Here is a 576,716-nt window from a genome sequence, read left to right as displayed (position 1 = left end):
TAAGTAACAGCATTATTATGCACAATGGCTGATTTAAGAAAAAAGAAAATATTTATGAATCACATATTAATTCCAATAAAAATTAAGTCAGCTCTATTGATCCTATAAGATTAAAAGAACATATTATACACTCATGTGTATGCATATATAGTAATGTATACCTCTTACCTTTCAGCTACTTATATTAGTGAGTAGAATATGTAAGTAAAAAAGTTGCCAATGCTTTTTAGCTGTTCAGATGCTAATATCTGAAGACATCCAGTTCAATTCGCAAAACAGAGGCATTTATAATTCCTCTTTTTCAAGGACTCATTAAAATAAAGGCGAAAGTAAAAATCCTATAGTTATCAAAGGAAATGAGTCAGGGGTGGGTGATTTTTTTATTATTTATTTATTTTTATTAAAGTATAGTGGATATACAATGTCATGCCAATTTCTGCTGTACAGTAAAGTGACCCAAATATGTACATTCCTTTTCTTATATTATCTTCCATCATGGTCTATCCCAAGAGATTAGATAGAGTTCCTTGTGCTGAAGGATATCATTGCTTATCCATTCTAAATGTAATACTTTGTGTCTACTACCCTCAAACTCCCAGTCTATCCCATTCCCTCCCCTCTCCACCTTGGCAACCACAAGTCTGTTCTATATGTCTGTGAGTCTGTTTCTGTTTTGTAGATAGGTTCATTTGTGCTATATTTTAGATTGACATTTAAGTGATATCATATCGTATTTGTCTTTCTCTTTCTAACTTACTTCTCTTAATATAAGAATTCTAGTTGTATCCATGTTGCTACAAATGGCATTATTTCATTCTTTTTTATGGCTAAGTAGTATTCCATCAATAGATGAATGGATTAAGAAGATGTGGTACATATATACAATGGGATGCTACTTGCCCATGAAAAGGATGATCTTAACAAGAGATTTCTACCTATTGCTGGAAGGTGCATAGCACCTGGTAGAGTCATAACTGAAGAGACCCAGCACAGGATGCCTCTTCCTAGACCCACTGCATACTCAAGGCCCTGCTGGAATGGGGCAGCAGATCTACAGAGCTACCTGGCAGTGATCCAGATAGACTTAATGCTCCCCTCAGCTTGACTAAATTTTATAGGATTTTCTTCTTAACTATAGAAGATCTGACCTCAAATTTATTTTAGAACTTTCAATTGCAATTTTTTTCTTTCTCCTTGAGATGTAAATCTTCCCCCTAGCCTCTTACCAGTCTCACCAGCCAGGAATGTCTTTCTCAAGACCTGAAAGCCATCCTTCTGAAATGTAATTATCAAGGAAGATAGGGCCCCCACTTCCCAGTCTCCATAGGAGGGTAGGAGCCTAGCTTGATAAGGATAAGTACCTATTAGCAAACAGTGATGGCTTAATCACAGTGACCAACTACCTCCTTAATATCCTTCAATAACAGCCCACTAGATCTCCCAGTACTTAAACCTCTCCTGCCTTCATCTCAGTGGAGTTGGGTTCAATCTTTCACCCCTGTTGCAATAGTCCTGATCCCTATTATGAAAGATTTTGTTGCTTGTTATCACCATCTATTTTAATTTTGGGGGGTGCCAGGGTTGCAGCAGATGCTTCCATTCTAGATCTCCCCCTTCTGTAGTGGTCAAGTGAGTGCTGGATCAGAGGAAAATGAGACATTTACACCTGAATATCATTTCAGCCTACAATTTCCCAGAAAGGTGTTCTTCCTGAGCCACATGCTGCTACCAGGTCTGATATGGTCCCCACAGGTCCTCCTTTTTGTCCCTGCATCTGTTTTTCCTATCCCACTGTGGGATCCAGCCCTGGCCTTGGCACCTATGGGCCCCAGTCCTTCCTGCTCTGAAAAATCTACCTGCCTTGGAATTAGGAATTCTAGAAAAGTCTCTCCCTACATCTAAGTGCGTTTGCACCAGAGGCACTTTCGTATTTATTTGTGCCCTTGCATGTACTGAAAGACTTTGGTTTAAATCAGGTTTAGCAATATAATAACATTAGCAGACCTCTCTCCCTTAAAGTAAAAGGGAGACCTCTCTCCCTTTCACTAAGCAAGAGGCTGTCCTTTCATAACCTTCACATCATCCTCTATCATAGATTAGCATGGTGCCTAGTACCTAAGAATGTACTATTTGGTAGAAATGAAAATGTATTATAGAGATTATGGATTTGAGATTGCTAGCTATACACAAAATCTATTTTTATTTCTTCCACTGGGACCAAGCACATTGCCGCTCAGCATGTTGATATTTCTTACCCTCCCATGAGGCTGGATATCAACTCTAACTAAATTTCACTAAAGGATCATGAGTAAAGGGATGGAAGACCTTGGTGTGCCTCTTCCACATGTTTTCACCTGTCCCCTGGCTCCACCAGTCAACCAGGCTTAGGGGTTGGAAGAGCAATATAAAAATGCTCTAGGGATTGGCTTGACAGTCTGTTAAAGGGACCTGAGACCCAAGATGACCACAAAGAAGAAAGCCTTTCTGTTAACCTGGACTGCTTGTTTCAAAACTAGCACAGAATAAAGAAATGCATTTTTATAGGCTTGAAGGCACTGTATTTTGGAGTCTCTCTGAAATAGTAGACCAGCTTTCAACCAAATAATTACAGAAATATTGGTGGATTTTCTGAGAATGGTTCTATAGCAGTGACAGGTGGTATAGATCAGCTATTTGTCCTTCCCATAGTGAACCTGCACTTTAAAAGAATGATGAAAACACTAATCGAGGACCTACTATGTGCCAACCACTCTGTAGCATGCAGTCACTGAATCCATTTGGAAAGACAGAAGCATGGTTGATACTCTTTTGTCCAGGGTTCCTAATTCTTTGGGAATGCTGTGCTATTTGTTTTTGAGGTGAATTAGGCAGTGTTTTCTAAAGGGGGATGGATCATTTTAAAGAGGATGAAGTGAGGCAATTGAAAGCTAATTGCTGCCTGAAGGCAAATCAATAGAGCTGTGAAAAATTAGGGATTTTTCAGCCCAACTCTCCTCTGTCACAATTCCACATGCACCACAAACCAAGAACTCCAACTGAATGAAAATTGACTTGGTTCATGTTCACTTCGAGTGTTTTCAAGAACTTTTTTCATAAATTCAATAACTTACAAAGTTTTTTTTGTTTTTTTTTGTTTTTTAAGGGAGAAAACACAGATCTAGCCTCTCATATTTCCTTGCTGGATTCATAATTTAAATGTCAAGATAATTTTAAGATCTCTTAAGGGAAAAAATTAATCAGAAAGTGGAACCATAACATTTTACTCAGCTATAGCTACAACAAATATTAAAAATACACTTCAGTTTAATATCAAAGCTAATTAAGTATAGATATTTACAAAAATTGAGAATGAGAAATTTTTCTTTTTTACTCATATAATTATATTTTGGGGGGGTTTTCATTATATTATATTGGAGTATATTTGATTTATAATATTGTGTTATCTTCAGGTGTGCTACAAAGAGAATCATACATATCCATTCTTTTCCAGCATAGATTTTTACAGAATATTAAGCAGAGCTCTCCAGGCTTCTCTGCAAAATGTCTGTTGAGGCTCCTTTTGGTGATGGCTCTCACCCTATGATTTCCTCTAAGTTGTTTAGTGCTTTTTGAAAAACTACATGTGGTCTCATCAGGAGCAAGAGGAGGAAAAGAGCTCTTCCTAAGGCACTGACACCTCTGAAATGGAGTGGGTCTGGCAATCCTAGATGTCCATCGCCCACTAACACCATTTGCTCACCACAGGGTCTTACGCAAGTCACTTGACCCTTGTTCAGATGGCAAATAGCCTCACTTATAAAAATGGCAATTATTTCGCACTAAGGTTGACAAGGCTGAGAGGTTTGTGAAACCAAAATGCAGAGTGCTTGACAGAGAGTAGGTGCTCAATAAATGCTTGCTGTCTTTCCCTTCTTCCTCCTCCCTTCTTTCTTTGTCCCCTCCCCCTTGGCAACATCTTTTAAAATATCAATATTGTCTTGATAGCTTTATACAAAAAGCTCATTCACACCTAATGTTATTTGCCCCTGACCAGAGAGAAGTGGGGCTGCATTAGGGTTGAGAAAGAGGTAGAGAAGAGAGAGAACTGAATTGAAAAGGCAGTCCCAAAGGCTCAGAATATAACTTACTGAATCATAATGTCAATATTGTGCTGGGAAAAAACTAAAAGCCCATGGTCTCTGCCATCCTCCCAATGCCTATAAAAGTGGGTCACTATCAGGAGCACGGGTGTGACAAGTTGAAGGACAATGACTAGGTGGCAGTGTTAGGAATGGCATCTGCCTCTCTGAGGGATTCGCTCTTGCTTGGATCAAACAAGGTATGAAGATATTTCTTTCAGATAAGGTAAAGTAGCCAGGGATACCAGAAATAACTTTGTCACCTTTCCATTTCATTCTTCATTGTATTTGCATAATTCTCCCCTGCTAGGACTATTCTCATAAGCAAGTAATGTCCTGGGAAAAGTTCTCTCTCAAGGTTTACCTGTATTGGTTCTTTCCTGCTTCTTTGGGTATGTGTTCTGGATTTGCTTTCTTTCTGTCAGTAAATGATGAAATCTCAGAAAGAATGTGATCTTAGAATTAACAGGGATGGAGACATGGGCTGCTTTAGTTCTAACTTATTTAGCCTCGTTAATAAGGAAGATTGAGTTTTTGTAATATTCTAGCCTCTCTTACTGAAGTTCTAATGAAAGATCTGGGAGCAAATCCTCAAATAATAATAAAATATTACTTTCTCTTTCCTTCTCCTTTGTGCATGTATCTTCTTCATGAATATCTTGAGAGGGAGGCACAGTTTAACCAAGAAGAGATTTGGGTAGTCTTGAGTCTTCTTTCCAACTGTCACGATTAAGACCACTGCAAAATACCATCCTTTAATATCGCTTCTATGATTTTACCTAAGATTTTATGCTTCTCAATAAATTCAAACTAAGAAATATTTTAAGTAGACATGACATTTGCCAAATTACACTTGAATTATTTATTCATGAATTTTATCACCAAGGGAATAAAACTATATAAAATAGAAGGGAGGTTGCATACAGCATCTACTTTCCCATCTTAAACCTCACTAAAATGACTATAAATGGAAAAGTTCTCTCAGTAGAGGATAAACCATAAAATAAATTTACTTTATATGAAATAAAAAATTAAAGGGGAAATTTCCACCAACTAAAGGATAAGAGCTCCCAGATTGAAGTAAACCATTTTTTGCTCTCCTCAATATATGAACATAACCTATGCTGAGTCACTTCACCATGAAATTCCCAAACATCATGAAAAAGAAGAAAATTCTCAAGCTACCAATGAGCAAAAGGTAGATTGCCTACAAAAGACCAGAAATCAGAATGACATCAGACAACTCAACAGCAATATCGGGTACTGGACGGCCACTATAAAAATGCCTTCAAAATTCTGAAGGAAAATAACTTCTATCCTAAAATTCTATATTTAGCCAATTTTCAATCAAGTTGGAGGATAGAATACAGACATTAAGGAAGTCAAAGTCTCAAAAAAAGTTTGCCTTCCTGCATCCTTTCTTAAAAAGTTAATGTGGAATGTGCTCCATTCCCCCAAATAAAAAAGAATGACAATAAAGAGGGAGAATTAAACTATAGGAAATGGCATATAGGCAAAATTTAAAATATGGCTCAGATGAACCTATCTGCAAAACAGAAACGAACTCATAGACAGAGAACAGACTTGTGGTTGCTAAGGGGGAGAGGGGAAGAAGTGAAATGGGAAGTTTGGGGTTGGTAGATGCAAACTATTACACTTAGACTGGATAAGCGATGAGATCCTACTGTATAGCACAGGGAACCATATCCAGTCTCTTGGGATAGAACATTATGGAAGATAGTATGAGAAAAAGAACATATATACATATTTATATGACCGGGTCACTATACTGCACAGCAGAAATTGACACAACACAGTATATCAACTATACTCTAATAAAAATAAAATAAAAATCTTAAAAAATGAAAAGTATAGGAAAAGTATAGTTATTTTACTATAAAGTATAGGAAATGCAACATAGAGGAGAAGGTGGAGAATCTTCTGGATTATTATAAAGCGAAACCCCAGAATGACAGCTGAATCCCAAGCCCAGAGAGAAACCAGGCTAGATTGGAGCAAATCAAAAGAGATTCTTGGAAAGGTGAATTCATTTGAAAACCTGGTATTTCTGGCAACTTGAGAGGAGAGATAGATAGACATTTAGCAAAGAGTTCACTTTTGGATGAATAACTAGTGTATAGGAAAATTAATCATTATTATTATTATTATTATTATTATTATTATTATTATTATTATTTTTTGCCTTTTAGGGCCACATATGCAGCATATGGCTAGGGGTATAATCAGAGCTGCAGCAGTCAGCCTATGCCACAGCCACAGCAATGCCAGATCCGAGCCGTATCTGTGACCTACACTGGAGCTCAGGGCAACACTGGATCCCTGACCCAGTGAAGTGAGGCCAGGGATCTAACCCACATCCTCATGAATACTAGTCGGATTTGTTTCCGCTATACCACGGTGAGAACTCTGAAAATAAATTTAAAAAAATAATTCAAGGGAAAATAAAAGGTGTTAGGGGAAATAAAGTAGTAATACAAACATGTTTTAGAGAGATATAACCAGTGAAAAAGGAAGAAGGTGGTTGTCCCCAGGAGGAAATAAATAGGGCAGGGAGGATTGCATTGTTGTCTTCTTTTAAAAAGCTTTGTAGAGCTAGTTGAGGCTTTATGTGCATATATAATAAATAAAAATAAAAACAATCGCTTAAAATTTAAAATAAAACAGGCTGCCTATGCATCAGTAAGAAGCATGTTGCCAGAGAGGTCAAGGAAAGCTGCAGTGTAGCTCTAGTGTGACACTCAGTGCGTCTCCTATGGAATTGTCCTCTCTGGGAACCCAAGTTTCTGCCAGCTCAAGGAGAACTTGTTATGGGGTTTCACAGGGACTTCCAATGGCACCTTGTAAAATACATCAAGCATACCAGGAATTTTTAAAATGTGACCCTATTTGTATGACAAACGCCTTAAAAAGGAAAAACAATTAAGAAGTTCCCATTGTGACTCAGAAGGTTAAGAACCAGACATAGTGTCCATAAGGATGAAGGTTTAATCCCTGGCCTCACTTAGTGGGTTAAGGGTTGCTATAAACCAAGGTGTAGGCTGCATTTGCCACTCAGATCCAGCATTGCATAGGCCTGCAGCTGCAGCTGCAATTCCACCCCTAGCCTGGGAACTTCATATGCTTCAGGTGTGGCTGTAAAAAGAAAGAAGAAATAAAAATTTTCGTATATTTATAAATATATAAAATATTTTCAGAAAATACACAAAAACTAGTAACAAGGTAGTCTCTCCCAGGGAAAGGAACTGGGTGTGTTGGGCACAAGTAAGGAGGGGACCTTTTCCTGTATTTTGTTTGTAACCAGATTTTCTTTAACCAAGTTCATGAATTGTTTTTCAAAAAATAAATTAAAAATGTCAATGTGGGGAAGTTTTTAAGTGTTAAAGAAAAATGATTTATAGATACATATATCAGTCTTCATCTATTTGGTAGGTACATTGACAGCTGTGGTTCAGAAGAAACAGCACTGGGCTTGGAGTCAGGAAACCTGATCTTGATCCTGACTTACTAGCTATGGCACACTGGAGGAGAAAATTTAATGGCTCTGATGCTCAGTGGTTCACATGTAAAATAAAAAATAATAATTATAATGTCAAATTCTCATGAAAAATGTAATTAATATTACTCAAAAAACAGTTGGTAAACTTTATAGCATTTAGAGACATAACTGCAGATTGAAGTTTCGATGTACAATGAAAGTAATAACAAACTTTTAAACATTCACCTGGCCAAGCTCCTGTTTTATATAATAGCAGGAAAATGTGGGAAAATACAGCCAAATGTTCATAATCTTAAAGTTGCTATAAACTAATACCCCATAAATAATAGCCCAGTGGGTTTTTCATACCAAGAGTGCCTAATGTAACCAGGACTGCCTATGAAAAATTCATAAAGCTGAGAGTTTCTCCTTTCCTTCTTTCCTAATAACTTCAGCATCTCTAAATAACAAATCTCTGTTAGGTAAACATTTACAGTATTTTGTATGAGAACTGTTTGCCATTTGCCATTTGGCTGCCTCCAGATGATTTATTTGCTCATAGATCACTCTGGAAGAGAATTTAATTTTGTCACAACAATCAAACACTTTTATTATGGCTCATCCTCAGGGTAGGTGAATAGATTTGTCATAGAATCATGGACTTTTAAATGAGATGATGGGAAAGTTCAACAGCATGTTTGGTGAACAGCAAGCATCCCTCCGATAATATCCGTTTAAAGACGGAAGTATATTGGAAAAGCCATTTTAAGGCTTCCAGATTACAGTCCATGTCTGAAATACATAAATATACATGGAGAGAGAGGGAGGGTGGGAAGAAGGAAGAGGAAGAAGGAAAGTAGGAGGGAGGGTGAGAGGGAGGGTGGGGGAGGGGAGAGAATGGGAGAGAAGGAGAGAAGGAAAGAAAAGGGAGGAAGAGGAGAGGAAGCAAAGGTGTAAGAGAGAGAGCATGGAGGAGGGGGAAATAGGGAGTTTAATGTGCATTATATATTTACTTGGGACTCTTAATTTTTGTTCAGAGAATCCCAAGGAATGCCAAGGGTAATTCTGTCTACCCGTGACTTCTGTTTTGTGAGCTGACTTTTCATCCAAAACATTACTATGATTCCAAAGTAGTTACGTGGTAGCTGTGAGCATAACACTATATAAGCAATTTTTTGGGAAAAAGTCTTTGGATTTCTTTAACAAGTTTGTTAAAAGCATACCATGATTTCCCACCCTTTGCAGCTCAAGTCAAAGCATTTCTGCATCCCTGGATGAGCTGGGAAGGCAACTGAAGTAAATTAGAAGTGGTACAGAAATCCTCAGGGTACGCGTGACAGTGGAAAACAGTTCGGCACTTAATTAAAAGTCAACTACGAGTTCTTAGAGTATCCAAATCCAACTACTACTACTAATAATTGCAATCGGAAGAGAATGAGAAAGGCAGGATAAACATTTCTGCAAATGAATCATTTAGTTGAGATGCAATTTTTAAGACAGGACTCTAAAATCATTTTTAAAAATTTACCCAAAAGTATGAGGTCAGCCCTCATTTCCCTCTCACTGTCTTGGAAAATAAAGACATCAACACAATTTTATAATTGATGAGATAAACATATCCTGACCTTGGACAAGGGTGGAGTCAATTCCTAGGATGAGGTCTCTGGGGCTTGGCTCAAGTGGGTGTAACTATGTGTTCATGAAACCAAAGCCATGGCTCTGGATCGTATGCAGGTCTCCCCAATAAGCACTGCTGTTTGGTAAAGTTGAGCATCAGTGACTCATTGCCACCTTTCCTCCCTGAGTGCTCATATGGTCTTGTCACCAATATGTACCTTTTTAAGGTGACTTTTCAGAAAGGGCACACCTACCTCTTTGTCTAGGTCAAAACCCAGATCTTTATCGCAATCTGGTTAATCAGTTTCACGATTGCCTGCAACCAAACTAAATTGCTCAGCCTATCCTGCAAGGCTGTCCACGTTCTGCCTCTGAACTTCCTGGTCAGCTTAGACTATCCCTTTAATACACTCAGAGGTCATAGACAAGTTGACCCCAGCCTAGACATGTCTGGTTATCACAGTATTATAGGGCTGTTGCCTCTAACTGAATTTTAAACCCTCTACATGGGGTACATACCCCTCTTTTCAATATGGCACTACCACTTTCTGTTTTCACACTGTCCTGCTTTCTTTTACCCTTGTAAACTGCATCGGAGGCAAATGAAAGGACCTCTTGTTCCCTGACATGTTTTTGTTGTTGCGGTTGTTTTCGTCACATATCTCTGCAGGCTCTATCTTTGCACATTCTTTAAGGCCCAACTCCTTTTTGCCACCATCTCTCTTAAGCCTTTTTAGACACTCCCAGAAGAACGAAGTTGTCCCTTCTCTACTGCTTGTAGAAACTTCTGTGTCTATCTGAGCAGAACCTTCTGTGTCGTCCCTTCTGTGTTAGCTCCCTGTGGCTGCTGCAAGAAATTGCCACAAACTGGGTGACTTAAAACAACTTTTAAGAGATAAATGTTTTCTCTTTCAGGGAATTCATTGTGGTTTGGTGGGTTAAGAACCTGACCCATATCCATGAGGATGCAGGTTTGATCCCTGGCCCTGGTCAGTGGGTTAAGGATCTGGAATTACTGTGAGCTATGGTGTAGGTCACAGATGTGGGCAGGGGGTTAAGGATCTGGCATTGCTGTGTCTGTGGCTGTGGCCAGCAGCTATAGGTCCAATTCGACCTTTAGCCTGGGAATTTCCATATGTCTAGGGTACTGACATAAAAAGACAAAAAAGGAGTTCCCGTGGTGGCTCAGTGGTTAACGAATCCGACTAGGAACCATGAGGTTGTGGGTTCGATTCCTGCCCTTGCTCAGTGGGTTAAGGATCCAGCGTTGCCGTGAGCTGTGGTGTAGGTTGCAGACGCAGCTCGGATCCTGTGTTGCCATGGCTCTGGCGTGAGCCAGCGGCTATAGCTGCAATTCGACCCCTAGCCTGGGAACCTCCATATGCCGCGGGAACGGCCCAAGAAATGGCAAAAAAAGACCAAAAAAAAAAAAGACACACAAAAAAAGTTTTTGTCCTCTGGTCTTCTTTTAAATTTAATTGTATTGAAGTATAGTTGATTTACAATGTTGTGTTAAATTTTGCTGCATGGCAAAGTGACTGACCACACATATACACATGTCCATTCCTATACAGATTATCACAAAACACTGAGTAGAATTTTCTGGGCTATATAGCAGGTTCCGGTCCATATTGGTCCCCAACAGGCTGACCATCCATTCCACATGCATTTGCCAATCCCAAGCCCCAGTCCATCCCACCTGCCCTCCCTTCTGGTAACCATAAGCTTCTTTTCTTTTCTCTTTCTCCTTCCTTTCCCTCTTCTCTTTCTCCCTTTCTTGTTGAATGGATGAATAGATCAATGAATAAATAAATGAATAGTGAAGTTGTTACAGGTTTTGAGAGAGACAGTTTGGAATGTAACAACCTATGATTGCCCTTCAGATAGCACCAAGAGGGGGCTGCCTACTTCACCCACAAATCCTGTGGTGGTCCCCCTGGAGGCATTTTCATCTCTGCGGATTTATGGTACCACCTGGTCCTTCCTACCTCGCCAGGCCTAACATGCACACTTGTGACCATAGGAAGGGGTGGTACAAAAAGGAGCAGAGGAACCAACACAACTTCATCCAACTTCTACTGGAAAACAACTTGACAGGCATTATCCTGATGTAGGATCCTGGAGAAGAGCATGAAAACAAGTGATTGTTCTCACATACATCTTTGAGGGAAAGGGAGCCAAGAGTCAGTGAGGGACGGTCTCATGCAATGAGGCTGCACATCCATGGACAGACAAAGTAATGGCAAATGTTTAAGAAATAGAGTGAAACAAAAAACAAAACAAAAGAAAAAACCCAAAAACCTTCGAGAAAGCTTTGGCAAAATTCAAGCAGTGAACAAGTCTAAGAAATTTAACAATTTTTTTCAAGATTTTTTTTTTTTTCCCTTTTTAGGGCCACCCCTGTGGCATATGGAGGTTCCCAGGCTAGGGATTGAATCAGAGCTGTAGCTGGTGGCCTAAACCACAGCCACAACGATGTCAGAACCAAGCCGTGTCTGTGACCTACACCACAGTTCACGGCAATGCTGGATCCTTAACCCAGTGATCAAGGCTAAGGGATTGAACCTGCATCCTCATGGATGCTAGTTAGATTCATTTCCACTGAGCCATGATGGGAAGTGCTCAAATGTTTTTGATATCAGACCTTTTTTTTTTTTTTTTTTGGTCTTTTTGCCATTTCTTGGGCCACTCCCTTGGCATATGGAGGTTCCCAGGTTAAGGGTCTAATCAGAGCTGTAGCCACCGGCCTACACCAGAGCCACAGCAACTCAGGATCTGACCCGCGTCTGCAACCTATACCACAGCTCATGGCAACGCCGGATGGTTAACCCACTGAGCAAGGGCAGGGACCGAACCCGCAACCTCATGGTTCCTAGTCGGATTCATTAACCACTGAGCCACGATAGGAATTCCAATATCAGAACTTTTTTAAAAAAATGCCCAAAGTCAGAGTGCAAATTTAACCATGATTGACAGCTTCATTTGGATGAAGGAAGGACTCTCTTGAGATGCACATATCATTCAAGGTGGGAAAAGCAAGCCTTTGGCTGTTGCCAGAAAACCCTGTTGCATTTCAGTCTTTGAGTCTCCCCTACTCCCACCCCACTTTGAAAATGCTAATTCCATAAGCATAACTTGAGTACTGTCTCTAGTTAGTGGTTCCATTGCCACCACCTCATTACTTCTCTCCTGCACTTTCAGAGTCATCTATTCACTGTTCCCAGATTCATCTGGTTCCAGCCCATCCCACCTAACACTGAAAACTGCTCCTCTTTACGAGCAGTTTCAAGCGACCGTCATCAGCCAGCTCAGAGTCTTCCAGAGACTTCATTCTGTGAAGCAATGAAGTAGGAATCTCTCAATTGGGCACTTAAAGCCATCTTTACTAAACAGACTGTATGCTTCCTCTATGTCACATTTTATTCCTAGGTCTGGAAGTGGTCTTGTCAGCTGGAAGAAATTCCGACCAACTTTGAACCCACAGATGAATTATCCTCTCCTTCAAGGAGGCTTCACTGGCACTTCCGTCTTTATTCCCAGCCCCTGAATGGACACTGTTCTTCTTCTGAATATCTATAACATCTTGTTTTAATTTTAATTGCTGAACTTAACCTTGCTCTTTTTCCCATTAAACCAGTGGGTTTTTTTTGTTTTTGTTTTTGTTTTTTACAACACTTTTCTTCTATCCTAGGCTGTGAGCTTCTTGAGAAAGAGACTTGTTTTGTTCCTGCACATACACCTTCACCCACTCACATTCCACCTCCACAGAGCTACTGCTCTGATCAGATCATGTGTTCACAGGAGGCAAACTGAACTACTGAGTGCTGGTTGAAAACAGGCTCTAGGATGATGGGGCACCCCAGAGCTTCTCAGTTTTATATCTCAAACCCCTGAGGACAGGAGCTTTATCTAGTTTATCCATTCTTTTATGCGATCATTTATCTTGGTGCCTGGCCAGCAGTGGGCATCCCATCAAAGTGAGCTGAGTAAAGGAATGAATGAACAAGTAAAGGAATGAATGTATTAATATAATCCAATGGGTAAACACAGAAAAATAGAGGTAGAGAGGTACCAGAGGAGAGCCCCAGGAGAGAAAAGGAGAATGGGGGTACAAAGGAAAGGGGAAGTCCTCCAAAAGTTCATGTCCTCTGCCTCCCAGGTTGTCTTATGTTCCTTCCCCTGCTTGCCCTGATGGGAAAATATCCAATATTCCATCTAAGAAAGTGAGCCTGCTGGTTGGAGTTTATAAAAATACATGGATGGAATTATTTCAATGCAGTCAGCCTGCTGTGTCTGCAGAAAGCCATGGCCTAGAGGGTTCAGGATCCCACAGATGCTGCAAATGGTGCACTGGCTCACGCTGCAGTCCATGCTCCATGTCACACCATTCTCGCCTCACTTGAGGTTCAGTGCTGGGGAGCCATAAGGATGTACAGCAGGGACAGAGGGACAGGGAAATCAAAGCATGTGGCCCCAGTTACATTGGGGGCACCCCATGCTGTCCGGGCTCTCCGTTTTTTAAATGATTGGGTAAAAAAATTTACAGCAGGAAGGAATAGGATCACTGAGGTATGATAATAAGAAAGGTTAATTTGTTCTGTCTGTTACAGGGGATAATTAAACAGGCACATTTCACACTGTTACATTTGAATGAAGTAGTTTCTGATTATACACTTTTTTTAAAATCCTAATAACCGAAGGACAATTTACAAACTGAAACTGTGACTGCACTCTGGGAACACTTGAACTATTAATCAGTGAATGTGGTCATCTTTACGACATCCCCGCAAGATATGAAAGAAGAGGCCGGCTGTCCATTTGGCCACAGAAAAGCTGAGGAATGAGTAACATGCGTGTTTATCTACTGGCAACTCCTTGGTACCAGTGCCAAGACCATGAACAGGCTGAGAAGTCCTGGTCACCATGCAGTTATTCATTCAACAAAGATTGATTATTTATGGTGTCAGGCACTTTGGTTGGTGCTGATGATATACCAGTGAATGAAATAGACAAAATTTCTGCCTTTAAGCTACATATATACCATTGCACTAAATATATAAAATCCAAATAAGCAACTAAATATACAATAAATGTTAAGTAATTACAAACCCAATAGACAAAACTAAAGCATGAAAAATAAAGAGTGATGGAGGTGGTTTTTAGGTATAAGGCATTAATAGACAAATGTCAATAAATGTGAGAAATCAAGGTATAACATAAGGCACCGTGCAGTTGTCAGGGAGGTGAAGAGAAAAACAATTTTCTGAGGGAAAGAGGGATAGCAGATGACCGCAGGTGGCAATATTCAAGGAGAGACTCCATTACAGAAGTGGGCCTTGAACTCATCTTTGAATTAAAACGTGCATAATGACTTAGAGGCTGGAGAGCAGAAAATATTATGTAAACAGTAGGGAGTAAAACTCACACAGTACAAACTTCAGGAGGTTAAAAGAAATGAATCATTCCAACAAACTGATACTCTTTCTGGAAACTATTCTTGAGAGATACACTTTCACATAACACACATGTGCATGTGTGCACAAACACACACAACAGAGGCTAATGCGATATGATGCTAAACCAATGGTTAAGAATTGATCTGAATCAAAGAAGAAAAGAGTACATTAGACCTAGTACGTGCATCACAGCTCTGGCTGGAAACGGTGTTTCAGCCACCCCATTATTTGGGATCTCAGCATCAAGAATCCTGTGGTGCAGCACTGTTCCATTTCTCATTCAAGCATTCACTCATTCATTCATTCAGCACATACTTATGGATTACTTACTGTATGCCAAGCTCTCTGAGAGGTTTTCAGAAGCTGTGGGCCCAGAGGTCTGTATAATAGTCTCACTCACTCCACCTTGCAATGTTGTACGCACCCCTTCGTGCTCTCTCTGTAGTGTCTCCAACTAGCACAGACCTTTCTTTCAGTCTATACAAAGTCCAAAAATATATTCAGTTGCATTTTTTTTTTTGCTTCTTACAACAAACCCTTGAGGAAATAGTCACTGTTGATTTCCCTTTACAAAAGAGAGAGAGTTCAAGTGTTCCTTTTTTAGTCAAAGTTCTCCATCAAAGTATCTTTTAGAATCCTCACCCTCTTCCCTGCAGGGAAACAACCAACACAAGGAGGGGGCTTAGCCATGGGGTTACGGTACACTGGTTTGTGGCCATCAACCTTGGGAGTGTCATAAGTGATTTAATATTAAAAAAGTACCAAAGTTTGCAAGTAATTTACTTTTAAAAAATAAATGTGCTTGGCTTCAAGGTTATCTCTATGAGAAATCAGCTCATCCTTGCCTCTCTCTGTCTCCTTCAGTAAGTGTAAGGACCATTGTTGCAGCTCTGAGCATTGCTTCAACCTGAACTCACTTTGTGCTGAAGCCCAGAGGAAGCTGCCATCAGGAATGACGATTTGTTCAAGGCCACACAGTGTTTTAACGTTATAATCAGGACTAGAACCAGGTCCTAATTCCCTAGTCTAAAGTTAATTTTTTTAGGTCCATGACAATCCATTCATTATCCCTTCCCCCCTCAGCTATGCTTTCTAGCGTCATAGTCAGAAACCCAGTTTTAGTAGGGTGGGACCAGGGCCGAACCAGGCCACGATAAGTCCACCTATAATTTGCGGGCCACACTTTCAGAACTCCTCTGAGCCCCAGGTTACTGCCAGGACCTTCTTTCAGTAGCTCCCAAGCTCTAGAATGCCAACCCTCACCTGAGAGGCACATTCCTGTCTAATTATCTTTCACCATTTCAAAGCAGACATCCCTGTGAAAAGATTGGCCTATAACTTGTCAGAATGTCTGTGAGCCTTTCTAGGCATTCTGATTTTTTAAAAAGGCGCTGCTGTCATTTTCATGCAAATATGCATAAGTTGAAAGTGTTGAATATCTGAGCCTGAAGGGTTTGAGGCCAAACCAGGAGAAGCAATCAAGGAGGAGATTTTTCATGGACCCCGGCTCATTTACATTCTTCTAATTTACTGAGACAAAGTAAAGCCTGGCAGCTAATGAGACGCTTCTTGATGCTGGAGTATTTTGTGTAAATGAAAACCCACCAGTCTGTTTTTTAAGGAAAATATGCTTCTAAAGACAGAATTATTTAATATTAGATGTTTAAATTCCTACATTGAAAAGTGTAAAAAAAAAAAAAAAAGAACATAAAACATCTTAATTAAATCCATCTCTCTGCAAAGGACTGATTAATGGCTTTCAGCCCCTGAAGGGCTGGTATTGAATTTAGTGCCTCTGGCAGAACTGAAGTCTCTATAACACCACACTGCGGTGGTGTCTGTGGGCTTGGTTGCAAATGTGAATTATTTGTGCAGGAGGCCTAGGGAATGCTGTTACAACTTAAATAGTTTTAGATCTACAAAGAGCAAACAACCAGAAGGAATAAGACTCCTTGTTGTCAGACACTGTGGCTTGGAAGTCACAGGGAGACAGTTGGCAGGGGAAAGAGGAGGCTTTCTTTATATCCTTTATCTTTCTGACCAAATGAAAGGTATAAACAGATGATTCTGAAATGATTGGCATGTTTATGCAAACACAGGAAGCCAGGGGACCAAATAAATAAAGAGATGTTACAGTTTTGGTTTTTTTCTCCCAAATAAATATAAAAGACAGAGGAATTTCTGATAAAACAGCTTTGATAGCTTGCCTCCAAATTTAAAGCAAGACACTTTGCCTGGAATAATACCATTTGGGTTTGGGAAGTACTTCTAGGGAAGTAATTGAATTGTTACTTAGACTAGGCTGAGACCATACATATTCTTTCCTCTGGCCAGTTACTCTACAAGCTGGTCCACAGCCACCCTGCCTAATGTCCATACTTGGCTCCCAGGATCTACTCCAGCAGCCTATTCTAAGGCAGATTGCCAAATATATAATCTAGAGTGTTCTAATCTCTAACTGTATGAAATCAAAGTGGGCAGGCAGAGGACTTGAGAACTGTATGTCTAATGTGTAACAGAATTATGCTTCTGCTGAGTAATTGGTATGGAAACAGTCAAGGGTTTAGCTGGGACTGTGGCGTTTCTGGCCTTGGCAGCAGCTCTGGCAATGCCTTCATAATGGCTTCATCTTCTACCCATGCACAGGGCACTGTACATAAGATAGCTATAAGTCAGTGTTGCCTGTGTTGGGGTCATGTCAAAATAGCATTTATTGAGTACTGCTGTGGGTGAGCACGGGGCTAAGAGCTTTGCATAGATAACCTTCCTCAATCCTCAATCCTTACTTCAGCCCTCTGTGATGTGTATTCTTAATATTCCCAAGACAAAACAAAGTTAGGTGGGTTAAGTAATTGGTCCAGTAGGACAGAGCTAATTAGTGCAGAGACAGGATCTGACCCCACACTGTCAGACCCCAGAACCTTCAAAGAGCAAGTGCACAGAATACCATTCCCAGGTAAACACATCCAGGTGAAAAGAAGAGATTTAATCTCTAGAGATCGGGATCACTCACCCTGGAGGTCACAAAGCAGGATGCATACAAGACTAGGATCGAGGGACACATCCCAAAAGCCAGTGTTCAAGAAATGTAATTTAAATTCTTGATGCAATTAACCCAAGGCACGATCATGTTGTTTTTCAGAACTGGCTATCTTTGGGTAGAAAATCCATGACCCACACAAAGAGGACATTTCACAGGCTTTTAGAGCAACTAGGGAAGTTGATCACTGCCCCTCTCATCCTCCGTTTCTCCAGAAGAAAAATGGCCAGCCCTCACAGGCAGAAAGACAAATGCCTGGATGTCAAGTGGGCAGTGCACACATCAGGTAGAATCAGGCCATGCTCTTGGCCCCTCAGGAAGCCTAGGGGAAAATACCTCTTTCTGCAGTGAGAGGGTTGATCTCCCACCACCCTTATACTGTATGGAGTCTCATACTGTCTCTTGGCTGCTCATGTGACATATTTGTGCCTACTGAATTGGTCTAATTTTTGTTTGTTAGTGTGTATGTTTTTTTATTTTTTGATACCTATTTAGAGACAATGTCACTGTGACAAAAATATTGTCCATATTAATGAGTTGAGATTCAATTTTCATGGCCTTTCTTTCCACCATACTCTCTGGTCTCCAAACTTAATTGCCCATCCTACTGTATGAATTATGAGGCTACTTGACAGGAACTTGATGTTCATTTCATCCTTTTTCTCCCTTTCTTACCTCTTTTATATCCAATTATACAGTACTTTGCATATTTGGCAGTTGCATTTGGCCATGAATTCCTCTGTTGGACCCAACCAGACCTTAGATTATTCATCTTTAATAAGGATCTAGCACCTAGCTCATACATACTGTGCTAGATACATAAATCCTCTCCCTCTCTCTCTTTCTTTCTCCCCAGTTTAATGAAATCTAAAAGCCTGCTTGCCATCTACCTAACTGCTCCGTAAATACCACAAGCCCCACAAAATCAAGAATTCCAAACTCAATTCTTGGAGCAGTACTGAGTATGGCACATGTATGTCCTATGCCTTTGCAGTCCTCTCTGCATTGTTGTTTGATGAGTTTATCTGCCTTTGTTCAAGTTCGCCCTGAGATAAGCACAATGGGTGTATATAATAAACTGAAAAGCAAATTATTAGATTTTAAAATATGCAAGATGATTTGCTTTTTTCCCTCATTAAATGAATATTTTAGTACAAAATATCTTTCATCAAACGACTTCATTTGGCTGCCCTGAAACTAAGGGTACTCATCTCTTTGATATTAAATATAGAAGAGACAGGGTTAGTCACTGAATGCCATTCTACTCACATATTTCTCTCTTTGAGGTACCCATAACTCCCTGTGAATATTTCTAATGTATATACATCTCGTTAGACAGTAAACACATCAAGGACAGGAATTTTTTATTCATTTTTAAATTTTTAGCCTCTATTACTGTAAATAAATAAATGTTAATTTGTTAAACAGACAAATGAAAAGCTTTTAAACCAACTTTAAAAATTAATTTTAAACTAATCTGTTATTTTCTGCCCCTTTGTTAAGTTTGCAATGTATATTCTAAGTCATTTTCATATTTCTGAGCACACAAAGCATGACAGCATTTCTTGTAAAGGAGCAAGCAGGAATGCAAGCCACCAATCTTGGACCCAGTCCCACCTAATTTGTAAAACTCTATGGTAACTGCAGCCCACACTGACCTTCTTTCCTGAAATTCTTATTGTACTTTTAGAGACAGTATCACCCAGTTTAGCACAGAATTCTTCCTTAGGTTTTTTTGTTTGTTTGTTTCTTTTGCAAGCGCTACTTTTGTCTTCTGAATAAGACTGTAAGCTCACAGCAAATACTCCAGAAATACCTGGTGAATAATGTGTAGGGTGATCAATTCTTCCTGGTTTTAGCATTGGAAGTCCTCTGTCCCAGGAAAGCCCTCAGTTTCACATAAACTAGTATAGTTGGTAGCCGTGAGAGCAGATGGATTATGTAATTGACTAAATGACTAATTTCACCAGTTCTATTTATCATTGACTACAAAATGTTTAGGCAATGTCAATAATTTCTTTAGTCTTTCTTTATTACCATACATGTGGGTGAGGGGAATATGGACACACATGCAGGCATCTATTATTACATTGATATTTGGTGGCCTTTTTTATTGAATTGAAATATACATTTTTTATTTTTAGCTATAATGACCTGAAGATTTGTATTAGTTTTAGTCAGAGTTGACCCTTTTTAAGGCATTCTTAGTTATATGAAACCAAGAAGTCATCTGAACAAACTTTGAGAGAAGCCTAGCAAGTTGGAGCAAATTGACCAAAGTCTCCACAAAACTGTAAGAAGGGTTTAAGTATATCCTTGGGCCTATGTCTCCCAGGGCTGTACTTCCTTGCCCTCCAATCCCTAGCATTGACTCCTACACATAGTGTGTGCTTGGAGCTAAATCCAAATCTCGTTCCATAATTTATATTTTATTGGACATATTTTGCCCATTTTGAGGAGACCGAGGTAAGCTGAATATCTCCCTTGAGATAAGGAAAAGCTAATCAGTAGTAGGTCAGTCTTTCTCCCAACACTGCTCACCCGTGGAAGCTATGTTTTCTGTTCTACAAGCAAAGAAGTAATTCCTGCCGGCTGCCATTCACCTTCAATAAGCAAGCATTTACCCTTTCAAGATTAGATCTTTCTCCCTAAGTATACTATTAGATAAACCCTGAATAATCCTCCTGCCATCGTGGTGTTCCTTATAAGTCAATGGAACTGACAAATGTGCTAGACTAGTATTCCTCATAGTGATAAACAGACCAGCTGCATCAGAATTACCAGGGGTGCTTATTAAAATGCCCACCTAGAGCTCTGGTTCCAAACTTCTAGGAGTAAACTCCAGAGAGCCACATTTTAAGGAGCCCCCCAGTGAGGCTTATGCATGGTAAAATCTGAAAATGATCATGCAAGAGTAAGCAGCAGCCCAGGGATGCTGAAGATGTGCCACCTCTCCCTTCTTGAGTATCAGCTCCATCAGTGTAAGAATTTGGCCTTGTTCACCATGGCAACTCCGGTGCCTAGAATAGGAGTGTAATAATATAATAACCCAATGAAAAACCTGCTGAATAAATGAATCCTATAGGCGTTCCCTGAAATATGTATTATTCCAAAGAATTTTGGGGAATGTCAATCTAACAAGTAGTATTATATTAAAATATGACAGCAATATTATAGAATTGAAATTAAAGTTTTATTTTCATGCTCTCCTAACCTCAGACAACCAGAAATTTAAATTTATGCTTAAATAATCATTAATTTCTTTACCCCAGGATTTGAGCAGACTTTACCTTGATAATTGCCAACACATTTTCACCTTTCGTGTCATAAGGTTAAACTGAAAAGAAGAAAATTTGCTGGGGGAAATTGTTTAGTTTCATTTAACTGTGCCTCCATCATTGCTTATACATGCTGATATGTCAGCAGGTCATTTTCCTGCAAAAGCAGCTTGAAGTGACAAACCATGATTGTGCAGAAGTTCTCAGCTTGTGCAGGAGAATCATTTACCCAAATGCTTGGGTCCCACCCCCAAAGATTCCGTTTTAATTGATATGGTGCAGCATGGGCATTAAGAATTTTTCCCTAGTTCCTGTTGTGGCGCAGCAGAAATGAATCCGAGTACTATCCATGAGCGTGCAGTTTCAATTCCTGGCCTTATTTAGTGGTTCTGGGATCCGGTGTTGCTGTGGCTATGGCATAGGTTGGCAGCTGCAGCTGCAGCTGCAATTTGACCACTAGCCTGGGAATGTACATATGCCAGAGTGAGGCCCTAAAAGGCAAAAAAAAAAAAAAAAAGAATTTTCACATATGACATTGATATGCAACCAAAGTAGAGAGGCTCTGATGCAGATTGAGTTTTCATGGCTAATAATTATATTGTTTACTAACTCTTGCCCTCTGTCATAATCTGTTTAGGTTGCTATAACTGAAATACCATAGACCTGTGTGGCTTATAAACTACAGAAACGTATTTCTCACTGTTCCATGGTCTGGGAAGTCCAAGATCAAGGTGCTGGCAGACTCGCTGTCTGGTGAGAGCTGCTTCCTGGTTCATAGATGGCTGTTTTGTCCCTATGTTCTCACAGCAGAAGGGAGGAGGGAGCTCTCTGGGGCCCCTTTTAGAAGAACACTAATCCCAATCATGAGGGCTCTACCCTCATAACCTAATTAACTCCCCAACCCCATTGCATTAGGGATTAGGTTTCAACGTAAGAATTTTGGGACGGGCACTTTTGGACTAGAGCCTTCTCTCATAAATTATATAGTTTGCTCTGCACCATTTTCCACTGATCTGGTTACCAACACTGCTGAGTGAATATTTTCTCCCTGTAAATTAACGTACTCTGTTACCAGTTACTGAGTAACATACTCTGTTTAACCAGTAAATTAACATACTCTTAATTTAAAATAAATTGTGACTTTAACTTGTAGTCACAGGCAGAGTATCTACTGAGGTGTGCTGGGGACATGAAGATTAACACTTGTTTTCCAACTTTTACTCCAATTAGTATTGAAAATTTGGGGAGAGCATTGCTTGAGTCCTCAGTTCTTTCAGAGAAAAATGGAGCAAGTCGGATTCATTTGCCAAGAGGCATAATATCCTTGAACTTACCCTGATCAAAGCATGAGTCATCTAACTAGAGATAATACTCCATGACTTTCTTCATAAATAAGATGTGCTAAAAAAATAGCTGGAATGTCATTTGCAAGTATAAATGTTATTGTTTGCTTCTCTCATGGAGGAGAATGTGCAAACTGTCTTAACTACATATAATTTTATTAAGTTGCTTTCCAAAGAAAAAAAAAGGATTAACATTTTTAAAAAGCTAAAACAGTAGACTTTATGGAGCTGTTCCAAATTCCTCTGATAGTAGGGCTACAATGAATACAAATAAATATCATTTATGATTTATTCAAGGATAAAGGATACCTAGGAATTAGTTCTGGGACTGACAACAGATCTTAATTTATTCTTGACAATTCACTTTGTGGTTGTCCTCCTTTTCCTTGCCTTCCTGCCCCTTTGTCAGGATCGAGGTACTGTCTTTTGACAAGCGCTAAAGGCCACAGGGCTCAGCTGGCTCCAGGAAGCAAATCTCTGAGCTGGAAAGCAGAGGTGCAGCAAGCATAACTCTTTCTTTGCAGAACAAGCACAATCTATTTGCCAGCAGGAAAGCAGGAGCAGGCGCTGCCCTCATCTCCATTCAAGTGGAAGAAACATTCTTCTTATTTCTTTTGCTATTTCCTAGGATTTACCAATTCTTGGAAATCTGGTTAGCTCTTGATAACGCATGCAAGTTGCTATGGATCGAATGTTTGTATCCCCACCCCCCAAAGTCTTATGTTGAAGCCTTAACCCCAAAGTCATATATTTAGAGGTGGGATTTTTTTTTGGAGGAGATTAGGGTTCAATTAAGTCATGAGAGTAGACTCCTTCTGGTGGAATTAACAGCCTTTTAAGAAGAGATTCCATCTCTCCCCCTCCCCCCGTATGCATGAGCTGATGAAGTGAGAAAGCAACCATCTGCAAGCCAGGAAATGGGCTCTCACCAGGATCCAAACCCTGCCAGAATCTTGATCTTGGACTTCCAGGTGAGCAGAACTCTGAGAAATAGTTTCCTACATTTAAACCACCCAGTCTATGGTATTTTGTTATGGTATCCTCTGCTGATTAAGATACAAGTCCTGTCTAAAATTCAGATTCTTTTGCCTGAAGGCCCATGTTATCAGGAACATCATGACTAGTTCATAGTTCACAAAAGTAACATGCTTTTCACAAAAGTAACATGGCTGACTACACTGATTCCTTGGGCAATGGCGCATTTCATTAGATAAATTTTGATCTCTGGAGGAAATTAGGGGGAAAACATTAAAGACACTGCATTGTATTTTCTTTCTACTTTAGTGTGGAGTTCAGTGCCAGAAGAATATAATTGCTTAATTAATCCTTCATTAGACAACCTTAGATATTATGCTATGGCAAGAAATCAAACTTTGACCAAGCACTGACATTAATCAGGTAGGTTAGCTTAATTTTCCATTTTGAGAAGATGTCTAAGACCTTGTTTCCTTATCTTCAGGTTGGAAAAAAAGAGTAAGCAAAAGTTCTAGCTATTACTGGCCTTCATGCATACCACTAATCACTTAGGTCCTTTGAAAAATTGAACAGTGACTAGATATCATTCAGTTACTTTATTGAAAGATATCTAGTGATATTAAACCTTGGCTTAGAGATCATATTAAGTGCTTCTTTTAAAATAGATTAGCTTTAGATTAATAAAATAATGGAATCATTAAAAAGAGAAAGCAACTCAAGCTGTCAATTAAGGGCTCTGGAGTTTTCAGATTAGAAAAAGTTGCAGTCTGTGCTTATGCACCTTCCATTCTGAAGATTCCACTTCAAAGTCTCAAAGACTTAACTCAGACTAACCAAGAGATAAGGACTTGGTTATCATGGCCAGAACAGTGCTGTTATTGTTTTCCAACTTGTAGGCCCATCTATGGACAAATAGTAAATGGGCTGAAAAATTGGGAAAAAAATAGTTCAATAGAGACAATAAATGGGTATATGTAGACATGGTGAGCCAGTTCTCATCATTCTTAGAACTTCTCTAGAAATCAAAATTGGGTGAGGTGGGCTGAGAGGAGGCTATATAGGAGAGATTATAGGAGACCCTGAATTAATCATCCAATCATTAACATACACTCTTATTTTTTGTTTTATTTTATTTTATTTTTGTCTTTTTGCCATTTCTTGAGCCTCTCCCATGGCATAAGGAGGTTCCCAGGCTAGGGGTCGAATCGGAGCCGTAGCCGCCAGCCTACACCACAGCCACAGCAATGAAGGATCCGAGCCTCATCTGCGACCTACACCACAGCTCACGGCAACGCCCAATCTTTAACCCACTGAGCAAGGCCAGGGATCGAACCTGCAACCTCATGGTTCCTAGTCAGATTGGCTAACCACTGCACCATGACGGGAACTCTGATAACATACACTCTTAAAAGAGAGAGGGCATGATGGTCCAGAAAGAACATGAAAGGAAAAACCACCTGAGTTCAAGTCCGAAATTTCACTCTGTGAACACAGACAAATTCTTTCTAATCTCTTTGTGCCTCAATTTCTTCATCTGCGAGGATGGATACCAATAACTCCCTATACTACTTTGTGATATTAAATATAATACATATGAAAATAATTTGAAAACACTACATGAAGAGGGCCTCAATTAATACAATCATTTAAAAAATATTTTTCACTATAAAATATAAATAATGCATGTTCAATATTGAAAAATTTGAAAATTACTGAAAAGGGAAAAGAAAGGAAAATTTGTATGCTTATTATCCAGAGATGAACTCTTATTCCCCTCTAGCATGGTTTCTGTGCATTTAAAAATGAGTGGAATAATTTTACAATTTTGTATTCTACTTTTGTTATTGAAATAACAAAATGTCACGAAATGTTTGCTTTTAATTTTTGTATAATGTCCCATCCTACAATTGCATTATAATTTATTTAATTGTATTTCTCTTGCTGATTTTCTTGATTATTTACTTTTTTTTTAGTATATATAAGAGACAAACATTCTTGAAATCTTTTGTGTGCATATCTGATTATCTTCTAGGAATACTTAGGGAAATGAAATGCTAAAAAGCCTAAGAACTTTATGGATCTTATTATATAAACCAATGATATTTTTTTAAAAAATGCAGAAGGTGCATCTCGATTCACATTTCAGATCTGGTCTTTATTGCATGTGTGATTTGAGGCAATTAATATCTGCTTTAAGCTGAGTATATGAGGCAATGTAGTAGAGACTCCAACAAATGTTGCCTTCCTTTTCTCTCTACACATATGTTACTCCAACTAGAGACCAACCTCAAAGCATTCTGATAGCCCCAAACACTACTTATTCCATTTTTTACTAATGTCTAGGAGGCTGTAATGCAGGTGAATACCTTATGCTGCATCTTGTTAGAATTTTGGGGGATTCAGAGCCCTTCCTCAGCAGGGCTCACCCAGTCCTGTGATTTTTCCATTTTACTCTGTGGCATTCGGATCCAGCAAAACAACTAGTCAAACTGCAAGAGACTTATTTAGAAACCAACATGTCAATTTATTCATTTATGTAAAAAAATATAATTAACAAGGAAACCGGAACATACTTATCAGCCAGTCATTACAGTTTCTTCCCACCAGAAATTCTATCTGAGAGATTAAATTTATTTCAGCAGTTCATTTTGTAGACAAGAGTAGATTCACCAGACTGGTTTATGGTTATGAGGTTTTTTTCCTTCCCTACAGGGCCTGTACATACTTTGAAAGCCAGAACATCTATTTTTATAACTGCAATGAGTAGCACAGTGCCTGGCATAGGGATATGTTATTTTGGGGGGAAAATGTGTTGCTAAAAGGTAGAAAAACAAGCAAGACAAAATGAAAAATCAAGTGGTAGAACAGTCTTCAACTACTCAAAGCAGAGTATAAAAATTAATTCAAATGACAGGCCATCTTGAATGCTCATTTTTCTATACCATCCACTCATTTTACCTTTTAATCCCACTTTGGGGAGATCAGTATTTGTGCCTAGGTTAAATGTGCACACATATTTGCGACCGGTTCTTTCAAGAAGTCAAAATGAAACAAACAACGAAAAACAGCACACACCCATCTTTATGAAAATTTGTCTGATTTGAAATTCCTTAGATGAGTACCAGGAAAATGAGATTTAAAAGGTATCTACCTCTTCTCTCCTAGGCAATTTTTTTGTGAACTTGTACAGTAGATGGAAATATTGATTTCTGGTTCATAAGCTTTGAAATGGGGAGAAGAATTATCAGGGCAGATTTAGAAGTCTGAGTTAAGTGAAATAAAACTCTGAGAACAGGATATTTGAAAAAATGAGACTTGCATTCTTTGAGGCTTTTTTCACATTACACTGATCTTTGTATGAGTACACCAGGAAAAGCAGTGTTTATTCTTAGATAATATAAGGCAGTTACATAGAATGCAGCTCCATGGAGTGTGGAAGACCAAACATGGGTTCTTTCTAGGTTATGACTGTGATCTCTGGGTTATTCAAAATCCATGTCTATCTATCCAACCAAGCATTTGCTGCAAATCATTTTGAAAATAAAGTGTCTCCCAAAGCATCAGAAATAAAAGCAAATAAACCAAAGGGACCTAATTAAAATGACCAGCTTTTGCACAGCAAAGGTAACCAAAAAGAAAATAAAAGGACAACTTACAGAATGGGAGAAAATAGTTTCCAATGATGCAACTGACAAGGTCTTAATCGCTAAAATATAGCAAATTTATACAACTCAACCGCAAAAAAAGCCAACAACCAATTGAAAAATGGGCAAAAGACCTGAACAGACATTTCTCCAAGGAAGATATACAGATGGCCAACAAACACATGAAACAATGCTCAACATCCTTGATTATTAGAGAAATGCAAATCAAAACTACCATGAGATACCACCTCACACCAGTCAGAATGGCCATCATTCATAACAAATGCTGGAGGGGTTATGGAGGAAAGGGAACCCTCCCCCCCCCGTTGGTGGTAATGTAAGCTGGTACAACCACTATGGAAAACAGTATGAAAACTATACATAGAATTACCATATGATCCAGTAATTCCACTGCAGGGCATATATCCAGACAAAACTTTCCTTGAAAAAGACACATGAACCCGCATGTTCATTGCAGCACTATTCACCATAGCCAAGATGTGGAAACAACCCAAATGTCCATCCACAGATGATTGGATTAGGAAGATGTGGTATATAAACACAATGGATTACTACTCAGCCATAAAAAAAGAATAAAATAATGCTATTTGCAGCAACATGGATGGAACTAGAAACTCTCATCCTGAGTGAAGTAAGTCAGAAAGAGAAAGACAAATACCATATGATATCACATATCTGGAATCTAATATACAGCACAAATGAACCTTTCCACAGAAAAGAAAATCATGGACTTGGAGAACAGACTTGTGGTTGCCAAGGGGGAGGGAGTGGGATGGATTGGGAGCTTGGAGTTAATAGATGCAGACTATTACCTTTGAAATGGATTAACAATGCTGTGTAGCACTGGTAACTATATCTAGTCATTTATGATGGAGCATGATAATGTGAGAAAAAAGATTATGTACTTGTATGTGTATCTAGGTCACCATGCTGTACAGTAGAAATTTGAGCAAACACTGTAAACCAGCTATAATGAAAAAATTTTAAAAATAAAAAAATGTAAAAAGAAAAAAAGAAAAGAAAGTGGACATAAATGTTCAATCAAATGAAATAACTTATCAGTAAATTTAGAGGAAAATGTGCATTGCATAGCTGAGGACAATTAAAGACAAGAGAAGAGGACTCTTTGCCGAACAGCCTCTATGTACCTGGTGTGGGGCTGCATTCCTGTCATAAATGAACTCACTTAACCTTCATGCTGCTCCATATAAAGTGGAGATTGTTATCTTCACTTTTCTGAGAAAACTGTAGCCAAGATCAGACAGCACATGACAGGTGGAGTTGGCATTCCATCCTAGGATTTGCCTGATTCCATAGGCAAGGCTGAGGAATAAAATGTCAGGACTTTCAGCAACGTCTACGCCTAATTGTGTGACACCAGAGTGAATTAATTCTCTATTTTGGGGGGGGGCCCAGTTCCTTCATGAGCAAAATGAGAGAAATGGGTTGGTTTCTAAGATGTCTTCCACCCCATGAGTGTATAATGAGCATGTGTGTGTGTGCGTCTATTTATTTGCAGTATATTTCTACACAAATGAAGAAACAGGTAAAAAAGAGAAAAATGTCTAATAAAAATAGATTTATTTAAAACAGCATGGAGTTCCCGTCGTGGCGCAGTGGTTAACGAATCCGACTAGGAACCATGAGGTTGCGGGTTCAGTCCCTGCCCTTGCTCAGTGGGTTAATGATCCGCGTTGCCGTGAGCTGTGGTGTAGGTTGCAGACGCGGCTCGGATCCCGCGTTGCTGTGGCCCTGGTGTAGGCCGGTGGCTACAGCTCCGATTCGACCCCTAGCCTGGGAATCTCCATATGCCGCGGGAGCGGCCCAAGAAATGGCAAAAAAGACAAAAATAAATAAATAAATAAATAAATAAACAAACAAAACAGCATGGATATATGCTATATGTATAATATAAATTATGTATATATAAAATTTATCACACACATATAAATACTTTAGGACTAGGAACTAAGGCCCCAATTCCAGAGCTGGTACCTAGACCAAAATGCCATTTCCCATGACTCTCCAGCCATATCTCTTCCTTCCCTTAAGTGACCACTGGGTGTCCAAACTGGATCTGGATCATCTATGGGAGTGGATTTAATTTTCTCTGTGTCTTTACAGCCATTGCAGTCTTAACAAAGCAAATGCAGTGAGAAGACTTAACCAGCTTCCTTAGTCCTCTTGCCAGGTCTCTCCTTGGAGGGTGTTTTTCTCCTAGTTTAATTTTTCCTTACATGCTTTTACTCACAGAACTATGGCCAGCTCCCTGCAGCAGCTTTGTCAGGGATTTGGAATTACTTGAGCTTGACCTTGTCACGATATTTATCCTGGAAGTCCAGTGATGTTTATTGTTCTGAGACTAGAACCACTCAATGCTACAAAGGCACATGTGTACAGAATTTTCGGGCATCCTAGTCTGTGGCTTATGAAAGGAAGCTTGGAAACATTCGCTTAGGTGTCTATAATCTGAACTAGCACTGACTTCCAGTTTCAGTTTATCGTTTAAAAACAGAGCGAAAAAGAGAAAGAAGTCCCAGGAAAGGAATTAGTAGACCCAAAGACCAGTTCTGGTTTTGGCTGGTGCAATGCAATCGTGAGCAAAGCAGCAGGATGGTGGTTATAAGGGAGGACTTAGGAGCCCAACGATCTGCGGCTCTTAATTCTGTTTCATCACTTACTTCAGAGCTTTAGCACCTTGGGTGAGTTACTCAATGTCTCTGAACCTACTTCAGAGAAAGGGAAATAATGCTTACCTCACGGGGGGTGCTGTGATAATAATAAGTGATAATATATCATGACCTTGTAATAATACATCATGACTATGTGGAGAACTCTCAGAAGAAGAGTACTGTTTCATAAAAATATTAAAACTAACCCTTGGAGTTCCTGTCATGGCTCAGTGGAAACAAATCTGACTAGTGGCCATGAGGACGCAAGTTCAATCCCTGGTCTTGCTCAGTGGGTTAAGGATCTATCATTGCCATGAGCTGTGGTGTAGGTCGCAGATGCGGCTCGGATCCCGAGTTGATGTGGCTGTGGTGTAGGCCGCAGATGCAGCTCGGATCCCGAGTTGCTGTGGCTGTGGTGTAGGCCGGCAGCTACAGCTCCAATTGGACCCCTAGCCTGGGAACCTCCATATGCTGCGGGTGCGGCCCTAACAGACAAACAAACAAACAAAAACCAACTAATTCTTGAACCATAAAGGATATTGGCACAATGGGATCAGCAGTGTTTCTGGAGCACTGGAATGCAGGTTCGAACCCTGGCCTGGCACAGTGGGTTAAAGGATCTGAAGTTGCCATATTTGCTGCATATGTTGCAACTGCAACTTGGATCTAATCCCTGGCCTGGGAATGCCATATGCCAAGGGGTGACCAAAAAAGAAAAAAATGCATTTAAAATCTATTTGTAGAATTGTTTCATCTTTACCATTGGATCACTTCTTATTGAATACTTTGTGTAAAAATTACATTGTAAAACTATATACTTTCATATAAGATTCCTTCCATGTGTATGTGTGCTTTATATTTTTTGAATGAATAGATAAATACAGCCTTGTACACAGTCATTTCTTTTGGTACAATCATCAAAAAGTAATATGTAGAAAAAAACATTTGTTTTGATTTTTAAAAAATATGAAGTTTAAGTCAAACCTCATAGTGTGCCTCATAATAACCCCTCCAGATATTACTTTTTTTCTTAGTAAACAGATTTTTTTTTTTTTTTTTTGGCCAGTCTACCATGGGCATGACAGTTTTCATTGTCATTAAAGGTATTTGGACATCACTCAGCAATTCTTCTTCAGAGAGCCCCGGAGGCTGCCGTGTTTCCTTAGTTGACAAATGCATGGTTTCTAATGAAAGGCAACTTTTGTTCTGACATCCTGACTAAGCAAAGTTTTTATTTATTTATTTTTATTACAATATAGTTTGGGAATAAAAAAATAGCTTTATATGCACTGCTGCTTCCAATTAGCAATTTACCTTATGCGGTTACCATATGTCAATCAGTAGAGAATGTCCTTGGTGCAGCCTCAAGGAGAAAGAGTACACAGTTAACAGTGGTAACATCTAATATGAAGATGTACAGTCTTCCTCCATAATCAGTGAAGAAATTCATGTGTTTATTTTTTAGTTCTTAGCAGATGAGATGACTGGACCATTATTTTTGATCTGAAGAAAATAAATCTTTTGAGTGCTCTGGTTCTATTGTTTTTGTCTCTCTAAATTTCATATGTTGAAATCTGGTTACCAAAGTGATGGTATTAGGAGAGGGGACTTTGGGGAGCCAGTTGTGAGGGCTATGCCCTCATCAATAGGATTAGTGCTATTTTACAAGAAACCTCAGAAAGATCCCTTCACCCCTTCTGCCATGTGGGGTTACAGCAAGAAGATGGTTGTCTATGAACCAGGAAATAGGTTCTTGCAGACATCAAATCTGCCTGCATCTTGATCTTAGAATTCCTAACCACAAGAACAGTGAAAATAAAGCTTGGTTGTTCATAAGCCACGTAGTTTATGGTATAATATTATAGCAGCTCAAATGCACAAACACACTGAGTTTGCATATATGAGTGGTTTATTAACAGGTTGAGGGCAGGAGCACAAAGTGGGAAAACAGCATGGAATTTAGAATCTAAAAACATAGGTTGGACCTGGGGAAAATCACTATACCTCAGCTACATTATCTGTGAAAGAGGAATAAAAAGAGCACTTCCCTCCCAAGGCTATTCTGAGAAATAAAAAAGATGAGTGATGAGAAGTCATCTTATGAACAGAAAAGCATCATAAATAAACATAAACCTGCTTAGGCTTTTAGGAGGCAAAGTGAAATATAAGGGTCTACACAAAAAGCAAAAGAAATAGTTAACCAATCATTAAGTCCTGAGGTTCTGGGTAGTTTTTTATTGTTGCCAAAAAATGGCTTCCAGTCATTGAAGAGATACAGACAGGTACCATGGCTATTTTAACTTCCTCTTCTTCCCGGCAGAACTGGGTGGAGCTTAGAACAATTCCTAACAAAGTGCAGAGCTTGGAAAGTTTTTATTAATATCAGGCAATTTTAAAGAAGAAAGGTAATACTGCAGAGTAAGAGTTTGTGTGTGCTCTGTGTTCATAAAGAATATTCTACAGTTGGAGTTCCTATCATGGCCCAGTGGAAATGAATCAAACTAGGAACCATGAATTTGCGGGGTTTGATCCCTGGCCTTGCTCAGTGGGTTAAGGATCTGGCATTGCCGTGAACTGTGGTGTAGGTCACAGACGCAGCTCAGATCTGGCGTTGCAGTGGCTGTGGCATAGGCTGGCAGCTGCAGCTCCAATTAGACCCCTAGCCTGGGAACCTCCATATGCCGCAGGGGTGGCCATAAAAAAAAAAAAAAATTCCACAGTTAATGAATATTAGCATTTCCCTTTTCACTCATGTTTTAAATCTTTGCTAATGTTTTGTGCCAGGTTTCTTCTCTTCCTTAATAAACTTTACTCATTATTTGGTTGATTTCTTACACTGCTGTAATTCCCATTTACAGCTACATAGAAATGCCTCCAAAAGTCTACATCCCTGACCTGACCTCCCCTCTCAGCCCAGGCTGCCTCTTTGTGCACCTCCACATGGGTATCACTTAGATGCCTCAAATCAAATATGTTCCAAAATGAATTGGTTATTTTCCTTCTAATGTGCTTCTTCTCTGCTGATGCAGTCTCGGCTGATCTCTTGGTCTTCCAGCCCATCATCTCAGCTATAAATGTAAGTCATCCTCAACTCAATTACTATGGCTTGCCTCCAAATATCCAAGATCTAAGTTCTCATTTTATATAGGATTTCCATTCTCTATAGCATAGTATTAAAAACATGTCATCCTTTTGTTACCAACCAAACATTTTAGCTTCACCTCTCACTACTTCATCCTGTATCCTCTATAATTCAGTTTGTGAAACTACTAATGATTTCTCTCTAAACATCATACATTTTAAGGGGAAAAAAATATTATGCCTTTGTTCTTATTGTGTCTTCATCCTACAATGCACCTTCTGTCTTTTTTTGAAATTTTTCATCCTTCATGACCCAGCAAAAATCAAACTCGTCAGCAAGAACTCCAATCCTTCCAGTCCTTTGCAACACATCAGACTCTTGTTCTCAAAATGCTATGTGCCTATCATTCTGTTCCGCAGTCTCTTGAGAACAGGCAGGTTCAATCTAGATTTGGGCAACCTAAAGAAGAGCCAAGGCACTGTGGGTAGGTCAGATATCCCCTTATTGGTTTCACAAGCTGTGAAGGTGGCATAGAAAGTCCCATCCACCTTTTACACCAGTACAGAACAAAGCCACCGATTTGCCAAAATGTTACTTAAGTGGTTGTTGTCATCCTATTCTACTGTGTGTGCACATGTGTAACTGTCATTATACAACAGCTGCCACATCATTCCTTACAGGAATTACACGGCAGCTAGGTGGGAAAAGCCTGAGTTACTCTATTCCCCACACTCCACCCCTCTTAGGGTTTTTTTTTTCTTTTTTGTCTTATAATCTACATGTTAATTCTTCCGAGAGATCGGGACAGGGTACGCCTGTATCATATCTATAACAGCTTTGGGAAACCTTTGTCTCATCCAACCAGACAACCCCCAAGAACTTGACCAACAATCCAGCTACATGAGCATAGCCTTTTCCATATCTGGAAGAGAATCACTGGTTAACAAAATGTCATCAATATAATGGTTCATATGGACTGCCATCGGTTTATCCCATTTGGCCAAGTCTGTGGGCACCAGGCCATCACATAGCATGGGACTGTGTAGATATTCCTGTGGTAACATGGTAAATGTCCATTGTCAGCCTTCCCAGGTGAATGCAAACTGATCTTGACTCTCAGGGGGGCTGTCAACTGATAAAAACAAATTGGCCAAATCTGCCACAAAATGATAGGTGCCCAGTTCATGACTCAAAAGATCCATCAATTCAGCTATTGAAGGCACAGCAGCATGCAAAGGAGGGACAACTTTATTTAGCTCCCAGTAATCCGCTGTCATTTTCCAGATGCCATCTGGTTACTATACCGGACACACAGGTGAGTTATACGGGCTATGAGCCGCCTGCGTAATACCCACTTTTTCTAATTCAGCCCCAGCTGCCATGTGGGTGCTATGCTTTTCCAAGGCCTCCCCTACCACATGCTGGGCTTTATCTGCAGAGCGGACCCATCCACCTCGGGCCATTCCTGGGGAGATGCCCAGGAAGAGAGGAGGCTGGCCACTGAGTACCACATGCTTATGGCTGGCCATCCCTCGACCCCTCCCAAAGGGGCTGAAGGCTCATACCCGGTTGCCAGCAGATCCTGCCAACTCACCAATGGTTCTGCAGTCTCTTGAGACAAGGCAGGTTCAATCTGGATTTGGGCAACCTAAAAAAGAGCCGAGGCACTGTGGGTAAGTCAGACATCCTTTCATTGGCTTCACAAGCTGCAGCGGTGGCACGGAAAGTCCCATCTGTCTTTTACACCAGTACAGAACAAAGACGGCAGTTTGCCAAAATGTTACATAGGAGATCGTCATCATCCTATTCTACTGTGCATGCACATGTGTGACTATAACAGTTGCTGCATCATTCCTGACCGGAGCAACATGGCAGCAAGGTGGTAAGAGCTTTCATGACTCCATTTACCCCACACACTCCAATGGGGAAATGGAGATTCTCATTCAGAAGGCTTGGAGCAGGACGTGACAGTCTTCGTGTTTCACAAACTTCCAGGTGATGCTGCTGCTGCTTGTCCACTGACCATACTTTAAGTAGCAAGGTTTACATTATTGAATTATATTCTGATTAGGAATACAGTTAAATACAGTGTGTTGGTCTTGCACACAAAATTTTGGTTTTTTTTTTTTTCAAGTCAGAAGCTACGTCATTTTCACTTCTCAAGCAATTTTTTCTGTGTTTTTAAAAAATGGATGCTGACTGGGACATTGAGGACCCCATTTTATCATTTATCTTTCTGATAAGAACTCTAATGCAATCATAATATGATATAAGCTTCATTTGTTATGTGCTCACTATAGGCTAGACCATGCACTCAGCACCATAATTATTATTATCTCATTCGTGGCTTTCAAGAACCCTGGGATACAGATAGTGTTACCTACCCTATTTAACATAGGTTGAAAAACTTCCCTAAGAGCCCAAGCCAGTAAATAGTGGAGCTAGATTTCAAATCCAGTTCTGTCTGACTTCAAGTCAGTGCTTTTTCTCATTATGTTATATAGTCTCCCTTGATTGCATGGAAAGCCTTTCGAAACTGAGGATGAAAAGATGGCTATTCCCCAAAGATATACCAGGTCAATAAGTGCATACAATTCTTGAAAGGAGGATGTACACAGTCTAGCAATTTCAAAGTATGTCATCTAAACCTTTCCTGGGGACCAGACCTTTCCTGGCTGAATGGTTTGGCTCTCATGACTATTAATCCAGGAACCCAGATAATCAATCACCCACAACATAGCTTTTTTGTATTGCCATCAAAGCGGCACTTCGGAGCACCTACTGCTATGTTTAATCACACTAACAGAGTGAGAGTGTTTCAACTAAATGAAAGCATATTTCTCTGCTCTATACCGCAATCAGGATCCTATTGCTGAAACTCAGAGTTTGGATATGGGCCTGGACAACTTAAAACTAATGGACTCAGTTGGATACAGACAATGTATAGAGACATTGAGTACTTTGGAAACAGAGAGAAAGATCTAAAAATGTTAGTCATAATAGTTTGTAGTAAATAGATCCTTTTAGAAGGCCATAAGGAAGATAAGAAAAAGAATATATATATATGTGACTGGGTTACTATGCTGTACAGCAGAAATTGACACACACTGTAAATCAACTATACTTTAATAACAAGGTTTTTTTTTAAAAAGAATGACTTTTTAAAAAAGAAGGCCCTGAAAAGATTCATTTGATGGTTAAGTTTTTCTGAGAGGTCTAGATTGTAAGTACACAAACTATATGGGCCTACTTTAAGTCTTCTCTAAAGAGCCAAACTTCTACCTCAAATCTAATCTAAATCAGAAATGTTTGGGTTCTTTTTCTTTTTTTCTCTTCCTGCTTCTTTTGGATGAAGCTGTTTTGTATGTATCACAATTATTTACTCCACAATAAAAGGAAATAATGCAAAATTAGAATACCTCCATATGGTTAAAGATCATACTTTTTCAAAGGTCAAATATCAATATAGCTAAAGCTATAGTCTGAGCTCAAACATTAACACATTTGGGGGAAACAATTGACTTTATCAGAGAAGTCTTAAATTCTGGTTAATTTTTTTAAATTTTTTTATTGAAATTTTATTTTAATTAGAGAAGTATATCCTTACCTCTATTGCCCTAGTGTAAAAATGAACCTAAATATTTTTTTTCTCCTTGAGGTCATTTTTTTGAGAATATTAATTAAATATAAGAAGTTAGATGGTTTCTTTTTCTCTCTCTCTCTTTTTTTTTTTTTTGGCTTTCTAGGGCCTCACCTGTGGCATACGGAGGTTCCCAGGCTAGGGGTTCAATGGGAGCTATAGCTGCCAGCCTACACCATGGCCACAGCAATATGAGATCCAAGCCATGTCTGTGACCTACACCACAGCTCATGGTAATGCATATCCTTAACCCACTGAGTGAGGCCAGGGATCAAACCCGCGTCCTCATGGATCCTAGTTGGGTTCGTTAACTGCTGAGCCACGAAGGGAACTCCCACACTAGTTTATTGATTTTGTTGATTCATTCAAGGCACTGATTGCCATGCACATCTGGTATCTTTGCTGAGAAACGGTGTAGGCTCTGACCCTCATGTAATTCAAACTTTTGTTCAAGTTCCGGCTTTTCCATATATTACTCTATGTAACCAGGATATCCTTCAATCTCTCAGAACCTCATCTTTCTGTTCTAAATAGCTCTAGAAATAGCACCTCTCTCCGTGAGAGAATTAAATAAGGAAATGTGGAGGAAGAGTAGGAGAGGGACATCAATGAAGCAAGGCGGGCCATATTTTGCTAATTGTTGAAACTGAGTGATGGATAGGGTTCATTGTAAGATTCTCTTTACTTTTGTCTAGAGACTAATGGAAAGTTAAGTCAAAAGACACCATATACATGATAATGTAAGTTAAGTTCTGATAAATAGAAGGCATTAGCAGAAGTTAAGAATTATTATTGACCTAAATGAATGAATGTTAAAAACAACTTCAGTTTTCCTCCTGAATATAAAGCCATGGATGCTGCTTTTGTATAAGTCATTGCTTTGCAGGAATTACAGATATTTTCACATATGATTTCTTCCAAGATAAATAAGGAAAGGGAATCCAGTGGATATTTGTTCTCACGATACGATTCTGATAAGTCTGTTACAATCATCATAGTGAGCTCAGGAAAAAGAGACCAGTTTTTCACACTATTCATGTCACCAAAGACAGACAGTCTGTCACAGTGCAACTGCCTCTCAGTTTCTATGTGTAAGAGAGAGACACAAGCTGGCTTCTGGTTTTTGTTTTTTGTATTTTTGTTTTCGAATGTCTTCAACTTTCCATCTGGGCTACATAAAAAAATGCCCAATTCCTTAACATAATGTTCCACAAATTCCCAGGTCCCAGATATCTGAACTCTGTTGACCCCGTTCATTTATTACCCCTTCATTAAGTTGAAAGGAAGAGATAGAATGCCTATATGAATTATGTTGTTTATTTCATTTCTTGCAATTACCTCAGAGGGAAGAAACTTGCCAATCACCATGGCCCTTGTGGGAGCTGGGGAAAGGGAAGAGCTGAAGGCTGAGTGGCTCCGGGAGGCATAGGAAGTGGAAATAGGACAGGGGTGCTGGACTGACCAGACAAAGCAGGGACAAGCAGAAGGTGAGGAAAGTCAATAGAACGGCTAGCTGACTGGATAGGTTAGAGAGTGAGAGGCATGCCTTACAGGGGAAGCCAGAAACCAGAATGGAGTCAGTAAAGCGGACAAGCAACATTGCCATAAACAACTGAAGGCAGGACCTGGCAATGAAGGTGAGAAAGGCCTGAATGACTAAATGAGGCAATACTGGTGTGAGGCCTTGGAGCCCCTTCTTCCAGCAAGCCTTTAATAAGCATGTACTCTGTGGCTGGCATTGTGACAGTGATATACTAGTTGAAAAGACAGAAATGGTTCCTGCCTGTTGGGAATTATCTTCTAGCGCTTAGTGCAGGCAGTTACACAGCGATGACAAAGTGAGACTACGAGAGCAGAAGTATGGGGCTCCAACCCCAGACTCAGGCAATCCCAAGAAAATAACATTTAAAGTCAACCCTGGTCTGGAAGGAGCAGGCAGAAGAAGCAAGGATGGAGATGTGTTAGTCAATATGCCTTCAGCCATGAGTGGAAAATCAAAACTGGCTTAAACAGCAATCACATTTGTTAGATGGCAAAGAGGCAGTCTGGAGGCAGAGAACACCTCAAAGTTGACTGAGCCACAGGTGAATTGATGTCATGGAGGACACAGGTTTCTGTCATCTCTGTTCCACGATCCACAGTATTGGCTTCACCCTGTCTCCGGCTCCCTTTATGGCTACAGGATGTTTTGGTCACAGCCTTTACTGCTATGTGTTTCTTTCCTCAAAATGAAGAGAGAGAAATAATAACTTCCCATCATTCGCTCTTAAGAGTGAGAAAGACCTTTCCCAGCAGCTTCCAGCAAACCTCTCCTATATCACGTTGCCTGGAACTGGCTCATATAAACCAACTACAGGCAGTACAGATTGGATTACCCTTAAGTCAACTCTCCCATCACATCACTGCTGCCCAATGAGGAACAAATAGAATCAATATTGGGGAACCAGCCACAAAGTTCACTACAAGGTGGGACATGGAGCAAAACATGCCAGGAAAAGGAAGCCATATCTTTGAACTCTTGGAGGCAAAGGAGAGCATGGGAAAGACAAACATAGACAAACGATGTGTAAAGAAGAGCAAATGAGTGTCTTTGTTATCATTCTAGACATAGGCAGAGCAAGAGCACAGTGTGCACAGTGGCTCATACAAAACGTTTACTCGGCTTTTATTTTCAATAGCTCCCCAGCCGATGCTTAAGGCTAATATCCCTGAGAACATGTTTGAGATGGCCCAGTTGGAAGTCTAAGGTCAGAAGCTGCTCTCATGGAACCTGGGGCATAAGAGCTGGTTCACAGAGCTGGAGAGGACAGTTTCCCACTTTTCTATGTAGCCAGCTCCAGCTTAGTGCTCTGAGGAGTAGAGGTTTGGTGGCCCTGGAGACCTAGCCCTTTGGCACACAGTGTCCTCAGGGTAGACACTAGCAGAGAAGCAGTGGTGAGGCTCCTTCAAATGGCTCTGAGGCAGTGGAGCTCAGCAAGTGGGAGGTGCAGGAGGAGATGAGATGTATACGATGGGTGCTGCTCCACAAGGGACTCATTCCTTTGTGGACCCAGACTAGAATAAGTTATAATACTCCCAGGGAAGCAGATTCTTGGACAGAGCCCTGAAGGTCATTGTAATTTTGTTATTAACATGAAGCTGGTGGACACTGTATTGGATTCATATAGAGGAAAGTTCACGGAACAGAAAAGCAGCAAACAGTCAGACTCCTGGAGCTATAATTAATTAATTATAGAAGGGTAACAATACAGAGGTACAAGGGTAGAGTGTATTGTTGTTCCTGATGATTCACTACCCCTTTTACTAACCATGCGGATTATCCACCCTGCTAGAGTGACCAGATTTAGCAAGTAAAAATGCAGGCGACCTGTATTTCAGATGGATAACAAATAATATTGTGAAAAAAATTAGGCTCCATGAAATATTTAGAATATACATATATTAAAACATTTGATTTTAGTGGAATTCAAATTTCACTGGATGTTCAGCCTTTCATCTGGCAATCCTAGCCCTGGCCCTGACCTTGGCGTTCCATGTGCCACAGGAGCAGGACATACAGCTGCCTCTATTGATTCTGGGTTTAGCCACATGACATTCTTTAACCAAATGAATGGGGGCGGATGTGACATACCCTGTTTTGGAGCAGAAGTTCTGAAAGGCCCAGGTGATCCCACCAGCTCTCTGGCTATTTCCCTCTGTCACAAAAAATAGCATATACCCTATAAAGGCTACCCCTTCAGCCTCCATTCAGGATGAGAAGACACGTTCTGTGCAGCCACCACAATGTAACTGAGTGAAAAGAATATTTAAGGTTGAAAGCTATTGAGGTTTTAAAGCATGAATCATCATAGCAAAATTTGCTATGCAAATTTAAATTTGCTATGCAAATTTAGTCACACCAAGAGTGACTTCGGAGGAAAAAAAATATGCTGTGAGTATATGAATATGAATATAAAAGTATGTTTTTCCTAACTCACAAGGACTGTGGGTTTTTCTACTTGTCATATTTCACTTATATGGCAATTGGTTTTTCTTCTTTAAAAGAAGGTAAAAATTTATTCAGTCGCTTTATTCTAAAGGCATTGATGGGAGTATAGTCCATTCAAAATTTGTACAGACAGTCTTCATAGAAAACCTTTATATGTTGTGCAATATACACACATAATAAAAATATTAATAAAAATATTAATTTCATAGATGCTTTCTGTGTGACAGGGCCTGAGTTAGACATGAATCATTAGCCTAAGTGACTGTTTATATTTGCCTTAACTCAGGCCACATGAAAATCTACATCTTTCCACTTTGAAAAGTTGTGTTTACCATGATAATCGACTAAAATAGAATTTTTAAAAATTGAATGCGAAAGGCGTTCCCACTGTGGCATGGCAGATTAAGGATCCAGATTCGTCTCTATGGCAGCATGGGTTCAATCCCCAGCCCAGCACAGTGGGTTAAGGATCCAGTGTTGCAGATCACAGCTTTGGGAATATCTATATGCCATGGGTGTGTCCAAAAAAGAAAAAAATAATGAATTGAATGTGAGATTACATTTAAACTGGTTTTTAAAAAATCCTTTTAAGTGTATATTCAACTTTAAATTTTTGCCCTTTTCTTATAGCAGCCACCTAGTTCTCTGAGCACACAGTTGATAAAATTTAGATGCAGCAAGGATTTCCCCTCGTGGCTCAGTGGTAATGAACCCGACTAGTATCCATGAGGACGAGGGTTCCATCCCTGGCCTTGTTCAGTGGGTTAAGGATCCGGTGTTGCCCTGAGCTGTGGTGTAGGTCACAGATGTGGCTTAGATCCAGCGTAGCTGTGACTGTGGTGTAAGTCAGCAGCTACAGCTCCAATTAGACCCCTACCCGGGGAACTTCCATATGCCATGGGTGCAGTCCTGAAAAATGAAAGAAAGAAAAAAACTTTTTAGGTGCAACACACACACACATGCACACATGAGAAGTGTCTGCTTCTGATCCTTTTTTCTCTACTCCTCTTATTCTACATTCTTCTTGGCTATGTCTATGGTGTTTTGTTTTTGACATGTGATTGTCATTGGCCCAGGTATGCACAGTAATATTAAATAAATATTTTGCTGATCCTTGTAGGCCTGATTTTTTATCATTGTTTACTGTAGTTCTGAAGGGGCTGTGCTAGACCTGTATAGTAAATGCACAATCTTAACTATTTACATTATCAGTAATAAAATTCTATCTTTTCACTTGAGAATCACTACCTTCTAATCTCATCTACACTTTAGCCCTTTGAATAACTGCAAAAACATTAAGAAAAAAAACATGAGACCATTTTTGTTCTTTCAATCAGTGCCATTTCTATAGCTCTTCTTGGAACATTCCTGAGGCTGAGCTTGCTGAATTTTGTCAACAAGGAAATGTCAGCCAGGGACTGGTATTTAACTCATTTGCACTGTGTGGTTTGCAGCTCACAAGGTGCCAATTAAAAAACAAGAGGGGAGGTGGAAGAGCCTGTCTGTCAGCTTGGTTGGAGTGAGATCTGATATTAATTATTAAAGGAACTCAACATTAACAACAGCTAAGCCCAAAGAAGCATACCTTTCAAATACCATGGGAGCTGAAATGTTGCACTGAGAATTGAATAAGATGAATAGTTTCTAGCTGCAACCAGAGGGAGTTAGCAAAGTTGTTGGGAAGTAGTCCCCAACAGGGGGTTAAATGCCTAAATAATTGCTAATAGAGATTGTAGAATCCGGTTTTCTGGAGATTAAGGAAACTAAAAGAACCAAATATTTTATGGGGTACCTACTGTGTATCAGTTCCTGCATTAAGCAGTGCGATTCAGCAATGAATTAGGTGGTGAAGTTATGGCCATTTAGGAGCTTACATTACAAAAGAACTGATTACAAGTCTTTGCTGGACCATGGAGAACTTTCTGTTCTCAGTCTACCCACTATGGCCCTATTTACTCCTCATCTCTGGATCTCCCAATTCAGTTAACCTCAACTGTGTATTCCCTCTATGCCAGGTACACAATATACATTTCACTGTCCCAACAACTTGATGTGGCAAGGATTATTATATACATTTTACAAATAAAGTCTGTGAGACTAAAAACAATATGCAGTTTAATTAATGTCACAAGTCATTTGAGGGTAAACGTGAGGTTAAGTTTTTATTTATTTATTTATTTATTTATTTATTTATTTATTTATTTATTTATCTATCTTTTGTCTTTTTAGGGCCACACCCGCAGCATATGGAGGTTCCCAAGCTAGGAGTCTAATCGGAGATGTAGCTGCTGGCTGGCCTGTGCCAGAGCCAGAGCAACGCCAGATCTAAGCCGCATCTGCGACCTACAACCTACACCACAGCTCATGGCAATGCCAGATCCTTAACCCACTGAGCAAGGCCAGGGATCGAATCCCACAACTTCAGGGTTCCTAGTTGGATTCGTTTCCACTGCACGACAACGGGAACTCCAAGTTTAGGTTTTTAAATTACGAAAACTCATCTATTATTTTTCCATCTCACTTTGCTACTCTATTTTATCTTCTCACCACTGGGGCTATTCAAGGCTTCAACAAGCTATGCATTAACTCTTCTTTATCTTGTCTTACAATCACAGGAACCAAAGCGCCCGTCAAATAGTTACTCTAACAGGGAATGGGTATTTTTAGGAATGCTTCATGATATTATGAATTTCGAACTTGAGTTTTCTAGACAGTAGTCAGATATTTGGGTTTGTATAGTATAGTGACTGATGTTGGGAGGCTCAGTGATGTCAGGCTGGTAAGAAGGAGGCTTGGAGGGGCAGGACCTGCTAATTCTCCTCAAATTACATAGCAAGGAGAGGCAATTCTGTGATTATGAATAGAAATGGGCAAGCTCTATATTATTGCAAGCAGTGAAAGAAGAACATTTTAGGCCCACCCTAATAAAGAAAATAAGCTACCTAAAAGTACATTTGTAAATGGTTGTTTAGAATTCAGAATGAATATTTTCAAAAAAGTTAAGGGAGAGTAACATCGGTAAAAATGCAGCGTAAAGACTTTCAGAATTCTCTTCTGTATAACAGCAGCGAGAAAACTTGCAAAAATTTTAAGAATCTACTTTTTTATAACACTGGAAATTAAGAAAAGGCTTTCATTCATCCAGGATGATTTTTTTTTAAGAAATAGGGCAAAATATTAGTAAGAACAGCAAAGTTAATGAAGTTTTAACTTACCATATTGCATCTTTCCCTCTCCATCTCTACGAGGGCCTTGAAAGCCACCAGCTCACAACCATGGTGAAAACTAGTAGCTTTGCAGTCACTGGAGGGGATAGAATGAAATTGGAGCCCTTTAAAATCTCATTCCCAAGAATATTATTATCTTAGAAATGTATTGTCTTCTTTTATCTTACAAGACCCTCCATGACAGACTGTTTTTATTTGAATTGACTTAGAGAACTCACCAAGTGCAAAAACATGTTCCCTTGGGGCATCTGTCAAAAACAAAACTTTGCAATGCCTTAAGAGATGGATAATGGTTGCAACAAACAATAGGATAAATAAATGGCTTCAAAAATCTCCATAAGGTTCCCCACAGTGGTTGCACCAGTTTATATTCCCACCAACAGTGTAGGCAGGTTCCCTTTCCTCCGTACCTTCTCTAGCATTTATTGCTTGTAGACTTTTTTTTTTAATGGCCACACCCATGGCATATAGAAGTTTCCAGTCCAGGGACTGAATCTAAGCCTCAGCTGCAACCTATACCCACTGTGCTTGACCAGGGATCAAACCCACATCTCAGCAGTGATCCAAGCCAATGTAGTCAGATTCTTCACGAGCAGTCCAAAGCACTATCCATTGCACCACAGAGACACTTACAGTCAGATTCTTAACCCACTGCACCACAGCAGGAAGTCCTGTTTGTAGACTTTTTGATGTTCTTAAAAAACTAAATATAGAACTACCATATGCCCCAGCAATCCCATGCCTGGTCATATATCCAGAGAAAATCATAATTTGAAAAGATGCAACCCAATGTTCATTGAAGAACTATTTACAGTAGCTGAGACTTGTAAGCAAAATAAATGTCCATTAAAGTGTTGAATAATGAAGATGTGGTACAAAGTATACAGTGGAATATTACTCAGCCATAAAAAATAATGAAATAATGCCATTTGCAGCAGTATGGATGGACCTAGAAATTATCATTCTAAGTGAAGTAAGTCAGAGAAAGACAAAAATTATATGAGATCTCCTTAAAAAAGGATACAAAAGAACTTACAATACAGAAACAGACTCAAAGATTTTGAAACCAAACTTACGGTTACCAAGGGGGAAACCTAGAGGTGGGGAATAAATTAAGAGGTTGAGATTAACATATGCACACTACTATATACAAAATGGATAGGTAATAAGAACCTACTATATAGCACAAGGAAATTAATAATATTTAATAACTATTTGGGAAAGGAAGCTGAAAAGAAATGGATGCATGTATATGTTAACAGATTGCTGTACACCTGAAACTAACACACCTTTGTAAGTCAAATATACTCCAATAATATTTAAAACAACAACAATAAAAACAAATGGACAAACAGAAAATAATATCCACAGGGGCTTTGAAAAAATCTGATACATGCCACACACCTGTGTGGAGTACACATATACTCAAGAAAGACTGGAAAAACCCCTATGTTTATAACTTGCGATGATGACACAAGCCCGGGTAAAGGCTAAGGTAGAATTGTTAAGGGCCTAGCTGAGTACTGAAGGAGTGCCCAACATGTATGTACACAGGGCTTCTCAGCAAAAACTGGAAAATTTACCAGCATCAGCCATTTAAGAGAATTTCTGTTCACTAAACTAACCAAGAACAGACTTCAATGGTCACACACAACACGTAATACAGACTTTAAAAATCAGTTCAGGTAGTTACTGCTATGGCTCAGTGGGTTATGAACCCAACTAGTATCCATGAGGATGTGGGTTCGATCCCTGGCCTTACTCAGTGGGCTAAGGATCCAGCATTTCAGTGAGCTGTGGTGTAGCTCACAGATGTGGCTCAGATCTCAGATGTGGCATTGCTGTGGTTGTGACATAGGCCAGCAGCTGCAGCTCTGATTCTACCCCTAGCCTAAGAACTTCCATGTGTTGCAGGTGTGGCTCTAGAAAGGAAAAAAAAAAGATATATGCACCCCTATGTTTGTTGCATCATTATTTACAATAGCCAAGACATGGAATCAATCTAAGTGGCCAACATGATACGAATATATAAAGAAGATGTGGAGTTCCCAATGAGGCACAGTGGGTTAATGATCTGGATTGTTTATGTGGAGGCACCAGTCTGATCTCCAGCTCAGTGCAGTGAGTTAAGAATCGGTGTTGCAGCAGCTTCAGTGTAGCTTGCAGCTCCAGCTCAGATTCAATCCCTGGCCCAGGAACTTCCATCTGCCACAGGTGCAGCAAAAAAAAGAGAAAGGTAGAAAAAGATGTAGTATGTACACACAATGGAATTTTACTTATCCATTAAAAAGAATAAAATATTGCCATTTGTGACATGAATGGACCTAAACGGTATTAGGCTAAGTAAATTAAGTCAGACATAGAAGGAAAAATATCATATGATCTCACTTATATGTTGATCTACAAAATCAAACAAAATGAACACACACTCATAGATATGGAGAACAAACTGAATGTTTCCAGAGAGAAAAAGAGGTGGGAAAAACAGGTGAAGGAGATTAGGTGATAAAATTTCTAGTTATAAAATAAATGTCTTGGAAATGTAATATACAGGAAAGGAATATGGTCAATAACACTGTAATAACTTTGTAAGGGGATAGAAGGTTACTAGTCTTTATTGTGGTGATCATTTAATAACGTATTTAACTGTTGAATCACTGTGTGTCTTGTATACTTGAAATTATATAATACTGTATGTCAATTACACTTTAATAAATTTTTTAAATAAAAATTTAATGATAAAAAGAGATGTAGTACATATACACACTGGAAAACTACTCAGCCATAAAAAATAAAAAATAATGTCATTTGCAGAAACATGGATGAAACTAGAGATTCTTATACTAAATGAAATAAGTCAGAAAAAGAAAGACAAATACTATATGATATTACTTATTTGTAGAATCTAAAATGTGGCACAAATGAACCTATCTAAAGAACAGAAACAGAATTGTAGACATGGAAAACAGACTTGTGGTTGCCAAAGAGGAAAGGGGAAGGAGTGGGATGATGTGAATTTGGGGTTAGTAGATGCAAACTATTGCATTTAGAATGAATAAGCAATGAGGTCCTGCTGTATAGCACAGGGAGCTATTTCTAATCTCCTGTGATAAAACATAGTGGAAGATAATATGAGAAAAAGAATAGGGTCACTTTGCTGTACAGAAGAAATTTATACAACATTGTAAATCAACTGAAACTTAATAAAAATTTTAAAAATTAAAAATATAAAAAGTTGGAATCATAAAAAAATTAAATTAAAATAAAAAGAAGTTAGACCTCAAATTCAATACCTTAATCTTTCACTTTAAGAAACTAGAAAAGAAGGATAAAGTAAGCTTAAAGAAAGCAGAGGAAGAAAATCTTAAAGATCAAAAAGGAAATAGATGAAACAGTGAACAGAAAAACAATAGAAAAAGAACCAGCCAAAAGGTGGTTCTTTGAAAACATCAATAAAATTGACAAAACTTTTGCTAGATTGACTGATCAAAAAAGAAAGAAAATACAAATTCTAAAACCAGGATGAAAGAGTGAATATCAGTTCTGACCATATGGAAATAAAAAGGAAAATAGGGAAATACTATGAACTATTTAATATCAACTTGTATGAAATTGACAAATTCCTAAAAGATTCAAACTACCAAAAGTGATTGAAGGAAGTACGAAAATTGAATAGCTCTATAGAAGCAAAAGATTGAATTCATAGTAATTAGTAGTAATAAAAACTACCCCCAAAGAAAACCCTAGGTTAAGGGTGCTTCACTGGTAAATTCTACCAGATATATAAAAATGACTTAGAATACTACTCAGCCATAAAAAAGAACAAAATAATGCCATTTGCAGCAACACGGATGGAACTAGAGACTCTCATACTAAGTGAAGGAAGTCAGAAAGAGAAAGGCAAATACCATATGATATCACTTATATCTGGAATCCAATATATGGCACAAATGAACCTTTCCTCAAAAAAGAAACTCATGGACTTGGACAACAGATTTGTGGTTGCCAAGGCGGAGGGGGAGGGATTGGGATGGACTGAAAGTCTGGGGTTAATAGATGCAAACGATTGCATTTGGAATGGATAAGCAATGAGATCCTGCTGTATAGCACAGGGAACTATATCTAGTCACTTATGATGGAACACGATGGAGGATAATGCGAGAAAAAGAATGTATATGTGTGTGTGATTGGGTCACTATGCTCTATAGTAGATATTGACAGGACACTGTAAATCAACTATAATGGAAAAAATAAAAATCATTTAAAAATTAAAAAAAAAGAACAGAAACAAGACAAGGATTTCCCCTTTGTTACTTCTTTCTTACATGGTCTGGAAGTTATGACTGGGAAAATAAAGTAAAGAAAAAGGAAAAAAGAAAATGAATAGAAATAAAAGACACGTAGATTGAAAATGATGACAGAAAGATGTGGAATAAAAAGCCTCAGGCCCACCTTCCTCCCTTGGAGATACCAACTTAGCAACAATAGATGGACCAATTCTCTTTATGATAAATCTAGGAAATGGTTAAGAGTTTCCTGTACCCCAGGCAAATGTGAAAACAGCCACATCAAAGCAGGTAGGAAAATTTGCGGCAACATTTTGCTATAGTCTCTCATTCTAGGACATACCATAAAATTGAGAAGAAACTTCCAGCTCTTGGGCTTTTCCCTGGAGAGGAAAAAAGAAAACTGAACCATATATTCAATGTTGACTTTTGGGGTCAGGCTGCTTGAGGAGCCAGCTTTTGTTTCACCTGTCCTGATAGGACCTGGCATAATCTAGGTACCTGGGTTCATCTGTAACACAAAGGAACAATGCAGGGTGCTACTGTTCCAGTGGCCAGTATACCTCGTGCCCTCTCCATCAGAGGGGAGAGGGAGTAGAGCACATTCCAATATTCCAGGCTTTTGGGGTTCTACTTGAGGGACTGGTTTCTCTCTTGCCTAAGAGTGTAGACAGTGTCCAGTATACTCCAAATGCTTAGGAGCCACTGAGAACAAAAAAAGAGCTGTGTTACGCGCTTCAGGGGATCCACTCTAGAGCAGAGAGACATCAGAGAGAACAAGAGATTGTGAGCTCCCCCTAATTAGGACTCCACGTACAAAAGTCCAGAGAAGTCACTCCCAGAGAAAACATTTGAGATTAAACAGTTAAACATAAGACCTTAAACTGTAAAACTCCTAGAAGAAAACCTAGGGGGAAACTTTTATGATAATGATGTTGGCAATGGTTTGTTGGCTATGACACTGAAAGCACAGACAACAAAAGTAAAGGTAAAGTGGACTGCATCAAACTAAAAATCTTATGCACAGCAAAGAAAATAATCAACAGAGTGAAAAGGGAACCTATGAAATGAGAGAAAATATTTGCAAAACATATATCTGATAAGGGGCCAATACGCAAAATAAAAAGGAAATTGTATAACATAATAGCAAATGGATAAATAACTTAATTGAAAATGGGCAAAAGACTTGAATAGACATTTCTCCAAAGATGATATACAAATGGCAATAGGCACATGAGAAGACACTCAACAGTATTAATCTTCAGGGAAATAAGATATCATTTCACACTTGTTAATATGACCATTACCGCTCCTTACCCACAAAAAAAAAAAAGAAAGAAAGAAAGAAAAAAAGAAAGAAAAGAAAAGAAAAGAAAATAACAAATGTTGGTGAGAGTGTGGATAAATTGGAAAACTTGTGCATTGTGGCAATGTAAAATGGTGTAGCTGCTGTAAAGAACAGTATGGAATTTCCTCAAAACACTAAAAACAGAGTTGCTGTATCTACAGATTTGAAGTAATACTTAGGAAAACCCCAATTTCTTTGCAAAAATTGACAAGCTGATCTTAAAATGCATATGCAAGGGATCCAAATAGCCAAAAGTATTGATAAAGAAGGGAAAAAAAATGGATAACTCACATTTCCCAATTTCAAAACCTACATCGAAGACTATAGTCAAAACTCTGTAGCATTGCTATAAGAGTAGACATATGTCTACACAGATCAATAGAACAGAATTGAGAGACCAGAAATAAATGGATAAATGTAGACAGTGGATTTTTAACAACAGTACCAAGGCACTTTAGTGGGTAAAGGATAGTCTTTCAACAAGTGGTCCTGGGATAGATAAATGCATATTCACATTAAAAAAAAGGAAGTTGGACCCTCACATACACTATATCAAAAAATTAATGCAAAATAAAAAAAATGATCTAAATATAAAAGCTAAAACTATAAAACTCAGAAGAGAGTTTGTGGTCTTGGACTAGGCTATGTTTTCTTAGGTATGATACATAAAGCACAAGTAATCAAAAGAAAAAAGATAAATTGAACTATATCAAAATTAAAAACTATTTTGCTACAAACACATGAAAAGATGCTCAATATCTTTATTTATTAGAGAAATCAAAACCACCTTGAGATATTTCACACCCACTAAGATGAGTATGATAAAAAAGATATGCAATAACGAGTGTTGGTAAGGATGTAAAGATATTGGAAATGTTTTACTTCACTAGTTGGGATGTCAAATGGTGCAGCCACTTTCAAAAACAGTTTGGCAGTTCCTCAGGTGTTTAACATAGATTTAACATGTAACACAGAAATTCTATTCCTGTGTATATGCCCAAAAGAATTGAAAATTCTAGGTCTACACAAAATGAGTACATGAACATACATAATAATCAGAAAGTAGAAACAACCCAAATGTCCATCAGCTGGTGAATGAAAGTATTACAGCATATCCATACAATGGAGTATTATTACCATTCAGCTATAAAAAGGAAATAGAGATTCATTCCACAATATGTAAGTGATTTTTGAACATTATTCTCCTTGAAAGAAGCCAGATGCAAAAGATCACATATTGTATGATTCTATTTATATGTAATGCCTAGAACAAGAAAATTCATAGAGATAGAAACTAGATTAGTTTTTCTCAAGGTCTGGGTGAAGGCAGGAGAGAATGGAGAGTGACTGCCAATGAGTATGTGATTTCTTTCTGGGATGACAAAATATTCTGGAATTAGATAGTGATGGTGGTTGCACAACATGACTGTACTAAAAGCTACTATATCGCATCTTTTAAAGGGATGAATTTTATGGTATGTGCATTATATCTCAATAAAAATGAGATTCTTTTTTTTCCTGTTAGAATAGGAAAAAAGTTTAATAATGTCCAGTATTCACAGGTTTATGGGAAAATAAGCACCCTCATGTACTTAGGTTTGCTCAACTCTTTTGAAGGGCAATTAGTCAATGTCTGTCAATGGTTCGAAAGCCTGTACTCTAACTCAGTAATACTGCTCCAAAAAAATGCTTATATGTATACTAGCATACTATTCCAAAAATCATTTGCAAGTTTCACTGCAACATTGTAATAACAAAAACCTAGAACCGGAGTTCCGATCATGGTGCAGGGGAAACGAATCCGACTAGGAACCATGAGGTTGCAGGTTCGATCCCTGGCCTTGTTCGGGGTTAAGGATCCATCGTTGCTGTGAGCTGTGGTGTAGGTGGCAGACACTCTGGCCAGCAGCTACAGCTCCCATTAGACCCCTAGCCTGGGAACCTCCATATGCCGCCGGTGCGGCCCTAAAAGGACAAAAGACAAAAGACAAGAAAAAAAAAAAAGAAAGAAAGCTAGAACCATCAACATGAAACTCATTAAATATAGCCATATAATGGAAAACTATAGCCAATAAAAACATAAGGTTGAACTGTGTATCCTGATGAAATCTTTAAGATAAGTTTAAAAAATGTGTGCACAGCCCTATGATCTCATTTGTGTTAGATAAAAGATAAATAGAAAAAAAATTAAAGCTATCATTTGTTTACCAGCTTAGTCTACACCCATTGAACTTACCCTTTATTAGAGGAGTACAACAGTGATACTGGAAACAGATGTGGGTTAGAATTTCCATTCTACAGCTTAGTAAGTGTGTGAATTTGGGCAAGTTGCCTAATACATCTGAGTATTCATTTCTTTATTCAAAAATGAAGCTAAGACTTTACCACAGAGTCATCATGGAAATTATACAAGCTATATACATGTAAAAGCTTTAGATGTCTTTAATAAATGGTCATACATAGTATTATTATTTCAATGTGAGTAAAGCTGTTCTCACTCTCAATCCAGAGACCAGTCTAAAATTTTTGATTTTTAAATAGATCAAAGATGTTTTTATGAGCATCTCTAAAGCTGGGAGCCACGCCATCATCTCCCCAGAATGCCTTACATTTCTGAATCCTTAGCTCCAGCACCCTAAAATTCTGGAGCCATCTGTGCACTGAGTTGTCCAAAAGTTGAGCCTCTCCAAGTCCTGGTAATTGAGGAGTTTGGAGAGGTAGCAGCAGCAGGGCAGTTCCCCCAGCACTGCAGGAGAGGGTTTCCCAGCCTCAGGAAGATGAAAACTGTGTGGTTGAGTCACATTGATTCCATTTTGTCAGCTTCATCATAGGCCCATTGTCCTACCCACTCCCCTTGCTGTGTGACTGAGCTTTAGCTTAGGTGACAAGGAGTGTGCCCAAGTCAGATGAGCTCCCCATCAATTTTACCCTTGCCTTCATCTGATGTGAAAGCCAAAAGAGTGCTTCTTGCTGAGGCAGATGGTTAATGGTCATGAGACCACTGGGGTCTCATGTAGTCAGATACTCTTTTCAGCTTTGGCCCCTCTGTACCCCTTTCGACAGTGAGGAGTGCAGCTGCAAATGACTCTGGATCTCTGTCCTCTTGATCCTTCCTGCCTGTATATAAGTTGCCCACAAGAAACTTCCTAATTTCACTTTATGGAGTTGTTTTCTTTGTTTTTTGGTCTCAAAGTTCCTTCTTTGAGGAAGGATGTTATTCAGAGGATGTTATTCAATATTTCTGCCTCCCAACAAGAATGCCAAGGAGCAATGGGAGCAGTGGAAGGCTCTGTGTGCAGAGGACATGCCCCAGCACTGTGGGTTGTGGAGACAGGAGAGGTGGATGGACATATCTGTCAATATATTTTGACCAAGTTTGGCAGGTGTCCATATGTCATACCCCATCCAGACAATGAGAGGGGTTAGAGTGAATAGGTATGGTATCTTCTTATACTGTGCTTTTTGTTTTGCATATTTTTTTTAATGTCTTATTTTTTTTTCTGTGAGATGGCAGAGTGATATGATGTAAAAGACAAAGAATCTGGAGCCCCAGGGAGATGCGTACTATTGCAGCTTCTCCACTTTCTAGCAAAGCAGATTCAGACACGTCTTTTTACCCATCTGAGTTTTACATCTTTATTTGCTGAAAAGCACATAAGCACGCTGGCAGCATACATCAGATATTTTAAAATTCTCAATAGTTACTATTCTTCCCCTTGCCCTCCCTTCCACTTAATTCCCCCCTTCCTTTCCTTATGATTTACAATTTTTGTCTTGGTTAATAATGTCCTTTCTTCTTTACACCCAAAACCTAATGGCATAGACTACATCCGTGGCTATACAGGATACTGGCTCAAAGTGGTTGTTGCCTATATCTAAACGTATGTTTTCAGGGTCATTAAGCAAAGAGCTTAAATAATGGGAAATCTGCAATGCACTACAAGGAATGCCAATTCTGTCTCAATTTTTATAGCATTACATCTTAGAAATGGGAGGGTACTGGGGAAATGTAATAACTCCCCTAGGCAGTCTCCACATGAGAGTGGAAACCACTGCTGGTAGACTGCCCCACTTTCACCCTTCACCAGCACTTTAGTTCATGCTGTGTTCTACAATATGGCTTATGACTGGGTCTCCCTGTGGTGAGAGCAAGCTGAGAGTAAATACAGGCATACCTCATTTTATTGTGCTTTGCAGATATTGCATTTTTTTTTTAACCCTGCATCAAGCAAGTCTGTCCTTGCCAATTTCCAACAGCATTTTCTCACTTAATATTTCTGTGTCACATTTCAGTAAGTCTCAAAATATTTCAAATGTTTTCATTATAATTATATTTTTTAGGTGATCTGTGATCAGTGATCCTTGATGTTATCACTGTAATTGTTTTGGAGTGTCACAAATAGTGCCCACATGAAACGGTGAACTTAAGTGACAAATGTGTGTGTTCCAGTGGCTCCACTGACCAGCTCTTCCCTCACGTCTCTCCCTCTCGTTGGGTCTCCTTATTTCCTAAGACACAAAAATATTGAAATTATGCCAATTAATAACCCTACAATGGCCTCTAAATGTTCATGTGAAAAGAAGCGTCATATGTCTCACTTTAAATCAAAAGCTAGAAATAATTAAGCTTAGCGAGGAAAGCATGTCAAAAGCCTAGATAGGCAGAAATCCAGGCCTCTTGCACAAAACAGGTATGCAGATTGTGAATACAAAGGAAAGGTCCTTGAAGGAAATTAAAAGTCCTACTCCAGTGAACACACAAATGACAAGAAAGCAAACAGACTTGTTGCTCATATGGAGAAAGTTTTAGTGATCTAGTTAGAAGATAAAACCTACCACAAGAGTCCCTTAAGCCAAAGCCTAATGTGGAGCAAGACCTTAACCACCTTCAATTCTATGAAGGCAGAGCGAAGTGAGGAAGCTTCAGAAGAAAAAATTGAAGTCAGCAGAGGTTGGTTCATGAAGATTAAGGAAAGAGGATTAAGGAAAAAGCTGTCCTCACAACATAGAAGTGCAAGGTAAAGCAGCAAATACTAATGTCAAAGCTGCAGCATGTTAACCAGGAGATCTAGCTAAGATAATTAGTGAAGGTGGTTTACACTAAACAACAGATTTTTAATATAGACAAAATAGTCTTCTATTGGAAGAAGTTACCATCTAAAAGTTTCATATCTAGAGAAAAGTCAATGCTTGCTTTCACAGCTTCAAGGACAGGCTGTCTTTCCTGTTAGGAGCTAATGCAAGCTGGTGACTTTCAGTTGAATGCAATGCCCACCATTGCAAAAATCCTAGACTCTTAAGAATAATGCTAAGTCTACTCTGCCTGTGCTCTATAGATGGAACAACAAGGCCTGTATGACATCCATATGCTTATAACATGGTTTGCTGGATATTTTAAGTCCACTGTTGAGAACTACTGCTCAGAAAAAAAAAATTCAAAATATTGCTATTCACTGACAATGAACTGATGACTCAAGAGCTCTGATGGAGAAATACAGTGATATTAATGTTGTTTTCATGCCTGCTAATACAACATCCATTTTGCAGCCCATGGAGCAAGGAGTCATTTTGACTTTCAAATTTTATTATTTCATAAGGCTATTTCCATCATAGATAGTAGTTCCTGTGATGGATTTGGGCAAGAACATTGAAAATCTTCTGGAAAGGATTCCCAACTCTAGAAATCATTAAGAAAATCTTTGATTCATGGGAAAAGATCACAATAACAACATGAAGAGGAGTGTGAAAGAAGTTTATTCCAACCCTCATGGATGATTCTAAGAGGTTCAAGACTTTAGTGGAAAAAGGAACTTCTGATGTAGTGGAAATAACAAAAAACTACAATTAAAAGTGGAGTTTGAAGATGTGAAATTTTTTTTTTTTTTTTTTAGTCTCATAATAAAACTTTAACAGATGAGGAGTTGCTTATTATGGAAGAGCAAAGAAAGTTGTTTCCTGAGATGGAGTCTAATCCTGGCCAAGATGCTGTGAAAATTGTTGAAATAAAAACAAGGATTTAGAAAACTGACTTCAATTTTAAAAGAAATTTTGCAAGTAAAATACTATCAAATGGCCTTGCATGACACAAAGAAACCTTCATGGAAGGAAGAGTCAATAATGGGGCCAACTTAATTGTTGACTTATCTTAGGAAATTGCCACAGCCACTCTAACTCAACAACCACCAGCAAAAAGATCATGACTTGATGAAGGCTCAGAGGATGATTAGCATTTCTTGGCAGTAAAGAATTTTTAAATTAAGTTACGTATTCCTTTTAGACATAATGTCATTGCACATTTAATAGACTCCAGTATAGTGTAAACATAACTTTTACATGCACTGGGAAACAAAAAGAAAATCATGTGACTCACTTTATTGCAATATTTGCTTTATTGTGGTGGCATGGAACCAAATCCATAATATCTTCACAGTGTGCCTATATTCACTGGCCAGTTGACTTCACAGGGTAGGAACAAAATTCCCTTCCCAGGATTCCATTCTTGACTTGTTCTCAATATGAAAAAAAAGACAAATACATCCTCACAAAGATTGTTTTGCAGGAATTAAATTCACTAAAAGCAAAATGTAAGAACCTTAAAAATGAAAATGTTCTCAAGTCTGTTTCCTTTGGAGACTCCATCTTTATTTTTATTCAGTCCATTCATTTGCTAGCTGACCTCATCATACCTTTATTGCACCAATTTTAAACTTTTTAAAAAAATACATTCATTACTAACATATATCTTGGCTGTTTCCATAATGTTTTGATGCTTCACTTGATTTTAAAATGTATTAATCCATTTGTTTCAGCTCAAATACACCCAATGAGTTCCCTGAAATGAAGTGGGGAAAAAGAAGCTTTACAATTCTGATCTTCAGAAGGAGCAACATTTTGATCTCTGTGAATCATAATCAGACAAAGAGAAGCTTTCTGTTAATGATGCTACAGAGAGCCTCTTAATTAATTCCCTTTGTTCTCTCCTAATAGAATAGAGGATAGACATAATGAGAGGAATGAAATATTCCCCATGGATTTTTTTCTAATCACTTAACTTTTCAAGGTAGGGAACAGGATGATTTTTGTTTTTCTCTTTCCTTTGACCTCTGGCATAATTCCCTCTGAAAAATATTCTCCTCAGGAGTCAAATTACAAAAGATTAAGTTGCCTGGTTCCAAACATAAGTGTTTTTTATTTATTTTATTAAAAAAAATTTTTTGTCTTTTTATGGCCGCACCCATGGCATATGGAATTTCCCAGGCTACAGGTCGAATTGGAGCTATAGTCACCTGTAGTTGCCAAAGTATGCCACCGCCACAGCTATTCGGGATCCAAGCTATGTCTGCCACCTACACCACAGCTCACCACAACACCAGATCCTTAACCCTTTAAGCAAGGCTAGAGATTGAATCCATGTCCTCATGGATACTAGTTGGGTTCATTACCACTGAGCTATCACGGGAACTGCTTTTTTTTTTTTTTTTTTAAATAAAGTCTGCTAACATTTTCACAGCCAAAAACAAAACGAAACAAAACAAGATGTTTCTGTTCAACATGACGGTAAAGCAAAGGGAATTATATTAATCCATCTATCTAGCTATTTCTACCATCCCTGGTTGTTCTATATGGTAGGGAAAAAAACCAATGATTTCAGTCAAATAAAAAAAAAATAGACTCTGTTTCAATGCCTTCTTCTCTTCCTTGCAATGGTTCCAACTTTGGCTACACATTGAAATTACCTGTGGAATCTTCAAACATATTAATTCTTCTGTTTTATTCCTAGATATTCTAATTTAAATGGTCTGGGGAGAAGCCTAGCAAGATTTTCAAAACTCCTGGTGATTCTAATGTACAACTAAGGTTGGAAATTACTAGTAGTCAAATTGTTGAATAAAGACTTAAGGGGAGGGCCATAGCTCCAGGACCCCCGCCCTCCCCTTCATTATGACTTCAAAATGAGTAGTTCTCATTGTCTATGCTTTATAGCTTGAGAGTTGGCTTATTGCTATTCTTTAAAGAAAAATTTTCCTTTTCAAAAGAAGAGTTTAGAGGAGTTCCTGCTATGGTGCTGCAGAAATGAATCCAACTCGTAGTCACTGGCCTTGCTCGGTGGTAGGGGATCCCACCTTGCTGTGAGCTGTGGTGTAGGTCAAAGAACCTATACAAATGGTCAATAAGCACAGGAAAAGTGCTCAGTATTATAGTCATTAAGGAAATGTAAATCAAAACCACAGTGATATACTGCTTCAAGTACATTAAGATGGCTATAATCAGAAAAAAAAAAAAACTGTTGGTAAGCGTGTGGAGGAATTGAAACCCTTGTACATTGCTAGTAAAGTAGTGCAGGCACTGTGGAAAACAGTTTGGCAGTTGCTAAAAAAAACTAAATACAGAATACCATATGACCCAGTAATTCTACCACTAGGTTTATATCCAAAAGAATTGAAAACAGGGACATCAGCTTATGCTTGTATCCCAATGTTCACTGCAGTATTGTTCACAGTATCCAAAAGATAGGATCAAGCCAAGTGTCAATCAACAGATGATCAGTTAAGCAAAATGTGGTATACACATGCTGTGGAATATTATTCAGCTGTTAAAATAATGTAGTTCTGGGAGTTCTCATTGTGGCTCAGCAGTAATGAACCCAACTAGTAACCATGAGGATGCTGGTTCGATCCCTGGCCTTGCTCAGTGGGTTAAATATCTGCTGTTGCTGTGAGCTGTGGTGTAGTTTGCAGATGAGGCTCTGGTCCCACATTTTTGTGGCTGTGGCATAGGCTGGTACCTGCAGCTCCAATTCAACTCCTATCCTGCGAACTTCCATATGCTGCCAGTGCAGCCCTAAAAAAGCAAAAAAGAAAAAAAAATAGTTCTGATACATGATACGACATGGATAAACCTTGAAAATATTAAGTAGGATAATCCAGATATAAAAGGGAGACATTGTATTTTTTACTTAGATTCAATATCTAGAATAGACAAATACATAGAATAAGAAAGTAGATTAGAAATTAGTAGGCATTGGAGTGAGAGGAAAACGTTGAGTTATTGCTTAATAGTTAACAGAGTTTCTGTTTGGGATGATGAAAGATTTGGAACTAGACACTGGTGATAGTTGCATAACTTTGTGAAAATAATCAAAGCTATTGGTTTGTACATTTAAAAATGGTTAAAATAAGGAGCCCCTGGTAGCTAGCAGTTAAGGATTCAGCGTTGTCACTGCTGTGGCTTGGGTTCGATCTCTAGCCTGGAAACTTCCACATGCCACTGGCACAGCCACAAAATTAGATAATTAATTAATTTTTAAAAATGGTTAAAATGGCAATATTATGTTACAAGATATTCCCAAAATTTAAGAAGGATGTTACCAATGAAATACAGAAGTTGATTCTCTTTTATAAATCTTAGTTTTTCTTTTTGTATGTGTGTATGTGTGTGTCTTTTCGTCTTTTGGGGGCTGCACCCATGGCATATGGAGGTTCCCAGACAAGGGGTTGAATTGGAGCTGTGGCCACCAGTCTACACCACAGCCACAGCAACACGGGATCTGAGCCACTTCTGCGACCTACACCGCAGCTCACGGCAACGCTGGATCCTTGACCCACTGAGCGAGGCCAGGGATCGAACCCACAACCTCATGGTTCCTAGTCAGATTCATTTCCACGGTGCCACGATGGGAATTCCCAAATCTTAGTTTTTCAATAACCACTCCCAAAAAGAGTATTAAAAAGCAACATACCAAAATAAGTGAAGTTTAGCATGTATGTCGCCTCCCAAGGGGAATATTTTGAAGGCTAATGCCCTTTTAGCTACCCTGGCCTTTTTGAAAAAATGATCACATCTCTCTGCTTTACCCCTGCTTATTCATGGGAATAAAATGTGTAATGCATGGCTGGAAGCTGGACACATCTGTCGCCTTCCTAGAATGACAAGTGTTATTTCTAGATAGGCTCTGCTGTGGAGCCCACTGCAGACACATTTTTCAGGTGAATGCTGCTCTTTGTGAAAGCACTCAGCTGGATTTTTAAGTAATAATATGAAAGCACACAAGAAATGTAAAATTCTTTAAAATGAACCAATGACTTATAGATGTATGTTCTTTTACCTTTTCTTCACTTCTAAACCTTGTGATGCTCCAGAACTCAGTCTCCAGTGATGTCACCTTTTCTGTCTACTCTCCCTACCTAGCTGACCTCATCCAGTCATATGATACAGCATAGAGAGTATCTACAGTCTGATGATTCCAGATTTACAGCCCAAACCTCTGTCCTGAACTCCAAACTCATATGGAGTATTTTACCTGACATATTATTACATATTTTTAAATTTTTATTACTTTATTGACATATTATTACATAGTATTTACTTTGTGCCAGGCACTATACCAAGCACTTTACAAGTAATTAACTCGTTCAATCCTCATAACAATTTATTATTATTCTCATTTCATAGATGAAGACACTGAGGACAGATAGATAAAGTAAATATCAAAAAGTCGCATAGCAAGTAAGTGTAAAAACTGGGATTCATACCAAGAAGTCAGGCTCTGGAATTCATGTGCATGACCAATATACTATGTTGTTCTCTTCTGGGTTGAATAAAACAAACATAACGTATGCAAAACTCCACACTTGCTCTATCCCAAAAAGCCAGTTCCTCCCCTAATCAGTAAATGACATACTCAGTCTTCTAGTTACTTAATCCAAACATATTGGATGATCCTTGAGTCTTTTCTTTCTTTAGCCTGCACACAATCCATGGGAAAATCCTTAAGTTTTATTATCCTTATTTTAAAAATGAGCAAATAGGAGTTTTCATCATGGCTCAGTGGTTAACGAATCCTACTAGGAACCATGAGGTTGTGGGTTTGATCCCTGGCCTCGCTCAGTGGGTTAAGGATCTGGTGTTGCCATGAGCTGTGGTGTAGGTCGCAGACGAGGCTCAGATCCGGCATTTGCTGTGGCTCTGGTGTAGGCCGTCGGCTACAGATCAGATTAGACACCTGGCCTGGACCTCCATATGCCGCAGGTGTGGTTCTAGAAAAGACAAAAAAAGTAAATAAATAAAAATAAAAAAGTAAAAATCAGCAAATAGACATTGTTACAAATGGAAATAAAATTACTCAAGGTCACAGAGAAAGAGGCAAATTTATGAATCTTACGGCCTTAATTTGGATTCCCTCACAAGCAGACCCAGAGTCAAAGATTTGGTTGCAAGAAATTTTTTAAGATGATCCCATGAAGCCCTGTGAGGGAGTGAGGAGAGGCTGAAAAACCAGGAAAGCCAAGGAAGGATACATTAATGAATGGGTCCCTGCTGTGGACAACTGGGGCTCAAGCCTGTTGGGTACCGAACACTGAGAAAATGTGTGGAACACAGCCCAGAACTTTCCAGTGATGGACCAGGAAGGTAGGAAATTTCTCCATCAACCATGCCCCTCACTGCTCAAGGAGTTTTACCTTCCCCCCACTTCCACCTGGTCCCATGTGGATGGAGATACTCTGCTGTACAGAAAATGCCTTGAAGCAGAGACACACGGGAGGAGTTCCAGCCTGAAAGGGTGGGCTGAGGGAGGACTGACAGGACAATAAGAGTGTCTGCCACAGGTATACAGGTGGATTAGAGAGCAGAGCCCAATGCTGCCCAGATGGTATTATACCACTAGCCTAGGGTGCTCCACTTTGGACCTCAAATTTATGCGGAATTCTTGGACCCACCTATGCCCCACATCCTACCACCAAGCTAGTCTTCTCCGCAGTCTCATTTTTATGTACCCAGCTTGGTTCACTCATTTCTTCAGCAAATATTTGTGAAGTCTCTTATTTGTGTCTGGTGGAGGGATAGGACCACAATGATGAATAGGGCACAGTTTTGTCATCAAGAATTCTGCTCATAGATTGGTAGGAGAGGCACAAGTAGACCAATAATGTTGATGCAGTTTGAGGAGACTGTGCACTGGAAACGGGTAGAAAGGGAAGCAGCTGTAAACATCAAAACCCACTGAATCATACATGAAAAACTGGTAAGTTTTTATAATTCAAAAAATGCATATATCCCTATGTTCACAGCAGCACTATTCACAATAGTCAAAACTTGGAAACAATTAAAATGTGCATCGACAGATGAATGAATTAAGAAGATGTGGTACACGCCTACCATGGAATACTCTTCAGCCGTAAAAAGAACAAAATAATGCCATTCACAGCAACATGGATGCAACTATAGATGTTCATACTAAGTGAAGTCAGAAAGAGAAAGACAAAAACCATGTGATAGCTCTTATCTGTGAAATCTAAAATATGGCACAAATGAAATCATCCATGAAACAAAAACAGACTCATAGACAAGGAGAAGAGACTTGTGGCTGCTAAGGGGGAGGAGCTTGGGGGAGATATGGAATGGGGGGGTTAGAAGACGTAAGCTGTTCTACACGGAGGGGATAAACAACAAGGTCCTACTTATGGCAGAGAGAACTATTTTCTTTTTTATTTTTTGTCTTTTTGCCTTTTCTAGGGCCACTCCCACAGCACATGGAGGTTCCCAGGCTAGGGATCTAATCAGAGCTGTAGCCGCCGGCCTACACCAGAGCCACAGCCACGCCATATCCAAGCTGCATCTGTGACCTACACCACAGCTCACGGCAACGCCAGATGCTTAACCCGCTGAGCAAGGCCAGGGATCGAACCTGCAACCTCATGGTTCCTAGTCAGATTCATTAACCACTGTGCCACGACGGGATCTCCTGGAGAACTATTTTCTATGTCCTTTGATAAACCATAATGAAAAAGAACATTTTTAAAAAGAGTGAATATATATATATATATATATATGTATATATATGTATAACTGAATCACTTTGCTGTACAACAGAAATTAACACAACATTATTCAATTAAAAATTTTTTTAAAAAACTGATGAGTGTCATTATATACAAATTACACCTCAACAAAGCTGACAATAAATAAATTTAAGTCACAAAAAGTTAGGGGGAAAAAAGAGATACGAAATTAGACCTTGTTACCACTTTTCTAATGTTACACTTGAAACCCCGGTATACATAGAACTCTCCTACACCACAATTTTGAGACTAAAAGATGGATGCTGTGCTAGAAAAAAATGTTTCTAAGGCGTTAGGATGCATCTGAATCACACACGAGACTTCTTAAAACAGAGATGGCCAAGCCCTGCCCCTAGAATTTCTGATTCAGTAGGTTAGGGAGAAGGCCTGAGAAATCACATTTCAGAGAGGTTCCTCAGTGATACCCCTGCCACTAGGCATGGTGTACACTTTTGGGTACCATTGCTCTAGAAAGAACATATTGCTAAGGAAATACACTCCAGTCACAGTATGAGACAGACTATAGAGCACAACACTTGCTCATAAATAATACGTGAATGCTTATTTTTATTTAGAAGGATGCCTTGCAGTGTAAAGAGGGCTGCTGAGATGCTGCTCTGTTTCTTAATATGGGTGATGATTATATGGGCATGTGCACTTGATGAAATTTATAATTCGTGTACATCTCTGTATGTCATAATTGAATAAAAATTTACCTTAAAAAATGAGAAAATAAGGAATGTCTGGCTCACTCAGCCCCTTGCTCAAGGGCTTCTGGACACATATGTGTGTATGCTTTATTTAGGAGCTCCTATAACCTGGTATAAGGAGAAATCGACTTTTACGAACTTTCATTAAAGCTGTTTAGCCATATGTCCTTGCCTCTAACAATGCTATGTCATCAAAGAAGATGCGATGGTCTCTGAGTTTTGCAAAGGATAAACAGAAAATTAACTAAACACATTTGTTTCAGAGTCTTAGAGTAGTAGGAGATTGGTGTTTGCTAATGGAAAAATACAGCCCCGAAGGAGCAGTCACTGGCATTTCGAACATTAAAAGGCAATCACAGTGTTTCGTGAAACCACTGAGCAATTTCTGGAAAATCACACTGAATTTCTCCTTTTCACATTCCTTTCAAAAAGTGCTTTGCCATGGGAGCATTTCCAAGAATGGGAGAGTCACAATAGTCACAAATAATGTTAGCCTGAAGAATGTCTGACCATTGAGTTGCTGTGGAAATGAGTACCCTGGAAAAACACAGAAGTCAGTGTGCAAGGCTGTGTGCTACCAGGAAAGGAACATTAGGTTCCAGTGGCACCTGTAGATTACCCAGTGCTGTGGGGGCATGAGGCAGGGCAATTCTTTGCCTTCTGGTTGCTGTGCAGTTGGTTACAGTTATGAGATGCCATTTTTTTCTCCCTTTTGGCATTAAGCAGTAGCGCCACTGAGGTTATCATACTTGAACTGAGCACGTGTGCAATGCCATGCACACTGTCAAAGCCTTTGATGCTGTGAGTTATACTGACCAGAAATCTGTGAGCCCAGCTCCTGTGCTTTCAATTCTCTGTGGACCGCAGGAGGTTAGAGCTCAGCTTCAGAGAAGTGGTCATTAATGTGATGTGCCTTGATCACCCCCTGGTGTTGGGTCTGTGGAATAGCAATAACATCTGACCTTTGTGTCGCTTCAAAGCAAACCAGAGAAAGCCAAAGGTGGATTCACCACTTCGGACTACCATGCCTAAGGGATCCGAAAGATGATATCATCAAGTAAACAGCTTGTGAGTGATGGCGCAGGGGAGAAGAAAAAGCTCGGATGTTAAGACAAGCCTTTTCTATAAGAATGCTCAAGTCATTTCCTGGGAACTAAAAGATGAGAGGGCTGGAGCAGAGGGTACTCAAGTGGCACAGAGCACTTTTGAGTTTATGGGAACCCCCAGGTGGCAGCAGTCAAAGGATTGTATCTGCTGCTGCAGGCCTCACACTACTTCCTGAAAGGATGGCTGAAAGGAGTGAATGCCATCTGAAAATAAAAAATAGGCCATTGACTGAAAGTTGCTGGGCCATCCTTCTATTTATATGTCAAACTACAGATTTAGGTGGATAATTACCACCAAAGTCTAGATCTGATTTTAGCTACTGATTTCCCCTCACTTGAGAACCGAAGGTAATGTTAGCCAGGAATGTCTCTGTAATGTCCTCAGCCTATTTTCCCAGAATGCCCTACTAGCTCTGTGGCTTAATTCTGGTTTGGTTTTTGTTTGTTTGTTTGTTTGTTTGTTTTTTCCTATTTCTTACATGAATATGCCTGCTTCCTGGCATTAACGCACAGATTGTAAAGAGTCTCCAGCTGCTTTCAGCCTTAACGAAACAGAACTAAAACGGTAAATTCCATCTTCCATTACTATTACCCAGTATTACTCTTTCTGTTCCTGATTGCCCAGAGACCCAGCAAACGAGGCACAAAATATGTCCTTACTGGGACTCCCAGACGCTGGCACCCACTGTGCAGCTCCAGCTTCATCTTACTCCTCTTCATCACGCCAGCCACGCTGGGCTCTTTCTGTTCCTTGACCTACCAGGCTGCCTCCTACCTGGCGGCTTTACACATTCCATTATTCTGCCTTTTTTAACCCTCGTAACTTCCATATAGTTCATTCTTAGTGGTTAAAATAATATATTCAAAATCAGGTTGTGTGTTTCAATCCTGGTCCCATTATGGGCCGTGCACTTTGGCCAATTTACTTCAATTTGTGGGGCCTTTCTCCTTAACCATACTTCTATTACCACTTCAAGGGTTTGTTGTGGGGATTATATGACAATACCTGTTAAGCACTTAGAATGATATCAGACACATAGTCAAGCTGAATATATGTCCACTCTTATTGTTACCCATTCTTCATATATCAGCTCACATGTCACTTCCCCATGAAAGCCTCCTCTGATCCCTGGTTGAGGTTAAATTCCTTTGATGTGCGCTCTCAGAAGACTTCTGTGTTGCCTTTGAAGCTGTGATCTAATCTGAAGCTTCCATTCCTAGTTCCCTAATGTCTTCTCAGTCTAGAATGTTAGTTCCAGGAGAGCCGAGGCCACATCTGTCTTTCCTTATCTTCAGGGTCAGCAAACCCTTGTGAGGTCTTACGGCTGAATGACTCTCTGAATCCCTCAGAAAGCCTCTGCTTAGCAGTGAACGAGGCACTGGAAGGGAAGGGAAGCCAACTCTCCAACTAGAGGCGAGAAGAGAACATAGTCTAGACGCACACGCTCTTCTTCTCTGCTGATTCCCAGTCTTCTAATCTGCAGTGACCAGGCTCACAAGCTGCCACCTTACTACTAAAAAGTGCCCTGTTCAGGGGCTCAGGGTGCATGAGTTACATGTGCCTTCCAGCAGCCAGATTTCTAGGCCCACCTGATCTCGGCGCTTTTGGATGAAGCTGAAACTGCCCAGTTTGTGCGGATTTTGCCCTTGGGATCCTTTGCTATAGTCGTATGCCTTTTAACCACAAGTGGTCGTTGTTCTCTCCCCCAGAGTTAAATCAAGTGTTCGCTTGTTTCTGCCGTTCCAAGTTCCCAGAACCATTTAGGAACAGCTGCTTGAAAAAGTCACAAAACTTAGACTAGTTCAACAGCTGTTAGGCGAGTTTCAGCTTTGGATTTTTAATCATGTGCATTCATTCATTCATTCATTCATTCATTCATAGAGACTGGCCAAGCTTAAGCATGAACATTGTATATAGAATATGGTTGGTAAATTTCCTGTTTCAAATAAATACTGTGTTGTCCTTAAAGGGAATGAGAGCCTGGAAGAATAAATTCAAGGTGAAACATGAATACTCCTAATTTGGGGCAGTGGGGGTGCGGTGCTCAGTCCACTGCCCTAAAGCTTCCCCACAGGGAAGTCCCTGTGGTCTTAAGGGGAACAAGAACAAAGGCTGAGGCCTTTGAGGCATCTGAGTATAACCCGGGAAAGTAAGCCTCTGAGTACTTATCTTCTAATCAGCCTATGACTGAGAAAGGACCTAAGACATTAGAAGCACCAATAAGTATTTGATGAATTTCCTTTTGACTGGTCTTACGTGTTCCTAAGTGAGATAATCATCTACATTGTTCAAATAAAGTGTATGGAAATGATGCTAAGTTTGCACAGGCATTATCCAATTTCATTTTCACCATTCTATAAAGTAGGTGCTATCAGTATCCACATCTTAAAGACAAGCAGACTGAGGCTTACAAGGTTACTCTAGTAAAATCCAGATCTCTGTGACTCTAAAGCCCCACGTTTCTAAATACTCTTATAAATAGCCTGGGCATTAGGGAAACTATCGTAAAAAGTTGGGATTAGTAACTTCATAAAAAACGATCTTCATGCTGAATTTTTCTCTGCTTTCATGAACAGTTAGGGAGTTCCCATAGTGGCTCAGTGGTAATGAATCCAACTAGTATCCATGAGGACATGGGTTCGATCCCTGGCCTCACTTGGTGTGTTAAGGATACAGAATTGCCGTGAGCTGTGGTGTAGGTCGCAGACTCAGCTCAGATCCTGCGTTGCTGTGGCTGTGGCTGTGGCTGGCAGCTGTAGCTCCAATTCAACCCCAGCCCGGGAACTTCTATATGCTGTGGGTGCGGCACTAAAAAGACAAAAACAGAAAAACAAAACAAAAAAACAGTTAAGTTGGCATTAAAAAAAGGTAAGGCTTTTCTTTATTTCTCATCCTCTGTTTTGTTAGGATAATGCCACTGAATGAATACCTTCCTGAATGCATCAAAAAAGTAACTATGACGTTATGACCAATCTACTTTTACATGATTATAATATAATTAATGTCAAGATAGAAAAAATAATAATAAAAATCAGCACTGTGATTTTAGGAACTATAGCCGGCCTAAAATTGTTTGCTTCTTAAATAAACCTTGGGGTTGTAACTAGAGAGTAAAACAGGTGAGATGATCCTCCGTTCTCTCTCAGCTACATCTTCACATTCGCAGCATCATCTCATTTTCTATTAAATGTCTTTTGAGAGAAGTCACCTGCATAATTACCATTAGGACCCCGGGTGACACTGAAAAGAGGGATAAAACTCATTGTCTGGAACTTTCGTAGCAGACAGAATGAATAATTATGATGTGAATAAAAGTATCATTATTTGATTCCTGGCAAATTAAATAAAAAACATGATAAAGTAACACACTTCAGAAAATCAAGACACGAGGACTAGCAAAGAATATACTCCTTCTTTTAAAGTTAAGAATGTGAAAGAAGGGTTACAAAGGGGTGTGGGGCAGTTTCTGGAGTAATACATATGTAGTGCTTGTTTAATGGATGGGCATGTGTCAAAATTAGAAAACCGTACACTTCAAATATGTATGTTTTACTGTGTGTCAATCATACCTCAATGAAATATATTTTATTTATTTTTAAAACTTTATTTAAGGATAGATGATTTACAATGTTGTGTCAGCTTCGGGGTGTACAGTAAAGTGAATCAGTACAGTATACATATAGCCATTCTTTTTCAGATTCTTTCCTTCTATGGGCTATCACAGAGGATCGGGTAGATGTCCCTGTGCTATACAGTAAATTCTTGTTACTTATCGGGTTTGTATATATATTGTAGTGTGTATATGCCAATCCCAACCTCCCAATTTATCCCTCAACCCAATGTTTCCCCTTTGATAACAATAAGTTTGGTTTTGAAATCTTTGAGCCTGTTTCCGTTTTGTGAATACGTTCTTTTGTATCATTTTATTAGATTCTGCATATTAGTGATCTCACATGATATTTGTCTTTCTCTGTCTGGTTTACTTCACTTAGTATGATAATCTCTAGATCATCCATATCGCTGCAAATGGCATTATTTCATTCTTTTTATGGCCGAGTGGTATTCCATCATATATGTTTATATACGTACCACATCTTCTTTATCCTCTGTTGATGGACATTTAGGTTGCTTCCATTTCTTGACTATTGTAAATAGCACTGCAATGTAACATCAAGGTTCATGTACCTTTTCCAGCTATGGTCTCTTTAGACATACCCAGGAGTGGGATTGTCTGGTCACATGGTATTTTTATGTTTTGTTTTTAAAGGAACCTCCATATGTTATCCAAAGTGATTGCATCAATTTACATTCCCACCAACAGTGTAGGAGGGTTCCTTTTTCTCCATACCCTCTCCAACATGTATCATTTGTAGACTTTTTGATGATAGCTATTCTGACTGGTATGAGGTGGTACCTCATAGTAGTTTGGATTTTCAATTCTCTAATAATTAGTGATGTTGAGCATCTTTTCATGTGCTTTTTTGGCCATCTGTCTGTCTTCTTTGGAGAACTGTCTATTTAGATCTTCTGACCATTTTTTATTGCCTTGTTTGCAAATGAAGCAACCAACAGGGGATTAATCTCTAAGATATACAAAAATCTCACACAGCTTTATTTCAAAATGTATATATTTCAAAATCACATAGAGTCAACACCACTTAGCTGAGATTTCTGAGGTCACAAGTTAAAGAGATATGTTAAATCAATTAAGATAGACTATTACGACTCTACTGGCACAGAATTTACCAGTCCACAGAAGATGTTCATGTACTTTTTGACTTTAATTTCATGCCAATCCTATACACCGAAAACTAAAACTCAAAAAGAACACGTTGCTCATTCAAGTTCCTGAACCAAGATTCTAGGTTCTCCAAGTAGTCCAATATTATCTTCATTATAAATATCCTTCTATGCTACCGCATCCATCTTTCAAATAATAATCATACTTTGAAACACATCATTTCTTGTCTATGTAAACCTGATCAAAGTCTTAACTATACTATATTTTCAGCATTGCTATTTCAAACTGAGTCATTTACCTTGAAGTAAACAATAAAATAAATCATTGAGGTTCATGTCTTTATATTTCCTTTTCATACAAAGGGCGCTATTGCTAATAAATGTCTGTAAAATAAATTGTGTCTATTTCAACTAATTTGGAGAGTTTGTCATTTTAGATGAGTCTAAAAGCAGGAGGCCAATATCAGGGAGCTGTTTGGTAGAGGCCACATTCTACAGCCACAATGCCCAGGACCTAATCTTTGTGTCTAAGTAAATACCAACATTCACTTTCTTTTGGGGGAAAATAAAAGTAAACAAAATTGTGCAGTGTGAGATTCTTTCTGTAGCTATTCAAAGTTAAAATGCTCTATTAAATAGATAGAGAGCTTAAACACAGGTCATCAGCAACAATTTTGGTTGAAATGTCTACGGTATGCCATAAGTTGTCCAGTAGAACATAAAGGGCTGAAGACAAATGCTCTGTCCTTGGCGTGTCTTAAATGGCACCAAAACTGCTGTGAAAAACCTAGGTTTGCACAGTGAGGAGCCACTGGTAAAACCAGACCCAGAAAGAGTGTTGTGAAAGTGGAGGATGCCGAATCCACTCCAGACTTGTGCCATCAGTTCTCAAATGCTCCCTCCTGAAGGTCAGTCCCAGACCTCCTCAAGGAACCTGCTCTCTGAGTCATTGAGGCCACTTTAAACTTATTGATGGCAGCAATTTTCTTATTCACTCCCTCCCCTGTACCAAAAGCTCACTTCCAAATGACTTCAATCCAATAGAGGTTCATTAAATTATTTTTAATTGAATTGCATCTGTCTTATTGAAAAAAATGCACAGCTCTTATTTCCTCATTAGGAATTTATTTAACATAAAGCAGATGGATAAGCCCGCCTGTGGTCATTTCATTTTGAGAGGTGGAAAAGCTTGGACTGTGGAAAGGAAGCACTCTGCTTTAAGCCATACAATCTACCCAGAACCACAAATTGCCCAGTTGAGCGACACATGTAAATTAGTATCTGGATGGCTAAAAGCATTAACAGAATCGCAAGTTTTAAAAATTAAATCCATTGCTGGAGTTCCCATTTGTGGCACAGTGGAAATGAATCTGACCAGTAACCATGAGGCTGTGGGCTTGATCCCTGGCCTCGCTCAGTTGGTTAAGTATCCAGCATTGCCATGAGCTATGGTGTTGATCATAGATGTGGTTTGATCCGGTGTTGCTATGGCTGTGGTGTAGGCTGGCAGCTACAGCTCTGATTCTGCCCCTAGCCCAGGTACCTCCATATGCTGCAAGTGTGGCCCTAAAAAAAAAAAAAAAAAATCTATTTTAAAAAATTAAAATCCATTGCTTTTTCTGCAAAACACTTCCAAATTAATAAGACCAGCTATGAACTAGCAGATAACAAGGTCTATACCACTGACATAAAAGGCTGTTAATTGCAAATTTAACACCCTGCCATTTTATAGTCCTTCTAACAAATATACAGTTATGACTTTCCTTCAGATGTTGTGTGCAGAGACCAATTCAGGGATTCAAGTCACTCATGCCACAAAACTGTTTTCTATTCATACTCGCTTAAAATTGCACAAGAGAATAATTGGTTTGTTTCTTTCCTCTTGTGGTTAAACATAACCCTGCTATAAGTTAATAAAAGTGCAGACACCTTATTCATATTCAGAAAGCCGGCTGCAGCAGAGAAGCTCCGGCTCTAGGACTGTAGGTCGTAATAAGTTAATCTAACATCAAATATGTATCACTAGGGTGGCTTAAAATGAGCATCTGGCCCAAAATTTTAAATTGTAATCCAATAGCACTCACTGAAAATGCAAAAGGGATTAAGATTGCCATCTCCAGACCAGTGAGTGAATGAACCAGGCAAAGTCAGAGCGGAAAAGATTCCAAGGGAATCTTGGTGAACACACTTCAGATCTTTTAAGAACAGAATAAAATTACTAAAGAGATTTACATATTTATTTACTCAACTATATTTCTTAAGTGTCTATAGTGTTGAGCGCAGCGCCAAAGACTAAGGTGCCGAAGGGAACAAATAACACAAAGTCTCTTTCTGCCTGGAAATTATATTTAATTTGGAGAAATGAACAAAGTACACAAGAAGGCTGGTTCTTTAAATTCTCTTTTTTAATTTTTCTAGACCCCTTGGAGACTTTATTGACCCAGTCATGCCCAGTGGACACCATGGGACAAGGCCGAGTGAGTCTGAATCCAGGAATAGTGGTTGGTGAAGTGGAAGCTGAACCAGAAGATTATCAGAACCTAGAACCTAAGCTATGAAAGCATTTCAGAAAGGAGCAACCAGCTGGGACAAATGCTGCCGAGAGATTAAAATATAATTCATCCTGGATTGACAATGCTGTGGTCATTCAGGGCAAAGTGAAGACAGTGAGTGAGGAGAAGATTTTTAAGAAATTTGGGAATAAAAAAATCAAACGGAGCAATAACCAAAGGAAAAAGTTAACAAAATAGATTCAAGAGAGGAGTTAGGGGTTTTTTGTGGGGAGGGCAGTGGGAACAGAGGGGAAAGAGGTTACTTTTAACATGAGAAATATTGTAGTATGTTTGTATGCTGATGGGAACAATCCAATAGAGAGGAAATTAATGCAAAAGACAATGGAAACATAAGAAGCATTTCTATAAGGTGAGCTCTCAGTCTCCATCGATGGCAAAGTTTGAATGATGTTCACAGTCCCCTATCAGCTGGTGAAAGGGCTGTCCATCACTCAGAGTCTTTGGTCAACTGAGTTGAATGCTCTGTTGCTATCCCACTCCCAGCAGGAACTAAGCAGTGAATGCTTGTATTTAGGGTGTTATCTCCACTCTGCGTACCTGTTGCAGTGTCAGCCCCCAAAACAAAGACTGATAGAGTGAAGGAGGGAGCCAGCAGAGTCTGTTAGAAACATTATGAACTGCTGTATCCAGGTAATTCATACTCTCCACATTAAAATGTGCTACATCCCTTTTGATGATGTCATATCTTGGCAAAGTTGGAGTTTTGGCAGTTATTGTCATAAAAAGAAATTTATTTTTTGAGAATAAATATGGGGCAGAAATCTGATTATGAGGTTTGAGAAATTGTGCCACGTTCCAACAAGCGCATTCATTCCATTAGTGTGTAATGAGAGTTATTTAAGAATGACATACAATTTTTTTTTCTTTCAAAAAGGGAGTTCCCATTGTGGCTCAGTGGGTTAAGAACCCAACATAGTGTCCATGAGGATGCAGGTTCAATTCCTGGCCTCGCTCAGAGGGTTAAGTATCCAGCATTGCCGCAAGCTGTGGTATATGTCGCAGATGCAGCTTGGATTCAGTGTTTCTATGGCTGTGGCATAGGCCAGCAGCTGAAGTTCTGATTGATGCCTAGCCCAGGAAATTCCATATGCTGCAGGTGCACTCTTAAAAAGAAAAATCAAATCGAAACAAAAAGAATGTGATCATCAAAAAGAAGGTTGATCTATCTGGGACATAAGAAAATAAAGATAAATGGGTCTGTTCCAGAATGAGACCAAGGACTATGCTCAATCTTTTTTTAAAAGAAAATTATTGAAGTATAGTTGATTTACAGTGCTGTGTTAATTTCAGCTACACAACAAAGTGACATATGCAGAACTGAAACAGACTCACAGACTTTGAAAAACTTAGGTTATCAAAGGGAATGGTGGGGGTGGGAGGGATGGACTGGGGTTTGAGATTGGCATATGCACACTGAGGTATATGGAATAATGTGCTACTGCAAAGCACAGAGAACTCTACCCAATATTCTGTGATAATCTATGTGGGAAAAGACTCTGAAAGGGAATAGATGTGTGTACATGTATAACTGGGTCACCTTACTGTACAGCAGAAATTATCACAATATTCTAAATCAACTACAATAAAATTAAAAAACAAAAAAGTGATTCAGTTGAACATATACACATATCCATTTTTTAAGATTCATTCCCATATAGGTTATCACAGAATACTGAGTAGAGTTCCTTGTGCTATACAGCTGGTCCCCACTGGCCATTCATTCCATATACTGTCCTAGACACTCAATAGTGATGGCTGGTATATCTCTGAGGTAGACCTAAGTATTTATCTATCTTAAGCTGACATAATTAAGCATTTGATACACATTCTGTACCCAATAAGTAACTTGCTTGTCGTAAGTCAATTTCTCATCCTAACTTATCTGGAGGAGACAATGCATTTGCCAGAGTAAGAATGGGATTTTCCACCGTTGGCATTTTGAATTAACTAATTGTAGTTCCTATTCATGTGCCCATTCCCCACGAGCTGGATAACAGTGAGCTTTACTCTGAAAGATGGACTTTCTTGAGCACAGGCATAATCCATTGACTGCCCCTTCACAGTTGAGGACCGACACTGGGTCTTGGTGAGGACACACATGCGTGCACATGCGTGCATGTATACACACACACATACACACAAATGAAATTGCCTAAGACCTCTGGGCAGTCAAAAAGCTGGATTTATCCCCAAGTGATCAGTCAGTCCATTTTTGACAATCTCTACCTCCCACAGTAGCCCACTTCATTCTCATGTAATTCTGTGAAGTTGGCATCATTTACAGATGTGAAAAAGAGGTTAAGCAATTTCAATAAGGAGTTCCCTTCGTGGCGCAGTAGTTAACGAATCTGACTAGGAACCATGAGGTTGCGGGTTCGGTCCCTGCCCTTGCTCAGTGGGTTAAAGGATCCGGCGTTGCCCTGAGCTGTGGTGTAGGCTGCAGACATGGCTCGGATCCTGTGTTGCTGTGGCTCTGGTGTAGGCCGGTGGCTACAGCTCCGATTCGACCTCTAGCCTGGGAACCTCCACATGCCGTGGGAGCGGCCCTAGATAAAGCAAAAACAAAACAAAACAAAAAAACAAATAAGCAATTTCAATAAAATCAGGCTGGTAAATGCTATACGGTAGATATCTCCTCAGTTTTTCTGACTACCATTTCCTTTATTTTGTTTGTAAACTAAATAAATCATTTAGCCCAAGGGTATCCAGTTTCAGAATTGTGTTACATTAAAACATACATCTTCACATGCAAATAAAAGTAATTAAATTTCATCCCAGTCTATTCACTTGAGGAGTATTAAAGGAAATCTAATTCATGTCCCATGGAGACACTACTAAAATTAAGAACTCTCTCCTCTTCTCAATTTTCTCACAGACCAGGGTGCTCCCTAACTCTCAATTTTCTAGATACTCTACCCTCACAAACATTGCTGCTCCACCCTCCAGGCCTATAGCTACCTCCTCCCACCCCACCCGCCACCCTCACTGGAACCGGCCCCTTGGAATCGTGCCCTCACCCAGCAACCTCATCGTCACATCACCTCGTGGGTGATTGTCTCTGGAAATTCCAGGCCCTGGAGGCATTTTCTCCTTGCACACAGAAGCCCTCAGAGCAGTCTAAATAGTCCTGAACAGTCTAGTTCTCTCAGTTGCACTGCTTTTCTGCTAGAAATCTTCACAGAGTATTTCTGACGAACAGAAATCTCTACCTTGTTACACATTCGATGATTCATGTACACTTTCATTCATTCCTGTGTTGTGCCCCTCCCAACCCCCATGCACACAAGCACACACATCCCTTCATGGCCCCAAACCTTCGGTGAATCTTCATATACACACAGTCTTGAGTTGGTGATACTAGGGAAAGGAGAGGGCTAGACAATGTGTGCAGTGGGACAAAGGTCAAACTCAGGGAGGTGTTCATCAGCCCTCCCAGAGGAAGTGTTTCGGTTGCTGGGTCTTCAAAGATAAAGAAGCACTTCAAAGAAAGAGAAATCCAATTGAAAGTCATGGGAACAAGAAGCAGCTACATAAGTTTGGGAACCAGGACTTGTGTTCATAGCAACATCAGGACACAGCTCAGCCTGATCATCCAAAGACCTGGGTTTGAACGCAGGCTATATCCGTGTTGCCAGCTGAGTAACCTTAGATAAGTTACCTAAACTCACACTGCTTTCGTATCCTCATCTGTAAAATGGGACAATAACAGAGCCTACCTTGGAGAGCTATTAAATAAGATAATACATGTCTAGAACATTAGCACAGTACCCAGTTTAGTAAGTGCTCACAAATGTCAGTTCTTGTTATTATTTGAAAGACATTCATGAGAAAGATATTCTTAAGGCCCTTTTGAGTCTTGCCTATTACCCCTCATAAGTCACTGCTACACTGGTTCTTACCTACACCAGTTTGCTGACAAGGATGGAAGGGCTTCCAGTCATTTCTCAGACTTATATACAGTTACTTAGTGCTTAAGACAATTAGAGGCTGAGGGTGAGACCCTGGGGAGGCTTGCACAACAGTGTATGCACATAGCTCTGGAAAGAAAGAAAATTCTCCCCCCAACCTTTGCAGAAAGAGCTGGGCCTGGCAGTTCTCAGGTGTGGTATGTGAGGTTGTTCAGGGACATGGCATGCTTTATATTCTCTGCACCTGGTGTGTATATTTCCTTTACAGGTTGCCTTTCCCTAATGTCACTATAGCCAGATTACACTGGGGGTAATTGAAATGAATGAATAGAAAAGTCAGCATGTCCACCTCTCCCCTGTAGAGCTCTCCACTGTAGGGCTCTAAAAAATGTCCTGGGACCTACCCATCACCATCCTTTTATGTGATCTAAGACCAAGAGTGTGTGAAGAAAATTAGAGTATGTTTAAAATGGCATAGAATACACAGGAGAAAACGTCAAGTTCCATTGTTACTTGGTAAAAGCTTGGCTACAAAATATTACTTAAAGTTTAGATCAGGTCCTCTAGAAGACAGAGCCTGAGAGGGGATTAAGGCATTAATGTTTTATTTGGAAGGTTCAAGCCCAGGGAAGTGGGGATGATGGAAAAACAAAAGTGAGGGAAGAAAAGGTACAAAGCAATACAACAGGATGCAGTATCACATTGGCTTCTGCTTTGCAGCAAGCTGCAGTGGCACAGCAGGCCACTTGGCAGGCCTGTTTTCCTGACATGCAGGATTCACAGGGAAGGAATACATGATGCATTAGCCCATGGAAGAGAGAAAGGAAGGAGGTTTATCTGCCCAGGCTTATCTCATCTCCTATTCATCAATTATCAAGACACTCTGCATGGAGAGCTAAGTCCTCTGAGCTTCTGAGTTGCATCATCTGGCCCCAGGAAACAAGAGCCAGTATGTGGTGTGTCTACTATGACATTTTGTTCAAGTCCGAAAGTTGTGTGGGATGGATGAGATGCTATCAAAAGTATGGAGGGCTCAAGGTCTATCAGTTACCACTTTAGTCTTTCTACTGGCTTGAAAACCAAGCAGAAGTATCTTTCCAAATTACTTTTAGGGGAATTCCCATCGTGGCACAGTGGTTAACGAATCCGACTGGTAACCATGAAGTTGTGGGTTCAATCCCTGGCCTTGCTTAGTGGGTTAAGGATCCAGTGTTGCTGTGAGCTGTGATGTAGATTGCAGACGCTGCTTGGATCCTGTGTTGCTGCGGCTCTAGTGTAGGCCGTCTGTAGCTCCAATTAGCCCTAGCCTGGGAACCTCCATATGCTGCAGGAAGCAGCCCTAGAAAAGGCAAAAAAACAAACAAAAAAAAATACAAATTACTTTTAGGGTTATCCCCATAATAAGAAATTATATAATCTAATGTGGATTAAATCTTTCTTAGTTATCGCAGCTTCCACATACCATGTTCAACACACACGCACACACACACACACACACACACATTCCTTTGAATAAAGGGCTACTGTACCTTAAATTCTAGGTGGGTGCCTATGAAGATCTGTTAGGCATTCTATGGGGACAGAATCGATCTTCCTCTTTTGGGAATCATTCTTTCCTTATAAGCTGTTTAGGCAGTCTCTGTGCACTGGCTCTGATATGAAGATACCATTGAAGCCAGAAGGTCCAGACACATCCACCTTACAAATGTCAGGAGAGCCAAGGAACAGTACCCCTGCAGTGGAAGCAAACGCCTTTGAGCTGTGTAAGGTCAGGACTCTCGTTCTCTGTAGGAGAAACTCTCCTTCTGGATCGATTTCCTTAGAGATATTTCTTGTTAGAATGTGTAATGAGCCCCCTCTAATATGCTCATCCTACATCTGATTCATGCACATGGTAGCTCTGCTAGTCCATCCATCCGGCTTCAGATTTCAGGACAAATTATACATCCCTAATATAATGGTGCTGATATGATGTGTTGGCTGTCTCTAGAACATAGACAGTGCACTGAGCATGGATAAGGGCTATGACTAGAATTGGGACTCGGAATTAGCATTTGTATACTTTCACTATGCATAGTCATTAAGAGACAAAAGGGAGGAAGGTCTAAGGACTCTGAGAAATTTCACATGTTTGTGTCCCAGCAACAGAGCTAAGCCTCTTACAGTGTGGTGTGCTTACCAAAATATCACCTTACTAAAGATATAGCACTGAACGTCAGGCATGTTTGCTTAAGGTCTGCTCATAAACATACACTATGGTGCCAATTGACGTGGTTATGATTTTTTTTCTCTCTTTTTTATTATTTCAGGGCTGCACCTGTGGCATATGGAGGTTCCTGGGCTAGGGGTGGAATCAGATCTGTAGCTGCCAGGCTACGCCACAGCCACAGCAGGATCCTAGTCATGTCTTCGACCTACACCACAGCTCAGGGCAATGCCAGATTCTTAACCCACTGAGAGAGGCCAGGGATTGAACTCAAGTCCTCATGGATGCTAGTCAGATTCATTTCTGCTGAGCCATGATGGGAACTCCTGGTTATGATTTTTTTTTAAAAGAAAAAATAATAATTCTGAAATAGCCCCTATCTGTTTTTATCTCTGCCTAATAGTCATCTTGATCGGACCTTCTTATGGGTGACTATCGACTATTTCTCTTTGGTATCAAAATGTAAGTCTTTTTCTCCTTTATATTGTTAAGATCAAATTGCAAATAAGTATTATAACCAAGACTTGAATCCAGTGAGCCTAGCAGTTAAAAGTGTAAGCTCTTATGTTAATGCTCTCTTGACATTAATGTCAACCCTATGTTACCATGATCCTGATAGTTATTAAATGTTTATAGAATAAAATCATATGATGACTTCTATTGTCTTATTTGACACAACATAGCACAGTGGTTCAATAACAATTCAAAAGCTTGTTGTTAACTATTTATTTATTCAATAAGAGCAAATGTTCCTGAGGAAGACAGCCTAGGTCTGGGCAGTCTAATATTGGATCACTGGCCAAATAGAGGTGTATTAATTATTTATTGACTATTAATGATTTATTAATTATTTATGTAAAATGAGGCTAGCAGGACTGAGGAACAGAATTTTTAAATTTTACCTAATTTTAATTAAATATAAATTTTAAAAGATACCCAATTATATACTCTAATTCAGGTATTAGAAACAATCAAGGACATTTGGAGCAATTTGGCTATGTGAACCTTCATTTTTAATTATGAATTTCACAAAATCTAATTACAGATCAAGTATTCCAAAGGAACTTTAATATCCAAATTGAGATGTCCTATTAGTATAAAATATATATCAGATTTCAAAGATAACACAAAAAAGAAATGTAAATTATTTTTATATTACCAACATGTTTAAATGGTAATATTTTCTATATGCTGAATTAAACTATAATTCATACTACCTATTTCATTTGTTTTTATTTAATACAGATACTTTAAAATTTAAAATAACATAAATGGCTCACACATTATATTTGTATTGGATAGTGCTGGCCTTAAATCTAATCCTGACTTTCCCACATGTAAGCTGTATGCCTTGGCAAGTTATTTTACCTTTTCTACTTCTATTTCCAGTTCTAGGAAATACAGTGTAACATCAGTCTGTACACAATAAGTTGCAAAGATTAAATGAATTAACACATAAATATTTAAAGTGTGTCTCACACACTTTCCATATGTAAAGTTTACATGGTAAACTATCAATAAAGTTTAGCTATCATTACTACTAATATTAATTTGATTCATTCCATATATACTCAATACTAACTTTATTATTTCAACAATACATATTTCCCTTGAGAACAGATCTACCAAGATTATGAACACACATATAAAAGATTGCCATATTTAGGGTTTCACTTGGATAGGAATTTTCAAAGGAGATTATGATTGTCATTTAGATTAATGGCCTGAGAAGCTTGGATTTTTTTTCCTTGCAGGGTCAGTGTTCCTCTGGCATTGTAGGGATTTCTGTGTTCCTGCTTGTTTGCAGTTTTTATTACATTTCAACGAAGAGCCAGCCTTAGTCTAAGCTATTGAAATTATAAAGCATTTTACATGATGGGATGGCTTATTTCATCCAATTCTCAATAAGCATTGCACATTTATTTGTCTCTCTTTATGAAACATGTTTATTCAATTATAGGGTATTATTCACATTAACATTACCAGAATACTTCCTTCAGGGGACAAAAAATTCTGCAGCATGAAAAAAACTAGCAAAGAATAGAGGATGGAAAGTAAGAGCTGTCTTTTTCTGGAGTCACTAACCTCAAAGTGTTATTACCATTCCCTTCCTAGACGACTCCAAGTAATTCTTCAAATTAAGACAGCATTATTTTAGACATTCTGGAGACTTCCTAAGTAACCACAAGATACCCTGTTTTTCCTATAGAAATATTAGATCCACATATTGTGGCAAATACAGATCTTCAGATGTGGTATCTTTCATCAAAGAGCTCATAGTTGGGTGGGTAACACAGGTACATGAATGTACAGTTAAACCCTATAGGGATGCAGCTGTACGTAAAAGGTGCTATGGAAGTACAGAGGAGAAAGACAAGAGACTAAAGGGAGCATAAAATCTCCCAGAGGAAGTGAGCTTTGGGCAACTTGCTTCACTGCTATCAGATTCAGATTCAACATCTGTACAAGAAAAGGTATAGACCAGAGGATCTCCAAGCTGTGATGCTTCAAGAATATTTCAAAGGGAGTCAGAGCTGCCGTAGTCCATGGCAACTAGTTTCCCTTTGGTCCTTCAATTCCTAATTGATTTTAAAAATATAGAGGAAGGTCAGCAAAGATGGCAACATAGGAGGTTTATAAACTCCACTTCTGCCATGGACATGATGAATTTATAGCTACAGAGAGAGCAATTACTTCTGAAAGAAATCTGGAAACTAGCTAGACAACTCCTACACATCAGGTAAGGGAGAAAAATCAAAATCTACTTCAAAACCTGTAGGAAATGCTGATTGCCATAAACTGCACCACAGTACCATATAATGAAGAGGAAACTCCCAACTTAGCTTCTCCTGAATAGTAAAAAAGTTTAGACCATATATTTAGCATCCTAGCTTTTAAGAATCCCACTCAGTCATCTCTCCCTATCCCTGGTGAGGATCAGAGCTAGTCTCTAGATATATGCAAATTAGACGCCGGACCCTCAAGCAGCTTTAAAAGTATATAAATGGACCTCTTTCATGGAAAGACTGGGAAGTGGACATTTTTGACTTCTCCATCTGTGCTTGGCCCTGGGGGGATAGCCACAGCAAGGGCAAGCACTCTGCACCTATTAACAACTGCCTCTTTATTTTCTATAGTCTTGTGGGTCTTGTGGATGTAAGCTTCGTTGACTTTCAGAGCAAAGTATATTGCTGATGGCTTCCTCTGCCGATCAGAAGCTAAAGTTTGATATAGTCCTACTTGTTTATTTTCAATTTGTTGAATGTGCTTGTTGGTGTCAGAACCATAAAAATCATTCCCAAGGTCAATGTCAAGAATACGATGTCCTATATTTTCTTCTAGGAGTTTTACAGTTTTAGGTCTAATATTTAAGGATTTAATCCTTTTCGAGTTGATTTCTGCGTATGGTGTAAAATAAGGATCCAGATTCATTCTCTTCTATGTGGTTATCCAGTTTTCCTAATGCTATTTATTGAAGACACTACCCTTTCATCATTGTATATTTTTTGTGCCTTTGTAATAAGTTAATTGACCATGTATGTATGAGTTTATTTCTGGGCTTTCTCTTCTGTTCCATTAATCTTTATGTCAATACTATACTGCTTTGACTACCATAGCTTTGTACTATATTTTGAAATCCAGAAATGAGATGCTAGTACATACTCCAATAATTTCATTCCTGGGTATATCTCTGAAGGCAATGAAACCATGATCTCAAGAGATATCTGTACTCTCATGTACATTGCAGCATTGTTCATAAAAGCCAAGGTATGAAATCAGCCTAAGTGTCTATCACTGATGGATGGTGGATGAATTACAGGAAAATGTGATATATATACATCTATGAATATATAGATATATGTATATATGAATACACACACAAGTGCACATACACACACATATATATATGAGGGTATACTATACAATCTTAAAAAAGAAGAAACATGGATGAATCCAGAGGGCATTATCCTATAATAAGCCAGGCAGAGAAAGACAAGTACTATATGGTATCAAAATATGTGGGATTTAAAAAAAAAGTTGAACTAGCAGAAGTAGCAGTTTCCAGAATCTGATGGATGGTGAAAATAGGGAGAGATTGGTGAAAGGATACAAACTTTCCGTTATAAGATGAATAAGTGTTGAGGAGTTAATGGATAGCATGGTGACTATAGTTGCTAACACTATTTTTATAACTGAAATTTGCTAAGACAGTAGAATTTAAATATTCTCACTAAAAAAAAAAAAGTAAATATGTGAGGTGATGGATGTGTTAATTAATTTGGTGAGAGGAATTACTTCACAACATATACATGTATAAAGTCATTGCATTTAAATATCTTATAATTTTGTCAATTATACTTTAGTAAATTATTAAAAATAACACCATGAGAAAGAAAAGTATGGCTGTATCTCTCATCTTGGGAATTCAGCCACTACTAGCCCCTTCCTCACTCTCTGCTCCCTTAAGTCTAGGAGATGTACTTTTAAAAGAGTGAATCAGGAGTTCCTGTCGTGGCGCAGTGGTTAACGAATCTGACTAGGAACCATGAGGTTTCGGGTTCGGTCCCTGCCCTTGCTCAGTGGGTTTAGGATCCGGCGTTGCCATGAGCTGTGGTGTAGGTTTCAGACGCAGCTTGGATCCTGCGTTGCTGTGGCTCTGGCGTAGGCTGGTAGCTACAGCTCTGATTAGACCCCTAGCCTGGGAAACTCCATAGGCCGCTGGAGCGGCCCAAGAAATGGCAAAAAGACAAAAAAAAAAAAAAAAGAGTGAATCATACACACGCACAGAATTTCACATTTTAATTTTAATTTTTGTGCTAAGGATCAGTGAAGACAAATTTTAGCAAAGATTGGTGTCCTATTCGTGTGATGCCTAAATTATGAGTAGGAAAATGGAAAAAAAATCAGTTCATTAGCAATATGACGCACCAATTGGCATTTCTGATTTCCTCATCTCCTCCTCAAAATTTATTTAAAATGGATTGTTGAACTGTAGCTACAATGAGATATGTCCATTAATAGAGTTAATAGTTGCCCACTTGATGCTATTTCTTACCCCAAACTCTCACACCCACCAACCTGCTCCATGTGAAAGGCATTCTACATTATTCTTTGAATTAAGTCAGATATTTTTTGAAAGAAAAGCACATGAAATCTTAGTGATGGTCATCACTGGTCTCATCAAATGGGATCGTTGATTGACTGAGCCATAAGGCAGGCCTACTCCAATGGGAGAGTAGTGAAGAGACTCTCAGAAGTAGACCACTTCCCACAGAGTACACCTGGATGGGGTACCTTATCGGTATGTAAATAGAATAAAAAGGTTTTATAAGGACCCTAGAAACTCACTCTCAAGATCAGGCTTGACATGAGAGGAAGACACCCTATGATGCACAAATTTTACCTCTCCATAATTTGAAGAAAGAATAAAGAATGGATTAGATAAACTGCTGAAAATGAATTCCTTGACTGTATTTTTATTTTCTGTACTACCATAATGCTTGTCCTATGGTAGATAAATATGAATAAGGGCTGAGTAATTATTGGTTAAAAAGCACAAACTTCTCTCTGGGCCAAAATTAAACATTTGTGGTTGGCATTCCTTCTGGAACTCCCAAAGCATATTTATGGGCACAATGGCAATGACTGCTGTTTCTAGTGGTGCTCTTGGGTTCTCCTAGAATTTCATACTTCGGAGAGAATTAAGAATGGTAATCAGGTTTTCAGAATTAAAAATCAAGACTTAGTGTTGAGGAGTTCCTGCTGTGGCAGCAGTGGGTTAAGAATCCGACTGTGGTGGCTTGGGTGGCTACAGAAGTATGGGTTCGATCCCCTCCTGGCACAGTGGGTTAAAGGGGTCCAGTGTTACCACAGCTGCGTTGTAGGTAGCTGTGGCTCAGATTCAATCCTGGGCCCAGGAACTTTTATATGCAGCCTTAAAACAAAAACAAAAACAAAACACGTAGTGTTGACTCACAGTTTAGAAACGGAGCTGAATTTTTATAAAAGAATATTAATATTTGTCATTTTAATATGCTGAAATAACAAGAGGAAGGCTAAAATGGCTCATAAACCTACCGTACACTCACTAAATAATCCCATCTCTGCATATGTTAAAATTTGTAGAATCAAGTTGAAAACAGTTGAATAGTACAAATGATTCAAATTTAAAAGCAAAAGCCTCTCTTCACATCACTGTTATCTGTACCATATAGAATCTCTTACAATTTTTAACACCATGAAATTGTTAAAATAGAGGCCACTCAGAAAAATCTATAAGTTATGATCAGTCAAGATTCCCAAACATTGCCATGTGAAGACATTATACAAGAGTAATTACAGAGCAGTCCTTGCCCCGAGATATTTGGTTTCCTGGAATTACATAGTCCTCATTCTAAAAATAAACTGAATGTTATAACACTTCTATAGGTTGAGTTGAGCTTTAACCCTATTATGACTCACTTTAAAAATCATGAAATCTCACCTGGTGGATCTTCAAACTGGTACCACCACTACACAATCTCCCTTCACCACACACACACGCGTGCGCGCGCACACACACACACACACACACACACCATGCACAGGCTCACACGCACGTGCACACCACCCATGAGGTTGGCCCAAGAGGAGGCTCTTCTCCCTCTTGCTTTTTATGCAATGACTTTGTGGCTGCAATTTTCTTTTTTTTTTTTTTTTATTTTCCCACTGTACAGCAAGGGGGTCAGGTTATCCTTACATGTATACATTACAATTACATTTTTCCTCCACCCTTTCTTCTGTTGCAACATGAGTATCTAGACAAAGTTCTCAATGCTATTCAGCAGGATCTCCTTGTAAATCTATTCTAAGTTGTGTCTGATAAGCCCAAGCTCCCCCGTCCCTCCCTCTCGCTCCCCCTCCCATCAGGCAGCCACAAGTCTCTTCTCCAAGTCCATGATTTTCTTTTCTGAGGAGATGTTCATTTGTGCTGGATATTTGATTCCAGTTATAAGTGATATCATATGGTATTTGTCTTTGTCTTTCTGGCTCATTTCACTCAGTATGAGAATCTCTAGCTCCATCCATGTTGCTGCAAATGGCATTATGTCATTCTTTCTTATGGCTGAGTAGTATTCCATTGTGTATATATACCACCTCTTCCAAATGCAATCATCTGTCGATGGACATTTGGGTTGTTTCCATATCCTGGCTATTGTGAATAGTGCTGCAATGAACATGTGGGTGCACGTGTCTCTTTTAAGTAGAGTTTTGTCCGGATAGATGCCCAAGAGTGGGATTGCGGGGTCATATGGAAGTTCTAGGTATAGATTTCTAAGGTATCTCCAAACTGTTCTCCATAGTGGTTATACCAGTTTACATTCCCACCAACAGTGCAGGAGGGTTCCCTTTTCTCCAGACCCCCTCCAGCACTTGTTATTTGTGGATTTATGAATGATGGCCATTCTGACTGGTGTGAGGTGATATCTCATGGTAGTTTTGATTTGCACTTCTCTTATAACCAGCGATGTTGAGCATTTTTTCATGTGTTTGTTGGCCATCTGTATATCTTCTTTGGAGAAATGTCTATTCAGGTCTTTTGCCCACTTTTCCATTGATTGATTGGCTTTTTTGCTTCTGGGTTGTATAAGTTGTTTATATATTCTAGAGATTAAGCCCTTGTCGGTTGCATCATTTGAAACTATTTTCTCCCATTCTGTAAGTTGTCTTTTTGTTTTCTTTTTGGTTTCCTTTGCTGTGCAAAAGCTTTTCAGTTTGATGAGGTCCCATGGGTTTATTTTTGCTCTAATTTCTATTGCTTTGGGAGACTGATATGGCTGCAATTTTCATCCTTCTAGTTTTAACAGGACATCCAGGATAAGGAAAGTAGTTCCTCTTGATCATATTCTATTGTATATTTAAGATATAGAAACATAAAATTTATTATAAATTTATCATGTGTAAAATTTTTATCATATATGCATATATGTGTATGTATACATATGTATACACATATACATAATATACATGGACATATATATATACACACACATATGTGTATCATCATATTATAGGTGAGACCCCCAAGACCCTGAAGGTTAACATAACTATCTCCTTATTATGATCATACAGCTGGTTACTGTCAAACCTGGTCTTGAACCTAGCCTTGATTGCCAATCCAGTGCTTTTTATTTTTTCAATCAGATCACATCAGAAAAAAGAAAAAAAAATCTGTTTTTTTTTTTTTCAATACAATATGTCCAGGCTTCCTAGAAACTGCATAGACCGGCAGCTATATTACTTTTCTAATAGCTAATGCAGTTTCTCACAAAAGCATATTCCTCTCTCTAAAAGTAAATTAAATGGCATAATCTTCCCATAAACTGGATTTAGTAACATATTCCCTATGATAAACAACATTCAAATCGGAATCACCTCCTCTGCAATGTGAAATTGAAGTTTACTTTTGATGATGATAGACTATAACTGTAGGGCCATTTAGTAAGCAAATAAACCACTCAGTTAGGAGGTAACATAATGCACAGCAATTTTTATAAATCTCTTTTCATCTTGCCTTTCCACTGGTTTGGAAGAACTAAAGAGGACATTGAAAATGCATTAGGTAAATGGTGATATTAACAATACCATTTAAATTGTTGCCATGATTTGTGAAAACACAAAGAATGAAAACATACCTTGGGACTCAAACAAAAGTTTAAGAAGGCAGTTTTTCAACAGGGATTTCTGGAACATAAAGAAACATCTGGAGGGTTAGTTGGAGGAGGGCAGAAATGAAGGGAGTTTTGACCCATTCAGAGAAGATCCTTTTATAATATCTGTCTGCAATTTGTGTTCGAATTCTGCAGTTATCATCTTGAAGAAAGGGTTCCAGGGCAGGCAGGCAGGCAGGGAGGAAAAAGGGAGGAATGAAAGAAGGAAGGAAAAAATTGAAAAGCCATATCTTTGATCATTTTAGGTAGAAAAGGTATTTGTCAAACCTCAGACCAGCTCCCATCTTTATTTCACTACAGTAACATAAAAATTTTTTAATTGATTGGGACAAACCCTACTTAATCTTAAACATATGACTAGTGACCATGATTAAAATAATGAGTTACTGATAAAGGTATAAGTAGACACTGATAAATGGAATAGAATATAAATCTATAAATCAAATCACATTAAAAGGATTTTCATGGTGTTGAGCAAATTGACTAAATCGTAGTGTCAGAGAGCATAGTTAGATCCTTATTAATTGTTGTATTTGTCAGAGTTTAAAAAAAACAGGGCTTATAGGAAATGCATATTTATAAATACAGACAAAGACATAGATATGTAAGAAAGAAAGAGTTAGAATGAGAGAGAGAGATTTATTATAAGCAATCAACTCACACAATTATGGGGTCTGGTATGTTCTAAGATCTGCAGTTGGCAAGCTGAAGAACCAGGAGAACAAATGATATAGTTCCAGTCCAAAGGCCAGCAACTCAAGATCCAGAAGAACTAATGTTTTAGTTGGAGTCCAAATGCAGGAAAAAAACTAATGTCCCAACTCAAAGCAGTCAAGCAGAAGGAATTTTGTTGGAAGGAGGGTCAGCCTGTTTTTCTATTCAGGGCTTGGATGGATTTTATGAAACATACTCACATTATGGAGAGCAATCTACTTTACTCAGTCTGTCAATTTCAATGTTAAACTCACCCAGAAAACACCCTCATAGAAATACCCAGAATAATGTTTGACCAAATATCTGGGCACCCCATGGGCTTGTCAAGTTGACACATAAAATTAACCATCACGATTGTTAAAATTAATTTCAGGTTTATTAAAGATTTAAAAGTAAGATACAGAGTTCCCATTGTGGTTCAGCAGAAAAGAACCCAACTAGTATCCATGAGAACACAGGTTCGATCCCTGGCCTTGCTCAGTGGGCTAAGGATCCAGCATTACCATGGGCTGTGGTGTAGGTCACAAGCATGGCTGGGATCCCGAGTTGTTGTGGCTGAGGTGTAGGCCAGCAGCTAAAGCTCTGATTCAACCCCTGACTGGGAACTTCCATATGCCTCACTTGTGGCCCTAAAAAACAAAAAACAAAACAAAAAAAGGAAAAACAGAAAAGGAAACACAAACAAATTAATACAGACAAGTACTGCTTTCTATCTTGCTATAGGAAAGGCCTTTTATATCTACAGATTAAAAACAAAATCCTGGAGTTCCCGTCGTGGCGCAGTGGTTAACGAATCCGACTAGGAACCATGAGGTTGCGGGTTCGGTCCCTGCCCTTGCTCAGTGGGTTAACGATCCGCCGTTGCCCTGAGCTGTGGTGTAGGTTGCAGACGCGGCTCGGATCCCGCGTTGCTGTGGCTCTGGCGTAGGCCGGTGGCTACAGCTCTGCTGTGGCTCTGGCGTAGGCCGGTGGCTACAGCTCTGATTAGACCCCTAGCCTGGGAACCTCCACATGCCGCGGAAGCGGCCCAGGGAAATAGCAAAAAGACAAAAAAAAAAAAATCCTGTAAAAAAAAAATCAGGAAATGTAGTTATAACTGATATTCAAATTTAGCAATAATTTTCACCATTTAATTTGCTTTATTGGTATTCAAACTTTTTAGAGATGAAGAATTCTGGAGAAGAAATGATTGAATTTGGTTTCTAGAAATTATTTTCTCAACTATTTTGTCAAGCATGAGCCAACAAATTTCAATGCCTTGTTCATGTGATTCTGAAAATATTAGACTGGGAAGGACAAACTTTTTGTTGGAAAAAAACTGAGAAGGAAGGGCGTAAAAGAATCATTCCTTAGTAAGGTAAATGATCAACTTCTTAGCTAAGTTTATGTGAACAAAAAACAATGCTGAATTTTCTAGACTCTGCTCAAACCTATGCTTATTTGTAATTTTTTTGAGGTTTCGTTTTTATTGCTCTCTGCAGCATATGATATAATTGTTTCCTATTCAGTGTATAAATATAAGGGCTTCCTAAAGTTTACAAAGCTTTTCTAGGAAGTTAATCTGTGAACAAAGCATTACTCACAATGCAAATTGAGCCTTATAGTTGTAGACAGGCTTAAAAACAAACTTCCTTTGCTTGCTCCTAATGCTGGAACATAATTTGTATGCTATCTTAAATGGGTTGGTCATTTTTTCAAGTGAATGACTGGGATTTGGGACTTGGTCCATAGAAATTTGTTATTATTGAGCATTTATATAGAGAGATATAATTTGCAATGTACTTTAGTGGTCATTTTAATAGCCTTATACGTTTAACTGCTATGAAGGTTTATAACAATGAAACAAATTTGAATGGCATTGCTCTCCATTTTATTCAATTAATTAATTAATTAATTAGTCTTTTTGTCTTTTTAGGGCCACACTCACGGTATATGGTGGTTCCCAGGCTAGGGTTCCAATGCCACAGCCACAGCAACACGGGATCCAAGCCATGTCAGCGACCTACACCACAGCTCACCACCACACAGGATCCTTAACCTACTGAGGAGGGCCAGGGATTGAACCTGTGTTCTCATGGATGCTCGTTGGGTTTGATAACTGCTGAGCCACAACGGGAACTCCCAGTGCTCTCCATTTTAGATTCTATTACTTCATGAAGAAAGAAAATAATTTATCTCTTCTTTCTTTGTTTTTATTTTCAGTCTTTGGGTATTTGATCACGTGTCATTATTGTACTTTAGACAGCTATGCAGAGTGTGGCATGAATCACATTGATGTGATATAAACTGCACATTAGCCTAGACCTATGCAGAGCTCTGCGCTCATAACTGACTATAGCAACCCTCTTCATAGAGAGTAAACCACAAAATGTGGTAGTTTTAATCCAAATCAGTGCTCCTTTGCAGAAGGGAGGGACTATTTGGTAGTGTGCTGTAGTCACCTCTACCTGGCCTGAAGGAGCTGAGCATGCACATTTCTTCCCAACTCCATGTTTCATAACAACTTACTGGTAGGTAGCATGTAATAGATTGTGGAAGAAATATTTACTCCATGGAAATCTGAAAATCAAGATTTTTAACTTTTTTCCCGCAGAAAACTGGTTGTTAAGCACTTACCAACACACCATTAGACTCTGCAGTGTAGGTCTGAATAGACTTTCTAGGTCATATTGGAAAATTTTAACTAAAAAATAGGTTCATACCCTTTTCCCAAAGGGTAGGATTTGCAAGATTCTCCTAGCTTCTTAGCAGACAGTTTGACTCACCGGAAGAAAGATGTAAAAGAGTCATGTACCTATCCTCAATTCAATCAAGGGAGAGAAGATAAGGAAAGACAAAACACCTGAAGAATTCAAAATCCTTTATAAAAAAAAAAATGACAGTCTCTGAAGGAAAGGAAACAAAAGGCATAGTCTTCTCAGTCTCTGGCACAGCTCTTAGCTCTTTTACTAAAAATATTTTATGAATTTCGTCAATAAAATTTCAGGTTTTTGACTTGCACTATAATAATCCACATTGACTCTACCTGTCCTTTATTCTCCAGTATCATGCTTCAATGCATTCCCCAATCTTTTAGGATCCCAGCTACCAAAGGTAGCATCATGAAAGCTGAAATCATTATGAACTAACTATAAGTAGAGCGCCTCAGAAATTATAAAATCTCAAAAATGGAACATTCATTATTATATACTAAAAATTAGCATTTATGATATTGTCTGTCATGTACTTTTAAATGTGTTAGCATAAATTACGTGGTATATATGGCCTGTGTGTTTAAATGAATTCTAATCCTCACCTAAGAATGATTAGTTAGCATCCAAAGTAAACTAATCAGAAGTCTACACTCGAGGCTTGGCTAGTTACCACTTGAAAAACCCAATCCACTTCCCAGAATAAGCTACGGCAAGAGCTTCCAGTATCATCTAATCAACACCAGAGTGACTATGTTAATTAACATAGAGGATATTAAGAGTAATTCTACACTGGAGAAGTGAGGATGGTTTAGAACATATGATTGGTTAGAGAAGTGATAAAAGATCATCCAGCTTTGTATTAAAAAAAATTAAAGATTACAATGAGCCCAGTAACCTAATTCTTTCCCATTAGTACCATAAATATAGAACCCAATGTAGCCTGTTGCCTAGCTCACTCAGTTAAAGACAGAGCTTTGTCTCGTAATACAAGACTGGCTAAAACTGCCTTGTATTCCATTCCAAAGGAAACCCATTTTTTTTCCATGAAAAAAAAAAGTCATGTACCATCCATGTACCTACATTTACCAGACTTCCTTATAATTAGGTGAAGTTGCACATCTTACTTTTGCCCAAAGTGGACAGAACCATTAAGTAGAAGAAGCCTTAGTCTTTGAATGACTGCATTGAGCAAATCTCCCACCGCTGATGACCCGCATTGATTGTGACCTGAATGAAATATAAACCATTATTATATTTAGCCACAGAAGCTTGGACATTAATTGCACTGCATCAATTATCTTACTTGGACTAATGCGGTCACTTAGCAACAACATTAAAAAATAAATTTTTGAAAAAAAAAAAAAAAGGAGTTCCCGTCGTGGCACAGTGGTTAACGAATCAGACTAGGAACCATGAAGTTGAGGGTTCGGTCCCTGCCCTTGCTCAGTGGGTTAACCATCCGGCGTTGCCGTGAGCTGTGGTGTAGGTTGCAAACGCGGCTCGGATCCCGCGTTGCTGTGGCTCTGGCGTAGGCCGGTGGCTACAGCTCCGATTCAACCCCTAGCCTGGGAACCTCCATATGCCGCGGGAGCAGCCCAAAGAAATAGCAAAAAGACTAATAAATAAATAAATAAATAAATAAATAAATTTATTTTGGGGCAAACTATCTAAAGCAAGTCATGTCTACAATAAGTATACAAATATTCTTCTACTATAAAGAGTGTCTAAACTCAATGCCTCAGGAAAGAAAGAGTATTTAATATTGAATGTGGCTAGATCAAATCTATAAAGCTTGATAATTCCTATCAAGTTGTCTGGATGGCTCTCCAGATAGAAAGACTAGGTATGGTAAGACAGTGTTGATGTCCTTCTATCCTAACTAAATCTTCCCTTTCCCCCTTTTAGAAAAATGCAATAGGAATTCAGCACAAATTTACAATAATGAGTAATATTCAAATGAAATCCAAAATAAGATGAAAATTAGCACCTGTTATTTTGAGTCAAAAATTATAGGTACTCTTTTTGGAATAGCACATCATAATTGCTTGCTGAATTATCACTTTCTCTGAAAGATTCTTAAAAATGTCATCAATAAAAATGATTCTTTTGATTCATTTTGCAAAAATACTGATATCATTAATGGAAAAGAAACTTTACAATGTTTCTGCTGTGTAAAATCTAATATGTAATAGCTTTTAAAAATAAGCCATAATGTTTAAGAGCATTTGAACCTCAAAGGTTTGCTCCTGTAAATCTCAAAGCACAAGGAAAACAAGAGCAATTCAGACATTTTGAACCATTACTTCCTGACACTTTCTAAATACATTATCTTATTTACATTTAATATATTCGTCTACGGTTCTTATAACTTTACTTCATCAAATTAAAAAAAATTACAATAGTTTTAGCTTTACAGAAAAGTTGCAAAATTAATACGAAGACTTCTATATAACCTTTGTCTGTTATCCCCTATTGGTATTTTCTTACACCACAGTGATCTGTTTCGACTTGTTGGTTACTGGAAACCAACACTGGTACCTTACTACACATTGAATTCAATAGTTTGTTCAGATTTCACTGGGTTTTTTTTTTCCTCATTATCTTTTTTTCTACTACATTACATTAGTCATTGTCTCGCTAGCATTTTCTGCACTATGACTGTCTCTCTGAATTTCCGTGTCATTGATGACCTAAAAAATTTGAGCTCTATTCAGAGGATTTTCAGAATGTCCTTCAATGTATTTTTCAGGTTCGTACTGGAGTTATGGGGTTTAAGGAGGAACACCATAGACACAAATTACCATCCTCACCATATCATGTCAAGGGGCTATGTCATCAACATGACTTGTCACTGATGATGTGAACCTCAATCACCTGGATGAGGTAGTATTTACCAAGTCAATCTACTGTAAAGTTACCCCATTCCCCAAGCCTTTCCACACTATACTTTTGGAACAAAGTTACTATGCAGCCCACATTCAACAAAACTGGAGTGGGGCATGAGGGAAGGTGAGAGAGTTATACTCTTGGAGTGGGGAGTACCTACATTAAGTTATCTGGAATCCTTTGTAAGGAAGAGTAAATTCTTCTCTTCCATTTACATGCTTATTCAATTATTTATATCCATATGGGTTCATGGGTATTTATTTTATGCCTTAAATTACAGTCCAATACACTTTATTTACTTTATTGCTAAAACTGTTTCCAGCTTTGGCCACTGGGAGTGTTCATTTTACTTTTGCAAATGTATATTTCTGGACATAAATACTCCCGAAGGCTGAAGAAGTTCCAACATTTCTTTTTTAGAAGTAACAAAAAATGAAACATTTCTATCTTATAGGAAATACAATTTTATAGCATCAGTGTGACCAATAAATAAATTGAGATTTTTTTAAAAATCTTTGCGTATCCATATTTAATAAGAAGGGACAATTAAATCTACGAATATTTTCTCTCTGATAATCATTCCATTTAGAAAAAAAAGTTATACTCAAAGTCCCCGACTTAAAAAACTAATCTCATTTTTAAAAAAACCACCATCACAGGAATATCCATAAGAATATTTTGGCAATTATCTGGGTACTGTGGTCTGACCAATTTGATACATGTGATTAACCATATCATATAGTGAGAGGAAGGATTTTTCATTAAACTTTTTCATTCCTAGGCCATGAATGAGGGACTATATTTTATCCTAATATTACTAGCTTCAGTGTCTAGCCTAGTGCCTTATGCCAGGAGAATACTCAATGAATATTTGTTAAACTAAATTACTAATGAATATCTGTTAAACTAAATAATTTCTGTTATTTTTGAGTGTCTCCTACTGGTGACATTTTATGTACTTTTTTTTCATTTCTCTCAAATACTGTGAAGAATTTATTTTATAAATCAGAAGCTCAAAGAAATTAGGTAAATTTCTTATGGTTTTATAGTTGGTAAACTATAAAAAATTCAAACTCAAGACTATATGTTTTCAAAGCACATTGTCTCAGAGTTCCCTAGTGGCTCAGTGGGTTAATGATCCAGCATTGTCACTGCTGTAGCTCTGGTTATTGCTGTGGCATGGGTTCAGTCCCTAGCCTGGGAACTTCTGTCTGCCTAAGATACTGCCAAAAACAAAACAAAACAAAAAAAATTGTCTTTCCTTTATACCAGGATAGCAAACATGTTATAATTCTTGTGCCTCTTCTAGTTAATTTTGTTGCAAACTGAGAGTTTCTTTGTGGGTTCAGAAAAGAAGGGAGCAAGGTAAGATGTGCACATTTGGTATCTTGGCTCCACATTATATTGGGCTACAAAAATTATATGCAAGATGGAATGAGCAATTTTACCCAAGGTCATTGTTCTATATGATAAGGAGAGGATTTGAAATTCATCAATTTTCAGCACTGAATGTAAAATTGCACTGTTTATTTCTTTCAGGATCTCATTAGCACTTCATGCAAGTAGTTTAGTTGCATGTGGGCAGACAAGATTGAGAAATATAACCTTGTCTGGCAAAAGACAAGGAAGGTAAAATAATAGTTTTTGTGTTCTTTCTTTAAAGTCATCACAATGTCTTTGCACTGTTCCTCTTTATACGCAGGGGCTTAACTCTAAAGCTCTTTGGACTGTATGCTTCAAGACCAACTTATAAAAAAGGTTATTTTGGTAGTTCAGCAGAAAAAATAATAGCTGTCCATGAGATCTAAGACATACCCACCTTATCTCAAATTCAATTCCATATAAGTTACCAGGATATCTCTTTCAAGTCCTATGAGATTTTTTTTTCCCCTCCCTTTGTTAGACTAAGAATTGCTATCTATTTCATCATGCATATCTTTTCCTAAGAGATGGATTATAAATGTGAAAGAAATACAGCAGTTTCTCAGGAGACAGAGGTTACCGGCAGCCACACTTTCACATCTTTTTCTTATACATTTCTATTCTGTGCTGTGAAAAAGTTTATAGTTTTCCCTTAAACAAAAGGTGGGGTTGACTTTAGATGTGTGTATGGCAGCATTGCATGTTTTTTCTGTCAGTAACAGTGTTGTTAAATGCAGAGAACTGGCACTGTTTCCCCAGGTATGTCTATTTACACAGGTCCCTGAATCAGCCACCTTCTCGGAGGACCAAGAGGTGGTAATTTATTCTGGAGCTTCATTCTGTGACTCCAGAACTATCCCATCTTCTGTGTACTCTTTTTTGTAAACATGTAAAAGGAATAGGGAACAATGTTTCAACTTTACTGGATTTATTAATAAAACCAAAATATGAATGAAAGTGGTGTCCTTCCTCACGCAGTTCATGTATTTCTGAGATGCTCTACACATACTGGTGATGGAGAAATTATAATCTAAGGTATTTGAAAGAAGAAGATTATGCAGAGCTCTTGTGAAATAACTGATAAGACCAGGTAGGTAGAGAGGAATGTGTGGAGTGCTCTGTTTGTTCTTTTCTTTTCTTTCTTTTTTTTTTTTTGGACTAATTCCTACTATCACAGAGGGGGAAATCTCTCCCTCTACTCCTCTGTGGCTGGAAAAATAATAAAGTCAGATTAATAGGAGGAAAAAAAATTTAATTCATGAGCATGGAGGTCTAAGAGAAACAAGACCTAAAAAGTGACCAAAGCAGGCAACTTCCATACTTTTTAGACCAAGGAAAAATAAATGTGTGAGGAATTGACAGAACAAAAGATATAAGTTTTTGGGCTTAGGATAGTAAATTAAAAATGTAATATGGTTTGTTTATTTGGGCTTCTCTGCCTGAATTCCCTATTTCTGGCAATAAGAGTATCCTTCTACCTCTCAGAAATTAATAATCTTACTAAGAGGGGATAACACTTTATAGTTAAAAAAATTAAACTAAAGCAATTTACATATTTTCCCACTTGAAAAATTTGTTTTGTAAAATAGCTATAGATAAGGTTACATTTATAGTACTCACTTGATAAAATTCATAGTTAAATGATTAGTTCAAGACTGCACAGCTGATTCTAGCTGTAGAGCTGAGCTTAGCATTTAAGACTCCCTTCTTCCAGATGTATGCTCTTTCAAATATATCTCAAAGCCACTCAAAACATATACAGCAGATTTTCTCACTTCCAAACAATTTTGGTACTTGTGTCATGCTAGATGAACCCAAGCACGTTTACTTGGTAACATTTCCTACACTGTAGTGAGCATGCAGAGGGAAACAGCAATCTAGATTAAGGAATGACTCCCTAGAAGACAAAACTTCTGAGCTGAGTCTTAAAGCTCAGGTAGAAGTTAGAGGAAGAAGTGGGAGAGGAGGAGGAGGAGAAAAAGGGCGTAGTCTAGACAGAGGAAGTGATGCATAAAAAAGGCATATGCATTTGAGAGATGGTTTATTTGGGGCCTAATAAGTCATAGACGGAGAGAAAATATACCAAATAGTGTTTCTTTTCATGACATCTGTCCATCCTCCGGGGCTTATGCTGTCCTCTATGTGAGATTTACAACACACACACACACACACACAAACCCAAGATAGTTGGAACATAAATGATTACGGTTAATTAAAGAAAAATCAATCATCTCAAATAAATGAATTCAGCACTTTTCTCTGTATCAGAGGATTCAAGCATCTGGTCTCAAAGAAATCATTCCTTAGATATGCACCTTAACTATCTAGAGCCAGTATCCCGTTTTTTTCCATCCTGTGTGCCCTCGGGGTACACTGTAGAAAGTATGGTGGGGAGATTGAATTGGCTGATGGCTTGCTTGTTTACTGATATGGCAGGTGACATTCTTTATCCACAGGGACATGAATAAGTGAATAAATAATTCTGACACAATTGGTCCTTTTTGGTTTTGATTGATATGATTCTGCTGAAAGTCTAATTATCTAAATCATTTCTTTTCCTGTTACAAAGGTATCTGCCTAAGGCTGCTCTTTCAACAGAATGATGTAGCAAGCATGATAATGTGATCAGCACAACCCCAAGAAAATTGGCTCCAATTAAACCAGCACAGCTGGGCAAAGGCCACTGGTTTCCCAAAGGCTTCACAGATTTGAGGTAAGAGGCCTTTCCTATTTTTGTACAGAAACAAGTCATAAATACTCCTCTGACAAGAGTACAATCATCTTAACTCTCTAGGTATTCTGTTACCAATCACCTCTCCTTCAATTCAAATGCTCTTTGTATGCTAATTTTAAATTTCTGTGATCTAGGCTGACAGTAAGCCCTCTAAACTACATAGGGAAAAGTCTGTAGTCTTTTAAATAGTTCACCTTGCAAGTGAGACCAACATGTTCTTGGAGAAATAAGCCAGAGTTCATTCTTCATATAGCCTATATACAGAAAAGAAGGAAATGTCAGGGTTTCTTCTGCCAGTGGGTTGGAAACAATTAAGATTGTGTGCATCTTTGTACATAAATATGACAATCTTCTTTGAAACAAGTGAACTCTAAATTTTGGGGTTTTTTTGTTTTGTTTTGTTTTGAGCATATTAAAAATCTCTCTTTGGGAATGCTGATTTCTACCCTCTTCCGCCACTTCAAATAAATTTAGAGTATACTTAGTTTCGTCCCAGAAATGAGAGGAAAAATGTAAGGGGATTCTGGAAGGGTGAAATGAATGCTGTCCCTCTTAACTTAGCCCAGAGCCCAGGGCTGCAATAGGGCTTCTCTAGAGGGCACTATTTCTAATGGGCTCTGCAGATAATGCCCCTTCAAGGTGTGCAATATAACTGCCCTGGCATGGCCTGTGTTAGATCAAATTGTGAAACATGAGTCTGACACAGGACCGTCTTCTAATTGTTTCCCTCTTTCACTCACTGATGACCTCTCTCACTCTCCACCCTTCCTCTCTTCTCAGCAAAGCGCTCTGTATGTCTCTGGCATTTGCACCCAGCACGAGTCTCCCTCTGGTTCCACTCCCTATGAGCTGTGTGACCTTGAGCAGGCACTTGACTTCAGGTTTCTGATGGCAAAATGAGGACAAGCATGGCATGTACCTCAATTTTGTTGTGAAGACTGGATGAGATGAGGCACATGAAGTGTCCAGTCCACTGCCTGGCCCTCCAAGAGCAAATGAATATTAGCCAGCTTACTGCTAATATCATGATCACAGCTGCTATCCAGGTGCCCAACCACCAAATACCCAAGGTATCAGGAAGTCTTGTCATCCTCTGCTGAAAATAAATGGAGATGTTCATTAGCTCAAAAGGGTCTAGTAGGTTATACAAACCCACACCTTCATTTTCAGATGAGTAAACAGGCACAGAGATGACAAGAAGTGCCGTAGACTGCATAGCTGGTTATAGAAGAACTGGAAACAAGAAACTAGGTCCTCTGTCTCCCAGTTTCGTACATTTTTCACTGCATCAAACATTTGATTAAGTTTCCGTGGGACCAGCAGCCTTCTTCAAGCCATTCAGTCTTCAATCGTGAACAATTTCAATCAGGCATGTGTATCTGGATGATTATAATCAGCTGCTAAGAAACAAAGTCCTGATTGATCAAGTCATTTTCATCCTCTTCTCCTGAACATAGGATTAATGAGACAAACATTTTCTGCTCATGAATTCACAGCAGTGAAAGGCAAAAAAGACCTTATTCCTAAGGAAGTACATTTGGTGCTGGTCAGCTTCCCTGAGTCCCTGATAGGCAGGGCTTACTCCAAGATTTGCCCCTAACTTCCCTGAAGCCAGGAAGAGGGAAACAAACTTCACAGCCTGGGATTTTCTCTTTCAGAGCAGTAGGGGTTTCTCTTTGCCTGGGTTAATCCCACTAGCCCTTGAGAGCTGGGTTTAAGTCCCATATCTTCAGAGAAGTCTTTTCCCCAAACTCTAGACTAACTAGGTTAGTCCCCTTCCCCACCTCTGATGTTCACAAAGCCTCCTAAATAAATAAGTAGTGTTAATCTAAACCATTGTTACTGGGAGATTTTTTGGTGAGGGCTCATATCACATCATATTTTCAGATTCTTTTCCCTTATATTTCACCAAAGAGTTAAAGTGATTCTCCAACCAGTAACTATGGGGGAAGGGAAGCCTAAATATTTTTATTCTATTATTCTTGGTCTAACCCCTTTAAATTGATATTAGCACACAATGATGATGATTCACCCTTTGTTTCTAACACAAATACTTCTAACTATAAATGTCTTTCCAAGCTCGGTATAATGTTCTATCCAGACATTTTTTCCAAGCTTTCAAGAAAAATTATGAAAATTGACTTCTGTACTAATCCATAAAGGAACACAATGAATTTCAAAGGATCAGTTCTGTTTTATTCATAATGCAATTCAATTAGAAATTATTAGCAGGTAACTAGAACACCTCACATATTTCAAAATTTCTAAAATAATCATATGTATTCTCCAATCACTGAGCACAGTACATTACACACAGAAGATCATTAGATTAAGGTTGGTATTGAATTGGTCAAATTTATATTTGTTTCAACTGTTGTCTCCTTGAACCATCAATTACTCAGAAGAATTAAAACTTCCCACTGTGATGATAGGTGTGTCATTTTCTCCTTATGGTTCTGTCAATTTTTGATTTATGTTTTGAGGCTATGTTATTACATACTTACAGTTTTTTTATATCCTTTATCAAACTTGACAACTGACTGTTTTGTCAGTAAGGAGTGACCATTTTATTTCTTTTTTTATTTACTTATTTATTTATTTATTTTTTATTTTTTTTGTCTTTTGTCTTTTTTGTTGTTGTTGTTGTTGTTGTTGTTGTTGCTATTTCTTGGGCCGCTCCCCGCGACATATGGAGGTTCCCAGGCTAGGGGTTGAATCGGAGCTGTAGCCACCGGCCTATGCCAGAGCCACAGCAACGCGGGATCTGAGCCGCGTCTGCAACCTACACCACAGCTCACGGCAACGCCGGATCGTTAACCCACTGAGCAAGGGCAGGGACCAAACCCTCAACCTCATGGTTCCTAGTCAGATTCGTTAACCACTGCGCCACGACGGGAACTCCCCATTTTATTTCTAATAATATTTTTTGCTTTAAAATATTTTTTGTCTGCTGTTATAATAATGACACCATGTTCAGTTTTGTCTCTTGTAAACAGAGACAGCTAGAATTCTTTTGTTATCCATGAGGACTATCTTTTACTATTTACATAAACTTTTTGAAATAATTTTAGATTTATAGAAAAGTTGCAAATATAGTAGGGTTCCTATACAATTGTCATCATCTATGACAATCAGAACTTAGGCTATGCCTGGAGATCACCTTTAAGAAGACAGAGGGATGGCTAATGCCGTGACAAGCAAGAGCCCCAAGCAAACTCAGGGTCTATCTTTTATTAGGATTGTGAACAAAGGATATATATGTAAAAGCGTGGGGGCAGAGACTATAGACAAAATTTACAAGGACCACACACACCTGGGGAATTATGATTAACAGTGTCTGTGCTAACAATTATCAGATCTTATCTCAGGAAGGCACACATTAACCTTTACAGCAGGCCTGTTTTTTCCCTTCACAGGGAACTATCTAAAGTTCTTTCCTAGTGTGACCTTCTTGGCATTCCAAGAGGAGATCGTGGTTTTCCATGACCTCTATATTCTATTCTCTTTCCTTACTCTAGCCACAAGCTTTCAAGCTTGAGGCTTATGGCCTTGTTTTCTTCCACCCACATACAATCTTTAGCCTATTCCCCTCATGTTAACATATTACATAACAATTGTACATTTGCAAAAATAGGAAATCAGTATTAATAGATTAGTAGTACCTAAACTTAAAGACTTTATTTGCATTTCACAGTTTTTCTACTAGTATCTTTTTTCTGTTTCAGAATGCCACTCTGCATTCAGTATTTTTGTCTTCTAATTAAAGAGTTTAATCCTTGTCATTTCTTCGTGATTTGTAGTAATCTTAAAATTATTTCTACCACTTTATGCTATAGGCCCTCTTTTGCTACTTCCTGTTCTTTTCTTAGATTTCTATTCTATTCGTTGAGTGATTTAGTTTTCATCCTTCCCTTCTGTACCCAACTATGTAATTTATAAAAGAAATTTTATATTCTCTTAGTGGGTTATCCCAGAAATTTTAATAGCTTATAATTAATAAAGTGTAAAGATAATCAATATTAACTCCACTCACCCCTTCCAAACTGTACATTAATATATCTATTAATTCTTATTATATCTTGTTTTAAGCCCTCAAGACACCATAATTGTTTTTATACAGTTTTTGTTTGGATATAACAACATATTAAACTTTTTCTTTACTTCGTCCCATCTTTCATAATGTTCTACATGGAAAATTATGTTTCGTAATGTTCTATGAAATGTCTTAAGGTTTTGCATTTGGAGTTTTTTCCTGATACTTGAAATAATGCCTTTGGTGGCAAAATGCCTCAGTTTTGTTTTTTAAAATGACTTTAGGAGTTCCCGTCGTGGCGCAGTGGTTAACGAATCTGACTAGGAACCATGAGGTTGCGGGTTCGGTCCCCGCCCTTGCTCAGTGGGTTAACCATCCGGCGTTGCCGTGAGCTGTGGTGTAGGTTGCAGACGCGGCTCGGATCCCGCATTGCTGTGGCCCTGGCGTAGGCCAGTGGCTACAGCTCCGATTCAACCCCTAGCCTGGGAACCTCCATATGCCGCGGGAGCGGCCCAAGAAATAGCAACAACAGCAACAACAAAAAAAAAAGACAAAAGACAAAAATAAAAAAAATAAAATGACTTCATTTTACATTTTTCCTAGAAATATGGGTTTTTTGGGTATAAAACTCTAGATTGGCCACATTTTTCTCAATTTTTTTAAAGACATTATTTCATTACCTTTTCATTTTCCTCACTTTTTTAGAGAAGTTTGCTATTAAATTGATTGTTCTTTTGTGGATATCCTACTTTTCTCTGTAACTGCACTTATGATCATCTCTTTTTCTTTGGTATTCCACAGTTCCACTACCAAATGGTTGAGGGGTATTTCTTTTCATTTAACCTGTTTGGAATATTTAGGCTTTCTTAATCTAATACACTGTCTTTATTTATTTATTTAGATTTTTAAAATCTTTGTAGTATTTAAAGTTATTTAAAATATTTCAAATTCTCTAATTTTGCTCTCACCCATTGAATTATTTTATTTTAGAATTCCAATTAGATATGTTAGAATTTCACATTCTATCTTCCACATTTCTCCTCTTTCACACTTTCCATTTAATGATTTGTGGTAATTTTTTTTCATATCTATTTTTCAGTTTATTAATTCTTATATCAATTTTATATCTTTTGATCTTTATTCCTTAAAATTTTAAATTTCAATTAGTTTTTTTACATCTAGAAGTCCTGTTTGATTTTTCTCAGGCATTATTGTCATATTTTATGGCCTCCTACTCCTAAAACTTTACTCATGTTAATCCTTCTGTTTTTTAGAACAAGTTAAACAAATGTTATATTCTCTCATTGGTAATTCCAATACCTGAAGTGTTTATAGATGTGATTCTACTGAGTGGTTTTGTGCGTTTGTTTGAGTCTGTTTTGCTATAAGCTAATATTCCTATTAGCTAAACCTCTCAAGACTTGGTTGAAGGTACATTCATTTATATGGTATTTGCTTCTGTCTCAACATGGAGCCACTAAATTAAACCTTGGATAGAAATTTTTTGAACTACCACAAGTAATGTGAATTTAAGCTATGAACTGGCCATGAGAAAATAGGCCCACTAAGAAATTTCAGGAGAGATTTTTTTTTCCCTCCATTCAAAACCAAGATGGTGACAGATAAGTTTCTTTGATATTCTCTTTTAGGAATAATTTATTTTCCTTACACTGTAGCTGTAGTCCTTTGGAGTCTCAAAAGTATTGCCAAGGGTTTGAGTGGTGTGGTGGACTTATTTTAGATTTATCATCTTGAGTGGGTTCTATATTTTTCTCCTTTCCCCCCATACCCTACACAACCACCAAAGCAAGAAGTCAAGGTTATCAGGTTTGGCATATATCACCAGGATGAAAGCTGACTTCAGTACTAGCCTACCTTTCTGGAGCTCGATGTTTACTTCATTGAAATTTAAATTCTCCTTATCCATCTTGCTGGGTCATTGATATAAGACTAAGTGTTTTATCCATCATTTTCACTTGTTTTCAGTGGATCTATTGTTTAGCCTGTCAGACTGTGATAGTCTAAAAACAGACATCAAGAAAACCTAAAAATTATGGGATCACTCAAGGGGTATTTTCCCAAGCTTTTCCACCTCCCAAAATCAGCACCTGAAAATTGACTTATAGTTCATGATAGAAATCTCAGGCAGTCAATAGATTTCCTCATGAATAATTATTAAGCTTCTAAATTTTCCTAGAAGCACTGAGGGAGAAATTGGTCCCATGCCTTTCCCCTAGCTTCTGATGACTCTCAGCAGTCCTTGGCATTCCTTGGTTTGTAGCTACTTCACCACAATCTCTGTCTCCATCTTTATATGACTTCTTCTTTCTGTCTTTGTCTCTGTGTACCTACTAGTTTTCTTGTAAAGACACCAGTCATTGGATTTAGGGCCCATCCAAATCCAGTATGACCTCATCTTGACTAAAGATATCTGCAAAGATGACTTCCAGATGAGGTCACATTCTGAGGTTCCAGATGGACATAAATTTTAGAGGAACTCTATACAACTCCCTTAAATCACCTTGAACATTCACCTAAAGATAAACCTCCGATGTATCTTGGGGAAACTAATTTATATTGTATCATATCAGAACACACTTAATGGCCTAACATCACTTCCCTTTGCCTTTTAGTGGCTCCTTGTCATCTTTTTAATTTAAGATGAATTCATTATGTATTTCTAAGATCTCCTTCAAGGGTTCCATAGATTAGAGTTTTTCACACCTTTCTTCCTACCATCTTAATTTAATTTTCTAGGCAAACTGAACTCCAAATTCTTAAAACAACCCAACAGAGCACAATAAGCCCTTGAAATTTGTATTGACATCTTCATGGTACTGCAAAGAAAGCTAGTCAATTTTTAAATTTTGCAAAAAAAAAAAAAAATACTTCATCTATAAAGGAAATTATGTGACCTGGCTCCAATCTAACTCTCTAGCCATATTTCTTGCTGAAATTACTTCTCACCCACTCTCTTGCCCTTACTTTTTTCTCTTTGCCAATATAGAATTGCTTGTGATTCTTCAAATGTAGAATACTACATCATACCACTGTGCCTTTGCACCACCCATTCTTTTTTCTGAGCATGCCTTGACACCTTCTATCCAACTTGTGATCTACTGCTCCTTCAAAAAACTGATCAATAATTTTCACCTTCATAAAAACTTCTTTAATCCACCTGCTCAGATCATTCTTTTGCTAATACCCTACCAAAGCGTACCAGTCACAGTACTGTAATATTACATAATCTCACTGCATTTAATGTATTAATTCAACTTAAATGTTTCTCTTTACCAGAATGTAAACTCTTTTGTATCCTCAGCCCAGCACAGAATCTGGCACATGGTAAGTACTAAGTAGTAGATAACGGATTCAGCAGGAATCCTATTGTCTACTTATGTGACAATTACAGTATAGAAGGAATAAAAAGATAAATAAGGTCTGATACTGACTTCCTGAGTATTTTTTTCTAACTCTATTTATGGATATCCACCCAGTGGAATGAAATTTCAAACTCCGGATTTGTCACTTACTTGCTCAAAACAACCCTGATTTTTGGAGATGTGATTTATCACACTGCTATCACTTTAAACTTGCAAGTAAAACCTTTTAAGCCATCATCCACAATTACTTCTAGACAAACAAATGCTCACTTTTCTCTGCCAAAGTCAGTTACTTTATTAGTACATTAACCTCTGGCTTCTTTGCAGCCAGACTCACACATTCATCTTGCATTTAGTACTCATCAGGTCAGTTGCTTCCTTTCCATTTGGATTTAATATTGGAAATCTCCTGAAATGACCACTCTTTTCCAGATTTAGGTATGTCATTCAAGTAGTTTAATGTAAAAATTCTTGTGTCATCTTAAGAAGCTCTAATTCTTGTCTTCTTGTTTCATAAGTGAAGAAAGAGCTTATTTGTCCTCCCTTACCATGCATTTTCATAAGCCTTATTAGACCATTCCTCCTGACCATATCTCTGTCCACACTTCTCAGACCAATGTTTCATTACATTTTGCAAGCAAATGCCAGTTGCTCAGGTAGATGAGAACCTCTGTCAAAAGAATCTCATGCTACTATTAATACATATCTTCACAAGGATCTGGTAGTGCAATTACTCCTCCATTCCAAAGGCTGGAGTGAATTTCCCTCTTAATAGAGAGCAATCTTAGGCCTTGCATTTCCATATGCTGTAATTTTAATTAAAATTTTTAGTGCATTATCTCCCTTCTAAATTAACTGCAAAAGAAAACTCTAGAATAGTTTGTTTTCTCTTTTAGGAGTTCTGAAATTGGTTATTTCCTGAAAAATACAGAGATAAATAGTAAATTCCCTGAAAAATTGAATGTATAAATCAGCACGTTACTCAACATAAAGGCAATTTGCCATTGTCCTCCTGAGAGAGTAATCCGTGAAATTTTGTGAACAATCTAGTTTGCTATTCTTAATTCAGTTCTACTATGTCATACATTGGTCTCTTGCAATATTTTAAATTATTTATTTATCAGTTTCTCTTTCCCCTAGATAAATTGAAGGAAACTTTAGTCAAATACAGTGCTTTATTTTTTCTAATCCAACTTTTCTACTTATTCAATTGAGTATAAGAGTATGACAATATATGTATGGTAGTAGTAGTTGAGTGTGTTTGTATGTGTGGTGGGGGAACATGGGGGAAGTTCTTTTACATGAAAGTTCTGAAATATTGATCTGGATCATTTTGCTATATGACTTTGGCATACTTAATTAACCTCTCTATTCCTCACTAAGTAAAGAAAATGATCTCTAAGTCCCTCCTTGTTCTAACACTCTAAAATATCCTTGATTAAGAAGCTAAATGAAACTTTGCCATTTGTAACAATGTAAATGGACCTAGAGAGTATTATGCTTAGTGAGATAAGTCAGACAAAGACAAATATTCTGTTATTACCTATACATGGAATATAAAAATAAGATAAACCAATGTACATAACAAAAAAGGAAACAGACACAGATAGAGAATAGGCTGGTAGTTACTACTACTATGAGAGGGAAAGTGTGAAGGGTGAGACAGTGGTATGGGATTAAGAGAAACAAACTACTATTTATAAAATAAATAAGCAACAAGACTATATTGTATAGCCCAGGAAAATATAGCCATTGTTTTGTAACAACTTCAAAGGGAATATAATCTATAAAGTATTGATTCAGGAGTTCCCATCATGGCACAGCAGAAATGAATCCCACTAGGAACCATGAGATTGCAGGTTTGATCCCTGGCCCTGCTCAGTGAGTTAAGGATCTGATGTTGCCATGAGCTGTGGTGTAGGTTGCAGACAGGGCTTGGATCTGGCATTGCTGTGGCTGTGGCATAGGCCGGCAGCTGAAGCTCCAATTATACCCCTAGCCTGGGGACCTCCATATGCCATGGGTGCAGCCCTGAAAAGACAAAAGACAAAAAAAAAATTATTTTTAAATATCGAGTCTACGTTGTACACTTGAAACTAATGTTTTAAATCAACTACGCTTCAATTAAAAAAAAAATTAAACAGGTTGAGACCTAAATTTTGACTTCTGTCCCCAAAGAGCTTTGATCCAAATTTTCCAGGCCAATTTCAGAAACATCTAGGAGAGCCTAGAAATGTCATCCCTCCCCAGAAGGATTTGCTATTCCATTCACACAGGCATTTTTAAATATTCATTTCATGTAGAAACTGGACACCTTGCTACCATCGTGCTTAGGCATCCTTGTGGTAAACCTCTTACCTTATTGAATCAAAATATCTGATTAAAGTCTGTCTGCTCCTTGAAAATGTAAGCTCTTTCAGGGCATATACTTTGTTTCTTCCATCCTTATATTCCCTGAGCCTCACATAGTGTTGATCACATAGTAGATGCTGAGTTACTATTTCCTAAACTTCTGTAAAGCCGAGGAGAGGAAAGTCATGGCCCTCAAACGTCACCTTGGGATTAATATGGACTTCCTGGAGAAGCAAAGTTAGAGGTCAACTTAAGCCTTGATATCTCTTGCCAGGCATGTAATTCCCAACATTAGAGCAGTGATGCTATAAACAAAATACTATATTTGTGAGAAGATCAAGATAAATCAGCATACTCGACACTTTCAGAGTTATTGCTATTTTTATACCTTTCTTCCAAATAGTATTCCAATTCTTAACAGAAATCTTCCTGACAAGTATATATTAGAGGCATGAAAACTTTCTAACAAATACGTATAGAGAGGAAGAAAATTATGTTTCAGAAAATAACTTATAAACTTTTTGAGTGAAGGTGTCTTATTTTGGATTCTCATAGAAGAAGACCTGGAAACAAAGATTTTTGCAAGCAAGTGGTTAATTTGAGAGGAGATTTCCTAAAACTCTGCCAGGGGAATGGGATCAGAAGAGGGGAAGAAACCAATCAACTATGCACTAACAACTGGAATTTAACACTACTGAGAATTGTAAGTGCTTGTGTAAAACACACACTGACAAGTCATCCAACCCAAGGGGTAAGGGGCCTAATGTGTCTCTACATGGACCACCAACAGTCAATGGCTGAGGAGGATCTGAGGGAATATTCTTGACAGGGTATGGGCACATGGGTGGAGTGGACTCTGATAACCAGAGCAAACCCCCAGAAAAAAAGGTGCAGTGGCTCGTTCTTGGTTTTCATGTTTGCATACACTGACATGGTGTTTACATGGGAAAAGAACCAGGATTTCAGGATCAGGGAGACAAGGATGTGGAATTGGAATGAAGAAACCATTGAAGCAGAAATGCTGTCATTTGAATCAGGAAATTAACATCCTTGGCAGCAAAGTGACATGGAATTTTATGAATAGGAATGTTTAATGTTTAATTTGTGTTTGCCTATGTTGCCTAGATGTGAACCTTTATTCTGCCACCAGCCCAATTCCAAATTTTCTGTATAGTATGTTTCACATAATCCCTTTGTGTGGGTGTTTTTTAAAAAAATAGAAATTGACAAAAGGCTTGACTTTTGTATTTTGCTCAATGTGATGCAGGACAAAGCCAAGACAAACAAAATATTGGGATGATATTTAAACTCTGAAGTTCATGGCCATAGGTGACCATGAGTTGTTTTGCTTAAGACCTTCTCATATTGTTTAAAGGCATCAGAGCAAATGCCTTTAGTAGAGTAATGATAGGGCAAGGACCTGCTTGGGTATGGAAAAGTGAGTCATTTCCTCTGTAGATTGAGACAATGTAGAACTCCTTGTATTGAATATTTTCAAATGGTGGTAGTTACGGTTTTAACTTATACTATTTTTAAATTCCTAGATTACAGACAGATCAGAGAAGATGCTTTATTCTGAAATGTTTCAAGACACACTAATGGAAAGCAGTGTATCCTCACAGAATTATTACTGTCATTAAACATTTGTCAAGAACATAGCTCAGGTCAAAACTTTGCTAGAGATTGCCAAACATGCATAACAGACATGGTGGCTCTTGGCCATCAAAACATTTCATTAAGGGGGACACTAGATCATAGAGTGAATTTAGATTCACATGTCCAAAGCAGTATGCAGTATGTGTCAAATAAAAAATGGGCCATAAGTTCCATAAGGTTTCATAGAACTGAGGGGGACTGGCCAGGGCTGATAAAGAAAGGAGGGGAGTTCCCATCCTGGCACAGTGGTTAATGAATCTGACTAGGAACCATAAGGTTGCAGGTTCAATCCCTGGCCTTGTTCAGTGGGTTAAGCATCTGGCGTTGCTGTGAGCTGTGGTGTAGGTCGCAGACGCGGCTCGGATCCCATGTTGCTGTGGCTGTGGCATAGACCGGTGGCTACAGCTCCGATTAGACCCCTAGCCTGGGAACCTCCACATGCCACAGGAAGCGGCCCTAGAAAAGGCAAAAAGACCAAAAAAAAAAAAAAAAAGACAGGAGGTACTTCCTGAATTTGGATGTTGGATGAGTACTTCAGAAAGGTGAAGGGTGAACACACAGGAAGAATAAACATAAAGGCGCATTAGCAGACTCATACCACAGACTTAGACTGAAGCCCACAGCTGTTCATTATGCGAAATAATCTTAATATTTGATATTGGGTTAAAGCACCAATAAAATCCTAGTTAGTAAATTTCTCTCAAGAATTGTTTTGTGGTGAAGTCAATTCATACATATCAGCCAACTAATATTTACACAGGTCTCTTAAGAGCTCTATGTGCCTGTAAGTTATACCTAGATCTGTTCTTTTTCCCCCTTTGAGTCATCGCTAATCATTATAACACCAACTATCATGGAGAAACAAGGAAGAGAGGGTAGGAAATTTGTCAGAGTTTGAAGGGGAGGAAAAATAACTTCCTCTCCACCCTTTAAAGTTCCTAGCTGAGATCTCTGTATTAAAGACAGATTAACAAGAAAAAAACAGAAGTTTGTTAACATGTATATCTCATCTATACATGGGAGACACCAGTGAAAAATGAGTAAGTCCTCAAGGGGACTTATAATTCAGGATTAAATGCCATTTTAACAGAGAAAAGGAAGAAGGGATGTAGTCTTCTTAGGGGAGAATAAATGATGTTTAGGAAAGATGAATGGGCCCTTAAAGAATAGATAGGAGGTGTAATAGTTTGTGATGAGATTTGTCTGGGTGTGGTCTAGTCTCCTCTCCGCTGACAGACAAGTCAATCTTCCCTGAGTGATGAAACTCAAGGAGAAAGTATCTATGACCACTGAGTTCCTTTTGGAGAATCTGTGTTGAGGCAGATAGAGGACTTCAGTATTAGGCATTTTTCATGCGCCTACAGCTCAAAAATTTAATGCTCTAAAGTGGCATATTTTGATGTAGTGTATTCTGCTACACTTTAAGATCAAGAACTCTGATTTTAGACACAGACAGACCTGGATTTGAATTCTAATTCTAATACTCACTAGCTACATGGCATGTCCCTGGGCAAGTTGCTTAAGAGTACCTAAGAGTCTCAGTCTCTAAGTCTGCAAAATAAGGGTGATAATAATGTTTATTTCATAGTAGTCCTGAGAGGATTCAATGTCTGAAATTGTGTAAAGTGCTTAACACAGTGTTTGGCACATATTTGTGCTCAGTAAGCAGCTGTAATATTTATTGTTGTTAGAACTTAAATGACTATACAACTTGGAGTGAAATATGAAAATTGTTGAGAAAAGAAAATATATGGTTAAGCAAAACATTATTCTTGATAGTCATTTTAGCTCTTGCTGTATTTAATTTCTCCTCTGTCTCATCATCAAGACTTTGGTGTGTTTAGAGAATCTGTCTAAAAAATCCCACCTATTCCCTTAATAAAATGTCAACCATAAGAAATATATAAGTTGTTGTGATCTGTGCACAGGTTGGTTGGAAAAAAAATTTCCAGACTCATAGTGGATGAAAAGAAAGATAAGTTTATTGAGATAAGAGATGTTGCTAGTGCAGTGAGATGACATGGCTGTGCCTCTTTGCGTAGCCCAGGGAGAGAAGAGGGGTCTTATGATACACCTGCTGACCTGCTGATTGGTCAGAAAACGAGGGGTCCTACAATACACTTTCTGGTATTGGGGGTGTTTAATCCCCATATATGGGTGGGATGAGGAGTTGGCAACATATGTTTCTTAGTAGGGGGTAGGAAGGAATAGGCTAGATTACTCGAGTGGGGGAGGGGGCATTACAATGAGACAGTTGAGAGGATAAGACTATGGTAATTTTTATCTTGGCCAGGGGCTTTTTGAGTTTTATCTCCTTGGAGAAACTTTGAAGTCCCACATAAGTTAAGTCACCATTTAAGATGTAAGAACAGCATCCTTAAGACTAAAAGAATTAGAATTCTCATGGCACCAACTTACATCTGTCACCCTGTAGCTTCTATCAACCATAGCTTACTTCTCCCTGCCTTGGTATTTTTAGTAGCATTTTATCACTGCACTTTTTTTTATGTACATGACTTTTAAATTTTTATGGGGTAAATGCAATCCAGGAGGTTTATTTTTTCTTGTAGACCTTACCTTCAATTTTATAAAAGAATATTAGAGCTAAAATGTACTCAGACATTGTAGAGACAGAAACCTTTCTCCTTCCCTTCTAGTTTCTCTGGTTGGTCTAATAATCCAAATGACATAAGACAGACAAGTAGAAGAAGAATAAATTTAATTATGTCTGTATGGGAACCCACAAAGACATGAAGACTCCCAGGCACTCAGGTAATTGAGGCTTATATGACATTCTGAGCTAAGGAGGAAGAAATAGGGGTCTAAGGCTCTGAAGGAGAGGAAGATAATTCATAGAAAGATAAGAAAAACAAATGTTTGGTAAACATATGTTTGCCATGCCATGCATACATTTCTGATATAGAAAGTTATCTCTGGTAATAGCTTTCTTCCTGGTACAGGTCTCCTATCCAAATACTTTTAGACAGTTAAGGGGAGAGGTAAAAACTTTTCCTGAGTCTGCTGAGGAAAAGCAGACTGCCTTCAACCCAAAACAATCCACATGTCCAAGTGCCATATTTGGGAGTGGCATAGTCTGCTCCTTCTCAGCCTCAGCTAGTCTAAAGCATTCCCCTGATGCAGGAAGAATTGAGGCTCACAGAAGTTAAGCCCAGTGTCACACAGATTTGCAAAACTGTTTGTTGGCTGAATGAATAAATGAATATTGCTAAAATTAAATTCCTACTAGCTGCCTTTGAAACCAATCTTCTTTCTACTACTTTAACGATAAATAAGTTAAATAATAAATAAAAAATTTTGCAGACAGTGTTTCTAGAGGGCATTTAGGCTTTGACATGTGAATATCTCTTTAATCATAGATGACAAATCAAGATGCATAGAAGGAAATTAAGCCTCATTTTTGCTTGGCTCTATTTAATTTTCTCTTCTGTCTCATTATCGAGGCTTTGGTAGGTTTAGAGAATCTATTAAAAAATCTCTTTGCTTTGACCTTGGATCTGTGGGAATACTCAGAAAGACATTGAATTTTGAAGTTTGCCCCTAGCTGCTTTATTCAAGAGTCTGAGTTAAATAAGTCATCGGTACTTAACACCAGGTTCTCAGGAATCTTTTAACATATTTGAGACCTTCTTTGAACTGTATTCCACGGGCTCATAAATGTATTTGAAGCTTCCCAGCTTTTATCTTAAAGCAGGAGTTAAAAAAATGGACAAACTTTCTCCTTGGGCTAGAGTGTTAGTTAATACATGATGGTGAAACTCATCTAGTCACTCTAGCCCATAACTTTTTTGCATGCTTCTTGCATCCTTTCCTATCCCATCATTAGCTTTGTGTCCTTCAGTATTGAGTAGAAGGCTTTTCCTGATTATGCAGTTCCAACACTCCCAAGACTTGATGGAATATGCGGAATTCTAAGGATGTTTCAATAGCACCCAAATACAGGAGAGGAAATGACCATTTTAATCAGCAATTGAAATTAGTTTCAGACACTGAGCATAAGTAAGAAAGAGATTTGCTGACAATTAAGCCTCCTGTGGATGTTCAGTAAAGGGCTCATTTATAGTTTCTACATTCTTTTATAATTCATGGTGCGAATTTATAGCTATTGTGTTCTGCCTGGGATCATGAAATTCCCTGCCTGAGTTTACAAGGAGGGTTGTTTACCATGGTGATGCCTGACTACATTTTATTGAATTAATAAAATGAACAAGTCTTCATGCCTTAAAAATTAATACTCAAACACTATGTATAATCCTACCAAAGGTCAAGATAAGGACAGATGATGTAATCCACTAAGCCTGTAGGCTTGGTCTTTATTCTGCATTGACCTTCATCTCTGCCACCATCCTAAACTTCTGACACGTGTTCCTAACTGCTTCCTGAGTTGCATGTCTCCCAACAAAGACCATATCCAATTATATTTATTAACATAGGCCCCTTCTCATCCCTGTCCCCTCCAGACTACAATAATGTATCTAACATCAAACTCACTCCTCAAAATCTGTTCATCTTCTCCATCCTGTATCTTTATGAATATACATAAACATCATCCATCCATAGTAGTCATGCTCCCTCTCTCCTCTCTTTCCTCATTCAATCTGCTATAACATTCTCTGAGGCATATCCTTTGACTATCTCTTGAGTCCATCTCTCCCATGGATCCCCATTGACTTGAACCTTCTTTATGGATGTACCAGCTTGCTCCTAAACTACTAATGTTTCATAATTCTCCTACCTTTTCCTATTCTTATCGGGAAGAATTGTTAATTTTTGGAGAGTTCCCTTTTTGCTAAACACTGGAAAAGTAATTTCATAGTTGAACCAATAAAATCTGGAAGAAAATGCCTTTCCTATAAGACCTTATATTCACCACCCTTACAGCTTAATAGGATCAAGAACTTGGAGTATTTACATTAACATTACTATATTAGAAAATCCTCACCCAGGAAGATAAAATTGCGAGTAGTATTATTTGCCTAAGAAACTTTTCTAAAATCTATTTGTTTGACTAACAAATTGCTCGACTAGCCCCCTGTCCAGATAATAGACTGCTAACCAGGATTCACAGCCCTTATGGTATAATAAAAATTATGTCTAATCCTTATTGGCAGTTTCTGGAAAAAAGTGCCTAAAAACCCTTGGAATTCCCTGAGTGATAGGAGTATCTTTTGCTCTTCATAATGAGTCCCTTTCAATCATACTACAGTTTATGCTAATGAAGTTGTGGGGTCCCCTAAATAGGTTCAGGATGGGGGCTGGCCACCAGGGGAATTAACCCCTTGATAAGAGGGTTGAAACTGTCAGCTCCTATCCCCAGGATTCTATGGAGCGTATAGGACCAGAAATTGAGTTCAGTCACATGGCCAAGGTTTTGTTCAGTCATACCTATGTCATAAAACTCCATATAAAAACTCAGGAACAATGATGTTAAGAGAAATTCCTGGTTGATGAACACACTGATGTGCTGGGAAGGTGGGGTGCCCAGAGAAGCATGGAAACTCTGTGTCCCTCCCCCAGACCTTGCTCTATGCATCACTTCATCTGGCTGTTTATTCATATCCTTTATAATCAACTAGTAATCTGGTAGTTGTAAATATAGTGCTTTTCTGCATTCTGTGAGTAATGCTGAAACTGACAGCACCAATGATCTGAACCTATCCAGAACCCAGATTGGGAGTTGAACCCACATGCTGGGACTCGAACCCAGTCTAAACCCAGATTGGGACTTAAACTCACAGTTTTAAATTAGAATCAGTCACCCTGTGTCTGGACTTACAGAGGTTCATGTTCTTCATGCCTCCACACAGAAGGAATTCAGCAAGAGACAAAGTGATAGGCAAAAAATAGATTTATTAAGATAGGACAATTTTGAGACATGCAAGCAGGCAGGCATGGAAACTCTCCCCCAGGATTCAGTGGGCTACAGGTTTATCATCCAGGGGAGTGGGGGTCAGAAATGACAAACTCTTTCTTTCTGGGAGTACTAGCTCCTCCTTTGTATCTGATAAGGTGTGTATTCAAATCAGCAGAAGGGCCGTCCTCAAACTCCTACCCTTCCTCTGAATCTGACTGCAGCCTTCATCCCTTCCCCCACCCAATGACCTGAGGCAATTCTTGTACCTTCACTAGTCAAGCAAGCCTGCCTTGCTCTGATGGCTTTGTTGAGCATTTTATTAACTTAGAGTGATCTCTAAAAGTCCCCTAGATTTCCCACTCTATCTATGATCCTTTAATGGGACTTCTACAACTACCTGTGCCTACTCCATCCCTGTCAATTCCGGTGCATTATCAAACCTGAAAGAGAGTTGGGGAAACTCCCAAACTTGTGGTCAGCCCAAAAGAAGTAGATTGGGGATACCTGAGACTTGCAGCAGGTGGGGGTGTTCTTGTGCCCTTAACCCATAGGGTCTGTGCTAACTCCAGGTAGTGTCAGAATTCAACTGAATTGAGGACACAGGGTTAGGTGTCACCGAATTGTTACTGGAATGAGCTCTCTTCTCAGGACAATTGATTGCTCAACTGTGAACTAGTCACTCAAACAACTGTTTGTTCATCTAGATGCACTTCAAAACACTCGCTTCCCTGTGTCCAAAAATCTAAAACTATATTTTGAACTTGATTCAACCTCAGGTCCTGGTATTGGAATACCAATTTAATGACCACCCCCTCTAAAACCTTATAAATATACTTTCTTGTCTTTCCCCTTCTAAGAAACTCAATCATTTATTCGAAGTGGTATATTTTTTCCTCTTGCAGTGGGTAAATCACTTGGCTCTGCTTAATCAATGGGTTATTTGGGTGATATTTTTAGGTTGTCAGCAGTCAACAAATCCCATGAAGTAGGGCATTATTACTGTCTTTATTTTAAAGATATAAAAACTGAGTCATGGATTTATTAGGAAACTTGGCCATAGGCACATACCCCTCACATAACCACTAAATGATGAAGCCCTGCTTCGAGCCCAGGTTGCTATGGCTCCAAATTCCAGTTTGTTAACCCTTAAACTTTACTTGCCACCCTTCTCAATGAACCCTTGGCTCTCTGCCATACATAATTATACTGTATGTTTTCTTATATAAAGACTTCCAACACTAAGAAAATCTTACTATTTGGGCATTAGAGAATTTGAAAAGAGCCTAGATGAGGGGTCAGCTCTCCATAAAGAGGGTGTAGAGAAGGATGACCTAGCTTTGGGAATAGGCCACCTCACAATAGTTCACATGACTTGCTGGCAACTCATTTTCAAAAGGTAGATGTCAGCAAAGATACATTTTTTATATTTTCCTAATTCTAACCCCCCCAAAAGGAAACATTTGGTGAAATAGAAGTGTCAGAGCTATTATTTTTCATTAGTTCCCAGGATTTTGTGTGCCCGGTTACCATGAACATCAATACAAGTTTTATCCTTGCCATTCCAGGTAATATAAGCTATCTCCCTAATGGCTTAAGCTAGTTCAAGTTGAATTTCTGTCACTCACAAACCAAAAGAGTCTTTAACTCATTCAGGAAATAACAGAAATCTTGAAAGCAATCGATGGCTGAAAAATTATCTTGTATTATTTTACAAAGATAAAAGGAAATTATTCATTATCATCTTATGGTTGAATTACCCAGTAGACGAAAATGACCTTCAAATTAACATGATCCAGAAGTGTTTAAAATTCAAAATAGTGAGGTGATAATGAGACAGCACTTAATTCCTTTATCTAAGGATAGGATTCCAGGTCCAGATGGAATACACATCAGGATCCTGAAAGAAATCGTAAACCTGTCCATTATTGCCATCCCCAGAAGCATAATTTGAGCAATCCTGGAGCAAAAAGAAGAACATGGGGCATAGCCTGACACACTTATACTTGGCTGTAGAAAAGGAGATTTGCAGACATTTTAGAAAAACAATTGGGTATGCTTCTATGATCAGAGACTCTAAAAGAGACTACATCTCAGGAGGGATTTGAAACTCTAAAATAGGTTGATTCTGCATCCATTTTCCAAAGTATCCCAGTGGAGAGAAAAGGAGTTTGATGTTAAATTAGAAAATGATGTCTACACACAGATCACCTTGTCCTTTTTGTTATGTATTTTAATTATTGATCTAGGTGAAATCATCAGAGACAACATATTAAGTTTATAGATGACATAGAGTTGACATCCGTCAGCCTCTGATAATACATAATTAGAATTCAAACTGACAATTAGTATTAGGAGCCTTAGTCAGTAAGATGACATTTAAAATCCATTGCCCACTGCCACTGTACTGTATTGTAACTGCATCATCCCTTGTTTTGATGACTGCAACCTCTAACTGTTACCAAACCAAACTTGGGTTTGCTCACCTGATGTGCAACAATGCCAATTTACTGACACCAGGTTATGGTGAAGGAAATTACAGTGCTTATTTGCAAGGCTTTAAGCAAGGAGAATGGGTAGCTAATACTAAAAAGACCTGAACTTCTCGATGGAGTTTGGACAAAGATTTTTTTTCAAAGCAACATTAAGGATGAAGTTGAAGAGCACTAGATCAGTTCTTAGACATCTTTCTAGTTGGTTATTGGTGAGGTAACAGGGTGAGATTTTGGGGTATCTTAATCATCAGTCTTCTGGCTCCAACCAGTCTGGCATCTAAGTGCTTATGGCCAGCAATTTCTATCCAACAGGGCCCTGGTTTCTGTAAAACAACTCAAGGACATGCATCAAATTATTATCTATCTCTCTTGAAGAAGAACTAGGGGTTCTATGACTCTGTTTTATGGCTGAAATGTTGAACCAGCTACTATTATTTTTCTTGCTTGAATGCTTTCCTTCACTTCTGAATTTTCTGCTTCTCTAATTATTAATTGATTGAGTCTGTTCTTTGAAACTTGAGGAAGGCGTAGGAGACTATCGCTTCTTCTACAAACAAGAAATGGGGAAACTTAGAGGGGTTTGTCCTGGGGAGGCATTGCAAGGCCATGCTCAGTGTTGTAATCTCTCTCCATACTTACCTATGGTCTATACATTTATACCTTACTCTTCTACAGATCTAGAAAGTTATTTACAATATACAAATCAAAATATGCTTCTTTCATGCTTTCAAAACTTCCACTGTGCCACCATTTCCTACAGGATAAAAACTGAATTTCATCTGTGTAAGGCAGTTTGTCTAATCTATCACTCCAGCATTGTCCCAAGTGACATCTTCCAAATGTCTCCTTCTGTGTATCCATCCAACCAGTCCCCTGGCATTCCTCAAATAGAGCCAGCACTTCTACCTCTGAAAGTTTTTGCACACATTCCTCCCGCAGCTCACGGTGTCTTTACACACCTTCTTCATCCTTCCAAATGGAACTGGATGCTTCCATCCAATGACATTCCCTTGCTCCTTCAGTCTATTGCTTGGCCATCCCTTCCACTCTATGTACATTTTTTAGTCCATATTTTAACTATTACACATGCTGTCTATTTTCCTCTCTGTGTCATGAGTTCTTCCAGCACAGAGATTAGATGAATTTTGCGTGACTCAAGAGTCTGACCGCTTGGATTTGATTTCTAACTCTTCCACTTCCTAACTGTTTGACTTCCGTCGAGTTACCTAATACTTCTTTGCCTCAATTTCATCATTTGTGAAATGGGAATAATAATAGTACCTAATCTACAAGATTATTGTATAGATTGAATGAGCCGATGTGTATCTAACTTTGTTGGCTGGCTGGCTGCCTTCAATTCTTTCTGTCTCATTCTCTGACCAAGAGCTTCTTTGAGTCTTTTTTTGTGTTTTGGTGGAATATGGGAAAGTATTAGTGACTAACAGCCCTTAAGGTACTAGCAAGAGAGCAGACTGGGTAGAAATTACACTCTAAAGCAGAAACTTAGAACAAAGAGTTTGATATGTAGCCTTGCCACGAATGAATATACGAAATTAATCAACCATCTAGTAAGTGCATGTATGGAGGAAAGAACCAGATGAAAAAGATCTGAATATGAAAAAGCCTGAAGATGTAAATGACTCCAGTTTCAGCACAAATAACAATACAATATGCAAGCATCATTTCAAAATTATAACCCTTGAAGTACAGTGTGGAGTCAGTTATTTTACTTTACAATAGAAATATAAGCTTATGTTTATTAAACACTTATTACACATAGCAACATTCCAAGGACTCTGTATTTATTATCTCATTAAATCTTCACAACAACTCTGTTACAGATGAAGAAATAGCATCAAGAGGTTAAATAAATTGTTAAAGGTCATACAACTGGTTAGAGGCAGAGCAGGGAGTTAAACCAAAGCAGACTAGGCTCTTAGCCACTAGTTGCAATTCAAATGCATGTGAATCATGTAAGAAATTTTAAGTGCTTCAGAAAATGCATGGCTATTAATGATTATGGGACAGCCCAAAAATATGAAGCCAAAAATTCTCAGGCTTTAACATTTAATGTGACCTCCAAAATGAAGCAATTTATCTCCAAAATTCTAAGGTCAAATCACTGGTATTATCAGTATCCAGGTATGCTTAGAATTTTCTAATGGTCATTGTGTGTAATAGAGGAGGAGGAAGGGGAGATGAAAGGGGGGAAATGAGGGGACTGAAGAGAAGGATTCATGGTCACAACATAATTCTGTTAAAGGCTGCTTCCTATCAGACACAATGATAAGCCTCAAGCAAAGTAGCAGCCATTAAAGCTAAAGTTATTTTATTTCACCAATTCACTTCAAACACTGATGGAGCATTTACTGAGTGAATTTGTGTTAAGGGCTGCTGATTCAGCAGTGGAGAGAAGCTCAGCCTCCAGAGGGGGAAAGGCATCCATAGACCACATGAGACTCTGGTGAGGGCTGTGATGGAGAAACAGGAAGGAGAAAGAGCATCTGAAAGGTCTTGGGCTCCTGCGAAGTCTTCCTGAAGGAGGTGATTTCTGAACCAAGGCTTTGAAAATGGGCAGATAGAGTGAAAAGAGATGGGCAGTGGAGAAGCTGGGTTGGGGTGAGGTGGTTCTTTCAGGGCAGAGAGAACAGTCTAAGCAAAATGTTCAGAAACTTGGGGTGAGCAAAGGCCCCCAAACTCTATGCTGCAGAGAGCTCGGCTGCTATCTTTGTTGTGCCACACGTTCAAGTGGATACTGACCTTGCCCTGTGTTCAAAATGTTTGCTAGTCCACAAAGAAGGGAATGAGCTCCATTTGGGGGATTTCATTCCCATTCAAACATGGGGAAAAGAAATCTATGGGTATTTTCTCTATTTTGTTGCCATCCTATCCACTCCTAACGAAGTCATCCTCCACTCTTTCATATAAACTTTAGCTAAACAGATTTAGAGAAGAAAATAAATTTCTGTATAAGGAATCTCTGAACTTCTTCTATTATATAAACCTTAAAAATCCTTGACATCTATTTTGTGCAACTGTAATATGTATTTTTGATCTGCTTCAACAACGCTGAGTGCCATTTGGCTCAGAGTCTGCAATGGCTTTATGTTTCTTTTCTGTGGGACTTGTGTCTGTGTCAGAAACTTCATTCCGGTACTATTTATCTAAGGATCTTTATGTACGTATATATTTTTAACATTAAAACTTATAATTCTCTTCATCTTGCTGTCTTTACATGTACATCTATTACTGTGGAATATACTGTTTGAGACTGAGATCCTTAAAGTTCTGCGGAGTCATTTGTTTTGAAGTTGGGCTCATCTAAAGTAACTTGAAATCTACCCATATCCAGTGAAATCTGTAGCAGAATTTTTAAATTACTAAATTGTGTTCTTTATGGGTATAGTAGGCATTTATTTATTGCCTTTCCCACATCCATTTGCTCACTCTCTTTCATGAGAGAATTCAGATATTCATTTGGTTATCTCTCAGGATACAATGTACCTGGTATATAGTTGACCCTTTATCCAGCTTTAGGAATGGCCTTGATTGTTGTAAACCAGTGAAGGTGATCCAATTCTCCTTGCTACCGGAAGCCAGTCTTAAATAAATCAATGCATGGCATCCCTCTGGATAAAATAATTGGTTCACAAATGAGCATATGACCCAGTTTATTACAACAAAACTTAAGGGAAATTTTCAGGGAGGGTATTAGAAATTTCCTTGTTCTCTTGAAAGAGCCAGTGGAGGAGACATTCTCTTTTCTTCTGGTTTATATGTGATATGAATGTGAATCCTGGAACTCTAGCAGCCATTTTGTCCTCATGAGGAGAGCTGACCTGATAATGATGTCAATATATTGAGGAGAACTGAGAGAATCATCACGGAGAAATAGAACTGGTATCAAACCATGCCTGATGCCTATATTAAACATGACTTTTCACTTTTACATATCTTTTTGTAAAATTTGTTAGTCTTTTTAAAAAAATCTTTTTTTAACTTGCAACCAAACAAAGGAACACTTTATTCATTCATAAGAAAAATATCTCAATTAATTATAGCCATTACAAAATGGCAGGTTTTGTTTAACAGAATGACAACACTGGTTATATGAGTTCATATGTGTTAATTATTTTATTGAATAGCAAAAACTTTTGGTGACTTAGACGATATTTTTATTTCTACTTTATAGCAAAAGAAATCGGAGTCATGATTATTGTAAACTATTAGCAATAGTAAAATTTAGGTTTCTAAATCATCCACGGTGAACTGGCCTTTTAGTATGAGAAATGTTAGAAAAACAGGTGTACGTGAAGTTGGAGTCTTTGGAAAATGAGCAAAGAACCTGGGAATCTGAGCTTCCTTTCCTTAATCTCTCTTACTTGAATATTTCCTGCAAGAAGTCATACTGCAATTCTTATCTTTGTCTGCATGTGTTTGATCTCACCCCATTACCTACCTCTACTTCCTTTAAGGCTTTTTCCTTTGCTTTTCATTTTCTGCAGTTTGAATATGATGTACTTAAAGCATGGATTTGTTTTTGTTCATTGTGTTGTTTATTTGCATGGGTATTTTTTTTGTTTTGTTTTGTTGTTTTGCATATGTATCCTGAGCTTCTTAGGTCCGTGTATGCTATTAATTTGGGAAAGTCCCTTGCCATTTCTACTTCAAGTATTTCTCCTCTCCTATTCTTTTTTTCTCCTTCTGGAATTAAAACGGTATGTATGGTCTATCTTCTGATATTGTTCCACAGTTCTTAGATGTTCTGTTCTGTTCTGTGCATCTGTCTCTCTGGACTGTGGCCTCCAAAGGCTTTATCATCCTTCCCTGGTGCTTTAACTCCCCACCCACAACTCTCTGCTCCCATCTGCAGAGCTCCCAAACTCTTTCCCTGAAGTCCCGCCTCTTTTGACTTTATCTCCACAACCCTCCTCAAATTCTTTCAGTGAAACACAGAAGCTGGAGTGAGCTGGAAATAGTGCCTCACTGATTAGGTAGGAAATGGAAGCATCCAACTTCACCTCCCTGCCCAGCTCCCTAGCCCATGAGCAAGCAGCTTACCATTTTACCCAACTACTTACCTGTTCTCCAGGTTGCTCAGATTTCCTGGCACTGTGGGCCAAGCTGAAAAACTATTTGGCAGAAGTGATACCAGAGTGAGAAGGACATTGATAGAGATTCTGGTTCAGGTGGTGCCCATCCCAAAGTTCTCCCTTGAGGAGATCCTGGTAGTAAGTGTTGGCGGTTTAGTAATTGTTGAGAAGTTCTCGGGGCAAGGCTGGGGAATATACTCTTTCCACAAAACTTTCATGAAATCTTCTACCTTTCCTGTGTCACCAGTGGGGAACCAGAAGAGAATTGGGTCCTATCAGTTGGACAGGTCCCTGAAGGAGTGTTACCTGATGCCTGAGTCTTTGTGTACACTATTCATCTAATGCTCATTTAAGGACTTGCTATGAAAGTGATGGATTTAGTTACTTATTTAACAGTTGTTCATACACTGACCTTGTCTATTTGAGCTATTTACTAGCTCTAATCACAAAAACTTAAAATGTAGGTTGCAGTATAGTTGAGCCTGAATGTGTCAATTGGGTAAAAATCCATAAACTATTTTTGTAGATGGTAAACATAAATCCTTACTATGTAAGTCTTGCATGGAGGGCATATGTTATATGGTGGATCAGAGCTGTGTGACCTCTAATAATTTAATTCCCCAAGTGGAATGTGTTTCTTGGGCAATCTTTTACAGTGCTCAAGGCCCTGCAGCGGCCACAGAGTAGCTGGAGTACAGTGTACTTGAAACAGTCCTTCTTTCGTGAAACTAAATACTGGTTGATAAGAAAGTGTGCTCTCAATGTCCACAATTTTTTGATGTCTGAAATTTCTCGTGCTTCTCTCTGCCTGGAGCTCCAGCATATGCCACAGACTCAGTCGTGATGGATGGTCACATATGTAACCACCAGGTCAGGACTCATAGGGGGGATCTGGGGCCCTTACCTCTTAGGAGTATATTTGGAGGGTGTGTGGAAGAATTCCACAGTAGACTGTGAGAAAGACAGAGAGAATGGCTTTCATTCACTATGTTCTAAAAAGCAAGCACAACTAATGGTAGTCATGGTTGAGGACAGAGGGAGAGTGAAATACTGAGAAGCTGCTCTACCCTTAGCTTCTCTGTGACCTATAGATAAGTCACAGACCTTCCATTCCTCCCTTTTTTCTCCACCCACTGCCTTCTTCAATCTAACAGGATGATGCCCTTCACTCTCACCGACTGCTTGCTGCTCTTTACTGCTTTGTCAATTATTGCTACCCTTGTGTGCAGTCCTCCAGTCAGCCCTCTTCCAACACGGTTTAATTTTTTTTTTTTTTTTTTTTTTTGCTTTGTAAGGCTGTGCTTGTGGCATATGGAAGTTCCCAGGCTAGGGGTCAAATCAGAGCTGTAGCTGCTGGCCTGCACCATAGCCACAGCAACGCAGGATCCAAGCCACATCTGTGACCTGTACCACAGCTCATGACAACACTGGATCCTTAACCCACTAAGCAAGGCCAGGTATTGAACCCACATCCTTATGGATACTAGCTGGATTTGTTTCTGCTGAGCCACAGCGGGAACTCGTAAATTCATGTTCAACTTTTTTTTTTTTTTTGGTCTTTTTGTCTTTTCAGGTCCCCACCCGAGGCATATGGAAGTTCCCAGGCTAGGGGTCTAATCACAGTTAAAGCTGCTGGCCTACGCCTGAGCCTCAGCAACACCAGATCCTAGCCACGCCTGTGACCACAGCTCAAGACAACACCAGATCCTTAACCCACTGAGCAAGGCCAGGGATCGAACCGGCAACTTCATGGTTCCTAGTCAGATTTGTTTCTGATCTGCCACAATGGGAACTCCTATTTGTGCTATACAGCATACTGACCCAGTCACACATATATACATTCTTTTTTTCATCTTCCATCATTTTGCAAATAAGATTTCACGAGACACTACATAATAGGCTTCAATAGAATCAAACAAATTGGGAGTTCCCTGGTAATGCAGAGGTTAGGGATCTGGCATTGTCACTGCTGTGGCTTTGGTCCCTGCTGTGGCACAAGAATTTCCTCGTGCCATGGGCATGGCAATACATACACACACACGCACATATATGTTACACTTACTATATATCAAATTAACAAATTACCTTTTGCACAATTTATAAGCTATTGTTTTACTTATGCATTTCTTTATTTCTCTCTCTCTCTCACTATACAAAGCCACATATTTATAACAAGCAGCTGTTGAATAATACATCTTCTCATGTAACAGCTCAGTAGAAATTTTTCCGATGCATGCCACATGGGTAATACTGAACTACACTGTTGAGCAGGAGTTCATTAAAAGCAACCTTTTAGAAGTAGTAGGAAAGGAAAATCATGTTTTATGAAATATACGTGTAGAGTTCTGGGCTCAAATTCTAGGAGGAAAAAATGGTTCTTAGGCTTGTAAGAAAATTTTCCAAGGATCTTTAACTCACTTTGACATTTATGACAGTCTCATGCCTAAGAAAAAACTGGTGTCTTATTCCAGTTCCAATAAAATGATTTCAGTATCTGAAACTAGAATGTGAGCTACAAAGGCATGCAGCCATATGCAAAGGAGCTGGTGCTTGCTGTTAGGCCTGCCAAGTTGTCCTCACCACAGCAGATTCAAAAAACAAGCTTCAAGGAGGAGGAAGCCTCCATTCCTGATGACTAGAGTCACTCAGCTCTGTGTGAGCAGTCATGAAGCTTGGAAGCCTGGTAAATGAGAGCCATGTGGTCTTGGTGTGCTAAGTCTCTGTGATTTTGTGCAATTCTACTTCTCTGTTGCTCTAATCCAGCCATAGATGTGACCTGTGGCCTCCAGGAAAAGACAGAGAGTCTGCTTTCTGAGCATTGGCCTTGAATGACTCACTTGTAACCTAAAAAAGAAAGGTGGGTTAGGAAAGGCAGATGGAATGAAAAGTAACAACACTTCTCAGAGTTCTTTTTTTATGCAGGTGTCTATTAGCATGCCAAACATCAGCGACACAGCTGTTTCTGTTGGCACTCCCTGTGGCTTAGAGTTAAGTGTTGATGAGGAATAGGATAGTACAGGAAAACGATTTTGTGCGTATGATCTCTTCAGCTTTTGAAAGGTGCTTATCCTCAGCCTATTGATGCAAAATGTCTCAAAATAACAAAACCAGCAGCAGAACAAGGAAGTCTGAATCCCTGAGGAAAAAGTGCTCAGGATGGCTAGGAGGTTGTATGGTACAGAGGGAAAAAGAACAGACTCTCCTTTTTTTTTTTTTTTTTAAATCTTAAATTCATTTCTTAACCATGAGACCTTGGGCAAGTCACTTAAACATCATGAACCTCAGTTTCCAATCTGTGAAATGGAAATTAGATTCCTTACCTTTCCAGGTTATTGTAACATTTGATAGGTAAGTGTGGCCCTCCTCTTGTACTAGTGTTCTTGGGTGGCTGTGGGGTGAGAATGCTGAACGCTAACCCCTTGGTGTAGATCCCCAGAACTTGCCCCTTTGGAGAAAGAATTTGGCAGAGAGACTGAGGGTGGTGAGGCAAATAAGTGTTTATTAAGAGAGAGGAGAGAGAAGATAGGTGTGGAGAAAGCACAGGCAGGCTCAGGGTGGGGTGGAGAGAGAGACAGAGACACAGAAAGAGCAAGACGGGAGGAGAGCAACATGTGCTTTGGAGGTCATTTAAATCAATTGTATGGGGCCAGTCCTTCCGGGCTTTCTGTGGCCAATCATCTTGCTTCATCTGGCTTTCAGTCCATGTTTGGCCTGATTCGGGGCTCTCCCCTGTGTGCGTGGGCATCGTTTAGCCAGGATGGGTACTAGTGCTAGGGCTTCTGGGAAGTCGACAGGATGTGTAATGGTCTGGTGCCCCTCCCTTCTCTGGCCCCTGAGGAACCTTTCTGCAAGTGTGTAGTGCCTGAGGTCTCTTTGAGCTCAAGAATGAGAAATATGTGGTCTCTATCTTTTATCCAAGTAGGATGCAGCTCCTCCTGGCTCCTGTCATAATCTTTATCTTGAAGTTATCTGCCCACAGGGAACAGATTATAGCTGCTCAGCCTGGGACTCACGTATCTCCTGCTTCACCAGTACAAAATCATCTGCAGTGTTTGTGGGAACAGAGGCAGCTGCTGATTGTTCTATCAAGTGCTTCCGTAGCAGAGCAAGTTAACTGTTTCCATAAGCCCTGATTATTGTCCTAATGAAAGTTTAACTCCTGCAAGATAAGTTACCTGAATAGATGTTTCACTTAAATGTGTCATGAATCCTGGGAAATCTTTGTAACTCACTCTCAGTACCCTTCATTGAACTGCATAACCCTCAGAGAAGATTCTAGGTGAACCCCCTGGAAGCCATCCTTCCCTGGGTCCTAGGTAGTCTAGAGGTACTTTGGAATGAGCCTTCCATTGGCTCCCAACCTTAGGAGTTCCCCAGCAGGAAATTCCAAACTGGCCCCATACACAGAGGGTAAGGAGAGAGAGAAGAAAGGGGCAGACCACTCCAGATTGACAGATGGCAGTTTTAATAAGCAAGGAAATTTATATGCAACTCTTGTGTTGGCAGATACAAAACAGGCGATCTCCTTACCAGCCACCGGAATCTTACAGAGTCCATACAGAAACCTTAACTGGGTGTAGTCACTGGTAAGGTCCAGATGGTCTCAACGTATTCTCTCAAGGCTGCATCCTTGAAAATGGCCCCAGCTGTGGGAACAACAGGCAGAACGTTCCAAGGACAAAGGAGGGATGAAAAGCCTCCAACGGCCCAGGTCCAGCTCACCAGTCAAGCAGCGGTCATGTCCTCTCCATGACCTCCTCCAACACTTTCCCATCCCATGTGGCCAAACTGGGATATTAGAAAAATAAGTGCATCATTGTATAGTTTTCTCTTTTAAATGTAATGTAACAATAGAGAAAGAAAATAAACTAAAAACTAAATAATTCCTACCTTTCCTTCTCACCTTTGGTCTAAATGTTTATATGCTCTTATTACTGAAATTCTAGAAATAATTAGACCCAGCTAGCATTGATCCCTAATGAATGATGCTCTTGACTACAGGTACAGCATAATAGAATTCTCTGCAGTGATGGACTGCTCTAATATCTGTGCTGTCCAGTGAGGTAGAGACTAGCCATGCATAACTGATGTCTACACTATTGGGCAGTATGGGTCTGGGCTATAGATTAGATTTGCCTTGAGGATTGAAAACCTAAAGGAAAGAAAGACTATTGACACCGGGGAAGAATCCATATATTGCTTCTACTTTTATCTATTAAATTGCTCGGAGCCCTCAAGGTTCTACAGCAAAGTATGGTTATTATTCAGTATAACTGCCACACTTCTAAGCAATAATATCCCAAACAGGATCATATCATTTTGCCATTTTGCAAGATTTGACATTAATATTTCAGAAGAAAACTTATTAGAATTGTTTCATTTTCACTTACATAAAATTACTTATACTTAAATCACTGGGTCCCAGGGACTGAATTGGAAAGATAGTTATACATTCTTTCCCTTCCTTCTTTCCCTGACACACCATAACTGTCATTGTTGTTTTCTAAACCATAACTTACTAACTCTCTTAATATTTTCTTAAGCTAACACACACACACACACACACACACACACACTCACACAGTACATACCAGGTCAGGCACTATTTTAGGACAAATGCCTTACCTACCCATCTCCACACTGTAAAGGTGAACATATAGGAATGCACCGAAATTTTTACTGGTATGTAACCTCAGGTATGCTGCACCTGAGGAAACTGGCTCTTATGGTGATATCATAAAATAATATTGAGTACCGGGGCATTAGACTGAGAATCTCATGTGGTGCAGTTGAAGCAAAGTACACCCCGACATGTCTAGAATATTAGAGATGTGCCATAGCATCCAGCTGGCATCAAGGAAAGATAGTGGGATATCTGAAGCATACAGGAAAATACAATGGAGCAGCTCAGGGCAGTAAGTATGTTTACTTAAACAGTTATGTGGTAACCAAGGGCCAATTAATTACTAGTAGGTTTACTTTAGATGCTTTTGTAAGAGACACTGTTATATGGTTGCAGAGTTGTGATTATTGATGCCCCTTGTGTTTTATTGGAGTACTTTAATATTTTGAGCTCTTGAGCATACCCACTAAAATCTAGCATTTAAAAATATGTGTAAGAAGATATAGATAGCAAACTAGCGGTAACTAGTAGGGAAAGAAAAGGGGGGACTAAGAGATACAAACTACTATGTATCAAATAAATGAGCAACAAGGATAAATTGTACAGAACAGGGAAATAGAGCCATTATTTTGTAATAACTGTACATGGAGTATAGCCTATAAAAATATTGAATCACTATGTTGTACGCCTGAAACTAATATAACATGGTAAATCATTTATACTTCAATTTTTTAAATGTATGTACAAAAAAAATGCAAATCATTACTCAGTAATGTCTGCATTCTCCCCCAAAGAGTCATTCTCTGTCATTCTCTGAGACAATCCCTTCTTTTCATCCTTCCTTCTAAAAAAAAAAAAAATCCATCCTCAACCACCCCAGCTCATTCCCAAAATTGTACCTCTCCTTTTTCCCCTCATAGCAAGTCAGCATCTGGACCAGTAACCAATTTTTCAGTCAATACTGAGTAAAGAGATATATGAGAGGCCCCCTTAGTAGGAAGAAACACAACTCCATTCCCAGTCTAACTCTTATCATGGTGTTGGCAAAAAAGAATGAGCAAATGGCTCTGGGAGTACAATTTCCCCTCCAAAAAATATATAGGCCAAGAAGCCACAAAGGAGAATATTATGAATATCTCTGCAGGTATTAAGACAACTGTGTGTATCATCTTGAAGCATGAGAGCAAGTAACAAAGCCTACAGGATAACCATACCCAGATAGATGCCTTCCAGTTTCCTGCTTCCCCACACAGGAGAGAAATCTGTCTTCACAGAACTACACAGAAGGAGTTCAAGGAGTTCAAGGAGTTCAGACATTGCATTCGGGGCTTTGAGGACAACAGAGCTGTACACACTCTGTTGGTTTCTCATTTGTAGTGGTTATTAAACTATGGCCTCTTATTCCTAACTTACTCTTGATTACTCTGGGTTTTTTTAAATTGAAGTATAGTTAATTTACATTATATTAGTTTCAGATGTATAGCATAGTAATTCAATATTTTTATAGATTATACTCCTTTTAAAGTTTTATAAAATATTGGCAATATTCCCTGTGCCATGCAATATAATCCTGTAGCTTATTTATTTATTTTATTCTATAAATATTTTTATTTTTATATAATAGTTGGCACTTCTTAATCCCCAATCCTATTTTGCCCTCCCCCCTTCCCTCTCCCAACTGATAATATCTAGTTTGTTCTACAAATCTGTCTACACATATTCCTTTCTTAAAATTTTTAGATTCCACATATAAGTGTTTAGAGTATTTGTTTTTCTCTGGCTTATTTTATTAAGCAATAATTCCCTCTAGGTGTCTCCTCTTTGTTGAGAATGGCAGAATTTCATTCCTTTTTATGGCTGAGTAATATTTGACTGTATGTCTATACAACATCTTCTTATGCATTCATCCATCAGTGGACACTTAAGTTCCTTCCATATTTTCTTATTGTAAATAATTTTGCTATGAACACTGGGATGCATGTATGTGGGGAAAAAATGTTCTAATTTAAATGTTCTAATTTCATTCTTTTGCAGTTGTCCAGTTTAAGTACTCCAGTTTTGATGCTGGAGCTGTTCAGAAAACCACATTTCTGCTTTGCCCGTTGATTTCCTGTTAGACTCTGCCTATACAGGGTGCTGGAGGGAGGTTGCAGTGCTACAGAAGGGAAGACCTGCTGCTTTCAGTTTGCCCCCTGTGGCCTATTTCTGTTAGCGTCACCTTAGGAATGCTCTCCAGTAGCTGCAGTTCCTAACAGCACCTAAATCAGTTTGGAGTTGAATTTGCAGCAACAGCTTCACCATGCCTCCCCTCTGCCTAGAGCTATGCCCTTTCCTTGGCTATCTGGAACTCAAGACCAAAGCGCTCTAAGTTTCTAAGGTTTAATAATTACACGCTCTGGAGTTCCCGTCGTGGCGCAGTGGTTAACGAATCTGACTAGGAACCATGAGGTTGCGGGTTCGGTCCCTGCCCTTGCTCAGTGGGTTAATGATCCGCGTTGCCGTGAGCTGTGGTGTAGGTTGCAGACGCGGTTCGGATCCCGCGTTGCTGTAGCTCTGGCATAGGCCGGTGGCTACAGCTCCGATTCAACCCCTAGCCTGGGAACCTCCATATGCCGCGGGGAGCGGCCCAAGAAATAGCAACAACAACAAAAAAAGACAAAATAATAATAATAATAATTACAAGCCCTTTGGTTCCTTCAGCCCTAGTTTTCTGACACCTGGCTTTTCTTTTTATTCCTTTCAGTTACCCATTGCCAACTTTACAGTAGTTGCCCATTCTCTCTGTTAAATTCTCTCTGTCCATATAACAGTGTGGTTTCTGCCTCCTGACTAACATACTTATGAAATGGTTATTACAACAAAAGAATAGAGATAGAAGATGTACCACAAGTTAATGCCCTACTTTTTGAAAGCTACAAACCTGGTGATTCTGCTAAACCACATGGTGGCTGTGAGTCGCCAGCAGCAGCTGTGCCTATAGAAATCCATGGTAAATTGCTATCAAGTCAGAAACTCTGGCGAAAGTGTCACAAGCCATACACTATTTGAATTGTCTGCTAAAGTGCCTGTCTTCTGGACTGACAGCTCTGTGAGGGTGGTGATAGGGTCTGTTCATTCATGGTTTTAATCCCCAGGTCTTGTGTGTTTTGGCTGAACCAATGAATGAATGAAAAATTACAGTGCAATTTTAGGTGACAGCAAATTTAACATGTCCAAGGATCTCTCTCTGCAGTGAAAGTGTGAAAATGAGGCTAAAGTGGAAAATAATCCCTTTAAAATATGTAAAGATGGGCCCTTCATTGTCCCTTTTTTGTCTCCAAAATTTCTGCTTGTCTGTTTCTAGGCATCTTCGTGTGTTCTTTCGGGCCTTGGTTCTGCAGCATTATTAATTACCTTTAAACATCATTCAACTGTAGCAGTCTTGGCAATCTTATTATCTCAGAGGGACAAGGAGCAAAGATTAGTTGTTTTATCATTTAAGTAATGAGAATTTTACACTTCTCTAAAGAGATTTATGAGAGTAATTAGTCTAAGTAGGAGTTTCCAGCATGAGTGTTATTAGGTGTAATAATTAACCCTAGTGGGGTGAGTTACTGACTAGCAACTTAGCAGTCACTGAGGATGGCATGAAATTTCAGTTTCAGGCATTTGTAAATACATGAATTTGCATTACTAATAATTGTTTAATGCAACTCAATTTAATTATAAAATTATCAATATAAAACAATTTTATTATTGTAATTAATTTTAATGTTCTAACTACAAAATGTCAGTCAAATTTAGAATGTATGTCATTTTGATTATAAACACCATGTAGGCTTAATTATGCTATCTTGATACACTATGAAGACTTGGAAGAGTTTTCTTAAATAAAATATACATCTTTCTACTATTTTGAAACACAACTAATATTTATCCTTTAATCATTTTACAATCATTAATTTATTTGTTAGCTAAAAAAATGCAAACACATCACTCCATGCTACTTCACATTTCATTAAATCAGATTCTATAATTGCAAAAATACGTTTTTCAGACATAATAATGTTAATACTTTAAAAGATATATTTAAGTAAATTAATCAAAATCTAGAATAGAACTAAACTTTAATTTTAGTTCTTTGGTTTAATTTAACAAAACCCTAAGCAACACCATAGAAATGACAGAACTTAGTCTGTAGGGGAAGAATCTAGTGAGCACCTGCTGAGTGTTAGGAATGGTGTCACCACTTTTAACCAATGTCCAAGTCATTTCCCTTAATCCTTCTTATTGTCGATTCCTCATTTAAGCCACAAAATACGGAAAATTATTGGAGTCCCTATTTTCTCCATCTTCCCCAAAGTGGTACATAATTAGTACTGTTGCAGATTGTATTTGCTGTATTTTCTAGGGATGGAAAATATATCCCATTCTACATTCTTACAATGTGACATTAGCATTCTTCTATTGAAAGATAGGATTTACATTCCCCTCTCTTGAATCTGAATGAGTCATGTCTACAGCAGAAGTGTTGCTATGCAACTACCAGGGCTAAGTCATAAAAATGTCCTTCAACCTTCTCCAGCTAACATCCTAGTCCTCATGGAAGGCTGCCCTTGGAATTCAATCACCTGGCTGTGAGAAAGCCAAGCAACGATGGAAAGATCGTTTATAGGTTTTCTGGCCACAATCCAAGCTGAGATCCCAAACAACAGCCAACACTGAGCACCAGAGATGTGAAGCCTTAAGAAGATCCAGTCTCCAAACTCTGAGCCACTTCAGCTGACCAGAGTGGAGTAGGCTGTTTTCACCCTGCACTGCTCCAGTGCAGATTTGTGAGTGAAATACATGTCCTTGTTTTAAGCCACTAAAGTTTTCAAGTGGTTTATTTTCTTTTAATTTTTTTTTTTTTTTTTGTCTTTTTTGCTATTTCTTGGGCCGCTGCAGCGGCATATGGAGGTTCCCAGTCTAGGGGTCGAATCAGAGCTGTAGCCGCCAGCCTACGCCAGAGCCACAGCAACGCGGGATCCGAGCTGAGTCTGCAACCTACACCACAGCTCATGGCAACACCGGATCCTTAACCCACTGAGCAAGGGCAGGGACTGAACCTGCAACCTCATGGTTCCTAGTTGGATTCGTTAACCACTGCGCCACGACGGGAACTCCTCAAGTGGTTTATTATGTAACAATGATAACCAGAACAAATACTATTCAAGGTGCATTGGAATACATACGATGGATATCTTAAGGCAGTAGAACTCATTTTTCAGTTAAAAATAGTTGAGTAGACCTTAGACGAATGATGATTCTGATTGAACACATTCTTTCCTTTTGCAATGGTCTTACCCTTTATATAGCTATTCATACAGCTATGAATATAAAAGGTGTAAACTAATACTGTGAGAGGGAAATACATTCAGAGATTGTTTTAAGTTAAGAAAAACTTTAGAAGAAATTGGATTTTTTTACGGCTTCTGGTATTTTGCCATCTTCTAAAGAAAAGATAGATTGGTAGGAGACATGCAAGCCATAGGGAATTTACCAAATAACCCTCAAGAGCTGGATGGCCCCTGATGGGGAAGAAATGTTCTCTGCTGCTACCTTGTGTGATTTTTTTCCCAACACTCCACCGTGAATTTCCGAAAAAAGAACCGCTTTCAAGTATTTCCCCTTATTTATTTTTCCTGTTCTCACAGCAGAAACAACTTTAACATGGAGATTTTTAATTTTTTCCCTCCATTTAATTTTTTTTAATCAGTGTCAATCTTGGGCAAAATTCTTCACTGATTTCCAATCCTCATTATCTACTTTAGTACATGCCATTCTCCTCCATACCATCTTCTGTATTTCAGCACATCTTCTGCATCCTTCAGTCATGCTGTTTCTCTGGACTGCACACCCATCCAAAGAGTTAACCTAGATCTGGCTTCCAGGTTCTATCATCAGTGCTATAGAATGTTCTCTGTGCAGTATCTAAAATGTTTTTGCTTTGTTGAGTTTAAGGGAGACTTAAGACCCTTAACAGACTCCTTTTTCCCTCACTAGGGGCTAGGACTACGAATTATGAAGTTGGCTAAAGATAGACGAGAAAAAGAAATCTATGTAAATGGTATCTTGCAACCACTTGACACACATCCTCCATTTCCCCTTCTGCTGCCAATCATAAACATTACTAACAAGTATATCATTTTCTGCTAAGCCCTGACCTCCCTTAAACATACTTCCTAAAACAGTACTCAGGAAACTGTGGGCAACTGCCTAGAAAGAGGAGAGAGGAAGAAGCCTATTTGTCAACTTAAATATGTAACAGCTAACAAGCCATCATGTATTAGTGTTTCTCTATCCAGAAGATTTTGATTTTGGAATAACACAGCCAACCCAATAAAAATAGCAAAATAGTTGATGTTTCTTTTTAATATCCTTATCTTGCCTTTTTATTTTATTTTACTTTATTTTATTATTTTTTTGCTTCCTACATGTGCAGAGTCCTACTTTGGCATCCATCAAGCCTAAGGTAAGTCCCACCAAAAAAATAGGGGAGAAAAAAAAGAGGGAAAAATTCAGCATTTAATCTCTATAGCTAAATTCAAATCCAATAAAATGACATTGTCTCTTGCAGGCTTTCAGAGTAACTTAATAAACTATGGTTAGTAATCCTCTCACAGTTTATTAAAACCTTAGGTGATAATAGGGAACTATGATAGTTAAGGAAATTTATTGGTCTGTAAGGGTAGAAATGCTCCCTGAACCCTGATTCTGACTGTTTCTGATTAAGGGTATCACTTAAACATGCCTGAAGAAAAAAATGTTAATACAGAGTATTTCTTCCTATCCATGATTTTAAATATTCTGTATAGCTTCACTTTTAATAAATTTTATTAAACAGAATATTCCCATAATGATTGCTGTCCAAAATGCAATTTATAATCCTTTTTAAGAGAGCTGCTTGTCCTTAGTGACCTTCAGTAGATTGATACATTTGCAATCCCTTTTAGTAGGCATGCGTAGTAGCTTTTAGTCTGGATATTTCACATCAGGTAGAATTGCCTACCGTTCCCCATCCCCAGTGTCTGATTAAAGCTACTCCATGGAGGAGATAGAGAATTCATAATGTGAGCAATATCATCAGGAGTTGGTCTGTCATCACCAAGAAACACTGGGCTCTGAATAATTTATCACTGCCAGACCCAGAAAATATTGAGTTAAGAGGGCCATTCTGAGAGTAAAATGACAAACTTTCGGTAAAAGGCCTCCTCCACAGACACCAGTTCCGTCAATTGTGAGGTAAGCAGTTTCATCTGCCCCATTAATTTGGGAACAAAAGGTAGATGGCATATCCTAAATGGAAATAGAACAAATTCAGCAGCTGCCTTTGTTTATAGGCTGTGTACACAGAGTCAGATGGAAAGATTTTTAAAAGAGCAGTAAATGGCGATTCACATGGATAATGAATTGGATTAATGTAGCAATTAAAGTTTATTAAAATGAAGTATTACCCTCAGACAGAACCTGACAATGATGTAAAAGCTAAGGATCTGCTTTTGAAAACTGAGGTTTAGCAAAGGAAATTTAAATTCCCAAGGGGTTATAAGGTCCATCGTGAATATGAATGGCCATGCTGAGACAAGACAGTTGGGCTTTAAGAGGTAAACTTAGATGAGTGAAGGATTTAGAGCAAGGATAATTAAATATCACTCATCTGGAATATAGGTTTCCCTTAGACAAAGGGTGCCAAGTTTTCTTAAAAAGAATCTCGGGTTGGAGGAGCTAATGCTCTGTTTTTACCATGAGAAAGGAACTGGTGAATTACAAATACTTCACCTGAAATGCAAAAAGCAAAGGAAAATGGGAGTGTAACAAGGAAGCTCATAATGTGTAAATTGCTTTACAAATGTAAAATAAAGTATTGAGAGGCAAAGGAAGGCTAACAGCAAAGTTAATAAACCCTATTCTTAGGGTGTAGCTGATATTATTCAACCCCATTATACAGATTATATGCAAAATGAAGTGGGATGTAGTCCCTGAATTTTTTCTATTGCTCATTGTCTCAAAATTTGAGGGTAGAGAAGAAGTTACTCCAGAGACGATGGCATATAGTTCTTTAAGTTATACTATTACAATTTGTCAAAATTTCATTACAGAATTTCCTTCTCTCTTGGGGGTTATTGTTATTCTATCTGGTGTATTACCAGTGGTACACAAACATGAAGCCGTTTTATTTTTCTCTAATGACTACCCCCACTAGTGCTGGGTTGAATTTTTCTTCACATAGTGGTAAATCTCCCAATAATCCAACTTCCAAGTTACTTTAGGTTCAATTTAAAATTCCACTGATTCAAACCTTCTGCCACATGTCTAGACACGTTGTTTAAGGTAGCTGACCCAGTAAAGGGGTGTGAGTCTGCTTTTTGATTCTTCCTTTCTGACCCTTACCTTGAAATGGAAGGATTTTGGTATACTCCAAAAACACCTCTTTCATCATCTTTTATTGAAAGTTCTCAACTCTATAACTTCTCATTAGTATCACCAGGGACCTTTGAAAAAATATCCATACCAGGGCTTCTTGATCTCATACACAATTTTAAAGGAGAGGGCAAAAGGGTATCTTTTCCCACTGCTCATATAGCACCAGGGTGACTACCTGTGGCATATGCAGATGAACCAGTGATGGGATACCACGCTCTGCTTTGAGAGGCATCCCAGTCTTTACAAGTGATTTAGTCAATGCCATCTTCAATTTGCTGAAGGTGGAATGGGGAGTTCATGCCATTCTCAAGATCTTTCCAATAGGCATTTATGGAGGTAAAAGGAAACTGGGAACACAGAACACAGAGGTGAGACGGTGGGAATACTTAGGTTGGCAACTCCAGGCTAGAACCCATCTCCAGACATAGCCTTGCTAAGAATCTGGCTGAAGGAGTTTGCATTTCCTTACAGTTTGCCCTAAGCAATTCCATTCTCTAATGTTGAATGAGAACATGGCCCCAGACAATATCCTCAAGCATAGTGACAGTAAATAATTTAGGCATGACACAAAAGTGGAAACAAAAATTGACTGTCTACTTAATTACGGAATACTTGGTACAGAAAGAAAGGGCATAGTTCCCTTCTCAGACGCACAGGTAGTGTAATGGGCATGTCCTTTGGGGAAATTTAATATGTGTGATTTATAAACCTTCACAAAGCCATTAATCAAGTATAATGTCACAGTGACAGATTCATTTGAATTTGTTTTAAGATAAAATAAAATTTCAATTAGTCAATTACGAGAAGTTTCATTTACACTGATAAGAAAATTTTACCTGTGCAACTTGGCACTGGATTCTAAAATGTGTCCCAATATACAGACCTGAGAAGAACTTCTAACCAACACATCCTCAGGGACATAGTAATGGTTTTAACTCAGGTCATCACCTAGAAGCCTTGATGATCCATGAGAAGTCAGAGATTTCATGGTGGGGATGGCATATTTATAAGCAATCAAAAATTTAAATTTAAAAAACAGGTATAAAAACAATAAGTAGGCTCCCACAAATTAGAAAAATTTTCTTTTTAAAAATTAGTGAGGGCACTTCTGCTTCTAGTAACAGCAGGCCATACTATTTAGACCAACTTTCCTGCAAAAACAACTAGAAAATATGGAGAAAATATTTTAAAATTTTTTATACATTGGGAATAACAAAGCAGACAAAAATGACAATGACAAATTAGGGAAAAGAAGGAAATGTGGAGAAGAGAACCCTGCAATGGAGACTGCTTTTCCCACAGGGGTGCCTATCAACTCTGGATGAAGTGGTTGAGAGGAAGAGAAACTATGTAATATCTGTGATGGGCAAACAAAACATGGGGAAAATTTAGAATCCAGATCCACCAGGCAGGAAGGACTCTGATGAACACCTCAGGCTTTAGGTTGGGACCTAGAAAGGCAGCACCTAGAAATAAGGGAAAAACCATATGTCTCTGTTGTAACTAAAACCTAGTTGGGACCATCTCAAATTCCTGAAAGTGTACTAAGGTGAGCAAGGCTCACATCTGCTCCTATCTACCTGCCAAAGCAAATGTAAATCCTATGTAAAGGAAATAATATTATCCAGAACCTCAAATTATTTCTACAAATTTTTATGCACAGTGAATGGTATTTTATCAAATCACACAGTTACAAGGTGGGCTCATACCCGAAGCCCACGCTCTGCTTAAACTACAAACAGCTTGTCTTTCCTTGAACCTCAGTTTTAGCTACTCTGAAAAACACTGTCTCTGAAGTGACCTTGTCGGGACCCTCACTGTGAATCTTGCACAGCCCATGGAGTTTATACTTCGAGCACATGTTTCCTGGACATACCCCCAGCCTTTGGTTGTGATCTGCCTAACCTCCTCCATGGGGTCTGGTAACAAATCAACCTTCACAAGCTTCATGTTCTTTATGTAGTTTTTGTTTGTTCATTTGTTTGTTTTCTGTGTTTTTATGGCTGCACCCATAGCATAAGGAGGTTGCCAGGCTAAGGGTCAAATCGGAGCTGTAGCCACTGGCCTATACCACAACCACGGCAATGGGGGATCCAAGCCACATCTGTGACCTACGCCACAGCTCACAGCAATGCCAGATCCTCAACTCACTGAGCAAGGCAAGGGAATGAACCCGCATCCTCATGGATACTAGTATTACTGGGTTCATTAACCACTGAGCCACGGTGGGAACTTTCTTCATACCTGTTTTGATCCTAGTAATAATTCCCTGGTAGAGTAACAATTCCAAACTGACGGCCCTGTTTTATGAATGAGGAGAACAGAGGAGGAGACAAGAGTCCAGAAAGATCAAACAACTTGTCCAGAGTAATGACCTGGGATTTTTGTGGATGAAATCAGTTATCCATCCTGCTTCATCAACACCTTCAAATGTATCCCCTCCACTTAGGGTCATACCTGAAATGGCAGTTGAAGCAGAAATAGGTCTATAGTGTCACAACATTGTAAATCAACTATAATTCAGTAAAACTCTAAAAAATGAAAAAAAATGAAAAGAAATTGGGTTTGTAGTTTCCAGTGTTAAGGGCCGGTAATTCTCAACTAGTTGGAGATTGACTATTGCAACAAGTTTGTAAGTACGGATTGAAATAAAATATCATATCAAGTACATTTTTGGAGAACTATAGTGAAAAAATTTTCAACTTCTAGTGAATTTATATTGATTTTCCTCATAAAAATATGCTTTGTGACTTCATAATCCAATTTTTAGGAATTGAATAATATGTTAGAATGTCACCCTTCCTTTCTATCTAGCTTTGGCCAACCCTTATGTCCATCTTTCACTGGCCCTTGATTGGACTTGCATCTCCAGCATGGAGACATGGAAATACCATGGAATAAATACATGGCATACCATCTTAGATGGAGACATACCCAATTCCCAAGAGCAGAAAGAATGGCAAAAATGATTATGTGGTTTAAATAAATATTGCAATGATAATGCCAACACAATCTATTCCCATGGCGAAAGTAATTAAGCCTCCCTGTTCAGACGTCTCTTGCTCTCCATCAATTACCAGATCAGCAAGAAATCACATATTCCAACTGAGCCACCTGGATTATTGTAGAAAGCATCTATGCTTGTTTAACTGCAATGCTGGGAAGGAGGCAGGGCCAAGAATGTTCCACTGAAGCAAAAACAAACTTGCTCCTGATTTTACTTAGCAGCCTAATTCTGATGCAGTGAAGCCTGAAATACGTGGCATTTTTGTTTTATTGAAAATTCGCAAGAGAAGCAGGTGGGGTGACAGGTGAAATAAGTGAAGGGGATTATGTGGCACAAACCTTCAGTTATATAATATATCTTGGGGGTGTAATATACCACATAAGGAATAGGATGATAATATTGTAATAAATTTGTATGGGGACAGATGGTAACTAGACTTATCATGGTGATCATAATATATGCAAATGCCAAACCATTATGAAACTATACCTGAAACTAACACCATATTGTACAGCAACTATATTTCAATTAAAACTTTTTACATTAAATTAAAATAAAATGCAGGAGCATTCTTCATCTCAGAGTGCTGGTATGCTATGCTAACAACAGCCTCCTCATCAGGGTAAAACTAGAATATTCTTTATCCATAAGGTAACAGTGAAGAGCAGTCAAAATTTACTGAATACATACTGCATGTACATTATCTCATGCCTCAAATCAGTCTTATCAAGTAGGTTCTTATTATTTCCAGTTTTTTTGTCTTTTTTTTTTTTTTTGGTCTTTTTTGCTATTTCTTGGGCCGCTCCCGCGGCATATGGAGTTTCCCAGGCTAGGGGTCTAATCGGAGCTGTAGCTGCCAGCCTAGGCCAGAGCCACAGCAACTCGGGACCCAAGCCGCGTCTGCAACCTACACCACAGCTCACGGCAACGCTGGATGGTTAACCCACTGAGCAAGGGCAGGGATCGAACCCGCAACCTCATGGTTCCTAGTCGCATTCGTTAACCACTGCGCCACGATGGGAACTCCTTATTATTTCCATTTTTATAGACCAAGAAACTGAGGCTTAAGAAAGTTAAGTAACTTGTTTAGAGTCTAGCTTCAAACTCAGGTGTTTACTGGATTCAAGAGTGCTACGATAATATGTCATACAGGTTCTCTGTGTAGTATTTAAGGAAGGCCTTATCTCTCACCTTAATTTAGGGCAGGAAACCCAGGGAATAGCTTAAACACCGGGAGTTGCTTATTTCCCTCCACAAGCTATCAGGGGCCAGAATAACCCGAGGGTATTCTGAGGCTCTGCAAGCTATCTGGGGCCCAAATTCCATCCATATTTCCGCTTCATTATCATGGGTCAGTAGAGTGAGTAGAGTTGCCACAGGATGCCATGGAGGACACTCTCAGCACAAACAGTATCTTCCAGATGCTGAAAGAGGTGGGAGAAGGTTTCGCCACATACTCTCATTTTTACAGGAAGGAAAATCCTTCCCAGTAGTCTCTCGGGAGTTTTCTTGCTATCAAATTGGCCAGGGTGTAGTCCCTGAAGACTGGAGAGAAGCTCCATGAAGCATCTGTATTCCTAACACCAGAAGAAAATGGAAGTCTTGGGAGTTCCTCTGTGGCTCAACAGGTGAAGGATCTGGCATTGTCACTGATGTGGCTGTGGAGCCGGTTTGATCCTTGGCATGGGAACTTCCACATGGCAGGCATGGTGGAAAGGAAAGGAAAGGAAGGAAGGAAGGAAGGAAGGAAAGAAAGAGGAAGGAAGAAAGGAAGGAAAAGAAAGGGAGAAAGAAAAGGAAGGAAAGAAGGAAAGAAGGAAGAAAGGGAGAAAGAAAATTAAAGTCTTTAATGAAGGTGGTTTGTAGTGTGAGGCAGACAGAGCTGTGGAATATTTGACAATAGTTCTAATACTTCTACTCCTTTGGCAACCCAATACCATATGTGCCATTATTTATGCTAAAGATAGCAGCTTTGCACTGAAACAACATTCATTCTTCTATTTTCTAAATGGAATAAACCTCAAGGTTCACCCACCCAATATCTGGCTCCAGTTCTTGGACATCTTGGACATTCTGGATGCAGTTTTCTTGATGGGATCCATATTTGTAATCCTATGGTTAAAAGACCAGTTATCTACCCATGACATGAAAATGTACAGTGGGAGAAACAGGAGAAGATAACTGCCCCAGCAATGTCCATGTGGACAGGGTGGAAGGAGAGACAAAGCAGAGAGGTGCCAACTCATTCCTCCTCAGCTGGACAAGAAAAATGTGAACTCTGCCCAAGCTGCCCAGTCAGCCCCCAGGATAGCCAGTCATCTTCTGGGAGGATGTCCTTGTCCATCATTCTCAGTAGACTGGCTTCTGCCCTCTGGATGAATAGCCCTTGTCCCTTATCCTCTGTAGGCCTGGCTCATGCTCCCTGACTACGCCAGAGGTGGGCGACATGAGACAGCTTTTCCCAAGTCTACACAGATTTTCCTCCGCTTCTTGTTGGCTCAGGTTTAGAGGCCTGCAATTTCCCTTTGGGGTTAATCATTTCTAGTTTGTTCTTGGCCTAAAGAATCAGGTTTTCTTTAGCAACACAGTAATGCGCAAACATGGCAGTCACTTCTAGTCATTTTCACGGGTTAGTAACCACAGGTAAAATTTTTTAATTTGACATGGTCCCTAATTCTGGAATTTTTGTTTCCCACCCACCGTCTGTCCTTCACCTTTGTACTCTGACCTTGTTCCTCTCCTTGAGTTTAATGGCCTTTACCCTAATATTTTTGAAAAGAACCATCTTTGTTGGAGAAGCTCCCACCTTTATTCAATCTTTTCAGACAGCCTTTCCTCTTTAACTTAGAAATAATTAATAATGGGTGGTATTTGCTAAAGGCCTAAGGCACCAAACTTATTAATTTTATCTTCTGATAAGTCTCCTGTTTCCCTGCTGCTTCATAAACTAGCTTTAGCTTGGGGGGCAGAAACCGACTTTTCCAACCCTGTGGGACTTCAAATTAAAAGACTCTCAGTCAACTCAGTTTTCACCCTATAGGCATAAAACGCCTCTTTTGGCAAAGCCTATTTTCTTTTTCTTTGTTCTCACAGGGGCTACTTTCAGAAAATTTGTCTCTTTCTTATAGAACTTTAGTGAAAGAGTCTGAAGACAGCCAAGAAATCCCCATGCACTGAATTTTCCCTTCTGTTTCCTCTAGATGAGATCGAAATGTAGTCTTCATCCCAAGAAAAAACTGGTGGTTGGACCAAGTACTTTGTGACTGTGTAACAAGCCTCCAGCCTCCAGACTAGAGTGTTAACAGCCACCACTGGTCCTCTGCTCTGTCTGCTTCATTCAGCAAGTCCTATATTTTAGGGTCTGCTCCTTATTGTATTCTGGAACAAAATGTATATTGTATATTTTCTCTAAGCTTTAAATGGCAGGGTAGCTAATAAAAAGTAGTTTAAATTATATAAAGCCTATTATCTCAACAAATCCAGAGGCATGCTATTTCAAAGGTCATTTTAATCACTAGTAATGTTAACAAGAACCTATATTTCATCCATCCTTTTTTCCCATCATTCTCAACTACTCTGCTTATGCTTGAATATGGCTTTAGGAGCTCCAAGGATTTTTCTCCCCACACAGCTCCATCCACCAGCAAAGAAATTAAAAAAAAAAAAAAAAAGCATTGGAGAATTTCTCTCTTCAATCAAACTGAAATTCTTTCCCAAAAGTTTCACCATTTCGTCATATTGACCAGAGTGACATCTCATGTCTCTGTCTATCTTGTGAATGGAATTATAGTTACCAGTTGGGTCTAATCAATATTCATCTCCTTGAACTCAGGAAGGGCCCATAATACTGAGGAGTCTTTATTTAAAATGCAAGAAGCACAGTTGTGGGATAGGTAACCACATTTTTGAATACCCTAAGCTTTTATTTTAGAACAATGTTCCTCAAAGTATAATCCAGAGATCTAGAGTTCTGATTAATAGAAACATATGCCTGGTCCCCACTCAGATTTAAATTAGCAGATTCTCCAGGGTCAGGTCTGGAAACTTACATTTTAACAAGCTCATAGGTGATTCTTTCACACATTGAAATTCATGCTCTTATGTCATCTCTACAGAACACTGTACTTGGTAGATGCTTAATGGAGTTTAATTACTGTCATATTAAAGAACAGATGAACTTTTTTTTCTTTTGTTTTTGTTTTTGTTTTTGTTTATTTCCCGTAGGATTAAACACTTTTCCCATACACCATGGGAACTCAATAAATGCCATGTTAAAGGGTTGTGTTATTCTCTCTTCTACTAATTTTATTCCCTGAAAATCACTAAGAGGAAATGCTGTTAAAGACAAGGAAATAAAAACCCAGAAGGTAATCTAGAAATGAGAAATCAGTTTCTTGCCTTATTTTTATAAGGAAACCATTTTCTCTGGGCTCCCCCTGATGAAAATTGGACTAGAATCTAGACTGGGAGTAAAATGGAGGTAATAAATAACATTGTGAAATTTGGGGATTTTTTTTTTTTTTAGTGGCTTCACCCAAGGCATATGGAAGTCCAAGGTCAGGGATTGAATTTGACCTGCAGCTGCAACTATGCCAAAGCTATGGCAATGCCAGATCCTTTAACCCACTGTACCAGGCCAGGGATCGAACCCACTCCTCCACAGGGACCAGAGCAGCCAGAGTCAGATTCTTAACCCACTGCGCACAGCAGGAACTCCTGGCAATTTTTAAATGTTAGTTATTTGATGGTCACTTAGAACATTCTTTTCCAGGGAAGGCTAACATTTCCTGCTTCACTTGCCACCTACATCTATGCAAATTCTCATCCATTGTGGATGATTCATTCCATGTCATGGGGCAGAATTATAAGAAGACCTAATGATAATAAGTGCTAATATAGTATTTACCATGCACTGGGCACTGTTTAGGAGTTTTATTTTTATGAACTCATTTAATCTCATTCAAATAATTTGAGGCATGTATCCTCATTTATGTCATAAGCCTTGCTTTACAGGCAAGGGAACTGAGGCAAATTGATAACTTAATGCCTCATAAGTAGCAAGGTGGGTTTTGAATTCAAGGTTTGGTTACAAAGGTTACAAGAACCACAATGCTGTTAACACCTCTCAACAAAAGCACAAACCATTGTCATGATGTCTTGGTGGCCTGTGTTGAGTTCTTTAAATTTTGTCGTTAGTTTGAAGCATCTGAAATCAATAGACTACATTTTACAATTTTGAGTTCCAGCCTCTGTTGAAAATATCAGAAAGTCTGTGCTGGCAATATTAAGTCAGAAACACCCCAGAGCGACCACTAGCTGAATATAAGTAGAAGCTGTTCCCGGAGTTTCTGTTGTGGCTCAGTGGTTAACCAATCCGACTAGGAACCGTGAGGTTGTGGGTTCGATCCCTGACCTTGCTCAGTGGGTTAAGGATCTGGCGTTGCCGTGAGCTGTGGTGTGGGTCGCAGATGCAACTCAGATCCCACGTTGCTGTGGCTGTGATATAGGCCGGAGGCTACAGCTCCAATTAGACCCCTTGCCTGGGAACCTCCATATGCCTCGGGAGCAGCCCAAGAAATGGCAAAAAGACAAAAACAAAGAAGAAGCAGTTCCCCTCTGATGGATCATTCTCTTGTTGTCATAGTTCCTTCCACCTCTATTGCTTCCTGTCACTGAGACTGAGAGACTGTGCTATTTCTTTTATTACAGTAAAGGAAAGAAGCCACAGCTCTACAATAGACAATGTAGTATAGTGGTTAAGCACATTAATTCTGGAGCCAGTCTGTTTGAATTTGAACTCCAGATCCAACGTGTATTAGTTGTACAATCACAAGAAGTTACTTAACTTCTCTATGCCCTGGTTTCCTCATCTATAAAATGAATAGAATAAAACCCACTCAAAAAATTTTTATAAGATTTATTCAGTGAGTTAGTACCTATAAAATATTTATAACAGTATCTGGCACATACTTAGTACCATATAGTCACTTTCCCATTAGAAATAGAAAAATGAAAGATGGACAGGAGTGCCCTGTGCTTCATGGAAAATGGAAGAGAGCATATTGCTTCAGATAACCGAGGAATCTTCCTGTGTGATGCTCAATGTGCAAACAAGGCCAGTAGCCTGATGTAGGTAGACTGGGTCTCATCCTACTGCATGATCCCAGCTTAATGTCTAAAAGCAGGGAGCAAGAGGTACGTTTCCTTCATCAAGCTCCAAGAGTTCACAGTTAAAGAAGCATTATTATTATTTTTTTTTTGTCTTTTTTGTCTTTTTAGGATCGTACCCGTGGCATATGGAGGTTCCCAGGCTAGGGGTTGAATTAGACCTGGAGTTGCCAGCTTACACCACAGCCACAGCAACTTCGGATCTAAGCTGCATATGTGACCTACACCACAGCTCACAGCAATGCTGGATCCTTAACCCACTGAGCAAGGCCAGGGATCAAACCTGCGTCCTCATGGATACTAGTCAGGTTCATTAACCACTGAGCCACAACAGGAACTCCCAAGAAGCATTATTTCAATCCTGTTTTTACATCTGTGGAGCTTGAGGCCCAAGTCACCCTAAGATTCCACCAAAGGTAATACAGATCTGTGATGGCAGAGCCAGGACTTGTAACCTGGCCACTCACTCCAAAAGCCTCGCAGTCTCAAGTCCTACCACCTCTATGTATGTATTGTAAGTTGAATTTAATGCATTTGAATTCATCTTTGGTGCATTCCATGTTACTGGAACTCTAATTCACTTGTAAGTGGAAGAACCAGGGTAGTTTGTGTTATTTTATTCCTGGATCCATTTTTATATCAATAATTAAAGGTGAATTGATTTTTAGGGAGCAAGATAATTTTACTATGCCTTCAATTGTTATATGTTTTTTTCAGCTTCACTCAGATGTTTGAAACCTGCCTCAATTTCCACATGAAGATGCCATCAGCCCCAATGTTGAGGAAGGTCACAGATTCTCAAACTCAGAATCCACACGAAATGGGCGGAATGACATGTTTTTAGTGACTCTGACCCTAACGATGCAAATGATTTCAAAACCCAAAGGATTGTTACCAAAAAAGGTAGTAACAAGGAATGTTTTATTCATTTCCTTCTCCCAGCCCTAACACAGTGCTTTTGGCCTGAATTGTTGAATCTGTTGATTTGATCAACTTGTTTCAATCTCCATAGTAAAGTATGGAACCCTTGCCTAAGAGAAAGCATTTTTCCAGGGAGACTGATGCTCTTCAGAAGAGCAGAAGCCATGGTTGCCACATCCTAGATGCTTCTTTCATGCAACCACTGCAGGATATGGCCCATAATGTGTGTTTTTATACGTGTTCTTCTCATTCATTTATCTGGCTGGCTGAATCCGTACTGGCAGAGACCCTAAAATTTTGGACTGTTCACACCAAAACATTTGCACTGTAAACAAATATACCACCACTATTACAAATTCTTTGAAATGACACATATCAGTGGCTTTGGAGAAGTCTCCCACTGTCTCTTGACACATCTTCTCTCTTCCTTAATGACATTTAAAGGTGACAAGGAGACATGAGGAGGGATCCTGGCTTGCTGACAGTGCATTCAGTCATGAGCGTGTTGCTAAAATCCAGCTTTATCAAGTTACAACTAACAAGTAATTACCATGCAGCACATCACCTGGAGTGCCATTATGCAAATTTGCATATGGCTCAGCTGCACAATTTAGGCAAATATTTATCATCATCCTAAAGCCTGCCTTGCAAAGAGAAAACAGGCCAAGTGGTATTCTATCCTTGCACAGTCCCTATTTCTTTAAATCAGAAATGATCTAAACTGTTTTTATCTAGGACACTAAAACATTCTGGAGGAAATATCCTCTTATTAGTCTTTCCTGGAGGAAGAAAGTTCTAAGCAATCTTCGATTAACCTTAAAAAGAGACAATTCAGAGAAAACAAGAGCACTATTTTCAACTAGGCCATTGGGTAGAAGAGGGCACTAACTTGATTTATATCATTCTGAAAGGCAACGTTGGAATACACAGATTAGAATCTCGGAATTATAGGAGTTCCTGTCGTGGCTCAGTGGTTAATGAATCCGACTAGGAACCATGAGGTTGTGGGTTCGATCCCTGGCCTTGTTCAGTGGGTTAAGTATCCGGCGTTGCCGTGAGCTGTGGTGTAGGTTGCAGACGTGGCTCAGATCCTGCGTTGCTGTGGCTGTGATGTAGGCCAGGGGCTACAGCTCCGATTGTACCCCTAGCCTGGGAACCTCATATGCCGCGGTAGTGGCCCAAGAAATGGCAAAAAGACAAAAAAAAAAAAAAAGAATTTCAGAATTACAAAGAGACAGACCTCAACCCAATCTAAGGAGGAATTAAAAAATGGGGGTGGGGGGTGATTCTTGGAAAGTTAGATTCTTGTTTACTGGTTATGTACAAAGGGTTTACAGACATTAAATTTGTGGATTTGGGCATTTTTGTTTTTGTTTTGTTTGCCAAATGAATCAGACATACAATTGAATATGTGACTTTCAAAAATGTTACATTGGATGGTTATAAAGTCATTCCAGGGAGGCTGCCTTTGACCCGGAGAGTGATAGAATATCATTTTCTCCTGAAATGCCTTTGCAATGGCAAATCTTCCAGGTCTGATTCCTGAATCGGTCAAAAGGTACTCAGACCCATAGCTCACTCACAGATGAACTGATCAGTGGTGCTGATGACATTGTGAGGAATCAGAATGTCAAAATCAAAATAAAAGTGATAATTTAATATTTGAGATAGAGTCATTTAGGAGATATCTAAAAGGAATTCTTACCAAGAAGCCCCCACAGGCCTCCTTAACCCTGCTAATTCACTTAGAAGATAGAGGGTCAACTGTTTATCCAAGCAAAAAATTTCAATATGTCCTTCTCTCATGACTCTAACTGAGATGAAACAAAAGAACATGGTGTCGCATGTCAGAGATGCTCTAAGGGTTCCCAGGAATAGAAAGAGGTGAAACAGGACTACTGGACCTGGGTTCAAACCATAACTCTGCTACCACCAGCTGGTCACAGGGACCCATGACCTAACCTCCCCCAGAATGTTTCCTCACCTATGAAATCAGAAAGATGGCAAATACCTCAAAAGGTTATTGTGGGGATTTAAATATATAAATAAGTATGCAACGTAGTGCTAGGCCATATTCAGTTCCCAACACATTCTAGCTTCAATAATTATTATCGCCATTATTATTGTTATTTTCATTCCTAATCTTCCTTCTCATTGCACTTCCTACTTTACCTATTCTGCTTTGCATAATTTTAAAATTAGTTTGCATAAAACACATTTTAATTACCCTACCAATCTCCAGGCCCCTATAATCCTCTTTAGGGAACTTTGTCAAATTATATGTGACAGCATTTTTATATACAACATGGTTAGAAAGCAAAGCAGATTGTAAAAGTTTTACCATCCAATTATACACAGACTACACTGAGTTTTTCAGTATTACACAGTGTATAAGCTATTACAAATCTATAGAGAGATTTTTTTTAACGATTTGGGACAAGATTACTGTGTGTGCTGTGAACGCAAAAACCAAGAGTGCAGATAATGGTGCAGATGGCCTGGGGCAAAACCCTGTACTCGCTCACTAATATTGGCAAGTTGTTTAACCTCTGTGTGCCTGGATTGAGTAAAAACATTGTACTCATGAGTAAAACGCACTTAGGAGAATGCCTGACATATAGTGAGAGCTTGATGAGCACTGCTTATGTTTTTCATAGCACTGTTTTTCATAGTTCAGTGTAGCAGAGACATAGGGTTCAAAATTTTGGAAGAAAAAGATTAAATAATCAGAAGAATGGGTGGCAGGTATGATGTCATAGAAAATAGTGGTATCCTAATTAGTTCATTAAACTTTGCTGTCTTTGACTAACTGTGAAATACCACCCAAAGAGACAGACGGGCCTGCTAGAGCAGGTTATACACGAAGCAGACATGAAGGGAATGAAGATTCTTAGAACTCACAGCCAAGCCTTTAACATTACTTTTCAGTATTCATTAGATATTATATTAAACTTTTTTCACAAATTACATTTTTAAGTCTGAGGCAATGAAATTATATACATGGTTTAGTAATTAAAAACAACAACAACAACAAAAAAAAACACTGTGGATTTTTCGTTACAGCAAAGAACATGGTCACCCATTTATAAAAATGGAGAAAATGGTGACTAGAGGAAGTGTCTCCTATCCTGAGCTTAAACCCAAAGTCAACCAGGCATAATTGTGCAACCTTAGGCCAGTCACTTGTCTTTGGGCCTCAGTTTCCTCAAATGCTTAAAGAAAGAATAGATGTCTCAGGGTTCCTTAACTTTAGTCATCCATAAAAACCTTAAGATTATTGCTATATTAATCCTACACAACAATACATATTACATATTAATCCTCTACAACACTCTCTTTGAAATCATGGTTTTCTTGCACTAGTTAAAATTTTTATAATGTGCGTTAAATATTTTTAAAACAATTCCTCCTTGTACAAGCTAGAATCATACCGCATCCTGTACCTCTTTGGGAAACATTAGATTAGATGAGGTCCCTTACCATTCACAGATTCAGGCAGGCTATATCTGGAAAAAAAAAAAATAAGAGAGAAAGAAAGATTAGTGTGGAGATAAGCCATCTTTAGCTTTGCAGTCTTTGCATTATTTTTTACTTTTGGTTAGAGGAGACAGAACCAAGCAAACTGTTCTGTCTCTGCATGAAAGATTCCACCCAATCTCAAGGTCAGTTATCTGACCAGCATGTAATAGAGACTGTTAAATACAGCAAGATAATTGGACATCAAAACTACAGGACTATCAAGACAACTGAGTGACACCCATCAACCCAAATGAAGGGCAAGATAACAAGACTGAATGTCAACCTGGAAACGAGTCAAGACATAGGTCACAGAAAAAAGTAAGAGTTTCCACAGGAAGGGGCAAGGAAGATGTAATGCGAGGATGAGGGCAAAACAAAATGTTTGTTCCTTTGTGTTCTCCAACTTTTCCCTATTGTCATCTTTGTCACATAAAATTTACTGTCTCAAGTGAATCAGAACATCCTAGTAGGTTGTTAATGACCTTCATAAATCAGGTAAATTAGTTCTTTTTTTTTTCTTACCGTTTTTCTTCTTCAGTAATTTTCTGATCAATTTATGATGCCTCTCATTCAAGGGAGAAAGTTCAAGGCAAAGGCTAGTGAAAACTAAGGGATTCGCCTCTCCCAGTGGCTGCTTCTACTCTTTCTCACCTCAAGGCTCTCTCTGTCCAGGTAGGGAACTAGGCACAGGGCAGCAAGAGCCGGAGGAAGAACTCAATCTTCCATCTGAGGGCTGAGTCTGAGTCTGTCTCCTGTGAAAAGCATAGCGCAGCTTGGTGGGCTGTGCAAGAAGCAGGAGAGAAGGGAGGGCACTGTGCTTCCCTGAAGGGGCCTTAGTCTCTTTGCGCCCTTACAGTCTGTGTCTCTGAGCTTTTTTTTTTTTTTTTTTTTTTGGTCTTTTATTTGTGTGGTGTTTTGGGTGGGTTTTTTTTTTTTTTTTTGCTTTTTAGTGCTGAATATGTAGCATATGGAAGTCCCCAGCAACACAGGATCTAAGACTTGTTGTGACATACACCACAGCTCACAGCAACACCAGATCTTTAACCCACTGAGAGATCGAACCTGCATCTTCAAGGTTACTGGTCGAGATTGTTAGCCTGAGCCTCACTGAGACCTCCTCTCTGAGCATTGTTGAACGGGACCCTTGGATCCTCTGAGAATTACTTTGTTAGATTTTTTAAGAATACTTAAATTACTTATGGCAAGGAAATTATGGTGAAAAATGGCAAACTCTACCCCAAGGTCACAGAAAATCCAGGGAAAAACTCAACCCACAGCAGGAAAGAAAGATTTCATGGTTCATGGTTTCCCTCTCTCAATTCAGCTTCTTTTCTAAAGAAGCAATGGAGTATTCTTCACCTTGAGAGAACTGCTTCTTTTTTTTTTTTTTGGCCGCCCCACAGCATATGGAGTTCCTGGGCCAGGGATCAGATCCAGCCACAGTTGTAACCTATGCTACAGATGCAGCAATGCAGATACTTTTTAACCCACTGTGCCAGGCCAGGGATCGAACTTGCATCCTGGCATGACAGAGATACTGCTGATCCCATTGCACCACAAGGGGAACTTCAAGAATTGCTTATTCTTGAACGTGAAATTTTCTCCCTCCGAGTTGTGGATTACCTGTCCGTAAGACACGGTGAAGACTTGTATGTGTGTTTTCCTGGTGGTCTTCTTTTCTAAAATTAGTAACCCCAAATCCTCTGCGACTACATGTAAAAGGATAATACATATGCCCTAGATTCCCAAGAGACTCCAAACATTTTCCATATGTAGGGTTTCCCAACACTTTTGTGAGAGATGGAATTTATTTTCCCAGAGCCTCGAAGTATTCAGGTGAGTTTACATTCCAAAGCACACATGCACATACGGTGTTGGATCTGTGCATCTCAGAGACCAGAGTGATAACTCCCAGTCACCTTTCCCCACCCCCCCACTCCCCCCAGAAATGGGCTCCCAGGGAGGAAAATCAGTCTGCCGACGGTGGGCCCTTCACATTATACCCATTAGGCAGAGGGCAGTTGATGCTTTTGTCTTATTAACAGATAAAATCCGTCACTGAGTGAGGAGAGAATTCTCCAAACTCAACCTCACACAGAAGTTGCTTCTTACTCTTTGTAAACATCATGGTTCCCTCTGTCCGAGTACTCACCTCCCATAAGTACCACATAACTGTCATCAAATTCCACAGAACGCAAGAAACAAAAGGCTCCAACTAGGGGGAGAATAACACGATGAAGATAATGGCCATAAGCACATCAAGCTGATCACCATTTTCTAAACAGGGCCAGCTGCACCCTATGGCACTTTCCATATGCCACTCTTGTTGAAATTTTCTGTCTCTCTCCTTCCCCTTTGCTTGGAAGGCTCCTGCTCACCCTTCAGGACCCAACTCAAGTGTTTTCTCCAGGAAGCTTCTACTGACCTCCCCCTGGCTTCCACTATTAGTACAGCTACTGTAGCAGTCGTGGTACATTCGAGAACTCCGTAATGCTAAGGATGTTCAAGTTCTGTCATCACTAGAGGCACGCGGCAGACCCAAGACCTCACTGAGGAAACAGTTCCACACCGACAAGCCTTTCAACTCATGGTAATCTAGCAGGAAGAGGAAACAGTTTGTGCAAACGTGCTCAATTAGAAAACCAAATTATACATCATGTGGGATTTGTAAAGGGAATTGTCGTCAATCACCGCCCTCTTTCTCAAACAAGATTATATAAATGCATCCAGAGTGCTGGGGGAATATACTGTAGAATGTACGTTGATATTAACTAGACAAGGATGTAATGTACTGGGATTTTACACCTGAAAATGATTTTGGAGACCACTTCCACCTTTTTTTTACAGGAAGACCTCTCCACCGCTTTGATAATCAGACACAAACAACAGGTACAGTCTTCAATCTGTGAATACTAATGGGTCACATTATTATGTTATTTTCTGATCACCATACAGAGTGACTTGTGAAGCCTCTTTTTTCCTAGCTTGTGGCTTGGCAGTCATGAGCTCACCACCCTAGGAAAGAGCAGGCTACCTTTACACAAGTGTTGCTGTGTGTGGAATCACTAAGTAGGTGAGCTGCATCCAGTCAAAGAGATAAAGGTTTTTTTATGTGACTTCAGAGAATCAATGAAATGTTCCTTGGGGTAACAGGCCTAAGTTATGAGTGGGCATGATCCATGCCACCCTGATGGATGACTGCCCTGAGAGACCTTTAAGAAACACAGCAGGCCTATGAGCAATGCAGTGGAAGCCTGAGCACCACAGTGAAAGATGTAGCTTTCCCCCCTCGAGCTATCAGCATTAGGTCCTGCTGTGCTAATGGAGAGGCTGTAAAACCCAGGCTCTAACTACTGTGGGGAGGATGGTTTTCAGCAGTCATCACTCATACATAGGTAATTACCTTTCCTCTCCCTTCATTGTCCTGCTGCTTCTGCGGAAGTTCCGAGCAGAGGGAGTGGAGGCAGGTCGCCGTGTCCCATTGTGATGTACTGTGTTGTCCATTCTCCCCTCTCTGTGCTGCCAAAGGCCACCCTCACTGTTCCAGATGAAAGATCTTTCTATAATCATAGTAATTGGGGAAGCAATAGGATCATTAGCCAGCACATAATCCTAGACAAATAAGCTTGATGACACGCATAGTCACAAAAATTGTGGGCTCTTTGAGTTCACAATATAAGAAGCTATCCTGCTATGTTTCTTTGAAAGGCTTTTAAGATAATTTTCAAACAGCACTGTGGATAGTTTTCAAAAACATGTAGGTTGCCAACATCCTTTTGAATACAACTGTGAATGCAGCCTGATACAGTGGAAAAAACTTTAGAGTCAGCAATCCCAGCCCAGCCTCTTATTAAATCTATGACTTTTAATCATGTTAGTAATGACTCAGGCCTTGATCCCTCATCTATAAAACAGGGGTACCAATATCTATTTTCTAGGGCTACTGTGAAGATGATACACATAGGTTTTTGGCACAAAGTCAGCACACAATAAATGTGCTTATTAATGTAACTCAATTAGGTATATTATGATTATTACTTCCCTCTTCTTACCCTAATGTTAGACCTACATCTAACAAACCATGTCCTCTGTCACATCAGTCACAGCTGAGAGTGTTTGTAGAAACAGTTCTGAGAATTGTCCCTAACTTAGCTTTTAATTAAATCTTTAAAATAATAACAAATTTCATATACTTTGGAATTTGCAATGTTAAGGTCCTGCTTTCCTCACAATTTGGATGGTAAAAAATTAGCCCACAGACCACAAGGCAGAAGAGAGGAAGCTCACTGGAAGAAAGTTCTGCCAAGGTCATCGATCAAACAGAGACCAGAACAGGGAGTTGGAGCCAAGGCCCTGCTGGGAAAGCTCGTGGACTTTTCTCATGTTATAACGTAAGCGATATGGTAGAGATATTACATCAGCAAAAATTAGAGTTCCCACTGTGGCACAGTCAGTCAATGATATGATTTGTCTCTGTGGAGGTGCCGGTTTGATCCCTGGCCTGGTGCAGTGGATTAAGGATCTGGCAGTGCTGCCGCTGTGGCGTAGGTAGGAGCTCCAGCTTGGATTTGACTACTGACCTGGGAGTCCCCTCAGCTGGAAAAGAACACAACAATAATAACAAAAAAAACTTTCCTTGGAGTTCCTGCTGTGGCTCAGCGGGTTAAAAAACCCAACTAGTATCCGTAAGGATGTGGGTTCTATCCCTGGTCTCGCTCAGTGGGTTAAGAATTTGGCATTGCCACAAGTTGTGGCATAGGTCACAGATGTGGCTCAGATCTGGCGTTGCTATGGTTGTGGTGTAGGTCTACAGCTGCAGCTCTGATTCAACCCCTAGCCTGGAAACTTTGTATGCTGCAAATGTGCCCAAAAAAGAAGAAGGAAGGAAGGAAGGAAGAAAGGAAGGAAGGAAGGAAGGAAGGAAGGAAGGAAGGAAGGAAGGAAGGAAGGAAGGAAGGAAGGAAGGAGAGAGAGAGAAAGAAAGAAAGAAAGAAAGAAAGAAAGAAAGAAAGAAAGAAAGAAAGAAAGAAAGAAAGAAAGAAAGAAAGAAAGAAAGAAAGAAAGAAAGAAAGAAAGAAAAGAAAGAAAGAAGGAAAAAGAAAGAAGAGCAAAAAAATTGAGGTATGCTCACAGGATGGCAGGTTATTACTCTAGGTGCTGGAAATAATTAATAGAATTAATTTTCTGACTTTATAGATCTTTCCCTCTAGTTGAGGGAGGAGAGAGTGAATAAATAAATGCATAGATTTGTGAAGATGACAAAGTAAAGCAGCAAAATGGAGCAAGGAGTTTTCTTTCCATTGTTGGCAGGGGGAGGAATGAAACATGTCATTTTGAGATGAGCATTAAAATGGACAAGGAGGACTTCCCTGGTGGCTCAGCTGGTTAAGGATCCAGCATTATCACTGAAGTGGCTTAGGTCACTGCTCTGGTGAGGGTTCCATCCCTGGCCCAGGAACTTCTACATGCTGATGTGTGGCAAAAAAAAAAAAACAAAAAAACAAAAACAAAAAACAGGGGGAGCCTCACTAAAAGGTGGTACTTCAGCAGAGACTAAAGGAGTGAGGGAACCACCATTTGGATATCTGGAGGGAGAGGGAGTCAGGCAGAGTAGAAATACCTTTGGAAATTTTTGAAGGGAAGAATAAGATATGGCATATGTTTTTTTTTAAAAATCTCTCTAGATATTATATTGAGGGTAGCTTTTATATTAAGTTCAGAAACAAGGAGATCAATTGCAAAGGTAATCCAGGAGAAAGGGGACAGTGTCATTCCCATTGTACTCAGAAAGGTGTTACCATGTACACAGCCTGGATGTATTTTTTAATTGAAGTATAGGTGATTTACAATATTTTATTAGCTTCAGTTGTACATCATAGTGATTCAATATTTTTATAAGTTGTATTCCATTTAAAGTTATTACAAATTATCAGCTATATTTCCCTGTACTGTATAATATATCCTTGTTGCTCATTTATTTAATACATAATAGTTTGTATCCTCACCCCATATATCCCCTCCTACTTTCCCTCTCCCCACTGGTAATAGCTTCTTCTCTATATCTGTGAGTCTGTTTCTCTTTTGTTATATACATCCCTTTTTTTTTCACTTTTTAGATGCCATACATAAATAATATTATACAGTTTTCTTTATTTGTCTGACTTATTTCACTAAGGAAAATATCCTTTAGGTCCATCCATGTTATTGCAAATGGCAGCATTTCATTCCTTTTTATAGCTGATTAATATTCCTGTGTGTGTGTGTGTGTGTGTGTGTGTGTGATATAATCTAATATATAATGTCTTTATCCATTCATCTGCTGATGGACACTTAGGTGGCTTCCATTTTTCTTAATGTAAATAATTCTGCTATGAACATTGTGGTGCATATATCTTTTGAAAATGGTGTCTGGGGTTTTTTTGGATATATACCCAAGAGTGGAATTGCTGGATCATATAGTAGTTCTGTTATTTTTTTGAGAAACATCTATACTGTTTTCCATAGTGGTTGTACCAAGTTATATCTCATCCAACAGTGTACAAGCATTCCCTTTCTCCACATTCCCTTTCTCCACCTCCCATTTGACATTTGTTGCATGTAGTCTTTTTTGATGATAGCCATTCTGACAGGTGTGAGGTGACACCTTATTGTGGTTTGCATTTGTCATAATTAACAATATTGAGCCTCTTTTCATGTTTTTTTGGCCCTCTGTATGTGTTCTGTGGGAAAATGTCTATCAGATCTTCTAACCACTTTTTATTCTAGTTGGGGCTTGTTTTTTGTTTTTTGTTTTGGTATTGAGTTGTGTAAGTTGTTAATATATTTTGGACATTAACTCTTTTATAGTAATATCATTTGCAAATATTTTCTCCCATTCAGTAGGTTGTCTTTTTGTTATGTTGATGGTTTCCTTTGCTGTGAAAAAAGCTTTTACGTTTAATTAGGCTCATTTGAGTTTTGCTTTGTTTTGTTTTTATGGCTGTACTTGCAGCATATGGAAGTTCCCAGGCCAAGGGTTGAGTTGAAGCTGCAGCTGCTGGCCTACATCACAGCCACAGCAACTCCAGGTCCGAGATGCATCTGTGACCTGCGCCACAGCTTACAGCAATGCCTCCAACTTCCTTCTTTTTCTCTAGATTGCTGTGGTAATTTGAGACCTTTTGTGGTTTCATATAAATTGCAGGATGAGTGGTTCTAGTTTTGTGGGAAATAGGTGTTTTTACAAGGATTGCATTAAATGTGTAGATTACTTTGGGTAGTATGGACATTTTAACAATATTAATTCTACCAATCCAAGAATATGAGATATCTTTTCATTTCTTTGTATCATTTTCAAATATCTTCATCAATGTTTTATAGTTTTACCTCCTTAATTTAGTTTATTCCTGGATATTTTATTCTTTTCAGTATTATAGCCTGTATATACTATAAAGGAAGAGCAAGGCCAGAGAATTTCCCAATGGATTAGATGTGGGGTGTGAGAAAATCATGGATAATGGTAACATATTATGTGGAGTATCTGAAAGAATGAAGGTATCTTTAATGAGCTGAGGAAGACTGAGAAAAGAGTAGGTTTGGGAGAGTGAAGATAAGTATTTTCATTTTAGATATGTAAGTTTAAAAGACCTATTAGACACCCATGTGGAGATTTTGAGTAGGCAGCCTATTATTCAAGTCTAGAATCTAGGGGGATGACCTGGAATATAGGAACATATTTGGAGCCATGACTTTACAGATGGTATTTAAAACCCTGCTGCTAAATGAAATCACCAAGGGAGTGAACAGAGGATGACAAGGAAGAAATTTGAGGATTCAAACTTTGTTAAGCAGCCAAAGCAGAATGAAACAGAAGCCTGTTATAATTAGAGTATCCCTAAATACTATGTGATGTAGAAGGAGTTCCAGAATTTCTGCATGCTCTGGGACAGACTTGAAGAGTAGTTGATGATGCTGGCTTATGAACCACACTGGAAACAAGTGGTCTCAAGGCGAGGGCTACAGCAAGAGAGAGGAGAGGGGGATACTCAACCCAATCCAGGAACAAGGTGGGGACTGAATCTTTAGGCTTTGAGTCCACTAGGATCTGACTCAACCAAGAAAGAAAATCTCCCAAGTTCATGGGCTACAGACTTAATATCAGATGCCAGCAGGACACCACTGACTTGACTTTGTCTGAGTCTAGAGGAGCTAAGAAGATGCTCCAAGGACCTAGGCACTTAGATCTGGGACTGCTCCTCTTCCCTGCCTCCACAGGGTCACATAAGCTCCCTCCTCCCTATTCCCAGATCCATATTGGAGAGAAGCAGAAATTGGGAAAGCATAAAAACATATTTATCTAAAAGAGACTGAATTATATATCATATGGTATTTAGATTAGCAACTGAGTTTACTGAATTGGTCTAAATTTAGTACCCCCTTGCACCTGCTACCCAATAAGGAGGGGCTTCTTAAGATGATTAGGTGAATTATGAGAAGTACAGAAGCTGTAGTTTCTATGCATATTTGAATGTGGTATGCAAATTTATAATTGGGGAAATTTATAAAAGCATCTTGTCAACTGTGAAGTATTTAGTCTGAGAGATGTAGGAGGGTGGGGTAACTAGAGAAGCCCAAGAGTTTTAGAAGATTGGAACACAGGACACATACTCAGAAGTTACTCTAAACCAGTGATTAGGTAAAACTATTAAAATGTAAATTAGATTTCAGTGCCTGGGAAGATAATGGAATTGAAGTGGAAATAGTAAATATCTCCGGGAATTAACAGAGTCACATCAAATAGTATTATAAATTATATGATGTGCTTAGGGCTATTCTCTAAGAAGCAAAAATTAATTTACAGGCATCTCTTCAGTTCAATGAGCCTTTCTGGATCATCTTGATACTGTGTGACAGCAAGTAATCCAGCATTCTTACATGATAAGAAGGAAGGGATAGGCCAAATAGTTGATTTTTTCCCACTTTCCCATGAATCAAAGGGTGATAGAGTATGGTGGTCAGTCTCTTTTTCTTCCTTGCTCCAGTGTTACCCTGTTCATGCTGGGGAAATGCACAAGAATATGCTGATGGAACTCTGACCTGGAGGCTTTCCAAACCCAGCAGGATCTGATAGGGACAGAGTAAAGGGACAAAGTAGGTGATTAAATAGTTAATCCCAATAATGGCTCATAAATAGAAAAGATATGGGAATCCTCTGTAAATTAATGATCACACAAGAAAGCAGGCTTTCTTAATAACAAAACCAAGCAAGTTTGCCTAGCAACACAACCAAACAGGCTTACTTAGCAACAAAAGCCATGCAATAGTAGCACAAGACACACCCCCAAACAATAAAACCAAAGTAAAATGAGACCAACATCCTGCCCAGTGAGGTCGGTAAGTTAATGATTCCTAGGACAAGCTCCTCTGCACACCGAAAATCAAAACTATAGGGAAAGGTGACATTATACTGAAACCTGAGATGATTTACCATATTTTAGTATATTGTTACTATCTTTTTGCCCATTTCCATAGCACCATGATGTAACCATTTGACTATGCAGGGACAAGAAAACTCCCCTGCCCAATGTGGAGGAGGTGCTGATGATGGAAGCTTGACCTCTACTCAAAAATGAGGAAGAAGGTGGTCTTCTCCCCTCTCCCCATTTTCCATTGATTATGAAAGTGCCACCCACCCAGCTTTGGGGATGGCATCCTCTTGCCTGCCCACTTGTATTTTCTCATAAGCATCTTATACTAATAAATCCCTTCTTGCCTATTGCTTTGCCTCTTGTTGAATTCTCTCTGTGTTGAGGCAAATTCTACGATTTCAGACAAAGCAAGTGGTTTTAATTAAAAAACAGTGGATTCGAGTCCCTTCCTGAGTCAGAGAACATGGATTCAAGTAATTTGAAGTGTGGCTGGATCCAAGTACCATCCCATGGGTTCAAATCCCAATCAAGTGTGGCTGGGCTCAAGTCACATCTAAGGTGTGCGATTGCTGATCTGCACTGCTATTTAATGTTCACTTTAAACTTTTTAGGGATAAGTATGTTACGTGTATGTGAAGTTGTGTATCAGTTCTACATGCCACATGCATACACACACTCCTCCCTCACTTTTGCTCATTCTTTTACTTACAATTTCATTCAACAAATACTGAGGACCTACCCTGTGCCATCCGTTCACCACGATATCAGGTTCCAAGAGTAGAAAGATGCCTAGAATCTTACCTTAAGCGAGTCACTGTTTAATAAGAAGAGTCAGACACAGCAACTGAAGGTGATACATCCAAATGTGATGGGGACACACAGGAAAGAAACACTCATCTGCTTCATGTCCTGCCTTCCTGAGAGGTCAAGCCTGGACAACATTTTTTCTACCCATCAGCCTGTCCACACATTTGTAACCACCTCCAAATTTTCAATTTTATCCATCAACTATTCCTTCCTATTAAAATCGGCTTGCTTTCTTAACTTCCCTATTTCTGTCAGGATTATGACCATTCCACAAGTCAGAAAAATTGAATGCTTTGGGTCTTCTTAAACCTTTCATGTTTTAATCAGATTCGAACTAATTAAAGCAACGTAAGCCAAATTGGCAGACATTCCAGGATCTACTCTCCCTTGGGGACTGCCCAGAGGAACTTAGTCTGAAGGAGTGGCAAACTGTGACCTCGAACCTAGGCTGCTGACAGCAGTGCAGAGACCTGAGCAGGCACCTAAAGTATGGCTGGGCTCAAGTCACATCTAAGGTGTGCGATTTCTTTTTCTTTTTCTTTTTTTTTTTTTTGTCTTTTTGCCATTTCTTGGGCCGCTCCCGCGGCATATGGAAGTTCCCAGGCTAGGGGTTGAATCGGAGCTGTAGCTGCCAGCTTACGCCAGAGCCACAGCAACGTGGGATCCGAGCTGAGTCTGCAACCTACACCACAGCTCATGGCAACGCCGGATCGTCAACCCACTGAGCAAGGGCAGGGATCGAACCCGCAACCTCATGGTTCCTAGTTGGATTCGTTAACCACTGCGCCACGACGGGAACTCCCAAGGTGTGCGATTTTTGATTTGCACTGCTATTTAATGTTCACTTTAAACTTTTTAGGGATAAGTATGTTACATGTATGTGAAGTCGTGTATCAGTTCTACATGCCACACACACCTGCATGCACACACACACACTCCATTCCCAAACTGAGCTGAACGGTTCACAGATGTGACAAAATGCTCCCCTGCTCAGCAAAAGGTTCAACACATAATGTTCAAGCCCTACTATCAGCATACAATCAGCAGCACACAGAGCCTCAGTTTTCCTAAAGTGAAACTGATGTAGCGTAGTGGTTGACATAGTGTCTTGCCTGGATTTCCCCATTCTGGACCAAATCCCCTGATTTCTCCAGCTGTCCAGATTGTTGCCTGCTGAGGGCTCTCCACAGTATCCCTGCCCAGGGAGAAAGTGTCATTTTCTTAGTGTACGCACATTCCCCTGAGGTAAATTTCCCTCCTTGTTTTTTGTTTTGTTTTGTTTTGTTTTAAATTTGAGCAGAGTTGATTTACCATGTTGCATCAATTTCTGCTGTACAGGATAGTGAGGCAGTCACACATGTATACGTACTATCTTTCATCATGGTCTCTCCCAAGTGATGGGATGTAGTTCCTGGTGCTGTACAGTAGGACCTCATTGCTTATCCATTCTAAATGTAATAGTTTGCATCTACTAACCCCAAACTCCACATCCATCTCACTTCCTACCCCCCCACACCCACCCCGGACTGTTTGACCCCAGGAGAGATATGCAAAGGTGAACCCTCCAGGGCTAAATTCAGAACAGACGCTGAGGGGCAGTGCAGCTTTCAAGCTGCTGACAGTGGTAAGCTGCATCACAGTTCACCTCACTCTGGCCAGCCCTGTTGTTGGCCAGAGTGAGGCTCTTTTTCATGTGTTGTTTCATGGCCCAGGAACCCACCTGAACACAAATCTCCATCTCAGAGTGTTTCCTAGGCAAACCAACCCTGACAGGTGGGAAGTGATCTTTTGACTTTAAAAGATTTACCCCCCCCCCCACCAACCTCATGAATTAGTCCAGCTGAACCTCTCCAATCTTTGTACCTTGGTCATTTTCTCCCTTGAAACCTACCCATGAGAATGTAAAAGAATCAATTTACCAATCTGTCAACCACTTTTACTGAAATATAGCACAGGGAATGCCTTGGGGCATGGTGACTTTGTGTATAACCTCAGTGAGACTCATACTCTTCCAAAAAGTCTTTTATAATCACCAGTAGAAGTTTGTGCTGGCAAGATATGCTTATCTCTACAACTTTCTTTGATTCCTGTAAGAGGGAAATGATTGTCTCTTTTCTTGTAGGGCATAATTGGTCTATACCAATAATTTTACGAATGGTTTCACTACCTGTAGGTAATATTTTTTGGAAACCATGATAAAATTTCTAAAGTCATCCGTCTTCTCTAGGCACCTTTCTGCTTTTTGAGTCTCTAATGATTGCCATTATTTTTTCCCTCGTAATATACCTCTAATTTTTCTTATTGCTCTGTCGTTACTGGTGCATTGCTGTTTTTGTAAAGAAATTTTGAAAACTGCTATGCCCTACAAGTTTTGTTCTGATTTACATTCATTTTTGTGAAAGGCTACTAAAGCGGAATTAATTTAAAATTGGTTAATTCTAAGCATCCCAACTGTTAAAACTGAAACCGAGCCAAAGATTTCATTTAAACAACAGAAAAGAACAATATTTTCCATGTTCCATTAATGGAAATGCCAATGGATTAATTTTTCAGTTTTTCCACCATGACTCAAGGTAGCTGATATTCCTGGTTCAATTATATGGTTCAGTCTAAATTAAACACATGTCATACCAGATACTATTTGCCCACATAATAGCTATGCTCCCTTTGTTAATAACAAAGTGCAGTTACACTCTGGCAGGCATGTGTCTGTCTAAAAACTGCATTTCCCAGCTTCCTTTGCCACTAGAATAGCCATGTAGCCCAGTTTTGGACAAAGGGAAGTAAGTGATAGTTACTGGACAGGAATTCTGAGAAAGCTACTTAAAGTGTCGGCTGACAGATGGCTTACATATTTGCTCTCTATATTATCCCATCTTGCTTTATGGAGTCCAAGCATGGTGATAATTATAAAACAACTACCTTACGTTTATAATATATATATATAAAGCAAAGACGGAAAGAGGTTAGTCCCTGATGACACTGCAGAGCTGCCACATCAATGCTTGGCTGTTCATTTCTGGAGTTCTCGTTAGATGAGATAAACGAAAGAACTAATTTATTTCAGCTACTGTTTTTCAAGTTTGTTACACACAATTTAAAAATCAATTTGAGAAAAATTGCCATCTTAACAATGCTTAGTTCTCGGACTTCCTGTGTGGCTCACAACAACACTTGAGTTCTCCAATCCATAAACATGGAATGTCCCTTTTATTTGGATCTTTAATTTCCATCAGCAATATTTTGTAGTGTACGGTATACATGCCTTGTACTTATATTTGTTAAATTTATTTTTAAGTATTTTATTCTCTTTGACATGATAATGAATGGAATTACTTGCTTAATTTCAATTTTGGATTGCTCATTGAAGGAGATAGAAATACAATTGTTTTGTGTATATTTATCTATTAATACGATGTATTGCATTAATTGGTTTTCCAGGTGTTAAACCAACTATGGTGGACATAAGCTTAATGTGGTCCCTATGATCCCCGCATCCTGATATTAATCACGATCACAATCATATCCTTGTGTGATTTCCTCCCTTTGAGTATGGTCAAAACCAGAGACTTGCTTCTGATAAATAGTACAGTAAACATGACTCAATATATGATATTATATGATTACATAAGGTTTTAATGCCTAGAGTCTCTTTAGTCCTTGCTGGCTTTGAAGAAGTAAGGGGCTACATTGAGGAATTTGGTGTGGCAAGCTAATGCAGGTAGCTTCCAGAAGTTTAGGGTAGTCTTCAGCCTACAACCAGGGAGGAAGTGAAGTCCTACAGCCATAAGGAACTGCCAAAAACTTGAGTGAATTTCATCTTCATCTGAGCCTCAGATGAAGCTGTAGCCTTAGATGACATCTTGACTACAGCCTTGACAGATAATAAGCTGGGGGCCCAATTAAGCTGTGCCTTGGCTCCTGATCAGAAGACCTATGAGACAGTAAATTGAACTGATTTAAATAACTTGCATGATGTATTAAGCTGCTAAAATTATGGTAATATGGCTACACAGCAATAGATAACTAATATACTAACCTTGTGTTCTTGAGATAAATCATACTTCACCATGGTGTATGGTCCTTTTAATATATTTGCTAATACTTTGTTGAATATTTTTGTGTCTATATTTACAAGTATCAGTCTGTAGTTTTCTTGTGATGTCTTGTTTTGCTTTGTTATCAATGGCCTAATGAAATGAATTGGAAAGTTTCCCTCTTCTCTTTTTGGAAGAGTTTGTGAAGTATTGCTATGATTTATTCTTTAAGAGTGCAGTATAATTTACCAGTGAAACATCATTTAGGTTCGAACTTCTCTTTGTGCAAAGATTTGTAATTACTCATTCAGTTTCTTACTATTGATGTTTGGGATTTTTTTCTCCTTTTATCTTAAGAAAATTTTAATATTTTGTATATTTCTGGAAATTTCATCTAAGTTGATTGACTTAAGTTGTTCCTAATATTCCTTTATAATCATTTTAATTTTTGTGAGGTCAGTAATCATGCCTTCATTTCATTTCTGATTTTGAAAACTTGCGTGGTCTCTTTTTTCTTAGTCTTTCTAAAGTTTTGTCCATTTTTAAACTATTTCCAGAGAATCAACTTGTGGTTTAGTTTATTTTCTCCAATGTTTTTCTGTTTTCTATTTTGTTGATTTCTACTCAGGTCTATATTATTTCCTTCCTTTTGCTTGTTTGTGTTTCACTTGCTCTTTTTTTCTAGTTTCTTAAAGCAGAAGCTTAGATTATTGGTATGGGATCTTTCTTCTTTCCTAACATGGATGTTTAAAGCTAAAAATTTCCCTCTAATCATTGTTTTAGCTGCATCCCATAAACTGATTTTGTTTTCATTTTCAGTTAGTTTAAAATATTTTCTAATTGTAATTTCTTCTGATAGATAAAATATATTGTTCAATTTTCAAATATTTTTGGCGTTGCACAGATTTTATTCTGGCATTGATTTTTAATTTAATCCCACTATAGTCAGAGAATATACTTTGTATGTTTGCAATCCTTTTAAATTTATTGAGATTTTTTTTTCATTGCTTAGCATGTGGTCTAACCTGGAAAATGTTCTATGTATGTTTCAAAAGCATGTGAATTCTACTCTTGTTGAAAAGAATGTTCTATGAATGTCAATTGAGCCATTTTGGCTGAAAAAGTTGTTCAAGTTTTCTGTTTTTCTGTTGATCCTTCTTGGTTCTTTGAGCTTTGGGAATATGTAGATTAATGTTTTGTCAGATTTCAGAAGTTTTCAGCCATCATTTTACTGAATATTTCTCTGCAATTTCCCTCTCTCCTTTCCTTTTAGGATTGTCACTATGTACATGCTGGAATGCATAATAGTGGCTCCTGCTTCAGATTATGTTTCATCAGTCTTTTTCTCTGTGTTCTACACTTACATGGTCTTGACTGATATGTCTTCAAGTGTATTGATTCTTTCTTCTGTCATCTTAAATCTACTATAAAGCTCCTTTAGAAAATTTTTCATTTTGGTTAATTCAATTTTCAACAGCAGAATTTCTCTATGTTCCTTCTAAAAATAATATCTCTATTTTTTGATAGTCTCTATTTGATGGCTCATTGTAATAATACTTTTGTTTAATTTCCTTTAGTTCTTGGAACACATTTACTATATCTGCTTTGAAGTCTTTGCTGAGTTTAACATCAGAGGGAAATCAGAGATAATTTTTACTTTCTGCTTTTTTCCGGGGATACACTTTCATGGTTTTTTTTGCATGTCTCATAATATTATGTTGAAAACTGCACTTTTGGATAATATTGTAGCAACTATGGATTTTTATCACCTAGTGGATGGTTGGTTACTATTTTTTGTTTGCTTGTTTGGTGACTTGGCTTGATTCTCTAGATTCTCTCTTCCCCACTGTCTGTGGCCACTGAAGCCCACTGATCAGTTTTATTTAATTCTTTTTAAAATTTTAAGTCTGACGTCCAAGTGGTCACTATTGGGTCAGTCTAGCTTAGAGGCTAACAATGATTCATCAGTCAGATTTTGTGTATAAGTACCTTGAGCTTGTAAATCTTCCACTTGTCACTGGTAGATCTGTGTTTGGGTTGATACCTTCAAGTAATCCCTAGTTTTTATTTTTCCTGTGCTTAAGGCATCACATTCAGCTAGGAATACACAGGTATCTAGAGGCCTCTCCAGGCTCTCCTGCACATGCATGAAGCCTTGTGCATGTTTCAGCCTTCCAGGCCACAAGGATATATAAAACCTTATCAGATGTCAGAGTTTCCTGTTTAATTTTTAACTGGTCTTCAGTCTGCTGCTTGTCTCAAAAAGTGTAACAGTCTCAGGCTAGCTGCAATATGAGATGGCTCTGATTGCCACCTAAGATTGCTACTATTTTCAGTAATGACCCTGGACATTGGTTTCTTCCAAGTAGAGTGAGCACTGTTCAGCAGTGAAGCTATCAGTCCTCATGGCCTGCTCTTTCTTGGCTCAACTACTGCACCTGGAGCTGGGGCAGGCTATATGTGGATGGTAGCATCCTCAGCCGAAAGGCCATAGTTTCCCACTGTTCTTACCAAGGTTTACTGTTTTTTCCTAAATAAAGGCCTCTCAATTTGTTGTATGATTTAGTCAACATTCAGAGTCTTGAAATGATTATTTGTGACTATTCTGTTTTATCAGTGCTTTTTGGTGAGAAAATTTACAGAGCTCCTCCTTCAGCCAGTTCAGAAATTGTCATTTAATTTTCCCTCATATTACTAAAAGCTATTTGTCTATTGCACTACTTTTGGAGAGAATTCTTCAGCAGTATTTTCCAATATCTAGCCAGGTCTATTCTTTTTTTCACACTGTTTGGGTTGTTCTGTATGTATGAGTCTGGGGTGGGGTGGTAGGGTGGCAATTGTGTAATTGTGTGTGAAATTTCCAAGAGTTCTCTAGTGTTTTCCCTTTTGTGAAATCCTATTTTAATTGTATCATGAACTACCTTTTGAAACTCCCTAGGTGGAATTTTTAACTTCTCTACTTTTTTTTGTTTTTTGTGTTTTTTTTTTTTTTTTGGTCTTTTTGTCATTTAGGGCCTCACCCATGGCATATAGAGGTTCCCAGGCTAGGAGTGCAATCGGAGCTACAGCCGCCAGCCACAGCCACAGCCACAGCAACTCAGGATCTGAGCTGCATCTGCGACCTACACCATAGTTCATGGCAACACTGGATCTTTAACCCACTGAACAAGGCCAGGGATCGAATCCATGTCCTCATGGATTATAGTTGGTTTTGCTAACTGCTGAGCCACAATGGGAACTCCAACTTCTCTACTATCTTCTGCACTTTGTATCATTAGGGTTTTTGGCTTTTAGTTAATCTATTTGCTGCCTCTTTATTCCCACTGAGAACAGCACCTTTTCCAGTGGTAATAATACCAGTGCCTTACACCAGCTTCAAGGAAAGAATTCTGCTCTTCACTTACACATTCTTTATAAATCATGGCAACTGCTACTGCAGGAGCTATTCTGAAAGCATATAGAACAAGGACGGACTTCAGACGTAATTGCTGAGTGACTCCTTGCATAGGTCCATCTTTACAAAGCAGACATCAGTTATCTAACAGCTTCCTGAGTTCTCTTGGCATATTCCTTTCCCCTCAAGTATAAGTATAATTAGAAGATAGACTTTTTCAACTACATAATTAAAAGGAAGCGCAGGTGGTAATTTCCAGAATAAATGGAATAGTCTATTTTTGGAAGCAGAAATTTTTGTAGCATTTTTAAAGGTTTTATAGCTTTGAAAGTATTATGATTCAGTTTATTTGGGGTTAAAATATTATATAATTTTGTGACCTATTTTTAATGGACTACTTGGGCATTCAAAAAACTAGTATTCTGTGGAATATATTTTGGACAAAGTTGATATATGCAATATGTAGATATTACATTCATGATATAAAGAATATTACCAAGCATTAAATTAGTACTATTATTCCCAGTAGTCCTGATTAGATCAAAGGTGGCAAACTGTTCACCCTTCACCCCCACAAAAAAGATTGTGATTGGATAAAATAATGTTTCATGACATTGATATTGACTTGCAATTATAAATTCAAATATAAACTTTAGGTTTAGTAGAATGAGACAGTCTTAAGTCCTAATTTCTCAATGAAAAGAGAAAGCAATTTATAGCTTTGCTTGACAAAGGTACATTCCGATGATGCCTCTTAAAATGACTAACAATTATAAAGTTCCATGGTTTATAATTTAAATTATCCTTTCATACCTGCTTCAAGATTCCATAATTCCAGGAGGAAATAAAGCCTAATTTCAAAAATAAACTTTGCATTTTAAAGTGAAAGCATGCAAGCTTTTCCCTTGTGTAGATCAAGCTATTTCTAAACTGTAGTGAAATTAATCAGCTTGCCAAAGGGCAGCATTAACAGTCAATGCAAGACATTTGTTAAACAAATATCTACAGAGACCTCCTCTGTATGAGAACACTGACTTTAAGCATATAACAATCTTATCGGGAAGTTGCAAGCAAAAACTCAAGAAAGTTGTGGTAAATGCCATATGAGCAAGAGGAGCTTGAGGAAGAGTGTAAGAATATTCATCTAAAGTGAGTAGGAAGACTTCCTAGTCGAGAGAATATGTGGGAGCTCCCATTGTGGTTCAGTGGGTTAAGAACCCAACTGGTGTCCATGAGAATGCAAGTTCAATCCCTGCTCTGGGGGTTAAGGATCTGGTGTTGCCGCAAGCTGTGCTGTGATGTAGACTGAAGCTCTGTTTAGACCCCTAGTCTGAGAACTTCCATATGCCATAGGTGTAGCCATAAAAAAAGAGAGTTAGAGAGAGAGATAACATTTGGACTGAACTTTGAATCATGGCATCAAAGAATCGGAGCATCTTAGGTTTGAGGATCCTGAAGTGACAAGTTCAGATTCCAGGCAGAATGCTTAAATTAAAATTGCAAGCTAAAGCCAAAACAATTAGGGATGTTGGGACTGTGGGGAACAGTTGTGTGGTGCTTGCCCTGTCTAAAAGAAGCAATCTGTTCTTAGCAACACCAAAAGAGAATGTAGGCCCTGTGTTACCAAAATTTCTGAAAATTTTCCCTAAGAAAACATGAAATTTCAGATTTTTTATGTAAATCTTTTTTGGGGGGGTGTCATTTTCCTTTTCTAGGTCTGCTCCCGAGGCACATGGAGGTTCCCAGGCTAGGGGTCTAATCGGAGGTGTAGCCACTGACCTACGCCACAGCCAGAGCAACGCTGGATCCCTAACCCACTGAGCAAGGCGAGGGATCAAACTTGCAACCTCATGGTTCCTAGTTGGATTCATTAATCATCGAGCCACGACAGGCACTCTGATATTCTTTATGTAAATCTTACATAAATCTTGAACCATAAATATTGACGACTAAAGCAATCTGTTTTGTAGCATCATGTAAGCCAGATTGCCCGTGAGCTGCTAATTTGCTGTCTTCACTTTAAGATCATCTGGTTCAATCCTTGCTCACTTCAGAATCCTTGAATCTCCTCCATGACTTTTTCTCCAAGTTGTCATATGCCCTCTAATTTAACTATTCCGAAAACGGGAATCTCAGTTCCTGGCAAGGCAAGTTGACTACCAGAACTTTATTCCTTATATTCGTCCACCAAACTGTCCTAATTTTTCCTGTATACTACAGAGTTCTACATAGGGGCTTAAAGGATTTGAAAATAGCCGTTATGTTCCTCATAAATTTTGTCTTGTGCCTTCAACTTTTGCTCAACTGTCATGGTTTCAACTTTCTTACCACCTTGATTAACTTCATCTGGATAGACTTGATGATCTGTTTTTCTTGGGGCATAATACTCAGAACTAAATGAAGTGGTCTAAGCAGGCAAAGAATGAATAGTATCTTATATAATAGACAGGTATTATATAAGTCAGATATCAGTGCAAGAAACTAAACATCACCCTAGATATTTTAATACAAAGAGTTTTACGTAATACGAAATCATTAGACTTGCTGAAGGAGAGGCAGGGCTACCACTGGGCTTCAGGTATAAGGAACCGTCAAACTTTTCTAAAGCAAATACACCATTTTACATTCTGCAGCAATATATGAAAACTGATTTCTCTACATCCTCAACAACACTTGACATAGCCCACCTTTAATTTTAAATCTTATGTTGTTAACATATTTAAATATGTTTCATATAGATTCCACCATAGGAAGATAGATGGATACAACTTTTCTCTACTAATATTTTTCTGGGAATTAGTCAATATTTCATTGATCACATCATTACTATTACATAAAAAAAAAAAAGACAGTAACTTATTCCCTTTAAGCCACAGAGAAGTACCTCATTTGAGGTTTGGCCCTATCCAAAAGTTATCACATGGCTGGCTTATCTTAGTCTTCTTTCTGTAATCTGGAACAATTCTGTTGTCACCTCAGCAATGGTGTTCCCTCTAGGATTTCTTAGGGTCTCAGTTATGCTGGCATTGAAGATTAGCTTTTCCCTCAGCCCAAATCTGTTATTATTTCCTCAGAGATATAACTCCTGAAAGCACTGTCTAATCACCCTTCTATACAAAATTTTCCCTCTTGAAGTTTGTTTTCAGGAATGAAATCTAAAACAGCCTCTCTGGATTTTTGTCCTATGATCCATTGAAGTGGAGACAGTGAAATTTTATATTTTAAAGTCAATATAAGTGTATACTTGTCATTCCTCTGAACTCCTTTATAAGTTTAAGAGATTAGTAGTAAACCAATGTGTCTTTCTGCTGGCTGTGTGTGGTTCTCAAATCATGGCTTGGTATTGTGAGTTAATAAATGGAAAGCATCCTAAAAGAGTGAATTTCACATAATAACCATTAAGGATATATTTGTGATTCATTCTATTGCCCTTTAATCAAACAATCATCCCTATATACTAAATTGTTAGTTCAGGCTGGGTATGAGAATTTGGGGCTTGGACTGAATCGGATGGCTTTGTTTTGACAAGGTGTCAGAAGTGAGATCTGGGAGTTCCCGTCATGGCTCAGTGGTTACAAATCCAACTAGGAACCATGAGGTTGCGGGTTCCATCTCTGGACTTGCTCAGTGGGTAAAGGACCCAGCGTTGCTGTGAGCTGTGGCGTAGGTCCCAGGCGCAGCTCAGATCTGGCATTGCTGTGGCTCTGGCGTAGGCCGGTAGCTGCAGCTCTGATTGGACCCCTAGCCTGGGAACCTCCATATGCCATGGAAAGTGGCCCTAGAAAAGGCAAAAAGACAAAAAATAAATTAATTAAAAAAAAAAAAAGACATGAGATCTAACCCAGCTCTCCTTAGGAAGACATGATTCTCGTATGCGCAGTGGTCTCTGATCAACTGGTTTTCTGGGCCAACTCCTGCCATCTGTATATCTCTGTTCGAAGCTGAAATCTTTTAAAAAATGAAAATTTATCTCTGGTTTACTCTTAAGCCACAGTTATAGTGTCATCAGGGGCCATGGAAGAGAAGCAGGTGGTTTCAAAGTGCATTCATATCAGCATTTTGTCAGAAAATTTTATATGCTCATCATGCTCTCAGTGTTTCCAGGAGGAGCTGAGAATTGTTAACATTCTTTATTTACCACATGAAAACATTTAAAGTTTTTTGCAGAAAAGTTTGAAAATCAAAGATCTGGAAGTTGCCTCTTTAATGACTGATTTCCTGGACTTCACTAAGTAAAACTTTCCTGTTTCCTACAAAATAAAACATTCATTTTCACTTCATTGAGACTTGAATTTACACAGACAAAATTTCCTAAGATCAAGGCAACAATCTCTGACATGAATCATGTCTTGATCAGAAGACATGATTCATTAATCTTTGTTTTTAATTATGTGAACAGGAAAAAAATCCTCAATCAAAATGGGAAAAAAAAGAGCCTCTCCAAATTTAATGTTTGTCTCTAGCATTCAAGTAGAAGATATGCAGAAAGAAGTGATCTTGAGTATGTTTACTCTGCTTAGAAGTAGAGATCTTAATAATCAAATGTGTTTTTAGAAATATTAGTATCCTAAAGTACAAAGTAACTAAATATTTCAATTATACTTCTAAGTGTAAGATGTTCCATATTCTTTGAAAAAGGTCTGATTATTTTCTCCAAGAAAATTAATTTTTGAAGTTACAAAGTAATAAAACATTCTGCTCTGTATCCTCTTATCCATCGACCACACCAGTTCTAGAATATTTTGAAATCACTATAGGATTGTTTCATTGCCATTGTTTACTCCTTCGGCAACTCCACCTGTGACCCATATTACCTTGGTAGCATAGTAATAAGACATCAGAAAAATATTTTTGAAAGAAACAATGGATGGAATAGTGGAAAGAAAGATTATACCGGGAGTTCCCATCGTGGCGCAGTGGTTAACGAATCCGACTAGGAACCATGAGGTTGCGGGTTCGGTCCCTGCCCTTGCTCAGTGGATTAACGATCTGGCGTTGCTGTGAGCTGTAGTGTAGGTTGCAGACGCGGCTCGGATCCTGCGTTACTGTGGCTCTGGTGTAGGCCGGCGGCTACAGCTCCGATTCGACCCCTAGCCTGGGAACCTCCATATGCCGCGAAAGCGGTCCAAGAAATAGCAAAAAAAAAAGAAAGATTATACCGAATTTCTAAATTCCTTAGCATGGCTTATAAGAGCCTGTCTAGTCTCAAATCTCATTTCCAATCTACCTTCACCCTCCATGATGGTCAACCACACCGAATTATTGTTTTCCCCTAAACTGATGATGCTGCCACAAAACATATGGTGGTTGAATGAAGGTTGCCAAATAAACAGCTGCCTGGGCCCTGAAGCCCTGTGCTTCAGCTGTAGAGAATTGTCTGTGCATAAACTGGCTACCATGAAGAGTTTTCCTTTGGGCTGAGCTTCCTTATTCCGCTGAATTATGGGCCTTGCTCTGTAGTGCTAACACAGTACTTCTACGTATTGACTGTGTTTAAGAAGGTGAGAAATACTACTTTTTTATTTTTTATTCTTTTTATGGCCACACCTGTGGCATATGGAAGTTCCCAGGCTAGGGGTCAAATCAGAGTGGCAGCTGCTGGCCTATACTAGAGCCACTGCAATGCTAGATCTGAGCTGCATTTGTGTCTGGCGCCGCAGCTGGTGGCAATGCCAGATCCTTAAACCACTGAGCAAGACCAGCGATGGAATGCACATCCTCATGGATACTATGTCAGGTCCTTAACCCACTGAGCCATGACGGGAATTCCATAAATACTTTTTTTAGATGGAGAAATAATCATAATTAGAAGAGATGTGATTCCTAACTTCCGATTGAGGATTTGTGTAAAGATGTTGGGTGAAGACTCATATTTTCCACCCAAGAGTTGGAAACAAACAAACAAACAAACATAAGCTGGTTTCCCTCTTCTTTCCCTTCCTTCCTTTCCTCCTCTCCCTCCTTCTCCCCTCTCCTTCCTTCTTTCTAAGTTTTGTTTTGGAGTTGGCAGGCTGAAGAAAACACCTTACCATTACTTTTTAACTCCCAGATATGTCCAGAAAATGCTGCACAAGTAACAAATCCCTGGACACCCCACTACTTCATCCTCCTTTTGCACGTTGCTCCTCAGTCATTAGTATTCCAAACAGATTTCTCTTGCAGTTCATTATTCTTGGCCATAGCCAACCATCCCCCTGTGCCTGTCCACATTCATGAATAGAATGCATAGAGGCAAGCGATTTAATTATGTTCTCCTTTGAAATTTGACTTGGGGGGTGACTTTTACATTATTCCATGACACTACTATAAGACAAACTTCAGAAATTAACAGACTTGGGAGAACTCCATTTATGTCCATCACCAGAAAGGCTAGTAAGCTCAGCGGGGATTCATGTGACTGGTGTGGCTTTCCCTGGGCAGAAACCGACTGCAGGGCCAGAAGTTCTCAGAGGGGGCAAGAGCCTTTTCTCCCTCTCTCCTAAATGACCATGAATCGGACAAAGATTATAGCTTGATATCTAACCTATTTCTTTCTAATCCATGACCCTTTTTTTGGGAAAAAAAAAATCACAGGAGTCACCTTCTTTCCATGAGTCTGATGAACATGCTCCCACATCCCAGATCACACAGAGGAGGGGTCTTCACCTCCCCTTTCATGCTCACACTCAAGTCACTTGCTAAGGAAAATGCACAGTCTTGTCACCAAGGACTTGGAAAAAGAGGACAAGTCCGCTGTCCCTGATGACATGGCCCAGGGGCAGGAAATGTCCTATTATCTGTGGGTCTCAGTTCTACATTCCTATTGTGGGCCTCATTTCTAACAAGCACCCACCCACCACCAGCCCTCTGCAAACCAGTCTCCAGTTCCTGCTTCCCCTGACATCTTTTTCCTGGTTTCTCCTTCAGCAAAACATAAACATTAAGAATGCTTCTTCACCTAATGTGCACTGACTTGGCTTTTGCAATCAGAGCCTTCCTCTTATGTTTGGGAATTAAGGAGGCAAAGAGCAGGAGGGAATGGTTTATGCAAATTTCCAGAGTAAATTTAAGAATCTGCAAATTTTTAGTTTAAGTAAATATGCAGAATATAAGATTCACATCAAAGGAAGAGTGAAGAACAGGAGGCTTAATGCTTCCAATATGGCCTTATTTGTAGGAGAGTGGTGTTTGGAGAAAGAGTGTTATTTAATATAGCTTCTCAGAGATTCAGCAGAACCCTAGGACTCACAGCACAGTTGATAACGCTGGTGTAATCAGTGATGAACAGAGTCGAGCCCCATTGAGAGCAGAGGTAGGAAAATTGCTAATGTAATTGCTTTTCAGAACAATACCACCTAAGTGAAAATCCATATCTTTATTTACAGTAATGCTTCTGCCTCCAGACCCTATGAATATAGCCAGACTCTGCTGATACAGACTGGTGCAATTTCCTTTCTGACTAGCTTAGCAAGCACTCTGGCTGCTGCAGCTTCCAGCTCCTGGAAATCTGTTTTGACATTGCAGTTTCTGGTTTACAGTTTCAAGCTGCAGCTTCTAGCTCCTGGAATTCTGTTTTGACATTGCAGTTCACGGTTTACAGTTACGAGCTGTTCTTTTTAGCTGGAACTGAATAGTGTTCCAAATGCAATCTTGTTCTTTTCATGAAAGTACAATGTTAAAGCCTCTCTTACCTCTTCTGAGAAAGGAGGAAGAAATTTCTACAGCCAAGGGCACCTGGGGCAACATGCAAGTGAAAGGCTGCTTCAAGGATATTCCACAAGGGGGAAGAGAGACCACCAGGCTCTTTTCCTCAGAAGTTCTAACTCCAAGCAGTGCACCAGGAAGAGGCAGTGAGCAGGCACTCCCAGCCTCTGAAAGAACCACCCCCCGCCCCATGTCTCTCCACAATACCTCACTTCCTCCACTACTAGGTTCCTCTGTGGGCTGATAGGTTTTGTTTTTTAACTTCTGTTATGACTGTCCCATTGCCTCTCCGTATTTTCTATTATACCTAATTTATCCATGTCTGTGCTGTCCATCTGACACTGAAACTATTTTATTCACTCGTACATTCAATTTCTTTTTCAGAAAGTGATGGTCATTCTGGGAGTTCCCATCGTCATGGCTCAGAGGCAATGAATCTGACTGGCATCCATGAGGACACAGGTTTGACCTTTGGTTTCACTCAGTAGGTTAAGGATCCGTGTTGCCATGAGCTGTGTGTAGGTCGCAGACACGGCTCAGATCTAGCATTGCTATGGCTGTGGTGTAGCATGGCAGCTATAGCTCCAATTTGACCCCTAGCCTGGGAACCTCCATATGCCAAAGGTGCGGCCCTAAAAAGACAAAAAAAATAAATAAATAAATAAGAAAGTGATGGTCATTCAGAAAGCTGGACTATAATTTTCCAAAGGCAGGTTTTGTTCTGTTTTGCTTTCTGTGGCTCCCTGGTCAGGGTCAGGCTGACATGGATACAGGGGTATGTGGGTAAATTCACTTTCTGAAGGAAAAAAAAAAAGCCCTGATTTGTAGGGTGTGCCACTCTCTGTGGTATAAACAGCTAGATTGAAGTGTGATGTCATCGAGTGTGGACTGCGTGCATAGCCAGCTCTCCTAAGCCAGGGCCATCTGACTAGCACACACTATGTCTCACGGATACCCACCCCCTCCTTACAGTGGCATTCTGAGATTAAATTCTATTATATGACTGTAAAGGATTCAAATTCTAGGTGTCTTCCCAAACTGGATGCAACACTTTTCCCATTTCTTCATCCCTAGCCATTTTTCATGGGATGAGCAGGGATAGAAATGAAAGGAGAGGTTAACCATAAAAAAGGAAGTAACGGGGATTTTAAATAACTTTAGTTTGCCTTTTTTTTCTGTTAGAAACACACTCTTTTGGTGGTAGAGCTGAATCTTTAAAGTGATGGAGCAGCCTTCCTTCAACAACCCCCACCTCCCACCCTCTCCACTTCAAGTTCCTATTTTAAGCTCCAGTCAGGATATTAAAGAGAGCCATCATGCTGTCTACCTTCTTCCTGCTGAGACGTGGGATCTATGACTCCTCTCTTCTATAACTGCCTAACCATAGAAAATGATCAAAGTGAGGCTGTGCCTGTTTCTGAGCCTGAGCCTGAGCCTGAAGAAAATAACAGCCTCTGTTTCCCGTCTCTTGTGGATACTTGCTCTTAAATCCACCTGCCATGTTGTGAGTAAGCCCAAGCAGCCCCATAAGATAGATTTGTGTGAGAGGAACCAAGGCCTCTTGAATTGTTTAGTGATGTCCAAAGCTATGTCATACTTTCAATTAAATTCATTTTTTGAATTATCTGAAGTACAAACAAGAGATAAAATAATAAGAATGAAGAATTTATAGATCCTGAATGTTTCCAAATTCCATTTATGTCTGAGTAAATTTGAAGAATGAAATGGAAGGGGGTACAGTACACACTACCACCATTAAAATGAGTTCCCTTTGAGTGTCTCTGACAAAGGGCAGATCACAGAGCTGGGTTCTTTTTGCAATTCTTATGGAAACTGTCAAAGAGAATCACTCATAGTCCATGCCTGGCTTGCAAAATCATGTTGATTAATCAGCACCCTTGGCATAAAGTCAGTTTCAGATACTAATAAATAAATTTGGGTATTTGATAGAGCTTTGGATTCCATCACAATCATATAAAGCTCAAGCGGCCTTTTTTATGATTTAGGAATGACTTTTTTTTTTAATGTATGTATGTATGTATGTATGTATTTATTTATTTTTGCCTTTTCTAGGGCCGTTCCCGCGGCATATGGAGGTTCCCAGGCTAGGGGTCTGATCGGAGCTGTAGCCACTGGCCTACACCAGAGCCACAGCAACGCTGGATCTGAGCCACATCTGCAACCCACACCACAGCTCACGGCAACGCCAGATCCTTAACCCACTGAGCAAGGCCAGGGATCAAACCCGCAACCTCATGGTTCCTAGTCGGATTCGTTAACCACTGAGCCACAACGGGAACTCCAGGAATGACTTTTTAATTTATACTAAACATCTGTTTGTAGGCAGTATTATTTGTCTATACCAGGTTTTTAGTTTAGTTCAATAAAAAAACCCCAAATCAATCCTGGAAATGGTCTCCATAAAATCATGAGCACCAAATCTCAGGCCTATATCACTCTGAAATGAGAAAAGGGTATATATAAACTGCACGCACAAAGATAGTTTATAGTGAGTCATAAACGTGGCCCACTCTGTGCTAGATGCCATATCAGGCATAAAACGTGATTTGTGTCCTCAGGAGCTTTTGTGTTTGAATGAGATTACGGCATTTCTTCCTCCTTCTGCTTCATTTCACTTTACTTTTAGATTTCTATTTGAAGGATTTCAGAAAACCCTTTGAGCTGGAGCATACTTGGAAAACCATAAAGTCATGGTTGGTTATGATTCTGGGACCTGTGAACTAAAGCTGTTAGTTTTCTCATTTAAATTATTCCAGAATGAAGAACTGCCTATGCACCCACGTGCAGCCACTTACCAGCAACGCTCACTGTTCTTCATCTCCCAGTCCCCAAACCCAACCTGACTTGCCACAAGAGTAAAGCACAGGTGAGTTATGGTGCTGGTCCCCCCAGCTCACCGGGCACCGGGTCACTCTTGCTTAGTCTGACCTGAGATCAAGGTGTCCACTGAGTCCTCACTCTGATCCTGAGTTTCAAAGTGACCAGAAGGGAATTACCAGGTTCCGTTGCATTCTGCCCTGTATTTTCATTCACCCCCCCCCCCCCATCACACAGCTTACACACTTTCACACACATACACACACGCTCACCCTGGTTCACACACATACACTCATACATACCCTCAAGCACACATATACTCACATCACACCCTCCCTGCAGTGCTCTGGAGGCATGGACTTTTTTACTCAATGCTTCCACTTAGTGAGACCTCAGAAAGGTGTGCTAAGTCACTCATCCATGTAATGGACTCTCTACTCTAATGAGCCTTTGCAAGAATCCAAGAGGATAATGTGCGTAAAATGCTTGGCATTGTGGTCAGTACATGGTGAAGGTACAATAAATGGCAACTGTTATTAATAGGCTCTCTAGTCATACATGGGCCTCGAACAAGCCTGGCCCTTGCCCCCAGCAATGTGCCTTAGTTCTATAAATGAGTTTCTCATTCCTTTCCAAAAATTATTTCCTCATCCAGTATATGCTTGATTCCCCAGCTCCTTGATAAGGCCTGGAGCCCTACTCTTCCCTGGGACACCCTTCCTTTGTGGATATGCTTCTCATGTTCTCGGTCTGACTTAGCCTGCAAATGTCACCAGCCACCCCTGCCAGCAGCCCAACACCTATCACTCAGGAAAGAAGGCTAAGGACCTGGACCTGGTCTCTCCCAGCCTATGTAGCTTCTCTGGAGCAAGCCAGAAGCCATTAAGTTTTGTTCTTAATGGTCTAGTCAAAAGGAAACTACATGTGTAAGCTATCTTTTTATTTATGAGTAAATACAGGATCGACATGATTCAGGTGAACAAACATCAAGTACAGTAAGCTTCATTTTGTTCAGAGAGCTTGAAGAATGGGACACTCAGGGACATTCTTTTTTAGAGAGATTCCAGGCAAGCGAACTATAGATTCCTATCTTTCTAAGAATTACAGTGCATGAAAGATATTAAATCTAAAATTGTATTAAATACAACTGTATCAATTGTTAATGATTTAAGAGATAATTTGTGACATTAAAGTGACTGTTGCTCATCATCATTAACTTATAACGGAAATATTTAGCTCACTTGGACCTAAGCTGTACAAAAGATATTTGGTATTTCTCTGTGCAGTTTTTAGGATATTTACCTTATAATCAGGCAGACCTCCCTTCAGGTTCATTCAGTCTGGGCCTACTGCTTATGTAAAGTATTAAGAGAGCAGTCAGTCTAGTGACTGTTTTAATAAATCACTAAAATAAAATTTTGAAAGTATTTATTGTGTATTAACCCCACAGCCACACACATACGCGATTATGGTCTTCGGTCTCACCATTCCAACCTCATAACTACTTGTCCATACTTTTACTACTTGTAAATACTTTTAAACTACTTGTATATACTTTTAAACCATTAAGTCACCATTACTCATTGCAGAGTCAAATGGAATAAAAGAATATATATGGGAGTCATTTAGAAGGGAAAAAAAAAGGGAGTTCCCGTCGTGGCGCAGTGGTTAACGAATCTGACTAGGAACCATGAGGTTGCGGGTTCGGTCCCTGCCCTTGCTCAGTGGGTTAACCATCCGGCGTTGCTGTGAGCTGTGAGCTGTGGTGTAGGTTGCAGACGCGGCTCGGATCCAGCGTTGCTGTGGCTCTGGAGTAGGCTGGCAGCTACAGCTCCGATTGGACCCCTAGCCTGGGAACCTCCATATGCCGCGGGAGTGGCCCAAGAAATAGCAAAAAGACAAAAAAAAAAAAAAGAAGGAAAAAAAATAGAACTGATAACCTGAGGAATTAGTGAAAGGAATAAATTGAAGATGGAACTAAAGTTTCAAAATTGAGTTTAATAAGTATTAACTATGAGAAATATTTCTGACTCTGAGATTAAAAGCTGGAGAAAAATATGTTTATATCTCAATGAATCTGTAACATACTATTTCACAACAGTCACACAAAATGTCTATTATATCTGGCCAGAAAGACTAGATATTAAGGTTAATAATTTTAAGGCTGTAAATTTAATCCTTAGAACCTTAAAATTTGATGTGTTTAAGACACCTCCTTGAAAATCCCTGGTGTCAACATGTGTTTCTCTCCCAGATAATTCTAATTGCCTTTAATGGTAAAAATGTAGTGATGCTTTAATGTCATGACAGCCATGTGAGGGACCCCCACATGCAAGGATAGAAATTGATAGAAGGTGGATTTCATGATCACTCCCAGGATTGCTCTAACCTGAAGCCTAGCAGGTTTACTTATCAAGATAAGGAAAGTGACTTTTTTTTTTTTTTGTCTTTTTGCTATTTCTTTGGGCCGCTCCCGCGGCATATGGAGGTTCCCAGGCTAGGGGTCCAATCGGAGCTGTAGCCACTGGCCTACGCCAGAGCCACAGCAACGCTGGATCCGAGCCACGTATGCAATCTACACCACAGCTCACGGCAATGCCGGATCGTTAACCCACTGAGCAAGGGCAGGGATCGAACCTACAACCTCATGGTTCCTAGTCGGATTCGTTAACCACTGCACCACGACGGGAACTCCCCGGAAGGTGACTTTCTGATTTAAAGATGAAAGCTACTGAATTCAGCTGTTCTTCTGTGGTTCTTGCATTGTGTTGCCCTCTATGATGTCATAAGAAAACAAGCATGGAATCTCTCTACATGGAACAGGCTCGTGGTTTTTTTGTGGCCGAAAACAATGTGGAGGATAGCCATGCTCAGAATAGTAGCTCCAATAGCAGGGGGAACTGGTCATGTGCTTTAAGAAGGACTTTTAATTGTTGTCATTTTCGAGTTGTCTGGCCTATGGATTTGTAGATAGTTTATGAGAAAAAAATATTTCTGTCAATGTCAGAGGATTAGGATTCACTAGAGAAATGGAACTAATAGGATGTATAATACACAGAAAGAGATTTATTATGAGGAACTGGCTCACATGACTAGTGAAACTAACAAGTCTCAGGACCAGGAAAGCTGAGGTTTCAGTTCAAGTCCAAAGGCAGGAAAAATTGACATCTCAGCTCAAGGTGGTCAGGCAGGAGACAATTCCTTCCTCTATGGAAGAGTCAGCCTTTTGTTCTATTAGGCCTTCAACTCATTGGACAAGGCCTACTCACATGAGGGAGAACAATCTGTTTTATTCAACCTATTAATTCTGTTGACTTAAAAAATATGCACAACTTAGTTGAGAGTTAAGTTTTATTTGGGGAAATAGGAGGACTATAGCCTGAGAGGCAGCATTTCAGATAGCTCTGAGAAACCACTCCAAAGAGGTAGACGGGAATGTCAGTACAAATGTGATTTTGTTAAAGGGCGGAGGTACATGCAACCAAGCACACATTTTTACAAAAGGATTCTGCTAATCAAGAGAAGCAGACATCACTATGAGAGATTTCAGTGCTTTTCTAGATATGAGGATATGGAAGAATTGGGCTCATAAAATCTCCTGAAAATATCTAACTATTCAAAGACCTGTTCTGCCAGTTTACCCAGAGTACAAAGTGCCTCAGTCCTGATCTCCACCCTGAGCTCTTTTCAGGGGATGTTGAGGGTCAGCAGCTGCAGTGGCTCATGAGTCATTCTATGTAGAAGCAGATGGCAAGTGCCAATCTCCAGGTCACAAATTCAATATTAAACTCATTCTTAAACTCCATCACAAAACACTGACCAGATATCCAGACACCCTGTGGCCCGGTCAAGCAGATACAAAAACTTAACCACCCAAGTTAGTTTTCCCATATGATAAGTAATTTTGGTGACTAAACACTCTATCTTGTCAATGTCACAATCGCAATTGTCCCACTGGAACGCCTTCTGGAAGTGGGATCCATGATTACATTTGGTGAAGTTGACTGTTAGTGTCAATATTGTGATTAGGAAGAGCTAGGAACCCAAGACTTAAGAGAACCTGTAAGACTGGTGATGAAGGGAGAGACAGGGGAATTAGAGACTAGGACCCCAGAAAAAAAGGAAATCAATGTAGCCTCATCAAATTTTTTTTTTTTTTGTCTTTTTGCTATTTCTTGGGCCGTTCCCGCAGCATAAGAGGTTCCCAGGCTAGGGGTCTAATCGGAGCTGTAGCCACCGACCTATGTCAGAGCCACAGCAACGTGGGATCCGAGCCGCGTCTGCAACCTACACCACAGCTCACGGCAACGCCGGATCCTTAACCCACTGAGCAAGGCCAGGGATTGAACCTGCAACCTCATGGTTCCTAGTTGGATTCGTTAACCGCTGTGCCACGAAGGGAACTCCATCAAATTCTTAATTAAAAAGCCAAATTATGCAAAGGGATAAGAAGCCTTCCAAGTTTTATAGCCAAAATTACCTTTACAGAAAGGAGAATACAAATTACAAATTCCTACAACATAGAATTGACTTGAAATAGTCTCATCCTATACAGCACTTCACAAAACAGCATACTTTTATAGCCTTTATTGTGCATGTACTGAATGCAATATTGTATTGTGTCTTTAAGGAGATTTATAAGATATCAATACACCACAGTATCATCTTAAGGGATTTCTTCTCTCCAAACCAATAGGACCATAGTACCAATATGTCTATATTGTTTGCTAAGTACTTTGAATATCTCTTTGGCATGCAGAAAAAATAGGTGGTGACATCAGCTACTTATCTACAATGTGTTGTGCAAATGATGCTTCGCACCAAGCACAAAAATTAAGTTGTGATTTTTTTGAGACTAACTTTTAATCAAAAAGATGTACAAGACATTCTGATCTTTGATATGCAATATGTCCTTAAAATATATTTAAATAGTGACTTTTTGAAAATCAAAGGAAAAAATTTTGGGTGTGTGTCCGGAGGCAGAGATGGAGGTAAATTAATCCCATGAAACTAAACTTAAAAAGTCTTAATAATTTTTGCCTTATAGAATCAATCTTCGACAAATATTTCCAACATTTCACTTTTTCTAAATTTTAATTTTGTTCCTTTTTTCATAATTAATATAGTCAGCCAACTTAATTCATTAAGCATCTAATTGAGGCTAAAAAGTCACAGCTTCAGCTCATCTAATGATGATCTAAATTAGCTTATAAGTACTGTGCTGTTTAATGCTGGTGTATGCACTTTCACTTCCTCCACAATACACTTATTTTTATAAATGAATAAGAGAAAAAGGCATTGATATAGCCAAAAACCACAAAAAACACTACTAAACAAAGACAACCAACCATGTGATAGCTCAAAATGCTTATCCAACAAATTTCAACAAAAAGCATTTGGGTGTCAACGTGCATATATGAAAGGGCAGGTGTTCAAAAGCCTGTGACAGGGAGGACCCAGGGAGCTGCTCCATCCCCAGGCCATAATCAGCAGATCAGCCCCCGAGGCATGTATATCTGCTGTTGGAATGCTGGGTATTTTGACTTCAACAGGGCAAATCTCCTCCAGCCATAATTATTCTGAATGACAAACACACACTTTAAGAAAAATATCAAAGCTATATATATTCAGAATATAGTTTTCTAAAAGATTATATGTTAACACAGGAAAGACTAAACATAAAAGCTTACCATAGTATGAAATCCTGAACAACAAATTGTAAAAAAAAAAAAAAAAAAGTACCTGCATTGGATACCTTACTTATTAATCCATTGTGCCTCAAGTCAGGAGCTGTTGGGCTGCTAGGGGTAGGTTTGGGGTCACCCGCTTTGAAAGACATACCCAAACCACAAAGATGTAGGTTGAGAATGCATACTCTGAAACTGGTTATATGCTTTGCTTTTTTAGTCACACTGTCTAATTGGTTTTTTTAAACTTCAAATAATGTTATGAATGGAGTATTTTATGTTCTTCAAAATATTAAGAACTTAATAGTAAGAATTGCTGAGAGGCATTCCTGCTGTGACACAGTGGATTAAGAATCCAACTGCAGCTTGGGTCACTGCAGAGGTGTGGGTTTGATCCCTGGCCTGGTGCAGTGGGTTAAAGGATCTGGCATTGCCACAGCTGTGTCATAGTATGCAGCTACAGCTCGGAATCAGTCCCTGGCTCAGGAACTTCCATATGCCACGAGTGTAGCCTTAAAACAAAACAAAACAAAGCAACCGCTGAAAATACTGCTCTTCTCCTGTGTAAATATTATCAAACACGAGACCCTCTAGGGGTGTTTCTAAGTTGCATAGGATTTGATACAGGGACATTTTATGTAATATATTGTATAAGGGCAAGAATAAAACACAAGATGTCAAATAACCCTCTACTATAAATCTAGTTCTGTGGCCAGGCATACGCAGAGAGATTGTTTAAATGAACTTGTCTTCTTGCTCTTGACAGGCTTTGTCATGAAGATGGGAATTCAGGGGGGTACAACAATGAGAGGGAATCATCATAAAATCCATAGGTACTAGAATTATATTTAGACAAGAGTGCACTCTTTTCCTGCATTCCAAGCAAAGCTACTCTAATGAGCTGGTAGTGGGTTGGGAGTACGGAAGCCTCCATTGGTGTAAACATCACCCCAGAGTCATAACTATTAATGTCTGTCTCCTTCTTTTCCTGTCAGTCCATCCTGATTTTTCTCTTATTTTTAGACTTCCTTCTTCCAGCTTGTGAAACCACCTATTTTTAACTATTGACCTCATACCCCTTGCCCTCTCTCTGCTTTAGCTCTGCATTCCTCCACACTTAAGTTTCCCCTAGTGAAACACAAAGAGAGTCCATTATCCCTTTTTTTCCCTGACACATTTCAGAGAAGTTTCCCCTCTCTGATGGTCCTGGTCAATAGTCCTGGTCATGCCTCTCCAAGTGTTTACCTAGCTGGAGGCAGCACACACAAGACAGACTTGAGCAAAATAGTCCTGACCCTAACCTAATTATGCACCACACTTGAGCTACATTAGCAAAAACAGATGGTCTGGCTGCAAAGCCACAGATGCCAATCAGGTACACGGTTGGCACACACGCTCTTTAATCAGGCCCCTTTCAAATGGCATCTGCTACTCTCTCCCTGTAGGTATAGGTAATGACTCAAAACCTTCTGTACATTTCCTATTGCACTTGGGGGTCTAACGATACGCTTACAGAACATGATTCCCAGTTTAAGAAGGGCTGACTCACCTAGGCTGAGACAGAAAGGCAAGCAGCAGGACTTTAGCCCAGAATCTTATGAAGAGCCATATGTATTTGGCCTCTTCCTGAATGTATGGAGCTGGATCTGTGAAGAGATGGCATAGAGTAGAAAGGGGCAGCTACAGGACTGGACACTTTTGGTATCAAAGAGGCTGGTCCACCAGTTTAAGGGCAAGTCCAGCATTTTTGTGCTGAAAAAGAAATGAGAATATATCCATTCATATGATGTTTAAAAACATATGAAACTAATCAACAATTAGAAATCAGAAAGGTCGTTATTTATAGGGAGTAAAGTTTGACCAGAAGGGGGCATTAAGAACTTTCTGGGGTGGGAGTTCCTGTCGTGGCTCAGTGGTTAATGAATCCGACTAGGAACCATGGGGTTGCAGGTTCGATCCCTGGCCTTGCTCAGTGGGTTAAGGATCCAGTGTTGCCTTGAGCTGTGGTGTAGGTCACAGACGTGGCTTGGATCTGGGGTTGCTGTGGCTGTGGCACAGGCCGGCAGCTACAGCTCTGATTAGACCCCTAGCCTGGGGTCTAATGAACATATACCACGGGAGCGGCCCTAGAAAATGCCAAAAAAAAAAAAAAAAAGAATTTTCTGGGGTGATGAAAATGTTCTGTATCCTTATAGAGTTATGCTCAGACGGCTACATAAAATTACCAAGCTCATGAAAACAGACATTTAAGGCTGGTGCATTTCAATGTATGAACATATTAAGTATGATTCTTTTAATGTGAATATTTATAAAGAATTTTTAATCATACTAGGAACATCATACAACGTTAAGGAAAAAAGTCTGATAATTTCTTCATATTATTTTAATTGTATAAACAAACACAAATTTATTTTTTAAATCCTCAGAAAATTTTTGTGAAAAGTATAATGAATTATTTTTTCTGATTTTTTTTCAAAAACTTAAAGGTTTATTTAGGAATAATTGAGTGAAAAACCATCGCATATTTAAAGTGTATATGACTTGATAAGTTTTTACATATGTACACAACTGTGAAACCATCACCACTAACAAAACAGTGAACATATGCATTACATCCAAAAGCTTTCTCTCGCCCCTTAAAATCCATTCCTACATCACCCTACTATCATCCAAAGGCAACATAACTGTTTTATATCACAGATTGGTTTGTGTTTTCTAGACTTTTATGTAAATGGAATCACACAGACAAAACATTTTTGTCTGATTTCTTCAATTGGTATAATTATTTTGGGATTCATCCACGTTGTATGTATCAATTGTTCATTCCTATTTATTGCTGAGTATTATTCCATTGTATAGATATATCAGAATTTATTCATTCATTTGCTATTCAATGGACACTTTATTTCCAGTTTGGTCCTTATTACAAATGAAACTGCTATGAAAATGTGTGCAAGTCTATATGTGGACATGTGCTTTCATTTTTCTCAGATAAATACCTAGGAATGTAATGACTAGGTCTTTTGGCAGGTTTGTGTTGAACTTGTTAAGGGAAAATCAAAATGTTTTCCAAGACATTGTACCTTTATAAACCCTTACTAGCATTTTATAAGGATTTTAAGCAATCTTTAAAAACACTTGTTTGAGTAGTCTTTTTAAATTGAGACATTCTAATGTAGTGGTACCTCATTGTGGTCTTAATTATAATTCCCTTAATAACTAAGACGTGGAGTGTCTTTCCATGTACTTATTTGCTATCTATATACCTTAGTGAGATGTCTGTTCAAATATTTTATCTATTTTTATATTGGGTTTTTTTTTCATTATTGAGATATAAAAAGATTTTCTCGCATAATTTTTAAGTCCTTTGATTTATATTTTCCAAATGTTTTATCTAGGTCTTAGATCTCAGTTTGTCTTTCCATTTTTATAAGAGTGTTTCTGTTTTTTGTTTTTGGGGGTTTTTTTGCTTTTTTTAGGGCTGCACCAGAGGCATACAGAAGTTTCCAGGATAGGGGTCAAACCAGAGCCACAGCTGCTGGCCTACACTACAGCCACAGCAATGTGGGATGCGAGCTACAACTGCGACCTACACCACAGCTCATGGCCACACTGGATCCTTAACCCAATGAGCAAGGACAGAGATCGAACCAGCATCCTCATGAATACTAGTCCGGTTGGTAACATGCTAAGCCACAAAGGGAACTCTCAAGAGTGTCTCCTGAAAGTTTAAAATTTTTATGAAGTCCAATTTAAGATTTTTCTTTTACAGTTCAAGCTTTTTGTGTATTTTTATAAAATCTTTGCCACATACAAGGCAACTGGACATATCTTCTATTTATTTTCTCAGGCAGTTTTATAGTTTTAGCACTTACATTTAGGTGTATGATTTCTAGTTAATTTCTGTGTCTAAAGAGAGGTAAGGATCAATGCTCTTTTTTTCCCCTATGGGCTGTCCAATTGTCCCACACAATTCTTTGAAAAGATTTTTCTTTCCTTATTGAATGCCTTGATGACTTTGTAAAAAACTCTATTTGGCTACATTTCTATTTTTGGATCTGTAGTCTGTTCCAATGACCTATCTATACTATATATCATTTTATTCCATTATAATATTGGTTTTTTTGTTTTGTTTTGTTTTCAGTTTTTCTTTTTTTTAGGGAGAAGTGTCCATTAGCTTTATTAATTTTTATTTTTTCTTTCTTTTTTTATTACTCAATGAATTTATTACATTTGTAGTTGTACAATGACCAATATTGTTTTGATTATTATAGCTTCATAATAAGTTTTAAAGTGAAGTAATGCAAGAGTTCCAACATTGATGTTTTGTTTTTTAAATTTATTGAGACTTTTACAAGTCCTTTGATTTTCTACATAAGTTTTAGGATAGATAAGTTTTTAAAATTTCTATCAAAAAAAAAACCTCTACAGGCATTTTGATTAGGACTGCATTGTACCAGTTTAGGGAGAATTGACATTTTAATATAGTAAATCTTCCAAACCATAGACATTGAATTGTTCCATTTATTTGGGTCTTCAGTTTCTCTCAAGAATATTTTGCACGCCCATGAATGCACATATTTTGCACATATTTTGACCCCTAAACTATAAAACGGGGATTACAAAAGCCCACAACCCACAAAGTTGTACATTACGTAAGGGTATACATGTAATGTATGCACTATAAGCCCACAGTAACCTCACTATTAGCACCACCTGTCAAAAAACCAGAGGCTATCTTAAAATAAAGTAAAAATAACTCTGAAAGATGAGGTATTTATTCTAAGGACTAACCAAATAATGATTTAGGAGGTCTAGTTTGACTTCAAAACAACTTTCTTAACCACAATGCTAATCTGTTTCCCAATCAAAAACAGTGATGCTGGTTGTTTGCTGAGGGTTTCAATTCAGAATTTAACTTGAAAATATTTTTGAATAGGGTAAAAATAATCTTATTGGCTTCCCCACAGTCTCAGTTTAGAACTCCACCATCACTCATATCATTCACTATTTCACTTCCTCCCTCACACGACACAATGAGGTCATTTACATTTAAACTCTGTGCTTTTTACAATTACTCTTTCTTTCAAGGTAATTCTTTCCAAATGGAATTGCTAACATACATGATACCTTGTAGGACATTCAAGGGTCTAGAATGAAATACCTTCATTCCTTACACATGAAAAGGTTAAAATATGATTGATAGTACACTTTGCGTGATGAATTTCTAACAATATGCTCGTAACTTAGATAAATTACTTACCATCTTCTAAAGTAAAATAAGGCTCATTTAGAATAATATATTTAATACTCTTGATGTCATTCCATGAATAAAACATTCTATTCTTTCTTGTGGTACACATTTCCTCCCCTCTGTGGATTCACCAGGGTCAAGTCCAACAATGGTTTGTAGGCACATTTCTAAGGCATGGCTCAAATGCATGAGTCTCTATTTTGGAATCGTTTTAAAAAAATTTATCACTTGAATGTTATTTAAGTTATTTATATTGAATATTTCCCTGTGAAGCGGAAGGCAATCCATCCACTCCTGGTAGCTGACAAAGTTTCATGCATTGTTAAAATTAGGGCAATTTCTATTTTAACTATTTTCAAAGAAAAGCAATTGTTTCCTATTTTTCTTGGTATCTCCCTCAGCTTTCTCCAGTTTACTTTGCGAGTTTTCAGCCCTCGGGAAAGACAGACTGGGAGAAGGGAGAGGCCCTCAGTGCCCCACCTTGTAGCCTCTCTGAGGATGAAAGTTAAGCAAGCCCCCAAAGACATCGGGTGCCCCTAGAGTCCTCTGTCCTCTGGGGTTGCTGCCAGCAAGGCTTTAGAAGGCCTGTGGGTATGTCCATAGTGACAATACAGATCAGCAGAAGAAGGCACCAAAAATAATCTTTCTACAGAGTTCCCATTGTGGTTCAGTGGTAACGAACCAAATTAGTATCCATGAGGACGTGTTTCAATCCCTGGCCTCACTCATTGGGTTAAGGATCCGGCGTTGCCATGAGCTGTGATGTAGGTCACAGAGTGGCTCGGATCCTTTTTTTTGCTGTGGCTGTGGCATAGGCTGGCAGCTGCACCTCCAACTCAAACCCTAGCCTGGGAACTTCCATATGACACAAGTGTGGCCCTAAAAAGACAAAAAAGAAAGAAAAGAATCTTTCTCCAAAGGATTCAAACCTTGGCTCTTCGACCGTATAATACTGAGAGGCTAAGAAAATTGAAAAAGTTAAGTCTCAAGTAAGTTTGCCCCAGAAATCTTGCTTGCGTGCCAGAGACACACCACTTAAACACCACTGAGATAAAGAATGAGCTATGCATTCTCTTAATCCTTTCTCTTACATCTCCTTAAGTTTTCTAGAACTCTGAATCCAGCCAGAATTTACCTCACTCCACTTTTAATCATTCTCTCAGAAGGTTTGCTTTGGTATGTGCTAGAGGTTTAGAAACAAGTAAGGTAACATCTTAAGGCCGGCATTCACATCCTCGTCCTTGAGTCAGACTGCAATCAAACAATTCAGGCTTCGGGATCAGACAGTTGCTGGGTTTTTGCTCCCTTATTCATTAGCTATGTGACCTTGAGTAGGTTACTGGTCCAAAAGCCAAGTGAGAATCCCGAAGGGGGCTGTTTGAGGCTGTATCTCTGCATCATCCTATGTTGCCATATATTGGCAATTGCCACATATTGTCTCAAGCCTGTTTCCTCATGTGTAATATGGAGATAATGCATCACCTACTTCACAGTCTTATAGTAAGGATTAAAAGAGATCATGTAAAGAGAACACATAGTATTTCCATGAACTATTACCTATACAACAGAGGGCTAGATAGTTGGTTGAGGATATGTAACTGAGATCAAAGGTAACATCTGAACTGCAATGGCACAATTTTCACAGGTAGAGTAGAGGAGAAGGAAGAAATAGGCTTGGGGAGATATTGTTTCTTTAGGAATCTAGCAAAAAGGATGAAAGAGAGGGCGCTTGTACAAATGTCAATGGGAAGAGAAGTCAGAAGTCAGAGTGATGAAGGCTTTGAAAACTACAAAAAGGAATCTGTACTCAATTCATCAAGCAGTAGGACGCCATCAAAGGTTTCTAGGTGGAAAGAGGACACAGTGATATCCATGCTTAGAAAGTTGAAGCAGGGGACCATTTAGTAGGTTACTAGGAAACTGGTGAGGTAGGATAGAGACCTGAACAGAACAAGGAACATGGCAATAGAGAAGGGCACTAAACTCTGAAGGAGCAGCTAGAGTCAGGGCTGCCTGAGGGCAAGGATCCTGCTAATTCATCTGAACTGACATTGACTGGCAAATAGTAAGGATTTAGCATATGCATGTTGAATGAAGAAAAAAGGAAAAGCATACAAGAGAAATGAAAAATAATGAATATCTAGAAATAGTAGAGTGTATGGTGAACCAAACCGTTGAGTTAATTCAAAATTAGGATCCCTGATTTCCCACATCAGTAGGGAAAAACAAAATTTTCATTCATTTTCCTGCATTAGTCAGAGATGAGAGAGCTGGGGAAAGTTATATTTACATATAAACATATTTATATTTATAGTATGTGTGTACACGCGTGTGTGTGTGCACATGCACGTGTGTGCTAAACGCAGAGTTTGATTTACAATAACCAGGGAATGAATCTTTCTAAAGGTGATTTACAAATCACTCCTAGCTTCCTGGTGGCTAAACAGTTTAAGGATCCAGCATTGTCACCGTTGTGGTTTAGGTCATTAGTGTGACACAGGTCCCATCCCTAGCCCAGGAATTTACACATGACATGGGCATGGCCAAAAATTTTAAAAAAACAATAAAAAATTTTTAAAATAAAAATAAATTTCACTCCTACAAACTACGTTTTTGCAAAGACCCTATCACAGTCACCTGCAGGCCCCTCCCTTTTCTCCTAATAATCCCAGTGAGAATGCATTACCCACCAATTTTACACCCTGTCCCAATTCCAAGACCAAACCTGCAGGGAAGAAGGAGTGAGGTTTTTCCTTGGAGTATCTTACCAGCTGGGGTCCCTCAGAATGCAGCATCATATTGTGGTAAGGCTCTAGGCTTTATAGCATTAGAAAGACTTAGAACTTCAACACTCATGCTTATAATTTTGTGAGCATGACTAAATCGCTCATTTTTTTCCCTCTGGGAAGGGGATGAAAACCCCTGCCTTGCAGACGTGTTGTGAGAACAGATTGGGATGAGTATGTATAATGAAAAACATGACTAACCAAGGTTTCCCCACACCAGGCTGCATTCTGTGTGTTCCATACACTAATTCAAGGTTTTTTTTTTTTGTTTTTGTTTGTTTGTTTTTGTTTTGTCTTTTTACAACCACATCTGCAGCATGTGGAAGTTCCCAGGCTGGGGTCAAATCGGAGCTGCAACTGCAGTCCTACACCACAGCCACAGCAACACGGGATCCAAGCCACATCTTTAACCTTGGTTAAAGGTAAGAGAGTAAGGAAGGAGGCTATAGGCTGGCATGAGTAGCTATAAGCTCACACAAACTGCAGTGACACATTCCTGGAAAAATAAAAGCTATGCTCTAGGACAGCTCCAGGTATTATAAGAGAAGACAGTGTCAAGCCTGCTGAGATGGAAGGTGGGTGTAGAGCCGGGGATCCAGAAGCTTTCTGAGTCCAGAAACAGGAAAAGTCCTCATTCTGCAGGTTTGGGATTGGTAGATGCAAACTACTGCATTTAGAATAAGCAATGAGGTCCTGCTGTGTAGCACAGAGAACTGCATCAAATCAGTTGTGATAGAACATGGTGGAAGAGAATATGAGAAAAAGAATGTATACATTGTATAACTGGGTCACTTTGCTGCACAGCAGAATTGACAGAACATTGTACATCAACACTAATATAAAATTTTTAAAAAGAGTGAGTCTAATATAAAATTTTTAAAAAGAGTTCCCATTGTGGCTTAGCTGTAATAAACTCAACTAGTATCCTTGAGGACATGGGTTGGATCCCTGGCGCCACTCAGTGGGTTAAGGATCTGGCACTGCCATGAGTTGTGGTGTAGGTAGCAGACATGGCTCGGATCAGGTGTTGCTGTGCCTGTGACTATGGCCAGCAGCTGAAGCCCCAATTCAACTCCTAGCCTGGGAACTTCCATATGCTGCAGGTGTGGTCCTAAAAAAGAAGAAGAAAAAAAAAAAAAGAGCGAGTCCAACAACTGAAAACCATCAACACTATTCAAATGAAGCATCATTATTACTATAAGTTGGGCAGCAGAGATGGAATGAATATGAAAGGACTGAGCATGACCCAACCAGCACAATTTCACATAAGAAATGCTCAGAGCCTGAGGAGATGCTACAAATATTTTCACAAGTGTTTCTGGTTTGTGGTATTTCCTATGAGATAAAATAAGGGGAGATGTTTCAATGGCACTTGCCTTGTCTCAGCTGTCCTGGACAACACAATCTCTGGTACTTTAAGGGTTGTCACACTGGTTCTTTTCTCAAATATCTTTCCTGCCATGGAAACAGTGCCTTAGAGTGGTAATGTGATATCTATTATCCAAGGAGAAAGAGGATGAGCACTTCCATTTATGAGTTCTTCAGTAGTTTGCAAGCTCCTTGTCCACAATAGATGCTGAGAAAATCAATTTGGAATGAGACTAGGAAGGCAATTCTTTGCAGCTCAGTAAGGCGTTAACAAGACACATAGTTTGAAACAAAGCCTGGCAAGTTTATTATCAGCTAAGTCACTCAGTACTTGTTCATAGGCAAGTTACAAAGCCAGGGCAATGTAGATTCTGGGTACAACCACCTGTACAATTGAATCTACACACACCTCATTTGAGTTCTATGTTCAATGAAAACTTTAAACTTTGGATGAGGTCATGTGTATTTACCTTCGAAGGTAATGAATTTTCAAGTGTTGGACAAAATTATTAAGGATATCTAGGTGTGGCAGTTTTTGTAGGTTGAAGTATAACTCAGAGTAGACTTCAGATTTAATCAGAGTAGGGACAAAATGATTTTTCTTATTTTCACAAAACCAACACACTCGCCCACATACTTTCCTATATACTCTATGAATATAAGTGTCAGGGGAGCAGTGGGTGTTGTTGGGTGGTGAAGGCTGATGATACCCTGCTATGAGTGTAAGAAGTATCCTCTTTCTCTCTCTTGACACATGTTTGAAACAAAATATTTCTCTTCAAACCATATGACACCAATAACCTTGGTGGCAGCCTTTCCATTTCTGATGGAACATGAGGCCATGACACTTGATGGCACAGATCTCCACTGTCAATGTCCAGTTCCTGGGCTGCACAGATCTGGCATGCACTAATCTTCTTGGAGTGTCAAGGAAAACAAAGCTCAAGCCTTGACATGTGAATCTTCTGCCTGGAAAGCTCTCTGCTGGGCTCTGACGAATGCATAAAGAGCTGGCAGCTGAACGGAGTTTTGATTAACTGTGCTGGTGGATACCCACTCAAGCTTCAGTGAGACTGTGCATTGTCAATCAGCCATCTCCTGGGTCCTGAATTCTCATTTAAACTTTTATATTTAACAGGAAACGCAGAGTTTGCTCACACTCTGGAGTTTCAAATGAAGTTCAAATCAGATGCAATTTACAGTTTTATGAAGGCTATGTCATATTTTCTGTCTCTGTAAGTGGCTCAGAAATGAAATTGCCTTTAATGATTATAACTTCTCATTCTCAAATTTGAATTAATTGTGCTCCTTAACAAGTTAAAAACATTTCTCCACCAAATACATCCATATGGGGGTAATGCTTATTCACATTAGTGTTCCCAGGTATGGAGCTGCCACATTTTAGCTGCTGCGACTCAACTTCTGTTATTTTAACAGCAATTTGAATGCATGGGATTCACTGGAAACCAGATGCATTTCTCCTTATCCTTCAAAACAATCAGCAGTTAGATTACAACAGGCTGTGATTAATATGGGGCTTGCACAGAAATGCAAAGCAACATGTGCCGAGTTGTTTAATAACAAACACAGGCCCCATATAATGCTCTGAAAGTTAACATTCTCTTTAAAATTAAAATCAAATATTGCATTCTGGCCCTACAGAACACAAGTATCTAGCAGTCTACAGGTACTACAGTTTCCCTACAGATTAACCATGCTATTTGAAACCAGTAAGATTTTTTGTGGTGGTCTATAGATTTTAGCAAAGTCTTTAGAAAGTTTGCAGTGTTTCTAATCTTATGTATTCACTGGAATGTAGGGCCAATGCCACTTAACTGAGCATAATGTCTACCTCTGAGTAGAATAATTACTGTAGGGAAGATGCTAATAAAATGCTAAACTCTGAACTAGGTAAAAGCAAGACAGTATTTATATCCTACTTTTTAAACTTTTCTGAACATGTCTCCAAGTATAAATTTCTGGCTTTGATGTTTTTACCTTCTTTCCTTGAAAAACAAGTGAAAGCTACCTGGTAACAGGAGGGGTTACAGGAGACACTGCTATCCCTTTGTGTTTCAAAAGCAGTCCTATGAATTATGAATAACTGCCATCTGCCTCACAGACCTCATCCCTAGCAGCCACCCAGCACCAGGAGAGGGACTGTGATTATGCTGCTCCCAACACATGTTCTGGGTACATGTGAACTGCTACCACCCCTAAGAACTCCAGGACCAGGCATCTGCTACTGCAGCTACACACTGGCTGTTAAGGGGACAAAAACAGTAGACATTATGAGATGACAAAGAAGTAGCTTTCAGACAAAGGAACAAGACAGAGGCACACAAAAACCACTAAATGATGAAGAGATAGGCAATCTACCTGGAAAAGAATTCAGGGTGATAATAATAAAGATGATCCAAGATCATGGAAAAAGAATGGAGACACAGATGGAGAACTCAAAAGAAATTTTAACAAAGAGCTAGAGGATTTAAAGAGCGAGATGAATAGCACAATATCTGAAATGAAAATTACTCTAGAAGGAACCAATAGCAGGTTAATGGAGGCAGAAGAACAATTAAGTGAGGTGGAAGACAGAGTGGAGCCAATCACTGAATGGCAGAAAAAAAATAAGGAAAAAAGAATGAAAAGAATTGAGGAGAGTCTACAAGACCCATAGGACAACATTAAATGTACCAACATTCACATCACAGGGGTTCCACAAGGAACCAAAAAAAAAAAAAAAGCTTTTTCCTACATTATGATAAGCCAGCTCCATGTTTGCTTTAGGACTCTCCCCTCATTCTTTATTACTTCCTTGAAAATAAAGCTGATAGTTGTATTCTACGTAAATAATGTAATTCTTTTGTCAGCATCTATCAAAATGGGAAAAAAACTAAGGTATAAATCTTTTCACTACTCTGTGCTCTGGGAATCATATTAAATATATGCAAAGAAATCTATGGTAACACTCAAAGTTTAAATTTTATTTGGCCTTTTAAGCCTGCCAACTGCATAACTAATGGTCAACTGCACCAGACTCATAATGGAGGCAATAAAATTCCCAATCCAGAACTTAAGACAATGAAATGTGAGTTTCTATCATATAGCCCAAAACTAAATCTTAATAAGTGACTTTATTGGTAAAGGAAATAATAAATTTTTGACATGTGCTATACCTAATTGCAAATACATACTAATATATAAAAGTGTTTTGGTTAAATTTCTTGTCAACACATGGAAAAAAATATTTTCTCAAGTCTCTTTTTTGCTCAGGTGATAGTCTTAAGAAATAACATGTAGACACAGAATTTCCAAGCTTGTTGTAGCAAAATTGCAGAGGAGAATCTAGAAAATCTTTTCCAGGCAAGGGAAACAAAAGAAAAATAAACAATGGGACAATATCAAACCAAAAAGATTTGCACAGCCAAAGAAACTACCACCAAAACAAAAAGGCCACCTACTGAATGAGAGAATATATTTGAAAACAATATATATGATAAGGCATTAATATCCAAAATATACAAAAAACACATACAACTCAATATCAAATAAACAAACAACTCAATTAAAAATGGGCAGAGAATCTGAATACACATTTTTCCAGAGAAGATATACAGATGACCAAGATATACATGAAAAGATGCTCAGCATCACTAGTCATCAAGGAAATGCAAATTAAAAGCACATTGGTATATCACCTCATAACTGTCAGAATGGCTGTCATCAAAAAGAACATAAATAACAAGTGTTGGTGAGGATGTGGAAAAGAGAGACCCCTCCTGAACTAATGGTGGAAATGTAAATTAGTGCAGCCACTGTGGAAAACAGTAGGGCGGTTTCTCAGACGATTAAAATGGAACTACCATATGATCCAAAAATTCCAGTCCTGGGTATTTTTCTGAAGAAAACATAAACACTAATTTAAAAAAATATATGCACCTCTATATTCACTGCAGCACTCTGTACAATAACCAACATAGCAACCTAAGTGATCATCCAAAGCTGAATGGATAACGAAGACTCCAAGTCGGGAATATTACCCATAAAAAAATGAAATCTTGCCATTTGAGACAACCTTCATATCTATAAGGCATTATGCTAAGCAAAATAAGAGACAGGGAAAGTCAAGTATTATATGATTTTACTTAAATCTAAAAAACAAACAAATAAAACAAAAGAGAAATAGTCATGGATACAGAGAACAAACAGGTGGTTGCAAGAGGGGAGGAGGGATGGGGGAATGAGGGAGACTAAAAGGTACAAACTTACAGTTACAAAATAAATGCATCACTGGTATAAATCATACAGTGTATGAAATATGGTTAATAATAATGTAATATCTTTGTAGCGTGACAGATGGTAACTACTTACCGTGGTGAACATTTTATAATTTATAGAGTCACTATAAATCACTGAATCACTCTTGTGAACCAAACACCTAAAAAAGTGTTGTAGGTAAATTATACTTCAAAAACTTAAACAAACTTATAGAAAAAGATTAGATTTGTGGTTACCAGAGCTGGGGTGTGAAGGATGGGGAAATTGGATGAGGTGGTCAAAGGGTACAAACTTCCAGTTATAAGATAAATAAGCAGTAGAGAAGTAATGTATAACATGATTGATACGATTAATATTGTTGTATGTCTTAAATGAAAGTTATTTTAAAAGAGTAAATGCTAAGAGTTTTCATCACAAGGAAAAATATTTTTTTATTTTGTGTCTCTATTATATAAGTTCACTAAACTTATTGTGGTAATCATTTCCTGATGTAAGCAAGTCAAATCATTAGGCTGTACACCTCAAACTTATACAGTGCTGTATGTCAATTATATCTCATTAAAACTGGAAGAAAAAAGATTTTAACTGGTTAAAAAAAGTTTATAAATAGTATAATGATTGTAGATTTTATGTTAAGTGAAATAGGATGTAAAATAATATAAATGGGGTGACTATAACTACACAAGCATAACAAAAATAACCTCACAAAATGAATACAGGAAATACATACACCAATATGTTCATTGTAATTTTTTTGTTTGCAGTCTGAGTAGATTTGTAATTTTTTGTTTGTAAGTCTGAGTAGATTTTTTGCACTAATTTATAATCTACAACTACAAAAGTGAGCAAACCTCTTTTTTTTTTTTTTGCTTTTGTAGAGCTACACCTGCGGTATGTGGAAATTCCCATGCTAGGGGGTGAATTGGAGCTGCAGCTGCTGGATCTGAACCACAGCCACAGCAACACAGGACCTGAACCACATGTGTGACTTACACCACACCTCATGGCGATGCCAGATACTTAACTCACTGAGCAAGGCCAGGGATCAAACCCAAGTCCTCATGGATACTAGTCGGGTTCATTACCACTGGGCCATGAAGGGAACTCCACACATTTTTTTGTTAATTAAATTTTTTCAATAATTAGATAGATGATAGATAGAAGCCCTAAAGAATTGATTCAGAAAAGCTATTGTGTGAAAATAGAAGATTTGAGATACAAAAACACACATTACATACATTATATTTAAAGAATAAATAGATGAAAAGTTTCCAGAGCTAAAAAATTTGAGATTTCCAACTCAACACATCATAAGCAAAATAAGAGAATACCTACCTGGTGAAATTCATAAACTCCAAAGATAAAGAAAAACTTTTTGCAAGTTTCCAATCAGAGAGACTAGTTATTTTCAAAGGTAAGAGGATTAGAATAGCATCAAACTTCTCATCTACAACGCAGGAATCTGGGTTTCATTACACATTTACGGACTTTGGATGGGTTAGGTGAGATAGCTATTAAAATCAGGAATGGATGAGGCAAATTTTATTTTTGAAGTTTATGTGATTGTATATGGAACAAAATCCTGAACAGCTTACATAAAAACCTATTAGAGGGGGCATATCAAAGGAGATCGGAGTCAATATGAAACCTTCTAATGGCTAAAGTGGAACAATTTGAGCAACATAAAGAATAGCATTATAACCCAAAGCTAGAATAAATATCCATGAGTACATATTTATACAAGTAAATGATTGATTGAATGAATAAATAAACAAGAATAACCTACCTTACAGAACAATTTCAAATAAGATATGTAGACACTCTCTCCTTAAGAAGAGGAAAGCTTAAATATCTTCCTTCCCCTTGACTCTGGGCTGGACTTAGCGACCTCCCTCTAAAAAACAGAATACAAAAGGTCGGGAAGGGGAGGTAAATTTATAGTAGAAAAACCTGGCAAAGACTACCTCAGCCAGAAGATGGTGGTCAACATTAGCAGTGACATGGCATGTTGATAGCAACTACCTCCTCATGGGATATGATCAGAAGGGCACTAACCTCAAACTAATCCTGACAAAAACACCAGATGAATGCAAACTGATGAGCAGTCCAGAAAATACCTGACCAAGACTTCTCCAAACAAAAGAATGTGAAACAGTTACAGACCAGAAAACATATGGCGACTAAATACAATGTGTTTTTTTTTTTTTTGGATCAGATCCTAGAAGAGAAAAGGACATGAGTAGGAAAACTAGTGAAAGGGACATAAAGCCTGTACTTTGGTTAACAATAATGTACCTATATAATTCCTTTGTTGTGACAAAGTACCATGGTGATATGAGATATTCACAGTAGGAGAGACTGGGTGTGGGATGTATGTATTTTCGGTAAATCTGAAAGTATTCTAAAAGTCTACTTTTATAAAACCTATACGAACTAATAAAGAAAAACCTTGCTAAGATAGCTGAAAACAAGGGTATTTAAAAATCAAGAGTTTTAATAATATTTAGCAATAAAAATCAAATACACATACAATAGTGGAAATAACTACTAAAATGTCCAGGAAAAATTATGAAATCTAGGGTGTTCTTGGTAGTGCAGCAGGTTAAGGATTCAGTGTTTTCACTGCAGTGGCTCAGGTTGCAGCTGTGATGTGGATTGGTTCCCTGGCCTGGGAACTTCCACATACTGCAGGGACAGCCAAAAAAAAAAAAATTATATCTACGGAACAAGGAAGACCTGAAAATATTGAGTATTATCCATACTTCTGAATGGGAAGATTTAATATTAAATATTAAAAATTTATTTAACATTTCACAATTAATATATCAATTTAACTTAATTCTAAAAGATATAACTGTACAAAATGATAGTGGAATAGGTCACAATGTCCAGAAACAGATCTAGGTACCTTAACAAATGAAAAAAGATGACATTTTAGTTAAGTAGCTAATTAATTAATTAATTATTCAAGCCATCAAATGCTCAAGTCAACAAATACTTGTTGAGTGCCTACTAAGTGCAAGCTATGAGGATACAATAAGGAACATAGTGTAAGTGTGTCCTCATAGAATATCATTCTTTAGGTGAGAAAGATGATAAGCAAATATACAAATAGATATACAAAATACTACCAGCTAGTATTATGAAGAAAAATAGGGCATGTTAGGCAAATTGCATGTAGCAGAGGAGCCAGAAAGCCCTCTCCGAGAAAATGACATACAACAGATCTGAGGGAAAATAAATGTTAATCCTTGCAAATATTTGAGCAAGACATATTTTTGAAATAGAATAAAGTACTGTAACCCAGAAGGCATGAATCTCGTCATTCTCCAGGAAAAGAAAAAAGAACAGGCAAGAATCACAGAAAAGGAGATTGGAAAAATTGCCCAGAGTGAGAAAATGTCATGCTTTACTGGCTTTTACTCTGAGTGAGAAGGGACGCTTCTGGGGTGGTTTTAATAGAGGAGACTTGACTTATTTTGTTAAAGAATCACTCTAACAGCTCTATGGCAAATAGACCTTAGGAAGTCAAGAGTGGAAATGAGGAGCCCCGTCAGAAATCTGTTGCAACATTGCAGGAGCAAACGAGCTAACAGTGGCTTGGGCTGACTGTTAGTGATGGTGCAAAGTTGTTGGATTTACAATGTATTTTGGAGGCAGAGCCAACTGGACTTATTTATAGATTGGACATGATATTTGGGAGAAAGTGGAATCAGGATTGATTCCAAAGTTTTTGGCCTGAGCCACTGGGTGAATGATAGCATATTTTTCTCAGATGGAAAAAATAGGGGTAGAACAGATTTGTTGTTGTTTGTTTTTTAATTGATGTGGAGGAATTGGTGAGTGCAGTCAGAATCAGTTGCTCAATCTAAATTTGAGATGACCTTTAAACATTTGAGGCACATATTGAACAAACATTAAATATAAATCTGGAATTCCAGAAGAAGGATACCTATTTGAGAAGTTACCAGGTAAAGAGGAAGCCAGAGGACTAAGTCTGGTACTCCTACATTTAGAGGTTGAGAGGATAATGTACATTTATCAGCAGAGATTCAAGGGGTCAGCAAGGTGGGACAAGAGCCCAGAGCCTGTGATTTTTCTCAGGCCAAGCAAATGAAAGAAAAACGGAATGATTAATTTATTAAGTGCAGCCAAATGACTAGTCAAGATGTAAACTGAAGCTCAATCTTTGGATTCTGCAATGTTGAATATCTTTTTGTCAAATAACCCCAGCACAACCTGGAAATAAGACAAAGCTGAATTTATTACCTAGTGGGCAAAAGAGCATATATCATCTAGAAAAAATTAAATTAGGCATGTACTCCAAATCATATACAAAAATGTGATTATCTAATTGTGAAAAATTAAACTAAAATAGTATGATTTTTCTGTGATTATACCCCTGGGGGTTATAATTCCAAGGGAGGTGTAGAGGAAGAGTAGTCCTTAATTTATACAGGGAGCTCAGCAATTAAAAGGGACATTATTAATCTATTGATAGATTTCACCTAATAGAAATTAAAAATTTTCGTAGGGCAATAGATCAGTGAGTAAAACCAAAAACAAAGAATAAGAAAAAATGGTGGAAAACATATGACAGGCAAAGGGTTAATAGCACAGCTATACAATGAAGTCCTTCATATAAGTTAAAAAGACACAAAAGAAAAATCTAGTAAAAACCTGGCAAAATATTAGAAAAGAAAATCTAGTAAAAGAAGATTAAATGCAAATACCTAGTAAATATATGAAAATGCATTTAAACTCACTAACAGTCTTTTAATGCAAATTAAAACAATAATGACTGGTTGTTGTTATCTCCATATTTGCAACAGTTAAAAAGATGGATTACATCTAGTGCCAGTAAGGGTATAAGAAAATGAATCGTCTCATTTGCTTTTGGTGTAAGGGTGAATTGCTCTTTTCTTTTCATAAATTAATCTGGAAGCGTCTGTTAAAATTAAATAGGTACATATAATTTGGTCCAACAACTTTAGTTGTAGTTATTTAACTTAGAGAAGTAAAAACATGCAGTAATATTTATTAGATCATTGTTGGTAATAGTAAAAAAAAAAACTGGAAAAATATGAACCCATTAAAATAAGAATGGTAAAATAAATTAGACTAGTTGCAGACTATGGAAAGTTGTTTTGCAACTATAATGCACTAGTTTTGTATGTAATGATCTGTGAAATGTCCATGATGCATTTTCAACGGCTTTATTGATATATAATTAGTAAACCACAAAATTCACCCATTTAAAATGAACAGTTTAGTGGGGTTTAGGATATTTACTGACTTGTGCAACCACCATAGCTATTCCTAGAACATTTTTATCACCCTAAAAAGAAACTTTGTACCTATCAGCAGTCACTCTCCGTTTTCCTACCCTCCCACCACCACCAAACCCCAGGCAATTACTAATTTACTATGGTGCTATGGTCTGAATGCTGTTGCCACAAAATTCCCATGTTCAAATCTTAATGCCTAAGAAGTAGGGCCTTTGGGAGATGTTTAGGTCATGAGGGTGGAGCCCTATAAATGGGTTTTGTGTTCTTATCAAAGAGACCCCACCGAGTTCTCTAGCCGCTTTCACCACGTGAGGATACATCTAGAAGTCTGTGACCCTGAAAGGGCCATGCTAGCACTCTGACCTTGGACCGTAAGAAAGAAATTTCTGTTGTTTATAAGCTCCCCAGTCTGTGTATGTTGTCATACCAGCCCGAATGAACTAAGATCTATGGGGTTGTTGATTCTGGGCATTTCATGTAAATGGAATTGCATGATATGCGGTCTTTTGCGCCTGGCTTCTCTCACTTAACATGATGTCCTCAAAGTCCAGCCATGTAATAGCAGACAACAGTACTTGGTTCCTTTTTATTGCTGAATAATAATAGCCCATTGTACAGAAATACCACATTTTAAAAATCCATCCATCAGCTGACGGGTTGTTTACTTTTTGCCTATTATGAACATTTATGTACAAATTTTTATGTGAATTTTTTGGTCATTTCTCTTGGGGATATACCTGAGAATAGAATTGCTGGTCATATCACAATTCTATCGTAATATGTCGAGGAACTCTCAAATAGCTTCCAAAGTGTCTGCATGATGATACACTTGTAAAAATGAACATAAGGAATCTATTATATGTAGGCAAATCACATTTCATTGAGATGATGTAAATCCCTATACACAAATGTGCACGTGGGTTTACGTCTCTCTATCTAAACATACACATTTACAATGCTGGGGAGAGCTAGGATAGTCTACTCTACTGTAACATAAATTATAACGGGGAGGAAGTAGTCTTTGAACGGTTTGAATTGTTAATGAACAGATACTACTTTTACAATGAAAAACACTTCATAAAAAATTTCTTTTTCGTTTTTGGCTGCCCCACAGCATATGAAGTTCAGGGATCAGATCAGAACCATAGCGGTGACCTAACCTGGTCCTTAACCCACCATGCTGGCTGGGGAACAAACCTGCATCCCAGCGCTCCCAAGATACCACCAATCCCGTTGTGCCATAGCAGGAACTTATAAAATATTTTTGAGGAAGAAAAAAAAACAAAACTTTAAATATTACCTAAATACATACTGACCAAAGTTGTATCATTGTAAGCATCTAAGAGTTTTGTGTGTAGGTAGATACTGCTTGTAGTTTCAGTACAGGCTTAAAATAGATAGGAAGGATAGGATATTGACTAGGGATTCGATCGCATTGAAGCACAAACACCTATTGAGACCTATATCAAACACACAAGTAATCTCAGATCCATTCAACCCTGCCTGACTCTGTCCTGCTGTTCCAGATACTGCTACAGGTGCCAACTCTGAACACACTTCCTCTCCCTTCAAATGGCACAACTTGAGAGCAATTTGCAGTGAGCCACTCGCCTTCCTGCGAGGGATCTCGGTTGGACTCAAAAGTGAGACCCCTCAGGTCACGCTCAGTGCTCAGAAACTTCAAGCAGAGAGTCCAGAGCCGTTTACATCTTGAAGGATGTAATTCCTTACAGATAATTGACCACTGGGAGATGGGAGGTGGCTGACTAATACTTTCTCCTTTACCCCTTCCCTGGACAACCAGCAGCCTACCCTGAGAGGTAGCGGTTCAAATGGCCTTTGGCAGACCCCTGTATGGAGCAATCAGTGATCAATAGCGATGGGTGCCTCCTCAGGAATGCACCCTTTGTATTGTTCCCCTCCTGCCCTGCCTCACTCCTCGTACCTTCATCCCTGCTCCTCTAGAAGATACCAGCAAAGAAGCTTGAGCCTTGGCTTCTGCTTTGTGGAAACATCCAGCCTAAATCCTTTATCGGTTTTCTACGTTTGTGAAAGACACCGTCGCTAAGGTTAGTGTCTTAAAACGAGGTCCTGGGATGCTGTGGGTGGCCGCGTGCTCCAGTTTGAGAGAACTCACGAAGTTACATCAACCTGGCAGTTAAGCTGGGGCTGGATTCTATTAGTTCCTCTGAAACAGGGAAGGCTCTTTTGCCACTGGGTCTTTGTGATTTTTCTTCTAGGCAGAAAAAGGAAGTTAGCCAGGCTGTTCACAGGCAGCGGTGACGGAAAGGAGTGAAAAAGGAAACTTCTCAAGGCTTCGGTTTCAGAAGCTGCATGACATCACTTTTGTTGCATTCTATTAATCAAAACAAGTCACGAGGCCAGACCAGATTCAAGGAGAGGTGTGCGGATAGACTTTACCTCCTGATGGCAGGAGCAGCCAATCACATTGCAAAGGCGCATGGCACAAGGAAGCATGACTCCTTGAGGGACATCATACAAATGATCTAACCCAAATCCTCTCTCGCAAAATCAGTCTTTTGATGTAATTTCCCCTCTTATGTGGGAAAGTCACTCTCCACAAGTGAGTACACAGCTTCCGTAGGAACACGTGAAGCAGGATAAAAGGAAGGGTCACTTGCTTAAGTGTTTGGATCTGTCAAATCAACCCTGGCACTGGATGGGACGGCAGCTCTCATAACCACACAACTCACAGCTACATCCTCTAGGCTGATCTCAGGGAGATTTAACAAGGTGGCTGATATTTTTTATTTTCTTATTTAAAAAAATTATTGTAGTTATAGTGTTCTGTCAACTTCTGCTGTACAGCAAAATGACCCCGTTATACATATATATATACATTCTTTTTCTCACATCATCCTCCATCATATTCCATCACAAGTGATCAGATATAGTTCCCTGTGCTATATAGCAGGAGCTCATTGCTTATCCACTCAAAATACTCCTCACATTCTTATGAGACAACCATGGTAGAAAAGTGCTCCTCAAAGGAGCTTCTAATTTAAAATCTGCTAGGAAACACTTGATTGACAATTGAGGAGGTGACATGACTGGGAGTGAATAATCTTCTGCCATTACCTCTGGTCACTGCATCGCTACAAAGCTTGTAGGGCTGCCCAATCTAGAATGTGCAATCTGAAAGCGAATTACTGGAATCAGATTTTATTTTATTTATTTATTTATTTATTTATTTATTTATTTATTGTCTTTTTTTTGCCATTTCTTGGGCCGCTCCCGCTGCATATGGAGGTTCCCAGGCTAGGGGTCGAATCGGAGCTGCAGCTGCCAGCCTACGCCAGAGCCACAGCAACGCGGGATCCGAGCCGCGTCTGCAACCTACACCACAGCTCACGGCAACGCCGGATCGTTAACCCACTGAGCAAGGGCAAGGACCGAACCCGCAACCTCATGGTTCCTAGTCGGATTCGTTAACCACTGCGCCACGATGGGAACTCCTGGAATCAGATTTTAAAGGCTGTTTTCTATATGGCCAACAGGAGCCACTGCTAGTACTGTGAGAACTTGAGTATTTGTGACAATTAGGAAGATGTGCCTCTTTCTCCAGGAGCTACAGCTCCACCCAAGCACTGAGATGGGCAAGAAGGGTGCAAGGTGGATGCCAGGCCCCCTCACCTCTCAGCTAGCACAGGCAGGGGCAATAGCCCTGGCCAGATGGCCAAGGATGATCAATGCAAGTTAGAGGGAGAGTGAGCAAGGAAGGACAGCTGTGAGGAAGTGGCAGTCCAAAAAAACAGAAGATGGCAATAACAAATCTGTATTTTGACCAGTTCTAATCCATCATGTGTATGTTTTCATCTTGAAATAGAAGAATTGAAATATCTAATCTAATGAAAATATTTGTAATCTATTTTCAGGAAGATAGTAGATAGCAGCAAAGTTATGAAACAAGAAGGTATCAGGACAAATTCCCTGGTAAAAAAAAAATACTCATTAGAATATTGAGTAGTGGAATTAATGTTTCAGAAACAGATTAATGGAACAGAAAATAGATTCTGTAAACATATACAGACCGCGAGAGAAAATAACAGAAATGACAATTCAAAAGAGGATGACAAAATTATAGACGACAGTACATGAAGAAGCAACTCAAGATTAATTGAATTACCTAAAGGAGAATACAGAACAAATGGGAGAAATTTATCAAGAGTGTAATTGAAGAAAACTTTTTAGAACTTAAAAAAAAAAAACCATGAAAACTTAAAAACTTAAGATTGATATCTAGGTTCCAGAAGAAAAATAATAAGCAGACTTTAGCATCAGAGTACATTCTTGTGGCATTCTTAATCTTTAAGGAAAAAAATTCTTTTCTTTGAGCTAAAAGGAAGACAAAAAAGATTTGCAAAAGTGATTTTTTAAAAAGGTAAATTAAGATACTTAAATGGTTAAAAGAAACAGGTTGGACAGTTTTTAGGGGAGAGTGTGACACAACAATGGCATAGAAATTAAAATAATGAAATTTCTAAAAGCAGCAGAAAGACATGGGTTTGTAAAAATCTCAAAAAAATTACCCTTAATTTTTTTCTGGGAAAAATGTGAGTTACAATCTAGAAAGCATTTTAACATTTACCTCCACTGTTTGACAAAATTTGTTCTAAGGATTCAAATCTCTTAAATATAAAAGCCAGTGGTTAGTATTTAACTCTAGATTTTGACTTTTCGATGAAAATTTGACTTTTCTCTAGAATTTGAAAGCATTACTCACTTCTTTCTTGAAAATATTTTCTGCCTTGGATTCTGTAACACTTCTTTCTGCTGTGATGACAGTCATAAATATAGCCCAAGAAATTCATTAAGAATTAGATTCACTCCCAGAGCTTCTGATTCTAAACGGCTGCTCTGCACCTAGGAATCTGATCTTTCAAAGAAGCACCTCCAGTACATTTGAGACTGCAGACAGCTGTGACAAACATGCTGTACTAGTCTTTGTCCTGCTCCACTGCTGCTTCTCACTCCATGTCTTTCTTCAGCTTCTCTTACACCAGCTTCCTGAAAACAGGCTGTCTTTGAACTCAGCACTTACCTGCTGAGGCTCTCCACTCTCCCGTGGGGCTTCACCCACTCCTATGATATCAGCCGCCCCTGACTTGTCAAAGATGTCCAAAGTCTTCCTGAGCCCCGGGTCTGCCTTTCCTTTTGTATTTTGGACACTCACACAAAAATATCCTCCTGTATCCAAAGCCAGATTTAATCTCACAACCTTGAACTTGCTTCTCCTATCCAGCCCTTAACACACAAGCTAAAAACACACAACACACAAGCTAAAAACCTCAGCTTCCCCCACATCCAACAAAGCAGTCATCAAGTAAATTACTGTCTGCCATTGCTTAAGAGCTACAATGGACTGCGCATGTAGGAGAGGGTATGACATAAGCACTCTGAGAATGAGGGACTCTCAGGAAATATCTCACAAAGGAAGAGACATTGAGTGTCTGAGATACCTACCTATCCAATATGTCAGTGATTCTCAATCTTCAGTGCACATTAGAAGGAGTTACTGAGTTTTTAAGTTAGCTACCAATACCTGGGAACCATCTTCACTGATCTGAGATGGGAACAGGTACGGGCATATAGGACTTTTTAAAATGCTCTACAAGAGATTCTAATGTGCAAGAGGATCAAAGCAGCCAGCGTTCTCAGGACAGGGTATTAGAGAGAAGATAGTTGCTCAGAGAGAAACCTCCAGAGATCTCCAAAAAGTTGAGTTTTCAGCTGAGTACAGATCAGCTCATATGTGTGAAGAAACTTTCAAGGCAATGGGAAAAACATTCAAAAAATTAAAGGTCACAGGCCCTGGAATGGTGCTAGATCCCACCAACAAAACTGGAAAACCTGAAGATTCACAGAACATTTGGTAGAGTACAGAGTGTGTCCTGGCTGCAGGAGTGGGGAATAATTAACCTGAGAGTGAACCATGTTCTAGTCCTGCTCAGCAAATGCTAAAAGCAAGATCTGAAAACATCAAACTTTTTCCCAAGTGACCTAACTGAATCCTAAAGTGCAAGAATATTTATAGGAATTTTTAAAATACCAAAAATCCTAAAAGACAAAGCTTATGTTTGACATTTAATAAAAAATTTGAGGAGTTCCCGTCGTGGCGCAGTGGTTAACGAATCCGACTAGGAACCATGAGGTTGCGGGTTCGGTCCCTGCCCTCGCTCAGCGGGTTAACGATCCGGCGTTGCCGTGAGCTGTGGTGTAGGTTGCAGATGCGGCTCGGATCCCGCGTTGCTGTGGCTCTGGCGTAGGCCGGCAGCTATGGCTCCGATTCGACCCCTAGCCTGGGAACTCCCATATGCCGCGAGAGCGGCCCAAGAAATGGCAAAAAGACAAAAAAAAAAAAAAAAATTGAGAGTTCCTGTCATGGTGCAGTGGAAACGAATCTGACTAGGAAGCAGGTGGTTGAGGGTTCGATCCCTGGCATCGCTCAGTGGGTTAAGGATCCAGCGTTGCCGTGAGCTGTGGTGTAGGTTGCAGGCAGGGCTCAGATCTGGTGTTGCTGTGGCTCTGGCGTAGGCCGGTGGCAACAGCTCCAATTAGACCCCTAGCCTGGGAACCTCCATATGCCGCAGGTGTGGCCCTAAAAAAAAGACAAAAAGACAAAAATAAGTAAATAAATGAAAAATAAAAAATTACCAGGCATGCAAAAAAGCAGGAAAATATGATTCATAATCAGAAGTGATAGTAATAAAAATGACCCAGATTCGATACAGACGTTAGAATTTGCAGATAATTTTAAACAGTTATGACTGTACTCCATATGTTCGATAATTTAAGAAGAATTGTGAAAGACAATTTTTTGGAAAAAAACAACACATAGTGAATTAGATAATGTAGTGATCTTGAAAACATCATACTAGAAAATAGACAAAGTGAAAATAGAAAAATAATGAATGAGAAGGCCTTCAGTTTTTCCCCATTGAAAGCCTTCTCACTCAAATCTGGAACAAGACAGGGATGCCCACTCTCACCACTGCTCTTCAACATAGTTTTGGAAGTCCTAGCCACAGCAATTAGACAAACCAAAGAAATAAAAGGCATCCATATAGGAAGAGAAGAGATCAAACTGTCACTGTATGCAGATGACATGATACTATACATAGAAAACCCTAAGGACTCAACCCCAAAACTACTTGAACTGATTCATAAATTCAACAAAGTAGCAGGATATAAGATTAACATTCAGAAGTCAGTTGCATTTCTGTATACCAGCAATGAAATATTAGAAAAGGAACACAAAAACACAATACCTTTTAAAATTGCACCTCACAAAATCAAATACCTCGAATACACCTGACCAAGGAGGTAAAGGACCTATATGCCGAGAACTATAAAACTTTCATCAAAGAAATCAAAGAAGATGTAAAGAAATGGAAAGATATTCCATGTTCCTGGATTGGGAAAATCAATATTGTAAAAATGGCCATACTACCCAAAGCAATCTACAGATTCAATGCAATCCCTATCAAATTACCCATGACATTTTTCACAGAACTAGAACAAACAATCCAAACATTTATATGGAAAAACAAAAGACCCAGAATCACCAAAGCAATCCTGAGAAACAAAAACCAAGCAGGAGGCATAACTCTCCCAGACTTCAAGAAATACTACAAAGCCACAGTCATCAAAAACAGTGTGGTACTGGGATCAAAACAGATAGACAGACCAATGGAACAGAATAGAGAACCCGGAAATAAACCCTGACACCTATGGTCAATTAATCTTTGACAAGGGAGGCAAGAACATCAAATGGGAAAAAGAAAGTCTATTCAGCAAGCATTGCTGGGAAACCTGGACAGCTGCATGCAAAGCAATGAAACTAGAACACACCCTCACACCATGCACAAAAATAAACTCCAAATGGCTGAAAGACTTAAATATACGACAGGACACCATCAAACTCCTAGAAGAAAACATAGGCAAAACACTCTCTGACATCAACATCATGAATATTTTCTCAGGTCAGTCTCCCAAAGCAATCGAAATTAGAGCAAAAATAAACCCATGGGACCTCATCAAACTGAAAAGCTTTTGCACAGCAAAGGAAACCAAAAAGAAAACAAAAAGACAACTTTCAGAATGGGAGAAAATAGTTTCAAATGATGCAACCGACAAGGGCTTAATCTCTAGAATATATAAACAACTTATACAACCCAACAGCAAAAAAGCCAATCAATCAATGGAAAAGTGGGCAAAAGACCTGAATAGACATTTCTCCAAAGAAGATATACAGATGGCCAACAAACACATGAAAAAACGCTCAACATAGCTGGTTATAAGAGAAATGCAAATCAAAACTACCATGAGATATCACCTCACACCAGTCAGAATGGCCATCATTAATAAATCCACAAATAACAAGTGCTGGAGGGGCTGTGGAGAAAAGGGAACCCTCCTGCACTGTTGGTGGGAATGTAAATTGGTACAGCCACTATGGAGAACAGTTTGGAGATACCTTAGAAATCTATACATAGAACTTCCATATGACCCCGCAATCCCACTCTTGGGCATCTATCTGGACAAAACTCTACTTAAAAGAGACACATGCACCCGCATGTTCATTGCAGCACTATTCACAATAGCCAGGATATGGAAACAACCCAAATGTCCATCGACAGATGAGTGGATTTGGAAGAGGTGGTATATATACACAATGGAATACTACTCAGCCATAAAAATGAACGACATAATGCCATTTGCAGCAACATGGATGGAACTAGAGAACCTCATACTGAGTGAAATGAGTCAGAAAGACAAAGACAAATACCATATGATATCACTTATAACTGGAATCTAATATCCAGCACAAATGAACATCTCCTCAGAAAAGAAAATCATGGACTTGGAGAAGAGACTTGTGGCTGCCTGATGGGAGGGGGAGGGAGAGGGAGGGACGGGGGAGCTTGGGCTTATCAGACACAACTTAGAATAGATTTACAAGGAGATCCTGCTGAATAGCATTGAGAACTTTGTCTAGATACTCATGTTGCAACAGAAGAAAGGGTGGAGGAAAAATGTAATTGTAATGTATACATGTAAGGATAACCTGACCCCCTTGCTGTACAGTGGGAAAATAAAAAAATTATTTAAAAAAAAGAAAAATAATGAAAAAGACAAATTGAAAGGAGTGTGAGTGAACAGTGAGATAATTTCAAACAGCCTAACATACATGAAATTGAGTTCACAAAGGAGAGGAGAGGAGGAGAAAACATTTTTGAGAAACAATGGCCATTTTTTTTCTAAGTTTGATGAAACTTTTAATCCACAGATCCAAGAAGCTCAATGAACGCTAAGCACAAGAAACATGAAGAAACGAAAACCCAGACACATCGCAATACAAACACTCAAAATTAGTGACAAGGAGAAAATGTTAAGAGCAGCTAGAGATGAAAGACATTACATTCAGAGGAACAAAGAATGAGAGTGACAAGTTTCTCACAGACAACAATGCAAGTGAGAGATGGTGAAACCCATCTTGAAAGAACTGAAAGAAAAAAAATTATCAATATCCTTAGTGGGACTTTCTTTCAAAAATGAGGGTAAAAAAGAGTTTTTAGATACAATATTTCACATCTGTCACTTTGCCTGCCCAGGAATATCCTTTCCAGCATTGTTTTCCCTCCAGTACCAAATGAAGTTTAGAACACATGTTGTATCTATTTCCTGTGCTTCCTTTAACCTGGAACAGGTACCCAGCTTGCTCTGTCTTAGAAGACATTCATATTTTTGAAGAATACAGTCAGTGGGCTATTTTCTTATAACCTCTTCTTTTCATGTAGAAATTCTCTTTCCAGACCTTATCTTTGCTTAAACTTTATAGGCCGGAGTTCCCGTTGTGGCTCAGTGGTTAACGAATCCGACTGGGAACCAGGGGGTGGTAGGTTTGATCCCTGGCCTCGCTCAGTGGGTTATGGATCTGGAGTTGCCATGAACTGTGGTGTAGGTCGAAGACGCGGCTCGGATCTGGCATTGCTGTGGCTCTGGTATAGGCCGGTACCTACAGCTCCGATTACACCCCTAGTTTGGGAACCTCCATATGCAGTGGGTGTGGCACTAGAAAAGACAAAAAAATAAAAAATAAACTTTATAGGCCAATTAGGGTTGGAATCAAGCCATATATGTGAATGTCAGAAATGCTAAGATATACGGAGAAACTTTTCTGAACAGAAAGACCTCTGATAGTAAAGGCAGGGTGAATGGGCAAGGGGGCTGAAAAATTGCAAAGTCAGTCCTAAAAGAGAAGGTTATATATAAACACACACACAAGCCCCACACCCCTTTGAGAAAAGGCTTTTAGCACATTAAATAGTCTATCTATTCAACATTTTCTGCCTATTCAGTCCTATTCACTAAGCGCTGACTTTAATCTCTTCTTCCCATGAAGTCCTAGGTCCACAGTCTCAGGAAAATATCTGTTGCCAGAGCAAGTATTAGTAAACAGAGCTCTCAGAGGAAGGTTCCTAGCAAGGGGATCTGAGTCTGTCTGTCCATCCATAGGAATAAAAATATTCCTAGGCAATGGGAATTTCCCCCTGGGTGGCTGTGTAACAGAGAAGTATTTTAAGTTGATTTTAGAGGTGGAACTTTTGGGTCCTGAGTTTGAATGAGCTGTTTAACCTCTCCAAGTCTCAGAGTATTCCTCTAGTGTAACAATTGGCCTGCAGTCCTTGCAGCATTGTAATAATGTATGCAAAATCTCTTTACAAATGGCACAGCATGATACATATGTGACTACTTTTACTATTATTTTCATGGACTATTTGACCTTGAAAATGAATTCTTGAGGCTCTCATGTTTAAGACTGCACACATCTCTCCTTAAAGAGCCCCTCTGTTCAGCCTCCTGTAAGTTTTTGCTTATGCCACATGTAACCAAGTGCCCTATTTTTCCAACTTGGAGACACTGCCTCAAAAAAGGTGAGCTGGCACAGGACCTGCTTGCTCTTAGGAAAAAGGACTCATCTCATTCCCTTTCTCCCCTGTGCTCCTAGTTTTGTCTTGAGCTATGCAATTCCAGGGCCCCAAGTATAGTCTGAGTTCACATGAAAAGGAAACCCACAGGGAAGAGGATGTGAATGGAAGCCCCAGGGTGAGGGATAAAAGGAGCTTATGACCATCATCAAATTTGCCAGGTCCTCCTGCTCCACCTCCCCTCCTCCTGGCTGGAGCTTTCCTGGACAAGCACCATATGGAGAGTGGCTTTCAATGAAAGCCTAGACTATATGCATGCCCTTGCTCATGAATATAAGTTATACATACTACCTGCTTTACTATCTACAGATAAATCTGCACTTCAACCCTTAGACATGATTAGGTTTTTCACTTCTGCAGCTCTTAGCTACATGTATTTTCTGTACAACTCTGAAGTATTTGATACACAAGACACGTCAATTTCCTATTTAACAGTGATGACCATTTGAGATTGGTAGCCTCCTAAAATATCCAAATGTATGTTCTATCGATTACAACAGAAAGCCCTTTGAATGGACAAATCAAATACATAACAAAGAGAAAAAGCATCTACAGACACGTAGGTGTATGAGAGTTTGCAAGATAGATGGTGGTCAGGAAATCAAGCAATCATTTCTCAGAAGACTGACCAGAATTAGTAGCAAAACAAACTGTTAGTGAATTTATGATTATACAAAGCCTGTTACTTCACTGTACCTTTTAAATATATCCATTTATTCTAAGCCTAGTGTGAGCCTGAAGCGATTTATGGTTTTGGTTTTAAAACCCTGAACCAGAAATCTTCCCCCAAAGCCTATCCACATAAAACATCCACAGTATGTTTGCCGGAACATCCTACCCAGCAATTAAAATCCTGCCTAGAGCTCATTTTGTGTTAAAGTTTAAATTTCTTCATTAACAGAAATTAAGGGACTCATATTCTTTCATTTTCTTAGAATCATGTAACCATTACAAATATCAAAAATTACATGCAACTGAATTTTGGATTTGCACATGGCCTTATCTGACCTAAAGTTACTGTTTTGAGGTTATCTTATTAACAAAAAGCAACACTTTAAACTGTAAGGGAAAAAAATGTTATTTTAATGACCTTGTTCTGGGAAAACAAACCAGATGAAAGGTTGAAAAATTCTGTATTCCAGTAAAAAACTTTTATGCATCAAAATAAAAAATAAGACAATTCAATAGGCAAAATTGGGCAAAAGATGAAAACAGAATTTCAAAGAAGAAAAGCCACAGACAATAAACATAAGAAAAGTTGCCTAATTTTATTTATAAATAGGGAAATACAATTAAAACTACCATGTTATGCCATTTCATAGCTACCAGACATGCAGAAATGTAAAGTATTGATAAGAAAGCAGAATGACAAGAACTCTTATATACTACTGGTGGGTCTGTAAATTGGCTCAACGATATTCATAATTATAATAAAACTTGTTGTAGTCATTCTTTCAAGTGGCTTATAAATGTTAAGTATTTAATCACTTGGAAAGTCATTTGGCATCATCTTATTTTCCTATTAGAGACTCAGCCATTCTCCTACTAGGTATAAACCCTGGAAAAAGTCTTGCAAAGTCATGGCAGGAGACTTACTAAGAATGTTTATAGCAACGTAATTGGTAGCGGTTAGAAAAATAAAATAAAATGTTCCTCAAGAAGAGACTGGATAAGTAAATTTTGGTCAAGTCATACATTCATTCTGAAAAAAGAAAGGTCACAAAATAGATGACATTTGCATAAGAATGAATACCACGTAAAAGGGATGGGGTGTTGGGCTGCACCCTGCAGGCCTGCAAGCCTCGTAGTTGCCTCATCTTGAGACTGAAGAAAGAACCCCAAGACAGTGACAGAAACATCAACAGTTTATTGGGCAGGGGTCTTATATGGCTGAATCAAAGGGTCCTGGAGCAACACCCCACTGTAGATGGCAGATGATAGGCAGCAGTCTTGGCTACTCAGAGGAAAGGAGGCTACCATTTATAGGGGGCTCATCAGTGACCAGGGGTTAATAGAGCCCTATAATTAAGAGGATTGGATAGGCTTGTGAGCAAAGTGGGACTGGTTGTGCAGGGGATGAACGAGAGCAAAAGGACAGCCATCCTGAGTGGCCTGACCATACATGGGGTCAGTCAAAGATTAGAAGTAAGTATTTGTCAAGTTAAGCAGAAATAGAAAATATGGCTTAGGCATCATTTGTATTGAGAAAAACTATAAAGAGACTCAGGGAATTATAAAAACCAAAATTAGGATTGTCTTGGGAATAGAGTGGGAAATGAGACACTGAAAACATATTAAAGAGGTTAAATGGAATTAGTAAATGAGTAAGTGTTCTTAAGCTGTGTGTTAGTACAGGTGCTCATTCTATTATTCTTTACGCTGTATGTATAGGTGTGTTGACATACTTCACAGTGTTCTTTATGAGAAAAGTGGAAAAACATGGCCTTGATTTCATTACTGCTTTTATATCATGAAGGAGACAGTGTCGGAAAGCCCTCAAGGACCCTAAAACAGTACTGTGCATGCCGAGAACGCGCAGTCTTTAGGGTAAAGGAAGCAGAGGTTGATAGTTCTGAGAGCTAAGATCACAATTCGAAGCATTTTTCCTCCCATGTTCTCTTCCTAAATTTTATGGAGGTGACTGTTCAATAAAAATGTGTAATATAACAAGTGTTTTGACTGGACCTGTCAATTCATTTTATCTTCTTGCCAGAAACGCTGCTGTAGCAAATATTTGTCAAAATGAAGAACTGACCAACATGTGGTGCTGAAATAGCGCTTCTCATTCCTTTTAGCAAACTCAGTTCCAAGCAGATATTAGCCAGGGAATTCAGCTTTGCTGACTTTGTTCTTTCCTTGAGAGGAGGGAGAACTGAAAGAGTGAGTTTTCTCCCTTTGCCATTTTACCAGTTTTTTAGCTGAGCAAGTCACTTAACCTGGCCTTATTTTTCTCATTGGTAACGTGAATAACATAAATGGATGTAATTATCTATCTATCTATCTATCTATCTATCTATCTATCTATCTATCTATCATCATCTGTCCATCTATCATCCATCTATTTTGCTATCATCTATCAAGCACTTGGAACAGCGCTTAGCATGTAATTAGTGATATCTAAGCCTTAGTTGTTATTATTATTATGATGATGATATACTGGTCATATACAGACTGCTGGTTTTGAACAAAATGCTACAAATGACAGTATTTGATTAACTGTGGTTCATCTTGTGAAGTCAAAATGGATTTTTAACACTAGCAACATAATCACAAATAAGCCAGGTAGTATAAAACTTGAGAATGTTATAATCAAATCATTCTCAGCTTATTTCTAAATAGTGAAGTAAAGTTTTATATGAAACTAATTTGTAATTTGTCTCAGCATTTAAATTCATGTTCAGTCTCAAGGTGTTATAACAGTGACTTAAATTTAAATTTATACTAGTTAATGAAATGTTACCACATAATATTTCACTTGCTGTTGGAGTTCCTGCTGTGGCTCAGTGGTAGCAAACCCGACTAGAATCCACAAAGATGAGGGTTCGATCCTTGGCCTCGCTCAGGGGGTAAGGATCCAGCACTTCCGTGAGCTCTGGTGTGGGCCACAGACACGGCTCAGAACCTGCATTGCTATGGCTGTGGCATAGGCCAGAAGCTGGAGCTCTGATTCAACCTCTAGCTTGAGAACTTCCATATTCCACAGCCCTAAAAAGCAAAACAAACCAACCAAACAAAAACAAACATTTCATTTGTTCTTTATTTTTATTTTTTAAATTAATTTTTTTTTTTGGCTGTGCTCATAGCATGTGAAAGTTCCTGAGCCACAGCAGTGATAAAGCTGAATCCTTAACTTGTAGGCCACCAGGGGACTCCTTTGCTCTTTAAATCACACTTTGAAATAGGAATAGTGATCCACATCTCATAGATGAAGACCTCTAAGCTCAGAGGGATCAGACATCTAGGTAAAAGTGATGGGGCCACTGGCAGCCTAGTGTCCTAACTCCATGTCCTGGGCTTTTGTCACTCTGCAATTAAATATAAGCCTTTAAAACTGCCTTCAGTTTAACTTTCTCTTGACTCCCTAGTTTCTCCTTATTACAAATATTGAACTTTAAAATTACATATATGCTAAGGTAGAAAGATGTGGCACCTTTGTTTTTGATCTAAAATAATTTAATCAAATACCAGTTATATACAAATCTCAATGAACCCTTACTTGATGCTATGACTAAATTAATCAATAGCAACACATACTACAAATAGACTAGATATCTTGCCAATTAATGGACTTTGAAAGGAATGATCTCAGAATGTGAGAAGCTAACTTGTACACATTGTTTTTTTAAGTTTACAGTTCTATTTATTTCCTTTAAAAAATTAGTGTTTTAATTGTGAAGGCAATACATTCTCAAATATTTGAAAAATGTAAAAATATACCCAAGGTAAAGCAAAAAAATCACCTGTCATTCATTATTCTCTCCAGAGATAATCATCACTTAATATTTAAAAATACCTTCCTCTCAAATAAGAGATATGCCATATACATACATTTACACATGAAATTGTCCTGTATAACATATTTTATCTTTTTTCACTACCATTACATCACAAACATGTAATTATCATGAAGACCACATCCAATTTATTCTGGAGATGTTTAGCATAACCACCGTGGACAGTGAGGTGAGGCTGACCTGAAAGACTTTTACGGCCGAGATGAGTCAGTGATCACTTCTGCTCAAGTCGAGAATACATTTCCTACCACCTTACTTAATTGGATAACTCCCCTGAGAGAGAAAACTCTCCACAAGGAGCTTCTAAACAATGAAGCAGTTATCTTCCACCAAGTGACCAAAGGTACACTCATTTTGGAAAGATATCTGTAACTATCTGCTGTTTTACATACCTGCAGCTCTCTTATGGCCAAAGAGTGGCAGAAAGTTTTAGAGAGGGAGGCAGCTTAAAGCCTGATTTCCGCATGAGAAGTGCAGTCCCAAAAGTACAGCCAGTGTCTCTGGCAAGAGTTTTATTTAGTTGCTGCCTACCTCAGTCAGAAAGCATAGGTTAAATTGCTTCCAACTTAGGGCTCTAGTTCAGTTTGAATACTTGAGTCTAGTTGCTGTTTTTGGAGGCACTGTCTGAGGGCAGTCAGTCCTGTTCGGTTTATCCATACCACCAGCCAAGTGGCTTTTATATACCACATCTAGAGTTTGCAATCTCTTCTGTATAAATGAAGTAAGTGAAGTCCAGCGTTAAATGGTTCAGGGGAGGCATCTATGCTCCACAAAGAGAACCAATTCCTTCCATGTTGTTCCTCTGCCTTTTGTGGTCACAAATACATGGCCCAAGATGCCAAGGTCCCTGTACAAGGCAGCAGAATAGAGGAAGAGATGGAGAGAGAAAATGACATATCATGTCCTGTAAGAAGGCTCCTGGAAGCTGCTGTGTGTTATTGTGCTCACCATCTTTTGGCCAGAATTGAGTCACATGGTCACACTTGAATATAAGGGAAAGGAGGAATTGCAGTTTTTATTCTGAGTGCCTATTTAACCCAATTAAACATTGTTTTATTGTAGGGTAGAAGGATAAGTAGCAGTCTTCCGTGGAAAGAGTTGTGCTTTATATGCAGGGAAGTAACTTTAAAATTATAAACCAGTTAGGAACTGTAGCATTTTAAAGATAGAACTATTACATCAGAACTAGCTCTTTTCAAATAAATTCCTATTTTAATAACCATTTGTTATTTCAAATAGAAATAAAGCCAACTTTCAAATCACATGGGTGTCACTGACTTTAATAAATATTCCAAATTATACCTAGGCTATGATGTGATTCAATTATTTTTTGTGTGATTTTAGTTGGTATTTTCATTGCTTTGTGATCTTTCCACAAAACGTTCCACAAATTTTGTTTTATTCTTTACCCTTATTGTGTTAACCAATAACTTATCCACTTCTAAAGCAAGGAAATATCAGAGATCATCTATCCATCCACCTTCCTGTCTCTGCTTTTGCCTTTTTAATTTTCTATGGATTTAATCCCATTTGGTATGGTTCTCAGGAACCGGAAAAAAGGACAAAGGAGAAAAATAGGCATAGAATAAAGAGAATCAATAAGACCTATAGCATGGATGATACTTGTTTTTCCTTCTTCTTTTGTGAAGAAAAAAAAAAGCTGATTGCCATGTCTACATGTATGAAAAACATCAGCACAGGCAGAGACATTCTCAACAGGCTTGGCTTTTTTTTTTCTTTCTTTCTTTCAGCTGGATTTTATTTTATTTTTCTCCTGTCTTTCTACCAATGACTCAACTCTTTGCATATGTTCTTTTTTTTTTTTTTTTTTTCAGTGAGGAGATTTACAGTACTAATATTTGGAAGGGCTTCAGATAAACTAAGGAGGAGAGTTCCCTTGTGGTGCAAGAAATTAAGTATCCGGCCTTGTCACTGCTGGGCTTGGGTCGCTACTGTGGCACAAGTTCAATCCCTAGGAACTTCCACATGCCATGGCCATGGCCAAAACAAACAAACAAACAACAACAACAAAAAACACCGATAAACTAAAGAGGATAACTGATTTGAGCTTTTGGACCTTGACAGGATACCTCTACTCCTTATAACACAGATCCTCTGGTATGCATTATAAAATCTACCTTATTAATAAAAATATCATAATTTTCCCCCTGGTTGAAATGTAGAAAATTTCAGGTCCACAAGGAACAATAAAGTATTTAGGAAAGTATGACAATAAAGAAAAAACAAGACAATATTAAAAAAAATTCAGTCTCTACATCCTTTTCATTTCCAAAAGCTTTTAAGAACTGCACATCCCAAGTAGCTGTCTTCTTTAAGTTATCACATAGGGAAGATGACGCTCTCCTTAATCAGATATTTTTGGAACGTCTTTTAGATTTCCTTTAAGGACATTTGGATAGTCTTCAAGTATCCTTAATGATGGGAAATACACAGTCTTTGGGCATGGGGTTGATTTGGGGAAGAATCTAAAATAATTTGGAGACAGATCTGATGATTAAGTTGTCTGGAAGCAGTTTTAGTCATTGATTTGATAAATATTGAGTTCCATTATAAGCAAATACCAGAAATAAAAGCATGAAAAGTACACTTCCTGTTATCAAGATGCTTAATGGGTAAGAGGGTCAAAAATAAGGGGTAAAATGGCTAATCTTGAGTCTAATCTATTTCATTCTCTATTTTTCCTGTGTGTCCCCAGGGCCCACTGCAGTCTTGCTCTGGCCATGCTCTGGGGTCAGTTTCCTATGTGCTCACACTTTCCTGAGGACATGGGTGGGAGATAACTCAGCCACACTTTATTTTGACAGGTGGAAATAAGTGAAAAGAAGTCAAATAGAAAAGCTGTTCCCAGTGTCTGGAGTGATTTTGTCATTTCTGTTTTCGTATAATTAGTCTCCATCTTCTTTCAGGAGTTAGAGCAGAAAGTCTCAGAATGAAAAACAAAACCTCCAAAGAATTCTTGCTGAGAAATGCTTAAAGTGAGTTTAGTTTCTGCTCCTTAAATTTTCGTAAGTGCATGTGTTAAAGATTGCAAAAATTAGAAGATTAAAATCAGAAATTAAAAGGGCTGATGAGGGACTGAGTGCTAATGTCTTTTTCCTAAATATATTTTTCTCTTATTTGTTTTTGCTTTTCAGTTCTGCCTTTTTCTTGTCATCTTGTGCTGATTAGGATCCCTTAACAATGTTGAACAGAAGTGATAAACCTTGTCTTTCTCATTTTAAAAAGAATGCTTCTGGAGTGATTTTCCCCATTAAGAAAGATTTTTGTTATAGGTTTTTTCATATGTGTTCTCTATCCATCAAAAGAAATTCCCGTCTATTCCTGCTTTGCTGAGGTTTTTATTTTGAAAATCACTGTCCTGATTGGGTCATCCCAACATCTGTGTTTTGCTTCTACTGACTGAGAATCTCGGATAGTGAGTTGTTCTCAAATTTTAGGTAGTTTCCTGGAGTTCTCATTCATTCCAAAAAAAAAAAAAAAACCAAACAAACAAACAAAAAAACACCTCTCAGCACTAACGAGCCTGATTAGTATCCGTGAGGACGTGGGGTTCAATTCCTGGCCTTGCTCAGTGGGTTAAGGATCCAGCGTTGCCATGAGCTGTGGTGTAGGTCACAGACGCGGCTCAGATCCCTCGTTGCTGTGGCTGTGGTGTAGGCCAGTGGCTACAGCTCCAATTGGAACTAGCCAGGGAACTTCCATATGCTGCAGGTGTGGCTGTAAAAAGTAAAAAACAAAAGCAAAAATAACCCCAAACCTCTCCTATATTGTTTTTGGCCATATATTTTGCTATTATACTAATGGCCTGTGTACATAACATAGATGTTAGTTGGTGCCTCTGAAATGTAACTGCAGAAGGGAATAGGACAGGCTCTAACTTGTTTTGAAATTATTTAAAAATTTTAAAAATTTCTTTTAAAAAGCTAAACAGCATAGCATGCTACTACTTGTTCATTTTGGAAGACCAAAAAAATGTGTTTGTTACCCATTTGTAACTTAAATTTTCAAAGTCAGTTTTGTGAAAGAAAAAAGAAAGAAAGAAAGAAAGAAAGAAAGAAAGAAAGAAAGAAAGAAAGAAAGAAAGAAAGAAAGAAAGAAAGAAAGAAAAGATTAATTAACCCATTGCTGGTAAGCTTTGATTAAATAATACATATAGCAAGTAGAATTAGTCACACCATCCCTTTGCTAGTGTGTCATATAACTGATTTCACAGCCCTTTGCTAGTGTGTCATATAACTGATTTCATTGTACTATAACGTTTTTCTATATTTTCATGTATTGTTTCCTAAATTTAAAAAAAAAATTGTAACCAAAAGAAAAGCTGGTATAGCCATATTAATATCAGGAAAAAGAATTTACAGTGATACTATTTTCACTTGTCACTGTCCTATCAGTTCTTAAGTCTCAAGAGCAGAGAGTATGTTAATGCATCTTTGTACAACTGGGATGTGGCTAGTGTCTGGATCGTGTTATTTTACTGAATTTAAGCATTATAATTTACAAGCACAATGTTTAGAGTCAGAAGATCAATTAAAGGCCTTGTGGTTGTTTTCTATTTTTCAGTCATTTTATGCCTTTGTCCTGAAGGCAGTTTGGTAGTGGGCTCTTTGTCAGGTAGGGCTAGCCCCTCCATGCTTCCCTTCCTTGAGCACACAGCTAGACTACATTTCCCACTAACCTAGGCATTAGGTGTAGCCACGTAATTAAGCTCTCTCTGATGGAATGTAACATAAATGATGTGTGACATCTCCAGATACAGACCACAGACACCTTCCCCGAGTGTGCCTCTGTGCTTTTCCCTATTCTAGCTGACTGGCATGTCTATGCCAGGCCATATGTTTATTACTTTAATTTAATTCAGTTTAATTGTTTTTCTTTTTTGGCCACCCCACAGCATATGGAGTTCCCAGGCCAGGGATCAGATCCTAGCTGCAGTCATGACATAAGCTGCAGCAGTGGCAATGCTTGATCCTTAAACCCCTATGCCAGATCTGAATTCAGTCTGCGTTCCAGCATTCCCAAGATGGATCCCTTTGTGCCACACTGGGAATTCCCAGGCCATGTATTTCAGATGGCAGGACTAATATGAGTCTCTGTTCCTGAATGGTTGCATGAATGACAACTGACCCAACTATTCTACTACATGAGGAAAAATAACAAACTTCTATTTGTTAATATAATTAAAGGTAATTAGTATTTCTGAATCTAATTCAAATTGCTCAGAAACTTTAAAATTATGATATAAAATATAATATTTCAGTTTTGAGCAATTACAGAATTTTACTGTTTCATAGAACCACATGGTAAAGCCATGTGAAATTCTAACTTTTCATGATTTAATTATTCTATTTGTAAAATTCTTATCCTGGTTTCTGTGCTATAATTCCTCATTTCTTTTGCATTACTTTGAGATGCTGTATATTTTAACTACAATACAACACATTCTGGGGATTTCCTATTGTGGCTCAGCAGGTTAAGAACCCGACCAGGAACCATGAGGATGAAGGTTTGATCCCTGGCCTTGCTCAGTGGGTTAAGGATCCGGCATTGCCATGAGCTGTGGTGTAGATCGCAGATGTGGCTCAGATCTGGCATGGCTGTGGCTGTGGTGTAGGCAGGCAGCGGCAGCTCCAATTCAACCCCTAGCCTGGGAACCTCCATATGTCATGTGTGTGGCCCTGAAAAGCAAAAAAAAAAAAGAGTAGAACTAACACATCCTTCAATGTTTAAAAAAATATATATATACATAGATACATATGCGTATTATATATATACACATATATATAATCATGGAAGACTATCATTATTAATATGTTATATTAATTATGATATGAAAATGATAGCCAAAATAGTTATTACTGATTTCTTAAATATACTATTTTATTTTATTTTTGTCTTTTTGCCTTTTCTAGGGCTGCTCCTGAGGCATATGGAGGTTCCCAGGCTAGGGGTCTAATTGGAACTGCAGCTGCTGGCCTACGCCAGAGCCACAGCAACACCAGATCCGAGTCGCATCTTCGACCTACACCACAGCTCACGGCAATGCCAGAATCTTAACCATTGAGTGATGCCAGGGATCGAACCCGCAACCTCATGGTTCCTAGTTGGATTCGTTAACCACTGAGCCACGATGGGAACTCCTGATTCCTTAAATACACTATTTTAAATCTTTTACATAAAACAAAATTTTTGAGCCACTGGAAAAGTGACCTGCCTCACAGAAAAATTACACAGGAAACACTCCACCTTAACATTGACTCCATTAAGTTATTACTTCAAAAGGTATGAGATACTGTCATTACCCATTAAAATAAAAATGCAGAGTTCCTTTGTGGCTTAGTGGGTTAAGGATCTGGTGTTGTCACTGCAGCAGCTTGGGTTGCTGCTATGGAACAGGTTCTATCCCTGGCCCATAATTTTCACATATTGCTGGCTCAGCCAAAAAACAAAACAAAACAAAACAAAAACCTTTAAAAAACCCCAATGAGATAACACCGGACAACTATATGGTAATAATTTTGAACTAACACTTCAAATGTAGAAATGTAGACTGAACACATATTTTATTCAAAGCTTAAATAATAAATTTTACTTTTGCTAAGACAGTTCTTGTTGTCATTAGGGTCTACTGATTTTTTAGGAATAGAGCCGCTCCACACTGAATCCACTGGTCTTGGCTGCCCCCACATGGAATGTCGATATTGATCACTACACGATCCCTTTCAGCGCTCGTGTAAACCGGCAAAGATATGCACTCATCAGGGGAATATGGACCATACGCGTCCTGTTTGAAAAGAATTAACTTTGTTTTAAAATACAGCAATAGAAATCCTATAAAACTGGATTGTGATGATCATTGTACAACTATAAATGTAATAAATTCATTGAGTAATAACAAAATAAGATAAAATACAGCGATACACTACATTGAAATAGATCATTAGATAACCAAAGATACCAACACAAACCCTCCCAAATAATAAGACACTTTATTATGAAATGTTTTAAATAAAAACCTGCATAATATATCCCCATGATTCAGCTTCAATAATTATCAACTCATGACCAATGGTGTTTCATTTATAACCTTCCCCTAGCCCCCGATATTGGAGTATTTTGAATATTTTAGTTTTCTCTCTCTCTCTCTCTCTCCCTCTCTCTCTGTCTTTGGCCGTGGTGTGCAGCAGCTTGATGTGGGATCGCAGTTCCCAAACCAGGGATTGACCCCAGGCCGCAGCAGTGAAAACACCAAGTCTTAAACACTAGTGTTAAGCACTAGTCTTAAACACTAGACCACCAGGGAGCCCTGGATTATTCTGACCCAAGTCCTCTTCATTATAAAATTTCATCTATAAATATTTAAATATGTCTATAAATATAAAAATGCAATCACAATACTGTTATCAATAAAAACCTTCATTTCTCAATATCACTTTATTATTTTTTATTTTATTTTATTTTGCTTTTTAGGGCCACACTTATGGCATATGAAAGTTCCCAGGCTAGGGGTCTAATCAGAGCTACAGCTGCTGGCCTACACCACAGCCACAGCAACGTGGGATCCGGGCCGCGACTGTGACCTACACCACAGCTTATGGCAATACCTGCTCCTCAACCTGCTGAGCGAGGCCAGGGATCAAATCCGTGTCCTCATGGATCCTAGTCGGGATCGTTAACCGCTGAGCCACGAAGGGAACTTCCTCAATATCACTTTATAATCATTATTTCATTATCTCAAAATTTGTAAAACAGTTTTTTGTAAGAACCATTCATATAAAGCCCTTTATTTTGTGGTTTGTTGCTATGTCTCTTATGTCACCTAAATTTACAGGGTTTTTTGTAATTTTTTCCTTGCAATTTGTTTGCTATACCGAAGAGCTTCCCATACTCTGACTTCTGTTGGCCACATTCCCATGGCAGGATGTTCTTCTGTTCTCTTTACTCCTGTAAAGTGGATCTGGAGGCAAGTTCAGATTCAGATTCAATTTTTGGTTAAAAACACTGCAAAGGTACTAGGGTATACTTCCATCAAGAGGCATATAGTTCAATGGTCTCTCTTTTCAGATACTGGAAGCCACAGGTGATCATTACTTACACTCAAGATTACAAAATGATAATCTAATTCTATCATTCCTTCTTCTTTTCCAGGCAGATATATATTTATAAAGAGAAACTTCCATTTATCAATCATTTGATTACCATGAGGTTACAGTTCATATAGGAGAGACTGGATAAATGCTCCCTAATTCCCCTTTATTTGTGGGCTTTTAAAATAATGAATTTGCTCCCTAGTATGCTGTATAGGTGATTGATGACCACCCCCACCTCTTTTTAAGGTATCATTATGAACTGGTGGATTTAAACACACTCAATGTGCTTCAATGCAATACAATTACTATCTCATCAGTGTTCAAAGTGTCAATCTTTGTGCAGTGGGAACTCTGTAAGTTGGCTCCTGAGAGTTTTGGCTTTGTTTTATGTCCCTAGTTGCCTTCAATAGCTTTCTTACTTTCTAGCATGTAAAGATGTTATAAGTTCGTCTTATACATTTGCTGTCCTAGAAATAAGTCAGTCATTTCCCGGAGGATCCTCAGTACCAGAAATCAAAATAAACAAACCACCACTGTGGGATAGGTTAACCTAACAAGGATTAAAGGAGAGAATTAATCTTGAGTCTCAGAAAAAATATGGAATTTGGATTAAAAATAACTTTCAACCATATTAGTCACTGCCTAATCTCTACCCTCTTCTCTAATTCTTCTTAAATAGCAAAGCTTTAGGATTCAGAAATTCCTATAATTTTCATACCTCATTAGCCATTCCTAAAGTTAAAAACCTAGTGCAGCCTTTCTTTTCGTATTGCCTTTAAGTTCTTCAAGAGCAAACATTACATATTTGTTGGACTGAAATGATATGAATTATGGATGCCTATTTATAATCCCAGGAAAGGTCTTAAATTATCTTCCTCTGCCACCTGACATTTGCTTTGCTTCCCGTAACTTTTATGGTAAAAAATGAAAATAAAACATCACATCGATATGTTTTATAATGCTATTCCTTTCTATTCAGATGATTTTCTCCAGATCTCTTTGTTTTAATGGAAAGCAATTTTCCTTTTAAATTAGGAATTTAAGAGTAATGCAAAGTTGATTCTTTTGCATTTTTATTATCAGTTTACTAGTTTTTGTATATATTTCAAATCCTTCCAAACCTGTTTTCGGTTATAGGCTTTTCGCTGGTTTCAAAGTGACCATACGAATCTTTCAAGCAAAACCTATAGTGCTCTAAAAGCAAAGTACCACAGTTGCTTCTTAAAATTTTGCTTGTCATTGCTCTGAATCTCTTAAATGGTACAAGGTGTAACCTCCTATAATAGAAGTTAAGTGGACTTGCTCTTAGGTCACTAGTAAATAATCGAAATAGTGGAACTGACAAGTAAGTACCCTGGCATTCTCACTATTAGCACAATACTTTGTGCAGACAGAAGTTCTATAAAAATTATTTAATTGAATTAAATTCTTGACACTCTTCCCTCTTTTATATGTTTCTCTTAACAGACAAAGCATAAGACCTTGCTGGACTTAAATATTTGAATGAAATTAAAATTTTATTAATAACTATGCTAAGTGCTCAATTAAAGCAAAAAAGAGGATATATTAGGGAGATTTCAAATCATATAATATTACACGTAAACAAATTGGTTTGACAGAATTAAAAATCTATATATTGTGACTACTTATACTCATGCTCTTGTCCCAGGGAAAGTGACTTAAAAGTATACACGTACTGCACAAAGAAGGCAATATGCAAATATGTGAAAGAAGACATTTTACAAAGGCATATGGTGATATTCTGTTTCACTTAGCCAACAAATCAAAGAAAACTAACAAAAAAAAAACACCCGAAAACAAAGAAACCCAAAATTACCCAGGTTAATTGTATTAACTATTTGGCCAATATCGACTCAAATTTCATTTTAATAAGACATGTGAAGGCAAACCAACATATATTTCTCATCAGAAATATATTTTTTGCATAAAGTCCAACTAACTTAATTAACATGTGTTCAGAATGTTTATGAACCAAGTCAGTGAACAGGGTTTTTTTTTAAGAAAAGAAAACGTTTGTAAATCAGAGGTTGAGCATACATAAAAGTGGCACTACTAGTAATGCAATCCTGGAAAAAATAACTAGCTCAAAACAGGAAATAAAACAACTTGCCAACAATGAATATTTTGAAAGACTTTGTCCTGTCAAGAATGTCTAGATACTCTTTTAAAACATATTTTGATAGAGAAATACTTTCCTCAAATTTTTAAAATTATATGATGTTAGCAACATAGCTCTCAAAATAAGTCCTGGGGTGGGGTGGGGGGGTACTGTCACATAGGAAAAATATTTAGCAAATAATTATTATTTTTAAACCAGAGTGCATACAGGGCAGAGCTTTCAGCATATACATGTGAAAGTATTTTCATATAAAGAAGAGACTGTTCTTGTGAGTGGCTTGAGAAATCATTTTGCAATTGTAATTTCCCAGGGAATGAAACTGTTTCTGAAGTCGAACTGTCAATTCTGGCGCCTGTTGGAAGGTGTAGGCCTGTGGAGTTCAGACTGGTTCAGGATTTCTATGTTACAGTGGGGCTTATAAACTCTAAGTAATATTTTTTACTGAAAAGATAGACCAAAGGCAAACCAACTTCCTGTGGAATATCAGAACAGAGCATTATCTAAGACTGATCTACCTCAAAATGCAGCGCTTCCCAAACTATATTTATGTGGAACATTAGATCCGGATGGGGGTGGTGTTTAGGTGCATAAAAAGGGTAAATGAGTGTGAGGTAAATTTGGGGAGTTCTCAGAGTTTTTAATGTCCTCAAATATCTATGCTTTAGGTCATTCTCTTCTGCATTTATGCCCACTTAGTTATTCTCCAATGCTCTATTTTTACTGCTGGAGTTTCTCCTTAGTGAACCAGTTTATACATGTCCTACATTTTTTCCCTTCATCATTGAGGTCATTATATGGCTTTTAATTTTGTTTGCCAGAGATATTAACACTTCACATAATATGGATTCATTTGAATTCATCTCTGTTATCATATACAACTTTATATGTGTGGCTAAAATCCTTAGTAAATTTCAACCTTAACTTTTGCATATAACTTTCAATCTGGTTCATATACCTAATGTGTATCCTCCATAATTTACCAATTTTTGATACAAATTTCTTACATGAGTTAATAGCTGGGGTGAAATAAAGATTATTTCAACTTCTGATTCCTTCTCTAAGGAAAATGGAAAATGGAGCTAATATGGGAGGGGCAGAAGATGGAGAATTTCACATAAATGTATGTTCCTTTAGGTCAGAGATTGCTCTTGTGTCTCTTTGAACAATAACGGCTAATTACTGGTATAGCTTTATTAATTTTTATTTTAAAACAATTGCTCTGATGCTTTTGATTTTTTATTTTACAAAAAAGATTTATAATAATTGGAAAACACAACTCATTATTTCCCAACTAGAAAACTCATTTTTTCTTGTAGTAGGCAGTATATGAAATAGTTTTTATTGGTGATAGATATAGAATCAAAATTTTAAAGTTTACTGGCATACATTCATACTTACATTTTAAAATTTTACTGTTAAGTAAAAGTTATGTGCTTCATCTACAACTATGTCCTATTTTATTTTTATTTATTTATTTATTTTTGTCTTTTTGCCTTTTCTAGGGCTGCTCCCGCAGCATATGGAGGTTCCCAGGCTAGGGGTCTAACTGGAGCTGTAGCCGCTGGCCTACGCTAGAGCCACAGCAACAAGGGATCTGAGCCGCGTCTGCAACCTACACCACAGCTCACAGCAATGCCGGATCCTTAACCCACTGACTAAGGCCAGGGATCGAACCCGCAACCTCATGGTTCCTAGTCAGATTTGTTAACCACTGAGCCACGACAGGAATTCCCAAACTATGTCCTATTTTAAAGGCAAATATCCCCCCAGGTTCCACTGTTGAAAGTTCTTTCAAAAACTGAAGGCTTTAAAAGGGAAAACATTAACTGAATAAGTCTTTGTCAAGAGAGTTTCTTCACCTGTCAATCAGCAGCATCATGACATGGGACAATATAAAAGCCAGATGTGCATTAACATCTTGATGCCGTTGATTTCTGCATGCCTGTCTATGGGGAAGTCATTTAACTGATGTGAGCACACACTTCCTCAACTGAAAATAAGAAATAATAATATCCACCTTGCAGAACTAGGAAGAATATAGAAAGTATACAAAGCATTTAGCATATTGTTGAAAATAAGAGGAACATAATACGTGGTAGCTCATATTAAGGCTTTTTTTCTTATTAGGCTACAAATTATTTAGAAATTGAACAGTATAATGTTATTTTTTCCATAATAAAATGAAGGTTTTAAAATGTCCTATACATTTTAAAAACTATAAAGGATGAAATATTTTGACTTTAAATTTGTTCAAATGCAGGTGAGATCAGGAAGTAAACCAAAAATATATAGACCAAGAATATGTTACTGAAAAGATAATTTAAAAAATGAATTGACTAAATTACAACTTAGTCTTGTTAAAAAAGTATTACCTGTGGAATCCAGCCCATAAAACAAGGGAGAACTGATGATACACTAGGAGAATCATGCTGATTTTCAGAAAGCCGATTTCCATCAAAACTGCATCCTTCCAGTAATAAGCCACTGATCTGCCATGGAAACATGGTTTATCCATTAAACTATGGTTTATCCATTAATGGTTTATCCATTAAACTATGCATTAGAGCCTGAAACAGCAGAATTTACTATATTTTATCTTCAGAAGAAAGGTAACAACTTCTATTTTGACTATGTATTTCAAACACCGTGAAAATAAAAATCATGGTATTTTATTTAAGGATGATGAAGGTGAAGGCCTGGGCCAATGTTCACTATGAGCTTCCTTTGGGCTGAATTCTCAGTTTAAGCAAATATTTTAGAATAACAATACTTTATTTATTTATTTTTTTCTTTGCTATTTCTTTGGGCCGCTCCCGCGGCATATGGAGGTTCCCAGGCTAGGGGTCGAATCGGAGCTGGAGCCACCGGCCTATGCCAGAGCCACAGCAACACGGGATCCGAGCCGCGTCTGCAACCTACACCACAGCTCACGGCAATGCCGGATCGTTAACCCACTGAGCAAGGGCAGGGACCGAACCCTCAACCTCATGGTTCCTAGTCGGATTCGTTAACCACTGCGCCACGACGGGAACTCCAGAAAAACAATACTTTAAAATGTCATCATTCATATAACTGCATATGCCTTGGCATTAGATTAATAGAAATATAGTGACAAAAGCCAAAAAGTTATTATTCTTTTCCAGGAGAGGGAAAGAAAAGCATATCAGAGAACAGGAACACGTGTTCCCTACTTGTAATTCTAACATCCTTTTCTAAAGAATAGAAAAAATCAGAAAGTTTAATGAAAAAAAAAAAATCCTTGACATGCCATGCAAAGCTGAAAGAAGAATAAAAAAGGAGAGTTAATCAATATAATTATTTTGGTAATATTACTTTCATATTTCTTCTTTAAAAGTGTTCATTCTTTTAGTTTCTGTACTGTTAATCTACCCTGAGTTTATCTAAAGGCAACAAATGCAGAGTTGGCATTTTGCATTCGTACTTATATCAATATTCTCATGATTGGAAGCTGACAGAAAATATAAACAATCTTATAGATATAGTATCCTTTAGGTTGTAACATACTAAATGAAAGTACTATAGAATTTTAGGGTCAAGGAACACTTTAAGTTGGAAGAATTGAAATCATTTTTAGACTTTTAGTGAGAGAGTGGTTTAGGAGCAAAGAGGTACTAGCAGAGTACACCTTGACAAATAGTTTTGATAGCTAAATTTGCAGTACGGTTGCTGTACCATGAAAAGATAAGCAACTTCTCTGCCAGTGAAAGAGTTGGAATAAAAATAGAATTACTGAATCCCTAAGTTCAATATTCTCTCTTCTATACCACTGATATGATGTTATACAGGCCACTTCAAGAGTTACTGAAGTATGGCCTTGAAGAAATGTAAATTAAAATTTAAAGAGTACTTTGCTAATTTCAGTGCTAGAAACCCTGTAGGCAAGATCATTTTTCTAAGGTCTTTTCTAGAAGTTTCATTGAGTTTTGAGCTCAATTAGTGTCTGTAAGAATTTGTAAAAGTAGTCTCCACTGCCAGTGTCACAATTTAACTATGTAACATACATATACAGAGATATCAACTCATCATTTCCCCCTTCTAACCAAGGGGTGGGAGGGGTGAGAACTCTTATTCTCTGGAAGCTTATTTCAGTAATTGGCACTACTGACCATGTAGTTGCTTAAGCAGATGCCTCGAAGACATTCTTGGTTCCTTTTCCTGAACTTCTCACATGCCATCAATGACCAAGTCCTGTTACTACCAATAAACATTTTATAAATCTGTCCTTTCTCTCTACACCCTCTATCATTTCCCTACTTTGAAATTTTAAGTAAAGAAAATGAAAACATGAGGATGTCAAAAAGCAATATGCTCTTGTCTATACAATAAAATGACAATATATAAAGGATCAGAGTGGTCTCAACAAATGGCACTCTTGTTTCCACTGAGATTCTGTATCATTGGAAGGAGTGAAAGCAGAGAGGCCCCAAATGTTACCTTTATTACTGAAAAGACAGTTTGGAGGCTCTAACAGGTGTCCATGCAACGGACTTGCAAATACAAAGCTCTAGAATTAGGAAGGCTTCATTTCTAGTTGTAATAGTACAAACCTTAAGGAGACAGATGCACCAGATGCAGAGACTGCCTTGAAGGGGAGGAGCAGAATATATATATATGCAGAATATATATATATATACACGAAAGAAAAGCATAGGAAGGTACAGTATTCAGGCCTGGGCGCCAGACTCAAACTCATAGAAGCATAAAGTGATACCTTTCCTGGAAAGGGAGGGGTCAAGTAGAAGGTAGAGACTAGAGTATGAATATTAGTATGTAAATATCCCTTTACACAGGAAAAAAACAAAACAAAAACATGAGCAGGAGATTAAAAAAACTAACATTATAGTTAAAATAATTGGAAAATTGCCTGATATATAGTAAGTGTTCAATAAGTTTTAGCTATTACTGTTCATTTAATCTAATCCATCTTCTAAGTTCTAGACACTTAGAATTATTTTATATAAAGTGTATCCATTTAATTGAGGCAAAATAAAGTTTTGATTAAAAATAACCTGGATAATTTTACTCAAAAACTTCTGGACAGAGTACATAATTTTGCAAAATATTTTCCCAAATTTGTCCTAGATAGAGTCTTTTCTATCACTTCATTCCTACATCAAAGAGCTAGGTGACATGACAGAGCATGTTTTCTAATTTGATCAGTGCTGTACTTCCACTCTGTTTTTCACTCCCTTCAAATGATAAACCATGTTAAAATACTATGCGTGTCTGTCTGTGTGTGTGTATACATATATATATATATGTAAGTAAAATACTTATGGGGTATTTTCTTCCTTTTTACTAAAAGTTTGATAGAAGTCTATTGTAGTCATTAGTACCTTATTTTGCATGACACATATCCTTTGGATACAAAGAAATTATTGAGATTAGAGCTCATTTGTTTACATTATCTTAAAAGGATCACACTGTCAAAGGCTGCCTCTTGACATCTCTACAAAAGTATTGTGTGAGTTGTATGCAAATAATTAAGTGAAAGGCATCCAAATGTACATATCTTGTAATATCGTTTCCTCTCGCTATTCTTACTTCGCTTATAAATTCATAGCTTTCAACTTTACAGAATCAAAACAGAATAAAATCATTAAACCAAAAAGAAAAAAAATCTGTACTCTAGTGTTATTCACATTTGAATCTTTGATTAAAACATCTGAGAGGGAGTTCCCGTAGTGGCTCAGTGGTTAACGAACTTGACTAGGAACCATGAGGTTGTGGGTTCGATCCCTGGCCTCTCTCAGTGGGTTAAGGATTCGCGTTGCTTTGAGCTGTGGTGTAGGCTGCAGACGCGGCTCGGATCCCACGTTGCTGTGGCTGTGCTGTAGGCCAGCAGCTGCAGCTCCGATTGGACCTCTGGCCTGGGAACCTTCATATGCCACGGGTGCAGCCCTAAAAAGACAAAAGACAAAAAAACAAAAACAAAAACAGAACAACATCTGAGAGGAGGCAGTTGCAAAAGTATGAAACTTAAAAAGCCCACAAATATATGGCTTTGGTTATAGTCTCAAAACCGAACTTACTAAAGGTAGTGTGGATCAGGCTGAACACAATTATGTAAGTATATTCCAAATAACTATTACGACCCCAACCTATTTAGACAAAGCTAAATGTCTATTTAGGTCTTCTGTCCATTTTTTTATTGGGTTTTGTTCTTTCATTTTTAACAGCTGCATAACATTTTGTTATTATTAATGTAAAAAATTATTCTACTGATAAACATTTAAGTCATTTCTAATTTTTTACTACTATATCACTGCAATAAATATTGTGGTACATGTCTTCTTATATACATCTATATGAATTTCTCTAGGTATAGAGAGGAAATTGCTAGGTTGAAATTTATGCTCATTCTCAATTTACTTTAATATTGGCAAATTGTTCCCCAAGGTAAACTATACTCCTACTTGTCAATCTATATGCATATATCATGTACGAGAATTTATTTTATGCTATAACCTTGCCAGTACTTGGCCTGTTGAGATTTATAACTGATCAAATTTGAGATTTAATTTCACTTTCCTGATTACTAGTGGTAACAAGCATTTTATATTTATTAGTCATTTACGTTTACGCTTTAAGTTGCCTGTTGAAATCCTTTGCCTACTTCCCCTTTTCCCCATAACAGGATTTTTTTTTTTAAACTGAGTTGTAAAATTTTTTGTGTGTTTTAAGCACAAATCCTTTATCACTTACATAACATGCAAATATATTTAACCAGTCCATGGTCTATATATTTATTTTCTAAGGTGTCTTTTAATTTTAAAGTAGCATATTTATCAGCTTTTTCCTTTAAATCTTTTATTCCTGTGTGTATAAGGAAATCCCAAATAAAGATATTTTCCAGTGCTTTTGTTTCTGAAAGTCTTCTTTTTCAAAAAGAAGTTACATATCTATAACATAAATCATTCAGGCTAATTTTTGTTTATGATAGTAGGATGGTTCAAACTGTATCATTTTCCATACAAGCAACCAACTATCTCAGAAACATTTATCGAATAGTTCCTCAATGCCTTCTTTGATTTGTAATGACCATTACTTTTGCCTATTTTTTCCCTGCTTTTTAGGGCCGCACCCGCGGCATATCGAGGTTCCCAGGCTAGGGGTCAAATCAGAGCTACAGCTGTTGGCCTACACCACAGCCCAGCAATGCCAGATCCTTAACCCACTGAGTGAGGCCAGGGATTGAAACTGCAACCTCATGGTTCCTAGTCAGATTTACTGTATAGCACAGGGAACTACATTCACTATCGTATAATAACTTCTAATGGGAAATAATCTGAAAAAAATATATAACTAAATGACTTTGCTGTATACCTAAAATTAACTTAAAACTGTAAATCAACTAATACTTCAATTAAAAATTTATATTTATTGTTTTTAGTCATATATTGGGACTAACAGTTAGCATGTTGTTTTCCTCTTTATCTCTTTTTGTTTAATTTTTATCTTTTCTGCTATGGATTGAATATCTATTTTAAAGTATTTAGCCATATCTTGAATGAATAACTCTGACATTTTCTAATGAATTTTAAAGAATTCTTAAGTTATTCAGTACTTCTCCTGAACATGATACGGATTTTATTTTACCATGTTATTTTTAATCTACTTATTACTGTTTAGAGTTTTAGTTTTTGTTTAAACATAATAAAAATTTTATATTTTACAGTTGACATTACATACTAAATTAAATTATCTTCTAATTTTTAGGCTCCGTTTGAATTTTCATACATATTGCTTTCTCTCTGGCTTTCCTTTTTACATGTTTTAATACTTTTATTGAAGTTCTAAGAGTGGTAACCCTTGTGTTTGGCTTTCTGGAAATATCTTTTTATTATTCTCATTACTGAATGATATTTTAGATGAAAAGAAAATTTGAGGTTAACAATTATTTTCCTCATCAATTTGAATATATTACTCCATTGTCTTCTGGCATCTAGTGTGTTGATTAGAAATCTGTTTGAAGGTTTGTTTTGTTTTGGTAGAAATCTGACTTTTCTGTCTGACAACTTTTAAGATTTTTCTTGATATTGTATACATTCACTACAGTGTAACTCAACCTGAATTTGCTTCTACTTAATATTTTTGGTACTTCGCATGTGCTTTTCACCTAATAACTCATCATTTTCCAATTTTTGAAAATTCCTGCAACTACTGTTTCAAATTAGTTTTGCTTCTCTGTCATTCTGTCTGTTCTATATATATATATTTCTAAAAATCCTTTTAGAAGTAGGTCAGAATGTCAAACTATCATATCTCATAATATCTCTTTCATAATTTTAATACTTTACCTCTGTGACCAGTTCTGAGTTAATTCCTTCTAACTTCTAATTAATTATGTCTTCTTCAACTGCATCTAATATAGAGTATATTTTATCTATCAAATTTTTCATTTAAAGATTATAGTTTTCATTTCCAAGATTACTGATTGGTTTTCACATTCAACTACATATAACTGTATTATCTCTGCCTGCTTCTATTCTGTTAAATTCTGTAATTTTTAAGTGAAAGTTATTCTTTCATGTAATTATTTAAGGAAACTAAAGTAAATATTTTAACATTTTTGTGAGATTTTTCCCCCTAAATTAATAAACCAAATGACTAGATTTTGATTGGCCTAATGATTTTGTTAATTTTCCTTTCAAGGATTAGATTTTTCTCCCTGTTTATTATGGATTTTGGTTTCTAGATTCATCTTTTTTTTTTAAATATATATGATAGGCACTTTATTTTGTTTTGTTTTGTCTTTGTCTTTTTTTTGCCATTTCTAGGGCCGCTCCCATGGTATATGGAGGTTCCCAGGCCAGGGGTCTAATCAGAGCTGTAGCCACTGGCCTATGCCAGAGCCACAGCAACGCAGGATCCGAGCCACGTCTGCGACCTACACCACAGCTCACGGCAACATCAGATCCTTAACCCACTGAGCAAGGCCAGAGATCGAACCCGCAACCTCATGGTTCCCAGTCGGATTTGTTAACCACTGCGAAACCACAGGCACTCCAAACTTTTTTTTTTTTTTTGGTCTTTTTGCCATTTCTTGGGCCTCTTTCACGGCAAATGGAGGTTCCCAGGCTAGGGGTCGAATTGGAGCTGTAGCTGCCGGCCTACGCCACAGCAACAGCAACTCGGGATCCGAGCCGCGTCTGCAACCTACACCACAGCTCATGGCAACGCCAGATCCTAAACCCACTGAGCAAGGCCAGGGATCATGGTTCCTAGTGGGATAAGTTAACCACTGCACCACGATGGGAACTCCTCTAGGTTCATCTTGAAGGGTATTTTATTTTTTTCCCACATACCTCAGTAATGACCTTCCCACATCTACATAGCTAAAAAATTTATAATGCCAGTTTGGGGGTTCTGTTTTGCAGATGTTGGGGATATTGCAGTACTAAGCAATTGATCTGGTGGGTAGTGTGGTTCAGTATCTAATGTTAAATCTATGACTTTGTCTTTCAGCTTCCTTGGGCCTACAGCTTTCTACAGTGCCACAGACACTACTGGTGATCCTACAATAGTTTTATTCATTCTCCTTTTATTGGAGAGCTAGAGAGCCTAAGCTCACTCCTGGATTTAAGCAATGAACCTTATTTCAGCCTCCGTCTCAGATACAGCACTATTAATTCCTTTTACTCTGCTGGGGCATATTGTTCATTGCTTCCTACTTCTAGACTTGGAGCTCAATAGACCTCTGTTTTTCAGACTTAGTCACAAATTTATTTTGTCCTGTTTCTGATGCAATGAAATACTTATCTTGTAGTTGAAGCCAGATTATGTTTGTAGTTTCATTTTTTAAAATATTTTATCTATCATTATATATCTATCTGGAGCTGAGACGATTAACCATGACAGACCTGACCCATCTTTATAAGAAGTTCTCAACTGTTTAAAATAAAAAATACATTAGAGAGTAAAAAAAATGAGTAGACAAACATCTAGGTAGTATCTCAAATACATCCTTTTTTTTTCTTTTTCTATGTTATATATTTTTAGTTGAAGTATAGTTAATTTACAATGTGTTGCATATGTATATTACATACATCATATACAATGAAAAAATAAAGTTTGTACTGAATATGCTAGGTCCATTTAATTATAAAAAGTTTTGAGGAAAAATACCCTAAAATACTAAGATTAATCTGCATAATGGTTTCATTTGTCTGTTTATCAAAAAGTTTATAAAGTTATATTCTTAAGATTTGTGCAGCTTGTTGTATGATATTATACTTCACTATAAAATTTTACCAAAAATAAGATGCAGAGGTCAGGGAGTTCCCATTGTGGCTCAGAGAGTTAAAAACCTGACATAGTCTCTGTGAAGATGTGGGTTCAATCCCTGGCCTTGCTCAGTGGGTTAAGGTTCTGGCATTGCCACAAGCTATAGTGTAGGTCACAGATGCAGTTCAGATCTGGTTCAGATCTGGTGTTGCTGTGGCTGTGGGGTAGGCCAGCAGCTGTAGCTCTGAGTCAACCACTAGCCTGGAAACTTCAATATGCTACAGGTGCCTCCCTAAAAAAGAAAAAAAAAGATACAGAGATCAACATGAAGAAACTTTATGTAATCCAAAGACCAGGGATATTGCACATGAAAAAGAACAAATGCACTTTATCAAAACACATTAAATACATCAGAAGTTCACATTGATATCTAAAAACAAAGAAGAAATGTCATTGGACACTGCAGAAAATAATGTATCAACACCATATTCTGAATAGCACTAGTTTAAATATTTTTTTTAAAGAAAAGCATTTTCTCTTTATTTTCTACATAAAATGTATTCCATGTTATCTAGGTAAACACATAGACCTAGTTGATGGGGCTTTTTTGCAGAATTTCAGTTAATAAATGTAGAAGGAATAACAAATTTAGAAAAATTAGTTTCCTCTAGAACTAACTTCCATTTTACAGGAAATGAGGGACAGAGGAAGTAAAGTTACATAGTATCATAAGGAAGCAAAGAGGTGAATACAGAATGTAGATCATTATACAGGAGAAGTGATTCTGATTCTGTAACAAACAGTGGTATGAAATAAAAAGAGGAGCCTGATCTCGATGTGAAAAGACATAAGGTACATAATAACCAAACAATGTCTGGACCTTGATCCTGATTTGAAGAAACTATTGGAAAAGTTTTTCTCTTTTTTTTTCTTTTGAGACAAAGTAGTAAATATTGTTATGAACCGAGTATTAAATGATGCCAAGGAATTATTGTTAATTTTTATATGTGTGATAATATACTGTGTTGATTTAAGAATATACTGATTTTTCTGAGAAATGGATGGGTAAAATAAAACAATGTCTGGATTGCTTCAACAAAGACAAAAGAGAAAAAGGAATGTCTCTAAATCTTGGAAATTTTGAATATACAGGTTCATTTTACTATTCTCTCTCTGTACTAGATTGAAATTATTTAATAAGAAAAACACTAAAAGTGATTAGAAAAACTTGAAAACCAGAGGATATTTAAATTTTCTCCAGATAACTGCCTTTTCTGTCTAGAGCTACTATCCTATCTGTTAGTAGCCATGGCCACATGCGTGTGGTGCACTTGAGATTTTGCTAGTCTGAATTGAAATGTGCTATAAATATGGACTATATGATGGGTTTCAAGGACTCTGTGCAACAAAAAGGAAAATAAATTATATCATTCTTATTTCAAAATTATTTATTACATGTTGAAGCAACAATATCTTGTATATATGTGATTAAATAAAATGTTAAAATTAGTTATATTGATTTAATTTTAATGTAACTACTAGAAAATATAAATCCACATATATGGATTGTTATAGGTTGAAGAAAGGAGAGCATGTGAGAGAAAATACATATTCCAGGTGAAATATATAGAGGTTTCTTAGTTTTGAAAGCTGTGGAAGGACTCGGACAGTTGATAGAACTTAGTACATAATCCCAGCACACAGATTTTTTTTTCAATACAGTGTCAAAGTCAGAATGTCTTGTAGAGTGAGTTCCCACTGTGGAGCATGGGGTTAAGGATCTGGTGTTGTCTCTGTGGCAGCTTGGGGCTCTTTTGAAGCACGGGTTAGGTCCCTGGCCTGTTAACTTCCATATGCCACAGATGTGGCCAAAAAAAAAACCCCACAAACAGAATGTTTCACAGTAGAGAGACTTCTAAAACAGGAAATTTGAGCCAGTTCTCAGCCTTCTGCGATATTTGAAGAGCATGAGAAGATAGTATGAAATTGGCAAAGTTACTAAACAGTAGTCAACTAAGAATTAAAAATCCTTTAAACTGGTGGAAATATAGTAAGACATTCAAAAGAATTTAACGCTATAAGAACATCAAAACATTTAAAACCTTTGGTTACTGCAGTCACTTAAGTTCTTAAGAAAAATCATTTTTGTTGAATTGGTTTTATATTGTATGTATTCATATGTACCAAATCATTTTAGAGACTGACTCTTACGGAAAGTTACCTTACTAAGCACTCCTACAGTTCCCATGAATTAAAAACAATCTCTACTTAATAATGACTATAAGCATATTTGCATTAAGTGCTCAGCTTTAAAAATGAAAACTACCAGAAATAGATGTCTTAATCTGAATTATTTAAAGTTTTTTTATATTTTTGGTAGATTTTCCACTGCTGGACTGCTAAGCTACAACTGGCAGCTCAGACTAAGTGGGAAGGATGTATCTAAAGCACGTAACTCCTAGATCTGATGAGCCCATTCTCCTTATGAAACCCCAAATGTCTAAATGTCTAATTTCCTCACTGTTTTAACTTCTATTTCCTGGTCAGCCCAATGAGGAAGGAATTAAAATATGAATAGTAAAATAACCACTTGGTACATGGGCAGACTCCAGCCTCCCATGAAGCAGCCTAAATGAACTGGCAAGCATACACGGCTGTATGACTCTACCAGGTCCCACAGGAGCAGCAGCTTTCAGGCATCCAAGAGAACTATGCATTACTAACAGGACTATAATGTTTTTAATAAGCCTGACTTGCCAAGGTAGAAGACTTGTTTATGCCTTTTGTGTATGGCGGCACCAAGTCAAGGAGGGAGCTGGAAGGTGCCCGGATTTGCCAGAGCAATACTTGCACAGCCTGGGCAAGATCGAGCATGCAGGTTGAACAGGAGCTTGATTTATGCCTTTGCCAGTACTAAGTTTCACAACTGCTGTTTAACAAATAATAAATCAATAGTGGCAGTGAGGACATTTTAGAGGGCCACATTCAGGATCTGAAAAATCAATATACATACGTGTTCTCTTAAGTAGTAGGTCTAGAAGGTTGGAGATATTGATTGGTTTGTGAACTACAGCCCTGCTTGAACATTTCACTGGTTTAATGCAGTCTAGGTGGTAGATATTGATAAAAAAATTCAAAACCAATTAAATTCTAAAGTGACAAATGAATTCAAATCTAAAATTCTCCTATTGAAATAATTCTTTTGTTGAAAAATTTGATTAAAAGAAACCTAAATGAATTATTCAGCTTACTGATTTTGCCAAGTGGAAATGGTAAGGGGCTTACAAAAACTTATTATCTGATAAATATTTCTGGAAACTGTAGCTAAGAAATTAAGAAATGTGCTTCTATAGCTCACATAAATGAGGGGACATAGAGTTGAAAAATTCTGTTGAATTACCTTAAATCTCATGTGAGAGATGGCTGCTTTTACTTAAAGTTGTAAGACATAATTGTATCAAAATTGTAACATTCCTAAATATATTTACCAATGAATATTTTGGTTTTTAATGATAAAGTTTATGAAGGACAAATGACCAATGGATAAAAGTAAAAAACTTTATATTAATTAAAGATTAATTTAAACTTCATATAAAATTTATTTCTAATTAAAAAATAAATTATTGCCTACTAAAAACTATTCCAGATCAAATTATGAGATATAATAACACATACAAAGGTTTTCAGAGACACTTGTAATAAACATGTCAAGGAAGGTATTCCTTAAATCCACTGATAAGTGAGACAACAAAGGTTCAGATGTCTCTATTAATTGTTTTAAAAAGTCACATGACTGTTTTGGAGAACTAAGATTAGAATCTTATTTTACTAACTGTCAGCATTTTTTCCTCATCTATAAAACAACATATTTTGTAGATTTTACTTTCATTGTTTAAGAACAGGAACAAAACAGGTCTGGAAATATTAATACACCTTGAAACAGAATAAAACTTGTTTCCCTTATTTTTTATATGAGTATATCTAAATAATGATACTAAATAATATGTGTGTAGTTTACAGCTGACAGAGACCACACAACCAGGTAAGCGTGTGGTTCCTGGATTAAATATCATGTGTCCCCTGCCTCTCCTTAGCAACTAGGCTACAGCTTATATGCACCAGTACTAGCTAAGGTAGTTATTATAGGCTAGAGGCTAAGGTTAAAATAAAATTTAATTTTTATAATTAATCTTAATTAATTTAATTAATAAAATTTCTTCAGCTTCAAGGGAATTTTGTAACAATCTATAGATCCAAAAGAGAAAGACCTAGCTTATTGTTAATGATCAAATTTCTGGCACACTAAACCATTATTGCTGATGTAATAACACTTACTATAGTGCCTCTCCTATTGTAGGCCCTCAACTCAACAATTCAACAAAGGTTTAATTAAGTGCTTATTATGTATGAGGTATTGTTTGAGGTATCTGAGATATTAAAAAAAATGGAAAAAAATGATTACTCTCATGGGACTTGCATTTCAGTAGAGTAAAAGAGACAAGAAAGAACAAATACAATAAAAAAAAAATTATATGGTATGTTAGAAAGCAGTAGTGACATGAAAAGAAAATTGTTGACCTGGGAACTAGAATTATATAAATAGAACTTCTAAAAAGTTAGGTGCCTAAGGTTAATTAAGTTAAAGAACTATAGTCTTACTTCCAATTTATTTTAAAAATTGAATTATATATAATACACTGAACTAGGTACTGGGGATCTGAAGTTGGGTAAGACAAGTCTTTGTCTTCAATGATGTTACAGTTTCACGTGACAGACCAGTATAGATATAAGGAGATAATCATACTGCAACATGCAACATGTCATTTTAACAGTTAAATAAAGTTAAGAGGGCAATTTTAGGAGTGGAATTAAGAAAGAAGAATGGTAAAGAATGCTACTGGCATGGAAGTAGGTTGGAACTGTTGCAGAAGGATTTCATTACAGTCTTTTAATTAGTTTTGTTATAATATTTGTTCCTTTTTTTTTTTTGGCTGCATACGTGGCACGAAGTGCCCACACCAGGGATCGAACATGTACTCCAGCTATGACTCCAGCCACAGCAGTGACAATGCCAGATCCTTAACCTACTGAGCCCTCAGGGAACTCCTTGTTAATATTTGAATGGTTATCTAATATTACGTATTATTGCAAAAGTAATAGATTTTTAGCAGGAAAGCTATCTAGGAAAATTTATACCGAAAAAGATGTATTTTTTTTCACATAGTTGGCTTGATTTTGAGAGTGAACTAATGTACTCACAAATTGTGAACTCCCTAAGTACAAGATTTGTCTAAACTTTACATACACATTTTATACATACTTTATCATATAGCAAACATTTATGATTTGAATGTTAGGACAGGCAACTGAATAGAACTTCAAGATTTATACCATTTTTTTTACCAAAGTTATATTTTTGAATATGTTGCATCTCTAAGATTCTTATTACTGTAGTAGAACAGGTTGTATTTTGTACAGGTTGTTTTATGTTAAATCTTAGCTCAATTTGATTTTTTACATAGATAATATAATTTATATATATTATATTTAATATATCTTCTGATCTTACACTACAAATGTAGGTGACTTTGAGATTAGAGCAATATCTCTTTATCACAGTTGGTAACTACAAAATTTTTGACCCAGATAAACATCTAAAATTAGTCTAGTACCTTAATCTGCAGCTTTGCTTCTTGCAGTCGACCTTTCCATGAGGCCACAAATTTAAGGCTATCCACCGAACAGACCATAGCCCTGTAAAAGTAACACATCAAATGTCAGAAAGCATTAATCCTCAGGAATTAAAATATGAAGAGCTATGGAAGATATATACATTCCTACTTATTTAAAATTGGAATATTCACAATGTGCAAGTAATCAGATATCTTAAACTGTGCACAATACCTAAGATTTCACACTAAGTTTTTAAAGTTTTATGTCAGTCACCTGTTCAAGGTTGTGTAACACCTTGAGGATAGGGTCTTTTTATTTTTACATCCTCCATTTTAACCATCACCCTCAAATGCAGGCCATGGTGAGTGTTCAATAAATGTTTACTAGCGAAACTGAAATACTGATATTTATAATATTGAAAATCCCCCAAATAACTAAACATCTGAATTTTTCCAGTATATTTTAGGAACTGTCCCTTTCATTACATTCTAACTTCTTAAAAATTACAGACTATATATGATATGATAAATTTTTAAAACAAATTTGTTTTAAAAAAAGTGTTTGATCTTAACCTTCAAATACTGTTTTCCACCAAGAAAACTTAGTCAGAATTGTCCAACAGAATTGTCTAGAGATAAAAATGTTTTCATGCAAAATCATGGACTTAGAGAATAGACTTGTGGTTGCCAAGGGGGAGGGGGAGGGAGTGGGGTGGTTGGGGAGCTTGGGGTTAATAGATGCAAACTAATGCTTTTGGAATGGATTAGCAATGAGATCTTGCTGTGTAGCTCTGGGAACTATGTCTAGTCACTTATGGTGGAGCATGATAATGTGAGAAAATAGAATGTGTACATGTATGTGTGACTGGGTCACCAGGCTGTACAGTAGAAAAAAAATTGTATTGGGGAAATAACAATAAAAAAAATTAAAACAAAAAAAAATGTTTTCATGCAGTTCAAAATGGTAGCCACTTGCCCACATGTGGCTACTGAGGACTCTAAATGTGGATAGAATACTGAAAAATTACATCTTTTTGGCTGCATCCAGGGCCTGGGATCAAACTCACACCATAGCAGCAACCCAAGCTGCTCCAGTGACAATGCTGGATCCTTAATCTGCTGAGCCACAGAGGAATCCCTAATTTTACTTAACTTTTTAAAAAGTTTAATAAGCAGGTGGTGTTCTTTTCTTTCTGATACAGACCAGGGTTTTTCCATCTGGACCTTTCAGCAGGACCACTTGGATTTGGGTGGAGTGAGCAGAACGGAAATAGGGGAAATGGTTCAAGGGGGAAATATGCTCTCATACAAATCACATATGAAGGGAGTTTTGAAGTCATTATTGTTATTGCTTCAGGATGTGTGAACTGTATTTTTCAAGGTCTTGATTTGCCTGATGAGCATTTCCTAGGGTTGCTGCTCCAGGCATGATGTCTTTGTTGTCATGGGGTCCAGCCTGGTCTAAAAGGAATTTTAATCAAAGTATAGTTGATTTAGAATATTATATTAGTTTCAGGTGATTCACAATTTTTAAAGGTTACACTCCATTAAAAGTTATTAAAAGATAATGGCTGTGATTCTCTGTGCTACACAATGTGTCTTGCTTAGCTATCTTACACATAGCAGTTTGCATCTCTTAATCACATGCTTAATTTGTCCCTCATCCCATTCCTCCTCCCTTTGGTAACTGCTAGTTTGTTTTCTATATCTGTGAGTCTGTTTCTGCTCTGTATGTACATTCATTCATATTATTTTTTTAGATCCCACATTTAAGTAATATACAATAATTGTCTTTGTCTGACTTAATTCATTAAGCATAGTATTCTCTAGGTTCATCTATGTTGTTACAAATGGCAGACTTTCATCCTTTTATGGCTGAGTAATATTCCACTGTGTGTGTGTTCTATATCTATATCTATATCTGTGTCTATATTCCACATCTTTATTCATTTGCTTGATTATGGATACTTCGGTAGCTTCTATGTCTTGGCTATTATAAATAGTGCTGCTGTGAACATTGAGGTGTGTGCATCTTTTTGAATTAGTGTTTTTGTTTTTTTCCAGATATACATCCAGGAATGGAATTGCTGAATCATACTGTAGTCCTATTTTTAGTTTTTTGAGGAATCTCTATAATGTTTTTCATAGTGGCTATGCAAATTTACATTCCCGCCAACAATGCACAGGGGTTTCCTTTTCTCCACATCTTCTCTCACATTCACTGTTTGTAGGCTTCTTGATGATAGCCTTCTGACAGGTGTGTAGTGATATCTCATTGTGGTTTTGATTGGCATTTCTCTAATAATTAGTGATGTTGAACATTTTTTCATGTGTCATCTGTGGCCATTTGAATTTTTCTTTGGAAAAATGTCTATTTAGGACCTTGCACATTTTTTGATGGGGTTGTTTGTTTCTTTAGATATTGAGTTGTATGAGTTTGTATATTTTGGATATTAACCCCTTGTAGGTTGTACTGTTTGCAAATACCTTCTCTCATTCTGTAGGTTTTCTTCATTTTGTTGACAAACAAAATACTGTGCAGAAGATTTTTAGTTTAATTAGGTCTCATTTGTTTACTTTTCTTTATATCTTTTGCCTTAGGAGAAAGATCCAAAAAATATTGCTACAATTTATGACAAAGAGTGTTTGGCCTATGTTCTCTTCTAGGAGTTTTATGGTTTTAGGTCTTAAGTTAGGTTTTTGAGCCTTTCTGAGTTTATTTTGTATATTGTTTTACACATAGGTGCCCAGCTTCCCCAGCACCACCTTTTGAAGAGAATTTTCTTCATTGTATATCCTTGCCTCCTTTGAGGTATATTAATTGAGGGATTTATTTCTGGGCTGCCTAATCTGTTTCTATTTCAGATAGTTCATTATCATCTTATAGAAACACAATAGATTTCTATACGATAATTTTATATCCTGAAAATTTGCTGAATTCATTTAATAGTTCCAATAGTTTGGAGGCGAAGACTTTTGGGTTTTCTATATAAAGTATCATGTCATGTGCAAACAGTGAAATTTTTACCACTTCCTTTCTAATGTGTATGTCTTTTATTTGTCTTTCTCATCTTACTGCTGTGGCTAAGGCTTCCAATAATATGCTAAATAAAAGTGACATAAGAGTGGGCATCCTTTTCTTGTTCCTGAATTTAGAGGAAGGCTTCTTTCTTTAAAACATAGAAAAGATGCTGGCTGTAGGTTTGTCATAAGTGGCCTTTATGATGTTGAGATATGTTCCCTCCATACCCACTTTGATGAGAGTTTTTATCATGAATGGATGTTGAATTCTGTCAAATGCTTTTTCTTCATCTACTGAGATGATCATGTGATTTGTGCCTTTTCTTATGGTAATGTGGTATATTACATTGATTTGCAAATGTTGAGCCATCCTTGGGACTCTAATAAATCCCATTTGATCATAGGATATTATCCTTTTTATATATTGTTGGATTCAATTTGCTAAGTTTTTTGAGGATTTTTACATCTATAATCATTATTTCCCTGTAATTTTCCTTTTCTTTTGGCATCAGGGAAATGGTGGCCTTGTGGAATGAATTTAGGAATATTCCATCCTCGTAAATTTTGGGGAATAGGTTTAGAAGAATAGATATTAGTTCTTCTTTATACGTTTGGTAGAATTCCCCCTGTGAAGCTGCCCAGATTTAGACTTTTATTGGTTGGGAATATTTTCATTAAAAATTCAGTTTCACTACTAGTGATTGGTCTGTATCAATGATCTATTTCTTCTTAATTCAGTCTTAGTAGGCTGTAGACTTCTCAAAATTTATCCTTTTCTTCCAGGTTGTCCAATAACTGTTGGTAGTATTTCTTACCATTTTATCTCTATGCTTTGGGCTGTTATTTCTTTTACATTTCTTATTTTGTTTGTTTGTGTCCTCTCTTTTTTCTTTTTGGTGAACCTGGCTAAAGCTTTATCAATTTTGTTTATCTTTTAGGAAAAAAACAGCTCATGGCTTCATTCATGTTTTCTATTGTTTTTTAATTTCTATTTTATTAATTTTTCATATGATCTTTATTATTTCCTTTCTTCTGCTGACATTGGCCTTTGTTAGTTCTCTTTCTGATTATTTTAGGTGGTATGCTCATTTGCTATTTTGAGATTTTTCTTGTTTCTTATGGAAGCTTTCTAGTTTCATACAGCTGTGGTTGGGAAAAATGCTTGATGTAATTTCTGTCCTCTTAAATTTCGATACCTAGAATGTATCTCTGTCCTGGAGAACATCCCATATGCACTTCGAAAAAATGTGTACTCTACTGCTTTGGGGTGTAATGTCCTGTGGACATCAATCATGTCCAAATGGACCAGTGTGTCATTTAAGACTTCTGTTGTCCTACTGATTTTCTGTCTGGATGATCAGTCAGTTAGTCCTTGTCTTTTGTGATAGACTTTGTTTTAGTCTATATTGTCTGATACGAGTATTGCTATCTCTAATTTTCTGTCACTTCTATTTGCATGAAATACCTTTCCGCCTGGTCTCTTTCAGTCTGCGTATATCTTTAGCCGTAATTATTATGCATCATGGAGTAGGTCTGTTTGGGTTCATCTTGTTTGAGACCTTCTGTGCTTGCTGTATGGGATACCTATTTCCTACCTCTGGTTTGAGAAGTTTTCAAGTATAATTTCTTCAAATAGATTTTTGTTCTCCTTGTCTTTCTCTTCTTCTTCTGGAACTACTATAATAGGAATGTTGGGGCACAATATTATGTAAGAGATCTTTTCTTAACTGCTTTTTTAAAAATTTGCTTTTCTTTCAGATGTCTTCTGACTGGATGATTTCCACTAATCTGTCTTCCAGATTGCTTATGCCTTCTTCTGTATCACTTAGTCTGGTAATCATTCTTTCTAATGTCTTTCTTTCTTTTTCTTTTTTTGTCTTTTTGTATTTTCAGGGCTACACCCGCAGCTATGGAGATTCTAGGTTAAGGGTCCAATCAGAAATGTAGCCGCTGGCCTACGCCAGAGCCACAGCAACATGGGATCCAAGCCATGTCCGTGACCTGCACCACAGCTCATGGCAATGCTGGGTCCTTAACCCCTTGAGTGAGGCCAGGGATTGAACTTGTGTCCTCATGGGTTTGCTAACCACTGAGCCATGATGGGACCTCTGCTAATGTATTTCTTATTTCAGCTATTGAGTTATTTATTTTTGACTGGTCTTCATATTTTCTAGTTCCTTGTTAAAATGTTTAAAATGGCTTTTTTTTTCTTTTTGTCTTTTGTCTTTAGTCTTTTCAGGGCCACACCCAAGGCATATGGAGGTTCCCAGGCTAGGGGTCTAATGGGAGCTACAGCTGCCAGCCTACGCCAGAGCCACAGCAACACCATATCCAAGCCGTGTCTGCAATCTATATCATAGTTCACAGCAACGCTGGATCCTTAACTCACTGAGCAAAGCCAGGGGTTGAACCCACAACCTCATGGTTCCTAGTCAGATTCGTTCCTGCTGCACCATGATGGGAACTCTAAAATGTTCATTTTTTAAATTAATTCTTTTTTAAAAAAAATTTCAGTTAACATTTTCAGTACCAATTAATTCTTTTTTATTTTTTCCTTTAACAGCCCACTTGCGGCATATGGAAGTTCCTAGGCTAGGCATCAAATCAGAGCTGAGCTGAGGCCTATGCCACAGCCACAGCAACACCAGATCCAAGCTGTATGTGCAACCTACACTGCAGCTTATACCAATGCTGGATCCTTAAACCATGGGGTTAGGCCAGGGATTGAATCTGCACCCTCACAGAGACAGCATTGGGGTCTCAACCTGCTGAGCCACAATGGGAACTCCCCAATTGTTTTTAATTTTTTATCTGGTAAATTGCCTATTTCTCTTTCTGAGAAGAAATAGATTTTTTTTCCAGTGGTTTTCTCTTATTCTTTCAATTGAGAGTAGTTTCTCTTTCTTTTCATTTTACTTAACTTTTTTTGCCTCTGTGAATTTAGGTGAAACACTTAGCTCCTATGATCTTGAAGGAGTGGTTCTTATGTGGGGGTGTCTCTATGCAGACGATAGGTGCCCAGTTCCTTTGGTGGGAGAGCTGGATTTGATGTGAATGCCAGAGGCAAGACCCCTTTGTCTCTCACTGCTGACCTCCAGTCTCCTCTGTGCTCCGCAGGGGAGGTGGGCCCATGTAGTTTCTCTCTGTTTATTGGGGTAGGAGGGTGGATTGAGCTGTGGTGTAGAGCAGCTGCTGTCAGAAATCTGGGCTGCTTCTGGGGCACCACTGGGTAAGCATCAACAGCCCCCATAACTCCACCCAGGCTCCACCCCAGGACTGAGTCACATCTGCATCCCAAGGTCAAGTCTCTTCCCTGTTCCTGGCCACCTTAGATTCAGTATAATCTTGTGGCATGGAATGAGCAGGGCCAGAGCATTTGCTTGGCTCAGGCTGGAGTGCATGATGAATCAGTCATGGGAAACCCAGAAGCTATTAAAACAGACCTCTTTCAGTCCTGCCCCAAGGGCTAGCCAGTGTGTACACATTCCTCCTGAGTGGAGTCCAGGCTTCTTCATCTGTCCCAGCAGTCCTCCAGCTAGCAAAGGGTGGCTTTTCTCCTCCATGTAGGATCTTAGGACTGGGACATCCAGTCTGTGGCTTGATTCATTCATTCATTCCCCAAGGCATGGGTCCACGTGTATAATCACACTTTTCCTCCAAGTCCCCTTCACAGGGTCACCCAGCTTGATCAGTTTTTCTCCCCTTCATACCCAATTATATGTATATTTTTTCTAAAGCCTTGATTATAAAGGAGTCCTACCAGTTTCCAGTTAGTTTTTAGTGAGAATTTTTCTGCATGTAGATGTATTTTTTATGTGTTCATGTGGTAAGGTGAGCTCCACATCCTTTTACTCCACCGCCTTGGTCTCCTAAATCCTATTTAACTTTAAATCATTCACATTTAAATAGCCCCATTTGACTTCTCCCTACCATATTGAACACAACAGGTCTAGATAAACAAATGATCAAAACTTTAAAAATTAAAATCTGCCTTTTGTCTAATAAAAATATATCATAATTGAAAGCACTGCTTTCTAAACTAAAAGTTGACTGTTATTAAATGTCAAGTATTAAGAAATAGCACAACTATCCAGATTCAACAATGAATTCATTTCTTGACCACCAAGGGAATGTTATCAGAAATGAATAAATCATTACCCTCTGAGACAAATAAGTATTTCATTTTATTTACCTTGCAGTTTCCTGGCGAAGAGCATTAAGAAATGTGTCTGGATGGAAGAGTTCTGATAGGTCAAGTGTGTCAGTGAGAAGAGTTTGCTTTTCAGCTCTCTCTACCCAGCTCTAGACGGGGAGAACACACATTAAAAAAGTTTTAAACACGATAGAAATCCATTAAAGAATAATTATGTGTAAGTTATTTTCAGTGAGGAAGTTATACAGTTTCTAAATGCTTTGAAATGATGTCTGGGGTAAAAAAAGATTTCCACTGTATGTTGTGAAATCTGTTATAGTGTTTTGAAATAATGTCCATCTATCACAAAAAAAAGCGTCTCTGTACAACCTTTTGTTAGTAGAGATCTACTCTAAAGAGTCTAAAATATGAAATTGAATCTCACATATGGCATTTACAGGAGATGCTGAGCATCTGGGTCTAATTCTATAGACCCAAGGTCACCCATTCTTGCCAATGCAAACTGAACCTGGGTTCCAGATTCAACAGTGAATTTGCTGTCTTACTGAATCAAGTATTACTGTGGAGGGTAAAGTCCTGGAAAAAATATTTTTTTGTTAAAAGGTGTTTTTTTAAAATAATCTTTTCTATTTATCTGCCATTTTATAAATCAATTTATGCTTCATTTGTAGAAAGATAGATCATGTTTGAGGAATATAATAAAAAATTGCCATTTGGCACAAATAACAAAGACAACAAAATGCTGTGCAAAACTTACTGTGTGCTTTTCATGTATTAACCAATTTTATGCTACTAAATCCTGAAAGTTGGTATTAACATCCCCATTTTACAATCAGAAAATGGAGGCATGGTGAGTTTAAGGATCTTTCCCAAGGTCACAGAGCTAGTGTTGGAGCCAAGGAATAAACTTGGGCAGCCCTAAGTGATTTGGCTTCTCTGTAATATTTCCTGTGGGTGCCAATGTGCCTTAAGAGATACATATACTGACTGATGATTTCTGGATCAGTCTGTTTTTTCAGTTGGTACGCAGAGGTAGTACCACAGTAATGATTATTAAAAACTTTCAGAATTCTCATTTACTCAGTAATTCATTTTGGATGATTTATAAAGCCTAGGAAAAATTTGTTTATTAATTTATCATTGTACAGAAAGGCTGTGTTTTGCAGCCAAAATATTTCTATGTCCTTCCTATGAATTGATAAAATATCTCTTTAACAAAGCATAATTATTTCTTCTTTGACACTCTCCCTTTAATAGTAACACTTCATAAAGTATGTATTTTCAATTAAATAACTTAAAGTTATACAGAGCAAATATTGTATATCAAATATTTTATATCTATCTTCTATTTTCATTACCTAACCATAGTCAACAAATTAGGCTTCCATGACCTTTTTTTATTGTAAATAATATCTATCCCTGTTATTTTAAAACAACCATTTAAAAATATGATTTACTCTATAAATACATCAATATATCAATCAAATATAAATATATCAATTGTACTATTGTTTCAAAAAATCCTTAACATTAATTTTCAATCCAAAAACTCCAAAAGAGTTGCCAGGAAAGGATGTGCATATGTTCAAATTAATTAAAAATTAGAATGTGGCTGGTAATCAGAGTTTTACTTCATTAAACTTTGAAATAACATAATTAGTTAAGGAGAAAAAGCTTCTTTAGTAAAATTGTTTTTGTTAGTCCATTGTCAAAAATAACGTGTTAGTCTATTAAGATTAAAGGTAGACTACAGAAAAGGTATATTTGATAAGGTAAAGTTTAAATAACAAAGATTAATAATATACAATGTATATAATATCTTGAACAGCAAACTTCACAATAAAGAAACCAAAAGCACATTTTAAAAATTAAAAAAAAATACATTTAAACTTGTCCATGGATGTTTATAGTCGCTTTATTCATAATTGCCAAAATTTGGAAGCAACCAAGATACCTACCCCTCAGTAGGTGAACAGAAAATAAACTAGGGTACATCGTGACAATGGAATATTATTCGGGCTAAAAATAAATGAGCTACTGAGCCATGAAAAGACATGGAGGAACTTTAAATGCATGTAACTAAGTAAAAGAAGTCATTCTAAAAAGGCTACATACTATATGATTTCAATTATTTGACATTCTGGAAAAGGCCAAAGTATGGAGAGAGTCAAAAGATCAGTCTTTGTCAAGGATGGGGGAGGAGGGAGAGATGAGGATAGAGCAGAAGATTTTTAGGGTGGTTAAAATACTCTATATGCTATTATAATGATAGATTTATGTCATACATTTGTCCAAATTCATAGAATGTTAAAAGCCAAGAGTGAACCCTAAGGTAAATTATGGACATGGGTGACTATGATGTGTCAATATAGATTCATCCTTGATAAAAATGTACCATTCTGGTGAGTGATATTGATAATGGGGGAGGCTATGCATGTTCTGGGCCAGGGAGTATATGGGAAATCACAGTAACTTCCTCTCAATTTTGTTGTAACCTAAAATTGCTCCAAGAAATAAAATCTTTTTTAAAAAATACTAATTTAAAAGAACAGAAATAAAGACACTTAAATAGCATAATCTTTAATAAGCAGCATCATGCATATATGGACTGGGCTGTCAACAAAATTGTAGGCATATTAGCTGGCAGTTTATTGTTCAGTAAAGGTTTTTTTCTTTACTCTACTCCTGGTTACAGGCCATGCATGCTCTTTTTAAAGGACAAGGTTTTAGCCCAAATATAAGACGTATGCCTCTCCTGTGATTATGAGACTATATAGCTATAATTCTTCAAATGATATGTAATTAAGAAAATAAGCAAATAAAACCTAATAGAATTGAACAACTTAATGAGTTACACAATTTCTTAAATACTATAAAGAAACACATTTAGAATCATAGGCAGTAAAACCTCTAAACTAGAATAAACCATAGAGATCATCTAGTATAGTTTCCTTACTATAACATTAATAAAATGCTTTTTCCCAGGAGACACAGAACAGTTTTAAGATGCTGAAAATTTTATTTTAAAAAGGCTAGTAAAGAAATAGAACATATGAATAGAAATGCTTTCATTCACTCATTCAGAAGCACTGACTAAAGGCAAAGAACTTATCTAGTTAGGGGAGATCAGAGATGTAGAAATAACTGTGGTAAAAGGTATTAAGTGGAAAATCACATAAGAAATGAATAATGTCTCAAGAGTGTTCTACTTTTATGTGGACCAATAGATAGATAATTTTGAAGGAAAAGGCTGTTCTCTCAAGAATTGAATATCAAGTTAACTTACCATTCATTTGTGAATATAACTTAGTATCATTTTTTAGGCCAGAGTTCAAAAAATAAATAAACCACACCTCTGTTTCTTCTTTTAAACGTTAATCAAATATGTTCTTCAGGGAGTTCCCATCGTGGCTCAGTGGAAACGAATCCAACTAGGAACCATGAGGTTGTAGGTTCTATCCCTGGCTTCATTTAGTGAGTTGGGGATCTGGCGTTGCTGTGCAGGTAGCAGACACCTGGCGTTACTGTGGCTGTGGTGTAGGCTGGCAGCTGTAGCTCCAATTCTACCCCTAGCTTGGGAACCTTCATATGCCGGCCCTCAAAAGACAAAAAAAAAAAAAAAAATTCATCACATTTTAGAACATATGACTCAAAACCAAGATTTTTGAGGATGTAGGAGTCAGTTAAATCAATTAAACACAGAATTGATTATTGCAATGAAATTAAATGCACATAATAAATGCAAAATTAAATGTATATAATAAAAAACCTTTTGAAAAACTCAAAGGGCCCTGAAGCATAAAAACAGAAATAACTAAATCAAAGAATGGAGTAAATCAAATTGTATTAGTTATACTTCTCAGAGAAAAAGCTTTTCCTTTCATGTGTTCATACATATTATGAAATGTATCTTGTATCCAGACAGAGAAGAAAACAAGCCTCAATCTTTTATCATAATGAAACAATAATATAAGAATTTAAAATATTATAAAGGTGGCATCATAGATTACTGGGGGATAGAAAAGATGTTCAATAAATGGTGCTAGGGGAAAATGGTCAACTTTCTGGGAAAAAAAGTTTAATATTCAATTAATATCCAGCCTAGAATTATGCTAATTAGTATTCAGAGTTAAAAGATACTCCATGGATTAATGTTGAAAAGAATAAAACTAATTCAAGTCAAGGGAAAAAAGATTAGGTCTAATTAGAATGGTAAACATTTTTTTAGAGAAAAAAATGGAGTTTCCTTGTGGTGCCGTGGGGTAAGATCCAGAGTTATCAGAACAGCAACTCAGGTCGCTGCTACTGCACAGGTTCAATCCCTGGCCCAGGAACTTCCTGTACATGCCATGGGTTCAACCAAAACCAAAACAAAACAAATAACTAACAAAAAGGTGAATCTGATAGAAGATCCATTAAAGAATGGAAAATCAGCATGCAATTATCATTGACAATGGAAAAAATGTGGTTTGTCTATGACTGATTTAGGAATCAAAAATCACAATGTTTTGTACACAACTTTCCATTATGTTTTCAGAAATAATACCAATTTGATAGGACAGACTTACTGACTGTAACAGAAAAACTTTCAACTACTTTTATTGTTCTTCTTTATTCAAAGATAAAGTTGTATGACATAAAACACAATTTGCAATTGTCTATTTAGATACTAATAAATTATGTTGAAACAAGATGTAATAGAAGCCTTTAAATGGCAAAAACGGTTTGCATGAACCAAGGAAAGCCTTGAAACACTGTTTTGGAAATAAAGGTACCAACAGAGCAGATACTACTATCACTGGTTACTTGCAGGGAAAGTAATTTATTTGCTAGGACCTGCTGATTCTTCGAGAAACCAAACTTATCTTAAGAGTTTAAATTCTCTGCATGTTTTCTGCTGTAAAGATCTTCTTACTGTGATACTCCAGGAAGCTGCTGAAATTGGTATGCATGTGATAAAAGCTGAGATACAGATAAAAATTCAAGGAAGATTTTGGTATCTTGAAAGCCAATTATGTTGCTATATTGTCACACTTCTAGAACCAAGATTTATCTTCTGCAAGCAGTACAAATAGCATGGTTTATAGAATTGTTTCTATAAAGCTGCAGATCATCATAGACCATAGATTCCTGCTTAGTATTCCAAATGTGCAAGACAGTTGACTATAGGCAGAATTTATCAGTTGACAGTACTGAGAAATTACTGTCCCTGTACAAAATTTGACTCCTAAAATTCTGTAATACTATCACTATATTTTATTGGATAAAATTTCATATTGCACTATACTCCAAGTTTACTCTCTCATGGTGATAATATGATTTAAAGTTTGGCAGTATATTAATCTTAAATCTCGGGATTTGGGCCAATATGTATTTTTCTATGCAATTCTAATTTAACATATGTATTTATTATATATCTCTTTCACTGAATGTAGAGATTGCTGGTGGTAGGAATTTCATGTTTTCCTCACAACTGTGTATTTATAGGACTTAGAACAGTGACGAGCACACAGTAAAAGCTCAATAAATGTTCACTGAGTGATGAATAAATTGATGAATATATACAAATAAAAAACATCCATAAGGTAGCTCTCCTAGCTGAGTAGAGTACATAAAATAGGGATGCTAGAGGTTTTAGACCACATACAAACTACTTTCAATTTTGTTTATATAAGTTTCTATAAGAATAATTTTATTGAGTACCTACTACGTGTAAAACACTGCAGTAACAACTGTTGAAGTTACTAAGATGAGTTAGGACAACAAAGACCTTCCCTTTTCAAGAGTGCAAAGTACTGGAAAGCATTCCAACATATATTTAGACACCAGGAAATGAATGAAAGGTAGACAATGTCATTTTAATAAGATTATTTTCAAAGTTTGGGATCTTAAGAGAAAATGAAACGAGTCTCCAAATATTAGATGGTGGAGTAGAGTGTAAAGTTAAACTGTAGTGTTTATTAAGTAAATTTAGATAGAAGCTAAAATCTCAGAAATATATACAAAATACATCTCAGGAAGCCAAGTCATAATGACTGGGAAACATGAAAGAGATTTATGTCAGTTTGCTGTCCTGGCTTGAGAATTGATCAGAATCCTTGACCAGGGTGGAAGCAGGACTAGTCAGGTGGCGGCTGCGCTAATAATGACTTCAATCAAGGTAGCAGCAGTGCAAATGGTGAGAGGTGTCTCTGAATATATTTTAAACATACAGTCAAGATAATTTTTCTGACGGAATGGATGCATAGCATGAGAGGAGAAGAGTTAACAATGATCCTAAGACTTTGGGCCTTTGCCACAAGGAGGATGGAGCTGACATTTACTATTATGGAAATGATGGTGGGTAGCACAGGTTTTTCAGTAAAGGGTGGGAGTTCAATTTTGAAGATGCTAAGTTTGAGATGTTTATTAAACATCCAAGTGAAAATACTGAGTATACACTAGAGTGAGGAGAGAATACTGGGTTGGAGCTATAAATTTAAGAATAACCAAAGTTTAGCTGGGAAGCAAAGTCATGAGATCACTACAGGCAGAATGCAGACAGAAAAGGGTGGAGGACTGTGCTCTAGGGAATTCAAGTAGAGATGAGGGAGAAGAAAAGCCAGAGGATTGACAGATAAGAAGAAAACAGAAGTGTGTGGTGATCTGGAGGCCAACTTATAAAAAGCTTTCAATGGGGATAGAGTGACCAACTTTTCAAAACGTTGCTGATAGGTATGGTCCAGAACTCTGGCATGTTATCATAGAAAGGGCACTCCATGGTGAGTTCTGTCATTTACCATATAACTTTTGTAAACTATGTTAACTATTCTTGACTTGGGGGTTTTACTTCTCCCATCTTTAAAAAAGGAAATAATAATATCCACCTCATATGTTACAATATTACAAGATTCCATGTAAAGCACATGTATGCCTGACATCCAAAATGCGTTTTCTTATATTCTTTTTCTTTTCTATCCTTTATTGGTTATTTAAAAAGTTTGAATATATGTTTGAAGTGGTGCACTGAAAGAAAGTGACCTAAAAGCTCATATATAGGTAACTGATACATTTTATTGCTAGAGAAGTGAGAAGAGTTACTTAGATTAAACCCAAAATGGTGTAATGAGACACATTTCTAGATCTAGAAATGTCCCTTGGACTTATTAGTGACAGGGTAAAGGGGGAAGAAATAAGAGGTTGATGATCACAGATTTTTTCAATGAAGAGTTAGTTTTCTTAAAGTGGGCAATAGAAGTAAAATGCAATGTAAGAAGTTCATGTAATCTAGGTGGCCAAGGTAACAGCAAGCATCTTTGCAGACATGCTAGAAACTGTGTGTCTGAATATACGAACAAAAAATACGAAGCAGCATCTAAAAAGAATCTCAGGAAAACACAGAGTGAGGGAGGTATAGGGGCTTATACCCACACTAGGGAAAAAATCTGCTTCCCAGCATTCTGTGGTGGGAGGGATTGGAAGGAAGCAACGTAACATTAGCCTCTGCTGGTGTAAAGGGTACTTTGGCACTACATAGTGCTTAATTAAGGCCTAGCAGATTTAATTCAGGCCATTGCAGGAGCAGAGATGGCACTAAGTGATTCTAGGTTGCAGTGCATCTACTGTTCACTCCTAGAGCACTGTACTTCCTTCATCACTTTGATTGTTTTTCCTAAATCCTAAGAATAATTTATACGTCATGCAGAATGGCATTTATTAATAATAAAAAAATAACAACTAATTTTTTTTATGGCTTAGATCTCCCCAGATTTCAAGGTCCCTAATAGCCGATATAAACAAAATTCTGTCAGAAGAAGGAAGGGTGGCAGGATTTGGTAGTATATGAGTCTACCAGTCACTAGTTTGAATGAGGCAAAAAAAAAATTGGTAAAGTTCAAGAAGTCATTATAAATTTTATTTTCTTATTTATTTATTGCTTTTTATGGCCAAACCTGCAGCATACAGGAAGTTCCCAAGCCAGGGGTCTAATTGGAGCTGCAGCTGCCAGCCTATGCCACAGCCACACCAGATCTGAGCCACATCTGTGACCTATACTGCAGTTCATAGCAGTGCTGGATCATTAACCCACTGAGCAAAGCCAGGGATCGAACTCACAACCTCATGGATACTAGTTAGATTCTTAATCTGATGAGCCACAATAAGAACTCCACTATAAATTTTAAAACTAAAGACACAAAACCTAAGAAGTAGCCCAGTCCTAAAAACTAAGCATGGAAACTTGCCTTTGATACATGCACTCCCAGTTGATTAGCAGTAGCAGTATAAAGCGGAGACATTCAGGAATGCATTAAACATGTTTAGAATACTGGGTCTGTTTAGCATATGCAAGCCTAACTGGGTAACAGAGATGAAAGTCTGTATATCTTCAGAGAGAATCAGTTTATGAGCTATGCTGGAACTAAAATTGTGGATGGAGTCAAGGGATCCAACTGTCAGAAGTTGAAAATATGAAGACAGAGGAACAAAGGCAAATGCTGGCCCCACAGACTTATGGACTGGGTAGAGAACATGCTGGAATTCAACATGATCAACACCAAAAAACCAGAATAACCTGGGGAGACATTCTGCAGACGTAGGAGAAAACAAAGAATGGAAATCAGGAATAAAAGAAACTCTCAGAAGATTTTACTTCTGACAAAAAGGCAGAAAAACATGAAGTCAGGAAAGTAACTCTAGGGTCTTAATAGGAAATTACCTATCTAGTCCATTCATCTGTTCATTCATTTATTCAGCAGACACTATGCTATGTATTAGAAACACAGTGGAATTATGAGTTAAAAAAATAGTCCTTGTTCTAAGGGATCTTAGAAAGTAGAGACCAGAGGATAAATGCTAAGATTCCTGCATGACTCTCTTTGGTTGAGATTCTTTGGTTGAGAACTAAGTAAGGGTCCTCTGGCTCTCTCTAAATTACCAGCATTTGGAGAAACATCTTAAACCCATGACATCTGGTAGACTGTCTCTCTCCATATTGCAAAATGACTCCTCTAAAACATAATCTGATTTCCCTCTTGCATATCCTGTAGTGGTTCCCTTTTGCCCTTATGATCAAATATAATTCCTTAAAACAGTGACATGACATGGCCCTTCCTGTTCCTCCAGCCTAATCAGTGGACACCCTGCCTTGTGCTCTATGCTCTGTTTTTAGTTACTTGAAAGCACAAGACTTACTCTTGACTCTGACCTTCCTCTTATCTGGCACATTCTTTCTTCTCCTCCTTGCTTGGTCTCTCCCTACTAAGTTTTTAGCTTAAGCATTACTTCCCTGTTCCCGTGTTAGGTACTCCTGCTATTTGCTCCCATAGCACTACCTTTGTCACTCTTACTGAGTGGTTTATTTATTTCTGATAAATTCTAAGGATAGTCCCCTGGGACACAATGTATGTCTACTTGTTTACAATTTTACTTTCAGCAATCTCAGCACAATGTATGGCACCAAGATAGAATTTTTAATTGTTAAATGAATGAAGACATTTAAATTCTGTGAGTCAGAAATTATATCAGTTTACTAACCATTGTATCTCCAGTACTTCACTTCGAGGCTCAGAGCTGAGCATAAAGTTGCTCTTACAATATGTTTCGCTGACTAAATAAATGAATGCCACCTTGACCCCAGTCGGTTTCACCTTATTTGCACAAAACCCCTGTAATGAGCAGGCACTATATATAACACTCTCAGCAGCTTATTCTGTTTCCTTATACGTTATGCCATAAAAGACAAGGCTTTGGGATTTTACACTATGGCTGGAACTGGGCTCAACCTGCTGCATACATGTTTGGAATCAGCCTGATCATTACACTTTCATAAAAAACCCAAAAGCTGCCATTTTCACAGATCTCTGAAAACAGTACTTCTAATTCTCCCTGTCCATTCAATATTCTCAACCTCTTCTTCCCCACCTAGGTAGCCACATTGTTCCTCTAAACTTCATAAGCCACTCTGGTTATCTGTGAAACATAAAAGCCACATATGAAATCAAAGGACTTAGCTGACCATTGACTGGCTGGAATGTTAATCCCAAACATTAAAGATTATCCTAGGGAAGTTTATATCTTTGTATGTATTTTGAAAAAAATATTAAGGCAGGAAAACAATTTTTAAAAATCCTTTTTTTTTTCTTCTTTTTATGGCTGCACTTGTGGTACATGAAAATTCCCAGGCCAAGGACCGAATCTGAGCCACAGCTGAAACCTGAGCTATAGCTATGCAAAAATACATAGTAAGTGGTGATATAAATGATGAATTATTGCATATTCCCTGGTTGGAAAGAGAAGATCAACTATGGTCAAGCCTTAAAATTATCCTTAAATATCCTTAAAATAGCCTTAAAAACTCCTATCCTGGGTTAGGAGAGTATTTTTTCATGATAATTAAGGCTAAATGCCGAGAAAGTTCTTAAGAAAATTACGCAGTGAAAAAGTTTTCAGATTTGATGACCAGTATACAATATACTCAGTATGAATAATCACACCAGAAAATTGTAATAATTTACGTAAAATTGATTTAAATGATACTAATTTCAGGATCAATAATACATTTATTGTTATATGCATATAGCATAATTATTAAGTATACTTACACACATAGTATAATAAAAGCTACTCATTTGCAGCTAATAAAAAAAGTTTCTGCTGTTTATAAAAGTAACCTATATAAATAATACTGACAAATACACGAAGTGATAAATTATCACAGCCATGCAAGTATAACATACTAAGAACTTCAGACCATTTCAACATTTTTCTAAGAACACTGATGGACTATCTGTTCTTCCTCTTCTGCCTTCTCCATCCTTCCTTCCCTCTACTCTACTGGCATTTACTGAGAGTTTATGTCCAGACATTAACAGAGCAGATATTAAGATTAGTAAATCTGAGCCCCTGCCTTGTTCTTCTCTACCTGCTAATTTTAACTTCATTTTCAGGTCCAGTAATTTCTTCTCTAGTAATTCTACAATGGAGAGACTGATTATACTAGAAGCCAAACATTCAGCTGAGTCCTGGTCCCTTCAAAGGAGCACCATTTGTAGGCTGGCAGATCAGAGTAAGAAGAGAGGAAAAGATGAAAATACAGAACAAGGCAAGGCCCCCCCTAGAGGACATGTCTAAAGAGATGAGAGCAAATATACCACTCTAGGGCTCAGCTGTCAACAGCAGGTCACCTTCTTTTGAATTAGAACAAAGATGAGGAAGGTGTGGGTTTGGACAAATTTGTAGGTGAGAGGTAAGCATAAGCATTTTCAAGGGATCATACTTTATATCTTGAACTTTCTCTGTAAAGTAAAGGGCCCATGTTCTGCTAAAGGAAAAATTAAATATTTGCACAGGTATGTAAACTCCAAAAGAAAAAAAAGAAAAAAGAAAAAAAGGAGTTCCCGTCATGGCTTAGTGGTTAACGAATCCAACTAGGAACCATGAGTTTGCGGGTTCGATCCCTGGCCTTGCTCAGTGGGTTAAGGATCTGGCGTTGCCGTGAGCTGTAGTGTAAGTTGCAGACGCGGCTCGGATCCTGCGTTGCTGTGGCTCTGGCGTAGGCTGGTGGCTACAGCTCCAATTCGACCCCTAGCCTGGGAACCTCCATATGCTGCAGGAGCAGCCCAAGATATGGCAAAAAGACAAAAAACAAAACAAAACAAAACAAAAAAAAGAATGACAACTGCTGTATCTAGAAGGGCACTGATCAAGTTACTCATAATAAGTTGATGTGATGAAGGTTATTTGTGAAGGAGCGTAACAAGCAGAGGAAGAAGGTAGTAAGATAGCATAAATATCACACAGGAAAAGTGGTACATAGCATGCACCAACTCACATATCATTTGCTATTCCTTAAAAAAAAAAATCACTCTTTCTCTATCATTCCTTATTCTATTTCATTTTCATTCAGTTACCTAACTGGGTTGCTCTGAAAAAAACCTTATCGATTAAAAAGGAAAAACAGAAAAAAGCTGCTCCCTATAGGGGGGCACAACTTAAAGCAAATTAGTCACAGTTATGAATGAGTTTCAGTCACCATCTGTATGATCCAACCATGTTAAAACTGTAGATATTTCTCTATGAAAAACCACACTATGTAGAAAGCACATAGTTTTTTTCTTTAAAGAGTGATAATATCAAATCACAGATGACCAAATAAGAAATGAGTATATGGTGCTTTATGTTCAAAATCATAATATTCTCGCTAGTTGCTGCCAAAATGGTTAACAATATGCATGTTTATAGTACAATAGCCATACAGTCATAAAACACAAGACTAAATCATTTCATCTTACCTGTATTGCAAGGGCACGAGCTACGAGACCTCTAAGGTACTGTAAGGGATCTTCTGGGCCTTCCCACTTGCTTTGCCATGTGAGAGGACACTGCAATTTTAAAAGGGTCCAAGTTAGGTTTATGTGTGTGATATCGCATATAAAGGACCTTTTAAAATTGGTGTGATGGGGAAAATACTTTAGCATAATTCACACTGTGTGTATCATAAATTCATCTCATTAAGATACGTCTTTTTCTTTGACCTTAATAAAATTGAATGATAGAGTCGGAATGAATTAATCTATTTCTCTAAAAGGAAATATTTTTAAATAAAAATTCTTGAAAGAATAAACAAATGAATATAAACCAGTATATGAAAAGTAACGTTTTCTTGAAATGGTGTTTAATGCATAATGATATCAAATTAAATTTGACAAATTCATTTTATAAGTGGTAAAGACTTAAAAAACAACAAGTCTTGGTCCCTATTGAAATTCTTTAAACTATAAATAGAGCAGTGTAATGGAAATTTTTACCTCCCAAACTATACTGAGATATATGATAAAAAAAAACAAGGATAAAAAAGAAAATAAATGCTCAATTAAAATTAAATAAGTACAACTTTTCTGTAAAAGTTATCTGTTTAATATCTGACCTTCTTTCAATAGACAGTCTCCATTAATACATTCATTATAATGTTTTATCTCTTCTCTTAGGGTTTTCTGGATTTTCCAATTATGTTATTATCATTCAAACTTAATCCTTATTTTTCTGAAGTGGAGTAATAAGGAGAGACCATCAACCTCTTAACCAAAAATACTTTCTGATTACATAGCTGAGAAACTACTCTGGGCTAGAGTATACGAACAATGCATGGAAAATGAAAATTCTAAGATAATAAAATTTAAAGTGAAAAAGGACCTTAGGAAAATATCAATTACTATAGATGAGTGAAGTAAGCCTTCTTAGAAATGTGGTAGCTAATTTTGTTCTTTTTTATGGCTGAGTAGTATTCCATTGTGTATATATACTACATCTTCTTAATCCATTCATCTGTCAATGGCCATTTAGGTTGTTTCCATGTCTTTGGCTATTGTGAATAATGCTGCAATGAACATAGATATGCATGTACCTTTTTGAATAAAAGTTTTGTCTGGATATATGCCCAGGAGTGAGACTGCTGGATCATATGGCAGTTCTATATTTAGTTTTCTGAGGTACCTCCATACTGTTTTCCATAGCGTATGTACCAATTTATATTCCCACCAACAGTGAAGGAGGGTACCCTTTTCTCCACACCCTCTCCAGCACTTGTTATTTGTTGACTTGTTAATGAAGGCCATTCTGACTGGTGTGAGATGGTACCTCACTGTAGTTTTGATTTGCATTTCTCTGATAATAGTGATGTTGAACATTTTTTTCATGTGCCTGTTGGCTATCTGTATACCTTCTTTGGAGAAATGTTTATTCAGGTCTTCTGCCCATTTTTTTTCAATTGGGTTGTTGATTTTTTTGCTGTTGAGTTGTGTAAGTTATTTATACATTTTAGAGATTAAGCCCTTGTCAGTTGCATTGTATGACATTTGCAGCAGCATGGATGGAATTAGAGATTCTCATACAAAGTGAAGTAAGTCATAAAGAGAAAGACAAATACCATATGCTACCACTTATATCTGGAATCTAATATATGGCACAAATGAACCTATCTACAGAAAAACATGGAAAACAGACTTGTAGCTGCCAAGGGGGAGGAGGAGGGAGTGGGATGGACTGGGAGTTTGGGGTTAATAGATGCAAACTATTCCATTTGGAGTGGATAAGCAATGAGATCCTGCTACATAGCACAGGGAAATATATACAATCATGGAACATGATGTAAGAAAAATAATGCATATATAGATATGTATATGAATGACTGGGTCGGTTTGCTGTATAGCAGAAATTGACAGAACATTGTAAATCAACAATAATACAAAAAATAAAAATCTTAAAAAAAATGTGGTAGCTAAGTGCTAGCACTGTGCTGAGAATAGAATCAGGTGTGATGATTTTAAAACATGATCCCCAAATCCTTTGACACTTCTTTTTTTTTTTTTGTCTTTTTGCTATTTCTTTGGGCTGCTTCCATGGCATATGGAGGTTCCCAGGCTAGGGGTCGAATCGGAGCTGTAGCCACCGGCCTACGCCAGAGCCACAGCAACGCTGGATCCGAGCCGCGTCTGCAATCTACACCACAGCTCACGGCAACGCCGGATCGTTAACCCACTGAGCAAGGGCAGGGACCGAACCCGCAACCTCATGGTTCCTAGTTGGATTCGTTAACCACTGCGCCACGACGGGAACTCCCCTTTGACACTTCTCCTGTGAAGATTTGAAATCTGCTTTCTCTTTAAATAAAGGTCCTGTGGGTGGACCTAGAGATTATCATACTAAGCAAAGTACATCTGACAGAGAAAGACAAACATCATATGATATCACTTATAAGTAGAATTTAATTAAAGTGATACAAATGAACTTACTGACAAAACGGAAACAGACACACAGATCTGAAAACTAAACTCACGGTTACCAAAGGTTACCAAAGGGTAACCAAAGGTGGTGGGAAGGTATAAATTAGAAGGTTTGGATTAACATACACATACTACTACTATACATAAAATAGATAACCAATGAGAAAAGAATCTGCAATAAGCATATATATTTACATATATGTATATACATATAATATATACATATAAAACAGAATCACTTTAAATCAACTATATTCCAATAACACTGTAAATCAACTATATTCCAACAAAATTTTTAAAAGATAAGGGTCCTATGAATACAGCAGAAGCAATGGGGTGCCAGTTTCCAGGTTCAAGTCTTAAGAAGTTAGTTGCTTGTATTTCCTGTGTTTTGAGACTCTTGATCTTGGAACTCATCCAACATATTGTGAAGTCCAATTTTTGGAGAGGCCCACATGGAGAGGAGCTAATTTTTAAGCATTGATAATTTACCTATTGCAGTGACCCTGTCCTACCATTTTATATTGGGTTTGTAGGAGACAGATAACTTAACTCTGCAGTTCATGGGCCTTTGATTAAGAACCACACTTGAGAAACTGTTTTTGAGGAAACAAACCCAAGAAGCCTCCCTCATACCTGATTTAGATGATAACAGCTGGCCTGAGCCTGAGGTTGTAATGGCATAAGACACTTGTGGGAAACTTGGAAGGACAGCACTGCATTTTACATGTGGGAGAAATGCCCAGAGAGCAGACTGTGGTAGCTTTCAAACATGGTCCCCAAATTATCTGACACTCTTCCCATAGAGAGTTGAGGTCCACGTAGCCTCCCTTTGACAATCTGACCAACAGTGATGCAGTGAAGAGATGCAGTAATGCTGCATCAGTTTTCAGATCTAGGCCTTAACAAATTAATAACTTGCATTTTCTCTTTTTTGGGGGTATACACTCTAAGAACCAAGACACCATGTTGTGATGAAGCCAAGTAGGCCATATAGAGAGGCCCATGTGGAGACAGCTAGAGAGCAAGCAGGCCTCTAGCTATCAGTCCTAACAAACTATCAGTCAATAATCAGCACCAGTTAGCCAGCTGTGACTGAGTGTTTTCAAGTAGATCTTCCAGCTCTTAGCTGAGGTGACTCAGCTGGTGTTATACTGAGTGGAGAGACACCCTCCCCACCAGACCCTGCCCAAACTACACACTCATGAGTTAAACGACTGCTCTTGTTTTCAGCCATTAAGTTTAGGGTAGTTTATTATGTAGCAACAGTTATATGTAGCTGACATATCAGGTTTTCACATTCTCAGTTTTATGCTTTTCCTGCTGTAGAAAGATAGCTCCTTCACATAGTGTTTATCACATAAAATAAATTAGTGTGGTAGACAGCCTTTACAATGCTCCCAGTGATCCCTGCCACTTGGTATTCATGCCTGTCCTAGTGCAATCCCCTCATCTTGGGTATAAACTGGTTCTAGGGACTTGCTTCTATGAAAGAATATGGTAAAAGTGATGAGAAGCCACTTCTGAGAGTGGGTTACAATATTGTGAATTCTGTCTAGCTCACTTTCTCTTCATCTCTTCCTCGTTCACTCTAAGTGGAAAAAGTTGCATGGTGTGAGCTGCCTTATAGAGATGCCCATGTAGTGAGAAGCTGGTATGTTCAGTCAGCAATCACTTGAGGACCTGTGGGCTGCCAACAGCCATCCCGTAAGTGTTCTGAGAGGAGGTAGTAACTGCAGCCCTGGTGACATTTGACTTCTGACTTGTAGGAGACCCTAAGACCCTAAGAACACCCAGCTAAGCCACACCTGGATTCCTGATCCACAGACACTGTGATGTGATAGATTTTTGTGGCTTTGTGTCACTAATATCAGGGGAACTTATTACGCAGCAACAGATAACCAAGAGAGCTACCAATATTAGTGTCAGATGTCATACATTCATTCAATAAATATTTAAGTCCTTATTATCCATCCATTCAGCAATTACTGAGAGCCAATAACGTGCAGACACTGACTGTATGGCCCTTACTATTATGGAGCTTACATTTTACTGGAGATAAAGGAAAAAAATATACTGTTATAAGAGAAGATTACATAGTGTAAAATCCTATGGAGAGAATTATAACATGGTATCTGATATGATAGAAGTGATATGATATGACAGTGATACGATAGAAAACCATGGGGAATAAAAGATGAATAAAATATATTTTTAACCCCAAAGAACATTAGAAACCAATAAAGAAGATACACAGCTAAGGTCCCTGATGGTGTTTTAAGAGTGACTTATTTCACGTTTCTGGAGCTTTGTGGAAAATGATTTAATCAACAAAGTCTCAAGAAAGGAAGTATATAGTAAGCCTTGAAAGTTGTGCTGAATTTTGACAAAGTAGACATAACTGAAGGGGGCTTTTAAGCTAATGTTTATTGGGTTCCTAATATGTATCAGTAACTATGTTGAGTGCTGAATATGCACCATTTCATATATTCCTCACAATATTCTTCAGAATCAGCTGCTATTTTAATTTCCATTTCACAGAAAGGAAAATGCAGACATGAGGATAACCATCCAAAATCACAGAGCTGGGAAATAGCAAGTCCAAGATGTGAACCTAGGTAGCCTAACTCTACAGTCTGTCTGTCAGTATCAATACCACCCTTCAATATATTTTCCATTTCCATAGGGTTTTATTACATACATTACATCTTTTGAGATTCAACATAAGACAATTCTGTCTTGGGAATTAAAATTATAATGGTGAGGAAACAAAGTTTAGGGTAGGTTTATTTAACTAAACTTTTTTTTTTTTTAAACAAGATGGTAGCTTGAATCCAGGTCTAAGGGTTATATTTAACCTTTTTGTTATCCCATGCTTTTCCTGAAAGAAGCTGAAAAGCAAACCTAGATAAGAAAAAAATTGTTTATTTCCTGATTCACTCTCTTCAAGCATCAATTAATTAACTAATTACTTAGCAATCATCTGTTAAATAACTGCTATTTGCCAGTCATTTGGTAGGTCCTGGGGATACAGAGTTATAACACAATCCCTGTTCATAAAAGCTTGTGCTACAGGGGGAAATAGAAGATAGAAGAAGACAGCTGCAGACAATATAGTCAGTTCCCTGATAATGCCAAGCACCATGCTCACAACACAGAAATAAGATACACCAAATCCAAAGTGCACACAGGGGCAAGAGTCAGGAAAGGCTTTCTGGTGGAGATAACATTTGAGAGGAGTCTCAAAAGATAAACAGCTTACAATGAAGTAAAGAAAGACAGCAGGAAAAGGAAGTGGCATTAATAAAAAAAGACATGGGAGAACTGGTCTGATGGCCAGACCAGGAAGCTTTTAACTGTTCATACTGAGGAGCTTAATCTGGGAAGTAATGATAAAACTAAATTAAACATTAGGGAAGTGACACAATCACATTTGGATTTTAGAAAGATTATTTTAGTAGAAATAGGGAGAACAGACATTAATGTGATGAAACTGTAGTCAGGGAGGTGAAGCTACTGTAAATCAAGCATGAGTCCATGGAGACCCTCAAGAAAATTGGAAGGGTAACAACAGAAACACTTCTGCAGCACTAACCCATACAGGCACTGTTCTCAGCAATTCATTTACATTAACACTTTACACTTCACGTCAGCCTTCTGGGATGGATACAATTATTATTCCCCTTACAAACATGAGAAACTAAGGCAGAGAAAGTTTAAGTGACTTGCACCAGAAAACACACTAGTATAATCCTGGATGTTTTAATTTCCATTCCACAACCTTAATATGTTTACTACATGAACTTTAAAAAAGGACCACTTTTAGTAACTCTTTTCCCTTTTCCATTTAATAATGTAATTATCCATACTACTGACAAACACCACTATTCCACTAGTAAAAATGATGTGCTGCTTCTCAGACACAAGTGAAACACTGGTCATCCATTATCTGCGCACTGCTGAAGTTAAACCAACTTCAGTTTTTGGACATGAATAAACTTTCATTTGATTTAAGCTTACTACAGTGCCTTAAACAGGCAGACAGCATTGTAATTGCTATTTAAGTACTAGGAGTTGCACTGGGATTTCAGAGTATGAGGGTAAAAAAAAAAAATTTCAGGGAATTCCCGTCGTGGCGCAGTGGTTAACGAATCCGTTTAGGAACCATGAGGTTGTGGGTTTGGTCCCTGCCCTTGCTCAGTGGGTTAATGATCCGGCGTTGCAGTGAGCTGTGGTGTAGGTTGCAGACGCGGCTCGGATCCTGCGTTGCTGTGGCTCTGGCGTAGGCCGGTGGCTACAGCTCCAATTCGACCCCTAGCCTGGGAACCTCCATATGCCATGGAAGCGGCCCAAAGAAATAGCAAAAAGTCAAAAAAAAAAAAGAAAAAAAAATTTCAGTTTATAGTTTTTTTGTTTTTTTTCCCGCTGTACAGCATGGGGATCAAGTTACTCTTACATGTACACATTTTTAAAAATTTTTTTTTATGGGAAAAAGGGAAAAAAAGGAAAAAGAAAAAAATATATAGTTTACTATAATTTCAATTTCACATGAAGTGATTAGCAATAGGTACAGTTTACAAATTATAACTAACTCCTACACTAGCCATAATTTACAACTGTATTTAACTAATTAAATTAGTTACAACTATACAAACATATACACCATTAGAGAATTATATTTCAGAATGATAAAGATAGCTTCAGAGTAAAACAATTTAATGATAAAGCCCTTACCATCTATACATAAGAAGAATTACAACTCTGAAGATCATAATTTGTGAGAAAAGTTAGAATGGATTCCAACTTAATTTTACTAAGATCTTTACTTAGCTCCCAAAGATTTCAATTTTCTTATCAGTTCAGAGAAATAATTTTTAAAAGCACCAGACAAACTAAGGACTTTCAGATTCGAGAGATTTATTTTTCTTTTAAAATATGAATCTTATTTTAAAAATCTTTTTATTCTGTGTTTTCTCTTTGAAGAGACTCATATTATTTGCTTTCTCAGGACATGTAACTTCAGTTTTCCATTGAAAACTTAAAAAATATGTTTTTTTTTTTTTTTTGGCTGCACTGGCAGCATGCAGAAGTTTCTGGGCCAGGGACAAAACATATGCCATAGCAATAATCCGAGCCACAGCAATGACAATGCCAAATCCTTAACCACTAGTTCACCAGGGACCCCCCCCCCCAAATTTATAGAATACTTATTAAGAGATTACACTAAATTATAAAAAGGTGGAAAGCGAGAAGCAATCCATTGATGGATGAACGGATAAGTAAAATGTGATACAGATCTTTCTCAACTTACAATGAGGGTATGTCCAGATAAATCCATTGCAAATTGAAAATATTGTAAGTCAAAAATGCATGAAATACACCTAACCTACTGAACATCACAGCTTAGCCTACCTTAAACGTGTTCGGAACAAGTACATTAGCCTATGGTTGGGCAAAATCGTTCAACACAAAGCCCATTTTATAATAAAGTGTTGAATGGCTTATGTAACTTATTAAATACTGCACTGAAAGTGAAAAACAGAATGGCTGTGTGGATACAAGATGATTGCAGTCTATCAGTTGTTCAGCTTCATGATTGCGTGGCTTAGATCTGCAGCTAACTGCTACTGCTGCTCAGCATTTTGAGTGTAAACTACCATATACTGCTAGCCAGGGGGAAAAATCAAAATTCAAAATTTGAAGGATGATTTCTGCTGAATGCATATCACTTCTGCACCAGCATGTGTGGAAAAATCCTAAATTGAATCATTCTAAGTCAGAGACCACCTGCATATACATAACAATGTTAAATTATTCAGCATCAAAAAGAAAGGAAATACTGACACATGCTACAACAGGGATGAACCTTGAGGACATTATGCTTAGTGAGACAAACCGATCAGGAAAAGACAAACACTGCTTGATTCCATTTACAGGAGGTAACTAGAATAGTCAAATTCATAGAGATAGAAAGTAAAATGGTGGTTGCTGGGGGCTGGGTAGAGTGGGATGGGAAGCTGTCTAATGAAGAGAACTTCAGTTTTGTAAAATGGAAAGAGTTCTGGAGATTGGTTGCCCAATAATGTGACGTACTAATTGTACACTTAAAATGATAAATTTTGTGTTACTGTATATTGCCACAATTTTAAAAACTTTATTGGAAAAATGTGAGAAAGGAAAAAAAGAAACTAGTTTCCTGATTTCTTCAGCATCTATTCCATCAGCATTGTGTACTGAATAATTTTTTTGCTACCCATATATTGAGCTCATTGAATACAGAGACTGTGTACTATGCATTTTTTTCTACATCTAGGGCCTGGCATGGTATAGAGAGTCCATGGTAAAAGATCCATAAATATTTGCTGAATTTTATATCATCCAATTACTAGCTTTTAAAAAATTACAACTCCCCTCCATCTTTGTTAGAAAAAAGATGCCTATATATTCAATTTGCCTAATGATGCCTGTTGTCCAGAGTTCTAAACATTTTTCATCTATTAAAATCTAATAAAACAGTGAGTGTATATTTACTTCTGTGAAATTTATTTCAGAATAATGTTCAATAACAAATTTCTATGCTTTTGCAGTCCTTGAGATTTTAAGAATTTGTGGATCATTTCTGCATTAATTTCTACGATAAATTCATTTAGGCCAATATCATGTTGGCATAATTAAATATATGTATGTTTATACATATGATGTAAGCATGTTGAGGTTAAAATAATTTGTATCAATATTATATCATAGATTTTTAACTGAACTCACATCAAGAGCAGAGTTAAATATGCTGAGGGTTTATATTAAAATTTGACTTATAAACACTATAAAAATAATACTGAGTTTTGATTTCCTAAGTTTGACAACCCTGACAATACTGAGCTTTAATAATTTGCTGTATTAATCATGTTAAAATTAATCATACCTAAAATTTTTAAATTATGACTTCTTGTTCAGATTTTTAAGCTAGAAATGACTACTTACTATTGTAAAATGGTATAGTAGTTTCAAAAGTAGTTGTTTATACCCTCATGGTATAAGTGATTCATTAATATAAATTAGAATAACATTAAATAATTACTGGGCCAATGTTAGTAACTTCTGATTACTAATGCAACTAGTCAACCAATTGCTTCAGGTGAAACAAAAGAACTTGAGTTTAGTCTGTTAGTTTGTTAAACCTTTAATATCAAATTAAACAGCTATTAACTAAAACAAAGTAGATAATCATTAGTTTGTTTATGTGCATATATGTTTAAAAATCTTAAATATATTCTTTCAAATGACATTAAATCTTGGTAAATAATTTAATTAAAAATAATATATTCACTTTAGGCTCTAAATAGTATTTAAACTTGTATAGGGTGAATTCAAAATGTAACCAAAAATCACTGACAATATTTTCATCTTCAAAAGTTTTCTTGTTTCCCTTTATAATCCAGGCCTACCTCAACAGCCTAATTTCCAGGCAAGTGCTGATTTGCTATAAACATATACTAGTTTGAATTTGTCAACTGTATGAAAATAAAGCTGAAAAATATTAGAATTTTTTGAATTGCAAAATCAATTAAATTATACATTATTCATCTTATTTTTTATTGCCATGTATAATTATCTTGAGACTATATTTAGTGATATAACAGAACCATCTTGTAAAGATTCATAAGAGCTGATTTTAAAATTTTTATGAATTATGTAATCCAGTAGTTAAACAGCCTTTATTGTAAAATAACTATTTGAAGTTACTAGATAAAATTTTATTTAAAACAGTTACCAAATATCTAAAATTCATCACTTTCCAGTTATGTTATGGCTTTTATTACTACCTATGTGCTTGAGATTACTTATATCTATGTATCTATATGGTGGGAATACTATTATTAGTGCAGGGCATCTCTTCCCAACTGCATTCAGTGACTTAAATTGGTAATCTGAAATCAGCCTCAGGAGGAATATTTACACTATGGAAATCAGCAAATGTTTTATATCAGGGCTTCATTGCTGGATGACCAGTTGTTAAACATTTACTAGCATAACAATGGATTCATCTATTTTATTACGTAAATCTGTATTCATTTTTTCATTGCTGATTAGCTTCCCATTTTATGTAGACATTACAGTTTATCATTTCATCTGTTGAATATTTCAGCTGTTTTCAGTTTTTGATTATTAAAAATAAAGCTATTATGAACATTTACAAATATTTGTAAGGGCATATGCATTTATTTTTCTTGGATAAATACCCATGAGTGGTACAGTGGCCTCACATGTCTTATTAATAAAAAGTCCAACTATCAGAGTATATAAGAGTTTCAGTTATTTCTCACCCAGGCCAACACTTGACATGATTAGTTCTAATTTAAGCCATTCTAGAGGGTGAGCAGTGTTGTCTCATTGTGATTTTTTAAAATTTCTTTTTTATTGAAACAATTCACATGAGATAAAATCTATACTTTCAAAGTGTACAACTTAGTGGGTTTTATGAGATTCATAAGGTTCTGCACCCAAAACCACAATTTAACTACAGAATATTTTCATCATTCCCTAGAAATAGTTTGTACCCACACAGTCACTTCTCCATTTCCCTGTGGAAAAAAAGTGTGACTTTTCATTTATTTTATTTTTCTTTCAATTTCTTTCAATGATGTTTTGTAGTTTTCAATGTATAAGTCTTGCTCTTTTTTTGGTTAAATTTATTCCCATGCATTTCTTCTTTTCAATACTATTGAAAGTGGAATTGCTTTCTTAATTTCATTTTGGATACTATAAATGCTGTAGACCAGCATTCATTACTATTCTAAAGAAATACAACAGATTTTTATATATTGATATTCTCATTGTGATTTTAATTTTCATCTCCCTAAAGACTAATGATACTGAGTGCTTTCTCATGTGCTTTTTGACATCTGTGTATTTTTTGTTAGACTGTCTATTCAAATCTTCTTCACATTTTTAAAATTGGGATGTTTGTCTTTGCATTACTGAATTGATTTTTTCCTTATTTCTTTTATTTATTTATTTGCTTTTTAGGGCCACATTTCCAGCATATGGAAGTTCTCAGGCCAGGAGTCAAATTGGAGCTACAGCTGCTGGCCTACACCACAGCTCATGGAAACGTTGGATTCTTAACCCACTGAGTAAGGCTAGGGATTGAACCTGTATCCTCATGGATACTAATCAGGATTGCTACCACTGTGGAATGCAGTCTTCTCAAAGCTGGTTAACTGCCTCTTGCAACATAGACTACCATTTAGTTTCATGATCAAATTAACAATTTTCCATGAAAGATGAAGTAGAAAGAACACTGATCTAGGAAATACAACATCAAGACTGCAGTATAGATTTTGACACTTTACCAGGAGAATAACTCCTTTCAGCTTTAATTTCCTAGTCTAAGTAAAAGGGAGATGACAACAGCTGAAAATTAGATGAGGGCTACACAACTGGTAAGGTTATTATAGGAAACATAAGTTACTACTTTATTCTAATGGAAAAAATGCAAACTATTTAAAATTAATAATTATCATTTGGTAAAATAGTTTGAGTATGACTTTTCTAAGAACTTATTTGCATGAAGGTGGATAAATTTTTTAAAAAGCTAAGAAAAGATAAGATCACCAACCAATTTATGAGAAAGGGCCTCTATTCTTCTTCCCCAAACACATGAAAATCAATGACAGAGATGGCATGAGATGTTGACAAAAGTAGACTGGGGATGGCAAAAAGGTGATGTGGGAACTGCTATTGCTTTTTGATGAGACTTCTGACTACAGAAGAGAATTTTTCAAACCTTAGCATGCATTAGAACAACCTCAAGGGATTGACAAAACACAGATTGCAGGGCAACACACTTAGAGTTTATATAATCAAATAGTCTGGGGTGGGGCCTGAGAATTTCACTTCTACTTAGTTCTCTGGGATGCTAATGGTCTGAAGATGGTATTTTGAGAAACACAACTGTAAAGAAGGCCATGACAGAAAGGAGTGAAAGAAAAAAAATCTGACTATCAGAGTACATCTTAACTCTTAGTATCCTGAAGTCATAAAAAAGCTCTGTGTATATGTGTATACATACGCAGATATACATATTTGAAGAGAGTGCATCTCTTTCCTTCAATTTTCAAAAGTATCAGTGATCCAAACAAGTTTAACCACAGGTGTTTGGAAACTTAGAGTCAGGATACACTAGCAATTTTGCTATATTTTTGAGTGATACCCTGATTTAAAAAAATTAAAAAGCCATTTAATGTTACGACCATGTTAGGCTTAGGGTAAACTGAAATAAACAGGCAATTCTCACATTAGCTTTAAAAAGGATACTATATTAAAATAATTTTATAAAAAGTAACACTATCTATTAATTTCTATAAAATGTTAATTCCCTTAGTGATTAGTCAGCAAGAAAGATGAAGAGATACAGTGTTGTATTTTTTCAATTTTTATCTTTTCAATTGATTTAAAGCCTATATCCTAATATGTAAAAGAAGAATAACAGGATTTTACAATATCATTGTCCTTAACAAACAAATTATAATTATTGTGACTTTTTACAAAAAAAGTTTCAGTAAGTCACCAGAAACTATCAAGGAAATAAAAGTCATAATTCTCTCTAGGAAAATTCTTACTCCATTCATTTCAGATACAGTAAAGAAAATGTGAAGTACTGAACTATTTCCTAAATTACATTAAATTATGTCACATAATTCAGGACATGTCACATGTAAATGTAGTAAAACATTAAATTTTTATCCAGAAATAAATGGGATAGTACTAGATTCATATTTTGGGGGAAACTCATTAGAAAGTAAATGTCAGAAACTATTTTACTGATTATATCTTGGTGAAAGTCAGCCTACTCTCATTTGAGTTTCCCCAAACCCTGAAATATTTCCAAAAACACTATTGGTGATATAATTTAAATGTGCTTTGTAAAATACTTTTTAGAAATTCACTTCCATGCGAATTATCAAAATATTTCAAAAACTGATATTTCAGAAGCTTTATTTCTTAAATTATAATAAAGAATACTTAATTTAATAAAATGAGATTGCATAATCTTACATAAACAGTTTTAGGAAATAAGTCATCAGGTCCTACTGCTACGCCAAATAAGGAAACACTTAGCAGATCTTAGTGGGTTAAGGGAAAAGGAAAATGCAATAAAGAATTAAAAATCTATGATCCTTTTCTAAAACACCATTCTTTGGTTTTCTTGTCTTTTATTTTTTGCCCACACTAGTGGCATATGGAAGTTCCCAGGCCAGACAGAGCACAGCAGTCACCTACACCACAGCTGCAGCAACGCTGGATGGTTAACTCACTGCACTGAGTTGGGGATTGAAACTGTGCCTTCAGCAGTGACTTGAGCTGCTGGAGCCTTAAACTGCTGCACACAGAGGGAACTCCTCATTCTTTGGTCTTACTCAAGGAAAATGTTTCATATAATAAAGCCTATTTAGTTTTCTTCTTCCATTTTTAAAAATTATATTGAAGTAGAGCTGGTTTACAATGTTGTATTAATTTCCGCTGTACAACAGAGGGATTCAGTTACACATATACATATATCCATTCTTTTTCAGATTCTTTTCCCATATGGGTTCTCTGTGCTATACAGCAGGTCCCCATTGGCCATCCATTCCATATACAATAGTGTACACATGACAATCCCAAACTCCCAATCTATCTCTCCCTCCCACCTGTCCCCTTTAGTAACCATAAGTTTCATTTCAAAGTCTGTGAATCTGTTTTGAAAATAAGTTCATTTGAATCATTTTTTTAAGATTAAACATATAAGTGATATCATATGACTCAGTGATAACATATTCTTTTTACAGTTAAATAAGATTCTATTATGTACATGTACCACATCTTTATTCATTTCTCTATCTATGGACATTTAGGTTGCTTCTATGTTTTGGCTACTGTAAATAGTGCTGCCATGAACATGGGGGTGCATGTATCTCTCTGAATTACGGTTTTCTTCAGATTTATGCCCAGGAATGGGATTTGTGGATCACATGGTAATTCTATTTTTAGTTTTATGAAGAAAATCTGTACAGTTTTCCATAATGGTTGTACCAATTTACATTCCCACCAACAATGTAGGAGGGCTCCCTTTTGTTTGTGCCCTCTCCAGCATTTATTGCCTGTGGACTTTTTTCACATATGCACTGCATATTTATTCTTTTTTTCCCACAACTTATCATTTTAGCTACTTTAAAAAAATTTTTTATTAAAGTACAATTTACAATATGTCAGTTTCTGCCATACAGCAGAGTGACAAAGTTATACACACACACACACACACACACACACATTCCCTTTCTTACATCTTCCATAATTGTCTATGCCAAGAGACTGGATATAGTTCACTGTGCTATAGAGTGGGACTTCATTGCTTATCCATTCTAAATGTAAAAGTTTGCACCTACTAACCCCAAACACTCAGCAATCCCACTCCTTCCCCCCTCTCCTTTGACAACCACAAGTCTGTTATCTATGTTTGTGAGTCTGTTTCTGTTTTGTGGATAGGTTCATTTGTGCCATATTTTAGATCCCACATATAAGTGATACACAGTATTTGTCTTTCTCTTTCTGGCTTATTTTACTTAGCATGAGACTCTTTAGTTGCATTCATGTTGCTGCAAATGGTATTATTTCATTCTTTTTTATGGCTGAGTAGTATTCCACTGTATATGTGTACTTCATCTTCTTAATCTACTCATCTATTGTTTGCAGACTTTTTGATGATAGACTACATAACCTGCATGAGGTGATACCACATTGCAATTCTGATTTGCATTTCTCTATTAATTAGTAATGCTGAACATTTTTTCATGTGCTTTTTGGCCATCTTCCTGTCTTCTACTGAGAAATATCTATTTAGATCTTTTGCCCATTTTTTGAGATTGAATTGTATGGGATGTTTGTATCTTTTGCAGATTAATCCCTTGTCAGTCACTTCATTTGTGAATATTTTTTTCCCATTCTATGGATGGCCTTTTTGTTTTGTTTATGGTTTCCTTTGCTATGCAAAAGCTTTTAAGTTAACTGGATCTCATTTGTTTATTTTTGTTTTTATTTTTATTATTCTAGGACGTGGATGTGAAAAGATATTACTGTGAACTATGTCAAACAGTGTTCTGCCTCTTTTCCTCTAAGAGTATTATAGTATCTGGTCTTAAATTTAGATTTTAATCCACTTTTTTTTTTTGGAGGTTCTCAACTGAGGTTTACCATATTAAAAATACATCATTGGGCTGCAGGCGCCCAAGGCTCAAACCCACTTTTATGACTCAGCATTTGTCTTATATATTGAGGTGCTCCTATGTTGGGTGTATATATATTTACAATTGTTATGTTTTCATCTTGGATTGATCCCTTGATCACTATGTCTGTCTCTTGTGGAAATCTTTATTTTAAAGTCTATTTTGTCTGAAATGAGATTTGCTACTCCAGTTTTCTTTTATTTACATTTTCATGGAATAACTTTTTCCATCCCTTCACTTTCAGTCTGTATGTGTCCCTAGATCTGAAGTGGGTCTCTTGCCGAGAGCAGATAATATGGGTCTCATTTTTGTATCCATTTAGCCAGTCTATGTCTTTTGGTTGGAGCATTTATTCCATTTACATTTAATGTAAGTATCAATATGTATATTCTTTTGCCATTTTGGTAATTGTTTTGGGATTGTTTCTATAGGTATTTTTTCTTTCCTTTATTATCTTACAGTAAGATCTATTGTAAGTCATGTTCTATTACTGTCATAAAATAATTTAAATTTTTCTTTTTTTTTCAAGTGTTTATGGCAACGATTACCCAGATGGTTAACAAGAGGAGAAAAAAAAAGAAGAAAAGTTTGCTATTACCTGTCATATTTTTCATCAATATCATCTTCTTGAACTACCATACTTTATGCCCTACTCACCTCTTTCTGAGATGAATAAACAGTAACCTACCTGTATCCCTACTTTTATAAACTCATTTTGCACCATGTTATTACACGAATGTTCCAAAAGCTATTTTTCACATAACGAAATTCTCTTAAAGTAACAATGTCAAAATAACTAACATCTAGAGTGTACTTCCTACAAGCCATGAACTTTCCTCATGATATAATTTAACTTTCATAACAATCTCATGAGGTAGGTCCCTTTATTATTCTCATTTGACAAATGAGAAAGGTAAAGTTTAGAGAAGTTTAAGTGACCTGCCCAAGGTCAGCTACTAAATGGTAGAATAGGACAAACTAGGCATATCTATTTTGTAGGCCACATTCTTAGCCATTTTGCTACATTATTTCTACATGAAAATATTCTCACTACCTACAAAATTCAATCCAAACTCCTTTCTTTGGCTTTAAAGACCTCAAAATCTGACATAACCTCAGTTTTACTATACTTCATTAGAGACTTACTGTTCTCTTCTACATACGTCATGTTTCATTTTTATTCTTCTTCTACTCTTAATGCAAGTATACCTAGTCTATACCATACATTTTGCTCTTATACAGCATGTAGTTGGATTTTAAAGAAATACACTCTCATGAGTATTTCCCTTTTCATAAATAAATTTAAGTCATTTACATTTATTATGACAATCAGATCTGTCTAGATTCAAATCCCAATTTTGTAAAATATTCACTGTGTGACATAGGTCAAGTTATTCAACACTGCTCTGTCTCAGGTTCCTCACAATAAAATGGATATAACAGTAGTGTAGTGTTAATGTGGTGATTAAATGTTAATTAATGTAATTTCAAAGTTTTTTAGAACACTTTCCCACTTGTTCCTTCACTGTGTCATGTACTTTTCATGACTGATAATGTATCTACTTCAAATTAAAAAAAATTAGTTATAATTTATAGTAAAATACAATACTACAGTATTCTGATAATTACAGTTGAATAACATAGACAGTAATCTATATATAAAGAAACAATGCAAAGCTGAGATTCTTTTTCAGGGTAAAAGAAAAAGTAACAAATTTGCTGGGAAGTTCTTTTTGTATATGTGAAAAAGAATTGGATATTGCAATGGATTGAAAATTTGTATCCCCCAAAAATTCATATGTTCTAATGTGAAGATATTTGGAGATGAGGCTTTGCTGAAGTAATTAGTTCACAGAGTGGAGGCCTTATGATTGAATTTGTGCCCTTATAAGAAGAGAGAGGAGAGACTTTGCTTTCTCTCTCATTCTTCTCTGCCATGTGAAGACACAACAAGAAGACAGTCATCAGGAAACCAGGAATCAGTTCTTACTGGCCTTACACTTCCCTGCCTTCAGAATTGTGAGAAAGAAATATTTGTTGTTTAAGTCATCCATTCTACGTTAATTTGTTACAGCAGCTTGAATTAAAATAGAAATCTTTTTTTATGTTTAAGAGTAAGATATAGGAAGTTCTAGGAAGCCTACCTTTTATATTCCAATAAAGAGACTTTTAGGTTATCAGAGGTTTCTCTATATTGAGGGTAAACAGCAGGGAAAAAACAAATGAACAACCAAAAAAACTCTTTCCTTTCTATATTCCTGTACAGCCTTAGTGAAATCTTTTTCAGACGCCAAATTCTGTAAGGTTTATACTTTCCAAATAGCAAATGTAAATCTATGTAAGACATGCCAAAATTTTTGTTTCTATTCAATAGATCTGAAATAAATGGATTTTAATGTCATTTAAAATGGTTCAATTATTTTGCAAATGACATGTTGATTTCCTTTTGTTTAGTTTATGATTTTCTACTATGTAACCATCCTTCTCTTACTTGTAGTGTGTGTTACAAATGGAAGTGAATCTATCCCCAGTTCCTGGGATAGGCATTTGGTTGAAGCCCTAGCCAGTGACAGCTCTGCACACTTTGCCCACAGAACTAGAATGGAACTAGGCACAAAACACAAGCCAATTAGTTTGGATCAATGTTAATTCCAAGATTTTTGCTTGAGTTGCCAGGAAACAGGTGTTCTTTCTGTTGGACTTAGGGCTCAGGTGCTATAAGACTCGGATGGTTGGGCAACAACATGTGTAGAGGACATGCCCAAAAATGAAACTAATATGGAGGAGGCGTGCGTGCACACACACATACACACGCACGCATGCACGCAAGCACACTCACACAATATGAATACAAAGGTACAGAAATAACACAAGCTGAGAAATTGATGACCATTTTAAGCCTAATAACACAATCTGACAGCCAATGACTTAATGCTAGCTACCCACGGATCCTTCAGTTACAGCTGATTAATTCCTATATAGTTTATTTTCACTTGGATTTTCTGTTACTATAAATTGTAAAACTCCTGAAAAATATATACATGATGGAAGAGCCACTTACACTAATGAATCAAAACCTATATTTAGCATTGGCTTACCTTTTGGTTTAATAAAGCACTTGCCAATTTTTGCACTTCTGAACTCAATAAGGTAGTTCCTCTGACGACTTTGCTGAGAGCAGCAAGAGACTGATGAACACTTTGCACTAAGCGAATGGCATTAAATTGTTCAAGAATAATGAATGATAATATTGGAGATCCTTGTCGATCATTAGGAGGCAACAGTTTCTGATGAATCAGGTTTGAGTTCTAAAAGAATAATACATCATATCATATTCACTGAAAAGTAACACAAATCACTGATATACTAAAACATTCAAAAAGTATTAAAACCTTTTGTTGGTCTATCTTGTTTTGAAATATACTTTATTATGAATGATCAAATTTATTAAACCTGTAAATACATAGGAAGGGAATTCTGGAGTTCATGAACAGGATGGGTTTGAGAAAGAGGAGCCAGGCTGAGAAATAGTAGTCATAGAGTAGCAAAGTGGTAAGAATGGCATACTGTAAGCCAATGCAAAAAAAAGAAAAGCTATGTTACCACTACCATTGTAAGGAGAGGAGAAGGAATTGTAGCTTTGAAAAAAATGTGAATGAACATTTAATTCAGTTTGAAAATTACCCTATATGTATATTTGAGAAATAGCACTAAAGATCTTATACCAGTGAATATTATATCGTAGTATTTATCTCTACATTTATACATTAACAGGCCTGATGTAAGGAACTTCTAGGGCTTTTCAAATTATTAAGAAAAACTCAAGGAATGCCAGCTGTTTCTAAACAGCTTATGTGTAAAAGAAAAAAAAAAATCACCTTCGAAAGTATTCTAAAAGCCTCAAAGAACTGTCAAGAGATAAATCTGGCAAGTCCTATACTCTTACTTCCCACCCATTATCCCAACTTTCTCTATGTATTTTGCTTATAGTCCTAGGTTAAAGATCCCCTCTTTTTGTTCTAATGGCTATCACATTCATATGTTCTATGAAAGTTTTTTCTTGTAATGTGTATGATAATTTAATATTTTAATGTCATGATCTAATATGGCTACTTTCATCGAAAAATAATCATGAAATAAATTTTATTGGCATAAGATCATTCCTGAAGGTAAATTTAGGCTATGAGTTCAAATTTAGGTACTTTATTTCTATTAGTGTTATGTTTAAAATATTAAAGCTGCTGAAATCATTTTTGATAGAGACAAAAATGTACAACTATGTACCTACTTAAATAAATAAATGGTGAACTCAAAACTAAAACTAGAAGAGAAAATGAGTATAATATTAAGAAAATTAATTAGAATTATTACCCCCTAGATTGAGATTAACTTAACCATTTGAACCAGAACATGCAATAAATAATACTTGAAACACAACTCAATTTATAAAACTGATATAAAATTTAGGTTATAGACTTTGCTTGATTCCTTATATTAAAAGCCATCTCTGAAAGTAAATACAATGGAGTACTTAAATCTTTACCACTCTTATACTAAGATTGGCAAAGATTAGCAAATAGTTTAGTTTATGAATTTTCAGCCATTATATTAAGTTGATGAGACAAATCTGCACCATTTGCACTGTTATTTTATAGAATAACACTCAAACGCAGATCATTCAAGCAAGATTCTACTCATTTATAATGCAAGACAACAGAAAACTTACTGTAGTAAACTTTTAAAAAGGCTGATTTAGGAAAGTAACTACCAAAAATACCTAAAATTCAAATACAGTACAATTGAGAACTGTGGTCTAGAGATGTGCAGTTAACTGTAAAATACAACTGAATTTCAAAGACAAAATGAATAAAGGACATAAAATGCCACATTAATAATTTTCATACTGATACCAGTTGAAATGCTAATATTTTGGATGTATCAGATTAAATAAAATATATTATTATAATTAATTTTACCTGTTTCTTTGTACTTATTTAAATATGGCTACTAGAAAATTTAAAATTATGGCTTTCATTTGTCTTTACCATTATTTCTATTGCAGAGTGATGGTCTAGAAAAAACTACAGTAAAATGATGTAAGTTCAGCAGTAGGAACAGAAGAACAGAGACAAAACCAGCATACAGTAGGTACTCAGAAAGTATTTGGTTATGAAAGATGAAAGAATATAAGCTGTGTACATCAAATGAGTAGGAAAAATTAGCAGCAGTAGACTAATATCCATTTTCTACAGGCATTTACAAAATTTTAATTAAAAATTAATGTAAAATAATACTAACTCTAAAAATAAATGTGGATATTTTATACATTCTAAAAGATTGACGTATAGAGAACACTTAGAGCAGTGGTGACATGTTAGAGGGCTACATAATCTCAAAACAAAAAACCTCAAATTAAGTATTATTTATAATTCAAATAGCCAAAATCACCATGAGTAAATTACAACATTGCTATAATATGCTTTTTAGTGAAACTATTGAGGGGTGATAATCATATACTCAGTCAACTGATTATGAAAAAAAGCTTGTTTTACGAGTAAATATAATTGATTGAATCATGTACTTTTGAAAGATGGCTTTGACATTTTAAAGTTCGTCTTGTCATTAAAAAGCTAAGTGTATTCAGAAAAAATCATTATCAAATTATGGAGCTGTTGGAGGAGAAAAGATTACGGATACATTAAAACTTAAATATTAAGCAAGAAATATCCTTTGGGCAAGAAAAATGCTAGTCTAATTTGGTGCAATTTAGGTATTAATCCAGAATTTTTTTTTTAATTAGAATAGATTCCTAAGTGAGATATAATTTTGACTAAGTAAAATGGATGTCACATGAAAGTATTACAATTTCTGTTTCTGGTTTTTTTTTTTTAATATTTAGAGGTTTTTGAAACTGGTTCTCATTCAGAAAGAATTTTTATCCCTAAAGGAAATTCAAGAAATGACTAAACTAAAGGCGAGGAAGTTTTTCTATAAAGGTTCAGATAACAACTATGTTAGGCTTTGTGGGTTGCAAGATCTCTGTCATAACAACTCGGCTCTGGCTGTTGTAGTGTATAAGCAGACAGACAACATTAAAACAAACCAGCATGGCTGGGTTTCAGTAAAACTATATACAGAAACTGGTGGCTGATCAGATTTGGCCCATGAGCCATTGTTTACCAACCTCTCAGGTACACTACCACTTATTCAAAAGCATTATGGAGATTCATATATTGATCTAGATAACATCAGAGTCTTTTCCCAATCTGTGATCTGCAATTCTCTGAAATTAGTAAGATGTGAATTATAGTCTCTATGTGTATATTTACCCATGGCTTATAAAACAGTAATCAACAATTAGAAGGTTTTTTCCCTTGTCATATGATCATGTCTTTGTTCAATATATGTTTTCTATGGTAAGAAAGATATTAAAAGACTCAATGCTATCATTTTAAAAAAGTAAAAATGGAAATGAGAAATATTAGAAACAAAGGTGAAGTGGCTCTATGAATTATGGAAACGGGGGTAATAGCTTCATTTCCACATGCTAGAAATTTTACTTTGTCCTCCAGTAACCTTTTATTCTTCTTCAGATAATAATTTCTTAATATCTCTCTGAGAAAAACAAACCTTTCCCAAGTCTAAGTCCATATAGTTCTGGTGGAGTTGACGCAACTCAATTGCAGAAGCTAGTATGTGACTTTGAGTTTAACTAATCAAGCGTTCCACAGCAACTGGCTGAGATGGGGGCAGATTACCAAAGATAACAAAATGCAATAAAAATCTTGCATGGGTCTTCAGGTAAAGAGATAACTTTTCCTTTTCACTAGATTTGAACCTAAAAGATCATAAGGTAGAGAATAAGTGCATTATTTTGTGACAATAAAGAGAGAGGCCGTATGAAAAATGGAGTATATACAAACACACACACATACACATATAAACACACATATATATCATATAAGCTTCAGTGCATCAGGTCTTTCAATATATATAAAAAACAATTATATATAAGAGACATGTATATATGATATCACTGGTCCTGATGACATCCTTTCAAGTTCTTTGTAACAAATGTGAAACTAATTTAACACTTTTTCAGTGATGGGAACCATAAATTCTACTTTTTCATCCTCAGCCAGTTTGGGCTTTTTTTTTTTTTGGTCTTTTTAGGGCTGCACCCATGGCATATGGAAGTTCCCAGGGTAGGGGTTGAATCAGAGCTGTAGCTGCTAGCCTGCATCACAGCCACAGCAACACCAGATCTGAGCTGTGTCTGCAAACTATACCACAGCTCATGGCAATGCTAAATCCTTAACCTACTGAGTGAGGCCAGGGATCGAACCCATGTCTTCATGGATACTAGTTGGGTTTGTTACTGTTGAGCCACAATGGGAACTCCCATCCTTGCCCAGTTTGAACTGAGTTTTCCATCACTTGCAACCCAAAGAGTGTTAAATGATTAATTCAAGTTCAACAAACTCCTGTTCTAAGCATTCATAATCAGAGAAGCCAAAAGTTTGACATATCTGCATTAAATTATATCCATCCAGGAGTGGATTTCTGACAAGCTTGTGGAAAGGAAATGGAAGGGAAAGAAAAACAAAAAAAAGGTGAAAAAACCAGTAGTATGAGTTTAGTAAGCTCAAAGAGTTAAAAGATCTACAAAATTTCTCTGGCAGCCCATTTCCTAGGATAGCTGGTTGTTTTATTATTTCAGTTATTAGTAAACAAAGAGAGCTTAGATTTCTAAACCTGGTAATAACTATTTCTTTTCATACTAAATTATTGGGTGGATCAAAAGAAACCCAAGCAGTCATGTTTTAATGTTCATTTCATATAGTTTAGTTGCAATTAAAGATTTATTACTTAAGTAAGCAGAACCCAACCAGGAAAGTGTGTGCTAATTTTCTAATACGTTGTTTAAACCAAAAGTGCTGAAGAACTAAAATAGAAGGCAAAATTGCTGGTGACTAGTATAGCAAGTAAGGCCAAGGCTGAAATACAGAACAGGGGTGTATTTTGAGTTGATGCACTAAAGCTGATATTGTAAGCTGTTACATTTTTCTAAAAGAAAAATCAAGAGGAAGCTAGGGATGCTAATAGAAAAGAGCTCTTGTTTTAAATAAGGAAGGTCATGGAATTTGAAAATGTATACATCTTTAGAGGAAACAATAGGAGGACATTTTGTGGAAAATGAACCTGCAATGAATAATTTATCTTTTCTTTCATGCCCTCCTAACAAATGATGTATTTTTTTCATGACAACAAAATGCTTTCTGGTATGATTAATATGTACAACTGACTCTTAGAAAGACAGTAAGACAGCACAAAATGCTTTTATGTGTGTGCATGTACGTGTGTGTTGTTTTAAAGTTTGAGAAGTGCCCAACTGTCCTAACATAGTGAGAGCACTGGTTCATAACTTTGAGAACTGAAAGGAAGAGTCAGCATTTCAAGATCAGTGCACAGATTCACTGAGAAAAATTTTTAAAAGATCCAACACTGCATAATATTACTTAATAGAAAAACAGAGTCTATAAACAAAGCCTAATCATTTAGGAGTCACATGTAACTTATAATTTTTTAAAATAAGAAACAGAGAATTTTAGCTTCTATTTTTAGCCAGAGATAGATCCTGCTGAAAGCAAATAAGTATGTTGAAAAAATTTGAAAGCAATTTCTTAATTACACCCAAATTCAACCATGATCTGAGAAGAAGGCAAGACATAATTTTTCAAATAGTTGAGTACTGGATTTTCAGTGTTCACTTTTACTAATTTCATTTTGAATGTTAACACAAAATATTCTGGATTAGAGATATTTATTACTTGACAGTAAATAATGTGTTGCTCCTACTCCTTTGCTCCAGGATGTACCTTTGGGGTGACTGGATGATAGCCAGATTGATTATCCTATGCAGGTAGCCAGATATTCTCTTGGCAAGGTATGCAAGGGATGGGAGAACTGGTTATTCTCTACTTATAAAGAGAAACAAGGTAACTGTTGTCCTCCCCTCCAAAGAAGATGTTTTAGGAAATGTAATGGGCTTAAATTTTAACCAGTCCCACAGATTTACATATAAAATATTTCAAGAAGCCCAATGATCTAGAGATGTTTCCAGGATTGGGCTTTATCCCTTACATCATGGAAACACGTAGGAAGATAATACCCTAGTCTTTCTTACTCATCATGTAACCTTCTCTGACTTTCTCTCAGCGTAACTGATCAACCCCTCACCTGGACTCCCAAAGAACATTATAATACTTATATTTTTGTGTATTGCTATCATCTCTTAAAAAAATCAGCATCTACAATAATGCCAAGCATGTAGCCAGCACATCAATAGATATATGATGAACGAATGAGTAAATGAATAAATGAATGCAGAGAAGAGATATTATACCTTTTTTTACATGAGAAAAAATTCAGAAATGATTCAGCTAAGATCCTCTAGGGAGAGACAAGACGGCAAAGTAGAAGGGCTCAAGCTCACCTCCTCTCACAAAAACACCAAAATTACAACTAACTGCTAAACAACCATTAACAAAATAGACTGGAAACTACCAAAAAAGATATCCTAAAGACAAAGAAGATGCCATATTGAGATGGTAGGGGGGACACTTTTATGATATAAGCAATCCTATATTTGCCAGGTGAGCAACCCACAGACTGGAAAATAGCTATATCACAGAGGTTCTCCTATAGGAGTGAGAGTTACAAACCCCACATCAGGTTTCCCAGCCTGGAGCATTTGGCAAAGCAAGCCAGTGGGGCTTAAGTGCAAGAGCTCCACAGGACTGGGAGAAACAGAGACCCCTCTCTTGGAGGATGCACACAGTTTCTTGTGCAGTGGGTTTCAGGGAAAAGCAGACACTCCATAAGAATCTGGGTCAGACCTACCTAAGAAATCATGGGGCAGCTGTGGCTCGCTGTAGGGGAAGGACATTGGAGTTAGAGGTCTCAGGAAGTAATCAACAGTGTGAATTCCCCTGGAGGGCTGCCCCTTTGGAAAAATCTGGCCCCACTGGTCAGGGCTGAGAAGCCCCAGACCAAACAACAAACAGGGTGGGAACAGAGCCCTTCCCATCAGCAAACAGCCTGCCCAAAGTCCTCTTAGGCACATAGCCACCTCTAATCACATCCAGAAACAAAGCCCCATCAATCAGAGGGACAAGACTAAGCTCTACCTACTGATGGGGTGGCACCAGTCCCTCCCATCAGGAAGCTTGCCAAAACCCCTGTATCAACTTCACCCACAAGGGGGAAGACTCTAGAAATAAGAGAGGGTACAACCCTGGAGCCTGAAAAAAATGAGACCACACAAAAATCTATACAAAATGAAAAGGCAAAGAAATATGAGCCAGATGACAGAACAAAATGAAACTTCTAGAAAACGGCTATATGAGGTGGAGATAACCTACATTAAAATGACTTTAGAGTAATGATAGTAAGGATGATCCAAGATCTCAGGAAAAAAAAAAATGGAGGCAAAGATCAATAAATTACAAAAAATCTTTAACAAAGAAATAGATTTAAAGATTAAACAAACAGAGGTGAAAAACACAATGACTTAAATAAAAAATTCACTAGAAGGAATCTAGAGCAGAATACAGGAGGCAGAAGAATGAATAGTGAGGTGGAAGACATACTGGCGAAAACAGAATAAAGAAAAAAGAATAAAAAGAAATGAGGACAGTCTAAGAGAACTCTGGGACAACTCTGAATGCACCAACACTCACATTATAGGAGTGCCAGAAGAAGAAGAGAGAGAAAGCGGCAGAAAAAATATTTGAAGAGATAATAATTGAAAACTTCCCTAACATGGGAAACGAATCACCACTCAAATCCGGGAAGCAAAATGAATATCATATAGAGTAAATCCAAGGAGGAACATTCCAAGACACATTAATCAAACAGTCCAAAATTAAAGATGAAAAAATATTGAAAGTTCCTAGAGAAAAGCAGCAAATAACATACAAGAGAATCCTAAGTGTATCAGCTGATTTTTCAGCAGAAACTCTGCAGGCCAGAAGGGAGTGGCATGGTACATTTAAAGTGATGAAAGGAAAAAAAATTCTGACCAAGAATACTCTACCCAACAAGGCTCTCATTCAGTTTTGAAGGAGAAATCAAAAGCTTTACAGATAAGCAAAAGCTAAGAAAATTCAGCACCAACAAAACAGCTTTACAAAAAATATTAAGAAACTCCTCTAGGTATAAAAGAAAAGGTCTTTACAACTAGAAACAAGAAAACTACAAATGAGAAGGCTCATCAGTAAAGGCAAACATATAGTAAAGATAGGAAGTCATCCACACACAAATATGATATCAAAATTAGCAACTGTGAGAAGAGGAGGGTACAAATGGAGGATACTGGAGATGAATTTGTAATTAAGAGACCAGCAATGTAAAACAATTTTGTATCTATATATAGACTGCTATATCAAAACCTCATGGTAACCACAAGCCAAAAACCTTACAATAGAAACACACACAAATAAGAAAAAGCAATCCAAACACAACACTACAGATTGTCATCAAATCAGAACAGAAGAGAACAAGAGAAGAAGAAAAAAGACCAACAATTAAGATAATGGCAATAAGAATGTACATATCAATAATTACCTTAAATGTGAATGGATTAAAAGTCCCAACCAAAAGACTGACTGAATGGTTACAAAAACAAGACCTATATGTATGCTGTCTACAAGAGATCCACTTTAGTTCTAGGGACAAATACAAACTGAAAGAGGCAGGAAGCAGTCATTCCATGCAAATGGAAATCAAGAAAAAGCTAGAGTAGCAATACTCATATCAAAAAAAAAAAAAGACTTCAAAATAAAGAATGTTACAAGAGACAAAGGATATTACATAATGATCAAAGGATCAATTCAAGAAGATATAACAATTATAAATATATGTGCACCCAGCATAGGAGAACCTCAATATATAAGGTAATTGCTAATGGCCTTAACAGAAGAAATTGATAATAACATGATAATGGTGGGGGACTTTAACACTCCACTTCCAACAATGGATAGATCATCCAGACAGAAAGTCAACAAGGAAACACAGGCCTTAAATGATGCATTACCAGGTTGACTTAATAGGTACTTATAGAACATTCCATTCTAAAGCAGCAGAATACACAGTCTTCTCAAGAGCACATGGAACATTCTCTAAAATACACCACATTTTGGACCACCAATCAAGGCTCAGTAAATTTAAGAAAACTGAAATCATACTGACCACAACCTATAAGACTTGAAATCCATAAAAAGAAAAAGCTGCAAAATAACAGAAACACATGGAGGAGTTACCACTGTGGCGCAGTGGAAATGAATCTGACTAGGAACCATGAGGTTGTGGGTTCGATCCCTGGCCTCACTCAGTGGGTTAAGGATACAGCGTTGCCATGAGCCGTGGTGTAGGTCACAGATGCAGCTCAGATCTGATGTTGCTGTGGGTGTGGTGTAGGCCAGCAGCTTTAGTTCTGAGTAGACCCCTAGCCTGGGAACCTCCATATGCCGCAGGTGCGGCCCTGAAAAGCAAAAAAAAAGCCAAAACAAAACAGAAACCACAAACACATGGAGACTAAACACTATGCTACTAAACAACCAATGGATTACTGAAGAACTCAAAGAGGAAATAAAAAAATACCTAGGGACAAATGACAAGGAAGACACAATGATCCAAAGCCTTTGGGATGCAGCAAAAGCAGTTCTAAGAGTGAAGCCTACTTCAAGAAACAAGAAAAAGTCTCAAATAAACAACCTGACCTTACTCCTAAAGCAACTAGAGAAAGAAGAACAAATTCCAAAGTGAGTGGAAGGAAAAATCAGGGCAGAAATGAAGGAAATATAAACAAGGAAAAGAGTAGAAAAGATCAATGAAACAAAAGCTGGTTCTTTGAAAAGATCAACAAAATTGATAAACCATTATTAGGTTTGTCAGACCAGACTCATCAAGAAAAAAAAAGAAGAGTGCTCAAATCAATAAAATTAGAAATGGAAAAGGAGAAGTTACAACGAACGTCACAGAAATACAAAGGATCATAAGAGACTACTACAAGCAACTATATGTCAACAAAGTGGACAACCTAAATGAAATGGACAAATTCTTAGAAAGGTACAATCTTCTAAAGACTGAACCAGGATGAAATAAAAAGACGAACTAAGGTCCTCTAGCTATTTAATGGGAAAGATTAGGACCTGGTTGACTTCCCATTATTTACTCTTCATCAAAAATTTATTTTCATTGCTTAAGCAGAATTATTGCTTTAAATTTAGCTAGTAATTAACTATAACCTGACAAAAATAATGATAGAAAAACTGTAAAAAGAAATGAGGCACTAAATTATTTTATCTGAAACATTTATATGAATAAATTTTAAAGCTACCCCAAAATAAAAGAATTCCTATGCCTTAAGGCCATATCTTAAATTGCTTGGTTTAGAATATGACTTTTATGGGAATTATTATGTAATTTATAAGTCTGTACTATAGAAATATGAAAAGTAACAGCTAAGAAGGCTTCTGGAAGATGGTGGGACTTTATCTGCTCATTACTGGTTTAGCACAGCTATGAGATTCTAGGAGAATTAAATAGCATTTGGTAAGTCCTCACAGACAGAACCACTGAGATCTGCCTTATTATGGAGAAGGCTTATCAGTGAGGTTGGATATGGAGCTATTTGGTGAAAAACTATTTACTTTAGAAAAATTAATGTGATGATCTGAAATATGACTTCGAAATATGCTATGATGAGAGTCAAACTGGAGTTTTCTGCAATAATAATTGGGAAGGAAATGGGAGAAGTAAGAAAAAAAACAATAGGATGAAGTATAAGATATCTGATAGATTAATTTGGCTATTCTGAATATAATGATAATCTTTTAATGAATCTATATCTATGTTATAAGTAAAAGTTAAAATAAAGTTTAAAAAGTTTTGCTTGTTTCTGGACAAAAATGACAAACTATCTCCCGCTTTTGAATCCTGTCTTTGGGAAAACAAGACACAAAGAAAACAACACAAAGGATGGCACAAAAAAACATCTTGGAGACAGAAAGGGTTTGGGTACTTGTAAGCGGGAGGATATGGTAACTTACAGCTGAAGAGGGACTGGTGCCAAGGCTGGGGCCAGGCCAGGGAGAGTTTTTGATTGTAAACTTAATATTTTTATATTGCCCTGAATGGAACAGTGTCAATGTCACAATTTTAGGTCTAAAAATAGCAATATCAAGCACCCACCGTTGATAGCAGGTTACTTGATATTTCACAGCATGCAGCCCCACTAGAGTGAGAAACAGACTGAAATAGCCATGTCTTGAAAGGCTGGCTTTTGAAATTGCAAAGTCTCAGAGTATCAAACAGAATAGATGTAAAACAAAACAAAATCCACAACTCTATTCATTTACTATTCTTTTTTCCAAGGTCACACCTGCAGCATATGTAAGTTTCTGGACTAGGGACTGAATTGGCACTGCAGCTGCCAGTCTATGCCACAGCAACATGGAATCTAAGCTGCATCTGTTACCCACACCAGAGCTTGTAGCAATGTCAGATCTTTAATCCACTGAACGAGGCGAGGGTTTAAACCCCATCCTCACAGAGTTCATTATGAACTGATATGAAGAATGGAAATTAGGGCCATGACTTCATAGTCAGGAATCTCTACAATATGATTACTTGCATGACTCAGGCATCAGCAGAGAGCATGGGTTTAGGATGCCAAGGTTCATAGCATTTCTTTTCATTCTTTTATTTTCCCTCAGGCTAGCTATATAAAGCTTTATCAATCTGATGGTCTAAATACAGTGGCAATTCCAGTTAGTTGAGATCATTGTTTCTTCAGACTCCCAACAATCATCAATTGTTGAGACTAAGCCATTATACTCAAAATTACAATGTTCTGAAACAAGGCTAATTTGAATTCTCCTATTGAAGAAGACCATCTGTTATATAGGGATTTTTATAGTATTATTAAACATATGAATTGTAAAATTATATTTTTTTAATTCTAGAAAGTCCTTATTCAATTATAATAGGAATCATAATACTGTAATGGTTTTTCCTAGTGAGCAAGCAAACATCTATAATGTATAACTATTTTACAGTATATAAATAAGTCAATTCCAGCTGATGAATTGCTTTTCCTTAGTACTTGGATTCCTTTGAAAAATTTCAACCTTAATAGCAGTCACTGACTTTATAGAAAGAGAAGAGAGAAGGCAAGGAGTGAGCAAAATATAATAGCAGGCATAGAGGATGACATAGTACATTACCAAGATAGAATAAATTATTACTGCTTCATGGGCTGATCTACTTCTCTTACTATTATTTCCATCATTTTCCAGGATGCCATATACATTAAGGTTAGATCAATGCAAAAATTTACCAACATGGACAATTTGGAGATCACATTGGAAAAAAAAAGGATAGGGAGAAAAAAGGAAAACAAAAAAAGTCTACTACTAACCTGGTTTAGTTTCTTCCAAAGATTGAGGACAGGAGAAAGTTCATTAGACCAGATTTCTCTATCAAATTTGCAACCAGCTGTTACTGATCTGCCCAAGATCTTCAACTGTGAAATAACCTGAAAGAAGAAAATAATAAGTAGCTATAAATGAAAATGACTTCATTCAGAGGGAAATAGCATAGATATAAAAATAGCCACATTTAGCTTATAAAAATAAAAACTGAATATATATATTTCAAGTTTTAATCCCGTTATCTCTGTTCAATTGAATTAATATTTTACTGATTTATTTAAGCAGTTAAAAGGCAAAAAAAGAAGAGTTGAGAGAAATCACTATAAAAATTAATGGTTCTTAATTTGACAAGGTGCTTCTTTAGCCAGAAAGCTCTAATTATCCATTATTAATAACTTCTCTATTTGCTCATTTCTGAAATCCAAAACATTTTTTAGTTTGAATGATCTAAATTGCATAATTTCAGAATTTTGATAAATTAAAGACAGGTTTTTTTTTGTTTTATTTTATAGTATTTTATTTTTTGCTTTTTAGGCCATACCCGTGGCATATGGAAGTTCCTAAGCTAGTTCCTAAGCTAACTGGAGATACAGCTGCTGGCCAATAGCACAGCTACAGCAATGTGGGATCTAAGCCGTGTCTGCAACCCATACCACAGCTCACAGAAACACCAGATCCCTGACCCACTGAGTGAGGCCAGGGATCTAACCCACATCCTCATGGATACTAGTCAATTTGTTTCCACTGTACCACATTAGGGAACTCCTTAAATACAGCCTTTATTGAAAGATGAAATGATGGGAAAGAGAGTGAAATAACATAACAAAATATCTAAAATAGTAAGATAATTTTAAGTAATTATTGGTTGGTAAAAAAAAAGTGATAAATCTAAGTTTTAAAGTTCTATACTAATTTTAAGTTGTCATCAACCTTCCTTCTACATGACTCAAATGAAAGAAATACAGATCACTTTGTTAAAATCAGGCAAAGTAAATTCTTCTTCCCTTTTTAGAGTTTTCACTTCTGCAACTTGTTATCAGCTTCTTTATCATCATTTTCATCAAAATCAATTCATTTACATTTCTTTTCTAAAATAGTGTTTAATGCCTTCCATTTCAATAACACCAGTCTTCTCAATCATTTGCTAAGAATGATCCAGAATATTGCTGAATATGCTACATATTATATTATATATATTTGGAGTAGGTATATAAAATCAGTGAGATATCTACTATTGTACTTCATAAATGTTTCAACTAAGTATTAAAATTGTGCTGATTGCTCATCTGACAAACAAAATAGGTTTTCCTAATCTAGTATTTTGAACACCAACATTTGCTGCAGCATGTCGACTATTTTTCTATTTTACTTTTTGGGAAATGTTGTTTTTCCTTTTTAACAGATTGGCCTATATTTAATATTTTGGGTGTTCTTATATTAGCAAAATTCACAATAAAATAAGGATTATAAATATTTCAAAATAGTTATACTACATAATTGTTGTACATATACAATCCTGCTGTTAAACTCAAGTTACTTACAAAGCTTTTGATTGATTCTCTAATCTAGAAAAAATTGTGGTGATTCAGTGTTTCATTTTCTGTGTTTTTCTGATAAATTATTTTCATTTGCTCTAGCTGAACCCTACCACAGCACCTAATTTATCAGCTCTGCTAGACTACAAAACATCACTAGTTTGTAGTCAGAAGAAGTGCTATTTTGACTCTGGTAACATTTGCTATCACTTATTTGTGTTTTAAATTTGTCAAACATGACAGAAAACAAATAAGAATGCAGAGATGTCTAGAGGAAAAAGGTTCAAATATTTTTAACACCTGATGTTAAAAACTATTTTAAAAATAAAATGTTTACCAGCCCAAAAAATGTTTTCTTCCCAGAAAAATAACTTTTGAGGCTTGTATTTCATAACAATACTATCATGATACATTATAATCTTTAATAAACAGAGAGTAATGAAAAGGGAGCTCACATGCATAATAAAATATTTTATAATGATGATAGGGCTCTAACAATGGACCACCTTTTGTTTTCATAAAATCTTACATACTTATCTATTTACAAAGTACAGATGATAAAATGACTTTCCATTATTCATGTTTAAAACCAAATAAATTTTTTTTCAATAATACCCTTTTAAAACAATGTCAAAGGGGATGAAATTTCCCATGAAAAACACACATACATCACTTCCTCCATGTTCTAACCATACTGAACATCTTTCGTGATGCCACTGGCATGCTTTGGGGAATCTATGAGGTTGTAGGGAAGCTACAAAAGATGCTGTCACTCATTCCACCTGTTCTCATTCCAAAGAACAATGAGAGATATTTTAGGAATACCTACATATCTCCTGAGCAACTGGTGTGTTTTTATTGCAGCATACTAAATCTTACACACAAATGTATTTCTCTTTTCTTTTGGATGGTATAAAGCACAAAGAATAATTTCTAATCTAACAACATCAACTTTCTATATAGAAATTTAAGCATGAGCTTTGTTTCGTCTTCTTTTAGCATAAACTGTTTCCATAGTTTTCTTTTTTTTTCCTTTCCTAATTTTATTTTGATTTCCTTAACTGTTGTTTTTAAACTAATAGGTAATTTACATTTTTATAAATCACCTCCAGTATAATCTTTCTTGGAATGTGAAGGGGTGTAGATTTTAACATTAAACCCTCATTCTCAATTTACAGATGTGAAAATGGATTGTCAAGGAAATTAAGTTAATTATACTTAATTTCACTTTGTTTCAGAGAGTACAGCAGACTAAATGTCTGGAGAAAAATTTTAATACAGTACATTAAAAAGTTGTGCATAAATAACATCATTATCAACAACAAAGAACTTACATAATCATAATGTAATTATCAAAACCAGGAAATTAATACTAAAGTACTATTAGCTAAACTACTATAGGCCTTATTCAAATTTTATCAATTTTTCCACAAACATTTTCTTTTTGTTTCAGGAGACCACCATATTATGTTTAATTGTTGTCTATCACAGTCTTACCCCAAACTGTCACAGTCTTTTTTTTTCCTTCATGGTCTTCACACTTTTGAAGAATTCTGGTCAGTTACTTTGTAAAATATCCCTCATTTGAGTTCATAAGGTCCACATTTCCAAAGATAGAAAACAGAAGTCCAGAATTCTCAAAGAGCACCCAACAAGTTAACTGGAAAACAAACTGCCTGGCAGAAGGAAAGACTAGGGACACTTGCTGTTTTCTGCTTGGCTTCTGGGTGATGATGTGATCTGTTTGAAACACTATGATCATCAAAACTCACCCCACATAATTACAATCATGAAAATTCCACATATCAAAACTTATGGAACTACAGTGAAGGAGATTTTTAGAGGAAATTATAACAGAAAATGCTGTGTTCAAAGATAATACTGGAGTTCCCATTGTGGCACAGCAGAAACACATCCAATTAGGAACCATGAGGTTGCGGGTTCAATCCCTGGTCTCACTCAGTGGGTTAAGGATTTGGTGTTGCCGTGAGCTATGGCGTAGGTCGCAGATGTGGCTCGGATCTGGCATTGCTGTGGCTGTGTCATAGGCGGGCAGCTGTAGCTCCAATTGGACCCCTAGCCTGGGAACCACCATATGTCGTGGAGGCAGCCCTAAAAAGAAAAAAAAAAAAAAAAAGATAATACTAAAAATGTCTCGACTTGAAAAATTATAAATATGAATAAAATAATAAGAACAACAAAATTAATAAAATAGAAAATCAATATAAAAGAGAGCTGATAAAACTGACAAAAAATCAGTTTGTTGAAGAGACTAATAAAATTATGAGACTTCTGATTAGGTTCAATGGTACATAGTTAGATGATAAATAAGACAAGGCAAAAATTTATTTTATTTTATCTTATTGTGTATTATAGTTTATTTACAATATTGTTTTATTTTCAGGTTTACATCAAAATGATTCACATACACACACACACACACATGTGTATGTATATGTGTGTTTTTAAGGCCACACCCATGGCATAAGGAAGTTCCCAGGCTAGGGGTCGAACTGGAGCTACAGCTGTCAGTCCACACCACAGCCTCAGCAACTTGAGATCCAAGCCACGTCTGCGACCTTTACCACAGCTCACAGCAACACTGGATCCCCAACCCACTGAGCAAGGCCAGGGATCGAACCCATATTCTCATGGATACTAGTTAGCTAAGTTTCAGCTGCCCCATGACAGGAACTCCCTATTGTATTTTTTATCAGATTCTCTTCCCTTATATGTTATTAAAAAATAGTGAATATAATTCCCCGTTCTATATAGTAGGTCCTTGTTGGTTACCGATTTTAATTCTAATTTTACAAGGACTATAATACAGATATTGAAAAGACTAAAAGACAATATGAGATTATTTTGAATAGCTTTATGCCATAAAAGGTTGCAAATTTGACCAATTGAGAAATGTCTAAGAACATATAAATTAATAAAACAGTCTCTAGAAGAAATAGAAAAATTAAATCAGGTTATTATAGTTATTTAAAAAATTAAATGAGGGGTGAAAATACTATCTGAAAGTACATCTCAGACACAAGAAATTAACATAAAAGTTCTGTTCACATTTCTTGAATAGAAATTCAAATCTAGTACCAAGCATTTCAGAGACTAGAAAATAAGGCAAAATTCCTCAAATCAAGCAGCAGAAGCAAGTAAAAAACACTGTGTGAAAGATAATGGGGCATTCATAGATCAATCTTACTCCTGAACACAGATGCAAAAAAATAAACAAATATCAAGCAAACATTAAAAAAAGACATAAATGATGACTCTGAATATGGTTCAATCATAGAAAATATAGTTCATCACATAAACAGATTAGAGAGAAAATAATATTAATATTTCAACACTGGGCGAAAACATGATCAATGAAATTGACCAACACATTCTTGACAAACTATTCATAGGAAACATAGCAAAGATGTGTAAGACTGTCATAACAGTTTTGGGAATTTATGCCTCACTGTAATCATACATGTTTGCAAAGTAATATTTCACTTCTCAGATATCAAGATAAATCTATTTCTCCATCTCCTTGAAGCTGGGCTGGTCTTATGACTTGTTTGACTAATAGAACGTGGCAAAACTGAGAGCAATTTTCAAAGCCTAGACTTTAAGAGAACTTGCAGTTTTTGCTCTATCCTTTCCACCATGCTAGATGCTGTAGATGAAAGGCCATGTGGTTGCAAACCAGGTTACCCCAGCCAAGAGATAATGTCATCTGCAAATATGTGTAACACCATCTTGATACTTCCAGTCAACTATTTAAATGAAAGCAGCCTTACATGTGAACCCAGATGAAACCAAAGAGAACTAACCCAGCCGAACCACATAATCATAAGAGAATCATAAAACATTATTGTTTCAAGTCACTAAGTTTTGGGATGATTTGCTACGCAACAAAGATGAATAGAAGCACCAGGAATAGCAGAAAACTTTAACATGTATTAGGGATCTAATGTTTGTGTCCCCTCAACCCCAAATCCTATGTTGAAGCTCTAACTCTCCATAATGGCTGTATTTGGAGATGGGGCCTCTAAGGAAGTAATTAAGATTAAGTGAGGTCATGAGGGTGGGGCCTTAATCAGATAGGATTGGTGTCCTTTTAAGAAGAAAAAAGATGTCCTGTTTCTCTCATTCTCTCTTTCTTTCTCTCTCTCTGCAAACATGCACAGAGGAAAAACCATGTGAGAACATAGTGAGAAGATGGTCAAGCTAGAAACAGTCTTCATCAGAGACGGACCACACTGACTCCTTGATCTCAGACTTCCAACCTCCAAGACTGTGAGAAAATAAATTTGTTATTTAAGCTATCCAATCTGTAGTATTTTGTTATGGCAATCCAAGCAGATTAATACAACCTTAAAAATGGTATCTACAAAGCATAGTAAATATTATAATCCATAATAAAATATTAGAAAATATTCCCTTTAAAATCAGAGCAAGATAAGACTATCACAATTTTATTCAACATTTACACACAAAGATCTAGATATTCCAAAGCACAAGAAAAGGCAATTAAATGTATACAGATTGAAAAAGGAAAAAAAGCGAAATCATCTTTTGTCTCAAATAAAGATGTACAGAAAAAGAATTTATAATACTTTTCATATAATACATGACATATCCACTATGTATTTTTCTATTTGTATTTGAAATAAATACAAATTCACTATGTATTTTTCTATTTGTATTTGAAATAAATACAAATTCATTACACACTATTATTTAACTTCACGTCAAGTATTATTTCATTTTTCAAGAGTTATTTTGGATTCCTTAAAAGGTTACTTAGTTCATATTCTCTCATCACTCACCCTCTAACATTTTCACACGCCCTATGGGTGCTTGGCCAGATACAGTATGTTTGTTTAACTATGTTACCAAACATATCAGGATAAAACAAACTACATCCACATACTGTAAAAATGAAACAGCACACTAACATGTTAAAGTGAGAAATAGGAGAATATCTAGAGGTTTCTCTCCTTAATGTTAATATATGCAAGATAATGAGGGGCAGGGAATCTTTCTCCACACCTCTCACGCCTTCTATGAAAATATTTATGCCAGTCACATGCAGGAACAAGCTGTAATTTATGTTGGTGATTTGAGAAATAAGATTTTACTCAAGATCTAAAGTGTATCTAAGAACTCATATCATCATTTTTTCAAGGCAATATGTTATTAAAGACTGGAAATAAATCTCAGGAGAACTTCTACCTTGTACAATTTTAACAATTACATTAAGAATAAATTTCTCATCAAAAGATGTTTAAGTTTTGCTAAGACTAGTGAAAATACCAGTGTTCAAGTATTGAGGTATATATCATTTGAAGAGATAGGCTGAACACTTCATTATAAAACATACATATTAATGTTTTATGCATAATTCTGGTTAATACTAAATAACTCAAACCTGGAATTAATCACTAAGTTATGTGAAATGCTTGGATCCACGTCTGCCTAGAGGAGATTTAATCATGATTCTTTTGTTGAATCATAATTTTTTGTATAATCATACATTTTTGTGTAATTTGTGACTAATAATTCTACTTGCTGAAGGTAAATTTATATTTTGGTTTTTATGGAAGTACATTTTAGACAAACAAAATACATAAACACATTTTATATATAATACATACAGATATATTAGACCTCATGTCTCTTAATAGTTTTATATATTTATTTTTAAAAATGTATTACATAACCTATTTAAAAACTGCTTGGCAGTTAATTGAAAATTAAACCTGTACCTGTCATATGACCCAGCCATTTGCCCCTAATTATTTGTCCCAAAGGTAAAATCATATGCTCATACAAAAACATAGTATATTCAATGTTCATAGTAACTTAATTTTAGTAGTTTCAAATTCAAAATAATATAAATGACCTTCAGTGCACGAATGGATAAGTAAGTTATTGTGGTACATTCCCATAAGGTGGTGATGGTCTCTCTGGTGTATCATATGTCAAACCTTATCAAATCATACACTCTAAATATGTGCAGTTTATTAAATGTCAATTAACCACCATGATAATTATAAATACAATGTTTGGTAGTTCACAGAATAACCAGGAAGTAAAGTGGGCTTTAGAACCAGTAAAAAAAACTGGCTATCATGGTTGGAATAAGTAAGGAGAAGTTGATTTTTCCAGATAAACGAAGAGGCTGTGTGGCCTTGGCACTGGATACTACCGAGGAACTAGAACTTGCTTCAAGTACCACTGCTGGTGCTGGGCCTGTCCTGCCTGTGCTCTAACTGTGAAGGAGGCTCAGAAAGTATTTTTTTCCAACCTCCTCCATGGGAGTGACGTGCTGCCTCCCACCAAGAAATTTTTGGAAATAAGTACTAAAAGCTGTCCACATTTAATTTGCTTACAAGTCAAGAAGATGCATAAATAGCCATCACATTTATTTTAACTTTGTAAAATTAATTTTACTGTGGACATTATCAAAGATATCGAAAAGTTGACTTTTATTAAAGACCATTTTCAAAGATACATAAATATACCCATCAGGATTCAACCATGGTCAAGATTTTCCTGAACTTGCTTCCACCATCTCTAATCTCTTTTATTTTGTTAATATTTCATAAGCGTTTTAAAACAAATCCCAGATCATGTTATTTAACTCTGTATACTAAGTATATATCTCAAAAAAATGGACATAACCACAATACTATTCTTCCAACTTAACATTAATAAATATTCATTGGTATTATATAATACACAGCCTAATATTCAAATTTCCCTCATTGGTCTCAAAATTGGTTTAAATTGGATTGTTTCAATCAGTATGTGTAGAATAGTCAGGCAGCTAATACATTTTAAGTCTCTTTTATGGAGAGCAGAGTCTCTGCCTTTCCTTTGTTGCATGCCATTAACCTGTGGATAAAACCGAGTCAGTTATCTTGCAGAATGTCTCACATTCTAGATCACGTGGTGTGGTTTAATTTGTTCCACCAATAATTCACCAAGGAAAGGTTAGATTCACTTTCCCTTTAATTGCCATTTTTTTTTTCAAGCTAAGGGATATTTTTGTTTTTTAACAAGTTTTTTTAAAAAATCAGTTACGGAAGTAAAAAATCAAGTTAACAATACTAGTGAATTTAGTATTTCCTTGTAATCATTCTAAAGTAATAAATATAAGCTCATTGTGGGACCTACAAAATTAAGCAGATTACTGAAGTCTTCCACTCCACTTGCTTTTGTCTGAAATGGTCATAAAATTCAAAATGTGACAAGTATTCAAACTCAGATTTGCTTACAGTTAAAAGCTAGAATTCAATACATGGTGTAAAAAAGTACACATATCACCTTTTTTGCTGATGATGTTTTTGGCAAAGTCATAACTAATAAATACGTTCCTAAAATACAAATTAATATATTTAAGTAGAAGGATATCTGATAGAAAAGAGGATCTGAAGCTTCCTAATTTCAAAAAGTGAATTTACCAGGAACTTGTGACTTCTCTAATAACTGATGCAAAACCATTTGAGTCAGGATAACTGCAGCTGCTGAGGCTGAGTAACCACAGCTGCTGAGTTCATAAAAGCCATTCAATGCAATGTTGCTAAAATTACTACACTAGCAATTAATCTTCAAATCTTTGGCAACAGAAAAGCCATCATCATTTTAAGAATAAATATAACACATTTTAAGAATTTTGCTCTGAAATTGCTATTGAATCTATGAAAAAAAGAATAAAGTTTTTGGAACTTCAAAGCATGTTTTTTAGGAAAAAATAAGTGAATATGTAGCTTTTATAGAAAAATAAATGTTACTCTTATAGAACTTCTTTTTTTACAGAAAAATTAAAGCTAATAAGGAATATGATCAATATTAATTACTTCCAGAAACCTGCTACCATTTTTGAGCAATATATTAGCCTCTCTGCTTCACGCCATTGTCAACTCTCTATAAAGCATATGCCACCAGGATGATCTAGTTATGACCACAGCTCCCTTGTGAGGCTCAATGTTATCTAGTGCCCCCTACTACCTCCTGGCCTCATATCCCAACATCCATCCTCTCCCTCACTGTGGTTTAGCCACATCTTTCTTTGTTATCCCTCCAATTAAAAAAAGCAAGGATGACCTATAAACATATAAAAGGATGTCCAGTCCCATCAGTGATCAAAAATGCAAATTCATGCCACAATTAGATTCCATTTTAATCTACTAGATTGGTAAATATGAAGCCATCCCAAAATACCATAACTGGTGGGAATAAAAGGATGTCAATATTACATACTTCTGATGAGAGAAGAAATCAGTACGATAGCCGAAGACAGTTTGATACAATTCTATTCCTAAGTACATATCCTAAAGAAACTCTTGTACAGACATTCCAGGAGAAAAGTACACGAATGTTCATATGATAAACAGATAAACAAATTAGGTTACATTTACCTGATGAAATATTATACAGCAACAAGAATGAGTGAAACTATAGCTAATCCAATAACATGAATAAATCTTAGAAAAATACTGTGGAATGAAAGAAGTCTTAGAACACCATATATAATAAAAATTCAAAAAAAATAAACCAATATATTTTTAGGCACAAATGTGTGTGTATGTGTGTGTATAAATGCATGCATGTAACACAACTATTTTAAAAAGTATAAAACTATTAAAAAGTCAAAAACAACAACAACAAATAAATAAACAACAACAAAAAGAGGAGTTTTTATTGTGGCGCAGCAGAAACGAATCTGACAAGGAACCATGAGGTTGTAGGTTCGATCCCTGGCCTCTCTCAGTGGATTAAGGATCTGGTGTTGCCATGAGCTGTGGTGTAGGTCCCAGACACAGCTCAGATCCTGTGTTGCTGTGGCTGTGGCATAGGTTGGCGGCTGTAGCTCCAATTTGACCTGTAGCCCAGGAACCTCCGTATGCTGCAGGTGTGGCCCTAAAAAGCAAAAAATAAAATAATAAAATAAAATAAATAAAACTATTAAAAAATTATAAACAAAACAGTCTGCTCCATTAGCAGAAAGGCAGGAGGATGAGTAGAAGAGCATCTTTAAAGTTGATACAGGAGATGGGATTAAGATGGTGGAATAGAAGGACTGGAGCTCAACTTCTCTCCTAAAAACAACAAAACTTACAACTAAATGCTGAGCAGTCTTCAAGCAAATGGACCAAAAACTTTCAAAAAGATATCCTACTCCAGAAGACAAAGAGGAGTCCACATCAAGAGGTAGGAGGGGCAATTATGCAATATAAGCAACCCCATACCTCCCAGGTGGGAAGCCCCACAAACTGGAAAGTAACTGGTTCACAGAGACTCACCTACAGGAGTGAGAGTTCTGAGCCCCACATCAAAATTCCATGTGTGGGGATCTGGCACTGGGAGAAAGAGCCCCTGGAGCATCTGGCATTGAAGGCCAGTGGGCCTTGTGTGCAGGAGCTCCACAGAACTGGGTGAAATGGAGACCCCATTCTTAAAAGGCACACACAGAATTTCATGTGCACTGGGTCCCAGGGCAAAGCAAAGTCTCCATAGGAATCTGGGTCAAACCTGACTTCAGTTCTTGGAGGACATCCTGGGAAAACAGGAGTGAATGTGGCTTGTAGGGGAAGGACACTGGGAGCAAAACTCTCCAGAATATTCAGCAGTGTGCCTTTCTCTGGAGGTGGCCATTTTGGGGAAATCTGGCCCCACCCATCAGTGCTGAGAAGCCCCAGGGCAAGCAACAATCCTGGTGGGATCACAGCCCCTCCCATGAGTAAACAGGCTGCAAAAAGACCTCCCAGGCACACAGCCACCACTGATCTCATCCAGAGACAAAGCCCCACCCACCAGAGGGATAGAAATCAGCTCCACCTACCAGTGGGCAGGCATCAGTCCCTCCCATCAGAGAGCCAAAAGCAAGCCCCCAAAACAACTTCAATCACAAGGAGGGCAAACACCTTGTGATTGAAGGTGTAAGGAGAGGCTACAACTCTATTATCTGTAAAAAGGTCACCACACCAAAAACCTATAAAAATGAAAAGACAGAGAGCTATAACTCAGATGAGGGAGAAAGGAAAAACCCCAGAAAATCAGCTAAGTGATCAGGAGATTCTCAGCCTTCAGGAAAAAGACTTTAGACTGTCGCTGCCAAAGATGATGCAAGACACTGGAAATAAACTGGAGGCAAAGATGCATAATTTACAGGAAACGCTGAGCAAAGACGTACAAGATATAAAACTTAAACAAGAAGAGATGCAAAATACAATAACCGAAATAAAAAAACTCACTAGAAGCAGCCAACACCAGAATGCAGGAGGCAGAAGAACAAATAAGCGAAATGGAGGACAGACTACTGGAAATTATGGATGTGGAACAGAATAGAGAAAAAAGATTGAAAACAAATGAAGAGAGTCTCAGAGAACTCTGGGACAATTTAAACGCACCAACATCTGTATTATGGGTACCAGAAGGAGAAGAGAGAGAGAAGGAGACAGAAAAAATATTCCAAGAGATAATAGCCAAAAACGTCCCTAACATGGGAAAGGAACCACTCACTCAAATCCAGGAAGCACAACGAGTACCATATAAAATAAACCCAAGGAGGAACACTCTGAGACACATATTAATCAAACTGACCAAAATTAAAGACAAAAAGAAAATCTTGAAAGCAGCTAGGGAAAAGAAACAAATAGCATACAAGGGGACCCCGATAAGGTTATCAACAGATTTTTCAGCAGAAACTCTGCAGGCCAGAAGGGAGTGGAATGATATACTTAACGTGATAAAAAGAAAAAACCTCCAACCAAGATTACTTCACCAGCAAGGCTCTCATTGAGATTTAAGGAGAAATCAAAAGCTTCACAAATAAGCAAAAGCTAAGAGAACTCAGCAACACTAAACCAGCTTTATGACAAATACTAAAGAAACTTCTCTAGGCAGAAAAGAAAAGGCTGCAACCAGAAACAAAAATACCACAAATGACAAGGCTCACCAGTAAAGGCTCATACAGTAAAGATACAAAATCATCCACACATAATTATGCCACCAAAATCAGAAACCATGAGAAGAGGTGGGTACAAATGCAGGACACTGGAGATGCACTTGCAATTAAGAGACAAACAATGTAAAACAATCTCATATATATATATATATATATAGACTCATATCAAAACTTCAGAATAACTGCAAACCAAAAATCTACAATTGATACACAAACAAGTAAGAAAAATCAACTCAAATACAACACTAAAGATAGTCATCAAACCACAAGAGGAGAGTATAAGAGAAGAAGGGAAGAAAAAAGAGCAACAACAACAAAAAAACAAATACAAAGCAATTAATAAAGTGGCAATAAGAACATACATATCAATAATTACCCTAAATGTTAATGGACTAAACACCCCAACCAAAAGACAGAGACTGGCTGAATGGATACATAAACAAGATCCATATATATGCTGTCTTCAAGAGACCCACTTCACTTCTAGGGACACACACAAATTGAAAGTGAGAGGATGGAAGAAAATATTCCATGCGTACAGGAATCAAAAGAAAGCTGGAGTAGCAATACTCATAACAGACAAAATAGACTTTAAAATGAAGCATATTTTAAGGGACAAGGAAGGTCACTACATAATGATCAAAGGATCAATCCAAGAAGAAGATATAACAATTTTAAATATCTACACACCCAACTTAGGTTCACCACAATATATAAGGCAACTGTTAACAACCTTAAAAGGACAAATCGACAATAAGACAGTAATAGTGGGGGGCTTCAACACTCCATTTACAGCAATGGACAGATCATCCAGACAGAATATCCATAAGGAAACAAAGGCCCTGAATGAAGCATTGGACCAGATGTACTTAATAGATATTTACAGGACATTCCATCCAAAAGCAACAGAATGCACATTCTTCTCAAGTGCACATGGAACATTCTCTAATATTGATCATATCCTGGGCTACAAATAAAACCCAGGTAACTTTAAGAAAACTGAAATCATATCAAGCAACTTCTATGACCACAACACTATATAACTGGAAATCAACAACTAGAAAAAAAACTGCAAAAAACCACAAACACATAGAGACTAAATAACATGCTACTAAACAACCTATAGATCACGGAAGAAATCAAAGAGGAAATTAAAAAATACCTAGCAGCAAATGACAACAAAGATATGACACTCCAAAACCTATGGGATGCAGCAAAAGCCATTCTAAGAGGAAAGTTTAAGCAATACAAGCCCACCTCAGGAAACAAGAAAAAGCTCAAATAAACAAGCTAACTTTACATCTAAAGCAGCTCGAGAGAGAAGAACAGACAAGACCTAAAGTTAGTAGGAGGAAAGAAATCATAAAGATCAGAGCAGAAATCAATGAAATAGAAACAAAGAAAACCGTAGAAAAGATCAATGAAATGAAAAGCTGGTTCTTTGAAAAGATCAACAAAATTGATAAACCCTTGGCCAGACTTATCAAGAAAAAAAGAGAGAGGACTCAAATCAATAAAATTAGAAATGAAAAAGGAGAAGTAACAACGTACATCACAGAAATACAAAGGATCATAAGAGACTTCTATATGCAACTATATGCCAATAAAATGGAAAACCTAGAAGAAATGGACAAATTCTTAGAAAGGTACAATCTTCCAAGACTAAACCAAGATGAAATAGAAAAGATGAATGGACCCATCACAAGAACTGAAATTGAAACTGTGATTAAAAAACATCCAACAAACAAAAATCCAGGACCACACGGCTTCACAGGAGAATTTTATCAAACATTTAGAGAAGAGCTTATACCTATCCTTCAGAAACTATCCCAAAAGATTGCAGAGGAAGACTCACTCCCAAACTCATTCTATGAGGCCACCATCACCCTGATACCAAAACCAGACAAAGATACCACAAAAAAAGAAAACTATAGGCCAATGTCACTGATGAACACCAATGCAAAACTCCTCAACAAAATACTAGCAAACCACATCCAACAATACATTAAAAGGATTGTACATCATGATCAAGTGGGATTTATCCCAGGGACACAAGGTTTTTTCAATATCTGCAAATCAATGTGTGATACACCCATTAACAAACTGGAGAATAAAAACCATATGATCCTCTCAACAGATGCAGAAAAAGCCTTTGACAAAATCCAACACCCATTTCTGATAAAAACCCTTCAGAAAGCGGGCAGAGAGGGAACCTACCTCAACATAATAAAGGCCATGTAAGACAAACCCACAACTAACATCATTCTCAATGGTGAAAAGCTGAAAGAATTCCTGCTGAGATCAGCAGGACAAAGATCTCCTCTCTCTGCCACTACTCTTCAACATAGTTTTAGAAGTCCTAGCCACAGCAATCAGAGATGTAAAAGAAATAAAAGGAATCCAAATTGGAAAGGAAGAAGTAAAACTATCACTATTTGCAGACGATGTGATACTATACCTAGAGAATCCTAAAGAGTCTACCAGAAAACTATTAGAGCTCATCCATGAATTTGGCGAAGTCACAGGATACAAAATTAATACACAGAAATCGAGGGCATTTCTATATACTAACAATGAAAGATCAGAAAGAGAAATTAGGGAAGCAATCCCGTTTACCATCACATCCAAAAGAATAAAATACCTAGGAGTAAACCTATCTAAAGAGACAAAAGACCTGTACTCTGAAAACTATGAGACGCTGATGAAAGAAATCAAAGATGACACAAATAGAGAGAAAGACATACCATGCTCTTGGATTGGAAGAGTTAATATTATCAAAATGACTATACTACCTAAGGCAATCTACAGATTCAATGCAATCCCTATCATATTACAAAGGACATTTTTCACAGAAATCAAACAAAATATTTTAAAGTTGGTTTGGAAGCACAAAAGACCCAGAATAGCCAAACCCATCCTGAAAAAGAAAAATGGAGCTGGAGGAATCAGGCTCCCAGACTTCAGACTATACTACAAAGCAACAATCATCAAAACTGTCATGGTACTGGCACAAAGACAGAAATATAGATCAGTGGAAAAGGGTAGAAAGCCCAGAATTAAACCCACGCACCTACAGCCAACTCATCTATGACAAAGGAGGCAAGGCTATACAATGGAGAGAAGACAGCCTGTTCAATAAGTGGTGCTGGGAAAAGTGGACAGCCACATGGAAAAAAATGAAATGAGAACACTCCCTAACACCATACACAAAAATAAACTCCAAATGGATGAAAGACCTAGATATAAGACCAGACACTATAAAACTCTTAAAGGAAAACACAGGCCAAACACTCTCTGACATAAACGACAGAAACATCTTCTCAGATCCACCTCTTAGAGTAACGACAATAAAAACAAAAATAAACAAATGGGACCTAATTAAACTTAAAAGTTTCTGAACAGCAAAGGAAACCCTAAACAAAATGAAAAGACAACCACAGAATGGGAGAAAATCTTTGCAAACGAATTGACTGACAAGGGATTAATCTCCAAAATTTATAAACACCTTCTACGGCTCAATACCAAAAAAACAAACAACCCCATCCAAAAATGGGCAGAAGATCTAAACAGACAGTTCTCCAAAGAAGACATATAGATGGCCAAAAAACACATGAAAAGATGTTCAACATCACTCATTAGTAGAGAAATGCAAATCAAAACCACTATGAGGCACCACCTTACACCAGCCAGAATGGCCATCATCAAAACGTCTACAAACATAAGTGCTGGAGAGGGTGTGGAAAAAAAGGAACATGATTACACTGTTGGTGGGGTTGTAAATTGGTGCAACCACTGTGGAACACAGTATGGAGATTCCTCAGAAAACTAAAAATAGAACTCCCATTTGATCCAGCAATCCCACTCCTGGGCATCTATCCAGAGAAAACCATGACTCACAAAGACACATGTACTCTGATGTTCATTGCAGCACTATTTTCAATAGCCAAAACATGGAAACAACCTAAGTGTCTATTCACAGAGGAGTGGATCAAGAAGATGTGTACATATACACAATGGAATATTACCCAGGCATTAAAAGGAACGAAATACAAGCATTTTCAGTAACATGGATGGACCTAGAAATTATCATGCTAAGTGAAGTCAGTCATACGATGAGACACCAACATCAAATGCTTTCACGAACATGTGGAATCTGAAAAAAGGACACAATGAACTTCTTTGCAGAACAGATACTGACTCACAGAGTTTGAAAAAATTATAGTTTCCAAATGAGACAGTTGAGGGGGTGGGGGATGCACTGGGGTTGTAGGATGGAAATCCTATAAAACTGGATTGTAATGATCACTGTACAACTGTAAATGTAATAAATTGAGTAATTAAAAAAATAAAGTTGATACAAGTTTCTGGTAATATCCTGGTGCTTGGGTTGTTTTTGGCTCATAGGTTTCATTATATCATCATCCTCTTGTTTTATTTATATACATTAATATATTAATATTACACATATAGTCTTTTATAAGTATCAAGGATTATGTTTTGAAAAGAAGTAAAAAATTCAAAATTAGAGAAATATGAAGAAGTCCTATAGAAACATAAGTCTTATGAAAGAAAGCTGGTTAAAGGGAAAAAGCAATACTGAGCATGGAGGGAAGTGGCTATTTTGTATAAGTGGTCAAGAAAAGCCTGTTTGATAAGTTAACATTTAGAGACCTGAAAGGAGTTAAAGAGTAAGCCATGTAGATATTCTAGGGGATGAATGCTCCAGGCAAAGGAAACAGAAAATGCAAAGACTCTTAGGCAGAAACTCAAACAAGTGTGACAAGTTTGGCTCAGCCAGAGTGAGCAAGGATCAGAGGATCAGAGGACAAGAGAAACAGTAGAAGGCCTGAGCATGCAAGTGCTGGTGGATGTTTGTAATGAATGTTTTTAACAACTGAGCTGGCTGGAAAGGGATTGTAGGAAAATGACTGTTGCTATTACCATCTAGAGAATATGAAAATGTGCATTCTTTTGTTAGAAGATCTTATTTCCTGGAGAGAGTTGGGCTGGCCTAAGAATAAGGAAGTCTCTTTCCAGAAGCCAAGCCTTATTTCACCATACCTAAAATCTCTATAGGAAGATTACGGGCTTGCGTAGATGTGGATTCAAATAAATTTTAGACCTTTTTTTTTTTTCCTGAATCTTATAGTCTATTGAATATATGTACAAAAGTTAGAAGTATTCACACCAAAATTTCATACAATCATCTCAGGCTGTTCTAGGGATGCATTGATTTCTAAAGAAAGTGATGGAGTGGTTTCGCTAAAGACTATTTTGAGAATTGCACTTTACCATTTCTCTGAGTTTATTAATTCCATAAATCACAGTTTGAGATTGTTGAAGTGAAAAGTCTTAAATATCATATTCAATTATATGACTTTTTTTTCCTTATAGCCATGGGACCAAATCACAAAGCCGGAATAAAGAAAATAATTTTTGTTTGTTTGTTTGTTTTAAACAGAAGAACAAATATGGCATTTACCAAATTTAGGAATTCCTAGGTTAAAAACAGTCATTTGAGAAAAAAAAAAATCTTGAAGACTTTGGAGAAAGAATTTTCCCCTATAGGAGCAATGTAATAATTCAAGAAGCCTAAATTATACTGCTGAGTATACTGCTTATCAGTGTTTGACAACAGGAACTCAGTACCTCTCTAAATAAAGTTTTGAATAGATTAATTCTAAAGTCTGTTCTAAAGCATAATTCCTTAGCAGCTAAGGTTTTTTTTTAATTGTTTTTTATTCTGAGCTTATAGTCAAGCAATAAATGTGACTTTGTTTTGACCAGTTTGTAAATAAGAATCTGATATGCAGATTTCATGTCATTTAGAATACCAAAATAATCATAAGACTACCCAACAAAGAAGAAGAGAAGGAAACTTTCTCAATCTGATAAAGGACATCTATGAAAAATCCTCAGCTAACCTCCTATCTAATGACCAGAATGCTTTTATCTGATAAAAGATTTGAACAAGCCAAAGCATCTTCTTCCTATTCAACATTTACTGGAGATCCTAGCCACATTTAAAGGCCAGAAAAATAAATTAAACAGATACAGATTGTAAAGAAAGAAGTAAAACTATCCTTATTTTTAGACAACGTAATCGTTTAAATAGAAAAGCCTAAGGAAGCTACAAAAAAGGTTATTAGAATGAGTGATTTAATTTAGCAAGGTCACAGAACAACAATACCATTTAAAATCACATCAGAAAAGTAATTCAAAAATATCACAGAAATACATTTTAGAAGACCTAAAAATTGAAAGATTCTACATATATAGTTCAGCAAACCCAATACTGATAATATTTCAATTCTCCCCCAATTGATCTCTAGTTTCAATGTAAGGCCAATCAAAACCCCAGTAAGGTTTTTTTTGTGTGTGGAAATTGACAAACTACTTCTAAAATTTATATAAAAGGTCCTAAAATAGCCAAAATAACATTGAAAAAGAAGAAAAAATTTAGGGAAATTTAGATTATCAGATTTAAAGACTCAACAAAATTACAACAATTGAGACTTTTTTTTTAACATACCAATAGACATATAGATCAATTGAACAATATAGTAGTAAGTCCATTAAATATGTGGTCAACTGAATTTTTACAAAAGAGCTGAAGTATATTAATGTGGGAAACAATAAAGAACACCTACAACTTAAGAGAGCCAATAACTGAATTCTTTTAAATGTGCAAAAGATTTGATCACTTTAAAAAGATATAGAAATGACCAATAAGCACACTGAAAGTTGCTCAATATTATTATTATTATTACCATTATTTCCTTTTTTGGGCTGTACCCATGGCATATGGAGGTTCCCAGGCTAGGGGTCGAATCGGAGCTACAGCTGCCAGCCTAAGCCAGAGCCACAGCAACACCAGATCCAAGCTGCATCTGCGACCTACACCACAGCTCATGGCAATGCTGGATCCTTAACCCACTGAGCAAGGCCAGGGATTGAACCCGCAATCTCATGGTTTCTAGTTGGATTTGTTTCTGCTGCTCCACGATGGGATTCCACTCAATATTATTATTAATCAGAAAAATACAGATTAAAAATACAACTAAATCTCATTTAACTTATTAGAACAGCAAATATTAAAAAGACTGATAATACTAATATTTTTGGAGATGAAATTTTTATAAACCTCAGTAGCAAGTTAATTCACATGAGCACTAAAACTGTATAAGTATAAAATTAAAGCTAAGTACAATAAAAAACAGAGAATATCTTTAACAACCTTTAAGTTCTAGAAAGAAACATGATGTTACCAACAACTAGAAAATAATTAGACGCTGAAGAAAGGAAGTAGGATAAGACATTTCCTTACAAATGCATGCCATCCATTCTCATTGAGCATGATCTGGTGCATCACTAACTGATTCCTTGTGACAAACTCCAACCACAGAGACTTATTTAAACTTTTCTCACTTTCTTAAACTTTTGAACTCACCCTTTAATGAGAAGATCCAGAAAACCAAGGGCACGAGAGCTTCAAATTTTCTTCTCTGTTTCAAAATAACTCTTTTGGTTACTTGTGTACTTTTTTCATCTCATCTCTAAGGAACAATTACCCTTTCTGCTTTTACGAGGCTAACATACCTGCCCAAGTCTCCTTGTCTGGATAAATCACCCCCATTTCCTGCATATCCAATCTCCACCTCTACACTGGTTGCTTTATCTCAGTCATCAAACATGTTCAAGTCACCGAGAACCTTAAATTTGGTCCTAAACCCATGGTTTACTCAAGACACATTCACCACTAAGATTAACAAGAGTACTGATGGTGTTCAGGACTCACTATCCCTAAATACGGCACTTTGGCATATTGTATGTTTTAAGCTAAAGGAATGTAAGAATAGTAGGTGCAGGAAGGATTCTTTGATCTTCTCCTGAATCAGGTGATAAGACCCTCAGGTAAGGAGTACCCTCACTATAATCTGGAGAAAAGGAGCAAGCATCCCGATCTCTGCAGACAGAAGGACACTAGGAAATCTTAACTAAGTTTCCCCCAGCTTGCTGTTCTTAGTTCATACCACTTTGTCCTATCACATCTCCCATGAATTTCCACTCTCCATCAAATCTGGCATAAAAATGTTCAGGTTTAACAATTACTTTGGACCTTCATTTCCTTATGAAGGCTCCCAATGTCATACAAATCTTAAGTAAATCTTTGCACTTTTCTCTTGTTAACCTGTCTTTTCTCCAGGAAAAGCCCCAGCTAAGAATCTAAAAGCATAGGGAAAAAAAGGGTTTTTTTCCCTCCCCTACACTATTATACATGCAGTTGATTCTATATAGCACATTATTTGAACTCTGAATAAAAATATTCTTTCCTCAAAGGTCATAAAATATACTGATGCCCAATTCTAATCCCCATTGAACATTTTTACTATTTCAATTTATCTCCACACTCGTTATTTATAATTTCTTAAAAAAATAGTAGTTGTCTGATGGTTTATAGTATACCTCTTTAATTAATCAGTCAATCTTCATATATTATTGTACCATTCCACTATTCTATAAGGATCTTACAACAGCATACTCCAACTTCCCTCCTTCTAACTTTTGTGCTATAGCTTTTGTTCACTTTATTTTCACATATTCTATCAATATGTAGGAGATTGCAATGATTTTTTTTTTTGTTTTGGGCAGTTATCTTTCAAAGAAATTAACATAAATATTTAGTTTAATTAACTTTTTTCCATCCCCAAGCTCTACATTTGTTTGTGTAGATTCAATAATCTGTTTGGTATTATAGCTCTCTTGCCTGAAAAACTTCCTAAAACATTCTTGTACAGTAAATCTGCTGGCAATAAGTTCTGTTTTTATTTGCTTACGAAAGATTTTATTTCTTCATTTTTGAAAGCTGTTTTGCTAGGTATAGAATTCAGGGTTTAAATCTTTTTTTTTTTTTAGCACTTTAAAGTTACCATTCTAGTGTCTTCTGACTTGAATGACTCTAAGGAGACGGCAGCTCTAATACTTATCTTTGCTCCTTTGTATGTAGTGTGTCTTTTCCCCCTTTTAGCTGCTTTCGGTATTTTAATCTTTTGCTTTTGACAGTTTAAATACATCATATTGGTGGGCTTATTTTTCTTGGGGTGGGAAGGGTGGAGATTTATCCTGCACGATGTTTTTTGAAATTCGTGGATTTGGGATTCCAACTACATAACTGTTAGACTGTTTGATACTCTTCCACAATACTCAATGCTTTGTTCCATTTTTTTCCACTTTTTTTCTCCTCTGTTTCAGTCTGAGTAGCTTCTATTGATTTATCTTCAACTTCGTTGACTCTCTCCTTGGCTGTTTCAAATCTAATGATTAGCATATCAAAGATATTCTTCATCTGTTAATATATATTTTATTTCTAGCACTTTCATTTCATTCATTATATAGTTTCTATATCGCAGCTGAAATTAACCTTCTGATCTTGCATATTGTTTACCTTTTCCACCAGAATCTTTAGCATATAAATGGGAATTATTTTAAATTGGCTCTTAGTTCCAAAATCTGTCATAGGTCTATTAACCTAAGTCTAGGTCTATTGATTATTTTTGATTCTTTTTTTTTTGTCTTTTTTCATCTTTTCTATGGCTGCACCCACGGCATATGGAGGTTCCCAGGCTAGGGGTCCAATTGGAACCGTAGCTGCCAGCCTACGCCAGAGCCACAGCAATGCAGGATCTGAGCTACATCTGTGACCTACACCACAGTTCACAGCAACACTGGATCCTTAACCCACTGAGCAAGGCCAGGGATCGAACCTGCAACCTCATGGTTCCTAGTCAGATTTGTTAACCACTGAGCCATGATGGGAACTCCCTTACTTTATCTCTTAAGAGAAAAAACTTCTAAGAGAGTATGTTATCTTTTATTGCACTTTCATATGCTGTATGTTTTGTTAGAGCTGAACATCTTGTGCAGAGTGGTAGAGACTTAGTTAGTTTTAATGCTTGGAAGTGGGCATTCCTTTCCTTCTGTTAAGCCTTTAGAGTGGGAGTCTTTGTGCACTGAGTTTTCTTCAGTACCTTAAGGGCAACAGTGGATTTTATCTTTGTTGTTTTGTTTTGGTTTGGTTTTGCCTCTCCCCACAGATTAAGGAGTTGTTGTTGTTTTTTTTTTTTTGCCTTTTTTTTTTTAAAGGGCCGTACCTGCGGCAATATGGAGGTTCATTCCCAGGCTAGAGGTCAAATCAGAGCTACAGCTGCCAGCCTATGCCACAGCCACAGCAACACCAGATCCAAGCCGCATCTGCGACCTACACCACAGCTCATGCAATGCCGGATCCTTAATCCACTGAGCAAGGCCAGGGACCTCATGGTTGGAATTGTTTCCCCTAAGCCGTGACAGGAACCCCAGATTAAAGTTTTTTGCTCCATAAAGCAGATAGGGACAGAGTTTTACGCCTCTCCTCCTCCCAAACTGACATTATTTCCTTCCCTCAGCCACTACCACAAAGGAAGCTTTTAAGTACTCTCATCAAGTAAGGGTCCATGGAGAAAAAGCCCTTAAAAGGGTGAGAACTCACCCTATATCTGTGGCTTTCATTCTCCAGCAGCCTGCACTTGGCCTTGAATAATTCATTAAGCGTAATTCTTACCAGTGCCTGGCTGCATCTGCTCCAGGTAGAAAAAAAAACAAATGCTTCTATCTTTTAACCACCTGCAGATACTTGTCTCTCCTTAGATTTTCGCTAATTGTTCCATGATCTCAGCTCTCTGATAGGTTCAAGAAAAGTCATGAACTTGGTTTGGCTTCTTCTGTCATTGTAAGAGGTTAACTTATTATTGACCCTTCTTTCACCCCAAGTATGGCCACAATCAAGACAGAGTTCTAATATTCCATTTATCTAACCCAATGAAAAGTGTACCTTTTTGATCTTGGTATCTGAATATTAATCCAGGGGAGAAATCTGAGTGACTTTGCTACTTTGCCAAAGAGATAAGAGTGCTGTTTTGGTTCAAGGGGAGAAGGGATGTGAAAGAGATGGAGGAGATTGGCATTATCATTAAGGATTTTTACCAGAACCAAACAAAATAATGGGGACTACTATTTCTTGAGTGTTATTTTAAGTATTTCATATATCTGGGCAAACAAAAATCAACATGTGTCACCTACAGAAGATAGTGCTTCTTCTCAGTCAACAAAGATACATGCTAATGATAACAGTTTGGAGCTTAAAGAACATGATTTTAAGTATTAAATTTAATTATGTTTAGCTTTCATTTCCCCAAAGTTTTGTTTAACAAAATAAGCTGTACAAACTAGAACTTTCTTTTTATTATAAAAAGGGTAAAATTTCAAACATTCATATATTTGAAATTGTAAGAGTGGTACAATTTCTGCCTTAAAGATTTCTCTAGTAGGGCTTCACTTAGCTTAATTTTAAAGTGTTCTCATAGATTCAAATTCTGTGTCATAATTGCACAAATTATGTGCAAACATAAAAAATTACCTAATTCATTCAAAAATTTCTTTAGCAGGTCAGTGAAAAGTACATATACTCACTGAGATACAAATTCACAGGATCCATACTTAAATAACTAGAATACATGCTTCTATTTTATCCTTTATATTGTAGGGGCTCTTTTTCATACATCTTCCCCCCCTGGACTGAATTCCTTCAAAAGAGGGACTATTTTTATTCATCTCTACATTTTCAAAACCTATTTCATTGCCAAGTTACAGAGGAGCAGTTAATGTTGGACAGCTGAACATATATAAAAGTGAAAAATATCAAAGGATCAATACATGAAGAGGGCTACTTTGGACAGGGTACTGAACAAAACATTTACATGAGCAAAAAGTGGTGTCAGTGTCAAGGCCAGTTCCAACAAAAATGAGGTAAACAAAGGAATTTTGAAATATCTTTATCCAGAAGCTAATAGAAATATTTTAAAGCATTTTGTTTACAAATCAACTGAAACAATATTTATGGTTGCTTTAAATATAAAATATTTTTAAAACTCTCCTGATTGTCTCACTTTCTGACTGCAGTTTACTCTTGCTAAAATCTTTCAAACATATATTAAATATGAGCATTTCCCAGGGTTCTTCTCTTCCGGCTCTATAAATGTTTCCTAATAATCTCTGACTTTCATGGCTTCATCTCCCATAGATGTGCTGTTGTTTGTCAAACCCTTTAAAAAAATCAATATATATCTGAATTCTCTCCAATGTTTATTTAGTCAAAATTCCTACTAGACATTTCCCACTGGATATGACATGGACACCTCAAACACTATTCATTTACACTTTAATAAATCAAGTTGATCTCTTTCCCTTGCTATCATCAAAAATAGAACCTAAACTTTCTTCCTTTTGACATTTGCATTTTGACTAATACAATATCATCAATACAACGTTTCTAACGCAGTGGAAGAGTTGAAGGAAAAGGGATAGTGTAACAGCCGATATGGATGAAACACCTCTGGTGTGTATATTATAAAAGATTTCTCTTTCTTTTTTCATTTTTTAGTGGCCATACCTGTGTTATATGGAAGTTCCTGAGCCAGGGGTCCTACTGGAGCTGCAGCTGCCGGCCTACGCCACAGTCACAGCGATGCTGGATCTTTAACACACTGTGGGACCAGGTATTGAACTCACATCCTCACGTAGGACTACAATGGGTTCGTAACTCACTGAGCCACAACAGAAACTCCTACAAAAGATTTTTTAAGAAGCAGGAGTATGGGAGTTCCTGTCATGGCGCAGTGGAAACGAATCCGACTAGGAACCATGAGGTTGCGGATTCAATCCCTGGCCTCACTCAGAGGGTTAAGGATCCAGCGTTGCTGTGAGCTGCAGTATAGGTCTCAGACGTGGCTTGGATCTGGCGTTACTGTGGCTCTGGCAGAGGCCGATGGCAACAGCTTGGATTAGACCCCTAGCCTGGGAACCTCCGTATGCCCCAGGTGTGGCCCTAAAAAAACAAAAGACAAAAACAACAAAAAGAAGCAGGAGTGTGGCCATCAGCCTCAGGGCAGTGTGAGTCATTTCTTTTTTCTCTTCTTTTCGATTTAAATAACTGAACACCCCTAACTGAGAAAAAGCACCTATGCACATCATACAGGACACCTGAGAAATCCATATATATACATATGCAACTGAAAGTGAGTGGACTGGCCCATGGAGGACACAGTAGAACAGGGGTAGTGGCTGTAGAGCAAGAGGTGGCAGTGGCATGCCCAGCAGAGGGACAGCACCAACTTTTCTGGCAGAGTAGGTGGAAGGTGAAGACAGTGAGGGAAGTTTTGCATGACCACATGTTCTGCAGCAGGAGGGACCCATTGCTCTCTCTGAGGAGAAACTGCAGTGACTGGAGGAAGGGAAAGGAATGGGAAGTAGGCACACAAAGAGATCTAAAGGAAGTGTTTTCTGCTGTCTGCCCCAGGGTCTGGCCCATGGATTTCTCAGAGCCCCCAGCTGGAGGATACATCTTCTGGGCCATGGGCACACCCAGTGTCTTAGGTTCTAAGCACACATTTCTTCCAACTCTGCTGCCACCCTTTTAAACTTTTTTTTTTGCGAGGTTTTTGTTTCGTTTTGTTTTGTTTTTTAATGCATGCACTTGTTCCCTACCTTAACAACAGCTAGTCATCCCTGATAAGAAAAACCAGAAACTTGGCTTATAGTGCCATCTTCTGGAAAACAAAAAGGCTCCCAAATACCAACCTACTGAACTGTTAGAAACAAAGTAAACAGTCTTGCCTAAATGAGAAAGGTGTTCTTTAATTCAAATGTGATGGCTAAGGCACTTGTTATAAAACACCATGAAAAATCACACTTACACAGCATCACAAAAAGAAAATGACAATTTTTTAAGCAACCAAACTCAAAGACAGGAAATACTGCAACATAACTGATAAAGAATTTAAAACAGCTGTTATGAAGAAATTCAATGAGCTATATAAGAAAATCAAATGGCAATACAATGACCTCAGGAATAAAATTAATAAACAGAAGGAGTACTCTATCAAAGAGACTGAAATTCTAAAAAAGGAACCAAACAGTATTTTATTTGCACAAAAATACACAAAATGACCAATGGAACAGAATAGAAAAAATCCCAGAATTAAATTCTAGTATACAGAGTCGACTAATATATTCCAGTAAATAGAGTCAAGGAAGCCAAGGATACCCAATGGGGAAAAGATAGTCTCTTCAACAAACTATGCTAGGAAAACTAGAGAAATACATGCAGAGCAATGAAACTAGACCCCTATCTCATGTCACTCCCAAAAATTAACTCAAAATGGATCAAAGATAAATGTAAGACCAGGTACCATAAAGCTTCTAAAAGAAAACATAGGGAAGAAGCAATGTCTTGGCAATAATTTTTTAAATAAGATACCAAAAGGACAAAAACTAAAAGCAAAAATCAACAAATGTGACTACACCACTGTCAAAAGCTTTAGCACACCAAAACAATTAACAAAATGAAAAGACAACCTACAGAATGGGAGAAAACTTTTGCAAATATATATCAGATAAGGAGTTAACATCTAAAATATATAAAGAGTTCAGTCAACTGTATCACAGACACAAAAAAAAATCCGATTAAAAAAATGGGCAGAACAGGAGACATTTCTCCAAAGAGTACATCAAAATGGCCAAAAGACACATGGAAAAGTGCTCAACACCATTAATGATCAGAGAAATGCAAATGAACTCTACAGTGAGATACTACCTTATACCTGTCAAAATGGTTATCAATCAAAAGACAAGAAACAACAAGTGCTGGCAAGGATATGGAGAAAAGGGAACCTTCGTGTACTGTTGGTAGGAGTGTAAACTGGAGCAGCCACTATGGAAAACAGTATGGAATTTCCTCATAAAATTAAAAATAGATCTATTATATGATCTAGAAATTCCACTGCTAGGCATATATTCAGAGGAAATGAAAACAGGATTTCAAAAAGATATATGAACTCCCATGTTTATTGCAGCATTATTCCTAACAGCCCAGATATGAAAACAACCCATGTCCATCAATGAATGAATGGACAAAAAAGATGTAGAATATATGCACAATGGAACATTAGTCAACCATGAGAAAGCAGGATATCCTTCCATTTATGACAACATGGATGGACCTTAATTAAGCACATTATGCTAAGCAAGTCAGAGAAAAACAAATATTGAATCTAAAAAGTTAAACATGTAAAAAAACAGTAAAATGATGGTCACTAGGGGATGGGACGGTGGTAGTTGTGTTTAAGGGTACAAACTTACAGCAAGTAGTAAATAATCCACAGACATGCCTAGTATAATGAATACAAGCAATAATATTGTACTATAATTATGGAATGTGATAAATACCGCTACATCAGCAAAAAAAAAAAACCCATGAAAACTAGTAACTGCTGACTCATAGTACTTGTAAATAAGTATCATTAAACTGCAGTAAACACCACTTGTGGTAAATGCCTAGTATGGATACACTCAATTCATTTTAAAATGTCAAATCATCAAATACCTGCTTCAACATCAGTTTCACATCCCTGAACTAGTATATGATCAATAATGTTTTTTGAAAATCTACTCAGCATAATTCAGACTGCTTTGTATCTGAACATTCACTTTCAAAGATGGGCAAGCATTCTAAATGTGGCTTCAAATGTGACTTGGAGTGAAAAGCCCTAAATATGCTCTAAATATACAAATTTTATCACTTTAACTACGTATAAATGTTAATCGTAATTTTAAAATGTTGCAGTAATTGATGCACTCTGAAAACTATTTAGGTATAAACATGATAATTAAGAACAGTTAAACAGCTAAGTAAATTAACAGTAAAACAGACTGACAGTTAAAATATAAAGAGAGTATGTATTACCAGAAAACTTTAAGGAAGAATATGTTATCCTCTTTTCATTCAATAAATATTTATAAAAATTTAAATACTAAGGCAAGACAAAATAGTGGGATTAGATCATAATAAAATAACTTTTGAAGAATTATTTGGTATGCTAAATAGAATAACTGAAAAGTAAATATGAATCCAGGTTGTCTCAGGACTATCTAGAAAAATAACATTGGATTCTTATCTTCCTACAGTACTACTTCTCTAGAAATGACAGACTTAAGCTAAATGTAAAATGTTTGTTTGCCTCGTTTGCTCTGAAACCCCTGATCCCTGAGGTTCCACTTAGACTAGGGAACTTCATGGTAGCACAGCATGCACACCCTGGACTATGTGACTAAGGCTATGACTACCCAGCACCAAGAGGGTCCTCACACTCTGGGCTCTTATCAATGGCCAACATACACGGTCCAGAAACAAAAGAAGGTGGTAGGTGGGCCTCTCTATAAAACAAAGATGCTCAGTATTCTGCATTTCGTGTGTTATATCCTTCCCTGAAGTCTCTAAGGCTGCATCTACTCTAGGTTACTCTTTTCCCATCATGAGACATTTGATCCAAGCTGTGCTGAGATTCTCTCAGAAGCTGAATAAAACTGAGATTAGATAGAAAGCCAGGTTATGCTATTAACAGAACTTTAAAGACAGACTTTGATCTTCTACTGATAAGGTTCCCAAAGTAAATACTCTCTTGGATTCTATGGAATAAACTTTTATTTCTTTTTTTTTTTTTTGTCTTTTTGCCATTTCTTGGGCCGCTCTCGAGGCATATGGAGGTTCCCAGGCTAGGGGTCTAATCGGAGCTGTAGTCTCTGGCCTACCCCAGAGCCACAGCAATGCGGGATCTGAGCCGCATCTGCAACCTACACCACAGCTCACGGCAACGCCCGATCGTTAACCCACTGAGCAAGGCCAGGGATCGAACCCACAACCTCATGGTTCCTAGTCAGATTCGTTAACTACTGCGCCATGGCGGGAACTCCAACTTTTATTTCTTAAATAACCTTCTTTTAACCTTTTTTTTGCTTAAACATTGTTGTAAAATTATACACACATACAAGACACACCTCATATACACACATGTATGCACATATGTATATACACAATTCTTATATGTTATTGGGGCTAATTGAAAAATAATTATTTCAGGTCAACAAAAAGCATGAAGAGAAATGACTAGAGTGTAATCATATATGTTATGAAGCTGAGGGACATGTATGTTTATATTCTTTCACGAACTCTCTGACTTAAAGCTTTGTGTGAGAAAAGGAAAAAGAACTACAGAGTGTTTTGAGCTAGCACAGATGAAGAGAGGTTGTTAAGATCTTATTTGTTCCAGAGAACACTTACACTTATTTATATATTATGCAAATGAGCATATATTTATATACTCACTTTTTTTACAAAGATGTGAGAATGATCATTAAAACTGCATAATGATGAGTTCCTGTCATGGTGCAGCAGAAATGAATCCGACTAGAAACCATGATGTTGTGGGTTAGATCCCTGGTCTTGTTCAGTGAGTTGAGGATCCAGGGTTGCTGTGAGCTGTGGTGTAGGTCACAGATGCAGCTCGGATCTGGTGTTGCTGTGGCTGTGGCATAGGCCAGCAGCTGTAGCTCTGATTTGACCCCTAGCCTGGGAAGGAACCTCCATAATATGCCACAGGTGCATTCCCCCCAAAAAAGTGAGTAATGAAAAATTTAATGAACAATAAAGAGAGAAAACATTATCAGTTTTATAAATGTTGGCTAAAAGAGTGAGAAATACAAAACTGTACAGGTATATAAGATAATGCCATCTAGATAGAATGCCTATAAATTATTAATAGTAAATTGTTAAGCGCTCTAAGAGTTTTCCATACACTGATACATAGTGAAACTTCTGTAATAGTTCACAATCTGGAGCACATAGCTTAGCAGTACATTTATGCTTGAAGAGCAGCTGCAGTTCATGGTTCAGAGGCCATGCCTTTACTCAGACAGACTGAATTTAAATACAGGTTCTGTCTCTTATTGGCTCCATGATCTTGGGTAAATAACTTAACTCTCTCCATTTCATTTTCCTCACATATCAAGAAGGAAAAATAATAGATCTTACCAGATAGAGTTTATGGAGACTAAAGTTTCTGAGTATAAGGTAGTTAAAACACTTCTAGGTACAAAGTTAAAGGTCAATATATGTTAGCTCTTCTTAATTATTTGGTCTCAATAGAAGCCAGAATATACAATGTTCATGGCTAATGTTTTTCTAGGTAGGTCTCAGTAATTTCAAAATCCATACTTACTCCAATGTTTTGTAACATTCAGTCATGAGTGAAATCACATGAAACACTAAATATTTACCTTTTATAAAATAACATACAAATGTAAATTATACATGTATATCTAGTATTTTTTATGAAAACATAAAATTTAGAGATATATTCAATTGCATAAATTAAATATAAAGTAGCTTTAATAAAATAAAAATATATTTTGGATAAAATTGATAGTGTTCAGTGCTATTTTACTAATTTTAACAAATGTATTAAGATAGAATGCTTTTGCTCATTTAAATTTTATTTAAGGTAAGACTGGAATCTATTGTGTTAAATAAAGTAAAACTTTTAAAATAACGGCAGGTGGATCTGTAGTACGAAATAAAATGTAATGTTCCCTTCAGGCCTAGTAGCAACATTTTTTCTAACACTTAGATCTTCTTTTAGGTTACCTGAGAACTGATCATACGCTGAGATGAGCGAGCGATATTGGCAGGCAGACCAAAGAAAATAGGTTTGTCATCTTCCGGAAGTTTTTCAATGACAGCACGGTAGTCCTAAAAACAAAGAAGTAAAAAACAGTTTTTCAGTAAAGATTGAAGTTACAATCATTGAATTAAGAAAGAACCAGAATATCATGAATTTTTGAACTATTAGTAATTCATGTTACCTTTTCCAGGTACATCTCACTTTCAGTCTGTATAACATTAACTCAGTTATCTAACAGAAATTTCTTTTGTCATTACTTCTTCAAACTTAAATTATTTGATACCATACTTTCTTATCCTGTACATCTCACATTCAAACAAACACTGAATTGATTAAAACAAACATATTTCAAACAAACATATTTCAGGAATTCCCATGTTGTGGCTCAATGGAAATGAATCTGACTAGCATCCATGGGGATGCAGGTTTGATCCCTGGTCTCGCTCAGTGGGTTAAGAATCTGGAGTTGCTGTGAGCTGTGGTGTAGGTCACAGACACAGCTCGGGTCAGGCGTTGCTGTGGCTGTGGCGTAGGCCGGTGGCTACAGCTCCGATTAGATCCCTAGCCTGGGAACTTCCATATGCCATGGGTGTGGCCCTAAAACATCAAAATACAAAAATAAATAAATAAAGTAAAACAAACATATTTCAGTGGCTATGCCTACTATGTATAATTATTTTTCCTATAACTAACCAAAGACTAATTGGCAGAGTGCAGCTCTACTTACAATGAGATAAATATTCCAGCCATCTTTTTAAAAACTTGTTAGAACTCCCCCAGAAACCTATAAGGTGTGATAAAATGCACCAATTCATCCTATCATTTCATCCGAAGAATTACTATAAGCACTGCAAAGGCTTGATTTGTCAATCACTCATCTGATTTTAGATGGGAAATTAAGTGTAGATCAAAAGGATTTATTCGGTTTGGCCCAAAGATGGGAATTCTTTTGTTTATTTTCATGAGGAGACAAGTTATTTTAAGGCACGCATTGTACATGCATCTAAACTGTTCTTCCTGAAGTAGAAGAAACTTTTTGGTGAAGGAGACTCATCTTCTGCCTCCACCTCTGTCATCCTTTCTCATTATTGGCAGCTGCCTCTGAAGCATTTCCAAGATACAGGTCCTGGGCTTCCTGGAGCCCAGCTGTAAGGACCTGTATATCAAATTTTGGAAAGAATGCCGTTCTTTGAAATTTTTCCACTCCTATAGCTTAGTAAACTTCCTTAAGGTGTTCAATCACAATGTAGGTATGTGTAAGTATATATGTATATGTGTGTGTGTATATATATATATGTATATATGAGTGTAAACATGTATATATGTACACATTTACGTGTGCGCATGTGCGTGTGTGTTCTCATCTCCTGGGAAACTTTTGCCTTCCTCCTTTTATCTAACTCAATTAGAAAGGAAGCTAAATATTGACTCCCATAAGTCATGCCATAATTTTAAAACTATTATTCTTTGTCTTTATATACTTTGATCATTTTAAAATGTCTGTGAAATTTGCTTGTCTAGACTGGCTAGAGTCTTCTACCTAGGACTATACACTGACATGTTTCCTAAATAACATACAACTACATACCCAGGCTGATTTATCCTCACTTGGATACAAAAGAATATATGCCAGATCATATCATTTACATGAAACACAAACACAGGCAAAACTAATACATGCTGTTAGAAGTTAGGATGATGTATCCTTTGTTGGGGGGGGGGGTAGTAATGAGAAAGGAACTTGAGAAGGATGTCTGGGGAGCTGCTAATGTTCTGTTTCTTGATCCCAGTGCTGGTTATACTCCTATGTTCAATGTATAAAAATGCATTTCATTGTACATTTATGATATATACTTTTCTGTACAAATTTGATTTTTTAATTTAAACCTCAAACAATAGAGACAAAAGATTTGTCAGCATACACTATCTGAAATAAATATATAATAAATTGGAGTTCCCCTTGTGGCTCAGTAGTAATGAACCTGACTGGTATCCAAAGGACGTGGGTTCAATCCCTGGCGTCACTAGGTGGGTTAAGGATCCGGCGTTGCCATGAGCTATAGTGTAGGTTGCAGATGTGGCTTGGATCCTGCATTGTTGTGGCTGTGGCATAGGCTGGCAACTGCAGCTCTGATTCAACTCCTAGCCTGGGAACTTCCATATACCACAGGTGTGGCCCTAAAAAGATAAATAAATAAATAAATAAATAAATAAGTAAGTAATATTTCTGTTTGCTCATTCACTCTAAGGTTCTCCCACTAGAAAGTAAACTCCACAGATGCATCAAGAGATACACAAACTCTGGTACAGTGTTATCACTGAACAGATGTTTAATGTGTCTTACTGAATGAATGAGTAAATGAATGGAAGATATTGAAAAAACAAAACAATACTAATTACATAATAGATGATATTTAATAGAGCAATATTTTTAATATGGTTTTTAAGCTTTATATTTTAACTTATGTTACTAAATCAATTTTCCTGAAAAATATTTGAATGAGAGAAAAAGGCACAATACTGAGAAAACTATATGACTGAATATATATATATTTTGTAATTCATGAAGAAATGTCTAATTCTAATATTATATGTAATAAAAAACATTATTTAGGCATTACACAAATACAAGTTTGTGGAAAAATAAACTAGAATTGAAATCTTTGGGCTACACTTAGTACTATTTTCTCGAAAAGATCATTGCATTCTAGGAGGCTTTATATGACGACTCAAAGCAAAAAGCTATAGCTGGATAAAATAAATACACATAAATAAAAATGCTGCTATGAAATCTAGATAAAGTGAATCTTTTCATTTAGAACTACTTCAAATTTATAAGCTGGAGAATGAAGACAGACATTTGTTAAATAATATTTGCTTTCTTTTCTTTTTTTTTTAGGTGTGCAGCATAATGATTTAATATATGTATACATTTTGAAGTAGTTACCACGACAAATTTCATTATCATCCATTACCACACAATTACGATATTTCCCCCCTTTTTATAAGGATACCAGTCACATGGTTGTTAGGACCCACCCTACTCCAGTATGACCTCAACTTAACTAATTGTACGTGTAACGACTCTATTTCCAAATAAGGTCACATATTTAGTTTGCTTTCTTTCAAATTTAATATATCTGAGCACTCTCATGCCTATGAGGAAGTAGCATATTCTCCCACTCCAGATCGCCACAGCAGCCCAACAATTAAAAATTCTCCTTGACCACCCCTTTCAAGATTTACTTACATACTATATCCTATTATCATCAATCAATAATCAGTAGGTATCCAAAAGTATACAGGAAAGCCAACTATAGTTTAGAGAATCAGGCTGCATATTGGCATAACAAATAATAATCCATATTTGTGAATGATAATTACTTGAAATATTATTATTTGAAAAGAAAGAACACAAATTTAACAAAATAAGAAATGATTCAAGTTTCATCTGGTAATAAATTAATAATAGTTAATTTTACCTACCAAAATGCTGCAGGATTTTGGTAGAGATATGGAATACGGAAATATACTTTTCTTGTTCCTTTGGTTTAATACATCAATTATTGAAGAATTAAAAAACTGTTTCAGGTATGACTGAAGAACTCGAAGGTCAAAATAGTTATCTATACGTCCTCCATAAATAGCATTTTCAAGCAAGCCGTGTACAAATTCCCACTGTACATCTTTGGTACCTATAATTAAAAAAATATTATTTTATTTCTAAGATATTAGAAATGTTCTAAAAAGTATTCTAAAATATTAACTAAATTCCTGACTCTGGTAATATTTATAGGAAATAACAATACATAAACTATAAATAATATATAACTATAACTATAAATAACAATATTTATAGTAAATAACAATACATATTTAATTCCTTAAAATGCTTAATATTAATATAATGCTCCTTAATAAGTGTTCATTAATATTAGTAATATTAACATAATCACAGAAGACCTATTCCAGGAAAGGAACTATCATCATAGATACTACAGTATGAACTAGCTGTGACAGACAGGAAGGAACCTGGTAAAGTCTGTTAAAATTCTTGTGTCTTAATCCTCTGCATGGCCCAGCAATTTGTCTACCAAACATCTGCTTTTTGCCATCTCCATATAAACTGCCTTCCTCCCCTTTGAAGTCCAAAACCATTACCCCCAACACTTTTTTTTCTCTTTAGTTGAAGATGGCATGTAAGGTGAGGGTTTCAGCCATTTTTGCAAGTTAGGTAGTCTTCCTGGGTCTTTCTCATGTATATATGTTATTAATTTTTGTTTGGTCTTTTCTTGTCAATCTGTTTCATGTCAATTTATTTCTTAGACCAGCCAGAAGAACTTAGAAAGGTAGAGGAAAACTTCCTCCTTCCCAATAGCATGAAATATAGGAAACACAACTTTAATCCAGCTAGTTAGCATCACTGCTAGCCTTTCTAATTTAGTTCTATTTCATTACTATAAAATTTTATGATAATGACTGATGACAGTGTTACTGTATGCCCTGGGACACAGTGATTTAGGTTGCCTCCTGCAGAAAAGGACATCTTTGGGTAGAGTGGAGGACTAAGGTCATTCCATGCTTGTATCTTACTACTACCAAGTGGCTAAGTAGCTATAACAAGAGACCAAAAGTACTCATAAATTTTCAAAAATTCCACCTTGATCTTCACTAAATAGTATATTAGTAATGGATATATCATTTATTCTTAAGCAGGTCACCAGGGCATATAGAAGCATTAAGATACTTTTTATAATGTAATTACAAAACTTTATAAGACACAAGCAGCCATAATGTGAAATATTACAGAATTTCTATAAGAAAATCTTATTTTTCTTCTTATACTCATTGTTCTCAAGACAAGTTTTATTTTGTTTAAGAAAGAAGAAACCAAACAGAACTTAAATTAAAACACAGCAATACTAGTAAAAGTCAAGAATTATTGCTAGCTTACTCAATATATTAAACGTGTTAAATACTTCATGTTGCTTTTCTCAAACTTCTTCAAAAATCAAACCAGTTTAGGTAATATCTACTACAATTCCTATTTTACATACAGGTCAGCCTTAAAGGTTAAAAAGCTTGCTCTAGTTCTCACAGTTAGATAATCTCTATACCAACTGCTTCCTATAATTAGAACTTTTCCCTTTTTTACATTTAATTCTCCATGTGTGGTGGTTCCTTAATATCAGGAAATTTTGTAATCATAAGATCATATAGTTAGACTTTTGTCATGAGGTTCAATATCATTTTAAAGCATCATCCTCTTAACCACAATTCAATTGTGTGATATATGTAAAAATCATATCATGCTATTAATTAATCCCATCAAAAGCTTGAAACACAATAAATCATTCAAACCATGCTTTCATCTCCTCATATTAAAAGGACACTAATATTTGCTTCAGAAGTTCCCATTGTGGCTCAGTGTGTTAAGAACATAACAAAGTATCCACGAGGATGCAGGTTCTATCCCTGGCCTCACTCAGTGGGTTAAGGATCTGATGTTGCCACAAGCTGTGGCACAGGTCACAGATGTGGCTTGGATCCAGCGTTGCTGTGGCTGTGGCATAGGGTGGTAGCTGCAACTCTGTTTCAACCCCTGGCCTGGGAACTACTATATGCTACAGGCACAGCTATAAAAAATTAATAATAATAATAATAATACTTTCTTCATGGTGATATTATAAAAATCAAAGAAATGTGAATTCAAAATCATTTTGGAAAAATAACCAAGTTTCTAAGCAAGCTAAAGTATTAGTATATATACCCCAAATTTTATATATATAAAACCAATAGAAATACATTAAAATATTCACCCAAAGATAGAGCAGCTTTATATCACAATCACCCCAAACTACCCACAAAACATCAAGAAAAAATTTGAAAACTACCCACCAAGAGAAGAAATACAATCACAGAATGGCACACTACATAGCATTGAGAATAATAACATGGAACCATATAGATGAATATCTCAAATACAATGTTAACTGCAGTTCCTATAGTGGCTCAGCAGAAACAAATCTGACTAGTATCCATGAGGATGCAGGTTCAATCCCTGGCCTTGCTCAATAGATTAAGGATCTAGTGTTGCCATGAGCTGTGGTGTAAATTGCAGGTGCAACTCAGATCTGGCATTGCTGTGGCTGTGGCATAGGCTGGCAGCTATAGCTCTGATTCAACTCCTAGCCTGGGAACCTCCATATGACGCAGGTACGGCCCTAAAAAGACAAAAAAAAATTTGAAAATACATAATTTTAACTGAAAGAATCTAAAGACTAAAGACTATGTGACATATGATTCCAGCTTTATAAAAAATAGGCAAAACAAATCTCTTTACCATGAGAATAGAGGTGGGGGATTTTGAAAGACAGTAGTAACTGGAAAGCAGCATTATAGTAAAATGCTGTAATGATCTGTTTCTTGATTAAGATGCTGGATAAATGAGTATGTCCACTTTGTGGAAATTTCTTATAAGTACTTTTGTACATATATTATACATACATCATTTAAAAGTAAATTAAAATGGGATTCAAACATAACTCAACATAATTAAAGCCATATATGACAAACCTATAGCTAACTCCATACTCAGTGATGAAAAGCTGAAAGCACTCCCTCTAAGATCAGGAACAAGACAAGGATGCCCACTCTTGCCACCTTTACTCAACATAGTTTTGGAAGTCCTAGCCACAGCAATCAGAGAAGAAAAAGAAAAAAGGAATCCAAACTGGAAAGGAAGAAGTAAAACTGTTACTATCTGCAGATACGATAGTATACATGGAAAATCCTAAAGGCACCACAGAAAAATGCTAGAGCTCATAAATGAATTGAGCAAAGTTGTAAAGGATACAAAATTAATATATAGAAATCTGTGGCATTTCTACACACTGACAATGAAAGATCAGAGAGAGAAATCAAGGAAACAGTCCCATTTGCGATTGTATAAAAAAGAATAAAATACCCAGGGATAAACCTACATAAGGAAGTAAAAGACCTGTACTCCAAGAACACTAATGAAAGGAATTGAAGATGACACAAACAGATGAAAAGATATACTATGTTACTGAATTGGAATAATCAATATTATAAAAATGACTGTGCTACCCAAGGCAATCTACAGATTCAACACAATCCTTATCAAACTACCAAGGGTATTTTTCACAGACCTGGAATAAAAAAATTTAAGTTTTGTGTAGAAACAAAAAAAGACTTCAAATAGCCAAAGCAATCTTGAGAAAGAAAAACAGAGCCAGAAGGATAACACTCCCTTTACAGTAAAGTTCAGACTTTACTATAAAGCTACAGTCTTCAAAACAGCATGATACTGACACAAAAAACAGAAATACAGACCAGTGGAACAGGCTAGAAAGCCCAGAAAGAAACCCACTCACTGATGTTCAATTAATTTACAACAAAGGAGGCAAGAACATACAATGGATAAAAGACAATCTCTTTAATAAGCGGTGCTGGGAAAATTGGACAGCTCCATGTAAAAGAATAAAATTATAACATTCTCAAACACCATACATAAAAATAAACTCAAAATAAATTAAAGACATAAATGTAAAACCAGATACCATAAAACTCCTAGAGGAAAACATAGGCGGGACACTTTTTGGAGCAATATCATTTTGGATCTATCTGCTAAAGTAATGGAAAAAATAAAATAAATAAACAAATGGGACCTAATTAAACTCAGAAGCTTTAGTACAGCAAAGGAAATCTAAACAAAATGGAAAGGCAATCTATGGAATGGGAGAAAAATATGGCAAACAATGTGACCCAAAATGGATTAATCTCCAAAATATACAAACAGCCCATATGGCTCAATATCAAAAATATCCAAAAACAAACAACCCAATAAAAAAATGGGCAGAAGACCTAAGTAGACAATTCTCCAAAGGAGGCATCCAGATGGTCAACAAGCACATGAAAAGATGCTCACCATCACTAAATGAATGAACATTATAATGAGCTATCACTTCACACCAGTCAGAATGGCCATCACCAAAAAGTCTACAAATAATAAATGCTGGAGAGTGTATGGAGAAAAGGGAACTCTTCTACACTCTTGGTGGGAATGTAAATTGGTGCAGCTACTATGGAAAACAATAACAACTCTCTTTAAAAACTAAAAATAGAGTTACCATGTGATCCATAATCCCCCTCCTGGGCATATATCCAGAAAAAATGAAAACGCCAATTCAAAAAGACACATGTACCTTTTATATATAAAAGAATGACATAATGACATTTGCAGCAACATAGGTGGACCGGAAGGTTATCGTACTAAGTGAAGTTAGCCAGAGAAAGACAAGAACCATAGGATATCACTTATATGTGGAATCTTTAAAAAATGATTCAATTGAACTTATTTACAAAAGAGAAATAAACTCACAGATGTAGAAAATAAACTTATGGTTAGCAAAGGGGAAAGGGAGAGGGGAAGATAAATTTGGAATATGGCATTAACATATACACACTACTACATATAAAACAGATAAATAACAAGGATCTACTGTATAGCTCAGGGAACTACATTCAAAATCTTATAATAACCTACAGTGGAAAAGAATCTGAAGATGAACAGATATGTATATATGTATAACTGAATCACTCTGCTATATACCTGAAAAGTTATAAATCAACTCTACTTCAATTAAAAAGTAAAATTTTTTAAAAAACTACCAAAAAATGTGACTTGACCACATCCTAGATGTCTATCCTATCATTGCAGAAAACAAGTTACAGAATAAATTCTAATGTCATTAATTAAACAAACAATAACAGTGCCTACTATGGTGGGCTAGGCCCTGCTACATATGTTAAGAACAGATACAGTAAACAAAACAATCAAAGACCTTGCTTTAATGTACATTATACTCTAGTGGGAGGAGACGAACAAAATTTTTAAAAAATGAGTAAATAAGCAAGAAAATATCAGGTACAAGCAATAAAACAGAACAAGAGGGTAGAGAACAATTAGAAAATTACTTTAGATTTGGTGGTAATAAAAAACTTCTGAAGATGATACATCTAAGAAGAGATATGAATGTCGAAAGAAGAAAATCATATAAAAGTTTAGGAGAAAAGCATTTCAGAAGGAAGAGCACCTACCAAAGCCTTCAGGTGGAAAAAGAAAGAAGATAAACGTGGCTGGGAGTTTTAAAAGGGAATTATATGCTTTACTTTTCTAAAAAAAAAAAAAAATGTGTTTTCTGTGTGGAGAATTTCTGAAAGAAGCTCTTGCTTGGATATTAAGGCACTGATGAAGCTGAACGAAGTGAAAACAATCTTGATGTGTTTGGACACGGAGGGGACAGAAACTGTCAAAGCACTGGATGTCTGAGGCTAAGAAAAAGAAAAGACTCCAGGGTTATTCATAGTTTTTGAACCTGAACGGTACGGCCACCATTTACTGTAATGGAACAGACTCAGGGAAGAGTGGATGGACAAGGTTGCAGGGTTAGAGAGAGAGACAAGAATCTAGAGTTCTGTTTGGGGCAGTATTAAGGTTGAGATTTTTATGAATACACTCTCCACTCTAATCCATCATTGCTCTAAACTCTAGCATCCCCTTGCGTTGGCCCTGAACAATAACCTTCACGGATTAGACCAATTTCTGTCTTCAGGAAGCAGAGAATTAGACATTCTACATGGTCTTGCTAGTTGCCCTATTTAGTCTATTATTTGCATCTTGGTTCCTAATTTCTGCGTAATCATATAATTAGGACTGTAAAAATCCTCAGCCTATCATACTCCTGAATTTTAACAGGGCCCTTAAAAGAGATTTGAATAAATAAATTGAAGCCTGAAATTTCTGAAGGCCACAAAGTAAAGCCAAGGTCTTTCTACCTTTTTGCTTCCTGAGAGCTATAGAGCAACAAGAAATCTAATGGGTTATATCAAAACCAATGACCACAATGTATAATATAAGAACTTTCACAGTCAGAACATAAAATACGAAACAAAAAGCAAAAACATAAATATAATAGGAAGGAAGTCAAGACACTCTTAAAAAAAAAACATTTTTAATAAGACCTCAAAAAGTTTTTTCATTAACACCAGGGGTAAAAGTCTTCATTGTCAGAACTTACCATCAAAGAGTCTGTCAATAACGTTGTACCCAGCCCGAAGATCTGATAAAGAAAACTCATAAAACTTGGTCCAACCCTATTAAAGCAAATTTTTAAAATATTAAAGAACTAAAAGCAGTGTTCAAAGATATATATGCACATATTATTGCCCTAAAAATCTTAAAAAGAGCAGTTCAATATAGGCTAAATTAAAAAAAAGACAACTCGAGAATTTTTAATAAAAACAATAAAACAACACATCCAAAGTAATTATGTGACAATAGAGTCATTTATAGGAAGAAAAATTGGCGCAGCAAATTATTGAGTCAATGTAGGATGTACATATTTAGAGATTTCCTATAATTTGGTCCATCAAAATTGAGAATATTCTCTACAAACATGAAAATAGAAATACTACAAAATTTTTATTTTTGTACATTTGACCCACAAAGCATTTATACTGGAACTAAATAAAATTATAAACCTACAGCTAATAGCTCCCATGCTTGTGTAAAAAGAACAAAAAGATGTATGTTGAAGAGAATCATATAAAATAATTTAAAATAATTTCTATAGGGCTTTCATTAACTATACCTAACAATTATTTTTATTCAATAAAATAAGCTCAAAATAAAATCTATACTTGAATAGTATTTTGAGATACAAATTTAACTTATTCATTCATTATTCAAAAATATTTATTAAATGCAAATTATATGTCAAGCTCTGGGAAAAAAAGAATGAGCCAAAACATATATAATCCCTGCTGTCATGTAGCTTTCATTCAAATGTCAGGGGAGGGATGGGGATACAATCAATCACTCAAATACATGTGCAAGGACAAACTGTAATGCATTTAAGAAAAAGAAACATACTTGGTATATATAAGAAAGAGCTCTGACCCAATGGAAGAAGTAAGGGAAAGTCACCCTGGAGGGGAAGGGATTGAGAAATAGAAAGACAAAAGTAGATAGACAGAACAGTGATATAAAAGAATTTTTGTACTGGATTGTAATGGAGGGTGAAGATAACAAAAAGGAGGGGCTAAGTACAACAAAATGCCATTTGATAGATACTAAGCAGAGCAGTGAAGTAATCGAAACTACATATTAGAAAAATAATTCAGGCTCCTAAATAGAAAACGCAGGAAGAAGAATTGGAAAAGTAGTTCAGGTGAGAGGTGATAATGCTTGGAAAAAATGATAAAGAGAAATGCACAGATTTGAATTACATTTTATAAGTAGAATCAATAAGACTTGAACATGAATTGAGTAGAGAGGGTAAAAAGAAAAGTATATCAAGAACAATTCCTTCTAACTTAAGGAAGTAAATGGATATCAATGTCTATTACTGAGCAGGATATACTAAAGGAAAAACAGGTATGGGAAATTCAGTTTTTGAACTCTGAGACATCTCTGAGATATTAACCATAAAAATGATACCTAACAATGATGGCTTATGATGGGTCACACATCGTTCTAAACACTTTAATTCAAAAATATATGAATAAGGAGTTCCCATCATGGCTCAGTGGTTAACGAATCTGACTAGGAACCATGAGGTTGCAGGTTCGATCTCTGGCCTTGCTCAGCAGGTTAAAGATCCAGCATTGCCATGAGCTGTGGTGTAGGTTGCAGATGCGGCTCGGATCTGGCATTGCTGTGGCTCTGGTGTAGGCCAGCAGAAACAGCTCCGATTAGACTCCTAGCCTGTGAACCTCCACATGCCACGGGTACAGCCCTAGAAAAGACAGAAAGACAAAAAAAAAAAAAAAAAAGAAAAAAAGAATAAGAGTTTCTCCTGTGATTTGGTGTGGTAAGGAGCTGATTGTCTATGTGAAGATGTGGATTCAATCCCTGGCCTTGCTCAGTGGGTTAAGGATCCAGCATTGCAGCAAGCTATGGGATAGACTGCAGGTGTGGCCCAGATCTGGTTTTGCTATGGCTGTGGCACAGGCCACAGCTGCAGCTCCAATTTGACCTGTGGCCTATGAACTTCCATATGCCGCAGATGTGGCCCTAAAAAGAAAAAAAAAAAAAGTTATGAACTAGATAACTATATGTAATCCAGAGGATTAACAGAGAAGATGGAATTAGGTATATTAATTAATGAATCATGAATCAAATTAAGAAGTAATCCTAGTCATCTATACTAAATTGTAAAAATATTCTAATATTTAAAATCTACATACCTTAGAATAACCAAGGTATGTTTTTTTACTTACCTGTGGAATGTAATTTCTTCTTTCTTGACATGCAGCATGAAACCATGCAAAACTGAAGAGAGCATGAGCACGATGTATATTATCTTTTTTGCTAATTTGCTCAGGAGTCCAAGATTCATAAGTACGCAATAAATTTTTCTTTAAACCTGGAGGTGACTAAAGAAAAACAATAGTTTAAAATCTTACAAATCAAAAATAAATCAGTATTTAAGAAATTTAAGAACATATTTTAATGAAACTTTTCATCATTACCAAGTTTGACTTAAACACTTATTATTATATACCTCAAAATGTATAACACTAGTTTAAACTCCTTATACCTAATAGCTCAACTCAATTATAAATCCAAAATAAATTTTTAATTAAAAAAATCCTACACAACCAACAATATTCAAAATAACCAAATAAGCTTGCCATGATCATTGAAATATCTTACTGAAACTAAATCAATATGAATATGATACTGATTATTATAGGGCAGAGGTTTTTGACTTCAATAATCCAGTTCTTCCTCTTCAGAAATATTTGAACTTCCATAAGGACTTCAAATTACTATTTACATATAATGTTAACTAACCTGCTTTGTTCACTTTACTTAAGGTAAAATTATCAGAGATTGTTAGGCTTAAAACATAAATTCAAACCCAGAAACTGAAATTGTACATTTGACTAGTACAAGTTAAAAAACACTTACCTACATATCCATCTATTTATATTATATTTTAAAATTATCAAATAAAAGAAGAAAAATCAGAATTGTTGGAAAAAGAGCAAAATAAACCCATTTCAAAAATTAGCTTGTTTTTAAGATGTTCCCATCCTAGCTCAGTGGGAACAAATCCAACTAGTATCCATGAGGATGCAGGTTCAATTCCTCACTTAATGGGTTAAGGGTCTGGCATTGCCGTGAGCTGTGGCGTAGGTCAGAGATGTGGCTCAGATCCCTCATTGCTGTGGCAGTGGCACAGACTAGTGGCTACGGCTCTGATTTGACCCCTAGCCTGGGAATTTCCATATATTAGCAGGTGTGGCCCTAAAAAGACAAAAAAAAAAAGCTTATTTTAAAACTAATTTTTTTTTCCTCCAAAATGGTTTCTAACATTAAGCGAAAAAATTTCAGGCCAGTCCTTTAAGAATGCCTGCTACCTTTCCACAGAAAAGAAAATCATGGACTTGGAGAATAGACTTGTGGTTGCCAAGGGGGAAGGGGAAGGAGTAGGAGGGACTGGGAGCTTGGGGTAAACAGATGCAGAATTTTGCCTTCTGGATGGATTAGCAATGCGATCCTGCTGTGTAGCACTGGGAACTCTGTCTAGTCAATTATGATGGAACACATAATGTGAGAAAAAAGAATGTATACATGTATGTGTAACTGGGTCACCATGCTGTGCAGTAGAAAAAAAAAATAGAGAAATATAAAAAAAAAAGAATGCCTGTTACAAAAAAATAGTAATTCCCTTTGCAAATCTTCTCATTGTTTTCTCTTAAATAAAAATTCTGCTCAAAATTAAAAAAATAGCTAAGTATTAATTAATTACATACCCAAATGTACACTTTTACAATAAAAATATTTTGATTATGAAATATTTATTAAAAAATTCTCACAGGATAGACCAAATTTTCTGAGCACTATTCAATAAAACATGACAATTAATAGAAAAATGGACAAGAGATTTTTTTTTTAGGCCCTATACTAAAGCCTATGCAAAATGAATAAATCATATACAATTACAGAGAATGTCATACACAAATAAAAACTACTGCAAAATAACAAAATGGAAATACTAATATGCCAAATTGTGAGCTAAGATAAAGGATATACTTAATCAAAAATTCACAGACTTAAAATAATCTCAAGATTAATTCAAGTAAATATATATCAGGTAAGCATTCAACATGAGAAATCAAGACAAACAGAAGCCAGTACAAATCTAAGGAAAACATAAGGAAGAAAGAAATAAAGGAAAAAGCAAGAAATTCAGTAAACAGAAAAGAATTGACAAGAAAAAAGTAAATCAGTAAGTATGACACTGGTTATTTCTTTTTTTTTTTGTCTTTTTGCCTTTTCTTGGGCTGCTCCCGTGGCATATGGAAGTTCCCAGGCTAGGGGTCCAATCCGAGCTGTAGCTGCCGGCCTACACCAGAGCCACAGCAACGTGGGATCCGAGCCGCATCTGCAACCTACACCACAGCTCATGGCAACGCTGGATCCTTAACCCACTGAGCGAGGCCAGGGATCGAACCTGCAACCTCATGGTTCCTAGTTGGATTCATTAACCACTGCGCCACAACGGGAACGACACTGGTTATTTCTAATAAATTTTTTAATAACATTTTTTGGCAACTTCAAAAAAAGAAACAAATGATACAATGAAGGCTTAATAATTTTAAATAAAATAACACATCTATCTGTACATGTGTACATATATGCACATAATGTAATAACAATTCTGAACATAATGAACTACACTATTTCTTCAGATAGTTAAAATTATTTACATTGTTTTAAGACATAGAAAACAAATTCACCAATAATTTAAATGAAATGGAAAATTTCCATTAAAATGTAATTAAATTACTTCCTAAAAAAGGACCCTGGAAAAGTCTGTACATTAAATTAAAATATTCAAGGAACAGTTCGCCTGATATATTAACTCATCATTTATTGAAATACTACTGTGTTCTTCCTACACGCTAGGTATTAAAAAAGGCAAAAGAAAACACAGCCCCTGCCTTCATGGCTTGTACAATCCAGTTCTACAATATAATTTAGAGAAGAGCATACTGAAAGAGTGGCTGGAGAAAATTCTGGAAAGGTTCTTTCTGACTAGATGTTACATATAATTGATATTCATTCAATTAACATATTTCCAAATATTAAATGATCTTTGAATTCCCTGGATTAATCCTTAGTCTTTTTCTTCCTTACATGATTTGGAGTTAATACCTTAGAAGTAATGATCTAAAATAACAGGTAGTTATAAGTGCTAATAAGACATTTTCATCAAAAAAGAGATTATATAAAGCAGAAAAGTTTCTACAAATCGAGAGAAAATGCAAACAGAATGTTTTAAACCAGTTTTTAAAAAGTTTTAGTGCAGTGCTTTATTATTTTATTTATGACTGTTACACAATACCATTACGAATACATAGTTTTAAATATTTCAGGTTTGGGGAAGATCTGCCAAGCATTACATGTTAGAAGGAAGGAAGGATGGATAGATGGATGGATGGATACATGGATGAAAGGAAGGAAGGAAAGAAACAAAGACTGAAACTCTAACATAGCTCTGTCGAAAAGCAAGTAATTTGAAAACTGGATAAGAAGAAGAATGAAGTTGGGCTCTCCACTTAGACCAAATTCAAAAATTAACTCAAAATGCATTAAAGATGTAAACCTGAAACTATAAAATTCCTGGAAGAAAACATAGGGGGAAAGCTTCATGACACTGAATTTGGCAATGATTTTTTTGAATATGCCATTTAAAGCACAGGAAACAAAAGCAAAAACAGACAAATGGGACTACATCAAACTTAAAAACATTTATGTAGCAAAGGAAACAACATAGTTAAAAGGAGAATTCTTTTGTGGTGCAGTGGGTTAAGGATCTGGCATTATCACTGTAGCAGCATGGGTCACTGCTGTGGCATGGGTTCAATCTCTGGCCTGGGAAGTTCCATTTGCTGTAGGAGTGGCCAAAAACAAACAAACAAACAAAAAACAAAAAATATAGTTAAAAGGAAACTCTATGGAATGAAAGATAATATTTATAAACTACATATCTGATATGGGGTTAATATATGAATACATAAGAAACGCACACATCTCAACAACAAAATCATAATCTAAAAATGGACAAAAGACTTGAATAGACATTTCTCCAAAGAATATATAGAAATAGCCAACAAGCATATAAAAAGAGGTTCAACAACATTAAATATCAGGGAAATAAATATCAAAACTACAATAAGATATCACCTCACACTGTTAGGATAGCCACTTTAAAAAAAAAAAAAAAGCAGAAAATAACAAGTGTTGGTAAGGATGCAGAGAAATTGTGTGCTGTTGGTGAAAATGTTAAATGGTGTACCACAAAGGCAGAGTATGGAAGTTTCTCAAAAAATTAAAAACTGAATTTCCATATGATCCAGCAATCCCACTACTGGGTATATATCAAAAAACCCTGAAAATATAATCTCAGAGAAATATTTGCCCACCCATGTTCACAGCCTGCCATATAAATGTATGTTTATAATACATTATACTCTTATTTATGTCTATGCAACATCTAAATATAAAAAGAATATTTTGAGTGTTTTATATAGTAGACAGTTGTTTACAGAGCATTAGAAAGCATGCAGAGGTTACTTACTGTACTTACACAACTAGTGATTCAAATTTTAAATCTTACCTCATATGTTATCTTCAAACTTGACTGTAATAAAATTGGAGTAAAGTTGGGGTGAACTTCAGCAGTGAGCCAAAGACGAAAGGTATCTTTAGCTTGAAGAGTATTCAACTCCTTGTTTATAAAAACAAGAAAAAAAACCCCACTGAAATACACACACAAATTTCCATTTTATTATTTTTATTATTATTTTTCCAATTTACTATTAATAAGTAATTATCTTACTAAAATCTTTCCATGGATTATGATATATTTCTTAATGTTCTGATTATAGTTCTTTTAAATTTTCATATTCTCTATCACTAGCTTAGTCTAATAAGAACTCATATCTGGAACTGGGCCAACTGGGTTGAAATCCAAATTCTGTCACTTATTTGCCGTGTGATCTTGGATTCTTTGACTTGCACTCTCTAAGCAAGGATAATAGGACCTACCTCATAGGATTTGTAATACAATTAAAACAGTACACAATACACAGCATGTACAAAGTGTTAGCTATAATTGCTATGCTTAAACTATCAGCCAGCTTAAGGCTTTCCCGTTCTCTCTCCTTCAATTTATACTTCCACAGAGTTCTATAATGATATCAATTCCTCTATAATATGATTTTTAGTGCATTATTTCCCCATAATATTCAAAATTCACCATTCAATTTCATCTTCCCATGCTGTACACTTTAGTCACTTATTTCAAATTTTTATCTCTCTGTCCTCATTCATTATATTCTTTCTGCCTGTTACTCTCTTGTAACCTGACAAATACTTACATATCTGTCAAAATATAATTTAAATATCATGCCCTAGGGGAATATCTTCTCTAACTCTTCACTACCAAGCAGAATTAATCACTGGTGATATTTTGTAAATTCCCTTTTGCAGTGTTCATCACCCTATTGTATAGTTATTAACATGGTCTGCCCCTCCTCACCTCAGACTGTAGAGAATAAGTACAAATTTTGTATATAATAGCACCTAAGGCAATTCCTTGCTTTTTTCTGTACTCAGCAAGTTTATTTATTTATTTATTTAGTCTTTCTAGGGCTGCACCCGTGGCATATAGAGGTTCCCAGGCTAGGTGTTGAATCAGAGCTGCAGCTGCCGGCCTACACCACAGCCATGGCAACGACAGAAATAAGCTGCATTGTGACCTACACACAGCTCCCAGCAATGCCTGATCCTTAACTCACTGAGCAAGGCCAGGTATTCAACCCATGTCCTCATGGATACTAGTCGGTCCGTTACTGCTGATCCACAAAGGGAACTCCTCAGCAAGTATTTTTAAAACAAATGAATAAATGAATGAATGAATGACAAAAGAAAGGTTGTTAGCACTAAAAGAGAGTGAAATTTAAAATTATTTTAATAATTTAATAATATTTAATAATAATCTCTAATACACTTAACATTAATATCCCGTGAAATGTAAACATGACCAAAAAATGGCAGAGAATTGCCATGAAAACACTGTGCTCCCTTAAAATTGTAAATTATAAAACATGTCTATAACTAATAATAATTTTTAAATGTAAAATTTGAATAAAATTTTGTCTTGGCTTAGAATATTTTTTAAAAAGATAATGAATTTGTGATGTAGTTGAATTAAAAATAAATTTATAAATTTATATCCAAATAATTCATCCAAACTTCCCAAAACTCAAAACATTTAAAAAATTTTTTAGTGTTTACAATATAATCTATCCTATATATGCTTCAAAAAGTTCAAATTAAGATTTGCTTCCAAAATAATAACTATAATTATGTTTTACATAGATTAATAGCTATCAATCTATTGTTTGCACAGAAAGCAGGATTCAAATATTCACAAGTCTTTATATGTTTTAAAATATATATAATTCATCAGACATGAATTTTATATTTTTATACATTAGTGATTTCTACAGAAAACTGTAGTAGTAATGGAATTACTTGAATAATCATATATACCTCAGTTCCAAAATCTACATCTTCTTTTTACTATAAGTAATGAGTCATCATGGCCCATCACTTCATTCACTCATTCATTTACTCATCATCAAAGATTTATTGATTACCTATTTCATGTAAGGTGCTAGAGATGCCAATTTATTAGGATTGCATAAATTTTTAACATATCACAACTAGGCTATGGCCTTTCATTCTATTCTGTTTGGTTCTATTCTGAATAACTTTTTCCAGATTAATTAAGTTAATTATTACTTCCCCTGCTAAGGACCTCCTTTGATTCCCTGTCCTAGGACAAAATTTCCAGCACTGGCTCCTGGATCTGCGGTTATTCCCTAACCTAGTCCTTCCGAGCCATCTAACCCTTCTGCCCCAGTGCTCTGCCTGGCCCTCATCTTCATGCTTTGTATAGCATGCACATTCCCACCACTCTGTCTCTATCTGTGCTGCTAGAATTAGCTGCAAATTTTTTCCTCTACACTTAGCTAAATCACATACAGCCTTCAAGGAACATCATCTACAGAGTCTTCTCTAACTATCCAAGACCATATTCATCTTTCTTAAGCACTAGTCTGAAATCCAGGTTTGCATTTAAAAAGTAGCCATCAATTTGTTCTGTCTTACAGTTATTTTCATCCTGGAGTCATCTGAGTTAAATAAAATGACTGCTTCAGTTTACATCCCAGCTTCCATAGCACCTAGGATGTTCTATAGTTCCCTCTGACTCCTGAACATCTTTCTTCTCATACAGATACAACAGAATAAAAGCATAAAAAGAATTTAATGGTATAAATATGTCTTCTACAATTGATTAAAGCATTTCCCTATTTTTCTTCTGAAAAAATTCCCTAAGCCTCCCCTTTCAGTCCCGTTTAATTTCTTAACTTCCCCTAAATGCCTTTAAAAAAGAGCTTTAAGATTTCCTATTAAAAGATATTGATTTGTACACATGTACATATACTTAAGAAGAAAATAATTAATATATTTTAAATGATTGCCCCTAAAAATACCATCAAGAGTACATATTTTAATACTGAGGATTCTTGGAGATTAATAAACTCAGTATATTAGATATTATTTGCAATACACTGATCTGAATCTACCTTTTCCAGAACTGGCAGCCAAGATACCACAAGATGTAAGTTCTTCAAACAGAGCCAGTCTCCATTTCTGGCACATTCTCTTAGCATTTGAACTGCTAAATCAGCTTGACCTTGACCCATGGCAACCTGCAAAAACAAAAACCAATAACTAAAAACAAAAACAAAAAAGATCTGATAACATAGTGTAACATAAAGATCCAAATTATCCTGCCAAACATACTGAACTATTCCAAGTACTGTAATAAGGGTTCTAAATTTTTAATAAGAAATATCAAACTATCTTGCTGTTGCCAACAATTATTTTGTAAATGGCAGATTTCTAATATTCTTCTTTTTTTATTTAGTAAAGATATATTATCATTACAAGTTTGCAAGTTATAGAACAGTATAAAGAATTCCTGAATAGTCTACTGTTCCTCGTCCCAAAAATTATTTCCAGCATAATTTTTACCCTCTCAAACATGGATCTTTAAAAAAAAAATTTATAACTATCGTCTTGTTGAATTCTTTGAGGAATTAAACATTAATAATACTGCTTCCATGAAATTTGTTTCTCTTTTAAAGAAATTTTTCCAGTATTGCACTTACTTGGCTCTTAAGCTACCAGTCTGTTTAACTGGGTAATTTCCTAGCCTTTCATCATCTACTGTGTTGGCGAGTAGGCCTCAAGACTACATTGAACCCTCTGCTCCTCTATTATTTTTCAGGGAGGGGAGGCAGAAAAGAGGGTGAGAGAGAAAAAGAAAAAGGGGAAGGGGAGGGAAAAAAGAGAGGTGAAAGGGAGGAGAATTACATTCCAGTATTTCCAATCCCTATAGTCCATTTGCACCTATGAAACTCATGTAGTAGCAGAGGCCACTGTATAAAACAGAAGACTTCCTTAAACTTAAAACTTTTTGCACAGCAAAGGAAACCCTAAACAAAATGAAAACCTACAGAAAGGGAGAAAATATTTGCAAATGAAGTGGTTGAGAAGGGATTAATCTCTAAAATATAAATACCTCCTGCAGCTCAATACCAAAAAAATAAAAATAAAAATAAAAATAAAACACCAAAAACTGGGCAGAAAATCTACACGGTTCTCCAAATAAGACATAGAGATGACCAAAAAAACACATGAAAAGATGTTCAGCATTACTAATTATTAGAGAAATGCAAATTAAAACTACTATGAAGTACCACCTTACACCAGACAGAATGGCCATCATCAAAAAGTCTACAAACAATAAATGGTGGAGAGGGTGTGGAGAAAAGGGAATTCTCTTACACTCTTTGGTGGGAATGTAAATTTGTGAAACCACTATGGAAAACAATATGGAAATTCCTCAAAAAACTAAGAATAGAACTACCATATGATCCAGCAATGCCACTCCTGGGCATCTATTTAGAGAAAACCATGACTCAAAAAGATACATGTACCCCAATGTTCATTGCAGCCCTCTATACAACAGCCAAAACATGGAAGCAACCTAAATGTCCATCGACAGAGGAGTGGATAAAGAAGATCTGGTACGTATACCCAATGGAATGTTACTCAGCCATAAAAATGAATGAAATAATGTCATTTGCAACAACGTGGTCAGACCTAGAAATTATCATGCTAAGTGAAGTTAGTCAGACAGTGAAACATAAATATCATATGGCCCCTAGCCTGGGAAACTCCATATGCCCTAAAAAGTGCAGTCCTAAAAAAAAAAAGAAAAAAGAAAAAAAACAAAAACAAAAACAACAGAAAACTTCCAAACAGAAGCTAGAAGACGCTAGAAAACTGATTCAGTACATAAGATGAATGAATAGGTGACTACTGAAGTCTAAGATTCTAGAAAAAATTTTTGGCAAGAATCAAAAATGGTTACATGCCACTTTGTACCAAATCTAAACTCCACATATGTTTTTTAAAGATAATTTATAGGGTACTTATGTATCTATACAGCTATATCTGTCTTCGTGTATACATATAATTTACAAATATACCTATATTGAGAGTCCTGGCTCAAATATGGTCAAAACATTTTGAAAAGCACTGTTACAATCACTTCAAACCACAGTGATTTCTCTTTTCATAAGGAATACAAGGTAACATTTCATTGTTTTTTAGTTGACTTTTACAAGGATTGATTTTATTTTTCAATTAGACTATAAAGTTTTTGAGAGTAGGAACCATATGTCTAATTCTCTGCATACTAAATTATATAACAAAAAGGTAATAAACACTCACATATTGATTTATTTTTAATTTTCAACATCTAATCCAGAACAAAACAAATAGGTGAAAGAAATACCTGTTGAATTGTTTAGAGGCACATATTAGTTTGCCATTATTAAAATGAAAAAAAAAATTGAAGGCATGTAGAACAAAATCAGGGGGAAAAAAAGAATAAGGAATAGGAGCTAAAAACAGGAACTCAAAATTTTCTATAAGGAAAAATCTGTGTAAAAACAGCTTAAAGGGTCTTGAAACCTTAGAAGAAAACATTTACATAAAAAAAATTTTTTTAAAGCACAAGAAAAAAATTTCAAGAAGATGGTTAGTCCCAATGTTGAAAAAACCCAAGCAGTTTCTTGAAATGAAGATTAATTTTTTGCATTAAGAATATATTACTGTTTACCACATATATTCATCATAGAAACAAAAATTTTAAAGATCAGATTTATGAGTAAATATATACATATTTAAAGCTTTTATATTAAACATTTTTGCAAGTTCAGTACCCAAAACTCTAGAAATTTAAAGTCAAACTTACTATGAGTACAAATGGTTTTATCTTTCTGCCAACATCACTGCTAACAGAGACATCCTATAGAAAAGACCTCTTCCTTCCTCAAGTTATCTCCGACAATTGAATATAATTATATTAATATATTAATATTATATTATAATATTATATATTATAGTAATTATATTAATACACTAATATATTAATATACTATAAATAGCATTGAACGGAACTCTCTAGAGTTAGACAGTGCAAAACCTGTACAACCAAACCCAGCTTTCTGATATTTTGCTATCTTCTATTTATGTTCCTCATAACATTCTCACTTTTTAATTTGTAGTTGTGAAGTATTTACTTTTTTAATCATTATTAATTATTTTCCCAGAGAAAAATATTTACTTTTTCACAGGGTAAAAATTGAGAGTAAGTTAATACATTTTCAACCTTGCATGCCAACTTAATTAAAAAAGAGATTATCTAGACAAACTAGAATTCCTAAATTTAGCTTAGAAAAAAACGGTATTATATTTGACAAATTTATCATCTTATGAGATTTCTAGAGGCTAGAAGTCCCAATGACCGATTGATCAAAAATAAAGGTACTGGGGTTTGAAAATAAAAGTAGCACCACAGGGAGGCTCTAGGAGAGAATCTTTCCATAGCCTTTTCCAGTATCTAGAACTTACATCTCCCTGATTGTAGCCCTTCCACCATTTTCAAGGCCATCAGTAGAGCATCTTCTCACCTCTCTGACCTTTTCTTCATCACTTCACCTTCCTTCACTCTGCCTCTTTTGCTTCCCTCTTAAAAGGACCTTCTGGATTATATTGGGCCCAAATGAATAATCCAGGATAACCTCTCCATCTCAGCATATTTAACTTAATTACATTGGCAAAGTTCCCTTTGCTGTGTAAAGTAACAAAATTCACAGGTTCTGAAGTTCAGGATGTGGACATTTTCTAGGGACACTAGTTGGCCTACCACAATTAAATGTCTGTTTCACTAGCAGAATCAATTATGGCAGGAAGATCAATAGCTACAGCAAAAACTGGAGGGTAACATGTACTGACCTGGTGATAACACTCTCCACTTCTCTCTGTGTTAGCAAGTTCTTGAAGTTCCTGAGAAGGATCAGCACCCGGGGAAATGATTATCAAGATGGGTTCAATTTCTAGGGTCTCTTTGTACAAACGTTTGAGATTTAGAGGAGGTGGAGACAGCTCTTTCAGTCCTAAAAGATATATTAAAGAAATTAAAAATAAAAAGCAACACACAAAAAAATCTGTTAAAACTGATTACATGATAAAGAATAACTACACAATAAATAATAACTAGGTGAACTATAATGCTATACAAATAAAGTTTTCTCACTCTTAAAATCATTCACATATTTGTAATAACCACCATTTATTGAATGTTTAAGTTGCTAGGCACTTTTCTAAGTGCCTTACATTTATGACATACTCCTAATCCTAACAAAAACACTAAGAGGTAGATACCCTGATTATCACACTCAACAGATGAAGAAACACCTAATTGGCACTGTGGTCTTAATATACAGTTCTCTCCCAGCAAGGTAAGACTGAATCAACCATCTATTTATACAAGTTTTCACTCATTTATATTATAACTGAATGCCTACTCTGTGCCATTCCCCATGGGGAATAAGATTTCCATATAAACCGGCAAATAATATCACTGTCATGATATAGGATAAAGATTTATTTCTTAGGTCCATGCATTAAGAGAAAAAAAAAAAAAAAGGTGTAGAGAATGAAAAAAAATGGTTTGGAGACAGAAATATATAGCTCTCAGTTTGTTTGTTAGCCAAATGACCCTATGCAAATCACTAAAACGCAGTGTGTCTTGGTTTTCTCAATTGCAAAACTGGGGTAAAACAATACATAGGTCATTTGGGGGCATAACAGGATACATCGCAAACATAGATTCCACTTATTCATTATCTACTCTATGCTATGCATACTCAAAGAAATTGAATGTCTTGCCAAAGACCACCCAGCTGCTAACTGCTAACTATATTCAACACAACTCATCTGTTCTTTTTTCTATTCTGAAGCTCTTTACAAACTATAAAGTCCTATACAGAAAGAAATTATAATTTCGCTATTACACCTAAAACTCTTCTGCTATAATTTTAGTTTCCATTATTGATGCATTTCGTAAAAGCCAAGCTGAAAAAGACCCATTTCAATAACTCAAAAAAACTCAAAAATATGCTTGTTTGAACTTGTGACACAAGAGTTTAAAAACAGAGAATTAGAATATAATAGAATGAGTACTGGGGCAAAAACGGATTGTGTCCTCAACTGTAGAAATAAATACAGAGTACTGAATCTCAGAAATTCTAAAATAGCAAGAAAAGACTTTAAGTACTTCTGCAGCAAACATTTTAGAACATGAATTCAATGCCAACAAAACGGGCCAGAAAAGAGATTTCTAGATAATTATCCTGAGAAGAAAAATTTCACATCTGAACCAATCCCCTCTATGTTTCAAAACAGTAACCCATTATGATAAATAAGCGAGAATTCTCAAAGATAGAAATATTACTAATACTAGGTGAAACTTATCCCAACAGCCATGTAAAATTGATGAATTGCTCCTAGAAGTCTATTTTATGAATTTTATTTTTAAACTTAGATTGATATAAATCATCTTGGTTTAATAGAAATAAAATTTATGTACTTGTGGCAATATAATAAATATTTTCATTCCATGAAATATTCATTATTTTTTCATAAACTCAATAGCATTCTAGGCCAATTAAATGTTCCGTGATATGATAAAATGCATCAAAAGTCTTAAAAAATGCACATTGCCCTTGACTCAATCATATAAATTATAACTGATTTAAGAAATAATTCAAAATATGAATGCAGAATTAAGTACAAGAATTTTCACTGGAGCTGTTAATATTAGTTCAAACCCTGGGGAAAGAAAACAAGTTTTTTAAAACAGTCTGAATAAGTAATCCCTGATAGTTATATAATAGAACCAAAGTTTTAAAAATGGTAAGATAAAGATGATTTACTTAAAAGTAGATTAGTACTGGGAGGAAAATATCTTAGAAACTTGTTTGGAAAGCCAGGAATTTCTGAGGAAAGCACCAACCATTCCGTCTCTAGAATTCCATAGATCCTGGACTTGAGATGCTACATTTTCAGCCTCAAGCCAGCTCTGCTTGCTTCAGACTGGTCCCCACAATCCTAATTGGCAAGAACCAATTCCTTAAAACCTATCCTGTTGCTCCTATTTGTTCAGAATTCACTGGTTTTTGTACATTGACAGACTTGTTTTTCTCAAGTCTGAAGTCAAGGGGAGATTCTGTCAGCAACCAAGGACTGACTGGTCACTCCTCAGCAAGATTTTCCTCAAATTGCAGGGCTTGTCCCTATACTTGTGCCACTAAATGTATAAAGATATGTAGTTATACCACCCCCTAGATTTTCTGTAATTGTTGAATATATTATGCAATGTTTAACACATTAAACCCTTAAAGCTGGCTGTCCACTATCTTTATTTCAAAAATCTAAACATACAGCCAGCATATACTTGAGCTCAGTGTTTGATAGTGAAATTTAAATATGAATAGAAATAGTATACTCATGAAAAAAAGTAGAATAGGCAACATGATTACATATCATACACACATCTATGCACCTAAAAAGAATAGGACAGGATGCGTAAAAGTGTTAATGATTATCTCATAATGATGGAAAAATAGGTATTTCTCATCTTTTTACTCCTCTATATCTTCTCATAGATACCTAATTAGATGTATTATGTAATAAAAATGTCAAAACATATGCAAAGTTATTTACATATAAAATGACAACAAATGTTTTTACTATTTACAGTCTGAGCTACTATCTGTTTATATGCTCCTGAGAAGGATAGGTAATTCTGGTATAATATAATTCTCCTTATCTTTCCAAACTATAGGCACACTTAAGAGATACTGCAGGTTCAGTTCCAGACTACTGCAATAAAGCAAATATCGTGATGAAATAAATCACATGAATTTTTTTGGTTTCCTAGTGCATAAAAGTTATGCTTACACTTATACTGTAGGCTATTAAATGTGCAATAGTGTTATGTTTAAACAAACAATATACATTCCTTAAATTAAAAAATACTTTATTGCTAAAAAATGTTAACCATCATCTGAATCTTCAACAAGTTGTAATCTTTTTCTTGGTGGAGTTTCTTGCCTCATTGCTGATGGTTGCTGACAGACTAGGGTGGTGTGGCAACCATGGCAATTTCGTAAAAATAAGACAACACTGAAGTTTGCCTCATCAATTGACTCTTCCTTTCACCAATGACTTCCTTGCAGCATGAAATGTTGTTTGGTAGCATTTTACCCTAGGTGGAATATTGTTCAAAACTGGAGTCAAATTTTATCTGTGTGCTTCATCAAATAAGTTTATATAATATTATAAATCTTTTGTTGTCATTTCAACAATCTTCACAGCATCTCCACCAGGAGTAGAATCCATCTCAAGGAGTCACTTTCTTTGCTTATATCTAAGAAATAACTCCTTATCCATGATTTTTTATTATGAGATTGTAGCAATTCAACTACATCTTCAGGCTCCATTTCTAATTCTAGCTCCTACTTCCTCCACTGAAGTCTCGGACCCCTCAAAGTCATCCGTGAGGGTTGGAATCATTTTCTTCCAAATTTCTTCTGATATCCTGAGCCCTTCTTATGAGCCATGAATGTTCCTAATTAAGGCACCTAAAATGGTGAATCTTACCCAGAAGGTTTTCAATTTACTGTGCCCATATCAGCATAAGAATCACTATCTATGGCAACTATCACCTAAGAAAATACCTTTCTTAGATAACAAGACCTGAGTGGCAAAAACTTTTTCTTAATCCATGTGCTGCAGAATGGATGTTAGCAATCGTGAAAACAATATGAATCTCATTGTACATCTCCATCAGAGCTACTGGATGAAGAGGTACATTGTCACTGATTTCCCCTCTTTAGCTATAAAAGTCCAAACGGCATCTTTTTTAACAGAAGGCTGTTTCATGTAAACTGAAAATCTGTTGTTTAGTGTAGCTACCTGCATTGATTATCTTAGCGAGATCTCTCTTTCTTTCTTTTTTTTTTTTTTTGTCTTTTCTAGGGCTGCACCTGCAACATATGGAGGTTTCTAGGCTAGGGATCTAATCGGAGCTGTAGCCACCAGCCTACACCACAGCCACAGCAACTCAGGATCCCAGCTGTGTCTGCAACCTACACCACAGCTCACGGCAACACCAGATCCTTGACCCACTGAGCGAGGCCAGGGATTGAACCCGTAACCTCATGGTTCCTAGTCGGATTCGTTAACCACTGAGCCACGACGGGAACTCCTCTTAGCTAGATCTTCTGGATAAGTTGTTGCAGCTGCTATATCAGCACCTGCTGCTTTAGTTTGCACATTTATGTTATAAAGACAGCTTCTTTCCTTAAATCTCATGAACCAACTTCTTTTTTTTTTTTCTTTGGTTAAACTTTTTCTGCAGAGAAAAGGCAGGCAGAGGACATGGAGGGGAAGGACCACAGGGTCCTCCTCGGTTTCACTGTTAGATTAGGAAAGCCCTTCTTTGGGAAGCTTTTTCAAATTTTACCTTGAAAATTGAACTCTCCAACTTCCTGAAAGTTGGGGTAGAAACATTTGAGTCTGTGTGTGTATGTATGTGCATGTGTGGTCTATGGATGTGTGTGTGTTTATATATATATATATATACATTTATGTTATGCATTTATGTGCATGTACATTTTATATGTATGTGTATGTAGGGCCTGGCACATAGTAGGTATTAAGGTCTATAATTAGTTAATCAGTAGGACTCTGTCAAATGAACCAACTTCTACTACCTTCAAACTTCTGCATTTTCCTCACCTCTCTCGACCTTAATAGAATTGAAGAGAGTTAGGGTCTTGATCTGGAGTAGGCTGTAGCTTAAGGAATGTTGTGGCTGGTTTTATCTTCTATCCAGACCACTAAAACTTTCTCCATATCAACAATAAGACCGTTTTGCTTTCTTATTATTTGTGTGTTCCCAAGAGTAGCACTTTAAATTTCCTTCTATGTGTTTACATTAATAACTTGGCTAACCATTTGGCACAAGACACCTAGCTTTCAGCCTGGCTTGGCTTTGGACATGCCTTTCTCACTAAGCTTAACAAGAGAGTTGTGTGACTCTCTTTTACTTGAAGCCACTTTAGTTTATTACCTGACCTAATTGCAATTTTGTTGTGTTTCAAGGAATGGGGAGGCCTAAGGATGGGTGGAGGGAACATGAGAACAGCTGAGCAGTAAAGTAGTCAGAATACACATAACATTTTTCACTCAAATTTGATGTTTCACAGCACTATTTGGCACTCCCAAAACAAAAGAGTAACATTAAAGAGCACTGATCACAGATCACCATAACAAATGCAATAATATTGAAAACTTTTAAATATTGTGAGAATCACTATAATGTAACACAGAGACACACAAACTGAACAAAGACTGTTGGAAAAATAGTGTCAAAAGACTTGCTTGATACAGTGTTGCCAAAAACTTTAATTTGTAAAAACTGTAATTTATGCAAAGTGCAATAAAATGAAGTATGCCTGTACTGACCGAAACATGAGTTCTACTTGGAAAACATATACTGAATATAAATTATCTTTTAAAAGTTAAAGTGACTGTCATATCATTTAATAGAAACTTTGAGCTCCATGAGGCAGGATTCACATCTGTTTTGCTATTTTATATTAAGAGCTCAGCACAAATTCAATTATTATTTCTAACATTAAAATTCCTCAGAAGAAAAATATATGTTCACCGATTCATTTCCTTCAATATTTCAAAGTATTGGAACATTCTGAACTAGAGAAAAATTCATGAAAAATATCTTACCATTTAAGATAATGTAGATGACATTCATGTTACTGGGAATTGCATATTAGCTTTTCTGCCCACAGAAAGCCAGTAATATCCACATTGCATTCTAAGTGAACTTAGTCTACATATAATCATTAGTTTTATTAACCCAACTAATTTTGACTCATGATAGCACGAAATGTCAGTGTGAATCATTCAAAACCATTCAATAAAGTTAGTGACCCAAAAATGTTAATCGCATTGTGAATTACAACAGTGCAGAACTACTTATAAATCATCGAGATCTTTAGTTTGACCATGTGTGGTTAAAACAGATCTATTCTTTCAAAAGAAAAAAAGGATAATTAAAAATAAATCAAAGAGATAACTTTAACCTATTTTATTTTACCTTAGTCAGATATAAGACTGAGATAATAAAAATCCATAATTTGTAGTTTAAAAAGGAAAGAATATTGCTCCTGTACTTTTCAGGTACCTCAGTAAAGAAGGTAGAAAACTAATACCCACAGGTGGTAAGTATAACTGATCCATTGTTCCTCATTCATCTCATTCTCCCTAACAAAAAGACTGATAAGAAAATTACTCCTCCTTTATTAGAAAGAGAAGACAACTATAAAAACATACAACAAATATCAATAAAAAGAAGAAAACTGACAACCTCTATCTAATCTAATATACACCAAACAATTAAATGGGAAATACTCTTTGGAAATGGAATAATACTCAAGGTTGGAAACAAACAAAAACCCAAGTTCACAAGGATGGTTCAATATAGGCAAATCAATCAATGTCATACACCACATTAAAAAAAGAAAAGTCAAAAACCACATGATCATCTCAATAGATGCAGAAAAAGCATTTGACAAAATCCAATATCCATTCATGATCAAAACTCTTACCAAAGTGGGTATAGAGGGAATATACCTTAACATAATAAGAGCCATTCATGACAAACCCACAGCAAATATAATACTCAATGGAGAAAAGCTCAAAGCCATCCTACTAAAATCTGGAACAATACACGGATACCCACTCTCACCCTCTTATTCAACATAGTATTGGAAGTCCTAGCCACAGCAGTCAGACAAACAAAAGAAATAAAAGGTATCCAAATTGGAAGAGAAGAAGTAAAATTGTCATTGTATGCATATGACATGATACTGTATATAGAAAACCCTAAGGACCCCCCACAAAAACTACTTGAACTGATCAATGAATTCAGAAAAGTAGAAGGATATAAGATTAACATTCAGAAATCAGTTACATTTCTGCATACTAACAATAAAATATTAGAAAAGGAATATAAAAATACAATACCTTTTAAAATAGCACCCCAAAAAATTGAATACCTAGGAATAAACTTGACCAAGGAGGTGAAAGACTTATTATGCTGAGGACTATAAAACATTAATCAAGGATACTGAAGAGGATTCAAAGAAATGGAAAGCTATTTCATGCTCCTGGGTTGGAAAAATTGATATCGTTAAAATGGCCATACTACCGAAAGCAATCTATGGATTCAATGCAATCCCTATCAAATTGCCCATGACATTTTTCACAGAACTACAAAAAACAATTCAAAAATTTAGATGGAACCATAAAAGATCCAGAATTACCAAAGCAATCCTGAGGAACAAAAATCAAGAAAGAGGCATAACTCTCCCAGACTTCAGAAAATATTACAAAGCTACAGTAATCAAGACATTGTGGTAGTGGTACCAAAACAGATGTACAGACCAATGGAACAGAAGAGAGAACCCAGAATTAAACCCAGACACCTATGGTCAATTCATATTTGACAAAGGAGGCAAAAATATAAAATGGGAAAAAGTCTCTTCAGCAAGTGGTGCTGGGAAAACTGCACAGTTGCATGTAAATTAATGAAACTAGAATACACCCCCATACTTTACACAAAAATAAACTCTTAATGGCTTAAAGACTTAAACATAAGACAAAACACCATAAAACTCCTAGAAAAGAACAAAGGCAAAACATTCTCTGACAGCAACTATAAAAATGTTTTCTTAGGTCAATCTCCCAAAGCAATGGAAATAAAAATAAAAATAAACCAATGGGACATAATCAAACTTAAAAGTTTTGCACAGCAAAAGAAGCCTTTAAAAAAAAAGACAACCTATGGAATAGGAGAAAGTAGTTTCAAATGATGCAACCAACAAGGGCTTAATCTCCAAAATATACAAACAATTCATACAACTGAACAGCAGAAAAAACAAACAACCCAATTGAAAAATGGGCAAAAGACCTGAATAGACATTTCTCCAAAGAAGACATACAGGCACATGAAAACAATGCTCAACATCACTAATTATTGGAGAAATGCAAATCAAAACTACAATGAAGTACCACCTCACACCAGTCAGAATGGCCATAATTAGTAAATCTACAAATAACAAATGCTGGAGAGGGTGTGGAAAAAAAGGAATCCTTCTACACTGTCAGTGTGGATATAAATTGGTGCAACCTCTATGGAAAACATTATGGAGGTGCTTCAGAAAACTAAACGTAGAGCTACCATATGATCCAGCAATCCCACTCTTGGGCATATATCCAGATAAAACCTTCATTCATAAAGATACATATACCCCTACATTCATTGCAGCACTGTTCACAATAGGCAAGACAGGGAAACAACCAATGTCCGTCAACTGATGAATGGATTAAGAAGATGTGGTATATATACACAATGGAATACTACTCAGCCATAAAAAAGAACAAAATAATGTCATTTGCAGCAACATGGATGGAACTAAAGATACTCATACTAAGTGAAGTAAGTCAGAAAGAGAAAGACAAATACCATCTGATATCACATATCTGGAATCTAATACAGGGCACAAATGAACTTATGTACAGAAAAGAAACAAACTCATGGACATGCAGAACAGACTTGTGGTTGCCAAGGGAGAGGTGGAGGGAGTGGGATGGACTGAGAGTTTGGGGTTAGTAGATGCAAACTATTGCATTTGGAGTGGATAAGCAATGAGATTCTGCTGTACAGCACAGGGAACTATGTCTAATCACTTGCGATGGAACATGAAGGAGGATAATGTGAGAAAAAATGTATGTATATGTATAACTGGGTCAATTTTCTGTACAGCAGAAATTGTTGGAACACTATAAATTAACTGTAATTTAAAAAGAAAATAAATAATTTTTTCATCTTAAAAAAAAGAAAAAGAAAAACAGAGACTGTAACAAAGGCTCAACATGACTTTTTGATGAAGAACTTTTGAGAAGTTACTGATTCCCATAGCTACTACAGCACCTTAAGGGAACATGTCTCATTAATACCGAAATACATATTGCATAGTATTTTTCTCAAAATAGTTACTAAATCAGAATTACATAAGTTAGAATACCTGCATGTGGGAACTACCATTTTTAAAAAGTAATGTAGTAGACTGTGCTGGTACACAAGGCTTGGTTGGCAGTATTCCATTAAAATGGCATGTCTAAAAGTTTTTAGGATCGCTCTGCTAAGTTAAATATTCAAACCAAAACTACTTTCATAAACACATCTTCATAAGTTACTATTTTAGAGTTTATAGATTATAAAAAGGATTGTTAAAACTTAATAAAAATTTTTCCACATGAATGATGCTTGAAAAATTACATTTGAAATCAAATCTCCAAAATTTGATTAAAAAGATAAGTGCTTGTCATTTTCCAGTAAAATGAATTTTTAAAACTTATTCATACAATAAAAGCCTCCAATATTATATAAAAACTGTACTAATAAAACCACCTGACCAAATACAAAGTCATCCAGCCTTACACCAGTATATAACTTTTGATTAGAAATAGGCTGAGTATGATTTTATAAGTATATTAAACTTTCAAAGCATTTGAATATGTGAATATCACGAGGTTTTCACTTAATGCCATTAAACCTTAAATGTCATTTAATGCAGAGATGAAGCAGTATAATACAGAAGTATTCCAAAGAGTTGGGTGAGGGTCAAACTACAAATTCAGTAAGAAAGGTCATGTGCAATGTGGCACAAAGAGCATATTTTTACAGACTACATGAGTGAGAAGAGAAGAGCCTCCTAAGAATTCCTCCGAAATTGTCTAAATTTACTTAAATTCGCATTTGAATTATAAGAACAATTAATATATAGATGAACCAGAAAAATACCAGTTAGTGTTAGGAAATAGGCAAAGACTTAAAAACAGGTAGATATGCTGGTACTGATTGGATAGCCCAGAAAAGCCTTTCTGAAAATGCAGTGTTTAAAGTTAACATCTGAATGATACAGAGGAGCCAACCATTTTAAAAAGAGAAAAAACAAGAGTTCCCAGTGTGGTGCAGTGGGATTGACAGAGTCTCTTGAGTGCTAGGACACAGGATCCATCTCTAGCCAGGCATAGTGGGTTAGGGCTCTGGCATTGCCGCCGGCATAGGCTGCAACTGTAGCTCAGATCTGATCCCTATCCCGGGAATTCCATATGCCACAGGGAAAAAAGGGGAAAAAAAGAATTGGCATTTCTGTTGTGGCTCAGTGGGTTAAGAATTTGACATATTGTGCCTGAGGACGCAGGATCGTTTCCTAGCGTCACTCAGTGGGTTAAGGATCCAGCATTGCTGCAAGCTACAGCATAGACTACAGACGTGCTCAGATTTGGTATTGCCATGGCTGTAGTGTAGGCCTCAGCTGAAGCCCTAATTCGGTCCCTAGCACAGGAACTTCCATATGCTGCAGATGCAGCCATAAGAAGAAAATAAAAATAAAGAAAAATAAAAACAGGGAACAAAGAGATAGTAGAAAAACCCTTAGCTGTTTTGCCCACAGTGGCCCAGTGGTAAGCGGGAGAGTTCAAGGTGAGATTAGAGAAGACAAAGGGGTGACTTTGAGTGGTTTTGGAAGTTATACAGTTGACCCTTAGGCAATGCAGGGTTTGGGGCACCCTCCACACTGTCAAAAATCTACACATAATTTAGAACTGATCCTCTGCATCTGTGATTCTTCCAAATCCACAGCTCCACATCTTAAGATTCAACCAACCACTGATCATACAGTAGTGCAGCATGTACTAATAGAAAAAACTGCATAAAAAGGACCTGTGTAATCCAAAACCATGTTGTTCAAGTATCAACCATATATAATTCTATAATTTATTCTAAGCGTTTTGTGAAGATTTTGGAGATTTTATGCAAAATAAAAAAGAGGGAAATGGTGTAAGTTTTTAAGAGCTCACATAGCCTTCTGGAGAGAATGTACTGATGGGGAAGCAGAACTGAGGCAGGGAGACTGTGAGGAAAGCAGCCACTGATCTAGCACACACAGCACCTATGCACTCCAGAAGCTGTGTAAGGCATTGGGGCACAACCATGAACAAACAAAATCTGTGCCCTCATATGACTAATATTCTATTTAGGGAAAAGGCAATTAATAGACAAGTAAATAACAATATGTCAGATGATGATAATAGCTACAGAGGAAAATAATCAAGGCAAAGGAGGATATAGAGAGCTGAGGAAAGAGTAAGTATGTTTTTATATAGAGTGCTCAGAGTCATCCATTATTCTTGGATGACTATGTGCTTCAAGTAAAATCTTTTAAATGACACAGTTTTTCCAAGTTTTTCTTGTACAAATGTTAATATGATATATTATTTTCAAATGAGTGATAACTTTTAATTCTTCCTTTAAGACTATCTAAAAGGCTTAACAAAAATGTACTGTACAGTTTGTTTATAATCGAAAAGAGGAGTTCCCGTCGTGGCGCAGTGGTTAATGAATCCGACTAAGAACCATGAGGTTGCGGGTTCGGTCCCTGCCCTTGCTCAGTGGGTTAAGGATCCGGCATTGCCGTGAGTTGTGGTGTAGGTTGCAGACACGGCTCGGATCCTGCATTGCTGTGGCTCTGGCGTGGGCCGGTGGCTACAGCTCCGATTGGACCCCTAGCCTGGGAACCTCCATATACCGCAGGAGCGGCCCAAGAAATGGCAAAAAGACAAAAAAAAAAAAAAAATCGAAAAGATACACAAATTCATTTTCTGTTTTAGAGAAAAAAGAATTCATCTTGAAGACTTTTATTTCCTAGGACTATGGTATTTTTAAGTTTTATTTTAATTATCTAAATCAAACATTTGATGTCCTGTTTTGAATTCTAATCATGGATGAATGTCTAAATGTCTAATATGTTTTCATAAGAAAATAATTTTTAAAACTTCAAACACCCAAACTACATACAGGATGTCAATTATGCATTCAAATTTAATACAAAATTAAGTATTTAATTTTGATACTTAATTTTGAGATAATTGGGATAAGGGGGAAAAGACCTAATAATCTTTCTAAACTAAAGTTAGCATAAAAAAAAAAAAAATTCAGGGAATTCCCGTAGTGGCGCAGTGGTTAACAAATCCGACTAGGAGTAGGTTGCAGACGCGGCTCGGATCCTGCGTTGTGTGGCTCTGGCGTAGGCCGGTGGCTACAGCTCCGATTCGACCCCTAGCCTGGGAACCTCCATATGCCGTGGGAGCGGCCCAAGAAAAGGAAAAAAGACAAAAAAAAAGGAAAAAGAAAAAATTCAGGTCAGTGGTCTAGTTCTAGAAAAGTGTACTTACCCAGAGTTTTACATGCAAATAGAGCCATGGCACTTTGCAGTCTGTCTGGTCTGAGAGCCTGTACCACAAGAACCTTAAAATAAAGTGCAGAGTATTTTTAAACAATAATGTTCCCCCGAGAGCTGTAACTAAATAATAGCTAATGTTAATTAATCAAACAAATGTTTACCAAAATATTGAATAGTAATAACTGTACCACAATACTTACTAGGCTTCAAACTGTCACAATAGGTGTATACAAAGACATGCCTTTAATAGCCAAAATATTACTAAAATCCATCAGATCGAACAGCAATAGTAAACATCAGCTTATAATGGTCATAAGGTTAGCTATGTCTTCAGGTTCTAATAAAGGACCAATGGCAGGTGAAAATACGGGTATACAGGCAAGGTATTCCTGATGACAGCAGGGCAGAGGCCCAAAACATTCTTATTTAACATTTTCAAATCATTAATTTTATGCTAATCATGTCTGTCTATTTTAGATATTTATCAAATGAAGCTGTTCTTCATTTTTTTTCCTTTATAAAAAACACACCTAGTGAAATAAAATTCAACAGGGAATTACAAAGGGGACAGAACCTCAGCTAGCAGCCTAGAGAAGAGATATAAATGGAAAGGTCATTTCATGGAGTGTCAACTCCTACTGCCCTCTCCAACTCTAAGACTTTGGTTTAACCAAAAGTCTCAGTGGAACTCACTAGTAGGTTTCACCATTCTATTTTGAAATAGAATGGGGGAAAAAAATCCCTTGTTCCTCACCATAAGATCTTTCCCTTAGACAGAAACCTAGGAAATGAGTGAAGAACCTGTACAATCTACACCTTAAATTTTTTCTTTAAGACGTTTCTCTACTGCAAAATCACCCTGGGGTCAGAGGAGAAGGAGTAAGAAAAGCCACAGTGGGAGACACCCTACTTAGAAATCTTGCCAGGGATTCCACTGTCTGGATACAATGGCAAAGCAGAAAGCCCTTCCCCACACACACCCATTAAGGTTGTGTGACACCATGTGGCAAACCTTTTAGTTAATTGGCTTCTGAATGACGAGAGAAATATTAAATACTTTTATGCATTTAGATCATTTACCTGCTGAAATAAGGAAACTTTCTTTGCAAGAATAGATGGAAACTCTTGCTCACACATCGAATTATGATAATAAGTACGCCATAGAGCTACATCTTCAAAGCAGAGAGTCTGATAAAGACTGGGGAGAGCAATCTAAAAAATAAAAATAACTATATACCATGAGCTGCAAGAAAAAAAAAGTATATATATATATATACTATACATACTAAAAAAGTAAGTGGAAACCAATTATCAATAGATGTTTATCATTTGTTTTCTAATTCCTATTGGCTTATTTAATCATTTCTAGGTCAGAAATGGTATGATAGACTTATCTAATCCAGAATTAAATAAAAGCAAATATTTCTAAAGTAGTACTAAATCGATACTTCTAAGTTAACGAATCTTTCATCTATGTAAAAACATTTGTACCTAGCTCCACCTTGTGGAGAAAAGAATACATTCATTAAAAACCAAGTGCAAATTTAAAGCATTGTCACAAGAGAGTTCCATGTCAGAGTGTATAAAAATATGCCCAGTTTTAAATTCTGATTCTATACTTTCTAAGTGACCATAAGAAAGTGACTTTATCACTATGTGCCTTAGTTTCTTCATCTTTTAAATGAGGACAATAACAGTACCTGCCTCACAATGTTGAAAATATTTAATGAGGATCCATTTTCAAATTCTGCATAATACTTTGAACACAGTAAGCCATCAATAACTGCTGGCTATTCTTATTGTTTGAACTACGTGTCACTGGACCATTATAATAGTTGTGATTAAAGCAGGAAAAGGAAAGGAAGAACAGAAACATATATAACAGATTTTGAGAGAAGTATATTTGTCTGTCATTCCCCACAAAAACAACACTTTTGCCTGAGTAAAGAACATGGAAAGAACTGTCAGGAGTTAAGCTTCTGAACTGCTTTTCCTTCATGTCCGCATCCTCACCACCCAACTCCCAAAAAAGTGGGGAGGGGAAAGAAAGGAGGAGAGAAACAGAGAAAAAAAACACTATATTTGGAAAACCTAATGCTAAAGACATGGACTGTGGTGTCAGAATGCCTGAATTAAAATCATAGCTCCAAAACACCCCAGCTATTTGAACTTGGGTAAATTATTTAATCTGTCTATGCCTCAATTTCCTCATCTCAAAAATAGGCATAATTATGACCTCCTCAATAGGTTATGGTGATAATAAAAATAACACAGTACATCAAAAGTATTTAACACGATGCTGCACATAACAGGCCCTCAAAAAGATGTATGTATGAACTTAGGTTCATGCATTTAGCAACTCACTACACTGATTCTCTCTCTCTTTTTTTTTTTTAATCTTTTTTGTCTTTTTAGGGCCGCACTCACAGCACATGGAAGTTTCCAGACTAGGTATCCAATTGGAGCTACATCCACTGGGCTACGCCACAGCAACACAGGATCTGAGCCGCATCTGTGACTCACGCCACAGCTCATGGCAACGGTGAATCTGGATCCTTATCTCACTGAGCAAGGACAGGGATTGAACCTACATCCTCATGGATGCTAGTCGGGTTTGTTAACCGTTCCCATGTCACGACAGGAACTCCTGATTCTCATTTATTTGTAAAAAGAGAGCTAAAAACACAACCCTCTTAAGGTCTGTGTGATAATAAAATAACTCATTTGAAAATGTTTTGTAAACTAAAACGATGATAAAACACTAAAGTTTGTGTGAGAATGTGAGAATATTACAAACATTCTCTGACTAGGAAAGGCAGCTTTTTAAAATGTTTTGCATTTCTTTACTTAATAAGAAATGAGCATGTGAAAAAAGCATTATTATAATTTTTAGGTTAACACAGTTAATGTTTTTTCCCAAGTGTAACCTTTCAGAAGATCAACTGTTCAAATAATTTTAACTGTATCATATTGATTATTACTAATTTTTCTTAGGAATTCATGAGATAGTTCAGAGGTCTTGCCCAATAATCCAGAAATCCCTTCAAATTCTGTTTTTCATAATTATTGATTTCTTGCATTCTACTGAAATCACTTCTTTAAAAAAAAAATACTGTTTCCTACACTAGGTGATAAACTCCTGGAAAGTGGAACTAAAGACTTTTATATATCTGTACTCTCCATCCTCAACCAGCAAATTAGAAATACTTAAAACATTCAACCCTATGGAATATGTGAACAACACAAAATTTACCTTATTTATGTGTCATTGCTTATCTAGTTATAATCTTAATTTGTTCAACCAAAAAAACTATTTAACAAAAATTAACTATGCATCTGGCACATAGGCATATTATAGGCACATACTAAATAAAGGAATGAATGAGTCCAGTTTTAGGCTAAAAGTTAGGGAAATAAAGTTTAATAAGGCAAGGATCCTAATCTCAATGGATTTACAACCTAGGAGAATAGGCATACATAACAAACCATTCTGAATGACTATAAGTGCTATGATACAAAAATGTTCCAGATTTATGCTGATAGAAAAGATAGAAATCAGGAAAAAATTATAAAGGAGATAATGCTTTAGGTAGGTCCTAAAAAATATTTATTTGACAGCTAAAAACATCAAAGGCCATTTCAGGTTGAGGGAAAAAATGGGACCAATAAGTACAGGAAAGACTGAGGAGATGGATCAGCAGTAAAAATAAAGTGGCAGGCAAGGAGCAGATCATGGATCATCTTAGATGCCATGCAAAGGACTATGGACTTTATCCTATCTTATCCTATGAGTGATAAAATCCATTAAAAGGATTTAAATAGGGCAGTAGCCATTAAGTAAACATAAAGAATATAATAAAATGCATCTATATAATAAAATATATAGAAGCAGGGGTTCTCCAGTTGAAAAATGAGAGACAAAACTAAGAGAATGACTTCAGGGATGGAGAAGAGATGAGCATGGAGATATTTAAAACATGAATAGAGGAGTTCCTGCTGTGGCACAGTAGGTTAGGAATCCAACTGTAACGGCTTGGGTCACTGCAGAGGTGCAGGTTCAAATCCTTAGCATTAGGTTAAGGGAGCCAGGGTTACCACAGCTGCAGCTCAGATTCAGTCTCTAGCCCGGGAACTTGCATATGCAGTGGGAGCAGCCTAAAAAAATAATAATACAATAAAAAATAAAAAATAGAAGTGAGAGAAACAATTTGATTTTGAAACTCTTTTCAACATTAAGTATCACACTGCATCTTACTACTGATCCTGAATTATTCTGTAAGATGTCCATATACCATATTAGAAGACCTTTATTCACTTATATTTCTATTCCCTGTGGGTATATAGCACAAAATCTTGCCCAGTGTAGAGATTTAATATGTCATACGGTGAAGGAAAGATTCAGTTAATGAATTATTCATTAAAGGACTAATCAGATAATTCTTCCATATTCTTTTGCCCAGGGATTTTACATCATTTTCACAGAAATATCAACATTATGAATAAGTAGCACATAAAAATATAAACATAAATAACCCAAATAAAAAAAAAATCCCTCATGGTAGGGAAGGAATACCTTTAATGTTGCCACTGCCCAGCTTCTTTCCTGATCTATCCAAGATGGAAGTTGATCACGTATTCTTTGTTGAGAGTCCTTTTTTAATAAGATAAATTATTTTCCTTAATATATTTGGTAAAATTTAGACTACAAAAAATTAAAAATTGACCTAATAATTTTATGAACACTATTTTTTTTAAAGTTCATTCTATTTTTAAATTTTTATGTATTTTACAAGGCAATATGATAAAATCCTACATAACATAAGGTATAGATAATCATTAGACAAATATTACATTTATTTTCATAGGGCTTAATCTTTTGTGAAACTTCAGGAAAAAATGTAATAAGAAACTATCACAAAAATTATATTATTTTGGAGTTCCCATCATGGCACAGCATAAACGAATCAGACTAGGATCCATGAGGTTGCAGGTTCAATCCCTGGCCTTACTCAGTGGGTTAAGATTCCAGCATTGCTGTGAGCTGTGGTATAGGCCACAGATGTGGCTCGGATCTGGTGTTGCTGTGGCTGTGGTGTAGGCCAGCAGCTGTAGCTCTCATTAGACCGCTAGCCTGGGAATCTCCATATGCCGTGGGAGTGGCCCTAAAAAAAAAAAAATTATATTATTTATAATTATATCTTGCATTTCAGAAATAATCTAGGTTTTACACTACAGTTTGAATAGGCTGCTTTGAATAGTAATATTATCTATTACATGGTCAAATAGATAATTATTAGAAAAAAGCTAAATTTGATTAAGGTTATCAAAAATTCAATGAAGTAATTTTTAACTTCACTTAACGTAAGAAAAATTTCCTAGTTATATGACGAAATTTGATTTTCTTAGAAACACAAAAGTGTTCTCTGAACAAAATATATGTACTGAAAAAAAGAAACCATATAGAATTTCCTCTTGTGGGTCAGCGAAAACGAATCTGACAAGCATGCATGAGGACACAGATTTGATCCCTGGCTTTGCTCAGTGAGATCCGGTGTTGCCGTGAGCTGTGGTGCAGGTTGCAGATGCTGCTCAGATCCCACGTTGCTGTGGCTGTGGTCTAGGCCGGCAGCTACAGCTACAGCTCCAATTCGACCCCTAGCTTGGGAACCTCCATATGCCATGGGGGTGCAGCCCTAAAAAGACAAAAAAAAAAAAAGAAACCATCTAACTTCTTATATTTAATTAATATTCTCAAAAAAAAATATGACCTCAAGGAGAAAAAAAAATATTTAGGTTCATTTTTATATTAGGGCAATAGAGGCAAGGATATATTTCTCTAATTAAAATAAAATTTCAATTAAAAAATAAAAAAATTTTAACCAGAATTTAAGACTCCTCTGAAGCCAATTTTATTTCAAGTTAAAGCCAGAATTATTTTCCCTAAGAGTGAAATAATTCTATTATTTTAACTTACAGCTTTCCGCAACATGTCTCCAACAATAACACCTGTAAATGTGTCCCATTCCTATTAAATAAAAATATGAGAAACACACAAAAATATAAATAACCATTTAAAAAATCTTTTAAAATTTCCCTGAGATAGCTTGTAATTTAGTTTTCTAAAAGCATGAAAAAATAAATAAAATTCATTTCACATCTTCGCATTTCTAGTACACTATCATGAGTTCAAGTTTCATATCAACATAAAATATTAAAAATGAAATCTACTGGAATAATTTTAAGAAAAAATATAACCTACTATATATGTGTCTCAATATCTAAAAATTTAAGTGTCTTATTCAATTAGCATTTCCACCACCTTTCATTTATCCTATCATATGCTATTCCTCACTAATAAATAAGCAGTAAGGTACCTCAAAATTTTTTTAAATTGTGTAATAAGAAATAGAGAAAAGTACTTCCATTAATTTGTCTTTTTGACTATATTGAAAGACGACTCCCATTTGTCCTTGTTTATTATATTTTTTAAGGCCACACCTGCAGCATACGGAAGTTCCAGGGATAGGGGGGTAAACTAGGAGACAGCTGCAGGCCTACTCCAAGGCTCACAGGAACTTCAGACTCCTAATCCACTGAGTGAGGCCAGAGCTAGAACCTGCATCCTCATGGAGACTATGTCAGGTTCTTAATTCACTGAGCCCGCTTTTTTAAATTAATGCATGGAATCAAGACTGACGAAGTGTTACAGAATCTAGTACTCTTAGAAAATTGTCCTGGAGTTCCCATTGTGGCTCAGCAGTAACGAACCCGATGAGTATCCACCAGGACATGGGTTCAATCCCTGGCCTCACTCAGTAAGTTAAGAATCCAGCATTGCCATGGGCTGTAGTGTAGGTCACAGACATGGCTAAGATCCCGCATTGCCATGGGCTGTGGTGTAGGTCACAGACATGGCTCAGATCCCGCATTGCTGTGGCTGTGGTGTAGGCTGGCAGCTGCAACTCCTATTCAACCCCTAGCCTGGGAACTTCCATATGCCTCAGGTGCAGCCCTAAAAAGCAAAATGAGAGAAAGAAGAAAAAAGAAAATCCTGTCTTCACTATGGATTACCCAATCAGATAATAATGGGCACTATCATATTATTTGTTACAGACTGGCCAGCAAATAAAGCAAATACATATTAAAATTTGAGAACAACATGGAAAAATTACTAAAACAAGAACTACCTGCCTCCACCCACCCTGACTGCTCACTCTTTCTACTGAAGTTATACAGTCATACACATATAAAAAACAAGTCATTACTACCACTTTATGCAAGTCAAAGAAAAATGTTCTCCTTTCCCAGTAATAATTTATTTATACTCCAGGAGAGAAAATGAAAGAAAATTAAGTCTTATACAGCAGAAGTGTTTATTATGGTGAAAAACATTATACAGGAACAGTGAAAGGTGTCAAAAATAGTTTACATAAAAGGAGTCAAGTTAATACATTCGGTCAGCCAGAGTGTGGGGTTAGAGAGAAACAGAGAACACAGTCACATGGAGCGGTCTGCATTCGTTTGAGTATCCAAAAGAGGGGAACCCAGAACACAGTTAAAATCTGACCAAAGAGAGTTAAAGGTTACTAGGTCAAAGTTCTACTGTTCGCCTACTATCCCCTGCCACCCTGGCTACTGTACTCTCATTTTAGTGATAATGGCATATAATGAGAACAATCACAAATAAATTTTTTTAATACTAGATCAGAGATGGATTACTTAACTCTATCTCAAAAGAGGTTCTTTTCAAGTTTGAGAGGGGGTTATATGGGAAACCAGAAATGAAGACATAGACAAAGAAGATAAATTATACATTAAAAAATTAATATAACCTGCAGGCTCAAAGGAAGCCTCTCAGAACTGCCCACTTTCCTGCTTCATCTGCTGACTCTGAGAGTCAGTGGAGGTAATAAATAATGTAGTGGTATACTTACATTGTTTTACCTCATGATCAGTTCAATTGCTTAGACCAGGAAAATAAGAAAGCTGGCACGTTTAGTGCCCTGGAAGAGTGGACTTATGTACAGAAAAATCTAGGCAGCATAACAAGTTATTAAGAGTTCTTTCCCTGCCTTACCACTGATTCAGAATATTAGGCTCATCCAGAAGGGAGTAGAACTGGAAATCAAAATCTTACACTAAATTAATAACTAAGTGAAAAAATGAATAGTTTGATATATAATTTGTAGCCTAAAGTCACTTTTAATCTAACTATAAGTCTGCCCATTACCAAACTGCTGTACAACTCTTAAAATATTTCTCCTTTCCTTCCACTTACATTTTCTTGAAAAAGTTCAGGATGCATTCCTCGAACAAAATGCAAAGCGAACATCAACTGATCAGCCTGAAAAGAATAACAGATATTACGTTGATTTTTCTAAATCTGTGTTTTTGGAAAAGCAGATTCCTTAAATTTTGATTCACAAAATCTTTATTCTGTTGACAAATAATCAACTCTCATGAGTATAAGAAATGACTACTCAGCTGGTATTAATATAGCATAACTCTTCTAAGTTGGGAGTGAGAGGACAGAAAGAGTGCTAAAATTTTTAGAAATAGTGCTAAGGATTAATAAGTGTGTACATCTCATTTTTAAAAAGGCAACTAGAAATTGCGATGTTTAGTCACTACTAACGAGATCAACATCTTGCATTATTAATTCTTCAGTTGACACTGTGTATGTTACAGGCTCCTGAACATTCTAAATGCCCCTAAATAACAAAATTTCACTTCTAGGAACTTATGCAAAATGATCATAAATGTACTTTTAGATAAGATATATTCTTTGCAAGAGTTTTTAAAATTGAGGGAAAACAAACACATAAATGTTCAAAAGTCTACCATGAATAATAGTCAAATCAGGGTATATATATATAGCATAGCTCATTTATTTAAACAAATATGTTTATTAAAATATACATGGATATATAGCTGTAAAAGAAACTAGAAAAAGATATCAAAATTTTTATTAGTGATTTATTTTTGAGATTACAGCTTATTTTTGTTTCCTTATTTTTTCTTAAGTGTATTTTGCAAATTTTCTACAATAAGCTTATTTCTTTAAAAAAAAAAAAAAAGGAACCCATAATCCTTACTAACATTTACTTCAGCATCTGCTTAAGTACCATCTTATCTATCAAGTTCTAATTTAAACTTTATTTAGCTTTCCCTATTTTGTAAATAATACATATTTATTCTAGTATTATGTGTGTGTGATTATAAATCTACAGATAAATATAAGGATATTATGTTATATGTAAATATATGTACCACAAAAAAGACCTTCTTATAAATACTACCAGCAAGTGATCTCCTTGCCTGCAAGAAAATTACCCTTCTGTTGGAAAGATCCAGTCTCTTAAATATTACAATACAGAAGAAATTTATTTTATAAAAGTATATATTGGGTATGTCTATGTGTATATATATAGCAAGGCCTGAATAAACATCTACTGATGAAGTGAATAAATTTAAAAATATGTATTCACAGCCACAACACAGTCAGTGAGTGAAAACAAAGCATAAAAACTGGAAGCAGACAGCCATCACTCAGGTATGAAAAGAAGTTACAACCAATTATACTGTACATGAAATATTTAAAATACATAAAATGCAAGGCAGGTCATTTGGAGAGATATGTAATGGTTTTAGGTATTAGAAGATTAGAATTCATGTTTGGGATTGAACAGTAATTAGCTGGAAAAGGTAGTAAGATGTTTATCTTACAGAGTAATGGATATTTAAAATGATTATAATAACACTCTTCATCTAAGGTAAATAAATAATGACTAAGATAAATAAGACAATAATGCATTACTTTGCAGGCTTTGTCACTTAAATAATAGTTTATTTTTTACAGACACCCACAAATTCACATAAAATATTACATTTATTTAGCCATTTCTTTCTTTGATCTAAGGAAGAGCAATGTAGTCTCTAGGGTTTGTGGAGAGACTCTACCACCCTATGATTCTCAGATTCTCCACTGGAAGCAGTGAACTACTTATCCATTATTACTGAGCCCAAGATCTGAAATGTTGGCCAAAAATAGGCGCATAAAATGTAGTCAATAAACGAGTAATTGTGACTATCCTTTGCTTTGCTTTCTGGTCACTAATGACACCCTGAGCTGAGGGATAAGCCTATAATCAAGTTGCCTGATCTCAATGTATCACACCACAAATAACAGTTCAAGGGATGACATAGGACCTTAGCCAGGCCAACCAGGATGATCTTGGATGATTTTCCAACATGGAGATGGCAGAAAAAAAGCTATTTATGGAAGGGGTCTGGTTGCCTAGCTGTACCAATGAATCCCTCCAGCCATAAGACTATAATAATGGTTTTAAAATGTAGAAAAATGATAATTCAAGAATAAACCTAAAAATATAGCTTACTGAGAGAGACAGAACACATTATTTCCAAATAAACTTAAGTAAAATCAAGAATGAACTAATCAAGCTTAAGGTTTATTGAATACTTATTTCAAAAAACAACTTCATCAATAACCAGAGTTTTGAAAATATTTTGTACCTGTACTATCTTTGATCTACACAATTTATCAGATGGGAAAATTTGGATATTTTAGTTTAAGATCAATTTATCTTGGTATGCCTCAGTTCTGTTGCAAAATAACTTAATATCAAGAGGATACATGATAAGAAAAATTTAAGCTGATTGTCTACATAGTTAACTAGCTGAATGCAGAAAAACGAGACAGTGAAACACTAGATGGTATAAGTCAACTATATTCCATACTACACCATCATGTACACGCTAGTAAAAATTCAAAAAGAGTAAGACTATTATGGAAGATTAATACAGTATGAGGAAACCTTAAAGTCAACTTTATAACTGATAAAAAGTTCACATTTCCATATACAACAGTTTGCTTCAACCACATTCTACTATCAAGAGGTCTTTGGCATCAAGCAGAATGTGTTGGAATTCCAGCTTCAACACCCACCACATCTGAATAACCAAGAGAAGAGTTAAAGCTCTAAATCTTGCTTTCCTATTTTATATAAGAGAACTGTTGTAGGAATTAATTAACAATGTATTAACATACTTAGTGCCTGGAACACTGTAAGTCTTAAAAGATGACAGATAACAACTATCTGCTTTACAGTAAAAGGATATATTATACAATATTGGAAAGGAAATGTATTTTAAAAATATTTCCTAAACCCCATAAATCTCAGTGACTACAAAGCAATGGAAAGTATAATTCATTCCTTTTATTTCTACTCTATAATATTCAGTGATTTCAAATATGTTTACTGAAAAGTATAAGATAGATATCATATGAAGAAAAATCTTATTTTAATCTCAAAGAATGTGATATAGGCACTCACATTTGTGTATGAAGCTATATCATACATCTTAATAAAGAATTCCATGCAGGTGCATGTGTCTCTTTTAAGTAGAGTTTTGTCCAGATATATGCCCAAGAGTGGGATTGTGGGGTCATATGGAAGTTCTATGTATAGATTTCTAAGGTATCTCCAAACTGTTCTCCATAGTGGCTGTACCAGTTTACATTCCCACCAACAGTGCAGGAGGGTTCCCTTTTCTCCACACCCCCTCCAGCACTTGTTATTTGTGGACTTATTAATGATGGCCATTCTGACTGGTGTGAGGTGTTGCAACACTATTCACAATAGCCAGGACATGGAAGCAACCCAAATGTCCATCAACGGATGATTGGATTCGGAAGATGTGGTATATATACACAATGGAATACTACTCAGCCATAAAAAAAGAATGACATAATGCCATTTGCAGCAACATGGATGGAACTAGAGAATCTCATACTGAGTGAAATGAGCCAGAAAGACAAAGACAAATACCATATGATATCACATAACTGGAATCTAATATCCAGCACAAATGAACATCTCCTCAGAAAAGAAAATCACGGACTTGGAAAACAGACTTGTGGCTGCCTGGTGGGAGAGGGAGGGAGTGGGAGGGATCGGGAGCTTGGGGTTATCAGACACAATTTAGAATAGATTTACAAGGAGATCCTGCTGAGTAGCATTGAGAACTATGTCTAGATACTCACGTTGCAACAGAACAAAAGGTGGGGGAAAAAATGTATACATGTAAGGATAACTTGATCCCTTGCTGTACAGTGGGAAAAAAAAAAAAAAGAATTCCATGCAAATTCACCTATACTTCCAAAAGCTCTAACAGGTTAGATACAATACTAAAAGTTTCAAAGTTATCTAAGCAGAAGAAAATTATCTAAATTATTAAGATTCACTTTAATAGCCACAGGCTATAAAATTTCTAAACACTCAACCACAGAACTTCTACTTTTTTATTGAAAAAAAACACATTTTGATAGGAAAAAATCCACAATTCAAATTAAATATGTAAGATACATGTGATCATGAGATGCTGTTATTATTTATTTTTAAAGTATATTCATCTGTATTTTAATCAATGAACTAGCAAACTCATTTGAAAAGACAGGCAAGGGGAGTTACAGAGGCATGCACTTAGAAGGGTTTTCATGAAAAAACATTCTATACATATACATCACCAGACATTCTTCCTATACCATTTCCGATCTTTTAGATAATATTTCTATGAGGAAGGGAAAACAGTGTGAATCATATGCTTTCCCAAACTTTCTTCCAGTCCTTTTCCATATTCTCACCCAATAGTTGGAAATTATTTAACACATCAACAAATCCATTAATAAACTGTGGTAAGAAATGATATGCAAAGGTACTAACCAGTACATAGTTTTATTATAACCATCATAAATTTGGGGGAATCAAATATACTACTTACCCTATAATTGTCCAAGGTACTTAAGTTATTGAAATAAACACTTCTGATCTCATGAAGGAAAGAAAATGAATGATATAGCTAATAATCTAAATTGAAAGTGCTAGTCAGTTTCTCCATTTGTTTTAGTTTGTTGAAAGTCTAAATTTTCTGCTATAAAACAGGTCAATCATTTTTCTGTTCAAGGTCAAGATGCTTTCAGTTCAATGTGATGTGAATACTAATTAATAGTTAATCTATTTCAAAAAAATCTACTGTTGTTATATTGGTGTCACTAACCCAACAGCAAAAGCAGCATGAGAAACTCTGGCAGTCAGTTTAATGTGATGCTCACTGCTAAAAACCCAAAAGCTTTCACTAAAATATGAAATTGGTTCCGTCCTAATTAAGGTTAAGGTGATAAATCTTGAGACATGAAGCTCACTTTCACAATTAATGTGCTTTCTGAACTTTTATTCACCACTGAAACTCTATGGAATGCTGAATTCAAGATGAATAGATTTAATATTACTCACACAGAAATATGAATTTTATAAAACAGATTTTCACCATCAATTAAAAACATGTTTTAAGAATTATACACTATAGCATTTTTAAAATAATTTCAGCTATTCACAACAGAAAAGTATTACTCAAGACAGAGAATGAAAAATTCCAATTGGGTGGGTACTAAAATGTTGAGAATTTAACAACCTACAACTGCTCTCCTAGGGCAATAAAATACTGCTTTTAGCCTAACTTAAATATACTCTCAAAAAGTAAAGTGACTTAAAAGAAGTAACCCTTACTAAATTTCACTGATGTATTAAATCATCTCAGAACTCTGAATGCTTATTATATTTTTTCCTAATTACATTATTAAAATATGACAAAAGGACAAAAGGATTTCATCAGAAAATATACTGTTATCGCCAAAAATAAAATAAGAACATATAAATTGAGGTATAGATATATAGCTTAGAAATAAATAAGACACTTATAAATAAGAAAAGCTACTAATCTTTGGAATGAATAGCAAGTATATATTACCTTTTGACTTAGAACATTCATGGAGAATATTTATTTATAGTACATCTCTTTTCAAAAAGGATTTTGGGGTACTTTACAATAACTATTTTTCCAGAATATTTTCATAAATCAAAGCCCATTTCAGTGTGGAGATTTTCAAAAGAAAATAAAAAAAAAAATTATTATTGGGAGACCGACCAAAATAAAACTTTGTAGCATAATATATTTACTAGAAAATAAAAAGACTAAAGCTGTATTCAGGAGGACTTGCTGGGTCTGGTATTCAGGGTGCTACAGGTGCTGCCCCTCTCCATCCCCCCAACCACCATTTTACTCTTTCAAACTCCCTCCTAGGGTCAGATAGTAAAGCATGAACTGCAGTAAGAAGCAGCTGTACGAGGAGCCCCCTTCATCAATGACAGCACCAGCAGTATTCAAGTAACAAAAATGCAATTCCATGTTCAAATTGTTTCCCAACCACCCCACAAGCACTCTGGGGCCTCCCCTCAGGCCTGGGTCCCTTGGTCCTATGCATCTGGCAGGGGGTGGGAGAAACAGAGCAGCCAGAGCACTAAAACTCAATGTATATAGATCACTGTAAAGCAAGTTTGAGCATGAACTTTTGGATCAGCCCTGCTGGAAATGAAATTCCATTTCATTTGGTTTCAGCTCTAAAATGAATCACTAATCAAATGAGGATGGCTGAGTCTCCAGGAAAAGCCCTTCTGCACAGGAATGAAGAAAGATGAGAGACACCCAGACTACCTCCTCAGAGAACACTGTGGATTCCTGAACTTGAGGGGAGGAGGAAGCCTGAGGGAGGAGGGGGGACAAAATGGGCATTTAAAATGCAAATTGGTAACATGCATGAACCTTGAAAACATTATGCTAAGTGAAAAACCCAGTGACAAAGGACAAACACTTACATGATTCCACTTATATGAGGTACCAAGAGTAGTTAAATTCATAGAGATAGAAAGTAGAATGGTGGTTCCCTAGGCTGGAGGGATATGGGCTGGGCAAATGTTTATTGTATAGGGAGTTTCAGTATAAGATAAAAAAAATCATGCAAATTAAGTAATATGGATATCAAAAAATAAATCCAATACTTAAAAAATATTAAAATAGTAATTACAATAAAGTAGACTTGTTCTATAAAGCAAAACTTATTCTTTAAAATGCAAGGAAAACAAGAGTTCCTGTTGTGGGCTCAGTGGTCAAAGTACCTGACTAGTATCTATGAGGAAGCGACTTCGATCCTTGGCCTCGTTCAGTGGGTTGAGGATCCGGCATTGCCATGAGCTGTGGTGTAGATCACAGATGAAGTTCAGATCCCAAGCCGCTGTGGCTGTGGTGTAGGCTGGCAGCTACGACTCCGATTTGACCCCTAGCCTGGGAAGCTCCATCTACTGCGGGTGTGGCCCTAAAAAGACACACAAAAAAAAAAAAAAAAAAGCAAAGAAAACAAACAAATATCACAAATAGACAAACATGGCAAGTAAGGAAGAAAAGTTTACTAAGAAACAACTTTAATAAAAATAACTAGAAAAAATAAAAATAAGATATTATTTATAAACAACAATGTAGTAAATTAAAAAGTGATAATTCCAGAGTTGACAAGGATACAAGGAAAAAGGTACCTCCTTGGTCAGGTTTATTCTGATATTTGACTTTTTTGGGTGCAATTTTAAAAGGTATTGTATTTTTGTATTCCTTTTCTAATATTTCATTCATAGTATACAGAAATACGACCGATTTCTGAATGTTAATCTTATATCCTGCTGCTTTTCTAAATTTGTTGGTCAGTTCGAGTATTTTTTGGGTTGAGTCCTTAGGGTTTTCTATATACAGTATCATGTCATATGCATACAATGACAATTTTACTTCTTCTCTTCCAATTTGGATACCTTTTATTTCTTTTGTTTGTCTGACTGCTGTGGCTAGGACTTCCAATACTATGTTGAATAAAAGTGGTGAGAGTGGGCATCCTTGTCTTGTTCCAGATTTTAGTGGGAAGGCCTTCAGCTTTTCTCCACTGAGTAATACATTGGCTGTGGGTTTGTCATGAATGGTTTTCTTTTAAATTTTTTTATTTTTTGTCTTTTTGTCTTTTCTAGGGCCGCTCTCGCGGCATATGGAGGTTGCCAGGCTAGGGGTCTAATCGGAGCTACAGCCGCCAGCCTACACCAGAGCCACAGCAACTCGGGATCCGAGCCGCATCTGCAACCTACACCACAGCTCACGGTAACGCCGGATCGTTAACCCACTGAGCAAGGGCAGGGATCAAACCCACAACCTCATGGTTCCTAGTCGGATTCGTTAACCACTGCACCACGACGGGAACTCCCATGAATGGGTTTTACTATGTTAAGGTATGTTCCCTCTATACCCACTTTGGAACGAGTTTTTATCATGAATGGATGTTGGACTTTGTCAAGTGCTTTTTCTGCATCTGTTGAGATGATCATGTGGTTTTTGATTTTTCTTTTGTTATGCTGAGAACTATAAAACATTAATCAAGAAATTAAAGAGAATTCAAAGAAATGGAAAGATATTCCATGCTCCTGGGTTAAAAAATTAATATTGTAAAAACGGTCATACTACCCAAAGCAATATATAGATTCAATGCAATCCCTATCAAATTACCTATGACATTTTTCACAGAACTACAAAAAAACAATGCAAAAATGTTTATGGAACCACAGAAGACCCAGAATTGCCAATACAATCCTGAGGAACAAAAACCAAGCAGGAGGCATAACTCTCCCAGACTTCAGGCAATATTACAAAGCCACAGTAATCAACACAGTGTGGTACTGGTACCAAAACAGACATACAGAACAAAGAACCCAGAAATAAACCCAGACACCTACAGTCAATTAATCTTTGACAAAGGAGGCAAGAACATAAAATGGGAAAAAGTCTTTTCAGCAAGTGGTGCTGGGAAAACTGGAAAGTTGCATGTAAATCAATGAAACTGGAACACACCCTCATACCATGCACAAAAATAAACTCAAAATGGCTTAAAGACTTAAATGCAAGACAAAACACCATCAAACTCCTAGAAGAGAACATAGGCAAAACACTCTCTGACATCAACATCACAAATGTTTTCTCAGGTCTGTCTCCCAAGGCAACAGAAATAAAAACAAAAATAAACCAATGGACCTCATCAAACTGACAAGATTTTGCACAGCAAAGGAAACCAAAAAGAAAACAAAAAGACAACTTACAGAATGGGAGAAAATAGTTTCAAATGATGCAACTGACAAGAGCTTAATCTCTAAAATATACAAACAACTTATACAACTCAACAGCAAAAAAGCCAACAATCCAATTGAAAAATGGGCAAAAGATCTGAACAGACCTTTCTCCAAAGAAGACATACGGATGGCCAACAAGCACATGAAAAAAAATGCTCAACATCACTGATTATTAGAGAAATGCAAATCAAAACTACTATGAGGTACCACCTCACACCAGTCAGAATGGCCATCATTAATAAGTCCACAAATAACAAATGCTGGAGAGGGTGGGTGGAAAAGAGAACCCTCCTGTACTGTTGGTGGGAATGTAAATTGGTACAACTACTATGGAAAACATTATGGAGGTACCTTAGAAATTTATGCATAGAACTACCATATATCCCCAAGAGGACCCATATCCTCTTGGGGATATATCCAGACAAAACTTTCCTTGAAAAAGACACATGCACCCATACGCTCATTGCAGCTCTATTCACAATAGCCAAGACATGGAAACAACCTAAATGTCCTTTGACAGATGATTAGATTAAGAAGATGTGGTATATAGACACAATGGAATACTACTCAGCCATAAAAAAGAACAAAATAATGCATTTGCAGCAACATGGATGGAACTAGAGACTCTCATATTGGGTGAAACAAGTCAGAAAGAGAAAGACAAATACCATATGATATCACTTATGTCTGTAATCTAATACATGTCACAAATAAACCTTTCCATAGAAAAGAAAATCATAGACATGGAGAACTGACTTGTGGTTGCTAAGGTGGAGGAGGAGGAAGTGGGATGGACAGGGAATCTGGGCTTAAGAGATGCAAACTATTGCCTTTGGAATGGATAAGCAATGAGATCCTGCTGTACAGCACTGGGAACTCTATCTAGTCACCTATGATGGACCATGACAATGTGAGAAAAAGGAATGTATACATGTATGTGTGACTGGGTCACCTTGCTGTACAGTAGAAAATTGAATAAAAATTTTAAAAAATTAAAAATTAAAAAAAGAAAAAGGTACCTTAATACCCTGTGAGGAGGAATATTAACTGGTAAAAAAAAAAAAAAAGTATCAGAAGGCAATTTGTTAATTCCCAACAAAATTTCAAAAGTCTGTAACCTTGGACAAATGATTACACTTCCATCGAGAAATCTAGTGTTCTGGTTCAAAATAGTGACATAGTAAGATCCCAAACTCACTTCCTCCTATGGATACATGGAATGTACAGCTATATATGGAATAATTTCCCTGAAAAACACCTTAAAGGCTAGCTGAGCAATTACCACACACTGGGCAAAAGAGAAGAAAGTAGGTGGGAGAGGCTGGAATGTAATCTTACCATAAAACCCACCCCTGGAACCGTGACCAAAATTAAGAGGAAACTCAAAACCCAGATCTTCTTCCTGAGGAGCAAAGGGTTTGAACCCCATACTAGGCAGCCCAACTTTAAAGACCTGCACCTGATTATGAAGCTCCCAAAACATCTAGCTTTGAAAATCAACCAGGCTTGCACAATATCCACAAGACTTGTTCTCAGAAACAGCTCAAAAAAGGCTTCCATGCTGAGACTCACCTGTCCTGGGTCCCGGCTCAAAAGAAGCCCATATAGATCAGACTTTGATGAAAGAGGCTCAGTTGTACAGATGAAAGCACTGGCCTAAGAGGCAGGCATCTAATTTAACACATATACCTAAAAGCCTGTTGAAACAGTCTCTGGGTACACACACTGGTGGGCACCATCTTCACACTCTCCCTCTGCTAGCTAGCAGGTGCCATCATTTTTTAGCTCTTCTCCAGTGGGTGTCATCTTTTCACACTTTCTTTGCCCCACTGCAGGCACAGGGGCCACTTTGCACTCTTTCCCTGCCCTGCTCCAGGGTTCCAGTATCTTTCAGAAGTGAGATTTACATAATTCTGGTGCCCTGATTTTTGCAACTACAGCCAAGAGGACACCCTTTGATCACCTGGCTCTGGACCAAGAGAGCTTTTGCATTGCTGGGTCCCATGGGACTGTAACAATCAGAGAGACAGTTCTTGGCAGGCTACCATTCCCAGGGTTCTTCACAGACAGCATAATGACACCCCCCATCCTTCTGTGAAAGAAGCCTATTTGCCTATACTGGAGTTTGGCTTGAGGAACAGGCCTCAGGTTTGGCTTCAGGGTTGGTTTGGAGCTCCTCTAAAAGGAATCATTGGTCAGGGAATGCCATTTTTGCAATCTCCTTCTGCCTTAATATAGCTCACCAGTATCTCCCAGAAAAAGAAAGTTTATCCATTTGTCTAAAGCCTCTGTTTTTCCAACTGCCACTCAGAAAATACAACTCAGACATAACCTGGATTTAGTGGCCAGTGGGGCTTATATTTGCAGTCCCACAGGACTGTATGTATTTTCATACTTTAAAAGCTACTCCCAGAATATCTGGCTTCAAATCAGCCTGAATCTATTGCTGAATGAGATCTTCCTCTGTGGGACACTGACAGGTCATGATACATTTCCAACTATGGGGAGCTACTTCTAAAAAATATAATAGGCTGCTTGGACAATCACAAAGGTTTAAGAAAAAATGAAGAGGTAGGGTTGAATGATAAGGTTGAACCATCAGGACATTGGTGCTAGCCAAGTACCATTTTGGTGTCCTTCCTCTAGCCTATTAATGCCAGGGGCTTACATACCCACTAGTGGGCCAGTGCCAAAGCCAGAACGCCCCAGGCCTATAGCCAGCCACTCCAGCGCCCAGTTCTGCCCACCAGTAGGCTAACACCAACTCCAGCCTCCCTAGTCCCCTAGCCCAGCAGCCCCACCCCCTCCTACCAGTGGGCTGTTATGAGCTCCAGTATCCCAGAACATGCAGCCAGACACCCAGAACCTGCCCATGCCCATCGGCAGGCCAGCACTAGCTCCAGAATCTACAGGCCATATAGCCAGCCATGCTACGGCCTGGCCACATCCACCAGGGCCTGGCAGTCAATACGTGAGGTAGGGCCTGGCAGCCAACCAAGGACCAGTCCCACCGACTAGTACAAAGTAGTTAGCCCTACTACAATAGAAGGGTCCACACAGCCCATATAGGGGCACCCCTAGAGTATACAGCTATGGTAAGCAGAAGGGAGTGTGCTTCTGAACTCTATAAAGTATCTCTCACATAAGCCATTCTCCAAGACCGAAAAACACACCTAACCTACACAGCTCATAGAAATAAAAACAATGAACACAGCAAAGTATGAAGACAGAGGAATATGTTTGAAACAAAGAAAAAAAGACAAAAGCCCAGAAGAAAAACTAAGCAAAATAGAAATAAGCAATCTACTCAACAGAGTTCAAGGTAATGATCGTAAAGATGCTGAACAAACTCAGGAGTAAAATGGATGAACACAGAGAAAATGCCAACAGAGAGAAAACATAAAGATAAACTAAAAAGAGCTGAAGAATACAATAACTGAAAAAATATACTAGAAGGAATCAATAGTAGATTAGATTTAAAAAGTCTCTTCAGCAAGTGGTGCTGGGAAAACTAGACAGCTGCTTGTAAATCAATGAAACTAGAACACACCCTCACACCATGCAAAAAACAAAAGTCAAAATGGCCTAAAGACTTAAACATAAGATAAGACACCATAAAACACCTAGAAGAGAACATAGGCAAAAAACATTCTCTGACATCAACTTTACAAATGTTTTCTTAGGTCAGTCTCCCAAGGCAATAAAAATAAAAACAAAAATAAACCAATGGGACCTAATCAAACTTAAAAGCTTTTCCTTTTGCAAGGAAACCACTGAAAAAACAAAAAGACAACCTATTGAATGGGAGAAAATAGTTGCAAATGATGCAACCGAAAAGGGCTTAATATCCAAAATACACAAACAACTCATACAATTCAACAGCAAAAATAAATAAATAAATAAATAAAATAAAAAATGGGCATTACACCTGAATAGACATTTCTCCAGAGGACATACAGATGGCCAACAAGCACATGAAAAATTGCTCAACATCACTAATTATTGTAGAAATGCAAATCAAAACTACAGTGAGGTACCACTTCACGTCAGTCAGAATGGCTATCATTAATAAGTCTACAAATAAAAAATACTGGAGAGGGTATGAAGAAAAGGGAACCCTCCTACACTGTTGGTGGGAATGTAAATTGGTAAAACCGCTACAGAAAATAGTATGGAGGTACCTCAGAAAACTAAATATAGAACTACCATATGATCTAGCAATCCCACTCTTGGGCATATATCCAGACAAAACTTTCCTTGTAAAAGATACATGCACGCTTATATTCACTGCAACACTATTCACAAATAACCAAGACAGGGAAACAACCTAAATGTCTATCGACAGATGAATGGATGAAGAAGATGTGGTACATATACATAATGAAATACTACTCGGCCTAAAAAAAGAATAAAATAATACCATTTTCAGCAACATGGATGGAACTAGAGACTCTCATACTAAGTGAAGTAAGTCAGAAAGAGAAAGATAAATACCATATGATATCACTTATGTCTGAAATCTAATATATGGCACAAATGAACCTATTTACAGAAAAGAAACAAGGAGTTCCTGTCGTGGCTCAGTGGTTAACGAATCCGACTAGGAACCATGAGGTTGCGGGTTCCATCCCTGGCCTCGCTCAGTGGGTTAAGGATCCAGCGTTGCCGTGAGCTGTGGTGTAGGTCACAGGCACGGCTGGGATCTGGCATTGCTGTGGCTCTGGCATAGGCCGGTGGCTACAGCTCCAATTAGACCCCTAGCTTGGGAACCTCCAAATGCCGTGGGCGTGGCCCTAGAAAAGCCCCCCCCCCAAAAAAAAAAAGTCTACAAAAAAGAAACAAACTCGTGAAGAATATACTTGTGGTTGCCAAGAGGGAGGGGAAGGGAGTGGGATGGATTGGGAGTCTGGGGTTAGTAGATGCAAACTATTGCATTTGGGATGGATAAAAAATGAGGTCCTGCTGTATAGCACAGGGAACTATATCCAGTTACTTGTGATGGAACATGATGGAAGATAATATGAGAAAACGAATGTGTATATGTGTGTGTGTGTGTGTGTGTGTGTGTACATATATATAAATGTGTGTGTATAACTGGGTCACTTTGTTATACAGCATTAATTGACAGAATACTGTAAACTGACTACAATAAAAAATTTTTAAACAATAAAAATAAAAATAGAACTGCCATATGATGTAGTAATTGCAATTTTGGGGCATTTTTCCGAAAAACCCAAAAACACTACTTCAGAAAGATATCTGCTTTCCCTATGGTCGTTGCAACATTATTTACAATATATACATAATGGAATGTTAATTACTTATTAAAAATTATGAAATCTTAATAAGTACAACTTGCAGTTATAAAATAAATAAGTCGTAGTTTGCAATGTACATCATAGGGAATATTGTAATAACTCTGAATGGTGATGGATGGTTACTAGACCTATCATGTAATGTATAAAAATACTGAATCATTATGTTGTGCACCTGAAACTAATATAATATTGTAAGTCAATTATACTTTAATTTTAAAAAGGGAAAAAAAAAAGACTGGAATGCAAGACTTGAAACCATAAACCTCCTAGAAGAGAAAGCTACTGAATATTTACTTACACATGTACATAATGGTGAGTTACTAAAGATGCTCATTGCAGTTATTTGTAACAATAAACAATACAGAAAGAATCTAATATCTACCAATATATTACTAACATATAATCATGTTATAGAATACCACATAATCACCAAAAATAAGGAGGCTAACATTTATATTTTTAGAAAGATCTTCAGGACCTACTGGAACAAAAAGGATGCTGCAGGAAAAAAAAAAGGAAAAATTTAAAAGCTAGGTCTATATATTTGTACATATGAAGAAAGAAGAAATAAACCTCTAAGGAACATGTGAAACCTCGAACTCGTTTCTTCTAATGAAGGAGTAATAGTAGGAGGAAAGGGTTAAATGAATGTTTAATGTTTTCTACATAGTTCATTAAATTTGAAACATTTTCTGAAAAATATTTTCAAATTTTGCGTAATCAAATTTTACAAAGTTTTATATGCGATAATGTATTACACAAACGTTAAAAGATATCATGAATCTATAACCCTTGAAACTACCAATATATCACCCTCATATTTAGGATCATAACTAGTGACAAAAAGGGCTTTGAGATTATTTCCTTACAATTTCTCATCTTATACAAGTTAAAATTGAAGACCGAACAGTTGATTTTTAGAATAAGAATTAACTACAAGAACTTTATAAGAAAAATACGTATCCACAGCTTTCAATTCTGCCTAAATGTTCAACTATAATTCTCCGAATTTCCAATAACATCCTTGTCAGAGTGCTGATAGGTACTTTGAAGGATTTATTCCCTTTCTAAAGTAAAGATCCTCAACAATCACTCTAATCATAAAAATTACTATCTCATTCTAAAGAGTACATGAAGTGTATCTTTTTCAAGAAGCCTATATAATTGGACCACAATAACTCTATTCCTCTCACTTAACTGCTTCTTTAACATATCTCAAACTATACCCAAAGAATGAAATTAAAAAAAAAAATCTAAGAGAAAACTCTGTGTTTTCTATAACATCATGACATTTCTAAAATATATTTCATTGTATATTCCTCTGGGGCCCTTATACTATGAAGACGTCTATGACTAATTTCTCTCATATCTCAGGATCAGGTATTAGTTTACTCCCTAATGGGAAAACTAGAAAATTATTTTGTTTCCCAACCTAAAGGACATCTAGCAGTGTCAACAGATACTTTTGACTGTCACAATGGGGCAAGGGAGACTGGCACTAGCTGGTAGAGGCCAGAGGCGATACTAAATATCCTAAAATGTACAAAACAGCTTCCCACAATAAATAACTATGTGATCCAAAATGTCAGTGGTACTGAAATTTAGAAACGTCAGCTAGAAAATGACCTACATAATTCATCATCATTTCCTCTTTCGGTTGCTACTGAGATGTTCAGAACTACATCAGCTAACCTGTGGTTTACTTGTCACTTTTCTCCCTACCATACCCCAAGTGCTGTAAGACAATCTGGTTAGTCAGGAATATTGCTCTTGGGAAATAATCAGAAATGTCAGTTTTATTACCTTTCCAGAGTTATATAATTTAACCTAATATTTTATTAAATCAAGGTTTGAGTAATATTTTACACATGAAAAACAATGTTCCTTACCTTAAATAGACAACGACATATATATTCATACACCATATGTTTCAGTGAGTTAATAAGAGACTGTATCCTCTGTTCTGTATTTTTAGAATCCTGTAGATTACAATTTGAAAATTGAAAAACCATTAGGAAATTCATGAACATTTAAAAGGTACTCCAGAGTTTAATCATGCTTATAAATTGTTCCCTCAGACTCAAAACTGATTCTGGAACAATTATCTCTGTCACTCAAACTCAAGGCACTAATAAATAAATAAATATATTAAACCTCTATATTAATGTAATCAACATTGATGTATTTTAATGTATAGAATTTATGCTTTCAATAAATGAAAATTAAAATCAATTACCATTAATGCAATATGAATTTAATTTGACCACACCACGTTGATTCCTACTTGCATTAAAAATACTGCATCAGGAGTTCCTGTCATGGCTCTGCAGTTGGTGAACCCGACTAGCATCCATGAAGACCGGGTTTGATCCCCGGCCTCGCTCAGGAGGTTAAGGATCCAGCGTTGTGTGAGCTGTGGTGTAGGTCATAGATGTGACTCAGATCCCGCGTTGCTGTGGCTCTGGCGTAGGCTGGTGGCTACAGCTCTGACTGTACCCCTAGACTGGGAACCTCCATATGCCCTGAGTGTGGCCCTAAAAAGACAAAAAAATTCTTCAGCTTCTCTCCCCACCTTGAAACCTAATCTTTGTCCAAAGGACATTACAAATATGTCATGGGGGAAATGCTTATCTTGTCTAACAGGACTAAGATGACAGATTTTACTAACCAAACCCACCCGCAAAACACAAGCTCTTCATTATGTGCCATTTTGTCAAATCTGAATTTAAGAACAACTTCAAATGATTTACTTTAGTAATTTAAAAAAGACATCAGTAAACTTTAATCATTATTTGTAATCAGATGAAGATTTTTCTGAAATAACTCATTCATGAAAATATTAACTAGTCCATGCCAATGAAGACAAGGATTTTTTTTTTCCTGTTTTATTCTCTGCTAAATCACCCAAGTACCTAGATAAAGCCCTGGGACATGGTAAGTGTGCAATAAATGTTAATTGAGGGAATAATAATCTTTCCTCAGAAAGACAGACTTAGGGGAGGATGAGATTGACGTATATACACTACTAAATACAAAACAGATAAGTAACAAGGACCTTCTTGAATCTGGGCAGGCTTCTGACTGCTTCAACCAATGGAATACAGAAGAATGACCCAAGGCTAGGTTATAAAAGCCAACTCAGATTTTGCTTTGTTCCCTGGAATATACATGGGATGTCCCAACATGCAATATGAGAAATCCAACTACTCTCTGCTGTGAGGAGGCCAGGCCTCATGGAGAGGTGCTGCTGTCAGCAGTCCTCATCATCAAGTCCTCCCACCTCAAGTACCAGACATGCAGGTGAAGCCTCTCCAAATTCATTCCAGTCTCAGTTCCTCCCAACTAAGACTTGAGACATTATGAAGGAGAGGTAAGCCATCTCTATGGTACCCTGACCAAATCCCCACAAAATCCTTGAGCATAAGAATCAGTGAGCATAAGAAAAACATTGTTTTCATCCTAACCAGAACACCCTATAGAAGGCAGTTAAATAAAGTAGGATATGGCCTCACAAGCTCTCAAAAATATTGTGTAGGTTTCTATTTCTTTTTTTTGTTTGTTTTTGTTTTTGTCTTTTTGCCATTTCTTGGGCCGCTCCAGCGGCATATGGAGGTTCCCAGGCTAGGGGTCGAATCGGAGCTGTAGCCACCAGCCTACGCCAGAGCCACAGCAACGTGGGATCCAAGCCGCATCTGTGACCTACACCACAGCTCACCGCAACGCTGGATCCTTAACTGACTGAGCAAGGCCAGGGATCGAACCCACAACCTCATGGTTCCTAATTGGATTCGTTAACCACTGCGCCACGACGGGAACTCTGGTTTCTATTTCTTGACATGAAAATTGTCTACAATATATTTTTAAAGTACAGTATGATACCTTTTGGTTAAAATTATTTATATCATTTAATATATTGTTCCCTCCATTAGAATACAAGCTTGATATAACAGTGTATATTCCGGTATTCCCATTTTATAGAACAATATCTGGGACCTATCACAGCCTCAAACAATAAGGGTATAGAATGAAGTTTTAAATATTGCTTTCTCCAGGTAGTTATATGGATAATTTCTTATTTTACACCTCTATGAATCACCCAGGTTTTTCTTTTAATGATCATTTCAGAACATAATCATTTATTAATTTATAATCAGAATATAAAAATTTTCATTAAGAGGACTGTCAGACTTGGATAGTTTGTTAAAAACATAAAATGTAACTAAGGAGTTATTTTCTTTTAAATATTGCTTAAAAGTGTACATGTGGTCTTTTGAAACATAATTCTAAGCAAATGTTCTCAGGAACTTAACGTTAAGTACTTTTAGTAAAATGATCTCTCATATTCAGTTTCACCTATAGGGTAACCAATAGCATACCTGTTTGTTTTGAAGAGCTCGCTGGAAAAGTCGGAGAAACGCAGCCAAACTAAAACGGTACATGTTATTAATTTTGGACAAGTCAGAGATAATGAAGTACATCTTGCTGGCACTCTCAGCCAGAGGCAGATAGGCATCCCGCTCCTGAGGATCAATGGTTGGTAGGGGGAAACACCTTAGTATTAATGTTTTACTGCAACCTACAGACTATATGCATCTATCTAGCCACATCCTTACTCTTTCTACATAAATATAACAAATAGAGATGAATCACAGATCTTTATAACTCAAAGAAATCCCACAATCTAGATTTTCTATTTTGGGTTTTTATATTTTTATTTTTATCCTAAGATACTACATTTTTGTTTTGTATTTTATGAAACTGAGGGCAAATTCCTCTCTACCTCTCAGATTACACAGCTAGCAGTAGTTCCTGGGTTGGTTTTAATGAAGATCAAGAAAACTTGTTTTAGCAATAAGGGACCACTTCACACCAGTGAGAACAGCTATCATTAATAAGTCTACAGATAACAATGCTGGAGAGGGAGTAAAGAAAAAGGAACCTTCCTGCACTGTTGGTGGGAATGTAAATTGGTACAACCGCTATGGAAAATAGTATGGAGATTACACAAAAAAATAAATATAGAACTACCTACCATATGATCCAGCAACCTACTCTTGGACATATATCTAGACAAAACTATAATTCAAAAGATACGTGTACCCCTATGTTCACAGCAGCACTATTCACAATAGCCAAGACATGCAAACAACAATCTAAATGACCATCAACAGATGAATGGATTAAGACAATGTTGTACATATATATACAATGGAATACTACTCAGCCATAAAAAAGAATGAAATAATGACATTTCCAGCAACATGGATAAAACCAGATTATCATACTAAGTAAAGTAAGTCAGAAAGAGAAAGACAAATACCATATGATATCACTTATATGTGGAATCTAAAATATGGCACAAATGAATCTATCTACAATACAGTAACAGATTCACAGACATAGAGAACAGACTTGTGGTTGCCAAGGGGGAAGGAAGACGGAGAAGGATGGACTGGGAGTTTGGGGTTAGTAGGTGCAAACTATTAAATTTGGAACAGATTAACAATAAGGTCCTACTGTATAGCACAGGGAACTATATTCAATCTCCTGGGATAGACCATGATGGAAAATAACTTTAAAAAAGAATATATATATTCAGTTTCAGCTATAGAGTAACCAATAGCATACCTGTTTATATATATATGCCACTTCTGGCTGTACAACATTGTAAATCAACTATAATTTAATAAAAAAATGTATAACAAAAGAAAAAAGAACACTTGTCTACAGAATGGGAGAAAATAGTTTCAAATGATGCAACTGACAAGGGCTTAATCTCTAAAATATACAAACAACTTATACAACTCAACAGCAAAAAAGCCCACAACCCAATGGGAAAATGGGCAAAAGACCTGAACAGACATTTCTCCAAGGAAGATATACAGATGGCCAACAAGCCCATGAAAAAAATGCTCAAAATCCCTAATTATTAGAGAAATGCAAATCAAAACTACCATGGATACCACCTCATGCCAGTCAGAATGACCACCATTAATAAGTCCACAAATAACAAATGCTGGAGGGGCTGTGGAGAAAAGGGAACCCTCCTGCACTGTTGGTGGGAATGTAGCTGGTGCAACCACTACGGAGATCAGTATGGAGGTACCTTAGAGATTTATACATAGAACTATCATGTGACCCAGAAACCCCACTCTTGGGCATATATCCAGACAAAACTTTCCTTGAAAAAGACACATGCACCCGCATGTTCATTGCAGCTCTATTCACAATAGCCAAAACATGGAAATAACCCAAATGACAATCGACAGATGATTGGATTAGGAAGATGTGGTATATATACACAATGGAATACTACTCAGCCATAAAAAGAACAATATAATGCTATCTGCAGCAACATGGATAGGACTAGAGACTCTCATACTGGGTGAAATAAGTCAGAAAGAGAAAGACAAATACCATGTGATATCACTCATATCTGGAATCTAATATACAGCACAAATGAACCTTTCTACAGAAAAGAAAATCATGGACATGGAGAACAGACTGGTGGTTGCCCAGGGGAAGAGGGAGGGAGTGGGAGGGTTTGGGAGCTTGGAGTTAACAGATGCAAACTATTGCTCTTGGAATGGATTTACAGTGAGATCCTGCTGTGTAGCACTGAGGACTATGTCTAAATACTTACAACGCAGCATGACAATGGGAGAAAAAATTATGTATTCATGTATGTGTTACTGGGTCCCTATGCTGTACAGTGGGAAAAAAACAATTAAAAAAAAAAAAGAACACTTGTCTGAGGTTAAAGACGTAAGCAACTTGTATTAGGGTAAGATGGAATGGTAAACAGTTGTAATCAGAGAATAAATGATACAATTTTACATTTCAAAAGAGAACCAGTTCAGGTCATGTCAGAAGGCATGACACTATATGCTATGCTGCAGGGGAGAAAAGTTTGAACCATGAGTTTAGTGGGGGACTGGTGCCCAAAAACATTGCTGGAAGTAAAGGTAGAGAAGAAGACTGTACCAAGTGCCCACATTAAGATAATAAAGCACCAAGCACTGCTCAACATAAGAACAGAACAAGCCAATAAGCATGGATGCTTTCATTCTGACTGAAGGTAAAGGATGATAAAAATGAAAGGCTCATAGGATTAAATGGCCTAGAGGTTGTGACTGGAACTCTGGGAAGGTTCTCCACGTCACTCTGATCAAAGCACCAGGTTTATAAATATGATACTGGTGAAATTATGTGTGTTAACTTAGCGATGTCTGTTCCAAAAGAGAAGGCACAGAAAGTCCAAAATCCTTTTGCTATAGAATGACATTTATGACATCTGCCAAGTTTAGCCCTGGTAGAAAAGGTGGGATGACTAGATTGGAAACAGGCTCTAATAAGTTTGTTCTTATTCTGGTTTCAGTAGAGCTCTCTCCCAAGTGACAAAAGTAATACTATATAAGTGTAGAATTTGAGCAATTCTACCGAAAAACACTGAAAATAAAATTTGGAAAACTCAGAGTCCCCATCATGGCTCAGCGGAAAAGAATCTGACTAGAATCCAAGAGGACACAGGTTCGATCCCTGGCCTTGCTCAGTGGGTTAAGGACCTGGCGTTGCCATGAGCTGTGGTATATAGGTCACAGATGTGACTTGGATCATGCATTGCTGTGGCTTGGCGTAGGCCAGCAGCTACAGCTCCAATGCAACCCCTAGCCTGGGAACTTTCATATGGTGCAGCCCTAAAAAACAAACAAACAAACAGACAAAAAACCTCACTAAGGGAAATGGGAAAGAAAGGGTTTCTGTAATGGTCCAGGTCAGGTTGGAGACTAGAAATTCACAGTAACATTCATCTGCTTCGTTGTTTGATTTTCTTCAGCAAATCTGTATCACTGAATGTAGGGAGTGGAAAAGGCACATTGTACTGATGATATAGGTTGAAATTTTGTTATAGGAAATATCAAAAGAATGAAGAAAAGAGGATTTTAACCAACTAGAAGAAAAGGGTGCACATCATCACATTCATGGGGTCCAGAATGAGAAGGGAAGAAAAATGTTTTTAATGGAAAAAATTGCTTATTACCTCTTTTAATATATCTTAATTTCAGAAAAGTTCCAGAAATGGCAAAGATGCTCTCCAAAAGTCATTTCTAACACACTCATTTTCAATTTCAGCACAAATTTATAGCTCTAGAACTTCAGATAAATGCCAGAAATCAGAGTACCCAGCAGGGTACAAGGATCAGCAGTCCTTACCTTTGATGCCCTCAAGCTCTTATCGCCCTCTCCATAATAGGAAGAATCAGACCCAAAAATCTGTTGTTTTTAAATAAGTTTCTCTCTCTCTCTCTTTTTTTTTTTTTTTGCAGTTATCATGCCCTTGGAGTCCTAATACCATTGTGTTTATCATATTAACATTAAAGTTTAAGAAAATGATATAAGATCGCAAAGAAGGAAATATTTACTTGATCAAGATAAAGTTGGAGTTTGTAAGATTCTTTAAGTGACTCTTGAATAAGTGCACTGCTTGCTTTTGTCTGATTAAGAGATTCAATCAGATCCTTATTTTCCAAAATATTGCCTTGAGATGTGGCAAGCGTCTGTAGGAAAAATTAATAAAATAATATGAATATTATATATATTAAAATAATAAAAAGAAGCCTGTATTAACTGTCATTAATTTTATGATGTTTACAGAACTTACATTCTCTTAAAAGAATTCCAATACTTTATAGCCTTTTATATAAAGACATCATAAATCATTATATGATATTACATCACTGAAGCATTGTATATGTATTGATATTACCAATCTAATAAAGATAAAAAGTAGTTACAATTATAAATTAAATCGTAATTCCATGCTGCTTTTGAAGGTTTCTTGAAATTGTGAGCATATAATAGATAATTAAATGTTATTGAAATAATATAGTATAAAGACAATATGAGTTAAAAATTGTTTCTCTTAAACATCACTTCTAAAGATCTTGCATTCTAAGATAACTTTTTCCTGTTTGAATTTTCACTTTAAGATATATATATAGATAGATATGCCTCTGACACAATCAAAACCATGCTGAAGGCACTATAATTTGAAAAAACAGTATTTGATTATAGTTATTAAAGAAAATAATGTACTATGAAAAGACATTCTGAATAACTGAATTTTACCTCTAAAAGAGATTCCTCAAGTTTGGCTAACTGTATTTTCTTGTCTTCTTCCTGTTGTAAGAGTTTTGTTTTCTGTTCCTCTAAATCAGGTTTCTCGTGCTGAAGAGTTAAAGCCAAAAGCTTAAAAAAAAAAAAAAAAAAGTCAAGGTATTCTAGCAATAAGGTTCAAACACAACAAACCAAAACAAAAATTTCCCACAAACAGGACTTGTGTCTACCCAAATATTACAGATTTTAGGATACTATATTCATTTCATTCTTTCTAGGTAAACGAGACAACTTCAGTTACTTCTGACAAAAAGAAGCAAAATGAATAATTAAGCTCTCGGATAAAATGTTAAATATTATCAGACAGCTGTAAGAAACTGTATTACTTAACATACCAACATGTAATATTTAGTTCAAAAATTAGATTAGGAGTTCCTGTCGTGGCGTAGTGGTTAACATATCTGACTAGGAACCATGAGGTTGCGGGTTCGATCCCTGGCCTTGCTCAGTGGGTTAAGGACCCGGCATTGCCGTGAGCTGTGGTGTATGTCGCAGACGCGGCTCGGATCCCGCGTTGCTGTGGCTCTGTCATAGGCTGGTGGCTACAGCTCCGATTCGACCCCTAGCCTGGGAACCTCCATATGCCGCGAGAGCGGCCCTAGAAAAGGCAAAAAAAAAAAGAGTGCTGAGAAGCTATAGCCTCAAAAAAAATTAGATTAAATATATAAAAACTATGGAAGCTAGTGTTTTTTAATGATAATAAGTAGTCACATAAAGAAGTAAATATCTTACTTAAAAATACCATATTAAAATCACAATAAGATACCACTTTACACCCACTAAAATGGCTCCAATTAGAAACAGAAATAATAAGTCTTCACAAGGATGTAGAGAAAGGAGAATTCTCATACATTATTGGTGGGAAAGTAAAATTGTGTAGCCATTTTGGCCAAGTTTGTGCCTCAAAATGCTGAAGACAGAGTTACCATAAGACCTAGAAATTCCACTAAAGAAGCACTGAACCGTACACTTTAAAGAGGTGAAATGTATCATAAATAAACTGAATCATAATAAAACTGCTGAAAAACATGATGTTAAGTTCTTAGATTTGAAACTTTAAAATAGGGAATGACATTTGCATATCATGAAATAAATTAATTCAAAGTCTGTTCTTTAAGTATGTCCATGTAGTTTTTGTTAAAATAAAACCTAAATAGCCCATTTCAGTAATTACTCCAGAGATCTTTTAGATAGAAAAAGCAATTTTGTCAATTCTGCCAAGTTTTAAGTAATTCGTACATTTTTTTACTTATGAGAAGTAAGTCAATCAAAACATATTGTTAATAAAAATATGCACTAAGTCATCTAGTATGGTAAGGAAAAACATTTTAAAAGGAGAATTGTAAAAATTACAGCAAATATACATGCCATCATATAAATCAAAAGAAAAACTGTACTACTGAATGGGTGAGTAAAAACCAGGATGTTACTAAAAAGTCAATGAGCATCATACCTTTAACATGGAAAAAAAGGGTAAGGAAGTGGATAAGTAAGAGTATCAACATGGAAAGTCACTTTGCGATTCATGTAATAATTTGAAACTATAATAATCCATACATAGATAAAGTGAATTCAAAGATGTAAATGTTCTGGTAAAAAAAAATGTTGGGTTTATAAGCAAATACCCTAACTGCAATTTTAATATTTAAACATAAAATTTCATAATTAAAAAAATAAAGCTGCTAATCTTAATGTGTACAATCCTCAAATTACTATACATGACAGAAATAGACTATAAAATTAAAATTATACCAGAAGCAACAGCAAATTAACATTAGCAACAAATATACAATTTTAATACTAAAGGGAAATGAAATAAACATACATATTTTATTCTAATCTGCAAGCATATTTTCAAAATCATGAGTTTAAATGCTAATCAGTTTAATAAATTCCTACTTCAAATATTTCATGATTATACAAAGATACAAAAGATTTCTAAGGTTAATTATGATTGTCCATGTATACCTGTCCTCGCAGTCCGCTTCTTGTTGTAGTAAAGTTAACTTCAGTAACGATGGAAGCTGCATCCGGCGGAATAAAGGGATTTGGATTTCTTGTCGACAAAAAAAGGCGGAATTCTTCATTGTAGTCGATAATTTTGTCACCTATTTGTACCACATAACGCGGTCCTATGTTTTTTTAAATGACACAATTAGTTGGCCCGAGTATTCTGTATTTTGCTACATGACATTAAAAAATATAATTTTCTAGTACATCTAAATAGTTTTTAATTATAAGCTTTTAAATATAATATGAAAGACAGCAACACTGAGGCGACCCAGAGGACTACTAACTAGAATGCTCTATTAATCAGGCAGCATTTATGCAAACAAGGATAAACATAATTCATTAGGATGGTCCTAGGATCCTGAAGCACCAAAGGACTATCTACTTATATTCAGCATAGTTTTAATGTTGACTATATGTTTCATATTACCAATTTTTCTGAAATGTTTGATGACAAATGATAAAAATCAAAACTCATTATTTTCTACTTCAAAATTCATCAGTTTCAAAATGTTTACTGTACTAGTATTTAATATGTAACACATGAAGGTGGAATGCACTTGAAAAAACCTGGAATTAACAATATACAAGTAATTTCAAAAGTCCATTATTAATGTCAAAAAGGATTTATTTAGATTGTCATACACAGGTGCTTTCCAACAAGAAGTTAAACTGAGAAAAAATAAAGTTCTGCCTCATAAAGTATACATTCTAATATTAAAAAAACAATGATATTAATTATGCAACATATACAGAAAAATCAATCTACAATTATATCCATTACTTATTATTTTAACTGATAAAAATAACTAATTTTTAGGTTAAAAAAACACACTATCAAAGATTTTCAAAGGTTGAGAAAAACAGTGTTAAGGGTTTTTGAGAATCCTAGAATAGATTCTAAGTTTTCACTTAATTTTTTAAAGCTGATGTAAAAAGAACTCCATAACTTCATAAAGAGGATATGCAAATGCTCAAAAACCAATGTCAAAATAATGTAAAACTTTAATCATTACTAGAAAAATACAATTTTAAAGGCTCAATGTACTAACTATACACCAACTGGAATGATTCAGGAAAATGCAAGTATGATAAATGCAAAGAAAACTAATTCTAAGGACATCATAGTAAAACCATTGAAAACCAATGACAAAGAAAAATGTTAAAGCATCCAATGAAAAATTATATATCACTTTAAAAAAGCAACAATAAAACCAGCAAGTAATTTCTCAACAGGAGTCATATAAACTAGAATATAAATGAATAAAAACCTTAAGGTGATAAATAATTGTCAAATTAAAGTTCTATGACAGTAAAAAAAAAAAAAAAAATCCTTCAAAAATGAAAGGAATTCCCTAGTGGTAGAGTGAGTTAAAGGTCTGGTGTTGTCACCACTGTGGCGGGGGTTTGATCCCTGGCTCAAGAACTTCTTCATGCTGAAGGTGCAGTCAAAAATAAATAAATAAATAAATAATTTTTAAAATAGTCAATAATCTAAGAAGAAGAAGAAGGAAAAGGAGAGAAGGAGGAGGAAGGGGGAGGAGGGAGAAGGAGGAAGAGGAAGCAAAGAAGTGTGTTGCTGGTAGATCTCTGAAGGAAATTCTTCAGATAGAAAAAAATACTCCAGATGGAAATGGGAGAAAGGTAATGGCGGGAGAAAACCAGAAAGGGTAAACATGTATTAGTATAGATTATTAAAACATTAACTAACATCATGGGGAGCATGACAATGCAACACAACAATAATGCTACGTCAGGCAGTGGATATATGGAGTTAAAATGCAGTACTAGAAAACTGGCCAAGTATTTATTTGTATTAAAAAAATAAGTCATAGATGCATACTGTTATATACAGGATAGCCATTAAAAATAACAAAGACATCTGATAAAAAAAATCAGTCAGGTTACTTAGAAAACTATATTAGTTATTGCTTAAATCAATTAACTGCATTATATTACAAATAGTAAGGCTGCCATGGTGAAAAAAAAAAAAAGCAAAACCAATGACATACTGTTTCTGAGAAACATACTTAAAAAAAAAAAACCAACAGAAAATTGAAAAGTGAAAGAATGGGAAAATACATCATGCAAACAGCAATCTCCCAAAATTAATGTTAACCATTCTAATACCAAATTCTAAAACTTAAGATACTTCTAGCTATAAAGGATATTTCATAATGATAAAAAAAAAACTCGAGAAGATAGCACATTTCCAAATATGTGTATATCCAAACACATAGCTCTGAAATATTTAGGGAAAATAACTTTATCTAAGTTTCAGAATAAATGTTGCTTGAATATTTACTATGACCATGAAACTAAAACCAGAAAGTGGCTACTGTTGCTTCCACAGTGCTTGACATAACAATAATTAAAAATACAGCAAACACTTGGTAATGACTACCAATGATTTCTTTTTTATATTCCTCTGAGAAGAAGACAAAAATAAGTTCATCTACTATATGTAGTACACCTTTACTGGTCCAAACTCTTGAGAAATATATTATCATCTAAATCAGAGAAATCCAAGTACCACGTGAACTGCATGCATTCAATTATATGGGTAACATCTTCCTAACGGTCTCCACAGATAAAAGTGCTTGCATGGTACTGTAAACCTTTCAAGCCTAACTAAATATGATGGGACTTAAAAGAAGACAAACACAAAACCCTACCACCAAAATAAACAAATAGACACTGCTCAAGGAAACACCCCACAGCCCATTAAGAATAAACTGCTGGCTTTATTGCCACTATACACAAAGAAAACCAACAACTGATACTTTCTTGACTTACTGGGAGCAGTGTGAGTCAAGTAAGTCAAGTAAATTTTACTACAGCCTATTTATCTGGTCAAGAAACATGCAGCTATGTTTGAACAGCAGCTCCTAAAAAGTTGCAGGTGGCAACTTTGGAAGTAATCCAAGCAGTTGTAAACTAATTCTTGTTTTTGACCAATATATCTTCCAAGATGCACAGAATTAAAGATGTCTACAAAAAAAAAAAAAAAAAAAAACTCACAGATAAGCAAATCCAATGGAATGCTACCCACCACCCATCCACTACCCATAGGTAAAACTTCTGGCAACCTATAACAGTGAATGTTCGGTACCACGCACTGGCTTCAGGTAGGGCTCTTGGCTATAAAGCATGTCACTCTGAAAATAACTGTAATATACCAGTACAGAAATTCATGGGTCAGAACTGGTGAGCTAGCTTAGGGTTTCTCAACCTCAGTATTCTTGATAATTTGTATTATAAAATTATGTTATGAGGAGATGCCCTGTGTATTTAAAGATAAACTTGAAATAGACACATTGAGTTGTTATAACAAAAAATGTCTATCGACACTGCCAAATGTTCCCTGGAGAACAACATCATTCCCATGGTCTATGTCCAGACCATTGAGCCACCCAGACCCAACTTGTCTACCAAAGACATACCTACATGGAGAACATCCTCTAGAAATAGACACAACAATGAAACACAAAGTCAATCTTTATGGTGCACATACATATTCTGTTTGAAGAAATCATGCCTAAAATGAAGCATTTGGTCTAAAAGCACCAGCCAAGAATGTTCAGCTATCATCCCTACGACTACTCAAACTCAGCGTGGAAATGAAATAACTTTAAAGGAATGTAATGATTAATGAAAAATACTTTTGACATCTATTGTCAGTAAAATCTGAACTATTTGTACACTATACCAGCCTCTCCCTCACAACTGCTACGTAACTAGCTAGTCAAGCTGTATTTAACTATTGCCAGTTGCAAACTGTCTCATCTAACTTCTGCCTTGACTGAGCTCAGGAACGCAGGAAACAGGAAATAAAAAACAATGAGACTTGAGGAACTGTACTTTGTTGGGGTTTTTTTGATTAATACACATTTGAGGGGATTTTTGAACAGCATAAATTTGAAAAGTACATTCTACTCCAATTATTTGTGCCTATTTTGATATCCCTACATAGAAAAGCAGCTCTTATTGCTAACTGGGATGTAAATGAACTTGGACACAGATTTGGTTTTTCATGGTTCTAGGACAGCCATCCCAGAGGAAATACATGATGATAAACAGAACTTAAAACTGTGGAAAAAGACAACCTGAAGTATTTTCGAAGGGAATAACAGACTTCAACTAATGCGATATGAATACATCCAACTCTAGACTGAAGGTAGAAAAAGTAAGGTGGGGCAGAGATTAACTTTCTTTTCCTAAATGAAAATGAACACAAATGAACAAATTGACTTCAACATCCCTGAAAGCTATCTAGAATAGTGGTTCATCATGTGAACCAATCATGATACAGAACATTTTCATTTTTTGCCAGATTCAGCTTTCGGGGACTTCGTCAAACTTCATTCTCAGACAATGCCACAGATACAGCTAAAATGGAACATCAATTAGAGCTCATATGAATTTATATTTAATGAGCCCTCAAAAGCTATAATGTAGACTGAACACAGTCAAATTGAATGACCCTAAAGGTTCATTTCCATCGCCTTTAAGACAGCATAACAACAGATCTAGCTCAACAGATCTGTTTTAACTCCAGTGAAGAACAGAGACCAGAGACTGAACTCTGGGAGGTAATTCCAGGTTACAACAGCAAAAAGTCCCACTACTAGAGTTCTTTTCGTAACATATCAAGCATTGTTAGGCTAAGTACTCCTATTTGTGGGATAACAAGTGGTCAATAAGTAGTGAATGCTTTGCCATTTCTCTGCTTTGCTCCAGTAACTCCAATTTTCTAAACTTTATGGTGCTCGCAATGCATGCAGTGTAAGTAGGAATTATGTATTTACATATGGGTACATGTCTATGTATGTATCTATATATACACTTTGCATGACACGCTCTTAGAGTTTAAGGGTATTGCTTTCTAAGGTCAAAGTCTGGGTAGATGCCTATGTAGAAAATAGGTAACATAACAGTTCTAAAACTGGTATCCTTAGAGAGGTCCGTTGCAAGAATGGCATATAACCAACATCTGGGAATTGGGATTTTGTTAAGACTTTCACCATTTCCAGAACAGATAAGAGTGGCTCACTGTGCTTAAACTATTGCACAAACACTATGGTTTATGCTGAATACTTGCTCTTTTGGGGGAAGTCTGGAATTCTGCAACCTTTTAAGCAGAGTGTACTCATACAATCAGCCCCAATAAAAAACTCTGGGCACTGAGTCTCTAATAAGCTTCCTTGGTAGACAGTTTTTCACATGTGTTGTCAAAACTTGGTTCTGGAGAAATTAAGCACATTCTGTGTGACTCCAATAATAGAAGACTCTTGGAAGATTGTATCTGTTTTCTTGACCCCTAACTTCACCCAATGAGCCTTTTCTCTTTGCTGACTTTGCTTTGTATCCTTTCCCTGCAATAAATCTAAGCCATGAGTGTAACTATATGCTGAGTCCCATGAATCTTCCTAGCAAAACATTGCTCCTAGGAATGGTATTGGAGACCCGACATGGCATATCTTCTATAAAGGCACTTTTAAAATTATTTTAGTTGCCATTACTATTAGATTTTGATGACATCAGCATTCACTCCCCCAAAAAAAGTTTCTAGTTCCTTAGATTCAGTGGTAAAACAAAACAAAAGGTCAAAGTTAAGCTAATTATTTTGGAAATTTAAAAAAAGTTACTATCTGAAAGCTGTCAAATATTTATTTACCTTGAGCAACCAGATCTCGTCTCAATAATGGATAAAGAACAGGTTCTACACCATCCATTTCTTGTATAATAAGGGTTTTCCCAAAACGTACTGCCAACTCAAGAGCTGTGATAAAGTTACTATCCTAGAGAAGAAATAAGAAAACACATTAATTCCTTTATTACCTTAGATTTATAAATATGTATTATAGATAATGAAGATATTAAGAGGAATAACAAATATTTTAAATTTAATATACATGTTAATCATTAAAATTATTCATTATTGTTTTTCCAGCTATAAGTACTTGGGGATGAATCAATTTACTTGAATAAATTATCAAATAAATTCATAAATAACTTAAATAGACATGTTAGAAAAATAAGGATTTTTATATTAACAATAAAAACGTTCTTAAATTTTCTACTATAATTTCAAATCAATGCAGAAAGAAATTTTCAAATTCTATATGCAATTGGTTACTCACCCAAAGATTAATAAAAATTTCTTTAGTTACATTCAATATTAAACACTGAAGGAAGAAGAAAGATGAACTCTAGTAAACTTTTCTTGGTTTGATAGTTCTAATCACTGAGAAAAGAACCTTTAGACAGAACTCTATAACCATGCAAGAATTCTGAGGTGTTCTGGCTAAGAGTCCTTTTAAGTAGCACTCCAGGCTTCCAACGATAGTTTAAAAAATTAAATATTTGGAGAAACAATTATTAAGATATTCTACTACAAATCATAAGTGACATTAAATAGTGTATGTTATGTAATTTACAATTAGTCTTAAATACAATGAGTTCGATATCTCTACTTTGCAAGTGAAGAACATTTTAAAGAGGTAATTTTTCAAGCACCTGAAGATTATTACAAAAACTAATCATACAATAGGTCTTCTTCAAGGAAAAAAAAACTCACCAAAAATAATTCTTTTGGTAAGCTAAATATGATAGTAGGAGGTCACTACCCAAAACATTATCATTACATTTCATTGACCAACTGTCTGACCTTGGGACACAACAAAGATGCTCATCATTGAGTTATGGGAATAGGAAATTAAAGTCCAGGAGGTTTCCCTAATTCTTCAAACTAAATAACTTACACCTAGAGCATCCTATACTTGCCTTTAATCATAATTTAGTGTAAATGCTTATGTAATTGTCTAGTGTAAGTAGTTAATTGTCATCTCCATGAGGGCAGGAACTGTGACAACTCACTTGCAAATCCCCAGGGCTTAGGTCAATACCCTGCCTACAGTAGGAATCAAATAAATATTCTTCTTCCATTCTTACAAATTAGAAAACTAAAGATAAAAAAGTTGCATTTCTTTCCCCAGGACCCACACCAAGTAAGTTACAAGGCTCGGTTTTGAATGTTTTCTGATTATAGACCCAGAGTTCTTTTCACCATAAGATAACATTTCTAGTTGGTTTCTAAATGGTAAGTAATACACACCTGCTGGTTAATAACTTCCAAACGTGAGTCCTTCAAATGTGTCTTTAACCATTCTGTAGCTTGGGAAGAAGGGTCTATAAGAAATGGGCATACTCGACTCTAATTTAAAAAAAAAAAAGATTATAAACTTTCATTAAATAAAAATAATTCCCTAAAAATCATTAATCAATTAATGAGTGAATTTTTCTCTCAGGCTGTATTTGCAGAACAAAATAGACAATCATAATGAGGAAATAAAAGTACAATTTTTAGCTGCACCAGAGGCTATATTAATAAGTTTTCCCAGGAATTAATACTAGGTAATTAAATTTAACCACAGTAAAGTGAATTTAGTCTTATTTACTACACAGTAACACAAAAATTGCATATTAAGATACAATAAGCAAGAGTTTTACTCCTAAGTTGATGTCATTTGCACCTCTCTTTTTGGTTTTAAAATACACAATCAAATTATTCCCTAACTTTAGATACTCCTTGAATAAACCAAGGAGGGCTTGCAAGAGATGTATGAGTTAATCATAAAAAGTATTACTGAAATAATTATCAACATAACTATTTATATTTTAAGACTAATTTTCCTAAAGTAGTACATAGTTAATACTACAAAAGGAATATCCTAGAAGAGAAAATTATGTAATTTGTAATTATGCAACTTAATAAATCTAATAAATTACGGACCAAACTCATTACAGAGCATCTAGCACTAATTAAACTCTGAAGCAAATAGCAAGTTAGAAATCTGTGAAAACGCCCTACACACACAATGCCATTTAGCAAATGAAAGGAAGCCAGTTAAATATTTACATATCGGATTAATTTAAATATATGGAAATATACTTAGATAAATATATAATAAATTTTAAAGTAACTGTCATTGTTACCTAGTAAATTAGATTGAAATAATGATACCCTACTTAATTATGCCTTAAATTTTCACATGTAACTGAAAAATGTAACGCAGCTGTGTGCTATAGGGATAAGATAACACATGAAAGTCAAAGCGACATGAAGACTTAGAACTCGGGTAGATCTCATGAGAACGTAGACATTATCTTAGCAGCAGACCCAGAGGGAAAGGGATGGTGGGGATCGTATGCCCCGGGGGGTTAACAGCATTTTATCAGCAATGTTGGTTAAAATTGCCAGCACGTCGTGATAATAAAGAGCTGACTGACTTTAAAACAGCTTTGTTATTGTTTTAAAATTCTCTCCAGGAAAGACAAAAATAAATAAATAAATAAATAAATACGGGAGTTCCCGTCGTGGCTTAGTGGTTAACGAACCCGACTAGGAACCATGAGATTGCAGGTTCGATCACTGCCCTCGCTCAGTGGGTTAAGGATCCAGCGTTGCCATGAGCTGTGGTGTAGGTCACAGACATGGCTCAGATCCCGCGTTGCTGTGGCTCTGGCATAGGCTGGCAGCTACTGCTCCAATTAGACCCCTAGCCTGGGAACCTCCATATGCCATGGCTGCTGCCCCAAAAAAACCAAAAGACAAAAGATAAATAAATAAAATTCCCTCTAGGCAATGCAGCCCCTTTTTTACCTGCATTCGGAGTGGATTTCTCCTAATGTTACACTCCTGTATGATCTTCACCCAACATCTATTTCTGGAGGTTTCACTTACTGTTCCATCATATAAATGTGCAAAATAATTTAAATGTGTAAATAGCCTCAAATATGACCAAGGTATTACACCCAGGTTTTAGATCAAATTTTATGTCATAATTAAATAGCAAAAATTCCACAAGTATACTAGATTATGATTAACCATCAAAATTATTTTAAATTTTAAAAAAAGTTCTTACCCATGACTTCAAACCAATGATCTGATGCAGTTAAAAAGAGAATAAGATAATGTTCAAAAAGAGCATGTTGTTAGCAGAGAAAATATATTTAAGAAATTCAAAGAGTACTTACAAGTTTGTATTCCTTTTATTTATATTTCTCTAGAGATTTAGAGAAGACCTCTAAGGTATATTTTAGGTCTGGGTTTCATGATTACATGTTAAATTCTACATTTAGAAAATGATACTAGATTCATTCATTCGATTCATTCATCTACCATATACTATTACAATAAAACAATGCAAGGAATACAGAAATTAATAAAATGTATTTCCTTACCCTCATTGGCCACACATTCAATAAAGAAGCAAAAAATGAAAATTCTATAATCAAAGAGTACCAAAAATTCTATAGGTTGATCACAGGTGGAGTTAGAAGAAGCTGCTAGGAAGAACTAAGTCAAACAAGGTCAAAAAAAAAGATAGAACATAGACAAAGGAGTGCAAAAAGCATGTTAGGCCAAGAGGACAGCATGTTTGAGAGAAGAAAATGCCTAGGAGTATCTGGAAAACTACCAGTAGTTTGGAATAGTTGGAGTAAAAAAGTATAGGCAAAGAAGATGCATATAAAATAGCAGGAGTAATCAGATGTCCTTCTGATAATGAAGTGCTTTTTATGCCATGTTTAAGGATAATGAAATTTTTATACTGCAGGCAATGGGAGGTCACTGAAACACATTAATCAAGGAATTTTTATAATCAATTGAAAGTTTAGGAAGATCACTCCAATGGCAATTTAAAGGGACCAACCAGTATTAAAATTTATTTATCTAGGTACAACATGATGAAGGACTAAGTGAGGCCACTGCAATAGATGTGGTTAGAACAGAATGAATTCACAACACACCTGAGAAATAGATTTGACAAGACTTGCTAAAAAACTAACTTAATTGATATCATATATATCACTTATATCTGGAATCTAATATATGGCACAAATGAACCTTTCCACAGAAAAAAATCATGGACTTGGAGAATAGACTTGCGGTTGCCAAAGGGGAGGGGGAGGGAGTGGGATGGGTGGGGAGCTTGGGGTTAATAGATGCAGACTATTGCCTCTGAAATGGATTAGCAATGAGATCCTGCTGTGTGGCACTGGGAACTATGTGTAGTCACTTATGATGAAGCAAGATAATATGAGAAAAAAGAATGAATACATGTATGTGTAACTGGGTCACCATGCTATATGGTAGAAAATTGACAGAACACTGTAAATCAGCTATAATGGAAAAAAATTAAAATCATATAAAAAAACTAACAATGTAAAATTAGAGACATAGTAAGAATGAGTTGCAATTTTGCAGTTTGCAGTACTGGACCATGACTCTGACATCTCCAGTGTTAGGAAATAAAAGCGAAGCAAGTTCTAGGGAATGGGGGAGGACAAGAAACAATTATTAGAGTGCATAGCTACCTTTGTCTAGCACGCATGCCCCACTTAATGCATTTCACATGGGATCATCAATCATCTACCCTGCACTCAAGGGATGAGGAGGTGACCTAAGCTAACCAATCAGAATCTTTTGGGGGTACTGACATAAATACTGGGAGGGAAGGGAAGAGATATCTTTAGTCTGAGTATATAAACTGTGAGAATGGTTAAGCCTAAAGTCACCAACGGCTATTCTTAACACAAGGTGGAGAGAACCTATCTGAAAATAAACTCAACTCAAGTTGGAGAGAGAGAGGGAGAGAGTGGCAGAGAGAGAGAGGGAAAAAGAGAGAGAGGGAGAGAGCAATCTCCTGGTAACATCATTTGAATCCTGAAGCTAGCCCAATCTTCTGAACATCTGTTATTTAAAAGCGTAAGTTTTTTTTTAAAAATGTACTATACTTGGCTACTAAAAGATCCTTGACTAAAAAATAAATAAATAAACAATTATTAATTTAAAGACAGTGCTGCTTGAGCTACCTACAAAGCTCCAGGTAACAATACCTAATGGGAAGTTAGAACCAATAAGATCTCAGAACGAGGTCAAAGGCTATAGACACATAATATCTATTTTAATTCTTCTCCCTTTGAGGAAAAAAATGATTAGGCAGGGGACATTTTTGAAAGCGATCATTTTTCCTCCAGTTTTACTGAAGTATAATTGACATGCTGCACTGTATAAGTTAAGGTGTAAAGCTAGTGATCTGACATACATACACCATGAAATGACAATCACAATAACTTTAGTGAACACCTATCATCTCATATAGGTACAAAATTAAAGAAACTGGAAGAAAAATCTTTCCTTGTGATGAGAACTCTTAGGATTTGCTCTCTTAGCAACTTTCATATATAACACATAGCAGTGTTAATTATGTGTACCCTGTTGTATATTACACTCATAGTACTTATTTATCATATTACTGGAAGTTTGTACCTTTTGACTCCCTTCATCCAATCAGAAAGAAACCATTTCTAAAACATCTAAAACTTCTGTAATTTTATTTTTACTTTTAATAAGTGGAATAAAAGTAGAAATATTTTACAAATAAAACTAAAGCTCATTTTTTGATAAGCTAAAGAGAATTACATTAACAGGAATAACTAAAAAAAGGTTAAAACATCGGGAATTCCCGTTGTGGCACAGTGGTTAACGAATCCAACTAGGAACTGTGAGGTTGCGGGTTCGATCCCAGGCCTTGCTCAATGGGTTAAGAATTCGGCGTTGCCGTGAGCTGTGGTGTGGGTCTCAGACGCAGCTCGGATCTTGTGTTGCTGTGGCTCTGGTGTAGGCCAGTGACTACAGCTCAAATTAGACCCCTAGCCTGGGAACCTCCATGTGCCACGGGAGTGTCTCAAGAAAAGACAAAAAAAAAACACAGAACTACAGACACATATCTACGAGGGGAGTTTTATAGCAAAGACTGGCTGAAGGGCAATGTTTGAATCTTGGCTCTACCACTTGACAGCTCTGTAACCTTGAACATGAAAACTTAAGCCTTCTTTGTTTAAACTTCCTTATCTATAAAAGGGATAACATTTGTACCTACTAAATAGTGTGGATTTTCAAATTAATGTTTAAATTATTTTCTTATATTAATTCTTAAATAGTAATATACAAACAACAGAGTAAATACTATAAAAGTGCTGATTATTAATACTTGGGATTTACTGAAAAAAAATTCCCTGGAGTTCCCATTGTGGGCCCAATCTGGCTAGGAACCATGAGGTTGTAGGTTCGATCCCTGGCCTCTCTCAGTGAGTTAAGACTCTGAGTGTTGTGGTGAGCTGTGGTGTAGGCTGCAAACGTGGTTTGGATTCTGCGTTGCCGTGGCTATGGTGCACACCAGCAGCTGTGGCTCTAATTCGACCCCTAGCCTGGGAACCTCCATATGCCACGAATGTAGCCCTAAAAAGCAAAAACAGAAAAACAAAGAAACAAAAAAATTCCCTGTGTAATTTACCTTTATAATTTTAGTCTTTAGACTAATATCAAATTAGTTTGCATTTCCTCAGCATACACTACATTGCAGGAAGGGATAAAAATAAATCTCAGAAATTCTGAGTGGCTTAAAGAAAACTAATTTGACACTGAGCTGTCCATAAACAATAAAAAACAACTACCTCGTACATGCCTTAACATGAAAATTTTATAATACTGTGAAATTTAAACCAAGAAAAATTATAATACTGTGAAATTTAAACCAAGAAAAATTATAATACTGTGAAATTTAAATTAATCATACTTCCAATCTTCTTTCTAGGTACTTTTTACTGACACCTCTCCATAGTTTCTAATAGTCTCATACTCTCTATTATCCACTGAGTTCCACAATATTACAAAGACCACACAATTTATGATCCAAACTAGGACACTTCTGAGAATACAAGAGAAACTAGTAATAATTACATCAGGACAACAGGTATAAATCACAGCTCAAGCAATCCAGGACATATGGTCACCATGGCCAAGTTTTTCCCCCATTCCTCAAAGATGTAGGTCATAAGAGCTTTCTGCTAATGTAATAAACTAATTTCTGTTACAAGTAGACAATTATTTGACTATTTCCTCACTCAGAAAACGCATGTGCTTCAATAATCAGCTTAACCCAAAGATAAGAATTCCAAGCACCTTTGTAAGACAAACCAAGGAATAATTTTGGACACAAAAGGCTATTCTTTGCACCAGTAAATGTTTGAGTGACTACAGCTCTTCTCATTGAGAGGGAGAATCTCTGAAAAGCTTTTTTAGTTCATGAGGAGATGTGCTCTATCTCTGAAGCAATAATACACCAAATTCATCATGTCCAGTCATTTTTTCTCAGGGAAGACTTCCAGAAACCCAACTTGTATATGTTAGAGACCTAATTACACATCACTGGTAATGTTAATGAGTTATAGACCTGTGCTATCCAACCACACCTGCAACTGCAACAGTGTATTCTAAATGTAGCCCATCTTAAAATTCAGATAGAATGTCGACCACAATGGCAAATTCCTTTCAATGAAATGATGAATTACTCTAACAAATTTTTCCAAATGGTTTTGTTTTCTCATAAAAAGGCATATAAGCATCTATAAGAATCTTGGCAATAATAAATACAAAGTATACTAAGCTTATTAAAATTAATTTCAAGGACAATATCCCTGATATTTATTATGAAATACAGCTTAATTCAAAATAAAGTAAATACTTTCAATTACTATCATCAGTAAAATATAAAAATTATTGTGATGTATTTTTCCTAAAGGCTTCTGATTTCTTATGGAATAAAAAAGAAAATTGCTAAAACTTCTAATTTTTTACACCTGCAAACTAATGCTTTCTTGGAGTACTGACAAAGCAAGAAGAGGTGACTAGGAAACCTTGGGTAAAAATAACAGATACGATAAAAAGTACTAGTTGCTATAATGCAATGAATTTATTTACATACACATTTAGAGTTCCAGATTTGTAATTCTACTGTGAAAAATGATAAAAATGTTTAAAAAATAAATTGACATTTAAGCCAAATCAAATTCAAAGAGAACAATATTGTTTAATCTTTGTTCAGTGACTTTTCTACTGGTAAGACATCATGTGATGAGTCAAAAAAATAGTCAGCTGATTAGTAGGTCTAATCAAGCAGAATAAATTGCCAAAGAATGAAAAGGTCCCACAATATGAATCTTATATAATATGACTTATGCTACCTAAGGAATAGCATTTAATGTTCATATTTTCTTTGAGATTGTGGAGTTGTGGAATAAAGCAATGCGTGGGCAGAGAGAAAGGTTGTAAAGAGAAACGAAAACACTGGTTTTATAAACTGTTGAGATAGAAAAGGAAAAAAAAATTTTTCAAAAGGGAAAAATTACCTTCCAAATTCCATATCAGAAAGGTAAACTAAATTATTGGTAAAAACAAAACATCACACAAAGAAATGATTTGCTTAGATTTTGAATTTGGTTTTCACATTCACTATTAATTAGTTTTGCAGTAGTTTCAACTTCAAACAATGACTTTTGGGAGGCATATACGATGTGAAAGAACAATTTTCCAAAATAGGTACATGGTTAACTTATAACACAAAATTCATCCATTTTCACTTTGTCTAACTGTGTAAAACAAAATGAAATAAAAATACAAAATTTTCATTTTAAAAATATACTCTAGATGAAAGAACTATACAACCAATGATCAAGTGCCTCTGAAATATTTCTATTATTATTAGGAAGTTCAATTTAGAATATTTTGTCATTGAAATAATACCATTTTAGTTTATGCTTTTATATTAATGTAAAAAATAAATTACACTGAAAATTATAGCATTACTAACTGAATCAAAAATGGATTTTTATTAGCAAAATATTTTTACTTTTAAGTAACTAAGAAAAGACAAACTAGGAATGCCTAAGAATTTGTAGAAAGAGGTACTTTCTGGAGCAAGCATCAAAAGAAACATTTCTAATGAAAATATTAGATAATTGCCTACCTGTAAGATAACAAGAGCATTTTCTATGGAAAGGTCATCTGATGGTAGGCCTTCACTTTTCCAAATTAACTGTTCACTTTCAGTACAAAGAAATCTCCTCAGATCAAATTCTGAAAAATTAAAGATACCAATAATATTTACCACAACAATCTTATGCTTGATTGAAGGAAAGAGAATAAAATTTAAAATATATTCAAACAAGAGTCCCATGATCATCGTTAATATTCAACCCATTCTTTTGCACCAAGAAGCTAAGGAGAAGAAACTTTTTTAAAAAAAAGTATGAAGGAATGACACTCAAGTTATATTTCTTCTATTAAATGAATGTTTCCCAACTATAACAATTTGTGAAAACCAAAAAATTCACCAAGAATTTTGGAATTCCTGCATTTCATCTTACCATATGAAATTAGTGTTAAAATTAATAAAATGTTTAACTGCATCATACAATATCAAAATAATTCAGAGGTCTGAGTCTCATAAAGTGATTGTAGGGGTAGAAGAATCACACAATAAAGCAATTCTCAGAACATATGTAGAATTCAGCAAATCTAAGGTAGCTATGGTATCCTTGAACTTAAAGAAAATTTTCTCATTTAAAAAAAGTTTAAAAAGTAAAATGACAAAAATGAAGAGATGCACTTTTTAGTATACTGAAATTCAAAATCATGAAAAACTAAATACAGACTTTCAAGACCAGCTGACTTGGTCCATTCTTCCAAACAGGTTTTTCTCAGACCCTCAGGAGCAGCAGAAAGATATGTAATAAATGCAGCAGCCAGCTGAGCTCTTTTAGGAAGAGTAGCTAATTCCTCTGTTATCTCTGCAACCTGAAAAAAAGAGAGTGATATACAGATATGTTCTAAGATAGGAAAAAATAACCCATCTTCAATACAACAGAGTATTGCAGAGGCAGTCAATATTATTGCATGAACTGATAAGGAGCATCCAACGAGGGAAGGAATCTAACTGGTTAAAGAAAAGCAAAAAAAATCAAAACAAACAAAAACAAGAGACAACACCTTAACAAATTTGAGATAGGAAAGTATTTCAAAAAGAAATAAATGGCCAACATTGTCAATTCCTAAGAGGATTGTCCTGGTAAATTTAAGTTCAAAAAGTTTCTAAAGAGTACTAAATTTTCTATCAACTCATTTTCATCCCTGCCTTTCTCCTCAATAACACAGATAATTCCTCTTTTAGAGGAATAGGTTACTTGTCAAAAATCCATTCATACAAAGACATTGTGCTTAAAAATTAATTCACGTAATACTGGTCATTAATATCTAGATCATGTATCCTAAGCCAGTTGCAGGTTAATGGATATTTTTCTCCTTTTCATTTTTTTAACAAAGAAATTTTTGTTATTCAATATTTTTTACATTATATTTTTCCAGTGTTTTAAACATGGCCTCTCATAACCTCTCTCTCTCAAACAAACCTGTGTATTCCATCTCTTGTGTTCTCTATCCAGCTGATTAATTAAGACTTCTGCAGCTTTAATTGTTTCTTGTGCTTTGCTTACTTCAGCTTCAAGTTTGGCAGCTTCTGAAGTCCTGCTCTGAAATCTATGAAAACATTAAAATTTAATTAAAGACAAAGGAATTTAAGAGAGATTTAATTAAATTATGCTTAGTAAACTAAATTATGTAGTAAAGTGAACTTTTATACAAAAATGTAATTAATGTTAATACTGATACTATTTGCTTACAAAATATCGTTAATTTAATAGACACAATACCAACATATACATTTAAAGGTGAGCATTCTCACAGGTCCTTGATGCCCTACATTATGTATAAACTTCTCAATATGACATTCAAAAGTCCTGTCATAAAATTTATCCAGTCTATCTTTTCAGTTTTATTTAATTCTATTCAGTCCAGCAAAATTATGTCTGTATCTGAAGAATTTTATATTCTCGAAAATGTCCTGTCATTTGTCCATTGCGTCCTTCGTGAGGATGATGCATTTGCTTAGAACAACTTCCAGCTCCCTCCCTATCCCTGTATCACCCCTCACTCTTTCTCGAATATACACCTATCAAAAATAATCTCGAATATCAAGCCCATTATATATACTTTCCCTATGTGCCCTTTTGCCAAAGTTTATAATTTCTTTGTAAATTATTTTCCCTAAAAATACTTGTAAAAATTTATTATTTTGTTAAATATAATAATATTCCACATGATTATCTAATCCTTCAACAAATATGTAAATGTCTTCAAAATGCCCAGGATCATGTTAATTCTCAGAATAATTAAAAAAAAATTATAATTCTAATTTCACAAATGTGGAAACTTAGATCCAAACAGATTATTGTAAAAGTCTCGCCAATAAGTAGAGGACCTAAAATCCATATATAGTGTGTCTGATATTAAGTGCAGTGCACTTTACAGCACTTTTTATTGCCTAAGCTTCCTATTCCTTCCTCTCCTAGACATAAGACTCTAGAATTGGGTTGTCCAATATGGTAGCCACCAATTACATGTGGCTACCTAATTTTAAAATAATTAAAATTAAATAAAGTTAAAAATTCAACTCCTTAGGTGTATCCACAGAGCCTCAGTCTTAAGTAGAAGGTTTTCTTAATAATCCTTCCAAAATTCTGGTAGTCTGGTGCAGTGACAAAGAATAGGAATACTATGGAGTCAGACAAATCTAGGACTTAATGCTTCCTGAGGCATCTAGCAGCTGCTCAACTCTAATCTCTAGCTTCCTAATCTGTAAAATGAAAGAACATCTAACCACATGCTAACTATGCAATAAATATTGGATAATTAGCCAAATATTAGGTGCTAATTCTGATTTTCTAACACTGTAAGGAATATATTCTTTTCTTTATACATTTCTGATTATATTTGGAAGGAAATTATATGATTTCTTTCCTATATGCCTAATACAAAAAAACTATTCTGGATTATTGAAAACATTGGATTTATAAGTTTGATGTTTTCTTTTTGGTTTGTTTCTTCCTCTACAAGTGAATATATAGAAATGTAAGTAAAGGAGTTCCCATCGTGGCTCAGTGGTTAATGAACCCGACTAGTATTCATGAGAACATGGGTTCAATCCCTGGCCTCACTCAGGAGGTTAAGGATCCAGCGCTGCTGTGAGCTGTGCTGTAGGTCACAGGCATGACTCGGATCCTGTGTTGCTGTGGCTGTGGCTGTGGCGTAGGCCAGCGGCTACAGCTCTGATTCGACCCCCAGCCCGGGAACTTCCATACGCCACAGGTGCAGCCCTAAAAAGAAAAAAAAAAAAACAGAGAAATGTAAGTAAAGATAGTTTTTTTAACTATATATAGAGAAAAAATCCACAGGTTTTAGTGATGAATTTCTTTCTTGATACAATATTTTGTACTTCTTCCATAAGAAAATAAGGAAACATTAACACAAAAACATAAAATAGAAAGCAAACAATAAGATATACTATATTTAATGGTATATTATCCAGTTTTTCAATCTTCACAATTTTTAAGGGAAAATGCGTCCACATTTATAATAATTCCCATACCAGGAATTTTTTATCCTATACTAAAAATACCACAGGATTTTTTTATCCTATACTAAAAAGCAATCATAGGAACACAGAAGTAGATGAAAGGATTTAAGATTAATCATATTCATAAATAGTTCTTAAATTTGAGTACAATATTTGTAGGAAGGAATATTTTTTCAATACCAAAAAGAGCAAAGTGAAAAAGATAAAATTCTCTAATGTGATCATGCACCTCTGGAAGATTATGGAATAGGGGTGGGCCTATAGAATTCAGAGAAATAAAGGAGTCTAAAATCTTAAAGTCAAAATAATAAGAAAATGAGAATAACAAATGTAAACACTCCCAGCATTAACACATTATGTTAAATTCCTCTGGCTCAAGTTTCCAAAGCTTATGAATATATATAGCGAAGGCTATATAAATAGTAACAAAATACTTTTGTTCTTATTAAAGTATTTTAAAAAGAAATACATTCTATATTATATCCTTCCACATGTTAGAGTGATAAAATAAAAAATTAATATAGTGATTATAGCAAAGATTTTCAAAATTTAATAATTAGTTGAGATGTTTTCAAATATTCAAAATACATTTCAAAACAACTTACTTCTCTTTGAGTTCTGACACTTTTTGACCAACAGAATTGAGAAGCTCCTCTAATTTCCTTTTTCTGTCTTCAGTTTTCCTCAAATTTCTAAAATTAATTCAATATAAGTCATTCAACTTTACATATCAACAAAAAGCAGCAACAGCACCCTAAAATGTAATCTTGCAGTGAATAAATGACAATGAAAACCATGAACAATTCATCACTTTTAATAATTTTACATGGAGTTCCCGTTGTGGCTCAGTGGTTAACGAAACCGTCTAGGAACCATGAGGCTGCAGGTCTGATCCTTGGCCTCACTCAGTGGGTTAAGGATCTGGCATTGCCATGAGCTGTGGTATAGGTCGCAGGCATGCTCAGATCCCACGTTGCTGCAGCTCTGTGTAGGCTGGCAGCTACAGCTCCAATTAGACTCCTAGCCTGGGAACCTCCATACGCCATGGGTGCAGCCCTAGAAAAGACCAAAAAAAAAAAAAAAAATTTCACATAGAATTTGATTTGAAAAGTAATGCCAAAATTAAAAGTACATTCTCTGACCTAACCATATCACTTCCATGAAACTATATTTAAAAGCACTTGTGCATGTATATTTCTGGATAAAAATGCAAGAGTAAACATATTCATTTATCTTCTATCCCTTCAAAAGTCCTATTAAAATGAAACCAAGGGAATAAAAAAGACACGCATGCATAAAGATAAAGAGAATGAAAGAGAAAAGTATTGCAAAGGAGTAATTTTAACAAAATCTTAAAAATGAGAATTGACATACCCAGATGCAAAAGCCAAAAGAATTCAAAAATGCTCCCAAAATGTAGACAATAGGTACCTCTAAAGATAATAATAGCGCTAAATACAGAAGATTGTTTAATAGTTGGTAACATAAAGAATCTGATCTAAGATTCCCTCTCTCACTGTATCCTTTTAACATATCTGTGGAAGTTAGCTTATACCCCTACCAACCCCGTCCATCTCCATTCAATCCCTAGACAGAAGGTATTAGAATTCTTCTAGAGAAATGGTTGACTTCCTCCCCCTAAAAATACCCACAGATATTGGCAGGCACCATCAAACAGCCAGTCCACACTGGCTGTTTGCTAGGCATTTGTGCATTACACAAATCAAATGGAAGGTTTGTCAAAACACAGATTGCAAGGACTCGTTCCATAGCATATCTGATACAGCAAACCTTGTTGAGTTCAAAACTTGGCACTTTTAATAATTCCCCAGGTAATACTGATGTTGCTGGTTTAGGGACCATACTTTGAGAACCAGTGTAATAGAATAAGACCTTCAAAATTGTGAGGTTAAACTATTTTTAGTCTAGTATTTTCAACCCAGCTTGATTACTGATCTCATGTAATGGCATAATACAGATAATTTTAGACATGCCAATCTCCAAATATTTTTCATTACATATACCTTTTATAAGAAGCTACTATGAATGATGTGTTCCAGAAAAGTGGGTAACCAAACTAAGAAAAAGAAACACCCATAATAAACAATTCTATTAGAAAAGAGATAAATGTGATCCCCAGAAAAATGGCGAAAAGCAATGTTAAAATAATTTAAGCTGCAAGCAGCAGGCCTAGAAAGAATTAATCCACAATGAACAGGAAATCAAAAGGCTCTAGGCAAGACAATGCTAAGAAAGAAAGAAATGCAACATATAGATTTCCAATGTTTTAGAGTCTAAATATATTTAGGGACAGAGAGACTGTGGATAAATATGTCATGTATAAACAGAAAAAAATCAATTAAAAATGAAGCAATTATTAAGAATAATAAAACGTATACAAGAAAATATATTCATATGATATCTCAGCTGTGAAAAATATATAATCAAAATAATTGAAAAAATTAAGAAACTTAGGCACTTAAAAGTCTCCTTATTCAGAATTAGAAATAATAGATGTCAAAAATTGACCGTCAAGAACATAACATACCTCTTAGCCTGCATTTAGAACAAGTAAGATAAAATATAATGCCACTTAGTAACAATAGTAAGTTGAAATTTATTTTTGGCTGTACCTGCAGCATACAGAAGTCCCAAGCCAGGGACTGAACCCACCCCATAGCAGTGACCCCACCACAGAAGTGACAATGCTAGATCCTTAATTGCTAGGCCACCAGGGAACACCAACAAATTGAAATTTTAAGAGCAAAAAATAAGTGGGTAAATTTTCCCCACACATGTCCTGATAATGTTTTAGAAAATATATACCAAACATTCCCTAGAAATTAAAGAACAAATATGAAAGCCCTAAATTTCTAAAACCTACTTTTTGTACCTTAATATTATTCCTTTACAAAATTTTGTCTCTTCCTAAAGGAACTTCTACCAACTTATCCTTCCAACCACATAAATGCCACGTTTTCTTAAGGTGTGCCAGCAGTTACCCCCTTGACAGGGGTCTGATTGGCACTGGAGCACCTAGAGCCTGAGCAGGAGGTGAGGTGGGGCTTTTCTGCTCTGTCTCTGTGGACACTCTGTCAAGGGGGTTGGGGAGGTCCTGCTCCTCAGTTGTTTAAGAATAAGCCCTGAGGTTCAGGATAGATCAGCCTCAGTTGCCCAAAAAAGGTGATCACTGACTCAAGTGAGGCCCATACTTTCACAAAGGACCTATGTGTCGCCTGTGAAGATGTCTGTGGTTCCACTCAGAAGCTTCCAAAGGTTGTACCACTTTCTCTGTTGTATTCACCCCAGGTCTAGGGCAAAGCTGAGTTATGGAGTAGGGAGGGGCTGGGGGCCGGAGCATTGTGGTTACAGGAATTCAGGTGGCTGGGATGCTACCTCAGATGTGGGCTGCCTCTGTGACAGACTTCTCCCAGGACCTGTCTGTCCCAGAGCCAGCACTAAGTTGCAGTGTGGAATGGATGGAGCCAAGGTACTCTAGCTGGGAGACAAACTGCTACATATTGCTGGTCAAACTGACAATGGCTGCCACTGGCTCAACCAGATCATACCCTCTGGGCTCTTGGTGTAGCCTGATGGGTCCTTTCCCAGGGCCTGACTGCTGGAGATTCAGCACACAGCCACCACACATTCTTATGATGCCACCCCTTGCACATTCTGACACAATATGGCTGTGGCTCTAAGCAGATCATACCGCAGGCTCCCTGGTCTGTCTCTGCATAGCTAGACTGGGTCATGCCAGTCTGTAGTGTGGAGTAAGCAGAACTGGGGCGTTCATCCCTTGGACTGGGAAGTACAGTGAGGTGGCAGCAGCCAGGGCAAGGCTCTCTCCACTCTGATTGCTAGCAAGCCAGCACACAGGCACTACTTGCAAGTCTACACTTCTCCAGGGCCTTCTCTCTCAGCAGACTTCCCAGCAGGAAGGGAGGACCCCAGGACCTGGATGCTCAGATTGAGGCTCAATCTGCTCGCTCCCCAGGGTGAGGGTCACCCACTTGAACCTGCTTTTCCTTAAAGATCCCTTCTAAGGGAGCGACCTGATGCCCATTTTTCCCATCCTATCAATCACATGGAGACCTCTGTTGCAGGCTTGGTTGTATAGGAGCACTTGTGCCAGTTTCCAGTTAGCTTTCCATGAGAATTTTTCCACATATAGGTGTATTTTCGATGTGTTTGTGTGAGTACATGAGTTCTACAACCTCCTACTCTGCCATCGTGACCTGTATTTAATTGACTCAATGTGGTTAGCTGCCTTTTCAGATACAAATGAGAACTAAATCCTAACTCATCAAATTGATGAAAATAAATAAATGTTTGAATTGTTTATATATTACATTTCACTTACGATTCTAATCCTGCCTGCTCAGTTTCCAAGGGCTGAATTCGTTCCAGGACATGGGAGTACTGGACATTGGCTTTAACCCAGGCAGCCAAAGGAGCAGCCGCAGTACTGGCACGCTTAGCATTCTGAAAAATACATCAGAAATTATCCACATCCTACCTTAATTCCAAATGAAAGCAAAGTCAATTCTTTTTTTTTTTTTTTTGTCTTTTGCCTTTTTAGGGCTGTGGCATGTGGAGGTTCCCAGGCTAGGGATGGGAGCTATAACTGCCAAACACAGCCACAGCCACAGCCATGCCACATCTGAGCCACATCTGTGACCCACATCACAGCCCACGGCAATGTCAGATCCTTAACCCACTGAGTGAGGCCAGGGATCGAACCCATGTCCTCATGGATCCTAGTTGGGTTCGTTAACCACTGAGCCATGCCGGAAACTCCACAAAGTCAATTCTTTAATTTGTTTAATCATTTATCTCATATAATGAAGTTTTTGGTTTATATCTAAAATAAAAATAAAATTAGTTATTATTTTGATTAAGTGAAAAATACAAAAACTACTTTTTGCTTAAAAGTAAATCCCTCTGAACCACATATACTCTTTAATACAACGGCATTTTATTGACATAAGTAATTACCAGTCACATATGCTATCTACAACAATGCTGAAACATTAAATCTTTTTCTTCTATGCATGGGATAGATCTTTATTCAATAAAAGCAACTTGGAAACTACTGCTGTAAGTGTCAAAAGCACATACATAAGGAGTAAATAAAAGAAAAATATCAGAATCATGGAATTTAAAACCAGATACAGGTATCTCAACAGAGATAAATGTTATTATATGAAAAACAAACAGGAAGAAAGAAAAGCACACCAGGCAAATTAGAAGTTATGACAAGCTAGGAACAGCAGATTATAAGATTGAAAACCCACTTACGATAATAAACCTGACACCAATCCATTTACCTAATTCTTCTGGTGAATGGTTTCCAGCTATAATACTTAATTACAACTTATTATTTTAAAGTTTTAATTTTCAAGGCAAACTAAACAATCAATAGTGATAAGGCATCACATATTAATGAGCAGAATATTACATAGTAAGGAAAGAGAATTTAAATCATAACTGTTAAAAATTACCTTTGGATCAAAAGATCCTTTATTTTTAAAGAGAAGTTCTTCAACACTCTCTCTTATTTCCTTTGGAATATTTCGTGCATCAAAGGTTGCTATGTCTTCTCTCACACCTCTTTTTGCAAGAAAACTAAAATTAAAGCATATTATTTTAAATATATAAATAAACTTTGCTATTTTAAACAAAAATGCCAATTTAACAAGGTGGTGTATAAATAAACTTTTAATCTATTAGTTAACAAAAATAAGGTACTAAAGTATTTAAGCTTCTAATGTACCATCTCTCATTTTTGATAGATGAGGAGCTCCAGAAAGATGCACAACAGTTTTCCTAATGTTCTGTCAACAAACTAAAGCAGTAAAATGAAGGAATTATAACCGCGTTACTCTATTTACACCCCTCTATGTGAACTCCTGTGTACTAATATGTTCTAGGATATGCAAGAACATTTTTTGACTCCTTTCTAAGATAAATATGTTAAAGTGCTCCCTCAATCTAAATCTCCTTTCCCATCTTGATATAGAAAAAGGACTCTACTATCAAACTAAGTCATAAAATGGAATTGATATTGACATAAACCATAATTCCATTATTATACCGTGAAATCCAAACCTGAATAGTTGCATATCGAGTTAATATTCTGCCTTTTCTCTATCAGTTTACATTTCCCTTACAGATATATTTTTGTGTTTCTGTTATTTTTTGGCCACACCCATGGCATACATCCGTTCCCCGGCCAGGGATCATACCCAGTGGTAGCTGCAACCTACGCCATAGCTATGGCAACCCACTGCACCAGGCCAGGGATCAAACCCACAATGCCACAGAGACAATGCTAAATCCTTAACCTGCTGTGCCACAGTGGGAAATCCACATCTCTCTTATTTATGGGGCTCTCGCTCACTCTGTGTCACTGTCTCTGCCAAGAATACAAGACTCTTTCAAGAACAGCGACTGTATTTTCTTCTTCAGTAAATCAAAGTAAACACAATGCCCTGTACTGTTTGGGGACCAAATAAATGATTATGTTTATTGAGATATTCTTAAAGATTTTAAGGCATTCTTTTTCTCCTCTTGACACTTTTAAAAATCACTTATGGAGAAAGAAAATATTGATCTTGATATATGATTAGATAGACTATCTTGAAATATGAAAGTGTTTAACCAGACATTTAGATGAAATTTGGTTTGAGAAACTATATAAGAAAATTTTAAAAATATGAAGGAATGTGTAATTCATTGATGAAATAACATTTTTCACAAATTCAAAAACTCACCTTTTCATGCTCACCCAAGATGTATCAAAGATGCCCATCAATCTTAAAACTCCTTCAAGAATGTCTCTGATTACATCAGGTGGCATTCGCAGTGAACGAATTTCTGAAAGCGATTCTGGCTTAATGTTTCCAACTGCTAGTTTAGCTTCATTGACCAGAGGCTCAAAAAACAAAAACGGCATTTTTACTTTCAAAAAATATATATGAAAAAAATCACTAACTCCTTCCAAATTATCTTTTATTGTCATTTTAAAAAATTGCTCCAGCTATTAATATATTTTCTCTCCAAATACCAAAACGCTCTAAAACACACAGAGTACAAAATGTCCAAGTTGAGAAAGTAGGAGATTTTGCAACCATAACTACAATAGCCTAATTTGGAAAATCTTTTTTGTTTGGAAACAATGCCCATATTGAAGAGGCTCCATATAATCTAAGACTTGTTGGCTAATTTAATCAAGTCTCAAGGCGGGGTGGAAATAAAAAGTCTAAGAGTTTGTCTTAATTTATCTACAAAATATTTTTTCTTCTATATTCAAAACAACATGGTTCATAGAAAACAAATATTATTTTTAACTACCTTCAGTGAATTTGATTACTTCCCTAACAGGCTTTCCTTCCTGCTTCTCTTTTATAAATAGTATTCTGAGTGAAAGCTACATTTGATAATATTATTAGAAAATAACTTCACAAATAATGTTTAAATTCCTATATAAAGTTGGTGATCTAAAATGTAAACAGCTCTTAGCATGTTTTCTTTTTTTAAACATACCTGTACTTCTTTTAATTCATCATCAATTTTGTTTTTTCTTTCTTCAATTTTAATGACTTCTTCTGCTATTTTGTGCTTTAATCTCTCAAGTTCTGTCTTTTGCTCACTAGCATCCTATAGAAATATTTAAATAGCATGCCAATGAATTTTAATGCATTCAATATTTAGAATCATGATATGAAAATTGTTATTTTAAAATAGCTTTTCTTATCATGTGCTTTTCTAATATTAACTGACATGAGAGTTTATAAAATGCCTGGGAAATTGATAATATAATTTACTCTATATTTACTCTCAGGAAGTATGCTTTATTTGATTTAATTTTTTCTGAATAGCAAAGCAATAAATGCTTATTATATAAAAGTCAAACACGTCAGAAATGCATTATTTAGAAAATGATCATAATAATATACATTTAACACCCATAACAACCCAGAGGCCAATACTATTGTACTCATTTCATAAACAAGGAAACTAAAAATATAAGTCTTCTATAATATTACCAGTAGAATACTAACAATTCTTAGAGGCTAACTATAGTATAATAGAAGTTTATGTTTCAATAGTTTTAGACAAAAATTAACTGAATCATGACAATAATATAGCAAATATATGAACAAAAATTAGTAAAGATTCAAAGAACACTAAATTACATATTAATAACACATGACCTCTTTGCTCATGAATACAAAAATCAAAGGTCCTACATATATAAAAATACTTGAATACTATATATGTTTATCTTGGGTTTATTCATATTATTGAAAAACCAAAGAGGAAATTCATCAAAAAAACCAAAAAACTTTTCAAGAGTCCTTACAATAGTGGTTCTCAACCATACTACAATCATTCAGGGAGCTTAAAAACTAATGCTTGGTGTCCTTGGATGTTTTCTAGATTTATGGTAGTAACTATGTCACCATATATATATATATATATATATATATATATATATATATATATGGAATCATTATGTTATACAAATGAAATTAATATAATGAGTCAATTATATCTCAGAAAAAAAGAAGAAGAAAAAGAAACGACAGAGTTCTCTCTTTTTCTTTCTGCCTGAACTGGGAAAAACAAATTTCCGTTGTTAAAGTCAACAACAACAGAACTAACTCTTGGTGCTCTATTGCCAAACATGTTGATCCTTCAGACACCTGATATATCAGTTTCATTGCAATTTTCTACCTCCCACAAGCATTTCTACTTTTGTATTTCTGAAACCACTCTTCAACAGGGAAATTTCTCTGCTCCATCTCCACTATATCAAAATCCTTCTTAGGTGAAAGAAGATCTGGATTTGGGATTACCAGGCCAAGGACTAAGGAGCTAAGGTCTAGAATGAGGCCTCATACTAAAAACAAGGAGATTACAGGTCCTTGATAACCATAATTAAACATCTTTTTATATATTTATTGGCCCCTTAATATGTCTTCTTTTATGAAGGGAAGGTTAGAATCTTTTGCCTATTTTTAAATTGAATTGTTAGTGTTACTGAGTTGTAATCATTTGTATATATACTGGCTACAAGTCTTTTATCAGATATACGTTTGTAAATATTTTCTCCCTGTCTATGCCTTGCCTTTTCATTTTCTTTTAAATTTATTTCAAAGAGCAGAAGTTTTTAACTGCAATGTGGTCCAATTTACCACTTTTTTTCTTCTTCTATTTTGGTATCACATCTAAGAAATCTTTGCCTCACCCAACAGCAGAAAGATTTTCTGCCATGTTTTCTTCTACAGTTTTATAATTTTATGCTATACATTTAAGTCTATGATCCCTACCGAGTTACTTTTCACATAGCTGTAAGGTAAAGGTCAGAAGGTTTTTTTCCTCTCTACATGGATATCCAAATATTCCATTATCATTTTTTTTAAAAAGATCATCCTTTACTCATGTCTGTATAAAATCAATTGACTATGTATGTGTGAGTCTGTATCTGGAATCCACAGTGTTCCAATAACCTTTATAGCCAGTATCACCCTGCCTTGATGACTGCAGCTTGACAGTACGTATTTATATCATAAGCCCTACAATTTTGTTATTTTTAAGACATTTCGTACATTTACTTTTATTGAGACATATATACTGGTCTGATAAAAACTAAAGTTAATTTAAATAAGAGGCATTAGACTTGCAATAAGGTTAACAGTCACCCACATGGAGATGGGGAAATATATTTAAGACCACAATCAGGGAGGTAAACATAACAAAATTTAATGATTCATTAGACGTATGGAATGAGAGGGTAGAAGTTCAACATGAGTTACAAGTTCTGTCTTGAATAATTAACTGTATCATAGTGTCATAACCCAAGGAAAAGGAATACAGGACAGGAAGTTATGAGTTCAGTTTTGAACCTGTTTCAAATTGTAATGCTCATGGGACTTTCAAGGAGACATCTCTAACAGATTACTGGCTGTCTAAGTCTTTAGCTCGGAGGAGGGACTAAGGATGAGGGACAAAGACGATGAATTTGGTGGTAATATGTAATCAGTAGTAAAAGGCAAAGGATGGGTAAGAACATCCTGAGAGGGTGTGCAAATGTAAAAGAAAGCCCTAGCAAGAAAGAATCAGAGAAACTTCCTTCGAAAGAGTCCAATAAAAGAAAGGCAATGCTAAAAGAGGACATAATAAAACTATAAAAAGTCATGAAAGTATAAACAGAATGAATAAAGACTTATAAATCTTGAGAATATAAAAAGCAGGGGGAGTTCCTGTCATGGCGCAGTGGTTAACGAATCCGACTAGGAACCATGAGGTTGAGGGTTCGATCCCTGCCCTTGCTCTGTGGGTTAAGGATCTGGCATTGTCGTGAGCTGTGGTGTAGGTTGCAGACGTGGCTCGGATCCCAAGTTGCTGTGGCTCTGGCTTAGGCTGGCGGCTACAGCTCCGATTTGGCCCCTAGCCTAGGAACCTCCATGTGCCACGGGAGTGGCCCAAGAAACAGCAAAAAGACAAAAAAAAAAGTCATGAAAGTATAAACAGAATGAATAAAGACATAAATCTTGAGAATATAAAAAGCAAGGAAAAACCTTTGAAGCCTGAATAACATTAAGAAAAATAAAAGGAAATATTAACTAACAGAGGATAAACAAAACCAGTTACAGAAAAACCTACATTAATTTAAAATGGTTATGTTTTTATATTTACAGGGTTTAGATAAATTAGTGTATGGTCAATTGAGGAGACTATAGTTATGATTTTAAACTATATGGGAAAATAACACACTCTTCCACAAAAGTTTAAGTACACAAACATCATTAGTCTACTAAGCATAGACAAGCAGTATTTTTTGAAATCTACATAAATGAAACTTATTTCTCATACTGACCGACAATCAATCACAAATGCCCTTCCTATTGTTTGCATTTCTGTGCTTACTCTAGACATTACCTGCATTGATACTGTGATCTCCTGAAGTGCAGCATCTGCCTCATCTTGCTTGGTTTTAAGTAATACATTTTGTTCTCCAGCTTTCCTGTTTAGTTCATCCACAAGAGCTTTAGCTTCATTTAGTTTAGATACACCAGCCTACATCAATAAAACATTGACAATATTAAAAGAAAAGGAATTTGACATCCATACAATAAATGAAGTCTATAAGAAATAGTCAAACAAAAATGTAAATACATACATATACCACAGTTGCAGGTAGACTTGGGTTTTGTCTTATTACTAGTTATAATAATTTATTCAATTGTCTAATCATTAAGACGTAGTGAAAGACTCCACAGAGGCTTTAAATAAATATATATTTTGAGGCATCACAGTAAAGCTGAACAAACCAAGACAGAGAGTTTAAACAGTGGTGTTTTTACTCATTGCATTGGATAGGAAAGGAAATAAAAAGAAGAAAAAACTCAGTAAACCTTTCCCATCTGTCACTTACATTAATTGGGCAAAAGGACTCAGGGACTACTCTTTTTATACTGGACATGACTTAGTTTTATCTGTTCACCACCCACCTATTTTATAAGATACTGCCTCCCATAGAGTTCTGGTAAGTGATCCCTCAAAATGCCTCAGCTATTCTTTGGGTGGTTGACCCCACCCTATCCCTTTTAACAGCCCCATTCCACTGCCCCTGGATAATCTAAGGAATGAACACAAAAAATACTTTCTCTCTTCTTTAATATGATTGGGTTTTTGTCATATAACAAATCAGAAGATTTGGAGAGACTGTAATAGCAAAAAAGGAATGTAACAAGTATTTATGGAGCACCCCGCATAGAGGCCAGGCATCATGCTGGTCCTTAACAAATGCATCTTGTCGAATGTACTCAACACAGCTACCATTGACCAAATTAAACTGCAACTCAGCGAGTTTAAGCAATTTACCTAAAACACCATAGAGAACAAACCAGGAAATTAACCCTCCCAAAATATACACAGTTAGTGATGTAATATAAACGAATCATTAGAAAGATAAAGATAATTTTGTCAATTAATGGTTCCTAGTTTACTACCCTCACCAAAAGAAGTAGGGACTTTGGAGAAGAAATGCTCTCTGACAGCATCTGAGGTTGACATTCTAACAACATGTTTAAGTTTAAGCTCTACAATTAGAGAAATACAGAAAGCCAAGTGTTCAGAATGTAATAAGTGACATAAATAAGAATGTTACTTTAAATTTAAAATGTATTATAAAGCATAATCTTGCATATTATGTTTTAATAAGTGTTTCTGAATCTCTAAAATACTTTCATGTGAAAAAAACATTTAAGGACAGCACCTTAAGCTACCAAAAGTACATCAATACCATTATAATACCAAGAAAAGAAATAATTATTCAATGAAAAAAACTATTATTATAATATTATAATCTTGTAGGCAATATAGATAGACAGCTTTCCAAGATATATAAAACAGCACAATAATTACTTATATTAAGTAGGTGCCATAGGCAACATGGCATTGTGATTTGCATAATCCTTATCCCCTATAAATAGAAAAAAAATCAAGATTGCCAATATCGTACCTGCAAATGACTTTGTCTTTTTAATAATTCCTTTTTCTTGCTGCTACTAATTGAAGAATACACACGTAAAAAGGTCATGTATCGGCTTGGTGTAGCACCGTATGCTTTACAAGACTCATGGATTAATAAAAATAATTTTAGAAAATCAGGATCAACTAGAAAGAGAAAAAACAAAATATATGCATGAGCCATTAAAAATTAGAAAGAATCTTAACTATATCTCTTACCCAACACTTCTACTCAATATAATTATAAATATGAGATAATATCTTTGCTTAAAGGTGCACAGGCATTCCTACCATATAAATTAATTGGGACTGTGTAACATGTAATCCAAAAGTAAGTTCAATAAAAGATACTTGAATGGAAAAGAGATACCAAACCAAATAACACCCATCCCATCCACTCTTATTTATACAAAGAGAAATAAGATTTCAAAAGACAGAGTTCCTGTCATGGCTCAGCAGAAACGAATCTGACTAGCATCCATGAGGACTCAGGTTCGATCCCTGGCTTTGCTCAGTGGGTTAAGGATCTGGATTGCTGGGAGCTGTTGTGTAGGTTGCAGAAGCGGCTCTGACCCCACATTGCTGTGGCTGTGGCTCAGGCCTGCAGCTACAGCTCACATTCAACTCCTCGCCTGGGAACCTCCATATGCCACAGATGCAGCCCTAAAAAGACAAAAAAAGAAAGAAAAGAAATAAACAAAAGCCAAAAAGTTAATAACAAGCTCCCATTAGATTCAATGTATATATATGAACAAACACATCATCTCTCTCTCACTGCCTCAACCTATTTCCCTCTGTATTTCCTACCCCAGTGAATAAAATCAACTTCTAATGAATTTTCTAAGCAGAACCCTGAGGAATATCCTTGACTCCTCCCTCTTCCTTGCATGCCACAGACATTACATAACCAAGTCCTCTTTAGACCACCTCTTAGTATCTTCTTAAGTCCATTCCTTCCTGTTACATTAGAAAGCAATAGCCTTCTGCAATAGTCTATGGTATCTTTGGTTTCTCTGTACACCAATCTATTTTCAATAAATGAAGAAGGAGGTGGACACAGAGACTTCTGTTTCTAAAACAAGATTCTGGTTACAACTCTACTAAAATTTCTCAATTATCCCAAGCCACCTACAAGTTAGAATCCAAATTCCCTCCTTGGCATGACATGGAAGGCTCGTCATTATCCAACTCTGCGTTTTTCTCTTCATCTAGTACTCTACAATGTATATATCCTATGTTTCAGCCCTTTAGGACAGTTATAGTTCCATAAAAATGCCTATTTTATTTCTTCAAGCCTTTTCCACACACATCACTCTGACTAGAATGACCTTCCCCAAACTGTCTGTCTGGGCAATGTCCATTCCCTATAATATCTGCTAGTTAGAAGCTTTACTTTCTAATGTACTTCATAGGCTTCTACCATCACTCATCTTGGTATATTAAAGTTTTATGTTTAAATGATTCTTGCTATCATTAGACTACCCTAAGTCATCTCCAATATCCAATCCGATACCTAACATAAAACAAATTCAGTAAATATTTGATTAGATGGTTATATTAAATAAATGAATAAATATGCTGTGGTATAAAAGAAAGATAAAGACCACATTAAGGATCTGGTGTCACTGCTGTGGCACAAGTTCAATCCCGAGGAATTTCCTCATGTGACAAGTGTAGCCAAAAAAGACAACACAACCACATTCAAAATTAATTTGGAAATGGAGAAAATAATGAGAACATCACAGTTAAGAAATATTATATCCACACTCAAAAAATCACAACATACTTTTGCATGTAAATTGAGTGCTTTGACATATCTAAGTGACAAGATAATACAAAAAGTTAAGGTTATTAGACAAAAACCCTAAACAACATAAGTAAGTCCTTCGGATCACTTGGGTCAAAAATATAATTTTTTAATTGCTTAATTTCAAATAACAGACACTCTGTTAAGTTCTATATAAAATAACATAAACATTACTTTAAAAATAAAGAAGACTTTTAAAGTTTAGTTTGCATCAAAAGGAATCTAACTTTGTTAGTTTAGAGTTATTCAAATCCATAATCATCATGAATCTTTAATAGATCTGTAACATTAGAAAATGACAATTATTTCACCAATAAAAATCAAATAAAATCAATTTCATTAAAATACTACCTGCATTTTTTTTCTTTTCTTCTTTTCTTTTTTTGTCACTATACTTTTCTTGACCACCTGTTTCACTGAGTAACATTTCCGGTATCTACAACAGGAAGGGAATTTCTTTAAACATCAATTCAGCATGAAATAGTTTGAAGTAAATCCAGTATCAGAGGTTAAAAAAAATTTAATACAAAAAAAAAAAACAAAAACTGTCAATTAGACTTTTCTTCTAGCATTCTTTTCAGACTAAGAGAAAAAAATCAGTCTTTAGATGACTTTATTTTGTAGTCTAGATTTTGACACACATCGACCCACTGATTGCAAATTAATAACCTATAGGAAAAGCTCCAACACATCACTTGAAAAAATTACTTTATGAAATAAAGAAAATCACAAATTTGACTGAATTAGAAAATAATCACAGATGCCATTTAAAATCATAACATTTAGCATCAAATTAATAAAATGCTTTCATGAAATAAAAGAATAGGAATAATTCTTAGCTTTCTTAAATAAGAAATAGCTAAAAGTAAATAAAAATAACTCCATAATTGATAATTAACATAACTGACTCAACAAAATTGATAATCCTAAAATCAATCTGTTGTCCAGCTATAGCTAGGTTTTTGCCACTATCACAATAAGAAAATAAAGCTTCATGAATATATACCATTATTATTTAAGAAAACATTATAGGAGTTCCCATCGTGGCGCAGTGGAAACAAATCTGACTAGGAACCATGAGGCAGTGACCCCTGGCCTCCCTCAGTGGGTTAAGGATCCGGCATTGCCATGAGCTTTTGTGGTGTAGGTTGCAGACTCGGATCGGGTCTGGAATTGCTGTGGCTGTGGCGTAAGCCTGCAGCAACAGCTCCAATTAGACCCCTAGCCTGGGAACCTCCATATGCCACAGAGGTGGCCCTAAAAAGATAAAAGACAAAAAAAAATTATAATCTTATAAGAGCACTATTTTAAAATATGCAAAAAAATTAAACCCTCAGTTTTCAGAAAAAAATTAAATTAGTAGAACTCTGAAATTTTAAAATTAAGCCAAAAACCTTAAACTCCTTTCACCTGATACAGTTAACGTTCAGAACAAGAGAAAGTACAAGTAATCTAGGGAATTAGGTAAAAAAATCATTTTTTTTAATTCCTCTGAAATAAAACGTTAAAAATTCCCTTAACTAATGGAAAGTTTCAAAGTGCTATGATTCTTGAGCCAAAGAATATGTTTTTTTCCTCAGATACTTTCACTGATTTCTAAAAAATCACTGAAGCCACTGGGAGAATATTTTAAATTAGGCACTTTCAGATCAATGGAAATTTGTTTCTTTGGAAACTCACTTTCTTTAAAATACCCTATCCCTTATGTTAGCATAATTGTGGTAATCGTTTCACAACATATACATATGTCAAAACATATGCCTTAAGTATATACAATTTCTATGTGTCAATTATACATCAATAAAGCTGGGAAGGGAGGGAAACAGTTCACATCTAAACAATAGCCTTCATTAGTAAAGTATTCCTGCCCGGATTCACCCACATTCCCCTTTGCTTCCACTTTCTCTCTTTAGAGATAAAAATGGCACTTTCTAAAAAGACCTGAATGGGTATATTCACCTTATTAATTCCTACTAGTACTCTCACCTCTCAATTCCTTGAATTCCTCTCCTTCTGTTATCTTATCTGCCACCTATTCTACAGGCACTCACTCCCACCTCAAAAGGTCATATCCTGAGACCCTGTCATTTTCAGTAACAATTTCATCATCTCACTTCCTTTTTTTTTTGCTTTTTAGGGCCGCGCCCATGGCATATGGAGGTTCCCAGGCTAGGGGCCGAATTGGAGCTACAGCTTCCAGCCTACACCACAGCCATGGCAACATCAGATCTGAGCCACATCTGTGACCTACACCACAGCTCACGGCAACACAGGATCCTTAACCCACTAAGCAAGGCCAGGGATTGAACCTGCAATCTCATGGTCCTAGTAGGATTCATATCCACTGTGCCACAACAGGAACTCCCATCATCTCACTTTCAAACATCCATCCCACTCTTCTACCACTGTATTTACTCCTCCCTTCCCAGTTCATTCCATTTGCAAGGTTAATAATCCTCAGACTCCACTAAGACCTACAATCTATTAAGCCAACGACCTTTATACTGTCATTTGCCATCTTCCTGCAATAATTTCTCGGCTTCCTTGGCCTTCCCATGCTTTGTCATACTGGAGCAGCAAAGTCCCAATCCTGGTTAAATCAAGTCACCATCTATTGCATGTCTGCACTTGTAAGTGCACGTGTAACTGGAGAAAAAACACACGACCATGCTGACTGGCCTCAACTGAACTTTGTAATCACTGACCTCACGTGAACCCTTGAGGCTCCCTAGCCATCATACTCCTTTCTCCTAAACCTTTCACTCTTTCACTCTTCCAAATGACTATTGTGCATATCCTCTTAAATTTCTTCAGGACTCCAAAATCTCTTTTCTAAACTTCTCCTTCAACTGATAATGACACTAAGAAAATAGAAACAACCAGAAGAGTGTCCAAGTGTCCCAATACCACACCTGCCCACCTACTTGGACCTGTGCTCCTGTACTCTGCTTTTCTTCCTGTTATTAAGAATATCACTTCCATTCTCTAAGCAAAGGCCTATCCTCAATCCTTTAATTTCTGCATTAGATTCATATGCTGTCTACACTCAAGGATATTTTTTCTAGCAATTTTCCCTTGTCTTTCACATAACATAGATTTTTTGCTTCTTCTCTGGTTTTGCATTCCCAACAGCACATAGATATACTATAGTTTGTCCTATCTTAATCTTTATTAAAGTATGGTTGATTTGCAACACTTCTTCAATTTCTGTTGTACAGCAGAGTGACCCAACCACACACAATTCCCTGTGTGTACAATAGGAGCCCACTGCCCAACCATTCCAATGTTTGTATCCACCACTAATTTTTTTTAAAAGAAAAGAAAACACTATTTTTATCCTCACTTCCTCCAGTTACTGATCCATTTTTCTCTTCTACTTTAGAACAAAATTCCTCAAGAGAGGTGAACATATTTACTCTCTCATCTTCTCGTATTTTCTGAAATATATTTCAATGTTTTTCCTGCTACTAACTGACACAGCTTTATCAAAGTCACCAGTGACCTCCATGTTGCTAAACCCAATGATCATCCTTTGAAATGCTGTTTTCACTTGGTGCCTGGGCCTTTACTTGTCTTCACACTTTCCTGTTTTTCTATCTTCTCAGCAGCCCCTTCTAGTATTCTTTACCGATTCCTGTTCTTCATCTCAACTTTTGGGTTGAAGTGCCCCAGGGTTCAGCCTTTGCTTCTCTTCCTCCTTTTGCCAGCATTCACTCCCTTAGTGATATTCTTTTTCACAGCTTTAAATACCACCTATATTCTGATAATTCACAAATTTTTACCTGTATGTCTGACTTTTCTCCCTGAACTTATACCTCCAACTGGCTTCTCAGTCTTACAACTTGGATGTCTAACATCTCATACCTAACACATCTAAAACTGAAAGCCTCATATTCTCCTCTCAAAATGCTCTTCTTGAATTCTCCCCTTCTCAAATGACAGGTATTCCATCCTTCCAGGTGCTCAAGACAACAAACCTGGAGGTACCCCTACCTCCACCCTTGCTCTTACACTGTTACAATTACTCAGCAAATCCTCTTGTCTCAGCTGCAAAATAAATACAGTATCCACCACTTCTCACCCCCTCTACAGTGAGAGCAAGCCATCTGGCCTCTCACCAGGACTATTGCAATAGCTTCATAATTGTTTCCACTGTGTCCTCTATGGTCTCTTTTCAACTCAGAAGCCAAAGTAACCCCATTAAAACAGTAGTTTTGCTCAAAAGCCCCCAAAGGATCCCCTTCCTTGTTTGAAAAAGGAAAAGCTACACTTTTTATAATAGCTTCCAAAGTCCCATCCTAACTGGTTTTCCTCTTACTCCCCTGTCCTCATCCCCAACTACTCTCCCCCTTGATCACTCTGTTAACAAATGAACTGGCTTCTTGTTGATCCTCAAAAATCACCAAGCAGGTTTTTATCTCAGGATCTTCACCAAGAATGCTTTCTCCCAAGATACTCCCACAAAAGAATATAAATTCTATGAGGGCTGAGACTTTCGTCTCTTTTCTTAACTAAATACCCAACATATAGAATAGTGGCACACAGGAATTCCGGTGTGGTTCAGGGTTAAAGATCCTGTCATTGCTAAGGCTCAGGGAGCTGCTGTGGCGCAGTTCACTGCTGCAGCACAAGTTGGATTCCTGGCCTGGAAACGTCTGAATGCCATGGAGGTGGACAAAAATAAAATTAATAGTGGCCCATATTAGGCTTCCAATAATTCCTATTTCTTAATGACTACCTCTTGTTCTTGTGGCTTCCTCACTCTAAAATCTAAGCAAAATATCACTTCTCTTGCAAAACTTTGTCTATTACCTCAAATTACACTCCTTCCTCTGAATCATGATAGACATTAGTCTGCAATTCTATTACGTAAAAATACAGAAATAAATGATTGGGAATATGAGTATCATTCAAAGAGATAACATTGAAAAGGATTACTTATTCAAATGAAGCCATATACAAAGCTTCCAGTTGAGACGGTGCTATGAGTTCACACTTTAAACTCATTCCCCTCCAAACACATAAGAGCAATGACAGATTGCTTTTTTTTAAAGCATCTAAAATTTTTTTAAGTTAAATTTTGCTAAAATTATTGCTGTGATGTTTTTATTATAAGCTAGACTTTGACAGGCTAAGTAATAAAGTGCATAACATTTTTAAAGTACGATAAATATCTCTGTGGTCCTTAATTAAGAACATAACCTTCTACCTAAAATTCTATACCCAAACTATCATATAAAAATAATTAAATGTTATTTTCAAACATTTGAGAGATGTTCACTGCCACAGTTAAGGTACTATTACAATAAATACCAAAGGGAAGTTAGGAAAACCAGTAACTTTACAAAGAAAATGTGCTTATGTTCTCTTTTCCATATTGATACATTAAACTTACTTTCTTCATACTGCTATCTGACCAACCCTCCATCCACAACACCTGGCATTTCTTATGCAAAGCTGGATTACTCTCGCAGTTTATTATGAAGTTTAAATTTGCAGAATCCATTATCAAGACAATATGTAAATTTTGTTGAATTCCTAAAAAAAGAAAATTATAATCATAAAATATTATAATAATAATAATGGATAAACCTATATCTGGGCTGGTTTTAGGAGACTAAAATTTTCTGAAATGGGGCGGTAGTAGCTCTTTATCAAAAGAACAATCTATGAAACAGTATTACAGTAAAATTTTTATTTTGGTTAAAACATACTTACAGGTGTATGTGTGTATATACGCTAAGATAAAAGATCCAGAAAGATATTCATGAAGATTAGTTTATGTGCTCTATTGCTGTTTTGTATGTTACTTTTCAAATGCGATACTGGACCCAATTTTGCAATTTTCTTTCAAAGAATTTTGTTTCAATATTCACAAGTAAAATTTGGTTTTGCTTTAGGAGAAATATATTTTCCCTGTTTCAACATCTATGTCATTTTCCCTTCGCAAAAAAGGAATTTGGAAACACTCCTTTATTTTCTAAGTTTGAAAATAGTTTAAAATAGCATTGAGATGATCAGTTTCTTAAGGGGGTAGTACAATTTCCCTGTAAACTTGAAGGAGGGGAAGGAAGGGCAGCTCTTTAATAACTTTCTTTATTTCGTCAATAATAAATGTTCTTTTGGAAAAATAAAGAAGATTAATGTGATAGTAGAGTCTGGGTGGTGCCATCATTGCCATATTTTTTGCTTAGCAATTTCAGATACCTACAGTGCACATGAAACTATTTCTTTAATAATGCAAGTTTCTTTAGTTTCAAAAAAAGCTATAGAGCCTGGCACAATTTAAATAGTTCAATAATTCTCAAAGATAGGAGGTACTAAGCACGAATTTTGCCAAATGGAAACAAAGTAGAGTAAATATTCCCAAGACTGTTTCTACACTTTCATCCTTCCCTTCTGTTAAAATTTTACTAATACGCTATTATTATAGGTTAGTTTTTAGGCTACTTATTTGTTATTTTATAAAAGCCCTATAAAAAAGAAAAAAAAGTATAAATTACCAAATAGACCCAAGATTTAATAAGACACCCTTGCAATCTAGTGAGAAAATAGGACAAATTAAATGGTATTTATTTCCAATGAATCATACTTTAAATTGATTAATGAATTCTATGTCACTTACTATATGTGAAATAATTGAAGACTGGTCCAAAAAAACCATCCTGTGAAGCTTGATCTTTAAGAGGCAACAGCAAAGGCTCTAATTCTTCAAGAGTATAGAGTCCAGGCACTTCACCTATGGAATATTACATTTCTTTTAAGTTTAAGCTACACTAATTCAAAACACATTTTGCACACAATGCTTCTACTATTTTTATATTTAATAATCTGACATTTATTCTCCTTTTTCCAAAAATAAACAAATCCTATCACCTCTATATTATACACAAATCTACATCTGTAGGCTTCATTTGATAAAACTCAAACTCTTAAGCGAGCCGTTCAAGACAGTTCATAATTGAGCCAACCATCTGCTTTTCCAAGTCCTTCTCTACCTTACCCCCAAAAGACCTTGTATTTTAGCCTCAATGAACTTCTTTGTGGTCCAGAAATTTATAGAAATACTCCCTCTTCCTGGAATACATTATACCCAAAGTCTTCCTCTGCCCCTTATCTTCCCCTCAAATTATAGTTTATTCTTCAAGAAACTACTTCATCAACTGCTATGTCCATGATCCTCTCCTGACTACCCACAGGCTAGGTAAAGTACTCTTTCCTCCCTCCTGTAATATCCAAACATACCTCTGTTTAGCATTTGTCACTTTATTTAATAATGAATGAATTACTTCCCATTACTGCACAAAGAGATTCTGAATTCCCAAAGGGAAAATATTTGATCATGATCAAATTAAACTTAGGGCATTCTTAGCAAAATATCTAAAACATAAATATTTGTTGAATGAATGAATGAATGAACTTGTACTAGAATTCAAAGAACTAGTAATGACCTGCAAAAGAATAATGAATGTCAAATCAAAGTTGATTAAAACTTGGGAATTCCTGCTGTGATTCAGCAGGTTAAGAACCCAACATCATCTCTCTGAGGATGCAGGCTCAATCCCTAGCCTTGCTCAGTGGGTTAGGGATCCAGCATTGCTACAAGCTGATGTGTAGACTGCAGATGTGACTCGGATCTAGTGTTGCTATGGCTGTGGTGTAGGCCTCAGCTGTAGCTCTAATTCGACCCCTAGCCTCAGAACTTCCATGTGCCACAGGTACAACTGCTTTAAAAAAAAAAAAAAAAAAGATTAAAACTACAAGAATTTGATAGAGGGCCTGAGCCATGTCTTGTTCACCACTAGAAATCCATATTTAATGAATATTTGTTAAACCAATATACTTGTAGTTTACAAGAAACTAAGATTAAGTGAAAACTCTTTTGCTACATTTATGTAGGGTCCATCACAGTCTGAATCCCTACTTTTCTTCAGGCTCAACTCAGAGGTACCAAACCATTCCCCAGTCACCAAGCATATACATATTCAAACACATGCACACAAAATGTGTTCTATGTTTTTCTCTAAATTTCAGCCATACCAAGATAGTCTTTATTCCTTAAATTTAGTACAGAGAGTTCTATTTACATACTATCAAGCATAGGGAATGAGAATTTGAAATATAAAAAAGAGACAAAAAGGGCCGAGTATTTTCTCTGAAAGTAATTTCTGAATACTATTTTTACCAAAAGTATTAAAATTTCACTTTACTAAAATTTAACTTTATTTAGATTTTTGCTGTTATATCTTCACAATAAAGACCAATTTATCATACAATAAAACAGTTACTGGATTAATGCTTATCTAGAAGGCAATTCGCAAAACAGAAAACAAAAACCCTGTATATCTGGCCTACTAGTTTACCACAGCCAAAATGAACAACATCTCCATCTAGTGACAACTTAAAGAATATGCAGGAATGTGTACTTTAAAAAATTGAAAAAGGTTGTTACTTACATAAAAAGACCACAAACACTTCAAGCTTGCTCAAGACTTACCAATTTCATTAAACCATTATCCCTCACATTGACAGAAATTGATCTACCACTCACTAGTCTTAAGTAGAGTCCTGGTCAGTACTTGTTTCTCATTTAGGCATTAAATTATACACAGCTCACTTTATAAATAAAAAGTTCCCCCCCAAAAAAAAGGTAAAATAAAAAAGGGAGTTCCCATCATGGTGCAGCGAAAATGAATCCAACTAGGAACCATGAGGTTGTGGGTTCGATCCCTGGCCTTGCTCAGTGGGTTAAGGATCTGGCATTGTCTTGAGCTGTGGTGTAGGTCACAGACATGGCTCGGATCTGGTGTTGCTGTGGCTGTGGCATAGGCTAGCAGCTACAGCTCTGACTGGACCCCTAGCCTGGGAGCCTCCATATGCTACAGGTGCTGCCCTAAAAAAAAAAAAGAAAAGTTTTCTTCAACTAAACCTGTTAAATTCTAAAGAAAAGACTATTTTATTCCAGAGCCTACCTAGCAAGATACAAAACAAGTATTAAAACCTGAGTGAATTGGCATATGCACACTGAGGTATATGGAACGACTGGCCAACGGGGACCTGATGTATGGCAGAGAGACTCTACCCAATATTCTGTGATAATCTATGTGGGAAAAGAATCTGAAAGAGAATGGACATGTATATATGTATGATTCAATCACTTTGTTGTACAGTAAAAATCATCACGACTTTGTAAATCAACTATAAGTCAATAAAACTTTAAAAAAAAAAGTAAGACAAATAATAAGAACCAACATAAAAAATTAAAAATTAAAAAAATTGGGAGATCCTGTCGTGGCTCAGTGGTTAACGAATCTGACTAGGAACCACGAGGTTCTGGGTTTGATCCCTGGCCTCGCTCAGTGGGTTAAGAATTTGGCGTTGCCGTGAGCTGTGGTGTAGGTCGCGGCTTGGATTCCAAGTTGCTGTGGCTCTGGTGTAGGGGTCGAATTAGACTCCTAGCCTGGGAACCTCCATATGCCACAGGAGCGGCCCTAGAAAAGGCAAAAAGACAAAAAAAAATAAAATAAAATAAAATCTGGAAAAAAAAAAACAAAAAACTGAGTGGAATATGAGCATCATGTAAATTTGTCAAGTCTCCAGAATGGAGCAATTCAGACAGTTGAAATCAGCTTTTAACAAGGTTTATTTTGTACATAAGTAACAAAATACTTTTGGTCCAAGTTTAAAACAAAGTTGCTTCATACCAATTCTACTAACAGGGATTATACATTATAAGGAGATTATAATAAGCTACATAAATTCTTCAGAAAAAGACAAAATATAGGATATCACAAGTATTCTTCCCAAGAAACTGTCAAAAAGGGCAGGTGGCTCCAGAGACAGCAAAAGTATACTACAATTAGAAAAATATGAGATCTCATCTATCTGGAATATATTTGTTACTATATAAACATACTTACGGCCACATCTTATTTATTCTACCATTCCATTAATGATGAACAATGAGGTTCTATCAAAAATTTTATTACAAATTATGCTACATATTTTCTTACATACTAGTTATTTTATTTCTGTAGGTTAAATTTCTACAGATAACATAACTTTCCCAAAAGAATATAACTGATAATAGTCCCACCAAAAGAGTATGAGAGGGCCAATTTTTCAATATATTCATCAATATTCATTATTAATAATCATTTTTATATAATTCCACAATCTCTTGGTTTTATAAAAATAGAGTTTCTCAATTCTTCTGCTCTGAGCATATTCGATGTTAACTTCATGTCACTTTAATAAAAGCTATGCTAAACATTCTCTGAAACATAGCTTTATATAACATCATTTTACTTGAATAATTTTTACATTATTATTTTATTTCCTTTAAATATAACCCATTCACTTACCTGAAGACAAAAGGCTATTGATCATCTCCAAAAATGTAGGATGTACAAACTGGTAATCCTCAAGAAGTAAAACTACCTGTTGTGCTTCAATACCTGCAAGATGCAGCACCTGCACAGTAAGAAAATGTATTTTAGTATCCATTAAACATTTTTGGCACGGTTAAAAACTTTCACTCTGTATGTAAACTAAGTTATTTGTATTGACTCATACTTGAGCAATCAAAATTTAACAATAGAGTTGGAAAGTAAATTCACTGAGTGATCAAAATTTAGCCACATAGTTTGGAAAGTAAATCCAGTTCATCAACAAATACTACTGGGGGGAATCTTAATTATTTTATATCTAGATCATTAAAACAAAAGGTAGAAAATCATTTTTAAATATACCCACACACATTCTATCTAAATGCCCTTCCTTTTGTTTATCTCTCCTATCCATATAATAGCCCATAATCTGAGGTACCTGAGAGCTAAAAATCCTAATAGGAATCTTTTTGCTTTATGTACATAAAAACATAATTTTCTAGTAACTACTGTGGAAATCATCATCAAAATTAAAATAAAGATTAAATTGTATCCCAGAGACTTAAAGGCCATAAAAGGCTTTTAGAATAAAAATTAATGATTTAAAATGAAATAAAGCAAGAGACTATAACTCACATGTTTGAGATCATTTTTGAACTGCTTCAGTTCATACCCCCTGGAAATCTTTGGTGAAAACAGCACTGCCCCATGCATATGACTGACTAGAGAAGTGATGGTCCGACGACCCACACCACTGCGTCCTGCTAAGAGAAGAGAGCCTCCGGGAAAACTCAGCACTCTGTCTATCCTAGAAGTGTACTCCAGGACCTCTTGGAAAAGTAAAATATCTAAATTCTGGTTATCTCGTCCATAATGAAAGAGACCCTTTAAAAAAAAAATCACAAAGAATACTTTATAATTAATATAAGTCCCAAATATATAATAAAAATGTTAATTATCTAGATTAAGATATTAAATGCTTGGTGCATTCTAGAAAAGGGATTAAGTAACTACGTGTCATCTCACACTATCTTTTATCTATACAGTAATCCAGCTTTATGGCACTTTCTAAGGAAAAATGTATATGATGCCAAACAAGTTCAAGGGCCCACAACAATCAGTTAATTTTAAACACCATTAATATAACTAGCACAAAGCAGTGTAAGCTAACATGTTAATTATAAAGACTTTCAGCTCTCAAATTTTACTTATTACAAATCAAGTCAGTGTGCACAGACTGATCTGTAATTCCAAAACTCTTGACACTTAGTGCCTAAATAAAAAGATTCTGTGAAATTTTCTTCTTATGCACTGCTCGGCAATGTTTGATTTAGCCCACACACAGGCAGGTAGAGGTCCTGCCAGTAGCTGTGTGATAAAGTGAAGGAAGAGGGAAAGGATAGCTAGGCTTCACCACTTTCAATATTCCCAAATTTTGCAATATCCACTCCAGGTAAATAAATCAGCTTATCAGACCATGAAAAACCTTTCTTGATATAAAATCCACACTAACTTTCAACATAAATATTAATTTTAAAGCAATCATACATAATTCTGTTTCTTCATTATTATAATTAAACTTAAAAAAAAAAAAAACCTATAGGACAGTGCTACTCTGTGAACCAGCTTCATGAACATCGGAGCCTGTCAGAAATTTAGAATCTTTTCTGTTTTGTTTTGTTTTGTTTTGTTTTGTTTTTTCCAGATTTGGATTTCTACCTACTGAATTAGACTTCCTCAGGATGGGACCCAGCAATCAGCATACTATCTGGTTTTTAAAGTGATTCTAATACTCACCAAAGTTCAACATCACAGGATTTCCCAATTAATATTAAGCCTTTTTAATAGTCCCAACCTAAGATATGTCTCCCAGCATGCATCCTAGCAATTTTACACTTACATGTGCATCTAGTTAGATCTGCCACATCAGGCTGAATTCTAAAGAAGGTTTGCCTATTCTATGATCTTTCACTGAATATCCTCAAAAAGCTAGTAATAGATATTTTGAAAATGGCTTTAATCACAATATAATCTCAATTCAAGTTCATGATTGATTATATACCTTTTTAATAACATCCTTAAGATCCACAGAATTTAGTTTTCCAAGCGGTCTTCCATGTGGAGGCAAAGGTTGTCCTGGGGCTGCCCTTATTCCTGAATTATGTCCGGCTCCCCATGTAACATAGAAAATATCTATAGAAATACAAGATCATTTGCTTTACATGCGTTATTTGCAATGGGAGCATTAGTAAATACACTTTACATTAAATTGTTTTTATCTTAGTCCAAATAAGAACACCTCCAGGAAGGCAAAATTACTTTGAATTAGCAAATAAATAAAACAATCTCAAAATTATGCTTGAAAAACATTTATCAATATCACCAAGAGCCCTAACTTTTTTTTTATTGTCTTTTTAGGGTTGCACCCGCAGCATATGGAGGTTTCCAGGCTAGGGGTCAAATCGGAACTACAGCTGCTGGCCTACACCAGAGCCACAGCAATGCAGGACCCGAGCCGTGTCTGTGACCTACACCACAGCTCACAGCAACGCCGGGTCCTTAACCCACCGAGCGAGGCCAGGGATTGAACCCGTGTCCTCATGGATACTAGTCAGGTTTGTTACCACTGAGCCACAATGGGAACTCCCTGCATTTTTTAAAAGGAGCACTTTAAATAAAATTGCCAAATCTAAATCTTTGTAGTCATTATTCCAACATGACTTGTGTGCATCTCCTTAATGGAGCTTTTCTCCTTGAATATATACTACTGTGCTCATAAAGCCCTAATGGTTACTCCTTTTCAGTTTTCTGCTATCCCTTAGATTTTTATTTTCACTGGGATCCAAATTCAGCCTCTTATGCATTAATTCTAAATATTCCTTACTCTGTGGATTAAATTATCAACTATTTAAATATACAACAAAAACCCATTTACTACTTATCTCTAGGGAAGCCTCCCAAGCTCTAATCTAATCCTATATTTCCAATTTCTTAAAAGACATATAATTCGTGCATTCATTCATTAAACAGTTATCCATCACACTCCTCTATTTGAAGATTGTGTTTTCTGTTAGAGATAAGCAGTGAATAAGCCAAACGTAATTCCTGCCCTCAGAGAACTGATAAAATTTATGTATATTGTCAAAGATACGCAAAAAGGTAAACAAACATTTGCAAGTAAAGCTTGCAAACATTCAAACACAAGTATAAAACTGAACTCATTAACTTCGCATCTCATCATTTCTCAACTAGACTATCGCGGCAGCCTCCTACCTTGTATCCCTGCTACAAGCCTCTGCTTCCTCAAATATATCCTCACTGCTTCTACAGTAACTAACAGGAAAACAAAATCTGACAGTTCCACTCCACTCCGGTATCACTATAGCTTCCCACTTCCTTAAAAAAAAAAAATCTCCTCATCAAGGCCTCATGCAATTTGGCTGTAATTTGGCTCCACTGACTGCCTAATATACCTCCCCTGTGCACCCCATCATATACTCCAGTTTTCTCAAGACTTTCATTCTTACATATCCTTTTTCATTGTCTGGAATGTACCTCTTCTTCACTTAAAATAGTCATCCTTTAAGATATAGTTTGACACTATAACTGTTCAAAAAAGTTAAAGTCTTAGTGTTAATCTAACAAAATATATACAGGGTTTATGCTGAAAACTATACAATACTGATGAAAGAAAGCAAAAATATATAATAAATAGATATATCATGTTAATGGATTAGAAATATCAACATAATAAAGATGTCATATTACATGCATCACTTCCACACCTTTTTCAAAATGCAAATTGGTTATTTAGCAAGCACAGCTGTAAATACAACACAGATGCTTTGACTGGTGCTATGCTTTGTTTATCGTACCAATAGGTGAAGCTGGTAATAACAAGGATATGTAAGAAATTCTGTGCTAATGACATTGCAGGTAATAACAGGAATAAGAAAGGCCATTACTCTTAAGCAAAACTTCATTAAAGTCAAATATGAATTTTCACAATGATCTTTAAGTATCATACACATACGGCTATTTAAAAAAAAACTCTGTTAAAATCCTTCGGGAAATGCAATCTTGAATTGAAAATATAAAACACTATGGTCTTAACTATATTGTTTCCAAGAAAAAAAATTATTATTATCATTCTTTAAAACATAATTATTGAAATCTAGCAAAAAAAGAGCAGCCCCTTATGGTAAACACAACATTAAAATTATCCAAAGTTTTTATTTGTTTAGACTTATGAAATCATGCTACCAGGAAGAAAAATAATTTAAGGGTCTCATGACATTTTATATTTACATAAACTCTGCCACTATATTACCTGCCATATTGTCTAGTACATCTGAGCCCCAATCTCCTTGAAACACTGATGTTAAAATGCTGTCAAATAAATGAAGTTCTTTTGCACCAACAATTTTGTCACGAAATAAGCGCCGTGCTTCATATGCTACAATTTCTAATACATAATCTAGTGGATGGTTTGAGGATCCTAAAAAAGGCAAAATTTTCTTTAATTATAATAAAATTCAAATGATTTCAAAATGGTCTATTTCCACGAAATATTAGAAATAGAGAATGAGAATCTACATACCATTTTTGGCATCGGATAAAAAGAAAAAAGGGAAAATGAGTTAAAATTCATTTTGTTAATGAGTTGGCAAACTTTTTTTGATTATTTAAAGGATACATAAAATGCTATTATCTAGCTATTCAATAAAAATATCAATCCCCAAAAGCATATTAAACATGCTTTGGTTACAAAGAATAATGATTTCAGTTTTTCCCAAATCAAGTTTTATTTATTTATTTTTTTTGTACGATGATTTTTTTTTCCATTATAGCTGGTTTACAGTGTTCTGTCAATTTTCTACTGTACAGCAAGGTGACTCAGTTACACATGCATGTATACATTCTTTTTTCTCATACTATCATGCTCTATCATAAGTGACTAGACATAGTTCCCAGCCAAATCAAGTTTTAATAGTGACATTCATAAATAGTTTAGAAGAGGAAACATAATAAAATACAATATTAATATTAATATTTAAATTTAATATCAACATAATCTTCATTATAATTTTTAAAATCCATAATTAATTACAGTAATCACTTAATATATCTATTAAAATATAATATACAGCATAAATACACACAGATGCAAGCAGATATCCCATGACATTCTTACTTTTTTTTTTAGGGCCACACCTGTGGCATATGGAAGTTCCCAGGCTAGGGGTCGAATCGGAGCTATAACTGCCATTCCACACCACAGCCACAGCAATGCCAGATGTGAGCCACATCTATGACTTATACTGTACTTCACGGCAATGCCAGATCCTTCACCCACTGAGCAATGCCAGGGATCGAACCAGCATCCTCAGGGATAATACTAGTTGGGTTCATTTCTATGAGCCATAGTAGCAGTAACTTCTACTATGACATTCTAAAGAAAGACGTGATTTAAAAATCATACAAGCAAACTTACCTCCTTCTAAATCATATCGGAATAAGCCAAGAACCCACTGAGTAAGGATGCAAGGAGTAAAGAAATAGTGACTATGCTCATCAACCGTAAATCTGGCCCGCACCTGAAAAAAATATATAGTAAATGACCTGTCTTTAATATATATAACCATGACCTCTCCTAAATATAATCATGCTGTAAATTTTTCAGTCACCTTAGATTCATAGAAATGCCAATTTATACCAGCAGGTGTTATTGTATTTCAATATAACTGATTTCCTCATTTATCTTGTAAATGATAACATTACATTTATACATTTAAAAAATATTATCTAAGAGAGGATGTTCATAAATATCAACAAACTGTCAAAGGTTGTCCATGAAAAAAAAAATGAAATAAAAGGTTATAAAGCCTTTCTAGAGAGAGGAATTCAAGAAAAGTTAACCTAAGCTTTATAAAATGGTAGTTACAATTCTAAGGTACTCACCAGTATAGGTAAGACCCATTTTCTAATGGTGGGACCCACAGAGCTAGCTTATGTTCAAGGAGTCACTGAACTTTTAACAAATCAAAGTGTCACAACTCAACATATAACCAAGTGTGGAGACTTTCCCTCTATTGATGGAGCCATTGCTCATACTCTGGTTTTCAGCATTTAACTTGGAATTAATATAGAAAAAAATAGCTCTATCTTTCCCCACTTCTACTCTAATACTCTAAAAAGTATTTCCACAAACACTTCTATAACTTTCACATCCTATTCCCTTTACCCAAGAAGACCCTCTTTCTTCTCCAGCCACTTTGTGAATTTTTCACTTTTTCAAAATTTGACATTTCACCTCCTAACAAATACCACACACAAGAAAGTTGTTCAAACTCTCTTCCATGCTATCTCTGTAACTTACACATACTGTTATTGTTAGACTTATCACACTGCATTAATAGTTTATTTATATGATTAGGAGCCTCATTAGACTGTGAACTACCAGAGAAGAGAGACTCGGTCATCTTTGTATCCCTAGGACAAGCCCTAGAAAGAGAAGGTACTCAAAAAAATGTCTCTGTACCCTTAATGCCTATTTTCCAGTAACATCCCACTTTAACAGAATACCTTAGACATTTACTCAAAGATAAGAGGAAAAAAGGTAAACATCAAAAACTGCTCTAAAGTTTGAAGCCTGGAAGACAGAAAGTGATACAGAAGTCTGGAGAAAGATCCAGTTTTGGAAAGAAGATGAAGTCTATTGTAAATATGCTAAATTTCAGCTCAAAGCAGAATAATCATCTGATTTATCATTCAATATTTATTACCCATTAGAAACTGTGCCAAAAGATACAATAATGAATAAAGCACACACAAGCATCTACCCTCACAGTTATTCCCTAGTAGAAAAGTATAATAAACAACAGGAAAAGAAAGCCTGAACATCAACACAGATCAGAATTAAAGGTAGGCCTTTGGGAATGATACCAACAGACATGAAAACTATAATATAAATGAATATATACCTGTTCATACACTTGTACCATAGATCCTGCTAAGAGATAAATTTTTGATGAAGAACCCCAAATAGAATGATTCTTCAGATTTTTATGTAGAACTGGTTCCAAATATGCTCCATAAATATTCTGTAATTGCTCTCTTTCTGGGTAACTAGAAAAAGGCATAGAAAAAAGAAGTCGAAATAAGTCAATATTCTAAATTACTATTTCAGGGAGTTCCCATTGTGGCGCAGTGGTTAACGAATCCGACTAGGAACCATGAGGTTGCGGGTTCGGTCCCTGCCCTTGCTCAGTGGGTTAACGATCCGGCGTTGCCGTGAGCTGTGGTGTAGGTTGCAGACGCGGCTCGGATCCCACGTTGCTGTGGCTCTGGCGTAGGCCGGTGGCTACAGCTCCGATTCAACCCCTAGCCTGGGAACCTCCATATGCCGCGGGAGCGGCCCAAGAAATAGCAACAACAACAAAAAAAGACCAAAAAGACCAAAAAAAAAAAAAATACTATTTCAATGTTAAGTTATAGCTGTGGTTTTCAAACTGTGAGACCTATACACCTTTAAGGTTTACCCAAGGGCTAAGGCCAGCCTCATAGTCCCTAATCTTACTTTAACTAAATCAGATACCTAATTACCTGTTGTCAAATACTGAGACTCCTAATAAATTCTATAAACATAATTGTTTAAAATCCACTGATTTTTAAAAAGGGCAAAAGGAAAATTTTACTTAAGAAAAAACATATTGCGGAAGTTCCCGTTGTGGCTCAGTGATAACAAACCCAACTAGTACCCATGAGGATGCAAGTTTGATCCCTGGCTGCTCAGGGAGTTAAGGATCCGGTATTGCCATGAGCAGTGGTGTAGGTCACAAATGCAGCATGGATCCCACATTGCTGTGGCTGTGGCAGAGCCCAGTAGCTACAGCTCCAATTCTACCCCTAGCCTGAGAACTTCCATATGTCACTTCCATATGCCTGATTTCCATATGCCACACACTTTTTAAAGCTGTGGCCCTTAAAAAAAAAAAAAAGAAAGAAAGAAAGAAAAGGCATTTTGAGTTAAATACAGCCTGCACGAAGAGCAGTAATCTACCTCAGAAGTATAAAAGTAAAATACAACAAATAAAATCAACCTGTTCCTCCCAAACCAAAATCTATTTCAATACAAGTTAATTGCTGTTTATAACATTTCTGAAAGAAGAATGTTAATAGATGGAAGTGGTTTAATATGAAAGCATAAAAACAAGATTTTATAAGGCAAAATATAACAAAGAACACAGTGCCATAAAATCAAATTCATGTAACAATTATGGACCATAGAGATGGATGGGTTATTAGGGTTAATACCATCAGCCACTAAAAGACCTAACTCTACCTTGTTCATATCTACATTCTCTTTTTAGTTAACTTCATAAAATTTGATTTTATTTTTGTTTTAGGTAAGCCATAAAACATTTAAATAAAACCCACTATTCAAAATCCTCATATTGACATTGAGATGATACAAAACAGTTCTGTCTTATTTCTAATATATAAGAAGCATTGATTAAAACCTTCTTCATCCTAAATTACTGCCTTCTGTTTGGGACATGCAAGAAAAAAAATATCAGAGCTTAAGTTAGACTTTTTTTATATTCTACACTTCGAAGAAATATCATTGGTAGATGTCTTTCATAAAATGCAATATATAGATGCCTCCCCAAAAGAAAGAATAACTTAAGATACATACTCTACAGCACAAAGACGAACAATAGAAGTAAATCTGGTAGTAAGCTTATGTCTTCCCAGTCTTCCTCCAGCTGACATAGAAGCCACAATTTGAATATTTTCTAAACCAACCCATTCCAAATTTTCATCATAAAATCCTTGATATGTCAATATCTATTTGAAAATAAATATGTTTAAATATTTCATGCATAAGATTTTCTAGTCATGATGCATTCTGCTTACAGTTCAATTATTTCCAAATGCAATCATTGTCCTCTAATTTAAGAATTAATGACAGAAATATATCTTAAGTTCTTATACCATTAAAAATAATACAGTTCAAGACTCTGTGTTCAATTAACATTAGCTGAATTATCATCATTTAATGCTTTTCAGAATTCCCTGGTGGTGAAGCAGGTTAAGGATCTGGTGTTGTCAATGCAGAGGCTCAGGTCACTGCCTTGGTGCAGGTTGGATCTCTGGCCCAGGAACCTCCACATGCTGTGGGTGCTGCCAATAAATAAATAAGTAAATAAAATGCTTGTCTAATAAATATTAAAATCTAGGTGATAATACAAATCCACCAAAAAAATTAAAAAAGTAAATGAATCAGGAAAAATAAAAGGAAAATATTTTTTCCTATAAATATTTTATTCTGTAGTTATAGAGAAAAAAACATGAACCTATATGAATATATAAAGAAATAATTTAGAATTTATTTTCTAATGTGACGGATATCACACAAAGAAAATCTTCCACAATGACTGAGAATGTATGGTCTCTAGTAAGTGAAGAGGGAGAATGGGCTAAAGCAGACAGAAAAGGGCACGACTGAAGAAGTCTAACTGCTCTTGGAAAAATGCATTTACCTAAAAGAGTGAGGCATAATTCAACTCCAGCACCATCCCAAGCCTCTACTTTCCTAGGGTTTTTTTTAGAAATAAAGGATAGAGGAGTTCCTGTCATGGCTCAGTGGTTAACAAACCCAACTAGTATTCATGAGGACGTGGGTTCAATCCCTGGCCTTGCTCAATGAGTTAAGGATCCAGCATTTCCATGAGGTTGCAGACACAGCTCGGATTCCACGTGTCTGTGGCTGTAGTGTAGGCCGGCAGCTACAGCTCTGATTGGACCCCTAACCTAAAAACTACCATGTGCCACTGTGGGTGTGGCCCTAAAAAGACAAAAGACAAAAAAAAAATAAAAAAAAAAACAAAGAAAGAAAGAAAAAGAAATAAAGAAATAAAGAATAGGTAAATAGTATAGGGTAAAGGCTGTTTTTACTCTTTCTGTCATATATTATCTAAATGTAATACCAACTTCTAAATAGAAGATCAAAGAAAGTAGCCCCAGAACAAGAATGAGATGCTTCAAGAGTTTAATTTCCATGATACATGCTAAGTGAAAAAGCCCCTAAGAAGGGAAACAGATTTTTCTATCTATAAGAAAAGTTAAATGAAATTAAATTGTTTCCAATTATATCAAAACACTTCAAAGTGATAAGACTCACCTGTTGTAGGAAAGCTACCAAAGTACTGGTCCCCCATTTGTCAAGTTTGGGTAGGTTGATGTCTTTTAAGTACAGAACAAGTCTTTCACAGTCTTTTGGTCTATACACTCGACCAGTATTAGTACTGATTACCATGCATGTCTGGCTCAATTTCTGCAGGAGATGTCGAGAAGTAGTTTGTGTGCTACAGTGAACTGTAGCAATTTGAGTGGACCGGAGTTGGGAAAAGGCATACCTGAGCAGCATCCTAGGAAAGATGTAAAACATCTGATTTGGTAAATGCAACTAATAAAATACTTTTTAAATTCAATACAAAAACTCTATTTTTTAAATATTTCAGTTTCTATGCATACTACTATTACAAAATAGGTAAGTAACAAGGCCCTACTATATAGCACAGAGAAATCTACTCAATATTCTGTAAAAACCTATATGGGAAAAGAGTCTGAAAAAGAATGAATATATGTATACTTATAACTGATTCATTTTGCTGTACACCTGAAACTAACACAACATTGTAAATAAAATACTTAAAACCATACCAACACATAAATTAAAAAAAAAAAACATAGAAAATGTGGAGACAACACTTTCAATAAACATTTAAAACTTAAAAAATAAATATTTCAATTTCTAAATTATGTATGATATTTTTAAAGGAAAGTGGTAAAAATAAATATGGTTTCCATAACAAGGTAGTTTTCTAATTTTTAGACTGGAAAAGAATAAATTCATATTTTAAGGCATTCTTGAGACTCTTCAACAAAAAATATTAAATGTTCACAGATATAATTTAGTTTGAAAAGTACATATAAAAGACCCTGCTGGATTTCCTGTGGTGGCGCAGTGGTAATGAACACGACTAATATCCATGAGGATGAGGGTTCAATCTCTGCCTTCACTCAGTGAGTTAAGGATCTGGTGTTGCCGTGAGCTGCAGTGTAGGTCGCCAATGTGGCTTGGATCTGGCAATACTGCCACTGTGGCATAGGCCCAGAGTTGCAGCTCTGATTCAACACCTGGCCTGGGAATATCCATATGCCGTAAGTGTGGCTCTAAAAAGACAAAGAAAAAAAAAGAGAGACACTGTTTCCCAACAGTTGAAGGAAAGATTTTAAAATATTAAATTCTATAAGTTAAAAACATTACTATGATTTTATAGAATTGTTTAATTATTACTAGAAATGTGAAAATAATAACCCATGTTTTCCTTTACTTTCAAAAAACTACTCAGTAGGCACCAAAAATAGGTTGAATTCCACAAACTAAAAGCTATTTTTAAATAGAGAACTTCAAGATTCATCTTTTTATAACTATAGCATATAGTCATGTGTGAGTACATCAAAGTATTTGGTTTTTTGCTGTGATTATATGTACAGATTCAAATTATGAGTATCTTCTCAGACTGCTCTGATTCCATTAGAAGACACAGCCTGGCAGAAAAAAAAGATATATTCTCTACAGTCATATTATTTTTACAAGTAATGACAATAAAGAGTCCTTCATAAAAATCTAAATGCTACTTTAACCAAAAGAAAGGTAACAAAAGTTGTTAAATCATTTTAAAACAGGAGAGAATAATAAATCCACATTATGCACCTCAATGAACATTTTTCTCCTCTTACCCTTTGCCACAGCCTTCTGGTCCTACAAGAATAAACGGCTGTTTAGTATCAGAACTTAGCCATGGTTTGAAGTAATCTAGACCTCGTTGCATGTCAGGAGTCTGAATGACTGGAAGAGTTTGGCCATTACTGAAATCATTAGCCGTCAAATTTTCTGGCTTTTTCAGCACATAAGGTGCTAATCTTCCTCTACTCGAGTCATAGTAGGTGTCCATTGGTCTGTGAGGGTCTGGAGGAGATTCTCGTGCCCAATTAAAAACCTTAAGAGGAAAAAGGTGGACAGGTTTTCATCAATTCCAAACAGACTACCCAAAATTTTATTTCTCTAAATTAAATGTCCCAAAGAGGGAGTTCCCGTCGTGGCGCAGTGGTTAACGAATCCGACTAGGAACCATGAGGTTGAGGGTTCGGTCCCTGCCCTTGCTCAGTGGGTTAAGGATCCGGCGTTGCCGTGAGCTGTGGTGTAGGTTGCAGACGCGGCTCGGATCCCGCGTTGATGTGGCTCTGGCGTAGGCTGGCAGCTACAGCTCCGATTAGACCCCTAGCCTGGGAACCTCCATATGCCGAGGGAGCGGCCCAAGAAATAGCAAAAAGACAAAAAAAAATAAAAAATAAAAAATAAATGTCCCAAAGAGAATCATCTTACTTCTAAAAAAAGTTTCCATGCACTAAAGTTACTAAATATCCTTTATAATTATAGTAACATTTTATCTCAAATATTATTCTCTAAAGTAAAATTCATCTAGTTTGCAAATACATCATTGTAAAAGTATATTCAACTTTTAATTAAGCTCATATGAACACGAAATTACAAATTACACAATGTAGGAGTCCTAGACTCTTCATTTCCACTATATTTTGGCAATACCCATTCCAGTGTCACCACCACTGCTCTTGATCTTTTCTTCCTAACAAAGAAAACTGTTATCTGCACAGATACACAGCAGAGAGTTAGCCTCTAATGCAACTTTTCAACATCTTTATTCTAAACTTTGGCATGAAAATATCTGCTTAAAAGCAGCATATGGAGTTCCCGTCGTGGCACAGCGGAAATGAATCTGACTAGGAACCAAGAGGTTGTGGGTTTGATGTCTGGCCTCGCCCAGTGGCTTAAGGATCCGGCATTGCCATGAGCTGTGGTGTAGGTAGCAGACTCGGCTCAGATCCTGCATTGCTATGGCTGTAGCGTAGTCCGGCAGCTACAGCTCCGATTAGACCCCTAAACTGGGAACCACCATATGCCTCGGGTGCAGCCCTGGAAAAAGAGAGAAAAAAAAAAAAAGCAGCATACAATATAATACTGAGTGGTAACAATGAAAAGTATCTGGCAACAGAGGAAACAGAATGGCCATAGAAAGAAAAGCAGAAGAGGGAAAGCAATAAATGGTGGTATCAATGAAACAAAACGATAAAAATGCAGAAACAAGTGTTGGAGCCAAACCAAAGGAATGAGTTCAATTATTTCAACAGAGGCCAACAGGAAGAAATTCTGTATATCTAGAATTTAATTTTATAAACAATGTGGCTGAAATACACCTTTGCATATAATAAAGAAAACATTTATAATGATTATTCCATAAAAGCATTCCTAACTGCTAAAACTCTTCTGGTTGAACAAGGATTAAAAATATGTCATTTCAGGATTAAAGATCCTACACCCAAAGACAAAGAAAAAACCACAATGAGATGGTAGTAGGGGCACTTGCACTATATAAGAAATCCCATACCCGCCAGGTCCAGATGGGAGACCCACGGACTGGAGAATAACTATATTGCCAAGGCTCTCCCAGAGGAGTAAGAGTTCTAAACCCCACATCAGTTTTTCCCAGCCGGGGAATCTGATACTGCGAGGAGGAACCTCTCCCAAGCCACCCCAAACATTTAGCATTGAAGGCCAGCAGGGCTTGACCACAAGAGCTCCACAGGACACGGGGGAAAAAAGATTCCACTCTTAAAGGGCGCACAAAGAGTTTTATGTGCACTGGGTGCCCAGACAAAGAAGGGACTCCATAAGAATCTGGGTCAGACCTATCTGTGGGTCCAACGGTCTTCTGGGAAAGCAGGGGTCAGTTACGGCTCAAGGTGAGGATAGGACACTAGAGGTGGAGGTCCCAGAAAATAACCAGTGGCATGAACTTCCCTGGAGGCTGCCATTTTGGAAAGAAGTGGCCCAATCTGACAACCACCTGATCTTTCCCCAGGCTAGCAGTATGTGGATAAGAAACCTTCCAGTAATGCTTGGCGGGGCAGTGAGTGGCAGCAAACTGCAGCTGGAAGTCAGCCACACAATTACCAGAGTAAACAACTGACATACTTACAGCCATTCTATTTTTCACTTTCAGTATATAGTCAATAAATTACATGACATTACACACTTCATTATAAAATAGGCTTTGTGTTAGATAATTTTGCCCAACTATAGTTCAAGGTAAGTGTTGTGAGCACTCTAAGGAAAGCTAGGGCTAAGCTATGATGTTTGATAGGTTAAGCCTAGCAAATACTTAGGATTATTTTCAATTTATGATGGGTTTATCTGAATGTAACCCCATCATAAACTGAGGAAGATATGTATACAAATTCATTACTATTGTATTAAATGCATAATTTCAAAATTTAAAAGTTCTATACCAAGGGTCAACAAAAATTAACAAAAAATGTTGACTGCAGGCTTTCAAAGTGCATTACCTCTTTGGTGAATTCCAGACGTGACTTCATGTTCAGATTTCCACTGAGCCCCCTTATGAGATTAATAACAAATTGATCATGATCTCTGCATCCATGTAGATGTGACAAACCATTCATCACAGTCCCAACCAAACTTGTTTCTACCACATAGTCATTCTGTTGATTAAAATACATGGTAGAGACAAAGGGTAAATATTAACCAGTAAATCAGAACCATACAGACTGACATTTACTTACCTTTTCAAGGATCATCTTTAAATTTATCCCTCTACCCCAGCTGTAGAATGTTTATATTTCAATTTGTATACATATAAGTTACATATATATGATATATACATAAACTGTGGAAACAAAGTCAATCATAAAAGCCCAACTGTGTATTTCTAACTATAACTATAGATATACAGTTTGTTTACTTCCTAAACCTGAAGAATATTTTTTTAAAGGTAAGTCAATGAGCACTGGTCTAAAAATAATAGTTCTTCATTCCCTCTTGCTGATTACAAAAAAAAAGAAAAAAAAAAGAAGCTACAGGCAAAGTGTAGATTAATTGCTCTGGACAAGAAAAGCTGGTAAAAACATGCTTAAAATGAAACTTTTGGATTCAGGTAGTATAAATGATTTTGATCAGCCGACCTCTGGAGCTGTGAATAACTGCCCAGAGATGGAAGAGGAAAGGATTCTCATTCTTTCTCTAAGTATCAAGTGAGAACCAATTATGCATTAGGATCTGTATGTGGTACTAGGTACTTCTTTTTAAGGTGAATTAAACAGAGCACTTGTTTTAACAGAAGTCAAATCTAGTAGAGGAATGATTAACACGTTGTGGTAGAAGCTGTAGAGCAGCAGAAGATAGTGTTTCGAGAAAGGATAACTCAGGTTGAGGGTGCAAGGTCTCTCTGAAAAAGGTGACATTTAAGCGAACATCTGAAGGATGAGATATATCTGACCATGCAGAAAACGGCACAATGGTAAGCGACGAAAAACAGTGGGACAGCAATAAAGGCATCTACCCAGCACTCCATCCCCATATTCTGGCAGAGCTCTACTAAAAGGCAGCTGAATGTAAGCAACACTCAATCATTATATTTCTTGCCTAAATAATTGTAAAATATTATAATTATCTTACCTGCTTTAGAACCCATTGCAAAGCCTTTTCAAAATAATCCCCAATCCAGTTTTCAAGATTATTCCTATATTCAGGTGGTTGATTCCTCAACCAAGATTTTATCAGAGAATTAAGATCTGTCTCTTCATCACTAAAACACATGAACAAACATATAAGAAATTATTTAGGAAGAAATTGTGAATGTACTAAATGGAGTAAATTTCTGCTCCAGTAAAATTATTCTACACATGTACTCTATCTGCTAATATATGAGTTGACTTTAGTTACTTCTGCATATGTATGTGTGAATATGTTACTTCTATATATATATACACACACATTCATATAGGTATATACACATATATATATCATCTATCAGGTAAAGCAAATAAATTTCATCTATATTATTATAAATATAAATCTAAGAAGAACTACATATCTACTAGCTAGCCAAAAAGTGGTCTAAATCCTCATTACCCAAAGTGTGATCTACAAAATCCCAGTCCCAACTCAGACCCACTAAAGCACTTTAACAATACCTCTGAGTGATTCAAATGCACGTTAGATTTCAAGACGTGTTGCCTTTTTTTTTTTTCCTTTTTACATCTGTACCTGCAACATATTTAAGTTCCTGGGCTAGGGGCTGAATAACTGCAGCTGCAGGCCCACACCACATCCAAGGCAACACCACATCAAAGCCACATCTGCGACCTTTGTCACAGCTTGCAGCAACGCTGGATATCCTTAACCCACTGAACAAGACCAGGGATTGAACCTGTATCCCTACAGAAACAACTTCAGGTTCTTAACCTGCTGAGCCACAACAAGAATTCCAAGATGCACTGCATCTTAATGTAGACCTTTAAAAATACTTTCTCTTTTTCTCTATCCCAAAAAAAGCCAACTACCTACAATTCCATGCCACTATTAAAACTCAGATCATCCTAAAATATAATTATTTTACCAAAGCACTTAATTACATGAGCAACAGCCAATGATTGAAATTAAATATAACTGATATCTTATTCAAAATTATTACATTTATAAAAATTACAGTAAAAACAATTCATAGATTAATCATTTTAAAGTGACCAAGGCTCATGATTTTGTCATTTTTCCTGTCTTCTACAACTGTTTCATAGCAACATAAGTACTGAGCCCTTATGTTTCTCCTCCCACACTTCTATCCAGTTTAATAAGGTAAAGAAAAAATGAAAAGATCAAAAGTAAATATTTAAATTATATTAGACAGGCTCAAAACAGACAAACCAAAGGCTCTAGCTGCTTCAGAATAAAGACTTTGTTGTCAATGGGATCTACTCAGTGCCTATGGCAAATATGAGTCTTGGTTTGATTGCAACAATCTTGATTTATATCAGTTGTCTTAGCATAATTAATAGCATTTTCATTCATTATTAAAAGGTCTTCATTTGGTCTACTGAATAGCAAGTGCAAACAACTGCTGAAGAAATGAATAAAACCTAAAACTAAAGTATAAGCTAATCAAAAAGCAACTAAAACTAATTAATATATATTTGTATTTTATATGAAATCATATATATTTACCATTCTGCTCACAAACAGTATTAGGTTCACCAACAATTTTCAAATCCTCTACAGCAATACATCATCTTTTTTTTCTGATAAATAGCAATGGCATTCTACTTACTGCTTATTTCATTTACAACCTATCTTGTATCATAATTGCTGTTATATTTATTTTATCTCCTCTATGTGAAGGTATGCACCATAAAGACAAGGCTTCCATAAATATAACTCCTTCATAAGTGTTAGCTTTACTTCGCTCTTGCTGTCTCTCCTAAAATGCCTAACTTAATGTCATATACATAACAAGTATTCAATAAATAATTTTTAAATTTAATCATGTATTTCCCTCTTATCCTATTTTTCCTCACAAGATTACATAAATACATTTGAATAAATGAGATAAATTGTGTGAGATAGTATTACAAAAGCTATAAACCCAGAATTCCTGTGGCTCAGAGGTAACAAACCCGACAAGTATCCATGAGTTTGCAGCTCTGATTCCTGGTCTCATTCAGTGGGTTAAAGGATCCAGTGTTGCCATGGGCTGTGGTGTAGGTCACAGATCAGATCCTACGTTTCTATGGCTATGGCGTAAGCCAGCAGCTGCAACTCACAGCACCAGTTGGACCCCTAGCCCAGAAACTTCCACTGGTGTGGCCCATAAAGAGCCAAAAAAAAAAAAAAAAGGCTATAAGCCCAATGTTATATTATTTTTAATAATTTATTATATTAATACCTTAAAATATTAATTGGGAGTTCATGGCTAGTTTAATTTAAACTTTCCTGTAATATTGCCAAAGCAAGCAACTAAATAATTTTAGAAACAATCTGAACCAACTTATGATGTGTCATACAACACCAAAAATGGTTTCAAATGATTCTGAAGAGTAGAGCACTTTATATAGACAAATAAATATCAAATTCTAAAACATAAATTCAAAAAGTAAAAGCAGATTTTTCCATTATTCATTTTGGGAAATGAAAGTGGCTCAAATGTCCATGTTCTGGTATGTGACTGCTGTATATGATATCTAAAATTAGTGTGCCATTGGAGTTCCTGTCATGGCTCAGTAGAACGAATCTGACTAGTATCCATGAGGACGCAGGTTCGATCCCTGGCCTCACTTGGTGGGTTAAGGATCTGACGTTGCTGTGACCTGTGGTGTAGGTTGCAGATGCGGCTCAGATCTGGCACTACTGTGGCTGCGGCATAGGCCAGTGGCTACAGCTCCAATTCGACCCCTAGCCTGGGAACCTCCATATGATGCCAGTGTGACCCTGAAATTACAAAAAACAAATACATAAAATAAAATTAGTTTGTTATTCATTTTTGCTCTTTTCAAGCCTCTTCCAAATACACTGAATAGGAAATAAACAAACAAAAAAAATCAAGAGGTTTCCAACTTATAAAATGAACAATTGGGCCATAGGACTTATTACACCTAGGTTAGCTCTAAAATTCTATGAATCTAAGTTTCTGTGGCTACTTAACTTTAAATTATTAGCCTCTAGCTCATAAGTAGCATATTCACTTCTCTGAACTCACCATAATATTTAAACAAAATAGAAAAACAATACAAATTAAATACTTTCTGTTGCATTTAAGCAAATAATAATAATTTAGAAATTTTAACACAACTGAGCAGCTGAAAATAATTCCACTGTAACATACAAGAACTCTCTGAATGAATTAAAACCTAAGAAAAAAGAAGTTAATAAGAAATGAGGAAAACAAATATTTACACATTACTCATACACCACTTATTTCACTTAGCCATGAAACCAAAATAATAATCTATGAATATTCTAATATAATGTATTACCTAAGAAAGATCATTCCCATTCTAGATATTGTGGCTGGTGAGGCACAACTTAAATCATGAGTTTCAAATACAAAGTTCACATTTGGGCCAAACTGAATCCTTTCTCCACTGGGCATAGTGAGCAGTCGATTATCATCCAGAACAGAATTCAGAGATTCAATCCACTCAGGGTCAATATCACCATCACAGATTATCCATGAGTTGACATCTATTTTCAAATTCAAAATAAATAAGTAAATAAAGATAAATTTTAAAAATACGCTGTGATGATAATTAAATATAAAAAATAAAATAATCATTTCTTATTCTATAGATGTAATTTCCATAAGCAATATTTTATTTTTATGAAGTAGAATATAAGAACAAAAAAAAAAAAACAAATTGAATTTTTTTTCCTTTTTTTCTTTTAGGGCTGGCCACAGCTGCGGCATATATAAGTTCCTAGGCTAGGGGTCAAATCACCTTAATCCACTGAGTGAGGCCAGGGATGGAATCTGCATCTTCATGGATACTAGTCAGGTTCTTAACCTGCCAGGACAGGAACTCCCAAGGTGAAATTTTTCACGTGAATCTGTACTACAAATGTTGCAGAAAACCCATGAGCAATCCAGGCTCAGCTGGCCAAAGACCCAGTTGTATACTCTGTGATAATGCTCTATTTGTCTATGAACATACAGAACTGGATTCTCAGTCAAAAAAAAAAAACAAAAAACATGGTTTACAAGATTTAGGTATTGGTATTCCCACAACCTTGTGAGATATTCTTCAGACCTTTGTCTGCTACCATGTCATTAGAATGTATGAATGCTTGCTATGTAATATCACTTTCAGAAAATACAAGAAACCTACTTTTTAGTGCCATACATGAGAAATAAGAAGTATATCCCTGTTAAATTTCTTTGATATACAAAAAAGTGACCTCAAAGGGGAGAAGCAGTGAATAAGTTGTGTACACAATTATTTCCAGAACAAATCTTTTTTAAATACATCCATCCTAAAATGAAAGTAGTTTCAAGTTGTTCTTGGACCTTTGAAACAATTCGAAGAAGAAAACAGCACCAATAAAAGTGTGAGAAATAAGCAAAGATATGTCTGGTTTTTACATAGTGTGATATTACTGACTACAATGACAATGAAGACACTACACTGAAAATCCCTTCCAATATCTTAAGAGTTCTAAACTTCTCATCTACTGGTTTGGAAAAACAACTATTAATTAAATTATGACCTAACAAAAAGCAGAGAGTCTAAGATTCGTGCCCCAATTTTCTTAAACACTAAGCCAAAAAATTTAGACCATGAAGTCTACTATTTTATGACTCAAATTTTCAAAATTATTAAAAACATCATATTCAAACTGATAATGTGGCACACATAAATTTCAATGCCAAATAAAAATTTGTCATTTTTCTTATTTCTGAGGCATTATAATGTAATTCATTAATCAGATTTTATATCAATTTAGTTGTGAATTACAATTCACCCATATTGCTCTATTATAATAAGAGTTACTATAGATTATAGGTGAAAATGATAGCATGTCTTCAGCCCCTCCAAAGTAAAATATCAATGTTGATCACTATTCGGCAGTTTATGGTCATATATAAGACTTGAAAAGGATAGCATTATAGACAAGTTCTATCATTGTCTAAAAATTATTCATCAAGGAATCACAAAACACAGACCAACCTTGAGGTTCTCGAACTACTTGGCGAGCACTATTTGTCAAAACACCATCAGACCATTCCCTTGTATCCATGTCAATATGGCCTAATAACTGATGTCTAGGCATAGCTTTGGGATTCATGGTATATTGTTTTACTACTTTGCCAATTTTACAAAGCGCCGCCCTTAACATTCTCCAAAGAGTTGATTTTCCTGCACCACTTGGACCAACAATAACAACTCCCATCCTCTGGCGTAACTGTTCATACAACTCTAAAGCCTTCTTGATCTAGTAAAAAGAAACATTTTTATATATAATTTATAGTGTACAATCATGCACAGTTCTATAACAGTTCTATTTCAAACACATAAATTAAGCCTTTGACTTTTTCAGTAGCAGATAAATATTTAAATAAAATAATAAATCTGAACATATTTATAACAAGATCTTAAATTTAATATTTCTTTCAATGACAGACGTACTCTTTCCAAGTTATTTGAAAACAATATGTTCATTATTGTTTTCACTCATTCATTCAAAGAATATTTGATTCAATATTTTATTCACTTTGCTAATTCATCTTTCATTTATATTCTCTACCCAAAATAAAAAACCTGAGGAAAAAGTGTTCATTTTGCATATGTATTCATGATACATAAAAATAGCTACTAAAATTAATTTTTCTAATAAGTTGTCAAAGTTAAATTAAATCATACATAATCAACTACCAAAACCACATATTATGTCCCAGGTTCAGTAAGAAGCAATAAGAATAAAATGTTAAACAAAAATAGACATGAATCCATATTTCATGGAGACTACCATCTGGTAGGGGAGAATCAATATTAATCAAATATATAATTAAATATTAGCATGTATATTTAGCAAAGTTAAGAAAAGCACATTGCAAGGGATTTAATTTGGACTTGAAGATTAGGGAAGGCTTCCATGTGTGAATAGGATTTAAGCTGAAAGATGAATGGTAAGTTGAAAGATAAAGGACAAAGATAGTTAATAAGGAATTAACCAGAAGGAAAGATCAAGATATTTGAATATATTCTTGCAATTACCTGATTAGATATGATTTCATAATTGGCCTCCTCAAAGACTTGTTTTAATGCAGCACTCAGTTCATCATATTCTACTTCTTTAAAGTCAATTCCAGGAAACACATCTTTAATCAGTGCATCAAACCGAGTGCAATCAGCAAATGTAAACTTTGACATTGTATTAAGCCTCAGTGCTTGCACCACAATATGACTTTCATTAACTAGAGAAAAAGTTTCATTTTAAAGTTATCAGTTATGAATCTAATAACTATAAAAAGTTTTTAAATTCCTTGATATGCATTACTAGTAATTAAATGATACATTAGAATTTAGTAACATTTAAAGATATATGCTATCATGTGAATTGGCAAGCATACTTAACAATTCTTTAAGTGCTGAAAAACAAGTATTACTGAGTTATAGACTCTTTTCCATAGAATCTGAAGCACAGGGTACTCAGACTTTAATTAAAAACAATTACCATGTGTATTTGCATAGTGCTCTACCATTCTAATAGAATCCTTATAACAACTGTATAAAATAAAGTATTATTATTATTTCAGTTTAACATATGAGAATATTAATTCTCTAAGGGTTTTAATGACTTACCTGAGAGAGCACAGCATTAAGCACTAGAGCTGAGATTTAAACCTAGGTCAACTAATTGCAGATTCAGGTATCTTTTCAAATATACCAATATATTTGTCTCCCAGACATTTTATGTTCTAAAACTAAAAACTAACAAACTGAGAAGCAATCTTTGATCAGCCTCTCTCAAAATTGTTTCATAAACCCATTCTTTTTCCTCCGGTTATTAGGGCCACATCCACAGCATATAGAAGTTCCCAGGCTAGGGGTCGAATCAGAGCTATAGCTGCCGGCCTACACCACAGTCACAGCCACAGCAGCACCGAATCCGAACCACATCTGCGACCTGCACCACAGCTCATGGCAACACCAGATCCTTAACCCACTGATCGAGGCCAGGGATCAAACCCGCATCCTCATGGATCCTAGTCAGGTTCATTAACTGCTGAACCATGAAGGGAACTCCCATAAACCCAAATGTAAACACTAATATTGCTAGATTCTTGTATTTTCAAGGATATAAGCTGCTGATTGATGACACATATATAAAGGCAAAAAAAACTATTTTTAGTCTGGTATTTCTCTATAATTGCTTAATAACTGTGTTTAAATATATATAAAGAGGTGTGGCTGCATAAGAATTTACTTAAAGCACTGAACTCATAAATAAGCTATCTTTATTTACTAAAGTTATGATTTAAATATTTCTTCAAAATCATCACAGATAGACAAGTGAAAATAGTAATCTAAGCACTTCAACAAATAACTGTATTTGCCCTGGCATATGCCAACCAAATGAAAGAGCTGAAGTAGTTTTCCTTTCTAAGATGTATATTTTGATCATTTAAGGTCCAAGTAGGTAATTTCATGTGGTCCTCTTTCTTATGCTGTCTCATTTTTTTGGGTGGCATTTTAAGTTAATATTTTTTGGCTGCACTTGTGGATATCAAGTTCCTAGGCCAGGGATTGAATCCCAGCCACAGCTGCCACCTATGCCACAGATGCAGCAACGCCAGATCCTTAACCCACTGGCCAGGCTGGGCCAGGGATGGAACCCACACTACCAGAGAAAAAACACAGGATCTCTAAGATGCTGTGCCACAGCAGAACTCCTTAACATAATTTTTAATAGAAAATTAAAGAGGCTGAATATTCAGTCTTTCATAAAGGCATATATCAATGGGTGTGGGAATCACTTCATGTAAATAGGAAAAAAGTGGTCAAGTATAATTTAAAATATACATGAGTCTACACTGATCTGAATGATTTAAGAAATAGATCAATAGGGAAGAAGAGACAAATCTTTTTTTTTATTAATTTATTTATTTTTCCGCTGTACAGCATGGGGGCCAAGATACACTTAGTTGTATACATTTTTTCCCACCCTTTGTTCTGTTACAATATAAGTATCTAGACATAGTTCTCAATGCTACTCAGCAGGATCTCATTGTAAATCCATTCCAAGTTGTATCTGATAACGCTAAGCTCCCAATCCCTCCCACTCCCTCCCCCTCCCCCCAGGCAGCCACAAATCTATTCTCCAGGTCCATGATTTTCTTTTCTGTGGAAATGTTCGTTTGTGCTGTATATTAGATTCCAGTTATAAGTGAAATCATATGGTATTTTTCTTTGTCTTTCTGACATTTCACTCAGTATCAGAGTCTCTAGTTTCACCCATGTTGCTATAAATGGTATTATGCCATTCTTTTTTATGGCTGAGTAGTATTCCATTGCGTATATATACCACATCTTCCGAATCCAATCATCTGTCGATGGACTTTTAGGTTGTTTCAATGTCTTGGCTATTGTGAATAGTGCTGCAATGAACATGCGGGTGCATGTGTCTCTTTTAAGCAGAGTTTTGTCTGGATATATGCCCAAGAGTGGGATTGCGGGGTCATATGGAAGTCCTATGTATAGATTTCTAAGGCATCTCAAAACTGTTCTCCGTAGTGGCTGTACCAGTTTACATTCCCACCAGCAGTGCAGGAAGGTTCTCTTTTCTCCACAACCCCTCCAGCACTGAGACAAATCTTCTATACAGAAGAGTTTTAAATAATAAATGCAGCCCCCTCTAAGAGGTGGAGCTTAAATACTCATCTCCTCACTTTAAAGGTGAAGTACATTTAGTAACTGGCTTCCAAAGAATAGAGTAGGGAAAGGGGAAAATAACTTTACAGTAGAGAAACCTGGCAGACCCGAAGTGATAAAGGTGAACATCACCAGTCATATTATATGGTTATTATGTACCCACTGAAACAATATAACAAGAAGAGCACTCCACCTCTGTGGTATTTTTTTCCAGATGTTCATAATTCAGTCTACACAATATCTGACTAGTACTCTGTCAGGGTTATGAAAACAAAAACAGACTGAGAAACTGTCACAGAGCAGAGCAGACTAAGGAAACATGACAATGCAAATGGAACCCTAGATTCAATCCTGGAACAGAAAGAGGACATAAAGAGTAGAACAGGTGAAATACAAATGAAGTCTGGAGTTTAGTTAATAGCAATGTGTACCAGCTTCAGTTTCCCAGTTGTAATGTACCATGGTAAATAAGATGAAACAACGGAAAGAGTAGCCTTGCAACTTCACTGTGAATCTAAAATTATTCTTACGTTAAAAGGTATTTTTTTATAATCTTGAGGTATTTCTTTTTAATTCTGTTTGGTATACTATCTCTCTGGAAGAGAAAATCCCCATGTGTTTCTTGTTTTAAAACTAGACAAATTTTCAGACTACTCTAGACCTACCAAATCCAGAACTGTGGGCGTGGGTGGGATCCAACACTCTGTGTTTTAACAAGTCTCTAGGTGATGCTAATGCACTTTAAAGACTGAGAACAAGTGGACTAGACTATTCCTTTATATACACAACTAATTAATATTTAACACAAGTTTAAAATTTATGATGAGGCTAAAGTAAAACTAAAAGCTAGGGAAATCTGAATAAATTATGGACTTTATTAAAAAATAATGTATCAATCTTGTTCAATAGTTTTAATAAATGTGCCATACTAATGTAAGATAGGATAAACCAGGGGCATAGTATTCAGAAACCCTCTATACAATATTTATAACTTTTATATAAAGCTAAAACTATACTAAATTAAAACAGTTTTTAAAATAAGATTATAATTGGAATAATGGATCATACCTTTCTCTTGAACACCAGTTTTCTTCATCTGTCTAAGCAGATTTCCACTTCCTCTCAGAACTGTCTTCAAAGCTCTCAAACCCCAGTCATAATGTTGCTGAGGTGTCAAAAGTTCCCTTAAAGAAATGGAAATCACAAAAAAAATCACAAATCTATAGGAATTTCTTTTGTTTTCTTATTAAAAGAAATAAAGAATCTACTAGCACATAGAAATAAGTCCTAATATTACATTAATTTATAAAAAAGAAACCAATCAACAGAAAATGATCACTCAAGTAAAATGTTAACGACGTATATATGGTTCTCAGGGATCAAGATAAACCTTCCAGGAACTGGCTCGTCATCTTAATGATGATAGTAAATGATAATTACCTGCTACTTTTACCTCTAAGGTCTTTAATCATCCATCTTGCTCTCAGTCTCTGACACTCTCGTTCTATCTCTTAAGCTGACATGGACTAGAATTCTAGGTTGCCTCAAGAAGCAAAAAGTCAATCTCTATTACTAAAAATCAGACATAAGAAAAACTATGAAAGAGTCCCTCCAAAGAATAGTAGGGTTTTGAGTGGTGAGATGGTAAATCAGTTTAATAAATGTTATCTGGAAAGTACTCCAATAAAATATTTTACAGGAAAAAAGTGAAATCAAATTAATAGTACCTATGAAAAACAAGCTGTTTTGGGCCAGATGTTTTTGTTATTCAAACTAAAATCTTTCCTATCAATATCTTAAGTACGATAAAATAACCAATATGAAAATCACTGAATAGGTAAATTGGACAAATATGAAAAATGGTCACTAATAACTACGTTCCATCATTGGAACTACAAAATATTAAAATATTTAAAACAGTACAACTCACCTGGATAGATTGAAGATAGCTACCAGTTTTCTGCCCAATACTTTAGCATCTTTAAAACCTTCTGAATAGAGAATAACTTCTGCAATAAGCTCATTGTCTGGGTGAGACATGGCCACTGGCCTAAAAAGCTGCTTAAGATTATCAGGCAGTTTTTGTCTTCCTCCATAACCTTTTCCAGCAGGATTCATAGTGATAAAAATTCCGGAATTAGAATTTATTTCTACCTGAAATATTAATTTAAAACATAGCATCAAATATTTGAAACTATAAAATATATTGCCAACAGAAGTTTTATTGTGTCATATTTTTACACATACATCTTATACCTTAGCAAAATGCGACCACTAGTATGTTAAACATCGCCTTACTCAATATATGATAAATGCCTTAGGAACTACATTACTTTATAGAGGTTCTTTAAAATCACTTTTTTGGAGCTAAAAGTTTAGGAAATAGTAACTAGTTTGAATGCATATTCATTCATTCAACGTATGTTTACTAAAAGCCCTTCTTATTTTAGGTATTTTGCTAAGCACACAGAGACAACTCAAGTCAGTAATAGTTTATGCCCTCCTGGAGCCCATAGTTTATTAAATATTAGAAAGAAGCAATCAGAGTATTCCAATTGTGGCACAGCGAAACAAAACCAACTAGTATCCATGAGGATGCGGGTTCAATCCCTGGCCTCACTCAGTGGGTTAAGGATCCAGTGTTGCTGTGTCTCTGGTGTAGGCTAGCAGCTGTAGCTCTGATTCGACCCCTAGCCTGAGAACTTCCATAAGCCATGAGTGCAGTCCTAAAAAAAGCAAAAAAAAAAAAAACAAAAACAAAAACAAAGAAAGAAAGAAGCAATCATAGTGTAATAAATGCTATGACAGGAAAGAGTATCTAGTGGGAGCATTTTCAACAAAGCCCTAAGAATAGAAAATTAGAACTAGAATGTGTAAACAATGAATAGACAATTAGGAGCTAGAAATATCTAGAGTAAAAAAAAACTGGCTATAAATGAAAAGAAAGAGAAAGGGCATAGTTGGAAAAGAAGATGAATTAAGGGAAGGTTTGCTTATGTTTTAATTATACTAAATATTATGTTACAGTATCATTTAATATTCCATATTATTTGGAAGGAAAATATGTGATAATATTTAATCAATGAGAAATGGTAGAGGAAGTGGATAACTCTGAAATGTTCCTGAGAAGCAAATTCCAAAGCAAAGGAGGGAAGATTAGCTTGGACTGGGAGAAAGGATAATTTTTTCTAAGAGGAGGAAATGGAAAAAAAAAAATGAACAGGGAAGAAAATAAATTTTGATGGCAGAGAGATTAAAAACTTAATAGTTTCTGTTTTCTTTGTGAAGAAAGAGTTTAAGCATTATGTAAATAACAATTGTTAACATTTTAAATAATTTAAAACTGGTCTTACTTTCTTGGCCTACCCTGAAAAACTTTTATTGTGAAAATGTAATTATGGATAAGAGGACAATTTCACAGTTCTTTCATCTTTTGATATGTTCAGCATTATATATTATATGTATAAATTTATATTTTACATAAAATTAAGTTTATATACAATGATATAAATGCATAACTTCTGTGGAGAGAAAAGAGGAACAGAAGAATTGCTAAGTGTTTATTGCTTTAAGAGTCATATAAAATGGTGATTGAAAACATAAAATTCAGAATTAGACATAACTGAGTTCAATTCCCAGCCCCATGAGTTACTCTTAAATTTTCAAACCCTAGCTAACTCATCTGTAAAGTGAAATAACATATAATAGTACCTACCTCAAAGGATTGGGGTGAGTATTAAACGAAACAATACGTTAAAGCACTACATACAATGCCAGCACAGAGTAAATGTTCAATAAATGTTAACAAATATTATTATTACTAGATTATTCAATATTGAAAGTTTGAAGATGAATGGTGAAACTGGGACCAAAGAAGGGTGAGAAATTCACAGGTAAAAAGGTTTAACACAGTGGTCACAGATTAGAAAAAGGAGTACCAGGAAAAATAAAGATAGAATATTTGCCAGAGTATGAGTAGTGCAAAGTCTTATAAAGTATTTTAATTCTTTAAATTCCCAATATATTCTATACCTCCTTGCCAAGCAGCTCACATACAGTTCTATGATTCTTCAAAGCATCTTGAATTGTCTGGATTTGCATAGAAACTGCAGACAGTACAGCTTCTTCAAGTCTATTGAATTCATCAAAACAACCCCAGGCCCCACACTTCACCAAACCAACAAATATTCGTCCCATTGACTTCACATCGATGCCCTTAAAAATAACAATAAAAATTATATTCATTAAAAAATAATTAAGATATCTAACAATAATGTAATAATTTATGTCATTTAGTGAGAAGGTAATCATTTCACCCATCTACACGTCTTTTGTTCTTTTTTAAGTAGAGATTAAACAACTACTCATTCAAAACCCAGAGAGGTTTCAAGCAATAAACAAATAATTCATGTGAAAACATTCTGGAAAGTACACAGAAATAAACAAATAAAAGATTTTATTTTAGTTATTCTTTAGGTCAAAATACAAATCCCACACTAAATGTTTTGAAAATGATTTAAGGTGAATTCAAGATTTTTTCCTTTTTCTATTCACTATCCTCTTTTCAAAAAATGTTTTGCTACACTCTAACATAAATCTTCATTCTATATCTAAAATTATTTATTTGCAGAGATCTCGTTGTGGCTCAGAGGGGTGAGAACCCAACATGGTATCCACGAGGACCCGGGCGCAACCCTTGGCCTCGTTCAGTGGGTTAAGGATCTGGTGTTGCCACAAGCTGCAGTGTAGGCTGCAGATGCAGCTTGGATCTCGCATTGCTGTTGTTGTGGTTCTGGTGTAGGCCTGCAGGTGCAGCTCTGAATCAATCCCCAACCCCAAAAATTTCTATATGCCACATGTGTGGCTGTAAAAAAGAAAAAAAAATAGAATAAAATGTAAGAAAATATCTAAAATTATTTACTTGCAATAGTTCCTAGAAAATTTTTTGGATAATACTGCATGCAACCTCTCTCCATTTTACTTTTCATATAAAACAAACTCTGTTTTTCAAGTGAATAAAAAATACAGTGACTTTTTTGGCCACACCAGCAGCATGTGGAAGTTCCAAAGGCAGAGATCGAACCCGTGCCACAGCAGTGACAACACCAGATCCCTAACTCACTGCACCACAAGGAAACTTCAAAAGTAGAGTCATTTTTAAGTTTCATGTATAAGTACATGAAAACTATTCTAAAAATCTAACATACTATTATATAGTTTGATAACTATTTACTCTACCTCATCACAATTAAAAACTAAAACTTGTCGTCCAAGAAGTCCACCTAAAGCCTTTACTGATTCTGTTTTTCCCGTTCCAGCTGGTCCATAAGGATTTCCTCCAAGTCCCATCTTCATGGCCTGGGTGAGCGTCAGGTAGCACTTGTCTGTCAGTGGAGTATAAACCAGCTTGGGGGCATTACCCTACATAAAGGAAATATAAAGTTCAAATACTCATACTCTGTTCAACACTTACAAATACTATACAGTGTGAGACCCTAGTTAAAAAGTTAAGAACGCAACAAATAGGCTAACGTTAACATAGAAATATATTCAACATATTTTTTGTGAAAGAAACTTTCTAAAGCACAAACTAGAATTAAACTTACTTATTCCTCAGTCATGTATGTTATTCTATCCTCATCTGATATACTGATAAGATTTTTCTCAAGTTCTTGATAACATCACAAAGACAAATCCAGAAACGGTATACAATTATTTATTTTACAACAAAATTCAATACAACTATATACAATAATCATTCTACTTTGTATTTTAAAATGCATGTAAATTACTTCCTTGAATCTTATGATCCTGACAAATCAGAACTACTCTGGAGAACTCAAAGTATAATTAACTTAAAAATTCCTTATGAAATTAATAATTATATCCTGTCAAAATTTGTTAAATTTCAAGGAAAATAGATTCAAGTTTCATTTTATAGTTTTCCTTAATTTAGGTAGACATATTTGCATCTCAAAATACATTTCAGTTTTGAAAGGGCCAACTGGCAAGTATCCTGAATATGCTTATTAACATAAATGTCAAAAATGTCCTGATGATTGATTCATTATGATGGAAAAAGGTAGGATACAGCTGGTTTTTCTGAGAATAGGTTACATGGAGTAGGTTATTTGCTTGAAAATTCTTTACAAACTGAAAATATTTAATGAATTTTTTTTTGTCTTTTTGCCTTTTTTCTAGAGCCACTCCCGCAGCATATGGAGGTTCCCAGGCTAGGGGTCTAATCGGAGCTGTAGCCACCGGCCTACGCCAGAGCCACAGCGACGCAGGATCCAAGCCGCATCTGTGACCTACACCACAGCTCACGGCAACGTCGGATCCTTAACCCACTGAGCAAGGCCAGGGATCAAACCTGCAACCTCATGGTTCCTAGTCGGATTTGTTAACCACTGTGCCGTGACAGGAACTCCTTAATGAACATTTTTTAACTGCACTAATTTTGGACTTGTATAAGGAGGCACAAACCAAACATTAAGGGTGCCAACATTCAATTCTCCTTGGATTAAAGATATCTTTCAAATTCTATATAAAGAAATGCAACTCTAAGAAAAGGTACATTTAGAGAATTCAGCAAAACACTGCCATTATTTTAACTATTCTGCAAATTTTTAAAAATTTTTTTCTGATGTAATTTTCTAGTTATGATAAAATAGAAAGACAATAAGACAAAAAATTCTCCAGTTACAATTAAAATAAAAATAACTTTCAGGGAGTTCCCATCATGGTACAGAGGAAAAGAATCCAACTAGGAACCGTCAGGTTGTGGGTTCAATCCCTGGCCTCGCTCAGTGGGTTAAGGATCTGTCATTTCTGTGGCTCTGGTGTAGGCCGGAAGCTGTAGCTCTGATTTGACCCCTAGCCTGGGAACCTCTATATGCTGTGGATGTGGCCCTAAAAAAGCAAAAATATAATAAATAAATAAATAAATAAATAAATAAATAAATAAATAAAAATAAAAATAACTTTCATTCAATAGCAAATTTCCTTTAAAGCAAATAACTTATAACTAAAAAATTAAACATTTCTGCCACAAGCCATACCTGATACTCATATGTATACTGAAGTTCAGAATCCACCATTTGAATATAACATGTATGATCATTTTTCATATAGAATCTAACTTGTTTTTTCCAAGCCCAGTCTTCAGTTTTATGAACTTGAACTTGGTTTAACTGCTTCACCACATCAATATTATGAATGATATCAAGAATTAGTGCTTTAAGTTTAAGCTCCAGAATGCCAGATTCTATATATGATTAAAAATAATTGGAGAAAATGTTAGTCTGAGACTTATGTACTTAGGATTACATATATACAGGTGATTACTACTTAATGAATTTAAATGGTAATTTCATGATAATTTGAATGGTACAGTAACACATATCATGTGAGTCAAAAGAGAACATCAAATCCACCAGTAAGAAATAAGAATTTTATGTGTGAAAATCAAGGCAACAAAATTCAACGGAAAATGAGTTCTGGTTCCTTTTGCAAGAGCGCAAAGCGCACTGAGCCTGTGCCCCCCTCTAAGTGCATTATAAGACACGAACGACATGGACCAAATTGCCATTTAGGACTCTGAAAAAGTAAAGACTATCAGGCAAGCTGGGAAGGGCAGAACTGGAGTGCCACCAAACCAGTGGTGAACTTACCTTTTTCTTTTTCTTTTTTTTTTCCCCTCTCTTGTATCCCTAGGCCTAGCCTAATGCTGCCACAAACCCAGACTGGTATAGACAGACAGAGCTCCAGGAGAAGGACGCTAGCCCAGGCTTGAAAAGCAGAAAAGGAATCTCCTGGAAGCCATAGCACTAGCAGCTAGGACCCACAAGTGCCTAAAACTCTGAATGAAGGAATTCTTCCTCAGAAATCAAAGGAGCTTGATCCCAAGAGAGAGGGACAAACCCCAATTGCTTTTTTCCTTCTCTAGTCTCCCATATATTGGTCTAAGACATGGGCAGAGTCACAGAAAGTGCACAGGTGGTAGTTTTCTGGCCAGAGGACCAAAAGAGAAGCCCAGGGAAACCACACCACTGTGAAGATCACGGAAGGGGAGAAGACTGGAAAAGCAGCCCTATAAACTTGTTTATTATGAATTCCTGGTCTCAGCCTAAAGCTGTGCAGATATCATCCTAAACATTAAACCAAAGACTTATAACTGGCCACTAGGTGGCACACATGTGGAAATGATCAGAAGATGTGACAAGTACTTATAAAGACTAAAAACAGAATCAGCATTGGAAGCACAACCCACAAAAGGAGGGCTGAAACTCAACAAGATCGTCAATGGAATATACATGTAAGACTGGGTCACTTCATTGTACAGCAGAAATTATCACAACCTTGTAAATTAACTATACTTCAATAGAACTTTACAAATAAAATAAAATAAAATAAAATAAATGTTCAAATAACCCGAAAGTAGACAGAAAACAGAACATTTTTCCATACCAGTAGTCCCTGGATCCTCAGAATTTGTATCAATGTTAGTATAGTGTTCTAACTTATTCACCAGTTGTGTTTCAATCTGATGAAGACTATGATCTTTGATAGCATTTTCTACATCTTCAGTGAATTTAATCTGCTCTGCCAAGCATAATATCTAATGAATAAAGATAAAAATTATTTTTAAAAGCTGAATTTACTTAGAAATATTTTATAAAATTTAAGGAAAGATACCTTTTCCAAATTTTCAGTTACATATTGACTCTCTGTAACCTAATGTCTCACTGGTACCTCAAATATTGATAGAGCAATACATTTGTAGAAAAAGCATTTTAAGCTTACTTCCCAGAACTCAGCTCATTCTGTTCTCCTATAGGCCTATTTCCAGGTCTTGGGACCCACCAAGTTTATAATAACCCAGGTGCCTTTGTACTTTCTTCCCATGACTCTCTCCTCATAAATGGTTTCTTTTCAACCAGTAAGAAGATGAAAGATATCAGAGTATGATGCATTCTGTTTAATAAAAAGGGTCATCTTCTAGCATTCCAAAATAATCTCCCAGTATACTAGTGAAGTCTGCAATTTCAAAATGCTAATTTTTCTTATATTAAGATCTGTTTTAATCTTTCAATCTAATATCCATAAGTCAAAACTAAATATAGATCAAGACTGATATCTCCATGTTTATATAAAACATGGAATATTAAAACTGAGAGAATTTCTATAATAGTATCAATATTGCAAGGCTACTAATAAAGCAAATTACATTTAAATACCAGCTATTGAAAACTTACATTAAAATACTTTGACAGAGTTTGTGGATAATTAAGGAAAACTGATATCCTTTAAAGACATGATCCATCACCATATGACAACACTAAACCTACTGACTAATTACTATTGAACAGACTTTTTCTGATATGTATCTTTCAGCATTCAGAAAATATCACCAACTGCCTCTGTTTATCAGATTAACTCATTAACTATCAATATATATAAATTTTAAGACAATATGGTAGGCTAAGCTACTTTTTGCTCCAACTTAGGATACTATATAATTAACACATTAAGTTCTTTAATGAAAGAGAAAGCCAATTAATAAGTTTCCAGGGCAAAGTCATCTCCCATACATTGTAATACAAAACTCACCAGCTTCTTTAATCATGTATATGATGAAGCATTTAAAGCAGATACAAATCTGCTTTTTGAGAAAGGACTTTGCTCTTTAATTTTCATATGAAAATATTCACTTGCCACATCAAAACTAATATTTGTATATGTGGATTTCCTTTCAAGCAATATTACTGAATTTCTGCATTATAAATGCACATCAGTATCTCAATTTTTAATAATCTGCTATATGATTTCTGCAAGAGGCTAACAGAAATGATACCCCAGTTACAGTCTTGACTAATTTTCATGTCGTATTACCATTAAGATACCTGAAGAGACACTAATATCTTAATTACCTAAAATGTAATGATCACTAAGGGTGCCTTACAAACATATATGATTTAAACTTCAAAATAAGTTGCCATGTAGGTATTATCATACCCTCTTAGCTAACTGTCAAAAAGGATCACTCAGAATATAACTGGCAGAGGTATGATTTGAACCAACGTCTGTCAGATTCTTTCCACTTTATCATGCTGTCTCCTTCCCAGACCTGAAAGTGCCTTCTCTACTTCAGGTCCTTACAAAAATGTCTTCAGAGAACTGAATTAAGAGTACACAGTAACTTTTGCTGGACATTTGCATAACAAGTTATACCACCCAACCCCCTTACATAAATAATCTTGGGATAGATTTTTCTTAACATTAACTGCTAATAAACTAGAATTCTTTTTTTTTTTGGTAGATAATTAACTATTTACATTTTTAGTAGTTAACATTTTTATTTGACTGCTCAGAGCCCAGAACTAAGTTTCAAGATCAAATTCCTTAGCCTGTGGTTCTCAGTATATCTCCTGATCAACTGTCATTTCCCCAATCCAATAATTATGCAATTCTTACATTTGCATATTTTTTAATATTGTACACTTTATTCTAAGTCAATTTAAATGCTACCTGAAGTTGATAGAGTACCAGTATATATTTCCAGAGGTAACAGAGCTTGGAATGGCATTATTATCACTGATGATTACTTTTATTTTTCTCTAAGAACTTACAATTTCTTTAAACATATTTTAGTTTGACTCAAATTGCTAAAGGACGCAAGTGACGTGAATGACAAAACACCTAAAAATCTAAAATGTTTCAAGTTCCCTATTTAACTTCTCACGCTTTAAAAGAACCAACATAAAAACATGTCCTAATAGCTACTAAACGTTTTAATGTGGAAAATAACAGCTGGGTAGATTTTCCTATGAGAAATCATAGGATATCTCAGTACATGCCTTTCATATTCCCTACGAAATAAAGTTCCTGATATCCTACTTCTGTGGTGTTAGTCTAAACCAGCAATAAAACAAATCCTGGATAAGGCAAGACATGTAACCCAAGCCTTAGTGCTACACTTTAATAAGGCTAAATGAGTTGTTTGTTTGTCTTTTGTCTTTTGAGGGCAGAACCCGCAGCATGTGGAGGTTGCCAGGCCATAGGTCGAATCAGAGCCACAGTTGCCGACCTACACTACAGCCACAGCAACACCAGATCCAAGCCACATCTGCAGCCTACATCAGAGTTCATGGCAATGCCGGATCCTTAACCCACTGAGCAAGACCAAGGATAGAACCTGCAACCTCATGGTTACCAGTCGGATTTGTTTCTGCTGTGCCACAATGGCAACTCCCAGAACACATTTTTTAAGACACCTATCTAGTATCCAGTCTTACAGGAATGAGTTCCTATGAAGACTAAGTTGCTGCGATCTCTACACCAATCACGTTACCTAGCTCTCTGCGACCCTGCCAAGGTTCTACTTTGGTGTTATGACTATATTTCAGCCCTACACTAACACTCTGCTAAACCCCTGCCAGATCCAACCTCTTATACCAGTCCATGGGAAGGATGGCGGACAACATTATAGATCCTATACCTCTCCATCAATGATGGACTAATCATCTGGAACCATGCAACTACTACACAACTGACTCTTCCTCAATTGTGACTCTTCCTTAGTTCCTGGATAGCTTAGATCTTGACAGGCCTTCTGCTTGAAAGCATCCAAATTATAGCAAACTAATGGAGCTAGAAGAGGACTTCACTAGCATGCAGCTTCTCCCTCACATTTTACACCTGAAGGAAACTCAGAAGTTAAGCATTTGTCACTGTTAACTGTCAAAGGAAGAGCAAAGATGCCAGTTGTTTGAGTCTCCTGACCTCTAGACCAGGATCTTCCAATGATACCATTCCTACCTCTATTCTAGGCATAAGCCCTCTTACCTGTGAAGGAAAAAAGGATGGGTCAATTGCACCTTGAGAATTTCGTCCAAGAGTAACACATTCTATCAACAACTCTTTCAAAGTTTGCTTCATTTCCAAGGCTAAATCATTTAACCAAGTCTGAAAATAAAATCAGAAATATATTATTTCTTATTACACAAGTTATATAACAAATATACAATCTAATGATCCTATTATTTTATTGCAGGAGGAGGGTTATAATTTCTTATTGATTCTCACACTCCCAAAATGTATTTTATGGCATTTTTTTATTAATAAAAGATTAAATAAATTGAAGAAAACTCTTTTTTTCACTTCTTGGAATAACAATAAGTGTGAAAACTCAAACATTTGTCATTAGCTATTGCTATCATCTACACAAACCAAAAAAAAAATTTAAAAAGTAACCCACTCATTTCATCATTATGACAAATCAAACTAGATAATTCAGCTAATAAATTAAAGCCACAGTGACTAGCTAAGACCCCTGGCTCATGCTATACTGTTGATCTCATGTTCAGAAAGCTGTAACCATAGGAAGGGATTTTTTTCATTAGGGTGAACCACATTATTTAAGGAGTTAAGCTCCCTCTTCAAACAAAACTAACTCTGTTTCAAAGTGCAAACAATACATTTGATTACAGATAAAATAATAAAAATTAACTGAAGTGAAAACAATGGCAATTGATAAAAAACAATAATGAATATTTAAGAATCACTACTTAACTTCAAAAAACTGTTATCATTTGCAATAAAATTTAACGGCAAAAAGCACAATCTGAAAGAGCTTTTCATTATTACCTACTTTAAGTTTTAGCTTTTTATTGCTTATCTTTAGAGCACTTTCCAGTATTAAAAATAGCACAAACTTCTGCCCCAAGAGTAAAAAGCTCTCAGTGCAAGGCAACAGACTCCTACTCTGCTAGTCATCACGGGAGCTTCCAAAGCTCCAATTTTCCTTTAATGGCAAAACTTCACAAGCCCAGCTGCTAAAAGCTTTTTCTCTCTACTCATCTGGTCCCAACAAAACCAGAAGAAAGGAAAATAACAATAACAACAAAAACAACAAAACCTTTCACAAACATCAGTGTTACTTAATAAAGTTTCTATGATTTCAATCACTACTCTTATATACTCAACATCCAATAAAATGTTGAAGCCTAAGCAGGAATGAAAAGTTTACTAAACTGAATTGATACAGGCATGATAAAGCATGGCCTTGACTTCCAGTTGGAAGATAATTTGGAACCTAAAAATTACAATTCAATGTAGTATATCCTATTGTTATTTGGTTTTAGCTACATAACTATAAGAGGCTTTGACTGTTCAATTCTAGTCCTGTAGAACCAATTAATCAATAGTTGTTCTATTAAAGGTACTTGCTCATTCAAATCATCTTATACAACTAAGATTTTAAAGAAATCATCTTATACAACTAAGATTTTAAAGAAAAAGAAAACAAAAACTTAATGAGTACATATATTCCAAACACCACAGTATACTTAACCAGTTATTTCATTTTATTTTTAACAGAAAGTCTTTGTAATGGCTAGTTGGACTCCCACTTTACAGTTAAGAAAACAAATGCTCTAAGTTACATAGCTAATAAGTTGTGGAGCTAAGATTAACATCCAAGTCTTTTTGACTCCAAAGCAAAAAAAAAGTTTTCATAATTGCATGCTGCCTTCGAAAAACTAAAAATCCATCTTCTCTTTAATATCATATTATTCTCAACCTAACAAAACTTATTTTTTTAAAATAAAAGTTTCCTTAAAGGTCTAAATTAACCAACTTATTCTACAAATCAACTAAATTACTTTTGATACAAATTTCATATAGTTAATTCTTTTTATTTTCACGCTTGAAAAAGAATTACTTACCTCTACATTATTTGACAGAAGAACTTTATTTTTAAAAGGTACAACTTCTCCTTCTAAAGATTTCATTGCGGTTATATGTTTTGATTCCTCATCAAAGCATACACTGTTAATACCTACATTACAAAGGCAAAAATTTAAATGCAAAAGCATAAAGACATATTTAACAGATATTATACATGATTACCATTTAATACACAATGTATACCTCATAATATACATTATAATATATGATAATTATATTAATTCAATTATGTAGTGTAATAGAATAGCTTTTCATAACCCAAAACCAGAAACAACCCAAATGGCCATCAGGTGAAGGGAGAACTTATGATATACTCAAAAAATTGACTATTTTCAGCAATAAAAAGGAATAAAATATAGCTATAAGTATCTTGAAAACTTTATGAAGAGCAGAAAAAAGCCAGGCTCAAATGAGTACCTAAGAATACATATTGATGGTCCCATTTATATGATATGAGGCAAAGAGATAAGAGGATGTGGAGGGGGTGGGCAAATAAGACTCCCCTTCCCCCAAATTTGCACTCACTTTACAGTATATAAAAAAACTTACAACACATTACCTAATTTTGACTTTCAGAAAAACTCTTTAAGTTACTATTTCCAGTTTAAAGAAACTAGGTTTCAGAAGTATACTAATAACTAATGAATAGGTAAAGATAGAGCTTGAAAACAAGCTTGCTGTTTCCAAGCGCTCTTTCCACCATCTCCCACAGCCCAAACCACAGTCACAGATAAGACTCTAAAGCTTCAGATATACAGTGGTTAGTAAGTATATCTGTCAAGCACCAGAGAATAAGTATTTTGGACTTTTACAGGGCATAAAGTCTGTGTCAACTACTCAACTCTATGCTTAAGCACAAAAGCAGCTATAGACAACAATGTGCCTGGCTTTATTCCTTCCAACAACATCTTATTAAAAAAAAAAAAAAAAAGGTAGCAAATCAGATTTGGTCTGTGGACCCCAAGTTTGCTGCTCTCTAATTATAAGTGAAGATGACGAAAATGTTTCACTTAATTTGAAAAATACAGCTCTCTTCTGGAAGTTTTCTGGTGGCTAAGCAGGCATTGTTACTGCTGTGACATGGGTCACTACTGTGGTATGGGTTTGATCCCTGACCCAGGGAACTTCCACATGCCATGGGTGCAGCCAAAAAGAAAAAAGAAAAATATATCTCTTTTCCAACAAATAATATTTCAAGAATAACCATCATTGTTTTCATAGCAAATTGACATGTAATTCCATATGTAATTACCCAACTAAAGTGATTCAACAACATTGAAGCATATGGCACTGTTATTCTACACTTTTTACCAGGAAATCTCACCTATCCCCATAGTCTAATTATTATCTATACACAGATTACTCCCAATTTTACATCTCCATCCCAAGTATCTCTACTAATAATAATTGCCTATTGCGTATCTTCACTGGGTCGTCACTCAGGAGACCTAAACTCAATAATGAAGGGATATGTTCTCTTCACTTGCAGGCCTCTGCACTTCCTATTCCGTCTGCCTCCCCATTTTTCCTTTAGCTAAGATCCACACATTCTTCAGATCCCACCTGAGATATCATCCTTTCATACCAAAAACCGAGGTAAATGTCTTCATAGACACAGCTATAACACCACATACTCAACAGTGACCATAGAAATTGTCATATACTGTATTTGTCAACTTACTAGTTTCCCTTGGCTACTAAACTATAAGCTCTATGAATGTACGACCTGTGTTTTATTCAATAGTCTGCATAAGAGCCTAACATGACTGGCAGATAGCTGAAACTCAGAGAGCTGCTGAATGAAGTTGGATCTTACCAGCAAACAACTTCTTAAGGTGAGACTGAATCACTGATGGGTTAGTAGACTGGCCCAGTATTTCTAATAAGTCATCATCACCAATAAAGTAAAATCTTGGGAATGCTGAGCGTTTTTCCTTAAAAAAATTAAAAACAAAAAGAATAATCTCCTTTTAAATAATTAAGGTATTAAAGTATGCTATAATTTATTATATAAGGATTTTTTCTAAAAACATACCTCTAAAAATTCATTTAATGATTTCTGGCATCTTTGAAGTTGATCAAGTATCGTAAGTAGAGTATTTCTGATTCCTGCATGAGTAGTTAATGTCGTGACTCTATTGTCTTTCTTGATGTCAGTCATTATTGATCTGAAGAAAGAAAAAAAAAGGTGTTTTCACACCTATTTTAACCATTTCTGGCTGAGAGATATGGAGACTTTTTGCCTGCTTAAAACAAACTAGTAACATAATTATAACAGCAACACATCATTATGCTTCTAGTAGATTAATAATATTAATATTAATTAATAATATTTCATTACCATTTTTAACCCCCATCATTGCACATTCTCCTATTTCATTCATTCAGTAAACAAATATGCAGCCCTACCTCACAGAGATAAAGGTCCAGTGACAGATATAAAATAACTTGTCCAAATATTCAAATAAAATTAAGATAAATGCTAAGAAGCAAAAGTACAAAGGATTGTTAATGGGACAACCCCTAACCTATGACATCTTACAGGAAGTAATTTAAACTGGGATTTGAATGATGAATAATTTAAAGTCAATGAGTAGGAGGGAAACAATTTCTGACAAAGACTTTGAGAAAGAGCTTGGTATGTTTGAGAAACTAAAGGCTAGAATAGCTAAAGCCAAAAAAGGAGAGCAGCACAAGAAAAGGCTAGAGAAACAGGTAAGAAGCATATCCTCTGATGTGCGTTATCCTCAGAGCAAGAGAAAACCATTTTAAAGCTTTACTTAATGTCATAAAGGAAAAAAGTGATGTGACTTTATTTTTAAAGACTACTCTGACTGTTGTATGAAAAAAAAAAAACAAAAAAAAAACCTTACTGGAGAAGACAAGAATAAGTCACAAGATTAGGCAGTAATCCAAGTGAGTGACAATAAAATACTTTAGAATAAATCAAAGAAGTAGAGATATAAGAGATATAATAGACAAGTAGGTTAGAGTCAACAAAATTTGGTAACTTAGTGGATTTGGAAGTGGAGGGAGAAGTCTAAGATAACCATTATGCTTCTGCTTTGCACAATTAGGTGGTACCATTTATTGGGAAAGAAATCAGAAAGAGAAAAGACTTGTGGGAAAGTCATTGGGGGTAAACTCATGAATTTAGTTTTGACATGTTGAGGATGTTTAGTACATTTGAAGCTCAGAAGAGACATATAACCTCAATATATGTGAGGAAATTTCAACAAATAAAAGAGAACTGATTCTAGAATGGTTAAGATAATTATGGAAAAAACATTACAGAATGAGAAAAGAACCTAAGGCTGGGGAATGTCTACATCTAAATGTTTAGAGAGGGCTGAGGACTAGGAACCAAGAGTAGAACCAGAGAGACAGAGAAAAAAAACAAAGAGAACAGTATCACAGAAGCAGAGTAGCTTTTCCAAGAAAGAAGATATGTTCAAGTCTATTAAGTACCAATCAGAGATAAAGTAAAATGAGAAATGAAAAATGTCCATCAGATTTATAATAGGAAAGTCATTGCTAACTTCAGGAAATATTAGGTCATATATCAGTAATATTATCATCACTACTATCATTATACTATGGAAACATTATAATATTAGGTAGCATAGTAAAGAGAGAAACCAGAGCAAAATGATTTAAGAAGTAAATAGCTGAATGATAGAAAACAGTTTCTCAGGAAGACTTGCAGAAAAAAAAATTGAAGACACAGGTAACATTAATAATGTAAAAGTAACTAACTTGTTTAAGTACCTCGCAATATGAATATGAATAAAAAACTGTCATACGTCTTTATACTGACCTAAAATCTTCATCAACTCTGTTGAAGCGTGTCTGTTCCTTTGGCAATGCTCCACGGCCAAAAATGGGTTCCAAATATACCCACTTTCTCTGAATATGGTTTAAATTCTGTAGGTACTCATCTAACTCTGCAAGTTTTCTTTCCCAAATTGATACTTTATCTTCAAATCCTTTATAATAAGGAGAATCCTTTAAAGATTGAAGAAGGCATCTATTATCTCCAACTTGATTTACCATATCTTTCCAGTCTTTAATCAGCTTGATAGTTCGACTTTGGCTGTCTTCATAATCAGTCAATGTAAATACTGCTCCAACTCCCCAAAGATCAAGTTCACGTAAAGCTTCTCTGATTGTAACTTCACCTTGCGCCCGAATATTTAAATCCTATTCAATACGAAATATCCATATTTATTATTTCAACATTATCATATAAGTTATAAGATACCTATTTTATAAGAAGATATACTTTTATTTGGCTTTTGACTATAAGGCCAAAAAAAAGTGTAAGTGGATATATTTTACATGCAGTCCAAGAGAATTACTGGCTAACATATCAAGCGATATCAGATATTAAGTATCTAGGTCCACATGATCAAAATACAAAGTTCTGCCTTATGCTTTTTACTTCTAAAAACAAAATGGAAAATTTAAGCATCTGTTGCAAAACACAAAAATATTTAAAATTTTCAGACCGCAGCAATTTTATTGTAACTTAACTGTAAGTTCCAATACATCTAAAATGATTAACAATCATCTAGAGTTACCTCCTATGGCATATTTTTTAAGCTTATGATTATCTACATAAGCTCCAAGATTATTGGCAAATATAAAAGGATATATAATAGATAGAAAACAAAACAATTTGTCATCAAGAATCCTTTCATTTTTAGGAGTTCTCTTCATGGCTCATCAGAAACGAATCTGACTAGCATCTATGAGGAAGCAGGTTCGATTCCTGGCCTCACTCAGTGGGTTAAGGATCTGGTGTTGCCGTGAGCTGTGGTGTAGGTTGCAGATGTGGCTCAGATCTGGTGTTGCTGTGGCTGTGGCATAGGCCAGTGGCTACAGCTCCAATTCAACCCCTAGCCTGGGAACCTCAACATGCCATAGGAGTGGCCCTAAAAAGCAAGAAAAAAAAAAAGAATCCTTTCATTTTTACATTGAATGGGCAGACAGAAAATAGAAAATCTGCTATTTATGATATAATTGTGCAAGTTTTACTTTTACAAAATACCTTTGCTAAACCTGTTAGCGGAGTGATTCCTTATTTAGTTCTCTGAATTTCTGTACCATTTAGCTTCTTTTTATAACATATCCTATAATTTTAAATGTATTTTATGTAAAAAGATTTGTACTTGTTTTTTGATTAAAGCTGACTCCCTTCTTAAAGAAGGCACTTTATTTCATATGTTTTCTCTCTTAAGAAGGGGATTACATTGTTTCTATACCCCCCATCTATGGATTCAGATGTATTACTAATGAAAGAATACTGAAATAATGGAACCTTGTCACTACTTCAAGGAAAGAAAGAAATTTAACTTGCTATTTTATTTAAACAAAATATAAAGGAAAATTGTATGTTAACAATGGTCAGATCTATGAGATACCTATAAAAGCGATTCTTACTTTAAGGTCTGAAGCTTTGGCAACAATTGTATCTGCTACTCTAAGCAGATCACCAAAAAGTAATTTTTCTAGACTAGTTCCCCTAGGAAGGCCGAGTAGACGAAAAAGGTCAAGCCAGTGATCCGGAGAAAGATGCTCCCCTCTTACATATTTCAAGATAGGAACTGCAATCTGTTAAAAAGAAGAGGAGGAAAAAGACATACGTACATATATATATTAGCAAAATGCAAGGTGTTGCTTAATTTTATTATTATCTATAACATTCCGAATTACTCTATGTTATTTAACAATCTTAAAATATCAAATTCTCAAATAGAACTGTATAAAGCTTTTTGTTAAACATTATTGTGGATACATGCTGCAAATTTCCCTTTGTAGCTTTATATATTTTAAAACATGACCTAAAATATTTCTATTTTTATAGTTGTAGAATATGACCTATATCCTAAATAAGCCAAATGACCTATATCCTAATTGCTAAGTCATAGCAATATAGTTACAAACACTTCAAATTATAACTTTAACCATAAATTTCTTAGTTATAACTTCTTTAAAATTGAAGCAGAAACACCAGCGGCTGCTATGGTTTACTCTATATTTTCTATTTTTTCCACGTAATGGAATCATTAAAAAAATGTATAAACTAAAATTACAGTTCAGTCACTATATAACAGGAAGACATATGAAAGCTCCAAACATGATTTTTAAATGGTAGGATTAGTAAAACTATCTTACTTTATATTTGTCAATCTCTGATTGTAATTTCACTGTCATTACTGAATGCTCCTCAACTTTTCTTAATCTGTCATGCCAGTTCATCAAAAATTCCTCAAACAGATAGGTCTTAGTCCTGTAAAATACCAGAAACACATCTTTTTTTTCCCCAGAAACATATCAAATTTACATCCCCCAAACCACCACAAAATTATTAGGATATAAATATTGTTCATGAATCAAACCGAAAAGTAATCCAATCTTCATTGGCCATTTCTTGAAGTCCTTGTTGAAACTCTTCATAAAGGGCCCAAATTTGTGCACAGCTCTCAATGTCCTTAGAGATGCTGTATGCCAAAGAGAAGTTGGGCTCTTGTAGTCCAAAATGATGGCAGTCATCACTATAGCAACAAGAAGCAAAATATCATTAGATTTTAAAAAAGAGAAACTGTTAAATATCAATAAATTTAACTAATTAATAAGTTAACTGTATTCCCTGTGTGTATATTTATGTGAACGTATCTGATAGTGGAGGTAGTGAGTGGGGGACTATGGTACTTCACATGACAGTTCTACTATAACTACCTAGCTATGGGCTCTTCTAAATTCATTAACAGGCATTTTTTTCCCAAAGAGTCAAAAGAAAATTGGTGATAAACATCATTACATTGAATATATCTCCTAAATATATATAGAATTGTATATATTTATGAATTGATCTGAGAATAGATTAATATTATTATCCATTAATATTCTTTTCAATCAAAATGGCTTCTAGAATATACGATATTCTTTATCTAATTAGTGTAATGCCAATTAATAATTGTGGTACTAAAACCTCCATTCGGCTATGAAGGCAATTAATTTATGGACTCACTCACCTAAACAGACCAAATCTAAAACAATGATTAAATTTAATATCTTGTAATTCTGTACTATAAAACAAATGTTTTTCTTTGAAGTCTCATCATTTTGCTAAGTTAATTTTTTTTCTCAGAAGCTCTATAAGTGATTTTCCATTAATTTTATACGTTATATTTTTAAATACAATGAGACCACAGAAAGCAAGTATTCCACCTTCTTAATTTAACTTTGAATTAAATTTAATTTTCCATTATTACTTAATTTCATATTATTACTTGTATTATTTCTATTTCTATACCTAACCAGAAATTTGCTTTTCTCTTAAAATCCTAATATAATTCGACAACTCCTAAGGAGGCAGTAGCCTGGGCATTTTATACTGGTACTTTTAAAACTGCTAAAGTTTATAAGAAAAGACATAGATATAAGAACATTACTAGCCTAATAAGTGAATATAAAACTTTTTTTGAAAATGAACACTATCAGTTTTAAAGAAAAAACATACACCAGCTTTTTTCTTGTGACCTCCAGATCATCAAACTCAATTTTTTTCTCTTTTATTGACTTTGCACTTTTATCAAGAGCATTTTGCTGGCCAGTTTCAATAACATCATCACCAGGCTTTAGTTGGTCCCAACGAGCTTTAAATTTTTCCAGTTCTTGATAATAGACCTGAAGACGTGATTTCACATTTCCTTTCATCACTTCAATCTGTAAGCCAATAGAGTTTACATAATTTAAGTCAAAGTAAAAATCTTATTTTACATTCACATTTTTATTTCTAACGTTTTCTATTTAAAGGTCAAAAAAATATTCCCACTTTGCTGTACAGCTGAAATCAACAGAACAATGTATATCAAGTATAATAGAAAAAATAAAAACCTAAAAAAAGTTAAAAAATAAAAAGATTAAAAAGTGGAGTTCCCGTCGTGGTGCAGTGGTTAACGAATCCGACTAGGAACCATGAGGTTGCGGGTTCGATCCCTGGCCTTGCTCAGTGGGTTGAGGATCTGGCGTTGTCATGAGCTGTGGTGTAAGTCGCAGGCGCGGCTCAAATCCCACATTGCTGTGGCTCTGGCACAGGCCAGCAGCTACAGCTCCAATTAGACTTCTAGACTGGGAACCTCCATGTGCAAAGGGAGCAGCCCTAGAAAAGGCAAAAAGACAAAGAAAAAAAAAGATTAAAAAGTATCAATATAAATTTTTCAAAAGGTTATTTTTAATTATGATTCCATGTATAATTAAAAAAAACTCAAAAACAGGAGTTCCCATCATGGCTCAGCGAAAACAAATCTTACTAGCACACAGGTTCAATCCCTGGCCTCACTCAGTGGGCTAAGGATCCTACATTACCATGAGGTGTGGTGAAGGTTGCAGATAAGGCTTGGATCTGGTGTTGCTGTGGCTGTGCCATGGGCCAGCAGCTACAGCTCCGATTGAACCCCTAGCCTGGGAACCTCCATATACCGCGGGTGAGGCCCTAGAAAGACAAAATGACAATAAATAAATAAATAAATAAACTTACATAACAAGAGATACATAGCAAACATCATCATTACAAAATCATTCATGTAATTAACAGCAGCCATCATAAACATCAACAAAATTAATGTGAAAAAAATGTTTGATCAGTGACTGCCAGTTGTTTTGAGTATACCGCTGCTTGACAAAGCAGGGCATTTTCCAGGCTCCCATGCAGCTAACAGCCATAAGACTAAGTTCTGGTCAATAGAATTTGAGTGCAATAGATGTATACAACTTCCAGATAATATTCATAAAAGACACCATACATTGAAAGTGACAAATTTATTCACAAGAAAGACTGAAAATAACATTACATGCATTCCTGGTGTGGTAGAAACTGAAGATAAATTATGACATGATCATCATGCATACAAAGTGTTTTACTATTTAGAAGTACTATGGGAGGTCAATTTCATCAGCAATATAAAATTCTTATAAATCTGAGCTATAATGGAATAAAGATAAGCAAAGAATCTTAAGTGAGAAAATACTGTTTCCATTTTAACAAAATGACTGAAAGGTTCTCACCTGATCTTTAATCATAAGTTGGTGACTTTCCATCATCAACTCAAATTTATCCCACTTAGCTTTCAGATTGCTAATTGTTTCTAAACCTCCACCTGCTACAGTTCGTAAAAGTCTGTTTTTATCTTCAGCTTCTTGAAATAAGGGCAAAATCTAAAGGTTAAAATATAACACGTGAAAAACGATTGATTCTATCAAATTTCTTAAGATTCCATTTATTTTAAATTGTATCACGATTTGCTTTTTTAAATAAAGATTGTTGCCTTTAAATAATTTGTTAAATTCCTTGATATGATGTTTCTAATACTCATTACATACAAACTCAACTAAGGCACTTGAACATCAGAGGTTAAAAAGGATAATGAAAGTGGTACAATGAGACTGAATTAAACTGTGACCTAAAGACAATACTACAGCTGTTCAAACCAAAGTTCATATTATAAAAGTTCCACTCAAAAAATGCTAAAGAGGCTTCTAAAAGAACTATGCTTGGTGATTATCTAAGAGCATAAGTTAACTAAATTATCTTAATAGAGAAGAGAAAGTCATGGAGAAAAGGTGCTTAAGAAAGGGACAACTGAAGATGCAGAATCAAAGGCCTATATTCAGTTTCTCCCTGAAAGGCCCTGAATCATATATAATTAGAAGTTTGTTAAACAGTCTGGGTATAGGTCAATAAGTATTAAACTGCTCAAACTGCTTCTAAGCCTTTAAAGCACCACAAACAAGTGTCCTATAATTTATATCTGTACTTTTACTACTCAACAAAGCAATCAAATCCACTGAACGGTATTTAAAAATCACTGTGCAAACATAAAAACATCCAAAAATTCAAATATATCTCAATGACCAGTTTGCAATTCCTGAGCAGAATCAGCTTCACCTGAGAAACAGAGAAAAACAATGAACCAAGAACATGTTGTACTAGGAAACTCAGAGTAAAAATAGTAGACAGTAGACGAAGGATTCTAATTTCCTACACGTGAACAGAACTTAGCCTGTAAAAACATTACAACAGTTCCCAAGGCTACCTGCAAGCATTCCTACTTCTTCAAATCCATGTACCAACAGAGAGACATATCGAAACACAATTCTGTAACAATTTGCTGCTTAAATCCAACAACTCTTTAGTATCCACAAAATCAAACCTAAGATCCTTAATGTGGCTCACATGACCTAGATTCTGACCAGCTCTTTATACTGTCACATGCTATGTCCTGCTTCACATATTCTTCTGAACATACATATATTTCTCTCCTTTTTTTTTTTTTGATGATACACTTCATGTCTTTTGTCCCACTTCACTATAAATCTCCTTTGCTACCTCCATCTATGCTTGAACTCTAAATTCTGGAATGCTCAACCTGAATCTTATATCCTCTACTATATATCTACTGTTGAATCCTATGGCTTTAAATATCATGAATATATAGATGACTTCCAAATATATATTCCATCTTTACCTTTACTCTAAATTCTACATGGCACCTCAATCTGAACCACTTCCAATCTCCAAACTCTCCTCCTCAGTCCTCATCTCAGTAAATGGTACCATTTAGCTTCCCAGCTGCCCAAGCCAAAAACTTAGGGGACACGTTTATTTCTCTTTCCTTAACACCCATCTACTTTTAATGCATCAGAAAACCTTGCTTGTAACTCTAAAATACATCATCAAGCTCTCCAGCTCTTTCTCATATCCTCTGCTACTACATGGTACAAGCTTCAATCATCACTTGTCTTCCAATTGCAATATCCTACTACTGGAATCTCTGCTTCTTTGGTCTTCCTCCAATTCATTCCCTACAGAGCAGCCACAGTCATCGCCTCAAAATGTTAAAGACACCATGTCCCTTCCCCGCTTAAATTCCTCTAAGGACTTTCTATTACTCTTAGAAAAAAATTAAAACTTAGGATTGTCTAAAAGAACCTTCATAATCTGGCCCTTGCCTACCTCTTCAATTTCACTTCAAACCATTTTTTCCTTGAAAAATATGGCTTTCTTAATAACTCCTTTTCTTGACAATATATATCTATCTCTTCCTTGAGCATACCAAGCTCCTTCTCTGCCTTAAGATCTTTGTATCGGCTGTTTTTTCTGCCCCCTAAATCTTAGAATGGTTGCTTCCTTAGTTTTCAGATCTCAGTTTAGATGTCATCTGAGAAGGTCTCCACGATCACCCACCTGTAGAAACATCTCCCATTCGAGCATGCTCATTCTCTCACTGCTCTAGCTCCTCTTGCTCCCCTCACTCTATTTCTGTCTGTCTCTGTCTCCGTCTCTCTCTCTCTCTCGCTCACACACACACAAACACAAATCTGAATTCCATGAGATACAGCACATATATGGTACAACCACAACTCCCAATATGATAGCTGGAATCTATCAGGTGATCTCTAAGTACCTGTCATATAAATTAATGAATGAATGCCTCTGTGATCAAGCTAATTACCATAGCTTATAATGTCATTCCTTCTTTAGTTACTTCATCCTATAGACAAATACATTACTTTGTCTTTAAACCCTCTTTATACCTTTAAAGTTTGTAATTCCTTCCACAATGAAGACATATTATTTCACTCACCTCTAATCTATCTTACAATTTTAAGTCCATCCCATAAAAGGAACATATAAAAGTCTGTATTCTATTTTGAATTATTTCTCTACTCGTCTAAACATAACTAAGATCATCTATAATATATTCTATAAAACTCTGGCTTACTTATTCTAGGCTCATGCCTTCTGGATACTATTTCTATGAATCTTTACCACTGTTTACTATTTGTCTCTATATGAGCTCTTCCACCATATGTGAGAGTGTGACTGTGTGTGTGTGTGTGTGTGCACGTGTGTGTGTGTCTATTCCTAACTCAGCTCTAACTTCATATGTTAGCATTCCTAAAAGTACAACCCTGGAATCAACAGCATGAATTATCTAAGTTTGGTTTTATCCTAATAAGCCACATCATAAAAAAGACTACAAATACTTCTGAAAACAATAATAAGCATTACTCTTACTGTTTCATTACACCAACATAACATCAAGAGTCTAATCATAAAAAAAAAAAAAAAAAAAAGGAGTTCCCGTCGTGGTGCAGTGGTTAACGAATCCGACTAGGAACCATGAGGTTGCGGGTTCGATCCCTGCCCTTGCTCAGTGGATTAAAGATCCGGCGTTGCCGTGAGCTGTGGTGTAGGTTGCAGACGCGGCTCGGATCCCGCGTTGCTGTGGCTCTGGCATAGGCCTGTGGCTACAGCTCCGATTAGACCCCTAGCCTGGGAACCTCCATATGCTGTGGGAGCGGCCCAAGAAACAGCAAAAAAAAAAAAAAAAAGAGTCTAATCATGAACTGACCAATTAGACTAGATTATATGGACTTCTTTATAATATTGAAATTATATTATGTTTCTAAATCACACAAGATTACCCAAAAGAAACATCTCTAGTACAGTACAAAATAAATAAATAAGTTTATGATTCTCACCTCTGGCTTCCGTTCTTGTAGCTTACTATATTGTAAATTTGCATTACCTATCTCTTCCACCGACTGGGGCATAATTGTTAAGATTTCCATAGCCTCAGTAACAAATGTATCAATTTCATGTAAATGAGCTGAATAGTAACAATGAAATATAGGAAATGTTATTAACTCCAGAAATACTCAATTACATAATCATTATATGAAATACAGTAAAATATTAAATTTTCATTTGTTTCCATGAAATAAAATTCAAAATATAGACTAATCAAAATGAAACTAATTGTTTTATATCTTTAAATTTTGAGAAAAAAATTAAAATACACTGATTCTTAACAAGTTTTATTCAAAATTGGTAACATTTTTTAGTCTTTAAATAATATGCTAAAATACATCAGTTTAAAGGAAAAAAGAAACACTCATATTTTGGAAAATAGTACAGGCATACCTCATTTTATAGTGCCTCACTTGATTGAACTTTGTAGACACTGCATTTTTCAAAAATTGGAGGTTTGTGGCAAATTTGTACAGATCAAGTTTACAGTGCCATTTTTCCAAAAGCATTTGTTCACTTCATGTCTCTTGTCATATTTTCGTAATTCGCACAATATTTCAAACTTTTTCATTATTATTATATTTGTTATGGTGGTCTATAATCAGTGATCTTTGATGTTAATATTATAATTGTTTGGGGCGCCATTAATCATGCCCATGTAAGACAGTGAATTTAACCAATAAATGTTGTATATATTCTGACTATCTCCCTATTTCCTAAGAAACAATAATATTGAAATTGGGCCAATTAATAACCCTAAAGTAGCCTCTAAATGTTCAAGTAAAAGAAAAAGTCACGTTTCTCTCACTCTAAATCAAAACCTAGAAATAATTAAACTTAGTGAAGAAGGCATGTCTAAAGATGAGACAGGCTGGAAAGCAAACCCCTTGCACCAACATAGTAGCCAAAGGAAAAGTTCTTAAAGCAAATTAAATGTGCTAATCCAGTGAACACGCAAACGACTAAGAAAACAAAAGACTTACTGTTGATATGGAGAAAGTTTTAGTGGGCTGGATAGAAGATCGAACCAGCCCAAAACAGTCCCTTAAGCCAAAGCCTAAGCAAGAGAAAGCCCCAACTTTCTTCAATTCTATGAAGTCTGAGAGAGGTGAGGAAGTTGCAGAAGAAAAGTTTGAAGCCAACATAGGTCAGTTCATGAGATTTAAAGAAAGAAGCCATCTTTATAACATTAAAGTACAAGGTGAAGCAGCAAGTACTGATACAAAAGCTGAAGCTAGTTATCCAAAAGATCTAGCTAAGATAATTAATGAAAGTTGCTCTAGCAAACAAAAGATGTTCAGTGTAGATGAAGCAGCCTTCTATTAAAAGGTGATACAATCTTTCATAGCTAGAGGCAAGAAGTCAATACCTGCATTCGAAGCCTCAAAAGACAGGCTGACTATTTTGTTAGAGGCTAACGCTGCTGGTGACTTTAAGTTGAAGCCAATGTTCATTTACAATTTCAAAAATCCTAAGCCACTTAAGAATTACTTTCAATCTATCCTGCCTGTGCTCTATCAATGAAACAACAAAGCCTGAAGACAGCACACTTGTTTACAACATATTTTACTGATTAGTTAAGTCTACCATTGAGACCTATTGCTCAGAATAAAAGGTTGCTTTTAAAATATAACTGCTTATTGACAATGCACCTGGCCACACAGGAGCTCTGACAGAGATATACAAGGAAGGAGATTCATGTTGTTTTCACACCTGTTGACGCAACATCCATTCTGCAGACCGTGGATCAAGAAATAATTACAACATTCAAGTCTTAGTTTTTTTCTTTTTGTTAGGGCCACATCTGCGGCATGTGGAAATTTCCAGGTTAGGGGTCGAATTGGAGCTGCAGTTGTTGGCCTATATCACAGCCACAGCAATGCAGCATCTGAGCCACACATGTGACCTACACCACAGCTCATGGCAACACCAGATCCTTAACCCACTGGGGCCAGGGATCAAACCTGCATCCTCAAGGATACCAGTTGGGTTCATTTCTGCTGAGCTGCAAAAGGAACTCCAAGTCTTACTTTTTAAGAAATACATTTCATAAGTGTATAGCTGCCAGAGACAGTGGTTCCTCTGATGGGTCTGGGCAAAATAAACTGAAGACCTAATGGAAAGGATTCACTACCTTAGATGCCATTAAGAACATTCATGACTCAGGGGAAGAGGTCAAAATATCAATGTTAATGATATTAACGTAGGAGTAAGAAGTTGATTCCAATGCTCAGGGATGATTTTGAGGGATTCAAGACTTCACTGGAGGAAGTAACTAAAGATGTGATGAAAACAGCAAGAGAACTAGAATTAGAGATGTAGCCTGAAGATACAAATGAATTGCTGTAATCTCATAATAAAACTTTGAGCTCTAAGGAGATACTCCTTACAGATAAGCAAAGAAACTGGTTACTTGTAATTCTGAGAATCTAGTCCTAGCAAAGATGCTGTGAAGATTGTTGAAATGACAGGAAAGGACTTACAATATTACATACATACCTTCAATATACCAAAGTTAATGAAGCAAGGGCAGGGTTTGAGGAGATTGACTGCTGAGTAAAATGCTACCAAACAGCATTTTACAAAGAGTCAATCAATGCAGCATACTTCACTGACTGATGTTCAATTTAAGAAAGTGAATGCAGCACACTCCATTGACTGACATTCAATTTAAGAAATTTCCACAGCCACCCCAACCTTCAGCAACCACCAATCTGATCAGTAGCAGACATAAACATCAAGGCAAGACCCTCTGCCAGAAGAAAGATTATGACCCACTGAAAGCTCAGATGGGTGGTTAGCATTTTTTAGTTATAAAATATTTTCTAGTTAAGACATATATACTGTTTATTTAGACATAATGCTTACTGACACTTAAAAGACTACAGTATATGTGAAGATAACTTTTATAATCATTGAGAAAGCAAAAAATTCATATGATTTGCTTTATCACAATATTCTCTTTATTGAGGTGGTCTGGGACCCACCCTCAATATCTCTGAGGTATGCCTGTAGTCATTTGAAGAGATAAGGAGAAATGCATTATACCAGAATTACCTACTTTTCTCAGCGACATAATCATAATTGAGATTCATATTTCATAACTATAAAAATCAAAAACTGTCTTTACCCTGGATGGACTTCTTCAAAGAAAGAACAAGCATGTCAAATAACTTCTGGATGAGATCATCAATTACTGTCTTCACAGGGTTACAGTTAATATTTAAACAATCTACCTTGACGGAACTGAAAAATGACAATGGACATATTTGACATGAAACAGAGTAATTAAAGAAAAAAGTGATTATAATACGATTTTATGTAATACATTCTTCAAAATCACCCAAAAGTATTACTGCGATCTTTAAAAAACATTTTGATTTTACTCAGCAAAAATGCCTTACACATATTATTATGAAGTTTGTCATTAAACAATGATTTTATCATAATACTACAGTTTTTAATCATGCAATGCTTCAGTTTTTTAAAAAGCAGCACATTATGGGAGTTCCCGTCGTGACAGAACAGAAAGGAATCTGACTAGGAACTATGAGGTTGTGGGTCCAATCCCTGGCCTCACTCAGTGGGTTAAGGATCAGGCGTTGCTGTGAGCTGTGGTGTAGGTTGCAGAGACAGCTCAGATCTGGCATTGCTGTGGCTGTGGCATAGGCTGCAGCTGTAGCTCCGATTAGACCCCCAGCGTGGGAACCTCTATATACAGCCCTAAAAAGAACACACAAAAAAAGTAGTACATTATGAATTTCTAAGCTATCAACATGAATATATTTAAATGTTTACATCCTTTGCTTGTCACGGTGTAAAATGCACTTATTTAAAGATTTATAAAATAAAATCACTATCCTATAGTTAATAAACCAACAATTATGATAGGGGAAAGAAAATAAAGATAGAAAGTGAATATACTTTATTAAGTCACTAAAACAAAATAATAAAATACCATTTTATACCTGCCTAATTTATAAAAATGCAATGAATTGTTAATTTATATTTTCAGTCACATGGATAAACAGAACTCTTTAGAACTGCTGGTCAAAGTACAAAATAATGCAACTTTGGCAAACAGCAATTTAGCGATCTACATCAAATAATTTTAATATAGGTATATTCTTTTATCTTAGTAACTTCACTCTCAGAATTTATCCTAAAGAAATTTTCAGGGAAGTCTCCAAGATTTATATATCTTCATCAAAGTATTAATTATAATAGTGAAAAATTAGAAATAAGCTAAAAATAGGAATGGCTAAATAAATTATTATACAGCCATACAATTCAAAATCAGGAGTTCTTTGGAGTTTCCACTGTGGCTGAGTGGTTAATGAACCCAACTAGTATCCATGAGGACATGGGCTCGATCCCAGGCCTTGCTCAGTGGGTTAAGGATCTGGCATTTCTGTGAGCTGTGGTGTAGGTCGCAGACGAGGCTTGGATCCCACAGTGCTGTGGCTATGGCGCAGGCCAGCAGATACAGCTCCAATTCTACCCTTAGCCTGGGAATCTCCATATGCCGTGGGTGCGGCCCTAAAAAGACAATAAAATAAAATAAAATAAAATAAAATAAAATTAATAAAATTAATAAAATAAAATAAAATAAAATAAAATCTAGGAGTTCTTTTGTGGTGCAGTGGGTTAAGGATTGGGCATTGTCACTGCAATGGCTCGCTCACTGCTGCGGCGTAGTGTGATCCCTGTCTGGCCCAGGAACTTCCACATGCCACGAGTGTGGTAAAAAAAAATCATATTTTTTAGGACCAGGTAATAATATGGTGAAAAACTAATGATTAGTTTAAATAAAAATAGCAGAAAATGGAATGATCCAAATTTTGTAAGCTTGTGTACTAACGTCATCAAATAATGACAGCACTTGTCATTGTGCTTTTTAGTATTTTTATTTTTTTCCATTATAGCTGGTACTTTTTAGTATTTTTAAAAAACTTATAAAAACAAAACAAAACAAAAAAAAACTTATAAAAACAAAACAAATTTCTCCAAAGAAGACATACAGATGGCCAACAGGCACAAGAAGAAATGCTCAACATCACTAATTGATAGAGAAATGCAAATCAAAACTACATGGTGTACCACCTCACACCAGTCAGAATGGCTATCATTAGTAAGTCTACAAATAACAAATGCAAGAGAGGGTGTGGAGAAAAGGGAACCCCCCTACACTGTTGGCAGGAATGTAAATTGGTACAACCACTACGGAAAACAACATGGAGGTACCTCAGAAAACTAAATATAGAACTACCATATGATCCAGCAATCCCACTCTTGGCATATATCCAGACAAGACTTTCATTCATAAAGATACATGCACCCCTATGTTCATTGCAGCACTATTCACAACAGCCAAGACATGGAAACAACCTAAATGTCCATCGAGAGATGAATGGATTAAGAAGATGTGGTACATATACACAATGGCATACTACTCAGCCATAAATAGCAACATAGATGCAACTAGAGATTCTCATACTATGTGACATAAGTCAGAAGGAAAGACAAATACCACATGATATCGCTTATATCTGGAATCTAATATATGGCACAAATGAACCTATATACAGAAAATAAAGAAATTCAAGGACATGGGGAAGAGACTTGTGAATGCCAAAGGGGAGGGGGAGAGAGTGGGATGGACTGGGAGTTGGGGGTTGGTATATGCAAACCATTGCATTTGGAATAGATAAGCAATGAGATCCTGCTGTATAGCACAGGGAACTATAGCCAGTCGTTTGTGATGGAACATGATGGAGGATAATGTGAGAAAAAGAATGTATGTATATGTGTAATGGGTCACTTTGCTGTATAGCAGAAATTGACATAACATGGTAAATAAACTCTAATATAATCACTAAAAAAGCATAGACTTTTAAGAACATTAATTCTCTACATGGTACTTTTAATGCAAAATGTACTATTCTAAGCAAACACAACTTGAACCAAACTCATTCATCTGAATAAAATCTCGTATTTATCTTAAATTGTAAAAAGTTTAAAATGTCTCAAAATTTTGGCCAAAAAATATTTAGAAAGGCCCTTTTTAAAACATAGGGCCAGGTAATATTCTTAGCAAGTTATAGGCAGTGAATACTCACAGATTCATTTTAAAAATACAATTTTCTCTTAAGGTTTTATTTATATATTCTCAATCACCACTAAGTAGAGTGTTTTAAAATCCAGTTCTTAAGCACCAAATCATAAGAGTTAATCTGTCTTTTTTATGAGGTTATATGATTTTTTGAAATCCTAGAATATAAAACATCAAAATTTCTAATATTTTACACATGAAAACAGATGATTTTGGTATAAAGAAAAAAATTATACCATATTTTACTAATGAATTAAAACATAAAGTGATATGATTACAGCAGAGTTGTACTCATTGAGTACAGAATCCCTTGGATAAGACTAATATCTACTTTTCAATTGAAAATAACTGATAACATGCAATTGAGGCTCATTCAGTCATAGACAGAAAGGGATAGCCACAGACAGCCTACCCAAAAAGTATATCCTTCTTACAGTGTCTGAAACACATAATTAGAATACAGTTTTTCTAACCTTACAGTATATTTTCCAAAAGTATCCATAAAATAAATATCTGTGAGTATATGTATGTACATAGTAGCTTAGATGAATACTTGTTAATTTATTAGCAAGAAATAGAAAAATAAATACTGGAATGCAGGTCAGGTATCTTCGTCTCTGCACTCCCATAGGACAAGGTTTTACATATGGTAAAGAATCACCAGATATTTGTTAAAAGAATGTACAAATGAATTAATAACAATTAAATTATCCTTTATAGGTAATATATGCACAATTAAACAAGACCCCCTTCCTTCATAAGGCTTATTACATAGAATGGTTCCTGTGATATGAATTTCAGAGAGTGAGAGGGATATTCTGGGTTATGAAATGCCCCTCAGAGGGTCTCCTCCACCTTTAGAGAAATACCTAGATTCAGGAACATTTTGTGCATCTCCTAGCACATTCTGAAAGGAATCAGCAATACAAAATTAGAGTCAAATATCCCCCAGTACGCTCTCAGTAGTAGACTCTGACAATTTTTAGACTGTGCCTGTGCACATCAAATATTATTAGATCCTCATACCAGATCTGAAGAGAAGCTCCTTCCCTAATCTATTCTATCTGACTAGGTCTCAGGCAGCAGAACCTCTAGGAGAGGTTCTTTTAGTTTCAGCAATGCCCTACTCAGATGATTCTCAAGTGTCATAGTTGAGCTCTAGAGGAGGTAAGAAGAGGACTTGACTTCAGTGTTACTAAGGAAGAGTACTTGTACTATCCCATGGCAAAAACTGCTATGATACCTAAGTACAACTTTATCTTCTGTACTATACCTTGGAAGTCGTTCTACTTCTTTCCCTTTTATTTTCAGAGCTTTAAAATTTTTCTCCCAATCATGTACAGTAGAAAGATGCTTCTCCACTAGAGCTTCCATATCAACTTGTCCAATTACAATCCATTCCTATTTAAATGGAAAACATTAGTAAATAAAGTAACATTTAAAAGATTAGATTCTAACTACTAAGAATAATTAAAAGGGTCAAATGTCAGGTTTCAAGTAAATTTAATTACATAAATATAATCATCACTGCACATCCTAAAGAATGAATAGAAAAAAACAATATGTAAACATAGAGTGATCATAAAACCTTTCCGAAGAGACTGAAAAAACTTTGTTAGAGTCTCTTTTCAAATTTGACATATACAAAAGCAGAATCACTTTTGCAAAGCCAAGAGCTATTATAGGCTACAAATCTGAAAGCATCTAGATTCAATTAACTCTAGAAAAATAAAATGCAGAAGAAGCATTGCAGTGGCAGTTAAGACATTTTGTTGAATTCTAGTCATACGTCAGAATCAATCAATACATGAGCAATGAATGCAATGAGGGTTTATCTTTGGAGAACTGGTATGATGCCCCTAAACAAAATTAGGAAGTTAAATCATCTCAATTTCATTTACTTTGAGGGCTTCCCTTCATGGATTATTGATCCAAAGTATGAAGAAAATGATATACTTTTCTGAAGGGAATTTAAAATAACAGAGTCACATCAATTTCCAAGTTGACACAACATTCAAAAGAAGAAAAGAAAGGAAAAAAACCTAGTTTCTTGATCTTTAAATAGAAAAAAAAATTTAGGGAAACTTTCGACTCATCTCGGCATCAATCTAGACTGTATAAGAATCCTCAAATTTGACTCTCGGGTTTGCATATATTTATTTTATGCCACAGAAGACACACTGCACATTTAATACTAACTCAATAAGATAAAATGTTGTAGTAGGAGGATAGAAAATTACATGAACCGTACCTTATGTTGGTGTAAAACAGCTGACAATCTCCGAAACAGATCTTCTGCTTTGCTGAAAATAGTCAGAAATCCACTGGCATTTCTATCAATCATAATAGAAAAAATAGATTCATCTCCTGCTTCACCCACTCCCTTAAATTGATTAGGAATGCCGATGAATCTCTTCATTTCTCTGTAATATTTAGCCCGGATTTCTTCAAAAGGAGGCCTGAATTGTAAACGTCCTTGTCTGTGAGCAAATAAATAACTGTAAAATATATATTGCTGGAAAATTACAGATTGAAAATTAAAGTGGGTTTTAAAAAATCTTACTTGTATATTAAGTCTATATTTATTTCTGGCAAATTTTCATTAAGTGCTTCTAAGCCCATCTGATACTGATGCTCCAGAGCTTTGTACAGTTGATGATTCCAGTGCTGTTTCCACGCATGCATGTCACTTGCTTGGAATCCCTAATATATTATATGCACATTTTTTTGTTTAATAATTTGGTGGTAGAATGAGTTTTTGTTTAATGCTTTCATATCACATTTAGTAAAATAAGCCAAAAAACCCTAATCTTAAATATCTTAAAACATGTAATGCCTTAATTGCTACTTTTAATGTATAAAGTCAAATGTGAAAATCTCTAATATCCATGCTTATAAAGAGTACATTAAAAGGTCAGTTAAAATCAGGTTAATAGAAATGTATTTTATATATGGACTTTATTTTATGATCCTAAAAACAACAATAGGAACAATGGTTTATTTATAAATTTATCAATCCTTTTTCAAAAATTCCCATCAAGTATAATGCTTCCTTCCACTCCCTTCCCACTCCCTAAATAATCCATTATACATTTAAAAACATGATAAATTTGGAGTTGCTGTCATGGCTCAGCAGTAATGAATCCAACTAGTATTCGTGAGGACATGGGTTCAATCCCTGGCCTCACTCAGTGGGTTAAGGATCCCATGTTACTGTGAGCTGTGGTGAAAATCACAGATGTGGCTCTGATCTGACATTGCTGTGGCTATGGCATAGGCCTATACCTGCAGCTCTGATTCGAGCCCAGCCTGGGAACTTGCATATGCTGTGGGTGCAGCCCTAAAAAATAAAATAAAATAAAAATAAAAATAAATAAAAATAAAACATGATAAATTTAAAATATGAGAATGCTCAGAATAGTCTGCATACTTTTTGCTTCATATAACCATAAATATGCCAATTCTAATACTTTAATTTTTATTTCTTCTTAAAGTTCTAAGAATTGAAAAATACATGTAAATATGGAAGATACCTACCTCATATTCCACTAAGATCCCATTACCAGCTGCTAGGTAGACTCTCTAATAACTAATTTTACATAGATCATCTCATATCAAAATGTACATGGAACTGACATTTTACCATTAAAAAAAAGAAAAAATTCTGAAACAGAGTTATTTCAATCATTAGGCTTCTGCCTAAAATTTGTCACAACAGATGTAACAATCGTCTTAAAAAAAACTAACAAATGATCCATATTTTAGCACCAAGTCAGAAAAACTATGAAGTCTAAATCTGGCATTTCATAAGACAAATAGGAACTTAGTCTTACATTTGTAAGTGTAAATGCATTGCTAATTTATAGTCTTTATATATAATTTAGTTGAATTCTAAAATTTATGAGGAATTCATTAATGAAGATTTACAGACAACTTTACGAATTTTTCATTAATTCAAATATTCACATTCTGAAAAGGCATATTTCCAAGTGCAGACACAAAGTAAAACACTCTTTACCTGTGCTTCTACACTTGCTAAGCCAGTTCTCAATTCTTGTAACCCATCTTTCCACCGCTGCTGCTGTCGAAGCAAATCAATGTTCATAAGACCTACCACCTGTTAAAAATTAGAATATCATAATTTCAGTGGAAAAATCTTACAGGTACCACCTTACCCAAGTGATCAAGGTTAACTCAACCTCAATAAGATGTATCAATACCTGATCAATGCACTGAGAAAGGAAAACATCACTTACGTGGTATTTCTGTCAAAATTGTATCTTTCCAATCTAATAATGACGAATCATCATAAAAAACCAAATTGAGAGACGTTCTACAAAATAACTAGCCAGTATTCATCAAAAGTATCAAGGTTATGCAAAATAAGGTAAGACTGAGGAGAAGGAGACTACAGCGCCTCAACAACTAAATGCAAAATGGGACCCTGGATTGGACCATGGAGAAGAAAAAAGAATATCAGTGGAAAAAGTAGTCAAATTAGTCAAATTTAAAAGAGTCTACTTTATAGTTTTGATAACAGTACTACATTTACATAAGTTGTTATGGGAGAGTGGGGTAAAGAGCAAGTGTGAATTCTTTATACTATTTTTGCAATTTTAAGTCTCAAATTATCCCCAAATAAGAAGTTATCTAAAATTATATCCAAATTAATTTTAAATAGTATTATATCATAGCTTATTCATATTTATAAATAAAACATACCTTTTCACAAAATGTAGTGTGCCATTTTCTCAGTTTTCTATTTTCAGTGGCAAGTCGTTCAGCAGCATTTTGGAGTTTTTGGATGTAGCCTTCTAATTCTTTAGGATTATCCCAAGTAATCTGTGACTTTCCCCCACTTCCTGCTTTTGAATTCTAAGGTACAACAAATGACATTTAATATTTAAATACATTTATTTTTTCAAAAAGATTCAATATTCTACATCACCAGTCCAATTATCGCTAACACTGACCTGTGCTAAAAGAGCACACAATAATTTTTTCTTTTTATAAATGATAAGCATTCTCTCTCTTATAAATAAAAGTTCTCTCTCTTATAAATAAAAAACCTTATATAGGAGTTCCCATAGAGGCTCATCAGGTAAAGAACACAACATAGTGTCCATGAGGATGAGGGTCTGATCCCTGGCCTCGCTCAGTGGGTTAAGGATCCATAGTTACCACAAGCTGCAGTGTAGGTCGCAGATGCAGCTCAGATCCAGGGCTGCTGTGGCTGTGGCATAGGCCAGAAGCTGAAGCTCTCATTCTACCCCTAGCCAGGGAACTTCCGTATGTCACAGGTGCAACATAAAAAGAAAAATAAAAAAAGCAAAAATGAAAAATGCTGGACATAACACAACAAACATGGGAAGACTGGAAAATAGAAATAAAAAGAAAAAAGGTAGAAAGCCTAGAAACCCTGGGAATTGAGAAAAAATACCCCTGGGTTTTCCTAATGTCTCCCATATTCCAGGGCAGGACACTGGAGAAGCCTCCAACCTGGAACCACTCCCAGAGACAGACCAAAAAAAACTCCAAGAAAAGCCTCTTCCCTCTAGCCAAAGGATCAGGAAAAGAGTGGCCTAAGGACAGAAAATATTTTTAGCAATATTCACCCTACTCCAACCAAAAACCAATAAAAACCCACCCTCTTCTGCAGCTTCAATGGGACCATGAAGAGAGCTAATCTTCCATCCCTTGCTCGTGTTGGTGGGGCTTAATAGGGAGCAGAACCACCTATGCTGCAACACTATGCTGCAACAGAACCATGTGAATCAGCACTCCACATCCTCCCAACCATGTGAACAGGGCCTAGGAGGAAGCTAGGATTACATTCTGCTTGGAGGCAGCAAGACATTGCCAGTTGGCATCCCACTTTCATGGGAATGTTCAGTAGGACAAAGGGGAGCACTAAACTTCCAATCCACTCATCTGAAACAAGTAAGTGCAAATCAGTGTTCCACTTTGGGCAGGATGGCATCTGCAGAGCCCAGAAGAAATGTAAAAATATACATTAACCCTGTCTTCATGCTATACCTCATTATTTCAGAGAAAAAAAAACGTGTCACTTAGAAAGAAACAAAAATTCTAATGGCAGCAGATTTCTCAGCTGAAGCCATGAGAGCCAAGAGAAAGTGGAACACTATTTTTAAGTGCTAAAAGAAGACAACTTTGAACTATGAATTATATCTGGTGAAAATATCCTTTAGGAATGTGTGAAAATAAAAACAGTCTCAGACAAAGGAAAACTAAGAGAATTTGTCACTAGCAAACCTACTCTTAGAGCATGGCCAAAAGATATATTCTCAACAAGAAGGAATGATTTTTTTAAAAAAAGCATTTCCACAATACTATCTAAGGCAATCTACAGATTCAATGCAATCCTTATCAAATTAACAATTACATTCTTTACAGAACTAGAACAAAATATTCTAAAATCTGTATGGAAACTTTTATAAAAGACCTCAAACAGCCAAAGCAATAGTGAAAAGAAAAAAATGGAACTGGAGGAATCAGGCTCCCTGCCTTCAGACTATAGTACAAAACCACAGTCATCCAATAGCATGGTACTGATGCAAAAACAGAAATAACAATCAATGGAACAGGATAGAAAGCCCAGAAATAAACCCAAGCACCTATGGTCAACTAATCTATATGACAAATGAGGCAAGAAAGACAGACTCTTCAATAAGCGGTGCTGGGAAAACTGGACAACTGCATGTAAAAGAATGAAATTAGAACATTCTCCAACACCATACACAAAAATAAACTCAAAATGGATTACAGACCTAAATGTAAGGCCAGATTCTATAAAACTCCTAGAGGAAAACAGAAGCAGAACGCTCTTTGACATAAATCATAACAACATTTGTTTGATCCACCTCCTAAAGTAATGACAATAACTACAAAAAATAAACTAATGAGACCTAATTAAACTTGAAAGCTGCACAGCAAAAGACACCATTAAAAAAATGAAAAGACAGAAGTTCCTGTCATGGCTCAGTGGTAACGAACCCAACTAGTATCCATGAGGATGTGGGTTTGATCTCTAGCCTGGCCCAGTGGGTTAAAGGATCCAGCATTGCCATGAGCTGTGGTGTAGGTTGTAGATGTGGTTTGGATCCCCCATTGCTGTGGCTGTGGTGCAGGCCAGCAGCTATAGCTCTGATCCAACCCCTAGCCTGGGAACATATGCCGAGGATGTGGCCTTAAAAAGACAAAAATGAAAAGACAACCCATAGAATGGGAGAAAATCTTCCCAAATGATTCAGCCAACAAGGGTTTGATCTCCAAATATGAAAACAACTCATACAACCCACCACCAACAACAACAAAAAAAAACCCGATAGAAAAATGGGCAGAAGACCTAAATAGACATTTCTCCAAAGAATACACACAGATGGTCAGCAGGCATGTGATAAAAATGCTGTGTCATTAATTATCAGAGAAATGCAAATCAAGATTACAATGAGGCACCACCTCACACCAGTTAGAGTGGCCATGATTAACAAGTCAATAAACAACAAATTCTAGAGAGGATGTGGAGAAAAGGGAACCTTTCTGCACTCTTGGTGGGAATGTAAATTGGTACAACTACTATGGAAAAGTACCTATAGAGGTACTTCAGAAAACTAAATATAGAACTGCCATATGATCACAATCCCACTCCTGGGCATATATCAGGACAAAACTTTCATTCAAAAAGTTACATGACCTCCTATGTTCACTGCAGCAATATTCACAACAGCCAAGACATGGAAACAACCCAAACGTCCACTGACAGATGAAGGGATTAAGAAGAAGTGGTATATATACACAATGGAATACTACTTAGCCATAAAAAAGAACAAAATAATGCCATTTGCAGCAACATGGATGCAACCAGACACTCTCACACTAAGTGAAGTAAGTCAAAAAGAGAAAGACAAACACCATATGATATCACTTATATATCGCAAACGACCTATCTACAAAATAGAAACAGATCATGGACATGGAGGGCAGCCTTGTGTTTGCCAGAGGGTGGGGGGAGAGAGGGGGACTGACAGGGAGTTTGGGGTTAGTAGATGCAGACTGTTACATTTAAAACAAATGGGTAATGGGGTCCTACTGTACAGCACAGGGAATTGTGTCCAGTCTCTTGGGTTTGGAAAAAAAAAAAAAGAATGCATCTGTATGGGTGGCTATGTCACTTTTGCTGTATAGTAGAAATTGAAGGAACAATGTAAATAATTATATCTTAACAATAATTTTTTTGATTAAAAAAATAAAAAGTGTGAGACTTCAGAAAGGAAAAAAGAACATTGGGATGAGAAAAACAAAACATAAATGATACTCCTTGAGTTTCTTAAATCATATTTGATGACTGAAGCAAATGCCATCTGAGGCAGTGTTCTATGTACGCAGAGGATACTGAATGCTTCAGACAAATACATAAAAGTAAAGAAAGTAAAGAGATGTAACAAGAAGTAAGATTTTTATACTTCACTTGAACTGCTAAGATACTCACTTAAATGTAAAGTCATAGCAAGCCTCTGGCACAGAACAGACCCCCAATAAATAGCTAATGAATGAAGGAAACTACACAATACAGTAAATTCAATGGAAATCTCTATGATCAGTTTAAAAAGTATTTACTGAGTAATTACTACAGACTACTTACTGCTCTGTTGTTAGAGTAAAAAAAGTAAATACAGTCCCTGCTCTGCAATATAGAGTGGTCAGCAGAGTATAAAGAACTTCAGTGTTCTTTCCCCTTCTATCTTGCTTTTTATCCCCTACTATGTCTCATTATATTTACTTCTCAGAACCCAACTCCTCAAAAGTTTTCTCTTTAGAAATATCAGCAGATGTGATTTTGAATATATTTATTAGAGAAGAAAAGGTTCTTAAACACTTAGATTTAAAATATTATGTATTAGGTAGAAAAGGTCATAAATAGTATATCAATCCATTTTCAAAAAGTACACTTATAAATGTGCATAGAAAAAAAAGCTTAAAAGGATATACACCAGACTGGTGAGAATGGCCACCTCTTGGTTGTACAATCATAAAACATGTATTTCTTTTTATGGCTTTTGGCTTTTCTCCTTTTAGGGTCACACCAGGAGCATATGGAGGTTCCCAGGCTAGGGGTCTAATCGGAGCTACAGCTGCCAGCCTACTCCAGAGCCACAGCAACGCCAGATCCGAGCTGCATCTGCGACCCACACCACAGCTCACAGCAATGTCAGATCCTTAACCCACTGAGCAAGGCCAGGGATCAAACCCGCAACCTCATGGTTCCTAGTCGGATTCGTTTCCACTGCTCCATGACAGCAACTCCTAAAACATATTTTTCTTTACCTATATTTATTAAACTTTTCATCATAAACTCATATTGCGCTTTGGCAGTAAGAAAAAAATTTTTAATAACATCTATAATAAGTAAAGTTTAAGCCTGAGAACCAGTGTGCAGATAAGAGTTAACTTAGGTCTGACTGCTATCCCTTAAAAGGTCTGCTTAAAAGACTGGCAATAGCTGGCATTAGACGGCATCTGAGAACTTGGATTTCAGAAGAGTTCTCACCATTCTAACTTTGAAGAGTGTCTCACTGTACCTAAACAATATGGTTTATGCTAAACACTTGACTGCCTTCTAGGATTCTGGGATTGTGATACACAGTAGGCAAAAGATTCTGACATAACCAGTCCCCAGTAAAAGCCTGGACTCTGAGTCACTAATGATCTTTCCTATTAAGACAGCATTTCACATGCACTACAACTTGCTGGAGGACTTAAGCTTGCCCTGGATTTCACTGAGAAAGGAATTCTTGAAAGCTTATACCTGATTCCCCTAGGACTTCATGTACCTTTCCCTTTGATGATTTTGCTTTGCATCCTCTCACTGTAATAAATCATAAATAAATCAGCCATAATTACAACTATACCCTGAGTCCAATAAGTCCTATAAGTCCTCCGAGTAAACCACCGAATCTGGGGGTAGCCTTGAGAACCATGATACAACTAACTATCCACTTTAAAATAAACAGAAGAACAAAAGGGTATATTCCTCTTCTATTTATTTTTTAAAATATTTTGTATCTATGAAAACTAAAAAGGTAGCTTTCAAAAAGTAAGCAGTCACAGGCTAACAGTTTAAAACTAGCGTTGGTTTTCCTAATTTCATATGTGTAGATATTTAAAGCATAAAGAACAAATAAAACTTAAATTATAAAAATTAGGAGATGATGGAAAAACACTACAGTCTTATGCATAAGGACCTCACATTTTAGTTAATAAGTGTAGTAGCTTACAAACTTGTATACTATATAAATATGTAAATTCAATTGATGAAAATCAGTACCAAAATATTTGAAATATTATAACCATTTAAATTTACAACTGTTGGGAGTTCCCATGGTGGCTCAGTGGGTTAACAAACCTGACTAGCACTCATGAGGACACAGGTTTGATACCTGGCCTCCCTCAGTAGATTAAGGATCTGGCGTTACTGTGAGCTGTGGTGAAGGTCGCAGATGCAGCTGGGATTCCACGTTGCTGTGGCTCTGGCAAAGGCCGGCATGTACAGCTCCAATTGGACCCCTAGTCTGAGAACTGTATGCTCTGGGTGCAGTCTTAAAAAAAAATAAATAAATAAATAAATAAAGACAAAAAAATTAATTTACACTTGTAAAAAATATTACTTGTTAAGAATGAGGAAGTCATTGGGAAGCAAAATAAAACCTTAGATCAATGGCTATGCTAAACTAAAGGGTATACTAAAAAACTAAGAAATAAGAACAGGAGTTCCTGTCGTGGCGCAGTGGTTAACGAATCCGACTAGGAACCATGAGGTTGTGGGTTCGGTCCCTGCCCTTGCTCAGTGAGTTAACGATCCAGCATTGCTGTGAGCTGTGGTGTAGGTTGCAGACGCGGATCGGATCCTGCGTTGCTGTGGCTCTGGCATAGGCCGGGGGCTACAGCTCCAATTCGACCCCTAGCCTGGGAACCTCCATATGCCGCGAGAGCGGACCAAAGAAATAGCAAAAAGACAAAAAAAAAAGAAATAAGAACAATACACATGTAAAATCTAATCATAATAACAAAAAAGTCCATTTACCTTAATTATGTGTTCAAACGCTAAGGCAGACTGTAGCATCATTGGTCTTTGACTTTGAATCATTTGTTGATCTATAGAATTGTAAAAATGTGCCACCTACAAAGTACAATTCCAATTAGCAATAATTAGCAACAAACAGCACATTTAATTTTAAATTTTTCCTCACTTTTAATTATTTACATATTTAATTATACATTTAATTAATTATAACATCTAATTAATGTATAAATACTAAGTCTTCTCAATTCTGAGTTTAACAAAAATTATTTTTCATCTCTAATGGAGCATTTTTGCACTATTAACATACAAAAGCAACAAGTATAAGTAAGTGCCTGAGTTCTTATTAATTTGCCAATTCATGTTCTGGGGATGATTAAACAAAAACTATAAAACCTAGTCTTGGAATCAAAAAGTTTATAGTCCCATAGGGAACACAGAGGAAATGAGTAAAGCATGTGAAGTGCTAACAAACTGAACTCTTTATTCTTGCAACTCCCCAAACCTACTTCTTCCTTTTGCAGTATATAACACAATGATTTATCCATTTCTCAAACCAAAAAAATCTTTGAAATATCTTTAACTCTTTTGTCATATTCCCCATCAGTGGAAGTCTATCAACCATATCTTAAAGCATATACTGCATACAACTACTTCACCCACCTCCATCAATCCCACCCCAAACCAAGCTCCCTCATCTCTTAGCAAGACCAGTACAACAAGATCTAACTGGTCTCCCTGTTTCCAGTTGTAGCCCTATGGTCTATTCAAAGCATTCAAAGTACCCAGATAGTCCTTTTTAAACTTAAATCATATCATATATTTTGCCTACTCAAAGCTTTCAAATGATTCCCTAATATATTTGAGTATAAAATGCAAAATCCCCAAATTCTTACCTAAAACCTTAATGATTTCTCAACACACTTAAGAAGGAAATCCAAGAGCTCCTGTTGCAGCTCAGCAGTAACAAACCTGACTAGTATCCATGAGAATGCAGGTTCAATCCTTGGCTTTGCTCAGTGGATTAAGGATCCAGCGTTTCAGTGGCTGTGGTGTAGGCCAGCAGCTGCAGCTCCAATTCAATCTCTAGCCAGGAACTTCCATATGCCATGGCTTTGGCCCTAATAAACAGAAAAAATAGAGAGAGAGATACCTACAAGGTGTAGTGGTGGACAAAAGAGGACACTGCCAACCCTGCCAGGGGAAAAGGAGAGGTTCAGGGAAAATCATGAGGATACTGTGGAGTGAGTCTAAAGAGACTGTCTTAATTTTTGTATCCTCAACATGTTGCAAAATTCTTGGCACAAGTAGGTGCTTGAAAAATATTTCTTAATTAATTTTATAGAAAAGTCACTTATTTCCACTAAGATGAATAAAAATATATTTATTTGATAGGGGATACCCACACTACATACTCTGTATCATAATAATAATCCCAGAAAAAGTCAAATCAGGAGAACTAGAAGCAAAATAATACATGTAACAATATAGCCATACTGCTGTCTACTCAACATCCTACTTCTTACTCCCTGTTCCAACTACAGATGTGCTTAGAAGTAAAGATTCATATAACGGATTCTCGCAGTTGTTCATCCAGGGGTAGATACAAATACTACATAACCATTCGGACATCTTTGGAGCTTTTACTATGTTAGACTAAACACTTAGGATATAGAAGTGAGCAAGCCTCTCTTCTTTTGAATGTATAATCCCTCTGTCCAAAACCAATACTCACTCTATGTTGTGCCCCTGAGAATACATATGTATACTCTTCCAGACTCACATTCAACATCATCCCTCTGTAAAGATTTACCTGATACTACCTCTACCTCACCCTGGAAAATAATTGAAAATTCCAACCTCTATGTTTTCACAAGATTTTCTAAACATTTAACTAATAGTATAGTACTCATTAAATACTGTATCTATTTGTTCATATAGCTGCTATCACCATATGTACTGAAATGGAATAAACATGGGCTCTGGAGTCAGAGAAACTTGGTATCAAATCCTAGCTTCATAACTTATTAGCTAGGTGACACTGGGAAAAGTAGATTACAAATCTGACTCCCAATTAAAGCAGATAAAAATGGGAGATTAACTGAAATAACACAAATAAGGTATCTACCAGAAGGCCTGATATTTAGTGAGAATGCAATGTTTAGTTTGCTTTCTCTCACTAAACCAGTGGTTCTCAACTATTGCTGATTTGCACCCAAGAGGATATTTGGCAATGTCTGGAGATATTTTCGATTGTTAGGACTAGGCAGGTGCTAATGTCCAAGAATTTTGCTCAACATCCTACAGTGCCCAGGACATTCCTCTACAAAAACAAAGTGGTCCAAAATATCAAAAGTGCCGAGGCTGGAGAAAACTTTTACCAGAGGATGATAGGAATATATTCATTTTTATATCCTCACTGCACCATGCCTGGCAGTACAGGTGCTCAGGGAATCTTTGTTGAATAAATGAATAAATGAGAGACCAAATATACAAGACACTATTCCTGCCCTAAAAGATCAATTAATCAAGTGAGAAATGACAAAAAACTCTAATACCATACAGAAGTGTTCTAAGAGTGATTTGCATACTGCACACAAAATAAGAAACAATCAATTAAAAAAAAGACACAAATAAAGAGACTTTTTAGTTGAAAGCTAGAGAATAACTTTGAATTTTCCAGTCAGTGGGAACAGATATCAATGCACAGAGACAAGTTCAGAGAAGAGCAAAGTTTGATTATTACTGAAGCACAGGGTACAAGAGGAGGACAGAATATAGAGGTGAAAGCCACAACCAGTGAGATTAGTTAATGCATGATTAATAAGGGCCTTATATACCACGGTAAAGAGAGAGACAATGAGGAAACAATAGTTGGTTTTAAACAAGTAAATGACTTGATGGCAATACATGGAATGGACAGATTGAGGAAATGACCAAAAACAAAGATCAATCCATCAGCTGGGTCTTTTTCTAAGAACTGGCCCCTAAAAGGCCGGCAGAGGACTCTTGATTAGAAAGCCCTTTAAAACTCATGCTAGTAACATGAAAGAAAGAAAAAAGAGAAAAAATATTCTATTTTTCTAAGTGCTTTTAGAATGAAAAGCTGTAACAGTAATATCTCAACTTAATAAAATTCCCATATAAGGAATTACAAAGCAAATTTTGTAATGTAGTCATTTAACACACTGTAACTTCACAAGACTTAACAGTACTATTGTATTAGCCTAACAAAATCAAAAAGAGAAACCAAAAGTCTTGAAATATTCTAATGTAATGAATGCAGAACAGCCATGATTTCAAAAATATAATTTCATACCTGTTTCAGAATAATTGCTTGCTTGCAGAATTTCTGTGCGATATTTGCAACTTGTTGTATTTTGGCAGGAATAACAAAGCCAAGTGCAGAAAGTTGACGAACTTCTCTCAGAAGAATCACCAACCGATCTGAATAATGCACTTTTAACGATCCATCATTAGGATCCAATTCCATAATTCTACTACTGGCCTCAATACTACAAAACAAAATAAATAACTTTTTTAAGTTCATGTTCTCACTCTTTTGATTGATGAAAAAAGTATACAGCGTTTTTAAAATATAAAATTTTACTCAAAGCTAAAAAAGTTTTTAATTACAGTTTTCAAGTTATCTCTTTTCACATTAGTTAACAATTCAGATCTTGATAACAATCTGCTATATCCAAAATATATCATCACATTAATATTTCAACCAAATAGTTTTTGAAGATAGAAAAATCAATCTCTTAACCTTCAGTTAAAACTCAAAATAGACATCAAATCCATCATAAAGAGAAAAGATTTTGATTCTTTTTCTAAAAGTTACCTTAGATTTTTTTCTAGTCAGCCTACCTGCTTCTTTAATACTTTTATTAAAAGATCAATAATAAGGAATATCAAGGAGTTCCCATTCCAGCTCAGCAGGTTAAGAACCTGACTAGCATCCATGAGGATGTGGGTTCAATCCCTGGCCCCACTCAATGAGTTAAGGATCCAGCATTACCACGAGTTGCGCAAAGGTAGCAGACACAGCTCAAATCTGGCGATGCTGTGGTTGTGGAATAGGCTTGGATCTGCAGCTCCAATTTGACCCCTAGCCTGAAAACTTTCATATGAGAGGTGCAGCCCTAAAAATTTTTAAATTAAAAATTAGAAATTAAAAATAAATCAAAATAGTCCGAGTAAAAATAGTCAAATGTTTCATTTCTCTACTCTCTATTTCACTATTAAGGACTGTCTTTTATTTTTGTTTCTTCTAAAAGTCACAATAGCAAACTTTACATTGGAGTACTCAAGTCTGCATGGATTGTGAAAATGCTGAGCTAAATTAAAATACTATGTTTTCATATCCCTTCTTTCAGGATCAGATTTATATAATGCCCTTTCTTTCAAACCACTCTCATAGGAGAAGTTGCACGTCATAGAAAGTAAGCTACTGAAAAGCAAAGAACAAATCAATTTAGCCTACTTAATAACACATAAAACAAAGCATAATAAAAAGCAGATACCTTAAAATGGCTTAAAATAATGATTTGGGCCACGAGTTCCCGTTGTGGCGCAACGGAAACAAATGTGACTAGGAACCATCAGGTTGTGGGTTTGATTCCTGGACTTGTTCAGTGGGTTAAGGATCTGACATTGCTGTGAGCTGTGGTACAGGTCACAGATGTAGCTCGGATCTGGCATTCCAGTGGCTGTGAGGTAGGCTGGCAGCTGTAGCTCCAATTTGACCCCTAGCCTGGGAAACTCCACATGCCACAGGTGCAGCCCTAAAAAAGAATAAATAAATAAATAAATAAATAAATAAATAAATAAATAATGATTTGGCCCAAACTTTCCTAAAAGAACAAAAGCCCACCAGAACATTATAATGGTGATTTTTTTTGCCCTTATTCAAAACTAATATTCAAAATTAGTTCTACATACCAGCATACCCTAAAATATGTACTAAAATACACTTGATTCTATGGGAAAACAATGGGTTTTACCCCCAGAAAAAGCAAGAGGTTTCATCATCAAATGGGAAACAACAGGTTGAACAAAGTTAAACAGGCATCTTTATTGCAGGTCTCAGCCCATTCGGTATAGTACCTTACACAGTACATCCCCAACAGAGCTACAGTGATAAAAATGTGAAAATTCTCCAAAATTAGTTGACCAAAGAACTCTTTACTTTTTGGGGCAAGGGGAGAGGCGGGAGAAGCTGGATTATTTCTCATATTTTAGCTTCAGGGTAGAAAATGACAGAGTTAAATGGCATAAAGTTATAATTATTATGCTCTAGCACCTTTGTTTTTTTATTCTTCCTCCAAAACCAAAATTCAAGGCAAAGGGGAAAAAATTATTCACTCAGCCTAAGACATCACCACTTTTGGCCTAATTATTCATTGCAAGCAGTATAAGAAAAATAAACAGAATTTCACATTAAGGCCTAAGTTAAAAAGTAACAAGTTTCTAAAAACTAAAACATGGCAAGTTTCCAAAAATACAGATAATAATATGCTGGAAAAGTTGATCTGAACAAAGAAATAACAGTTTTTCTAGACCATCCATTTTAAATACCCATTAGAATAATTAGGTTAACCAATTAAATTACATTCAATATAGCTTAATAAATATTTACTAAATGCTTACTATGTTGGACACCATGAAGAAATTTTCTTCAACTCAAGGAGCTTAAAAATAATAAAATTTTAATAAAATAATAAAAAAATAAAAATAATAAAATTTAATACATGTGTGTTGGGGTGAGGGGACTTTATATTATATTAACATAAAAGGTAGGAAAACATATGTATTCCAGTTACAAAAAAATTAAGGGAGAGGAAAAGCCTAATTTCAAAATGAGAATATGCAGGTGAGGGAATAGATATGAAAAGCAAAGGGTGGAGAAAAGACACCCCCCTCAATAAGTGGTGCTGGGAAAACTGGATAGCCACATGTAAAAGAATGAAATCAGAACACTTTCTAACACCACACACAAAAATAACCTCGAAATGGATTAAAGATCTAACTATCAGACCAGATATTATAAAACTCTTAGAGGAAAACATAGGCCAAATCTCTGACATAAACTACTGCAATATCTTCTCAGATCCACCTCCTAAAGTAATGACAATAAAAACAAAAATAAACAAATGGGACTTAATTAAATTTAAAAGTTTCTGCACAGCAAAGGAAACCCTAAACAAAACGAAAAGACAACCCACAGAATGGGAGAAAATATTTGCAAATGAAGCGAGTGGCAAGGGATTAATCTCTAAAATTTATGAACACTTTCTGCAGCTCAATACCAAAAAAACAAACAACCAAATCAAAAAAATGGTCAGACGATCTAAACAGACAACTCTCCAAAGAAGACATACAGATGGCCAAAAAACACATGAAAAGATGTTCAACATCATTCATTATTAGAGAAATGCAAATGAAAACCACTATGAGGTACCACCTTACACCAGCCAGAATGGCCATCATCAAAAAGTCTACAAACAATAAATGCTGGAGAGGGTGTGGAGAGAAGGGAAACCTATTACACTGTTGGTGGGAATGTAATTTGGTGCAACCACTATGGAAAACAGTAGGGAGATTCCTCAGAAAACTAAAAATAGAATTACCATTGGATCCAGCAATCCCACTCCTGAGCATCTATCCAGAGAAAAACCATGACTCTCAAAGATACATGCACTCCAATGTTTACTGCAGCAATAGTGAACCAGGACATGGAAACAACCTAAATATCCATTAACAGAGGAGTGGATAAAGAAGATGTGGTACATATACACAATGGAATATTACTCAGCCATTAAAAGTAAAGAAATAATGGCATTTGCAATAACATGGATGGACCTAGAAATTATTATGCTAAGTGAAGTTAGCCAGACAGTGAGACACCAACATCATATGCTATCATTTACATGTGGAATCTAAAAAAAGGACCTAATGAACTTCTTTCCAGGACAGATACTGACTCACAGACTTTGAAAAACTTATGGTTTCCACATGAAACCGGTTGGGAGTGGGAGGATGCACCTGGGGTTTTGGATGGAAACACTGTAAAATTGATGTTGTGATGACTGTTGTACACCTATAAATGTAACAGAATTCATTGAGTAATTTAAAAAAAAAATAGGAGGAGTTCCCGTCATGGCGCAGCGGAAACAAATCCGACTAGGAACCATGAGGTTGCAGGTTTGATCCCTGGCCTCATTCAGCAGGTTAAGGATCGGGTCACTGCCGTGAGCTGTGTTGAAGCTCAGATCTGGCATTGCTGTGGCTCTGGCGTAGGCCAGCAGCTATAGCTCTGATTAGACCCCTAGTCTGGGAACTTCCATATGCCTCAGGTGGGGCCCTAAAAAGCAAAAATAAATTAATCAATTAATAAATATAAAAAAATAGGAGCTCTATAAGCATTTGCAGAATGAATTAAAAAAAAAAAGCAAGAGGAAGGCAGTCAAACTTTCTAACCTTAATGACTTAAAAGCTGATCATCAAAAACCAAAAAAAAAAAAATCCAAAAGCAGCAGCAAGTTTGTAGAAAGGAGAGAGGAGTAGAGATGCTTAATTCCATCTTTCCCTTTGGATTAATAACATAAGAAAAAAGTTTCTTGTATAGATTTCACTGTTCAATATGCTTATACTTACCACAAACCAGATTTGGAATCAGACAAACCAGACTGAATATCCCTGGACCAATCATCAAATTGTTCTTGTTCATATAGTTTAAACTGGTCTAAGAGATCTTCAGCACTTCGATGGAAAGATCGAAACCCTGACAAGTCAGATAAAAGAGCTTCTGCAATCTTGATAGTATCGTCCACCTTAAAAAGCCAAATTACAAGAATATTTATTATTTAAATTCTAACAAAATTAGCATAAAAGCAACCCCCTTCTCTGGTCTGTAATTCAGAAATTATTTTCCCATTCACCTGTAAACAGCAAAACAGAAGATCTACTAGTGAAGTTAAGAACAGTAAACCCTACTTTGCTTCTAAATTATACAATCTCAGAATAGCAAAACACAGAGGATAACACATACAAGGCATAATTTTAAGGGTAAGTTATGGTAAATTCAGTTGAAAGTCCAAGAATTTAGCAATACTCCTAAACATGTTAAATAATCATTTGAGCCCTTTATTAAATGCTCTGGTTAATAGTACAAACAATAATTAGGCCAATTTGGACATCAATTAAAGGAGAGAAATGCCTTTCCTCCACAGCTGTAAAAGAACATTATAGCATCTTGGAAAGCTGATAAAATTAGGCAGAATATTACCGAAAATAAAACATCAAAAGTATAAACTTGAAGAAGTAGAACTCTGGGAGTTCCCTGGTGGTCTAGTGGTTAGGACTCGGTGCTTTCACCACTGGGTTAAATCCCTGGCCTGGGAACTGAGATCCCACATCAAGCTACTGCACCCCACAGTCAAAAAAAAAAAAAATAAGAAAAAAATAAGAAATAGAACTCTAAAATGTAGAAGCCTTTATAATACTCTACAGCTGTTGTTCTTAAATATTATTACCAATTAATATTTATTACATGGGAGTTCCTGTCATGGCACAGTGGTTAACCAATCCAGCTAGGAACCATGAGGTTGCAGGTTCAATCCCTGGCCTTTCTCTGTGGGTTAAGGATCCAGCGTTGCCATGAGCTGTGGTGTAGATCACAAACGTGGCTCAAATCCCGCGTTGCTGTGGCTCTGGCATAGGCCGGTGGCCACAGCTCCAATTAGACCCCTAGCCTGGGAATCTCCATATGCTGCGGGAGCGGCCCTAGAAAAAGAAAAAAAAAATGTATTATATGAGCTGAATATAAGACATTGTACCACATACTAATTAGATCAACTTTATTATTATTAAAATAATAGTCCTTTAAATCTATAAACTGCTGCCACTACCTGCGGGAATACCACAATTATCTTTCACTTTTCCTTTAACTTCCTTTCAACCTGGGATTATTTATTTATATAAACATACTTGCCAGTAAACTTTGCACCTACCAAGATTCTGCAATGATACACTTCAAAGAATTTAAAAAATCCAGAGTTCCCATGATGGCTCAGTAGTTAAGAACCTGACTAGTATCCATAAATATGTGGGTTCAATCCCTGGCTTTGCTCAGTGGGTTAAGGTTCTGGCACTGCCATGAGCTGTGGCATAGGCTGCAGACACAGCTCAGATCTCACCTTGCTGTGTCTGTGGCATAGGCCAGCAGCTATAGCTCTGATTCGACACACCTAGCCTGTTAAACTTCCATGTGCTGCAAGTACAGCCCTAAAAAGAAAAAAAACAAAAACAAAGAATTAAAAAATGCTTTGAAAATTATGTATTTTTCATATTTTTAACATTTTCAGAATTCTACATTTTCACTTGAAAATTAGATGGATATGCCAAGGAAAAGATAATTTTTTTAATGTTTTCATTACAATTCTAGAGTGCTTTCTACATTAATTCAGCAAATTTTACAATTAGTATTCTTCAACTTTTATTAAAACTAGTACCTTTAGTTCCAACTGGCGAACCCAAACTATATTATTGACAACCTCTGAAAGATTTTTGCCAGAAAGTGGTCCAGATGCATCACCAGGAATTCCACGGCATCGATTCTCAAAATCTAATCGAAAATCTATAAAATATAAATCAAATAAATGATTACACACATTCAGCAAAGACTTCCTAAATGCCTTCCATGTACCAAGCGCTATGTCAAATGTTGAGACGATAAAAATAATAAGGTTTAGTCCCTTACCCTCAGGGACCTCACCATGTACCAAATGAGAGGAAATAATCAGTTAATTTAAAATGTTTATCATTTATTACTGACAGTAAATTAATATCAGCATGTATATGTCATAAAATATATCTTAATCCCAAATGATATACAAAAAAGAAAAAAGCAACCTACAAAAATACTTTTTAAAGCAAACACTATAATCTCTGATAAACTTTTACCTTTAACTGAATCCATAAGTCTTGCCAGTAAAGTTTCTCTTTCTAGCATCAATTCTTTGCTTATAGTTGGACGCTTCACCAACTCTTTATATTTCAGAAATGCTTGAAGAAGCTAACATAAAACAAAATGTGTATATGTTCATCTCAAGTAGATCAACTAGGTAAATGATGAATATCTCCTAAAATACTTTAAGGGAAATATTTAAAGTTAATTATTTCAATATTTTACCTGCTGTGGACTATCCTGAATTTCTGAAATATAATTTTTCAATTTTCCTGCTATTTTTTGTTCCGCAGGTGCAATAATTTTTTCATACTGAGACACTGCAGCTTTCCATAAAGGCTAAAAAAAATTAGCATTATTATTAGACTTTAATATTTTAAAAATCTGCCTTTAAAAAGAACAACACAAACGGGAAAGTATACAAAGATATATATTCAACCTCAGTATATGGATTATATTGCACAGGATTCAGGCCAGTAAAAGGTTCAAATACTCGAGCGAGGCATGTGATTTTCTCATCACTGGCAGGTGAAAAATAGATAAGTTTCTCATGAATTGTTCTAACAGCCAAGACCTAAAACATAAAATATTAAGACAACAAATTTATTTAAATCAATAAATCAGCACAATTATGTCTAAAACCTAAAGATACTAGGTAAGAATTTCTTTAAGCTAGGTTTTCTGAAATAAATAATAAAAGTGAAACTATAATCTTGATAATTTTTACTCATCGATAATCAAAGTGATAGACATACTGTATCATCACACCACAATCAATTTGCTCAAATCTAGTGAAAATATATAAAATCTGAATATTTTAAAGCTATTGTTTAAAGCTTAAGTAAATTTTTAGAGTCTCTCCTTATTAACATAGTAAAACTTATGATTTTTATTATTCTGTGTTAAACTGCACTTCTAATAATGAAACAATATGTTAACAACTCCATTATGTATAATTTACAAAGAGGAAGAAGACAATTTATTGCATTCTGTATTTAAAATTTCTACCAACAACCTAAAGGTAATCAAAAAGTTAAGTAAATACGCTTATAATCTTCCATTTGAGTTGGAAATATCACTACAAACTCATAATTCATTTTTCTACCAATAAAAAAAATACCAATTTAACAATGCTGTCTACTGAGAAGGCCTAAAACCACTAATATCTAAATAAAATTTACTGTTTCCTCAACCAGACTGTAGTTACTAAACACAACTTTCCACTAAAAAGAACCAGGGTCTTTGGAAAAATGACTAATTCCCAGTATGAAACGGAAAATGTACAAGAGGAGCCAGTACATTTTGAGAGGCCTGAAAAGGAAGTAAAGAAGTTATCAAAGCAATACTAGATTCATGTCACAATGACACAGAGTCAACTTAAAGGCGAACTCACTGTCCAAAGATGGAACAATTTGAGTATAGTAATAATAACTACAATGAGTTGAAACTCATAAAAACTCATAAGTTCATAATGATACTACTAAAAAACATTTCATTGACTGCCTCTGGAACTTTCTATGAAAATAACTTACTGCTCATTGGTCTAAAAAGAGATAAATAGGGAGTTCCCGTCGTGGCGCAGTGGTTAACAAATCCGACTAGGAACCATGAGGTTGCAGGTTCGGTGCTCAGTGGGTTAAGGATCCGGCATTGCCGTGAGTTGTGGTGTAGGTTGCAGACGCGGCTCGGATCCCGTGTTGCTGTGGCTCTGGTGTAGGCCTGTGGCTACAGCTCCGATTGGACCCCTAGCCTGGGAACCTCCATATGCCACAGGAGCGGCCCAAAGAAATAGCAAAAAGACAAAAAAAAAGAAAGAAAAGAGATAAATAAAAAGAAAAAAGTAATTGTCAATGCTGTCACTCCTATACAAACTACATTACAGGGTAACAAAAAAACTGATGAGGAAAAAGTTTTTCCATCATCACTAAAAAATGCAGAAAGAACAACAGAATTAGAAAATCATCATTCTGCAACTCCTCACAATCAATTATTAAGAAAAAGTTGGCAAAAAGCATTATAACAGATGGGTCAGGCTATCATACATGAGCCCACAGATTAAACTTAAACTCATAAAAAGTGGGAAAACCAGATACCACATGCCTCCTGATATAATATATAAGAACTATATAGCACTGCCTGCGAAGCAACCTGGTCCAAGTAAACTAACATTTTTAGTAACTAAAAAAGTTTCTAACAGGATCAAGAGACTTGAACATTGATTAGATATAAATAGTATTAAGAAATTCTTGTTATTTTGTTAGGTTTGCTATTGATACTATGATAATGTTCTAAAGGTAACAGTGTAAGATTTCTTGGATTGTCTTTAAATAAACACTCCAGCAAAAAAAAGGAAGGCAGGGGAGACAAAGATGCAACAAGAACTAAATGTCAGTGGCTGCTAAAATTGAGTAATGGATATATTGGCAGTTGTTAAACAATTTTACTTTTGTATATGTTTGAAATTTCTCATAATGAAAAAAGTTAAAAACAACAACAAAAAACCCCTGAAGAACTATGGTTTCCTTCAGCAAAAAAGGAAAAAGTGAGCTTTGCAAACTTCACATATTCTCATTCTGCCTATTCCTTCAAGGTAAATATGTAAGTTCTATACTGAAATTCATAACTTAGGTAAATGAAGCAGCTGTTTCAAATATTTCCACTGAGTACCCCCTCCAAAGCTATCCCTGCTTATAAAAGTCTAGAGCTTCCATGCATGGACAAGTGGGTTGATTATCCTTTTTACAACAAAGAACAAAATAAGAAGTTCACAACTTACAAAGTGAACAGCCACACAATAAAGAAAAAGAAAGAAAGTGGAAGCCAACACTTAGTTTGTACCCACTGGACACTTGGTACTGTATCACATGACTGCCATAAATCATCACATGAACTTCACCTTTCTTTTTCTTCTTTTTTATGGCTGCACCTACAGCACATGAAAGTTCCCAGGCTAGGGGTCAAGGCCTACACCACAGTCACAGGAATGCCAGATCAAAGCTGCATCTGCAACCTACACCACAGCTTGCAGCAATGCCAGACCCTTAACCCACTGAGTGAGGCTAGAGATTGAACCCGCATTGAACCTGCATCCATGGACACTACGTCGGGTTCTTAATTGCTGAGCCACAACAGGAACTCCTGAACTCTTACTCTCTCCCAAAAGTTTAATTTATCTCAGATGTGTAGTGCTTATTAATTATAAAATTAATTCCTAAGCAAGTGACAACCTACTTTACACTTAAAAACAAGGATTCAAACAATCAAATCGTACCTCTTCAAGGCGTTTGCCAAGTTTGTCAAGTGTTTCAGGAAAATATTTTTCACTTTTCCAGGGATGAGGAACATAGCGCTGCCACACTTGACCTGTTAGATGACTACAGGCAATCACCCACTGTTCACAAATTGAAATGCCAGCATTCAGATTTTCCTTCACAAGATGATAAGGATCTTCCCATAATTTCAACATCCCTAACTTTTTCTGAACAAATCTTCCAAATGAACCACCTAATAAAATATAGAACAAAATTTTTAATGAGTAATTATGGAATAGATGCTTATTATAAAATTAATATACAAATTAGCAAACTAAGGATCTACAAAACATCACATTCACCCCCTTAGACTAGTACTGTCCATAACAAATACTTTTCAAAAATACCCAAGCGCACACATATTTATTTATATTTCTGCAACTTTTGATATATCATATAAATCTTTGAACTGTGGAAATAGATATTTTTTTAAAGGCTGCAGAGCTCACTGTATGGATATAGCATTTCATAACAAGTTTTCAATTGCTATTTGTTTCTACTCTCATTTTACAAACAATGCTGTAATAAATATCCTTGTATATACACCTTTACATACTTGTCTAATATTTCCTAAGGATAATAATGAGAAAGGTATATATTTTCTGCGTCAAAAATATATGTACTTGTAATATAACAGATAAGCCAAGATATATTAAACTTTTCAGTTTATTACAAAATAAAGTCTAAATTAATATATGAAAAGGGACTAAAAAATCTATGTTCATTTAGTTGTATAAATGGTCAAAGAATGACACTATTATTTAAATTAACCAACTATGTACAAATATCTACTTAAATAATCATATATATTTTGTTCTAAGAGCTACTTTAAGCAACAATTATTACATTATTACATTAAGGAATATTTTAGCTAAGGATGTAAAAGAAAAAAGAGAAAACAAAATAAGGCAGGCTTCCCAAATTTCAAAAGTTTATTCTTACTAGTACCTATAATATCTAAGAGATGTAACATTCGTGACTCAGGATAATGGTCATGCTCTGTTTGTCTCCACACATCATCTACAACATCCCGAGTGGTCTCCACCAAGTCAGCCACTTCCAATAAGGAGAGACCATCCAAGTTATAAAACTCCTAAAACCAAAATACACTCATTTTAAACATAATCATATTTATACCTTAAGCAATACAGTCAAAAATGTTCAGATTTATGCAAATGCTATATAATAATAATAATCTAATAATCTGCCATATTACTTTCTCCTCTTCTTCTACTAAATAATATATTACTTCTTGGGAGTTCCTGTCGTGGCGCAGTGGTTAATGAATCTGACTAGGAACCATGAGGTTGCGGGTTCGATCCCTGCCCTTGCTCAGTGGGTTGACAATCCGGCGTTGCTGTGAGCTGTGGTGTAGGTTGCAGACGCAGCTCGGATCCTGTGTTGCTGTGGCTCTGGTGTAGGCCAGCGGCTACAGCCTCCGATTAGACCTCTAGCCTGGAAACCTCCATATGCTGCAGATGCAGCCCTAGAAAAGGAAAAACACACACACAAAAAAAAATTTTTTTAAATAAATAAATAATAATATTACTTCTTTACCCAAATACCCTATATATTCCTTTACAAACAAATTTCATGAAAGCTAAGAGAAAAAAATACAAATTGCATAAACTCTATAAATTTATTTTTAACCTTGGCCCAATTTGCTTTAAATTTGAATTCATTTATTTTAATGACCCAAAAGAGGTGACCTTAACACCATATACACACTATCCATTTCACTTCAGAGACCTATACATTTATTTACTGGGTTGAACAATGTTGCCAATAACACAAACATAGTGCAAGGTATATTATTCTACATTTCATCACTGTTACAAAAAAAAGTTTAAAACCATTTAATACTTCATTCAGGAGTTCCCTTAGGGGCTCAGCAGTTAACAAAACCCAAGTAGGATCCATGAGGTTGCAGATTCGATCCCTGGCTTCTCTCAGTGTAAGGATCTGGCATTGCTGTAGCTGTGGTGTAGGCCGTCAGCTGTAGCTTCGACTGGACTCCTAGCCTGGGAATTTCCATATGCCATGAGTGTGGCCCTAAAAAGCAAAAAACAAACAAACAAAAAATACTTCATTCAAATGATATTAATGAAATGATATCGAAAATGAAGATAAATTACATGTATTTGGAAAAGAATAAATTTGTGTACAAAAACACATAAAATGGTCACCTATTTAACCTCTCTATAGATCCACCAAGGAATAAACAAATAAGTATCAAACTAAGACTTTTTTATATTTCAGATTCCTTCAAAATGCTAATTTGAATAAAGTGAATATTCTTTCCAAAGAACATTTAACCTCCACTTGGATAAACCTCTGCTAGAATTAGGTTTCTGTTTTTTCCCTATGTACCTGCAGAAAAGTAATTACGTCTTTGAGGAAAATATTTACTAGTGATTAGAATTTAACTTTTTTAAAAGTCTGGACTTCTAAGTTATACTCATGTTAAACACACATAGGTAAACCCTACTACATCTGAAGAACATATTTTGTCTAGTACCATCAAGTAATGATTTTAAAACAGAGATAAATCTAACAAAAGCTGAAAGCAAAAGTACTTCTATTAAAGGCCTGATGCATGTATCTACATATGAATCACATACTCTTGCAATTGTTTCAAATAATTCTTTAAAATAATTGGCTCTTTCTTTACTGATCTGTTTGTTTCCACGATGAGCTTGCTCTATCCAAAACTGGAACTCATCACTTGGTGTAAGAATACCTGAAAAAGTGAAAAGGAAAAAAAAGAAATATCAATTATTATCATGGTGATCATTTTTAAATGTAAAGAAATACTGAATCACTATGTTGTGCTTCAGGAATTACCAAAGTTTTGTAGGTCAATTACACTTCAAAATCAAACACACATACAAGCACACTCATGGAAAAAGAGAACAGATTGCTGGTTACCAGAGAAGGTGGGTTAGGGAGAGGGGGAATTAGATGAAGGTGGTCAAAAGGTACAAACTACCACTTCTAAGATAAGTACTAAGGATGTAATGTGTAACACATAAATATAATTAACACTACTTTATGCTATATATAAAAGTTCTTGGGAGTTCCCATCATGGCGCAGTGGTTAACTAATCTGACTAGGAACCATGAGGTTGCAGGTTCGATCCGTGGCCTTGCTCAATGGGTTGAGGATCCAGCGTTGCCGTGAGCTGTGGCGTAGGTTGCAGACACGGCCTGGATCCTGCGTTGCTGTGGCCGTGGTGTAGGCCGGCAGCGGCAGCTACAGCTTCAATTAGACCCCTAGCCTGGGAACCTCCCCATATGCTGTGGGAGCAGCCCTAGAAAAGGCAAAAATAAATAAATAAAAATAAATTTAAAAATAAAAATAAAATAAAAGTTCTTAAGGGAATAAATCCTAAGACTTCTCAGCATAAGGAAAAAATTTGTTCCTATTTCTTTAATTTTGTTCCTGTGTGAGATGAAGGATGTTTACTAGACTTACTGTGGTAATCATTTCATGATACATGTAAGTCAAATCACTATGCTGCCCACCTTAAAACTTATACAGTGCTGTCTGTCAATTACCTCAATAAAACTAGAAGAAAAACATGAAAAAGAAAAAAGATCAATTGAAAATAAGCCAGAAAGTTACTAGTTTCTTTTGATAATCTTGCATACTTCCGTATTCTTGAAGATGTACAATGTCTATGAAAAAAAGCTTTTATTTAAATCCACTAGAAACAAAAATAGCATCAAATTTACACTGTTTTATTCATACATCAACGGAAAGATCATCCAGACAGAAAGTCAATAAAGAAACAACTGCTTTAAACAACACATTAAACCAAATAAACAGAAGATTCTACCCACAAACAGCAGAATATACATCTATCTCAAATGTACATGGTAAATTCTCCAGGACATGCTAGACCACAAAATAAACTCAGTAAATTTAAGAAAAATGAAATTATATCAAGCATTCTTTCCGACTACAATGCTCTGAGACCAGAAATCAACTAGAAGAAAAAAACTGCAAAGCACACAAACACATGGAGGTTAAATAGCATGCTACTAATGACCAATGGATTATAAAAGAAAATCAAAAAACACCTGAAGACAACTTAAAATAAAAGCACAACAATCTAAAATCTGTGGGATGCAGCAAAACAGTTCTAAGAGGATATTTTACAGTGACACAAGCCTAATTCACAAATAAGAAAAATCTCAAAACAACCTAACCTTATACCTCAAGGAACTAGGAAAAGAAGAACAAGAAGCCCCAAAGTTATAGAAGGAAAGAAATTATAAAGATCAGAGAAGAAATAAATGAAACAGAGACTTAAAAAAAATAGAAAAAAATCAATGAAACTAAGAGTTTGTTCCCTGAAAAGATAAATACCATTTTGCCACACTCAACAAGAAAAAAAGAGAGAGAGAGAACAAACAATAAAATCAGAAATGAAAAAGGAGTTATAACCTTTTAATATCTTTTTTTTTACTTTTTTTTTTTGGCTTTTTGCTATTTCTTGTACCTCTCCCACGGCATATGAAGGTTCCCAGGCTAGGGGTCCAATCGGAGCTGTAGCTGCTGGCCTACTCCAGAGCCACAGCAACGCAGGATCCGAGCCACATCTGCAACCTACACCACAGCTCACGGCAATGCCGGATCGTCAACCCACTGAGCAAGGGCAGGGACCGAACCCGCAACCTCATGGTTCCTAGTCATATTCGTTAACCACTGCACCACGACAGGAACTCCCTTTTTAATATCTTATACTTTGTATTTCTGTGGTTGTGTTGTGTTCCACATTAATTCAAAGTATAAGATATTATAAAGAACAACTATACACCAATAAAATGGATAATCTAGAAGAAAGTAACGAATTCCTAGAAATGTACAATCTTCCAAGACTGAATCAGTAAGAAATAGAAAATATGAACAGACTAATAACCAGTAATGAAATCAAACCAGTAAAAAACAACTCCCATAAAACAAAAGTCCAGGACATGATGGCTTCACATCACATCACATGGTTTAGTGAATGCTACCAGATGTTTGGAGAAGAGATAAAAATCTATCATTTTCAAATTATTCCAAAAAACTGCAGAGGAATAAATGCTTCTGTACTCATACCACCATCAAGTGAGATTTCTCCCAGAGGTGCAAGGATGATTCAATATCCACAATCAATCAATATGATATAGCACATTAAAAAATCAAATAAAAATATGATCATCTCAATAGCGATAAAGAAAATGTCTTAACAAAAATCACATCTGGCATCCATTTATGATAAAAACTCTGAACAACAAAGTGGGTGTAGAGGGAACATACCTCAACATAATCAAGGACACATATGACAAAAACTAAAAAACAAAAAAAAAAAAACCAAGGTTCTTTGTGGAGCAGTTGGTAAAACGTGACCAGAGGCTCATAGGACCTCAAAAGCAATATTTCAGTATTTGCTAATTCAGTGTTCCCAGTGACTTTATAGAACATAACTATCACAAATAATGAGAATCAACTACATTTTCAATTTCCATGAACTGCACACTGTTAAATACTACATTTCCCTCTTCTTCAAATCCACATATAAATCTATTCATTTAAAAGCAGTTTAAGGAGTTCCCGTCATGGCTCAGAGGTTAACAAACCCAACTAGCATCCATGAGGATGCGGGTTCGATCCCTGGCCACACTCAGTGGGTTAAGGATCTGGTGCTGCCGGGAGCTGTGGTGTAGGTCCAGACCCAGCTCAGATCCCATGTTGCTGTGGCTGTGGTGTAGGACAGCAGCTACAGCCCCAATTGGACCCCTAGCCCAGGAATCTCCATGTGCCTGTAGGTGCAACCCTAAAAAAAGACAAAAAGACTAAATAAATAAATACATACATACATACATAAAAGCAGCTTAAGTTCAGAGAAGATCCAAAGTGTAGAAAGAAGAAATCTTTGAAAAAATATATTAATTTACTAATGTACTAAAAAGGCAACTGTTTTGACTTTCTTTGATAAAACTATGGTTAAATACCTCTGGTGTCATCTTCCTTAAATTTCAGTTTTGGTAAGTTAGTGTCTGATCTTCGTAGAACTATACCCAACCCAGCTTCTAGTTCACTCAAAAGATTCTGAAGTTTGGGATCAAAGTTTCTGCTCCATTCATGATCCTAAATAAAAACAGACAAGAGCATAACAATCAAAATCTTGCCAAAGTGGCTTCCTAAAAATACTGTCAAAAGAATCAAGTCCAAATATTTCTGTTTTACTCAAAGCCTAACACTATCCCCATCTCATAAAGGAGGAAAAAAGTCCTCTCAACAGTCAAAACTCATTTACTACAGTAGTGTAAGAGCTGATGCAGACTGCATTTTATATCTTTCTCCAGTTTCTCTATTTGTCAACAAAGCTCATATTTTAAAATGTTTTAATTACAAAGAAAAAACATTTTAATTTAAAAACTAAAATATTAATGATATTAACAGTAAATTAAAAAATAAATATTTATGTTTGCATGTATGAAAACATTAACCCAGATACTTAGGTTAAAAAAACAACCATCGGACGAGCTATTTTCATTTACTCACCTTTAACAACATTGGTGCAAATATTTGCCGTACTGCTTGGTAAAGGGAGTTTATAGGTGATTCTAACATAGATGAAACAAGAATATTATTATGTAGATTCTGATCAGTAATTACTTCAGGTCGCAGCTTGAAAAACACCAGCACTTTATCTTTTGTGTCAGCAAAGTCAATCTAAAGTGATAAAAAAATGATTTTAATGTTGTTTTCATAAAATTAATATTTAAATATATTTCCCTGAAATGCTGTATCACTGAAATTTTACCTCTTAGAAAACGTATACTTTAGAAATAATTACAATATATTACAACCAATCTGTTTTTGTTCCTTAAGAATACTTTGGTTTTAAAAATGTATCCCCATTTATCTGTGATTGTATCATAAAGCTACTTTGATAAGTGATGTATAAACATAAAGCCCACTATATACATATTGTTGACATACACTGCTAACTATTCCACTCCAGCCAGATTCAGTAATACTACAGATCAAAGCTGTGTGCCCCAGGTACACACTGATGAGTAGTATACTTCTCCGCTCTATTCCAGAAAGTCTATAAAAAGGATATTAATTACCCTCTTACTTGACCGCTAAGCTCTACATAAACTCAAAAGTATCAAAACAGGGAATTCCTTTGTGGTGCAGCAGGTTAAGGATCTGGCATTGTCCCTGCAGTGGCTCAGGTCGCTACTGTGGAATGGGTTCCATCCCTGGCCTGGGAACCTCCAGATGCCTCAGGTGTAGCCAGAATCAAAAAAAAAAAAACTACCAAAACAACCTTAGGTTGTCTGTCCCCTAAAATCATCTTTACCTGAACCAGTCTTTTTTTTTCCTTAAAGTATTGCGCATCAAACTTTCTTACTAAATTGTCACAGAACCAGATTATTTAAAATCAGAATTGTTTAAGCTAAATTAGAATTCATTCACCACAAAGCAATCATGTTTAAAATAGTTCAGTTCATAGCAACTAGTTCATTGGCTGAAAAGTATAGCACCCAAAAGAAGTATCTGCATTATATATATATATATATATTTTTTCACAAAATTGTTTTCGTTTCTTTTTTCCAAGAAGTCTATCTGGTAAAAAGCTTTCAAACAAGTTCACTGCTATGCATGAAAACCACCTTAAAGATGAGTGAGCTTTCATGATACTTTTCTTTTTCCTAATCATTTCGTTTGTATTTTTTTAACCACTAGGAAGGAACCAGCATTTAGTCGGTGTTGCTGCTTTTCTCAATTCTCATTTTCACACATTAGAATTCTATTGCTAGAATGATCATTTTATTCCAATTACAAGCAAGTGAGAATATCAAGCTGCAGATGAGATTGGAAAAATTCACTCTTTAGTAATTAAATAATATATGCCCTTGTACTTTCCTTCTCCTACCTATCTGAAGAAAGAAAATTTAGAAAATTATATATTTTAACATTATACTTTGAAAAGAACAACTATAGTCACTGGCCAAGGTGCCTTGGGGCATCAGGCAGGACAGTGAACTTTGCCTAGCCAAAGTCAGCTAAAGCAAAGGATCAGTTAGCTACAGCCACTAATCATTCCCTGAGAAAAAGAAAACTGAGAATGAGCACTCCTGGCTGTATCTCCTCCCAGTCTTCCTGTCATTAGCAACTACTATTTCCCCTTAGCTGACTATAATTTGATAACTATTAAGGTGTAGTTATTCTCTTTTAAGGTTGGAAAACACCTCCATCATCTACTGGGATGGATCAGGAATCAGCATACTACATCCTCTGCCTGTTTTTGTACAGGCCACAAATTAAAACTTGTTTCTACATTTTTTGAAAAATCAAAATAATTTATTTCATGATATGAAATTCAAATATCAGTGTCCATAAATAAAGTTTTGTTAGAATACAGCCACAATTATTCATTTACATATTGTCTATGGCTGCCTTATAGTAATGGCAGAGATGAAACTGTGGCAGAGACCCTATGGCCTTCGAAGTCAAAAATATTTAATATCAGGCCCATTATAGAAAAAAATCGCCAGCCTTTATCCTAAAGCATAAACCAGATCACATATCTCTTCAAGACTATCAACAAGTTCCTATTTCAACCTAGATGGTGTACAAGGTCCTAAATTATCAGCTGATACTATAAACTTCCACACTCTTTGGTCATTCATTAAACTTAAGAGATGACTCAGGATTTTTTTTTCTTGCCCTTTGACCCAGCTCAAGGCCTTGGTACTTTTTTCTTTTGCTTAGAAAACTCTTTTTTTTTTTTTTCTTTTCTTTTTGCCATTTCTTGGGCCGCTCCCGCGGCATATGGAGGTTCCCTGGCTAGGGGTCGAATCAGAGCTGTAGCTGCCAGCCTACGCCAGAGCCACAGCAACGAGGGATCTGAGCCACATCTGCAATCTATACCACAGCTCACGGCAATGTCGGATCCTTAACCCACTGAGCAAGAGCAGGTATCGAACCTGCAAGCTCATGGTTCCTAGTCGGATTCGTTAACCACTGCGCCACTGACGGGAACTCCAGAAAACTCTTTTTCTAAATCTGCCTACCACTCATCATTCAACTCTCACTTCAAAGGTCATTAATTAACACGGACATTCCCTCCCTCTCTATTTTAATGCAGTTCTCCACCTCCATCACTGACATTACTCCATTTTTAGTAATAGCACTTATCAACACCCAAAATTATGTTATATTATATATCTGTGTGCCTTGTGTTTAGCCTATTTTTGTCCATTTTAATGTTACTCCTTGAAGATAAACTCTGATGTATTTGTGGCTTATTCCTAGCACCTAGGACAATTGTCAGATTCACAGAAGGTCCTCAGGTAATATTTATTAATTTGTTAAAGATGCTGACTTTCAAATATCTTAAGCACAACTTAGAACATAACAAAAAATTTTCAAATATGACCAAAAATCATATGTGATGTATGACTAAAAGTAAAATACACTGTTGGACTCTACTAGCTTAACTATTCACTTTAAAAAGTTAGAACTTCAATTTTCATTACTCAACCCAAGATATATTTTCATAAATCCAAACCCCTCCTTATCTTGTTTCCCATTACACTCTATCTAAACTTTGAGTGGCACTTACAACAATGTGTCCTGATGTTATATGTCATCCTAGGCCACTGGAATGAGGCTCAAAAGGCAAAGCAGAGGGTCCTATTCTGAACTATACTACCTATAGAGAAGTGGAGTAGTTAACACTTAGGGTATAATCTTTGTGCCTTATTTTTCTCAGCCATAAAATGGAATAGTGTTATGACTATTAAATAAACCAAAAACACAAAAATGCTTAGAACAGTGCATGATGGTGTAAAGGGAAAATAAATCTTGGCTGTGATTTTCCTTCCTTTTTATATCCTTGTAAACACACCAAACCTAGCAAAGTGCCTTGCATATAGAGTTCAAAATAAGTCGGTTGAATAGAACTGAATTAAATCAGAAACTAAAGATTCAAAAGAGGGCGAATGATTCAATCATCCTACAGAAATGCATTCAATGCTTGCTGTGTGTCAAATACTCTGTTGGACCTAGGGATGTGCATGAACACAAGATAAGGAGATTTAAAAACATATGACTATGATTTGTTAACTTTCATCCATTTACTCAGCCACCTTAACGTGTGGGGCAATTTTTTTCTGTGTATTACTCTGAGAGAGAGACTCGTGTGTGTGTGTGTGTGTGTGTGTGTGTGTGTGTATCCTGGTTGCAAATTTGATCATTTCTTGTGTGTGTGTGTGTGTGTGTGTGTGTGTGAGAGAGACTGTGTGTGTGTGTGTGTGTGTGTGTGTGTGTGTGTGTGTGTGTGTGTGTGTGTGTGTGTGTGTGTGTGTCCTGGTTGCAAATCATTTCTTAGCCCTGCCGGTGGGAGCAGCAGTGTGATAAATAAATCAATACATCACGTACAACAAAAAGAATTTAAACTTTCTATCTTATTTCGTTAAAGATTTGAATTCCTACCTAATCTCTCACTCGAGTAATCTTAAACTCAGTATATAATCCAAAAAAAAATTCACTAGAGTTTGCCCTAAAGATTAAAAAACAGGAGAAAGAGAAAATGTTTAAATAACTAAAACAGGTAAATGTTTTCTTTTTAGTTATAACCTATCCGTGATCTTCAAAAAGAAAAGAAAAGAAAAACTGGAAAGAATATAGAGTTTTTCTCTTCAGGTGTGTGGACAGGGAACTTCCTTTGGTCAAGAGGGATGCAAGCTTGGAAACTACATGCTGAAGCACGAGGCCAGAACAGCTCATCAGGCGGAGGCAGCTTTGGGCTGTCTAGGAGGATTCAACGTGAAAGGCTAAGAGGGACCCGACATCCCTCTTGCTGAGCCCGGGGATGTAAAGGGAGGTCAGGGCAGGGGTGAAGGGAATCATACCACGTTGGAAAAGGAGATTCCGCCGTCGGATCGCTGCACTCTGAGGAGCATCTGATTCCCGTCATCCAAGAAGTTGTTGATTTCAGGACAGTTGTACAGTAGCGTATGGTCCCAGGATTCCGACATCAGTCCAAAGTAATTCTGGGTAGTAGTGAAGATGAAAAGCTTCCGAACGTCCCCAGTTCCGCCCGCCATGATTTTGGAGAAGGGGCGAGGGAAGAGAGGGCGGGAATGAGAGAAGAAGGAAGAAAACAGTCCGGTGGGAAGTGAAGGGAAGAACTGAGCTCTGCTCAAACCCAGAGCTCAGCAGCTGGCCTACAGCGCCTCACCGTTGCCAGGCGCGGTCGCTATAGCGACGGAGCACTACGGCGGCCCGCTGTGGGCGTTACCTCCTCGGGCAAGCGCACGCAAAGCTTTCGGAGATGATCGACCACCTCAGAGCTCCTTAGCTGCTCGCCGTGGTCATCGATTGGAAAGGATCTGGGCAAGTTTGTTGCAAAATCTGCCTTTAAAGCGTTCTAACAACTTCTTATAACGCGTAAGTGGAAGAGATACTTCTAGACTTCAAGTGCATCAGTATGACCTGGATTTAGGATGGCTGGGGTTCTAGTGATCCCTCTTCAACTGCTTTAGCAAACCATTCTGGTAGCGTCAAGTTCCACATCTGTAAATGAAGAAATACTATCTAGGCTGTAATGAGGATTTTAAGAGATTACCATTTAAACATTGCTTTTTAAAGAGGCTGATAAAAAATAGGAGTTCAATACAACGTTAATTTGCTTCTTCAATCTTACTCCGCTCATGTCTGTGTTAACTTCCCACCATTTTAATTTTGTTACCTATTACTAATTTTAGAAAAATTTAACCACCATCTTTTCACCAAAATCATTACTGGAACACACAGCCATATTTGTAAAATAACCAAAACTGGCAATGATGCCTGTCAATTTGTTTTATAACGAGCACAACCAAATACAAAAGTGAAAACATTTTCTACCCCATGGTATCATGACATGGTATTAAACTCCTGGTCACTTATTCTCATATTCATCAAAGCCTTTCTGAATTCAATAATTATCTTCTAAAAAATATTTATCACATGCTGCTATATGCCAAATAATGAACTAGGCCCTAGAGACATAGTCTCTGCCTTCAAAGGATTTTTAGTCTAAGTAGTCATCATCTCAGCCCTGATTTGAGCCATTATCCTCGGAAACATTAAACACAGGCCGAGTTTTTTAAAATTTGTACTCAATAATAACAATTTCTTCCTAAAACTATATTCTTTTAAAATTAGAAAGAGGGTCTTTTTATCTGCTGAGCATCTTAAGATTGGGGAATGGAAACAAAAAAAGCAGAAGTGCTCTAAGTTATAAAGAGAAATGAATTACAATTTTTACAAAATAGGAGTTCCTGTTGTGGCTGAGCAGAAACAAATCTGACTAGCATCCATGAGGAGGCAGGTTTGATCCCTGGCCTTGCTCAGTGGGTTAAGGATCCAGTGTTGCCATGAGCTGTGGTGTAGTTCACAGACACGGATTAGATCTGGCATGGCTGTGGCATAGACCAGTGGCTGCAGCTCCCATTCCACCCTAGCCTGGGAACCTCCATATGCCACAGTGCAGCCCTAAAAAGACCAAAAAAAAAGAAAAATTCTTACAAAATAATCCAAAAGTTGGGAGAGGAGTCAGTGAAGTAGAATGCTGATAACTGGTTGGGAAAGAATCCAAATAGGAACCCGGGGTGACTAGGTAGCCAAAAAGGATTTTGAAAGTAAAAACGTTTTAATATGGATACAGAGACTCTTGCTCTGCATTGGGCGTTGTGACCCTTCCCAAGGTCTTAGGGAAAGTTGCCATTACTCACAAATGCTTAGTCTGGGTGAATTATTTTGGTGGAAATGTATGAAATGGCTGTATTAAGCATCCATGGCAATGTGAATACAAGTGATAGAAAGGCAACAGGTGTAAGAGTCTAGAAAGTAGTTGAGATAATGAGAATGTCATCTGGGAATTTTTAGAAATCTTAAATGGGCTTTGAACTCCCACAACATAGGAAATTTGAGTGTTTCAGTTTTAACCCAGATGTCAAAAAACATTTTAACCAGACACTCAGTTGACATATAAACCCCATGAGGATAAGAATTTCGTCTATCTTGTTCACTGCTGTATACCCAGAATTAGGACTAGAGTGGAAAACAAGACAGACAAGGTACCTGTACTCACACAGCTTCAGTAAAGAAAAAATAATCTCAGAGATGGTAAATTACAGAAGCAAGATTCAAACCAAATCCAATTCTGAACCATTCTCCAGATACTATATCATAATGGTAGATAGCTGGCCATCCACTAACATCATTTCTCCCATTTCACAGATAAGTGGTTACCATCCAGGTGTGGCCATTAACTAATTCTCACCAGTGAAATATGAACAGAAGTAATGTGTGCCACTTCCAAAGCAAGGTTTGAAAGAAGTATACCTTTACCCTTTCCCAGCTGGATGCAGCTAACCAAGCAACAAGAGATGGCAGAACCATTCAGGAGTTGGACCCAGGGCTCCTGAGTCATAGTGTGGAGTAAAGCCTGCAACTGTTAAATAAGAAATAACCTTCATCGTGGTGGAACCATTTTACATCATACAGGTGTAGGTTTATTTTTTATAGCAATTTAGGTCACACTAGCCAATCAAATAATCCAGGTTAGCAGTAGGATTTTTTTTTTTTTTCATTAACGTGGAGCCTTGATTTAGAAGTTGGCTAGTAGAGGGCATAATGAGAGCCAGAGGACAGGGGACAATACCTTTCTGACCAAGGATTCCTAATTTTTTTCTATATTTGCATTCTCAAACCTTTTGCCGTCAGTTCTTTATAGTTTAAAAAAGTATTGATGACTCCAGAAAAATTTTGTTTTTGTGAATTATTTCTATCAACATTTAGTATAACAGTCACTCAAACTGAGAAAATTTAAAAATAGTTATTCATCTATTTAAAAATAATAAGCCTGTACATGACTTGCTAACATAAATAACATTTTAAGAATATAATTACAATTCTCAAAACAAAAATAACTTTGGTCAGAAGAGTGGTATTGTTTTACATTTTTGCCTTAGAAGGAGTCAGCTAGATCCTCTACTTCTGCATTCCATCTTTTGCAATACATTCTTTTACTTGACATATGGAGAAAATTTATCCTCGAACAAATCTATAGTTAGTAAACAGAAAAAACTTCATAGCCTTTTCAGATAACTTTGAATATTCTTCTTTATTACTAAACTAAAACTCCACAAGCGGTGGTTTCTTAAAGGACAGTTGCAGTTTGGAATCTGGAACCATATCAATCAATATTTCATACTCAGCTACATTAAAATGCATTGGTTATCCTGCCCTCTGAATGGATCTTTTACCCATGCATAGTATTATAACATCAAGCATTGGGCATTTGGAAAATATCTGTTCACTGAACTGTGCAGATCTTCCAAATGTTGATACATTTCATTATACAATTGTTTAAAAAAATCGCATTCACTAATAAACCACTGATCTAGTAAGAAAAAGTCTTTACGTATGGAGAGGTTGTCAGGCTTACTGCAGAGAATTTAAATTTTCCAAAATTCATATTTTTTCATGAAAGCCTGAATTTCATCATTGGCAACAAATACTGTCAGCTTTTTCCTTGAAATGATAGGCTTATTTCATTCACTTTTGAGAAAAAAATATCTTCCAAATACCTAAGTTTTAATAATCAGAGTTTGTCTGCCATTCTTTCAAGTGAAAATTATCTTCAATGAAAAAAAAAAGTTGCTAGTTTAAAGCAAAACTCAGGAACATGGGTTCTTTTTTTAAGGCAACCACAGTACTTCAGTAAGCAACAAAAGGGCTCTCCGGTATTTCGTTTCATCAGTCAATATACTGAAATGACTTGTGCTCTAGGTCCGACATCGATAAAATTATGTACTCCATCACTGAGGACATTCTCAAGTGAAACTGGAATTCTTTCCTGCGAGTGCATAGAGGTGAAGAATGGATGACTACTAGAACAGTCTCAGGCACCTCACTGTCTCACACCCAGGCCATTTCACTAATTTACATAACTCACTTGGACCTGCAGGCATGTGAGTTTGTAAAGCTGTTGTGCAGAATGCTATCTTAGTCAAGTCTGTTGCACATATACCAAGTCACGTGACAGTCATTTGTCTAATAAATATAGTGCTTTTAATTCTCCCTTTCAGCATAATAAAGTATGCTAGTGAAACTAGCTGTAAGGTTCCTAGTATGGAAAACTTTCAAAACATATTGATATAATAGCTAATACTTTCCCCTAAAATGACACTGATTATTTTTTTAGATGCTTTGATGTGGCTTTCTTTACTGTATGCATGATCTGGCTATCAGGAAACAGTCTTGCAACTGAATGCCCTTTAATATCATTTTTTAAAAAAAAATACATAACCACTGCTATAAAGTGCTGAAGGGAAAGCTTTATACCATGGTAACTATTAATAAAAATGTTCATATAGGAGTTCCCATTATGACTCAGTGGTTAATGAATCCGACTAGGAACCATGAGGTTACAAGTTCGATCCCTGCCCTCACTCAGTGGGTTAAGGATACAGCGTTGCCGTGAGCTGTGGTGTAGGTCGCACACTCGGCTCAGATCTGATGTTGCTGTGGCTATGGTGTCGGCCAGCAGCTATAGCTCTGATTGCACCCCTACCCTGGGAACCTCCATATGCCACGGGTGTGGCCCTAAAAAGCAAAAAAAAAAAGTTTACATAACTGTTATTTTGAGTATTTTATTTTCTATTTCCATTTTTATTTACACAAAATAATTGTTGAATAACATATAATTCAATCAGCACTTTCTGCTTTTTAGCTCAGCATCTTTCTTGGATAAATCTATGATAAAATAACACTCTGATATCACAGCCTGTTGCTCTGAGAATAGACCGTCAAAAAAATTGGCAGCATCAATTTACTCAGTGGGGTAGCTTAGGATAAATTTAAAGGAAAGAGCCCCAAAACAATTCCCATTTTTCAAGCATTGCCTTGGTACCGTTAATCCCTAAAGATATGTAACAAGTAGAAAATTTGAAATTTTACACCACTAAGAAACATAGTCACTGAAACCATTGAAGTTATTCCTATCACATATCTCGTGTTCTTGTCAGGATTTGGGCTATGAAGTCAATGAACACACATTCTGGGAAGTCCTTTAATAAAAGAAAGGAAAAGAAATCTAAGATCTCCTTGTGATGCAGTCCTCTCCATCAGGTTCAAATGTGGCTGCCCAAGGCACAGCAATCTATAAACCCAACAGATAAGATATCCAGGCTTCCTGCTGGGGAAACTCTAGGAGCCTGTTGGTTGTTTTAAGGCTCAGTCTAGGCATGTAATTTCTTTTTTTCTTTTTTTTTTTTTTTTTTTTTGGTTTTTTGGGGCAGAGCCCACAGTTTATGGAAGTTCCCAGGCCAGGGGTCCGATTAGAGCTACAGCTGCAGGCCTACACCACAGTCACAACAACTCGGGATCCAACCCTCATCTGCGGCCTATACCATGGCTCACAGCAATGCCGAATCCCTGACCCATTGAATGAGGCCAGGGATTGAACCTGCCTCCTCATGGATGCTAGTCAGATTTGTTAGCGCTAGGCCACAATGGGAACTCCAAGGCACCTAATTTCTTTAACAAGTTAAACAAGTTTCTCTTAAACTTAGTAGGCTTTCTAATGTACTTCTTTTAGTTCCATATTCTAAATTCCAATTTCTAGTTCTTTCCTATACACATATAATTCTCAAGGATGATATATTTATTTTCTTCCTCATACACACACCCCTCACTCTTAACTAAGGATGGCTATCTTGAGGCTATCTGAAAACAAGTTTGGAATGTAAGGTTAAATCCCTTAATCGGCTCTGCACAAAAAGATTGAATAAACTTTTTTTAAAAAAAACTAAGATCTTTCAGTGACTTTGTCACATAGAACTTTCACTAGTCTTGGAGTTCCTATTGTGGCGCAGCAGCAATGAATCCAGCTAGGAACCATGAGGTTGTAGGTTCAATCCCTGGCCTTGCTTAGTGGGTTAAGGATCCGGCGTTGCCCTGAGCTGTGCTGTAGGTGGCAGACTCGGCTTGGAACCCAAGTTGCTGTGGTGTAGGCTTTTACTGGTCTTACCTTATATTACTTAGGATTTAGGTGCAGTCAGCTTTTCAAACCCTGAATAAGACCTTGATTTCTAGACTTCACAAGTATCTTTCTGTGTCTTTTTTAAAAAACAATCAGTTCTCATCTGAGCTCCCCCTGAGCTTTCTTGTAATATGTTACTAAAGGCAGATAACTGTAGACAATGCATTATCATTCTTCCTCCACCTACTTCCCATAGATTTAGAGTCTTACAAGGTTCTCATTGGGGATAATTTTACTGAATATTTTACCAAGGCACACGAGGGCTCCCATACTAACCAGCCTGCTAAACTGTTTCTTTGTTGCCTGCTGCCTACTTATCCTAGACAATATATTTTAAGTTCTTTCATCCTCCTTCCAAGCACCAACGTCTACATTCATGTGGTAGTCATTACTATCATTTACCAAATATGTCTAGATTTCCCTTTCCTCAGCACATAGTAGGGTTGCATTTCATTGTTAGTTTTTAAAGATAAGCATTGTTAGTTTTTAAAGATAAGTTTTTAAAGACTATTTGACTTCTTTTAATCTTTGAAATGTAAACAGAAGTGATGTATCACATATGCACAGAAAGGCCAATGTCTGATTTATGATGGTTCTTTCCCACTGCTGCGGTGATTGTGGAAGCGTAAGTCCAGATGAAGTTTTTATCGGCCTAACTATGATGAGTTTAGTCTTGCTTGTTTGTTTTGTTTTTAGGGCTACACCTGAGGCATATGGAGGTTCCCTGGCTAGGGGTCCAAGTGGAGCTCTAGCTGCTGGCCTATGCCACAGCCACAGCAATGCAGGATCCCAGCCTTGTTTGTGACCTACACCCCAGCTCACAGAAACACTGGATCCTTAATCCACTGAGTGAGGCCAGGGATCAAACCCTCGTCCTTATGGATACTAGTCAGATTTGTTATTGCAGAGCCCCAATGGGAACTCCCCAGTACAGTCTTCTTGATGGCATACCATAAATAAGAAATTATTTTTCGTTATGACAAGATACTGAGATTGGGTATTATTGTAACATAGCCTAGTCCTGACAGATACTGTAAGGGTGTGGCAAATATTACCATTAACAACCCTGAAATTTCAGTGGCTTAACATAATAGAACTATATTTCTCCTTCATTTGACAATTCGGTGTGGTATTTGGCAGGCAGACTTCCAGGTGATTGCAGGATTTAGACCACTTTCCTTTTGTGGCTTCACTATCCTCTAGGATGATAGAATCCTCTTGAGTGACCTGGATCTGGCTGACTGGCAGGTTAAGAGCAAGAGTTTCATGACAATTCCTGCCTACAAGAGAAGGAGGGACATATAATCTTACTGTGTCTCTGGGATAAGAAAGAATGACTTCCTATGAATCCATAGGTTGCTCAGGCCTTGACTTGCTTTTAAGGTGTGGACAGGGCTGGCTTTGTGAGCATATCTGAGAATTCTGAGAATTCTCTGGTTGTTGAGCCCACGGAGAGAAAATATCTTGAAAAAATATTTGTGTGCTTTTCCGTTTTTTTTTTTTTTTTTTTTTTTTTTAGGCAAGAAATAGATTTATTAAGACGGCACGCCTGTGAGAGATGAAAGTGGGCAGGCAAGGAGGCTCTGCCTTGTGTGCTTTTCTTTTCTGAACATTCTTGCTCATGACCATTATAATCAGTCATGCTCATTGCCTGAAGGAGAATTATGACTAAGAAATGAAAATCAGTTGATGCTTAATTTTTTTTACATTAAAAATATGCTGTTGAAGCCTCATGAACCTCTTTTATATAATAGGTAATAAAAAACATGCAGGTGGGGTTCGCCTGTGGTGCAGCAGGTTAAGGATCTGGCCTTGTCACTGCAACAGCTTGGGTTGCTGCTGAGGCACAAGTTTGATCCCTGGCTCAGGAACTTCCACATGCTGTGTGCACAGCCAAAAAAAAAAAAAAAAAAAAAAAACAGAAAAACAAAAAAACAAAAAACAAACAAACAAACAAACAAAAACCCCAGTGCAACTGAAAGCCAAAACATTTGATTCTCATGAGCCATATTTTATTTAGAGATAAGAAGTAGAACATAGAGGTTATGCTCTAACAGTTGAGTAGGAGGGGAGTTCAAGAGTTGGACAGGGCTCAAGCTTGGAGGAGATCTCTGTAAGGCCAGAGATGAAGGAGTGGATTTGTGAAGAACACTTCCGAGGAGCAGACTCAGCATTAAGAAACATCAACACTGTCACTTCCAGTGCCCAGAGCATCATGGGTGCCAAGTAAATGTCTAAAACTATTTGCAGATCATCTGTTGCCTTTTTAGGAATCACTGTCTCACTGACTCTGCTATACAGTCATGCAAACTAGTCAGCTGTATGCTGACTAGAGAGGGCCTTCAGTAACTGTTCACATGTTACCTATTTTCCAAAGAAGTGATACGTAACCAAAGCCAGAGGAAAATTTACTAAAGTCCTATTCAAACAGCTCTGTGTAAACAACCCTATTTATTTATTTATTTATTTATTTATTTATTTATTTATTTATTGCTTTTTAGGGTAGCACTCAAGGCATATGGAGGTTCCCAGGTTAGGGGTCTAATAGAAGCTACAGCTGCCAACCTATGCCAGAGCCACAACAATGCCAGATCTGAGCCACACCTGTGACCTACACCACAGCTCATGGCAATGCTGGATCCGTAACCCACTGAGAGAAGCCAGGGATCGAACCCGCCATCTCATGGTTCCTAGTCAGATTCGTTTCCACTGCACACTATGGGAATCCAACAAGCCTATTTTTGATGGCTAAAAATGTGGTTAAGATCTCTGAAACTAAAGACAGGTTGACATTCAAAATGGTGGTAGTGACATGGAAGGGAAAGCCTCATTACCTGAATTTGGGTGGAGATGGAAAATAGGGCAACTCACCCTTTTCATATGCCTCCTTTTCTTTGCAATCCCTCCCTTTGATTCTGCGGACTAAATCCCCTTTCTAGACCATCAGAATTTGATTTTCATTGGGTAAACCCTAAGAACTCTAGCTGATACATAATTATGTACCCCTCAGTGGTTTTGTTAGTGCCTTCACATTTATTTTCTTACTTTTTCAATAACACAATGCTGTGATGTCTAGTTAACGCATACATTATTTTATTATACAGACGGCAAAACTGAATCACAATGATTTATCCAAGGTTTCATCCAAGGTTGCAAAGTTTAAAAAGGCAAATACATCAGTTTAATGGTGGTGCTCATTTTAAAAAAAAACATTTCCACTATGCCAATTTTCCAATATTAAGTTTGGGAAGTACACAGTGTAACAAAAACGACATCCATCTATGCTGAAGGCTGTGAAAATGCTTATAGGAACATACTTAAACACAAGCTGCCTGCACTCACTTTTGATTTTCTCTGCCACTCACCCCAAAATAAAGTTCTCTGTGGCAAGTCATCAAAACAATGCACTCTCTGCCAGTAATTTGGAATTTGTGAACTACTTTCTTTCATTTGGGGTACCTTTTGGAAAGCAAACCAGATGTCTAGCTTAATATGATTTCCCTTCTGAACACTTTATTCTTAGTCCTCCTGGTTGGGGTTCAAGTTGAAAGTGCTCTTTCCTTGCCCACCTGATGTACAAGATAATGTTTCTATGATCCACATCCAGAATTTCATGAATTAGACCTTTCCAAAGGCATCCAACCTAGTCTGCTCTCTAGTTACTACTCTCTTTCTTCTCTCCTTGCACTGAACTATTTTAAAATATTTATGTTCACTTTGACTTTTTAAAATGTAAAGTTTTTATTTTAGAAGAGTTTTAGATTTATAGCAAAGTTACAATGATGGTACAGAAAGTTCCCATATATCCCACACCAAATTTCCCCTATTATTAACATTTCACATTAGTGTGTACATTTCTCACAATTAATGGATAAATTCTGATTTATTATGATTATGATTAACTAGACTCCATTTCCTGATAGGGAGTGAAAAGTTTCTAGAACATGTGGGCTGTAAGACTTCATTTTGACCATCTTTGAAATAAACGATCTACCACAATGAGGCATAAGCAGAAGCAAAGGCCATGCTTTCCCCTACTGCCCCTTTAAAACTGCTCTGTGAATTCATTCTTCCCCAGATCTTGAATAAAATTTCATTCCAATCCCACACTGTCATCGATTCTATTTACCTTTCTTTGGTGCCCCTCTCAGCAGGAGCATTATACATGAACTCTGGTATAGCCTCAAGTGTATCACTTAACACAGAAGTGATATATGTGTTGCTTCAAAGTGAACTTTTCACAGCTGGCATGGGGTTCATCATGTTTTCCTTTACCTCTGTAGTGATGACAAGCCACGTTCCAGGTAGTGGCTACTCTTTCAGTCTGAGTCCTTGAGTGGACCATAGCCACCATCAGGCTGTAACTGATGTTTTCTAGCACACAGCTTTAGGATGTAAGTGGCACATGGCATGTGTTACATAGTTCTGCCCTGCTGGGCCTCTCTAAAACACTAGGTGTTCTTGTGGGCTTTTTACTAAAGCTCCAAAAACAAAAGTGCTGCTTCAACATTCCATTTCTACTGTTTTCTTAGAGTCTTCTTTCTCTGGGTTTTTATGTATGGAAATAATTTACGAAATCTTGACCCACGAGACTGTTTTGGAAAATAGATGTTAATGTATGGAAAGGAGAGTATTTGTTTAAATCCAGGGCCACAATAACATATGGCATTCCACTGGTCACTCAATTTCTACATTGTTTGTTTATCTGGCAAGTTGAAATGCCCTACTTTAAAGAGGTATTAGAAATTAACAATGTACAGAATATATAAATGAATACATTTTAGGACACTATTTTTGGCTGCTTCGATATAGCTATAACTATTCTAAAAGATCTTTCTCATGTCTTCATTCTATAACACCCAAAGCTAAGGAATGCATGTATAACCACGATGTCAAATGGATCAAAACTGCGGCTTAGTCTCAGTCCTTTGGCCTACTGCCTTATTTGGCATAAATGTATGTCCTCTGTCATTATAGATGGATATTATTTAGTTATTTTTTCTACATCCTTCTATGTAACAGTAGGGTAAGATGAAGGATAAAGCAAGCTATGTGTTTTACCTAAAGTCACTGTCTTCTTTGGATCTGAAATCAGAACACATGAGTTTCCCTTTCCTTCTTATTTACTTTCTTTAAAAAAAATTCTGGGGAGTTCCCTGGTGGCTCAGCAGGTTAAAGATCTGGCATTGTCACTGCTGTGACTTGGGTTGCTGCTGTGTTGTGGGTTTGATCCCTGGCCTGGGAACTTCCTCCTGCAGCAGGTGAGGTAAAAAAAAAAAAAAAAAATTCTATTACACAACAAAAAACCCCACAGTACTCTGTAATAGTTTTAGGTGTCTTCTAGGTGTGTCCTGGATGAAAACAGCATATATCTCTGTGTTGGTGAGAAGCAGAAAAGACTAAAACCACTTAACCAGGCAACTCTATATTGCTCATAGACAATGATGCTATCAATATGCCCCTTCTGTCAGGGTAATTGGAGTGCTGGAATGTTCCATTTTGAGAATGGAGATATGGTGGTGGCACTAGGTACTGACTGGGGACGGCAATGAAGAAAATGGCCTATGTAATTTTCAGGGAAATCATCTTCCCTTTAATACCACTGATAAGCATAGATTACTGACCCTACTCTTTGTTCATAAAGTTCTCTTAAATGCAAATAGGCTACATATATTTTCTTCTCCAGATTATAAGCTTCATGATTGCAGGAGTCATGTCTGTCTTGTATACTCCCACATCCAGCTCAGTTCCTGGTTTAAGTGACCACTAAATATTGTTTGAGTAACAGACTGGATGAGTCAATATCATTCACAGATCCAGACTTGCACCTTTCTGAGAATTCTATAGATGCAGGCTCCTATCCAGTCACTGCATTCAGCTGAATCTCTAGAAGCTCCAGCTGTGGTGGGGTCTTCCTCCTTAGATCTGAAAGTGGTTCTTAGTGATCCAGTGGCAATGATCCAATGACAATTATCTGCTCCCCACTCTCACCCAATAAACAACAGTGGAGATGGGACAGCATAACCACAATAAATATTTCTACTCAGAAAAGAATATAAAATGTGCGATAGTCCCTGGTCCATAGCAATGCTGGTATCCTGTGAGCCAGGCATTATAAAGGTTTCTTACACTTTGATTAGGCCTTGATTCCACTCGCTGTAAGGATATCCCTTGAACATTGTCCTTTGGGATCTTTGTATCCTTTAGATTTTTATTCTATTCCCTTTTTCCTATTTGAGAAAAGGGATGTTTAACTTTTGTAGCTCACTTCTTGAATAAGCATGATTATTTCAAATAGTGTTTTGCCATTGTCCTTTTTTGTTGTTGTTGTTGTTTTGTGGGATTTGAGGGGGGCACTTTTTCTATCAACTTTAATGTAGAATAAAATTCATTCAATAAAAGGTATACATTTTTAATTGCACAGCTTAATAATTTTTGTCAAGTATATACACCAGCACTTAATCAAGACACAGAATAAGACAATTATCGAAAAGTGCCCTTGTGTTCCTTGCAGTCTTCCCCCTCCATCACCACCTCACCCCATGCCCAAACATGGGGTCCCACACATATTTTTTTTCCTTTTTTGGTCGCCCCTGCAGCATATAGAAGTTTCAGTGGTATGGGGTTAAACTGGAGCTGTAGCTGAGACTTATGCCACAGCCATAGCAACACCAGCTGCATCTGTGACGTACGGCAGCTTGCAGCAAAGCCAGATCCTCAACCCACTGAATGAGGCCAGGGATCAAACCTGTATCGTCACAGACAATATACTGGGTTTTTAACCTGCTGAGCCACAACAGGAACTCTGTACACATAATTTTGACTATTCTAGAATTTCACCAAAAAGCAGCCAGTGTTCTAATTTCCAGTTGTCCCATAAATGCCATAATACTGTTTAAAAATGATTTGAATAGATTCAAATAAGAATCGCATATGAAAAGTGACTGATATATCTTTTTTTTTTTTGTCTTTTTGCTATTTCCTGGGCCACTCCCACGGCATATAGAGGTTCCCAGGCTAGGGGTCAAATCGGAGCTGTAGCCACCGGCCTATGCCAGAGCCACAGCAACGCGGGATCCGAGCCATGTCTGCAACCTACACCACAGCTCACGGCAACGCCGGATCCTTAACCCACTGAGCAAGGGCAGGGATCGAACCCGCAACCTCATGGTTCCTAAACGGATTCGTTAACCACTGCGCCACGACAGGAACTCCTGACTGATACATCTTTTAATACTTCTTAAAATTTCCTTCTTTCTCCCCCTCTCTTTCTAATAATTTGTTCTAGAATCCTGGTCATTTTTCCTGTAGATCGTCTAACAATCTAGATTTTGCTGATTGCACTGAGTTTTCACACGTTTCTCTGTCCTCTACTTACATGTGGTATTTCTTTTCAGACTTGATCTCATTCAGATTTGTTTTTTTTTTTGCCTCATGCTTGCTTTTTTTTTTTTTTTTTAGCTGCACATGTAGCATGCAGAAATTCCAGGGCCAGGGATCAAGCCCACATCACAGCAGTGACAAAGCAGGATTCTTAATATGCTACGCCACCAGGGAACTCCTGCCTCAAGTATTTTCAATGGGTTGAAAGATTACAGAATTCAAGAACAACATTCTTTTGGTTTTAAGTAACATAGTCCTTAACAGCATAAGTACAATAATAAGGTTTATTGGCTCATGGACCAGAAAATTCCAGAATCGTGTCTTCATTCTGATTTCTTCTGACTTTCAGCTTCATTCTCCACCTCCTCTCAGGTTCAAGCCCATAGGAAATTAAGTTGCTTCTAATGCTTCAATCTCATGTCATTAGCACTGATTGGCTTGGCATGGATCATGGGTCCATTCTCAACCAATTTATGGCACTAAGTAATATGATATTCTGATTGGCCAGATGAGCATGTTAAAGTTACTAGAACCAAATTGACTATTATTAGATTTAAAATGACTCTTAATCCTCTACCAATACAGTTAGTTTGCAAGTGTGAACTTATTTTACATACATACTAAAACAACTTTCTACTGTATAATCTTCACATGTGATAACCTTTATTTATAAACAATATTTTCATAGATGTGGAGGTGGATGATTGATTACAAATGTTCTGGGTAATAAAGTCTGTAAGGGGAAGTCCTTTAGAATTGTCCTTCAAATTCCTCTTTACTAGGTCAGCGATCACCTACTGTCTCTGAAGGGTGAGCTCTGTCAAAGAGAAATGCTAGAGCTAAATAGGGGAAAAGTGATAAGCAGAGGTCCCAGATGAAGGCGAAGTGGGGGTGGGGGAGTGGGAGGCTGATGGCCTGCCCATAAAGAAACAAGCATTTAGCGGGTGGAGAACAGTTAACGTGAGGTTACCACTCAGAAGAGGTGAGAAGTGAAACTCGGTTTACTTTACCAGGTTATTTTCAGGCCAACTGCAGAGGATTAGTGGTTTCATAAGGCATTTGGGGGGGACGAGCATCAGCATTAGTGCAGGTGGAAGTTTCGTGAGAAAGTTCGGAAAAATCTTGACAAAAGGCGGCTAATAAATCAATGAAACCCGAATTCTCCTTTCGTGGCTGCGATACAGAGTAATCCGGCATGTGGAAAGGTAGCTGCACCCGACCAGAGCCACGCCCCTCTGAGCAACTCGCTCTGCGGCGCGTCACTTCCGGCCGCGTGCGATCTGCTTCCGGGTCAGGCTGAACCTCTTGCTCTTGGAGTGTGTGACTGGTGGCCGTGCCGCGCTGTCCGCCTTCTCTCTTCCCGGTGTGACCAAGCAGCAGTGCCCACTGGCGAAGAGTACCCGCTGCCTGGAGAAGAGACGGACGAGGAGGGGACCTGGGAGCGGGCTGTGGCCGGGCTGGGCCGCTCTGGGTTGGGCCGGCGACTCTGCTCCTTCGTTTGCTGCTGTCTCTGGGAGCCGGGTGCCAGCACTGAGGCGTCTTAAGTGGACAGCGACCCCCTTCCCCGGCTCCCCTGCCCGCCCTGCCGGGGAGGGCGGAAGATGCCGGTGAAGAAGAAGAGGAAATCCTCTGGGGTGGCAGCTGCAGTAGCGGAAGACGGAAACCTCAAAAAGTGTAAAATCTCCAGGTACCACCTTCCCCCACCTTTCAGTCTTTCCTCCTCCTCTCCTGCAGGGCAAGAAGAGGAGGAGGCGGGCCGGGTTCCTGGGGCTCGGGCTGGGGAGAAGTAAGCTGCTGTGATTAAAGATAGGTGGGAGGTGCAGAGCCGCGCGAGTCTACTTCGGACCACCTCGTGTTCGGTGGGTGTGCTGTAGCGCTGGCGCCGGTACTCCGAGAGTCGCCTCATGTTGGAGTCTGCGTGCCTGGGAATGTGGGGAAATAAGAATGCTTAGGCAGATTGCGTTCTTTCCCCTTACCCCCTTCTCCCTTAATCCCTGCCCCGCCTTCCTTCCAGACCTAGAAGTGATTACAGATCCGTGTGTGCAAGGGTACTTCTAGAATTTCTTTGTAGAATGTGAAGAAAGGAGCAGAGCAAGAGGGATCGTGACCTGACAACTGCCATGAGTATGGTAGAAAGAAAAGTTCCTTATGCTGTAATTGACGTCCAAATTTACTCTTTGGAGTGGTCTAACCCAGACCATCCCAACAGGCGCCCTATTTTCTGGCAGTATAGTGCTTCCACTTGCACTAAGTCCCTGTGCAAAGTTGGAAAGGCCCTGCCTGCTTTTTGTTTTCTAGCCATCAGGATGCTGTTAACTCTCAATATAAATATTAATAATTCGAGAGCCATTGTTCTGCGTATCCTCTTAGAGAAAAAGAAAACAAAGCAGAGCTGTAGTTATATAGTTCTTTGATCCTGTTGTAACATGTCATTGAGGCAGTACAGCAACACTGCGTGCTGCAAAAAAATCATTGCAATTTAGGTGTGAGAAGTAGGTTTTTAAAATACCCTTATTGTATGTCTTGACTGTATAGGTGGTTGGCACTTCCTGTAACTTTACGTACTGCCATTTAAAATAGCCAACGTTATAGAGAGGAGATAATAATAGAGCTCTCCTTAAAGAGAGATTTGCTTAAAATGTGGGGAAGGTGACTTTAGTCTGCATCAAACTTTTTCGTTAATTTATTGAATTTTTTCCTCATTGCTGAGTTTGGCAAAAGAGCCCAAAGGTATTTCTTGGGCTATTTCTGTGAAAGATGCTGCTGTTTTCCTATACCTCTTAATAGTAACTCATACTAGAATTTGACACAGTTTTAGCTCATATTTTTATGGAACATGCAAGTTAGTTTTTTTATTACTTTAACTTGTAGACATCTTAATTGTATAATGTATCAAAATTATTTAAATTAAGCACATTGAAATGGCTGAGCAGTCAGTACTATTAGAATTCAGGTGATACTTTGCTCTATCAACTGAAAATTTTAAATATGGCACACTTCCACCTCCTCGCCCATTCCAAGGGGGGCACAGTCTTTAAAGCATCAGCCTGCTGTGGCCCCCTTTGCCTGGCAAAGCAATAAATCTATATTTTTTTCTCCTTTAACCCCCCCCCCAATGGCACTCTTGTTTTACATTACATTATTCAATTGCAGAAGTTTTAGCATTCCTATATCATTGTGTTACTGTAACTCAGCTTCTTTAGAACAGGTTCTCTGAAGTTCATTAAATCCTAGAGGCCGTTTATGAACTTCCCAACTTTTAATGATTGTATGAAAAAGATAAAGGAAATCTGGGATTAAATAGCTTTGGCCTAATTATTTGGACCATAATCTAATACAGTTTTTTTTTTCTTTTAAATTTGTGGAATCTAATTATACCCTTAGGTCCTAAATTAGCTTTTATGTTTAAAAATATTTAAGCTTGGTAGATGACAGATAAACAACTCTAGATAAATTATTCAGAAATATTGATTCACTGTATTAAACTATACAGTAATATTTGTTTTCAAATTATACACAAATCTAATTTCCATGCAAATCAGCAGAAGAATCACTGTAAAGATGTATACTTTTCTAGTTATCAGTCCTGCATTGAGACCATTGGGTTGAACTTGTGTGTGGTCTTCTGAAATCTGGGAGAAATAATTTTAGTGATTTTTTTTGGAACTTGATAGTGAGCAAAGTAGAATTTGGGTTTTGTTAGCTGGGAATTTTTATGTAAAGATTGCTGTTTCAACTTGCAAATATTTAACAACTCCAGTTTTTTTTCCTGTAACACCAACTGTAAAAAAAAAAAATACTTTGGCTTGAATTGAAGTAGTTCATATGGGACTTAGCTTTTCACTGAAAGTTGAGACTTGATAAAATTCTTAGGCATTTGTGTGTTTTTTAAGCTATTGCAGATCCCAACCCCCTGCTAGACTAATAAGTGGAGAGGAACATTTTTCAAGCAAGAAGTGCCTGGCTTGGTTTTATGAGTATGCAGGTAATGAAATTAATATTAGAGGATATCAGTCACATGCTTTAAAATGTTTTTTTGGTTTATTCATTTAACAAATTATTTATTGCAGGCCTGCTGTGTGTTAGTGCTGTGTGCTGAAATCAGGGTCAACACTGAGGCTCATGGGTAGGCTATGCTGTTTCAGGCTGATAATTTCTTTAAATATGTAATTCAGTGTTTGTTTACTGAGGGAGTGAAACATTTACTGCTAGTAGAATATGTAAACAGATTCACTTATTAATTTACATCCATTGGCTATAGTAGAGTGATATTCTGGAAAACACAGTGTGTAATAAACATTTTATAAATTATATAAAATATTGTTCTTGTTTTTCTTTCCAATATTCTTCTGAAATTTTTTGAACTATAAACTGACATTTGCTGAAACCTTTGGGGGACCTAGTAAAGGATTTAAAACTAACATATATCATTGCACAACACATGTACCCTTTAATATAATTGCTGTTTAGACATTCCACTTCTACTTGAGGTGCAGTAATAAATAAGAAAGTAAATAGACTGATATTAGTACAGTTTAATGTATGTTATGTTAGGAAGATACATTATGAGAGTTCATAGGAGGAATGTATAAACCAGCCTTGGAAGTGTCAGGGAAAGCTGTAAGAAACTAATTGAATCTAGACTAAATGCTATAAATACTAAATGCAAATTTCTAAGCCTAGGGAAGAGTATAGTTTAGAGGTAAAAGTCAAAGCCTTGGAGGAGGCCAAAGAGTTTAAGGAAATAGAGGAAAATGAATACTTGTTTATTATTTATTACTAACATCGTAAACATATATGAATTTTTTTTTCCTTTAGAATGATTTTGTTCTTTTGGAATTATTGATTTTAAAGCTCCCCACCCCCAACTCGTTTCCTTTCTTTTACTTGCCTCCTTTGTTGGATTGTTTTGTTTTATTTTTTCCCCCTTTAATAACACTGTCATTCTAAGTGTTTAAGATTAAACAGTTTATTTGCCGTCATTGCCTTATATTTAGTGCTAATCAAGATAAAGTCTCAAATGCACTCTGAACTTAAGGTTTAAGTTTACTAAATGTTCACTGTATGGAAAATAAGACTATTTTGGGGGACAGTAACTTCCTTGTTGGGATCAGATGAGTAATCCCAAAAGTATAATTTAAAAATTGTTTAGTAACAGAACAGATTCTTTCTGGACCAGAAAAACTGCTATTACTGGCATCCCAAGATAACCACTAACCCAAATTAAATAGAGGGAATTCATTTTCTTTTGACCTCCATTTAAAATGTTGACCCAGTATTCAAAATGCCAGTTTTACTGGTATTAATGATATGATATAGAATCAAAAGTTTACTCATCTTGTTTCACCTAAAGGGTAGTAGATACTATAAAATTAGTCGTTTTTTTTTCCTTCTCACAGGAACTTCTCATAGGGACTTTTCCTGTGTAGCATACGATTTGAATTAAACAGTTATTTCCTATGCTAGAATTTTTTAATAGCCAGCAAAATAATTGCTATCTTTATTCCAAAAATTATCCTAATTGTATAATTTTCCCTTATGACCACTCTGCTAAGTAGGTGGTGTTACCCTTATTTTATAAATGAGAAAACTGAGGCTTAAAAGTAATTTGGCCAAGATCATACAATGACAAGAGCCTAAATTCAAACCTAGGTCATTTAGACCATAGACCATTTAGACTATGCTTTTAACTACTACCATCTTGTAAATTCTTACTTTTTAAAATATGTACATGGTAGCTAGTTTTTCTTTTACAAAGAAAATATTAGTACGTGTACTGGAGTGATGAATCAGTCATCACTGAATGATTCATATTTATTGTGCACTTGTATGCCAGGCACTATGCTAAGTGCTGGAAATATAATGATGAACAAGTCAAACAAGATCCCTGCCCTTGGGGGACTTGCCTGCTAGTGGGGAAGACAGTGAATAAGTGGGTAGGCAAGATAATGACAGATGTGGAGGATAATAGGAGTAATAAATAGGGCATGGTACAGGGGATAGAAATTAGATAGTTCGGATGGACTTTCAAATAAGGTGACTAGGGAAGACCTCTCTGGAGATTACTTTGGGCAGAGACCAATTGATAAGGAGGTGCCAGTTATTTGCCAAATAAATAGTAACTAAGGTGTCCCTTTTTAAAATGCAGACAATAATTGTGCTTCCTGAGGTAGTACATGTAAAGCACTTAGCACTTGGGTCAGAGCTCAATATTAGTTGGCTGTTATTAAAAGAGTAATAGTATTGCAGCTTCAGATTTACTGATTGTGTATATTTACAATACTGTTCCGAAATTAATAATATAGCCCCTATGTAGCTTATGTTGAAGGTGCTGTGTCATTCGTTGAACAGATTTTTTTTTCTTTTTTTTTCCTGAGCATTTGCTATGGTTGGCATGGTTTTAGACTCTGCAGATGTAGCTGGGAACATTTCTTTATGGTTATTAAAACATCAGAAAATTGATTTTCTTTTAAAAATATTTTACCACAAATCTTGTTAATATAGGTCATGTGTGATAAGCCTGATAGTTTTCCCCTTTGATTAGACCTCACATCTTGAGTGATACTTACATTATTAGGGATTCAGTAATATTGCTATTACTGGACAAAAGCATAGACAGTGAAAAGGTACTTTTAAAGTTTTACGAAGAATCAAAAAAAAAAAAAAGAATAGAATTGCATAGTTCTAATAAAGTAACCAGCTGATAGAGTTAACTAAGTCATTTTCATAGCTTCTTAAATTTAGTGGAAACCTTTGTTTTACCAGCTCCAGAGGTTTTATTTGGGAGTAGTTTTATCGGAAGAGTTTGTTTCCAGAAGCATAAATAACTACACCATCTGGGGAAAAGAACATTGTTATAGACCTCCTTTTGGATTTAGATTGTTGCTGTTGGCATTGCTTTGTGAAAGTCACTTGACATTTACAGAAAGGTCTTATATTTATCTTATATCTCTATATGATATAATTTAACTTGATTCTAAACAAATTTTTAATGGCTAACCTCCCATTTGCTAGGGAGGCTATATTTTATGACAGTAACTGATATTTCTTCACCTGACTCTTCAGCTCTCTCTTCTAATTACTAACGGTGACAGCTTTGAGGGCAAGTCTGCTTTCTTGTTGCCTTAGAAAAATTTAGAATATATTTCCTTCATGCCTAAACAAAAAAACTTTGGTTTCTTCCATTAAATTTCTTGTCTTATTTTCACTTTGATGTAAACCACATAATGTAAGGATGCATATTTGGTTATTTAACAGCTTAATTTTATACACGTGCTTTTTAAGTTACATAATTAACACATTTTCATTTAAAAAACCCTCCAAATATATATTAGGAAGTGAAAGTTTCCTATAATTACCACCCCATCACCTTTTAACACCTCACTGCATAAATTAGTGCAGTACTTATTTAAACTAAAAAACTTAAAAGCAGTTTTTGTTTCAGACCATGTGTTAACGTCGTATTAGCAGCCTGGACCTCATCTGAGACAGTACGACTTTACTGGTCACAAACATTCTTCTATTAAGAGAAACCATGGGACACTGGTTTCATATTGTGCTTGTGAACTAATGATGGCTACATAAAATGCCACCTGAGCAGCCTTGGTCTAGTCTGTGACTTACAAAGCTGGAATATTTTTAGTCCTTAAGAAAAGAAAACAAGTTTCTCTTAGTTACTTAAACAATAGTACTTGAAGACTGTATCTTCAAAAGCCAAGTGCTTCTGTCATATTTCCATTGTATTTTGTATTGTTTTAAATTAGTAATCACCACAGCCTTAGTTAACACCTATCACTACACATAGTTACAAATTTTGTTTTCTTATGAGGAGAACTTTTAAGATTTACTCTTAGCTACCTTGAAATAGGTAAAACAGTATTATTAACTGTAGTCACCATGCTGTACAGTACATCCCAGGACTTCTTTATTTTATAATATTTTATTAAAATAATTTATTTTATAATTATTTTATAAATTATTTTATAAACTTTATTTATTTTATAACTTTGTACCTTTTCACCATCTTCACTCATTTTGTCCACCTCCTCTAACTCTGACAACCACCAATCTGTTCTCTATATTTGAATTTGGGTTTTTGTTTTGTTTGTTTTTTGGTAGATTATTTATACAAGTGAGCTTATATGGTATTTTCCTTTCTTTCTCAGAATTTTTTGCTTAGCACAATTCCTTCAAAATTCATCCATGTCACAGTTTGTTTCATTCTTACTGAGTCACAAAAGAGGCCTAGCAATGATGTAATTACTACATGGGAAATCTGATAACATAAAAAATATGAGAATTGGGAAAAAATAAGAAAAATTCCTCAATTTTTGGACTAGGATAGACATAGCTAAGGAAGGGTTAAACTTTTATTTAAGGTGACATAATGCTCATGCTTTACTGTCTGCTTTAGAACTGAGATAATAAGGAAAATATCTCATTCTGGACTCTCTAGCCATTTCCTTAAGTCATAATTTTCATAATGTATCTTAAAAGTATTAAATTTTGTTTGGGTGTATTTCAGAAGGTTAATGAATGACCTTCTCTTTTAGTGTGAAACAGATATTCTCCTCTGCTTACTGTCTTGAATTGTGGGTTGGTACTGGCACATTTTAGTTGAAGAAGCAGCTCAAACATTCTTATACGTCTTTATATTCATGCATTGCCAAAAATTTTCTTCAGAGGAGGTTCTGAGTAAATGTTTTTTTTAATGGATAGGTTCAATTATTATACAACCTAGTGATTGATATTAATGTTACTTTGTTTTTTATTTCCTTAATTCTATTTTGTAATATGCTTTTAAAGAGTATTTCAGAATTTTTAAATTTGGTAATAGATATTTTGCTTTATTAAAGATATGTCAAAATTCAAATTTGGTTGTTTGCAAAAAATGTTATGGTATATCCATAGATGCCTTTAACACAGTGGCTTATGTTTTATGTTGATATTAAATTATAACAATAAAATATATAAATTATTTTTGTCTTTGAAGGTCCTGATGAAGTTGTAGGGCCAGAAGGAATGGAAAAATTTTGTGAAGACATTGGTGTTGAACCTGAAAATGTATGTTTTATTTCTAAGTAGAATGGAATACAAGTGGGGTATAGCATATTCATAAATTTCTAAAAATTGGAACACTTTAATCTTAAGAAAGTTTTGTTTCTTCGTGAATATTGTAGATTTTTATTTAGGTTTTTAAAATCAGTTTAAGTTGGGCATGTGTGCTTTTTCTTGATACAAATGTCATTTGCAGTAGACTAAGAGATTCTACTTTCAGAAACTGTTAGAACGTATAGCTTTTAAGAAATTGGCCCATTTAAATTTCTTTACAGTTAATAATTTCAAAGATTGTACCCTGTAATAAAGTTGAAGGATGGACATAGTTTGTATAAAAATGCTCTCCATTATAAAAATAGACATGATTATCTCTATTGCTGACTTTTCCCCTATCCTTTATGTTCTGTTCTTTCCAGATTATTATGTTAGTTTTAGCGTGGAAATTGGAGGCTGAAAGCATGGGATTTTTTACCAAGGAAGAATGGTTAAAGGGGATGACTTCATTACAGTAAGAATTTTTTTTAAAAAACAAATTTGATGGCCTATTTGAAGATCCTAATTGATATTTTGTGTTTTGTAATTTTCAGGAGTAAGGTTTCACCTTAAATTAATCAAATTGGTTTGATCTGTAACAGTCAGTTTGAGATTGACAGAATTTATATTGTGATCTTTGCAAAATGAATAGCTACCCTTTTTTCATATTCTCTAAGAAAGAACCTAAGTATGGTCCTATTAAAACTCATTAAGTTTTGTTGGGTGAATTAGCGGTTCATGATTCAAGTTACTTATAGGATGTTTGAGTGGTAAGAGCCTTCCTTCTTAGAATATAGAATTCTACTACATGAAGAGTTTGTTCTTTGGGCAGTCCTAAGTTCTGGGGCCTCCTCTCTGTCTTCAGTTTTATCCTTAAAAAAGAAATTTGAAGAGGGTTACATGACACTTTTATCATTACTTTTTTGCCAAATGAATCTCATAAAGAACAAAAGCAAGTTATAAAATTGCTTCTTTATAAAAATAATCGACTTTGGCTTTCCAGTGTAAAGTGTGCATAGTTTCAGAGTCAGTTAGTAATTGTGTGTTAATTTTATATTTTTGTCATGTTCCTGATGTTCATGCATTATTGTTATTAATAATCAACATTCTAAAGTAGTTAGGGCAAGCATTAATTTATAGTATTTTTGAGCCAAAAATGGGGCCTTTCAAGTTGTGATTATACTTTTATTAATATACTTAACCGTTCTTTACTTCTTGTTTGCCTGTGCTTAGATTTCAAAATACCTGGTTATATTTTTTTAAGTGTATTTGTTCGTATGGAACTTAACTATTTAGATTTGAATTTTTCAGTGTCTAATGTTTTGTAGTTCTCCTTTTTACCAGCATTGACATTTAGATAGTATAAATATATATACACATATATATTTGTTCAATGTAAAAACCTTTACTCATATGAACCATAATTTCTAGAATAAGACGTAAGATCACCCCTCTCATTTTCATTATTTATAGGTGAGATGAGTCTGAGACTCAAAACAGGTGAAGAAAATTTTTGTTAAAGTTTACATGGTTCGTGTATCTAATCACTTGTGATGCAACATGATGGAGGATAATGTGAAAAAAAGAATGTATATAAATGTATAACTGGGTCACTTTGCTGTACAGCAGAAATTGACAACACTGTAAATTAACGATAATTAAAAAGTTTTTTAAATGATGCATTAAAAAAAAGGTTTACATATGGTGGAGTTCCTGTTGTGGCTCAGCGGAAATGAGTCTGACCAGCATCCATGAGGACACAGGTTTGATCCCTGGCCTCACTCAGTGGGTTAAGGATCCAGCGTTGCTGTGATCTGTAGTGTAGGTTGCAGATGTAGTTCGGATCTGGTGTTGCTGTGGCTGTGGTGTAGGCCGGCAGCTACAGCTCTGATTCAGTCCCTAGCCTGGGAACCTCCATACCTCTGTATGCCACGGGTGTGGCCCTAAAAGACAAAAAAAAAAAAACTAAACCAGCTATAATGGAAAAAATAAAAATCATTATTAAAAAAAAGTTTACATAGTTCCTTAGAGGCAAAGCTACAACCTGTAATTTAAATCTTCTAATTATGAGTCTGCCATACTGCCTGTTGCACCATTACATTGTGTGTGTGTGTATGTATGTATGTATGTATGAATGTATATAAGCATTCTTTCCAAAATAGAGGCTCATTATTAACTTTTTAAATCATCATATTTATAACCAAGACTGAATTCTGCCATTCATTTAGGTGTCATAACATGCCAAATTAAAATGTTAATTTGGAAATTCTTTGAGCTATTTCCCACCATTTAATTAGCTTTTTAGAGAAAGATAAAATATACAAGAGTATGCAAAAAATATAAACTAGTTTCATATATAGTTCAGTCTGTTTTATTAAAATTTATATTGCTTGTCACATGGCTTGTTAATTGTAAGACATTTTACTTGGCATTATAGCTGCTTTTTGTACTATTCCTATCACTTTTTCGGTATACTGCAATTTTTTTTTGCCACAAAGTCCACCAGTTTGATATGGCATCTCAGTTCCCAGACTAGGGATTGAACCTGGGCTACAGCAGTGAAAGGGCTGAGTCCTAACCACTAGACTACTAGGGAACTCCTTGTATATTGCTTTTTTGAATATCCCAGCTAACAAGTGTTTGTATATTTTTAAACCAAAAGTTTTTAATCATTTATGTTTTTGAATAACCATTCTATAAAGAGCCTTTGTATAACAAATATGTAAACATAGAGCATTTCTAGTATTTAATCTTGAATAATTAGCAGTATATGGCCTTATATATATGCTAGGGAAATTGACTTCCCACGAACATGTTGCTTATTAGCATGTCTTTCCAATAGAAAGTTCACAGGATTTGCAAAATGAAAACATTTATTTAGCACTTAAAATTGACCAGGAGGTTTCTGTCTCACTCATTTATTATCCCCTGCCTGTCTGCCTAGATCTCTGTGCTGTAGAGCCTTGAAGCTACTAAAATTAGGCAAGCACTCTTGACTGGGAAAATATTTGCCCCCCTCCCCCCGCCCCAGTAATCTAGATTGCTATGTGAAAACAAAGTATCTTCTCTCAATTGGCTAAGTCTTATTACTCCCTGAATCTTCTTGTAAAAAACTTGCTAGGAATAAAATAGTTTAAAATGTAAACCATGAGAGACAAAAAAGTCTTAGTTTTGTAAAAAAATTATAGTTTATGATCTAGTATACTTTGTTTTATGTAATAATCATGAAATGTAAAATTTCACAGACGTGGTTCTTTTTATATATTTTGATATTTTTAGGATTTTATTTAACCTGGGCATAGTTATTTGATAGTTCCTAGATCATCTTAATGTACTTATCAATTGTTTTAAATTAATTTCAACCCTTAGAAAACTTTAGTAGAGCTCTGCTAAAGAATAGAAACAGTCTGGTGGTTAAAACATACACTATGGTCAAGGCTAGTAGACTACCACAATCAAAGTTAATTAAAATCTAGTTTATAATGTTTAACAGTTTTCAGGATACTTTTTAAAAAACATTTATTTATTTTAATTCTGTTATTCATACATTTCTGTAACTGAATTGTCTTTTTGTGTGAAGTGATTTATGGGTATGAATTTGTATATAATTAGACTAGAATAGCCATTTGATAAGTTTCAGGGATGTAATTGCCATATCCCTTAAGATATTTTGCTCTATATCATCTTCATCGTTGTTTAGTAATAGTCAAATTTCTCTTCAAATTGGGTTTAATTTAGTAGAAATTTATTTATATTAAGCACCTATTTTATCTAAGGTACTGTGCCTTAGATAAAGGCACACCAGTGATCACGAGGCATAGGACATAGCTTCTGCCCCTTAGTAACGTTCTAGTAGGGCAGGGAAGGTATTAACAGTACTGTAACCATGAATCCAGGTGGAATGTGACAAGTGCTAGAGTAAAAGTACACAATGCCATGAAAGCATGCCTGCTAATGAGGTTAATTTGAGCTGAGTAGACAGAAGAGTCTTTACTTGTGTGTGTGGCATTTGAACTGAACCTGGAAGAATGATTAGGATTTTGATAGTTGAGGATATAGGAAAATGATGCTTCAAGAGGAAATTGTGAGCAAAGCCTTGAAAAAGGAAAATGTATGTCTAGCTTGCTAGAATCAAAAGGTATGTAAAGAAGATTGACAGAATAGTTTTAAATTCAAGACAATTGGGCTAATGGCTACCTTATGCCAGGTTTTGACTAATATGTTGAGAGAGTTTAAACCTTGTGATTTAGCTTGGGAAGCCATCGGAGATTTTTGAGCACAGGAATCATCAAAGATTTGGGTTAGTTTTTGGTGGAGTTTTCCATAATGTTTTAAGGTCATAGACTTTTGAGAACCTTATGAAAACTATGGGTCTTATTCCTGCTAAGATGCAAGTGTGCTACTACACATGAAGTGTTGCATGTGGAAGCTGGCATTGTGGCTTAACAGTAACGAACCCAGCTAGTATCTGTGAGGACTCAGGTTTGATCCTTGGCCTTGCTCAGTGAGTAAGGATCCGGCGTTTCCATGAGCTGCTGTGTAAGTCTCAGACGTGGCTTGGATCTGTGGCCATGGCGTAGGCTGTGGCTACTGCTCTGATTCAACCCATAGCTTGGGAACTTCCATATGCCACGGGTATAGCTCTAAAAAGAATGTTGCATATGGATCTTCTTCCTTGCATCTATAGAGGCAGGTATTCCAAGGATACTTGAAAATTTTTATTCTGGCATATCTTACTAGAGTTGAGAAATTTTCTCATATCTAGTAGCTGAAAGTTTGTTGTTGGAGCAGAGGTAAAATACCATGCTCTTAGAGAAAATTGTGAGCACAGAACTTTGAAAAGACTGTACTTGGTTATGATAATGAAAAAAAGAAGCAAAAGGATAGCATCTGACAAGAATAATAGTAACTAAGCTATCTGCCAGTAGGCTACAAGTTGTACACCTTGTGGTCTCCATGATGAGCCATGGACTTTGAAGAGTAAAGACTTGACTGGCTTCACTTTCTTTAGGAGGGCAGAGGGAAACATTTATGTAATTTTTTTGGTAGGGGTGGAAGAGTTGAGTAGATTGGATGCTACAATGTGTGTGGCATGTGAATATCATTCGCTTAATTAGCATTTTGGGCCCAAGTACAACTGCCACTAGCATTTTTTCTTTGCTCTCTCCCAGGGTCATTTTGACAATTTCAAAATGCCCTCTCTCCACATTTCCAGATACCCCCAGAGATGGATTAATTGTATGATTCTAGTCAATAAACCTGATTCAGACAAAGTCCTAAATCCATGACTTTGTGAATAAAATTCTTTCTGTTATATGTCAGTGTGTTACAGCATTCTTATTGGGATTTACTGATTAAAGAAGAGAACCTTACTTAGATCTAATACATAAATGAAAATTTCTATTCATTTTAAAGGTCTTTAATGAAGCAGAAATTCAGAGGCCTAACGTGTTAATTATATGTTTACCAATACTCAAGAAATTAATTTTCAAATACTGATGTTGAAATTTAAACCCATTTCCACTCCAGTGGCCTTGGAGATTGTTATCATATAATGCCAGTGTTCCCTAAAATCTGTGTGATTTTATTTATTTATTTTTATGGCCACACCTGCAGCATATGGAAGTTCCCAGACTTAAGGGTCAAATTGGAGCTGCAGCTGCTAGCCCACACCACAGCCACAGCCACACAGGATCCAAGCTGTGTCTGCAGCCTACACCACAGCTCATGGCAACACTAGATCCTTAACCCACTGAGCAAGGCCAGGGATGGAACCTGCATCCTCATGGCTACCAGTCCGGTTCATTACTGCTATGCCACACCGGGAACTCCCTGTGTGGTTTTGATTGTTATTCAGAAACATGGTATTCTTACTTTCCATGCTGTACCTACTTTAATATGCATTTCTTTTTAGTTCAGGGGACACATTCTTTTCTATACTTCCCAAGAGGCATCATTATCAACTCTTGTGAGTCTATTTGGGGGCTAGATTAAAATATAAGAATTGTGTTTTAGTAACTCCTTGGGCATGTTCACTGGTTTTGCTAGGTCCATTCACAATCTTTTTGATGTTGGTAATAAATGTGGAAGTTTGTGATCTTGGTTTTTTTTTTTTTTTGCTCTTCTATAAGAAAACATTAATTGCAGTTTTTCTTTTAGATTCTTTGTCTACTAAAAATTTAGATAAGCCATTAAGAATCATATGAAATGCTTTGTACAGAGCCACCAATGTGTAGATGATTTTTAAGTCATTTGTCTCAAAGAGGGGCATATCAAGCTAAGAACTGTGCTGTGCATTTAATGTATGATTCTCAATCAATCTCATGGTTGTCTTTTACTGTTTTTGTGGTTTTAAAATGAGGAAACAGACCAAAAAAGTTTAAGTAACTTGCCTAAAGCCAAATACTGAAAGTGGAGAAATTGGAATTTTAACAGGTCTCTCTTTGACTTGAAACATCGTTCTTTATCTCTGTCTTAAGCTTATTGAGATCACATCTTAAGTAATATTGTTGCTTCGTGTACCTATGGAATGTAAAATATTTGGGTAAGATCATAATCTCTTGGATTCTTATCTCCTTGTCAGTCACTACTTATGCACTTTACAGTTTTGTTTGAACTACAATTTCCACTACCCTTTCCCCAGATAGGAATTTTGAAACTTTCTGTAATTAAATAAATATATCATCTATTTTGCGGTTTATTTTTGGTATTCATACTTTTATTTCACAAATAATTTTGGAATGCTTTTCTGTGTTCCCTCTGTTAGTGGCATGATTATGATTTTCAAACTCTGGTGGTAGCTGGAGAAAAGACTTTTGAAAATAGGGAGGTATCTCTAACTTGTTTGCGCTCCTCAATTGCAAGTCTGTTAAGATTCTGCAGGAGATTTTGTGTGAAAATGTGAGTCACATCACTAAAAAAGAAAAACAAAGTGCAGAGCATTAAAGCATTGCTTCAATAGCTACAAAGAATATGAGGTCCCTATTTAAGATAGATCATGGCAGGGAAGGGAGTACATGTAACTAGTTACTTCTATTACCAGTACCTTCTGAGTATTCTCAGTTGATAACTCTGGAGATGTTGAAGACTTCATGTCCCAATTTTATTTTTTTTTAATTTTTTTTTGTCTTTTTGCCTTTTCTAGCTAGGGCCGCTCCTGCGGCATGTGGAAGTTCCCAGGCTACGGGTCTAATCAGAGCTGTAGTCACCGGCCTAATCAGAGCTATAGCTACCAGCCTACGTCAGGGCCACAGCAACACAGGATCCGAGCTGCATCTGCGACCTACACCACAGCTCACGGCAACACCAGATCCCCAACTCACTGAGCAAGGCCAGGGATTGAACCTGCAACCTCATGGTTCCCAGTCAGATTCATTAACCTCTGCACCACGATGGGAACTCCCATGTCCCAATTTTAAATGATATTATAGTAGCATATAATCTGAGAATTTGTTTCTTTTGCACATTCTTCTGGTAGATATTAACGCATTTTCAACTTTCATTGAAACTTTTTCACATAGAGAGGAATTTTTGTACCAATAGAAGCCACTTATTGAAATATTAAGTAATAAATTTCTAATAAGTGGTAGTAAATATTTTCTTGTTTCTGCATGAAACTTTTTTTTTTTTGTCCTTTTGTCCTTTTTAGGGCTGCACCCGCAGCATATGGAAGTTCCCAGGCTAGGAGTCTAATTGGAGCTTTAGCTGCTGGCCTATGCCACAGCCACAGCAATGCCAGATCCAAGCCGTGTCTGCAACCTACACCACAGCTCATGGCAATGCTGGATCCTTAACCCACTGAGCGAGGCCAGGGATTGAAAGCACAACCTCATGGTTCCTCGTTGGATTTGTTTCCACTGTACCACGACGGGAACTCCCTGCGTGAAACATTTTGTACACTCATTCATACGTCAGGAACCAGGCCCGTGACAAATTAGATGATTAACTTAACCAAATTTTAATTTCTGTTTCCGGCAGTTGTGGCATCCTAAATGTGCAACCAAACTATTTCTCATATTAAACACCAAATGTTGGATAAAATATAAAAACATCTTTTAAAAAGCATTACTTGACTGTAAATTAAGGAAAATAATCAGAGGCTAGAAATTCTCAGAGATGGTGATTACAAAGAGATCAATGGAGCTGGCATATACTCTGAAGATACCTACCTATTCTTAGTCACCTAGGATCTGGCTCTTAACCTCTCATATGTATTGGGAACTGGAGATAAATTGCAAGGCCTGGGTAGGGTGAGAATCAGACCAGTAACTTCCACAGTAAACAGTAAATCACTGAGGCCAAACCTTGGTTCTGCATGCAGTTGGAGGCAAAGGGCTTCTACTCAAGAAATTCCTAAAGACTTCATCATGCCAATTGAGGACTGGAATTTAGTTTTTAACACCATCCACAAATGTGTTTTAAAATTGTCCCAGGTAATTATTTCTTCCATGTGTTTAGAGGAAGAAGTTCTTCTGTACAGGAATGCATTTTAAACAGAAGCCCCAATTTCTGCTGTAAGATGATCAGTGATCATCATTTTAACAGTCAAACTGTTTGGGGAAACAGATATTAAACTTCAAAATCAGACTCTTAAGGCTAGTATTTTGAATTATTACAGCCTCAGTATGAAATAATTACATTTAATGTGTTTTAAAAAAGAGGAATGGTCTCAGATGATCAGATTTCAGATAATTAAATTTATAAAAGTGAAAAGTATAAAAGATTTAAAACTCAATAGATGAGCTACAAAGAAGATAGGTGTGCATAAAATGGAAATACCTACAGTATCTGAGGAAAATAGCAAAGAGAGGGTAAGAGGTATAGTTGATACATTTTTTTAATGTTGAGTTTTGAGAGTTTTCTCTATAATTCTGGATTTAAGTTCTTAATTGAATATGTGATTTACAAATATTTTCGCTCTCTCTGTAGCTTGTGTTTTCATTCTTTTATGCAGACTTTTGCTGAACAAAAGTTTTAAATTTTGGTGTTATCCAGTTTAATGTGCTTTTGGTGTCAAGTGTAAGAATTCTTTGCCTAGCCCTAGAGCCTGAGAATTTTTTTCTAGAAGGTTCATATTTTTACATTTTACTTTTAAATCAATAATGCATCTTGAGTTGATTTCTTTAAAAGGTATGAGACTTAGATTTTGGTTTATTTCTTTATTTATTGATGTCCACTGGCACCAGTACCATTTGTTGAAAAAGCTTTCTTCCATCAAATTGCTTTTACACCCTTGTCAAAAATCAGTTGGTCATTTTTAAATGGTCTGTTTCTGGGTTCTCTGTTCTCTTGGTCTGTGTCTTTATCTTTTTCCACTACTGCACAGCCTGGATTACTATAGTTATGTCCTAATAAATAAGTCTTAAGATCATCTTTTGTTTTCAAAATTATTTTAGCTATTGTAGTTTCTTTGCTTTTCTGAAAATTTTAGAATAATCTCTGAATCTACAAAAAAAAATCTTACTGAGATTCTTGTTAAACTGTGTATAAATTTGGGGAAAATTGACATCTTTACTATTTTGATTTTTCCAATTCATGAAAGATTCATATGTCTCCATTTTTTAAAGTGTTTGGTTTCTTTCACAGTCTATGAGTCCTGTACATGTTCGGTAAGAATTAAGCCTAAATATTTCATATTTATTTTGAAGCTTTGTAAATTATGTGTTTAATTTCAGCATCCACATGTTCATTACTAATAAATAGAAATATAAGTGATTTTTGTATGTCCTGTGTCATGTGACCTTGCTGAACTCACTTATTCTGAGTTTTTTTGTGTGTATTCTTTGAGTTTTCTACACAATGTCAAAATCATATGACATGAAATAGTGACAGTTTTATTTCTTTTCTGGTTTGTATGTCTTTTATTTCCTTTCCTTGACATATTGCATTGGCTCGAACTGCTACTACTATGTTGAATAAGTGTGATTAATAGTGGACATCCTTTTTTGGCTCCCAGTGTTAAAGAGGAAAAATGTCAGTCTTTTATCATCAAGTATGGTACTGGTAGATTGTTTGTAGGTGCTCTTTATCAAGTTGAGGGAATTTTCTATTCCTGTTTTTCTGTGAGTTTTAATGGATGTTAAATATTTTAAATACTTTTTCTGCATTAAATCATATAAAACATGTAGTGCTTTTTTTTAGCCTATTACTGTGATTACACTGATTTTTGAGTATTGAATCAGTCTTGCATACTTGGAATAAATCTTACTTGATCATGGTGTATAATTATTTTTATGTACTGCTTAATTCTATTTGCTGATATTTTGTTAGGCATTCATGAGGGATGTTGGTCTAATTTTATTTCTCTTATTTATTGATTATAATTGACATATAACCTTATTAGTTTCAGAAATATAACATAATGATTCAATTACAAAATAATCACCACAGTAAGTCCATTTCTATACATAGCTATAAATTTTTTTCCTCATGATAATTTTTTTTTAATACTGTCTTTGTTTGGTTTTGGTGTCAGGTAATACTGGCTTTATAAGATGAATTAGCAAGTTTTACCTTATACTTTTTTTTTTTTTTTGGTCTTTTTGCAATTTCTTGGTCCGCTCTCGCGGCATATGGAGGTTCCCAGGCTAGGGGTCTAATTGGAGCTGTAGCCACCGGCCTACGCCAGAGCCACAGCAACTCGGGATCCAAGCTGCATCTGCGACCTACACCACAGCTCACAGCAATGCCGGATCTTTAACCCACTGAGCAAGGGCAGGGATCGAACCCGCAACCTCATGGTTCCTAGTCAGATTCGTTAACCAGTTAACCACTGCGCCACGACGGGAACTCCACCTTATACTTTATTTTTTGAAGGTAGCTGTAGCATTGGTCTTCAAAAGATTGGTGGAAATCTCCAGTGGAACCATTGGAGCCTGTTGATTTATTTTTAACTTTTTTTTTTGTCTTTTTTTTTTTTTTTTTTTTTTTTTTTGCCATTTCTTGGGCCGCTCCCGCAGCACACAGAGGTTCCCAGGCTAGGGGTCTAATTGGAGCTGTAGCCACTGGCCTACGTCAGAGCCACAGCAACGCGGGATCCGAGCCGCATCTGCAGCCTACACCACAGCTCACGGCAGCGCCGGATTCTTAACCCACTGAGCAAGGGCAGGGAGCGAACCCGCAACCTCATGGTTCCTAATCGGATTCGTTAACCACTGCGCCACGACGGGAACTCCTTGTTTTTAACTTTTGAATTCAATTTTTCTTTTAATAATTAAATAGTTATATATACCAGTATTTAATATTATGAGTGTTGTATTTTTTAAGGAATTGGTCCATTTCATCTAATGTTTTCAAGTTTATATCCTTTTGATATTTGCAGGTCTGTAGTGATAGCCTTAGTTTCATTCTTGATATTGGTAATTTTTGTATTTTTTCTTCATCATTCTTAATAGAGACTTGTCCATTTTATTGATCTTTTCCAAAGAATCACATCTTTGTTTCATTAATTTTTGTTGGATTTTTCTTTTCAATTTTATTGATTTCTGCTCTTAATTCTTTACCTTCTCCTACTTGCGTTCAGTTTACTTTTCTCTTTTTCTAAATTCCCAAGGTAGGGGCTTTATTGATTGAGACTTTTTGTCTTTTCTAATATTTGTATTTATTGCTATAAATTTCCCTCTCAACACTGCTTTGTGTTTCACAAAATTTGTTATCTTTTTTCATTTTTATTAAGTTCAGTATTTTTTGGTTTTCAGTGAAACTTGCATTCACCTGGGAACTATTTAGGAGTTATTTGTATATTTTCTAAGTGTTTGGAGATTTTGCTGTTATTGTCCTGTTATTTCTGGTTTGGTTTCAAAAGTCAGAAACTTTTGAAAAGTGTGATTTCATTTCTTTCACATCTATCAAGTTTTGTTTTATGGTTCAGGATTAAAAAGAATAAGTATTTTGTTGCCATCGAGTACAATGTTCTATTAATGTCCATTTGATCCCATTGATGGTGTAGTTGAATTCTTCTATATGTTTGCTGAGATTGCTCAGACAGATGTAGTTGAAATTTGTAACTACAAATGTGGATTTGTTTTTTCCCCTTTGGGTTCTATAAGTTTTTGCTTCACATTTTGCAGCTCTGTTGTCCGGTGCACACATTTAGGATTGTCACATCTTCTTGGTGGATTGACCTTTTGTCATTATGTAATGTTTCTCTTCTGATAATTTTCTTTGCTCTGAAGTCTACATTAGCTGATGTTAATGTAGCCACTCCTTCTTCCTTTGATTAATGTTTCTATAACATTTTTACTTTTGATCTGCCTATATTGTTATATTTGAAGCCAGTTTCTTCTAAATAGCAGAGTTGGATCCTTTTTTAAAAAATGTACTCTGCCAGTCTCTGTCTTATAATCTGTATGTTTAGACTATACTTAATGTAATTATTGATATATTAGGGCTTAAGTCTGCCCTTATTTTACAATTCAAAAATTTCCATTTGGTTCTTTTTTAATGTATTTCTTTCCTTAGACTTCTATTTCTTTGCTGATACAGCCTATCTTTTCATTTGTTTTAATTTGTTCAAGATTGCTTATTGACACATTTTTTATAACAGCTGCTTTAAAATCTGTGTCAAGGAGTTCTCGTCATGGCACAGCGGAAACAAATCCGACTAGGAATCATGAGGTTGTGCATTCAGTCCCTGGCCTTGATCAGTAGGTTAATGATCCAGTGTGGCTGTGAGGTGTGGTGTAGGTTGCAGGCGCTGCTTGGATCTGGTGTTGCTGGAGCTGTGGCATAGGCCAGCAGCTGTAGCTCCAGTTAGACCTCTAGCCTGGGAACCTCCATATGCCATAAGTGCAGCCCTTAAAAAAAAAAAAAATCTGTGTCAAGTGATTCTAAACATCTGTTACTTCAGTGTTTGCATCTATTGATTGTCTTTTGCATTCTGTTTGAGATCTTGGTTCTTGCTCTGGCAAGTTTTTTTTTTTTTTCCTTAATTGAAACCTTGGAAGATTGAGAATTAGGTTATGAAACTCTGGATTTTATTTAAGCCTTCTGTTTTAGCTAGCTTCGTCTAATACCACTTCAACAGGAGAAGTGGAGGCCACTGCCTTGCTTCCTGATGCAGGTAATTGAAATTCCTCACTCTACCGTCTTTGACATCCAAGGAGGGAAGTCCTCATGACTAGTAACAGGCAGTAGAGTTTTAGATCTCTACTAGGTCTCCACTCATATTTTCTTATTCCCCACAATCTCCTTTGAAACTATTGGGGTGGTGCCCTTGTTCCTGTAGTGATGGTAAAAGCTCCGACTCTTCATAAATCCTCCTCTGACACTACCCTAGGGCAGAGGAGGATTGGCTGCTTGTTTCTACCTGGTGGGAGTGAAAGTTCATGTTCCCCGTGTAGTTTCCACTGACACTGCAGAAATTTGAGAGGGCAGCCTCCCTATCCGTATCCTGGAGGGTAGGCTATTCAGGTCCCCATACAGTCTTTGCTGACATTGATGAGGGTTGAGCCACAGCTTTTCCTGTGGTTTTGACTGGAGAAGAGTGTTTTTCCCCTAATGTTTTATGTCTCACTAGGCTGATTGCTTTTGGCTAAAGGAAGAGCGGCTTATGTTGGGATTTTTTTTTTTTTTTTCCCCTTGGTCTCCCCTTATTGGCATTTCCGTTTTGCTGACTCCTTCAGCTCCAAATCTGGGATAGATGAGGCAAAAAGAAAACCCAGGGAACATACTACTGTATTGTTTCTCAGGGTCTTTCAGAGTCTTATGTTTGTTTTGTATATAATGTCTAGGGCTTTTAGTTGAATTAGCAGGAGAGATAGGAAAAAAGAACATTTACTTTATCTTTCTAGAAGCAGAAGTTATTTCTTGTATCTATTTTTTCTTTTAAAGCAAACCTTCTGCCCTGCTTCCCTATCCTGTATCTGTGCTCTATTTTAGAACCAGACTCTCTTGAAAGCAATTATCTATACTTATTTTCTCCAGTTTCTCTTGTCTCATTCTTTTTTAAACCTATTCTAGCAAGACTTATCCCTACCATTCTTCCAAAACCATTTTTGTCAAGGCATCATTTACAAGTGATTAATCAAATCAATACTTAAAAAACTGTGGCTAAAGCTAAATTGTACTTAGAGGAAAGTCTAAAGACTTAAATGCTACATTAAATGAGAAAAAAAGCCTGAAACCAAACAAACTAGTATCTAATTTGAGAAGCTAGAAAAAGAATCAACCCAGAGAGAAAAGAAAGGAGATAAAAAGATGTCCAGATATCAGTAAAATTTTAAAAAGCTATAATTGAGAAAATTAAGAAATTTTGGCAAGGTGATCAAAAAAGAAAGAAAAGGCAAAAATATATAATGCATATTAGAAAATGTTTTAAATATTTTAATTGGCATATTTAAATAAAATATGTGAAATAATCAGAAAAGTATATAAATGACCAAAACTGATTAAAAAGAAATGGAAAATCTGAACGGTCTTAAAATAAGCCATTAAAAATGCTGATTAAAATAAGCCATTAAAAAAGGTTTTCTTTTCCTCAATGAAAAGGCCTAGGTTTCTGCTATTGAGTTTGGACAAATCCTAATTCCAATGTTTAGTAAACTTTTCAGAAAACAAGGTAGTAGTTCTCATTTCTTATTTTTTTTTTTTGAGGCTTATGCTATAAGCTTCTTACAAAACTAGCAAAGTATAAAATTTACAAGCCAGTCTCACTTATGAACATAGCAAAATACCTAAAAATGTATAAAACAGCTAACATGATTTAGTTTGGTTTGTTCTAAGAATGCCTAAACAACATTAGAAATTTATTGAAAATATTTACACCTTAATAAAATTATAAATTACTGCACATCACATTGTTGATTTAGAATAGTGAAAGTCTTGGTTAAATCTGAGAATGCTAGGTGTCTACATAATGAGTGCCGAAATTCAGTTTTGAGTGGAATACTGTTGTTTACTGTAGACAAGACACAATTTTATTGAAGGGCGTTGGATTGATCTCAAAGAGGGCTAAATGTGATTTAGGTTTTGAAGAGTAGTATTTTGTCAAAATGTTAGAAGGAATAGCATATCAAGTAGGTAAAATAATGTGTGCTAAAGCATAACTATGGCATTTAGGAATGGTAAGTGAAATAAATATAAATCACAGTTATATTTTAAGGATATTGGGACCTGGCAAGAGATGAGAATGGAGATGTGTGCCAATTTTGAAAGGTTTTGTTTGCCTTGCTTCTTGCTAAATAGTGTACCATATCAACCCAGAGAAAGTCAGAAAAACAGTAAATATTTTTGAGCATTCCATCTCTTTAGCTTCTTAAATTTAATGTCTTTAGAAATAACATATATAACTTGTTTACCTTCTTTTGTATATGTACCTCATGTGAAGTTAGATTCTGTCACTGATTTATTATGGGTTTTTTTGTTTACTAAAAATGTAGGAATTTGAATTTATGACTGAATCACTAATGAAATTTATTTTCCTCTGGGTTATGTGCTAAAATTTTAAAACCAATCATGGCTAATCTCTTTTGCCAAGCTGGTGCCCAAGAACTTTCCAGTGACATTTGTGTCAGACAGCTGATTAACTTTGTTCTGCCATCTTACCTTTATTTGTGTTGAAAGCATATTTTAATAAACTGAAACTTTTCATCAAGTATTTGTGACTTTATTGGAGTTTTTTGATTGAGTTGTATTTTTTTTTTAAAGGAAAGTTATCGGAGTGAACTTTGACTCTTTTTTCCCCTTTTCCTTTTTTTATTGCATTGGTAGATCCAAGTCAACAAGTTTGTATTCTAAATTTGTGAATCAGAGAATTTTAAACTTCAATTAATTTCATAGATGTGCTCACTTTTTTCTTTAATTGCATTATTTCTAACCCCCAAAGATGCTTTTATTTAATTTTCTTAATTATATAATGTTTGATTTTTTTTAAATTTAAGATGTGACTGCACAGAAAAGTTACAGAACAAATTTGACTTTCTGCGCTCACAGTTGAATGACATTTCTTCATTTAAGAATATCTACAGATATGCCTTTGATTTTGCAAGGGTAGGTGGAGTTTCAGTGTTTGCAGCTTTAATGTATTTTTTTAGACTTGAGACCACATTTAGAAAATTTTTTTAATTTATATTTTAGGATAAAGATCAGAGAAGCCTTGATATTGATACTGCTAAGTCTATGTTAGCTCTTCTGCTTGGGAGGACATGGCCACTGTTTTCAGTATTTTACCAATACCTGGAGGTATGTATTTTTACTTTGAAAATAATATTTTAAACCTTAATCTGATTGGAAATATACCTTTAACTGAAAAAAAAAAAGTAGTTTTTGTTTTGGTCGTGGTTTTATTGTTTTATTGTTGTTGGTGGGTTTTTTTTTTTTTTTTTTTCCTCATCACCCATGACTTGTGGAAGTTCCCAGGCTAGGGGGTCTAAGCAACCTGAGCTACTGTACTGACAATGCCAGATCCTTAACCCACTGCACCACAAGGGAAGGGAACAAGTAGATTTTTTAATATTGTGCTTTTTAAAAAAATCTGCTTAAATTGTTGAAAATTTGTTCAAATGTGTACATATTTGCTGTAATTTTTATTTTATTTTATTTTTGCTTTTTAGGGCCACACCCACTGCATGTGAAAGTTCCCAGGCTGAGTCGAATCAGAGCTACAGCTGCTGGCCTACGCCAAAGCCACAACAGTGGGAGATCCAAGCCATGTCTGTGACCTACGCCATAGCTCACAGCAATGCCAGATCCTTAACCCACTGAGTGAGGCCAGGGATTGAACCTGCATCCTCATGGATATTAGTCAGGTTCGTAACCCGCTGAGCCTCTTGAGAACTCTGCTGTCATTTTTAGATGTGAGTTCATGTTCATTAATATATTCTTTTTTTTTTTGCCTTTTTGCTATTTCTTGGGCCGCTCCCGCGGCATATGGAGGTTCCCAGGCTAGGGGTCCAATCGGAGCTATAGCCACTGGCCTACGCCAGAGCCACAGCAACGCGGGATCCGAGCCGCGTCTGCAACCTATACCACAGCTCACAGCAATGCCGGATCGTTAACCCACTGAGCAAGGGCAGGGACCGAACCTGCAACCTCATGGTTCCTAATTGGATTCGTTAACCACTGCGCCACGACGGGAACTCCCATGTTCATTAATATATTCTGTACATAAATTATTTTTATTCCATGCCTTGTACCTCCAACCCACCCACTCCCCCCCCCCAAAAAAAGTGATGAAAATTTCAAGGAATATATTTTAGCATAGATGTTCTTTATGTAAAATTAGCTGCTTTGGTTTTTGCAGAAGAGAATTGATGCCAGTGCACAAATCTCAAGCTTCTCAATCACTTTCTGTTACACAGGGTTTTAGGCTAAATCAACATAAGAGAACTGATAATAATATTAAAACTTGGGCTCAAGCTAAAGAATTAGAATAAAGCTTTTAATATTTTATGTCCACAAATATGAGACTGTACTTAAATATAGTGATTACTGAGAAATGTATGCTGAATTTATCAAGAAAATATTCTTTTAGAGGGTTTATCATAGCACTTAAGATCGTGAAGTGCTATGATAGAAGTGCTTTTGAAGAAGATACTGTCCTTTTTTCCATTGCTTTCTTTGGTTTTCTGTTTCCGTGACTTTTCAATTTTAAATTTTTTGGTACTTCTCATCATTTCTTGAATATGGATGCTTTTGCTTCTAAAGTAATTTCTCATAAAGCTGATTATTATAGCAGGTTCCCCAGAGTAGTTTTATTTAAAGCTTGTGATAAGAGACAGTGGTATGAAAAGGTTTTATGTGAATGGGTTTTGTGTACACTTTATGTCTTTAAGCCTAATAAAGTAGACTCTTTGTTGTATGTGGTCAATTTTCCTCATATTAGAAGTTGGGGCAAAAATAAATATGACTGAATTTTAAATATTCTCCTCTAAAAGGAGCTGAGAGAACTAAGTGTTTTCAGGCAGTGTTATGTGAAGAGTGTTTGACCAGCAGCATTTGAATTGTGTTTTATTCCCTCTTAGCCAGTGAGGAAGTGTGTTCTGTTGTTACATAACTTTCCAAGGGCTAAGTAGCAGAACTAGGATTTGAACCCTTTTCATTGCCTCCAAAGATGCCACCTTCAAAATGAGGCTTAACAGTAATTTTTGTGCGAAGAAATGATTTAATGAGAAGCAGAAGGAGGGAACTTACTGGATATAAGAAATGTTATATATTTTTTATCTCATTGGTGATGATACAAGCATATGCATTGATAAAAATTTATTAAGTTTTACCCTTGCTATTAGTGCCCTTGATGCTCTTTTTATTTCTCAGGAATGAAAGAAAAATAAAGGGAAAAATAAATTTGATAATGTTAACATCTGAATGCTCCTGAGGGTTTTCTTAGTAACACAAATAAATAAAAGAGGAATAAATGGGGAGAGATGAAATCACCAAAAAGGTGTTATAATTACATTTATTGAAGTCAAGTCCTAATAAATGTTTGTTCTGTACAGCAATCAAAGTATCGCGTTATGAACAAAGATCAGTGGTACAATGTATTAGAATTCAGCAGAACTGTCCATGCCGATCTTAGTAACTATGATGAAGATGGTGCTTGTAAGTATAATGTAATGTTTTACCATGAAAATAAAATTCTTAAAACTATTGAGAACATACATTTATGTTGCATTACCATAAAGAATTTAAACTTCCTCAAAGTTCCTGTTGTGGCTCAGTGGTAACAAACCTGACTAGTATCCATGAGGTCACTGGTTTGATCCCTGGTTCCGCTAAGTGGGTTGGGGATCTAGCATTGCTGTGGCTGTGGTGTAGGCCGGCAGCTACAGCTCCAGTTCACCCCCAACCTGAGAACTTCCATGTGCTGTGGGTGCGGCCCTAAAAAGACAAAAAAAAAAAAAAAGAATTTAAACTTCTTAACAGAAGTTCTTATTTAATTATGTGGGAAGTGTGGGGGAGGCAGATAGAGAAGATAAGAGAGCAACATTATCAGATCTGTGCTGGTATATGAAATGTTTTTGATTCCTTGGTAGCAGAGCATTATAGCTAAATTTAAACTCTAATTTCTATAGCTAGAAGCTAAAATTTTGCTTTTTTCCTGCCTTTCCTGGCATTTTTCTATATAAGAAAAGGGCAGTCATGATTTTAAAAATAGGAAAGCAAAGCATCAGCTACAATAGCAAAAGCTTTAAAGTTAATATCTTAATACCCGTTCCCCATTGGCAAATAATATCAAAGTAACTTCCCTCAGAAATTATTGAGTAAATATGTAGTGAAATATTTACAATTTTTTAATCCTGCAAATTAAAATATCCATACCCTTCAGTAGGAAATTCAGAATGCCATAAAATAGATCTTTGAAGTAATGATAGATTAAAAATGCTCTAGAACTATGCATTTCCCACCATTAGTTTGGTTGCATGCATTGTTTTAGTGTTGTGAAGAGTTACATAAAAAAGATACATTCCTATAAATGGAAACCGAAATTATGGGCATATTTTTGTGACACTGAAGAAACAAAATACTGAGTAAGGGACAACATTATTTCTCCCTATGTATATTGTCTCCACCCTACAAAATAGTATAAAATTTAATATTTTTAGAAATAATACCTTGGAGTAGTAAACTGTCAGTCAGTAAACATATGGTCTGCAGATGTGTGTTTCATGTTTTGTGTCAACGTTATAACAGATTTTGTGTAAAAATATAGCTTCTGGATTTGTTTGAAAAATTAGAATTTATTGAATTAGGCTGGAACCAAGTAGTGGCTTGTGTTGGACTTGTTTTCCAATGTGCTGGTCCATAGTATGCCAATATCTGGGTTGCTTTTCAGTTGTCATTTATTACTATGCTACTCTGCTGTTTTTTGTACAGTAGAGAAATATGTCTATCAAAAGCAAGAGAAAAAGTAAGGCCACCAGAAGGTTGTGTGTTTTGAGGAAAGGGCAAGCATATTCTTTGTGGTAATGAGTTTTCCTACATTTACAAAAAAATAAACTCTGAGTTCATTTAACTTGCCTATCTGGGAGTTCCCACAGTGGCTCAGTAGGTTAAGAACCTGATGTTGTCTCTGTGAGGATGTGGGTTTGATTCTTGGCCTCGCTCACTCACTTGAGTTAAGGATCCTGTATTGCTGTGGCTGTGCCATAGGCCTCATCTACAGTTCCAATCCAACCCCTAGTCTGGGAACTTCCATATGCCGCAGATATGGCTATAAAAAGGATAAATAAAATAATTGCCTGTCTGACTTCTATAAGTAAATGAATTTGAATTTGAAACCCCTGTAATATAAAAATATTTTTTTACGGTAGTTTTTAGGTCAGGTATTTATTAGGTACTTGCCTTGTGTTCAGATAGGTCCTGTTAGGTCCAGATAGGTTACTGGAACAATATATAGGCTCTAATAGGGCCACTCCTTTAACAGACATACACACTTCTTGATGAGGTAACAGAAATACTGCATTAAACACTTTTCAAATTGTTTGATTATTAAATGGCAGAAAGCTCTGGCCAGTGGGAAAAGGGGTTAACTAGGGTAATATTGACCTGTTCATTGGAGAATTTATGAACCACTTCAGTCTTGAGAAGAGGTTTCTACAAATACCTATTGTGGAAAGTCCCTTATGTTGGAAAAGACTAAGAAGGCACCCATTAGGAAGAAGAGGGAGGCTGGAAGCAAAACACCGGAAGAAGGGAAGGGTCAGCCCCAATCATCATCATAGGGTGTGTGGGGAGTTGTTTTACAGTTGGAGAGGAGAGTTCACTGAATTCTAGCAAAAATTGTTTCTTTTATTTCTAGGGCCTGTTCTTCTTGATGAATTTGTTGAGTGGCAGAAAGTTCGTCAAACATCATAGCAAGAACTGTTGTGAAGAAAATGCAAACCTTTTGATCCCCACGCATGTACAAGCTAATGAAATTGTGAAGAAAATGCAAACCTTTTGATCTCCACGTGTGAACAAGCTAATGAGATGAGGAAAAAAAAATCTAAAGGGTGCATTTTTATTCATATGAAAGACTTCTCATAGTACTTTTTTTTTTCCTTTTTTTTAAAGGAAGTTTTCTTGTTACATGTGATGGGTATTGAGCCACACCTCTTCTGAGACTGAATATTGAAGTTTTTGTTTTGAGTTATGTTTATAACATTTATTTCAGAACAATAAAGATTCAGATTTGTGACAAAGGCCTTAAAGTAAAGATGTCCCTTGAGTGTCAGAGTGGTATTTATTTTTGTAAATTTTAATTCTTGTTTTTTAGAGTTCAGTTATACCAGGAATTTAAGGAATTTTTAAGATTTTAAACAGTTTTAGTATTTGGCAGTGTAGTCTGTGGATGTTGTAGCTCATTATATTCATTTCTGCACAATTAGAAAGAATATTTATTGACCTTGACTTCTGTGGTAGTGATTTTCTGATGCAGCAAATAAAATACATTTCTGGATATTGAAAGTACTCCAACTTTCAGCTGTGGTTTTCTGTGAAAGCTGCCAACATGTTGTGCACATACTTTATCTGAAAAGTTTAGAATTGCAAAGATTATATCTGGTTATTTTGTTTTCAAACTATTAAATATTGTCAGTAAGCATAAATCAGCATTGCATGTATATTCTTAATGTGAATTTAAGTTTTTCTGTATTCTATCAGTTAAAAATATTCCATTTATATTTGAAAGAACAAGGTTCATGTATTAATGGTCTCAAAATCAGAAAATCAGACAGCCTTATGAGAGAGTCAGGACCAGGACTGAAGTTATACCATCATCATTGTTGTTGTTAGTGGCAAACGTAATGATCTTTTAACTGTCATTTTGTGAAAAGGGGAGTTTTGCTGAGGACCATCCCCTCTTTTGGTCATAAGAGAACTTTGATGTTGTGGATTTAGTTAAGATATGTATATCTTAAGATAATATATATGTATATAATATAGGAGAAGAAAATAATAGAGTAAGGACTCATGGGAGAACTTTGGGTGTAACTATGCACAACTCAGGGGTGCCATTTACATTGATACAGTTAGGTTGCTGATTATCACAATTTTTCCACTATTGGCAATAAAGTAGAAGACAGGACAGGGTTTTTTTTTCTAATTCATATAGAAGGCATCTTTGGAATAGCAGCAGGGCTGTTTGTGCCTTCCGTTTCAATGGAAGGTTTTTCAAACATTCCAATATCCCAGTGATATGAAAACCCTCTTCACATTTACAGTCAAGTCACAACCACAGTAACATTCCTAGTTTCATTGTATGAATGGAGCAAAGTAAATAGATTACTTTTCCATAATAAAGGCATTTTACTGGGATTTAAAGTAAAGGCTGATTTTTGATGTGGAATCTATTTAATGAGTGATTACAGAGTAATTCTTTAAGGGAGAATAGCATTTTAAAGGTGTTTATATGGGGTTTTTTTTGTTTGTTTTTTTAATGAGCTGAGAGAAAATTTTGCTGTTTTACATTGCCTTCTTAAGGAAATCATTTTATCCAACTTTGTAAAACATTGATATATTAGTGGAGAGGAGTTTTTCCCTTAAATGTCTGATAGATAAGGATAATTTTCCTGGAATACTCCTCCCAAGTTTTAGAAGTACTGAGCATACCAACAGTGTTGACTTAACATTATGAATGATATTTTAATGTTAAATTTATTATAAGTATGGTCAAACCTTGAACATCTTGGGTTTGAACTATATGGATCTGCTCATAGATCTTTTTCAGTAAATATGGAGTTGAGCTTCTATATCCGTGGGTAGGAGGCTGTATCCATGGATACAGAACCTGTGGATAGGAGTGCCAACTGTGGGACTTGAACATTTGCAGGTTTTGGTATACTCGAGGGCTCCTGGACCCAATTGCCTTTGGATACTGAGGGATGACTGTAGAGCATTTAGATTTTTAAACATTAGAATCTGAACTTCTGAACTTGAAGAATATTGCCCATTTTTATTTAATTCCAAAACATACAATTTAAAATAGTACAAATTGTCAATTTATAGCCTAACTAAATGGTATTGTCTTTGTCATCTTTACTATTTAAGTGGAATAAGCAACCTAAGAACTTACAGATGACCTTTAAAAAAATAAAATACATGAAACTCTTCACTTTGCTTCCTTAAAGCCAACAGCCCAATTATACCCAAGCCACACTTGCTTTATTTACTCTTATTCCTTCTAGTTCTCTTACCTTCTTAAAGTCATAACATTCACTTGTTTTGGAAGCATACTTTGCCTCATTCAGCTCCGGGTGTGGGCTTGTTCCTTCTCGTCCTTCCTTTCTTAATTTGTATTTAATTTACTGGGAAAGTTACGATCAAGAGGTTACATGGTATAAGCAAAGAAGATAGTGTTAAGGAGCCTGCAGTATGAGTAAGAAGTCTTTTAACTTTTGGGACTCCTCTTTGAACTAGTTAGCTTTAAGTGCCTTCCCAGGAATCCTGTTAAAATTTTCAGAATTATTTCTCTTGTATGGGATGAAATACTCAGTGGTGCCTTTTAATTGTAAGTGACTTCCTTCTTACAGAATAACATACAAATGTAATATATTTGGAAGAGAATAGAGCCAGATGTTGATTCTCAGCTGTCAGAGGATGGAGAAGTTGTCCCCCAACCCCTCAGAGCCAGTAGTTTTGAACAAGACATAGTATCTTTAGAAAATTGCCAGGGATTCAAGTAATTTACTTGAATGGGAGATTTTTTTTTTAAATGGTGTATTGTGTGCTGATCTGACCCTCTGTTGCAATGTGTACCTCTATTGACTAATGTTTTCTTATTTTTCAAATATTTCCAGTAAAATTTTTGACATAATACATTATTGACAGTAACAGTATTTTTATGTAAAAGATATCAGTTTTGTTGATTTAAGTTTTTTTCTGAAATAGTCTAGTGTTTCTTAAATGGGAACTTAAGGGCCTTTAATGGGAGTGTTAGATTGACCCTGAGGAGCACTTCC

General features: G+C 36.4%; 2 protein-coding genes and 1 long non-coding RNA gene across 4 annotated transcripts; 2 read left to right on the top strand and 1 right to left on the bottom strand.

Annotated features, from left to right (window-relative positions):
• Positions 1 to 175,069: 175,069 nt before the first annotated feature.
• On the top strand, positions 175,070 to 178,602 carry LOC125111639 (uncharacterized). Its single transcript, XR_007130911.1, has 3 exons — positions 175,070 to 175,870; positions 177,144 to 177,253; positions 177,879 to 178,602. It is a non-coding gene; the product is annotated as an uncharacterized LOC125111639 (long non-coding RNA).
• A 45,346-nt stretch (positions 178,603 to 223,948) lies between these two features.
• On the bottom strand, positions 223,949 to 530,529 carry DYNC2H1 (dynein cytoplasmic 2 heavy chain 1). The gene is made up of 89 exons (XM_047752686.1): positions 530,186 to 530,529; positions 525,819 to 525,989; positions 525,266 to 525,401; positions 521,884 to 522,002; positions 520,211 to 520,355; positions 519,223 to 519,455; positions 516,391 to 516,525; positions 516,177 to 516,290; positions 515,948 to 516,059; positions 515,497 to 515,621; positions 513,641 to 513,816; positions 509,301 to 509,496; positions 505,985 to 506,080; positions 499,606 to 499,758; positions 498,902 to 499,000; positions 497,447 to 497,586; positions 497,135 to 497,363; positions 496,157 to 496,284; positions 491,902 to 492,017; positions 488,723 to 488,850; positions 485,243 to 485,392; positions 483,696 to 483,901; positions 482,572 to 482,727; positions 482,348 to 482,462; positions 481,613 to 481,783; positions 479,988 to 480,370; positions 478,206 to 478,338; positions 477,987 to 478,104; positions 476,149 to 476,261; positions 474,269 to 474,388; positions 470,891 to 471,041; positions 469,483 to 469,688; positions 467,660 to 467,842; positions 466,454 to 466,636; positions 464,352 to 464,575; positions 463,490 to 463,605; positions 459,764 to 459,963; positions 458,717 to 458,981; positions 457,028 to 457,235; positions 453,678 to 453,807; positions 452,549 to 452,704; positions 449,864 to 450,123; positions 448,239 to 448,485; positions 446,751 to 446,902; positions 445,036 to 445,180; positions 443,547 to 443,649; positions 442,383 to 442,550; positions 440,115 to 440,245; positions 438,689 to 438,937; positions 438,029 to 438,137; positions 434,290 to 434,403; positions 433,060 to 433,202; positions 428,016 to 428,100; positions 425,850 to 426,004; positions 424,265 to 424,402; positions 420,863 to 420,976; positions 420,091 to 420,251; positions 418,819 to 418,942; positions 417,678 to 417,799; positions 413,920 to 414,006; positions 411,252 to 411,378; positions 410,499 to 410,640; positions 409,811 to 409,920; positions 402,055 to 402,153; positions 400,615 to 400,738; positions 394,896 to 395,059; positions 392,880 to 392,999; positions 392,174 to 392,308; positions 388,127 to 388,270; positions 385,640 to 385,729; positions 369,642 to 369,707; positions 367,338 to 367,388; positions 365,937 to 366,014; positions 362,444 to 362,575; positions 361,356 to 361,428; positions 348,918 to 349,078; positions 345,131 to 345,256; positions 342,091 to 342,201; positions 337,679 to 337,834; positions 335,476 to 335,551; positions 328,859 to 329,067; positions 325,336 to 325,440; positions 294,245 to 294,361; positions 281,859 to 282,068; positions 263,006 to 263,095; positions 250,776 to 250,885; positions 243,563 to 243,644; positions 230,015 to 230,131; positions 223,949 to 224,196 (listed from the first exon to the last, which is right to left on the bottom strand). Exons 1-89 carry the CDS (start codon positions 530,378 to 530,380, stop codon positions 224,038 to 224,040), a joined length of 12,924 nt encoding a protein of 4,307 aa, XP_047608642.1. The 5' UTR covers positions 530,381 to 530,529; the 3' UTR covers positions 223,949 to 224,037.
• A 14,777-nt stretch (positions 530,530 to 545,306) lies between these two features.
• DCUN1D5 (defective in cullin neddylation 1 domain containing 5) lies at positions 545,307 to 574,364 on the top strand. Of its 2 annotated transcripts, XM_047752747.1 has the most exons (8): positions 545,307 to 545,437; positions 547,644 to 547,735; positions 552,743 to 552,813; positions 553,224 to 553,315; positions 568,719 to 568,827; positions 568,915 to 569,019; positions 571,275 to 571,377; positions 573,578 to 574,364. In XM_047752747.1, the coding sequence occupies exons 1-8, from the start codon at positions 545,352 to 545,354 to the stop codon at positions 573,631 to 573,633; spliced, it is 714 nt and encodes a 237-aa protein (XP_047608703.1). In that variant the 5' UTR covers positions 545,307 to 545,351; the 3' UTR covers positions 573,634 to 574,364. The 2 variants fall into 2 exon arrangements, with proteins under 2 accessions (XP_047608703.1, XP_047608704.1); XM_047752748.1 differs by lacking the exon at positions 547,644 to 547,735 and having other exon boundaries at positions 545,319 to 545,437.
• Positions 574,365 to 576,716: the final 2,352 nt, after the last annotated feature.

The sequence above is a fragment of the Phacochoerus africanus genome, chromosome 11 (genome assembly GCF_016906955.1).
Source record: "Phacochoerus africanus isolate WHEZ1 chromosome 11, ROS_Pafr_v1, whole genome shotgun sequence".
Classification (NCBI taxonomy): domain Eukaryota; kingdom Metazoa; phylum Chordata; class Mammalia; order Artiodactyla; family Suidae; genus Phacochoerus; species Phacochoerus africanus.
The sequence above is the reverse complement of the archived record's forward strand: the minus strand, read 5'-3'. Positions and strand labels throughout refer to the sequence as shown.

What these genes read in the sequence shown, in the direction of transcription:
- DYNC2H1 (XM_047752686.1), bottom strand. Translation starts at nt 530,380, where the DNA reads ATGGCGGGCGGAACTGGGGACGTTCGGAAGCTTTTCATCTTCACTACT. An exon ending in CCTTAAGAAGTTGTTTGCTG is followed by an intron (nt 476,262 to 477,986) that starts GTAAGATCCAAC and finishes TTTGTAATGTAG; the next exon opens with GTATTAACAGTGTATGCTTT. An exon ending in GTGTCAGAACTCAAAGAGAA is followed by an intron (nt 411,379 to 413,919) that starts GTAAGTTGTTTT and finishes ATGTTTTCATAG; the next exon opens with ATTTCAGAGCAGGACTTCAG.
- DCUN1D5 (XM_047752747.1), top strand. Translation starts at nt 545,352, where the DNA reads ATGCCGGTGAAGAAGAAGAGGAAATCCTCTGGGGTGGCAGCTGCAGTA. An exon ending in TTGGTGTTGAACCTGAAAAT is followed by an intron (nt 552,814 to 553,223) that starts GTATGTTTTATT and finishes TGTTCTTTCCAG; the next exon opens with ATTATTATGTTAGTTTTAGC. An exon ending in AAGGGGATGACTTCATTACA is followed by an intron (nt 553,316 to 568,718) that starts GTAAGAATTTTT and finishes TTTAAATTTAAG; the next exon opens with ATGTGACTGCACAGAAAAGT.